Consider the following 576716-nt stretch of genomic DNA (forward strand, 5'->3'; position numbering starts at 1 on the left):
AGGACAGTATAACGATGGCTAAAAGAACTTTTGACAAAGACCCGTTTACTGAGGTGGTATGGGTGAGGTTAGAAACAGGAGAGGAGAGGTCACACTGCTGGGAGTTTTTTATAGGCCTCCACAAAGTTCCAGAGATGTGGAGGAGAGCATTGGCAAAATGATTCTGGGTAGGAGTGAAAGGAACAGGGTGGTCATTATGGGGGACTATAACTTCCCCAACATTGACTGGAAATACTATAACTCTAGTACGTCGGATGGATCAGTTTTTATCCAGTGTGTACAGGAGGGTTTCCTGACACAGTATGTCGAAGGGCCGACAAGAGGGGAGGCCACACTGGGTCTGGTGCTTGGTAATGAACCAGGTCAGGTATTTGATTTAGTTGTAGGTGAGCACTTCGGAGAGAGTGACTATAATTAGATTACGTTTAGTTTAACGATGGAAAGGCACAGGTACATGCCACAGGGCAAGAGTTATAGTTGGGGAAAGGGCAATTATCATGCGATTAGGCAAGACTTAGGATGCATAGAATGGGGTAGCAAAATGTAGGGGATGGGGATAATCAAAATGTGGAGCTGGTTTAAGGAGCAGATATTGCATGTCCTTGATAGGTATGTCAATGTCAGGCAGGAAGGTGGTTTACTAAAGAAATTGTATCTCTTGTTAAGCAGAAGAGGGAGGCTTATGTGACATTGAGACGAGATGGTTTGGATGAGGAGATGGAGAGTTACAGATTAGCTAGGAAGGATTTAAAGACAGAGTTAAGAAGAGCAAGGAGAGGACATGAGCAGTCTTTAGCAGGTAGAATAAAGGAGAACCCTAAAGCTTTCTATAGGTATGTGAGAATGAAAGGGTGACTAGGGTAGGAGTAGGGCCAGTCAATGACAGAAGTGGGAAGTTGTGTGTGGATCCTGTGGAGATTGGAGAGGTGCTAAACGAATATTTCTCATCTGTTTTCACACAGGAGAAGACTGAGATACGGGCCAGGAGTCTACATTAGAGTGGTGGGAGGAAAAGCACAGCAGGTCAGGCAGCATCCGAGGAGCAGGAAAATCTCGGGCAAAAGCCCTTCATCAGGGATGCTGATGAAAGGCTTTTGCATGAAACATCAATTCTCCGCTCCTCGGATGCCGCCTGACCTGCTGTGTTTTTCCAGCACCACTCTAATGTAGACTCCTGGCCTGTATCTCAGTCTTCTCCTGTGTGAAAACAGATGAGAAATATTCGTTTAGCACCTCTCCAGCACCACACCCTCGAGTCTAATTTCCAGCATCTGTGGTCCTCACTTTCACCTCTCTACATGAGATATGGGCCATTAGACTTGAAAGGATTGAAGTTAGTAAGGAGGAGGTGTCGTCAATTCTTGAAGGTGTGAAAGCAAATAAGTCCCCTTGGCCGGATGTGATTTATCAGAGGATTCTCTGAGAAACTAGGGAGGAGATGGCGGAGCCTTTGGCCTTGATCTTTGAGTCATCATTGTCTACACATTTAGTATCAGACGACTGGAGGATTGCAATGTTGTGCCCTTGTTCAAGAAGGGCAGTAGAGATGACCCAGGTAGCTATCGACCAGTGAGACTTACGTCTGTTGTAGGAAAAGTTTTGGAAAGGATTATAAGAGATAGGATTTATAATCATCTAGCAAGCAACAATTTGACTGGAGATAGCCAGCATGGTTTCGTCAAGGGCAGGTTATGTCTCACAAGCCTCATTGAGTTTTTTGAGGAGGTGACCAAGCATGTGGATGAGGGTAGGGCAGTTGATGTTGTGTACATGGACTTTAGTAAAGCCTTTGATAAGAGTCCACATGGTAGACTTTTGGAGAAAATGCGGAGGCATGGGATTGAGGGTGATTTAGCAGTTTGGATTAGAAAGAAGGCAGTGAGTGGTGGTTGATGGAAAATATTCAGCCTGGAGTCCAGTTACTAGTGGTGTGCCACAAGGATGTGATTTGGGACCATTGCTGTTTGTCATTTTTATGAATGACTTAGACGCAGGCATAGGTGGATGGGGTTAGTAAGTTTACAGATGACACTAAAGTCGGTAGAGTGGCGGACAGTGTGGAAGAGGGACTTAGATAAACTGCAAAATTGAGCTGAGAGGTGGCAAATGGAGTTCAATGCAGATAAATGTGAGATGATTCACTTTGGAAGAATAACAGAAAGGCAGAATACTGGGTCAATGGAAAGATTCTTGGTAGTGTGGATGTACAGAGGGATCTTGGTGTCCATGTACATAGATCCCTGAAAGTTACCACCCAGGTTGATAGTGCTGTTAAGAAGGCAAACAGTGTGTTAGGTTTTATTGGTAGAGGGATTGCATTTCAGAGCTGTGATGTTATGCTGCAACTGTACAAAACACTAGTGCAGCCTCACTTGGAATATTGTGTACAGTTCTGGTCACCCCATTACAGGAAGGATGTGGAAGCATTGGAAAAGGTGCAGAGGAGATTTACCAGGATGTTGCCTGATCTGGAGGAAAGGCTGAGGGACTAGGGTCTGTTCTCATTGGAGAGAAGAAGGCGAAGAGGGCATTTAACAGAGACATACAAGATGGTCAGAGGATTAGATAGGGTGGACAGTGAGAGTCTTTTTCCTAGGATGATGACGTCAGCTTGTTTAGGGGGCATAGCTGCAAATTGAAGAGTGGTAGATTTAAGGCAGCTGTCCGAGGCAGGTTCTTTAGTCAGAGAGTGGTAAGGGCGTGGAATGCCCTGCCTGCCAATGTAGTTAAGTTAGCAACATTAGGGGAATTTAAACAATTCTTGGATAAGCATATGGATGATGATGGGATAGTGTAGGGGGATGGACTTAGATTAGTTCACAGGTCGGCACAACATCGAGGGTCAAAGGGCCTGTTCTGCACTGTGTTGTTCTATGTTCTATATTCTATGTTCTATGGACTGAAGATTTGTGCTCCAGGACTTGCCATAGCCCCAACTAAGCACCTTCAGTACTATATGGAGCTGCTGGAGTGGATTGACCAAATGATTCACTGAATACTCAGGTGTTCACTTCCAGCATCAAAGAGTTTATTGTAAGTACTCTGGTAGGAAGAAACCCTCTGAAAATCCAGACAGGTCTTCACTGAACAATGGAAAACATTCATTTTTATACATTTGTTTCATCCTGCCTTGAACATTGACAAACCAATTATATTATTATTTAATTACATGCATTTCCAATTAAGCTAATCATATGACTGAATGGCTAGAGATGGACAGGTTTGTGATCAAGCTTTGGTCCTCCATGGTCTCATGATGTTTCCCAGACCCTCCTATCTCCTTTCTTGGGGTTTTTCACAATGGACACTGTATTCAAGTACATTCCTGCCAGCTGCACTATGTTAACTACCAATTATTTGGATACTTGTCTATTACTCTAAGGACTTTTAAAATTCCTTATTAAACTCATTACAGGAAATACAAAGCTCTGGGTAGCTGTTGGCCATTTGCTGCTCAGTCATGGGCATCTCTAAAAGGGCTGAAATGATTTTTGACGGTAGATCACCAAACAGTCATAGAGTCATGAAGATGTACAGCACAAGAATAGACCCTTCAGTCCAACTCGTCCATGCTGATCAGATATCCTAAAGTAAACTAGTTCCATTTGCCAGCACTTGGACCTAAACCCTTCCTGTTCATCCAGATGCCTTTTAAATGTTGTAATTGTACCAGCCTCCACCACTTCCTCTGGCAGCTCATTCCATACACGCACCAGCCTCTGCATGAAAAAGTTGCCCCTTAAGTCTCTTTTATATCTTACCCCTCTCATCCTAAATCTATGCCCTCTAGTTCTAGACTCACCCACCCCAGGGAAGAGACCTTGTCTATTTATCCTATCCACACTCCTTATGATTTTATAAATCTTTATAAGGTTAGCCCTCAATCTCCGACATTCCAGGGAAAACAGCCCCAGTCTATTCAGCCTTTTCCTATAGCTCAAGCTCTCCAAGCCTGGCAACATCTTGTCATTCTTTTTGAACCCTTTCAAGTTTTACAACATCCTTCCAGAATTGCACAGAATATTCCAAAAGTGTCAAACCAATGTCCTGTACAGCCACAACATGACCTCCCAACTCCTATACTCAATGCTATGTCCAATAAAAGAAAGCATACCAAGTGCTTTCTTCACTATCCTATCTACCTGCGACTCCATTATGGTGTTTGTAGGGAGAAGGATGCTGTACCAACCTTCTTTCCATTATAACAATGTCATCAACTGTGGCTCCTATTGATTTGTATTCACTTGCTGAACTTGTGATTTACTATTTAAGTTTGAAGTATTTCCATACCTTAACAATGTTTTCTCCTAGATGTCCAATCCTGTGTTTTATTTGGTCCATCCCTGATATTAATTTTTGCATGTTGTACTCTTGTTCCTACGATGTCGTCCATGCTTATTTATTCTTCTTACTTTAAAGCTTTTAAGTTTTTCAGTTTCTCAGTGCTGCTGTAATTTTTTCCCTCAAAAACTTTTACTCCTGTGAATCGCAAGGCACTTTTACTTTCCTTTTGTCAAAGGATTTGAACCATACAGTGTAATAATGTATTCATAGAATCATAGAATCCCTGCAGTGTGGAAACAGGCCCTTTGACCCAACAAGTCCACACTTACCCACTGAAGAGTAACCCACCCAGACCCATTCCCCTACTACTCTACATTTTACCCCAGACTCATACACCTAACCTACACATCCCTGAACACTATAGGCATCTTTTCCTTCTTTTAAAGCTTTTGGTCCTCTCAAATAGTAATGTTATGTGTTTGCAATGCTTAACAAAGTATCCGCATTTGTGCAGTAAAAATAGTGGTTTTCCACATTCTCATGTGTAAACAGGATTCCTTCACAGCCCCATCTCTCATGGTTGAATATACAATTCCACAACTTCAAATTGCATGGCTGTAGGCTGAACAAATTCTTCCTGCCAGAACCACAGCTTAAATTATGAATCTCTTGCTCTTAAAATAGCCTCATTATGCTTTGAGATGTTCCTGGTGTTGCAACTTTATACAAAGTATTTCCATGACTCTTAATTTCTTGTCTGTAGCCTCATAGTGTCTGTTTTCTGTGAAAGTAAATGTAAGTATTGCTTTTCTTCACTTCTAGTGTCCTTAGCCTATCTTTGAGCCAATACCTTGATGTTTCTCTCCTTACCCAGCTTGGATTTTGAATCCTGATGCATTTACTTCCAAGTAGATCATCTAACCAGGAATGCTCCTTGCTTCTCAATGGAAAATGTAAATGTCAGGCACGGCTAGTCTTTAGGTAAAAACAAGGACTGCAGATGCTGGAAACCAGAGTCCAGATTAGAGTGGTGCTGGAAAAGCACAGCAGGTCAGGCAGCATCTGAGGAGCAGGAAAGTTGATGTTTCGGACAAAAGCCCGAATATTTTTGCCCGAAACGTCGATTTTCCTGCCCCTCAGATGCTGCCTGACCTGCATGGCTAGTCTTTAACCTCTTTATTGCCCTTGCTGCTTTGTTTGCAGTTCTTATCAGGTCTGAATTGAGAGTGTGGTGCTGGAAAAACACACAGAATAAGACTCATTCCTGATGAAGAGCTTATGCCTGAAATGTCGACTCTTCTGCTTCTCGGATGCTGCTTGACCTGCTGTGCTTTTCCAGCAACACATTCTCGATTCTGATCTCCAGCATCTGCAGTCCCCACTTTCTCCTGATCAGGTCTGAAGTAAAGGCTATAATCTGGAATCCTGATTCTCTCGTGCTGAATGATTATTTGTGCAAGCTTTTACAGCTCCTGTGTGAGTTTTTTTCTCAATGTGTGAAGTCCATAAAGCTGCAATCTCACTTGGTCTTCTAAACATGACTTCTCCAGGGTCCCACTGAATGTATTTATCTGCTGATCACCATGTTGTATTTGTGGGTCGCAACATGCTGTTACTAATTCACTTTCTTTTGAATGCTAATAAGGTCCTGATTGGTTTTAGCATCAACCAATGGGTCTTAACAAATAGCTGCTCTTATCAAGATGTATTTTGTTGCTTGATAGTAATTAGTTACATGGACTAGTTAGACATGTTTACTAAGATCATGAGGAAACCTAAAAATAAGTCTGCACTTCTTAGGACCTCTGGCTCACAAGTAGTGTTCCCAAGTCTAGATCAGAAAGTCTGAGTTCCTGCCCCAAAGTTGGTTCAAAGTCTGAGCAGTTTGAAGAAAATAACTCCAGGTCTGCATTCCACCAGATTCTGAGATGATTTGCCTAATGCCCACCCAATTCAGTATAACATCATCAGATTGGGTAGTGCTTCATGCATTCTTCAACTTTAACCCATTCAGAACCATTATCTTACACAAGAAATATCATATTCCCAAGGATAATAGTGGGTGGACAATAACTGATGGCCTTACTCATATCCTGTGAGTGAACAGACAAATGGTTCCATGCCTAGGCTTCAACTCTGGCCTCTTCCTATTCTCATACTTCTGTGACCAGCTGCCAGTTGCCAACTTTCTCATTGGTGATAGCAGAGGTAGTGCTGCCACCTAGATTGGCAGAGTGGCGGTGCGATTCCCACACATCTAGACAAGTCACTTGCATCAGAGAATTTGATTTCTCGCAAAATAGTGGACACAATCAATTCCAGTTTGTGGTGTAACCAGAGTAGCGTCAGCAATATACTTTCCCAGCTTTATTTTCAGTGAGCTTCTTGACAAAAGCATAAAAAAATCTTAGAATCTTACAGCAAATAGAGATATCACACATCCCATTGTGCCCCTGCTGGCTGTTTGAAATGGCCACCTAATTAGTCTCATAGCTGGCTCATCTCTCAGAGCTCTTTAATTTTGGACCTTTAAATATGTATCTAATTTCTTTTGAAAGTAGTTACATACTAAGATCATAACAATATACGATGTAGGTTCAGAATTCTTTATTCAGCTCTCCCATTCAACTAGGTCATGGGTTAACTCCACTTTTCTGCCTTTTCTTTATAACCTTTGATTCCCTCAACCCTGAATACACTTTATGACCCTGCCCCTACAGCCCTCTGTGAAGAATTCTGCAGATTCAGTACTCTCTGAGGGAAGAAATTCCTCCTCATCTCTGTCTTGAATGTCTTATTCTGACATTATGCCCTTTAGTCCTAGACTCTCCCACAAAGTGAAACAACCTTTCCACATTTACCTTTTCAATTCCCCTAAGAATATTATATTTTTCAATAAGGTCACCTCTCATTGTTGTACACTCCAATGAGTACAGATCCAACCTACTCAAACTCTCCTTGTAAGTCCCTCCATACCTGGCATCGGGCTAGAGAACCTTCTCTGGATTGCCTCCAATGTCAGTATATCTTTGCTTGGATAAGGGGACCAAAATTGTTTACAGCACTCTGGAATATCGTTCCATCAACCCTTTCAACAGTGATTCATTATAACTCTGCATGAAAAAATATTCTCATCTCATTTCTGGATCTTTTGCCAATTACCTTGATTCTGTACCCTCTGGTTATCAAATCCAAGTGGATTGCCACTAAGTATCCCAACTAACCCTCACAACTTTTGAGTACGCCTGTTAATTTTCTCTGCTGTCATTGTGCATGCCGTCAAACCCGATCATTGACTGGGCAATTCCCTGAGTCAAGCTGTTCCAGTTAGCCAATTGTCCCAAGGTGCCCAATGAGGCAGCAATTGCAAATCCCCTGTGCCAACTCCACTGGGCCCTTATGGAACCTGTTGGCTGCTTGGAAGCTGATAAGCCGGGGAGGCCTTGGAGTGAAGGGTAAACCCATAAATGCCAAAGTAGCAATTTGGGTCTCCCTCCAATCAGAAGGATGTTGTGAAAATTGAAAGAGTTGAGGAAAGATTGCCAAGGATATTGCCAGGGTTGGAGGGTTTGAGCTATAGGGAGAGGCTGAATAGACTGGAGCTGCTTTCCCTGGAGCATCGGAGGCTGAGGGGTGACCTTATAGAGATTTATAAAATCATAGGGGGAATGGATGGGACAAATAGCCAAGGTCCTTTCCCTGGGCTGGGGAAATCTGGAACTAGAGGGCATAGGTTAAGGGTGAAGATTTTTTCACACAGAGGGTGACGCATGTATGGAATGAGCTGCCAGAGGAAGTAATGGAAGCTAGTACAATTGCAACACTTAAAAGACATCTGGATGGGTATATGAATAGAAAGGGTAGAGAGGGATATGGGTCAAGTGCTGACGAATGCGACGAGATTGGGTTGGTATATTTGGTTGGCATGGATGAGTTGGACCGAAGGGTCTGTTTCTGTGCTGTACATCTCTATGACTCTATGACTCTATCTACTGGGACTAGTGATGTGGGGCTGGGGACGTGACCTATGCTGAAAAGAGTATCAACCTATATTCGAGCACCCAGTCTGGGCAAGAACGGCACGGTGGGCGGCACGGTGGCACAGTGGGTGGGCGGCACGGTGGCACAGTTGTGGGCAGCACGGTGGCACAGTGGTTAGCACTGCTGCCTCACAGCGCCAGAGACCCGGGTTCAATTCCCGCCTCAGGCGACTGACTGTGTGGAGTTTGCACGTTCTCCCCGTGTCTGCGTGGATTTCCTCCGGGTGCTCCGGTTTCCTCCCACAGTCCAAAGATGTGCAGGTCAGGTGAATTGGCCATGCTAAATTGCCCGTAGTGTTAGGTAAGGGGTAAATGTAGGGGTATGGGTGGGTTGCGCTTCGGCGGGGCGGTGTGGACTTGTTGGGCCGAAGGGCCTGTTTCCACACTGTAAGTAATCTAATCTAGAACGGTAGAAACACTAAAGATGCTGGGCTTCCATTTTAAGTGCTTAAAGTTTGTGGGCAAGGTGAGGAATGTTCTGAGAGTGGAGAACTCATCAGTTCTAAGGCCTTGGGCATGATGAGTCAGCCATGATCATATTGGATGGCAGATTAGACTTGAAGGGCAAAAGGTAAAAACAATGACTGCAGATGCTGGAAACCAGATTCTGGATCAGTGGTGCTGGAAGAGCACAGCAGTTCAGGCAGCATCCGAGGACAGGCAAAATCGACGTTTCAGGCAAAAGCCCTTCATCAAGGGCGAAAGGCCTACTCCTGTTCCTACTTTATATGTTTCTGAGTCAGAGGAAGATGGTGAACATGTTGGACAGTGTATTAGGAACATAACAGAGGAAGAAGAGGAAGTAGAAAGGAGTGCACCCCATAGTCATTTGTAAACAAGATAAAACTGGAGCTTTATTTGATTCAACTCAGTGTCTGCTGTATTTCTTTGCCCTCAGGGCTCCCCGAGCAATATGGTCAACCTTTCCCTCTGGTGGGTTCTGGCAGCTCGTGAGTGAGCAGGTTCTAAGTCTGTCCAGAGCTACACCCAAGAGGCGAGGGTTGAGTTGTGTGCACTAATGGGGGTTGTCAGTTGGCTATTAAATAATGTAGGTTTGATCTGGCCTCAGCCAAAAGCCATGCAGGTTTCGAGCCAGGATCAGAGTCGACACTTGCTGGAGGATAAATTCTTGAAACTGGAGTCCCAGGTGGAGGAGATAGTGAAGGAGGCGTTTGGCATACTTGCTTTATTGGTCAGTGCATTAAGTATAGGAGTTGGGAGATCATGTTGCAGTTGTACAAGACATTAGTGAGGTCACTTTTGGAATACTGCACTCATTTCTGGTCTCCCTCCTATTGACTGCTGACCTCTTTCTACACTTCAAACTCTCCCAGCGCCCTTACATAAGAAGGATGTTGTGAAACTCAAAAGGGTTCAGAAAAAATTTACAAGATGTTGTCAGAGTTGGAGGATTTGAACTATAGGGAGAGGCTGAATTGGCTGGGGCTGTTTTCCCTGGAATGTCGGAGGCTGAGGGGTGACCTTATAAAGGTTTATAAAACTGTGAAGGTATGGATAGATTAACCTAGCGTCTTTTTCCTAGGGTAGGGGAGTCCAGAACAAGAGGGCATAGATGTAAGATGAGAGGAGAAAAGTTTAAAAGGGACCTAAGGGGCAACCATTTCATGCAGAGGTTGATGCATGTACAGAATGAGCTGCCAGAGGAAGTGGTGGAGGCTGGGACAAATGCAGCATTTAAAAGGCATCTGAATGGGTGTATGAATAGGAAGGGTTTGGAGGGATATGGGCCAAATCGTGCCAAATGGGACGAGATTAATTTAGGATATCTGGTCAGCATGGATGAGTTGGATTGAAGGGTCTGTTTCTGTGCTGCACATCTCTATGACTCTGTGACTGTCTTATCACAAGACATTCCAAGATCTTGGCTCTATGTCCCCTATTACCCACTGAGCAAACTCAACAATCCTAGAATGTGTCCAACCTGTGATCCTGTATTTTCTTGGTTCCTGTTCAGATTTTGGTGCAGTTTAATGTCACTTGTGTTAGCGCGAATCTGCCAATTCCTCTCCCAGTGATTGCAGAGGTAGCCCTGTCACTTCAGTGTCAGAGGAAGAAGGTTTTAGGAGCAGTTTCTGTTCTGTTTTTCCCCGTGTAGTAGCTGAGCAAATGAGAACCAGTTGAATCACTGCCCGGCACAGCCAGAATTGTGCTTGCTCTTTTGCAAATGAAGCTTCTCCTTTCCAGTTAAAGCTCACGTCTTAACCATTTCACTGCTGTCGAGCGTTAAGTTACACTGCAGGTGACTCTGTTCTCAAATTACTTACAGGCTTGAAAGATTGGCAGGATCATGGGAAATAGAGGCGAGGGATTAATTGAATTGCAATTTCTAAGAGACATGATGGGCTGAATGGCCTCCTACATTGACTGATTCAATATTTTTTTCTGGTCAAAGGGATGCAGCAATCCCCAAAATAAAATGCCTTCCACACTGTCATGAATGAGATTGATCATTTGGAGAGTAAGGTGTTGGAGAGTAAGGAGTAAGCAAAGTGGATTATTGAGTCTGCAGGAGAGACAAAGCAAGCCATCCGCACACACTCGCTTCATCCCATTTCTCTTATCTAATCCTCTCTCAACATCGCCACCTAGTCCTCTGTCCGTTTGCTGAGTTAGCCTCCTCTTAGATATATTATGCAAGGGCAAAATATGGTGGCAGAGGCTTGGAGGGTTGTAGGTCCTGCTCCCGTGCTGTATTGTTCTTTGTTTTTTTATCTATGCCAACCACTTCAACTATTCCCTGGGGCGGTGAGTTCCACATTCTCACCACTCCATTTCCCTTCAATTTAACGGTTGGATTTACAGAATTGCATTTGAAGGGGAAGGGAGTCTGCACCAAAGTAAATATATGTAGGGTGTTGGATGACTAGTGTTGTGTGGAGATCCAAATTTTCTCAGATCTCTCATCTCTTGTTGCAGCATGTTGTTGAATGAATTTTCTGGATAACGTTCCTTTACTGCCTCGGGGAGTCAAAACCAAGGCATAAAAAATTTTTTGTCGTGCTGGAATACCCCACTCAAGATAAAGGCGTTCAGGGAGTTTGTTAAACCTTAGTCATGTCTATTGATTGAGTTGATTTTTTTTCCAGCTTGCTATCTGGGTTGCTAAGTGAGTGTTTATTATCTGTATAACCACCCAGAACACACTATGTAAGGTTCCACATAAATGATAGATTCTTGTAGAGATGGCTGGGGTCCTAAGAGTTACTGGACAATCCGTGAGAGGCCTGTGTTGCTTTTCCCAGGGAAGGGCCTATTAATATAATGCCAGTCAGGGTATTGGCAAGGGTACAGGGAAGGAGGGGCTTCATGTGGAGTGAAACAGTCCCGCCCAGCAAGTGATGATGACCAGTCAAAGGCTGGCAGCACTTGCAATGGCAGCACCATGAGAAAGGCTGTGGCTGATTCTCGGAGGGCACTAGGATCACAGGGGAGCAATGTATGAGGTGGAAGACTGGAAAGTGTCTGGTGGTGGAGGGCATGTGTGGAGAAAAGAAGGTTTACTACACACTGCTCCTGCTCAATATCCAGTTCTTCAATCAAGAACTGCCTTAGATAATGGGATTCCTCCCCAACCCAGAGTTACGAGCTGCCCACAAAATGCTACACATAGTACTTGGCAAAGCCCACTTTCACTGGATTAATCCCATTAGCACAGGCCTTGAGTCCCTTAAGTGGTTCTTAATTGTTTCCTGCCATTTCAAAGACTTTAGTCCTTGCATTAGTGTGAAGACAGTGTGGTTAGGGTCAGGATTAGGGCTAGGTTTAGGGTTGCACTTAGGGTGAGGGTTGGGGTTAGAGTTAGAGTTAGGGTTAGAGTCAGGGTGAGGATTAGGGTTAGAATTAGAATTGGATTAGAGTTAGGGTTAGAGTTAGAGTTAGGTGAGATAGGGTTAAGGTTAGAGTTAAAAACGGTTTAGAGTTAGGGTTAGGGTTAGGGCTAGAGTTAGAGTTGCGTGAGTTAGGGTTGGAGTTAGAGTTAGGGTTAGGTTTAGGGTTAGCCTGTCTAATTAAATGACTTACCCATATGTAAACTTCCCATCTTCAAGAACAGAATATCCCTCTCAGAAGGTATTAGCAAAAATGTTTGAGTGTGGATCAAGCTGAAAACAGCTTGTTGATTGGGATTGACTATTCTTTGGAAACATAGAAAATAGGAGCAGCAGTAGGCAATTTGGCCTTTTGAGCCTGTTCCACCATACAATGTGACTGTGGCTGATCATCCAACTCAGTCTCCTGTTCCTGATTTCTCTTCAAACCCTCTAATCCCCTTAGCCCGAAGAATTATATTTAATTCCTTCATAAAAATATTCTCTATTTTGGCCTCAATTGCTTTCTGTGGCAGGGAATTCCATAGGTTGTATGGGTGAAGAATCTTCTCCCCATCTCAGTCGATTAGATTCCCTACAGAATGTAAACAGGCCATTTGGCCCAAAAAGTCCACATCGACCCTCCAAAGAGTAACCCACCTAGACCATTCCCCTACCCTATATTTAGCCTTGGCTAACACACCTAACACTACGGGGAATGCTAGCACGGCCAATTCATCTGACCAGCACATCTTTGGATTGTGGGAGGAAACGCACGCAGACACAGGGAGAACGTGCAAACTCCACACAGTCGCCCGAGGTTGGAATCAAACCCAGGTTCCTGGTGCGGTGAGGCAGCAGTGCTAACCACTGAGCCACCGCCCCTCCCAGATAAATCTGATCATTTTCTCTATGGGGAGAAATGTCGAGGAACAATAAAAGTTCAAGTACGGGAACCATTTAAAGCTGCTGGACATGTGCAAACAAAATCAACAAGTGAAATGTTGACCTCTGTGTCAATGGGACAGATATATAAAGAGGAGGGAATGATCTCAGTTATACAGGGATTTGGCCAGATTCCACCTGAAGTGTTGATGTTAATTTTTGGTCCTGAACGTTAGAAAGGATACATTGAGTTCTGAAGCAAAGTGACACTGATTCATCAGATTGATATTGGTACTAAAAGGGTTCCTCTGTGATGAGAAGTTTCAGTTGTGTGGCCTGAATTCTCTTGAGATTAGACAAGTGAGGGCTTAACTGATCGAGGTGCTCAGAGGATTTGATGTCATAGACAGAAATGAAGTTGTGGAAAAGTCAGGAGGAATAGGGCTAATCTTCAAATGAGAGCTAGCCCATTGGGCAAGTGAAATCAGGAAGCACTGCACCACAGAAAAGCTGTGAGTGCTGAGCGATTTAGATTCAGAGACTGAGAGATTGTTCTGGGGGGTAATTGTGTCATGGGAAATGGCTTAATAAATTGAATTGAGAGTAGGTCTTATCGAATGACCCATGGACAGCAGGAGAAAATGAATTGGTTGTGTTATACCTTAAGTTGAGTGAAGATCAAAACACAAATTTTGACAACTGAGTGGTATTATTGAAAGAAAGAGTTGTGACTGAGATCTTAGACGTCTACATAAACCTTGGGAGTGAAATGCGTGACGTTTTTGATTTTTAACACTAGTAATCGGGTAAATGAGGCAGCTGGTCAGGATTTTCCTTGGGTCCTCATTGGTTTATGAATGTGCCAATTCGTAGGCCATTCTGACCATCAAGCCTACCCCACCATTAAATGAGATCGTCTGAATTTCATATCCCCATCTATCCCAGATTGCCTTTGATTTCTTTCCGAAACAAAAATCCATGTTTTTCAAAGTTACACTCGTTTTTCACAAACCCTCCATTAAAAAATGTATTTCTTTGGCGCTGTTCTTCACCATCCCTCTTTGTCTTGCCGTGTGAGTACTTACCTGTGAAGAACTGTTTGAACATTTTCATGCAGGAATGTTACTATGAGGACTGGAGGCATAGACTCAGGATAAAGGGATTGAGCAGGTATATGGAGGAATTGCATCCCACAGAAGGTTGTAAATGTTTGGTCTTGTCTGAATGCAAATTGTTCTCATTCCAAGAGAGAAGGTGGAGGAGGGACCAGACTATCCAGTCTGGAAGTGATATTGTTTTCACTTGTCTAGAAATCTGTTGAACATGCATTCCATGGATATTATCATTGTGTAGAACTTAGGGAACACGAGCATGGAACACAACATTGAGATAATTAAACAATTGTTATTATTGCTTTATAATGGTTTCTCACTGTTTTATGTGATTGGCAAATATTTAATACTGCAGTGCTTTCCAGTTCAGTTGCAGTTAGACATTCTGACATCATTCCATCATCCAGGAGATTACAAAATCCCCAACTGACCTGGACACAAGGCTTGTGCACTGCAGAGAACAGAGTGTAAAAGGTAAAATGAATAGGGATGGGGAAGAGACTTCTACTAAACACGATGCAGAAAGGAATAGGAGAATGTGTAAGAGTTAGATTAAACAAAGTGGCAGGAGAGTGGTGTTGCACATAATTACCAGCACAGAGCTGTCATTGTATGTAGGCAAGACAAAATTAAAATTCAGCTCTGTGAGTAAATGAGAACCTTATCCTGCTAAATCCAACACTGTGGAACTGGACAAGGGACCTGACCTGTTGCACAATGTGAATCAAAACCAATACCTCCAAACAACTGGGAGACATGGAGAAATTTAATGCAGAGAGAAAGCTCAGCGTGAAGAACATCATTGTATGTCACCAAGGCAGACTTCAGCCCCTGTTCAAGTTCAGATTCCAGTACAGTTTATTTCCACAGGGAAGTAAATAAATTACAGTTTCACAAGATACACTGATAATAAAACACACGCACACTCACGCATACACACACATACATACATACGCGCACACACACACAAGTCAGTATGAAAATGATCTGTGAAAGTATTCCCGACACACAGAGTTCTGGATTTTAATGGAAGAGAAATCTGTACACTACAGCAGGGTAAGTTTGGGACATATCCACCATGGTGAACCTGACTAATCGAAACTATTCATCAGCACAACAAAGATGTCAGACTTTTGATCATCTCCATTGAATGTAACAGTATAGATACAGCATATACATAAAGTTCTTCTTCATTGAAAGAAATAAGACTAACATATAAGTCATGAATTATACATTGCTCAGGGTTTGCTGTCCAGCTTGTGCCATCAAAGGTCCATCAAGCCAGGCACCGATTGAGCAACACTCTTGGGCTGGTCTCCCTCAGTGTTGGGTTGCTCCTTCCAGCTCTTAGCATACTGTGCCATTTTCCGGTCTCGATTTCGGGTAGCTCGTCCTGGGGACGGTTTGGACGGACGGTGCCAACGTGCAGAAGAAACCAGCGATGAGTGTCAACCCGAGACCTCCCCAGGCGCAGAACATGGACCAGCCGTAGCCGTGACTGATGTCGTCGGGGAGACCGTACAGGTATCTCGGGTAGCGGGAGAGTTCAAAGTTAATTCCAGCAACGCAGGTACACAGTGAGATGATGCAAAAGGTCCCTGCAGCAAAACAAACACACACACAAACAGAGCATTCAATTAGAACCAGAAAATAAGACGTGGGGTTTGGAAACACAATACACAGTGACTGGTGCTGGTCCATCCACGTCGACGTTACAGACAAGAAAGCACACCAGTGCCTCGACTTCCTCAGGAGGCTAAGAACATTGGGCCTGCCCACAATGACAGTCAAAAAGTGCGTTGCTGGATAAACACAGCCAATCACACAGCCTCCGAGAAGCAGGAGAGTCGACGTTTTGAGCATAAGCTCTTCTTATTCCTGATGAAGAGCTTATGCTCGAAACATTGCCGCTCCTCGGATGCTGACTGACTGGCTGGGCTTTTCCAGCGCCACACTTTGTGATTCTGATCTCTAGCATCTGCAGTCCTCACTTCCTCCATGTCCACAGTGATTCCTACCAATTTTTACAGATAAAAAGCATCCTATCCGGATGCACAACAGTTTGGTTTGGCAACTGTTCTTCTGAAGACTGCAAGAAACTACTGAGAGTCATAATCACATAAACCAGCCCTCTATCCACTGACTCCATCTATACTGCCCGCTGCCTCGGGATAGCAACCAATATAATCAAAGAATCTCCCACCCCAGTTATACTCTCTTCCATCCCTTCCAGAAAATACAAATGTTTGAAAACACGTACCAACAGATTGCAAACCAGCTTCTTCCCCACTGTTATCAGACATATGAATAGATCCCTCATATATTAGAGTTGATCTTTCAATGCACCTTCTCTGTATCTGTAACAATATATTCTGCTTTCTGTTCGATTGCCCTGATGTACTTACGCAAGGTATGATTTGTCTGGATATCATGCAAAACAAAACTTTTCACTGTCTCTCGTTACATATGACAATAATAAATTGAATCAAATCAAATCAATGCAGCAACAAGACATTCCAGAAGTGGGATACTTTAAGATTCAGCACTGACCTGGCGCAGAATTATTTAATTCAGATTGCAATCCCAACCAGAGTGTCATCACTACCCTTTTTAGCCTTTGTGCTTTACCAGATTTCCATTTGACTTCACTCTGCACACTCCCTCCCTCCTCCTGAAATCTCTCCTCTTGGGAAACAGCTATCAGACTGGTTTGGAGTCTAATACAGCTCACTCGAGACAGCCTTAACTCATGAAATGAGTTCAATCATGAGAAGACATCACTGGAGAATAAGTAAAAACACCTAAGAGTAGAAGTAGAAATGCTTCCTACTATTCCCTTGGGTACTTTACACATTTAAGCTTGTTCAACAACCAGATACTGACTTTCATTCACTCCTGGAAGAACTTGTAACATCTTCATGTTCATTAACTTCTGCCTCAGCAAGGTAGCACAGGCTTAACATTGACTGGCTTCATTCACTGTCTCCCAGTCAACCAAATCTGTTTCCTTCCTGAGATTTTGAAACTTCCATCTGCGAGGAACTTTGTGTCAACATGTTAGAGGAGGTACCACACACAAAAAACTGCAGGCTCCCATTCCTGACAATGTGAGTTTTCCCTTTAAATGACATAAAAGTGTGAAGAACACAAAAACTCTACAGACTTCCTGTTGGCTAGCAATGCTGACATATCTTCAGCAATTATAAATTCAGTAGTTTTGTGGAACATAGTATCACTACCAGACCAGTACCCCAGAGCTATACAGTGGCAGATCTGTCCCCACCAGTACTGTATCCCAGTGTTATACATAGACAGACCTGTCCGCACCGGTACTGTACCCCAGTGTTATACAGAGACAGACCTGTCCCCACCAGTACTGTACCCAGTGTTATACAGAGACAGACTTGTCCCCACCAGTACTGTACCCCAGTGTTATATAGAGACAGATCTGTCCCCACCAGTACTGTACCCAGTGTTATACATAGACAGACCTGTCCGCACCGGTACTGTACCCCAGTGTTATACAGAGACAGACCTGTCCCCACCAGTACTGTACCCAGTGTTATACAGAGACAGACCTGTCCCCACCAGTACTGTACCCAGTGTTATACAGAGACAGACTTGTCCCCACCAGTACTGTACCCCAGTGTTATATAGAGACAGATCTGTCCCCACCAGTACTGTACCCCAGTGTTATATAGAGACAGACCTGTCCCCACCAGTACTGTCCGCCAGGGTTACACAGAGACAGACCTATCTCCACCAGTACTGTACCCCAGTGTTATATAGAGACAGACCTGTCCCCACCAGTACTGTACCCCAGTGTCATACAGAGACAGACCTGTCCCCACCGGTACTGTACCCCAGTGTCATACAGAGACAGACCTGTCCCCACCAGTACTGTACCCCAGTGTCATACAGAGACAGACCTGTCCCCACCGGTACTGTCCCCCAGTGTTATACAGACACAGACCTGTCCCCACCAGTACTGTACCCCAGTGTTATACAGTGACAGACCTGTCCCCACCGGTACTGTACCCCAGTGTTATATAGAGACAGAGCTGTCTCCACTAGTACTGTATAGGAGAAAGTGAGGTCTGCAGATGCTGGAGATCAGAGATGGAAATGTGTTGCTGGAAAAGCGCAGCAGGTCAGGCAGCATCTAGGGAACAGGAGAATCGACGTTTCGGGCATTAGCCCTTCTTCAACATTCCTGAAGAAGGGCTAATGCCCGAAACGTCGATTCTCCTGTTCCCTACATGCTGCCTGACCTGCTGCGCTTTTCCAGCAACACATTTCCATCATCCACCAGTACTGTACCCCAGTGTTATACAGTGACACACCTGTCCCCACCAGTACTGTACCCCAGTGTTATACAGTGACACACCTGTCCCCACCAGTTCTGTGCCCCAGTGTTCTACAGAGACAGACTTGTCCCCACCAGTACTGTACCCCAATGTTATACAGAGACAGACCTGTCCCCACCAGTACTGTACCCCAGTGTTAGACAGAGACAGACCTGTCCTCACCAATACTGTATCCCAGTGTTATATAGAGACAGACCTGTCCCCACCAGTATTGTGCCACAGTGCTATATAGTGACAGACCTGTCCCCACCGGTACTGTACCCCAGTGTTATACAGTGACAGACCTGTCCCCACCAGTACTGTACCCCAGTGTTATACAGTGACAGACCTGGCCCCACCGGTACTGTACCCTAATGATATACTCAGACAGACCTGTCCCCACCAGTACTGTACCCAGTGTTTTACATAGACAGACCTGTCCCCACTAGTACTGTACCCCAGTGTTATACATAGACAGACCTGTCCCCACTAGTACTGTACCCCAGTGTTCTGCAGCCTTCACTATGTTGGTGAACACTGCTCGTGCCCACAAGCCATGGCTGATGTATAACTGAGTGAGTTTTTCAGTTTTGCAGAAAACTAGATGTAAATTTTGCATTTACATGTGAATTTCACTGAATTCCCGACATCAGCTTACGTTGCCCTCTCTCGACAAGAGGTTGTCTCGAGTTACCTGAATATGTTAGAGATTATTCAGCACTCACCATGAGTGGATACTTGAACAGAACAGAACATGAGAATAAGCTGTGGTGGAAACACAAACGCATGCTGAGTCGTAATGTTGATGATATTGGCTTTTACCTCAGTTTGAAGTGGATTATTTGATGCAGGCTGTTTGGATAGTCTGCCCTATAGTTCAAACGCACTGATTCGCAAGGGAGGTGAGGGATTGTTAAATTATACACTCGAAATAAATTTCTCTCATTACTTGCTGACAGAATAGGTTGGTAAATGGATGGCATTTGAAAGTAATAAAATGTTTAATTGGCGCACACTTAAATAGCTTTCGTTTTAAAATGCCACCAAAGACTTCAAAGTGGCATAGTCAGATTTACAACGTATAAATTGGCCAGAGGAAGCTCAGCTATTACCAAACAGTTTCTTCTTCTGAGTGAATGAGATTCAGAAAGACATTTGTTCAACAAGTAATTGTCCTGCCGTGTGGATTGATGCAGAGTCATGAATTCTTGCTTTCTTGGCCTTTAGGCTTAATAGCTTAAAAATGTGTTGCTGGAAAAGCGCAGCAGGTCAGGCAGCATCAAAGGAGAAGGAGAATCGACGTTTCGGGCATAAGCCCTTCTTCAGGAATGAGGAGGGTGTGCCAAGCAGGCTAAGATAGAAGGGAGGGAGGAGGGACTTGGAGGGAGGGGCGTTGGGAATGCGATAGGTGGAAGGAGGTTAAGGTGAGGGTGATAGGCTGGAGAGGGGGTGGAGGCGGAGAGGTCGGGAAGAAGATTGCTTATCAAGAAGGCGGTGCTGAGTCTGAGGGTTGGGACTGAGAAAAGGTGGGGGGAGGGGAAATGAGGAAGCTGGAGAAAATCTGCATTCATCCCTTGTGGTTGGAGGGTTCCTCGGCAGAAGATGAGTCGCTCTTCCTCCAGGCGTCATGTTGCCATGGTCTGGCGATGGAGGAGGCCAAGGACCTGCATGTCCTTGGAGGGGGAATTAAATGGTTCAGCCACGGGGCGGTTGGGTTGGTTGGTCCGGGTGTCCCAGAGGTGTTCTCTGAAATGATCCGCAAGTAGGCGACCTGTCTCCCCAATGTATAGGAGGCCACATTGAGTGCAGCGGATGCAGTAAATGATGTGTGTGGAGGTATTCCCAACGCCCCTCCCCCAAGTCCCTCCTCCCTATCTTTTATCTTAGCCTGCTTGGCACACCCTCCTCATTCCTGAAACGTCGATTCGCCTTCTCCTTTGATGCTGCCTGACCTGCTGCGCTTTTCCAGCAACACATTTTTAAACTCTGATCGCCAGCATCTGCAATCCTCACTTTCTCTTTCAGCTTAATAGGTGCTTTTCAACTTGTGAAAGAAATAGAGTGTTAAACTAGGGAAGTGTTGCTGCAACTGTACACGGCATTAGTGAGATCACGCTTGGAGTATTGCATTCATCTTTGGTTCCCTTACTTGACGAGGGATATAGTTTTACTGGAGGCACTTCAATAGATTGATTTCAGAAATGAGGGGCTTGTCTTATGAAGAGGGATTAAGCAGTTTAGGCCAATAGTCTCTGGAGTTTAGAGGAATAAAGATCAGATCTCTTTGTTGACACATTCAACCTTTCATATGTTGAACTGCACTTGCCACCTATTTGCCCAGTTCCCTACTCCATCACTCTCCTGTACTTTTTTTTTCCAATTTTCTGAAGTAGTTATGAGAAAACGGCTATGTTGTTGCTCTTATGCCTATTACCTAGAGGTAGCACATCCAGTGGGAAGGAATTTCCTGAAAAAGAACCAAGGGATCGGTTAAAGTGTGTTTGCTTTAATGCAAGGAGTATCAGGAATAAAAGTGATGAGCTTAGAGCATGGATCAGTACCTGGTGCTATGATGTTGTGGCCATAACAGAGACTTGGGTTTAGAACATAGAACATAGAACATAGAACAGTTCAGCACAGAACAGGCCCTTCAGCCCATGATGTTGTGCCGACCACTGATCCTCATGTATGCACCCTCAAATTTCTGTGACCATATGTATGTCGAGGAGTCTCTTAAATGTCCCCAATGATCCTGCCTCCACAACTGCTGCTGGCAACGTATTCCATGCTCTCACAACTCTCTGTGTAAAGAACCCACCTCTGACATCCCATCTATACTTTCCTCCAACCAGCTTAAAACTATGACCCCTCGTGTTAGTCATTTCTGCCCTGGGAAATAGTCTCTGGCTATTGACTCTATCTATGCCTCTCATTACCTTGTATACCTCAATTAGGTCCCCTCTTCTCCTCCTTTTCTCCAATGAAAAAAGTCCGAGCTCAGTCAACCTCTCCTTATAAGATAAGTCCTCCAGTCCAGGCAGCAGCCTGGTAAACCTCCTCTGAACCTGCTCCAAAGCATCCACATCTTTCTTATAATAGGGCGACCAAAACTGGACGCAGTATTCCAAGTGCGGTCTAACCAAAGTTTTATAGAGCTGCAACAAGATCTCACGACTCTTAAACTCAATACCCCTGTTAATGAAAGCCAAAACACCAAATGCTTTCTTAACAACCCTGTCCACCTGGGTGGCCATTTTAAGGGATCTATGTATCTGCACTACAAGATCCCTCTGTTCCTCCACACTACCAAGAATCCTATCCTTAATCCTGTACTCAGCTTTCAAATTCGACCTTCCAAAATGCATCACCTTGCATTTATCCAGGTTGAACTCCATCTGCCACCTCTCAGCCCATCTCTGCATCCTGTCAATGTGCCGCTCCAGCCTACAACAGCCCTCTATACTGTCAACGACACCTCCAACCTTTGTGTCATCTGCAAACTTGCTGACCCATCCTTCAATCCCCTCATCCAAGTCATTAATAAAAATTACAAACAATAGAGGCCCAAGGACAGAGCCCTGTGGAACACCACTCACCACTGATCTCCAGGCAGAATATTTTCCTTCTACTACCACTCGCTGTTTTCTGTTGGCCAGCCAATTCTGTATCCAGACAGCTAAGTTCCCCTGAATCCCATTCCTCCTGACCTTCTGAATGAGCCTACCATGGGGAACCTTATCAAATGCCTTGCTAAAGTCCATATACACCATATCCACAGCTCGACCCTCATCAACTTTTCTAATCACATCCTCAAAGAACTTGATAAGGTTTGTGAGTCATGACCTGCCCCTCACAAAGCTGTGTTGACTGTATTTAATCAAGCCATGCTCTTCCAGATGGTCATAAATCCTATCCCTCAGAATCCTTTCTAACACCTTGCAGACGACAGACGTGAGACTTACTGGTCTGTAATTGCCGGGGATTTCCCTATTCCCTTTCTTGAAGAGAGGAATTACATTTGCCTCTCTCCAGTCCTCAGGTACAACTCCAGTGGAGAGCGAGGATGAAAAGATCTTCGCAAGTGGCGAAGCAATTGCATTTCTCGTTTCCCAAAGCAGCCGAGGACAAATCTGGTCCGGGCCTGGCGACTTGTCAATCTTAATGTTTGACAAAATTTTCAGCACATCAGCTTCCTCTATCTCTATCCATTTCAGTATGCACACCTGCTCTTCAAAGGTTTCATTCACTACAAAGTTCATGTCATTCGTAAAGACAGAAGCAAAAAACTCATTTAGGGCTTCCCCTACCTCCTCAGAATCCACATACAAATTCCCTATGCTATCCCTGATCAGCCCTACTCTTTCTTTGACCATTCTCTTATTCCTCACATAAGTGTAAAATGCCTTTGTGTTGTCCCTAATCCGTTCTGCCAAGCCTTTCTCGTGCCCCCTCCTGGCTCTCCTCAGACCATTTTTAAGCTCCTTCCTTGCCTGCCTGTAATCCTGTAGAGCTGAGCTTGACCCTAGCTTCCTCCACCTTATGTAAGCTACCTTTTTCCTTTTGATGAGAAGCTCCACCGCTCTCATCATCCAAGGTTCCTTTATCTTACCCCTTCTTGCCTGTCTCAGAGGGACATATTTATTCACCACTTGCAACAACTGTTCCTTAAACAGTCTCCACATGTCTATAGTGCCTTTACCATGGAACAATTGCTCCCAATCCATGCTTCCTAACTCATGTCATAGTTTCCTCGTCCCCAATTAAATATCCTCCCATTTTGCCTAATCCTCTCCTTCTCCATAGCTATGTAGAATGTGAGGCAGTTGTGGTCACTATCACCAAAATGCTCTCCCACCACAAGATCTGATACCTGCCCCGGCTCATTGCCCTGGTTTCTCAGGGGCAGGAATGGTTGCTGGATGTTCCAGGGTTTAGGACATTTAAAAAGAATAGGGAGGAGGGGAAAAGACGAGGGGGTGTAGCACTGCTAATCAGAGAGGGTATCACAGCTACAGAAGCTTCCATTGTCAAGGAGGGTCTGCCTACTGAGTCAGTATGGGTGGAAATTAGGAACAGTAAGGGAGCAGTCACCTTATTAGGGGTTTACTACAGGCCACCCAATAGCAGCAGGGAGATTGAAGAAAGCATAGGTCTGCAGATTTTGGAAAAGTATGAATGTAGTAGGGTTGTTGTAATGGGTGACTTTAACTTTCCCAATATTGACTGGAACCTCCTTCGAGCAGATAGTTTGGAAGGCAGATGGAGTTCAACCTGGATAAATGCGAGGTGATGCATTTTGGAAAGTCGAGCTTGAAAGTTGAGTACAGGATTAAAGACAGGATTCTTGGCAGTGTGGAGGAACAGAGGGATCTTGGTGTGCAGGTAAAACTGCCTTAAAATTGCCACCCAGGTGGACAGGGCTTTTAAGAAAGCATATGGTGTTTTGGCTTTCATTAACAGGGGGATTGAGTTTAAGAGCCATGAGATCTTGTTGCAGCTCTATAAAACTTTGATTGGACCGCACTTGGAATATTGTGTCCAGTTCTGGTCGCCCTATTATAGGAAAGATGTGGATGCTTTGGAGAGGGTTCAGAGGAGGTTTACCAGGATGCTGCTTGGACTGGAGGGCTTATCTTACGAAGAGAGGTTGACTGAGCTCGGACTTTTTTCATTGGAAAAAAGAAGGAAGAGAGGGGACCTAATTGAGGTGTACAAAGTAATGAGAGGTATAGATAGAGTTGATAGCCAGAGACTATTTCCCAGGGCAGAAATTGTTAACACAAGGGGTCATAGTTTTAAGCTGTTTGGCGGAAAGTATAGATGGGATGTCAGAGGCGGGTTCTTTACACAGAGAGTTGTGAGAGCATGGAATGCGTTGCCAGCAGCAGTTGTGGAAGCAGGGTCATTGGGGACATTTAAGAGACTCCTGGACATGCATATGGTCACAGAAATTTGAGAGTTTGTACATTAGGTTTACCTCACATGAGGATCAATTGTCGGCACAACATCGTGTGCTGAAGGGCCTGTTCTGTGCTGTACAGTTCTATGTTCTATGTTCTATTTCAAATTAACGAAAGAGCCAGATCAAACCAAATTAAGGTTTGACAGCCTTTAAGGGATATTATAATAGGGTAATTACATTTCAAAACAAACTTCTTAACTTTAAATTATAATGTAATTTTTGAGTGGTGATGATGCGTACCAGCCCCTGCGGTGCCCATCAATCGTGAAAGGTCTGAAACTTTCAAATGACACTGCAGGCTCCTTCTCCAAAAACACTCAGACCTGGACATAACCACACAGGAGGGACAGGTATGTGGGTCCAATGTCCCTCTCCACTGCTTCAGCCTTATATTTTCCACTTATTTGTTGGACTCTCCCATCATTGAGGATGGGGATATTTGTGGAACCACTTCCTCCAGTGAGTTGTTTAGCTGTCCACCACCATTTATGACTGGATGTGTTATGACTATAGAACTTCGATCTGATCCATTTATTATGGGATCGCTTAGCTCTGTCTATCACTTGCTGTTTATGCTGTTTGGTATGCAAGTAATCCTGATTGGTAGCTTCACCAGGTTGACACCTCATCTTCAGGTATGCCTTGCACTGTTCCTGGCATGCCCTCCTGCACTCTCTATTGAACCTGGGTTGATCCCCAGCTCAATGGTAACGGTTGAATGGGATATACGCTGGGCCATGAGATGCTGAAATACAAGCCTGCTGCTGTTGTTGGTCGCAGCACCTCCATGGTTGCCCAGTTTTGAGTTGCTAGATCTGTTCAAAGTCTTTCCCATTTAGCACGGCGATAGTGCCACACAACATGATGGATGTTATTTTCAATGTGAAGGTAGGACTTCACCGCCACAAGGACTGTGCAGTGGTTGATCTTTCTGATGCTGTCATGGACAGATGTATCTGCAGCCAGCATACTAGAAGGATAAGGTCAAGTATGTTTTTCCTTCTTGTTAGTTCCCTCACCACCTGCCACAGACCCAGTCTAGCAGCTAGACTAACTCAAACACTAGTGCTGCTGCCTAGCCACTCTTGCTGGTGGACATTAAAATCCGCACCCCCTCCCCCTCCACCAGAGTACACTTTGAGCCCTAGACACCTTCAGCGCTTCCTCAAAGCATTGATCACCCTGGAGAAATACTGTTTCATCAGATGGGACATTGTCTGTAAGGTATGATTATGTGATTATGACTATGTCAGATTGTTGCTTGACTAGTCTGTGAGACAGCTCTCCTAATGTTGGCACTAGGCCCCTCGATGTTAGTAAGGAGGATTTCGCAGGGTTGACAGTGTTGTTTCTGCCAATGTCTTTTCAGGTGCCTGGGTCGATGCCAAGAGATGCATTTGGTTTAATTTCTTTGTTGAGCTTTTGTAGCGATTGATACAATTGAGTGGCTTGCTAAGCTTTTCAGAGGGTAGTTGAGGGTCAACCACATTTCTGTGGATCTGGAGTCACATTTCGGTGAGGATGGCAGCCTTCCTTCCCTGAAGAACATTTACAACCAGATGGTTTTTCCTGACAATCAAAATTGGTTTATGCTCATCATTAGGCTCTTAATTAGATGTTTTATTGGATTCAAATACCACCATCTGCTGTGGTGGGATTTGAACCCGGGTCCCTGAGTTTCTAGACTAAATAGTCTAGCAAAAATACTACTGGTCCATCACCTCTCTCTTATATCTATGCTTAGCTTTTAGGTAAAACGTTAGAGGGGTCCTAAGCACAAACTACCATGTGCACTCACTACCTATTCCCAAAACTTGTCTAGACATTGTAGACCTGAATTCTCAAATCACGTCTCACATGTGGCACATTCATAGCATCCTCTGGATATATTCAGAGACTTGCTGTGTAGCTACATCCTTGCAAGGTGCCATTTTGTAGGAACACAAATCTTCAGTCAAAGGGACATTCTGGAAGTATTGTCAGTGGAAAGAGATCCAGTTATTTCACTGTCCATGTTAAATCTGTACACCAGGAAAACGTTGGAGTCACCCTTCTCCTCGTGATGGTGCTTCCTGTTGTGGGGTACAGCCCCAAACATTGTGCCAGCCTTTCAGTATCACTCTTCAAATTTCCACTCATCATGGAGTGGCCTCATTGTTGATTTTTGCAGACACAGTGGCTTTGGAAAGGATCCACACAGGATGCTGAAACCTATCCCCACACATCTCCATGATCTTCAGGAGAGGTTGTTGTTGTCTCTCAAGGGATATGGACAGTGGGCAGGAAATTTGCATTGAGGTAGAAGGGAGATGGGAAGTGGGCAGGAAATTTGCATTGAGGTAGAAGGGAAATGGGGAGTGGGCAGGAAATTTGCATTGAGGTAGAAGGGAGATGGGGAGTGGGCAGGAAATTTGCATTGAGGTAGAAGGGAAATGGGGAGTGGGCAGGAAATTTGCATTGAGGTAGAAGGGAGATGGGGAGTGGGCAGGAAATTTGCATTGAGGTAGAAGGGAAATGGGGAGTGGGCAGGAAATTTGCATTGAGGTAGAAGGGAGATGGGAAGTGGGCAGGAAATTTGCATTGAGGTAGAAGGGAAATGGGGAGTGGGCAGGAAATTTGCATTGAGGTAGAAGGGAGATGGGGAGAGGGCAGGAAATTTGCATTGAGGCAGAAGGGAGATGGGCAGTGGGCAGGAAATTTGCATTGAGATAGAAGGGAAATGGGGAGAGGGCAGGAAATTTGCATTGAGGTAGAAGGTCAGCCACAGTCTTATGAATGGTGCAGTAGACTTGATGTGCTGAATGGTCTCATTCCGGTCCGATCTCTTTTCATCTGGTGTTTACTCAGTGCAGAATTCAGGTTGCCGATTCCAGAAGGTTCCATTGTATGGCTTCAATTCACCTGTCCCACACATCCTTGCCATCAGTGACCTGGTACATAGATCTAATATTCCCAGTAATGGTGGCAATAACACCCATAATCCTCTGCACTCCAGAAATTGCTTTATCCACTGCATGATTTAAGAAATGCATATTGTCCAGGCTGCTTTGCACCTTAGATTCTGTCCAGAACAAAAAAGTGCTTGCAGGAATGTAAGGGAAGTTACTGTTTAATTGCAGGAGACATTTTTCAGAGCAGATAGTGTAGGTGAAGCAATGAAACTATGCGTCAACTCTAATTGCACAGGTTGTCTAACTCTACCTCAGATTCATTCAACATCATCCTGAACAAAGCAGTCTGCTTTATTGTCACCCTGTCCACCACATTCAATGTTCACTCCCTCCATCACCTCACACAGTGGCAGCAGCGTGTACTACGTAGCAATGTAAACAGCATTTTCTCAACCCATGGTTACTACCATCTAGAAGGACAAGGGCAGCAGATACAAGGTATCACAAGTTCCCCTACAAGCTCCTCACCATCCAGACTTGAAAATATATTGCTGTTCCTTCACTGTTGCTGGGTCAAAATCCTGGAATTCCCTCTCTAATGGCATTATGGATCAACTTACACATGGGCTGCAGCGATTCAAGAATGCAGCTCACCATCATGTTAACTTTTTCAATGAACCAACACTAAATACTGCATTCTAGCAATATGCACAGCTTAAGAATGAACAAATTGAGAAAAAAAATATGAATATTCACTTCTGTAATTCAACTGGCACACATGTATTTGCCAAAGTCTATGCTTTAGCTTTTATGAAGCAGAAGGTGACTGATATCCCAGGGGCATGTAGGTTGGACAGTAGATCTTCAGTCCCCTGCTGCCAGTTACATTTCTAAAAGTTGGACATATGCTGAATTCAGCAGTGAACAGTGGTTTGGTGGCTCAGTGGTTAGCATTGCTGCCTCATAGCACCAGGGACCTAGGTTCGATTCCAGCCTTGGGCAATTGTCTGCATGGAGTTTGCACATTCTCTGTGCGGGTTTCCTCCCATAATCCAAAGATGTGCAGGTTAGGGTGGATTGGCCGTGCTAAATTGCCCATAGTGTTCAGGGATGTGTAGCTTAGGTACATTAGTCAGGGGAAATGTAGGGGAATGGGTCTTGGTGGGTTACTCTTCGGAGGGTTAGTGTGGACTTGTTGGGCCGAAGGGCCTGTTTTCATGCTGTCGGGACTCTATCTCTGCTGAGTGATATTTAGCAATCCTCACACTGCTTTCTCCTCACATAAACCCATGTCAGATGCAAAATGAAAGTCAACTCATCCCCCTGCTCCCCATTTAATTGGTTAATGGGTTTTGCTGTAAACTTCCACTCCCAACAATGTGCCATCTAACACAGAAATGTCACTATGGCAACTCTATTATAACCCCATGGACCAACTTTAGGAGAAAATATTTCAGCTAAGTGTTGTGTCTGTTAATTGAACAACATCTCCCAACGTTCAGCCACCAAGGAAGGAAAGGACTCCCACAGCTCAATAAACAGTTTCACTCTGCTGTTTGCATGGTAGACCAAAACTCATAGTAAAACAAGTTGACTTGCACATGCATACACCTTGCAAACATGAGGCTTGAGATAACACAGGCCCCATAAGTGTCTTTCTCATAATTGCAGACTGCTCACGGGTTCAATAACCCCATCCTTTCCCCAGCTATGGTCTTATACATTCAGCTGTCCTGGGATCCTCATCTTCACTGCCCTCACATGTTGGGTGGCTGCAACTACAAGGGGCATTCCAGAGTTTTCGCATCACATCTCAGGGTGCACCTATACCCTAGCACGTACTTTACTTTGCTATTACACTGCTTGGGCTTACTGACAATCCAAAGCTTCTTCATATTCCTCCCCTTCATCCACTCAGGCAGCTTGTATCCCACAGACTGTGAGGACATTTACCATCTCTTATTGTTAGAAAACAGTTTGAGTTGTTCTCGATAAGTCTGGGTATTTCTGATATTAATGAGAGTTGAAACTTTATTGCTGGAACAGCACAGCAGGTCAGGCAGCATCCAGGGAACAGGAGATTCGACGTTTCGGGCACAGGCCCTTCTTCAGGAAATTAATGATATTAATGATATTAATGAGACGCATGCAAAAGAAAACGAGCATCTTTAAAATACAAGCCTGCTTTTATACTTTAGGCATTGTGTTTTAAAATTGGACAGTACAGAATACAGGTATCACATACTCCCAGGACCCACACGGGACTGGGTTAGACACAGAGTAAAGTCCCCCTACCTTTTTGAAGCAAAAGTAAAGCTCCCTGTACTCTTTTAAACCAAATGTAAAGCTATCTCTCCACTGTCCCCAACTGATACTCCCAGAACAGGGATAGCATGGAGTTAGATACTGAGCAAAGCTTCCTCTACGCAGTCCCCATCAAACAGTTCCAAGGCAAGGACCACAAGAGTTTGGTGCAGAATATGGTTCCGTCTACACTTTTAAACCGGAAGTAAAGTTCCCTCTACACCATCCCATCAAGCATTTCCAGGATAGGTACAGCATCGTGTTAGATACAAATGTTCCACTTCTCTTTTAAAATGAAAGTACTGCTTCGTCTACTCTTTCAGAAAGTAAATGTCTCTTGACTCTTTTAAACTGAAAGTAAAGTTCCCTCGACACTGGCAGGTGGAGGTCATGGCCCAGTAGGACTGCTAATCTAGAGGTGGCCATGTTAGTCTGAAAATGTCTGATCTCAAGAAGTTAAGCAGGCTTAGGCATGGTTAGTAATTGGATGGGAGACTGCCTGGGAATACCAGGTGCAGTCAGCCTTTTGGGTGGCACGGTGGCTCAGTAGTTAGCATTGCTACCTCACAACGCCAGGGACGTGGGTTCGACTCCCCCCTTGGGCAGGTGTCTGTGTGGAGTTTGCACATTCTCCCTGTGTCTGTATGGATTTTCTCTGGGTGCTCCGGTTTTCTCCCACAGTCCAAACATGTGCAGTTTAGGTGAATTGGCCCACGCTAAATTGCCCATCATGTTCAGGGGTGTGTAGGTTAGGTGCATTAGTCAGGGGAATGGGTCTGGGTGTGTTACTCTTTGGAGGGTCGGTGTGGACTTGTTGGGCCGAAGGGCCTGTTTCCACACTGTAGGGATTCTATGAGACTTACTTTATGTTCTGGGCACCCATGTTCAAATCCTGCCACAGTAGATGGTAAAATATGTATTCAATAAAAATCTGGAATTAAGAGTCTGATGATGCCTGAAGCCATTGTCAATTGTTGGAAAAAGCCACTTGGTTCACTAATGTCCTTTAGAGAAGGAAACCACCATCCTTACTTGGTCTGGTCTACATGTAACTCCAGACCCACAGCAATGTGGTTGACTCTTAACTGTCCTCTGGGCAATTAGGAATGGGCAATAAATGCTGCTCTAGCTAGTGATGCCCAGATCCCATGAATGAATAAAATAAAGCACAGGATGAGATACAGAATAAATCTCTTCTAAAGTGAAAGCTCTTTTAACACTGTCCCCATCAAATAGTCAGAGCATGCAGGCAGATACAAAGGAAAGCTTCCCCTCCACTACACTTTTCAAATGCCCAGGCCATGTTCAGTATGGGGTTAGAAATTTAATTAAATAACTACCCACAATGTCCCCATCAGACATTCCCAGGACAGATACAGCACAGGATTAGGCATAGATTAAAATTTTCTCTATTCTTTTAATCTGGAAGTGAAGTTCTCTCATCATTCCTAAACTGACAGTAATACTACCTCTACCCTATCCTCATCAAACAGTGACGTTTAGGACAGGGACAGAGTGGGCGGCACGGTGGCACAGTGGTTAGCACTGCTGCCTCACAGCGCCAGAGATCCGGGTTCAATTCCCGCCTCAGGCGACTGACTGTGTGGAGTTTGCACGTTCTCCCTGTGTCTGCGTGGGTTTCCTCCGGGTGCTCCGGTTTCCTCCCACAGTCACAAAGATGTGCAGGGTCAGGTGAATTGGCCATACTAAATTGCCCATAGTGTTAGGTAAGGGGTAAATGTAGGGGTATGGGTGGGTTTCGCTTCGGCGGGTCGGTGTGGACTTGTTGGGCCGAAGGGCCTGTTTCCACACTGTAAAGTAATCTAATCTAATCTAAACCTCTCTCTACACTGTCCCCACCAAACAATCTCGGGGCTCTTTCATAGAAAGGATGTTGTTAAACTTGAAAAGGTTCAGAGAAGATTTACAAGGATGTTGCTGGAGTTGGAGGATTTGACCTAGAGGGAGAGGCTGAATAGATTGGGGCTAGTTTCCCTGGAGCATCGGAGACTGAGGGGTGACTTTATAGAGGTTTATAAAACGATGAAGGTCATGTATAGGGTAAACAGCCACTGTCTTATTCCCAAGATAGGGGAGTCCAAAACTAGACTGCACAGGTTTAAAGTGAGAAGGGAAAGATTTAAAAAGGACCTGAGGGCTAACTTTTTCACACAGTGGGTGGTGTGTGTATGGAATGAGCTGCCAGAGGACGTGATGAAAGCTGGTAGAATTACAACATCTAAAAAACATTTGGATGGGTATATGAATAGGATGGGTGTCGAAGAATATGGATCAAATGCTGGCAAATGGGCTGAGGTCAGATTGGGATGTCTGGTCAGTGCAAATTGTATGACTCTAAGACAGAATAAAGCTACTTCTACTCTTTTCAACTAAAAACAAACAGAAAGCTCTTTCAACACTGTCCCCTTCAAACATTTCCAGGATAGGGACAGCACGGGCTAGATACAGAATAAAGCCCCATCTATGATGTCCACATCAAACACTTCCAGACAGGGACAGCATGGGATTAGATAGAGAATAATGCTCCCTCTACACTGTCCCCATCAAACACTCCCAGGACAGGGACAGCACAGAGTTACATGTAGAATGTAACTGTTTCTATGCTGTGCTATTAAATAATCCAAGGGAACATACAGCAGGTCAGTATTTGACAAGTGCAGGTTAAATGAAAGGTTATACGTTTAGAAATATACAATGAGGGGGAGGAATATTGGATTCATGTGAAAGTACTGATGAAGTTGGATAAAGAAAGCAATCTGTCTCCCAGTATATTAAACCATCCAGGCACTGAGCCAAGTCTGAACGTGTCAAGAAAATGCAAAGGATGTGAAGTTACAGAGAATGAGAAATGGAAGGAGAGGTAAATTGTTATTGCGTGGAGCACTGGTCAGGCCCAAATGGAAGGATTGAGCGGAACAGATGAGATTGAATTGAAGAGCTTTCAGAATAACCAGAATAACAGGAATACAGAGACCAGGCATACAGCTACCAGGGACTGGGGACACAGAGAGAAACCAGGTTAGACACAAGCAACATTCCCTTCGTAATGCTCAAAGACTTTTTTATTCACTCGTGGGATATTCACATCGCTGACTGGGCCAGCATTTACTGCCCCTCCCTAGCTGGCCTTGAGAAGGTGATGGTGAGCTGCCTTCTTGAACTGCTACAGTCCACCTGCTGTGGGTTGACCCATGATGCCCTTAGGGAGGGAATTCCAGGAGTTTGACCTGGCAACAGCGAAGGAATGGTGATCTAATTCCAAGTTAGGATGGTGAGTGGCTTGGAGGGGAACTTGCAGCAGATGGTGTTCCCACATATCTACTGCCTTTGTTCTTCCAGCTGGAATTAGTTGTGAATTTGGAAAGTGCTCTCTAAGGATCTTTGGTGAATTTCTGCGGTCTTGTAGGCAGTACACGCTGCTGCTATTGAGTGTCTGTGATGGAGGGAGTTGATGCTTGTGAATGCTATGTCAATAAAATGGGCTGCTTTGACTTGGATGGGATTGAGCTTCTTGAGCGTTGTTGGAACTGCACCCACCTAGAAAGGCAAGGAGATTTCCATCGCAATCCTGAGCTGTGCTGTCTAGATGACGGACAGGCTTTGGGGAATCTGTGGGTGAGTTACTTGCCACAGTATTCCTAGCCTCTGACCTGCTCTTGTAGCTGCTGTATTTCAATAATGACTTCAGTTGTGTATCTAGTAAACAATAACCCCCAGGATGTTGATAGTGGGGGGATTCAGTGATGGTAACACCATTGAATCTCAAGGGGCAATGGTTTGATTGTCTCTTATTGGAGATGCCTGGCATTTATGTGGTGTTGGTGTTACTTGCTACTTATTAGGAGAAAGTGAATATTGTTCAGATCTTGCTGTGTTTGAACATGGACTGCGCACCAATTTTGAAGGGGCCACGCAGTGAAAGGAGACAGCTGTAACCAACAAATGCAGAGGATTTGCTTCACTTGGATGGATCCATCTGGACTACTAATTTACCAAATTGGACATTGTTATAATCTTCAATGATTTATTTTTAATCTTTGCAGTTCCAGAGAGTTCTGATTTTCTCTCTCTCTCTTTGCTCTTCACCATTCTATGCGTAAAGCCAGACATTTTGTCGACTGCTCCAGCTGAAGGTGAAGGCAGGAGGAGGTGGGTAGGAGTGATTCTGATCTACGTTACATGTCACCACTTCATGCCTTAGAAAGAAACGTCTGTATTGAAACAGCATCTGAATCACTCAGAAAGTGCAGTGGGCATACCCAGGTAATTCATGTTTAGCAGCATCCCATTAACAGCAGTGGGATGAAAATCCAGGAAAGCTGATTTGACCTTACCTTTGGTCAAGATAGTGAATACCTGTCACTTCAAACACTGTCACCTGTGGGCTCCCCCCTCAGCCTCTCACTATCCTGACTTGGAAATATATCGACGTTCTTTTAATGTCACTGGGTCAAAGTGCTAGAATACTTTCCTTAATTTTGGGTCAGCCTACAGCAGGTGGATTGCAGTGGTTCAAGGAGGCAGCTCACCACCACCTCTTCAAGGGCAACTAGTGGCAGGCAATAAATACTGGCCCAGCCAATGACACCCTCATCCCATGAGTGAATAAATCGAAAGTGTGATGGGATTTTGTTTGACTATCTGTAGGTAAGCGGATTTGCTTTAACATAATGAATGAAGGAAATCCAGTTAGAATTAAAGAATTACACAGCAATGAAGAGGCTATTCTTGCCATTATGATTATGTTGTGCTGCATAACGATATAAGAGTTAATGCAAAGGAGGACACTAACCTTCCCATAAGACAATGTTGTAAGGAATCATACTTTGGACCTTGAGGAGGACCTAACATCAAAGTGTTCCTAGCAGCTTCTATAATGGTGTCTGTCATGACAATGTAACTTGGACATGGTGCTATCATGCACCAGAGACCCGGGTTCAATTCCCACCTCAGGCAACTGACTGTGTGGAGTTTGTACATTTTCCCCGTGTCTGCGTGGGTTTCCTCCGGGTGCTCCGGTTTCCTCCCACAGTCCAAAAAATGTGCAAGTTAGGTGAATTGGCCATGCTAAATTGCCCGTAGTGTTAGGCGAAGGGGTGAATGGATCTGGGTGGGTTGCTCTTCGGAGGGTCGGTGTGGACCTGTTGGGCCAAAGGGCCTGTTTCCACACTGCAAGTAATCGAATCTAATCTAAAATGCACCTTGTTAAAGGCTTCTCATTACACCACTAGGTGGTGCTCTCTTCCACAACTGGCCATACTAGGAAAGAGGACAGTGGCAGCAAATCTACCAGATAGCTCAATACAACATGGTGAGCTCAATACAACATGGTGAGCTCAATACAACATGATCAGCTCAATACAACATGGTGAGCTCAATACAACATGATCAGCTCAATACAACATGGTGAGCTCAATACAACATGATCAGCTCAATACAACATGATCAGCTCAATACAACATGGTGAGCTCAATACAACATGATCAGCTCAATACAACATGATCAGCTCAATACAACATGGTGAGCTCAATACAACATGATCAGCTCAATACAACATGGTGAGCTGACGACTGCTGATGCAGATCTTATGACATGGTAGCAACAGTATTGACTCCATTTAGCCACAACAGCAAACACTTGCAGATGTGGAGATCCCAAGATTCTTTAATCACAGTTTGAGTAAGATTGCACAGGCAAACAGTCAGCAACTGAAAAAGCTGAACATTTCAGAACACAAGAGCATCTCATGGCAAGAATCAACAAGGCTGTGTCGGCTGGGGAGCAGCATTCCAGGTCTATAGTAGTCAGTGTGACCTCCATGAAGCATAAGAGACTCTGAGGGAGTTACAGGTTGATTCGAGTGCAGATGATCTGCAGGAGCAGTTCTGAGTGGGGGATAAGCTGGAGAGTGGAGTCAAAGTAATGTTGGAATCATTGGTGGCTGAAGGGGAAAGGGAAACAGAGAGACCCAGGTACATAATTCTTCGAAGTTTGTGTCACATATAGACAGAGTGGCCAAGAAGATGTTTAGCACGCTGCGAGTGAGTGAGTGACATGGGGCCTGAGTGAGTGAGTGAGTGACATGGGGCCTGAGTGAGTGAGTGAGTGTCATGGGGCTGAGTGAGCAAGTGAGTGACATGGAGGCTGAGTGAGTGAGTGACATGGGGTCTGAGTGAGTGAGTGAGTGACTTGGGGTCTGAGTGAGTGAGTGACATGGGGTCTGTGTGAGTGAGTGAGTGACATGGGGTCTGTGTGAGTGAGTGAGTGACTTGGGGGCTGTGTGAGTGAGTGAGTGACATGGGGTCTGAGTGAGTGAGTGAGTGACATGGGGGCTGAGTGAGTGAGTGAGTGAGTGAGTGACATGGAGGCTGAGTGTGTGAGTGAGTGAGTGACATGGGAGCTGAGTGAGTGAGTGACATGAGGGCTGACGGAGTGACATGGGGGCTGAGTGAGTGAGTGAGTGAGTGACATGGGGCTGTCAGAGTGACATGGAGGCTGAGTGAGTGAGTGAGTGACATGGAGACTGAGTGAGTGAGTGAGTGTCATGGAGACTGAGTGAGTGAGTGAGTGAGTGACATGGGGCTGAGTGAGTGAGTGACATGGGGTCTGAGTGAGTGAGTGAGTGACTTGGGGGCTGTGTGAGTGAGTGAGTGACATGGGGTCTGTGTGAGTGAGTGAGTGACATGGGGTCTGAGTGAGTGAGTGAGTGACTTGGGGGCTGTGTGAGTGAGTGACATGGGGTCTGTGTGAGTGAGTGAGTGACATGGGGCTGTCAGAGTGACATGGAGGCTGAGTGAGTGAGTGGGTGACATGGAGACTGAGTGAGTGACATGGGGCTGAGTGAGTGAGTGACATGGGGCTGAGTGAGTGACTGACTGACATGGATGCTGAGTGAGTGAGTGACATGGAGACTGAGTGAGTGAGTGAGTGAGTGTCATGGAGGCTGAGTGAGTGACATGGAGACTGAGTGAGTGAGTGAGTGACATGGGGCTGAGTGAGTGAGTGAGTGACATGGGGCTGAGTGAGTGACTGACTGACATGGATGCTGAGTGAGTGAGTGACATGGAGACTGAGTGAGTGAGTGATTGAGTGTCATGGAGACTGAGTGAGCGAGTGAGTGACATGGGGCTGAGTGAGTGAGTGAGTGAAATGGAGGCTGAGTGAGTGAGTGAGTGAGTGAGTGACATGGAGACTGAGTGAGTGAGTGAGTGACATGGAGACTGAGTGAGTGAGTGAGTGAGTGACAAGGGGCTGAGTGAGTGAGTGACATGGGGGCTGACGGAGTGACTTTGGGGATGAGTGAGTGACATGGAAGCAGATATGTACTCATCTTTCTCCTCTTTTTGTGTGTCTAGCTCTCCTTACCTGTAAAGCCGAAATAGATTTTTATTCATCCATTTTCTGCCTGGCACCCTTTAAGATTAATTCTTGTTAATCTTTCAATTTATTGCCTTGGAATTGTTTCTCTTCCTGAACTTCACATTTACCTTTGTGGGATTCTTCATCTTTCTGAAATTTCCATACCAGGAATACACAGGGTCAATAAGAGAAACTATTCCCACTGGTTAAGGCTTCTAGAACTAGGGGGCAATAGAACATAGAACATAGGAAAGTCCAGCACTGTACAGGCCCTTTGGCCCATGATGTTGTGCCAAGGGTTAATCCTAATGTAAAATAAAATAACTTAACCTACGCACCACTCAACACACTGCTAGTGTTAATTTTAAGTCTGAGATAGATTTTCATTTTTAAGAAATCAGTATTTAGGGATATGGACCAAAGGCCCAGATGGAGTAGCCATGATCAACCATGATGTCACTGAATTATGGGCTAGATTTGTGGGGTTGAATGGCCTACTCCTGTTCCTCTGTTTAGGGAGTGAGGGATGAACAGAAATATGCTCCACCCCCATCCTGACGGCCCCTTTATAATGCTTCCTATACAAGTTTTATTCAGTCACTGCACCGAGATCTCAGTGCGGGCTTTAATCCTGGAGTAGGAGTGTTGGCTGGCTCAGTGCATTTCCTTGCATATTACAGAGGCCCACAGTGCACACTCATGAATTATGTTCCAAAGCATTATCTACTTGCTGTCTTAAATAGTCGCCATAATCCCATTTGAGAGAATATTGGTGCTGCTTTAACCTGAGGATCACCAAGCCTAAGGCAGAGACGGAGAAGGTGCAAGTATCATGGTAACCTCAGCTGATGTTGGAGTTGAACCCATGCTGTTGGTGTCGCTGCATTACAAACCAGTCATCCAGCTGACTGAGCTAACTGAACCCCTATTTTGCTTTGCTATTATTTCCCATCTCAATCAATCGTTCTCTGAGAGCACTGGTGACACTCTAATCAACCTTACAAAGAATCCCAACAGTGAGGGAACAGCCCATTTGACCCAACAAATCCAGACTGACCCACCGAAGAACATCCCACCCAGACTCACCCCATTACCCTATCCCTGCAACCCTGCATTTCCCCTGACTAATCCACCTAACCTACACATCTCTGGACATTATAGGCAATTTAGCATGGCCAATCCACCTAACCTGCACATCTTTTGGACTGTAGGAGGAAACCGGAGCACCTGGAGGAAATCCACGCAGACATGGGGAGAATGTGCAAACTCCACACAGGTAATCATCTAAGGCTGGAATTGAGCAGGGGTCTCTGGTGTTGTGAGGCAGCAGAGCTAACCACTGAGCCACTGTGCCGCTCTGATTAATGTAGAATAGCATAGACCAGCTCAGCTTGAGGATGAGGATGAGGAGGTGACTTGATTGAAACATACAAGATCACTGAGGGATCTTGATAGGGTAGATAAAGAGATTAATATAGCCATATCAGACAAACAGTTCTTTCTAGCCATATCAGAATAGACTGAACAAACAGTTCTTTCTAGCCATATCAGAAATTAAAGGCAGTAAGTACCAAAAAACCTCTGGGCCACCCGGACGAACCAACCCAATCACCCTGTAGCACAGCATTTCAACTCCCCCTCCCACTCCACCGAGGATATGCAGGTCATTGGACTCATCCACCGCCAAACCACAACAACGCGACGGTCGGAGGAGGAGCGTCTTATCTTCCGACTGGGAACCCTCCAACCACAGGGGATGAACTTGGACTTCACCAGTTTCTTCATCCCCCCCTCCCCCCACCTTGTCTCAGCCGAATCCCTCCAGCCCGGCACCGCCTTCCTGACCTGCAGTCTTCTTCTTGACCTCTCCGCCTCCACCCTACTCCGACCTATCACCCTCACCTTGACCTCTTTCCACCTATCACATTTCCAACGCCCCTCCTCCAAGTCCCTCCTCCCTACCTTTTATCTTCTCCTGCTGAACACTCTCTGCTCATTCCTGAAGAAGGGCATGTGCGTGAAACGTCGAATCTTCTGTTCCCTAGATGCTGCCTGACCTGCTGTGCTGTTCCAGCAATAAAGTTTCAGCTTTGATCTCCAGCGTCTGCAGACCTCACTTTCTCCTAGATAAAGAGATTTCCTCTAATGGGGAAATAGCGGTGTTTCACGGCCTGAGGGAGCCTTTCAGCATACCGTGGTCTCAGAGCAGTAAAGTCCAGCATGGACTGGAGGCTGGCAGCCAGTGAGGGCTGGATTGGAAGGACTGATGTTCTGCATTTGTTATTTCTCCATTTTCTAATTTATTCCCATGAACCTGTACTGACGATCTGTACTGAGATACCTTTGTACCTAAGATGGGGATTGTCAGTGGCGATTTGTCAACGTTTCACTGTACTCATTTGAATACACGTGACAACGAAGCTAATTCAATTCCATTCAACTGAGCGGGGAGGGGGGGGGCGGTCCATTTCAAAATAAGATCTTGTCCATTTAAGACAGAGACAAGGGGAATTTCTTTTTCTCTCTGATGATGCTAAGTCTTCCTCAAGAAGCAAAGTCCTTGGATAATTTTAGGGCAGATAGCAAGGGGGATAAAAACGATCAGGGTAGGAATGTGGAGTAATCAGACCTGCATTGTCTGGCAGACAAGGCGTGTAGCCTAGTCCTGTTCCTGATTTGTGTGTGTTTACAAAGGACTGTGTTAGACTTAGTCCTATAAAGGTGTCACTGTAATAGACTGTGGTGTTATAGAAAACAGGGACATATACTCATGTGATGTGAGAGTCTGGGAGGAAGCAACATGGGAAAGAGCTAGTGTCAAGATGAATTCTCATAACTGTAAATATGTTAGAATAAAGTTAGAGTCTTTTATAGCTCACCATTTTTGAGAGTTATTGCAGTTACTCCAACCCAACAGCACAATAATTTAATCAATACCCAGTAACTCGGGCTTGTTGGTTGCAAAGGGACAGTGAGAGCAGCAACAAGAACGATTGATAGGGAACTCAAACCAGGATGGCAGCTTCTGCTGTGAGACGCTGCAATTGCTAGGTTTTCTCCACCATTGGCCAGTGATCCAGCCACTTTCTCCGGCCGTTGAATGTGGGAAAACCTGGAGTAAGACTATCAGGAACTTAAAGTCCTTTACTGCAAGGCCAGGCTCGACAGGCAAAGTCAGAAGCCACATGACACTAGGTTATAGTACAACGGATTTATTTGAAATCATAAGCTTTTGGAGCCCTGCTCCAGCGTGATGGGGTAGCCACACCTCCATAGCCACCCAACCACACTCTTGGAAATTCCACATATAGGTAAATGTGAAGAGGCATGCTTTTGGTTCTGCGATTTGTTGGTGGTCCAGACCTCTGAGCTGCAACTCATTCCAGGGTCTGGCTGGTTTTGACAAGTTACAGTCAGCTACATATCTGGGATGTTGCTGTAGAAAGAGCTCACCAAGAAAACCAGGCAGTAGTTCAATAAGCTTCATACACTTTGCCGACATGCTATTTCTCAATGGGACAGTGATGACGATTTCTGGATTTGTGCACAGAGGAAACTGAGCTCAGTCTTGGCCTAATATTGAATGAGGGAATGAGGAGAAAATCAGCACGAGTTCCCTCTCCCAAGCATCAACCACAAGTCATCAGCCAGAGGTAAACGTCTCCCTTCTCCCCTTTCAATTCTCCCCCTCCTTCTCTCCCCTCTCCAAATCCCTTACCTTCTTCTAACCCTCTCCCTGAGCTTCCCATTGACCCTTCCTCCTCCTGCACTCCCCATACTTTTGTTCCATTCCCTCCCTCATTTACCCACTCCTCTTTTTCCAACTCACCCACGGTGCTGCTTGCCTTTCGCTCCCTCTCTCTCTCTTTCTCTCTCCTCTCTCTCTTTCTCACTCCTCCTCTCTCTTTTTCTCTCTCATTTTCTCTTTCTCTCTCTCCCTTCCTCTCTCTATTTCGCCGTCCCCTTCCCTCTTTTGCTGCCCTTTCTCCCTCTTGCTTTTTCTCTCTCTCCCACCCTTCTGTAACAGTGAACGTTTGGAAAGGGAAGCTCTTCTAGTTGTTGATTAAATGGGTATGATCAGTAGCAAATGAGGATCTGAAAATGTCAAGCACTTATGGCACTCAAGATTCTGAATAAAGATATTATTAGCAAAACACCTGATGAAAAAACAGAACATACTTGGCTCACAGACTAACATTCTCACACTGACACTCACACAGACTGACACTCACACAGACTGACAGACACTCACACAGACTGACACTCAGACTGACAGACACTCACACAGACTGACACTCACACAGACTGACACTCACACAGACTGACACTCTCACACAGACTGACAAACTGACACACACAGACTGACAGACACTCACACAGACTGACAAACTGACACTCACAGACTGACACTCTCACACATACTGATAGACTGACACTCACACTGACTGAAAAACTGACACTCACACAGACTGACACTCTCACATAGACTGACACTCACACAGACTGACACTCTCACATAGACTGACAACCTGACACTCACACAGACTGACACTCTCACACAAACCTACAGACTGGAACTCACATAGACTGACACTCACACAGACTAACACTCTCACACAGACTGACAAACTGATACTCTCACACAGACTGACAGACTGGCACTCACATAGACTGACACTCACAAGGACTGACACTCTCACACAGACTGACAAACTGACACTCACATAGACTGACACTCGCACACAGACTGAAAACCTGACATACACAGACTGACACTCTACACAGACTGACAGACTGACACTGACACAGATTGACAGACTGACACTCACATAGACTGACACTCGCACACAGACTGACAGACTGACACTCACACAGACTGACACTCTCACACTCACACAGACTGACACTCTCACACAGACTGACAGACTGACACTCACACAGACTGACACTCACACTCACACAGACTGACACTCTCACACTCACACAGATTGACACTCTCACACAGACTGACAGACTGACACTCACACAGACTGACACTCACATAGACTGGCACACTCACACAGACTTACAAACTGACACACACAGACTGACACTCTCACACAGACTCACAGACTGACACTCTCACACAGACTGACAAACTGACACTCATATAGACTGACACACTCACACAGGCTGACAAACTGACACTCACAGACTGAAACTCTCACACAGGCTGACAGATTGACACTCACACTGATTGACAGACTGACACATAGGAGAAAGTGAGGGCTGCAGATGCTGGAGATCAGAGCTGAAAATGTGTTGCTGGAAAAGCGCAGCAGGTTAGGCAGCATCCAAGGAACAGGAGAATCGACTGAAGAAGGGCTTATGCCCAAAATGTCGATTCTCCTGTTCCTTGGATGCTGCCTGACCTGCTGCGCTTTTCCAGCAACAGATTTTCAGACTGACACACAGACTGACTGATTGACACTCTCACGTAGATTGACAGACTGCCACTCACATAGACACTTTAACACAGACTGACAAACTGACACACACAGATGACGCACTCACACAGACTGACAGACTGACATACAGACTGACACGCTCACATAGTCTGACACTTGCCCACAGACTGAGACTCTCACATTGAGTGACACTCTCACACAGACTGACACTCTCATACAGACTGACAAACTGGCACTCACGCAGACTGATAGACTGACACACAGAGACGATACTCTCTCACAGACTGACACTCACACAGACTGACACTCTCACACAGACTGACACTCTCACATGGACTGACAACTTGACACTCACACAGACTGACATTCACACAGTCTGACACTCTCACACAGGCTGATACTCTCTCACAGACTGACATTCTTACACAGACTAAAAACCTGACACACACAGACTGACACTCTCACACACATGACAGATTGATACTCACATAGACTGACACTCACACAGACTGACAGACTGACACTCACATAGACTGACATTCTCACACAGACTGACAGACTGACACTCAGATTGACAGACTGGTACTCACATAGACTGACAGACTGACACTCACATAGACTAACACTCTCACACAGACTGACACTCACATAGACTGACAAACTGACACTCACACAGACTGACACTCTCAGAATGACAGACTGACACTCACACAGACTAACACTCTCACACAGACTGACAAACTGACACTCACACTGACTGATACTTTCAGACTGACAGACTGACACTTACACAGACTAACACTCTCACACAGACTGACAAACTGACACTCACACAGACTGACACTCTCAGACTGACAGACTAACACTCTCACACAGACTGACAGACTGACACTCTCACACAGATTGACAGACTGACACTCACACAGACTGACACTCTCAGACTGACAGACTGACACTCACACAGACTAACACTCTCACACAGACTGACAAACTGACACTCACACAGACTGACACTCTCAGACTGACAGACAGACACTCACACAGACTGACGCACTCACACAGACTGACACTCACACAGACTGACACACTCACACAGACTGACAGACTGACACACAGACTGACACTCTCACATAGTCTGACACTTGCACACAGACTGAGACTCTCACATTGAGTGACACTCTCACACAGACTGACACTCTCATACAGACTGACAAACTGGCACTCTCACAGACTGACACTCACACAGACTTACACTCACAGATTGACAGACTGACACTCTCACACAGACTGATACTTACACAGACTGACAAACTGACACTATTACAGATTGACACTCACACAGACTGACAACCTGACACTCACACAGACTGACACTCACACAGATTGAAACTCACACAGACTGATGGACTGACACTCACACAAACATATAGACTGACAATCACACACAGACTGACACAAAGACTGATAGACTGACACTCACACAGACTGACACACACAGACTTATAGACTGACACTCACACAGACTGACTCACACAGACTGACACTCACACACTGACACACACACACTGACTCTCTCACAGACTAACACTTGCACACAGACTGAAACTCTCACACAGACTGACACTCTCACACAGACTGAAATGCTTACAATGACTGACAAACACACACGTAGTTGACACATCCTGACGAAGTTTAACACTCTGCCACAGAAACTGACACACCTCCACACAGAACGACTCTCTCAAATTGACTGACATACTCTTGCACAAACTGACAGTCTCACACAAACTAACACACTCTTACATGGACAGACGCTCTTACAGAGACTGACACACACAAATTTGACACGCATATACAGACTGACACACGCACAGACTGACACACTCTTCCATAGACTGACACACACAGACTGTCAATCAAACACACTGAAAATCAAACACAGACTAATCCAATCCCAAATAAGTTTGATACACTCTTGTATACTGTTGCATGTACACTCAAACCAAAACTCACACACAAATGGACACAGTCTTACACAAATGAGCATGCTCTCACACAAGATCTTACATGAATCTACAGAGACTGATACACTCTTACACAGGTATATGTACACACAGAGACTGACACACTCATATACATTTAAATACTATACACATAGACACTGACGCATATACACACAAATTCACAGAATCAATGCCCACAAACTCCTAGCTATAATTGGATGATTGCAAAGTCCCATGTGCTTGGAGGCACCTCAAGTGCAAGGTTTCCACTTGGCTGGTTTGTCGTTGCTGGAAATGATTGTGATCCTGACAGTGGAAGACACAGGAGATGAATCTGTGCTACTTGGGACTGAGTCATAGATGTAGAAGTTGCTTAATGATCTTTAATTGCCTTCAAAATACATCACTTGAAATTGCTTGAATTTGTTTAGATAAATGCAGAATGTCTTGACCTGGATATTTTCATTCACGGAAAGAGGAAGAAATTTCACATTTTCGTGAAATGCAATCAAATAGATTTTTAATGTGAATCCATCGAAGTGGGAGCAGGTCAGTTCCTTAGAGGGCAATTCAGAAATGCAAATGGCTGGGCAGCGTTTGGTTTGAGAGCTGGGTCTCTCTATGATAAGGAGTAAATGCGGTCCACCATACAGACCGGACGATCACAGCCTGATTGCCAATCTGTGTCACTAAGGGAGGGTCAAACTGACCTCAGCACCATCGGGGCAGGATAAGGAACAGTCAGTCAGTGGAGTACACCAGAGGCAGCAAACTCCCTTTGAGCCACACCCCGTCTTGCTGTGGAAATATGTCGCTGTACCTTCACTGTTGCTGGGTCGAGATCCTAGAAGTTTCTCCCTCAGGGAACTGTGAGTCTACCGACAGCACATGGACTGCATTGGTCCGAGCAGGCAACTCACCACCACAGTTAGGAATGGGAAATGGCTCACTCAGTGACAATAGACAATAGACAGTAGGTGCAGGAGTAGGCCATTCAGCCCTTCGAGCCTGCACCGCCATTCAATATGATCATGGCTGATCATTCCTAATCAGTATCCTCTTCCTGAATAACCCTTGATTCAACTATCTTTGAGAGCTCTATCCAACTCTTTCTTAAATGAATCCAGAGACTGGGCCTCCACTGCCCTCTGGGGCAGAGCATTCCACACAGCCACCACTCTCTGGGTGAAGAAGTTTCTCCTCATCTCTGTCCTAAATGGTCTACCCCATATTTTTAAGCTGTGTCCTCTGGTTCGGCACTCACCCATCAGCGGAAACATGTTTCCTGCTGCCAGAGTGTCCAATCCTTTCATAATCTTATATGTCTCAATCAGATCCCCTCTCAGTCTACTAAACTCAAGGGTATACAAGCCCAGTCGCTTCAGTCTTTCAGTGTAAGGTAATCCCGCCATTCCAGGAATTGACCTCGTGAACCTATGCTGCACTCCCTCAATAGCCAGAATGTCTTTCCTCAAATTTGGAGACCAGAACTGCACACAGTACTCCAGGTATGGTCTCACCAGGGCCCTGTACAGCTGCAGAAGCACCTCTTTGCTTCTATCCTCAATCCCTCTTGTTATGAAGGCCAGCATGCTATTAGCCTTCTTCACTACCTGCTGTACCTGCATCCTTGCCTTCATTGACTGATGTACAAGAACACCCAGATCTCTCTGTACTGCCCCTTTACCTAAATTTATTCCATTGAGGTAGTAATCTGCCTTCCTGTTCTTGCCACCAAAGTGGATAACCATACATTTATCCACATTAAACTGCATCTGCCATGCATCTGCCCACTCACCTAACTTGTCCAGGTCACTCTGTAATCTCCTAACATCCTCATCACATTTCACCCTGCCACCCAGCTTTGTATCATCAGCAAATTTGCTAATGTTATTGCTGATACCATCTTCTATATCATTGATATATATTGTAAAAAGCTGCGGTCCCAGCACGGATCCCTGCGGTACCCCACTGGTCACTGCCTGCCATTCCGAAATGGAGCCGTTTATCACTACCCTTTGTTTCCTATCAGCCAACCAACTTTCAATCCATTCTAGTACTTTGCCCCCAATACCATGCACCCTAATTTTACTCACTAACCTCCTGTGTGGGACAGTGATGTCCTCATGTCCGTGAAAGAATAGAAAGCACCTTAAATCAATGTCCTCTGCTTCTCCATCAGCACTATATGGCGTCAACTTGCTGTCGCAAAGGATCTCTACAGTGTGGAAGCAGGTCATTCAGCCCACTGAGACCACCCTGACCCTCCGAAGAACAGCCCATCCAGACCTAACCCTATCCCTGTAACCCAGCATTTCCCATCGCCAACCGGCTAACCTACACACCGCAGACTGTGAAAGGAAACCTATAGAGATACAGGGAGAATTTGCACACTCCTCACAGTCACCCAAGGGTGGAATTAAACCCGATTCCCTGGTGCTGTGAGACAGGAGTGCTCACTGCTAAGCCACCCCACATTCTGTTATCCTTGCTGGGACAGACTAACGAAACTAGCATTTCCAGTGCGAGCAGCAGCGAAGGTAAGACCGTTTGGTTTTAAAAGTGCTTACCGGTAGCGGGCAGCGGTGTTTTTTTTCTCTCTCTTCACAGAAAGAGCGGGAGCACCAGGGGGAAGTGACGACGACCAGAGGGGCAGCCGGGAAGGAAAGCGGTGAGTATTTATACTCACCCTTCGAAGCCGTCGGTCATTTCCAGTGCGAGCAGCAGCGAAGGTAAGACCGTTTGGTTTTAAAAGTGCTTACCGGTAGCGGGCAGCGGTGTTTTTTTTCTCTCTCTTCACAGAAAGAGCGGGAGCACCAGGGGGAAGTGACGACGACCAGAGGGGCAGCCGAGACCCGGAAGCAGTTAGTGTAAGCTTACCTGGGTAGGTTTTTTCCCCCTTTAAAAGCGCGAAGGAGAGGAACCCGAGGCACTACACGGGTAGTGCCTCCCACCCACCCTCCTCCTCTAACCTAATAATAACACCTGTTGTGGTAAGTAGGTAAGTGCTGAATTTTGCTTGTTGTATTCTTTAGACCCAGTTTTTTTTTAAATAAAAGTTAGCTTTAGAGGGATGGCAGTGAAGGCAGTGCAATGTTCCTCCTGCAACATGTATGAGGTGAGGGATGCCATCGACGTCCCTGCCGATTACACTTGCAGGAAGTGCACCCATCTCCAGCTCCTCCAAGACCGTGTTAGGGAACTGGAGCTGGAGTTGGATGAACTTCGGATCATTCGGGAGGCAGAGGGGGTCATAGATCAGAGTTATAGGGAAGTAGTAACTCCAAAGATGGCAGATAGATGGGTGACAGTGAGGGGGACTGGGAGGAAGCAGCCAGTGCAGGGACCCCCTGCGGCCATTCCCCTCAAGAACAAGTATACCGTTTTGGATACTTGTGGGGGGGATGACTTACCAGGGGTAAGTAACGGGGCTCAGGTCTCTGGCACGGAGCCTGTCCCCGTTACTCAGAAGGGAAGGGTGAAGAAGAGCAGAGCAGTAGTAATTGGGGACTCGATAGTTAGGGGCACAGATAGGCGGTTTTGTGGGAACGAGAGAGACTCACGATTGGTATGTTGCCTCCCAGGTGCAAGGGTACGTGATGTCTCTGATCGTGTTTTCCGGGTCCTGGAGGGGGAGGGGGAGCAGCCCGAAGTCGTGGTCCATATTGGCACCAACGACATAGGTAGGAGGAGTGTCGAGGATGTTAGACAGGCTTTCAGGGAGCTAGGTTGGAAGCTCAGAGTTAGAACGAACAGAGTTGTTGTCTCTGGTTTGTTACCCGTGCCACGTGATAGAGATTCGAGGAATAGGGAAAGAGAACACTTAAATGCGTGGCTACAGGGATGGTGCAGGAGGGAGGGATTCCGGTTTTTGGATAACTGGGGTTCTTTCTGGGGACGGTGGGACCTCTATAAACAGGATGGTCTACACCTGAACCTGAGGGGCACCAGTATCCTTGGGGGGAGGTTTGCTAGTGCTCTTGGGGGGGGTTTAAACTAACTCTGCAGGGGCATGGGAACCCAGATTGTAGCTTCAGGGTGCAGGGCCTGGAGTGTAGGGAGGTTAGGAACATGGCATCAATTTCCAAGGAGGGTGCCTGTAAACAGGAAAGTGGCTTGAAGTGTGTATACTTCAATGCAAGAAGTATACGAAATAAGGTAGGTGAACTTGCAGCGTGGGTTGGTACCTGGGACTTCGATGTTGTGGCTATTACGGAGACATGGCTAGAACAGGGACAGGATTGGCTGTTGCAGGTTCCAGGATTTAAATGTTTTAGTAGGGTCAGAGGTGGGGGTAAAAGAGGGGGAGGTGTGGCATTGCTTGTCAAAGATAGTATTACAGTGGTGGAAAGGACGATGGATGAGGACTTGCCATCTGAGGTAGTTTGGGCTGAGGTTCGGAATAGGAAAGGTGAGGTCACCCTGTTAGGAGTCTTTTACAGGCCTCCCAATAGTCCTAGAAACGTAGAAGAAAGGATAGGGAAGGTGATTCAGGAGATGAGTGACAGTAATAGGGTGGTGGTTATGGGGGACTTTAACTTTCCTGATATTGATTGGGAAAGCTATAGCTCAAGTTCGTTAGATGGGTCAGTGTTTGTTCAATGTGTGCAGGAGAGTTTCCTGACACAATATGTAGACAGGCCAACAAGAGGTGAGGCCATACTGGATTTGGTTCTGGGTAACGAACCAGGCCAGGTGTTAGAATTAGAGGTAGGTGAGCACTTTGGGGATAGTGACCATAATTCGGTGATTTTTACTCTCGTGATGGAGAGGGATAAGTGTGTACTACAGGGCAAGAGTTATAGCTGGGGTCAGGGAAATTATGATGCGGTGAGGCATGATTTAGGATGTGTGGCTTGGAAAAGTAGACTCCAAGGCAAGAGTGTAAATGATATGTGGAGCTTGTTCAAGGAGCAACTATTGAGTGTCCTTGATAATTATGTACCTGTCAGGCAGGGAGGAAAGGGTCGTGCAAGGGAGCCGTGGTTTAATAAGGAATTGGAATCCCTTGTTAAATGGAAGAGGGCGGCCTATCTCAGGATGAGACGTGAAGGTTCAATTGGGGCGATTGAGAGTTATAGGGTAGCCAGGAAGGACCTGAAGAGAGAGTTAAGAGCAGCAAGGAGGGGACATGAAAGGTCCTTAGTCGGTAGGATTAGGGAAAACCCTAAGGCTTTCTATAGGTATGTTAGGAATAAAAGAATGACTAGGGTAGGAATAGGTCCAGTCAAGGATAGTAGTGGGAAGTTGCGTGTGGAGGCGGAAGAGATTGGGGAGACACTGAATGAATACTTTTCTTCAGTATTTACTCAGGAACAGGGCATTGTCGTCGATGTGAATACTGAGTCACAAATAAGTAGAATGGATGGCTTTGAGGTATGTAGAGAAGAGGTGTTGGAAATCCTGGAAAAGGTGAAAATAGATAAGTCCCCTGGGCCTGATGGCATTTATCCTAGGATTCTCTGGGAAGCAAGGGAGGAGATTGCAGAGCCATTGGCCTTGATTTTTATGTCCTCTTTGTCTACAGGAGTAGTGCCAGAAGACTGGAGGATAGCAAATGTGGTTCCCTTGTTCAAAAAGGGGAGTAGGGATAACCCTAGTAACTATAGGCCGGTGAGTCTCACTTCTGTTGTGGGCAAAGTCTTAGAGAGAATTGTAAGGGATAGGATTTATGCACATCTGGATAGGAATAATGTGATCAAGGATAGTCAGCATGGTTTTGTGAAGGGCAGGTCGTGCCTCACAAACCTTATTGAATTCTTTGAAAAGGTGACGAAGGAGGTTGATGAGGGGAAAGCGATAGATGTGGTATATATGGATTTTAGTAAGGCGTTTGATAAGATTCCCCATGGTAGGCTACTGCAGAAAATACGGAGATATGGTATTGAGGGTGAGTTGGAGGTTTGGATTAGGAATTGGCTGGATGGAAGAAGACAGAGGGTAGTAGTTGATGGCAAAGTTTCTTCATGGAGTGCCGTCACTAGCGGTGTTCCGCAAGGATCTGTTTTGGGACCATTGCTGTTTGTCATTTTTATAAATGACCTGGAAGAGGGGTTAGAAGGTTGGGTGAGCAAGTTTGCGGATGATACGAAAGTCGGAGGAGTTGTTGACAGTGAGGAAGGATGTGGCAGGTTACAGCAGGATATAGAGAAGCTGCAGAGCTGGGCAGAAAGGTGGCAAATGGAGTTCAATGTAGCTAAATGTGAGGTGATTCACTTTGGGAAGAATAACAAAAAGATGGGGTACTGGGCCAATGGTCGGATACTTGGTAGTGTGGATGAGCAGAGGGATCTTGGTGTCCATGTACACAGATCTCTGAAAGTTGCCACCCAGGTAAATAGTGCGGTGAGGAAGGCATATGGCGTACTGGCTTTTATTGGTAGAGGAATTGAGTTCCGGAGTCCTGAGGTCATGATGCAGTTGTATAAAACTCTGGTGCGGCCGCATCTGGAATATTGTGTGCAGTTTTGGTCGCCATACTATAGGAAGGATGTGGAGGCACTGGAACGGGTGCAGAGGAGGTTTACCAGGATGTTGCCTGGTATGGAAGGAAGATCGTATGAGGATAGACTGAGACACTTGGGACTGTTTTCATTAGAGAAAAGAAGGTTTAGGGGTGACTTGATTGAGGTGTACAAGATGATTAGGGGGTTAGATAGGGTTGACAGTGTGAACCTTTTCCCGCGTATGGAGTCGGGTATTACAAGGGGGCATAGCTTTAAATTAAGGGGGGGTAGATATAGGACTGAAGTTAGGGGTAGGTTCTTCACTCAGCGAGTCGTAAGTTCATGGAATGCCCTGCCAGCAGCAGTGGTGGACTCTCCCTCTTTATGGGCATTTAAGCGGGCATTGGATAGGTATATGGAGGATAGTGGGTTAGTATAGGTTAGGTGGGCTTGGATCGGCGCAACATCGAGGGCCAAAGGGCCTGTACTGCGCTGTATTCTTCTATGTTCTATGAAACTCTGCCGTTTTTCAGGTCAAGAGCAGCGTAGGCTCTCTGCAAGTGAGCTGTACAGCAACATCCGACAATTATTCTGGAATCTAAAATCCATGATGGGCCAACAGCAAAGTATCGCTGTGATTATATTTGAAGCAGATGACGGGAGAGTATGGCAGATTAGAAGTTGTATCTGAGAGAATGAGATAATCCATTCAGTATGCAGCAGCTCTCGCTCTCTCTCAAATCGTCAATCAGACAGGCTGAGATTCAAATAAAGCAATGAGGAATATGATGTAGGATTGATGGCTGCAGCACAAATGGAAATGTCCATACAATAGCTGGCCCCTTCAGGATGTGTTAGTGATGTCTCTGAGAGTGTGTGTGTGTGTGTGAAAATCCTTTTTTTCTGGATTTTCTGACATATTTATCAATCAGCTTAATTAGATGGGAATAATCTGTTGGAAGAGAGAAAAAAAAGGACAGACATACCAAGGGATTCATTTAATTAGGATTCTAGAGCGTTAATGAGATAAGGGGATTATTCTGAAATGGACAAGGGGATTGAAAGATTTGACACGTTTATGCAGAAATGTCACAGTCATCAAAGCAGGAGAAATTATTCTTTCAAATCCTGAATGACAATAAAACCCAAGCGAGCCGTGGCCTTATTTTTAGAACGCTGGGTGTGCAGCAATCTTAGAGCTTTAGGTGAAGTCACAGATCAGAGCAGAAACCAATAGGCGAGCACGGTTTTTCGGTGAGACACAGCCATGGATAAATGGGGAGGGGAGAGGAGACCTCCCATTCTCCTTTTCTAAGAAGGTGGAATCACTTCCATCTGTGTGAGTGGGAAAACAGGTCCTTGGATTAACATCTTGTCAGGAGTAGTGACACCACTAAACATGCCATACTCCCTCAACAATGCAAAGATATGTTGGCCAAGACCCGCACCCTCCCCCAACACCCCCAAAACCCCCAGTAAGATGGTGGACCAGATCCATTCACCTCCAACTGACACGTTTGAGTCAGTTGAAGTGCCCATGGGCACTTTCAGAAGTGTGAGGAACAGCAGCCAGGGCAAAGTAACCAGAGGGTTCCTTCCTGGCATGTGGAGAGGACGGGCAATAAGACTGAACAAAGAAATTGGTCTTCGGTGTAACATCCTTGCGGGCTTGAGGATCAACAATTTCCGAATGTAACCCCATGTCTAAATATTCTCAGTGTTTGTGTAGGGAGCAACAGCCACCAAGAGGAGAAAACCGTTCCTTCACCATCACACTCCATTATTTTGAACCCTTCCTGCCTGTAATACAGGAGCAGCTCCTCGGACTGTACTGTCCATGATTCCTGTAATACAGGAGCAACACCTCTGACTGTACTGTCCATGATTCCTGTAATACAGGAGCAGCTCCTCAGACTGTACTGTCCATGATTCCTGTAATACAGGAGCAACACCTCTGACTGTACTGTCCATGATTCCTGTAATACTGGAGCAACACCTCAGACTGTGCTGTCCATGATTCCTGTAATGCAGGAGCAGCACCTCCGACTGTACTGTCATGATTCCTGTAATACAAGAGCAACACCACTGACTGTACTATCCATGATTCCTGTAATACTGGAGGAACACCTCCGACTGTGCTGTCCATGAATCCTGTAATACAGGAGCAACATCTCTGACTGTACTGTCCATGATTCCTGTAATACAGGAGCAACACCTCCGACTATACTGTCCATGATTCCTGTAATACACGAGCAACACCTCCAACTATACTGTCCATGATTCCTGTTCTGCAGGAGCAGCACCTCCGACTGTACTGTCCATGATTCCTGTAATAGAGGAGCAACATCTCTGACTGTACTGTCCATGATTCCTGTTCTGCAGGAGCAGCACCTCCGACTGTACTGTCCATGATTCCTGTAATACAGGAGCAACACCTCCGACTGTACTGTCCATGATTCCTGTAATAGAGGAGCAACATCTCTGACTGTACTGTCCATGATTCCTGTTCTGCAGGAGCAGCACCTCCGACTGTACTGTCCATGATTCCTGTAATACAGGAGCAACACCTCTGACTATACTGTCCATGATTCCTGTAATACTGGAGCAACACCTCCGACTGTACTGTCCATGATTCCTGTTCTGCAGGAGCAGCACCTCCGACTGTACTGTCTATGATTCCTGTAATACAGGAGCAACACCTCCGACTATACTGTCCATGATTCCTGTAATACAGGAGCAGCACCTCCGACTGTACTGTCTATGATTCCTGTAATACAGGAGCAACACCTCTGACTGTACTGTCCATGATTCCTGTAATACTGGAGCAACACCTCAGACTGTGCTGTCCATGATTCCTGTAATGCAGGAGCAGCACCTCCGACTGTACTGTCATGATTCCTGTAATACAGGAGCAACACCACTGACTGTACTATCCATGATTCCTGTAATACTGGAGCAACACCTCAGACTGTGCTGTCCATGATTCCTGTAATACAGGAGCAGCACCTCCGACTGTGCTGTCCATGATTCCTGTAATACAGGAGCAACATCTCTGACTGTACTGTCCATGATTCCTGTAATACAGGAGCAACACCTCCAACTATACTGTCCATGATTCCTGTTCTGCAGGAGCAGCACCTCCGACTGTACTGTCCATGATTCCTGTAATAGAGGAGCAACATCTCTGACTGTACTGTCCATGATTCCTGTAATACAGGAGCAACACCTACGACTATACTGTCCATGATTCCTGTAATACACGAGCAACACCTCCGACTGTACTGTCCATCATTCCTGTGATACAGGAGCAAGACCTCCAACTATATGTCTATGATTCCTTTAATACAGGAGCAACAACTCTGACTGTACTCTCCATGATTCCTGTAATACTGGAGCAACAACTCTGTCTGTACTGTCCATGATTCCTGTAATACTAGAGCAACACCTCCGACTATACTGTCCATGATTCCTGTAATACGGGAGCAACACCTCCGACTGTACTGTCTATGATTCCTGTAATACAGGAGCAACAACTCTGACTGTACTGTCTATGATTCCTGTAATGCAGGAGCAGCACCTCTGACTGTATTGTCCATGATTCCAGTAATACAGGAGCAACACCTCCGACTGTACTGTCCATGATTCCTGTAATACTGGAGCAACACCTCCGACTATACTGTCCATGATTCCTGTAATACAGGAGCAACACCTCCGACTGTACTGTCTATGATTCCTGTAATACTGGAGCAACACCTCTGACTATACTGTCCATGATTCCTGTAATGCGGGAACAGCACCTCCGACTGTACTGTCCATGATTCCTGTAATACTGGAGCAACACCTCCGACTGTACTGTCCATGATTCCTGTAATACTGGAGCAACACCACTGACTGTACTGTCCATGATTCCTGTAATACAGGAGCAACACCTTCAACTATACTGTCCATGATTCCTGTAATACAGGAGCAACACCTCCAAGTATACTGTCCATGATTCCTGTAATACAGGAGCAACTCTGACTGTACTCTCCATGATTCCTGTAATACTGAAACAACACCTCCGACTGTACTGTGCATGATTCCTGTGGAACAGGAGCAAGACCTCCAACTGTATGTCCATGATTCCTTTAATACAGGAGCAACAACTCTGACAGTACTGTCCATGATTCCTGTAATACTGGAGCAACACCTCCGACTATACTGTCCATGATTCCTGTAATACAGGAGCAAAACCTCCGACTGTACTGTCCATGATTCCTGTAATACTGGAGCAACACCTCCGACTATACTGTCCATGATTCCTGTAATACAGGAGGAACACCTCCGACTGTACTGCCCATGATTCCTGTAATACAGGAGCAACAGCTCTGACTATACTGTCCATGATTCCTGTAATGCAGGAGCTGCACCTCCAACTGTACTGTCCATGATTCCTGTAATGCAGGAGCAGCACCTCTGACTGTGCTGTCCATGATTCCGGTAATACTGGAGCAACACCTCCGACTGTACTGTCCATGATTCCTGTAATGCGGGAGCAGCACCTCCGACTGTACTGTCCATGATTCCTGTAATACTGGAGCAACACCTCCGACTGTACTGTCCATGATTCCTGTAATACTGGAGCAACACCACTGACTGTACTGTCCATGATTCCTGTAATACAGGAGCAACACCTTCAACTATACTGTCCATGATTCCTGTATTACAGGAGCAACACCTCCAACTATACTGTCCATGATTCCTGTAATACAGGAGCAACAACTCTGACTGTAATCTCCATGATTCCTGTAATACTGGAGCAACACCTCCGACTGTACTGTCCATGATTCCTGTAATGCGGGAGCAGCACCTCCGACTGTACTGTCCATGATTCCTGTAATACTGGAGCAACACCTCCGACTGTACTGTCCATGATTCCTGTAATACAGGAGCAACAACTCTGACTGTACTCTCCATGATTCCTGTAATACTGGAGCAACACCTCCAACTATATGTCCATGATTCCTTTAATACAGGAGCAACACCTCCGACTGTACTGTCCATGATTCCTGTAATACTGGAGCAACAACTCTGACTGTACTGTCCATGATTCCTGTAATACTGGAGCAACACCTCCGACTATACTGTCCATGATTCCTGTAATACAGGAGCAACACCTCCGACTGTACTGTCCATGATTCCTGTAATACTGGAGCAACACCTCCGACTATACTGTCCATGATTCCTGTAATACAGGAGCAACACCTCCGACTGTACTGCCCATGATTCCTGTAATACAGGAGCAAGACCTCTGACTGTACTGTCCATGATTCCTGTAATACAGGAGCAACACCTCAGACTGTGCTGTCCATGATTCCTGTAATGCAGGAGCAGCACCTTGGACTGTACTGTCCATGATTCCTGTAATACTGGAGCAACACCACTGACTGTACTGTCCATGATTCCTGTAATACTGGAGCAACACCTCCGACTGTGCTGTCCATGATTCCTGTAATACAGGAGCAACATCTCTGACTGTACTGTCCATGATTCCTGTAATACAGGAGCAACACCTCCGACTATACTGTCCATGATTCCTGTAATACAGGAGCAACACCTCTGACTATACTGTCCATGATTCCTGTAATGCAGGAGCAGCACCTCCAACTGTACTGTCCATGATTCCTGTAATGCAGGAGCAGCACCTCTGACTGTGCTGTCCATGATTCCAGTAATACTGGAGCAACACCACTGACTGTACTGTCCATGATTCCTGTAATGCAGGAGCAACAACTCCGACTGTACTATCCATGATTCCTGTAATACAGGAGCAACACCTCTGACTGTGCTGTCCATGATTCCTGTAATACAGGAGCAACACCTCCGACTATACTCTCCATGATTCCTGTAATGCAGGAGCAGCACCTTGGACTGTACTGTCCATGATTTCTGTAATACTGGAGCAACACCACTGACTGTACTGTCCATGATTCCTGTAATACTGGAGCAACACCTCCGACTGTACTGTCCATGATTCCTGTAATACTGGAGCAACACCACTGACTATACTGTCCATGATTTCTGTAATACTGGAGCAACACCACTGACTGTACTGTCCATGATTCCTGTAATACTGGAGCAACACCTCCGACTGTACTATCCATGATTCCTGTAATACAGGAGCAACACCTCTGACTATACTGTCCATGATTCCTGTAATGCGGGTGTAGCACCTCCGACTGTACTGTCCATGATTCCTGTAATACTGGAGCAACACCACTGACTGTACTGTCCATGATACCTGTAATACTGGAGCAACACCTCCGACTGTATTGTCCATGATTCCTGTAATACAGGAGCAACACCTCCAACTATACTGTCCATGATTCCTGTAATACAGGAGCAACACCTCCAACTATACTGTCCATGATTCCTGTAATACAGGAGCAACAACTCTGACTATACTCTCCATGATTCCTGTAATACAGGAGCAACACCTCCAACTATACTGTCCATGATTCCTGTAATACTGGAGCAAGACCTCCGACTATACTGTCCATGATTCCTGTAATACTGGAGCAACACCACTGACTGTACTGTCTATGATTCCTGTAATACAGGAGCAACACCTCCGACTGTACTGTCCATGATTCCTGTAATGCAGGAGCAACAACTCCGACCGTACTGTCCATGATTCCAGTAATACTGAAGCAACACCACTGACTGTACTGTCCATGATACCTGTAATACTGGAGCAACACCTCCGACTGTATTGTCCATGATTCCTGTAATACAGGAGCAACACCTCCAACTATACTGTCCATGATTCCTGTAATACAGGAGCAACACCTCCAACTATACTGTCCATGATTCCTGTAATACAGGAGCAACAACTCTGACTATACTCTCCATGATTCCTGTAATACAGGAGCAACACCTCCAACTATACTGTCCATGATTCCTGTAATACTGGAGCAAGACCTCCGACTATACTGTCCATGATTCCTGTAATACTGGAGCAACACCACTGACTGTACTGTCTATGATTCCTGTAATACAGGAGCAACACCTCCGACTATACTGTCCATGATTCCTGTAATACAGGAGCAACACCTCCGACTATACTGTCCATGATTCCTGTAATACAGGAGCACCACCTCCGACTGTACTGTCTATGATTCCCGTAATACTCGAGCACCACCTCTGACTATACTGTCCATGATTCCTGTAATGCGGGAGCAACACCACCGACTGTACTGTCTATGATTCCTGTAATACTGGAGCAACACCTCTGACTATACTGTCCATGATTCCTGTAATACAGGAGCAACACCTCCGACTGTACTGTCTATGATTCCTGTAATACTGGAACAACACCGCCGACTGTACTGTCTATGATTCCTGTAATACTGGAGCAACACCTCTGACTATACTGTCCATGATTCCTGTAATGCGGGAGCAGCACCTCCGACTGTACTGTCCATGATTCCTGTAATACTGGAGCAACACCTCCGACTGTACTGTCCATGATTCCTGTAATACTGGAGCAACACCACTGACTGTACTGTCCATGATTCCTGTAATGCAGAAGCAACACCTCCGACTGTACTGTCCATGATTCCTGTAATACAGGAGCAACACCTCCAACTATACTGTCCATGATTCCTGTAATACTGGAGCAACACCACTGACTGTACTGTCCATGATACCTGTAATACTGGAGCAACACCTCCGACTGTATTGTCCATGATTCCTGTAATACAGGAGCAACACCTCCAACTATACTGTCCATGATTCCTGTAATACAGGAGCAACACCTCCAACTATACTGTCCATGATTCCTGTAATACAGGAGCAACAACTCTGACTATACTCTCCATGATTCCTGTAATACAGGAGCAACACCTCCAACTATACTGTCCATGATTCCTGTAATACTGGAGCAAGACCTCCGACTATACTGTCCATGATTCCTGTAATACTGGAGCAACACCACTGACTGTACTGTCTATGATTCCTGTAATACAGGAGCAACACCTCCGACTGTACTGTCCATGATTCCTGTAATGCAGGAGCAACAACTCCGACCGTACTGTCCATGATTCCAGTAATACTGAAGCAACACCACTGACTGTACTGTCCATGATACCTGTAATACTGGAGCAACACCTCCGACTGTATTGTCCATGATTCCTGTAATACAGGAGCAACACCTCCAACTATACTGTCCATGATTCCTGTAATACAGGAGCAACACCTCCAACTATACTGTCCATGATTCCTGTAATACAGGAGCAACAACTCTGACTATACTCTCCATGATTCCTGTAATACAGGAGCAACACCTCCAACTATACTGTCCATGATTCCTGTAATACTGGAGCAAGACCTCCGACTATACTGTCCATGATTCCTGTAATACTGGAGCAACACCACTGACTGTACTGTCTATGATTCCTGTAATACAGGAGCAACACCTCCGACTATACTGTCCATGATTCCTGTAATACAGGAGCAACACCTCCGACTATACTGTCCATGATTCCTGTAATACAGGAGCACCACCTCCGACTGTACTGTCTATGATTCCCGTAATACTCGAGCACCACCTCTGACTATACTGTCCATGATTCCTGTAATGCGGGAGCAACACCACCGACTGTACTGTCTATGATTCCTGTAATACTGGAGCAACACCTCTGACTATACTGTCCATGATTCCTGTAATACAGGAGCAACACCTCCGACTGTACTGTCTATGATTCCTGTAATACTGGAACAACACCGCCGACTGTACTGTCTATGATTCCTGTAATACTGGAGCAACACCTCTGACTATACTGTCCATGATTCCTGTAATGCGGGAGCAGCACCTCCGACTGTACTGTCCATGATTCCTGTAATACTGGAGCAACACCTCCGACTGTACTGTCCATGATTCCTGTAATACTGGAGCAACACCACTGACTGTACTGTCCATGATTCCTGTAATGCAGAAGCAACACCTCCGACTGTACTGTCCATGATTCCTGTAATACTGGAGCAGCACCTCCGACTGTACTGTCCATGATTCCTGTAATACTGGAGCAACACCTCCGACTGTACTGTCCATGATTCCTGTAATACTGGAGCAACACCACTGACTCTATTGTCCATGATTCCAGTAATACAGGAGCAACACCTCCGACTGTACTGTCTATGATTCCTGTAATACTGTAGCAACACCACTGACTGTACTGTACATGATTCCTGTAATACTGGAGCAACACCTCCGACTATACTGTCCATGATTCCTGTAATACAGGAGCAACACCTCCGACTGTACTGTCTATGATTCCCGTAATACTGGAGCAACACCACTGACTGTACTGTCCATGATTCCTGTAATGCAGAAGCAACACCTCCGACTGTACTGTCTATGATTCCTGTAATACTGGAGCAACACCTCTGACTATACTGTCCATGATTCCTGTAATACAGGAGCAACACCTCCGACTGTACTGTCTATGATTCCTGTAATACTGGAGCAACACCTCCGACTATACTGTCCATGATTCCTGTAATACAGGAGCAACACCTCCGACTGTACTGTCTATGATTCCTGTAATACTGGAGCAACACCTCTGACTATACTGTCCATGATTCCTGTAATGCGGGAACAGCACCTCCGACTGTACTGTCCATGATTCCTGTAATACTGGAGCAACACCTCCGACTGTACTGTCCATGTTTCCTGTAATACTGGAGCAACACCACTGACTGTACTGTCCATGATTCCTGTAATACAGGAGCAAAACCTTCAACTATACTGTCCATGATTCCTGTAATACAGGAGCCACACCTCCAACTATACTGTCCATGATTCCTGTAATACAGGAGCAACAACTCTGACTGTACTCTCCATGATTCCTGTAATACTGAAACAACACCTCCGACTGTACTGTGCATGATTCCTGTGGAAAAGGAGCAAGACCTCCAACTGTATGTCCATGATCCCTTTAATACAGGAGCAACATCTCCGACTGTATTGTCCATGATTCCTGTAATACTGGAGCAACAACTCTGACTGTACTGTCCATGATTCCTGTAATACTGGAGCAACACCTCCGACTATACTGTCCATGATTCCTGTAATACAGGAGCAACACCTCCGACTGTACTGTCCATTATTCCTGTAATACTGGAGCAACACCTCCGACTATACTGTCCATGATTCCTGTAATACAGGAGCAACACCTCCGACTGTACAGTCCATGATTCCTGTAATACTGGAGCAACACCTCCGACTATACTGTCCATGATTCCTGTAATACAGGAGGAACACCTCCGACTGTACTGCCCATGATTCCTGTAATACTGGAGCAACACCTCCGACTGTACTGTCCATGATTCCTGTAATGCGGGAGCAGCACCTCCGACTGTACTGTCCATGATTCCTGGAAAACTGGAGCAACACCTCCGACTGTACTGTCCATGATTCCTGTAATACTGGAGCAACACCACTGACTGTACTGTCCATGATTCCTGTAATACACGAGCAACACCTTCAACTATACTGTCCATGATTCCTGTAATACAGGAGCAACACCTCCAACTATACTGTCCATGATTCCTGTAATACAGGAGCAACAACTCTGACTGTACTCTCCATGATTCCTGTAATACTGGAGCAACACCTCCGACTGTACTGTCCATGATTCCTGTGGAACAGGAGCAAGACCTCCAACTATATGTCCATGATTCCTTTAATACAGGAGCAACACCTCCGACTGTACTGTCCATGATTCCTGTAATACTGGAGCAACAACTCTGATTGTACTGTCCATGATTCCTGTAATACTGGAGCAACACCTCTGACTATACTGTCCATGATTCCTGTAATACAGGAGCAACACCTCAGACTGTGTTGTCCATGATTCCTGTAATGCAGGAGAGCACCTCCAACTGTACTGTCATGATTCCTGTAATACTGGAGCAACAACACTGACTGTACTGTCCATGATTCCTGTAATACTGTAGGAACACCTCCGACTGTGCTGTCCATGATTCCTGTAATACAGGAGCAACATTTCTGACTGTACTGTCCATGATTCCTGTAATGCAGGAGCAGCACCTCCAACTGTACTGTCCATGATTCCTGTAATGCAGGAGCAGCACCTCTGACTGTGCTGTCCATGATTCCGGTAATACTGTAGGAACACCTCCGACTGTGCTGTCCATGATTCCTGTAATACAGGAGCAACACCTCCGACTATACTGTCCATGATTCCTGTAATACACGAGCAACACCTCTGACTATACTGTCCATGATTCCTGTAATGCAGGAGCAGCACCTCCAACTGTACTGTCCATGATTCCTGTAATGCAGGAGCAGCACCTCTGACTGTGCTGTCCATGATTCCGGTAATACTGGAGCAACATCTCCGACTGTACTGTCCATGATTCCTGTAATGCAGGAGCAACACCTCTGACTATACTGTCCATGATTCCTGTAATACAGGAGCAACACCTCCGACTGTACTGTCTATGATTCCTGTAATACTGGAGCAACACCTCCGACTATACTGTCCATGATTCCTGTAATACAGGAGCAACACCTCCGACTGTACTGTCTATGATTCCTGTAATACTGGAGCAACACCTCTGACTATACTGTCCATGATTCCTGTAATGCGGGAACAGCACCTCCGACTGTACTGTCCATGATTCCTGTAATACTGGAGCAACACCTCCGACTGTACTGTCCATGTTTCCTGTAATACTGGAGCAACACCACTGACTGTACTGTCCATGATTCCTGTAATACAGGAGCAAAACCTTCAACTATACTGTCCATGATTCCTGTAATACAGGAGCAACACCTCCAACTATACTGTCCATGATTCCTGTAATACAGGAGCAACAACTCTGACTGTACTCTCCATGATTCCTGTAATACTGAAACAACACCTCTGACTGTACTGTGCATGATTCCTGTGGAACAGGAGCAAGACCTCCAACTGTATGTCCATGATCCCTTTAATACAGGAGCAACATCTCCGACTGTATTGTCCATGATTCCTGTAATACTGGAGCAACAACTCTGACTGTACTGTCCATGATTCCTGTAATACTGGAGCAACACCTCCGACTATACTGTCCATGATTCCTGTAATACAGGAGCAACACCTCCGACTGTACAGTCCATGATTCCTGTAATACTGGAGCAACACCTCCGACTATACTGTCCATGATTCCTGTAATACAGGAGGAACACCTCCGACTGTACTGCCCATGATTCCTGTAATACTGGAGCCACACCTCCGACTGTACTGTCCATGATTCCTGTAATGCGGGAGCAGCACCTCCGACTGTACTGTCCATGATTCCTGGAAAACTGGAGCAACACCTCCGACTGTACTGTCCATGATTCCTGTAATACTGGAGCAACACCACTGACTGTACTGTCCATGATTCCTGTAATACAGGAGCAACACCTTCAACTATACTGTCCATGATTCCTGTAATACAGGAGCAACACCTCCAACTATACTGTCCATGATTCCTGTAATACAGGAGCAACAACTCTGACTGTACTCTCCATGATTCCTGTAATACTGGAGCAACACCTCCGACTGTACTGTCCGTGATTCCTGTGGAACAGGAGCAAGACCTCCAACTATATGTCCATGATTCCTTTAATACAGGAGCAACACCTCCGACTGTACTGTCCATGATTCCTGTAATACTGGAGCAACAACTCTGACTGTACTGTCCATGATTCCTGTAATACTGGAGCAACACCTCTGACTATACTGTCCATGATTCCTGTAATACAGGAGCAACACCTCAGACTGTGTTGTCCATGATTCCTGTAATGCAGGAGAGCACCTCCAACTGTACTGTCATGATTCCTGTAATACTGGAGCAACAACACTGACTGTACTGTCCATGATTCCTGTAATACTGTAGGAACACCTCCGACTGTGCTGTCCATGATTCCTGTAATACAGGAGCAACATCTCTGACTGTACTGTCCATGATTCCTGTAATGCAGGAGCAGCACCTCCAACTGTACTGTCCATGATTCCTGTAATGCAGGAGCAGCACCTCTGACTGTGCTGTCCATGATTCCGGTCATACTGTAGGAACACCTCCGACTGTGCTGTCCATGATTCCTGTAATACAGGAGCAACATCTCTGACTGTACTGTCCATGATTCCTGTAATACAGGAGCAACACCTCCGACTATACTGTCCATGATTCCTGTAATACACGAGCAACACCTCTGACTATACTGTCCATGATTCCTGTAATGCAGGAGCAGCACCTCCAACTGTACTGTCCATGATTCCTGTAATGCAGGAGCAGCACCTCTGACTGTGCTGTCCATGATTCCGGTAATACTGGAGCAACATCTCCGACTGTACTGTCCATGATTCCTGTAATGCAGGAGCAACAACTCCGACTGTACTATCCATGATTCCTGTAATACTGGAGCAACACCACTGACTGTACTGTCCATGATTCCTGTAATACTGGAGCAACACCTCCGACTGTACTGTCCATCATTCCTGTGATACAGGAACAAGACCTCCAACTATATGTCCATGATTCCTTTAATACAGGAGCAACAACTCTGACTGTACTCTCCATGATTCCTGTAATACTGGAGCAGCAACTCTGTCTGTACTGTCTATGATTCCCGTAATACTGGAGCAACACCTCTGACTATACTGTCCATGATTCCTGTAATGCGGGAGCAACACCTCCGACTGTACTGTCTATGATTCCTGTAATACAGGAGCAACACCACTGACTGTACTGTCCATGATTCCTGTAATACTGTAGGAACACCTCCGACTGTGCTGTTCATGATTCCTGTAATACAGGAGCAACATCTCTGACTGTACTGTCCATGATTCCTGTAATACAGGAGCAACACCTCCGACTATACTGTCCATGATTCCTGTAATACACGAGCAACACCTCTGACTATACTGTCCATGATTCCTGTAATGCAGGAGCAGCACCTCCAACTGTACTGTCCATGATTCCTGTAATGCAGGAGCAGCACCTCTGACTGTGCTGTCCATGATTCCGGTAATACTGGAGCAACATCTCCGACTGTACTGTCCATGATTCCTGTAATGCAGGAGCAACAACTCCGACTGTACTATCCATGATTCCTGTAATACTGGAGCAACACCACTGACTGTACTGTCCATGATTCCTGTAATACTGGAGCAACACCTCCGACTGTATTGTCCATGATTCCTGTAATACAGGAGCAACACCTCCAACTATACTGTCCATGATTCCTGTAATACAGGAGCAACACCTCCAACTATACTGTCCATCATTCCTGTAATACAGGAGCAACAACTCTGACTGTACTCTCCATGATTCCTGTAATACTGGAGCAACACCTCCGACTGTACTGTCCATCATTCCTGTAATACAGGAGCAACACCTCCGACTGTACTGCCCATGATTCCTGTAATACTGGAGCAACACCTCCGACTGTACTGTCCATGATTCCTGTAATGCGGAAGCAGCACCTCCGACTGTACTGTCCATGATTCCTGGAAAACTGGAGCAACACCTCCGACTGTACTGTCCATGATTCCTGTAATACTGGAGCAACACCACTGACTGTACTGTCCATGATTCCTGTAATACAGGAGCAACACCTTCAACTATACTGTCCATGATTCCTGTAATACAGGAGCAACACCTCCAACTATACTGTCCATGATTCCTGTAATACAGGAGCAACAACTCTGACTGTACTCTCCATGATTCCTGTAATACTGGAGCAACACCTCCGACTGTACTGTCCATGATTCCTGTGGAACAGGAGCAAGACCTCCAACTATATGTCCATGATTCCTTTAATACAGGAGCAACACCTCCGACTGTACTGTCCATGATTCCTGTAATACTGGAGCAACAACTCTGACTGTACTGTCCATGATTCCTGTAACACTGGAGCAACACCTCTAACTATACTGTCCATGATTCCTGTAATACAGGAGCAACACCTCAGACTGTGTTGTCCATGATTCCTGTAATGCAGGAGAGCACCTCCAACTGTACTGTCATGATTCCTGTAATACTGGAGCAACAACACTGACTGTACTGTCCATGATTCCTGTAATACTGTAGGAACACCTCCGACTGTGCTGTCCATGATTCCTGTAATACAGGAGCAACATCTCTGACTGTACTGTCCATGATTCCTGTAATGCAGGAGCAGCACCTCCAACTGTACTGTCCATGATTCCTGTAATGCAGGAGCAGCACCTCTGACTGTGCTGTCCATGATTCCGGTAATACTGTAGGAACACCTCCGACTGTGCTGTCCATGATTCCTGTAATACAGGAGCAACACCTCCGACTATACTGTCCATGATTCCTGTAATACACGAGCAACACCTCTGACTATACTGTCCATGATTCCTGTAATGCAGGAGCAGCACCTCCAACTGTACTGTCCATGATTCCTGTAATGCAGGAGCAGCACCTCTGACTGTGCTGTCCATGATTCCGGTAATACTGGAGCAACATCTCCGACTGTACTGTCCATGATTCCTGTAATGCAGGAGCAACACCTCTGACTATACTGTCCATGATTCCTGTAATACAGGAGCAACACCTCCGACTGTACTGTCTATGATTCCTGTAATACTGGAGCAACACCTCCGACTATACTGTCCATGATTCCTGTAATACAGGAGCAACACCTCCGACTGTACTGTCTATGATTCCTGTAATACTGGAGCAACACCTCTGACTATACTGTCCATGATTCCTGTAATGCGGGAACAGCACCTCCGACTGTACTGTCCATGATTCCTGTAATACTGGAGCAACACCTCCGACTGTACTGTCCATGTTTCCTGTAATACTGGAGCAACACCACTGACTGTACTGTCCATGATTCCTGTAATACAGGAGCAAAACCTTCAACTATACTGTCCATGATTCCTGTAATACAGGAGCAACACCTCCAACTATACTGTCCATGATTCCTGTAATACAGGAGCAACAACTCTGACTGTACTCTCCATGATTCCTGTAATACTGAAACAACACCTCTGACTGTACTGTGCATGATTCCTGTGGAACAGGAGCAAGACCTCCAACTGTATGTCCATGATCCCTTTAATACAGGAGCAACATCTCCGACTGTATTGTCCATGATTCCTGTAATACTGGAGCAACAACTCTGACTGTACTGTCCATGATTCCTGTAATACTGGAGCAACACCTCCGACTATACTGTCCATGATTCCTGTAATACAGGAGCAACACCTCCGACTGTACAGTCCATGATTCCTGTAATACTGGAGCAACACCTCCGACTATACTGTCCATGATTCCTGTAATACAGGAGGAACACCTCCGACTGTACTGCCCATGATTCCTGTAATACTGGAGCAACACCTCCGACTGTACTGTCCATGATTCCTGTAATGCGGGAGCAGCACCTCCGACTGTACTGTCCATGATTCCTGGAAAACTGGAGCAACACCTCCGACTGTACTGTCCATGATTCCTGTAATACTGGAGCAACACCACTGACTGTACTGTCCATGATTCCTGTAATACAGGAGCAACACCTTCAACTATACTGTCCATGATTCCTGTAATACAGGAGCAACACCTCCAACTATACTGTCCATGATTCCTGTAATACAGGAGCAACAACTCTGACTGTACTCTCCATGATTCCTGTAATACTGGAGCAACACCTCCGACTGTACTGTCCGTGATTCCTGTGGAACAGGAGCAAGACCTCCAACTATATGTCCATGATTCCTTTAATACAGGAGCAACACCTCCGACTGTACTGTCCATGATTCCTGTAATACTGGAGCAACAACTCTGACTGTACTGTCCATGATTCCTGTAATACTGGAGCAACACCTCTGACTATACTGTCCATGATTCCTGTAATACAGGAGCAACACCTCAGACTGTGTTGTCCATGATTCCTGTAATGCAGGAGAGCACCTCCAACTGTACTGTCATGATTCCTGTAATACTGGAGCAACAACACTGACTGTACTGTCCATGATTCCTGTAATACTGTAGGAACACCTCCGACTGTGCTGTCCATGATTCCTGTAATACAGGAGCAACATCTCTGACTGTACTGTCCATGATTCCTGTAATGCAGGAGCAGCACCTCCAACTGTACTGTCCATGATTCCTGTAATGCAGGAGCAGCACCTCTGACTGTGCTGTCCATGATTCCGGTCATACTGTAGGAACACCTCCGACTGTGCTGTCCATGATTCCTGTAATACAGGAGCAACATCTCTGACTGTACTGTCCATGATTCCTGTAATACAGGAGCAACACCTCCGACTATACTGTCCATGATTCCTGTAATACACGAGCAACACCTCTGACTATACTGTCCATGATTCCTGTAATGCAGGAGCAGCACCTCCAACTGTACTGTCCATGATTCCTGTAATGCAGGAGCAGCACCTCTGACTGTGCTGTCCATGATTCCGGTAATACTGGAGCAACATCTCCGACTGTACTGTCCATGATTCCTGTAATGCAGGAGCAACAACTCCGACTGTACTATCCATGATTCCTGTAATACTGGAGCAACACCACTGACTGTACTGTCCATGATTCCTGTAATACTGGAGCAACACCTCCGACTGTACTGTCCATCATTCCTGTGATACAGGAACAAGACCTCCAACTATATGTCCATGATTCCTTTAATACAGGAGCAACAACTCTGACTGTACTCTCCATGATTCCTGTAATACTGGAGCAGCAACTCTGTCTGTACTGTCTATGATTCCCGTAATACTGGAGCAACACCTCTGACTATACTGTCCATGATTCCTGTAATGCGGGAGCAACACCTCCGACTGTACTGTCTATGATTCCTGTAATACTGGAGCAACACCACTGACTGTACTGTCCATGATTCCTGTAATACTGTAGGAACACCTCCGACTGTGCTGTTCATGATTCCTGTAATACAGGAGCAACATCTCTGACTGTACTGTCCATGATTCCTGTAATACAGGAGCAACACCTCCGACTATACTGTCCATGATTCCTGTAATACACGAGCAACACCTCTGACTATACTGTCCATGATTCCTGTAATGCAGGAGCAGCACCTCCAACTGTACTGTCCATGATTCCTGTAATGCAGGAGCAGCACCTCTGACTGTGCTGTCCATGATTCCGGTAATACTGGAGCAACATCTCCGACTGTACTGTCCATGATTCCTGTAATGCAGGAGCAACAACTCCGACTGTACTATCCATGATTCCTGTAATACTGGAGCAACACCACTGACTGTACTGTCCATGATTCCTGTAATACTGGAGCAACACCTCCGACTGTATTGTCCATGATTCCTGTAATACAGGAGCAACACCTCCAACTATACTGTCCATGATTCCTGTAATACAGGAGCAACACCTCCAACTATACTGTCCATCATTCCTGTAATACAGGAGCAACAACTCTGACTGTACTCTCCATGATTCCTGTAATACTGGAGCAACACCTCCGACTGTACTGTCCATCATTCCTGTGATACAGGAGCAAGACCTCCAACTATATGTCCATGATTCCTTTAATACAGGAGCAACAACTCTGACTGTACTCTCCATGATTCCTGTAATACTGGAGCAACAACTCTGTCTGTACTGTCCATGATTCCTGTAATACTGGAGCAACACCTCCGACTATACTGTCCATGATTCCTGTAATGCAGGAGCAGCACCTTGGACTGTACTGTCCATGATTTCTGTAATACTGGAGCAACACCACTGACTGTACTGTCCATGATTCCTGTAATACAGGAGCAACACCTCCGACTGTACTGTCTATTATTTCCGTAATACTGGAGCAACACCTCTGACTATACTGTCCATGATTCCTGTAATGCGGGAGCAACACCTCCGACTGTACTGTCTATGATTCCTGTAATACTGGAGCAACACCTCTGACTATACTGTCCATGATTCCTGTAATACAGGAGCAACACCTCCGACTGTACTGTCTATGATTCCTGTAATACTGGAGCAACACCTCCGACTGTACTGTCTATGATTCCTGTAATACTGGAGCAACACCTCTGACTATACTGTCCATGATTCCTGTAATGCGGGAGCAGCACCTCCGACTGTACTGTCCATGATTCCTGTAATACTGGAGCAACACCTCCGACTGTACTGTCCATGATTCCTGTAATACTGGAGCAACACCACTGACTGTACTGTCCATGATTCCTGTAATACAGGAGCAACACCTTCAACTATACTGTCCATGATTCCTGTAATACAGGAGCAACACCTCCAACTATACTGTCCATGATTCCTGTAATACAGGAGCAACAACTCTGACTGTACTCTCCATGATTCCTGTAATACTGGAGCAACACCTCCGACTGTACTGTCCATGATTCCTGTGGAACAGGAGCAAGACCTCCAACTATATGTCCATGATTCCTTTAATACAGGAGCAACACCTCCGACTGTACAGTCCATGATTCCTGTAATACTGGAGCAACACCTCCGACTATACTGTCCATGATTCCTGTAATACAGGAGGAACACCTCCGACTGTACTGCCCATGATTCCTGTAATACTGGAGCAACACCTCCGACTGTACTGTCCATGATTCCTTTAATACAGGAGCAACAACTCTGACTGTACTCTCCATGATTCCTGTAATACTGGAGCAACACCTCCGACTGTACTGTCCATGATTCCTGTGGAACAGGAGCAAGACCTCCAACTATATGTCCATGATTCCTTTAATACAGGAGCAACACCTCCGACTGTACTGTCCATGATTCCTGTAATACTGGAGCAACAACTCTGACTGTACTGTCCATGATTCCTGTAATACTGGAGCAACACCTCTGACTATACTGTCCATGATTCCTGTAATACAGGAGCAACACCTCAGACTGTGTTGTCCATGATTCCTGTAATGCAGGAGAGCACCTCCAACTGTACTGTCATGATTCCTGTAATACTGGAGCAACAACACTGACTGTACTGTCCATGATTCCTGTAATACTGTAGGAACACCTCCGACTGTGCTGTCCATGATTCCTGTAATACAGGAGCAACATCTCTGACTGTACTGTCCATGATTCCTGTAATACAGGAGCAACACCTCCGACTATACTGTCCATGATTCCTGTAATACACGAGCAACACCTCTGACTATACTGTCCATGATTCCTGTAATGCAGGAGCAGCACCTCCAACTGTACTGTCCATGATTCCTGTAATGCAGGAGCAGCAACTCTAACTGTGCTGTCCATGATTCCGGTAATACTGGAGCAACATCTCCGACTGTACTGTCCATGATTCCTGTAATGCAGGAGCAACAACTCCGACTGTACTATCCATGATTCCTGTAATACTGGAGCAACACCACTGACTGTACTGTCCATGATTCCTGTAATACTGGAGCAACACCTCCGACTGTATTGTCCATGATTCCTGTAATACAGGAGCAACACCTCCAACTATACTGTCCATGATTCCTGTAATACAGGAGCAACACCTCCAACTATACTGTCCATCATTCCTGTAATACAGGAGCAACAACTCTGACTGTACTCTCCATGATTCCTGTAATACTGGAGCAACACCTCCGACTGTACTGTCCATCATTCCTGTGGAACAGGAGCAAGACCTCCAACTATATGTCCATGATTCCTTTAATACAGGAGCAACACCTCCGACTGTACTGTCCATGATTCCTGTAATACTGGAGCAACAACTCTGACTGTACTGTCCATGATTCCTGTAATACTGGAGCAACACCTCTGACTATACTGTCCATGATTCCTGTAATACAGGAGCAACACCTCAGACTGTGTTGTCCATGATTCCTGTAATGCAGGAGAGCACCTCCAACTGTACTGTCATGATTCCTGTAATACTGGAGCAACAACACTGACTGTACTGTCCATGATTCCTGTAATACTGTAGGAACACCTCCGACTGTGCTGTCCATGATTCCTGTAATACAGGAGCAACATCTCTGACTGTACTGTCCATGATTCCTGTAATACAGGAGCAACACCTCCGACTATACTGTCCATGATTCCTGTAATACACGAGCAACACCTCTGACTATACTGTCCATGATTCCTGTAATGCAGGAGCAGCACCTCCAACTGTACTGTCCATGATTCCTGTAATGCAGGAGCAGCAACTCTGACTGTGCTGTCCATGATTCCGGTAATACTGGAGCAACATCTCCGACTGTACTGTCCATGATTCCTGTAATGCAGGAGCAACAACTCCGACTGTACTATCCATGATTCCTGTAATACTGGAGCAACACCACTGACTGTACTGTCCATGATTCCTGTAATACTGGAGCAACACCTCCGACTGTATTGTCCATGATTCCTGTAATACAGGAGCAACACCTCCAACTATACTGTCCATGATTCCTGTAATACAGGAGCAAAACCTCCAACTATACTGTCCATCATTCCTGTAATACAGGAGCAACAACTCTGACTGTACTCTCCATGATTCCTGTAATACTGGAGCAACACCTCCGACTGTACTGTCCATCATTCCTGTGATACAGGAACAAGACCTCCAACTATATGTCCATGATTCCTTTAATACAGGAGCAACAACTCTGACTGTACTCTCCATGATTCCTGTAATACTGGAGCAACACCTCTGACTATACTGTCCATGATTCCTGTAATGCGGGAGCAACACCTCCGACTGTACTGTCTATGATTTCTGTAATACTGGAGCAACACCACTGACTGTACTGTCCATGATTCCTGTAATACAGGAGCAACACCTCCGACTGTACTGTCTATGATTCCCGTAATACTGGAGCAACACCTCTGACTATACTGTCCATGATTCCTGTAATGCGGGAGCAACACCTCTGACTGTACTGTCTATGATTCCTGTAATACTGGAGCAACACCACTGACTGTACTGTCCATGATTCCTGTAATACTGTAGGAACACCTCCGACTGTGCTGTTCATGATTCCAGTAATACAGGAGCAACATCTCTGACTGTACTGTCCATGATTCCTGTAATACACGAGCAACACCTCTGACTATACTGTCCATGATTCCTGTAATGCAGGAGCAGCACCTCCAACTGTACTGTCCATGATTCCTGTAATGCAGGAGCAGCACCTCTGACTGTGCTGTCCATGATTCCGGTAATACTGGAGCAACAACTCCGACTGTACTATCCATGATTCCTGTAATACTGGAGCAACACCACTGACTGTACTGTCCATGATTCCTGTAATACTGGAGCAACACCTCCGACTGTATTGTCCATGATTCCTGTAATACAGGAGCAACACCTCCAACTATACTGTCCATGATTCCTGTAATACAGGAGCAACACCTCCAACTATACTGTCCATCATTCCTGTAATACAGGAGCAACAACTCTGACTGTACTCTCCATGATTCCTGTAATACTGGAGCAACACCTCCGACTGTACTGTCCATCATTCCTGTGATACAGGAGCAAGACCTCCAACTATATGTCCATGATTCCTTTAATACAGGAGCAACAACTCTGACTGTACTCTCCATGATTCCTGTAATACTGGAGCAACAACTCTGTCTGTACTGTCCATGATTCCTGTAATACTGGAGCAACACCTCCGACTATACTGTCCATGATTCCTGTAATACAGGAGCAACACCTCCGACTGTACTGTCTATGATTTCCGTAATACTGGAGCAACACCACTGACTGTACTGTCCATGATTCCTGTAATACAGGAGCAACACCTCCGACTGTACTGTCTATGATTTCCGTAATACTGGAGCAACACCTCTGACTATACTGTCCATGATTCCTGTAATGCGGGAGCAACACCTCCGACTGTACTGTCTATGATTCCTGTAATACTGGAGCAACACCTCTGACTATACTGTCCATGATTCCTGTAATACAGGAGCAACACCTCCGACTGTACTGTCTATGATTCCTGTAATACTGGAGCAACACCTCCGACTGTACTGTCTATGATTCCTGTAATACTGGAGCAACACCTCTGACTATACTGTCCATGATTCCTGTAATGCGGGAGCAGCACCTCCGACTGTACTGTCCATGATTCCTGTAATACTGGAGCAACACCTCCGACTGTACTGTCCATGATTCCTGTAATACTGGAGCAACTCCACTGACTGTACTGTCCATGATTCCTGTAATACAGGAGTAACACCTTCAACTATACTGTCCATGATTCCTGTAATACAGGAGCAACACCTCCAACTATACTGTCCATCATTCCTGTAATACAGGAGCAACAACTCTGACTGTACTCTCCATGATTCCTGTAATACTGGAGCAACACCTCCGACTGTACTGTCCATGATTCCTGTGGAACAGGAGCAAGACCTCCAACTATATGTCCATGATTCCTTTAATACAGGAGCAACACCTCCGACTGTACTGTCCATGATTCCTGTAATACTGGAGCAACAACTCTGACTGTACTGTCCATGATTCCTGTAATACAGGAGCAACACCTCCGACTGTACTGTCCATGATTCCTGTAATACTGGAGCAACACCTCCGACTATACTGTCCATGATTCCTGTAATACAGGAGCAACACCTCCGACTGTACTGCCCATGATTCCTGTAATACTGGAGCAACACCTCCAACTATACTGTCCATGATTCCTGTAATACAGGAGCAACACCTCCAACTATACTGTCCATGATTCCTGTAATACAGGAGCAACAACTCTGACTGTACTCTCCATGATTCCTGTAATACTGGAGCAACACCTCCGACTGTACTGTCCATGATTCCTGTGGAACAGGAGCAAGACCTCCAACTATATGTCCATGATTCCTTTAATACAGGAGCAACACCTCCGACTGTACTGTCCATGATTCCTGTAATACTGGAGCAACAACTCTGACTGTACTGTCCATGATTCCTGTAATACAGGAGCAACACCTCCGACTGTACTGTCCATGATTCCTGTAATACTGGAGCAACACCTCCGACTATACTGTCCATGATTCCTGTAATACAGGAGCAACACCTCCGACTGTACTGTCTATGATTCCTGTAATACAGGAGCAACACCTCCGACTATACTGTCTATGATTCCTGTAATATAGGAGCAACAACTCTAACTGTACTGTCTATGATTCCTGTAATACTGGAGCAACACCTCCGACTGTACTGTCCATGATTCCTGTAATACTGGAGCAACACCACTGACTGTACTGTACATGATTCCTGTAATACTGGAGCAACACCTCCGACTGTACTGTCCATGATTCGTGTAATACAGGAGCAACACCTCCGACTGTACTGCCTATGATTCCTGTAATACTGGAGCAACACCTCTGACTATACTGTCCATGATTCCTGTAATGCGAGAGCAACACCTCCGATTGTACTGTCTATGATTCCTGTAATACTGGAGCAACACCTCTGACTATACTCTCCATGATTCCTGTAATACTGGAGCAACACCTCCAACTATACTGTCCATGATTCCTGTAATACAGGAGCAACACCTCCAACTATACTGTCCACGATTCCTGTAATACAGGAGCAACACCTCCAACTATACTGTCCACGATTCCTGTAATACAGGAGCAACAACTCTGACTATACTCTCCATGATTCCTGTAATACTGGAGCAACATCTCCGACTGTACTGTCCATGATTCCTGTAATACAGGAGCAACACCTCTGACTATACTGTCCATGATTCCTGTAATACAGGAGCAACACCTCTGACTGTACTGTCCATGATTCCTGTAATGCAGGAGCAGCACCTCTGACTGTATTGTCCATGATTCCTGTAATACAGGAGCAACAGCTCCGACTGTGCTGTCCATGATTCCTGTAATGTAGGAGCAACACCTCTGACTATACTGTCCATGATTCCTGTAATACTGGAGCAACACCTCCGACTGTACTGTCCATGATTCCTGTAATGCAGGAGCTGCACCTCTGACTGTATTGTCCATGATTCCTGTAGTACTGGAGCAACACCTCCGATTGTACTGTCCATGATTCCTGTACTACAGGAGCAACATCTCCGACTGTACTGTCCATGATTCCTGTAATACAGGAGCAGCATCACTGAATGTACTGTCCATGATTCGTGTAATACTGGAGCAACATCTCCGACTGTACTGTCCATGATTCCTGTAATGCAGGAGCATCACCTCTGACTGTACTATCCATGATTCCTGTAATACTGGAGCAACACCTCCGACTGTACCGTTCATGATTCATGTAATACAGGAGCAACACCTCCGACTGTACTGTCCATGATTCTTGTAATGCAGGAGCAGCACCATTGACTGTACTGTCCATGATTCCTGTAATGCAGGAGCTGCACCTCTGACTGTATTGTCCATGATTCCTGTAGTACTGGAGCAACACCTCCGATTGTACTGTCCATGATTCCTGTACTACAGGAGCAACATCTCCGACTGTACTGTCCATGATTCCTGTAATACAGGAGCAGCATCACTGAATGTACTGTCCATGATTCGTGTAATACTGGAGCAACATCTCCGACTGTACTGTCCATGATTCCTGTAATGCAGGAGTATCACCTCTGACTGTACTATCCATGATTCCTGTAATACTGGAGCAACACCTCCGACTGTACCGTTCATGATTCATGTAATACAGGAGCAACACCTCCGACTGTACTGTCCATGATTCTTGTAATGCAGGAGCAGCACCATTGACTGTACTGTCCATGATTCCTGTAATGCAGGAGCAGCATCACCAACTGTCCTGACTATTATTTCTTCCTTTACAATCAGTTTTTGATGTTGCCAGGCTGATAAAGGTTGAATCACTACAGCCCTGCCAGACCAAAGAGCTGCTCTCTCATTAGAGAGAGATGACTAGTGGGAATTTAACTTAATGGTCATTACGTCTCATGTGGGGGAGAGACTGAGAAGCGGAGTTCTTCATGGTAACCTCACCCAGTGCAGGAACTGAACTCACACTATTGGCACCACTCAGCAGCTATTCAGCCAACTGAGCTGACAATGAGTACGTTTCCAAAAGAGGAAACCCCCTCCACACCACCTCCAATCACCATGATGAAAACAACATTCATTACAGCAATGTATTTGTTTCCCGTTCTGAGCACTCCAACCACGATATCATCAACTGTTTGAGCTACACACCTAGGAGACAGATAATAGGCTTATCCATAATCACACAGTGGAAAAGAAAATGTGGTTTCAGTAGATTGTGATAACAAAACTCAGTGGCTTCAGTCAGTGTCACTATCGTAATGATTTTCTCACCTCTAACAGATTGCAAAAAAAAAAGCATTGGAAAGCAATCATGTCCATATCACTGGCATTGCGCGTGGGAGGGAATGTGCTAAAGAGGGAGCTAAAAGAGACTTAGGGGTGTTAGTTGAGTCATTGCTCACCAAGTTCACATGCCCTGGTCTATCTGAAGGTAATGTTCAGTCAGGCCAACCCTGAGGTGAATTGCCCTCGCATGCTGAAACTTCACATAGGTCATCCTGCTGACACAGAAAGTCAGAGACAAACAAATTGCAGATGCTGGAATCCAAAGGAGACAAGCAGGAGGCTGGAAGAACACAGCAAGCCAGGCAGCATCAAGAGGTGGAGAAGTCAACGCTTCGGGTGTAACCCTTCTTCAGGATAGTGTTTCACATCTCTCCACTTCCACGACATTCTTGAAAGGACTGTGTAGGCAACTGCAGTGACGTTATCAAAATAGTACATGCACAACGGTTTGGTAGTTAAAACTGGAAGGTTGAAATCTGGAAGATTGGATCCAGAAGATGTGAGACCAAGCATCAGAACAATATTTTGCATTCCATTCTGAATTACAATGGGACCCTTTTTAAAATATTTGTTCACAGAATGAATAACGAGAGAGAGAATAGGGCCTCTCAAGGATGAAAGTGGACATGTATGTGTAGGATTGCAGGAGATGGATGAGGTCCTCAATGAATATTTCTCCTCTGTCTGCAGAAAGACATGAAGACTTGGGAACTTGGGGAAGTTTGTGGCTATATCTTGGGGGCGGACCAAAGGAGGTGTTGGATGTATTAGAATGTATGAAAGTGGATAAATCTCCTGACCAGGGTTGACCTGACTGAACAATACCTTCACTGAACTCATCTCTGCATGCTTCAACACGGTCCTGTCCCCCTTAGTCCAAGAACTCCCCACCTATGTTCGGGACACCACCCACGCCCTCCACCCCCTCCATGATTTTCGCTTCCCCAATCCCCAATTCCTTATCTTCACCATGGACATCCAGTCCCTGTACACCTCCATCCCCCATCACGAAGGACTCAAAGCCCTCCGCTTCTTCCTTTCCCACTGAACCAACCAGTACCTTTCCACTGACACCCTCCTTCGACTGACTGAACTGGTCCTCACTCTGAACAACTTCTCTTTCCAATCCTCCCACTTCCTCCAAACCAAAGGATGAGCCATGGGCACCCGCATGGGCCCCAGCTATACCTGCCTCTTCGTAGGATATGTGGAACAGTCCATCTTCTGCAGCTATACTGGCACCAACCCCACCTTTTCCTCCGCTACATCGATGACTGTATCGGCACTGCCTGGTGCTCCCACGAGGAGGTTGAACAGTTCATCCACTTTACCAACACCTTCAACCCCGACCTCAAATTTACCTGGACCGTCTCAGACTCCTCCCTCCCCTTCCTAGGTCTCTGCATTTCTATCTTGGGCGACTGAATCAACACGGACATTTACTATAAACCGACCGACTCCCACAGCTACCTAGACTACACCTCCTCCCACCCTGCCCCCTGTAAAAACGCCATCCCATATTCCCAATTCCTTCGTCTCCGCCGCATCTGCTCCCAGGAGGACCAGTTCCAATACCGAACAACCCAAATGGCCTCCTTCTACAAAGACCGCAATCTTCCCCCCAGACGTGATCGACGATGCTCTCCACCGCATCTCCTCCACTACCCGCTCCTCAGCCCTTGAGCCCCGCCCCTCCGCCCTTGAGCCCCGCCCCGCCAATCGCCACCAGGACAGAACCCCACTGGTCCTCACCTACCACCCCACCAACCTCCATATGCATCGTATCATCCGTCGTTATTTCCGCCACCTCCAAACGGACCCCACCACCAGGGATATATTTCCCTCCCCTCCCCTATCAGCGTTCCGAAAAGACCACTCCCTCCGTGACTCCCTCGCCAGGTCCACACCCCCCACCAACCCAACCTCCATTCCCGGCACCTTCCCTTGCAACTGCAAGAAATGCAAAACTTGCGCCCACACCTCCCCCCTTACTTCCCTCCAAGGCCGCAAGGGATCCCTCCATATCCGCCACAAATTCACCTGCACCTCCACACACATTATATACTGCATCTGCTGCACCCGATGTGGCCTCCTCTATATTGGGGAGACAGGCCGCCTACTTGCGGAACGTTTCAGAGAATACCTCTGGGACACCCGCACCAACCAACCCAACCACCCCGTGGCTCAACACTTCAACTCCCCCTCCCACTCCACCCAGGATTCCGGCAGACCATAGCAACACAACGGCTGGAGGAAGAGCGCCTCATCTTCCGCCTAGGAACCCTCCAACCACAAGGGATGAACTCAGATTTCTCCAGTTTCCTCATTTCCCCTCCCCTCACCTTGTCTCAGTCAAATCCCTCGAACTCAGCACCGCCTTCCTAACCTGCAATCTTCTTCCCGACCTCTCCGTCCCCACCCCCACTCCGGCCTATCACCCTCACCTTAACCTCCTTCCACCTATCGCATTTCCAACTCCCCTGCCCCAAGACCCTCCTCCCTACCTTTTATCTTAGCCTGCTTGGCACACTCTCCTCATTCCTAAAGAAGGGCTCATGCCCGAAACGTCGATTCTCCTGCTCCTTGGATGCTGCCTGACCTGCTGTGCTTTTCCGGCAATACATTTTCAGCTCTGATCTCCAGTATCTGCAGTCCTCACTTTCTCCCTGACCAGATATATACAAGGACACTGCAAGAGGCTAGAGAGGAAATTGCAGGGGGCCCTGGATGACATTTTTGCATCATCATTAGTCGCGGATGAGGTCCTGGAAACCTGGAGGGGAGCGAATGTTGTGCCGTTATTCAAGAAAGGCTGCAAAGAAAAGCCTGGGAACTATAGACCAGTAAGCTTAACATCTGTGGTAGGTAAGTTACTTGATAAGATCCTGAGGGATAAGGCATTTGGAAAGACAGGGTTTGATTAGGAGTAGTCAGCATGGCTTTGTGTGTGGGAGATCATGCCTCACAAATTTGTCAGGGTTCCTTGATGAAGTAACCAGGAAGGTTGATGAGGGCAGGGCAGTAGGTGTAGTCTACATGGATTTCAGTAAGGCCTTTGATAAGGTTCCATAAGGTAGGCTGCTCTGGAAGGTTAGATCGCATGGAATCCTGGGCAAACTGGCAAATTGGATACACAACTGGTGTGGTAGAAAGCAGAGGGTAATAGTGGAAGGATGCTTGTCAGACTGGGGGCCTGTGACTAGTGGAGAGCTTCAGGGGTCAGTGTTGGACCCATTACAGTTTGTCATCAAAAAATGTGGTGCTGGAAAAGCACAACCAGTCAGGCAGCATCCGAATAGCAGGACAGTTGACATTTTGAGCATGATCTCTTCATCAGGAAATGGAAGCCTGCTCCTCGGACACTGCCTGACCGGCTGTGCTTTTCCAGCACCACACTTTTTGACTCTAATCGCCAGCATCCGCAATCCTCAATTTTTGCCATTACTGTTTGCTATCTGTATCAATGATTTGGATGAGAATGTACAAGGCATGGTTAGTAAGTTTGCAGATGACACTAAAGTAGACTGTATCGGGGGGGCAGTGAGGAAGGTTATCAGCAATTGCAGCAGGACCTTGATCAGCTGGGGAAGTGGGCTGAGAAATGGCAAATGGAGTTTAACATAGATAAGTATGAGGTCTTGCATTTTGGAAAGTCAAATCAAGGTAGGAGTTTTCTGGTGAATGGTAGGGCCTTAAGAAGTGCAGTGGAACAGAGGGAACTTAGAGTTCAGGTCCATGGTTCTCTGAAAGTTGAGTCACAGGTAGATAGGGCAATGAAGAAGGCTTTTGGCACTTTGGTATTGAGTATTGGAGTTGGGAAGTTATGTTGCAGTTATACAGGACTTTGGTGAGGCTGCACTTGGAGTATTGTGTTCAGTTGTGGTCACTCTGGTATAAGAAGGATGTTATTAAACTAGAAAGAGTGCAGAAGAAATTTACAAGGATGTTACCTGGTTTGAGTAATAGGGAGAGGTTGGACAAGTTAGGACTTTTTTCTTTAGAGTGTAGGAGGCTGAGGGAGGTCCTTTATAGAGGTGTATAAGATCATGAGAGGCATGGATAGGGTGAATGCACTCAGTCTTTTCCCCAGGGTTGGGGAATCAAGGACTAGAGGGTATCAGTTTAAGGTGGGAGGGGAAAGAATAAAAGGGAACCTGAGGGGCAACAGAGGGTGGTACGCATATGGAGTGGGCTACCAGCGGAAGTGGTTGAAGCGCGTACATTAACAACATTTAAAAGGCATTTGGACAAATACATGGATAGGAAAGGATTAGAAGGATATGGGCCAAGTGCAGGGAATTGCAGTTAGTGTTAAATAAGGACATGGTTCCATTCAAACAGGCTGCTTTGTCCTGGATGGTTTCAAGCTTCTTGTGTGTGTTAGAGCTGCACCCATCCAGGCATGCGGGGAGTATTCCACCACACCCCTGACTTGTAAATGATTGATATTGAGGAGACAGGAAGTGAGTGACTTGCTACAGCTTTCATAGTTTCTGACCTGCTCCTGTAGCCACTGCTGTTATATGGCTGATCCAGTTCAGTTTCTGACCTCCACGATGTTGGTAAGGGGGGAGGTGAAGTAGTGATTGTAATGCCTCTGAATGTCAAAGAGTAATGGTTGGGTTCTCTCTTGTTTAATTGCCAGGTCAGTTAGGAGGTGTGAATGCATGTTGCCATTCAACAGTCCAGCCTGAATGCTGTCCAGGTGTTACTGCATATGGCCATAAAGTACATCAGAGTTTGAGACCACAAGGACATAAAACCATAAAATCTAGCAGCAGAATTAAGCCATTTGGACTGTCGAGCCTGCTCTGCCATTTGATCATGGCTGATATGTTTCCCATTCTCCAGCCTTCTCCCCATAATCCTTGATCCCCTTACCAAGAACCGATGTAGCTTGAAGTTAGAAATTGTGCAATCATTGGCGAACAACTCCATTTCTAAATTACAATGGAGTGAAAGTCATTGAGGAAGCAGCTGAAGATGGCTGGCTGTCAGACATGACAATGAGGAACTCCGGCAAAAATATCCTGGAACAGAAATGACTGACCTCCAACAACTTGGGTTTGTGTGTGGCCCAGATTCTCTAGAATGGCTTTGATAGACTTCCTGCTGAATGTCAAGCCTCCCCAGTTCACACAGCAGCGGAACACTCTGCAGGCTGGGAATCAGGGATGTATTTACAACATAGAGGATTAAGGAATTCTTTCTCATCCTGCAATGTTCTCCAACAAGGTTATTCAGTAAAGCTGGAGACAGCTCCTATTTACTATTGCTCATAGAATCCCTACAATGCAGAAAGAGGATATTCAGCCCCTCAAGTCTGTACCAGCCCTCTGAAGAGCATCCCACCCGGACTCATCCTATTACCATAACCCTGCATTTTCCATGACTTAATCATCTAGCCTCCACATCCCTAGACACTATAGGCAGTTTAGCATGGCCAGTCCACCTAACCAGCACATCTTTGTTGTGTGGGAGGAAACCAGAGCATCCAAAGGAAACCACCCAGACATGGGGAGAATGTGCAAACTCCACACCGACAGTCACCTGAGAATGGAATCAAACCCGGGTCCCTGGTGCAGTACTAGCCACTGAGCTACCATGCCAACCAGCAAGGCTGCAGAGAGCTGATGAATGGAAGGAGATTGTCAGCCACTCCTTGAGAACTATTAACCTTCACTAACATCACCACAGATTGCCTACATGAACTGCTAAGAGGGGTCACAGGCCATTTCTCCCTCCAGATTGGCCTTATTAAGTGGATCACAGCAATGCTGTGCTGTCTCTCACCACTTCATTTTCCCCTCTGTCTCTTTCAAGACTTTGGCCGAGTTGCACTGTCCAGTTCTTTAACCTTCTCTCATGATTGTCTCCTGTACATCCATTGATCCTACATTCTGGCTACATTCACCATTGCTCTCTGATTTTTAAATGACAATTGAGTGCTTCCTTTCTGATACCCATTGGTATGAATTGGCCATCCTTTGAGTAAAGGATCAACTTCACTGAAGCCTCATTTGAACTAGATCAGGTCAGGGAGACTGATTCGCTCTCTAGAAGGACCAGAGTAAAACCACTGTAGTTTTACCAGAATTCAATCACTTTGCTTGTGCTTAGCTACATCAACTTCAAATGAGCAGATAGTGCTACATTTAATGTGCACAGTTGCTCCGTTAGGATGTGACCCCTAGGTTACTAGTCCTGTACCAGAAGCACTAAGCGATTGTGAAAAATCTGTCTAGGTCAAATTTGCTTCATAATTCTGAAAACCTCAACATCTTGTTCCAACCAAGATAACTGCAATTTGTTCCAACACAAACTAGATCAAAGGGATAAATGGGTAAACTCATTTCTACAATGTGTGATTGAGATTGGGTTCTGGACGATCATCAGAAAATTGGTTGGTGTTGGGGACACTCAACAATAGCTCTGTCCTCCTACACGTACTCTCAAAGATCTCAGTCCCCTCTGCTACTGCAACTTTAATTAAACCATAAACTTTATTGCAAAATTAGATTTTGTTTTGGTCCATGCTATAGGAAAGACATAATTAAGCTGAAGAGGGTTCAGAAAATATTTACCTGGATGTTACCGAGACTGGAGGGTTTAAATCTTAAGGATAGACTGGAACTTTTTGTCACTGGAGAGTTGAGGGATGACCTTACTGAGGTTAATAAACTTATGAGGGGTATGGATAGGATAAATAGACAAGGTCTTTTCCCTGGGGTGCGGGAGTCCAGAACTAGAGGGCATAGGTTTAGGCGGAGAGGGGAAAGATTTAAAAGGGACCTAAGGGGCAAATTTATCATGCAGAGGGTGGTGTGTTTATGGAATGAGCTGCCAGAGGAAGTGGTGGAGGCTGGTATAATTATAACATTTAAAAGGCATCCGAATGGGTATATGAATAGGAAGGGTTTGGAGGGTTATGGGCCAAGTGCTGGCCAATGGGACTAGATTAGGTTAGGATATCTGGTCAGCATGGACGAGTTGGACTGAAGAGTCTGTTTCCATGCTGTACATCTTTCTGACTCCATGACTCTAAGTCTGCTTTGCCATTTGATCATGGCGGGTTATTTGATGTTGGGATGAAAATCTAGTTTTTTTTTCAACATAATTGTGTCGAAGAATTTAACTGGAATAGTACAGTGGATGAGGGGGTCATTTTCCTGAAAGATTGGACTAGTTGAGAATATCTTGTGTTGAGTATAGAAGGTTAAGCAGAGATTTATAGAGGTGTTCCAAATCACAGACAGATTTCACATGGATGAGAAGCAGACTATTTCAATGGAGCTGGGGAATTGGTAAACAGAGAAGTCAGGTAAAAAAAAAAATGCTGTCAGAATGAGATGAAAAATGGGAGGTCTTTTATCCATGATTTGAAAGGGTGGTGAAAGCAGACTCAACAGTAACTTTCCAATGATAATTGGACAGACAGTTGAGAAGTAAAGAGTTGGCAGGATTCACGGGCAACAGAATGGGAAGGAGAGTTATTTGAACAGCTCTTTGGGAGAGCTGCCTTGGATGTAATGGACAGAATAAAAAACTGCAACGGCTGGAACAACTCAGCACGTCTGGTAGCATCTTCTGGAGAGAAAGCAGAGTTAACGTTTCAGATCCAGTGACCCTTCTTCAGAACTGATTGTAGGTAGGTACAGGTTGGTATAAATGCTGAAGATAGGATGTAGGGAGAAGGGAAGAGTAAGGACAGTAGGAGATAGTGTCCAGAGAGAGAGAGAACAACAGTTGGGCAGACAAAGGAGAGGGTAAAGGTCAGCCTGATAGAATGAATAGCTGTTAGTGGGACAATTAGTGGTTGACAATGGGTTGTGTGTAATAACAGACCATGTAAGGACAAAGCCTGTGTGGGGGCTGGGTAAGGACATGGTAGAAGATGCCTCAAGCCCTTCAATTGTTGAACTCGATATTGAGTCCTGAAAGCTGTAGGGTCTCCAAGCAGAAAGTGAGGTGCTGTTCTTCCAGCTTTATCTGAGCTTCACTGGAGCACCGCAGCAAGCCTGAGACAGACACATTGGCCAGGGAACAGGGTGGTGGGGTTGAAGTGGCAGGCAACTGGAAGCTCGGGTCTCTTTTGCTGACAGAACATAAATGTTCTGCAAAGTGGTCACCCAGTCTATGCTTCATTTCCCTAGTGAAAAGGAGACCCACATCGTGAGCAGCGAATGTAGTAGACACTAGATTGCGTGAAGTGCAGGTAAAGTATTGCTTCTCCTGGAGGGCGTTTTTGGGCTCTTGGATTGAGGAGGGAGGAAGTAAACAGACAGGTATTACACCTTCTGTGGTTGCAGGGGAAGGTGCTGTGGGGCTGTGGGAGGTTTTGGGAGTGAGGAAGGGGTAGACCAAGATAGCCTGGAGGGAATGATCCCCATGGAAGGCGGACAAAGGGAAGGGAGGGGAATACGGGTCTAGTGGTAGCATCCTACTGGAGGGGGGTGGAAATGGTTAATGATCCTAAGGATGTGGATGCTGCTGGGATGGTAGGTGAGAACAAGGGGGACCCTATCGCTTTTTTTTAAGACTAGATTACTTACAGTGTGGAAACAGGCCCTTCGGCCCAACAAGTCCACACCGACTCTCCAAAGAGCAACTCACCCAGACCCATTCCCCTATATTTACCCCTTTACCTAACACTACGGGCAATTTAGCATGGCTAATTCACCTAACCTGCACATTTTTGGACTGTGGGAGGAAACCCACGCAGACACGGAGAGAATGTGCAAACTCCACACAAACAATTGCCTGAGGCGGGAATTGAACCCAGGTCTCTGGCGCTGTGAGGCAGCAGTGCTAACCACTGTGCCACCATGGGAGGGAAGAAAGGAGGTGAGGGCCAAAGTGCAGGAGATGGGGCAGACCTGGCCAAGGGTTATGTCACCCATGATGCTGTGGAATCCTCGGTTGAGGAAGGAGGTGGACATTTCAGAGCCCCCCACCCCCGGCAAAGGTGGCCTCAATGGAACAGAGGCAACAGAGATGGGGGAATTGGCAGAATGGATTAGTCCTTAGAGTAAGCAGGGTATGAGGATGTATGGTCATGGTAACTATGACAGTCAGAATGGTTTGTAGTGGATATTAATATCCAGCCTATCCACAGAAATGGACACAGAGATGTCGAGGAAGGGAAGGGAGGACCAGGTGAAGGTCAGAGTGGAGTGGAAGTTGGAAGTGCAATTGATAAACTTTTCCAATTCCGGATGAGGAAGGAATGTCGTCAATATACTGGAGAAAGAGTTGTGGATGGGGGCCAGAATAGGATTGGAACAAGGAATGTCCCACATACCCCATAAAGAGACAGGCATAGCTGGGGACATACAGGTACCCATGACCACCCCTTTGATTTGAAGAAAGTGAGAGGAGTTAAAAGAGAAGTTGTTCGGGGTGAGGACAAGCTCAGCGAGGTGGAGGAGGGTGGAGGTGGATGGGGGCAGTTCAGGCCTTGGGTCCAGGAAGAAGCAGAGAACCCTGAGATGGTTTCTGATGAGGGATGGACATGCAAAGGGATCACAGGCTCATGGTAAAGAGGAGATGGCTGTTCATCACAAACTGGAAATTCTGAAGCATCAGAAGAATCACGGGAAGTGGGAAGTGTCTGGGCAAGAGACAACATGTTCTTCACTCAATCTGGTCATAGAATCATAGAGATGTACAGCACGGAAACAGACCCTTCAGTCCAACTCGTCCATACTGACCAGATATCTCAACCCATTCTAGTTCCACCTGCCAGCACCCGGCCCATATCCCTCCAAACCCTTCCTATTCATATACCCATCCAGATGCCTTTTAAATGTTGCAATTGTACCAGCCTCCACCACTTCCTCTGGCAGCTCATTCCATACACGTACCACCCTCTGAGTGAAAAATTTGCCCCTTAGGTCTCTTTTATATCTTTCCCCTCTCACCCTAAACCTATGCCCTCTAGTTCTGGTCACGTCCAATCCAGGGAAAAGACTTTGTCTATTTATCCTATCCATACCCCTCATGATTTTATAAACCTCAATAAGGTCACCCCCAACCTCAGACACTCCAGGGAAAACAGCCACAGCCTGTTTAGCTGCTCTCTGTAGCTCAAATCATCCTGGCAATATCCTTGTAAATCTTTACTGAACCCTTTCCAGTTTAATGGCATCTTTCCGAAAGGAAGGAGATCAGAATTGCATGCAATTTTCCAAAAGTGTCCTAACCAATGTCCTGTACAGCCGCAACATGACCTCCCAACTCCTGTACTCAATACTTTGAACAATAAAGGAAAGCAAGCCAAACACCTTCACTACCCTATCTACCTGTGACTCCACTTTCAAGGAGCTATGAACCTGCACTCCAAGGTCTCTTTGTTCAGCAACACTCCCTAGGACCTTACCATTAAATGTATAAGTCCTGCTAAGATTTGCTTTCCCAAAATGCAGCACCTCACATTTATCTGAATTAAACTCCATCTGCCACTTCTCAGGCCATTGGACCATCTGATCAAAATCCTGTTATAATCTGAGGTAACCCTCTTCGCTGTCCACTACACCTCCAATTTTGGTGTCAAACTTACTAACTAAATCTCTTATGCTCACATCCAAATTATTTATATAAATGATGAAAAATAGTGGACCCAGCACCGATCCTTATGGCACTCCACTGGTCACAAGCCTCTAGTCTAAAAAACAATCCTCCACCACCACACTCTGTCTCCTACCTTTGAGACAGTTCTGTATCCATATAGCGAGTTCTCCCTGCATTCCATAAGATCTAACCTTGCTCACCAGTCTCCTATGGGGAGCCTTGTCAAACACCTTACTAAAATCCATATAGATCACATCTACCGCTCTGCCTTCATCAATCCTCTTTGTTACTTCTTCAAAAAACTCAATCAAGTTTGTGAAACGTGATTTTCCACTCAAAGCCATGTTGACTATCCCTAATCAGTCCTTGCCTTTCCAAATACATGTACATCCTGACCCTCAGGATTCCCTCCTTGGTCTGCTGTATTCGTTGTTCACAATGAGGTCTCCTCTACACTGGGAAGACAGAATATAGACTGGGTGAACGCTTTGTGGAACACCTATATTCTGGTCACAAGAAAGACCCTGAGCTTCCAGTTGCCTGCCACTTCAACACCCCACCCTGTTCCCTGGCCAACATCTCTGTCTCAGGCTTGCTGCAATGCTCCAGCAAAGCTCAGTGCAAGCTGGAAGAACAGCACCTCATTTTCCGCTTCGGAACCCTGCAGCCCTCCAAACCCAATATCGAGTTCAACAATTGTAAGGCCTGAGTCCTTTCCCCCATGTCCTACACCTGAAAAGCACTTCACTCTCCACAATCCAGGAGCATCACTCAAACTCCACTCATCACCACCCCTGAAGATGTCAGAGATCAAAAGCAGTGCCACATGTCAGCCATACCTTGCCTCGGGCCCTTCAACTCATCCTGACGGTTGTCCAAGATACGATTCTTACCTTCTTACTGAAGGAAGCAGTCGACAGACAAGTACACATTTCATATAGAGCACATATGCTCCCTATTATTGTGACTGTGACTGTAATCCGAGTGGTCTGGGCTGATAGGTCAGGGTGGCATGGTGGCTCAGTGGTTAGCACTGCTGCCTCACAGCACCAAGGACTAAGGTTCGATTCCAGTCTAGGGCGACTGTATGTGTGGAGTTTGCACATTCTCCCCATGTCTGTGCGAGTTTCCTCCGGGTGCTCCGGTTTCCTCCCACAATGTGCAGGTTAGCGTGGATTGGTCACGCTAAATTGTGTGTCGAGAAGTGTGGAGCTGGAAACGTGCAGCCACTCAGGCAGCATCCGAGGAGCAGGAGAGTCGACGTTTCAGGCATAAGCCCTTCATTAGGAATGTGGAAAGGGAAGGGGGTTGAAACATAAATATGGGGGGGGGGGGCTGTGGGGAAGGTGGCAGGTAGATGCAGTTGGGGGGGTAATTGTGACAGGTTGGTGGGGACGGTGAAGCGGATAGGTGGGAAGGAAGTTGGGTAAGTCAAAGGGGTGGTGTCGAGTTGCTAAATTGCCCATAGTGTCCAGGGATATGTGGCTTAGCTGTGGGAAATGCAGGATTGTAGGATAGGATAGGAGGATGCAGGTCTGTGTGGGGTGGTGTGCACTCAATGGGCTGAATGGCCTGCTTCCACACTGTAGGCATTCAATGATAAAGAGCATTCATGACATGCTGCTGAATGCCAAACAGGTTTGTGAAAAACTCTAAAAACGTGAGATCAAAACTTCAACCTATTGGTGGAAAATGCAATTTTAGCCTCCAGCCAATTTAAATTCCCTTGGTTTCCTTTGTAGAAGCTTCTGTAAGGCTCCCTAATCGCTCTCTATTAAAGCTTGCATAATTTTACAGATCCCTGTTAGGTCCCCTCTCGAGCCCCTGACTTGATCAGCATTTCCAGAGACCTCTGCTGTTATTTCGGAGTTTCTATGTTCACTCTGTAACCTTGGCTGTTTGGGGCAGAGATTATCGAACACACAACAACGGAGCCAAAATCCTTACCTCCCATCAGGAACAGCAAGCCAGCCACATACTGCATCAGGCCCCGATCCCAACAGCAACCCAAGATCCCGATTATCCAGCCAAACAGGATGATGGCCACTGCCATTCCCATGAATCCAGCTGTCATCCGACGCAGATCTGCAATACAGAAAGGAGAAAACAAAATAAAGTCACAGCTCATTAAACATTACCAGGGAGATGTCCTTCCACGTGATGGTCTGCTGTCATAGAAATAACTATTTGACTAGGTTTTTCAGCCTGTTCTCCAAAGTAGCAATGGTCTTAATATCTTGGTATCTATGCGATCAAAGCTTTTCATCAAGCATTCATCAGGACCAGATGCAAGAGTGCCAAATTACAAAGGGTCATAGCAATTTAAATGAATGAAGGAAAGGATGCTGATTGGTCAAGACATTGCCATGGAGAAACCAATGGAGGCTTTAGGCTCCTGGGTAATTCCAAGAGATGAGAGGCAAGAGCCAGTTTCTTGTGTTTGCAGAGAATGGGTCCCTGTGTGTGAATATTGTGAATTTCGTGAGGTTTAAGCCACCTTACAAACTCAGCTGATTATCTTAAATTCAGCTCAAGAGCTCATAGGTCTCCATTGTTTTTGCCATTGTAATACTGTGGCCAATCAGAATCAACTTGCCAGCCTATCAGCACACTTTTTTTCTGTAGTATAATTTGTTGTGATCGTTTGAAATCTGGCATTCTTACATTGGTCTGGTGCTATCAAACACGTGCTGGAACTCAATATCATTCAGTTGAAAAAATGGCAGTCCTGACAGATCAGCCTTCACACATGGACAGGCAAATAAACCCCAGCGTCACTCACTGTAAAGCCAGGAAAATGATCTGCTTGCGTACGAATCATGCACGGAAACTAGGAGCAGGCCATTCAGCCTTTCGAGCCTGCTCGGTCATTCAATATGATCTTGGCTCTATTTCAAAGCCATTTTCCTACTTTCTTCCATATCCCTTATTGCCTTTAAAATCTAAAAACAATTATCTATCTCTTTGTTGATTACGTTCAGTAACCTGACCTCCATGGCTTCAGTGAGGGAATTCCTCAGCTTCACCATCCTCGAAGTGAAGACATTTTTCCTCACCTCAGTCCTAAATGGTCTGCCCGTATCCTCAGACTGTGCCTCCTGGTTCTAGATTCCCTAGCCCTCCCTAAATCTAGTCTGTGAAGATCTCGAGTCTTTTCCTTTTCAGACTGGGTGGGAAGATGGCGCACTCAATGGATCAACCTTGGCTGACAGGACAGTTTTTATGCTTATTCATTAATGAGATGTGGCATTGCTGGTTATACCGGTACTTATGGGTCATCCCTAATTGCCCAGAGGGCAGTTAAGAGCCAACCACATTGCTGCATCTCAGGTCAGACTGGGTAAGGATGACCAATTTCCTTCCCTAAAAAGACATTATTGATGGTATTTTTAAGAACAGCAAAAACAGGGGTTGCATTGTTGCCATTTATCCCAGAAACCCTATTCAATTCAAAGTTCCTCATCTGTTAAGGTGAGCTTGGAACTCACCACATCCCCAGATATTATCTGGATTCCGAGACCGGGTGATATTACCCACTTCGTTGCTGCTGCCCCAGGTAAATGTCAATTAAACTGCTTTGAGTTCAACAAGATCCTTGCACTCACCAGACATTTCTTTAGCGATCTTCCCCAGAATTCTTGCTCAAACATACTCTCCCAAAGGCGGATTTACACCACCCAGTCAATTACAATCAGTCTTCTGAGTCAGAATCAAGAGAAATAGTTGAGCCTAAGTCAATGAGCAACAGAACACTGCTCTAGAAATTGTGTTCCCTTGGCTTCTGGTCAGAAAACTAATCCTTTGATAGCCACCAAGAGGTTTGAGTAGAGGGGCTTGTAGCAGCTAGCTGATAGGATGGAGGATAAGAATGCTCCTTGGTCAGCTGACACAGGGAGGAAGGGTTGAAGAGAGAGATGGGCAGAATTCACACCTGGGTTTAAGAAACTTTATGAGGTGACTTGGGACCATGAACAGCAACAACCTTTTTCGTTTACCAAGGCATTTCTTAGGAGCATTCAAAGCAGCACACTGAGACCTAATAATGGTCCATATTAGTTCAGATGACCAAATGATTTGGTTAGATTTAAGGAGAGGGTCTTAAAGAACAATGTTGTGAGGTAGGGAGGCAGAGAGGTGTAGAGAGGGAATTTCAGGGCTTCACATGAAGATGAAAGCAGTTAAAATAAGATGCAAATGAAGCCCCTCCTAACGCCTAATGGGGAAAAGAAAAGTAAATCTATAAAATGATGCAGACTGCAGATCAATGGCTGGGCTTCAGGAAGCTGAGGTCCAGAGGACTGACAATGCTGGGAGCTGGAATCCAGGGGCAAATCTGGGATGATCAAGTGGTGTCTCAGCATTCATGGCCTAGAGTCAAGTGAGCTATTACAGGGGGAGGGAGGAAAGGCTGATGTGAGAGGGGGCACTAATCATCCTCAACATCCATTATGATTTTAATCGTTCCTTTCTTTAATGTAGCTTATATGATCTGCCTCTGCACAGCAACCAAGTACACTTGAACAGATTAAAGCGGCCTTCTCTCCTATAGTAAAGGTATCGTGTTCTTGCTGTGCTACTGGTCATATGGTAAACTTCCTCTTTCCTTTCCCCCCCGCCCCATTTTGCGGGTGTCAGTAAACTATTCAACTATTAGCCGAGCCATTTCTACCCTCCCCAAATCTCTATGCTGCTTTTTCCACCCCTCATTGTTGTGGGCTACCTTATGTCAGACTGCGAATGTGCAGGGGAGGGATTGGGCCAGCTCAGATCTCCCTGGGGATCCAATCCAGCACATCTCACCTGATGTTAACTAAATGCTGAATACAAAATGAGGAACAAAATGAAATATCTTGCTGATATTGCTATGTATTACTCTGAATGAGTTCAAACTCAGAGACCGCCATTAAGATGTTTTCATGGGTAATCAACTGCAAGCCATTAGTACTGAGCTACAGGACATTTTCTGTTATGATACTCGGATGAAAAGACTTGCATTTATGTCACGCTTTTCATAATCACCAAATGCCACAAAACCTTCACAGCCAATAACATGCTTTTGAAATGTTGGAGCTGTTATAACGTCAGCATTGTAGCAGTCAATCATACTCCAACCAACAACTTTCCTGATGAAGGGCTTATGCCCGAAACATCAACTCTCCTGCTCCTCGGATGCTGCCTGACTGGCTGTGATTTTCCAGCACCACAATCTCGAATTTAATCTCCAGCATCTGTAATCCCCACTTGCTCCCATCAACAACAGCATGATAATCATGACCTGATCATCTGGTATTGATAAAGATCACCCAGAACTTCATCACATCGGTGTAATGGGATTTATTCACATTCACCTGAACAGAGATACCATCACTTGGTGCAATATCTCATCTCAGCAACACAGTATCTTTGACAATACAGCATGTAGTCAGTACGGGAGCTGATTTTTGTATTCAGGCCCCAGAGTGGGATTTGAAACCAGAAGGTTTGTGATTCACAGGTGGGAGGGCCCTGTGCCACAGCTGACTCTCCACAAGGTGCTCCAATTCCAGAGAATGCAAAGTTCAAATCCCATTGTGGCAGTTTATATGAGTGCAGCAGTAGGCAATGATTGACTGTTAACTACCTAGCATAATTTAAATTTGACACCGATTCATCATGTATTACCCTTTTTTGTTGTGTTAAAATAGGTGCCTTGCATGCGCAAGGTATTTTCTGTCGAAAAAGTATAGGTACCTGTGTATCGGTACCTGTCGCTTCCTACATACAGAAGAACCTCGATTATCTGGCATTCGATTGTCTGAATATCAGATTATCCGGCAAGATTACGTTTGGGCAGCACGGTGGCACGGTGGTTAGCACTGCTGCCTCACAGTGCCAGAGACCTGGGTCAATTCCCGCCTCGGGCAACTGTCTGTGTGAAGTTTGCACATTCTCCCCGTGTCTGCGTGGGTTTCCTCTGGGTGCTCCAGTTTCCTCCCACAGTCCAAAGATGTGCAGATGAGGTGAATTGGCCATGCTAAATTGCCCGTGGTGTTAGGTGAAGGGGTAAATGTAGGGGAATGGGTCTGGGTGGGTTGCTCTTCGGAGGGTCGGTGTGGACTTGTTGGGCCGAAGGGCCTGTTTCCACACTGTAAGTAATCTAATCTAATCGCAAGGTCCTGATGCTCGCATTTGGTTATCGGGAATTCGATTAACTGAACAAAATACTCCCCGCTCTGTGTCCTTCGGATAATCAATGTTCCTCTGTATGCAGGTATGCTACACTGCCAGCCCAAGTGACAATCTTACATTGGTTGTCAGGGTAATGCTTTGCACACTTGGAATTGTTCAGCAAATGGTGTCCAATCACAGAATCACATCTAATGTTTTACAAGCGCATGCTGGTTGAATTTGAATTCATTTTAAAACAAAATTACCAGGTAATGATGAAAGAGCTTATATCAGTAAAAGTAACCAGGAAGCTGCTGGATTGCTAGAACTTAACTTATTCACTTCTGTTCTTCAGGGGAAGAAATCTGTCATCCTTGCTTGGTCTCACACACATTTGAGTGCAGGCTGAGTCATGAGTAGGATACGGTTAAGTGATTGGCAATGAAATTGGCCTCTGGAGTATAATGAGGGAAAATGGGAAAAAGACATTGTATGCAAAAACATTGGAGTACTCACAAATTTATGCTAAACATTGGTTAGAATCCCTAACCATAGAATCCCTACAGTATGCAACAGGCCATTCAGCCCATTAAGTCCGTACTGACCCTCCAAAGAGGATTTCACCCAGACCCACCCAATCCCTGCAACCTTGCATTCCCCATGGCTAACCCACCTGGCCTGCACATCCCCAGAACACTATGGGCAATTTAGCATGGTCAATCCACCAAACTTGCACATCCTTAGTCTGTGGTAAGAATCTGGAACACCCAGAGGAAACCCACACAGACACGCGGAGAATATGCAAAATCCACACAGACAGTCACAGAGTCAGAGAGATATAGAGCATGGAAACAGACCCTTCGGTCCAACTCGTCCATGCTGACTAGATATCCCAAGCTAATCTAGTCCCATTTGCCAGCACTTGGCCCATATCTCTCCAAACCCTTCCTATTCATATACCCATCCAGAGGCCTTTTAAATGCTGCAATTGTCCCAGCCTCCACCACTTCCTCTGGCAGCTCATTCCACACAAGTATTACCCTCTGCGTGAAAAAGTTGTCCCTTAGATCCCTTTTATATCTTTCCCCTCTCACCCTAACCCTATGCCCTCTAGTTCTGGACTCCCCCAATCCAGGGAATAGACTTTGTCTATTTACCCTATCCATGTCCCTCATGATTTTAAAACCTCTATAATGTCACCCCTCAGCCTCTGACGCTCCATGGAAAACAGTCCCAGTCTATTCAGCCTCTCCCTATAGCTCAAATCCTCCAACCCTGGCAGCATCCTTGTCAATCTTTTCTGAACCCTTTCAAGTTTTTCAACATCCTTCTGATAGGACGGAGACCAGAATTGCATGCAATATTCCGAAAGTGGCCTAACCAACATTCTGTACAGCCACAGCATGACGTCCCAACTCCTATACTAATCACCTGAACCCGGGCACCATGAGGTAACAGTGTTAACTACTGAGCCACCATGCTGTTCCGAGTAATGTCTTGGATTCTTCTGATAGAAAGGAAACTTAAACCATAAAAAATGTGCAGTGCGATTATAGTCAAGATGTAAGTGGATTGAGTGTCTAGTCTACAAAGTGGCTGGAATTTTTCAACACCAAGTTTGATAAGATTTGAATTAGCTATCAGAATCGTGGAGAGAATAGAGTTAGGGTTCAGATCAGGCAGAATGCCGAACTTGAGGGGCAAAATGACCTCCTATTGTTCTTAGCTTCCCATACCCCAGCATCTTCCTTTTCTCAATAGATGGTCATCAGCTGGTGCAAGGCTACTGCTTCACCTCCTTGACTCGCAAACCCTCTCTCCTCGGTGGAAAGGATTTATTGAGACAGAAAGATAGGGACGATCGTGAGGAGAATTATCGAATCTCACATGGCTGCAGACTGCTGGCAATATCAGACAGTGCAATTGCACTGATTGCCCCATTGATCAAGTCTCGTCTGATTTCTTCATTAAGCAATTACTCCTCTGCTTGACATGCAATATTCAGTTGACAAACGGCATGAAGGAGTAGGCAAAAAAAAAGGCTGGAGATTGAATTTGAGGAATCGGCTTGTGTCAGGTACACAGTGGAATTAAATTTTTGATGTCGTAAATCAATGGAGAAAGGTGAATATTGTGAAGGAGCTCGTTTTCACAGTGTCATTTATTTTGATGTCTGATAATGCCTGTCTTCCATCTTTCATCAGGCTTTTCTTAAAATAGTCACTCAGACGCAGACCGGGAGGCGTCTGGGGTAGGGGGTGGGGGGCATTGCGGTGGGGGGTGTAAGACGGTAGGGATAATGGTAGGTAATAACTCAATCTGACAAAGGCAGTCACAACATTCGTCTGCTCTTGCAGAATCACAGGAGCATACAGATAAGAGAAGGCCATTCAGCCCCTTAAACTTATTCTGTCATTCTTTTTGATTAAAGGTGAGTAAATGGAGCTAAATAATCTGCCATGATCTATGTCACTTGATATCGTGCCACATAAAAAAAGGTCTTAATCTTGATAGTTTTAACTGACCCCCATTTCCACAGCCTTTGTGGGACAGAGTTCCAGTTTAAGTGCTTCCTGATTTCATTTCCCAAAGTCCTGGCTCTGTATCAGAAATGTTACCTCATCTCAGAAGTTTGGCAGAATACTTAGAACTTGATCCTGACCTGTGTTAGGCAGACAAACCCAATGCCAATGCGAGTACACAGTCAATGGTAAATGGAACAGCAGTTTGCACTTGACATTGTCATTGTCTTCTCAGAGTGAAAGCAGGGGGAAGGAGAGGAGAGACAAGAATACAGTTGTGGGGGGCAAGAGCTCATTCTGCGGTGGCAGATTTTAGTGGGGGAGAGAGCTGGGACTCAGTCTACAGGCAAAAGGTGGAACAAGTTTAGTCTGTGATTCGAGAGAAAGTCACAAGTGATGCTGCGTGCAGTTGATTGATTGGTGAGTACTTTTCTTTTTTTCAAAACTTGGGTATTTTCTATAATTGTAATGTTGTGGCAATATTTATTAATAGTAGTAAAGGTTTGTTAGGTTGGTGGATCATTTACCTCAGCGAGACATTTTCAATCAGAGTATGCAGAATGTTTATCAAAATAATAAGAATATAAGTATATGCAAGGTGAGACATTCATTCAAATTTAATCAGTAAATGATTTAATTAACTAATTAGTTAAAGACAGTAAGGAGGGCAGGTGATGTGTGGAGGCTCCGTGTAAAGGTTTGCGTCTCAATGAACTTTGACCCAGAATCATGGAGTTGAAGTCAAAGTTACAGAGACTGAGACACGTCAGTGAGGGAGGAATTACCTGGACACTCTATTCCAGAGGGAGCTGGGGGGGTCACCTCATTTGATCTGTGGTGGAGGGTGTTACAGGGATTGGGGGGACAGAGGTGCTGCTGATAGGAATGCAATTGTGGCAAGGTTAGTATGGTCAGGGGGATAGTTCTCTGCAGGAGAGAATCCAGGAATTTGTTGTTGTTTGTTTGGTTCCCAAAATTCTGCTGTAATGGGGAGGTACTTCCAATGGGAGAGCAAGGCCTCCATTATCTTAGTCAACATGAGTACCAATGACTTTGGAAGGACCCGGGAAAGAGGTGTACTTAGAATATGAGCAGCTGGGGCCAAATTAAACAGCCTGGAATGGGGCAGCATGGTGTCTCAGTGGTTAGCACTGCTGCCTCACAGTGCCAGGGACCCAAGTTCAATTTCACCCTCAGGCGACTGTCTGTGTGGGTTTGCACATTCTCCCTGGTTTCCTCCTACAGTCCAAAGATGTGCAGCTTAGGTGGATTGGCTATGCTAAATTGTGAAAGTGAGGACTGCAGATGCTGGAGATGAGAGTTGAGAGTGTGGTGCTGGAAAAGCACAGCAGGTCAGGCAGCATCTGAGGAGCAGGAGAATTGACGTTTCAGGTAAAAGCCCTTCATCGTGAATCATCAGGAATGCTAAATTGCCTAGAGTGTCCAGGGGATGTGCAGGCTAAGTGGATTAGCCATAGTGGATACAGGGTTAGAGTCGGGGTATGGGTCTAGGTAGGATGCTATTCAGAAGGACAGTGTGGACTCAATGGGATTCTATTATTCTTCTAAATCCTCAAAGGTTTGCTTGATTATCTGAGCCACAAGCAAACTGGCATAGGGAAAATAAGATTTGGGAGTTCAATGTGTTGTTCAAAGATTGACATAGGACAAATGGGTTTATCTTACTCGTGCACTGGCACCAGTACTGGGGCAAATGGGAATCATACCAATGGAACAGTCTTCACCCAAACCATGCTGGTAACTAATATTCTGTAAGCTGTGCATCCAGGACTTAACATATAGAGTGAGTGAGGGGATTGAGTGAGGGAAAATGTGATAAATTAAAGAGAGAGGACAAGGTGACAGAGTGAGACAGCGTTGAAGGAAGTGGTAATCAGTGTATCAGGAAAGGAACACAGTATGCCAGGTAAAGAACTAGAAGCGAGAGCAGGCCATTCAGCTCTGCCATTTGATATGATCGTGGCTATATCATCTGGGCTTCAACTCCACTCTCCTGCCCATTCTCCAACCCATTCCTAATTAATAACCTGTTTATCTCAATAGATAATGCCAGTGATTTTGAAAGTAATAAAAAGACAGAACAAAAGGCACTCTAACTGATGGCACTCAGCATTTGCAACACGATCGATGCATTGGCAGCACAAATAGAAGTAAATAGCTATGATCTAGTCATTATGGAGACATAACTGCAGGATGATCAAAGCTGGGAACTGAATGTGGAAAGGTATTTGACACTTAGGCAGCAGAGGCAAAAAGGAAAGCAGGCCATTCAGCCCATTGAATCCACACTGACCTCCAAAGAGCATCCCCACCCAGACCCAGCGCATCCCTGTACCCCGACACTTCCCATGGCTAATCCACCTGGCCTGCACATTCCTGGATAATTTAGCACAGTCAATCCAACTAACCTGCACAGCTTTGGACGATGGGAGGATACCCACACAGACACAGGGAGCACGTGTAAACTCCACACAGACAGTCACCTGAAGTGGAATTGAATCCAGGTCCCTGGTGCTGTGAGGTAGCAGTGCTAACCACCAAACTACCACACCACCCATTGAGCCACTGACATGAAGTTAGTGTTTCTGTGGTGGCTTTGTGATACAGCTATCTGATTATCGGTATTCCTTTATTTTCTTGTTTATTTGCTGTAATTTCTTTTCCTCTTAAATATTTCTTCAATTGCCTTTTGGCTCTTACTATTCAATAGAATCTGCTTCCATCTACCTTTCAGTGCATTCTAGGTCCATGTATTCTCGTATATAAAAACCAAATGTTGCATCACATCACCTCTGGTTTTGTTTCACAATCAGGAAGAGAGCTAAGAGTTGTCATTCCAGAGTCAAACAAATGGAGCGATCAAAAGATACAGTTTTTGAAGAGGGTCTTGAGCGAGGAGAGAGAAAAAGAGATGTTTAGTGAGGGCAACTCAGAGATTAGCCACTATGGAGGAATGTGAGGATGTGTCAGAGACCAGAATTGGAGAAAGGCAATGAATTTCAAGTATCATTGAGCCGATGTCTGTAATACAGAAGAGGTGAAGACGCTGAGGGGTTTGGAATTAAGGGTGTGAAGTTTAAGTTGCTGGAATGGGTGGCAGATTAGGTCAGCACGCACAGTGGGTGATGAATAAATGGGGCTTAGGATAGGAGTAGCAAACTAAAAGATGTCTGGACAGATACATGAGGGGAATATGAAGCAAACGCAGGCAAATGGGACTAGTTTAGTTTGGGGAACTTGATCAGTTTGGATGAGTTGGGCTGAAGAGTCTGTTTCCATGCTGTATGATAAGATCATTCCAATCACAGACTTGAGGTAAAGGAATCAAACGCTACTCTCCACATCCCACCAGTTATCATAGAACCCCTACAGTGTGGAAGCAGGCCGTTCAGTCCATGCCAACCCTCTGAAGGGCATCCTACCCAGACCCAATCCCCTACCATTTCCCATGGCCAATCCACCTATCCTTTGGATTGTAGGGGGAAATTGGAGCACCCAGAAGAAACCCATGCAGATATGGGGAGAACATGCAAACCCCGCGCAGTCACCGAGGATCCCTGGCATGGTGAGGCAGCAATGCTAACCAATGAACCACCATGCCATAATTCACAGGATGCCTTAATCACACGTCTAAAGATCGTGAAGTGGCCTATCCAGTCCCATGAAAACCCATCACCCTGAGTAGACACCATCCTTAAATTGAAGGATAGCTGACGATGATACAGAGTTTAATTAGACTGAACACTTTCTTAACAACATGGTAACATCATTGTTACAGAAACATACAATGTAGCCACAAACAGGAATAGTTTGACTCACATTTTCTTGCCCTCAGGCTGGCAGTGAATTCAGACCTGAAACTCAATCTGAACTTAATAGGCAGTCAATGTTGGGACTGAGGACTTAACTTTCGGAAGGAATTCAAACAAACAACTGGCAGCTGTAAGCTAAAGGCTTTTAAACAAATGGAGCAATAACATCTCCAGCACACGCTCATAATAAAATGGTGGAGACACATGTCCATCTTTCAAGCTCAGATTCTCCAGCCGTACTACAGATCTTTATTGCCTCATGTCACAGTTTCGCTAGATCTACTCCAAGACTCTGTCAGTTGTGGGGTCCAAGGTGTAACAGTGTTCGGTGTCTACTTTAAGCTGCCTGTCTATCACTGAATCACAGCAGGGTCACTGTGTGGAAGGATGCCATTTGGCTCATCATGCCTGTACAAGTACAGTATTAACTAGCATTTTAACTTAGTATCAATCTCCTACCTTTTCCCCGTGACCCTGCACACTGTTTCTAGTTAAATAACCATCCAATGGTCTTGAGAAAGCCTCAATTGAGTCTGCCTCCACCAGACGTTCAGACAGTGCATTCCACTCCCTGAGTGAGAGTTTGGGGTCTCTCAGCTTGCATTTGTTTATTTTGCAAAACACATTAAATCTGTGGCTCTCAATCCATTTCCAACAGTAACTGTTTCTCAATCCATTTCCAACAGTAACAGTTTCTCCCCATCCACTCTGTCCAGATGCCTTGTGATTTTTGCAAACACCTCATAATCTTCCTTTAACCTTCTCCTCTTCAAGGGACGGTGTTCCAACTTCCTTTGGCTGAGGTTTCTCATTCCTGGAATCATTTGTATGTCTGGCTATTCACCACCAGTCTCCAACCACCTCCAGAACATTTACTAACTTCTGAGTAACCTCCCTCCAATTAGGATCGTCCTGTGGATCACTGCATTTGCTTCATGATTTGGAATTGAAACCTATCTCATGACTGCTGATATTATTCAAACATCCACATAATGGAAAGACTCACCAGCAGCTCCCCACTTAAGGGCTCTTATCAGCAAATTATACCTCGGGTATATCTCCACTACCCTGGCATCGTCCTTCTCTGTACAGTTCCTCTGGCCCTTAAGTTTCATTGAACAATCATCATTCACCCAAGTTCCACTTTTCTTATTGCAATATTTTCATTGCTTTCCTCTCTCAGCTTCTTCACACTCTCAGTGAGTTTGATTTCTGTACATTCATAGAAACCTTATAGTGTGGAAGCAAGCCATTCAGCCCATTGAGTTCGCACTGATCCTCTGAAGAGCATGCCACCCAGACCCTACTCTCTCACCCTAACCCTGTATTTCCCATGGCTAATCCATCTAGCCTGCACACTATGGGACAATTTAGCATGGCCAATCCACCTAAACTGTGCACCTTTGGACTGTGGGAGGAAACCGCAGCATAGAGGAAAGCGCACAGACACGGGGAGAATGTACAAACTCCACAGTCATCCAAGTGTGGAATTAAACCCAGGTCCCTGGCACTGTGAGGCAGTAGTACCAACACCTTCCACCCCGACCTCAAATTCACCTGGACCGTCTCAGACCCCTCCCTCCCCTTCCTAGACCTTTCCATTTCTATCTCGGGTGATCGAATCAACACGGACATTTACAATAAACCGACTGACTCCCACAGCCACCTAGACTACACCTCCTCCCACCCTGCCCCCTGTAAAAATGCCATCCCATATTCCCAATTCCTTCGTCTCAGCCGTATCTGCTCCCAGGAGGACCAGTTCCAATACCGTACAACCCAGATAGCCTCCTTCTTCAAAGACTGCAATTTCCCCCCAGATGTGGTCGACGATGCCCTCCACCGCATCTCCTCCACTTCCCGCTCCTCCGCCCTTGAGCCCCGCCCCTCCAACCGCCACCAGAACAGAACCCCACTAGTCCTCACCTACCACCCCACCAACCTCCATATACAGCGTATCATCCGCCGTCATTTCTGCCACCTCCAAACGGACCCCACCACCAGGGATAAATTTCCCTCCCCTCCCCTATCAGCGTTCCGAAAAGACTACTCCCTCCGTGACTCCCTCATCAGGTCCACACCCCCCACCAACCCAACCTCCACTCCCAGCACCTTCCCCTGCAACCGCAAGAAATGCAAAACTTGCGCCCACACCTCCCCCTTTACTTCCCTCCAAGGCCCCAAGGGATACTTCCATATCCGCCACAAATTCACCTGCATCTCCACACACATCATTTATTGCATCCGCTGCACCCGATGTGGCCTCCTCTATATTGGGGAGACAGGCCGCCTACTTGCGGAACGTTTCAGAGAACACCTCTGGGACACCCGCACCAACCAACCCAACCACCCCGTGGCTCAACACTTAAACTCCCCCTCCCACCCCACCAAGGACATGCAGGTCCTTGGACTCCTCCAACCCCAGACCATGGCAACACGACGGTTGGAGGAAGAGCGCCTCATCTTCCGCCTAGGAACCCTCCAACCACAAGGGATGAACTCAGATTTCTCCAGTTTCCTCATTTCCCCTCCCCCCACCTTGTCTCAGTCAAATCGCCTTCCTCACCTGCAATCTTCTTCCTGACCTCTCCGCCCCCACCCCCACTCTGGCCTATCACCCTCACCTTGACCTCCTTCCACCTATCGCATTTCCAACGCCCATCCCTACCTTTTATCTTAGCCTGCTGGACACACTTTCCTCATTCCTGAAGAAGGGCTCATGCCCGAAACGTCGATTCTCCTGCTGCTTGGATGCTGCCTGACCCGCTGCGCTTTTCCAGCAACACATTTTCAGTGCTAACCACTGAACCATTGTATGATCTCTCCTCTTAGATGAGTGCCTTCTTTGAATTCCTTAGTATCTTTCTCCACATAAATGCTCCAAATCGATGTTCACGGTCACTCACTTGGAGTTATCATCTCAGGTACACTCTCTTTTGGCACAAACAAAGCCGGCTGAAAACTACTTCATATTTCTCACCACACACATTCCACTGCGGAGTGGACTCGATGAGCCGAATGGCCTTACTTCCGCTCCTATGTCTTATGTTCTCTTCGAACCTTACTTATTTATGTGTATTCCAAGGAAACATGCTCTCCGGTCACTCGTGTGGATACTTCCAACTTTCACTTCCCATTTCAATGATCCAGCCTCTACAACTCCCTGCGGTCGAGAATTCCACACATTCCCTACCCTTTGAGAGAAGAATTCCCTTCTTTTCTAAGTTTTAAGTAACAGTTCACTTATTGTATAACTGGTCCCCCAATTTGAGACTCCCCCACTCGCATTTGTCCTCTCAAGTCCCCTCAGAATCTTATATATTTTCAATAAGATCACCCCTTATTCTTCCAAACTCTAATCAGTAACTCATTTAGCTGTTCTTAATGTGCCAACCCCTTCCTCCCAGGAATCAGCCTCATGAATCACTGTTACTGCCTCCAAAGACAGTAAATCCTTTATTAAATTTGGGGCAAAAGCCGTCCACAGTACTCTAGGTGCAGCCTTAACAACAGCTGTAAAAAACATGCCCATGTTTTAACTCCAAGATCTGAAGAGAAGTGACTGTCCCAATCAAATAGAGGAAAGAAGAGCAATACTTCACTAAAAGAAAATCGTAATTGTCAAATATAAAATTCAGAGTAATAACAAAAAACAAATTATTGGAAAACTGGAAAATACGAATTAAACACAAATGTATAGATTGAAAGATTTAAATTATTACAGCAATTGATTATGCTTTCATATGTAGCAATGATTTAACTTACTGACATTACATACCACAGAAAATCTTAGTTTATTCATTTCTCATCTTATTGTGCATCGCCTGTACTACAATCGCTACAATTACAAAATTACTACAATTATCATCTTATATCATATCATTCGGACGAAGGGCTTGTGCCCGAAACGTTGATTCTCCTGTTCCTCGGATGCTGTCTGACTTGCTGTGCTTTTCCAGCACCACACTCTCGATTCAATACTCCCCACTTGCCTGGATGAGTGCAGCCCCAACAACACTCAAGGAGCTTGACACCATCCAGAACGAAGCAGCCTGCTTGTTTGGCACATCCACCATTTTCAACATTCACTCTCTTCATCTTCCTGCACAGTAGTAGCAGTGTGTACCATTTACAAGATGCACTGCAGAAATTCATCAAGGCTCTTTAGACAGTACTTGCCAAACACACAACCATTTCCATCTAGAAGGACAACAGCAGTAGATAGAAACACCACCATTGTCTAGTTCCCCTCCAAAACGCCATCCTGATATCAGAAATACATCGCCATTCCTTCACTGTCACTGTGTAAAATCCTGGAATTCCCTCCCCGAGGGCATTGTTGGTCTACTTATGGATTGCAGTAGTTCAAGAAGATAGCTCACCACCACCTTCTCAAGGGTAACTAGGGAGGGGCAATAAATGCTGGCCCAACCTGTGATACCTACATTTCACAAACAAATTTTTAAAAAACTCTATCCAAAATGATTCCATATTTGCTTCATATGCTCTCTCACCTGTGCCTCAACATTGTACACTGTATATATTGGTGCATGGCCAAATATGTTTCTTCTAATACTCCTGGCTAAACAATTTATATCAATCCAGATATGTATCCTACTGCTTAGAATCATTCTACCATGTGACTCTGACATTAATGATGTTCAATCTATCAATTGCTGCAAAACTTTCCAGGTCACATATCTTATTTGTCAGCCTTTCTTGCATTAATGCAAGCACAGCTCCAATAGATTTTACCTTCCCCTTTGTTTTCTGTTTATACGTGGGATGTGGGCGATGCTGGAAAAACCAACATTTAGTGCCCATCACTCATTGTCCTCGATGCAGTCTGTGTGTTGGAGCTATTCCCAATGGTGTTGTGAGGAAGGGGAGGCAGATCTAGCCAAGATAGATTTTTGATTGTAGCCATGATGTGGAGGAGCCAGTGTTGGACTGGGGTGGGCAAAGTTAAAAATCACACAACACCAGGTTCTAGTCCAACAGGTTTATCTAAAAACACTAGCTTTTGAAGCGCTGCTCCTTCATCAGGTAACTGTGGGATAGGATCATAAGACACAGAATTTATAGAAAAAGACTATAGTGATACAATAATACATTGAACAAACCATGATTGTCAATCTTTTAGAATGGACTTGCTGGTTTCGGTTCGTTACTGTGTAAATCCCAGAACTTCTTTTAAGTCACTTTCTCAAGATGACTTAAGGTTTTATAACAAAAGGTAACATCTCAGCTGACTCACATCTTTAAGGCATTGTCTAAACTGAGATGTCACCTTTTGTTATAAAACCTTAAATTATCTTGAGAATGTGACGTAAAAGAAGTTCTGGGGTTTACATATTAATGAACCAGCAAATCCATTCTAAAAGATGGAAGACTTAACAATCTAGGTTGTTCAATGTATCATTGTATCTCTGTAACCTTCAACTATAATTTCTGTGCCTTATGGTCCTGCTTCACAACCACCTGATGAAGGAGCAGCGCTCCGAAAGCTAGTGCTTCCAAATAAACCTGTTGGACTATAACCTAGTGTTGTGTGATTTTTTAGATTTTTGATTGACAAGGGAGTCAAAAAAAGGGGGCGCTGTCAGGTTGGAATTTTGGAGTTCAGGCCACAATCAGGTAACCCATGGTCTTACCAAGTGGGGAGTAGGGTGCAGGGGAGGGAAAGGCCCATTCCTGCCCCTAATTTGAAATCTCGTCAGTTTGTACATGTGTCAAAACAAGTTACAATCCAGGGCAGATCTTTGTTCTAATCATAGAATCCCTACAGTATGGAAACAGGCCATTTGGCCAACAAGTCCATACCAACCCTCCAAAGAGTAACCCTCCCAGACTCATTCCCCTAAACTATTACTTTACACTAATGCACCTGACCTACATATCTCAAAACACTATGGGCAATTTAGCAACCTCTCACCCTCGGAAGGTGCAGCCTTCCACTCCCTCCGCTCCAACCTCACCCTCACCATCAAACCGGCAGACAAGGGAGGCGCAGTGGTAGTTTGGCGCACCGATCTTTATATTGCTGAGGCTAAACGTCAGTTCACGGACACCTCCTCCTACTCCACATTGACCATGACCCCACCTCCCACCACCAAACCATCATCTCCCAGACCATCCATAACCTCATCACCTCAGGGGATCTCCCATCCACCGCCTCCAACCTCATAGTCCCACAACCCCGCACCGCCCGTTTCTACTTCCTGCCAAAAATCCACAAATCTGACTGCCCCGGTCGACCCACTGTCTCAGCCTGCTCCTGCCCCATCGAACTCATTTCTGCATACCTCGACACTGTCGTGTCCCCCTTAGTCCAAGAACTCCCCACCTATGTTCAGGACAAAACCCACGCCCTCCACCTCCTCCATGATTTTCGCTTCCCCGGCCCCCAATGCCTTATCTTCACCATGGACATCCAGTTCCTGTACACCTCCATTCCCCCATCACGAAGGCCTCAAAGCCCTCTGCTTCTTCCTTTCCTGCCGTACCAACCAGTACCCTTCCACTGACACTCTCCTTCGACTGACTGAACTGGTCCTCACTCTTAACAACTTCTCCTTCCAATCCTCCCACTTCCTCCAAACCAAAGGAGTAGCCATGGGCACCTGCATGGGCCCCAGCTATGCCTGCCTCTTCGTAGGATATGTGGAACAGTCCATCTTCCGCACCTACACTGGCACCACCCCCCACCTTTTCCTCCGCTACATTGATGACTGTATCGGCGGTATCTCGTGCTCCCATGAGGTGGTTGAACAGTTCATCCACTTTACTAACACCTTCCACCCCGACCTCAAATTTACCTGGACCGTCTCAGACTCCTCCCTCCCCTTCCGTGACCTCTCCATCTCTATCTCGGACGACCAACTCAACACGGACATTTACTATAAACCGACTGACTCCCACAGCTACCTAGATTACACCTCCTCCCACCCTGCCCCCTGTAAAAATGCCATCCCATATTCCCAATTCCTTCGCCTTCACCGCATCTGCTCCCAGGAGGACCAATTCCAATACCGAACAAACCAGATGGCCTCCTTCAAAGACCGCAGTTTCCCCTCAGACGTGGTTGACGATGCTCTCCACCGCATCTCCTCCACTACCCGCTCCTCTGCCCTTGAACCCCACCCCTCCAATCGCCACCAGGACAGAACCCCACTAGTCCTCACCTACCACCCCACCAACCTCCAGATACATTGGATCATACTTTGTCATTTCCGCCACCTCCAAACGGACCCCATCACCAAGGATATATTTCCCTCCCCTCCCCTATCAGCGTTCCAGAAAGACCACTCCCTCCGCGACTCCCTCGTCAGATCCGCACCCCCCACCAACCCAACCTCCACTCCCGGCACCTTAACCTGCAACCGCAAAAAATGCAATACTTGCACCCACACCTCCCCCCTCACTTCCCTCCAAGGCCCCAAGGGATCCTTCAATATCCATCAGAAATTCACCTGCATCTCCACCCACATCATTTACTGCATCTGCTGCACCCGATGTGGCCTCCTATACATTGGGGAGACAGGCCGCCTACTTGCGGAACGTTTCAGAGAACACCTCTGGGACACCCGCACCAACCAACCCAACCGCCCCGTGGCTGAATACTTTAACTCCCCCTCCCACTTCACCAAGGACATGCAGGTCCTTGGACTCCTCCATCGCCAGACCATGGCAACACGACGCCTGGAACCCTCCAGCCACATGGGATGAATGCGGATTTCTCCAGCTTCCTCATTTCCCCTCCCCCCACCTTATCTCAGTCCCAACCCTCAGACTCAGCACCGCCTTCTTGACCTGCAATCTTCTTCCCGCCCCCTCCGCCCCCACCCCCTCTCCGGCCTATCACCCTCACCTTAACCTCCTTCCACCTACCGCATTCCCAATGCCCCTCCCCCAAGTCCCTCCTCCCTACCTTTTATCTTAGCCTGCATGGCACACCCTCCTCATTCCTGAAGAAGGGCTTATGCCCGAAATGTCGATTCTCCTTCGCCTTTGATGCTGCCTGACCTGCTGCACTCTTCCAGCAACACATTTTTAAGCAATTTAGCATAGCCAACTCACCTAACCTGCACATTTTTGGACTGTGGGAGGACACCCACGCAGACACAGGGAGAATGTGCAAACTCCACATAGACAGTCGCCTGAGGCTGGAATCGAACCCAAGCCCCTGGCACTGTGAGGCAGCAGTGCTAACCACTGGGCCATTATGCCACCCAGCACCAGTCTCTGTGGCGCAATGGGTCAGCAAGTTTAGCTGTTAACTGGAACCATAGAATCCCCATAGTGTGGAAATAGGCCATTTGGCCCATCAAGTCCAGACCGACTCTCCAAAGAGCACCCTTCCCACATTCACCCTATCCTTATACCCCTGCATTTGCCCATGGTTAAACACTGTGGGCAATTTAGCATGGCCAATTCACCTAACCTGCACATATTTAGACTGTGGGAGGAAACTGGAGCACCCGGAGGAAACCCACGCAGCCAAGGGGGAGAATGTGCAGTTGCCCAAGGCTGGAATTGAATGCAGGTCCTGGTACTGTGAGGAAGCAGTGCTGACCATTGCGAAAGATCAGTGGTTCGAGACCACCCAAGGATAAAGCCCTCCATACTTTGGGGTGGGGCTGGTAAGCACTGTTGCCTCACAGTGCCAGGGAACTGCATTCGATCCAATCTCGGGCGATTGTCTGTGTGGAATTTGCACATTCGCCCTGTATCTGCATGGGTTTCCTCTGGATGCTCTGGCTGCTGCCGCATGACTGAATGTCATTGGATGCAATAAAGCATTGAAATTATTAATTCCGTGCTCTAGATTATAGCATTGTGACCAACTCTACTGTGACTGCAAAAGAATTTTTGTAGTCCCTCCGGGGTGGCACGGTGGCACAGTGGTTAGCACTACTGCCTCACAGCACCAGCGACCCGGTTTCAATTACTGCCTCGGGTGACTGCCTGTGTGGAGTTTGCACATTCTCCCTGTGCCTGCGTGGGTTTCCTCCAGGTGCTCCGGTTTCCTCCCACAGTCCAAAGATGTGCACGTTAGGTGAATTGGCCATGCTAAATTGCCGTAGTGTTAGGTGCAAGGGTAAATGTAGGGGGATGGGTCTGGGTGGGTTGCTTTTCGGAGGGTCGGTGTGGACTTGGTGGCCGAAGGGCTTGTTTCCACACTGTAGGGAATCTAATCTAATCTAATATGCAGGTCAGATGGAATAGTCATGCTAAATTGCCCAGTGTCCAGGGTTTGCCAGGCTAGGTGGATTAGTCATGCGGAATGCAGGGTGACAGGTTTGGGGATTGGGTAGGATGGTCTTCAGAGGTTTAGCATGGACTGTTTCTAAATTCCCCTTGGATGAAGTTCACTGGAGGCGTGCTGCTCCAGGATATGTGTCCATTTGGTTCAAAGCAGCGTTGATGCAGCTGCCTTGTCAACCTGCCAAGACCCGATTAAGCCCAGCACTCTCGATAAAATGAAATGATCATTTTTATTTCTCCGGAGCTCTGGCTGCTTTCGACAGAGTTGTAAACAAGTTGTTACACTGCAGGGGAGATAAAACAGTGGAGAACTTGCAAGAAGTGAATGGAAGAAATGAATAAGCCGCAGAAACTGAGACTGCAATGTTACCCTCGCCAATCATTGTGCAATCAATTTCACTTATAAAGTGGCTCCTCAGGGAACATGGGGTGGTCTTTTAGGAGTGCAGGAGGGTGGGCACAAGACTAGAAACTGGAATGCCAGGCACGTCGAGAGCAGGAATATAATGGTACCACGAAAATTCTTTTGCAGTCACAGGAGAGTTGGTCACAACGCTATAATCGAGAGCACGGAATAAATAATTTCAATGCTTTATTGCATCCAGTGACATTCAGTCATGCGGCAGCAGCTAGAGGAATGTGCGTACAAGGTTACAGACTCTATCAATTCACAATTACCTGTTCTTGCTGAAGTCCTAGATGAGTTGTGTTGATAGCAGCTTTGCATCGACTCTATGACACTGACTGTTTCACAATTTTGAAAGGCAAATGAAGGGCTAGTGCTGGGAGCAGCAACCAAGTCTGGGAGAGAGAGATACCAGGAAGCCACATTGAAATCCAGGTGACTTAACCTTGTGGGTATCAGTAGTGATTGTAATGAAGTAAACCAGGTGGACCTCATAGAATGTGAGATCCCTCGCATCAAGGATTCATACACAAAGCTGGCTGGGGGGGGCGCTGTCCTTCATGAAGCTGGACGTAAGCCATGCGTATTTGCTCTTGAGGTTAGATTCTCAGAAGTATGCAACAATTAATATCCATAGCGGTTTGTACCAATATCTGAGACTGGCGTTTCAGGTATCGTCAGCCTGTGTAATCTTTCAACGGACAATGAAGAATTTTTTACAAGGTCTACCTCAGGTTGCCATTTATCTAGAAGATATGCTAATAACAGGGAAGACCAATAGGGAGCACTTAGAGAACCTGGACTTGGTACTTAGACGTTTCTCCAAGGCGGGTGCATGCCTTAGAAGGGAAAAATGTGTGTTCCAGGCATCTCAAATGACCTACCTGGGCTACAGAATCAAGAAGATCAGGTTACAGGGTGAAAGTGCAGATGCTGGAGATTAGAGTGGTGCTGGAAAAGCACAGCAGGTCAGGCAGCATCCAAGGAGCAGGAAAATCAATATTTCGGGCAGGAGCCCGATTTTCCTGTTCCTCCGATGCTGCCTGACCGGCAAGATCAGGTTACACCCATTGGAATATAAAGAGAGGACAATCAAAGGTGCCCCAGCTCCCATGTTTTTACCAGAACTTAGGTCGTTCCTTGGGCTGGTGAATTATTACAGAAAGGTCATACATAACCTGGCCTCCATTCTGGTAACTTATCATCTCATTAAAAATAGGGTCAGCCTTGGAAATGGTCATGCAGCCAAGACATAACCTTCAGGCAGCTGAAGAAACAGCTATCATCTTCTAAGATGTTGACACACTATGATCACAACTGAGTCCTGGTATTGACATGTGATGCCTTCCCATATGGCATTGGGTTGGTATTAACTCGTAGTTGGCCTAATGGAGAGGAACGCCTGATAGCGTATGTACTTAGGACTTTTTGGCTAATGCAGAGCGTAAATACACCCAGATAGTGAAGGAAGATTTGGCGGTGATATTTGGAGTCAGGAAGTTCCACCAAAGCTTTACTTACTTAAATTTGTATTAATAATGGACCATAAACCCCTGATGGGTCTACTTAAAGAGAACAAGGCAGTGCTGCTTATAGCTTCAGCCTGAATCCAGCTGTGGGCTCTAGTACTAAGTGTGGCCAATTACAAATTGGAACATCATCTGGGAGCGCAAGTAGTGAATGCAATGCATTGACCTACCTCCCGTTGGCAGATACGCCACTGGTGGTACCATCACTGTAGGAATCCGTAATGGTTTAAAATTTTCACAGGGGAAGGGATGTAGTGATTGTAACGGGGTTATCCAGGTGGACCTCACAGAATATGAGTTCCCTAAATGGGGCTGTTAATCTGGTCCAGGTGCTGTGTCTTACCACGGCCAACGTGAGGAAAACTCTATGTAGAGTCAACCCATGGAAGGCTGCTGGACAAGGTAACATCCCTGGCAGAGGGCTCAGAGGATGCTCTGACGTACTGGTAGATGTTCTCAGGGACATCTTCAACATCTCCCTGAGCTGCGCCATAGTTTCAACGTGCTTCAAGGCTGCTACCATCATCCCTAAGTCTTCAGCATCCTGTCACAGTGACTACCGCCCCAGTGCAATGACACCCATCATCATGAAGTGTTTTGAGAGGCTCATGATGAGGCTTATTAAGACCTTACTATGCCCTCACTGGACATCCTGTAGTTTGTTTATCGAATAAACCACTCAACAGATGATGCTATTTCCATCTGGCCCTCGCCCACCCCTGGACCAGTAGGACACCTACGTCAGATTATTGTTCATAGACTTCAGTTCTGCATTCAACACTATCATTCCTCTGCACTTGATTGGAAAGCTGAGTCTGCTGGTCTAAATAACTCCCTGTGTAATTGGATCCTGGACTTCCTGACTGGGAGACCTCAGTCAGTCCGGATTGGGAACAGCATCTCCAGCACAGGGGCCCCCAAGCCTGTGTGCTCAGTCCACTGCTGTTCACCCTGCTGACACCCGACTGTGCAGCGATGAACAGCTCAAGTCGTATCATCAAGTTCGCTGATGTGACTGTAGTGAGTCTCATCAGCAGGAATGATGAGTCAGCATACAGAGAGGAGATGCAGCAGCTATGGGACTGGTGCAGAGCCAACAACCTGTCTCTGAATGTGGACAAAATGAAAGAGATGGTTGTTGATTTCAGGAGGGCATGGAGTGACCAGTCTCCACTGGACATCAGCTGCTCTCCCGTGAAGATCGTGAAGAGCATCCAATTTCTTGGCGTACACCTGGCAGAGAATCTCACCTGGACCCTCAACACCAGCTCCGCAGCCAAGAAAGCTCAACAGCGTCTCTACTTTCTGTGCAGGCTGAGGAAAGCCCACCTCCCAGCCCCCATCCTCACCACATTCTACAGAGGGTTCATTAACAGTACCCTGAGCTGCTGCATCACTGTCTGGTTTGGGAATTGCACTATCTCAGATCATAAGACACTACAAAGGATAGTGAGGACAGCTGAGAAGATCATCGGGGTCTCTCTCCCCTCCATTACAGACATTTACACCACACGCTGCATCCGAAAGGCTCAGAGCATTGTGGAAGACCCCACACACCCCTCACTCAAACTCTTCCCCCTCCTGCCATCTGCATTCTGTCTTTTATGGCCAGACTGTGCAACAGTTTCTTCCCCCAAGCCATCAGGCTCCTTATCACAGCATGATCAAACTCTTTCCCATCTGCAATTTATTAGATTCCCTACAGAGTGGAAATAGGCCCTCCAGCCCAACAAGTCCACACCGGTCCTCTGAAGGGTAACCCACCCAGGTCCATTTCCCTCTGATTAATGCACTTAACACACTATGGGCAATTTAGCATGGTCAATTCACCACCTGCACATCATTTTTGGACTGTGGGAGGAAACCAGAGCACCCAGAGGAAAACCATGCAGACACAGGGAGAATGTGCAAACTCCACACAGACAGTCGCCCGAGGCTGGAATTGAACCTGGGTCCCTGGTGCTGTGAGGCAGCAGTGCTAACCACTGTGTCACTGTGCCGCCCTCTTTGCACGACTTCGAACTGCTGCTAGAAAAATGTCTATTATTTATCATTCTTCTAACTTATGGGTTTTGTACTTCTCATGCACTTTATGCCATGTACTAGTGTGCAGTTTGTGCTGTCCATGTAGCACCCTTGATCTGGAGGACCGCTGTCTGGTTTTTACTGTATCGGTTGCATATCGTAGAAAAAAACAAATAAAAAGCTACTCTACTTATTAGGGAGTCATTGCTGACAGGTATAAACAAGAGTGTCAGAGATTCTGTTCACTCTGAGAGCTGGCTCTGAGGGAGCTGGATCAGTGTCAAGGACTCTCCATGTGTAAATAAAAGGTGACTCGGTGATGGGATACTGGCCGCTGTGGAGATCAGTATCCCGTCACCATTTCAAATGGCAAGGCAGGACCCCTTTTTTGGCCTTTGCCCAATTGTCCTTGGGTAGGGTCTCCAATCAAAAATATTAACTCTGTTTCTCTCTCCAACAGATACTGACAGCATTACAGATTTACAGCATCTACAATACTTTGCTCTTGGGAAGGTTGTACACAGTCTTCATTTTGAATTACTGCAGTTCATCAGGTGAATATCAAACTATAGAACACAGAACATGAACATTACAGCGCAGTACAGGCCCTTTGGCCCTTGATGTTGCCCCAATCTGTGGAACCAATCTGAAGCCCAAGAAACCTACACTATTCCATTTTCATCCATATGTTTATCCAATGACCATTTATATGCCTTTAGCGTCGGCGAGTTTACTACAGTTGCAGGCAGTACATTCCATGTCCCTACTACTCTCTGAGTAAAGAAACTACCTCTAACATCTGTCCTATGACTATCACCCCTCAATTTAAAGCTATGTCCCCTTATGCTAGCCATCATTATCCGATGAAAAAGTCTCTCCCTGTCCACCCTATCTAACCCTCTGATTATCTTTTATGTCTCAATTAAGTCACCTCTCAACCTTCTTCTCTCCAACGAAAACAGTCTCAAGTCCCTCAGCCTTTCCTCGTAAGACCTTCCTTCCATACCAGGCAACATCCTTGTAAATCTCGTCTGAACTCTTTCCAAAGCTTCCACATCCTTCCTATAATGCGGTGACCAGAACTGCACGCAATGCTCCACGTGCGGCCGCACCAGAGTTGTGTACAGCTGCACCATGACCTTGACACCATCCATAGAGTGATACAACAGAGAAAGAGACCATTTGACTCACCATGACTTTGGTGACACTATCCACATACTTCCGTTCCCTGCTCATTCCCCAGCTTCATTTTATTTGTTCATGGGATGAGGCCATCATTGGCCAGCATTAATTGCCCAGAAGCCTGTTAAGAATCCCACACATTGCTGTGGGTCTGGAGTCACAAGTAGACCAGAATGGGAGAGGATGGCAGATTTCCTTCCTGAAAATGAACCAAATGGGTTCTCTGGACAATTGAAAGCATTGCCATTGTACCAGCTTTTTAAATCTAGAATTTTCTATTGTTGGATTCCAATGGTTTTCCCTCTGTGATAGTGGGATTGGAAGCCATATCCCCAGATTATTGTTCTGAGGTTCTGAATTATTAGTCCAGTGATATTGCCACTACACTGCACGTCTATAATTCAATTAGATGCCATTGCATCTGATACCATATCCTTACAGTCAGTATATTTCACATTATAACTAATTCTTCTCGATCTGTCTTATAAACACAGTGGCCGCAAGAGTAGGTCAGAGGCTAGGAATCTTGCAGCTTAGCTTCTGACTCCCCAAAGCCTGACAATTACCTACAAGGCAGGAGTGTGATGGAATACTCCCCACTCGCTTCGATGGGTGCAGTTCCAAAAACATGCAACAAGCTTAACACCATCCATGTCAAAGCATCCTGTTTGATTGGCACCACATCACTAAACGTCCACTCCCTCCATTACCAGCACTAAGTAGCTGCTGCTACTGTATACTATCTACAAGGTGCCCTGCCAAAATTCACCAAGGCTCCTCAGACCTTCCGAACCCACAATCACAACCCACAGATGGGCAATGACAGCAGATACATGGGAACACCATCACCTTCAAGATCCCTTCCAAGCCACTCACCACCCTGACTCAGAAATCTATTGCCATTCCTTCACTGCTGCTGGGTCAACATCTTGGAATTCCCTCCTTAAGGGCATTGTCAGTCAACTCAAGCAGATGAACTGCAACGTTCAAGAAGGCAACTCACCATCTCCTTCTCAAGGGCAACTAGAGACAAACAATAAATGCTGGCCCAGCAAGCAACACCCACATCCCATAAATGAATTTTCAAAAATCACATTATACCATATTAAGATTTCACCCCCACATTTCCTTGCATATTGTATTCAGTCTAGTGGGTTACCACTTCCATAGCAAAATCATTATTTACTGCATGCTGTGTAAACCACACATGTTAAGTCTAAGAGTCAACACTGTTTTATGTGCCATGTTTTAATGGCTGCTGCTGAGCACATACTTTAATGGCCAAGATTGAAATCACATGACTATAGCAAGCTTGCCCACTACACTAAATGCAACTGTATTCCCCCAAACACACCCCCAAGTGGGGGGAGTCGATGGCCGAGTGGTATTATCGTTGGGCTGTTAATCCAAAAACCCAGATAACGTTCTGGGGACCCAGGTTTGAATCCCGCTGTGGCAGATGGTGGAATTTGAATTCAATAAGTATCTGGAGTTAAGAATCTAATGATTACTGAATCCATTGCCATTTGTCGAAAAAACCCATCAGGTTCACTAAAGTCCTTTAGGGAAGGAAACTGTCATCCTTAACTGGTCTGGATTACATGTGACTTCAGACCCACAGCAATGTGTTTGACTCTCAACTGCCCTCTGGGCAATTAGGGATGGGTAATAAATGCTGTCTAACCAGCAAGGCCCTCAACACGTGAATGAATAATGAAAAAAAAAACCTTTAATCTGCAAAATCTTAGTTTTTTTTATCCATCATGAATACATCGATTCACAACCCTTCACACAAAAGTCCTTCACTTTTCTACAGACTTGCCAGCTGTTAAGCCCGGACAGCTGCTCCCTGCTGAATTCAGAAACACGGGTCAGTGTTGGTCTCATTACCAGCTGTTTGGACAGATGAAAAGAAGTACTTGTGCATAGTCCCCTCTCCCCCTTTACACTTTGCCCATGAATCTGGTCTTTAAAATGTAACAGGTACACAAATATAATTGAGCTCAATGTTAGAGTCATAGAGATGTACAGCACGGAAACAGACCCTTTGGTCCAACTCGTCCGTGCCAACCAGATATCCTAAATTAATATAGTCCCATTTGCCAGCATTTGGCCCATATCCCTCTAAACCCTTCCTATTTATATACCCATCCAGATGCTTCATAAATGTTGTGATTGTACCAGCCTCTACCACTTCCTCTGGCAGCTCATTCCATACACGCACCACCCTCTGCGTGAAAAAGTTGCCCCTTAGGTCTCTTTTACATCTTTCTCCCCTCACCCTAAACCTATGCCCTCTAGTTTTGGACTCCCCCACCCCAGGGAAAAAGATATTGGTTATTCACCATGTCCATGTCCCTCATGATTTTATAAACTTCCACAAGTTCACCCTTCAGCTTCCGATGCTCCAGGGAAAACATCCCCAGCCTATTCAGCCTCTCCCTATAGCTCTAACTGTCTGACCCTGTCAACATCCTTGTCAATTTTTTCTGAATCTTTCAAGTGTAACAACATCTTTCCTATAGCAGAGAGACCAGAAATGAAGGCAGTATTCCTAAAGTGGCCTCATCAATACCCTGTACAATCTCAACATGACATCCCAACTCCTATACTCAATGCACTGACCAATAAAGTGTATCAAAAGCCTTCCTTGTCTACCTGTGACTCCACCTTCAAGGAACTATGCACCCGAAACTTAAGTGCAGTTCACCATATTCTTTCTGACAGCTACAGAGGACCCATGATCATCCCTTGTGGAACTCTATGGATTCATTGCCGCAGAGGGCTGTGGAGGCCAAGACATTGCGTGTACTTAAGACAGTGATAGACAGGTTCTTAAATACAGATTGGATCAAAGCTTACTGGGAGAAGGTAGGAGAATGGGGTTGAGAAACATATCAGCTATGAGTGAATGATGAATCATACTGGATAGGACAAATGGCATAATTTCTATATCTCATGGTCTTATGCCTAATTGCTCGTATCAATCTTAGTTTTCTAGTGCAAAGGGAGTAACTGAGCGTGAGTTCTGTTCAGGAGATGATAGAGGCTGGAAGTATGGGTCAGACAGCTGAAGGAATGCCCACATCAGAAAGTTTCCCAGCCTCTGCTGAGGGCAAGACAGCTACAGAGAGGATATCAATAGAGGAAAGTAAGAAGAAACGACAAGCTTAAAACAAAAATAGCCACAGAAGTCATGATAGGAGATTCATAGCTGTGATTTGTTAGCAATTCTTCCTGAGATAAAGCTCACAGGATGGTAAAATAATGACAGAAAGTGCAGGTCGGGCAATAATTGCAGAGACTGCGAGTTGGGGGTTAATGATACTGGTCGATGTCCATACATCAGAAGCAAGCAGCTACTGATCTGACTAGCAGCTGAGACATTGAGGAACAGCTTCAGAAGGCACCACAGGGATCAGATCCTGAGCTCATGATGCCGGATATGTAGGAAGTAAGAACATACGAAAGGAAAAGTGTGCATTTATCTAACGCCTTTTGAATGAGTCACTGTCATTAAGCTGGCAGTCTGTGTGAGAACAGTCAGCAGTATGGGTTGGTGGGATTGGTATTCCCTGGGCAAAATTCACTGACTTATCTTCAAAAGAGTGCCATTACCACAGTTGGTATCTACCTGAAGGAGTCTTAGCTTAGCTGGGCACAAGTCCAACCATGCAGCACTCCCTCACCACAGCAGTGATGTATAAGCCTGGATCATGTGACTCAAGGCAATGTCTGAGTCCCACTTAGGGTTACCAACAGAATGACGAACAAAGAGACAACCTGAAGGGATTGGACTAAGTGTGGGCATCTTGAATGGAGACTCAGTTAGTATCAGTCCAGGGAAAGGGGTTTTGTTCCCCACAGATACTGTCCCAAAAGGCTGAGGGGATGCTCCAAAAGTAGAAAGGAGCTAAAATATTGTGGTCAGAAAGGGACCCAATCTCCCAACTGTGGCTCAACCAGTATCTCATAAAGGTTCAGTATAATATCTTTCCTCTTGCACTCCACACCTCTATTTATAAATCATAGAGCTCCTACAGTGGATTCGGTCCATTGAGCCCACATCTACCCTCTGAAGAGTATCCCACCCAGAACTCCACCCACTCCCACCCAGACTCCCCCTGCTTCCCATCCCCCCAACATCCCTGTAATCCTGTATTTTCCCATGGCTAATTGACCTAGCTTGTACATCCCAGGACACTAATGTTAATTTAGCATAGCCAATCCACTCAACCTGCACATCTCTGGACTGTGGGAGGAAACCGGAACACTTGGACGAAATCCATGCAGCAACGGGGAGACTCCACACAGACAGTCACCCGAGGCTGGAATTGACCCCAGGTCCCTGGTGCTGTGAGGATCCCAGTGTGCAATTTTAACAGTTTAGTCAAGCCTTCTTTAAAGTTTTATATAAAAATCTAGTTATAGTGGCTGTGGCCTGTATGCTAAGACTGAAGATAGAGATGGGAAATCAGACTGGAACAGCACAAAACTCTTGTTGGTTTGGGTTGAGGCTTCTAGCTGATGTGGAACTGGTCAGTGCTTGGTGCTATGTTGGTCTTGAGAGACTCAGTGTATTCACCAGGTACATTTCCATGACATCTCTTAGCTAAGTTGTTGACTTTTTTCATCCATAGGAGGTAAGGTATTACCCAGCCATAATTGCCCTGGTGCAAGGTGGTGGTGTGCTGCAGTCCACATGGTGCGGGTACACGTCCAGTGCCAGGAGGAGTGGAGGCTCGATGGAATTTGAAGCACAAGAGCACGGTGTTTTAATTGAAAGAAACAGAAGTGAATTTTTTTTAAAAATTTCATTAACACGATGTCTACACACTTGGACCAGAAGGAGAATCTTACTTTGGTTACAGAGATAGCTGGAGGGGCAGGTAGCATTGAGGAAGAAGCTGCAGGAGAACATGGGCTATCCAGGACTATGGGCGAAGAAGTGGCAGATGGAATACAATGTGGGAAAGTGTGAGGTTATACACTTCTGCGGGAAGAATAGAGGGGTATCCTATTTTCTAAATGGGGAAAACCTCCCAAAATCTGAAGGACAAATGGACTTGTGAGTTCTAGTTCAGGACTGTCTTAAATTTAACATGCATGTTCAATTGGTGGTTAGGAAGGCCAATGCAATGTTAGCACTTGTTTCAGGGGGGGGCGAGAGTACAAAAGTAGAGATGTACTGTTAAGGTTGTATAAGGCTCTGGTCAGATCGAATTTGGAATATTGTGAGCACTTTTGGGCTCTTTATCTAAGGAAGGATATGCTGGTTTTGGAGGGATTCAAGAGGAGGTTTACAGGAATGATCCTGGGTTTGTTAAAAGAGAAGCAGTTGAGGACTCTGGGTCTGTACTTGATAGAGATGAGAAGGATGAGAGTGGGGATCTGATTAAAACTTATAGAATACTGAGGGGCCTGGTTAGAGTGGACATGGAGAAGGATGCTTCCACAAGTAGGAGACATTAGGACCTAAGGGCACAGGCTCAGAATGAAGGATGGCTCTTCAGAACTGAGATAAGGAGGAATTTCTTCGGCCAAGAGTAGTTAATCTGTGAAACTCAAAGGAGGCCAAGTCATTGAGTGACAGAGATAGACAGGTTCTTGATTGAGAAGGGAATCAAGGGTTACAGTGAGAAGGCAGGAGAATGGGATCGAGAAACATATCAGCCATGATCAAATGGTGGAGCAGAGAGAATGGTATGAATGGCCTAACTCTGGTCCTGTTTTTATGGACTTACGGTCATTCTCTCTCGACTTTTCCAATGTGCTTTCCCAATTCTCATCGCAAGCCCTGGAGCAGATCTTGAATGCACAGTCTCCAGGAGGATTACCCGACAGTGGTTGTCGGCACCCTAATTGGGGATTGCAAGCTGAAATCTTAGTTTCCTACATTTTCCCAAGTGTCTGGTCTTGCCTCTCCCTCCCAATCTCTGCTCTCATTGCTCTTACTGAGGTTTGGTGACAATTTTGAGCGTCAAAGTGGAAAAGGTTTAAGCACTGCTCACATAGAGCCAAGGCTGCTATCAATTGAGGTAAGCTAACACGTGCAACTTAATCTCTCATAGAATCATACAGCAAGACACAAACTCTCAGGCCAACTCGTCCATGCTGACCACATATCCTAATTTAATCTAGTCCCATTGGCCAGCATTTGGACTTGTTTAATTGTTGTAATTATACCAGCCTTCACCGCTTTTTCTGGCAGCTCATTCCATACACACTCCATCCTCTGCGTGAAAAAGTTGCCCCTTAGATCCCTTTTGTATCTTTCCCCTCTCATCTTAAACCTATACTCTCTAGTTCTGGACTCCCTTTCCCTCGGGAAAAAAGACCGTGGCTATCCACCCTATCCATATCCCTTATGATTTTATAAACTTCTTTGGGCGGCACGGTGGCACAGTGGTTAGCACTGCTGCCTCACAGCGCCAGAGACCTGTGTTCAATTCCCGCCTCAGGTGACTGACTGTGTGGAGTTTGCACATTCTCCCCGTGTCTGCGCGGGTTTCCTCCGGGTGCTCCGGTTTCCTCCCACAGTCCAAAGATGTGCAGGTTAGGTGAATTGGCCATGCTAGATTGCCCGTAGTGTTAGGTAAGGGGTAAATGTAGGGGTATGGGTGGGTTGCGCTTCGGTGGGTCGGTCTGGACTTGTTGGGCCGAAGGGCCTGTTTCCACACTGTAAGTAATCTAATCTAATCTATAATGTCAACCCTCAGCCTCTGATGCTCTAGGGAAAATAGCCCCAACATATTCATCCTCTCCTTATAGCTCAAATCCTCCAACCCTTGTAAATCTTTTCTGCATCCATTCAAGTTTAACATTTTTACCATTGCTGGGAGACCAGAGGGAGGAATTGCAGGCAACATGGGAAGGAGCATTGCTCGGAGAGGAACCCAAGTTCCGAATGAAATGCTCACAGCAGAAGTGAGAGGGGTAGGAATTGTTTTTGAAGGTATTTTCTGACTCTAGCCTCCCGGCTGTGTGGACTTCCAGTTGCAGTCTGGCACATAGCATGGAGACAGTGAGGCCATGACGAACCATCGTCACCTTATGCAAAAAAGTGCTCTTACATAGATCATTGAGTGCTTTCAGTTGGAACAGGCAGAATATGAGATAGCAGCTGCACAGTGAATTCATTTGCAGAACCAGTCTGCTGCAACTCAAAACGAGATAAGAAATGAATAGAGGACTTGAGATACGGCATACTCTTTGCCTTGATCGAGCACTGGCTGTATAATCAGAACCTGCTTCCCCTCAAAGTCACGCAGAAGGACTTCACTGTGACTCAGATGCAAAATCCCCACTGAAAGATCGAGGCTTATGGTGCAGGATGCGAGATAGCAAGTTTATTCCAGTCAAACAGCAGACATGTGACACAAAATGGTAGGGGAGGCAACAGGAGGCAGAAGAGTGCAATTAAAGTGATCACTCTTTCAATATTGAAGCCCGCTCGCCACCCTGACTGGAAAATATATCACCATTAGAAACTTACAAACATTGAAAACAACTGCAGGAGTAGGCCATTCAATCCTGTACCACTATTCAATATGATCATGGCTGATCATGTAATCTCAGTATCCCACTCCCACTTTCTCTCTGTGACCCTTTAGCCACAAGAGCCATGTCCAGCTCCCTCTTGAATATATTAGATTAGTTACAGTGTGGAAACAGGCCCTTCGGCCCAACAAGTCCACACCGACCCGCCGAAGCACAACCCACCCAGACCCATTCTCCTACATTTACCCCTTCACCTAACACCACGGGCAATTTAGCATGGCCAATTCACCTAACCTGCACATTTTTGGACTGTGGGAGGAAACCAGAGCACCCGGAGGAAACCCACACAGACACGGGGAGAATGTGCAAACTCCACACAGTCAGTCACCTGAGGCGGGAATTGAACCCAGGTCTCTGGGGCTGTGAGGCAGCAGTGCTAACCACCGTGCCGCCCACAAATATATATATATTGAACGAACTGGCCCCAACAGCTTCCTGTGGGAGAGAATTTCTCGGGTTCACCACTCTGAGCGAAGAAATGTTTCCTCATGTCAGTCCTGAGCAGCTTATCCCTTATTCTTAAAATGTGACCCCAAGTTCTGGACTTCCCCAGCATCGGGAACATTCTTCCTGCATCGAGTCTGTCCAGTTCCATCAGGATTTTATATCTTTGTATGAGATTCCCTCCTAATTCTTCTAAATTCCAGTGAGTACAAGCCCAGTCAATCCAGTCTTTCTTCATTTGTCAGTCCTGCCATCCTGTGAATCAGTCTGGTGAATCTTCACTGGACTCCCTCAAGACCAAGAGATACAACAGCTCCCCAAATTCAGTCAGCACAAAGCCACAACAATTGCAATCAGGTTTAAGGGTGCTGTAATTAAGTTAAATTGGGAATCCACAACCTCACTGAAGATGTAACTTTAATTCTGGGCATTAGTATTCAACTAAGTGTAGGTTTTAGTGTCGAAATCTGTATCTCATTTCTCACAGTGCGGCAGATTAATGAACCCTCTTCTCCCTGCTGAAAATGTTTATCTTCGAGTGTTTATCTGTCCTGCCAGACTCACATTTCATTACTGGACTGTGGTAGGGTCTGACCAAAGCTCACTGTACTACATCACTGCTGCTTTCAGCTTCTTTTGACAGTGGGAAACTACTGGGAGTCAGAAGGTGAAAGGCAGAGGCAAAACAAGGGAGGGAGGAGATAGGGGAATGTGGAGGCAAGTGGAGAGAAAGGTAGAGGGGCGGGCAGGAATTGAGGATACAAGAGATATTGGCAAGAAGGATCGAGTGCAGGAGGAGAGCGGGAGCATGAAGAAGCAGGGTGAGGGGGAAAGAGAGAGGAACAGAAGGTGGAAGAGAAAGAGAGAGAGAGAGACAAAGCAAAGGGAGAAGGTTAGGGGTGAGGGAGCAAAGGATGGAGAGAATGGGGACTGGGGTAAATGGAGAAAGAAACAAAAAGGGTGAGGAAAGAAAAGGGCTAATATGTAGAGGAGTGAAGGAGGAAAGCTCAGTCTGGAGGAAATGCTCCAAGATGATGAAATATAAATGGGGCTATGTGGTGGCTCAGTGGTTAGTCTCTGCAAACTCCACAGACAGTCACCCAAGGCAGGGATTGAACCTGGGTCCCTGGCGCAGTGCTAACCACTCAGCCATCATGCCACCCACTTGAATTGTTTTCTGAGTTGGTTTCCTGCATGGTCCAAAGATGAGTTGGACCAAAGGGTCTGTTTCCGTGTTGTACACCTCTATGATTCTATGTGCAGGTTAGGTGAATTGGCCATGCTAAATTGCCCGTCGAGTCCAGAGATGTGCAGGCTAGGTGGGCTAGCAGGGAAACACAGGGCTAGGGTAGGGGGCATAAATCTGGTTGGGATGCTCTTCAGACGGTTGGTATGGACTCGATGGACCGAATGGCTTGCTTCCACACTATAGGGATTCTATGTATTTTAAGAGTTACACTACAAGGCCTGAGCAATATTTGCCATACAAATTTGTAAAAGCTGTACTTCTGAATCTAAACTTTGAATCAGAAAGTGAAAGGGTCCACCTTTACATTTGTGAATAGGTTTCTAACACCGGTTTTTATCCTGTAACCTGGAGGTGAAAAGCTGGCACATTCTGACATATTTGTTCAGAAATCAGATTCCATTTTCTCTCTGTTGGATGTTGTGCCTTTCCATAATTTTCTGCTCAGTGTCCTGGCCAATCTTTTTGTCCAACATCACTAAGATAGATCCTGCGCATTGATTCACTGGTGGTGTTGGGGAAGGGGCGTGGGACTGTGGAGACTTACTGCCTCATTTCCCACTTCACTACAGCGACTAGATTCAGAAATGCTTTGTCAGCTGGGATCTGTTTTGGAACGCTTTAAGGGCTGTGAAAAGCTCGATAATGGTGCAAATCTTCCTGTTTTTTTTCTTTCCCTGCCAATAATTCCACTCAACACCTTCCTTCAGATTACTCTCACAACACCTGGTTCTCCCACTGTGCGATGACTACTCGCAATCACTCAACCAGACGTTTTGTAAAACAAAACAGGTTTCTGAGTTTAACTCTGAGTGAGATCTGGATGACTGTGCCTGAGTTGGTAGTCAACCCTTGGATTTTTTTATATAACTGGCTCGAGAAAATTAGTCCCACATCTCCTTGACCTCTGACTTTTAAGATTTCTGTCAACTCCCCTTTTCCCTTCAAACGGCCAGGCTAATTTAGAGGCTGAGGCGAGTTCACTCAAACACTAAACACCTGCTAAATGACTTAAAACAATGCTTTTCAGAAATTATTCTTCACATTGACAAGTTGGCAGCTAGACTCCAGACCATTTATGAGGTGGATTCAAGGTTTCTTTACGCCTTCACGATTAAAGCCTTGTTTGAAATGAAAGGGGTTTCCCTTCCAAGATGGAGATGGGGAGAAATGATTTCTCTCAGTGGGTCTTGACACTTTGTAACACACTTGTCCAGAGAGCAGTGGCGGTGGAATCATTCAGTATTTTTTGAGGCAGAGGTGGCTGGATTCTTGACCAGCAAGGCCACAATTCTGTGTCAATTCTGGTCTCCCTCCTATCGGCAGGAAGTTGTGAAACTTGAAAGGGTTCAGAAAAGATTCTCAAAGATATTGCCAGGGTTGGAGGGTTTGAGCTAAAAGGTGAGGCTGAATAGGTTGGGGTTGTTTTCCCTGTCGAATCGGAGGCTGATGGTTAACATTATAGAGGTTTATAAAATCATGAGGGGCACAGGTAGTGCAAATAAACAAGGTCTTTTCCCTGGGTTGGGGGAGGACAGAACCAGAGGGTATAGGTTTACCGTGAGAGGGGAAAGATACAAAAGGGACCGAAAGGACAACTTTTTCACACAAAGGGTGGTGCGTGTTTGGGATGAGCTGCCCCAGGAAGTGGTGGAGACTGGTACAATTACAACATTTAAAAGGCATCTGGATGGGTATATGAGTAGGAACGGTTTAGAGGGATATGGGCCAAGTGCTGGCAAATGGGTCTAGATTAATTTAGGATATCTGGTCGGTATGGATGAGTTGGACCGAAGGATCTGTTTCCATGCTGTACATCTCTATGATTCTATGACTCTATAATCAGATCAGCAATGACCTGACTGAATAAATATTCAGACAACATTTCAACTGTTCTTACAAAAAAATAAGCAGCTTTACAAACTGACCCATAGATTTGGTTAAATCTTTCCTTCTCTGCTGCTTTGAAAGGTGATTGTTTCATTTGAGAAAAGCGCATCTAGTTCTCTCGCCTTTTTTGCAAGACTTCATAGGGAGGGCGAGGAAGAATGCAGGACTCTGCAAAAAATGGAAGCTTATTTGGGAAAAGGCACACTATTCTCTTGCCGAATAGAGATATTCTGGCAGGGTGAAGAAATTGAAAATTATGTTATAATAAAGGTGGGAAAGATAACTCCTGTGGGGACTGCCACAATACATTTATGGAAATGGACTGCTGGCTGAATGGGATTAGAATAGTGAGAGGGTTCTTTTGACCAGTGCGGACTTGATGTGCCAAAGGGCCTTTTTCTGTGCTACAGCCTTCTGCGCTCAAGGGGCTGAATGGTCTATTTCCGCTCCTAATTCATCAGTCCATACGCTCCTCTTGTGTTGGGAAGGGCGCATCTTTCACGGGAGAAGATGAAGCATTTATACTTAGATTTATTGTCACACATGTATAAAAATACAGTGAAATGTGTTTTTTACGTGTTGTACACAAAGTATCACCTGCACCTTCACCATTTCGAAACACGGAATATAATGTAGGATTACACTGCAATAGAGTTAGTTTTTCTCTCTTCTTATTCCTCCTCTTCCAGTCGCTACATGACATTGGCTGGGGTTTCTGTAATGGACCCCGGGATCTCTGTAATGGGCTCCGGGGATTATGTAACGCGCTATGGGGTCTCCATAACGGGCTTCAGAGTCTCTGTAACACACCCTGGGGTCTCTGTAACTGGGCCGGGGTCTCTGTAACAGGCTTTGGGGTCTCTGTAACACACCCCGGGGTCTCTGTAACTGGGCCGGGGTCTCTGTAACACGCTTCGGGGTCTCTGTAACACGGTCTGGGGTCTCTGTAACACACTATGGGGTCTCTGTAACAGGCTCTGGGGTCTCTATAACATGCTCCGGAATCTTTGTAACTAGCCCCAGGGTCTCTGTAATACGCTCCGGATTCTCCGTAACACGCTCCGGGGTCTCTGTAAGAGGCTTCGGGGTCTCTGTAACACACCCCAGGGTCTCTGTAACAGGCCCCGGGATCTCTGTAACACACTATAGGGTCTCTGTAACACACTCCGGGGTCTCTGTAACTGGCCCCAGGGTCTCTGTAATACGCTTCGGGTTCTCTGTAACACGCTATGGGGTCTCTATAACAGGCTTCGGGGTCTCTGTAACAAACCCTGGGGTCTCTGTAACAGGTCCCGGGGTCTCTGTAACAGGCCTTAGGATCTCTGTAACACGGTCCGGGATCTCTGAAACAGGCCCGGAGTCTCTGTAACACACTCCGGGGTCTCTGTAACAGGCCCAGGGGTCTCTGTAAGAGGCTCCGGGATCTCTGTAACAGGCCCCGGGGTCTCTGTAATATGCTCCAGGGTCTCAATAACATGCTCCAGGGTCTCTGTAACAGGCCCCACGGTCTCTGTAACATGCTCCAGGGTCTCTGTAACAGACTCCGGGGTCTCTGTAAGAGGCTCAGGGACCTCTGTAACAGACTCCCGGGTCTCTGTAACAGGCTCCGGGGCGTCTGTAACACGCTATGGGGTCACTGTAACACACTCCGGGGTCTCTGTAACACGCCCCAGAGTCTGTGTAACATGCCCCGGGGTCTCTGTAACACGCTATGGGGTCACTGTAACACACTCCGGGGTCTCTGTAACATGCTACGGGGTCTCTGTAACATGCCCCGGAGTCTCTGTAATACGCCCCGGGGTCTCTGTAACATGCCCCGGAGTCTCTGTAATACGCCCCAGGGTCTCTGTAATACGCCCCGGGGTCTCTGTAACATGCCCCGGAGTCTCTGTAATACGCCCCAGGGTCTCTGTAACAGGCCCCAGGGTCTCTGTAATATGCCCTGGTGTCTCTGTAATACGCCCCGGGGTCTCTGTAACATGCCCTGGAGTCTCTGTAATACGCCCCAGGGTCTCTGTAACAGGCCTCGGGATCTCTGTAACATGCCCCGGAGTCTCTGTAATACGCCCCAGGGTCTCTGTAACAGGCCTCGGAGTCTCTGTAACCTGCCCTGGTGTCTCTGTAATACGCCCTGGGGTCTCTGTAACATGCCCCGGAGTCTCTGTAATACGCCCCAGGGTCTCTGTAATACGCCCCGGGGTCTCTGTAACATGCCCCGGAGTCTCTGTAATACGCCCCAGGGTCTCTGTAACAGGCCTCGGAGTCTCTGTAACCTGCCCTGGTGTCTCTGTAATACGCCCTGGGGTCTCTGTAACATGCCCCGGTGTCTCTGTAACACGCCCCAGGGTCTCAGTAACAGGCCCCAGGGTCTCTGTAACAGGCCCCGGAGTCTCTGTAACAAGCCCCGGGGTCTCTGTAACAGGCCCCAGGGTCTCTGTCTCACACTCCAGGGTCTCTGTAACAGGCCCCGGGGTCTCTGTAACAGGCTCCGGGGTCTCTGTAACACACTCCAGGGTCTCTGTAACACACTCCAGGGTCTCTGTAATACGCCCCAGGGTCTCTGTAACAGGCCCCGGGGTCTCTGTAACAGGCCCCAGGGTCTCTGTAACACACTCCAGGGTCTCTGTAACAGGCTCCAGGGTCTCTGTAACACACTCCAGGGTCTCTGTAATACGCCCCAGGGTCTCTGTAATAGGCCCCGGGGTCTCTGTAACACACTCCAGGGTCTCTGTAATACGCCCCAGGGTCTCTGTAACAGGCCCCGGGGTCTCTGTAACAGGCCCCAGGGTCTCTGTAACACACTGCAGGGTCTCTGTAACACGCTCCGGGGTCTCTGTAACACGCTCCGGGGTCTCTGTAACAGGCCCCAGGGTCTCTGTAACAGGCTCCGGGGTCTCTGTAACAGGCCCCAGGGTCTCTGTCACACACTCCAGGGTCTCTGTAACAGGCCCCGGGGTCTCTGTAACAGGCTCCGGGGTCTCTGTAACACACTCCAGGGTCTCTGTAACAGGCTCCAGGGTCTCTGTAACACACTCCAGGGTCTCTGTAATACGCCCCAGGGTCTCTGTAATAGGCCCCGGGGTCTCTGTAACACACTCCAGGGTCTCTGTAATACGCCCCAGGGTCTCTGTAACAGGCCCCGGGGTCTCTGTAACAGGCCCCAGGGTCTCTGTAACACACTGCAGGGTCTCTGTAACACGCTCCGGCGTCTCTGTAACACGCTCCGGGGTCTCTGTAACAGGCCCCAGGGTCTCTGTAACAGGCTCCGGGGTCTCTGTAACAGGCCCCAGGGTCTCTGTCACACACTCCAGGGTCTCTGTAACAGGCCCCGGGGTCTCTGTAACAGGCTCCGGGGTCTCTGTAACACACTCCAGGGTCTCTGTAACAGGCCCCGGGGTCTCTGTAACAGGCTCCGGGGTCTCTGTAACACACTCCAGGGTCTCTGTAATACGCCCCGGGTCTCTGTAATAGGCCCCGGGGTCTCTGTAACACACTCCAGGGTCTCTGTAATACGCCCCAGGGTCTCTGTAACAGGCCCCGGGGTCTCTGTAACACGCCCCGGGGTCTCTGTAACAGGCCCCAGGGTCTCTGTTACACGCCCCAGGGTCTCTGTAACATGCCCCGGAGTCTCTGTAACACACTCCGGGGTCTCTGTAACAGGCTCAGGGGTCTCTGTAACAGGCTCCGGGGTCTCTGTAACACACTCCGGGGTCTCTGTAACACGCTCCGGGGTCTCTGTAACACACTCCAGGGTCTCTGTAATTCGCCCCAGGGTCTCTGTAACAGGCCCCGGGGTCTCTGTAACACACTCCAGGGTCTCTGTAACACGCCCCGGGGTCTCTGTAACAGGCCCCGGGGTCTCTGTAACACACTCCAGGGTCTCTGTAACACGCCCCGGGGTCTCTGTAACAGGCCCCAGGGTCTCTGTAACACACTCCGGGGTCTCTGTAACACGCTCCGGGGTCTCTGTAACACACTCCAGGGTCTCTGTAACACGCCCCAGGGTCTCTGTAACAGGCCAAGGGGTCTCTGTAACACGCTCTGGGATCTCTGTAACAGGTCCTATGGTCTCTGTAAGATGCTCTGGGGTGTCTGTAACACGCTCCGGGGTCTCTGTAACGCCTCGGGGTCTCTGTCACACACTCCAGGGTCTCTGTAACAGGCTCCGGGGTCTCTGTAACAGGCCCCGGGGTCTCTGTAACATGCTCCGGGGTCTGTGTAACATGCCCTGGGGTCTCTGTAACAGGCCCCGGGGTCTCTGTAACGCCTCGGGGTCTCTGTCACACACTCCAGGGTCTCTGTAACAGGCTCCGGGGTCTCTGTAACACACTCCAGGGTCTCTGTAACAGGCTCTGGTGTCTCTGTAACATACTCCAGGATTTCTGTAACAGGCCTCGGGGTCTTGGTTATGGGCTTCCGCTGCTGCCACCTCCGCAACCGCCATGTGCCTGAGGAGGTGTGGGTTTCATACCTCCTGTTCTCCATTGTATGCTCCTCCAGAAGCAGCCACCAGTCCACCATCCATCCTTTTTGCCAATGCTTCCAATCCTTCAGGCCTCCGGGCCCAGCTACAGACCTGGACCTTGGCTGGGGCAGTTAGCCCGGAACCTTGGTGGGAGCTTTCCATTGTGTGGAGAAAACCATAGATGCTCCAACAATGAAAGGGTTAACCTCTGGGCATGACCAAACATCCTTGCACTTGAACTGATGTCATGAAGTGAAGTGGAACAGTTAATCTCCCGTCTCATTTGACAATATGAATATCAGAGTAATCCATGCAATGAGATCGTGTACCTTGCTAGATGTTACACGAGTGCTGAAAAGTGGAACCTGTATAGGTGAATCAGTCAACAACAGATGGTGCACAGTTAAAAATGACGCCTAAGTATTCACTGCTAATCCTGGATAGGCAAGATTAGATTAAGATGAAAATGTCAAGGACCTGAAATACTTACTCCGCTTTCTTGCTGCTAGGTTTCTGAGTTTCTCCAGCCTTTTCTGACTTGATTTCAGATTTTCAGCATCTGCGGTACTTACTTTGGCTTATTCTGCATTTAGTGTCATAGAGTTGTACAGCACAGAAAAAGACTCTTCAGTCCAACTTGTCCACAACTATCTGATACCCTAAACTGATCTTATTGCATTTGTCAGCATTTAGCCCATGTCCCTCTGAACCTATCCTATTCATGTACCCATCCAAATGCCTTTTAAACGTTCCAAATGTACCCACCTCCACCACTTCCTCTGGCAATTCATTCGAGACATGCACTACCCTCTGTGTGAAAAATGTGCTCCTCAGGTCCCTTTTATATCTTTCCCCTCTCATTTTAAACCTATGCCGTCTAGTTCCCACCCTGGGGAAAAGACATAGAACATAGAACATTACGGCACAGTACAGGCTCTTCGGCCCTCGATGTTGTGCTGACCTGTGAAAATAATCTGATGCCCATCTAACCTACACCATTCTATTATTATCCATATGTATGTCCAATGCCATTTAAATGCCCTTAATGTCGGCAAGTCTACTACTGTTGCAGGCAGGCTGTTCCATGCCCCAAATATACTCTGAGTGAAGAAACTACCCCTAATATCTGTCCTAAATCTATCACCCCTCAATTTAAAGTGATGTTCCCTCATGTTAGCCTTCACCATCCGAGGAAAAGGGCTCTCCCTGTCCACCCTATCTAACCCTCTGATTATCTTATACGTCTCGATTAAGTCACCTCTCAACCTTCTTCTCTCTAACAAAAACAACCTCAGTTCCCTCAGCCTTCCCTCCATACCAGGCAACATCCTAATAAATCTCCTCTGAACCCTTTCCAAAGCTTCCACATCCTTCCTATAATGTAGTGACCAGAACTGCAAATAATGTTCTATGTGCGGACTTACCAGTGTCTTGTACAGCTGAAACATGACCTTGTGGCTCTGAAACTCAATCCCCCTATCAATAGACAATAGACAATAGGTGCAGGAGTAGGCCATTCTGCCCTTTGAGCCTGCACCACCATTCAATATGATCATGGCTGATCATCCTTAATCAGTATCCTGTTCCTGCCTTATCTCCATAACCCTTGATTCCACAATCCTTGAGAGCTCTATCCAACTCTTTCTTAAATGAATCCAGAGACTGGGCCTCCACTGCCCTCTGGGGCAGAGCACTCCACACAGCCACCACTCTCTGGGTGAGAAAGTTTATCCTCATCTCTGTCCTAAATGGTCTATCCCGTATTTTTAAGCTGTGTCCTCTGGTTCGGCACTCACCCATCAGCGGAAACATGTTTCCTGCCTCCAGAGTGTCCAATCCTTGAATAATCTTATATGTCTCAATCAGTTCCTCTCCCAGTCTTCTAAACTCAAGGGTATACAAGCCCAGTCGCTCCAGTCTTTCAGCGTAAGGTAGTCCCGCCATTCCAGGAATTGACCTCGTGAACCTACACTGCACTCCCTCAATAGCCAGAATGTCTTTCCTCAAATTTGGAGTCCAGAACTGCACACAGTACTCCAGGCGTGGTCTCACCAGGGCCATGTACAGCTGCAGAAGAACCTCTTTGCTTCTATACTCAATCCCTCTTGTTATGAAGGCCAGCATGCTATTAGCCTTCTTCACTACCCGCTGTACCTGCATGCTTACCTTCATTGACTGGTGTACAAGAATACCCAGATCTCTCTGTGCTGCCCCTTTACCTAAATTTATTCCATTTAGGTAGTAATCTGCCTATCCTGTTCTTGCCACCAAAGTGGATAACCATACATTTATCCACATTAAACTGCATCTGCCATGCATCTGACCACTCACCTAACCTGTCCAGGTCACCCTGTAATCTCCTAACATCCTCCTCACATTTCACCCTGCCACCCAGCTTAGTATCATCACCAAATTTGCTAATGTTATTGCTAATACCATCTTCTATATCATTAACATATATTGTAAAAAGCTGCGGTCCCAGCACTGATCTCTGTGGTACCCCACTGATCACTGCCTGCCATTCCGAAATGGAGCCGTTTATCACTACTCTTTGTTTCCTATCATCCAATCAACTTTCAATCCAAGTTAGTACTTTGCCCCCAATACCATGCGCCCTAATTTTGCTCACTAACCTCCTATGTGGGACTTTATCAAAAGCTTTCTGAAAATCCAGGTACACTACATCTACTGGATCTCCCTCGTCCATCTTCAGAATCACATCCTCAAAAGATTCCAGAAGGTTAGTCAAGCATGATTTCCCCTTCATAAATCCATGCTGATTCTGACCTATCCTGTTACTACTATCCAGATGTGTCGTAATTTCATCCTTTATAATAGACTCCAGCATCTTTCCCACCACTGGTCTATAATTTCCTGCTTTCTCTCTCTCACCTTTCTTAAAAAGTGGTACAACATTAGCCACCCTCCAATCCGCAGGAACTCATCCCGAATCTATCGAACTCTGGAAAATAATCACCAACGCATCCACGATTTCTCGAGCCACCTCCTTCAGTACCCTGGGATGTAGACCATCAGACCCCGGGGACTTATCAACCTTCAGACCTAACAGTCTCTCCAACACCAATTCCTGGCAAATATAAATTCCCTTAAGTTCAGGTCCTTCAGCCACTGTTACCTCAGGGAGCTTGCTTGTGTCTTCCCCAGTGAACACAGATCTGAAGTACCAATTCAATTCTTCTGTCATTTCTTTGTTCCCCGTAATATATTCCCCTGTTTCTGTCTTCAAGGGCCCAATTTTAGTCTTAACCATTTTTTTTTCTTTCACATATCTAAAAAAGCTTTTACTATCCTCCTTAATATTATTGGCCAGTTTACCTTCGTATCTCATTTTTTTCTCTGCGTATTTCCTTCTTAGTAATCCTCTGTTGTTCTTTAAAAGCTTCCCAGTCCTCCGTTTTCCCACTTATCTTTGCAATGTTATACTTTTTCTCTTTTAACTTTATATGTTTCTTAACTTCTCTCGTCAGCCACGGCCACCCATGCCTCCTCCTAGGATCTTTCTTCCTTTTTGGAATGAACTGATCCTGCAACTTCTGCATTATACACAGAAATATCCACCATTGTTCCTCCACAGTCATCCCTGCTAAGGTATTGCACCATTGAACTTTGGCCAGCTCCTCCCTCATAGCTCCATAGTTCCCTTTATTCAACAGAAAAATTGTCACTTCCGATTGTACCCTCTCCCTCTCAAATTGCAGATTGAAGCTTATTGTATTATGGTCACTACTTCCCAATGGCTCCTTCACATAGAGGTCCCTGATCAATTCTGGTTCGTTGCACAATACCAGATCCAGAATTGTCTTCTCCCTGGTAGGCTCCAGCACCAGCTGTTCTAAGAATCCATCTCGGAGGCACTTCACAAAGTCTCTTTCTTGAGGTCCAAAACCATCCTGATTCTCCCAGTCTACCTGCATGTTGAAATCCCCCATAATAACTGTAGTAGCATCTTTGCGACAGGCCAATTTCAGCTCCTTATTCAACTTACATTCGACATCCAGACTATTGGGGGATCTGGGGGCCTGTAGATAACTCCCAAGAGGGTCTTTTTACCCTTAGAATTTCTCAGCTCTATCCATACTGACTCTTCATCTCCTGATTCTAGGTCCCCCCGTGCAAGGGACTGCATATCATCCCTTACCAATATGGCCAGCCCACCCCCTCTGCCCGTCAGTCTGTCCTTACGATAGCACATATATCCTTGAATATTCATTTCCCAGGCCCTGTCCACTTGAAGCTACGTCTCAGTTATCCCCACAATATCGTATCTGCCAATTTCCAAAACAGCCTCAAGCTCATCCATCTTATTTCTAATGCTTCGTGCATTCATGTATAGTATTTTTAGTTTGTTACTGCCCTCACCCTCCCCATCAACTCCTAATTCACTCAACCTTACAGCATGATCCCTTTTTGAGTTTTCTGCCTCATTGATTTTTTAGATTACTTTACAGTGTGGAAACAGGCCCTTCGGCCCAACAAGTTCACACCGACCCGCCAAAGCGCAACCAACCCATACCCCTACATTTACCCCTTACTTAACATTACGGGCAATTTATCATGACCAAATCACCTGACCTGCACATCTTTGGACTGTGGGAGGAAACCGGAGCACCCGGAGGAAACCCATGCAGACACAGGGAGAATGTGCAAACTCCACACAGACAGTCGCCTGAGGCGGGAATTGAACCCGGGTCTCTGGCGCTGTGAGGCAGCAGTGCCACCCACAACAGTTGTCTTTCTTGTCTTCCCTTGTTCTAACTTTTCCTTCAATTTCCTTCTTAAACATCCAGTTTGTCCCCCCACCTGGTATTTAGTTTAAATGTAGCTGTGTTGCAGTAGCAAACCTGCCTGCCAGAATGCTGGTCCCTAACCTATTAAGATGCAAACCGTCTCTCTTGTAGAATTTATGCTTACCACAAAACTTACCAATAAATGCCAATACATCATATGCATTCATAACAACCCTATCAACCTGGATGGCAACTTTCAGGGATTTATGCACCTGGACACTGAGATCTCTCTACTCATCTACACTGCCAAGAACTTTACTATTAGCCCAGCACTCTGCATTCCTGTTGCTTCTTCCGAAGTGAACTACCTCACACTTTTCCACATTAAACTCCATTTGCCACTTCTCAGTCTCAGACCTTGGCAACTCTCCCTCTCCATGCCCTTCTTGATTTTATAAACCCCTATAAGCTCACCCCTCAGCCTCCAATGCTCCAAGCTAAAAGGCCCCAGCCTATTCAGCCTCTCCATATAGCTCAAGCACTTCAACCTCAGCAACATCCTCGTAGACCTTTCCTACACTCTTTCAACATCTTTGCAATAGCAGGGATAAATTGCCCGTCCCTAGCTGGCCTTGAAAAGGCGATAATGAGCTGCCTTCTTGAATCTCTAAATGCACTCTAGATAGACCCACAATGCCCTAATGGAGGTAATTTCAAGACTTTGACAGGAACGGTGACATATTTCCCAATTAGGATGGTGAGTGGCTGGGAGGGGAAGTTGTGCGTGGCGGCATTCCCATGCATCTACTACTGTGAATATTCTAGGTCATCTCATGTGAGTCTCTCTCCTGGTGTGAAACACTATTCAGGCACTGTCACTCTCCCTGTGTCACTCTGCTCAGTTAGTGCTTCAACCAGGTATTTACAACAAAAGAACAGATCAGCACGTCAGACATCCCAAAGTAACTAATATTCAATCAGGGACAGTAACTCACCAAAATTAATGTTAAGAGAAAACAGGGGTGAATGAAAAAATAAAACACAGCAAATTCCTTGGATCAAATGGTTTCTGTTGCAGAACTGAAAGGGAAATCTCAATTGAAAGGTAAGTAATAAGGATGTTGAGATTTAGATAAAAACAGAAATTCAGCAGGTCTGGCAGCATCTGTGCACAGGGAGACAGGGTTAACATTTTGACTCAGGTATGACTCTTCTTCAGGAATGAAAGGAGCTGAAAAATGGAACTTTTTCTCCTGTTGAGAGAGAGGAAGTAGGAGGGAGTGGAACAGATTGTGAGGGTTACCATGGCAAAAGGTAAAGTGTCAAAGGACCATCTTCTTGCATTTATCCACCTCTGACAGGATGCCAACATGTCTCTCCCCCCTCCATTTCCTTATTCCTCCTGCGATACCCTGGTCCACTGCTCTGGCACTTCTAAACTCACTTCACCAACCCTCTGTTGTATCGCATCTTCTCTCTTATTCACAGACGATGTAACACTTATTCTTTTCCTTTCTCCCTAAGCTCTAACATGCCATCCAGGCGAAGCAGCAATACCCTTGGTATTTTCGTTCAATCTAGTCTCCTGTATTCACTGATCAGAATACAGTCTCCTTTTCACTGGTGGGACCAAACGTGCTCTGGGTGACTGTGTTGCGAAACATATCCAACTTGAGAAGAATGTTCCTGACCTTCCAGTCGCTGGTTGTTTCTAAGCACTCTTTTGTTCCAATCACTATCATTTCCGGTTCTCGACCGACTGTAATCTTCCATGGCTTCTCAGATCAAGGGGGAGGCATAGCACCTATAGTGAGTTCAATGATTTCAGAGCATAAACTCCAGTTTGATCACAACTCCATTCCCCCACCTCTAGTTAGCATGGATTTTCTCTCAGCAGAGCTGACCTGTTTTCTGCTATTGATACCTACCATTAACACCTATTCTGCCTCTATCTCACTCCACTTGTACATTAGCACTCTCTTTGCATTCACCATATCAAAATCTGTGCCCCTTGCTATTCCTACATCTTTGTCAATAGCATAAACTCCACAATTTACCCTTACCAATTTATATAGATGCACCAAAGAAAACATCCTACCTGGATGCATCACAGCATGGTATAGCAACTGCTCTGCCTGAGACACAAGAAACTGCAGAGAGTTGTGAACACAGCCCTGTCCATCACACAAGCGTGATTCCCTCCACTGACTCCATCTATATTTTCCGCTGCCTCAGGAAACTAACCAACCCCTCCAACCCTGGTTATACCCTCTTCCATCAGACAGAAGATATAAAAGTTTGTATACAATGTACCAACAGATTGAGGAACAGCGTCCTCCCTCCTTGCTGTTGTTAGACTTCTGAATGGACCTCTCGAATTTTAGATTGAAAGTTGATCTCACTCTTCGTGCAGCTTTTCTGCAGCCATAACACTGTAATCTTCTCTCAGTTCTATTACAATAATGCACTTTGTATGGTATGATCTGCGTTTACTGCACACAAAACAAAACTTTTCACTGTACCTAGGTATATGCGACAATAATAAATCAAATCAAAACCAAATTAAATTTCCAGCCTGAGGCAAGTCATTATTAAGAGTCATTAACATTACCAATGTTTTTCTAAGCACCAAGGCTAACAGTGTTGATTCAGCACTTTCTATGTTCATGAGAACATTATCAATGCCCCAGCATTCACAATTCTATCATTGTGGAACACTCCTTTAGAATATTTTTTCACTCAAATATTTAAGAAAGAGGCAGTCAGTGATTTATCGAGCGGTTAGCCCAGCATAAATTGTCAGGAAAGTGTCTTGAATGAAGAAGAAGGTGCCAAATGCCTTACAAACTTACAGGTGCTCATGACAGAAGTGGCGATATCAATGACTTCAAAAGGAAATGGTGGACATAGGGCAATGGAGAGAAATACACTTGGAGAGTAGAGACAGAGGAAGGGTGGAGGACTGGGTGAAGGGTGGATTATTCAACATAGACTTTCAAAAAATTCATGAGATTTGGCCAGTGTTGCTTTTCCGCCCCCAGTTGCCTCTTGAGAAGGTGGTTGTGAGTTGCCTTCTTGAAGGACCCCCTGCATTCCATGTGCTACAGGCAGACCCACAATGCCCTTAAGGAGGGAACTTCAGAATTTTGATCCAGCGACAGTGAAGTGATATATTTCTAAGTCAGGATGATGAGTGGCTTGGAGGGAAGCTTGCAGGGGATGGCATTCCTATGTTTATGCTGCCCTTTGCCCTTCTGGATGGAAGTTGTTATGGGTTTGGAATGTGCTTTGGTGAGTTATTTGAGTCTTATAGATGGACCACACTGTTGCTACCGAGCGTCAGTGGTGGAAGAAATGTATACATGTCGATGTGGTGCCAGTGAAGCAGACTGATTTGTCCTGCATTGTGTCAAGGTTCGTGAGTGTTTTTTTTAGATTAGATTCCCAACAGTGTGGAAACAGGCCCTTCAGCCCAAGAAGTCCACACCGATCCCTCCAAAGAGTAACCCACCCAGGCCCATTTCCCTCTGACTATTGCACCTAACACTATGGGAAATTTAGCATGGCCAATTTACCTAACCTGCACATCTTTGGACTGTGGGAGTAAACCAGAGCACCCGGAGGAAACCCACGCAGACACGGGGAGAATGTGCAAACTCCACACAGACAGTCACCCGAGGCTGGAATCGAACCTGGGACCGTGGTGCTGTGAGGCAGCAGTGATAACCACTGAGCCACCATGCAGGTATGTAGGAGGTATTCCATGAGACACCTGACTCGTGCCTTGTAGTTGGTGAAGTGGCTCTGTGGAATCAAGAGGTGAGCTATGTGCTGCAGTATTTATTCCTAGCCTCTGACCTGCTTTTGTATCCATGTTATTTATATGATTAGTCAATTCCTGGTCAATGATAGTGGGGGAATTCAGTGAAAGTGAAATCATTGAATGCCAAGATGTGATTTTCTCTTAGAGTCATAGAGATGTACAGCTTGGAAACAGACCCAGTTCCGTTTACTTTGTTCTCTAAAACCTCTTTATAATTTTAACCACCCTTCCACGATGCTGTCACATTTGTGTCATCAGGCAAATAGCTGTCTATTAGTCATTAATGAATATAATGAGCAGTTGAGGACCTAACCCAGGTCCTTGCAGGTCACTGTGTGTCCTCCTTTGGAGCATCTGCTCATTGCCATCACATATCTAGCTGTCTCCTACTGCTCAATCAATTTCCAAAAGAGATCAGTTGTGCTTTTTAATTCTGTGGAGTTAATTCTTTGTCCATGCCAACCAGTTATCGCAACCCAATCTCTGTAGCCTTTTCATTCAGTCTATCTCTCTCTGTACCCTGTCCAGTCAGTTTCTCTTTCTCTGTACCCTGTTCAGGCTGTCTCTCTCTCTCTCTCTCTCTCTCTCTCTGTCTCTCTCTGTACTCTGTTCAGTATCTCTCTCCCTGTAGCCTGCTCAGTCAGTCTCTCTCAGTGTTCTGTCTCACTACAGAAATTGTTGGAGAAACACACCAGTTTTGGCAGCATCAGACCTGCTGGGTTTCTCCAGTAATCTCTGCTTTTGTTTTAGATCTTCAGCATCTGCTGTTCTTTCTTTCATCTCTGTGTGCTCTAATGTTCCCGTTAATCTTTGAAAGTGGTTCCTTTGGATGTGACAATCCTGTGGCTGTGCTGATGGCATCAGCATCTATTTTACCTCCTCTCTGCTCTGTGTCTGCTTTGATTTACAATCTATTGGCGAGGGAAAAGCTTCTGATGAGTTGGGGATAAAGAGAACTCATTTACTTTGGGCGGCAAATGCAAATGTTCTCTCTGATTGTTGGTGGAGTCATACACCTGTCTCTGAGGTGAGGAATAAACTCAACTGCACCATAAACTAATAGTACATACCATACAGCACACAGCGAATGTGGGTCGCTGCTCCACTCAGAGCTGGGAAATGAATCAGAACACACTTGTTCTTCCAGCACTGTTGTAAACTCTTATGACTTAGATTATATAATCAAATACCAAAGAACAGCTTGCTGTAGAGGTGCCCACATTGCAGGAAATGATTGGCTAAATCGGTTTTGGCACGGTGGCTCAGTGGTTATTTCAACTGCACAGTTTGTGTGTCTGATGTGTGTATGTGTCTCTGTGTGCATCTCGGTGTGTGTATGTATCTGTCTCTGTGTGTGTATCTATCTGCGTGCATATACATGTCTGACTCTGCATGGGAATGTGTGTGCGCGTGAACCTGTGTCTGCCTCAGGGGGAGGGGGAGATGTGTGTGTGTGTATGAGTGTGTGTGTGTGTATGTGTGTGCATGTGTGTGTGTGAGTGTGTGTATGTATAAGTGTGCGTGTATGTGAGTGTGTGTGTGTATGAGTGTGTGTGTGTAATTGTGTGTGTGTGTGTGTAATTGTGTGTGTGTGTGTGTGTGAGAGTGTGTGTGTGAGTGTGTGTGTGTGTTTGCATGTGTGTGAGTGTATGTGTGCACGTGTGTGTGTGAGTGTGTGCGTGTGCAGGTGTGTTTGTGTGTGTGTTAGTGTGTGTGAGTGCATGTGTGCGTGCATGTGTGTGTGTGTGTGTAAACATGAGAGTTTAAGAATTAGAATGGGAGCTGTAGTGATTATACTGGAAAAGCACAGCAAGTCAGGCAGCATCCGAGAAGCAGGAAAATTTGATGTTTCAGGCAAAAGCCCTTCATCAGGAATGAGGCTGGGAGTCTTGGGAGTGGTGAGATAAAAGGGAGGGGGCTGGGGCTGGGGGAGAAGTTATCTTAGAGTGCAATAGATGGATGGAGGTGGGGTAAAGGTGATAGGTTAGAGAGGAGGGTGGAGCAGATAGGTGGGAAGGAAAATGGACAGGTGTGACAGGTCAGGAGGGCAGTGCTGAGCTGGTAGGTTGGAACTGGGGTAAGTTGGGGAGAAGGGGAAATGAGGAAACTGGTGAGGTCCACATTGTTGCTATGGGGCTGGAGAATCCTAAGGTGGAAGGTGAAGCGTTCTTCCTCCTGGCGTCGAGTGGTTACGTTTTGGCAATAGAGGAGGCCCAGGACCTGCATATCTTCAGCAGAGTGGGAGGGGGAGTTGAAGTGTTTGTCCATGGGGTGATGGGATTGGTTGGTGCGGGTGTCCCAGAGAAGTTCTCTGAAGCGCTCTGCGAGTAGGCGTCCTGTCTCCCCAATGTAGAGGAGACCACATTGGGAGCAACGGATACAGTAAATGACACATGTGGAAGTGCAGGTGGATGAATGTGGAAACTTTGATGGATGTAGAAGGCTCCTTTGGCGCTTTGGTTGGAGGTGAGGGGGAGGTGTGGCATTTTGCAATTCCTGCAGCGGCAGAGGAAGGTGCCAGGAGGGGAGGGTGGGTTGTTGGGGGATGTGGACCTGGTCAGGTAGTCATGGAGAGAATGGTCTTTGCGGAAAGTGGATAGGGGTGGGGAGGGAAATATATCCCTGGTGGTGAGGTCCATTTGTAGGTGGCGGAAATGGCGGAGGATGGATGCGATGTATATGGAGGTTGATGGGGTGGAAGGTGAGGACCAGGGAGGTTCTGTCCTTGTTGAGTTTGGAGGGCTAGGGTTCCAGGGCGGAGGTGCGAGAAGTGGATGAGATGCGCTGGAAGGCATCATCAATCACGTGGGAGTGAAATTGTGGGCTTTAAAGAAAGACGCCATCTGGTATGTTCTGTGGTAGAATTAGTCCTCCTGGGAGCAGATGTGATGGAGGCAGAGGAATTGGGAATACGGGATGGCATTTTTGCAGGAGGCAGTATGAGAGGAGGTGTAATCCAGGTAGCTGTGGGAGTCGGTGGGTTTTTAGAAAATGTCAGTGTTGAGTCAGTCACCGTTGATGGAGGTGGAGAGGTTCAGGAAGGAAAGGGAGGTGTAAGAGATGGTCAAGGAAGGGGAGGGAGGACACCCACAGTTACCTGGATTTCACCTCCTCCAGCGCATCTCATCCACCTCCTGTACCTCCGCGTACCCACCCCCCGCCACCCTGTCCTCATCTTCCACCCACCAATCTCAGCATCATCATTCGCCATTTCCACCACTTACAAATAGACCCCACCACCAGAAATATATTTCTCTCCCTACTCCATCCACTTTCCGTATAGACCGTTCCCTCCGAAACTACCTTGTCAGGTCCATGTTCCCCCCACCAACCCACCCTCCTCTCCCAGGACCTTCCCCTACCACCACAGGAATTGCAAAACCTGTGCTCCTCCCTCCCCTCTGTCCAAGGCCCCAAAGGAGCCTTCCACATCCATCAAAGTTTCACCTGCATTTCCACACATGGCATTTATTGTATTGGTTGCTCCCAATGTGATCTCCTCTACATTGGGGAGACAGGACGCCTACTTGCAGAGTGCTTCAGAGAACATCTCTGGGACACACACGCCAACCAACCCCATCATCATGTAGCCAAACATTTCAATTCCCCCTCCCCCCCTGCTGAGGACATGCAGGTCCTGGGTCTCCTCCATCGCCACTCCCTCACCACTTGACACCTGAAGGAAAAATGCCTCATCTGCCTCAGGACCCACCAACCCTGTGGCATCAATGTGGATTTCACCAGTTTCCTCATTTCCCCTCCCCCCACCTTATCCCAGTTCCAACCTTCCAGCTCAGCACTGGCTTCATGACCTTCCCCACCCTCCCCTCCCTCCCCTCCGACCAATCACCTTTAACCCCACCTCCATCCACTTATCGCACTCTCAGCTGCCTTCCCGCCAGCCCAACCCCCTCCCATTTATCTCTCCACCCTCTAGGCTTCCAGCCTCATTCCTCATGAAGGGCTTTTGCCTGAAATGTCGCTTTTCCTGCTCCTCGGATCTGCTTGACCTGCTGTGTTTTTCCAGCACCACACTCTCAACTCTAACCTCCAGCATCTGCAGTCCTCACTTTCCCCCTTCGCTGTAATGATTATACTGAGGTCAACCAGGTGGACTTCAGCATATGAGTTCCCTGATTGGGGCTGTTAACTTGGTCGAATCAGGGAGCCCTGGCTGACAGATATAAACAGGAGTGTCAGAGATTCTGTTCACTTTGAGAGCTGGCTCTGAGGGAGCTGGACCAGTGTCAAGGAGTTTCCACACATAAATAAATAGTGACTTGGTGACGGGATACCCGCCTCTATGGAGTTATTTCAGGAGTCAGCCATTTAGACTGGTGAAAATGTCCACTTTCTGGTTGTGATTTTAACTCCAATTCCCAGTCAGTCCCCATAGCCCTTGAATCTCATGTCAGTTGGATGTCTGTCTGACTCAGGCTTGAATATATTTAATGTGCCAGGCTCCATTGTTAATGAGGGAAGGAAATTCCACAGACTACTGACCCTCGAAGAGGATTTCCATCTTAAATATTTACTCATAAGATAACCACTTCAAGCCAGGAATCTACTTCTGAACTATTTCTAATTCAATTGTATTCTTTCTTAGTTAAAAAAAATCAAAATTGTACACAGTAGTCCCAATGTACTGTATAGCTGTAGCAAACCATCCCTCAGCTTATATTTAATTCTTCTTACAATAAACACCATTTGTTCTCCTAATCACTTCTTGTACCTACACATTTTTGTGAATCATTTACCAGGACACCCACATCCCTCTGTTCTGAAAGGTTCTGCAATTTCTCGCGATATAAATAATATTCTTTTCTTGTTACAAAAGTGTACTGTTCCCAATTACCTGCATAATCATCCATCTGCCATGTTTTTGACGACTCACTTAGCTTGTGTGAATCCTTTTGTAGATGCTTAACAACATACATTATACCAAATGTCTATCTGTGTGTGTGTATGAGAGAGAGAGTCCATTCTCCATTACACTGTGTGTGTGAGAGTCTATCCTCCATTACACTGTGTGTGTATGGGAGAGTCCATTCCCCATTACACTGTGTGTGTGAGTCTATTCTCCATTACACTGTGTGTGTGAGAGTCTATTCTCCATTACACTGTGTGTGTATGGGAGAGTCCATTCCCCATTACACTGTGTGTGTGAGAGTCTATTCTCCATTACACTGTGTGTGTATGGGAGAGTCCATTCCCCATTACACTGTGTGTGTATGGGAGAGTCCATTCCCCATTACACTGTGTGTGATGGAGTCTATTGCCCAAAGCCTGTGAGTGTGAGAGAGTCTATTCCCCATTATACTCTGTGTGTGTGTGTGTGTGTGTGAGAGACAATCTATTCCCCATTACACTTGATGAGAGAATCTATTCTCCATTACACTGTATGTGTGTGCATGTGTGTAAATGAGAGTCTATTCCCCATTACAGTACACTTTGTGTGTGAGAAAGTCTATTCCCCGTTACTCTGTGTGTGAGAATGTCTATTGCCCATTGCACTGTGTATGTGAGAGTCTATTCCCCATTTCACGTTTTGTGTGTGTGTGTGTATGTTACCTGAAACGTTTTTTGTTGAATGTTTATATCCTGACTGTCTCTCCAATACTTAACTCTGGCCATGTTTTGTCAGCCTTATCAAAAAGAGATTTGGCTTTCTGCTATTTCACCTTATTCGTGTTACTCATGCCTGATACTGATGGTGGTTCCAAGAGGAATTCTGCTATTGGCGTATTTTGTGTGCAGTGTGACATTAGTCTGTGCTGGATTACTATTCATGCCTTCAGTAAGTGTGCTTCTCCACTCTAGAATTGCCTCGTGTACAAATGTGCAGCAGATTACTACATTTCATTACAATTCCTTTGGTGCTGCGTCAGCTTTTCCTTTTAGAATTATAGAGATGTACAGCACGGAAACAAACCCTTCGGTCCAACTCGTCCATGCTGATCAGATGCCCTAAATTAATCTAGTCCCATTTGCCGGCACTTGGCTCATATCCCTCTAAACCCTTCCTATTCATATACTCATCCAAATGCCTTTTAAATGTTGCAATTGTACCAGCCTCCACCACTTCCTCTGGTAGCTCATTCCATACACTCACCACCCTCTATGTGAAAAAGCTCCCCCTTAGGTCCCTTTAAAATTTTTCCCCTCTCATCTTAAACCTATGCCCTCTAATTCTGGACTCCCCCAACTCGGAGAAAAGACCTTGTCGATTTACATATCCATGCCCCTCATGATTTTATAAGGTCACCCCCTCAGCATCCAATGCTCCAGGGAAGACAGCCCCAATCTATTCAGCCTCACCCTATAGATCAAACCCTCCAACCCTGGCAACATTCTTGGAAATCTTTTCTGAGCCCTTTCAAGTTTCACAACATCCTTCCGATAGGAGTGAGACCAGAATTGCGCACAATATTCCAAAAATGGTCAAACCAATATTCTGTACAGCTGCAACATGACCTCCCAACTCCAGTACTCAATACCCTGATTCCTGATGAAGGGCTTATGCCCGAAACGTCGAAAGGCAACTCTCCACCATCACCTTCTGTCTTTTACCTTCAATCCAATTCTGTATTCAAATGGCTATTTTCTCTGTATCCCATGTGATCTAAACTTGATAAACAATCTCCCACGAGGAAACTTATCGAATGCTTTACTGAAGTCCATATAGATCATGTGCACCAACTGAGGATAATGTGGAGATGATGTGTGATGTTGAATTTCTCCATCTTTTATGAAGCAATTTAACTATTCACTCGTGTACTGAGAATAATTGTCTCCTGTGACAATATCAGGAATGCAATAACAGTTGAAGTAAGACTTCAGATCTTCAACAACCTCAGTGGTGATTATTGAGGTCAGTTGGTCCCCCAACCACATGAATGATCATGCTTTATGTGAAGACAATCAGTTCCTGGGAGAGTGACAGGGTCTACTTCAGCTTCATCCATGGTTTGTCTGGGGCACCATGTGCCTTCAGGGGCTCCCTAGCTTGCTAATGACAAGCATGATATTGGCTGATATGGTCCTTGATTTCATTACTCATGTTTGGCCAGGAGAGCACTTCTCTTGTCTTCCTGGGACTTGATTCCATTCCTTGGTGGATTTCATGGATGCATTTTAACATCTCTCCTCTCAGCTCCTTCGAGATATCGACTCTATTTCCTTTGGACAACACATGGGCTTGGGATGTCAGTTCAGCTCTTTGTTCCCAACAGGGCATGTCCTTGATGCTCTTTGGAGAAAGTGAGGACTGCAGATGCTTGAGATCAGAGCTGAAAAATGTGTTGCTGGAAAAGCGCAGCAGGTCGGGCAGCATCCAAGGAGCAGGAGAACCGACGTTTCGGGCATAAGGAAGCCCTTCCCGAAACGTCGATTATCCTGCTCCTTGGATGCTGCCTGACCTTTTGATGCTCTTTGGTCAACCTTTCATTCAGTTGCTTTGTAACACTGGGAGATTTACAAGGTTAGTGTTGTGTAGTTTGCTTGATTTGACAAATATACTTGTCTATAACACTCAGTGTCTCTGCAACAGGTTGATGACAGGGTTCCAGAGCATGTTGAGCTGCTGCTGCTACTTCACATTAGATCCAGTAGATTACATACATCCTCCACTCTCTTCAATGGCAGTGCTGCTCTCGACATAATGTCTGTAATCTTCCCTTGCCTATAACCACAACTGGATAGTATCTCTGCAACCGGTGTAACAGTCTTTGCAGACGTTTTGGAGCAAGCAGCAGCAGCTTGAGGGAAATGCTTTGGCGTGGTTCTTCATCCATACCGGAGGGTGATAGTGATAGATCGGAGGGGAGAGCGGAGCGGAAGATGGGGAGGAAGATGGACAAGTAGAACAGATCAAGTGGGCAGTACCAAAGGATCTTCTCACATCCAGCAGAGATTTTCCTGCACATCCAAACACCTCATCTACTATGTCTGTTGCTCTCGATGCAGTCTCTACTACACTGGGGAGACAGGCCATCAACTTGTGGAACGTTTCGGGGAACATCTCTGGGACACATGCACTAAACAACCCAACCGCCCCCGTGACTGAACACTTCAAATCTCCCCAAGCAAGTCCTAGGCCTTCTCCATCGCCAAATCAAAGCCACCTGATGACTGGAGGAAGAATACCTCATCTTCCGCCTTAGGACCCTTCAACCACATGGCATCAACATTGACTTCACCAGTTTCCTTATCTCCCCTCCTCCCCTCATCCCAGGTCTAACCCTCTATCTTGGCACTGCCCTCTTGAACTGTTCTATCTGTCCATCTTGCTATCCGCTCAATCCTCCCCTCTGACCTATCACCCGCCCCCCCACCTGCATCTACTTATTCTGTTCCCAGCCCCACCCCCCCCACACATATTCCTGATGAAGGGCTTATGCCCGAAATGTCGATTCTCCTGCTCCTTGGATGCTGCCTGACCTGCTGTACTTTTCCAGCACCACATTTTTCGACACTCCCAAAGACAAACCGGGCAAAAGTTTTATCGAACTGTTGATGAACCCCACAAATTGTTGAGCTACTTGTAAATTGGTTGGTTCCCGAATTATTGCTCTCACTGTTTTGGAAGATGGGTGAAAATGTTTTGCTATCTACTTGGATTCATGATGTGGAGGTGCTGGTGTTGGACTGGGGTGGACAAAGTCAAAAACCACACGGTTTGCGGTTTCAAATAAACCTGAAGCCAGGTGTCTTGTGATACTTGAATTCAGACACCTTTACTTGCAATCTCTTCTTGTACCAATTCAGGTTTATCTGGTGGTCTCCATCGAGCAGTTGGTGCTCGATTTTGATCATGGTCACTAGAGACTTCTTTCATTGTGTCTCTACATCCAGAAATCATCCACTATCGCTTGTTCTCCTTGAACATCACTATCTCACATTGAGTCAATTCTCCCCTGGAACTGTGGGAATTCTAAACGACATGCATAAGCATCTGGTAGTCCCTGAAGGGGATTCAGATTGTAGTTAGAAAGTTACTGCTTTCATCCAGCTCCACTCGCCAGTAACCACTTTTCTTCGAAGAGTTTTGCTTTTGCAAGTCGTGGCAAAATTCCTTCAACGGTTGCCATGGGGTGGGAAGATTGCTTCAGGGATCTGTTTAGATTCTTTCAGTCAGTCCAAACTTTCCAGGTTGTTTTGCTGCTACTATACTGCTAACACATTTTGTAGAAGTTGTCACTTCCTTGATTATTCCCTTCTTTTCCAGCTCTTCTTCCCTTCTATCTGACACACTCCTGAGTATTTGTATCCCTTTTGTCTGCAATTCTTCAGCCCTGTGTACCTGGAGGACCTGTCAGAGTAATGCAAGACCCCATCTGCTCTGCCCTAAATATGCTTGATTTGCCAATTCGCGACCTCATGCACAGGTCCACCACTCTCCTGAGTGTAACTTCATCTTCTCTCAGTCCAAATACAATTCCTAATACAATCCTGTCTCAAATTAATTCATCCTTTAATCATGTAAATTCACAAGTTTCTGCAGATTGAGTTCATGATGCTGTGTAGTGATCAATAAACTCTTTCTCATTCTGTCTCCTTCTCCTGAATATCCAAGGAAGTTATTTGAGTTGAACTGAGAAATAAGAAAGGGATGATCACCTTACTGGGATTGTACTATACACCCCCTAATAGTCAGCGGTGAATTGAGAAACAAGTTTGTAAGGGGATCTCAGTTATCTGCAAGAATAGCAGAGTGGCTATGGCAGAGGATTTTAACTTTCCATACAGAGACTAGGACTGCCATAGTGCTAAGGGTTTAGATGGAGAGGAATTTGTTAATTGTGTACAAGAAAAATTTCTGATTCAGTATGTGGATGCACCTACTAGAGAAGGTGCAAAACTTGACCTCCTCTTGGGAAATAAGGCAGTGCAGGTGACTGAGGTGTCAGTGGGGGAGCACTTTGGGGCCTGCAACAATAATTCTATTAGTTTTAAAATAGTGATTGTCCAGATCTAAATGTTGAAGTTCTAAATTGGAGAAAGGCCAATTTGACGGCATTAGGCAAGAACTTTTAAAAGCTGATTGGGGGCAGATGTTCTCAGGTAAAGGGACGGCTGGAAAATGGGAAGCCTTCAGAAATGAGATAATGAGGATCCAGAGAAAGTATATTCCTGTTAGGGTGAAAGCACAGGCTAGTAAGTATAGGGAATGCCAGATGACTAAAGAAATTGAGGGTTTAGTTAAGAAAAAGAAGGAAGTATATGTAAGGTATATCGACGTTTCGGGCATAAGCCCTTCTTCAGGCTTATGCCCGAAATGTCAATTCTCCTGTTCCTTGAATGCTGCCTGACCTGCTGCGCTTTTCCAGCAACACATTTTCAGCTCTGATCTCCAGCATCTACAGTCCTCACTTTCTCCTATGTAAGGTATAGACAAGATAGATCGAGCGAATCCTTAAAGAGTATAAAGGCAAGAGGAGCATACGAAAGAGAGAAATCAGGAGGGTAAAAAGGGGACGTGAGATAGCTTTGGAAAATAGAATTAAGGAGAATCCAAAGGGTTTTTATAAATGCATTAAGGACAAAAGGGTAACTAGGGAGAGAATAGGACCCCTCAAAGATCAGCAAGGCGGCCTTTGTGTGGAGCCGCAGAAAATGGGGGAGATACTAAACGAATATGTTGCATCGGTGTTTACTGTGGAAAAGGACATGGAAGATAACGAATGTAGGGAAATAGATGGTGACATCTTGAAAAATGTCCAGATTACAGAGGAGGAAGTGCTGGATGTCTTGAAACACAAAAAAGTGGATAAATCCCCAGGACCTGATCAGATGTACCCTAGGACTCTGTGGGAAGCTAGGGAAGTGATTGCTGGGCCCCTTGCTGAGATATTTGTATCATCGATAGTCACAGGTGAGGTGCTGGAAGACTAGAGGTTGGCTAACGTGGTGCCACTGTTTAAGAAAGGTGGTAAGAACAAGCCAGAGAACTATAGACCGATGAACCTGACTTTGGTGGTGGACAAGTTGTTGGAGGGAACCCTGAGGGACAGGATGTACATGTATTTGGAAATATGTGATCTATGTGGACTTCAGTAAGGCTTTCAACAAGGCTCCCCATGGGATACTGGTGAGCAAGGTTAGATCTCATGGAATACAGGGAGAACTAGCCATTTGGATACAGAACTGGTTCAAAGAAGACAGAGGGTGGTGGTGGAGGGTTGTTTTTCAAACAGGAGGTCTATGACCAGGGAGTGCCACAAGGATCGGTGCTAGGTCCACTACTTTTCGTCATTTATATAAATGATTTGGATGTGAGCATAAGAGGTAAATTTGCAGATGACACCAACACTGGAGGTGTAGTGGACAGCGAAGAAGATTACCTCAGATTACAACAGGATCTTGATCAGATGGGCCAATGGGCTGAGGAGTGGCAGATAGAGTTTAATGTAGATAAATGCGAGGTGCTGCATTTTGGGAAAGCAAGTCAGAGCAGGACTTATACACTTAATGGTAAGGTCTGAGGGAGTGTTGCTGAACAAAGAGACCTTGGAGTGCAAGTTCATAGCTCCTTGAAAGTAGAATAGTATGTAGATAGGATAGTGAAGAAGGCATTTGATATGTGTTCCTTTATTGGTCAGAGTATTGAGTAAAGAAGTTGGAAGGTCATGTTGCAGCTGCACAGGACATTGTTCAGGCCAATATTAGAATATTACATGCAATTCTGGTCTCCTTCTTATCGGAAAGATGTTGTGAAACTTGAAAGAGTTCAGAAAAGATTTACAAGGATTGTTGCCAGGGTTGGAGGATTTAAGCTATAGGGAGAGGTTGAATAGGCTAGGGCTGTTTTCCCTAGAGCATCGGAGGCTGAGGGGTGACCTTATAGAGGTTTATAAAATCATGAGGGGCACAGAGAGGGTAAATAGACAAGGCCATTTCCCTGGGGTGGAGGAGTTCTGAACTAGAGGGCATAGGTTTAGGGTGAGAGGGAAAGATATAAAACAGACCTAAGGGGCAATTGTTTCATGCAGAGGGTGATACGTGTATGGAATGAGCTGTCAGAGGAAAGTGGTGGAGACAAGTACAATTGCAACATTTAAAAGGTATTTGGATGGGTATATGAATAGGAAGGGTTTACAGAGATATGGGGCAGGTGCTGGCAGGTGGGAGTAGATTGGGTTAGGATATCTGGTCAGCATGGATGACTTGGACCGTGCTGTACATCTTTATGACTCTATGACTCTATGTGCTGTTTCAATGTAATGTTCATTTGGGGCTCAAAGTTTACCTTCAAAACTTCTCGCCTTTCTGCTATGTGTTATTTTCTCTGCTCTCTAGAGAGCTTTTGTGTGGAATATATTTTCAAACAGCGTCTTCCTGACAGAGTAGCAACTTCTACGTGGTTCAGCTAGCTCAACAAATCAGGTACTGTTGCATAATTGCTCCATTGTTGATGAACAAATTCCAAGTTCTGGCTCACATTCCCAACCATTTGAATAGGATCTGGTCTGGAAAAAGCTGCAGGCCTTTTCTCTTAATGAATTTTATTTTTACTGTGATCTTTAATTTATTTTCTTGCTCAGTGGCAGCTTGTAGCTGTACAGCTGTGGTCTTTCAATTCAGTTCCTGGACACACCCAGCTCCTTAGATACTGAAGCAATCCATATACAAATGCCACAAGCTCTGGACAATATCCAGGCTTGGGCTGACAAATGACAAATAGAAAGTGAGGATGCAGATGCTGGAGATCAGAGTCTAGATTGTGTTGCTAGAAATCACAGCAGGTCAGGAAGCATCTGAGGAGCTGGAGAATCCTGTTCCTTGGATGCTGCCTAACCTGCTGTGCTTTGCCAGCACCACACTCTTGACAAGTGACAAGTAACAATCACGCCACACAAATGCCAGGCTATGACCATCACCAATAAGAGACAATCTAACCACTACCCCTTGACATTCAGTGGTGTTACCACCACTGAATCTTCCCATATCAACATCCTGGGGGTTACCATTGACCAGAAACTCAGTTGGACTCACCACATAAACGCAGTGGCTGCAAAAACAGGTCAGAGGCTTAGGAATAACTCACTTCCTGAAGCTTGTCCACCATCCACAAGGCACAAGTCAGGAGTGTGATGGAATATTCCTCACTTGCTGAGATGAGTACAGCCCCAACTACACTCCAGAAGCTTGACACCATCTAGGTCAAAGTAGCTTGCTTGATTGACACTACATCCACAAGCATCTGCTCCCTCCATCACTGACGCTCAGTAGAAGCAGTGTGTACAGTGGTTAGCACTGTTGCCTCACAGCGCCAGAGACCTGGGTTCAATTCCCGCCTCAGGTGACTGACTGTGTGGAGTTTACACGTTCTCCCCGTGTCTGCATGGGTTTCCTCCGGGTGCTCCTGTTTCCTCCCACAGTCCAAAGATGTGCAGGTCAGGTGAATTGGCCGTGCTAAATTGCCCGTAGTGTTAGGTAAGGGGTAAATGTAGGGGTATGGGTGGGTTGTGCTTCGGCGGGGCGGTGTGGACTTGTTGGGCCCAAGGGCCTGTTTCCACACTGTAATGTAATGTAATCTAAAAAAAAGATGCACTGCTGAAATTCACCAAAGATTCTCAGATCCCACAACCCACAACCACGTCCATCTAGAAGGACAAAGATGCAGATACATGAGAGCACCTTTAGGTTCCTCTACAAGCCACTCACCATCCTGACTTGGAAATATATCACCGTTCCTTCACTGTTGCCGGGTCAGAATCCTGGAATTCCCTCCCTAAGGGTATTGTGGGTCAACCCACAGTAGGTGGACTGCAGCGATTCAAGAAGGCAGCTCACCATCACCTTCTCAAGGGCAACTAGGGAAGGTCACTAAATGCTTGGCCCAGCCAGTGATACCCACATCTGAGGAATGAATAAATTTAAAAAAGGCTCAGTTAGTCTTCTGCCACCGTGTTTGATGAGGACTGAGCGATAGCATGTGAAGTCATTATTGAAGTTTAAGATCTCAGCTTACAGGGTGTACATAGAGGTCACATGATACATGGCAGATTAGCACAGGCATTTATAAACGATCGCTTTTCAATCCAAACAAATTTGATTTGTTGCTTCTGGCACCAGGAAAACAATCATTGTAAAAGTCCAACTGAAGCCTGTCACAGTCTGATTGCTGGAGGAGTACGTGGTCGAGTCTCAATCCCCTGTAAGGTGGCCTGGTAGGTCCCTCAGTTATTCAGGAAAACAGAAATAACCTTAACCCTGCAGCAGGAGGGTGGCCACTGTGTCACACGGCAGCAGGAGCTCAATGTGAAGATGAAGCACTGGCAGTCTTGGGGGTGACTGGGGTGGGAATTCATAAATCCTACACAACACAGCCCATAAAGTTAAGAAACATTCTAACAGCCTACTGTGAGGACTAATTGCACATGCTTGTAGTTCCTATGCTTATAGTCATGGAGTAGTACAGCACAGAAACAAGCCTTTTGGTTCAACTCGTCCATGCCCACCAGATATCCTATATTAAGAAAGTCCCATTTGCCAGCATTTGGCCCACATCTCTCTAAACCTTTCCTATTCATATGCCCATCTGGATGCCTTTTAAATGTTGTAATTGTACCTCCATCACTTCCTCATTCCACCCTCTGGTTGATAAAGTTGCCCCTTAGGTCCGTTTTAAATCTTTCCCCTATCACCTTAAATTTATGCTCTCCAATTTTAGACTCCTCTACTCTGAGAAAAAGACCCTGGCTATTCACCCTAACATGCCCCTCATGATTTCATAAACCTCTATAAGGTCAACCTCCGATGCTCCAGGGAAAATATCCCCAGCCTATTGAGCCTCTCTCTATAGGTCAAGACCTCCTGTCCCAGCAACGTCCTTGTAAGTCTTTTCTGCACCCTTTCAAGTTTAGTGACTATTGCTAAAATGGGACAAAGTCTGATAGGTGGTAGCTTGGTATGAAGGATAGAAACTGAAAGGAGATGAATACTGGATCAGGGAAGGGGTTACTAATCACTGGGGCCTGTGCCTTCAGAGAAACCCTGGACTGCTAATCTCACTGTGACCAATGACAGCAAGGTCATCAACCCCCTCCCCCCCCCATGCCCTGTAACCAAGAATTGGCCATGCTAAATTGCCCGTAGTGTTCGGTGAAGGGGTAAATGTAGGGGAATGGTTCTGGGTGGGTTGCTCTTCGGAGGATTGGTGTGGACTTGTTGGGCCGAAAGGCCTGTTTCCACACTGTAAGTAATCTATCTAAATCAAGACACAGAATCTCTGAGATGCTGCTTCTCCAATAAACTTCTCTCTCTTATATTCTCCTCCAACCATCAGGCTGCTCCCTTTCTGCATATTCTACGCAGAGGCTCACTAATGAACCAATCAGTAGTGAATGTGGGAGCAAACTGGGCTGCAATTGGAGGAGCAGCTTGGAAGGTAATGGCAGGAGGGAGCAAGTTGCTGGACGTTACTGTTGGCTAGGCCCAGGGCTTGGGGATTGGTACCAGGTTTTAGCAGAGCTTTGCTCTGGGATCTGGCTGTTATAAATTGCTGCTTGGCCAGGCTTTAGGATTTGCCAGGTCTGGATCTTAAGAGTTGCTGCGAACCAGATCCAGGTCTGCTGTCCCTCGTGTTCCTAGACTATCTCATGCTTCTGGGGATGTGAGTGGGGATAGGAAGGGAATTTCATAAAAGGTGTGTAAGGAAAGGGAAATGAGGATGCTGCTGATTGAGGGCAGGGCAGGAGATGGGGGGCGGGGGAGGCAGGGAGGAGATAGCTACAAAGGACTATGCACAGTTTAAACCTGTCAACAAAAAAATGACTCAACTAACTGGGAGCCAGGAAATCACTGATGAAAATTACTGTGGAATCAGTGGGCGGCACGGTGGCACAGTGGTTAGCACTGCTGCCTCGCAGCGCCAGAGACCCGGGTTCAATTCCCGCCTCAGGCGACTGACTGTGTGGAGTTTGCACGTTCTCCCCGTGTCTGCGTGGGTTTCCTCCGGGGGCTCCGGTTTCCTCCCACAGTCCAAAGATGTGCAAGTCAGGTCAATTGGCCATGCTAAATTGCCCGTAGTGTTAGGTAAAGGGGTAAATGTAGGGGTATGGGTGGGTTACGCTTCGGAGGGTCGGTGTGGACTTGTTGGGCTGAAGGGCCTGTTTCCACACTGTAAGTAATCTAATCTAATCTTTAGTTTAAGGCTGTATATTGTTCAAGCGCTATGATATGGCGAAGATGCACATAGAACATAGAACAGAACAGGCCCTTCGGCCCACTATGTCTGTGCTGACCATGATGCCCTTCTAAACTAATCCCACCTGCCTACATATGGTCTGCATCTCTCTATTCCCTGCCTGTTCATATGTCTGTTTAAATGAATCTTATACATTGCTATTTTATCTGCTTCTACCATCTACCGTAGCAGTATATTCCAGGCATCTATCAACTTCTGTGTAAAAAACTTACTTCACATCTTGTTTGGATTATAAAGATCTAAGGACAATCTTCCACTTAATAAATGACAGAGTAAGAGTTTACAACAGCATTCGTTTTGTTGCTGAAGCATCAGTTCATCAGGATCCAAGTGACTGGATCAAATATTTGTGTAATCTGAACCACACCTACAATAACTGGCATTAGAACAAACTGTCTTGATTTTATTGCATAATGGAAATTAAGAAAACTGTCAATTATGCAGTTATGTTAGTCATCCATTTTACAGATTGAATGCAGTCCAAGCTTTTAACATAATGAAACAGTTGATATAGGACACACTTTCACTAATTCATTAAAGAACCAATGAAATGGACCACAGATATGACCTCAAGACAGTTGAGGATAATCAGATCAGTCATGATATCATTGAATGGCAGAGCAGACTCAATGGGCTGAATGGCCTACTTCTGTTCCTGGGTCTTATGGTCTTACATTTCCTTTAAAATTCCCCCCTCTTACCTTAAACCTATGACCCCCCCAGTGATTGACATTCCCACTCTCAGAAAACGACTCCAACTGCCCATCCGCTCCATCCTCTCATAATTTTAGATATTTCTATCAGGTCACCCCTCAGCCTCTCATACTACAGTGAAAACAATCCAACCTCTCCTTATAGGAGAAAGTGAGGATTGGAGATCAGAGTTGAAAAGTGTGGTGTTGGGAAAACACAGCCGGTCAGGCAGCATCCGAGGAGCCGGAGAATTGACGTTTCGAGTAGCATCGATTCTCCTGCTTCACGGATGCTGCCTGACCAGCTGTGCTTTTCAAGCACCACACTTTTCGACTCCGATCTCTCCTTATAGCTATTATACACCAATCCAGGCAGCATGCTGGTAAACCTCTTTTGCTCACTCTCCAAAGGCTCTACATTCTTCCTATCGTGTGGTGACAGGAACTGCACATAATATTCCAAATGTGGCCTAAGTAAGGTCTTAGTAAGTAAGGCCTAAGTACGAGCTGCAACACAACTTGCCAACTTTTATACTCAGTGCCCCGACCAATGAAGGCAAACATGCCGTATGCCTTATTTACCTCCTTAGCCATTTGTGTTGCCATTTTCAGGGAGCTATGGACTTGCTCTCCAAGATCCCTCTGTATAATCAATGCTCCTAAGGGTCCTGCCATTTACTGTAGCAGATGCTTTATTGAGATCTTAGTATAGATTTACCAGAACAGTTTAAGGTATGAGGAATTTCAGAGAATTTGTTCTCCTAAAGACTAACAAGCCTGAAAAGATTTGACAGAGATGTATAAAATCATGTAGGGTTCAGATAAAATGAATAGAAACTGTTTCCAAAAATGAGGGGTCAAAACTGGGACGACCAAGATTTAAACTGATTGGTAAGAACTCGAGGTGACACAAGTTTAAAAAAACCTTTATACGAAGAGTAAATTGCACTGCCTCCCTGATATAGAGTTGGATAAAGATTCATATTAATATTCAAATAGAAAATGAATAAATAATTGAGAAAAATATAGGGTTAGATCTGGGGGGCGCGGGGGGGTGGGGTGCGGTGCAGTGTTACCTCTGACTGGATTTCTCTTTAACAGAACTAGTGCAAACTTGATGGGCTCAATGGCCTCTGTCTGTGCCACTGCAGCTAAAATGCACCATAGAGTCTCTCAACATTGTTGGCTGAAAAGATGTGGGTGGTGGAGATGAGAGACACAGAAATAAGAGGAGTTTCAGGGCCCATGATTTCTCTCCCTGGTCCCAGACCTTCTGCACTGTTTGCGCTGGGTGCTGTGTTCAAAATTTCATTGAACAGAGGGTTAAGGGGCTGGAGGAAATGGTCAAACTATTTACTGCACAGTCTCCCTCGATGCAGTCAGTGAAAAGGGTGAAATTATAGTGCACCTATTTTCCTGTGAAACAAACAGTAGTGAAAGGTTCACTGATGTTTCCTTGGTGAAGTTGTGAAGGACAAGTCAGAGCATTACCTTGTGCTGTTGAAACAGCACTCACCGCTGTCATCTGTCTTCATTTACACTGAACAATGGTTCAGGAGGCACTCTGCAGGCACATTTCAGGAAGATGAGTGGATGTTCTCTCATGCAATCAGGAACCAGCCGGCAGACAACACATGCCAGCTCCCAGATGGATGATATTGTGTCGATCTGGAACTTCAAATGAAGCGTGGAAGTTTTGGCTACCTTCTGCTGGATAGTATGAGCTTCAGCCTTGAATTCAGCTTTAGCAATTGCACGTTTCGGCCCAGATAAACAAACTACAGAGTTATGAACACAGCCCAGTCCATCATTCAAACCAGCCTTCCATCCATGCATTCACTCCATCTACATTTCCCACTGCCTTGGGAAAGCAACATAATCAATTACCCCTCCCATCCCAGTTATCCTCTCTTCTACCTGTTTCTATCAGGCAGGAGATATAAGAGTTTGAATACACATATGAACAGATTCAAGAACAGCTTCTTCCTGCCTTATCAGAATTTTGAAAAGAGCTCTCAAATGTTAATGTTAATCTCTTTCTCTGCACCTTCTCTGCGGCTGTAACACTGCATTCTGCACTTTGTTCTGCGACCCTGATGCACTTTGTATAGTACAATCTGCCTGTACAGCACACAAAACAACACTTTTCACTGAATCTTGGTACATGTGACAACAACAAATCAATCAATCAATCAATCAATCAATCAATCAATCAGACCAGGTATCAATTGCAGCTCAGTACAGCCCCCTTCGCTTCAGAGTCCCAGAGTTAGCGTGCTGTGGAGACTTGATCACAGACAGATTAACACTACATTGCAATGCTGGGGAAATGCTGCACTGTCAGAGGTACCACTTTCTTTGTTCTGAAGTGAAAACCCAGGCTGATTTCTCTTTGAGACAGATGGAAAAGATCCTATGCTGCTACTTCAAGTTGAGCAGTTCTCCCAGATATACCAGGCCCCTTAATGTTGATCATCACTATACTAGGAGGGGGCTTTCAGTGTGTGAATCGGTTGCCCTCTCTCCTACATTACAAGCTGCTACATATTCAATAAAACCTGTTAATATCATACTTCAGAACTGGAAGCCAAAGCTGCAGGACAGCCTGGTGGAACGTTGTGGTGCAGGCAAAGAGCTTTGAGGCCTGTCTAAGCACTAGACTGCACAGAGAGAAACTGCAAACCAACCTGGCAAAGAATGCATGTGGTAAAGCAGTTGTCTGCAGTCAATGAAACATTTGAAGAGGTTCTTACAGAGATGAGGAAGAAAAGAGCTCTCAGAAAATTCACCAGCAGAAAGGGTGTAGAGAAGTTGGGAGCTGTTAAGAGTCAACTAGGCACAGACGGTTTTCCAGGCTCAGAGACAGAGACCTGTTCAGAGCTGCATGAGCAGCATGGAAAATTAAAAACCAACCACTGTAGTTTGCAAGTTTCCAAGGACACTGAGGAGTGGGATGAACTCTTCTCAGTAGAATAACAGGCTCATTGCAGGTTTCCAGCTCCCCTGATTATACATACCAATGAAATGAATTTTGGCATGCAAACACCGAAGTGAGTGGTCAAACAGCTAACACTAAATTAGATTACAGAGTATCTATACCTTCAGATGTAATGCCATGACTGTGACCTTGAATTTTCCGATCATCACCCCCATTCAACTTTACAGCACAAGAAGGCATTAAAAATCAGACTGAGAAGAGAGATGTACACAATCTCTTGGAAGTGACTTCACCTGATGAGAGTGCAGCACTCCAAAAGCTTGTGTTTTTAAATAAATCTGTTGGACAGTGACCTGGTGTTGTGTAACTTCTGACTTTGTCCATCCCAGTTCTACACCAGCATCTCCACATCTTGGATGGTACTGTTCATGATGTTCCTTCTGTGATTCTTGAGGAGTGTCAGAGAGTCATACAGCACAGAAACAGATCCTTCGGTCCAACCCAACCATGCCGACCATAATCCTAAACTAAACTAGTCCCACCTGCCTGCACTTGGCCCATATCCCTCCAAACATTTCTTACTTATGTACTTATGTAAAGATTCACCTGCACCTCCACACACATCATCTATTGCATCCTCTGCATCTGATGTGGCCTCCTCTAAATTGGGGAGACAGGCCGCCTACTCGCGGAGAGTTTCAGAGAACACCTCTGGGACACCCGGACCAACCAACCCAACCACCCCGTGGCTCAACACTTCAACTCCCCCTCCCACTCCACCAAGGATATGCAGGTCTTTGGACTCCTCCATCGCCAGACCACAACAACACGACGGTTGGAGGAAGAGCGCCTCATCTTCCGTCTAGGAACCCTCCAACCAGAAGGGATGAACTCGGATTTCACCAGTTTCCTCATTTCCCCTCCCCCCACCTTGTCTCAGTCTAATCCATCGAATTCAGCACCGCCTTCCTAACCTGCAATCTTCTTCCTGACCTCTCCGCCCCCACCCCAGTCTGACCTATCACCCTCACCTTGACCTCTTTCCACCTATCACATTTCCGACGCCCCTCCCCCAAGTCCCTCCTCCCTACCTTTTATCTTAGCCAGACCACAACAACACGACGGTTGGAGGAAGAGCGCCTCATCTTCCGCCTAGGAACCCTCCAACCAGAAGGGATGAACTCGGATTTCACCAGTTTCCTCATTTCCCCTCCCCCCACCTTGTCTCAGTCTAATCCATCGAATTCAGCACCGCCTTCCTAACCTGCAATCTTCTTCCTGACCTCTCCGCCCCCACCCCAGTCTGACCTATCACCCTCACCTTGACCTCTTTCCACCTATCACATTTCCGATGCCCCTCCCCCAAGTCCCTCCTCCCTACCTTTTATCTTAGCCTGCTGGACAAACTTTCCTCATTCCTGAAGAAGGGCTTATGCCCGAAACGTCGATTCTCCTGTTCCCTGGATGCTGCCTGACCTGCTGCGCTTTTCCAGCAACACATTTTCAGCTCTGATCTCCAGCATCTGCAGACCTCACTTTCTCCTTACTTATGTACTTATCAAAATGTCTTAAACGTTGTTACTGTACTTGCATTCACCACTTCCTCTGGAAGTTCATTCCACACACAAATTACGCTGTGTGTAAAAAGGTTGTCCCTCATGTACTTTTTAAATCTTTCTCCCCTCACCTTAAAAATGTGCCCCCCAATCTTCAAATCCCTCACCCTAGAGAAAAGACACATGCCATTCACTGTGTCTATACCCCTCATGATTTTAAAAACCTGTATAAGGTCACCTCTCAGCCTCTTATGCTCCACTGGAAGAAGTCCCAGTTGTTCCAGTCCATTTTTATATCTTAAACCTTCCATTCCAGGCAACATCCTGGTAATTCTTTCTGAACCGTCTCCAGCTTAGCAATATCCTTCCTATAATAGGGTCATGGTTTGGAACGCTTTGTACATCAGAAGAGGTCTGTACAACCTTAATGTGACATCTCAATTGGTAAAATCAAAAGTCTGAACAATGAAGACAAGAGAGTAATCTCTTTGTTGAGGACAGTAGCAAAGAGCCAAAGTTGTTTGCTTATTCTATGAAATGGAAGGTGGATCAGGGTGAAATTATGCACTTTGGTTGGAGGAGGAAAGGATGGAGAGTATTTCTTCGATGGTGAGGGATTAGAAAGTGTTGATGTTCAAAGAGACTGTGTGTCTTGGTTAAGAAGTCACTAAGAAAGCTAGCATTGCATTGCAGCAAGCAATTCAGAAGGTGAACAACATCTTTATGTTAGGGATTTCAGCACAAGAGCAAAGAAATTCACCAAGGCTTCTCAAACAAAACCTTCCCAACCATGACCATTTCCATCTAAATAGACCAGGGCAGCGGACACATGAGAACAGCACCACCTTCAAGTTCCCCTCCAAGCCACTCACCACCCTAACCTGGAAATATATCGCCACTACTTCACTGTCAGTGGGACAAAATCCTGGAATTCCCTCCGTCAGGACATTGCGGTACACCACATAGACTGCAGGAGTGCAAGAAGACCATCATCTCAAGGGCAGTTATGGATAGGCAATAATCCTAGCCTAGCCTGTGATGCTCATGTCATGTGAAATAATTTTTTAAAAAAATCTTGCTTCTGTTATACAGAACACTGGTGAGATCTAGTCCCCTTGCCTAATGAAGGATATACAGTAATTGTCAAATTGCAGGCTCACCAGACTGATTCCTGTGGTCTCCAATGAGGAGAGATAGTGGAGATTGGGCCCTATTTTCTGTAGAGTTTTGAACCTATAGAAATGTAAAAAACCTGGATATTATGCCTAATTTAAGCTTTGTGTCCGGGCCTGGGCACCACATAAGATGTACATATTTACTACAATGGTATAAGGAGAGATTGGCAAACTGTTTTCTCCGGGGGAAAGGAGATTATGGAGAAGTTTAATTAGATGTTCAAAAGTATGAAGGCTTTTGACTGAGTCGATAGAGAATAATCATTTCCACTGGGTGCAGAATCAGCAACTTGAAGCTTCAGACTGAAACAATTATCAGAAAAGAAAAATAAGAGGCAGATGAGGAGAATCTTTTTTATACTCTATTGAGATGTTTTGGTCTAGGTTTCACTGATGGAAAGGATGTTGTAGTCAATTCAGTAATACAGTTTGAAATGAAAGGCAAGGAAGGAGAAAAGCAGGAAATTCATGAGCGAACAGCAGGGAAGTGAGAGTAATTTGTAGAAGTTCTAGGGAATAGATTGAAGCACAGGCATGGAACATCAAAACACCACTTTCTGCACTGCAGTGTTCCCTCACAAACTCCAATGAATTGTTGGGTTACGACAAGAGATACAAGGCTAGATTTTGACTATTGGGGAGAGTGCTGCACTGATAAGGTCAGCTCAGAATATGAGCTCAAATCTCAGCTGTTAGGTATGAATTCATTAGCTTCCAATTTAGAGAGACATGACTGAGCCGAGATTGACCCTTTCCTCAGGTTATTCCTGATACCTCCACACTAACAATTTAAGAGCACCCCCTAGCTAATTCAAATTCCTGCTAAGGATTTCCCAGCGGCTGTGCGTATAATTTTTTCAAATGCAACAGAAACAACTTTCAAAAATTCAAGGATGCCTCTTGAGACCAATCCCTGTGGAGAAGTTGCCCGGAAAATATGCTGCCGAAAATGCTGTTAGCACTCTCACACTGAAATAATCATCAGTCGGGAATTAGTATCATGTTTATGCAGAATGAAAGGCAGATAAAAGGCAGACACAGTCAGAGGGCTGGGGGTGAGGTGGGCTAACAGCAAAGGCTTAGTTGGGATGAAGGGGTGGGGGATAGAGAGAATGGTGGTAGGAGGAGAGGATCAGAGTGGAGCGGGAATAGGAATGAGGAGAGGTGACTGGGGATGGAGGAGAGACAGAAGGGATGGTGATTGATGTCGAGGGGGAGTGAGATTGGAGTGAGGGGGAGTGTGATGGGGTAGAGAAGGGGGAGTAGGGATAAGGGAGTAAGAGGAGCAGGAAAGAGTTGAGGTGGGTGGAGGGAGGAAGCACGATGGAGAGGAAGGAGCATGTGGAAGAGGGATTGAGGGTGTAGGAAAGAGGCTGGGGGAGGGAGAGAAGAGGTTTGAAGAGACAATTGAAGAAGTTGAGAAAGCAGGTTGGAAGCCAGGATGCTGGTGGTGGGAAGGGTAGAAAAGAGTGGGTGAAAGAGAGAAACAGCATCTGAGAGGGAGAAAGAGGGGATTGAGGTGGGCTTCATGCAGAGAAAGTGGGCTGGAAAATTGTGAAGTGAGGATGATGTACACAAAACTTCAGAGGAAACCATTCCCCCTTACAAATTTGCTCCACCATTCAATAAAATTGTGACTGACTTGGTTGTGGGTTCAACATCACACTCCTATCTGCAGAGGAATCTGTGCTAAGCAGAAATGTCAGGATGGTGACCCCAACCCCCACCTTGTTTTTACTGAGTAATTTATTTCGTCCTGGGGTATCTGACATGGTGGCATTGTGGAGGACTTTAACAGCAGCACGGTGGCACAGTGATTAGCACTGTTGTCTCACAGCGCTAGAGACCCGGGTTCAATTCCTGCCTCAGGCCACTGACTGTGTGGAGTTTGCACATTCTCCCTGTGTCTGCATGGGTTTCCTCCGGGTGCTCCAGATTCCTCCCACAGTCCAAAGATGTGCAGGTCAGGTGAATTGGCCATGCTAAATTGTCCATAGTGTTCGGTAAGGGGTAAATGTAGGGGTATGGGTGGGTTGCGCTTCGGCGGGTCGGTGTGGACTTGTTGGGCTGAAGGGCCTGTTTCCACGCTGTAAGTAATCTAATAACTTCTATGACACCTTCAATGCAAAACAAAGTCTCAACGTACTTTAGACTTTGTGAGAGCATTATGTGATAATGAGCTACACATGGAGATACAAGAGATGACCAAACACTAATGAAAGGGGAGTAGTGTCTTGAAGGTCAAAAGTGAGGTAGAGAGGAGGAGAGGTATAGAAAACGTAATGCTGAGTCCAGGCAACAAGGGATGCAGCGACCAATGGTTGAGCAATTGACAGCAGCCATATTAAGATGGCAGAATTAGAGTCGATCCAATATTGCAGAAGGCTGTGGAGCTGGAGGAGCTTACAGAGTTAAGGAGGGAGAAGAACAGGAAGTTTAAGGTAAGCCCGGCAGCAGAGCTGAGTTTGGGCTGGTGTGATTCCTGGCAGCATCAGTAGTGAGGTCCAACGAGGGACTTATAGTGGCAAGGACGCTGGTGGAGGCAAGGTGGAACCAAACCAAGGTGGGTGACACGGTGGCACAGTGGTTAGCACTGCTGCCTCACAGCGCCAGCGACCCTGGTTCAATTCCCGCCTCAGGCGACTGACTGTGTGGAGTTTGCACATTCTCCCCATGTCTGCGTGGGTTTCCTCTGGGTGCTCCGGTTTCCTCCCACAGTCCAAAGATGTGCAGGTCAGGTGAATTGGCCATGCTAAATTGTCCATAGTGTTCGGTAAGGGGTAAATGTAGGGGTATGGGTGGGTTGCGCTTCGGCGGGTCGGTGTGGACTTGTTGGGCCGAAGGGCTTGTTTCCACACTGTAAAAGTAATCTAATCTAATCTAATCAAACAGCGGTGACCTTCGTTCCGGCTGCAGCAGTGTGATGAAGTGGACTCATGCCCATGGCCCATGATGGAGCACTTAACAAGAAGGACTGTAAAGTTGGACACTTTTTCTTTGTTCCTTTCTGCTTCTGCTTTTATATTCTGTGTTTTGGTTTCCTGTTCTGTGTTTTTAAGATGGCGCCGAGAGTGGCAACACTGTGCAACACTGTTCACTGTATTTTGCAACAAAGTGCATCTGAAAATAGATAAACTAAATCAAGTCAGAAATGAAGACTAGACCAAATCTTGACTAAGCTTGACTTAGGGCCAAGGTAAGCCAGCAAGCTCAGGGGTGAGAGGGGAACAGGTCAATTTTACAGAGGGCGGAATGCGAGTGTGTATTGCAATTGCCGAGTCTAAAATATATGAAGGCGTGGGTGAGGGTTTCCACAGTGGATGAGCTGAGACAGGGCTGAAGATGAGCAATGTTAAGGATGAGCAAATATGTGACCTTAGTGGTGGGATCAGATCAGAAGTGCATCTTGGGTTCAAATGTGACACAGAGGTCATGAACAGACCTTGTCTCAGGCAGGTACCAAGGAGAGGGACTGAGATGATAGCTAACTTTAGAGTGAGTGCCAAAAATGATTTATAATCTGATCATTTAGAAACTGTGTAGGAGTCCAGATGGCTATGGGTGAGGTAGAGCTAGGGATTGTTAAGATACACATCAAAACCACAAAACAACACAATGCCCCCATGCGCACACTGTATTAATTCATGTCTGGTGTATTAATGTCATAGCCATTCTGCCAGTATCCATGATACATAGACCTCAAGAATCAAGTGGAGATGAACATAATATATGTCTAACAATATAACATAGTCTCACTCTTGTACACGAGATAGTAAACCAAAACTACCATTCATAACATAAATTATCAGCTTTTAAATATCTTCAAAGCATTCACCATTTCTGTTTACAAATGTCAAATACAGTTAATCCTTTAATAGCCCCTTTCAGTTATGAATTTTGAACTCAGAAGACGTTGTAGAGCTAAACATAGCTTTTGAAATTCAGACAAGCATTCACGCTCTATGACTGATTTTTGTAGCTCTGTAAATCAAGCAAAGTAATCTAGAAAATGATGTTTTTTTTAACTCTCACTAACAGTTGCAGCCTTTTTATTAAAGTTCAAAAAGTGGGCAATTGAAATATCTTCAGATTTTGACTGTTATATATTCTTTACCCATGCTTCAAGAGCTTTTGTATTTGCTTCATGTGTGGCCGTCACATTGTGGATTAAAGACCAAAATGGATCTGTTTCGACTCTCAACTAATTTTGAATGAACCACCAAATTCATGATTCATACGCTGTGCAGATCACCTGTTTCCCCTGCCACTGAAAATGGTTTCAGCCGGAATTGAGGACTGGACTTCCACATAAGGGTCCTATTTTTAAAAATGTCTGCAATCTTCCCAACTCTGTGGAACTATGTCCAATAGAAATGGTTTGTGGAGACAAAGAGTGATAGAAAGATACATATGTACAGAAAGAGAGAGAGAAGGAGAGACTGGTCACAAAAGAGATTTACATATTGAAGGCAAGTCAAGGGAGGTAAAACTGGGAAAGGGTAGCTGTTTCTACACAGCTTGCAGTGAGTTGGCAAGAGAAATTGAGCCTATGGGGGATCACAAGGGTTCACCAATAGGAGATCTACTCTCTCCATCACCAAAGACAGTTGCAGCAGTGTGCACTACCTACAAGATGCACCACAACTCACCAAGGCTTCTTTGACCAGCACCTTCTGAATCTCTGCCACCTGGAGGTATAAGGGGCACATAGGAACACATCTCACACACTGTGTCCCTTTTAACGATATGACCATTAAACTCCTGTAACACCCTCCCTAGCAATACCCATGGGTGTCCCTACACCCTGTGGACTGCAGCGGCTCAAGAAAGCAGTTCACCACCACCTTCTCCAGAGAACTGAGGCATGGGCAAGAAATACTGGGTCTTGCCAGCAACAACAACTTGTCGAGAATGATTATTAAAGAATTTCAGAGATAAGTGCTGAGGCTGTTGGGTCAAATTATCGAAGGTTTGTTGAGTTCGATGGTGGTGCCTATGCAGGGAAACAAGGCCATATGAAAACAAAGGGCAGTCATGCGACATTTGGAATCACATGACACCAGTGACCCACTCACTGATGTGACTCACCCAGACTGAGCTGTCAAATGAATTCATCTCCTGTAGATGTTGACTTGAGTGTGAAAATGATGCTGTTTTTAAAATTCTTTCACAGGATGTGGGCGTCACAATTTATCTCCTGTCTCTGAAAGCCGTTGAACTGTGAGGCCATTTTACATTGCCAGGGATCCGGAGAACCCTGTGATAAAGATGGCACCTTCCCGTTCTGAGAGGACATCAGCAATTCAGGTAGAGTTTTTACAATCACCAATGATAGTCCTCACAGTGTTTGTACTCCAGATCTATCAATAAGATTTTAAATTCCACCAGCCTCTGTTCCCAAGGCATTCCCAAAATTTAGTCTGAGCCCTTGGATTTTCCCGAGACTTAGCCTGAGCCCTTGGATTCCCAGATGAGTGACAACACCATTATACCATGCTGTGACTGGGCTAATAATGTAGACCATGGGAGTTCAAATTGCTTGCACAGCAGTTTTGGAACCTAAATCATGTCATAACACAGCCAAACAGTTAGACAGGAAAAACAAAACTTAAAGTCTTGTCACGTCGTGGTAACGTCCTGATTTCTGGGCAACAAGATCATACAATTCTGGTCATCCTTCTATAGGAGGAATTGTAGGAGAAATCTCTGTTGCTCAACTTGAGAGGGTGCAGAAAAGATTTACAAGGATTTGACCAGGACTGGAGGGTTTAAATTATAAGGAGAAGTTGAATTGGCTGGGGCTTTTTTCTCCTAACTAGAGGGCATACGTTTAAGATGAGAGGGGAAAGGTTTAAAAAGGAACTAAGAGGCAATTTCTTTATGCAGAGGGTGGTGCGTGTACGGAACGAGCTGCCAGAGGAACTGGTGGAGATTAGTACAATTGCAACATTTAAAAGGCATCTGGATGGGTACATGGATTGAAAGGGTTTAGAGGGATATGGGCCAAATGCTGGCAAATGTGACTAGATCAGATTGGGAGATGGAAATGTGTTGCTGGAAAAGCGCAGCAGGTCAGGCGGCATCTAGGGAACAGGAGAATCGACGTTTCGGGCATTAGCCCTTCTTCAGGAATGAGGAAAGTTGGTCCAGCAGGCTAAGATAAAAGATAGGGAGGAGGGACTTGGGGGAGGGGCGTCGGAAATGTGATAGGTGGAAAGAGGTCAAGGTGAGGGTGAAGGTGAGGTCAGACTGGGGTGGGGGCGGAGAGTTCGGGAAGAAGATTGCAGGTTAGGAAGGCGGTGCTGAATTTGATGGATTTGACTGAGACAGGCTGGGGGGAGGGGAAATGAGGAAACTGGTGAAATCCGAGTTCATCCCTAGATCAGATTGGGAACCTGGTCAGCGCAGATGAGTTGGACCAAACAGTCTGTTTCTGTGCTGTATGACTGTAAGTCCCAGATGTCCTGGAGGCAGGCTGATTATAAAATAATTTCTAAATTTCCTTTGAATAAATTGTGTTTTGCATAATGTTGAGTAGTTTGACCAGTTGCATCACATCTGGAACATAACACTTCACATGTGCCTTTAACATAAAAAAAAGAGTTAGGATCTAGGCTATCTTATTAAAATACTTTGAGGAGGTCGGGTCTGGATGTTAATATCAGGGAACAGGGATTTGGCATCAAATAGCAGCAGGAAGTGCTAGAGAAACTCAGAAGGCTTCACAACTGAAGGAAGAGCTAGTCAAACTGGTACAGGAGGCATACTAATCATGTACACTTCAAAATGAAAGAGCTGCATGTTCATTTCCAAATATTCAAGAGTTTGTTTTTCCTGTATAATGTAGGGTGACTAGGTTCAGATAGTATATAAAATGCTAAAGTGGATTGACAAGGTGGGTGTTGTCCACATGCTCCCCCTTGCAGAACAGTCTCGAATGAGGGGTCACAGATATAGAGTCAGAGGAGATAGGTTCAAAACTGAGATGGGGAGAAATCACTTCTCTCAGAGGGTTGTGAATTTGTGGAACCCACTGCCCCAGGGCGCCATGTAAGCAAAATTGATCAACAGTTCCAAGAAAGGAATATGTTTCTGATGAAAAGTGGGATAAAGGGCGATGGGGAGCAGGCAGGAGACTGGAGTTGAGACCAGGATAAGATCAGCCATGATCATGTTAAAATGGCAGAGTGGGTTGAAGGGTAAATTGTCTCATCCCCACTTCTAGTTCCTATAATCCTATACCTGTGTTATGGGGATTGTGATCTGAGGTATGTGGTACGGGGATTGTGATCTGAGTTATGTGGTACGGGGATTGTGATCTGAGTTATGTGGTACGGGGATTGTGAACTGAGTTATGAGGTACGGGGATTGTGATCTGAGTTATGTGGTACGGGGATTGTGATCTGAGTTATGTGGTACGGGGATTGTGATCTGAGTTATGTGGTCCGGGGATTGTGAACTGAGTTATGTGGTCCGGGGATTGTGAACTGAGTTATGAGGTACGGGGATTGTGAACTGAGTTATGTGGTCCGGGGATTGTGAACTGAATTATGAGCTATGGGGATTGTGAACTGAGTTATATGGTATGGGGATTGTGATCTGAGTTATGTGATACGGGGATTGTGATCTGAGGTATGTGGTATGGGGATTGTGATCTGAGTTATGTGGTACGGGGATTGTGATCTGAGTTATGTGGTATGGGGATTGTGAGAGAGGAGAGGAGCCTAAAGAGACTAACAGCAGAGAGGGCTGATTGGGCACAGTGTGATAGAGGTGAACAGAGTCTGTTTGGTTGAGCCTTTCCATGGGAGAGAATTAATTGACTGCTGGCTGACCTTGAAGTAATATGACCAATCTGAATGTACACAGAGCTCTCTCAGGTCTCACCACCTAGACCCACTCACAAACAATGGACTGTCCTTGCATACTGATGGCTGTAACATCTCTCTTCTTTGATTTGATTTATTATTGTCACATGTACCGAGATACAGTGAAAAGTATTGTATTGCGTGCTATCCAGGCAAATCGTAACTTATATGGGTGCATCCAGGTAATAGAACAGAATGCAGAATGTAGTATTACAGCTACAGTGAAGGTGCAGAGAAAGATAGAACATAGAACAATACAGCACAGAACAGGCCCTTCGGCCCACGATGTTGTGCAGAACATTTGTCCTAGCTAAGCACCCATCCATGTACCTATCCAATTGCCGCTTAAAGGTCACCAAAGATTCTGACTCTACCACTCCCACAGGCAGCGCATTCCCCACCACTCTCTGGGTAAAGAACCCACCCCTGACATCTCCCCTATACCTTCCACCCTTCACCTTAAATTTATGTCCCCTTGTAACACTCTGTTGCACCCGGGGAAAAAGTTTCTGACTGTCTACTCTATCTATTCCTCTGATCATCTTATAAACCTCTATCAAGTCACCCCTCATCCTTCGCCGTTCCAACGAGAAAAGGCCTAGCACTCTCAACCTATCCTCGTACGACCTATTCTCCATTCCAGGCAACATCCTGGTAAATCTTCTCTGCACCCTCTCCAAAGCTTCCACATCTTTCCTAAAGTGAGGCGACCAGAACTGCACACAGTACTCCAAATGTGGCCTAACCAAGGTCCTGTACAGCTGTAATATCACTTCACGACTCTTGAATTCAATCCCTCTGCTAATGAACGCTAATACACCATAGGCCTTCTTACAAGCTCTATCCACCTGAGTGGCAACTTTCAAAGATCTATGAACATAGACCCCAAGATCCCTCTGTTCCTCCACCTTACTAAGAACCCTACCGTTAACCCTGTATTCCGCATTCTTATTTGTCTTTCCAAAATGGACAACCTCATACTTGGCAGGGTTGAACTCATCTGCCACTCCTCAGCCCAGCTCTGCATCATATCTAAGTCCCTTTGCAGCCGACAACAGCCCTCCTCACTATCCACAACTCCACCAATCTTCGTATCATCTGCAAATTTACTGACCCACCCTTCGACTCCCTCATCCAAGTCATTAATAAAAATTATAAACAGCAGAGGACCCAGAACTGATCCCTGCAGAACTCCACTTGTAACTGGGCTCCAGGCTGAATATTTGCCATCTACCACCACTCTGACTTCGACCGGTTAGCCAGTTTTCTATCCAATTGGCCAAATTTTCCTCTATCCCATGCCTCCTGACTTTCCGCATAAGCCTACCATGGGGAACCTTATCAAATGCCTTACTAAAATCCATGTATACTACATCCACTGCTCTACCCTCATCCACATGCTTGGTCACCTCCTCAAAGAATTCAATAAGACTTGTATGGCAAGACCTACCCTTCACAAATCCGTGCTGGCTGTCCCTAATCAAGCAGTGTCTTTCCAGATACTCATAAATCCTATCCCTCAGTACCCTTTCCATTACTTTGCCTACCACCGAAGTAAGACTAACTGGCCTGTAATTCCCGGGGTTATCTCAATTCCCTTTTTTGAACAGGGGCACAGCATTCGCCACTCTCCAGTCCCCTGGTACCACCCCCATTGACAGTGAAGATGAAAAGATCATTGCCAACGGTACTGCAATTTCCTCTCTTGCTTCCCACATAATCCTAGGATATATCCCATCAGGCCCGGGGGACTTGTCTATCCTCAAGTTGTTCAAAATGTCCAACACATCTTCCTTCCTAACAAGTATCTCCTCTAGCTTACCAGTCCATTTCACACTCTCCTCTTCAACAATACGGTCCCTCTCGTTCGTAAATACTGAAGAAAAGTACTCATTCAAGACCTCTCCTATCTCTTCCGACTCAATACACAGTCTCCCACTACTGTCCTTGATCGGACCTACCCTCGTTCTCGTCATTCTCATGTTTCTCACATACGCATAAAATGCCTTTGGGTTATCCTTGATCCTATCCGCCAAAGATTTTTTATGCCCTCTCTTAGCTCTCCTAATCCCTTTCTTCAGGTCCCTTCTGGCTATCCTGTATCCCTCCACTGCTCTGTCTGAACCCTGTTTCCTCAACCTTATGTAAGCCTCCTCCTTCCTCTTTGCAAGACATTCAACCTCCCTCGTCAACCAAGGTTCCCTCACACGACCATTTCTTTCCTGCCTGACAGGTACATACATATCAAGGACACGTCGTATCTGTTCCTTGAAAAAGTTCCACATTTCCACGACATCCTTCCGTGACAGCCTATGCTCCCAACTTATGCTCCTCAGATCCTGTCTTACAGCATCGTAATTACCCTGCCCCCAATTGTAAAACCTACCCTGTTGCACGCACCTATCTCTCTCCATAACCAAGGTGAAAGTCACAGAATTGTGGTCACCATCACCAAAATGTTCACCCACTAACAAGCCCATCACTTGTCCCGGTTCATTACTGAGTACCAAATCCAATATGGCCTCCCCTCTGGTCGGACAATCTACATACTGAGTTAGAAAAGCTTCCTGGACACACTGCGCAAACACCGCCCCATCCAATCTATTTGATCTAAAGAGCTTCCAATCAATATTTGGGAAGTTGAAATCTCCCATGACTACTACCCTGTGGCTTCTGCACCTTTCTGTTTCCCAATCTGTTTCTCCACATCTCTGCTGCTATTGGGGGGCCTATAGTAAACACCCAACAAGGTGACTGCACCTTTCCTATTTCTGACTTCAGCCCATACTACCTCCAAAGGCAGATCCCCCTCGAACTGCCTTTCTGCAGCCGTTATACCATTTCTAATTAGCAACGCCACCCCCTCTCCTTTTTACCACCCTCCCTAATCTTACTGAAACATCTGTAACCAGGAACCTCCAACAACCATTCCTGTCCCTCTTCTATCCACTTTTCCGTGATGGCCACAACATCGTAGTCCCAGGTACCGATCCACGCCTTAAGTTCACCCACCTTATTTCTGATACTCCTTGCGTTGAAGTATACGCACTTGAACCTATCTCTGTGTCCGCAAGTATTCCCTGTCTGTGCTACCTTCTTCACAGCCTCCCTACATTCTTGGACATCCTGACAAACAGCTAGCCTACTTGCTGGACTACAAGTCCGGATCCCATCCCCCTGCCAAATTAGTTCAACTCTAATATATGAGAGTCTGTTCATGAGTCTGATAACAGCAGGGAAGAATCTGTTTTTAAATCTGTTGGTACGTGTTTTCAAACTTTTGTAACTTCTGGAAGGGGTGGAAAAGGGTATAAGATTATGGTGGCTGCTTTCCAAGGCAGCGGGAGGTGTAGATGGAGTCTAGCTCTAACCTTCCCTAAGAGACCTCTTGGATGTACGCAGAGCACCTATTGTGATATGATGATATTCCAGTCTTTCCAAGAGTTTTCGGATCTTTTATTTCTGAATGATAGGATGGAATTGGCCTCCTTTTAGTACTGTCCCACAGCGCAACACTGGAGCCTGCATACTGTGCTCAGTTCTCAGGAGTGAAATTCAAAGCCATGATCGTCTGAGTGAGTGAAACTGCTTTCACGTATGGTAAGCCTGAACTGGAAGCTGCCCCTCCGCCATTCCCCTAAACCCAGCATTTTTTCCCTTCTTGGTCGCATTACATCTTACTCTGTAAATTCGTTCCTGTTATTAATAGTCATGTCGCAGTGATGGAGCAGGATTCATTTAGCCATTAACATTGAGTGCTGGTGTGGAACTGTTTGAGTCTGGCCAGAGCTGTCAATGTTTAATAATCCATTCGAGTGGCGATCGATGGCTGTGTTCCAGTTCAGTAATTGCCCTTCAGCCACATTTGATTGAAGCGCCTTAAAAAGTCTGATCATTATTCTCTTTGATCTGGGCCTACAGCCTCAGGCTTGAACTCAGGAACTAAACAGCCAGAATCCCCCCAACCCCACTCCAGACAACATTCCTGAAAGGAAAGGGAGCTGCATTCAATTTCCCTTTGACTATCGGGTGCCCAACTGCAACAATGCATGGCAACTAGCGGCAGGGAAAGATGGAGGGAGGGAGAGAGATATATAGTAGTGTGATGACAACGTTCCTGGGCCATAATACAGAAGGCATGGCTTCAAATCCCAAAAAGGGATTTGAATTCTGTCCTGCTTCTGCTCATTTCCCCTTTCAAGCTATTCCTCTTTTTGGTCAACTACTCTCACATCACTGTAGTGTCGGTATTAAATAGACTGTTCAATAAGCTCCTGTCCAGCACCTTGTGCGTTTTATTTAGCTCAAGGAGCTAGATGAATGTAGGCAGTTGTTGTTATTCTTGCTCACCATCAGAAATCAGAGGCTGAGGATCCCCTGTTTCCTCTTGGTATAAGCCCCGGGCTTCCCTGCTGTCCATTGTCAGTCGCTTTCCACTTGCTGTGGTTGTAATGAGAACATCTAACAGCAGGAACAACGAGCTGGCCTCATCCACTGCACTCAGTGACACATCATGAGCCTTAAAGCGATCATTTACTAGCACACCAGTGGAAGGAAGCAGAATAGCCAACAGCGTCTATTTATAATGTATATAATATCTACATCTTACTGAGATTGTTCTGTCGATTGCCTCCTGCTGGCTTTGCATTGTCTGCCTGCTTGCAATGTGACCCTTGACCTCTTATTCTCGTTTTTCTCTCTCTCCACAGGCTTATCCTTCCCCACTGTTCATGTGGATGAAATGTTAAACTGAGGCCTCGCCTGACAATTCAGGCCTTGCTAACAAACCTGATGGCATTATTCAAGGGTCTCACCAATCCTACCTGACACTCAGAATGTCAAAGTGGAGAAGGTTAGACTGTCTCTCGTTGAAAATGGTCTGATATTCTGTGCTGTGCAAATGCTCCCTGTCATTTACCTGCCTTTGGAAAAGCATCCGGTTCTGGCCGTGTATGAGACACAGCCTGCTTCATTACCTGAGGAATTTCAAATTGAAGTTGAACACTGCAGTCATTAGTCCATTGATTGTCACTGAACTCGTCAATCCAGAGGCCTGGGCCATTCCTTCAGGGACAAGGGTTCAAATCCCACCACAGCAACTACTAATTAAATTCAAATGAATAAAACTCTGGAATTGAAAGCTATTCTCAGCAATGGAGACAACTGAGCTATTATCAATTGTTGGGAAAGGAACCCCATTGAATTCGCTTTTAGGAATTCTGCTGTCTGTACTTAGTCTGGCCCACTCACAGCAAATGTGGTTGACTCTTCACTGTTCATGGTAATGGCCCTCACAAGACAGTTTTAGGGCAATTAGGGCAAATAAGAACAGCCTTGCCAGCAATATTCACCCTCCCATGGAAGAACAGCAAGATCTAATGGCATAATGGGGTTCAGTATTTTAAGAATGTCCATGAAACTATCATCATTTTCTTTAAACAGAGTTTGAAGACATACAGTAAATAAATTAATTAATTGTTTTCTTCAAAACAGAGGTTGTCTGGTGTATTAATGCCTCTGGACCAGAAGGTTCTGGATTCAAATCCACCCAACCCACACACAAATTCTTGGCTGAAGTCAAGAGTGTTATCCTTGGGCTACAGAGCAAATACTGGCTCTTCCATCGATCATGATGCACTGTAAAAAAGTAGTTCATTGGCTGCAGGAAACCTTGAAATGCCCTGAGGATGTGAGAGGATGCTACATCAGTGTAAGTTTATTCCTTCCCAAAATTCCCCTCTGTCAGGAACAACTGTGAGAGAATTGGAAAGGATCTTGAGGCACTTTGGAAACCTCCGAGTTCTGAGGAAGGGTCACTCGACATGAAACGTTATCTCTAATTTCTCTCCACAGATGCTGTCAGATCTGCTAAGCTTTTCCAGCAATTCCTGTTCTTGTTTTTGATTTATAGCATCTTTGAGCTTTTATTCAGGCACCTTGGGCTGTGCTGAGGTCAGAGTATTGAGCACAGGAGTTGGGAGGTCATGTTGCAGCTGTACAGGACATCAGTTAGGCCGCTGTTGGAATATTGCGTGCAATTCTGGTCTCCTTCTAATCGGAAGTATGTTGTGAAACTTGAAAGGGTTCAGAAAAAGTTTCAAGGATGCTGCCAGGGTTGGAGGATTTGAGCTTTAGGGAGAGGTTGAATAGGCTAGGGCTGTTTTCCCTGGAGCATCGGAGGCTGAGGGGTGACCTTATAGAAGTTTATAAAGGGGCATGGATAGGATAAATAGACAAAGTCTTTTACCTGTGGTGGGAGAGTCCAGAACTAAAGGGCATAGGTTTAGGGTTAGAGGGGAAAGATATAAAAGAGACCTAAGGGGCAACGAATGAGCTATCAGAGGAAGTGGTGGAGACTAGTAAATTGCAACATTTAAGAGGCATTTGGATGGGTATATGAATAGGAAAGATTTGGAGGGATATGGGCCGGGTGCTGGCAGGTGGGACTAGATTGGGTTGGGATATCTGGTCGGCATGGACAGGTTGGACCGAAGGGTCTGTTTCCATGCTGTGCATCTCTATGACTCTATATGGAAGTTGATACATCAATGCAAATTGCTTTTTTTCTCCCCATTGATTGTTCTTTCTCCATTCCAGTTTTAGCCACCCTTCCAAGAACACTGCCCTCTTGCCTATCGTAACAGGGGTTTATGTATGTTTTCTTTTAACTTTAGTAGCAAACCTCTTTTGTATGGACTAAACCATGACAAAATGAAAAACGGTGTGGCAAAAATTGAGAATGGGGTTTGTCCAAACTGATGAATTCTCCATGACCAAGGGCCAAGTCGCTGAGTGAGGAAAGGAACAGAAAATGTCTGAGCACCAGAGATTTTGGGGTGATGACAGAGATGGTTGTGGGGGGGATGATCGTCAGGGGACCTGATGTTAATGAGTACAATGTTACATTGCAGGCGTTTGTTGGACCAGACGCAAGACTCGGTACGAGCTTCGGAAATCTGGTGGAGTGGAAGATTTATTCAAACATTGGACCATTTCCTATTCTGAGCACAGTTGGATGTTTCTGTGCCAGGCAGAGATGCAGCTTAAAGTAATTTTTCTGACAAAGGAAAAGAAAATCACTCTTCAAAATTCAGTGTTAATTTTCTGCAACATTAAGGAACCCTGGTATCTGTAGTTTAAGCTTCACCTTGCTTTTAATCACATTTTCGCCACAGAAGAGGTACTTTGAGATTAATTTGCAGTGGGAAAATATCTATGTGGTTGTTCTGGTTTGATGATTTTTTTTACATTTAATTTCTTTTTCTTGCTCCATCTGCTGTTTTCAGCTCATGAAGTACAAATGGAATGGGTTCTGCAGCTAGTTAACCCATCCATGGCCTGTCCTACATCCCAATGCAGCTGCTGACTACCTTTACATCTCTGGTCTCGACTCCACTTTGGACTTCAGAATCGAAATAGTTTCTAAACAGACTTGGACAGACTATCCGGTCCAACTCAGCCATGCTGACCAGATATCCTAAATTAATCCAGTCCCATTTACCAGCATTTGACCCATATCCCTCTAAACCCTTCCTATTCATGCACCCATCCAGATGCCTTTTAAATGCTATAATTGTACCCACCTCCACCACTTCCTCTGGCAGCTCATTCCATACACACACACCACCCTCTGTGTGAAAAAGTTATGCCTTAGGTCCCTTTTAAATCTTTCTCCTTTCACCTTAAATCAATGTCCTCTAGTTTTGGACTCCATGGACTACCCTGGGAAAAAGACCTTGACTATTTACCCTTTCCATGCCCCTAGAGATTTTATAAAGCTCTACAAGGTCACACATCAGCTTCCGATGCTCCAGGGAAAATAGTCCCAGGTTATTCAGCCTCTTCCTATAACTCCAACCCTGGCAACATCCTTGTAAATCTTTTCTGAATCCTTTCAAGTTTCACAACATCCTTCCTATAGCAGGGAGACCAGAAATGAATGCAGATTTCCAAAAGTGGCCTCATTAATATCCTGTACAGCCGCAACATGACCTCCCAACTCCTGTACCCAATGCACTAACCAATAAAGGAAAGCATACCAAACACCTTCTTCACTATCCTATCTACCTGCAACTCCACTTTCAAGGAATTATGAACCTGCACTCCAAGGTCTCTTTGTTCGGCAACACTGCCCAGGACCTTACCATTAAGTGTATAAGTTCTGCCCTGATTTGCTTTTCCAAAATGCAACAAATGCTGAGAAGCTAGCAACTGTGGATGAGTAGAGATTAGAGGTTAAAGTGAAGGAGGTCAGAAACAGCTAACAGTTAAGTACAGAATAACAATGATATAGTCTAATGGATCAAAGTTATCAAATGGGCAGAACTTATGTGACAGATACATACATCTATAGTTAGATATATCTGATTAGTCCTGGGCACCTTACATTGGGTGAATAAACTTATATGGAGTAGATCAAGGGTTCACCAGAAAGACAGAGGTCAAAATGGTTAAATTATGAGGATCAGCTTGCACAGATGAGGTTTGTAGAATCATAGAATCTCTACCATTTGGAAGCAGGCCATTGATCCCAAGGGACCTAAAGGGCAACGTTTTCATGCAGAGGGTGGTGTGTGTATGGAATGAGCTGCCAGAGGAAGTGGTGGAAGCTGGTAGAATTACAACATTAAAAAGGCATCTGGACGGGTATATGAATAGGAAGATTTTAGAGGAATATGGGCCAATTTGGACTCTATTAATTTAGGATATCTGGTCAGCATGAGTAAGTTTCCGTGCTATACAACTCCATGAATCCACTCTGACCCTCCGAACAGCATCCCACCAAGACAGACCCCCTACCTTAACCCAGTAACCCTGCATTTATCATGGCTAACCAAGCTAGTCTGAACATCAGGAGAAATATAGCATGGCCAACCCACCTGATCTGCACATCTTTGGACTGTGGGAGGAAACCAGAGCAAACCCATGCAGATACAGGGAGAATGTGCAAACTCCACACAGACAGTCACCTGAAGCTGCAATTGAACCCAGGTCTCTGGCACTGTGAGGCAGCAGTGTTAACCATTGAGCCACCATGTCACTCCCTCAACTGTACTTATTTCCTCTCAACTGTAAAAGATTAAGCACTGATCTTTAGGCTGTGCTTTAGGGTTGGGTGCGGGTAGTGTCTCTTTTGAATACAAAAAAAGGAATTGGATCCAAGCTCATATTGAATGGGAGACTAGCCTGGAGGCTACTCCTATTCCTATTTCTCATGTTCTCACCCTCCTGTCACATCTTAAAGAGAGTACCTTTGACAGTGCAGCACCTGTTGAGTTCTGTGCTGAAGTGTCAGCCTAGATTATGTGTTCCCAGTTGCTAGACTGGGGCCTGAGTCTGATTTTCAGATTCAGTAGCAGAATGAATGGGTGAGCCAGGAGTTTAATTGACAGCCTTAGTCTGCCATGCCTGTTGAGTTCAGACTGTTACTGCACCACTGCTTCTCAAAGCAAACCAAAGGAAAAGGCATCCAATCTGATGTCACGCAGAGCACACTGACCGGACTGGATTATAAAATATGCATTTATTTATTATATTGCATTTTGCTGTTTAAATGCTGGCTTTTACAACGTGCTTTACTCAGTTGCAGCCTCTAGCAAATTCTGGCAGTGGAAACAAATTGACCCAACAGGGTGCCCTTTTCAAACTTCCTCAATTACTTTAATGAGAAGCTAGACATAATTTAAGACAAGCAAAATGCCAACGGTTCTTACACAGAGATGTGCTGCGGATATTTTTTAGACAATGTCACACAATTCCAAATGACTTTCTGGGTTCTGTTTGGTTTCTAGGCTCACTAGTGAGTGGCTTGGAGGGGGACATGCAGGAGATGGTATGTATCTGCTCCCCCTAAACATTGTAAGTGGTCAAGGTAGGGTCCAGGAGAGTTGGTGGATGGGAAATCGGTGGCACATACTGTGCTAATCTCTCACGTTTCCCTGTTTTCCCTTGAAATGCTTTGCTATATTCTTAACACTCCCAACTGATGGCTTTGACAGTTCTGGTAATACTTTCAACCAATGCTGACAATACACAGGGGCAGCAGAAAGGTCCATCCCTGAAATTCCCAAATCCCCTAGGATTATTAACTCACGGGTTTTGGTGCAACCATTGAGCTGTTCCCCCAATCAAAGACTGGATTCTGTGCTCACTGCTGATAGGTAGATTTGCTTGGGCCTGGGTTAGACAGTGTAAGCTCTAGGACCGAGAGTGAAGGGCAAAGGGGGAGGAGGGTCCAACGGCTGAAATAGGGAAGGCCTGGGACTGAAAGCAGGGAGACAGGGGCTGAGGGCCAGAGACCAAATTGCAGGAGCTGAGAGAGGGTCCAGAGGCAAACCAGGAACAGCATAGATAGGGTAAATAGACAAAATCTCTTCCCTGGGATGGGGGAGTCCAGAACAAGAGGGTATAGGTTTAGGGTGAGAGGGGAAAGGTATAAAAGAGACCTCAGGGGCAACTTTTTCACTCAGAGGGTGGTACGTGTATGGAATGAGCTGCCAGAGGATGTGGTGGAGGCTGTACAATTGCAACATTTAAAAGGCACCTGGATGGGTATGTGAATAGGAAGGGTTTGGAGAGTGCTGGCAGGTGGGACTAGATTAGGTTGGGGTATCTGGTCGGAATGGACAAGTTGGATCGAAGGGTCTGTTTCCGTTCTAAAAAATATCCGCAGCACATCTCTGTGTAAGAACCGTTGGCATTTTGCTTGTCTTAAATTAAGTCTAGCTTCTCATTAAAGTAATTGAGGAAGTTTGAAAAGGGCACCCTGTTGCCCTATTCAGCTTCTCTCTACAGTTCAAACCTTCCATCCTCGGAAACACCCTTGTAAATCTTTTCTGCACCTTTTCAAGTTTCACAACATCTTTCCTTTTGCAAGGAGACCAGAATTGAATTCCAAAAGTTGCCTCACCAAAGTCCTGTACAGTCATGTGCGATATTTCCTGAACTGCCTACATCTGTGAAAGTTTGCAACAATCCAGAGATTATTACCCTCAAGCCCAATCTTTTTAATTTAGAGCCTAAATCCTAATATTGTTTCATTAAGACATTCTTCCTTTTTCCTCCCTATTCCAACATGGACCTCAACAACTGGATTTATCCCACTACCTTTGCATGTTCCTCTCCAGGTACCATGAGATCTTTCATTTGTTGTTAGGATTTGTTAATCCCATTGTGAAGATTAAGAGAAACAGTTACAGTCCTAGAATCCCTACAGTGTGGAAGGCCATTCGAGTCCACACCGCATCCCATCCAGTCCCTTATAATCCTGCATTTCCCATGGCTAATCCACCTAGCGTACACATCCCTGGACACTTTGGACAATTTAGTATGGCCATTGCACCTAGCCTATACATCTTTGGGCAGTGGTAGGAAACCATGCAGACCTGGAGAGAATGTGCAAAGTCCATACAGATTGTCATCTAAAGGTGGGACTGAACCCAGATCCCTGGCACTGTGAGGCAGCAGTGCTAACCACTGAGCCACCATGCTATGGTGGCTATCAGTTGCCTTTGAGCACATATAAAGAGAGAACATTTGAAGATGAGAGCTATAAGACTGAACAAGGCAATAAACTCTCCTTGAAAAAAGTAAGACTATGTGTCCTAGATTCAATTTCACCAGTGGCTTAGAATCCTTGAACAAGTTATCCCATGTCCCAGCATCAGATAGGCAACACATTGTGTAGAATTCTGATTCTTGGCTGTTATCTATCCCCATAATTAGGAGCACCCACATTTCTATTCTGCCTTCCTGTCCCTGGGCAACCTTCCAATCCATGGTAATCTTTCTGTGTTGAGAAAATATTGGTGCCTCCTCAGGTCAGAATTAAAATCCGGCTTTTACTGAATGCAAGGTAGCTGCATCATGTACTCAAATGGTCACATGCGGGCTCTCCATTAACTCCTTGATCTCACCAGCCAGCAGTCTCCCATTCTGCGATCATTCGCCCATCACAGGACGAGGGAAGCTGATGGACATTTGCTGGCCAAAGAGAGCAATACTCAATTTTACTGACTGACCAACACAACAAGCCACGAAAAGAACGTGGAAATCGATAAGTCACTTATACTTGTTTAGCCTCTGGCCTAAGCCAGTGCATCCTTCTTTCTGGTAAGACTCCAGAGCAGATGACCCTGGATCTGCAGACAGAGGCTAGTAGCTAAGGCTGAGTGTATTGTAGACCTGTGATACAAGTCAAACATCCTGACCACCCTACAGTCTTCCCCTCAAGGTCTAAAGCGTATGGAAAGGCAAGGATCAGCTAAGTTGTTAGAGTTTGGGAGAAGGAAAGAGGGAAGAACAATGGGACAGCTATTGATTCAAGCAGCAAGCTCTGAGTTCTTTTGCTCTGTTATCATTCATTACAGACACACACGCACACACACAGATAAATTAAACACCTAGCAGGTGCAGGGAACAAAATGTTTTGTTTGGAACCTGGGCCAGCAGTGATAAGGCTTTGCTGTGGCTGCCAGAGCGAGATCTCATTATTGTTTCATCTCAAAGAGGAATGATCCTGACGCACATGGCTCCTCAGAGCTGGAACAGGCTGCAGCAGCAGCACTTTGCTCTCTCGTTCCTTCCCTTACACCATCCCATCCCCATCTCATCCCTTGACCATGCTTTGCAGCTTGACATTCCTGCTATCAAAGTGCCTAGAATGACTTGACCTGGATTAGAGGCATAGAGCTATAAACAGGGCTGGACAAACTTGGGTCATTTTCTTTGGAGCGGCAGAAGCTGAAGCGAGACCTGATAGAAGTTTATAAAATTATGAGAGGCACGGTGAGAATCCCTCAAGTTGAAATATTCAATACTGAGAGGCATTTAAGGTGAGAGGGGGAAAGTCCGAAGGATGTGGGGCACAAGTCTTTTACACAGTGGGCGGTCGGTGCCTGGAACGTGCTGCCAGGGACGGTGCAGGAGGCAGATATGATCGGGGCATTTAAGGAACTTTTAGATAAACACATGAATATGCATGGAATGAAGGGATGTGGACCAAGGGCAGGCAGAAGGGATTAGTTTAGTTTGGCGTCATGTTCAGCACAACATCATGGGCTGAAGGGCCCGTTCCTGTGCTGCACTGTTCTAAGTTCTATGTATACAGATCAGAAACAGGCCATTCAGCCCACAGTTCTGTACCAGTGTTTTGTTTCTCTCTTTTTTAAAAATCTCTCATGGGCTGGTTCATTGTTGCATTCATTGCCCAGTGAGGGGACTTACAAGGCCATTTCAGAGGGCACTGAGGAGCCAAGCTCATTCCTGTGGGTCTGGAGTTACAATGGGCCTACCCAGGTAAGGACAGCAGAATTCCCCTCCTTGAAGGACAATAGTTAACCACACAGGTTTTGACAGCAGTCGATGGTCATTGTCATGATCATCCATCATTGTGACTATCTTCCAATTCTGAATCTTATGAAATGAATTTAAACTCCAGGGACTGTTAGAGTGAGATTTAAACCAACACCTCCAAGACATTAGCCTGGGCCTCTGGATTACTCGTCCCACCACACCGCCATCTTCGCCAGTCCTGCATGTGGAAACATCTCAATGCCTTACTCTATCAAATCTCTTCATGGCTTTAACAAAAGTTTCTGTTCGTTACTCTCCTCCCCTCCCCCTCAGTCTCCTCCTTTCCAGATATAAATATATACCTTTGTGATATATAATTATTGACCTAGACTTGGATATACAGAATCAAAGAATGTGGTGCTGGAAAAGCACAGCAGGTCAAGCAGCATCCGAGGAGCAGGAGAGTCAACATTTCAGGCATGAGCCCTTCATTAGGGCGTATGCCCGAAACATTGATTCTCCTGCTCCTCGGATGCTGCCTGACCTGCTGTGCTTTTCCAGCACAACACATTTTGACTCTGAACTCCAGCATCTTTTGTCCTCACTTTCTCCGAGTTGGATGTACAGGGGATCATTTCAAAGCCGGTAGTTAGTCTGAAACTTTGTTATGTGTTAACATTGAGGTAAAAAATATATAGAACACATCTTTTTATTTTCCTTTTTTATGGATTGTGGAACCGAATGGGACATGCACAGAACCAAGGACTCTGGAAGAATTTGCTGCACTTTGAACTCATCGTGAGTTCTGTTTCCACTGCTGCATGGCAACTCCTCTCTGATTAGCTCCTGGGCAGGGACTAATTGAATGCGTGTGTGTAAGTGAACAACACAGGGACAGAAGATTTAAGAGGAGAGGTCAACTGAGTCGAATGTGTAATCTGGCACATGTGGGGAGTTCTAGATGCTGCCAGTGTTCTAGATGACCATATGCTGCAAGTGTTTCCAGCTGCTGGAGCTGCAGGTAGCAGTTGGAAACACTGTAGAGTAATCGCAAGGCTGAGAGTTATATGGATAACATGTTTAGAGAGGTGGTCATACCACAGCTCAAGGGACTAGAGAAAAGAAGGAATGGGTGACCAGCAGCCAGTCAAGAAAGAACAGGTAGGTAGTGCAGGAGTCCCCTGGAGTCCGACTCACTAACCATTTTGAAAGCTGATGTGGGTGCTGGTGCCTCAGAGGAATACAGTCAGAGCCAAGCTTCTGGCACCACAAGGGGCTTGATTGTTCAGGGCTGAGGGTGGGGCATGGAGCAATGTAGATCAGGGATTCTTTAGTCAGGGAAGCAGACAGGTGTTTCCGTGGCTGAAGATGTGACTCCAGGATGTTGTGTTACCTCCCGGGTGCTCGGGTCAGGGCTGTCCATTGAACAGCTGCAGGACTCTTGAAAGGGAAAGGTGATGAGTCAGAGGCTGTGGTACATGTTTGTTCCAATGGGCAAAGTGAGGAATGAGGTAATGTATCAAGAACTATAGGGAGTTAGGCAGTGGATTAAAAAGTAGCACCTCAATCTCTGGATTACTCCTGGTGCTAGTGAGTTTAGATTAGATTAGATTAGATTACTTACAGTGTGGAAACAGGCCCTTCGGCCCAACAAGTCCACACCGACCCGCCGAAGCGCAACCCACCCATACCCCTACATTTACCCCTTTTAACCTAACACTACGGGCAATTGAGCATGGCCAATTCACCTAACCCGCACATCTTTGTGACTGTAGGAGGAAACCGGAGCACCTGGAGGAAACCCACGCAGACACGGGGAGAATGTGCAAACTCCACACAGTCAGTCGCCTGAGTCGGGAATTGAACCCGGGTCTCTGGCGCTGTGAGGCAGCAGTGCTAACCACTGCGCCACCGTGCCGCCCACGGTGGACAGATGAATGCATGGCCCAAGAGTTGGTGCAAGACGGAGGATTTTAGATTCTTGGGTCATTGGCAGCAGTTTTGGGGAAGGTGGGATACACACAAATGGAATGGTCTGCACTTAAACGACACTGCTACGAATAGCCTTCAGGTAGGTTTGCTCATGCTGTTGGGAGAAGTTCATACTTGTCTGGTGGAGGGAGGGGTCACAGAATACTGACGAAACAGACACATCATGCTACAGTGAAAGAAGCAAGTCTCAGTGACTTCAGCTATGTTGAATGTCAAGAGAGTAAGGCAAGGTTGGGTGGTCTTCACTTTAGGTAAGTGTGATGAGTTAATGGTGTAGATTGAAATATGGAAGTATGATATTGTCGCCATCACAGAAACATGGTTGAGGGAAGGGCTGGACTGGCAGCTCAATATTCTGGGGTATAGGATCTTTAGGCAAGACAGAGGAGGGTGTAAAAAGAGTGGTGGTGTAACACTATTAATTAAGGAGATAACTACTGCAATAAGGAGAGGTAATATCTTGGGTGGGTCCTCAAGCAAAGCTTTGTGGATAGAACTTAGGAATGGTTAGGGGTCAGCTATTTTAGTGGAAGTGCATTACAGGCCCCCAACGAGTGAGCAGGAAATAGAGGAACATCATGTAGACAGTTCACAGAAGCGTTTAAAAATAATAATCTGGTAATTATACTGAGGGATTTCAACTTCCCCAACACAAATTGGGATAGTCATAGTGTTAAGGGTTTAGAGGGGAGACACAATGTGAGAATGAGTGAAAGGATGGTAGAGGAAGAGTAGAGGATGGCAGGGCAATAGACAGCAAAAGGGAAGCAGTCCATGCCGACCTCAGTCGTAGATAAGATTTTGAAGTCCATTGTGAAGGATGAGATTTCTGAATACTTGGAAGTGCATGGTAAAATACGGCAAACTTGGCATGGTTTCATCAAGGGGAGGTCACGCCTGACAAATTTGTTAGCATTCTTTGAGGAGGTTACGAGCAGGTTTGACAAGGAGAGCCAATGCATGTTATCTACCTGGACTACCTTTGATCAGGAGCTGCATAGTAAGGCTGCTGAGTAAGATAAGGGCCCATGGTATTAGAGGCCAGGTACTAGCATGGATAGAGGATTGGCTGTTTGTCAGAAAGCAGACAGTGGGGATAAAAGAGTCCTTCTCAGGTGACTAATGGTGTTCTAAAAGGGTCAGTGTTGGGAACGCCATTTTTGACTTTATACGTCAATGATCTGGATGAAGGAACTGAGGGCATTCTGGCTAAGTTTGCAGATTATACAAAGATAAGTGGAGGGGAAGGTAGTATTGAATAGGTAGGGAGGCTGCAGAAAGATTTAGACAGGTTAGGAGACCGGGCAAAGAAGTGTCAGATGAAATACAATATGGGAAAGTGTGAGGTCTTGCACTTTGGTAGGAAGGATAGAGGCAGAGACTATTTTCTAAATGGGAGAAAATACAGAAATCGAAGGGCAAAGGGACTTGGGAGTTCAATCCAGAATTTTCTCAAGGTAAACTAATTCGGTAATTAGGGAATCAAATACAATGTTGTCATTCATCTCGAGAGGACTAGAATATAGAAGCACAGATGTACTTCTGAGGCTTTATCAGGCTCTGGTCAGACCACATCTTGAGTATTGTGAGCAATTTTGGGCCCCATACCTCACGAAAGACGTATTGGCCCTGGAGCAGGTCCAGAGGAGGTCCACAATAATGATCCCAGGAATGAAATGTTTAACATATGAGGAATGTTTGAGGAGTTTAGGACTATATGCTGAGTTTAGAAGGGTGAGGGGGGAATCCGATTGAAATTTGCAGAATACTGAATGGCTTGGACTGAGTGGACATTGGGAAGATGTTTCATTGGCAGGAGAGATGAGGAAACGAGGGCACAGCCTTCAAGGAAAAGGAAGACTTTTCAGTACAGAGATAAGGAGAAACATCTTTAGCGAGAGAGCAGTGAATCTGGGGAATTCATTAGATTAGATTAGATTCCCTACAGTGTGGAAACAGGCCCTTCGGCCCAACCAGTCCACACCGACCCTCCAAAGAGTAACCCACCCAGACCCATTTCCCCTCTGACAAGTGCACCTAACACTATGGGCAATTTAGCATAGCTAATTCACCTGACTTACACATCTTTGGACTACAGAAGGCTCTGGAAGTCAAGTCATTGAGCATACTTAAAATAAGATAGATAGGTTCTTGATTGCCAAGGAGATCAAAGGTTATGGGGAGAAAGTGGGAGAATGGAGTTGAGAAGCCTATTAGCCATGATTGAGTGGCGGAGCAGACTCGATGGGCTGAATGGCCTAATTTCTGCTCCTATGTCTAATGGGCTTATGGGGCTTATGTATCCAGGATAGTCTTTTGTATCAAAACATAGACAACCCAAAAAGGGCAGTGCAGTGGTTCTGGTTCTGGGGAAAGGAGTTAGACAAGTCTTTGATGTGACACTCGGGGAACATTTAGACAATAGTGACCACAGCACGGTATGGTTCCAATCTGGTCTGGGCAAGCAAAAAGATGGTCTGCAAAAGATGGCTTTGGACTGGGGGGCAAGGAGGGTTAAAGCAGGATCTGGCAAAATTTGAAACGCTTCAAAAAAAATTTACAAAGATGTTGCCGGTGTTGGGGGGTTTGAGCAAGAGGGAGAGGCTGAATAGGATGGGGCTATCTTCCTTGGAGCATCAGAGGCTGAGCGGTGACCTTATAGAGGTTTATAAAATAATGAGAGGCATGGATAGGGTAAATAGACAGGGTTTTATGCTCAGGATTGGGGGAGTCCAAAACTAGAGGGCAAAGGTTTAAGGTGAGAGAGAAAAGATTTAAAAGTGACCTAAGGGGCAAAATGTTCACACAGAGGGTGGTGCATGTTCGGAATGAGCTGCCAGAGGAAGTGGTGGAGGCTGGTACAATTACAACATTTAAAAGGCATCTGGATGGGTACATGAACAGTAAGGGTTTAGAGGATTATGGGCCAAATGCTGGTAAATGGGACTAAATTTATATAGGATATCTGGTCAACATGGATAAGCTGGACCTAAGGATCTGTTCCCGTGATGTACATCTCTATGACTGTATGAGTTGATTGGGAGGAGGTCTTTGCGGGTCAGTCTACGGTGGAGCAGTGGGAGGTATTCAAAAAAGGAGCTGGGGAGATTACAGGTCCAACATGAACCATTTAGAGGGAAATGTAGGAGCAATAAGTTCAGAGAACCTTGGATGTCTAGGACAATTCAGGATTGGGTAAGGAAGAAGTGCAGGGCTTTTAGCAAGTCCAAAGGGGGCAGTTCAGCTGCAGCTAGAGAAAGTGAGAAAGGAACATAAGAAAACAATTAAAAGAGCTAAAAAGGGTCATGAAAAAGACTTGCAAACAAGATTAGGTAAAATCCAATGATATTTTACAAATACTTTAAAGAGAAGAGGCTAACCAGCGAAAGAACAGACCCCATTAGGGATAAAAATGCAACCCATGTGTGTAGCCGCAGGATATTGGAAGGGTGTTGAATGAATAGTGCTCTTTGGTCTTTATTCTGGAAAGGAGAATGTAGGTATGGAATTCAGGAAAAGGGACTGTGAGGAGCTTGCACAGTTTGACATAGGACATGGCGAAGTATTAGAGGCTCTGTCAGGCTTAAAAATGGATAAATCCCCTGGCCCGGATGAATTGCGTCTCAGGCTGCATTGGGAGGTGAGGCAGGAAATTGCCAGGGCTCTGACACAAAATTTTTAATTTGTGACATTACGTCTCACAAATTTGTTAGAGTTCTTTGATGAAGTGACCAGGATGGTTGATGAGAGCAGGGCAGTAGATGTAGTCTATAGACTTCAGTAAGGCCTTTGATAAGGTTCCACATGGTAGGCTGCTTTGGAAGGTTAGATCACATGGAATCCAGGGTGAGCTGGCAAATTGGCTTGATGGTAGGAAGCAAAGGGTAATAGTGGAAGGATGCTTGTCGGACTGGAGGGCTGTGACTAGTGGAGTGCCTCAGGGATCGGTGCTAGGCCCATTGCTGTTTGTTATCTATATCAATGATTTGGATGAGGATGTACAAGGCATGATTAGTAAGTTTGCAGATGACACTAAAATAGGTGGTTTTGTGGTCAGTGAGGAAGGTTATCAGAAATTGCAGCAAGACCTTGATCAGCTGGGGAAGTGGGCTGAGAAATGGCAAATGGAGTTTAATATAGATAAGTGTGAGGTCTTGCATTTTGGAAAGTCAAATCAAGGTAGGGGTTTCATGGTGAATGGTAGGGCCTTAAGGAGTGTAGTGAATCAGAGAGACATAGAACATAGAACATAAAAATACAGCGCAGTACAGGCCCTTCGGCCCTCGATGTTGCGCCGATCCAAGCCCACCTAACCTACACTAGCCCACTTTCCTCCATATGCCTATCCAATGCACGTTTAAATGCCCATAAAGAGGGAGAGTCCACCACTGCTACTGGCAGGGCATTCCATGAACTCACGACTCGCTGAGTAAAGAACCTACCCCTAACATCTGTCCTATACCTACCACCCCTTAATTTAAAGCTATGCCCCCTCGTAATAGCTGACTCCATACGTAGAAAAAGGTTCTCATGGTCAACCCTATCTAAACCCCGAATCATCTTGTACACCTCTATCAAGTCACCCCTAAACCTTCTTTTCTCCAATGAAAACAACCCTAAGTGCCTCAGCCTTTCCTCATACGATCTTCCTACCATACCAGGCAACATCCTGGTAAACCTCCTCTGCACCCGTTCCAGTGCCTCCACATCCTTCCTATAGTATGGCGACCAAAACTGCACACAATACTCCAGATGTGGCCGCACCAGAGTCTTATACAACTGCAACATGACCTCAGGACTCCGGAACTCAATTCCTCTACCAATAAAAGCCAGTACGCCATATGCCTTCTTCACCGCACTATTTACCTGGGTGGCAACTTTCAAAGATCTGTGTACATGGACACCAAGATCCCTCTGCTCATCCACACTACCAAGTATCTGACCATTAGCCCAGTACCCCATCTTTTTGTTACTCTTACCAAAGTGAATCACCTCACACTTAGCTACATTGAACTCCATTTGCCACCTTTCTGCCCAGTTCTGCAGCTTATCTATATCCCGCTGTAACCTGCCACATCCTTCCTCACTGTCAACAACTCCTCCGACTTTCGTATCATCCGCAAACTTGCTCACCTAACCTTCTAGCCCCTCCTCCAGGTCATTTATAAAATTGACAAACAGCAATGGTCCCAAAACAGATCCTTGCGGAACACCGCTAGTAACTGCACTCCAAGATGAACCTTTACCATCAACTACTACCCTCTGTCTTCTTCCAGCCAGCCAATTCCTAATCCAAACCTCCAACTCACCCTCAATGCTCTCCCTCCATATTTTTTGAAGTAGCCTACCATGGGGAACCTTATCAGACCTTGGGGTTCAGGTGCACGGTTCTCTGAAAGTGGAGTCACAGGTAGACAGGGCAGTGAAGAAGGCTTTTGGCACACTGGCTTCATCAGTCAGGGCATTGAGCTGGGAAGTTATGTTGCAGTTGTACAGGACACTGGTGAGTCCGCACTTTGGAGTACTGTGTTCAGTTTTGGTCACCTTGCTATAGGAAGGATGTTATTAAACTGGAAAGAGTGCAGAAGAAATTTACAAGGATGTTGCCAGGACTCAATGGTCTGAGTTATAGGGAAAGGTTGGACAAGCTAGGATATTTTTCTTTAGAATATAGGAGACTGAGGGGGATCTGATAGAGGTATATAAGATCATGAGAGGCATGGATAGGGTGAATACATTCAGTCTTTTTCCCAGGGTTGGGGAATTGAGGACTAGAGGGCATCAGTTTAAGGTTAGAGGGAATGAATAAAAGGGAATCTGATGGGCAAACTTTTTTCACAAAGAGTGGTACGCATATGGAATGAGCTGCCAGCGCAAGTGGTTGAGACGGGTACATTAACAACATTTATAAGGCATATGGACAAATACATGGATAGGAAAGGTCTAAAAGGATATGGGCCAAGTGCAGGGAAATGGGTTTAGTGTGGATGGATATTTTGGTTGGCATGGACAAGTTTGGGCCGAAGGGTCTGTCTCTGTGCTGAAGGACTCGATGACTCTATGACTCTCTGGCCACAGGGGAAGTGCCAGAGCACTGGAGGACAGCAAATGTGGTTCTACTTTTCAAGAAGGGTGGCAGAGATGAACTAATGAGTCTCATGTCAGTGGTAGGGAAACTCTTGTAGAGAATTCAGAAGAAGCAAATTATTACCCACTTGGAAAAGCAGAGGTTAATTAAGGATTTTCAGCATGGCTTTGTCAGAGGGAGGCCATGCCTAATAAACTTGTTAGACATTTTTGAAAATGTGATCAGCTGTGTGGGTGTGGGAAGTTCAGTTGATGTTGTTTATATGGATTTTCACAAAGCTTTTGACACGGTCCCACTTGAGAGACTGATTGAGAAGTTTAAAGCACATGGAATTGAGGGAAACTTGTCAAGATAGATAGAAACTGGCTTCGAAATATGATGCAAAGGGTAGAGGTTGAAGGCTGTTTGACGAGTTGTGCGTCCAGCAAGGATCAGTACTGGGGCCCTTATTGTTTGTTATACACATAAATGATATAGTGAAAATGTGGGGGAATGTTAAGTAAATTTGCAGACACCACCAAGATTAATCTAGTGGTTAATAGCAATGGAAATGGTTGTAGGTTACAGGATGGGTTGGTCAGATGAGCAGACCAATGGCAGATTGTATTTAACTCTGATAAGTGCAAGATGATGCACTCTGGAAGAAGAAACAAGATGAGGGAGTATTTAATGAATGGCAGGACATTGGGTAGCTTGGAGGAACAGAGGGAACTTGGGTGATTATTCACAGATCCCTGATGTTGGCAGAGCATGTGAATAGGATAGTTAAGAAGGCAGATGGGACACCTAATTTCATCAGTCATGCATAGCGTATAAGAGCAAGGAGGTAATGTTGGAGTTGTACAGGGTGTTGGTTAGGCCACAGCTGGAGAACTGGGGCAGTTCTTGCCCCCTCACCACAGGAAGGATGTGATAACATTAGAGGGGGATTACAGAGGAGGCTCACCAGGATGTTGCTGGGATGGACAAATTGAGCTCTAAGGAAAGACTAGACAGGCTTGGATTGTTTTCTTTAGAGTACAGAAGACTGAGAGGGGATGTGATTGAGGTGTGTAAGATTATGAGGGGTATGGACAGGGTTAAGACAGACAACTGTTCCCCTTGGTTGAAAGGTCAATTATGGGGGGGGAGGGCATCCTTTTAGGGTAGGGGCAATAGATTCAGAGGGAATTTGTGAAAAAAAACCTTTTACTTAGTGGGTGGTGGGAATCTGGAATGCACTGCCTGGGGAGGTAGTGGAGGCTGGAAACCTTGCAACCTGCATAGAAAATGTGGATGAGTATCTGAAGTGTCATAACCTTCAAGTGCAGGAAATTGGGATTAGCACACTTTTAGTGGTCGTTATGTCGGTCAGACTAGCTACTTAACGGCCTTTCCAGTACCGTAGGAATCTAAAACTCTATAGATCTATGATTCTTAAAAAGAGTTCCCAGAACTACAAGAGAGAGCATCTCTCTTTATCTTGTCACAATGAAGCAACCGAGAACCCCCTAATCATCAGTCATGCATAGTGTATAAGAGCAAGGAGGTAATGTTGGAGTTGTACAGGGTGTTGGTTAGGCCACAGCTGGAGAACTGGGGCAGTTCTTGCCCCCTCACCACAGGAAGGATGTGATAACATTAGAGAGGGATTACAGAGGAGGCTCACCAGGATGTTTAGGGGGTTACAAGATGATTAGGGGGTTAGATAGGGTTGACAGTGTGAACCTTTTCCCGCGTATGGAGTCGGGTATTACAAGGGGGCATAGATTTAAATTAAGGGGGGGGTAGATATAGGACTGAAGTTAGGGGTAGGTTCTTCACTCAGTGAGTCGTAAGTTCATGGAATGCCCTGCCAGTAGCAGTGGTGGACTCTCCCTCTTTATGGGCATTTAAGCAGGCATTGGATAGGTATATGGAGGATAGTGGGTTAGTATAGGTTAGGTGGGCTTGGATCGGTGCAACATCGAGGGCCAAAGGGCCTGTACTGCGCTGTATTCTTCTATGTTCTATGTAACTGAAAGATAGCTAATTTCTCCCACCTTTTGCTATAAACTGTCGCCACTAATAAGTGACTGAAAGACTGAACAATTAATGTGCCCACTGTCCTGTGTCTTTAGCAATGAGCTGAACGGATCTGGAAACAAGGAGAACGAGATCAGAAGAGTAAGCAGGAATGTGGAATTTTAAATACAAATAGATCAGCCATGATCTTATTGAATGATGCAACAGGAACAGGCCTACTCCTGTTCCTAATCCATCGCAATTTTCACCTTGAATGTGAATATTGAATTAGAATTAGGCTTATTAGGGACACATGAGTATAGCAAAAAATGTGCAAAGTCGCTATTTCTGGTGCCATCCAAGACAAAAAAGATACCTAGGTACAATATCTTATTTATAAATTAGAAAATGAAAAAGTAAAGTTGAAAGAGCAGCCTTACAATCCTTATAAAGCTAGGGTAAAAGATACCTAGGTACAAAATCTTAGGTTTTGTTCCAGACTGTTTATTTGAACCGGGTCCTTTATATAAGGTTTAGTGATTTTCATTTCACAGACTGTGGGGTAGGAAGCGGGCCCCCTGTGTGTGACACCAACTGACCCTAGTGTGGCCTTGTAAGCCGATTGGAAAAATCCTTGCCAACTGGAGTCGTGTCTGTTACATTGGAACATTACGATACTTTGGAGACCAATCACCTCAACTCCAGGATATCTCTGCAGGAATTCCTCAGAATAGTGTCATAGGCCCAACCATCATCGCCCATCACAGAGTCACAAGTGGGGATGCTCACTGATGAATTGCATCATGTTCAGCACCATTCACAATTCCTCAGAGAGTGAAGCAGTCCGTGTCCATGTTTAGTGAGACCCAGACAACATTGAAGCTGGGCTGATAAATGCTGATTGGCATGCACGCCACACAAATGTCAGACGATGACTATCTTATGGGCAATACACTGCAGGAATCTGTCATTCTGCAGGTGGCTGGCCAGACAACTCTTACACTTATTGCCTGCCATGAGGTATATTGGAAAGATATTGGGAGGCATAGTGGCTCAGTGGTTAGCACTGCTGCCTCATGGTGCCAGGGATCCGGATTCAATTCCAACCTCGGGCGACTGTATGGAGCTTGCATGCTCTACTGTGTCTGCGGGGGTTTCATTCAGGTGCTGTGGTTTCCTCCTGCAGTCCAAAGATGTGCAGGTAGGTGGATTGGCCATGGAAAATTACCCATAGAGTTGCTAGGGGGTTTAGCCATATAGGGTTACAGAGATAGGGTAGGGTATGGGTGGGATGGTCTTCAAAGGGTCAGTATGGACTTGATGGGCCAAATGGCCTGCCTCCTCACTGTAAGGATTCTACAAATCAGAGGCTGACAATCAATCTATTCCATCACTGACAAGTCTTAGTGTAGGACTTGAACTCAAGGTTTCTGTCAGAGGTAGGGACATTACTCACTGCCCCACAGTGGGCATGGTGGGGGTTTCACACTTTAACATAAACTTGCAGATTGCTTTTCCATTCTTCCATCATCCCCCTGCACCCCCGCCACACCCCCTCCCCCACCCCTGGTGTTAACATGCCTGCTGATGTTCATGACGTCTCTTCCCCCTTTGAGACATTCGCCAGTTTGGGAGGTTTAGTTAAAAAAGAATCCAAATGATGTAGTTTATAAATACCAAGCTGGCCCAAAATTATTTCCCAAAACACTTTTGGCTACAAAATGTCTCAGCAGCAACAGAATTCGGCCCAGTTTGGGAGGGGCACAGCAATAGTTCAAGTCTTCAAAGAACTCCATGTGAATGCTCTGAACATGTGAGGGCTTTATTCCAGGAGTTCTGTTTTCCAAAACCATCCCAATGGCCTCCAGTGGTTGGAAGTTTCAACCTACCCTTAGACAATCAGGAGAGCACTTGGGAGCGATTTCAGACCGCTCACTCATCAATCAAAAAGGTTACCTCTCAGCCATGGGTCATTGTCTGTCTGTTGCTGAGTTAAAAGTTGTGTGCTCAACTCTTCCACTCTGAGATATCAACACAAAAAACCCCCAGGCTTATACCTCTGACAGAGTGCTGCAGAACCCTCTTTTGGATAAGACCTAAGGCCCTTATATTTGCAGATTGATGCTAAAGCTTGCCTGGTGGCAATAGAGCAATGCAGCACAGAACAGGCCCTTCGGCCCACGATGTTGTGCCGAACATTTGTCCTAGCTTAAATCTTGAATCCAAGGCAGGGAGTTATCCAAGTTGACTAGTTGCATTTAACGCTTGTTGTGCATAAATTTCCTCCCATTCCCTCCATTACAACAGTGACGACTCTGGGTTCCATTCATTGCACAGTGCTTAATGACATCCTAAGACCACAAAAGGCGCCAGGGAAATGCACGTCTTTTGGTATCTCTGAATCCAAAACCCTTGACACATGGCCATGGTAGCAATAGCTGGTTGGCTTTGGAAAAGAGCTGCAAAAGGATCAGTTAGTTCACTCTCCATGCTAGGTTCAGAGGTGTCAGCAATCTTACAGTAAAAACAGCCACAAAGGCATGAGGCTGAATTAAATTGGTCCATTACCAAAATCTGAGTACTTGCAAACATTCAGCTCTCAAAAATCTTTCTCTCGCTCTCAGCTTTGCATGCCTGCTATACATCACAGCAGTCTGCCTCACACATTCCTCACTCTCTGTAAAATGTCACCAATCAAAATTCCCTGTCCATTTGTTCCTGGCTTGGCCCCTCTGTGTCTAATGTTATCACCACCCTCTGCCCAAACAGAGTAAGGGAAAACATCAGGATTTCACTGAACATTCCTTATCGTTCTTAAAAATCTGCTTTGATAGGGAAGGGAGGATAACTTGTGCAATTCTCATTTGAGCAATGTTATAATAATCTGACATACTAAAGGCAATAGGTGTTTTGTTTGATAGCCTCTGCCAAAACACAGGACTTTTTGCAGACACAGGTGTGCACACTCATAACATTAAAATCACTACAACATTTCTATAATAGTTTAAAAGCTCACACAGAAAGAAAAGAAGTTAGCATTATGGTTATAAAGCTTAAAGGTTTGCAGAAACTTTAAGACTAGAGAATTAACCTACACTTGTGTGAGGGTAGGGCCAATCAAGGATAGTGGATGGGGACTTGTCCCTGGAGTCAGGAGAGGTAGGGGAGGTCCTTAATGAATAATTTGCTTCAGTATTCACTAGTGAGAGAAACCTTGCCATTTGTGAGGACAGGGTGAAACAGGCTGATTTGCTTGAACAAGTTGATGTTAAGAAGGAGGATGCTGGAAATTTTGATAAGTCCCCTGGCACAGTTGGGATATACCCAAGGTTTCTACGGGAACTGAGGGAAAAGATTGCTGCGCCTTAGGCAATGATCTTTGCATCCACATTGTCCACTGGAGTAGTACCACAGGATTGGAGCGTGGCAAGTGTTATTCCCTTGTTCAAGAGAAGAAATATGGATAAGCTTGGGAATTACAGACCAGTCAGTCTTACGTCAGTGGTGGGCAAATTATTGGAGAGGATTATGAGAAGTAGGATTGATGATAATTTGGGAAAGCATAGCTTGATTAATGATAATCAACATGGCTTTGTGAGGGGCAGGTCGTGCCTCACAAGCCTTATTGAATTCTTTGAGGATGTGACAAAACAAATTGTTGAAAGTAGAGCAGTGAATGTGGTGTATATGGATTTTAGCAAGGCATTTGATAGGTTCCCCATGGTAGACTCATTCAGAAAGTAAAGAGACAGGGGATACAGGGAAATTTGGCTGTCTGCATACAGAATTGGCTGGCCCATTGTAGACAGAAGATGGAAAGTATTCAGCTTGGAGCTCAGTGACTAGTGGTGTTCCACAGGGATCTGTTCTGGGACCTTTGCTTTTTGAGATGTTTATAAATGACTTAGATGAGGAAGTGGAAGTGTGGATTAGTAAATTTGCAAATGACATGAAGGTTGGTGGAGTTGTGGATAGTGTGGAGGGGTGTTGTAGGTTGCAATGGAACATTGACAGGATGCAGAACTGGGCTGAGAAGTGGCAGATGGGGTTCAGCCTGGAAAAGTGTGAAGTGATTCACTTTGGAAGGTTGAAGTTGAATGCAGATTATAGGGTTAAAGGCAGGATTCTTGACAGTGTGGAGAAACAGAGGGATCTTGGTCAGGGTATTGAGTACAGGAGTTGGGAGGTCATGTTGCGGCTGTACAGGACATTGGTTAGGCCACTGTTGGAATATTGCATGCAATTCTGGTCTCCTTCCTATCAGAAAGATGTTGTGAAACTTGAAAGGGTTCAGAAAATATTTACAAGGATGTTGCCAGGGTTGGAGGGTTTGAGCTATAGTGTGAGGCTGAACAGGCTGGGGCTGTTTTCCCTGGAGCGTCGGAGGCTGAGGGGTGACCTTATATAGGTTTACAAAATTATGAGGGGGATGGATAGCATAAATAGACAAAGTCTTTTCCCTGGGATTGGAGAATCCGGAACTAGAGGGCATAGGTTTAGGGTGAGAGGGGATAGATATAAAAGAGACCTAAGGGGCAACGTTTTCACACAGAGGGTGGTACATGTATGGAATGAGCTGCCAGAGGATGTGGTGGAGGCTGGTACAATTGTAACATTTAAGAGGCATTTGGATGGGTATATGAATAGGAAGGGTTTGGAGGGATATGGGCCGGGTGCTGGCAGGTTGGACTAGATTGGGTTGGGATATCTGGTCGGCGTGGACAGGTTGGACTGAAGGGTCTGTTTCCATGCTGTACATCTCTATAACTCTATGTCCATAGATCCCTCAAAGTTGCCACCCAAGTTGATAGGCGAAAGTGAGGACAGCAGATACTGGAGATCAGAGTCGAAAGCCGAAACGTCGATTTTCCTGCTCCTCGGATGCTGCCTGACCTGCTGTGCTTTTCCAGCAACACACTCTCCACCCAAGTTGATAGGATTGTTAAAGAGGCATATGGTGTGTTGGCTTTCATTAGCAGGGGGACTGAGTTTAAGAGCTGCAAGGGTATACTGCAGCTCTTTAAAGCCATGGTCAGACCACACTTGGAATATTGTGTTCAGTTCTGGTTACCTCATTGTATGAAGGATGTGGAAGCTTTAGAGAGGGTGCAGAGGAGATTTACCAGGATGCTGTGTGGACTGGAGGACAGGTCTTATGAAGAAAGATTGGGGGAGCTAGGGCTTTTCTCATTGGAGCAAAGAAGGATGAGAGGTGACTTGATAGAGGTGGACAAGATGAGGAGAGGCACAGATAGAGTGGATAGCCAGAGACTTTTGTCCACGGCGGAAATGGCTATCATGAGGGGGCATAATTTTAAGGTGATTGGAGGAAGATTTAGGGGAGATATCAGAGGTAAGTTCTTTACACAGAGAGTGGTGAGTGTGTGGAATGCGCTGCCAGCAGTGGTAGTAGCATCAGATACATTAGGGACATTTAAACGACTTGGATAGGCACATGGATGATAGTACAATGAAGGGTATGTACGTTAATTTGATCTTAGAGTAGGATAAAAGGTCGGCACAGCAGCGAGGGCCAAAGGGCCTGTACTGTGCTGTACTGTTCTATGTTCTATGCTGTAAAAGTAACATTGTTGTAATGTACAATGACAATTTTTAACACCAACAGCATCCATCTTTTGTGATTTGTAAAACCTTTGAGGAAAAATAGAACACAACAGCCTGGAGATACTACAGATTTAAAGCAGTTTCAAATTAAGGAATTGGTAGATGTTGTATGAGGTATTGTTTCTAAAAGGGTTAAGGCTGAAGCATCAAGCTCCACCCAATCTAATGATGTCACACAGTCTTTGAGTAGAGATGAGGTGATCCAGTGGAGTTAGGCGTGTCATCCTTAGCCACTGTTAATATTAGTTAATATGTCTAGCTAGCAACAAAACTTATATCCATTGTTATCACGCAATAAACCACATCCTACTGTAAAGGCAAGTGCCTCTTCTTGTTAATGACTGATCTATCCTTTACCATTGTTCATCATACAGCTGCTTTGAATCAGTACGGAAAAGAAGATTGGTGCTAGCAATTAACCGAAACATAAATTGCCAATGTTTGCCGCTGCAACATGCAACAGTGGTAGTGGTTTGGAGGAAGGTCTGGTTGTTAAGCTGTTGGGAGGTCTGTTCATCTGCTCCAGTGCTGCAACTGCATGTTCCCCATCAAGGTTTTCAATGCTTTCAGTGACTTGTCAAATGAAGGTGGATCAGGGTCACTCATGAGTCAGTGGAAGATGTTTGAACTCATCAGAGATGTTTCAAGGACATCCCTAAAGTGTTTCCACTGTCCTTCTGGGAGTCTCCTGCCACAAACAAGTTCAAAGTAGAGCAATTGTTTCGGGGGTCTGGAGTTAGGCATTTAAGTGACATGTCATTTATAAACACACGCACTTTCACAACACACACTTACCAGTGTACAAATACAGTGCACACAGTGTACACTCACACATTCACACACACAAATACTATAATTTATTTTATTCTCTCATTGGATGTGGGCATTACTGGCTGGGCCAGCATTTACCATCTATCCCTAGTTACCCCCGAGAAGGTGGTGGGGAGCTGGATTCTTGAATTGCTGTAATCCACATGCTGTAGGTTGACCTACAATGACCTTAGAGAGGAAATTCCAGGATTTTGACCCAGCGGTATTGAAGCAGCAGCGATATATTTTCAGTTCAGGATAGTGAGTGGCTTGGAGGGGAACTTGAAGGTGATGGTGTCCCCAGGCATCTGCAGCCCTTGTCCTTCTAGATGGAAATGGTTGTGGGGTTGGCGAAGGTGCTGTCTGAAGATCTTTGGTGAATTTCTGCAGTGCATCTTGTAGATGGTGCACACTGCTGCAATTGAGTGTTGGTGAAGGAGGGAGTGGCTGGTTGTGGATGCAGTGTCAATCAAACAGGCTGCTTTGTCCTGGATGGTGTCAAGCTTCTTGAGTGTTGTTGGAGCTGCACCCATCCAGGCAAAAGGGGAGTATTCCATCACAGTCCTTAACTTGTGCCTTAAAAGATGGTGGACTGGCTCTGGGGAGTCAGGAGGTACTCACTGTGGTATTTCTAGCTTCTGACCTGCTGTTGTAGCCACTGTGTTCATGTAGCAGGTCCAGTTGAGTCTCTGGTCAACTGTAACTACAGGCATGTTGATGGTGGGGATTCAATGATGGTAAGGCCTTTGAATGTCAAGGGACAGTGGTTAGATTGTCACTTATTGGAGGGTCATTGCCTGGCATTTGTGTGGTGCAAGCGTTACTTGTCACTGGTCAGCCCAATCCTAGGTAGTGTCCTCCGGAAAGTCATGCCACACACGAACCACTCTCTGTGTAAAAAAGGTTGTTCATGTCCATTTTAAATCTTTCTCTTCTTACCTTAGAAATATGCCCCTGAGTTTTGAACTCGCCCACCCCAGGGAAAAAAGACCCTTGCTATTCAGCTTACCTATCCACACATGATTTTATAAACCTCTGTAAGGTCACCCCTCAACCCCTCCTACCCTCCATTAAAAAAAATCCCAGCCTATCCAGCCTCTCCTTATAACTCAAATCATCCATTCCCAACATCTCTTCTGAACCTTCTCCAGTTTAACAATACCCTTCCTATAACTGGGCAACCAGAACTGCAGACAGTACTGCAGAAAATGTCTCACCAACTTCCTGTACAATTTCCACATGATGTCCCAACTCCTGTACTCAAAGGTCTGAGAAACGAAGGTGAACATGCTAAACACCTCTCTCACTAGTATTCTCTCATATGGAGGAGGAAGGACACCACTTCGACTGGGACAACACATCCATCCTAGGACAAGCCAAACAAAGACACACACGAGAATTCCTAGAAACATGGCATTCCAACTGGAACTCTATCAACAAACACATTGAGTTAGACCCCATCTACCACTCCCTGAGAAAAGGAACAGGAAGTGACTTCACCACAGGAAATAACATCACCACAGGAAATGACATCACAACCCAAAGAAAGCCAAACATATAAATAGAAAGCAGGAATTTTCAACATTGCTTCGCCTGAGGCCCACTGAAGATGTTACCTAGTAGGGTTACGAAACGTCTGGAAATGAACCTTGCAGCTCAGAGAGCAAACGTACATCCAAAACCTCAACCTGAGCTGCAAATCTTCTCAAACCTCACCTTCTTAGCCACCATGTCTACATGTGATGCCTCCACCACTATCTCTGGCAGCCCACTTCAGATACTGACCACCCTCTATACGAAAAGCTTGCCCCTCTGGACCCTTTTTTGTTATCTCTCTCCTCTCACCTTAAACCTATGCCCTCTAGTTTTAGACTCCCCTACCATGGGGAAAAGCTGTTGGCTATCTACCTTAGCTATGCCTTTCATGATTTTATAAACCTCTGTAAAGTCATTCCTCAGTCTCCTACATTCCAGGGAAAAAAAATCCCAGCCTATCTAACCTCTCCTTAAACTCAAATCTTCCAGTCCAGGTAGCATCTTAGTAAATCTTCTCTGCACTCTTTCTAGTTTAATAATATCTTTTCTATAGTAGGGCGACCGGAACTAAATGCAGTGCTCCAAATGTGGCCTCGCCAACATCTTGTATAGCTGCAACAGGACATCACAACTCCTTCAACATTTAAGGAACATTTAGACAGGTACATAGATGAGATAGGTGTGGAGGGATATGGACCAAATGTAGGCAGAAGGGATTAGTTTAAGTTATGAAAACTGGGCGGCGTGAGCAAGTTGGGCCAAAGGTCATGTTTCCATGCTGTAGACTTCTAGGACTGTATAAATTTGAACAAATTATGTACCTGAACCCTCAGGTCTCTCTGTCGACAACACTGCCATTAACTGTATAAGTTCTGCCCTTGTTTGTTTTACCAAAATGCAATACCTCTCATTAATCCAAATTAAACTCCATCTATGAATGGTGCTGAACGTGGGGCAATCATCAGCAAACATCCACATTTCCTACCTTATGATGGAGAGAAGGTCATTGATGAAGCAGCTGAAAATGGTTTGCCCCAGGACACTACGCTGAGGAACTCCTACAGAGGTGTCCTGGAGCTGAGATGACTGACCTCCAACAACCACAACCATCTTCCTATGTGCCAGGTATGACTCCAACCAACAGTGAGTTTGCCCACGATACACAGGGAGGGCTCCTTGATGCCACACTCGGTCAAATGTGGTCTTGATGTCAAGGGCTGTCACTCTCACCTCTGGAATTCAGGTCTTTTTAGATTAGATTAGATTCCCTACGGTGTGGAAACAGGCCATTTGGCCCAACAAGTCCACACCGACCCTCCGAAGACCCATTTCCCTCTGACAAATGCACCTAACACTACGGGCAATTTAGCATGGCCAATTCACCTAACCTCCACATCTTTGGATTGTGGGAGGAAGCCGGAGTATCCAGAGAAAACCCACGCAGACACAGGGAGAATTTAGGGTGGCACAGTGGTTAGCACTGCTGCTTCGCAGCGCCAGAGACCCGGGTTCAATTCCCGCCTCAGGCAACTGTCTGTGTGGAGTTTGCACGTTCCCCCCGTGCCTGCGTGGGTTTCCTCCGGGTGCTCCGGTTTCCTCCCACAGTCCAAAAATGTGCAGGTTAGGTGAATTGGCCATGCTAAATTACCCATAATATTAGGTGAAGGGGTAAATGAATGGGTCTGGGTGGGTTGCTCTTCGGAGGGTCGGTGTGGACTTGTTGGGCCGAAGGGCCTGTTTCCACATTGTAAGTAATCTAATCAAACGTCACCCGAAATGGGAATTAAACCCAGGTCCCTGGCGCTGTGAGGTAGCAGTGCTAACCACTAAGCCACCATGCCGACCTAAATCCATGTTTGGACCAAGGCTGGAGCTGAGAGGCCCTGGAGGTGGAACTCAAACTGGGCGTCACTGAGCAGGTTATTGCTGAACAGGTGCTGCTTGATAGCACAGTCCATCACTTTACTGATGACCGAGAGAAGACTGATGGGACAGTAATTGGCTGGGTTGGATTTGTCCTGCTTTTTGTGTACAGGGTATACTTGAGTAACTTTCCACATTGTCGGGTAGGTGCCAAGGTTATAACTGTGCTCGAACACCTTGGCTAGGGGAACGGCAAGTTCTGAAGCACAAGTCTTCAGTACTATTGCTGGAATCATTTCAGGGCTCATAGCCTTTGCAAAATCCAGTGTCTCCAACCATTTCTCAATAGCAATTCAAATTGGCTGAAGACTGGTATCTGCAATGCTGGCGACCACTGGAGGATGATGAGATGGATCACCCACTTGGCACTTCTGGCTGAAGACTGCTGTGAAAGCTTCAGCTTTATCTTTTGCACTGATGTGCTGGGCTCTTCCATCACTGAGGATGGGGATATTTGTGGATCCTCCTCCTCCAGTGAGTTGTTTAATTGTCCACCACCATTTATGGCTGGATATGGCAGAACATCAGAACTTAGATCTGATTTGTTGTGGGATCACTTGGCTCTGTGTATCACTTGCTGCTTATAGTCCTGTATGGTAGCTTCACCAGGTTGACACCTCATTTTCAGGTATACCTGGTGCTGCTCCTGGCATGCCCTTACACACTCTCTATTGAACCAGGGTTGATCCCCTGGCTTTTTGGGAATGGTTGAGTGGGGGATATGCTAGGCCATAAGGTTGCAGTTTGGATTACAATTCTGCGCATGTTGATGCACACAATAACATACACACAAGACGCAATTGGAGTGAGGAGTAGAGCGATCCTATTCCGGTTGCAAAGGAGAAAGACTGAGTCAGTGGCTCAGGAACAACATTCGTGGTGTGAAACAGAATTGGTCTTCTTGATATACAGCGAAACTGCTGCTCATCCAACAGCAGATGCTGGACAAGCTGAGGTTGTGAGAAGCTGTGGCGAGGGACAGCTGCTTGTTTGCAGCAATAAACAAACCCTGAGGCACTCTGACAGCACACATACTCAAGCTCACACAAAATAACACTCAAACACACACATACAATAGACAGTGTGTAATGCACAGATAAAAACACAAAGCAATACACACAGTGCATCACACATACACACACGTGTGCATGCACATACGCACACATGCACACACACTCACAGACACACAGATACACACACAATAGACAGTATGTAATACACAGATAAAGACACAAAGCATTACACACAGTGCATCACACGCACACACACATGTGCATACACACACACACACACAAACAGGGTTAGGCTCCTCCTGTACCTGTTCTTACACACACACACTTCCACTCTCAGTCATGGATTGCAGTGCTGCATTACACATTCCTGACATTTGCACAGTGCTGCAAATTGAGAAGCCGACACGCTCCAGCCAGCATTCAATCATTGTTGGTCTCAATCTGCTTCTCAGTCCTACTCCTGCCCACTACCAAGTCAGCGTTTGATAAGGGAGGTAATCAAAGTGGCATTAACTGCTCTCACTGGGAGTCCATGCTGTACATTCACTGCTGTGGAGATAAGAGAAAAACAAGTCTCCCAATTGCCAGTCTTGCTTCAGGCTTGTTAATGTTCTCCGCTTGTGCTCTCGGTCCAAGTTAATAAACTATCTTCATTTATGTTATCCCGTTCTGTCAGACAAAATTCAGGTCTCTGATTTCCTGCCTCCAAAGCATTCTTTCCAAAGGCAGGTTTACAGTTACTGGGGCAAATTGTCTGTATTGGTATTTTGGTGATACCGCAGTACTTCTGGCAAAATTAACAAAGAGTCCTCTCACAATGACATTGTGACCAAAACCAATACTTACAGGTAGTTCTTCTATAACGTGATGGTTGCGTTCTTGTGCAACTCTGTGTTATAGAAACACCGCTCAAAGTGTTGGCAATGTAATCATGTTACAGCCAGCACACACCTCAAAAGTTCGCACTATAGAAACAGTGTCCCCAATTCATAATTGCGTTATATGCATTTGTGTTAACGAAATGCACATTATAGCAGAACGGCCTGTAGATACAATCTCCTCTCGCTCTGTAGTGTCAATATAGCCAGCTCGATAAGAGTGACCATATTTATGTAAGGAGGAAGAAAAGAGACAGGGGATAGGAAGGAGATAGAATATTGGGGCACTAGAGGAGGCACAATAAAGATGAACAAGCATGGTACTCAGAATTAACAAGTAAGATGGAATGGCCTGAGTCACAGAAAGTACACATTGCCAGTTACAGACGAGACCAGAACTGGGGCCTATAACTAACCACAAGAGAGTCATTCATAAAGCCAATAGGGAATCCAGGATCAATGTCCTTGCCCAGATTATGGCTGGAATTTGACCTCAATTCCTCCTTCCCTTTCACTCCCCACATCCCTATAGATCTTGGGAGGTCAATGGTCTGGCTATCTTAGCCTTAAACACGTTGGAGTCATTATAATTGTCTAGGATAGAGAACTCCAAACGTCCACAAACCTCTAAGTGAAGAGATTTCTCCTCATTTCAGTTCTAAATAATTAAACCAATCTCCTGAAGCTGTGACCCCTAGTTCTAGATCTCCCCAGCTAGCAGAAACCATCTAACCTGACAAAAAACTTCAGAATTATAGAACATGTTTCTATTCTAGGCAGAAAGCAACCAAATGTTGGTGTCCAACACATTAAACTTCCACCCCTGAGTTGGAGCTATGAGGAGAGGTTGAGTAGATTAGGATTATTTTCATTGGAAAGAAAGAGGTTGAGGGGGGACCTGATTATGGCCTATAAAACCATGAGAGGTGTAGTCCAGGTGGATAGCAAGAAGCTTTTCTACAGAGTGAAGGACTCGTTACTAGGGGTCATGAGTTCAAAGTGAGAAGGGAAAAGTTTAAGGGACGTTTACGGGCACTGTTCTTCATGAAGAGGGTGGTGGGTGCCTGGAATGCATTGCTATTGGAGGTGGTAGGGGCAGGAACATGAATGGGCATGGAGCTGAGGGATACAGACCCTTAGAAAATAGGTGGCAGATTTAGATAGAGGATCTGGATCAGCACAGGCTTGGAGGGCCGAAGGGCCTGTTCCTTGTGCTGTAGCTTTCTTTGTTCTTTGTAGCTCAATTAGATGACATTATAGGATATGTGGTCAGGTCACATGAGACATAGGAGGACTGACTTATCTCCTCCTGCCTCATACAAAATGTCACTGAACAACTCTAGTTACCAAATCTGTCCTGTGTCCATCTCTATCGGATACATAGCATGCTGGCAGTGTGCAAATGATCAGCAAAACGTAACCCTGATAATGATGAGAAAGGAGTGAGATGTATAAAACAGCACTTACCAGAAGGACATCACAATACAACAGTGTCAGTTTAGATCCCTGTCAATGTTCAGAAATGATTTGGAGGTGCCGGTGTTGGACTGGGGTGTACAAAGTTAAAAATCACACAACACCAGGTTATAGTCCAACAGGTTTAATTGGAAGCACTAGCTTTCAGAGCGACGCTCCTACAATCACCTGATGAAGGAGTGTCGCTCCGAAAGCTAGTGTGCTTCCAATTAAACCTGTTGGACTATAACCTGGTGCTGTGTGACTTTTAACAATGTTCAGAAAGATCAACTGATGGTAGTCATCGCTGCTCTATACATAATGTACATTGGTCGATAAATTGGTTCAAGGCAGAGGTGGGTACTGAAGATGCTGGAAATTAGAGTCGAGATTAGAGTAGTGCCGGGCAAATTCCTGATGAAGGGCTTTTCCCCGAAACATTGATGTTCCTGCTCCTCAGATGCTGCCTGACCTGCTGTGCTTTTCCAATACCATTCTAATCTTGAATAAATAGGTTCTGCCCATCAAGACCTGTGCCACATCCACCTCTGAGCAAAGTTGAACATGAATCATATAGTGCCCATCATAAACTCAGAATGCCTAAGATATCTCGCTGTCAGAGAAGCACTTTTTGAAACAAAAACAGACTTTTGAAGTTCTGAAGTTCTTCTGGCTTTTATTAAGCACCTTTTGAAGTTGGGCTGTATTCTAGGAAGATTGTTAGCTTGTGCATGTCAAGATGAGAGCCGTGCTGGAAAAGCACAGCAGATCAGGCAGCATCTGAGGAGCAGGAAAATCGACGTTTCGGGCGGGAGCCCTTCATCATGAATGTTTTGGGCAGGTTGTTTCCTGATGAAGGGCTCCTGCCTGATAATGCAATTTTCCTGCTCCTCAGATGCTGTCTGACCTGCTGTGCTTTTCCAGCACCACTCTAATCTTGACTCTGATCTCCAGCATCTGCAGTGCTCACTTTGGCCTGTGCATGTCAAGATCCCAGGTGTTGTTGTGAGGGTAATTTGTCTTTCCAATGTTTGCTGAGGGACAAATACTAGCCACATCACCAGGGGAAACCTAACTGCTTTTCTCAGGAGAGTCTGATTTAGAACTTTAACCTCAGTCTGAAAGGGCGAACCCATGCTTTAGTTTAACATCTCATCCAAAAGGGAGCACCTCTGAGAGTGCAGCACCACCTCAGTACTGCACCGTATGATAACTGGCTTGAGATTCCTAGAGTGGGATAGAAGAACCCATGACCTCTATCTCACAGGTCAGAGTGCAACTAGCTGACCCTTTTGTAGCACAGCTTGTTAAGGTCAGTTGTTAAGCGACAAGGCAGTTGTGATTTGCTGATTGGCTCTCTCACTACCTTGCTCCTTGCTTGGTGGAGGCAACCAGAACCTACCAATGGTTATATTGAGAGGCAGTGAACTCTTGGGAAGGATGTGGTCTCCCACAAGGTGGGCTACACTCTCTCAGGTCCTCCATTTCAGGCAGCATTTGCTGAGTAGAAAAAGATTAACACCTAAGAGAATCGAAACGCAACGGAAGGAAGGTGTTCAACATTTTTACTGACTGATGTGTATCACTGTGCTTTCTGTCCTCTGTTCCAGAGATTGACACCATTTTATTAATATTTTCCCTACAAGCTGAGCCATTTCACACATACCTCTGATCAACTTCTCTCCTTCATCGAAAATAAAAGCAAACTGCTGGAGAAAGGACTGGCAGCGGCTGTGGGGAGATGAACAGAGTTAACAACTGGAGTCCTGTGGAGGTAGAAGTGATGTGGGCTCTGGTGAGACTTTAGATTCACAGCAAGGTCCTTCACGACGTTCAGAGCATCGTGCTCCATCTTTCAGGCTTTTGACAAGTGGCATGGTGAGATTACAGTGGTGAATTGCAAAGGAGGGAGATTATTGCTTCTGAAACACTTTGTTGCCTCATTAATAATCAGCTTTCTAGCTCACCGAACAGTCCCCACGTTGGGAAAACATGACATGGAAAACAGGATCAAAAGTAGGCCATTCGGCCCTTCGAACCTGCTACGCCATTCAATATGATCACAGCTGATCCTCTGTCTTGATGCCGTCTTCCCTTTCTTTCTCCCCTCGATGCCTTCAAAGTCTCAAACTTTATCAGTGTCCTTCTTGAATACATTTAGCAACCCCTGCCTTGTCTTGCTTTTTTTGTATTTTCCTTCCCCAGCCACAGATACCAGGCTCATCTTACTTCAATCTCGCTTTGTTGTTTAGCACAAACAAGTAAGCTTAGAGTCATAGAAATGTACAGCATGGAAACAGACCTTTAATCCTACTTGTCCATGCCGACCAGATATCCTAAAATAATCAGTCTCATTTGCCAGCACTTGGCCCACATGCCACTATGCCCTTTCTATTCATATACCCACCCAGATGCCTTTTAAATGTTATAAGTGTACCAGCCTCCACCACTTTCTCTGGCAGCTCATTCCATTTACCTATCACTCTCTGCATGAAAAAGTTGCCTCTCAGTTCCTTTTTAAATCTTTTCCCTCTCACCTTAAACTTATGATTCGGAGATGCCGGTGTTGGACTGGGGTGTACAAAGTTAAAAACATCACACAACACCAGGTTATAGTCCAACAGGTTTAATTGGAAGCACACTAGCTTTCGGAGCGACGCTCCTTCATCAGGTAATAATGGAGGGCCCTCCACTATCACCTGATGAAGGAGCGTCGCTCCGAAAGCTAGTATGCTTCCAATTAAACCTGTTGGACTATAACCTGGTGTTGTGTGATGTTTTAACCTTAAGCTTATGCCCTCCAGTTTTGGACTCCCTTACATTGGGAAAAAGATCTTGGCTATTCACCCTTTCAATGCCCCTCATGATTTTATAAACCTGTATAATATCACCCCTCAGCCTCCAACCTTCCAGGGAAAATAGCCCCAGCCTATTCAGCCACCTCCTATAGCTCAAACTCCCCAAGCTCAGCAACAACCTTGTATATCTTTTCTGCACTCTTTCAAGTTTAACAACATAGAACATAGAACATTACAGCTCAGTACAGGCCCTTCGGCACTTGATGTTGCACCGACCTGTGGAACCAATCTAAAGGCCATCTAACCTACACTATTCCATTTTCATCCACATGTTTATCCAATGACTATTTAGATGCCCTTATCGTTGGCGAGTCTACTACTGTTGCAGGCAGGGCATTCCATGCCCCTACTACCCTCTGAGTCAAGAAACTACCTCTGACATCTGTCCTATATCTATCACCCCTCAATTTAAAGCTATGTCCCCTCATGCTAGCCATCACCATCTGAGGAAAAAGGCTCTCACTATCTAACCTGCTGATTATCTTGTATGCCTCAATTAAGTCACCTCTCAATGTTCTTCTCTCTAATGAAAACAGCCTCAAGTCCCCCAGCCTTTCCTCGTAAGACCTTCCCTCCATACCAGGCAGCATCCTAGTAAATCTCCTCTGAACCCTTTCCAAAGCTTCCACATCCTTCCTATAATGCGGTGACCAGAACTGTACACAATACTCCAAGTGCAGCTGCACCAGAAGTTTGTACATCTTTCCTATAGCAGGAGACCAGAACTGAATGTAGTATTCCAAAAGTGGTCTCACCAATGTCTGTACAGCTGCAACATGACATACCAACTCTTATACTCAAGCACTGACCAATAAAAGCAAGTGTACCAAATAACTTCATTTCCCTGTCTACCCGTGACTCCACCTTCAACAAACTATGAACCTGTAACCCAAGGTCTTTTCGTTTGGCAACATACCCCAAGACCCTACCATTAAGTGTCTAAGTCCTTCTCTGATTTGCCTTGTTGTCAGCTAACCTCAGTCTAGTCAAGGGCCATCACCTTCTATCAACACAGAAGGGGTCCCAACATAATAGGTCAAGTGCAGCTTCTAATAACAGTCCAGAGCATTGGACACAGTCAGTCAGCCAGCTGCGGCAATGAGAGAAGGCCTGCCCTATTGTGGATTGTATTCTTCCTGGAATGTGGGAGAGATAAGGAGCATGGGAGATGAAAATGAGCAGCATAGCCATTAGGTATGTTGTATCTATACAGCTATATATATATACACAGGTGTCCTGAGTGAGTGAGGGATCAGTATGGAGGGCATGCAGGGTTAGTGCTCTTGAGGATTGGGGTGGGAGGGAAGATGTTGAAGGGTATAATGAGAGTACTCAGGCAAGAGGTGGAGTAATCACAGCCCCACAATCTCATTAGACAGCCAGTACGGGAATGGAACTGTGCTGTTGGGAGTCACTCCTGAACTATAAACCAGCCTACCATCCAACTAAGCTAATCAACAATAGAGTGGGTATGAGGTATCGGAAAGAAGATAGTGGCACTTATACTGGCAGAGTACAGAATGGCAGTGACCTTGATCTTACAGTGCTGGACGTTCCTGTAACCAGTTGAGAGTGCTCTAACCCCGGGTAGCAACCTCAGACCAGACTGGTATGGCCTCCACTGCTGGTCCTGGATGGACAAGGTATCCTGGCTATGCACCACCACATCCTCTAGATCCCTGCCCATAGAACAGGAATTCCTGATTGCCCCCCCATCTGCTATGTCTTGGGCAAATTTAAGGAACTGTTTAGGCGAGCTCAAGACTGGCAGTGCTCATCCGAGTGCCCAACAGATATCGAGGGCAGAAGGGATGTTATTAAATTCAGGGAAGCCCACTGAGCATCGAGTTGTTCTGAAAACAGCACATGGCAAGAGCCACTTTATTTAAGATTCTAGGAAGGAGTCTATCAGGAACTGTGCACTTGTCAGCTATATCTCCAACAATTCACTCAGTATCACTTAGAGTCATAGAGATGTACAGCACAGAAACAGACACTTTGGTCCAACTCATCCAAGCCGACCAGATATCCCAACCCAATCTCGTCACATCTGCCAGCACACACCTCATATCCCTCCAAACCCTTCCTATTCATATACCCATCCAAATGCCTTTTAAATGTTGTAATTGTACGAGTCTCCACCACTTCCTCTGGCAGTTCATTCCATACACACACCACCCTCTGCGTGAAAAACTTGACCCTTAGGTCTCTTTTATATCTTTCCCCTCTCACCCTGAACCTATGCCCTCTAGTTCTGGACTCCCCCACCCCAGGGAAAAGACTTTGTCTATTTATCCTATTCATGCCCCTCATGATCTTATAAATCTCTATAAGGTTACCCCTTAGCCTCCGACGCTCCAGGGAAAATAGCCCTAGCCTATTCAAATTTTCCTGCATTCCTCCCTCCTTTCCATTTCCTGAGATTCACAGGCTCTTTCTAGGATATTACTAGTACTCGCTATCTTTGAAGACTGATAGAAACTCTCAGTCCAATTGGCCCATCATCTCCTTATTTTTCATTAGTAATTCCACAAATGCACCTATGGGACCAACATGCTCTTTATCAGGTCTTTTCATGTTTAGGTATGTAGTAGAAATCTACTGTCTCGCTTTATTTTTCCACATTTCCAGACTTTATCTTCCCTTAGGCTCTAATTTCCCCTCGTTATTAATCTTGGGAGTCATCTTTTACTGCTTTTTATATTCTGTCCAATCTTCTGACCTGCACTCTCTTTGTGCATTTAGATGTGTTTTCTTTGATATTACCTTTAACATTTATAGTTAACCATGGATGGTGAATTCTTTCATATCCCTTAAATGTCTGCCACAACATCTCTATTGACCAATTCCTTGGCCTAATTTGGTGGCTCACATTAATCAGTTTTCAAGTCCTCATAATTGTGTTTATGTACATTTGACACACTTGCCTTGGACCCACTCATCTCTCCCTCAAACTGACAATGCAACAATTGTTATATTATGATTGTTATTACCTAGGGGCTCCCACACTGTGAGGTTATCAATTAATCCTATTTTATTGTTCTTCAGTTTGTTCTTAGCCTGTTCCAAATCATGCTCTTCTAAAACCATCCACCTTTGCCCTTTTTTTTGCAAATTTAAATGTAGGTTACCATCCCCTGTAATTGTTGCAACACCTTTGTGACAAACTCCAATTATTTCTTCCTTGCTATTCCATCCGACCACGAGGATGCTGTCAGGGGGTCTGTACACCATCCCCTTTGGCAGACCTCACACAAACAATGCACATATTGACTGGCTCTTTAGGCAGACAATCAGCTCAGGCTGGGCAGAGGGGAAGGCAGACAGCCCCTAATTGGCCCAGCTATACCTCCAAATGAAGGCACAGTGCAAGACCAGAACCAGCCAAGAGTCTCAGCTACCCAGCACTCACACCTACTGGAGGCGGTGTCGGCAGGATCAAGGGGATGAAAAATGTGTTGCTGGAAAAGCGCAGCAGGTCAGGCAGCATCCAAGGAGCAGGAGAATCGACGTTTCGGGCATAAGCCCTTCCTGCCCCTTGGATGCTGCCTGACCTGCTGCGCTTTTCCAGCAACATATTTTTCAGCTCTGATCTCCAGCATCTGCAGTCCTCACTTTCTCCTAGGATCAAGGGGATCTCAGGATGTCCGTGGGAGGTTGCAATGTGGTAATGGGAAGCACAGAGGCTGGTGATGCTTTAACCCCACATATTTCTGAGGAGAAGCCATCTAGTGTGAATTACTCTCTTGGGAAACCTGACAGCTTAGCCAGAGAGCATTCCCGAGAAGCAACTAACGACAGGCTTTTGTTGTGCAGTGGTAAAACCCTACCTCTGGGCCAGGTTCAAATCCCACCTGCTCCAGAGGTTTGCCATAACATAGAATCCCTTAAGTGTATATAGAGGCTGTTCAGCCCATCAAGTCTGCACCAACCCTCTGAGCAGCCCACCCAGACCCCTAATTGTGCATTTCCCATGGCTAAATGAAATTTTAGGCCAGTGTTTACTGCTAGCTACTCCTGAAGAGAAGGGGAAACGAAAGCCAGGGGTTCATTCTACTGTGAAGAGTACAGCTGTGCTCAGCTCCACTGTGTCATTGATATTCAGCACAGGATGGCAGGCTGCTAGCATTGCTATGGAAACAGAGGGGAGGCAGCTGTTAACCTGCAGACAGCTGGAGGAATGAAGAGCAGTGAAGAAAGAGAGGAATAATGAGTGCGGTTCTGGTTATAGCGGCAACAGTAAAACCACTGATGGTAGGTTTGAAAATTAATCTCTGCTTTCACCTAGAGCCTCCATTTCCATGAATGGTACCTTCTCACATAGCGTATGGAGTGAAAGGGCTTAGACAGATAATTAAAACACAACAGCAATCCTTTATTAGACTGGAGCTCATGAGTCAATGCTTCCATAAGCTCATTGATTGAAGCAGATACAGATTTGGGTAGACATTTCAATCAACCTCTTTCAGATATTTTACAGCACAGGAAAGGGTGAGCCTTGAGTCAGGGCCTCTTGGCCCCAGAGATAGGGACTGTGCCACTGCACCGAATAGTGTCTGAATGACAAGCTAGCACAGTCTGCAAATGTGGATACTCTGACTGCTTCAGGCCTTGTGATAAGGGCATCACTGGCAAGGGCTGGTCATTCATAACCAACACCAGCTCAGCCACAAGGAGGCAATGGTGGACGCCTCTGCATGAACTGGTGAGACTTGTGTTGGGGAAGGGATGTCCACTGCGAGAGTTTTCGGGATTCTGACCCAGCAATAACGAAGGAAGGCAGTATTGCTCTATTTACGATGGTTAAGCCACTTGCAGGGTGGGTCTCCTCATTGCCTGCGACCCACCAATTCTAATATTGCATGGGGGAGCAGATTGAGTCTGCAGAGTGGGTCTTGCAAAAGGACTTGTTCCTGCCCGTGTTTGTAGATTTGTAGAAAAACACAGCACAGAAAGAGGCCGTTAGGCCCACTGTGCTTGAGGCAGTCCTTTGAAAGAGCTAGCCAATTAGTCTCACTCCCCTTAGCTCTGCAATTTTTGCCCTTTCAATTACTTATCCAATTTGCTTTTGTAAGTTATTATTAAATCTGCTTCCACCATCCCTTCAGGCAGCGCGTTCCAGATCTCAACACCTAGCTGGATGATAGATTTTCCTCAACTACCCTCTGGTTCTTTTGCGAATTACCCTTAAATTTTTTTCCCTTGTTTTCTCAGTATATCAGCCACTGGGAACAATTTCTCTCTATATATATACTCTGCCTAGTCCTATCAGTATAAGGAGGCATGGAGACAGACTTGAAAGGGAGAAACTACAGCTTCCACTGGTAAAGGGTCGTGAACTGGGAGTGGGGGGTGGAGAGGATAGAGCACAGATTTGAAGTGATTGGTGAAGAAGCCCTGGTGACTGGAGGAAAGATATTTTCATACAATGACACATGAGGTATTAGACACAGTTCTCCCAGAGGGTGATGGCAACAACTTCAACAGGGGTCTTCAAGGTTGGAATGGACTGGAAAATGTACCTTTTGTACAGCCACAGCAAAAAGACAAAGGATTGGGAGGAGATTATTGAGAGCCAGCAGGAATACAGTGGGCCAAATGGCCTCCATTTGCATGATTCTATGACAATGGAAACAGTATTTCCACTTTCAGAATACATAATTTTGAACATCTCTGTTAATCCGTCAATAAATCAAAAGAGCATCCCTTCCTGAAACAACTTAGACAATCTTTCTAACACAGTCAAACATCCCAAGGGCTGATAGTAAACCAAATTCCATACAATGACAGATGACCAAGAGCTTAGAGAAAGAGATTGATTCCAAGATGCATCTTAAAGAAGGAAAGAGAGGTGAAGAACTTTCGGAAAGAATTTCAGAACTTCTCAGTTAAAGGCACGGTCATATATATAAAGAGTGAGAGCCTCAACAGTAAAGATGCTATCCTTATAAGATATTCACAATCATCAAGAAGAATCCAGCTAACTTGTGCAGACCCCCACCTCAGCAGGCTATTCCTCTCCTGGTACCTTGGCTCCCAACCTGAATACAATGGATATTCCCATGACCCAAGCACAGTTGAGTTCCTGTCTCCCCACACACAGTTATTGAACCCTGATGTCCTTCCCACCCATTCCCGTCCCAGGCCCTGTGCCTTATTCCCAACACCATGAACACTGAACAGCAGCAGTCTGGACCATTCAAAGATGTAAATACTCAACAGGGCTCCCAAGGCAGCCCTTCGCAACCCATGATCTCCAGATGGACAAGGGCAGCAAATACATGGGAAATGCAGCCCTTGCAAATTCCCCTCCAAGCTACTCACCATCCTGAATATCACATCTCTTCAGTGTCATTGGGTCAAAACCCTTGAATTGTCTCCCTAAGGGCATTGTGGATCTACCTACAGCAGGTAGACTACAGCAGTACAAGGATGCAGCTCGCCATCACTTTCTCAAGGGCAAATGGGGATGGTCAATTAAATGTTAGCCTAATTAGCAACGCCCAAGTCCCAGGAACAAATTTTTAAAAAGTGAAAAGTTGAATAGCTACTTTGCCTATCTTCTCAAGATCCCATCACACTGTCTCACACAGGCGTGTTTAATGAAGATCCCATCATACAGGCGTGTTTAACAAAGATCCCATCACACTGTCTCACACAGACGTGTTTAATGAAGATCCCATCACGCCGTCTCACACAGGCGTGTTTAATGAAGATCCCATCACGCTGTCTCACACAGGCGTGTTTAATGACGATCCCATCACGCCGTCTCACACAGGCGTGTTTAATGAAGATCCCATCACGCTGTCTCACACAGGCGTGTTTAATGAAGATCCCATCATACAGGCGTGTTTAACAAAGATCCCATCACACTGTCTCACACAGGCGTGTTTAATGAAGATCCCATCACGCTGTCTCACACAGGCGTGTTTAATGAAGATCCCATCACGCTGTCTCACACAGGCGTGTTTAATGAAGATCCCATCACGCTGTCTCACACAGGCGTGTTTAATGAAGATCCCATCACGCCGTCTCACACAGGCGTGTTTAATGAAGATCCCATCACGCTGTCTCACACAGGCGTGTTTAATGAAGATCCCATCATACAGGCGTGTTTAACAAAGATCCCATCACACTGTCTCACACAGGCGTGTTTAATGAAGATCCCATCATACAGGCGTGTTTAACAAAGATCCCATCACACTGTCTCACACAGACGTGTTTAATGAAGATCCCATCACGCCGTCTCACACAGGCGTGTTTAATGACGATCCCATCACGCCGTCTCACACAGGCGTGTTTAATGAAGATCCCATCACGCTGTCTCACACAGGCGTGTTTAATGAAGATCCCATCATACAGGCGTGTTTAACAAAGATCCCATCACACTGTCTCACACAGGCGTGTTTAATGAAGATCCCATCATACAGGCGTGTTTAACAAAGATCCCATCACACTGTCTCACACAGGCGTGTTTAATGAAGATCCCATCATACAGGCGTGTTTAACAAAGATCCCATCACACTGTCTCACAGAGACGTGTTTAATGAAGATCCCATCACGCCGTCTCACACAGGCGTGTTTAATGAAGATCCCATCATACAGGCGTGTTTAACAAAGATCCCATCACACTGTCTCACACAGGCGTGTTTAATGAAGATCCCATCATACAGGCGTGTTTAACAAAGATCCCATCACACTGTCTCACACAGGCGTGTTTAATGAAGATCCCATCACGCTGTCTCACACAGGCGTGTTTAATGAAGATCCCATCATACAGGCGTGTTTAACAAAGATCCCATCACACTGTCTCACACAGGCGTGTTTAATGAAGATCCCATCACGCCGTCTCACACAGGCGTGTTTAATGAAGATCCCATCATACAGGCGTGTTTAACAAAGATCCCATCACACTGTCTCACACAGGCGTGTTTAATGAAGATCCCATCATACAGGCGTGTTTAACAAAGATCCCATCACACTGTCTCACACAGACGTGTTTAATGAAGATCCCATCACGCCGTCTCACACAGGCGTGTTTAATGAAGATCCCATCATACAGGCGTGTTTAACAAAGATCCCATCACACTGTCTCACACAGGCGTGTTTAATGAAGATCCCATCATACAGGCGTGTTTAACAAAGATCCCATCACACTGTCTCACACAGACGTGTTTAATGAAGATCCCATCACGCCGTCTCACACAGGCGTGTTTAATGAAGATCCCATCACGCTGTCTCACACAGGCGTGTTTAATGAAGATCCCATCACGCTGTCTCACACAGGCGTGTTTAATGACGATCCCATCACGCCGTCTCACACAGGCGTGTTTAATGAAGATCCCATCACGCTGTCTCACACAGGCGTGTTTAATGAAGATCCCATCACGCTGTCTCACACAGGCGTGTTTAATGACGATCCCATCATACAGGCGTGTTTAACAAAGATCCCATCACACTGTCTCACACAGGCGTGTTTAATGAAGATCCCATCACGCCGTCTCACACAGGCGTGTTTAATGAAGATCCCATCATACAGGCGTGTTTAACAAAGATCCCATCACACTGTCTCACACAGGCGTGTTTAATGAAGATCCCATCATACAGGCGTGTTTAACAAAGATCCCATCACACTGTCTCACACAGACGTGTTTAATGAAGATCCCATCACGCCGTCTCACACAGGCGTGTTTAATGAAGATCCCATCATACAGGCGTGTTTAACAAAGATCCCATCACACTGTCTCACACAGGCGTGTTTAATGAAGATCCCATCACGCTGTCTCACACAGGCGTGTTTAATGAAGATCCCATCATACAGGCGTGTTTAACAAAGATCCCATCACACTGTCTCACACAGACGTGTTTAATGAAGATCCCATCACGCCGTCTCACGCAGGCGTGTTTAATGAAGATCCCATCATACAGACGTGTTTAACAAAGATCCCATCACACTGTCTCACACAGACGTGTTTAATGAAGATCCCATCACACTGTCTCACACAGGCGTGTTTAATGAAGATCCCATCACGCTGTCTCACACAGGCGTGTTTAATGAAGATCCCATCATACAGGCGTGTTTAACAAAGATCCCATCACACTGTCTCACACAGGCGTGTTTAATGAAGATCCCATCACGCTGTCTCACACAGACGTGTTTAATGAAGATCCCATCACGCTGTCTCACACAGACGTGTTTAATGAAGATCCCATCACGCCGTCTCACACAGGCGTGTTTAATGAAGATCCCATCATACAGGCGTGTTTAATGAAGATCCCATCACGCCGTCTCACACAGGCGTGTTTAATGAAGATCCCATCACGCTGTCTCACACAGACGTGTTTAATGAAGATCCCATCACGCCGTCTCACACAGGCGTGTTTAATGAAGATCCCATCATACAGGCGTGTTTAACAAAGATCCCATCACACTGTCTCACACAGGCGTGTTTAATGAAGATCCCATCATACAGGCGTGTTTAATGAAGATCCCATCACTCTGTCTCACACAGGCGTGTTTAATGAGGATCCCATCATACAGGCGTGTTTAACAATGATCCCATCACACTGTCTCACACAGGCGTGTTTAACAAAGATCCCATCACACTGTCTCACACAGACGTGTTTAATGAAGATCCCATCACGCTGTCTCACACAGGCGTGTTTAATGAAGATCCCATCATACAGGCGTGTTTAATGAAGAACCCATCACGCCGTCTCACACAGGCGTGTTTAATGAAGATCCCATCACGCTGTCTCACACAGGCGTGTTTAATGAAGATCCCATCACACTGTCTCACACAGGCGTGTTTAATGAAGATCCCATCATACAGGCGTGTTTAACAAAGATCCCATCACGCTGTCTCACGCAGGCATGTTTAATGAAGATCCCATCACACTGTCTCACACAGGCGTCTTTAATGGCCTTTTTATACATGTGACATAGGGTGTGCCTACTGCTGGGGCTTTGGGTGTGTAGATATGTTCTTTGGTACTGTAGGGATTCAGAGGCACAGTACTGTGACATGACTGTGATACACAAGAGAGATTACATTTACGTAGCACCTTCTGTGACTTCAGGATGTCCCAAAGGGACTTACAGCCAATGTATTCCTTTAGATATAAAGTATTTCATAAGTGTCGTCACTGTTAAAATTCCAGGAACATGACAGTCAAGCTTCACACAGAAAGATCCCACAAATAATAAAATAAGGCCATTAGGCTGAGGGATTGTTTTGAGTTGATGACGAGGGGATAAAAGCTGAACCCAGTCATCAGAGACAAGCTGTCATGGAATCTTTTATATTTAACTGGAGGCAATGTAGCCCTCACGTTAACGTCTCACCTCAAAAAGCTCTGTTGAGCTGAATAGCAGTTTTGATTTAACCTGCGTGCTATAACAGAGGTTTGTTCTAAAGTTGATAAGGCCTTCCTGAAGAAGGGCTTATGCCCGAAACGTCGATTCTCCTGTTCCTTGGATGTTGCCTGACCTGCTGCGCTTTTCCAGCAACGCATTTTCAGCCCTAAAGTTGATAAAACAATATTGAAAAGGAGAAGGACTAAAGGGGGAGGCTTTGTGCCTGAGGGGACCTAGTTATTGGCACAATGCCTTGTCTGTTTCAGCAGAGATACTGGGTATGGCATTATCAGACTCACACAGCAGCCGCTCCACACTCTGTTATTAAATGTCTGTCATCTTACGTTTCAGTAACTGGAGACTCCAGTGATGTTAACAGTGATGTGTGCTATGAGGAGACACAAACAACTAATGCTCTGTGATCCATGTTGACAGAAAGGCCATTTTGGAGAACACCTGATATTGTGTTGCCTCTCTATGGCCATGCCTAACTTGGTTAGGCCACACTGTGTATCAAAGCCCTCTTGTTCAATTGTTATATTTCGCTTAGCCCTCCGAATCCTCTCCGTCATGTTACTGTATTACAACACACACGCACAGACACATACACACACGGAGACAGACGCACAGATACACACAGGCACAGACACACATAGACAGACACACACAGATACACACAGGCACAGATACACAGACACACACACGCACAGACACACAGACACACACAAGCACAGACACACACAGACACACACACACAGACAGACACACAGAGACACACACAGATACATACAGGCACAGAGGGACAGACACACAGACACACATAGACAGACACACACAGATACACAGGCGCAGACAGACACAAAGACACACACAGACACACACACACAGACACACAAAGACACATACAGATACACACAGGCGCAGACACACAGACACACACACAGATACACACAGGCGCAGACAGACAAACAGACAGACAGACACACAGATGCAGACACACACATATATGTACAGACGCAGACACACACACACACACACTCCTTCCAAAATGACATTAATTGCCGCTTCAGTCAGAACGGGGTGGGGTGTGAGTGTTGGTGGTGGGAGTATGAATCCTGTGGCAAGAAAATCTTGCATTGATATAGCCTCATGTAATCCCAGAATGCTCCAAGCCATTCCACAGCTAGTGAAACACCTTCAAGGTGATCCAGGAAAGCCACAACCTATTTACTCAGAGGATGTTTACAGAGCACCAGTGTGATCAGTGTCCAGCTAATAGGGTGTCACCTGGCTGTGACAGTCTTACTTTCTGGGCTGATGTTAAAATTCAGGCCATCTTATACCTGAGCCAAAAGATTCCCACTGACATCAAAAGAACAGCACACTACAAGTGCTGCAAAATGGGGATCTGACTCACTACTGCCCGTTTGACATCACCATCCTGTGTCTGTTTTTAATTATGCTGTTTGAGGGTTGGTCAGTGCACCCGGTGAAGAGTTCAAACTTGTTTCATTAAAGCCTCATATAAAAGAAGTCTCAGTTTAGCATCTTATCCTCAGATGACACCTTAACGGTGCAGCATTCTGTCTGTACCGCACTGGAGTGAAGAGAATTTAGAGTCATAGAGTCCTACAGCACAGAGACAGGCCCTTCAGCCCAAACTGGTCCATGCCAACCAAAATGTCCATCCACGCTAACCCCAATTCCTTGCACTTGGAGGATATGGATCCTTCTAAACCTTTCCTATCCATATATTTGTCTAAATGCCTTTTAAATGTTGTTAATGAATCAGTCTCCTGAACTCCTGAAGAAGGGCTCATGCCTGAAACGTCGATAAACATTCCTGAAGAAGGGCTCATGCCTGAAACGTCGATTCTCCTGCTCCTTGGATGCTGCCTGACCTGCTGTGCTTTTCCAGCAACACATTTTCAGCAATGAATCAGTCTCAACCACTTCTGTTGGCACCTCATTCCATATGCATACCACCCTCTTATAAAACAAAGTTGCCCCTCAGGTTCCCTTTCATTCTTTCCCCTCTCACCTTAACTGATGCCCTCTGTTCATCACTTCCCCAACACTGTGAAATACAGAGTGTATTCACCTTATTCATGTCTCTCATGATCTTATGCACCTCTATCAGGTTTCCCTTGAGTCTCCTATACTCTAAAGAAAAAAGTCCTAGCTTGTCCAACCTCTCTCTATAACTCAGTCCCTTGAGTCCTGGCAACATCCTTGTAAGTTTTTTCTGTACTCTTTCCAGTTTAATAACATCCTTCGTATAACAATGTGACCAAAACTGAACACAATATGCCAAGTGCAGCCTCACCAATGTCCTGTACAACTGCAACGTAACTTCCCAACTTCTATACTCAGTGTCCTGACTGCTGAAGGCCAGTGTGCCAAAAGCCTTCTTCACTGCCCTGTCTACCTGTGACTATACTTTCAGAGAGCTGTGCACTTGAATTCCAAGGTCCCTCTGTTCCACTACATTCTTTAGGCCCAACAATCCACCATGAAACCCCTGCCTCGGTTTGACTTTCCAAAATGCAAGACCTCACACTCATCTACATTAAACTCCATTTGCCATTTCACAGCCCACTTTCCCAGCTGATCAAGGTCCTGCTGCAATTTCTGATAACCTTCCTCACTGTCCACGATGCTGCCTATTTTAGCGTCATCAGCAAACTTACTAATCATGCCTTGAACATTCTCATCAAAATCATTGATATAGATAACAAACAGCAATGGGCCCAACACCGAGCCCTGAGGCACTCCACCAGTCACAGGCCTCCAGTCCAACAAGAATCCTTTCACTATTATCCTCTGCTTCCTACCATAAAGTCAATTTTGTACCCAATTTGCCAGCTCCCCCTGGATTCCAGAGCAGCCTACCATGTGGAATCTTATCAAAGGCCTTACTGAAATCCATATAGACTACATCTACCGCCCTGCCCTTGTCAACCTTCCTGGTCACTTCATCAAAGAACTCTAATAAATTTGTGAGCCATGATCTCCCACACACAAAGCCATGCTGACTACTCCTAATCAAACGCTGTCTTTCCAAATGCATGTAGATCTTATCTCTCAGAATCTTCTCAAGTAACTTACCTACCACAGCTGTTATGCTAAGTGGTCTATAGTTCCCAGGCTTTTCTTTGCAGCCCTTCTTGAATAACAGCACAACATTCGCTAGCCTCCTGACTTCCAGGACCTCACCCATGGCTAACGATGATGCAAAAGTATCAGCCAGGGCCTCTAGCCTCTTGCAGTGTTCTTGGATATATCTGGTCAGGACCAGGAGATTTATCTGCCTCCATATATCACAATACATCCAACACCACCTCTACTTGATATGGACTGTCCCCAAGATATCACCACTAACTTCCCTTAGTTCTTAAGTGGTCATGTCTTTCTCCATAGAGGAGAAATATTCATTGAGGACCTCACCCATCTCCTGCAGTTCTACACATACATGTCCACTTTGGTCCTTGAGGAGCCCTATTCTCTCCCTAGTTATTCTTTTTCTGCTATTATACTTAAAGAACCTCTTTTGATTCACCTTAATCTTCTCAGCCAAAGATATCTCGTGCCCTCTTTTCACCCTCCTGATTTCCTTTATATCAGAGATATGGATCACTCCATCACACTGGACATGAAAACCTCCAGCCTTAGTTAGTATAATTTTCTCAGTACATCCTTTTACTCCTGTCTCCTGTATGTATTTATCTTGCTTCCTCTTAAATATAATGCACGTACTTTAATCATTAATCTATAGCATTTGTCTTAACACCTCTCAATGATAGTGAGCTCCCTGTTCTACTCCCCTGGTGAAGATGTTCCTTTTGCTTTCCCAATGGGATTTTTCAGGGAATCTCATGCAATTTACTGCAGTGAGATTAAATAACTCATAGCACAATTTGGGCTGGGAGAAAGGGCACCTTTAACAAGACTACAATTCTCCAGATACAACAGACACACTCAAATTGCAAGTGGGAGGCAAGGGAACTTGTAAGATGAGGTGCACACACATAGAGTCATGGAGATGTACAGCACGGAAACAGACCCTTCGGTCCAACCCGTCCATGCCGAACAGATATCCCAACCCAATTTAGTCCCACCTGCCAGCACCTGGCCCATATCCCTCCAAACCCTTCCTATTCATATACCCATCCAAATGCCTCTTAAATATTGCAACTGTACCAGCCTCCACCACTTCCTCTGGCAGCTCAGTCCATACCCGCACCACCCACTGTATGAAAACGTTGCCCCTTAGGTCTCTTTTATATCTTTCCCCTCTCACTCTAAACCTATACCCTCTCGTTCTGGACTCCCCAACCCCAGGGAAAAGACTTTGCCTATTTACCCTATCCATGCCCCTCATCATTTTGTAAACCTCTATAAGGGTCACACAGATGGGGGTGGGAGGCTGACCTGCCTGTAGCACATTAATCCCCGCTACCTCTCACAATCCAGCTTGACCTAGCTAACAGGTATGGAATGAGTTCAGGTCAGGAGCAGCAGAATTAACGTCCAGTCTCTGGTGACTTTTTCGTTTTGTTTCCTATTCAAAATGATAACTTCTTCCATCTCCATCCTTTTTGTTTCTGCGTCCTTCTCTGGGAACAACACTGTATCTGTCAAAGGCAGCAAATATATAGCAAGTTTGCCAATGCAAATGATAACAATCTGGAGGCAAACCCTGCGGTAAGATAAGACTTGACAGATTGAGGCTGAAAGACATTTCCACAACGCCTGGGGTGATACTCCAGAAAATTGGTGTCAATCAATAATCCGAGCAGGCAGATAGAACCAGTTTAATTTGGGAACATGAACTGGTTAGAAGGTTATCCAGACTAATTCACGGGATGCAGGAATGAAGGGAAAACCAGTGAAGGCGCGGTACACCAAGAGGACTTGTCTTGGAGGGTTGGGAATGGAATTGCGGAATGCTGATTTCCCAGTGTTTTCTGGTGTTTCACTGGCTGCTGGTAGGACCCCCAGCATCTTAATGAGATTCCACCCCGCGTTAGTGAAGCTTTTTATTTCAGAGCATGGATCAATTTACAATATGATCCCTTCACTATCGGCCACTTCTTGATTCTCCTTCTAGTTTTTGATTGAACTCCTAAGGGGGCATTTATTTTATCTCACTCAACTTCTTCGTTCATCTGTGCACCTGGCATCTGCCCAGCGCTGACTGTGTTCGGAACTTGCATGTATCCGTTGGAATGGGAATTTATTCTGTCACTCCACTTCATCAACCTAAGCCCCTGGGGAGGGCACTAGTGGTCATCTCCATTCACAGACCCAATGATTGATCTAAATAATTTAAATCAAGTGGAAGAAAGCTCTCCATTCTGGGAGGCCCCTGGCGACGCTGCAGCATTTCAGAGTCATTTCTGTCTGATTTGATGGGAGGGCCAGGAGTGAGATTAGTCACAGAATCACACCGCATGAAAACAGACCCCTCACTCCGACTGGAAGACTTTCATTTCTATAGCACCTTCCACAGTCCCAGGATGCCCTGGACCACTTCACAGACTGTAGGCTGCTTCTTTTGAGGACGGGTTCTTTTCTGCCAGCTCCACAAGACATTGAGGCAAGACTCTGACAACAGTGACCGCATTGAACTGAAAGTACATCCTCCTGTCACACCAACTCACAAGTGGCTAACATTCCTGGGAAGGGCAGAGAATATGCTGCAAAGGCACTCCGAGGCTCGCCTTAAAAAGCACAGACATTAAAGTGTTGGCCTGGATTAATTGCTCAGATTCCAGTCATGGGACGTGACCTTACATGACCTTTGACCTGGAGGTGGGGTGGGAGGGGGAAGAGAGCCACCTCTGAACCGTGGTTGGCCAATGCCGATAAAGCAAGCTGCACTACTCTTGTTAGTTAATCCTGGCCTGGTGATTTGTTGGAGAGGTTGTAGTGGCTTCAGTCTGCCCTGGGACAGACAAGATACAATTGCCCACAACATTGTACCACCACTGGGAGGTGGTGCAGTAGACTTGAAGTGGACAGAAGGGCAGTTAGCAGTCTCCACCTTTCATTGACACTCAGACTAATTTCGACCATAGCTCTCCCTCCCCCTTGTGAGTAACCATATCCTCCACTCTGATCTTAGCCTGTCTCTGGATCTGCCACTGAAAGGTTTACTTAACATTCTACACCATACAAGAGAGCTGCTTAATCACGAAGGTGATAAAAGGAGCAGTGTGATTGGTATTGAATCCTTCAGCCCCAAAGTGCCTTGTTTTCTATTCGAGCAAAGCCTTAAAGGCTTCTCTTCACATTCAGGTTGGCTTTCAACAAAGGCCAGGAACTAATATGAATTATTAACTGGGATTTTGCAGCAGAATGGGACTCATCCTAATTATCTGGTTTTCTGGACACTAAAGAGAGGTGGGTAATGTCAGTTTCACAGGCAACAGTCCAAATACACCAGGAACCCGTGCAACGTCAGGTACTCGAGTGAATCCAAACCGTCCATTTCCATATACAAGCAGAGTATGACTCAGCCATGTGTCTCTGTACACAGGCAGAGTGTGACTAAACCACTGTCTGTATATGTAGTCAGAGTGTGAGTGCACCACTGCCTGTATATACAAGCAAAGAGTGACTCAGCCGTGTGTCTCTGTACACAGACAGAGTGTGACGGAGCTGCCTGCCTCTCTATATACAGGCAGACTGTAATTGAACCACTGCCTGGATTTACAAGCAGACTGTGACTGAGCCACCTGTCCCTATACATGTAGGCTGAACCACTGCCTGTAAAGACAGACATAATGTGGCTAAATCACTGCCTCCATATACAGGAACAGTGTGACCAAATCACTGCCTGTATATACAGGAACAGTGTGACCAAACCACTGTCTGTTTATACAGGTAGAGTGTGACAAAAATCACTGCCTGTACATACAGGTAGAGTGTGACAGAATCACTGCCTGTACATACAGGTAGAGTGTGACAGAATCACGGCCTGCATGTACAGGCACAGTGTGAATTATCTGCTTGCGTTGTCTCTTTGAGAAGAAGAGGACATCTTTGAGCTTTTCCACATTGGAAATGTTCTAACATCTTCAATCTTCATGCATGAGGGCAGCGCTGTAAGATTCTCATTAACCAATTCTGCTTAAGTATTCATTTATTGCATCACAGGGAATAATAAAATAGAAGTCTGGTCTCAATCTAATTAAATATTACATTGCAACTGTAATGAAATCAAGATTCTTTGTGCCTTGTGTTCAGCTCCCTCAATCTTTTCTTCCTGCTTTAATAATACAGTTTAGAATATGAACAATGACAAGCACACACATATTTCACATCAAGTAAGCCCAGAAGCTCACAAATTGTTGGATGAAAAAGAACAAGCTGCATCTAGTTTGTCTGCAGGTGGCCACACGTTACACCGATGATGGAGCCGAACAATGAGGCTGGAACATGTTCAGACCTGAACTCTGCTTGAAATTCCCAACGGTCAAGAGGTTTAGCACCACAGGCACAACTGCAGTTCCTCCTGAGCCTGCAGCACTCCTTGTGTCCGGTCTTAATTACTTCTGTAACCCGTATTCCAAAATGCTCCTCTCAACGATTCACTTCACAGAAGGGAACTGACAGAGACATATCTAACCCTTAGAGAAACAATACCACCTCTATTTGTGCAGGGCCATTCACAAAGGATCCCAAAGAATGCTTTGTCACCAATGAAGTACTTCTTTTGAAGCTGTGTTGTTGAAAATGTAGCAGTCGATTTGGACACAGCAAGATCCCACAAACAGAAATGTGATAATCAGCAGATAATCTTATTTTATTTAGTAATTTTGATTGGAGGATCAGCACAGCGGGGACGATAACACCTTCTCTGAAAGCATGCTGCAGGATCTTTGAGGCTGGAGAAGGCCTCAGGTTAACCTCAACCTTGAGGAGATCTTGCTTTAGGCTCTTGACCTTTCATCTCAAATCCCCATTGTTACCAAGATCAAATAGCCAGGAAGACACTGAGTTTCCACCACAGGATCTAGCTATGAGTGATGAGGTGAGGGAATAAGTGAGGCGCTGAGATTGCGTATGAAATAATTCCACAGTGGCCGGTATCCCCTCACCAAGACACCCTTTATTTACTCATGAACAATCCTTGACTTTAGGTGGAATGGTGGCTCAGTGGTGCCTCACAGCACAAGGGACTTGGATTTGATTCCACCCTTGAGTGACTGTCTGTGTGGAGTTTGCACATTCTCCCTATGTCTGCATGGGTTTCCTCTACATGCTCCGGTTTCCACCTACAGTCCAAAGATGAGCAGATTAGGTGGCTAGGCCTTGCTTAATTGTCCTGAAGTGTCTAGGGATGTGCGGCGATGTATTTATGGCCCATCCCCAGTTGCCCTTGAGAAGGTGAGCTGGCTTCTGAAACCACTGCAGTCCATGTGCATAAGGTTGACCTACAATTCCCTTCGGGGGGCGGCGGAGGGGGTGGGGGGTGGGGTTTCTGCACAGCATCTTGTAAATAGTGCACATTGCTACTACTGCACGTCAGTGATGGAGAGCATGAATGCTTGCAGATGTGATGCCAATCTAGTGGGCTGCTTTATCCTGGATGGTGTCTTCAGTGTTGTTGGAGCTGCAATCATTCAGGCAAGTGGGGAGTATTCCATCACCCTCCTGACCTGTGCCTTGTAGATGATTGACAGGGCTTTGGGCAGTCAGGAAGCGAGTTACTCATTGCAGTGTTCCAAGCCTCTGATCTGCTCTTGTAGCTGTAGTATTTATGTGGGATGACTTGAATCCTGTTCTGTGGAAGCCTGGCAAGATTGGATCTTCACCAATAATGTGTCTGATTTCTATACCCTATCGTTCCTTACAGTTACCATACATTACTCACATGTTCAGCTATGCTATGCAGATGGATAGAGTCAGCCGCATCTCCATCCTACGCTGATTGAATTTGTGAGGTGAGTGTGGAGAGACAGCCCTTGCAGTGCCTGTATCCAGCAGGGCTTGCTGCTAATCAGTCACACAGCAACAGCTCTCTGCGATCACAGGGGGAAATTACAGCAGCACCACTGTAATTTAGATTAGCTGAACAGCCAAGCACCGCAGAGTGCACTCTCTCAGCAGGACAAACATCAAAATCTGATTACTTCATTCACTCTGCTTCCAGGACTGAGAAGAAATTCATTTTCTAGTTTAACAGCCCTCGTTCAGAGGAAAAATTAAATGGGCCTGAAATCGCTGGGAAAATAATGGCGTGCTGATGTGATCCACAGCTGTTGCACCAGAAGAAGAGCTACCCCGATAAACTGCAAATCAGCAGAAAGTTCTGAACCATTTACTTTGTCCCAACATTAACAAACAAACTGATCAGCTGGTCCTCCACTTCCTGTGAGTTTCAAGAAATTGAGCATTAACTGTTAATTTCACTCACGGCAGAAAGTGAGGGCTGGCATTTTATGGCGTAAGGATAGTTTGGTGTTGCTGAAAACTGGAAATCACAGCGGATCAGGCAGCATGCGTGGAGAGACAGCAAGCTAATGTTTTGAGTGTAGATGATAGTTTGATGTTCTTCCTCGTACACTCAAACCAGTCCAGAGAGGGAATCATCAACATTATGGAGTCTCATTCCAATAGCTGTCCAGATATTTTAAAATGTTTTTCTAATTTTTCAGTTCTGTCTTTGCCCACTCTGCTTGTTAACCACCTCTCTCTGTTTCTCGTGCTGAATTCCTGCATTTACAATACTCCAGTTTTATTTTGTTTCCCTTACTTTATTTTGCTTTCCATCACTGATTTGTCACTCATTCGTCCAACTTCGAACATGCCTGTTTCTTTCTCAATCCTTAAATCTCAGTGGTTAAGATGTGCACTGTCAGGCGTGTTGGTCACTGAGGTCTCAGGTTCCCTGTCGCCCTTGCTGAGCCATTCATAACCAGAAAACAGTTCTGAACAGAAGGCTGTGGGAAAATGGCTAACTAATGGGATAAGGTATGAGCCCAAGACAGAGTTCACTAGGATCATGTTTGTTCCTCCATCTCAATGCCATATTCCAACTTCTTCCCCAAACCCCTCCATGCCTAAAAAAAAGCACATCTCCTTTTTGAATATACTCAGAGACCTGGTCTCCACAGCCCTCTGTGATAGAGAATTCCAGATGTTCACTACCCTTTGAGTGAAGAACTGTTCCCTCATCTCAGACCCAAATGGTCTGCACCATATCTCAAGACTGTGAACCCAATCTCATTCCAACCATCTCTGGGTCAATGCCCCCCTCCTGTTGATTGTCAAGGTCAATCTTTGGACAGCTTTGCACGTGAGCACAGTCATTCTAGGTCCTAAACCTCGTAAGAATGAGGAGCAGGAGGAGAACATTCATATCCTTGAGACTGCTCCGCTATTCATTACCATCATGGCTGATCTCATCACGGCCTCAACTTCACTTTGCTGCCTGCCACCTATAATCTGTCAACCAATTACTAATTAAAAATCTGCTTAGATCCTCCTTAAATTCACTTTAGATGTGGTCTCGCCAATGCGTTGTACAGTTACAGTCTGGACGACCCACATCCATTTCAATGAATAGATAAAAGATCAGTGGTCTATCGATCAATAGTAGAGAGCCAACAAACTGTGCAGGGAACGTGTTTTTCCCAGTTTCGGCCATCATCTTTAGAGGACAGCGATCAATGAGGAGTAAACCTGTACCCGAGATGATGATGTCGATGGTGTAAGCTCAACAATGGTGCAGTCCGTAACTCCACCTCTCAAGGACAGTCGATGCTCCCTGTCTACATAGCTACATTGCCTATTGGAAGGTACTGACACTGACGTTCAATTGGACACTACTAAGGAAGAGTTCAATATTGATCTACAGTGAGAGAGAGCATAGCAATGTGGGGAGAATGGCATTAGATTAATTTCAATCCCAAAGAGGCTCAATAGCATTTTTCAAGATTGAAATTAATCTAACGCAATCTTTGAGGCGCAATGTTTTTTCAACAATTATATCATTGCTGATAGTTTCCGTTGTGGAGGGTGATATCAATGAGCCTCAGATACCCCCCTTTGCCAGGGAATCTGTCCTTGAGGGAGTAGGGTCAGAGATAGGAATATGACACTGGGACCAAGTCTCCAATCTGTACTCAAATGGAGTGGTTCATAAATACATTTTTCCCTTTGCATTGTTTCTGTCGACTGTACGCACGCGATCTGAAGAGAGAGCTGTGATCTGACTGATTCTGGACAGAGTGCATTGAAGGTTCTTGGGATGCCAGGTCTGTTTTATGAAGAGAGATTGAGTTGGCAGGTTCTGTATTTACTGAAGTTTCAGTAAACTTTCAAATGATGAGAAAAGATCTCTACATTTTGTCTTGGTCCCAGACTGAAGAACCTAAACCCCAATCTTTAGACCCCAGACGCCAGACTGTCGATCCCAGACTGTCGATCCCAGACTGTCGATCCCAGATTTCAGACTCCTGTCTGTAGATCCCAGACTGTCGATCCCAGACTGTCGATCCCAGACTGTCGATCCCAGACTGTAAATCCCAGATTTCAGACTCCTGTCTGTAGATCCCAGACTGTCGATCCCAGACTGTCGATCCCAGACTGTAAATCCCAGACTGTAAATCCCAGACTGGTAGGACTGCTCAAGAGGGCAGTGCCAAGTTGGAAGGTTGGATCTGAGATAAGGTGAGGGGAGGGGAAATGCGGAAACTGGTGAAATCCATATTGATCCCATGTGCTGCCTTGGGACCCTCCAACCACTTGGATCAATGTGGATTTCACCAGTTTCCTCATCACCCCTCCCCATACCTTACCCCAGATCCAACCCTCTAACTCAGCATTGCCCTCTTGACTGCCCTACCTGTCCATCTTCTTTCACACCTTCCACTCCACCCACCTCTCTGACCGATCACCATCACTCCCCACCTTCATCTACCTATCGCATTCCCACCTACCTACCCCCCCCAGCCCCACCCCCCCTCCCATTTATCTCTCAGTCCCCTTGGGCCACCCCTTATTCCTGATGAAGGGCTTATGCTTGAAATGTTGACTCTGTTGCTCCTCAGATCCTGCCTGACCGCCTATGTTTTACCAGCACCACACTCTTCAACTCTGATCTCCAGCATCTGCAGTCCTCACTTTCTCCCTGTAGGTCCCAGAATGCAGACCCTAGACTGTAGATCTCAGACTGTAGATTTCAGACTGTAGATATATCAGACTGTAGATCTCAGAATCCAACCCCCAGCTCGCAGAGCCCAGCCTCCCAAGTCAAACCTGCAGACTGCACACTCTCACCACTTTGCATTCTCTCAGCTGCTGGTTGGTGAGAGCAGGTTTGGAAGACAGAAGGAGACAGGAGGAGGACCAGACGGCAGCAAATGCTGGCATCCTGGATGAGCAGATGGCAGCGTTGATGAGCAAGAAGAGGCTGACCTTCGACCCCCGACCCCTGCAGGTTTTGATCGAGCTGTCGACCAGCAGGTGCTGTCACTTTACTGCAGCAGAGGGGAAGGAGACGTGACATGGAAGCTGTGAGTGTAACTAATGGTGCTATTACTGTAACACTTCATTTCAATGTACTGCATGAATGACCTACATTACTCCTCATGTACTGAGCAGCAACCCCAGCGCTCTTTTCGCAGAAACTCAGAGGCTGAACACTGACATTTAACACAGCAACCCTCAGCGACACACTCTCATCATAGTACTATGAGGTGTACTATGGACTTATTGGAGGGGCACAGGAACAGCTGGGTTGGGATTGAACCAGGAGTCGCACTATGACCGGGATCCAGGACTGAACCAGGTGTCCCATTATGATAGCATCCAGCAGCGAACCAGGAATCGCAATCTGACTGGGATCCAGGATTGAATCAGTATCACACAATAACACAATCCAGGAGTCACATTATGAAAGGATCCAAACTGAACCAGGTGTCACGCTATAACATGATCCAGGAGTCTCACTGTGACAGGATTCGGAATTGAACCAGGAATTCCTCGATGGTGGTGCCAAGGATTGTGACATGATATCTCTCACAACGTGACTGCATTGTAGGAGCTGCCAGGAAGCTAAGCAAACAGCTAGGCCACAGGCTAACTACACACTGACATAATGCAGTCCTTTCCTATTCTTAGCCATGCTTCCAATTCCCCACTCCACTTTACAACTTGAAAATTAATGCAACCCCAAAAACAAGACAGCAGCAAGTAGAATAGAAATATTCAGAAGATAATAATTAAAGTTTGTGCATTTTAGATTAAAGGAGAAAGTGAGGTCTGCAGGTGCTGGAGATCCTACTCCGACCTATCACCCTCACCTTGACCTCTTTCCACCTATCACATTTCCAACGCCCCTCCTCCAAGTCCCTCCTCCCTACCTTTTATCTTCTCCTGCTGAACACTCTCTGCTCATTCCTGAAGAAGGGCCTGTGCCCGAAACGTCGAATGTCCTGTTCCCTGGATGCTGCCTGACCTGCTGTGCTGTTCCAGCAATAAAGTTTCATTTTAGATTAAAATATAACAAGTACATTGTTATGACACAGGGATAGCAAGTCAGATCAAATCAGTCTTGCTATCACTAGGTTTGTAGCACAGTGTAATTAAAACAATCAAAGACCCTCAAAATTGCTCAATTATTCTTAACCAGATTTTACTCGTAACCCCAGTTTTGGACACCAAGTTTATAACTTAAACAAAAATTAACAATTTATCCTGAATCATGTAACTTCGTCAGAACATGAATGAACTATAAGGCAATCAGATTAATACCTAAAATCTAAGCCCAATCTTCTTTCATCACCAACCCTTATTCACTCAACGAAAGACAGTCAGAAAGGTAAGAACACAAGAAATAGGAACAGGAGTAGGTAATTCAATCCCTCAAGTCTTCTCCGTCACTCAACAGGATCATGGCTGGTCTGACATTCCTCACACACACTTTCCTACAATTTCTCAGGAACCATTGACTCCCCTACTGATCAAGAATCTATCTACCTTAGCCAAAAATATATACACGGACTGTCCCTCCACAGCCTTCTGTGGCAAAGAGTTCCAAAGACTCAAAACCTTCTGAGAAAAGAAATTCCTCCCCATCTCAGTCTTAAATAGGTGCATCTTTATTCTGAGACTACGCCCTCTGGTCCTAGACTCTCCCGTGAAGGGAAACATCATCTCAGCATTTACCCTGCCAAGCCGTTTAAGTATCCACCATTTTCAATGAGATCACATTTCAATCTTCTACATTCCAATAAGAGATAATTTTAAAAAATTGTAAGTTGCGAACTTGATAACCATGTCAATGATAAATACCAAGCCTTCATGAAATCTGATTGGTTGTATTATCAGCAGGTAGGATTGCTTGAACTCTGAAGTCACCGGTTAATGCAAACAGCTTCCTCAGAACTCCGAAGAATTTACCTGATTTCAGGGCGGCATGGTGGCACAGTGGTTAGCACTGCTGCCTCACAGCGCCAGAGACCCGGGTTCAATTCCCGACTCAGGCGACTGACTGTGTGGAGTTTGCACGTTCTCCCCGTGTCTGCGTGGGTTTCCTCCGGGTGCTCCGGTTTCCTCCCACAGTCCAAAGATGTGCAGGTTAGGTGAATTGGCCATGCTAAATTGCCCGTAGTGTTCGGTAAGGGGTAAATGTAGGGGTATGATGTGGGTTTCGCTTCGGCGGGTCGATGTGGACTTGTTGGGCCGAAGGGCCTGTTTCCACACTGTAATCTAATCTAATCTGATTTCTTACAGACTGGGAATCAATCTTTTCTCAGGATTTTCAACAATTTGATAACGAGACAATAACTGGAGATGACAAAAACAAAATAAACAGTCCTGCAGCTCCCAAATCAGCACTCTGCACCCTGCTCAAAAACCCAGTCTTTTGTTCTCCCCTCCATTTTAAAACAAGCTGCTGTTCAAAGTTCAATTCTCAACTGCAACTCACAGTTCCAAAGCAACAATGAGAAAGATAAAAGGAAAATAATGATGGTCTCAGCATATAATAATGAATATCCCTGATGATAAACCAGGTCCTCAGTGACTGACAATCACTGAATCCATATCTGCCTCCATCACCGATACTCTGAGAATTGCGGCAGGGAATGTCTTACTTTATGTAAACACGTAGCTATGTCACACTAGATACGATCAACACTGGGAATTTGCTTATGATTGGTTACTCCAATTGTCAGGACAAAACGAGGGATGGGAGATTAACAAGCATTTGTCCTTTGTGACCCTCATTCATTGTTTCTACAACCCCTATTTGGGGATGTGACCACAGTCAAAAAACTACCAATAAATTTAATCTTGGACCTGTCGTCCATTATTCTTCACTGCCCCAATCATGGGAAACAGTCTGTTTCTATTTCCCCCATCCCAACCTTTCTTTTAAATATATCTGTTCGTAAACTGCAAGAAAAGTTCAATGATTTTTTCTGCACTAGGGAGTGGATAATTCATTACATGGCTGTGGGTCTGGAGACACATGTAGGCCAGACCAGATAAAGATGGCGGATCTCCTTCCCAAAATGACATTAGTGAACCAGAAGGGACTTTTACAGCAGATGAACATATCAGTTGTCATTAGGGTATTTTCATCCAAAATGATGCTGCGACTAACCTTTCGACTGGACCAGAGAACCTAATAGTGGGAAAGGCCACTTGTAAGTCTTAACAGGAGGAGACTTTTATCTTAACTGGGTGTAGTTTATTGCGTGATAGCAATTAGGTACAAATGATATAACGTAGTTAGACATTTGTACTTAGCCTATGAGGAGAAAACTAATCAAGTGGAAAACATAGGTTATTTTAAAAAGATTGTTCTTTTTTTCTTTACTCCCACACTACGCCTAACTGCGGTAGTGCTTATATTTTCCCCAGCATCCGTGTTGTGTGTGTGCAGGTGTAAGACGCAGTGAAAGAGACAGGTATACAAATCTGTATTCAAGGAAGAAAGGAAACACTCAAATGGCCAGTGACAAGCAATGCCCTTCTCAAAGGGCAATGCTACATGATCAAACAGTGAGGGGGAGGGCAGGGATCAAATCAAAATATAGGGGGAAATAAAGCACTCCCACTCCCAGCGGTGCCCACCTTTCCCAGAACAGCTCGAGGATGGACACCACGTGCTCATTCTCCAAGGACACCCGGGCTCTGACATAACCGGGCGAAGAGGGGCAGGCAATCAGCCATAATGACCCCCTCCACGGCCCACTGCCTGGACCAGTTTATGCCCAGTTTGGCCAGGCCCACCTACCCTCCCCCTCTGCACCAGGTGCCCAACGATCAGGAGTGTGGCACTGAGGTACAACCAAAAGCAGAGGAGAAGGTCTTTAAGGAAATCAAAAAGGGAGTGTAAACGCCCACACCCAATATATGCATGGTCCACGGAACATAGGTGATTTTCTGGTGTTGCTTAATAGATAAAAAATTAATATGTGTGATTTGGTGATGGGGAAAGAAAAATATTAAGCTCTGTGTAAGAGCATTCTTGATATTAAAAAAAAATCCGCACTCTACAGTTTCCTCGGACACTCAGCCTTGTCCCCACCAAGTCTACATGACGTTATCAGGTCAGGTGGAGTTTTGTGCAATTTCTTTCAGAAACATTACCATATGTAACAGTCATGGCCACCATTAGTTTTCATTCAATTTTTAATTGAACATAGATTGCTGTGGTGAGATTTGAACCTATACTCACACAGATCAGTCAGGAGCTTTGGTTTACGAGTGTAATCTTATCAAGGGGCCACCATATTGCTTTAGGGTATTCGGAATTTTTCCATGAAATTCCTCATCACTGCTGTGAGATAGCTGGGAGAGAAATCAGAGAAGCACTGAACATTTGTAAGTGACAGAAATATGAAGAAATGGGGAATTTGGTTGAGCCGGATGGTTGAAAGCAGGAGAGAAGGAAGAAAGTGCTTTTATACCACATTGTTTACAACCTCAGAGCATCCCACAGCACTATGCTGCCAATGACAAATTTTACAATCACCACCATTAAATAGGCAACCAGTTTGTGCACAGCAACCTCCCACAACCATCAATGAGGTGACAAGCAGATAATCCTTGGAAATAATTTGCTCTTCGGCCTGTTTCTTCCCTCAGCTCTTAGTTTGCTTTCAGATGGTATCCATAGAGATATCACACCTCATTTGTACACAACCATTGTTTTTTCACTCTGTCCATTATTACCTGTTTATATCTTTGTTGTTTAGTCTCTTCTGGCTTCCAGGTTGAAACTTTATTGCTGGAACAGCACAGCAGGTCAGGCAGCATCCAGGGAACAGGAGATTCGACGTTTCGGGCACAGGCCCTTCTTCAGGAAGGAGCACTGGCTGACAGTTAGAAATAGGAGTGTCAGAGGTTCTGCTCACCCTAGGAGCCAGCTCTGAGCAAGCTGGGTCAGTGTCATCTACTATGTACATGTAAATAAAGGGTGACTTGATGATGGGATACCAGCCTTTGTAGAGTTATTTCAAGCCCAGTCATTTTTAAAACAATTATTATAATCTGCAGCCAGACTCTTGGGACCAGTTTGTGTTAATTTGATAATTTGCTGCATTCATCAGACCAGCTACCCCCTCACTTCAACAGTCTATGATCTGCTATTCTGCATTACTCAGCCATGTGCCCAGCAGCAACCTTTTGGGTTTTATCACCTGCCATTCTGACTTGACACTCAGTACTTACACATCCATCTGTTGCTTCCTCAAATAAGGACTTCCTCGCTTTTTCATTTTGATCCTCTCTCACTCTAGCTCTATCCTGACCTTATGATGAATATTCATACCAAACAGCCCGAGAACAAGTTCCTCATTATCTCCGCTCGTTAGCTTTGCACTGCTCCACGGAGCAGCTGTCAATCGCTCAGAACACCCTCCTTCCCTTACTTGCCTTACTAGAGAGAGAGAGAGAAACAGCCCAAATTACGTACATGCCGTGTCAATAAGGAGTTTGATCAATAGAGGAAAGGGGCTAATCTATTCCCAGCCTTTAACCTAATGCCATATTAATATCCATCCTAACATATTGTAGTGGTGATGGCCTAATGGTATTATCGCTAGACGATAAATTAGGTCACCCAGTCAAGAACAAATCCCATCATGTCCGAAATCAGGGATTAAGATCAGAAGTCACGTGACACCAGGTTATAGTCCAACAGGTTTATTGAAATCACAAACGTTTGGATCTATGGCCCTTCATCGGGTCAAGTGACAAACAAACCTGTTGGACCATAACCTGGTGTCACGTGACTTCTGATCTTAATCCCTGATTTTGGACATGATGGGATTTGTTCTTGACTGGGTGACCTAATTTATCGTCTAGCGATAATACCACTTTTGATCTTGCCCATTCCAGTTCAACACCGACGCCTCCACATCAGGAATTAAGAGTCTAATGATGACCATTGCCAATTTTTGGCGAATAATCCAACTGATTCATTTTAGGGGAAGAAATCTGCCCCCTCTTATCTGGCCTGGCCTACAGGTGACTCCAGACCTACAGCAATGTGGTTGATCCATAACTGCCCTCTGGGCAATAAATTCTGGCCCAGCCAGTGAATGAATCAAAACTCCCTGATCATGATGATCAGCAAAGTCTAAGCCAGTCATAGAATCCCTATAGTGTGGAAGCTGGCTATTCAGCCCATTGAGTCCACACCGACCCTCCAAAGAGCATTCTGCCCAGACCAGCCCCTTTTCCTATCCCTGTAACCCTGCATTTTCTATGGCTAATATACATAGCCTGCACACCTCTGAACACTATGGGCAACCTAGCATGGCCAATTCACCTAACCAGCACATCTTTAGGCTATGGGAGGAAACCAGAGCACCCGGAGGTAAACTGCGCAGACACGGGGAGAATGCGCAAACTCCACACTGACAGTTGCCCAAGGCTGGGATTGAACCTTGGTCCCTGGCACTGTGAGGCAGCAGTGCTAACCACTGAGCCACCATGCCACCCAGTCTATGAAGGGCCATACAGTTAGACAGACAACTGATGGGTGACTGCGTCACTGAGAATGTGAGCTGATGACAGAGACTATGCACTCAAACCTGTAGTGACTTGCTGTTACCTCTAGGCTCAACTCTATTGATTGAGCTTGGGTCAATAAGCATATTCAAGGGTGAGATAGATAGATTTTGAATTAATGAGGGAATCAGAGGTTCTGGGGAAAAAGCAGAAAAGTAGAGTTGAGGATTGTCAGATCAGCCACGATCTCATTGAATGGTGGAATAGACCCAATGGGCTGAACGGTCTGCCTCTGCTCCTGTTTCTTGTAGTCTTATTGTAATGTTCTCCTGGCCTGTCTCCCTCTGTAAGCCTCAAGCTCATGCTGAACTCTGTTTCTCCAAACGCAATGTGACAATCTCCTCCTGTCCTGCAGTCACCTCCTTAGCAATAGCTGAGACCATAAAAATATATCCCTGAGTTTTGAACTCTCCCCACCCTAAGGAAAAAGATCTTTGCTATTCACCTATCCCCTCATGATTTTATAAACCTCCACAAGGTCACCCCTCAACTGCCTTGCTCCAGTGAGAGAAGTCCCAACCTACCCCTATAACTCAAGCCCTCCATTCCTGGTAACATCCTGGTAAATCATTTCTGAACCCTCTCCAGTTTAATAATGTCCTTCCTATAGCAGCTTGACCAGAACGGTATGCAGTGCTCCAAAAGTGACCTCACCAACATCCTGCACAACCTCAACATGGCGTCACAACTCCTTTACTCAAAGTTCTGAGCAATGAAGGCAATCGTGCTAAATTCTTTCTTAACCATCTTGCCCACCAGCATTTTCTTTCCTTTATCTCTAATTTCCAGAGTCTACAGTGTTTTGGGGAGAAAGTGAGGTCTGCAGATGCTGGAGATCAGAGCTGAAAATGTGTTGCTGGAACAGCGCAGCAGGTCAGGCAGCATCCAGGGAACAGGAGAATCGACGTTTCGGGCATAAGCCCTTCTTCAGGAATGAAGAAGGGCTTATGCCCGAAACGTCGCTTCACCTGTTTTGGTCAAATCTGGCAAGTTAGCCAAGCTTTCCTACCAACTCAGTGAGCCCCAGTCTCTGTTTCCTGGTCACTCTTTGTAACAACGCTATGTACAAATGAAATCATTCCTGTAAACATGATAAGGGTGGGTAGAAGCCTCGCTTTTAATTGACTCTCTGTTGCTCCACAATGTACAGAATCTTTTGAGCATGTAGCTAATTGTGTGAGTTGGATCATGCTTACAGTACCATACCTATTGAATCTTATTTATTCCTCACAACGGCAAAGTCTTCAGGAAGGAACATATTCTGCTGAATGACTAGACGGGATGTGATTCAAAGGTTTCACTGATATTTATTGAGTGACTCAGAGCTCCGGCTGGTGCCAGGAGGTGGGAGATGTGTAGAGTGCATCACTGCCCCCGAGGTGCACACATCGCCATGTTCACACCATCTAGAAGGACTTGGGGACTTTCCTTGTATTTATAGCACTGGATTGTGACATTTGGTTTATGACCATCTCTCCCTCTCCCTCACTCGTTCTCTCTCTCTCTCACACACACCCATACACACATACACACACTCACAGACAGATAGACACATACACACTCAAACACGGATACACACTCACGTACACTCTCCTTCACACACATTCACAGGCAGATACAGTCTTCCACACACACAGACACACACTCTTCCACACACACACCCACACACTTACTGTCCCACCCACCCACACACACACAGACACTCACACACACACAAACACACACAGACATTCACACTCTCATACACACACTCACATACACAGACACTCACACTCAGAAAACACTTACATACACACTCGTACAAACACAGACATCATATGCACACTCACTCACAGATACTCACACATGCATACACACATACATACATCATCACTCTCACCCTGATGTGAATTTAATTTCCAATAACTGGAGTGTTACAAATCAACCAGCCTCTGTATCATTTGAGGTTCAGTGAATTGGTGGGTCCAACGTTTGGAGGGCAGAGTAAGAAAGCACCTCATAAACTGAGGACAGTGGAGACAGTGACGTGCAGTAGAGAGCTCACTGGACTTAATACTCCAGAGGCCAAGACTTGTGTACTGGAGGCACAGGTTGAAATCTCACTACAGGCAAGGAACAAATCTGGAATATTAAACTAATCTCAGCTTTGATGATGAAGGCACAACTATCATGGACTGTTTAAAGACCATCTGGTTCACTTCTTTAAGGAAATCTGTCATCCTTACATAGTCTGACCTGTATGTGACTGCTAACCACCCTCTGGAATGGATAAAGTGAGGACTGCAGATGCTGGAGATCAGAGCTTAAAATGTGTTGCTGGAAAAGCGCAGCAGGTCAGGCAGCATCCAGGGAACAGGAGAATCAACGTTTCGTGCATGAGCCCTTCTTCAGGAATGAGGAAAGTGTGTCCAGCAGGCTAAGATAAAAGGTAGGGAGGAGGGACTTGGGGGAGGGGCCTTGGAAATGCGATAGGTGGAAGGAGGTCAAGGTGAGGGTGATAGGCTGGAATGCGGATGGGGCGGAGAGGTCAGGAAGAAGATTGCAGGTTAGGAAAGTGATGCTGAGTTCGAGGGATTTGACTGAGACAAGGTGGGGGGAGGGGAAATGAGGAAACTGGAGAAATCTGAGTTCATCCCTTGTGGTTGGAGGGTTCCTAGGCAGAGGATGAGGCGCTCTTCCTCCAACCATCGTGTTGCTATGGTCTGGTGATGGAGGTGTCCAAGGACCTGCATGTCCTTGGTGGAGTGGGAGGGGGAGTTAAAGTGTTGGGCTACGGGGTGGTTGGGTTGGTTGGTCCGGGTGTCCCAGAGGTGTTCTCTGAAACGTTCCGCAAGTAGGCGGCCTGTCTCCCCAATATAGAGGAGGCCACATCGGGTGCAGCGGATGCAATAAATGATGTGTTTGGAGATGCAGGTGAATTTGTGGTGGATATGGAAGGATCCCTTGGGGCCTTGGAGGGAAGTCAGGGGGGAGGTGTGGGCGCAAGTTTTGCATTTCTTGCGGTTGCAGAGGAACGTGCTGGGAGGGGAGGTTGGGTTGGTGGGGGGTGTGGACCTGGCGAGGGAGTCACGGAGGGAGTGGTCTTTTCGGAACGCTGATAAGGTAGGGGAGGGAAATATATCCCTGGTGGTGGGGTCCGTTTGGAGGTGGCGGAAATGACGACGGATGATACGATATAAATGGAGGTTGGTGGGGTGATAGGTGAGGACTAGTGGAGTTCTGTCCTGGTGGTGATCGGACGGGCGGGGCTCAAGGGCGGAGGAGCGGGAAGTGGAGGAGATGCGGTGGAGGGCATCGTAGATCACGTCTGGGGAGAAATTGCGGTCTTTGAAGAAGGAGGCCATCTGGGTTGTACGGTATTGGAACTGGTCCTCCTGGGAGCAGATACGGCGGAGACGAAGGAATTGGGAATATGGGATGGCGTTTTTACAGGGGGCAGGGTGGGAGGAGGTGTAGTCTAGGTAGCTGTGGGAGTCGGTTTATAGTAAATGTCCGTGTTGATTCGGTCGCCCGAGATAGACTATCCCACCGAACTCATCTCTGCATACCTCCCGCTGTGGACTTTATAGGGTCGATGTGGACTTGTTGGGCTGAAGGGCCTGTTTCCACACTGTAAGTAATCTAATCTAAGGGATGAACTCAGATTTCTCCAGTTTCCTCATTTCCCCTTCCCCCACCTTGTCTCAGTCAAATCCCTCGAACTCAGCACCACCTTCCTAACCTGCAATCTTCTTCCTGACCTATCCACCCCCCCCACCCCACTCCAGCCTATCACCCTCACCTTGACCTCCTTCCACCTATCGCATTTCCAACGCCCCTCCCCCAAGTCCCTCCTCCCTACCTTTTATCTTAGCCTCATTCCTGAAGAAGGGTTCATGCCCGAAATGTCGATTCTCCTGCTCCTTGGATGATGCCTGACCTGCTGCGTTTTTCCAGCAACACATTTTCAACCCTCTGAAATGGCCTAGCGAGTCACTCAGATTAGGGCAGCCAGGAATAGACCACCAATACTGGCTTCACTAGTGATGCTCACATCACATGAAGGAATAAAAAGATCTAAAAGACAGAAATAATTGGTATAGCTATTTGTCACTGTTTGGCCATAATTCATTTAATGTGGTCAACTTGATGGAGGAACACAAACTAATGAACAGTAAACCTCTTCACGTTCATAGAAAGCATTATGATACTGAGGGTTAAAAATCACACAACGCCAGGTTATAGTCCAACAGGTTTATTTGGAAACACTAGCTTTCAGAGCACTGCTCCTTCATCAGGTGGTTGTGGAGTACACAATTCTAAGACACAGAATTTATAGCAAAAGTTTACAGTGTGATGTAACTGAAATTATACATTGAAAAATACCTTGATTGTTTGTGATGAGAGACTTAACAAACAATCAAGGTATTTTTTCAATGGAAAATTTCAGTTACATCACACTGTAAACTTTTGTTATAAGTTCTCTGTGTACAATTGTGTACTCCACAATCACCTGATGAAGGAGCGGCGCTCGGAAAGCTAGTGTTTCCAAATAAACCTGTTGGACTATAACCTGGGATTATGTGATTTTTAACTTTGTACACCCCAGTCCAACACCGGCACCTCCGAATCAATACTGAGGGCATTTGCATAATAAAAGGATGTTCCAATATTATGAGGTCTTAGCACACTAGAGAAGAGTTCAGGTACTAACAGGATTTTAATGTACTGGAGCGAGGATAAGTTACTGAAACAAAAACAGAAATTGCTGGAAAAACTCCAAAGGTCTCGCAGCATCTGTGGAGTGAATTAGAATTAATGTTTCTGATCTAGTTACCTTTCTTCAGAACCGATTATAGCGAGGAAAAGGATGGCTTTTGTACAGAAGATTGGGAGGGGAAGGAGTAAATGATAGGTGGAGGTAGAGCTCAAAGAGAGAGAAACACAGTTGGATGGATAAAGGATTGAGTAAAGGTCAGTCTGGGAGAATGAACAGTTGCTAATGGACACTAATAAGAGCTGACAATAGGTTGCGTGTAATAGCAGACCATATGATGACATTGGCTTGGTATATGGGGGTTGAGGTAAGGACAAGGGAGAATGTGCCTCCAGCTCTAAAATTGTTGAACTCGGTATTGATTCCGGAAGGCTGAAGAGTTCCCAAGTGGAAAATGAGGTACTGTTCTTCCAGCTGGAATGTTGCTAAGCTACATGAGAGGTGAGTAATAATAGGATCTTTGACTCATCATTAACTGATGAATTTATTCTTGTGGCTGACAGGGCCTGACCAAAATAACAAGGATTGCACTCAAATTGTGCACCACACTGAGCACAACAGTGGTCTGTCATTATCCGGCCTGAACAGTGTAAGGCTGTGACCCTGCAAGCCTATTATAACCCACTGGCTCGCATCATCTAGGTTACAGACTGATGCAGCTCAGACGTAACTATTGGGAATTGCAAATCTCACCCTATCCCACACCCCCACCCTTTCCACATCCTTCCTCCACCCTTTACCTCGGTCATAACCTCTGCCATAGATGTAACAGTGAATGGTGAAAATGACCTGAAACCATCTTCCCCCAGCACCTCTCCCCACATCTACCCTTCCGTTGACACTCTGTCACTTTGGGTATAACCTCCAGGTCGGGACGAGAGGACCAATTGGAAGTCGGAGTGCCTGGGGACAGTGGGAGACAATCTTGAGGTAAACAAAAAGTGAAATGTTTTTGCTTAATTCACCAACAATGGCTTGTTATAAGAAACAGGTTTACAGCGTGTAGCCACTTTCAATCATCTCCAGCTCCCTCCACACCTATAGGGTTAAACCTGACACACTCAGGCATTGGAAAGGATAAAGAAAGTCAACTTCACAGGAAAGGTGAAGATTCTGGAGAAATGGAATGGTAAACAGAAATAGACTTGCTAAGGACTTGGGAGTAGAAAAACCAAGCCATTTTCAGACCACTGAGGCCCTGGTACTACGATCACCAAACCCGTACACATTTTTGACTGGGACGTGTCCCTCCCACCAGGCTGAAATCGTTAGCGGTCTTCCTGTTTGTCCTATGTAGAGTTTTGTGCAGTCCTTGCATGGGATTTTGGGACACCATCACACAAACTGGGTAATGAACTACAGCAGAAACTGAAACACCTGATCAGCGGATCCAGACACTCTATACAGTCAACATAGGAATTCTTGGACATCATCAGAAATATACACATAGACAAGGAAGAAACCATGGTCTCATTCGATGTAACGGCACTGTTCACCTCTATCGACAAAACCCTAGCCAGAGAAACAATAGCCAACCTGCTGGACATACAGAACAGACAACAGGACGGTGAACCTATCAACAAAGACGTCATTCTCAAACTACTGGACCTGTGCCTCACAACACACTTCACATGGCTCACCCATCTCTGGACTCATAGCAGAAACGGTAATGCAAAGATTAGAACAAACAGTCTTACCATAAATTTAACCCAAACTCTGGATCAGATATGTAGATGACACCTTTATAATCATTAAAAACACGGAAATAGAGAAAACACACCGGATCATCAACGCCACACCCACAGGAATCCGATTCACGAGAGAGGAAGAAAAGGACAATCAACTCCCATTCCTAGACGTGATGGTACAGAGAACACCGAACGGAGAATTCACCACAAAGGTATACAGGAAAGCCACACACACAGACCAAGTCCTAAACTACGAAAGCAACCACCCCAACACACACAAAAGAAGTTGCATCAAGACACTGTTCAAAAGGGCCACAACACACTGCAGGACACCAGAACTGCAAAAAGAGGAAGAAGAACACCTATACAATGTATTCACCAAAAACGGATACCCCCGCAATTTCATCAACAGATGCCGAAGGGAAAGACAACGGAATGAGGACATACCACAACCCAAAGGACTAGCCACACTACCATACATCAAGAGCATTTCTGAACTGACAGCCAGACTACTGCGACCACTAGGACTTATAACAGCACACAAACCAACAGCCACTCTCAGACAACAACTCACCAGAACGAACGACCCGATACCCAGCATGAGCAAAACAAATGTAGTGTCAAAAATCCCATGCAAGGACTGCACAAAACACTACATAGGACAAACAGGAAGACAGCTAACGATCCGCATCCATGAACACCAACTAGCCACGAAACGACACGACCAGCTATCCTTAGTAGCCACACACACAGGTGACAAGCAACATGAATTCGACTGGGACAACACTACTATTATAGGACAAGCCAAACAGAGAACAGCCAGGGAATTCCTAGAGGCATGGCACTCATCCACAGATTCAATCAATAAGCACATCGACCTGGACCCAATATACCGACCACTGCAGTGGACAGCTGGAACTGACAACCGGAAGCGGCAGATTCAAACCACTATAAATGCCGGAGGAAAGATCACAGAAGCGCTTCACAGGAGTCTCCCAGGCACTGAGGATGTCACCTAGACAGGGGACGAAACGTCTGCAACACAAATTCCCAGCTCGGCGAACAGAACCACAACAACGAGCACCCGAGCTACAAATCTTCTCCCAAACTTTGAATCAATTAGAGTTGTCTCAGTTACTATTACTGAGATTAATTTTCAATTAAAGATTTATTAATTGATTTTCAATTCCATCATTTGTTGCGATGGGATTTGAGCCCAAATCCCCAGATTATTACACTCAGCCTCCAGATTTCTAGTCTAGCAATATTACCACCAAACCAACACAAGTCCTCCTAACCAACCAAGGGATCCCTGAAACCCTGAGCTTTAATCTAAACTTTAATATTCACAGGAGTCCTGACTCTGAACCTCCCATCGATGAGGCACAAGTTGTGTCTGGCAGAATGCCTCACTGCCAGAACTTCCCAACAAGCACTGAGATGTAGCTTGGCTGGCGATGAGAAGGGCACTGCCTACCAGATCCTTCTGGACTCTCTGCACCATCACAGACTGCCCTCGAAGTAGCTGTATTTAGGGGGCTTGGGGAGCAGGTGAGAGACTGTTACACATCTCATTCTGGAATGTGCCTTGACAAAGAAGTTCTGGAGGGAGGTACAGTGGTCCTTGTGAAGATTTGGCCCGATCAGCTCCATGACGCAAGACTTTGTGCTCTCTGGTCTGTTCCTCAGAATGCACACTGAGAGGCTCATTAACTCAGTAAAAGACACTTTTTGGTCTGCCCGAACCTTGTTGGTTTTCCAGAGCAAGGAGTTGACCCTGACTGAGTGTTGCAGAGTGGCACATTCTAAGATCAAGCACCACATGCTAAGGGACAGTGGGAAAAGATCACAGTCTAAGATCGTTATCAGACCCTCCCTTTTCCTCAAAATTCCTCAATAGTGTCCTTTGGTTTCTGCAATTACAGAGAATGTCAAATTCCAATTCATGTTTATTTTGTTTATGTGCAAAGACTATACTATAGTATCTGTGTATTTATATAAATAACTTTTATGAATAAAGTTTTATTCCAATAGAAAAAGTTGATAGATTCTGATGATTGGTTGAATTCTGTCTTTCCTGCGCTTGGAAACATAGGAAATAGGAGGAAGAGGCCATTTGGCCCTTCATACCTGCTTTCCCCATTCAACATGAGCTTGGCTGATTATCTAGCTCCACATCCTGTTCCCGCTTTCTCCCCATATCCTTTGATCCCTTTAGCCCTAAGAACTATAATTTCTTGAAAACATGCAATATTTTGACCTCAAATGCTGCACTCTGAGATCAATGCTTGAAGCCTGAACACAAGTGTTTAACAAAAGTACACTGTAGTGTTACAAGAGGCCTGTGTTGCTAAGAAACAGTAATCACTGCAAAAACATATGGTTTATGGCTCAAGCTACATTAAGGAGCAATGGAACGTGTCAGAAAAACAGATCGATAACTGGGCTCATTCAACCTTTCCAATCAGCTTTGGGGCCAACAACAACCTACATCTATATAGTGCTTTCCACCAGGGACTTTCTGAACCAATACAAGCGCTATGTCAATGCGAAATGTTGCTGCTATGATTACATTGTACGACCTCAGGGGTTGCTACTGAAAATAGTGCATAGAAGTGGTGAACAAAACAGTGCAAAATGATTAAGAGTTGGGTGTGAGGGTTCAATTTGTGGAGTGCAAATACCCCCCTACTGGAAGAGAAAGTTGAGATGAGAGCAGAGGGAGAATTGCACATAATTCAAGAGAGAGTGAAGTGATGAGGAAACAAACTCATTGAAAGTAAGAGACCATAATTTGGGTCCTAAAGATGGTGTGTGTGTCCCACTGTAGGATCCATGAGCTGGACCATGACTCAGAGATTCTGAAATTCTTGTGGAAAGGTGTAGCATGTCCCTCAAATAAGATTCTGTTTGGCTCCCAGGGTTGCGAGGGAGTGGTCAGCGTGGTGGCCAGCACAGTTGGCAGTTCAATAGGATTCAAGTCAAAGAGCTGCACCCCGCCTCCCAACCCAGCAGGTTTCAGAGGGATTTGATGCACTTCACTAGAACAATGTAAAAGTCACATGAGTCTCTGTGATTAAGACAATTAGAGAGATCCAGTGACCTCATTCTAACCTCTCCCTCAATGAATGACCTCTGTCTGACACCAACCTCAGTGAGGGCCCTCTATCTGGTCTCTCTCTCTCAGTGAGTAACCTCTGTCTGACACCTCCCTCGATGAGAGCCCTCTATCTGACCACTCCCTCAGTGTGTGAGCTCTATTGGACATCTCCCTCAATGTGTGAGCTCTATTGGACATCTCCCTCAATGTGTCAGCGCTATTGGACATCTTCCTCAGTGTGTGAGCTCTATTGGACATCTCCCTCAGTGTGTGAGCTCTTTTGGACATCTTCCTCAGTGTGTGAGCTCTTTTGGACATCTTCCTCAGTGTGTGAGCTCTATTGGACATCGCCCTCAGTGTGTGAGTGCTACTGGACATCTCCCTCAGTGTGTCAGCGCTATTGGACATCTCTCTCAGTGTGTGAGCGCTAATGGACATCTCCCTCAGTGTGTCAGCGCTATTGGACATCTCTCTCAGTGTGTGAGCTCTATTGGACATCTTCCTCAGTGTGTGAGCTCTATTGGACATCGCCCTCAGTGTGTGAGTGCTACTGGACATCTCCCTCAGTGTGTCAGCGCTATTGGACATCTCCCTCAGTGTGTCAGCGCTATTGGACATCTCCCTCAGTGTGTGAGCACTATTGGACATCTCTCTCAGTGTGTGAGCTCTATTGAACATCTCCCTCAGTGTGTGAGCGCTATTGGACATCTCCCTCAGTGTGTGAGCTCTATTGAACATCTCCCTCAGTATGTGAGCTCTGTTGGACATCTCCCTCAGTGTGTCAGCGCTATTGGACATCCTCCCTCAGTGTGTAAGCACTATTGGGCATCTACCTCAGTGTGTGAGCACTATTGGACATCTCCCTCAGTGTGTGAGCACTATTGGATATCTCCCTCAGTGTGTGAGCGCTATTCGACATCTCCCTCAGTGTGTGAGCACTATTGGACATCTCCCTCTGTGAGTCAACGCTATTAGACATCTCCCTCAGTGTGTGAGCTCTATTGGACATCTCCCTCAGTGTGTGAGCTCAATTGGACATCTCCCTCAGTGTGTGAGCACTATTGGACATCTCCCTCTGTGAGTCAACGCTATTAGACATCTCCCTCAGTGTGTGAGCTCTATTGGACATCTCCCTCAGTGTGTCAGCGCTATTGGACATCTCCCTCAGTGTGTGAGCACTATTGGACATCTCCCTCAGTGTGTGAGCTCTATTGGACATCTCCCTCAGTGTGTGAGCTCTGTTGGACATCTCCCTCAGTGTGTGAGCTCTATTGGACATCTTCCTCAGTGTGTCAGCGCTATTGGACATCTCCCTCTGTGAGTGAGCTCTATTGGACATCCCCCTCAGTGTGTGAGCGCTATTGGACATCTCCCTCAGTGTGTGAGCGCTATTGGACATCTCCCTCAGTGTGTGAGCTCTGTTGGACATCTCCCTCAGTGTGTGAGCTCTGTTGGACATCTCCCTCAGTGTGTCAGCGCTATTGGACATCCTCCCTCAGTGTGTAAGCACTATTGGGCATCTACCTCAGTGTGTGAGCACTATTGGACATCCCCCTCAGTGTGTGAGCGCTATTGGACATCTCCCTCAGTGTGTGAGCGCTATTGGACATCTCCCTCAGTGTGTGAGTGCTACTGGACATCTCCCTCAGTGTGTGAGCACTATTCGACATCTCCCTCAGTGTGTGAGCACTATTGGACATCTCCCTCAGTGTGTGAGCACTATTGGACATCTCCCTCAGTGTGTGAGCACTAATCGACATCTCCATCAGTGTGTGAGCACTACTGGACATCTCCCTCAGTGTGTGAGCTCTATTGGACATCTCCCTCAGTGTGTGAGCACTACTGGACATCTCCCTCAGTGTGTGAGCACTACTGGACATCTCCCTCAGTGTGTGACCTCTATGTGATCTCCTTTTGTTTGCTGAGGCTAGTGCTGCCTCCTCCATGACCTGCAGCGTTTCTCACACGATGAAGGGGTTTGCTGGCCAGGTCTCCTTTTGGGAGTAAGCACACACGAAGTTTGGAGGTCATCTCATGCTGAGCCTAGACATTTGAGAATCCAGGACAACAAAAACCCATCGGTTCCATAACTGTTCACTCCAAACCTTCAGTCTCTCACGCCAACCATCCATGTCTCCCAGTTCCTTGCTCCTCCATTTCAATGATGCCTGTCTCCCAATACCCCACTCCCTCACACCACACATCCCTGTCTCCCAAGCCTTCTCTCGCTCACACCAACCATCCCTGTCGCCCAATCCACTACTCTCTCACACCAACCATCCCTGTCTCATAATTCCTCACTCCTTCACACCAACTATCCCTGTCTCCCAAACCCTCACTCCCTCACATCAACCATCCCTCTCTCCCAATCCCTCACTCCCTCACACCAACCGTCTCTGTCTCCCAATCCCTGACTCCATCACACCAACCATGTCATTATGACAACCAGTTTTATGAAATACCTACACAACAAGAGGCTTTATTTCACTGAGCAGACATTTAGTTTTGGTCATCTTTTTACATCAGCTCAAGGAGACCATCCTTCAGCAGAGAGCAGGTGGAGCAATCAACTCTGCCACCCTTACCGAGAGAGAGTCAGCTGCTGCTCCAGGATCAAAACAACTTGTACTACTCATATACTTGTAATACACTGAGAGAGCTCTGTAACACACCGATGGAACTCAGTAACACGCTGATAGAGCTCAGTGATGAACTGATATAGCTCACTAACACACTGATACAGTTCAGTAAAACATAAATATAAATCAGTAATGCACTGACAGCTCTGTGACGCCCTGATATAATTCAGTAACACACTGATATAGCTCAATAATACACTGACAGACATCAGTAACACACTGACAGAGCTCAGTGACACACTGATATAGCTCAGTAACACACTGATAGAGCTCGGTAACGCACTGATATTCCTCAGTGACACAGAAATATAATTCATCAACACACTGATATAACTCAGGAACACACTGATATAGTTCAGGAACACACTGATATAGTTCAGGAACACATTAATACAGCTCAGTAACACACTGATATAACTCAGTAACACATTGATAGTTCTCAGTTGCACACAGATATAGTTCATTAAGACAATGATGCAACTTAGGAACATACTGACAGAGCTCAGTAATACACTGACAAGAACTCAGTAACATACTGATAGAGCTCAGTAACACATTAATACAACTCAGTGACATACTGCTACAGCTAAGTCACACACTGATGTAACTCAGTAACACACTGATAGGCCTCAGTGACACACTGATGTAGCACAGTGACACACTGATGTAGCTCAGTAACACACTCAGTAAGACACTGATATCGATCAGTAACGCGCTGATATACCTAGTAACACACTGATATCAATCAGTAACACACCAATATAACTCAGTAACACACTGATATAGTTCAGTGACAAACAGATATAGTTAATTAACAAACTGATATAACTCAGTAAAAGACAGATATAGCTCGGTAACACACTGGTGGAGATCAGTAACACACTGATATAGCTCAGTGATAAACAGATATGTTTAATTAACAAACTGATATAACTTAGTAAAACACTGACAGAGCTCATTAACACACTGATATAGCCCAGTAGTATACTGATAGAGCTCAGTAACACACTGATATAGCTCAGCAACACACTGATATAGTTCGGTAATACACTGATATAGCTCAGGGACACACTGATGTAGATCAGTAACACACTGATGTAGATCAGTAACACACTGATGTAGCTCAGTAACACACTGATAGAGCTCAGTGACACACTGATATAGCTCAGTAATACACTGATATAGCTCCGTAACACACTGGTAGAGCTCAATTACACACTGATATCGGTCAGTAACACACTGATATAGATCAGTAACACACTGATGTAGCTCAGTAACACACTGATGTAGCTCAGTAACACACTGATAGAGCTCAGTAACACACTGATATAGCTCAGTAACACACTGATGTAGCTCAGTAACACACTGATGTAGCTCAGTAACACACTGATAGAGCTCAGTGACACACTGATATAGCTCAGTAATACACTGATATAGCTCCGTAACACACTGGTAGAGCTCAATTACACACTGATATCGGTCAGTAACACACTGATATAGATCAGTAACACACTGATGTAGCTCAGTAACACACTGATGTAGCTCAGTAACACACTGATAGAGCTCAGTAACACACTGATATAGCTCAGTAACACACTGATGTAGCTCAGTAACACACTGATGTAGCTCAGTAACACACTGATATAGCTCAGTAACACACTGATACAGTTCAGTAACACGCTGATGTAGCTCAGTAACAGACTGATGTAGCTCAATAACACACTGATATAGCTCAGTAACACAATGATATAGCTGAGTGACACGCTGACAGAGCTCAATTACACACTGATATAACTCAGCAGCACACTGATAGAGCTTAGTGACACGCTGATATAACTCAGTAACACACTGATAGAGCTCAGTAACACACTGATATAGCTCAGTAACACAATGATATAGCTCAGTGACACACTGATATAACTCAGTAACACACTGATAGAGCTCAGTAACACACTGATAGGCCTCAGTGGCACATTGATATAGCACAGTGATATACTGATATAGCTCGGTAACACACTGACATAGCTCAGTAACACACTGATATAGCTGAGAAACACACTGATAGGCCTCAGTGACACACTGATATAGCTCGGTAACACTCTGACATAGCTCAGTAATATTCTGATATTGGTCAGTGAAGCATTGATATCGCTCAGTAACGTACCGACATAGATCAGTAACACACTGAGAGAGCTCAGTAACACATTGATACAGCTCAGTAACACAATGAGATAGCTCAGTAACACACTGATGTAGCTCAGTAACACACTGATGTAGCTCAGTAACACACTGATATAGCTCAGTAACACACTGATACAGTTCAGTAACACGCTGATGTAGCTCAGTAACAGACTGATGTAGCTCAGTAACACACTGATATAGCTCAGTAACACAATGATATAGCTGAGTGACACGCTGACAGAGCTCAATTACACACTGATATACCTCAGTAGCACACTGATAGAGCTTAGTGACACGCTGATATAACTCAGTAACACACTGATAGAGCTCAGTAACACACTGATATAGCTCAGTAACACAATGATATAGCTCAGTAACACACTGATATAACTCAGTAACACACTGATAGAGCTCAGTAACACACTGATATAGCTCAGTAACACAATGATATAGCACAGTGACACACTGATGTAGCTCAGTAACACACTGATAGGCCTCAGTGACATACTGATATAGCTCGGTAACAAACTGATAGAGTTCTGTAATGCACTGATGTAATTCATTAACACACTGATATAGCTCAGTAACACACTGAGAGAGCTCAGTAACACACTGAGAGAGCTCAGTAACACACTGATAGTGTTCTGTAATGCACTGAAATAGCTGAGAAACACATTGATACACTTCAGTAAAGCACTGATATAACTCAGTAACACACTGATAGAGCTCAGTAACACACTGATAGGCCTCAGTGACATACTGATATAGCTCGGTAACAAACTGATAGAGTTCTGTAATGCACTGATGTAATTCATTAACACACTGATATAGCTCAGTAACACACTGAGAGAGCTCAGTAACACACTGAGAGAGCTCAGTAACACACTGATAGTGTTCTGTAATGCACTGAAATAGCTGAGAAACACATTGATACACTTCAGTAAAGCACTGATATAACTCAGTAACACACTGATAGAGCTCAGTAACACACTGATAGGCCTCAGTGGCACATTGATATAGCACAGTGATATACTGATATAGCTCGGTAACACACTGACATAGCTCAGTAACACACTGATATAGCTGAGAAACACACTGATAGGCCTCAGTGACACACTGATATAGCTCGGTAACACTCTGACATAGCTCAGTAATATTCTGATATTGGTCAGTGAAGCATTGATATCGCTCAGTAACGTACCGACATAGATCAGTAACACACTGATAGAGCTCAGTAACATACTGATATACTTCAGTAACACAGTGATAGAGCTTAGTGACACACTGATAGAGCTCAGTAACACACTGATAGAGCTCAGTAACACACTGATAGAGCTCAGTGACACACTGATAGAGCTCAGTAACACACTGATATAGCTCAGTGACAAACAGATATAGTTAAATAACAAACTGATAGAACTTAGTAAAACACTGACAGAACTCATTAACACCCTGATATAGCCCAGTAGTGCTCTGATACAGCTCAGTAACACACAGAGAGCTCAGCAACACATGGATATAGTTCAGTAATGCACTGATATAGCTCAGGGACACACTGATATAACTCAGTAACACATTGATAGAGCTCAGTAGCACACAGATTTAGTTCATTAACACAATGATACAACTCAGTGACACACTGTTACAGCCATGTCACACACTGATGTAACTCAGTAACGCACTGATTTGGCTCAGTAACACATTGATAGGCCTCAGTGACACACTGACAGAGCTCAGTGACACACTGATATAGTTCAGTAACACACTGATAGAGCTCAGTAATACACTGATATAGCTCAGTAACACACTGGTAGAGCTCAATTACACACTGATATCGGTCAGTAACACATTGATACAGCTCAGTAACACAATGAGATAGCTCAGTAACACACTGATATAGCTCAGTAACACACTGATATAGATCAGTAACACACTGATGTAGCTCAGTAACACACTGATGTAGCTCAGTAACACACTGATAGAGCTCAGTAACACACTGATATAGCTCAGTAACACACTGATATAGCTCAGTAACACACTGATGTAGCTCAGTAACACACTGATATAGCTCAGTAACACACTGATGTACTCAGTAACACGCTGATGTAGCTCAGTAAAACACTGATGTAGCTCAGTAACACACTGATATAGCTGAGTAACACAATGATATAGCTGAGTGACACGCTGACAGAGCTCAATTACACACTGATATACCTCAGTAGCACACTGATAGAGCTCAGTGACAAGCTGATATAACTCAGTAACACACTGATATAGCTCAGTAACACAATGATATAGCTCAGTAACACAATGATATAGCTCAGTGACACACTGATATAACCCAATAACATACTGATGTAGCTCAGTAACACACTGATATAGCTCAGTAAAACACTGATGTAGCTCAGTAACAGACTGATGTAGCTCAGTAACACATTGATATAGCTCAGTAACACAATGATATAGCTGAGTGACACGCTGACAGAGCTCAGTAACACACTGATATAGCTCAGTAGTACACTGATGTAGCTCAGTAACACACTGATGTAGCTCAGTAACACACTGATATAGCTCAATAACACAGTGATAGAGCTCAGTAACACACTGATAGAGCTCAGTGACACACTGATATAGCTCAGTGACACACTGATATAGCTCAGTAACACACTGATATAGCTCAGTAACACAATGATATAGCTCAGTGACACACTGATATAACCCAATAACATACTGATGTAGCTCAGTAACACACTGATATAGCTCAGTAAAACACTGATGTAGCTCAGTAACAGACTGATGTAGCTCAGTAACACAATGATATAGCTGAGTGACACGCTGACAGAGCTCAGTAACACACTGATATAGCTCAGTGACACACTGATATAGCTCAGTAGTACACTGATGTAGCTCAGTAACACACTGATGTAGCTCAGTGACACACTGATATAGCTCAATAACACAGTGATAGAGCTCAGTAACACACTGATATAGCTCAGTAACACACAGATATAGCTCAGTAACACAATGATATAGCTCAGTAACACACTGATGTAGCTCAGTAACACACAGATATAGCTCAGTAACACAATGATATAGCTCAGTAACACACTGATGTAGCTCAGTAACACACTGATATAGCTCAGTAACACACAGATATAGCTCAGTAACACAATGATATAGCTCAGTAACACACTGATGTAGCTCAGTAACACACTGATGTAGCTCAGTAACACTCTGATAGAGCTCGGTGACCCACTGATATAGCTCAGTAACACACTGATATAGCTCAGTAATACACTGATGTAGCTCAGTAACACACTGATATAGCTCAGTGACACACTGATAGAGCTCAGTAACACACTGATAGAGCTCAGTGACACACTGATGTAGCTCAGTAACACACTGATGTAGCTCAGTAACACACTGATATAGCTCAGTAATACACTGATGTAGCTCAGTAACACACTGATTTAGCTCAGTGACACACTGATAGAGCTCAGTAACACACTGATAGAGCTCAGTGACACACTGATATAGCTCAGTAACACACTGATAGAGCTCAGTGACACACTGATATAGCTCAGTAACACACTGATATAGCTCAGTGACGCACTGATAGAGCTCAGTAACACACTGATAGAGCTCAGTGACACACTGATGTAGCTCAGTAACACACTGATGTAGCTCAGTAACACACTGATAGAGCTCAGTAACACACTGATAGAGCTCAGTGACACACTGACAGAGCTCAGTAACACCCTGACATAGCCCAGTAACACACTGATATAGCTCAGTAACACACTGATATAGCTCAGTAACATACTGATATAGTTCAGGAACACATTGTTCGAGCTCAGTAACACACTGGTATAACTCAATGACGTACTGATATAGCTCAGTGACACACTGATATAACTCAGTGACACACTGATATCGCTCAGTAAGGCAATGATAGAGCTCATTAACACACTAATTCAGCTCAGTAATGCTCTGATGTAGCGCAGTAACACAGTGATATAGCTCAGCAATGCACTAATATAGCTCAGTAACACAAAGATAGAGCTCAATAACACACTGATAGAGCTCAGTAGCACACTGATAGGCCTCAGTGACACACTGATATAGCTCAGTAACACACTGACATAGCTCAGTGACACACTGACAAAGCTCAGTAACGCACTGTTATAGCTCAGCAACACACTGATAGAGATCAATAACACACTGATAGAGCTCAGTAACACACTGATAGAGCTCTGTAACACACTGATAAAGCTCAGTAACACACTGATATAGCTCAGTAACACACTGATGTACTCAGCAACACATTGATATCGCTCAGTAATGCACTGATATAGCTCAGAAATGCCCTGATATTGCTCAGAAATGCACTGAAGAGCTAGGTAACACATTGATATAACTCAGCATCACACTGATAGAGCTCAGTGACACACTGATATAGCTCAGTAACACAATGATAGGTCTCAGTGACACACTGATACAGCTCAGTGACACAGTGGCATTGCTCAGTAAAATACTAATATTGCTCAGTGAAGCATTGATATAGCTCAGTAACGCACTGACAGAGCTGAGTAACACACTGACATAGCTCAGTAACACACTGTTACAACTCAGTAACACACTGATACAACTCAGTAACACACTAATATAGCTCAGTAACACACTGATAGAGCTCAGCAACACACTGAAATAGCTCAGTAACATACTGATATAATTCAGTAACATACTGATAGACCTCAGTAACACACTGATATAACTCAATGACATACTGCTACAGCTAAGTCACATACTGGTGTAACTCAGTAACACACTGATATAGCTCAGTTACACACTGACATAGCTTAGTAACACACTGATAGGCCTCAGTGACACACTGATATAGCACAGTGACACACTGATATCACTGAGTAACACACTGATAGGCCTCAGTGACATACTGATGTAGCACAGTGACACACTGATATAGCTCAGTAACACACTGATAGGCCTCAGTGACATACTGATATAGCTCGGTAACAAACTGATAGAGTTCTGTAATGCACTGATATAATTCATTAACACACTGATATAGCTCAGTAACACACTGATATAGCTCAGTAACACACTGAGAGAGCTCAGCAACACACTGAAGAGCTCAGTAACACACTGATAGAGTTCTGTAATGCACTGATATAGCTGAGAAACACATTGATACACTTCAGTAAAGCACTGATAGGCCTCAGTGACACACTGATGTAGCACAGTGACACACTGATATAGCTCAGTAACACACTAATAGGCCTCAGTGACATACTGATATAGCTCGGTAACAAACTGATAGAGTTCTGTAATGCACTGATATAATTCATTAACACACTGATATAGCTCAGTAACACACTGAGAGAGCTCAGTAACACACTGAGAGAGCTCAGTAACACACTGATAGAGTTCTGTAATGCACTGATATAGCTGAGAAACACATTGATACACTTCAGTAAAGCACTGATATAACTCAGTAACACACTGATAGAGCTCAGTAACATACTGATATACTTCAGTAACACAGTGATAGAGCTTAGTGACACACTGATAGAGCTCAGTAACACACTGATAGAGCTCAGTAACACACTGATAGAGCTCAGTGACACACTGATAGAGCTCAGTAACACACTGATATAGCTCAGTGACAAACAGATATAGTTAAATAACAAACTGATATAACTTAGTAAAACACTGACAGAACTCATTAACACCCTGATATAGCCCAGTAGTGCTCTGATACAGCGCAGTAACACACAGAGAGCTCAGCAACACATGGATATAGTTCAGTAATGCACTGATATAGCTCAGGGACACACTGATATAACTCAGTAACACATTGATAGTGCTCAGTAGCACACAGATTTGGTTCATTAACACAATGATACAACTCAGTGACATACTGTTACAGCCATGTCACACACTGATGTAACTCAGTAACACACTGATTTGGCTCAATAACACATTGATAGGCCTCAGTGACACACTGACAGAGCTCAGTGACACACTGATATAGTTCAGTAATGCACTGATGTAGCTCAGCAACACACCGATAGAGCTCAGTAACACACTGATATAGCTCAGTAACACACTGATATAGCTTAGTAACGACCTGATATTGCTCAGAAACACACTGAAGAGCTCGGTAACGCACTGACAGAGCTCAGCAACACACTGACAGAGCTCAGCATCACACTGATAGAGTTCAGTGAAACACTGATATAGCTCAGTAACACAATGATAGGACTCAGTGACACAGTGACATAGCTCAGTAAAATACTGATATTGCTCAGTGAAGCATTGATATAGCTCAGTAACATACTGACAGAGCTCAGTAACACACTGACATAGCTCAGTAACACACTGATATAATTCATTAACACACTGATATAGCTCTGTGACGCTTTGATACAGTTCAGTAACACACTGATATAACTCAGTAACACACTGATATAGCTCAGTAACACATTGATATAGCTCAGTAACATACTGATAAAACTCAGTAACATACTGATAGAGCTCAGTAATACACTGATAGAGCTCAGTGACACACTGATAGAGCTCAGTGACACACTAATAGAGCTCAGCAACACACTGATATAGCTCAGTAACACACAATAAGCCTCAGTGACACACTGACAGAGCTCAGTAACATACTGATACAACTCAGTAAGGCAATGATAGAGCTCATTAACACACTAATCCAGCTGAGTAACGCTCTGATGTAGCTAAGTACCACAGTGATATAGCCCAGCAATGCAAAGATATAGCTCAGTGACACACTGACAGAGCTCAGTAATGATTCGGAGATGCCGGTGTTGGACTGGGGTGTACAAAGTATTACTGAGTTAGGTCAGTGTGTTACTGAGCTATATCAGTGTGTTAATGAACTATATCAATGTGTCACTGAGCTATATCAGTGTGTTACTGAGCTCTGTCAGTGTGTCACTGAGTTCTATCAGTGTGCGACTGAGCTATATCAGTGCATTATTGAACTATATTAGTGTGTTCCTGAGCTATATCAGTTTGTTTCTGAGCTCAATCAGTGTGTTACTGAGCTATATCAGTGTGTTATTGAGCTCTGACAGTGTGTTACTGAGCTATATGAATGTTTCACTGAGCTATATCAGTGTGTTACTGAACTATATCAGTGTGTTACTGAGGCCTATCAGTGTGTTACTGAGCTCTGTTAAAAATCACACAACGCCAGGTTATTGTCCAACAGGTTTAATTGGAAGCAAACTAGCTTTTGGAGCGACGCTCCTTCATCAGGTGATAGTGCAGGGCTCAATCGTAACATAGAATTTATAGCAAAAATTTACAGTGTGATGTAACTGAAATTATACATTGAAAAATTGATTGTCTGTTAAGCCTTTCATCTGTTAGAATACAGTGACAGTTTCACTTCTTTCATGTGTAAATCACAAAACCTTGTTTTTAAAGTTGCATTCTCAGGTTAGCTGTTAACAATGGTGATAGCTAGACAATATGTTGAAGGTGTTAGCCCCCTGTGTTCTCTGTCTGTGCCATGATGTTTAGATTGATTCTAATCTAAAAAGTGAGATAACAGAGTTCTACAGGAATGCATGCAGTTTTTGAGCTCAGAGTTCTACATGAATGCATGCAGTTTTTGAGCAAAGTACAATGTAACTCTGCAAGTACAAATTCAAAATATATGTGTGCATGTGGGTCTTTGTCTGTCTGTGTGTTTCTGTCTGTCTGGGGTGGGGGTTGTGAGTGTGAGAAAATGTGTGTGTGTGAGTGTGTAGTGAGTGCAGAGTGTCTTAAGTCTGTGAGGGGGTGTGTGTGTGAGTGTGGGAGTGTGTGTGTCCAAAAGGATGTGTATGGGTGTCCGTGTGCGCGCCTGTGTGTACCTGTGTCCATGTGTATGTGAGAGTGTGTGTGTGTGTAGGAATATCTGTGTGTGTGTGTGTAGTGCAATGGTGATCACCTGTAATGTGACATGAACCCAGGGTCCCGGTTGAGGCCCTCCCTATGGGTACCAAACCTAGCTATCAGCCTCTGCTCGGCCACTTTCCTCTGCTGCCTGTCCCGAAGTCCACCTTGGAGGATGGTCACCCGAAGGTCTGAGGCTGAATGTCCTGGACCACTGTAGTGTTCCCCAACTGGGAGGGAACCCTCCTGTCTGTTGATTGTTGTGCGGTGCCCATTCATCCGTTGTCGTAGCCTTTGCTCGGTTTCCCCAACGTACCATGCCTCAGGGCATCCTTGCCTGCAACGTATAAGATAGACAACGTTGGCTGAGTCACATGAGTACCTGCCATGTACAAGGTGGGAGGTGTTCCCACGTGTAATAGTGGTATCTATGTCCACAATCTGACACGTCTTGCAGCGTCCATCGTGACAGGGTTGTATGGAGTTGTCCTGAGAGCCGGGCAGTTTGCTACGAACAATGATCTGTTTGAGGTTTGGCGGTTGTTTAAAGGCAAGTAGTGGAGGTATGGGGAAGATCTTGGTGAGGTGCTCATCCTCATTGATAATGTGTTGCAGGTCATGAAGAACATGGCATAATTTTTCAGCTCCTGGGAAGTACTGAACAATGAAGGGTACCCTGTCAGTTGCAGCACGTGTCTGTCTCCTGAGGAAGTCATTACGGTTCCTTGCTGTGGCACATCGGAACTGGCGGTCGATGAGTTGAGCATCGTACCCCATTCTTGTGAGGGCATCCTTGAGTACTTCCAGGTGTCCGTTACGTTCCTCCTCATCTGAGCAGATCCGGTGTATACATAGGGCTTGTCCATAGGGAATGGCTGTTTTAATATGTTTAGGGTGGAAGCTGGAGAAGTGTAGCATTGTGAGGTTGTCTGTGGGTTTGCGGTAGAGTGTGGTGCTGAGGTGTCCAACCTTGATGGAGACGCATGTGTCCAAGAATGAGACAGACAGTCGAGAGTAGTCCATGGTAAGTTTGATGGTGAGATGAAACTTGTTGATATCACTGTGTAGTTTTATCAGTGACTCCTCGCCATGGGTCCAAAGGAAGAAAATGTCGTCAATGTACCTGGTGTACAATGTTGGTTGGAGATCCTGCATAGAGAAGAAATCTTGTTCGAACCTGTGCATAAAAATGTTGGCATATTGGGGTGCAAATTTGGTCCCCATGGCTGTTCCATGAGTCTGTATGAAGATCTGGTTGTCAAAGGTGTAGACGTTGTGATCGAGGATAAAGCGGATGAGTTGTAGGATGGTGTTTGGAGACTGGCAGTTGTTGGTGTTGAGTACTGAGGCTGTTGCCGCGATGCCATCATTGTGGGGGATGCTGGTGTAGAGTGCGGAAACAACCATTGTGACAAGGAATGTTCCCGGTTTGACTGGTCCGTGGGTGCTGAGTTTCTGTAAGAAATCCGTAGTGTCGCGACAGAAGCTAGAGATCCCCTGTACAATAGGTTTGAAGATGCCTTCCACATAGCCGGAGAGATTCTCACATAGAGTCCCATTACCTGACACGATGATAAGTCCCAGTGGCTGAGCAGAGGCTGATAGCTAAGTTCAGTACCCATAGGGAGGGTCTCAACCGGGACCTTGGGTTCATGTCACATTACAGGTGATCACCATTGCACTACACACACAGACAGATATTCCTACATACACACACACTCTCACATACACACACACACAGACGCCCACACACATCCTTTTGGACACAAACACTCCCACACTCACACATGCATCCCCTCACAACTTAAGACACTCTGCACTCACTACACACACACACACACACACACACACACACACACACTTTCTCACACTCACAACCCCCACCTCAGACAGACAAAGACCCACATGCGCACATATATTTTGTGGGGGGAATTTGTACTTGCAGAGTTACATTGTACTTTGCTCAAAAACTGCATGCATTCATGTAGAACTCTGAGCTCAAAAACTGCATGCATTCCTGTAGAACTCTGTTATCTGACTTTTTAGATTAGAATCAATCTAAACACCATGGCATAGACAGAGAACACAGGGGTCCAACACCTTCAACATATTAGGAGGAAGTGAGGACTGCAGATGCTGGAGATCAGAGCTGAAAATGTGTTGCTGGAAAAGCACAGCAGGTTAGGCAGCATCCAAGGAGCAGGACAATCAACGTTTCGGGCATGAACCCTTCTTCAGGAATCCTTCTTCAGGAATTTGATTCCTGAGGAAGGGCTTATGCCCGAAACATCGATTCTCCTGCTCCTTGGATGCTGCCTGACCTGCTGCGCTTTTCCAGCAACACATTTTCAGCACCTTCAACATATTGTCTAGTTATCACCATTGTTAACAGCTAACCCGAGAATGCAACTTTAAAAACAAGGTTTTGTGATTTACACATGAAAGAAGTGAAACTGTCACTGTATTCTAACAGATGAAAGGCTTAACAGACAATCAATTTTTCAATGTATAATTTCAGTTACATCACACTGTAAATTTTTGCTATAAATTCTGTGTTACGATCGAGCCCTCCACTATCACCTGATGAAGGAGCGTCGCTCCGAAAGCTAGTGTGCTTCCAATTAAACCTGTTGGACTATAACCTGGTGTTGTGTGATTTTTAACAGAGCTCAGTAACACACTGATAGGCCTCAGTAACACACTGATAGGCCTCAATGACAAACTGATAGACCTCAGTGGCACACTGATATAGTTCAGTAACACACCGATATAGCTCAGTGAAGCATTCATATAGCTCAGTAACACACTGTCAGAGCTCAATAACACACTGATATAGCTCAGTAACACACTGATTGAGCTCAGAAACAAACTGATATAGCTCAGGAACACACTGATATAGTTCAATAATGCACTGATATAGCTCAGTCGCACACTGATAGAACTCAGTGACACACTGACAGAGCTCAGTAACACACTGATATAGCTCAGTGACACACTGATATAGTTCATTAACACACTGATATAGCTCAGTAACACACTGACCTAACTCAGTAATACTTCGATAGTGCTCAGTAGCACACAGATATAGTTCATTAACACATTGAAACAACTCAGTAACACACTGATATAGCTCAGTAACACACTGACCTGGCTCTGTAACACACTGATTATCGATCAGTAACGCATTGACATAGCTCAGTAACTCATTGATATAGCTCAGTAACACTCTGATATAGCTCAGTAACACAATTTCATTAACACACTGATGTAGCTCAGTAACACACTGGTAGAGGTCAGTCACACACTGATATAACTTTAACATAATGATAGACCTCACTAACACACTGATACAGCTCAGTAATGGACTAATAGAACTCTGTAACACACTGATATAGCGCGGTAACACACTGATGTAACTCGGTAACACGCTGATATAGCTCAGTAACACACTGATAGAGCTCAGTAACACTGATATAGCTCAATAACACATGTTAGAACTCAGTAGCACACTGATATAGTTCATTAACACACTGATAGAGCTCAATAATATACTGATATAGCTCAGTAACACACTGGTGGAGGTCAGAAACACACTGATATAACTCTAACATAATGATAGTCCTCAGTAACACACTGATGTAGCTCAGTAACACACTGATGTAGCTCAGTAACATACTGATGTAGCTCAGTAACACACTGGTAGAGGTCAGTAACACACTGAATAGCTCAATAACACACTGATGTAGCTCAGTACCACACTGATATAGCTCAGTAACACACTGATATAGCTCAGTAACACACTGATGTAGCTCAGTAACAGACTGATGTAGCTCAGTAACACACTGATGTAGCTCAGTAACACACTGATGTAGCTCAGAAACACACTGATGTAGCTCAGTAACATACTGATGTAGCTCAGTAACACACTGGTAGAGGTCAGTAACACACTGAATAGCTCAATAACACACTGATGTAGCTCAGTACCACACTGATACAGCTCAGTAACACACTGATGTAGCTCAGTAACACACTGATAGAGCTCAGTAACACACTGATGTAGCTCAGTAACATACTGATGTAGCTCAGTAACACACTGGTAGAGGTCAGTAACACACTGAATAGCTCAATAACACACTGATGTAGCTCAGTACCACACTGATATAACTCAAGAACACACTGATATAGCTCAGTAACAAACTGATATAGCTCAGTAACACACTGATAGAGCTCAGTAACACAATGTTAGAACTCAGTAACACACTGATATAGTTCATAAATGCACTGATGTAACTCAGTAACACATTGATAGAGCTCAATGATACACTGATATAGCTCAGTAACACACTGATGTAGCTCAGTAACACACTGATAGAGCTCAGTAACACACTGATAGAGCTCAGTAACACACTGATAGAGCTCAGTAACACACTGATATAGCTCATTAACACACTGATAGAGCTCAGTAACACACTGATAGAGCTCAGTAACACACTGATATAGCCCGGTAACACACTGATATAGCCCGGTAACACACTGATAGAACTCAGTAACACACTGATGTAACTCAGTAACATACTGATATAGCCCGGTAACACACTGATAGAACTCAGTAACACACTGATATAGCCCGGTAACATACTGATAGAGCTCAGTAACACACTGATGTAACTCAGTAACATAATGATATAGCTCGGTAACACACTGATAGAACTCAGTAACACACTGATCGAGCTCAGTAACACACTGATAGAGCTCAGTGACACATTAATAGTTCTCACTGACACACTGATAGTTCTCACTGACACACTGATAGTTCTCACTGACACACTAATGTACCTCAGTCACACACTGATACAGCTCAGTAACACACTCATAGAGGTCAGTAACACACTGATATAACACAGTAACATGATATAGCTCAGTGACACTCTGATATAGCACAGTAACACAATGTTAGACCTCAATAACACACTGATATAGTTCATTAACACACTGATGTAACTCAGTAACACACTGATAGAGCTCAAAATACACTGACAGAGCTCAGTAACACACTGGTAGAGGTCAGTAACACACTGATATAACTCTAACATAATGATAGACCTCAGCAACACACTGATATAGCTTAGTAATGGACGAATAGAACTCAGTAAGACACTGATATAGCCCAGTAACACACTAATGCACCTCAGTCACACACTGATACTGCTCAGTAATACACTGATACTGCTCAGCAACACAATGATAGAGGCCAGCATTACACTGATAGAGCTCAATAATACACAGATATAGCTCAGTGACACCCTGATATAGTTAATTAACAACTGATTTAACTCAGGAACACACTGATATAGCTCAGTAACACTCTGATGTAGCTCAGTAACACGTTAGAACTCAGTAACACACTGATATAGTTCAGTAACACACTGATGTAGCTCTGTAACACACTGATACAGCTCAGTAACAAACTGGTGTAGCCCAGTAACGCACTGATATAGCTAGTAACACACTGATGTAGCTCAGTAACACACCTGATGGAGCTCAGTAACACACTGATGGAGCTCAGTAACACACTGATATAGCTCAATGACACACTGATATAGCTAGTAACACACTGATGTAGCTCAGTAACACACTGATGGAGCTCAGTAACATACTGATGGAGCTCAGTAACACACTGATATAGCTCAATGACACACTGATATAGCTCAGTAACACACTGATATAGCTCAGTTACACACTGATGTAGCTCAGTGACACACTGATGTAGCTCAGTAACACACTGATGTAGCTCAGTAACACACTGAGAAAGCTCAATGACACACTGATGTAGCTCAGTAACACACTGATATCGCTCAGTAACACACTGATATAGTTCAGTAACACACTGATGTAGCTCAGTAACACACTGATGTAACTCAGTAAAACATAGATATAGCTCAATGACACACTGATTTAGCCCAGTAACATACTGATATAGCTCAGTAACACACTGATGTAGCTCAGTAACACACTGGTATAGCCCAATAACACACTGATGTAGCCCAGTAACACACTGATGTAGCTCAGTAACACACTGATATAGCTCAATGACACACTGATATAGCTCAGTAACACATTGATATAGCTCAGTGACACACTGATATAGCTCAGTAACACACTGATGTAGCTCAGTAACACGCTGATATAGCCCAGTAACACACTGATGTAGCCCAGTAACATACTGATATAGCTCAGTAAAACACTGATGCAGCTCTGTAACACACTGATATAGCTCAGTAACAAACTGGTGTAGCCCAGTAACGCACTGATATAGCTCAGTAACACACTGATATAGCTCAGTAACACACTGATGGAGCTCAGTAACTCACTGATGCAGCTCAGTAAAACACTGATATAGCTCAATGACACACTGATGTAGCCCAGTTACATACTGATATAGCTCAGTAACACACTAATGTAGCTCAGTAACACACTGATATAGCACAGTAACACAATGATGTAGCCCAGTAACGCACTGATATAGCTCAGTAACACACTGATGTAGCTCAGTAACACACTGCTGGAGCTCAGTAAACACTGATGGAGCTCAGTAACACACTGATGAAGCTCAGTAACACACTGATATAGCTCAATGACACACTGATATAGCTCAGTAACACACTGATATAGCTCAGTTACACACTGATGTAGCTCAGTAACTCATAGATGTAGCTCAATAACACACTGATATAGCTCAGTGACACACTGATGTAGCTCAGAAACACACTGATATAGCTCAGTAACACCCTGATATAGCTCAGTAACACATTGATATAGCTCAGTAACACATTGATATAGCTCAGTAACACACTGATATAGCTCAGTTACACACTGATGTAGCTCAGTAACTCATAGATGTAGCTCAATAACACACTGATATAGCTCAGTGACACACTGATGTAGCTCAGTAACACACTGATGTAGCTCAGTAACACACTGATATAGCTCAATGACACACTGATGTAGCTCAGTAACACACTGAAATAGCTCAGTAACTCACTGATGTAGCTCAGTAACACACTGATATAGCCCAGTAACACACTGATGTAGCCCAGTAACACACTGATGTAGCCCAGTAACACACTGATGTAGCCCAGTAAGACACTGATGTAGCTCAATGACACACTGATTTAGCCCAGTAACATACTGATATAGCTCAGTAACACCCTGATATAGCTCAGTAACAAATTGATATAGCTCAGTAACACATTGATATAGCTCAGTAACACATTGATATAGCTCAGTGACTCACTGATGTAGCTCAGTAACACACTGATGGAGCTCAGTAACACCCAGATATAGCTCAGTAACACGCTGATGGAGCTCAGTAACACACTGCTGTTGCTCAGTAACACACTGATGTAGCTCAATGACACACTGATATAGCTCAGTAACACACTGATATAGCTCTGTTACACACTGATGTAGCTCAGTAACACACTGATAGAGCTCAGTAACACACTGATGGAGCTCAGTAACACACTGATATAGCTCAATGACACACTGATATAGCTCAGTAACACACTGATATAGCTCAGTTACACACTGATGTAGCTCAGTAACACACTGATAGAGCTCAGTAACACACTGATAGAGCTCAGCAACACACTGCTGTTGCTCAGTAACACACTGATATAGCTCAGTTACACACTGATGTAGCTCAGTAACACACTGATAGAGCTCAGTAACACACTGATGGAGCTCAGTAACACACTGATATAGCTCAATGACACACTGATATAGCTCAGTAACACACTGATATAGCTCAGTTACACACTGATGTAGCTCAGTAACACACTGATAGAGCTCCGTAACACACTGATATAGCTCAGTAACACACTGATAGAGCTCAGTAACACACTGATATAGCTCAGTGACACACTGATACAGCTAAGTAACACACTGATATAGCTCTGTTACACACTGATATAGCTCAGTGACACACTGATATAGCTCAGTAACACACTGATATAGCTCAATGACACAATGATATAGCTCAGTAACACACTGATATAGCTCAGTTACACACTGATGTAGCTCAGTTACACACTGATGTAGCTCAGTAACACACTGATAGAGCTCAGTAACACACTGCTGTTGCTCAGTAACACACTGATGTAGCTCAATGACTCACTGATATAGCTCAGTAACACACTGATATAGCTCAGTTACACACTGATGTAGCTCAGTAACACACTGATATAGCTCAGTTACTCAATGATGTAGCTCAGTAACACACTGATATAGCTCAGTTAGACACTGATGTAGCTCAGTGACACACTGATGTAGCTCAGTAACACACTGATATAGCTCAGTGACACATTGATATAGCTCAGTAACACACTGATATAGCTCTGTAACACACTGATATAGCACAGTAACACACTGATGTAGCTCAGTGACACACTGATGTAGCTCAGAAACACACTGATATAGCTCAGTAACACATTGATATAGCTCAGTAACACATTGATATAGCACAGTAACACATTGATATAGCTCAGTGACACACTGATGTAGCTCAGTAACACACCGATGTAGCTCAGTAACACCCTGATATAGCTCAGTAACACACTGATGTAGCTCAGTAACACACTGATGTAGCTTAGTAACACGCTGATACAGCTCAGTAACAAACTGGTGTAGCCCAGTAACACACTGATGTAGCCCAGTAACACACTGATGTAGCTCTGTAACACACTGATACAGCTCAGTAACAAACTGGTGTAGCCCAGTAACGCACTGATATAGCTCAGTAACACACTGATGTAGCTCAGTAACACACTGATGGAGCTCAGTAACACACTGATGGAGTTCAGTAACACACTGATTTAGCTCAATGACACACTGATATAGCTCAGTAACACACTGATATAGCTCAGTTACACACTGATGTAGCTCAGTGACACACTGCTGTAGCTCAGTAACACACTGATGTAGCTCAGTAACACACTGATATAGCTCAATGACACACTGATGTAGCTCAGTAACACACTGATATCGCTCAGTAACACACTGATATAGTTCAGTAACACACTGATGTAGCTCAGTAACTCACTGATGTAACTCAGTAAAACATAGATATAGCTCAATGACACACTGATGTAGCTCAGTAACACACTGATATAGCTCAGTTACACACTCATGTAGCTGAGTAACTCACTGATATAGCTCAGTAACACACTGATATAGCTCAATGACACACTGATGTAGCTCAGTTACACACTGATATAGCTCAATGACACACTGATATAGCTCAGTAACACACTGATGTAGCTCAGTAACACACTGATGTAGCTCAGTAACACACTGATATAGCCCAGTAACACACTGATGTAGCTCAGTAACACACTGATGGAGCTCAGTAACACACTGATGGAGCTCAGTAACACACTGATATAGCTCAGTAACACACTGATATAGCTCAATGACACACTGATGTAGCTCAGTAACACACTGATATAGCTCAGTTACACACTGATATAGCTCAATGACACACTGATGTAGCTCAGTAACACACTGATATAGCTCAGTTACACACTCATGTAGCTGAGTAACTCACTGATATAGCTCAATAACACACAGATATAGCTCAGTAACTCATAGATGTAGCTCAATAACACACTGATATAGCTCAGTTACACACTGATATAGCTCAATGACACACTGATGTAGCTCAGTAACACACTGATGTAGCTCAGTAACACACTGATATAGCTCAGTTACACACTGATGTAGCTCAGTAACTCATAGATGTAGCTCAGAAACACACAGATATAGCTCAATGACACACTGATGTAGCTCAGTAACACATTGATATAGCCCAGTAACACACTGATGTAGCCCAGTAACACACTGATGTAGCTCAGTAACACACTGATATAGCTCAATGACACACTGATATAGCTCAGTAACACACTGATGTCGCTCAGTCACACACTGATGTAGCTCAGTAACACACTGATATAGCCCAGTAACACACTGATGTAGCTCAGTAACACACTGATGGAGCTCAGTAACACACTGATGGAGCTCAATAACACACTGATTTAGCTCAGTAACACACTGATATAGCTCAATAACACACTGATGTAGCTCAGTAACACATTGATATAGCTCAATGACACACTGATAGAGCTCAGTAACACACTGATATAGCTCAGTAACACACTGATATAGCTCATTAACACACTGATAGAGCTCAGTAACACACTGATAGAGCTCAGTAACACACTGATAGAGCTCAGTAACACACTGATATAGCTCAGTAACACACTGATATAGCTCATTAACACACTGATAGAGCTCAGTAACACACTGATAGAGCTCAGTAACACACTGATATAGCCCGGTAACACACTGATATAGCCCGGTAACACACTGATATAGCCCGGTAACACACTGATAGAACTCAGTAACACACTGATGTAACTCAGTAACATACTGATATAGCCCGGTAACACACTGATAGAACTCAGTAACACACTGATATAGCCCGGTAACATACTGATAGCGCTCAGTAACACACTGATGTAACTCAGTAACATAATGATATAGCTCGGTAACACACTGATAGAACTCAGTAACACACTGATCGAGCTCAGTAACACACTGATAGAGCTCAGTGACACATTAATAGTTCTCACTGACACACTGATAGTTCTCACTGACACACTGATAGTTCTCACTGACACACTAATGTACCTCAGTCACACACTGATACAGCTCAGTAACACACTCATAGAGGTCAGTAACACACTGATATAACACAGTAACATGATATAGCTCAGTGACACACTGATATAGCTCAGTGACACTCTGATATAGCACAGTAACACAATGTTAGACCTCAATAACACACTGATATAGTTCATTAACACACTGATGTAACTCAGTAACACACTGATAGAGCTCAAAATACACTGACAGAGCTCAGTAACACACTGGTAGAGGTCAGTAACACACTGATATAACTCTAACATAATGATAGACCTCAGCAACACACTGATATAGCTTAGTAATGGACGAATAGAACTCAGTAAGACACTGATATAGCCCAGTAACACACTAATGCACCTCAGTCACACACTGATACTGCTCAGTAATACACTGATACTGCTCAGCAACACAATGATAGAGGCCAGCATTACACTGATAGAGCTCAATAATACACAGATATAGCTCAGTGACACCCTGATATAGTTAATTAACAACTGATTTAACTCAGGAACACACTGATATAGCTCAGTAACACTCTGATGTAGCTCAGTAACACGTTAGAACTCAGTAACACACTGATATAGTTCAGTAACACACTGATGTAGCTCTGTAACACACTGATACAGCTCAGTAACAAACTGGTGTAGCCCAGTAACGCACTGATATAGCTAGTAACACACTGATGTAGCTCAGTAACACACCTGATGGAGCTCAGTAACACACTGATGGAGCTCAGTAACACACTGATATAGCTCAATGACACACTGATATAGCTCAGTAACACACTGATATAGCTCAGTTACACACTGATGTAGCTCAGTGACACACTGATGTAGCTCAGTAACACACTGATGTAGCTCAGTAACACACTGAGAAAGCTCAATGACACACTGATGTAGCTCAGTAACACACTGATATCGCTCAGTAACACACTGATATAGTTCAGTAACACACTGATGTAGCTCAGTAACACACTGATGTAACTCAGTAAAACATAGATATAGCTCAATGACACACTGATTTAGCCCAGTAACATACTGATATAGCTCAGTAACACACTGATGTAGCTCAGTAACACACTGGTATAGCCCAGTAACACACTGATGTAGCCCAGTAACACACTGATGTAGCTCAGTAACACACTGATATAGCTCAATGACACACTGATATAGCTCAGTAACACATTGATATAGCTCAGTGACACACTGATATAGCTCAGTAACACACTGATGTAGCTCAGTAACACACTGATGTAGCTCAGTAACACGCTGATATAGCCCAGTAACACACTGATGTAGCCCAGTAACATACTGATATAGCTCAGTAAAACACTGATGCAGCTCTGTAACACACTGATATAGCTCAGTAACAAACTGGTGTAGCCCAGTAACGCACTGATATAGCTCAGTAACACACTGATATAGCTCAGTAACACACTGATGGAGCTCAGTAACACACTGATGCAGCTCAGTAAAACACTGATATAGCTCAATGACACACTGATGTAGCCCAGTTACATACTGATATAGCTCAGTAACACACTAATGTAGCTCAGTAACACACTGATATAGCACAGTAACACAATGATGTAGCCCAGTAACGCACTGATATAGCTCAGTAACACACTGATGTAGCTCAGTAACACACTGCTGGAGCTCAGTAAACACTGATGGAGCTCAGTAACACACTGATGAAGCTCAGTAACACACTGATATAGCTCAATGACACACTGATATAGCTCAGTAACACACTGATATAGCTCAGTTACACACTGATGTAGCTCAGTAACTCATAGATGTAGCTCAATAACACACTGATATAGCTCAGTGACACACTGATGTAGCTCAGAAACACACTGATATAGCTCAGTAACACCCTGATATAGCTCAGTAACACATTGATATAGCTCAGTAACACATTGATATAGCTCAGTAACACATTGATATAGCTCAATGACTCACTGATGTAGCTCAGTAACACACCAATGTAGCTCAGTAACACCCTGATATAGCTCAGTAACACACTGATGTAGCTCAGTAACACACTGATGTAGCTCAGTAACACGCTGATATAGCCCAGTAACATACTGATGTAGCCCAGTAACACACTGATGTAGCTCTGTAACACACTGATACAGCTCAGTAACAAACTGGTGTAGCCCAGTAACGCACTGATATAGCTCAGTAACACACTGATGTAGCTCAGTAACACACTGCTGGAGCTCAGTAAACACTGATGGAGCTCAGTAACACACTGATGAAGCTCAGTAACACACTGATATAGCTCAATGACACACTGATATAGCTCAGTAACACACTGATATAGCTCAGTTACACACTGATGTAGCTCAGTAACTCATAGATGTAGCTCAATAACACACTGATATAGCTCAGTGACACACTGATGTAGCTCAGTAACACACTGATGTAGCTCAGTAACACACTGATATAGCTCAATGACACACTGATGTAGCTCAGTAACACACTGAAATAGCTCAGTAACTCACTGATTTAGCTCAGTAACACACTGATATAGCCCAGTAACACACTGATGTAGCCCAGTAACACACTGATGTAGCCCAGTAACACACTGATGTAGCCCAGTAAGACACTGATGTAGCTCAATGACACACTGATTTAGCCCAGTAACATACTGATATAGCTCAGTAACACCCTGATATAGCTCAGTAACAAATTGATATAGCTCAGTAACACATTGATATAGCTCAATAACACATTGATATAGCTCAGTGATTCACTGATGTAGCTCAGTAACACACTGATGTAGCTCAGTAACACCCTGATATAGCTCAGTAACACACTGATGGAGCTCAGTAACACCCAGATATAGCTCAGTAACACGCTGATGGAGCTCAGTAACACACTGCTGTTGCTCAGTAACACACTGATGTAGCTCAATGACACACTGATATAGCTCAGTAACACACTGATATAGCTCTGTTACACACTGATGTAGCTCAGTAACACACTGATAGAGCTCAGTAACACACTGATATAGCTCAGTGACACACTGATATAGCTCAGTAACACACTGATATAGCTCTGTAACACACTGATATAGCACAGTAACACACTGATGTAGCTCTGTTACACACTGATGTAGCTCAGAAACACACTGATATAGTTCAGTAACACATTGATATAGCTCAGTAACACATTGATATAGCACAGTAACACATTGATATAGCTCAGTGACACACTGATGTAGCTCAGTAACACACCGATGTAGCTCAGTAACACCCTGATATAGCTCAGTAACACACTGATGTAGCTCAGTAACACACTGATGTAGCTTAGTAACACGCTGATACAGCTCAGTAACAAACTGGTGTAGCCCAGTAACACACTGATGTAGCCCAGTAACACACTGATGTAGCTCTGTAACACACTGATACAGCTCAGTAACAAACTGGTGTAGCTCAGTAACACACTGATGGAGCTCAGTAACACACTGATGGAGTTCAGTAACGCACTGACATAGCTCAGTAACACACTGATGTAGCTCAGTAACACACTGATATAGCTCAGTAACACACTGATATAGCTCAGTAACTCATAGATGTAGCTCAGTAACACACTGATGTAGCTCAGTAACACACTGATATAGCTCAGTTACACACTCATGTAGCTGAGTAACTCACTGATATAGCTCAGTAACACACTGATATAGCTCAGTAACTCATAGATGTAGCTCAATAACACACTGATATAGCTCAGTTAGACACTGATGTAGCTCAGTGACACACTGATGTAGCTCAGTAACACACTGATATAGCTCAGTTACACACTGATGTAGCTCAGTGACACACTGCTGTAGCTCAGTAACACACTGATGTAGCTCAGTAACACACTGATATAGCTCAGTTACACACTGATGTAGCTCAGTAACACACTGATATAGCTCAGTTACACACTGCTGTAGCTCAGTGACACACTGCTGTAGCTCAGTAACACACTGATGTAGCTCAGTAACACACTGATATAGCTCAGTGACACACTGATGTAGCTCAGTAACACACTGATGTAGCTCAGTAACACACTGATATAGCTCAATGACACACTGATGTAGCTCAGTAACACACTGATATCGCTCAGTAACACACTGATATAGTTCAGTAACACACTGATGTAGCTCAGTAACTCACTGATGTAACTCAGTAAAACAGATATAGCTGAATGACACACTGATGTAGCTCAGTAACACACTGATATAGCTCAGTCACACACTCATGTAGCTGAGTAACTCACTGATATAGCTCAGTAACACACTGATATAGCTCAATGACACACTGATGTAGCTCAGTTACACACTGATATAGCTCAATGACAAACTGATATAGCTCAGTAACACACTGATGTAGCTCAGTAACACATTGATGTAGCTCAGTAACACACTGATATAGCCCAGTAACACACTGATGTAGCTCAGTAACACACTGATGGAGCTCAGTAACACACTGATGGAGCTCAGTAACACACTGATTTAGCTCAGTAACACACTGATATAGCTCAATGACACACTGATGTAGCTCAGTAACACACTGATATAGCTCAGTTACACACTGATATAGCTCAATGACACACTGATGTAGCTCAGTTACACACTCATGTAGCTGAGTAACTCACTGATATAGCTCAGTAACACACTGATATAGCTCAGTAACTCATAGATGTAGCTCAATAACACACTGATATAGCTCAGTTAGACACTGATGTAGCTCAGTGACACACTGATGTAGCTCAGTAACACACTGATATAGCTCAGTTACACACTGATGTAGCTCAGTGACACACTGCTGTAGCTCAGTAACACACTGATGTAGCTCAGTAACACACTGATATAGCTCAGTTACACACTGATGTAGCTCAGTAACACACTGATATAGCTCAGTTACACACTGCTGTAGCTCAGTGACACACTGCTGTAGCTCAGTAACACACTGATGTAGCTCAGTAACACACTGATATAGCTCAGTGACACACTGATGTAGCTCAGTAACACACTGATGTAGCTCAGTAACACACTGATATAGCTCAATGACACACTGATGTAGCTCAGTAACACACTGATATCGCTCAGTAACACACTGATATAGTTCAGTAACACACTGATGTAGCTCAGTAACTCACTGATGTAACTCAGTAAAACAGATATAGCTGAATGACACACTGATGTAGCTCAGTAACACACTGATATAGCTCAGTCACACACTCATGTAGCTGAGTAACTCACTGATATAGCTCAGTAACACACTGATATAGCTCAATGACACACTGATGTAGCTCAGTTACACACTGATATAGCTCAATGACAAACTGATATAGCTCAGTAACACACTGATGTAGCTCAGTAACACATTGATGTAGCTCAGTAACACACTGATATAGCCCAGTAACACACTGATGTAGCTCAGTAACACACTGATGGAGCTCAGTAACACACTGATGGAGCTCAGTAACACACTGATTTAGCTCAGTAACACACTGATATAGCTCAATGACACACTGATGTAGCTCAGTAACACACTGATATAGCTCAGTTACACACTGATATAGCTCAATGACACACTGATGTAGCTCAGTAACACACTGATATAGCTCAGTTACACACTCATGTAGCTGAGTAACTCACTGATATAGCTCAGTAACACACAGATATAGCTCAGTAACTCATAGATGTAGCTCAATAACACACTGATATAGCTCAGTTACACACTGATATAGCTCAATGACACACTGATGTAGCTCAGTAACACACTGATGTAGCTCAGTAACACACTGATATAGCTCAGTTACACACTGATGTAGCTCAGTAACTCATAGATGTAGCTCAGAAACACACAGATATAGCTCAATGACACACTGATGTAGCTCAGTAACACATTGATATAGCCCAGTAACACACTGATGTAGCCCAGTAACACACTGATGTAGCTCAGTAACACACTGATATAGCTCAATGACACACTGATATAGCTCAGTAACACACTGATGTCGCTCAGTCACACACTGATGTAGCTCAGTAACACACTAATATAGCCCAGTAACACACTGATGTAGCTCAGTAACACACTGATGGAGCTCAGTAACACACTGATGGAGCTCAATAACACACTGATTTAGCTCAGTAACACACTGATATAGCTCAATAACACACTGATGTAGCTCAGTAACACATTGATATAGCTCAATGACACACTGATGTAGCTCAGTTACACACTGATATAGTTCAATGACACACTGATGTAGCTCAGTAACACACTGATATAGCTCAGTTACACACTCATGTAGCTGAGTAACCCACTGATATAGCTCAGTAACACACTGATGTAGCTCAGTAACACACTGATGTAGCTCAGTAACACACTGATATAGCTCAGTTACACACTCATGTAGCTCAGTAATACACTGATGGAGCTCAGGAACACACTGATGTAGCTCAGTGACACACTGATATAGCTCAGTAACACACTGATGTAGCTCAGTAACACACTGATATAGCTCAGTTACACACTCATGTAGCTGAGTAACTCACTGATATAGCTCAGTAACACACTGATATAGCTCAGTAACACACTGATGGAGCTCAGTAACACAATGATGTAGCTCAGTAACACGCTGATGGAGCTCAGTAACACACTGATATAGCTCAGTAACACACTAATGTAGCTCAGTAACACACTGATGGAGCTCAGTAACACACTGATGTAGCTCAGTTACACACTGATGTAGCTCAATGACACACTGATGTAGCTCAGTAACACACTGATATAGCTCAGTTACACACTCATGTAGCTGAGTAACTCACTGATATAGCTCAGTAACACACTGATGTAGCTCAGTAACACACTGATATAGCTCAGTTACACACTCATGTAGCTGAGTAACTCACTGATATAGCTCAGTAACACACTGATATAGCTCAGTAACTCATAGATGTAGCTCAATAACACACTGATATAGCTCAGTTAGACACTGATGTAGCTCAGTGACACACTGATGTAGCTCAGTAACACACTGATGTAGCTCAGTAACACTGATAGAGCTCAGTAACACACTGATATAGCTCAGTTACACACTGATGTAGCTCAGTAACTCAGATGTAGCTCAGTAACACACAGATATAGCTCAATGACACACTGATGTAGCTCAGTAACACACTGATATAGCTCAGTGACACACTGACTTAGCTCAGTTACACACTAATGTAGCTCAGTGACACACTAATGTTGCTCAGTTACACACTGATTTAGCTCAGTTACACAATGATACAGCTCAGTGACACAACTGACATAGCTCAGAAACACACTGATATAGCTCAGTAACACACTGATGTAGCTCAGTCATGCACTGATATAAGTCAGTGATTAGATTAGATTAGATGAGATTCACATACTGATGTTGAACAGTGGCACATTGCTGCTGCTCAGTAACAAACTGTTATAGTTCTGCAAAGCACTGATATAGTTCAGTAACATGCTGATATAACTCAGTAACGCACTGAGATACCTCAGTGACGTTCTGATATAGCTCCTTATCACACTGACATAGCTCAGTAACACACTGATATAGCTTAGTAACACACTGATATAGCACAGTGACACACTGATTTAGATCACTAACACACTAATATAGCTCAGTGACACACTGATATAGCTCAGTAATGCACTGATAGACTTCAGTAACACACAGATACAGTTCATTAACACACTGATACAGCTCAGTAAGGCAATGATATGGCTCAGTAATACTCTAATATAGTGCAGTAATGCACTAATATAGCTCAGTAACACAGTGGTGAAGCTCAGTGACACACTGATAGAACTCAGTCACAGACTGAGTTCTATCACAGACCTCAGTAACATACTGATGGATCTCAGTAACACACTGAAATGGCTGAGTCACACACTGATAACGCTGCGTAATGCCCTGATATAACTGAGTGACAGAATGAACTAGCTCAGTCACACACTGATGCTGCTCAGTAACACACTGATGTAGCTCAGTAACACACAAATATAGACAATAAAGAATAGGTGCAGGAGTAGGCCATTCTACCATTCGAGCCAGCACCACCATTCATTATGATCATGGCTGATCATCCTCAATCAGTATCCTGTTCCTGCCTTATCCCCATAACCCTTGATTCCACTATCCTTAAGAGCTCTATCCAACTATTTCTTGAAAGTATCCAGAGACTTGGCCTCCACAGCCTTCTGGGGCAGAACATTCCACACACCCACCACTCTCTGGGTGAAGAAGTTTCTCCTCAACTCTGTTCTAAATGGCCTACCCCTTATTTTTAAACTGTGTCCTCTGGTTCGGCACTCACCCATCAACGGAAACATGCTTCCTGCCTCCAGAGTGTCCAATCCTTTAATAATCTTATACGTCACAATCAGGTCCCCTCTCAGTCTTCTAAACTCAAGGGTATACAAGCCCAGTCGCACCAATCCTTCAATGTCAGATAGTCCCGCCATTCTGGGAATTGACCTTGTGAACCTACGCTGCACTCCCTCAATTGTCAGAATATCTTTCCTCAAATTTAGAGACCAAAACTGCACACAATATTCCAGGTGCGGCCTCACCAAGGTCCTGTACAGCTGCAGAAGAACCTCTTTGCATCTATACTCAATTCCTCTTGTTATGAAGGCCAGCATGCTACTGGCTTTCTTCACTGCTTGTTGCACCTGCATGCTTGCTTTCATTGACCGATGTACAAGAACACCTACACCTCGTTGTACTGCCCCTTTACCCAACTTGACTCCATTTAGGTAGTAATCTGCCTTCCTGTTCTTGCCACCAAAGTGGATAACCACACATTTATCCACATTAAACTGCATCTGCCATGCATCTGTCCACTCACCTAGCCTGTCCAGGTCACTCTGTAATCTCATAAAATCTTCCTCACATTTTACCCTGCCACCCAGCGTTGTCTCATCAGCAAATTTGTTAATATTACTTTTAATACCATTATCTATATCATTAATGTATATTGTGAAAAGCTGCGGTCACAGCACTGATCCCTGCGGTACCCCACTGGTCACTGCCTGCCATTCCGAAATGGAGCCGTTTATCACTACTCTTTGTTTCCTGTAGCCAACCAATTTTCAATCCAAGTCAGTATTTTGCCCCCAATACCATGCGCCCTAATTTTGCTCTCTAACCTCACTAACTGGGACATTATCAAAGGCTTTCTGAAAGTCCAGGTATACTACATCCACTGGATCTCCCTTGTCCATCTTCAGAGTTACATCCTCAAAAAATTCCAGAAGATTAGTCAAGCATGATTTCCCCTTCATAAATCCATGCTGACTCTGACCTATCCTGTTACACTATCCAGATGTGTCATAATTTCATCCTCTATAATTGACTCCAGCATCTTTCCCACCACTGAGGTCAGACTAACTGGTCAACAATTCCTTGCTTTCCCTCTCCCTCCTTTCTTAAAAAGTGGGACAACATTAGCCACCCTCCAATCCGCAGGAACTGATCCTGAATCTATAGAACATTGGAAAATAATCACCAACGCATCCACGATTTCTTGAGCCACCTCCTTCAGTACCCTGGGATGTAGACCATCAGGTCCCGGGGACTTATCAACCTTCAGACCTAACAGTCTCTCTAACACCAATTCCTGGCAAATATAAATTCCCTTCAGTTCAGGTCCTTCAGCCACTGTTACCTCAGGGAGATTGCCTGTGTCTTCCCCAGTGAACACAGATCTGAAGTACCAATTCAACTCTTCTGCCATTTCTTTGTTGCCCGTAATATATTCCCCTGTTTCTGTCTTCAAGGGCCCAATTTTAGTCTTAACCATTTTTTTTTCTTTCACATATCTAAAAAAGCTTTTACTATCCTCCTTTATATTTTTGGCCAGTTTACCATCGTACCTCATTTTTTCTCTGCATATTTCTTTCTTAGTTGTCCTCTGTTGTTCTTTAAAAGCTTCCCAGTCCTCCATTTTCCCACTCATCTTTGCTATGTTATACTTTTTCTCTTTTGACTTTATATGTTTCTTAACTTCCCTCATCAGTCACTGCCACCCATGCCTCCTCTTCGGATCTTTCTTCTTTTTTGGAATGAACTGATTCTGCTTCTCCTGCATCATACCCAGAAATATCTGCCATTGTTGCACCACTGCCATCCCTGCCAGGGTGTTACACCATTGAACTTTGGCCAGCTCCTCTCTCATAGCTCCATAGTTCCCTTTATTCAACTGAAATATTGTCACTTCCAATTGTACCCTCTCCCTTTCACATTGAAGATTAAAGCTTATTGTATTATGGTCACTACCACCTTCACTTTGAGCTCAGGAATGCGCTGATATCACTCAGCGACATACTGCTGTTGATCAGTGGCACACTGATGCTGCTCAGTAACACGCTGATATAGCTCAGTAACACACTGATACAGCTCAGCAACAGACTTACATAGCTCAGTAACACACTGATATAGTTCAGTAATGCACTGATATAGCTCAGTAACAGAGTGATATAGATCAGTAACACACTGATATAACTCAGTAACGCATTTATGTAGCTCTGTGACCCTCTGATAAAGATCAGTAACACACTAATATAGTTCTCAGACACACTGATATAGATCCGTAACACCCTAATAGAATTCAGTATCATACTGATATAGTTCATTAACACATTGATAGAGCTCAATAACACACTGATATAACTCAGTGACATACTGATATTGCTCAGTCACACACTGATGTAGCTCAGTAAGGCAATGATATAGCTCAGTAATACACTAATATAGCTCAGTATCACACTGATAGAGCTCAGTGCCACACTGATCGAGCTCAGTGACATACTGCTAGAGCTCTGTGACACATTGATATAGCTCAGTGAAACACCGATATAGATCAGTCACACACTGATAGAGCTCCGTAACATACTGATATAGTTCACTGACGCACTGATAGAGCGCAGTAACACACAGATATAACTCAGTGACATACAGATATAGCCCAGTGACACTCTCATGTAGTTCAGTGAGGCAATGATATAGTTTAGTAATGCACTGATAGACCTCAGTAATACACTGATATAGCTCAGTAAGGCAACTATATAGTTCAATGATGCACTGAGATAGCTCAGAAACACACTGATATAGCTCAGTGACACACTGATATAGCTCAGTAACACACTGATATAGCTCAGTAACACACTGATGTAGCTCAGTAACACACTGATAGAGCTCAGTGACACACTGATAAAGCTCAGTGACACACTGATATAGCTCAGTAACGCACTGATACAGATCAGTAACACACTGATAGAGCTCAGTAACAATCGGATATAACTCAGTGACAAACTGATGTAGCTCAGTAAAACACTGATATAGCTCAATAAGGCAATGATACAGTTCAGTAATGCACAGATAGACCACAGTAACGCACTGATATAGCTCAGTGGCACAATGATATAGATCAGTAGCACACTGATAGAGCTCAGTAACATACTGATATAGTTCACTAACACACTGATAGAGCTCAGTAACACATAGATGTAACTCAGTGACATATTGATGTAGCTCAGTAACACACTGATATAGCTCAGTGACACAATGATATAGCTCAGTAACACACTGATATAGATCAGTAACACACTGATAGAGCTCAGTAACATACTGATATGGTTCACTAACACACTGATAGAGCTCAGTAACATACTGATATGGTTCACTAACACACTGATAGAGCTCAGTAACACACTGATAGAACTCTGACATACTGATATAGATCAGCAACACACTGATAGAGCTCAGTAACATACTGATATCATTCACTAACACAGTGATAGAGCTCAGTAACACACTGATATAGCTCAGTAACACACTGATATAACTCAGTGACACACTAATGTAGCTAAGTGATGATTTGGAGATGCCGGATGAAGGAGCGTCGGTCCGAAAGTTAGTGTGCTTCAAATTAAACCTGTTTGACTATAACCTGGTGTTGTGTGATTTTTAGCTCAGTGACACACTGATATAGCTCAACAATACACTGATATAGCTCAGTGACACACTGATATAGCTCAGTAACACACTGATATAGCTCAGTGACACACTGATATAGCTCAACAATACACTGATATAGCTCAGTATGGCAATAATATAGCTAAGTAACACACTGATAGAGCTAAGTGATGCACTGATTAGCTCAGTAACATACTGATATAGTACACTAACACACTGATAGAGCTCAGTAACACACTGATGTAACTCAGTGACATATTAATATATCCCAGGGACACACTCCTGTAGCTCAGTGACACACTGTTGTAGCTCAGTAACACACTGATATAGCTCAGTGACACAATGATATAGCTCAGTAACACACTGATATAGCCCAGTGACACACTCATGTAGCTCAGTGACACACTGATATTGCTCAGTAACGCACTGACATAGATCAATAACACATTGATAGAGTTAAGTAACATACTGGTATAGTTCACTAACACATTGATAAGATCGCAGTAACACACAGATATAACTCATGACATGCTGATATAGCCCAGGGACACACTCATGTAGATCAGTAACACAATGATATAGCTCAGTAAGACAATGATATAGTTCAATAATGCACTGATATAGCTCAGAAACACATTGATATAGCTCAGTGACACACTGATATACACTGATATAGCTCAGTAACACACTGATATAGATCAGTAACACAATGATAAAGCTCAGTAACATACTGGTATAGTTCACGAACACACTGATAAGAGCTCAGTAACACACAGGTATAACTCACTGACATATTGGTATAGCCCTGAGACACACTCATGTAGCTCAGTGACACACTGATATAGATCAGTAACACACTCATAGAGCTCAGTAACACACTGATATCACTCAGCGACATACTAACATAGATCAGTAACACACTGATAAGAGCTCAATATACTTCACTAACACACTGATAGAGCTCAGTAACACATTGAAATAACACAGTGACATACTGATATAGCCCAGTGACACACTCATGTAGCTCAGCGACACACTCACATATAGCTCAGTAACACACTGATATACTTCACTAACACACTGATATAGCTCAGTAACACACTGATATAGCTTAGTGACACACTGATATAGCCCAGTGACACACTGATATAGCTCAGTAACACACTGATATAGATCAGTAACACACTGATAAAGTTCAGTAACATACTGGTACAGTTCACGAACACACTGATAAGAGCTCAGTAACACACAGGTATATCTCAGTGACATATTGGTATAGCCCTGAGACACACTCATGTAGCTCAGTGACACACTGATATAAATCAGTAACACATTCATAGAGCTCAGTAACACACTGATATCACTCAGCGACATACTAATATAGATCAGTAACACACTGATAAGAGCTCAATATACTTCACTAACACACTGATAGAGCTCAGTAACACATTGATATAACACAGTGACATACTGATATAGCCCAGTGACACACTCATGTAGCTCAGCGACACACTCACATATAGCTCAGTAACACACTGATATAGCTCAGTAACACACTGATATACTTCACTAACACACTGATATAGCTCAGTAACACACTGATATAGCTCAGTAACACACTGATATAGCTCAGTGACACACTGATATAGCTCAGTAACACACTGATATACTTCACTAACACACTGATATAGCTCTGTAACACACTGATATAGCTCAGTGACACACTGATATAGCTCAGTGACACACTGATATAGCTCAGTAACACACTGATATACTTCACTAACACACTGATATAGCTCAGTAACACACTGATATAGCTCAGTAACACACTGATATAGCTCAGTAACACACTGATATACTTCACTAACACACTGATATAGCTCAGTAACACACTGATATAGCTCAGTGACACACTGATATAGCTCAGTAACACACTGATATAGATCAGTAACACACTGATAAAGCTCAGTAACACACTGGTATAGTTCACGAACACACTGATACGAGCTCAGTAACACACAGATATAACTCAGTGACATATTGGTATAGCCCTGAGACACACTCATGTAGCTCAGTGACACACTGATATAGATCAGTAACACACTCATAGAGCTCAGTAACACACTGATATCACTCAGCGACATACTAATATAGATCAGTAACACACTGATAAGAGTTCAATATACTTCACTAACACAATGATAGAGCTCAGTAACACATTGAAATAACACATGACATACTGATATAGCCCAGTGACACACTCATGTAGCTCAGCGACACACTCATATATAGCTCAGTAACACACTGATATACTTCACTAACACACTGATATAACTCAGTAACACACTGATATAGCTCAGTAACACACTGATATAACTCAGTAACACACTGATATAGCTCAGTAACACACTGATGTAACTCAGTAACACACTGATATAATTCAGTGACACACTGATATAGCTCAGTAACACACTGATATAGTTCAGTAACACACTGACATAGCTCAGTGACACTCTGATATAACTCAGTGACACACTGATATAGCTCAGTAACACACTGATATACTTCACTAACACACTGATATAGCTCTGTAACACACTGATATAGCTCAGTGACACACTGATATAGCTCAGTGACACACTGATATAGCTCAGTAACACACTGATATACTTCACTAACACACTGATATAGCTCAGTAACACACTGATATAGCTCAGTAACACACTGATATAGCTCAGTAACACACTGATATACTTCACTAACACACTGATATAGCTCAGTAACACACTGATATAGCTCAGTGACACACTGATATAGCTCAGTAACACACTGATATAGATCAGTAACACACTGATAAAGCTCAGTAACACACTGGTATAGTTCACGAACACACTGATAAGAGCTCAGTAACACACAGATATAACTCAGTGACATATTGGTATAGCCCTGAGACACACTCATGTAGCTCAGTGACACACTGATATAGATCAGTAACACACTCATAGAGCTCAGTAACACACTGATATCACTCAGCGACATACTAATATAGATCAGTAACACACTGATAAGAGTTCAATATACTTCACTAACACAATGATAGAGCTCAGTAACACATTGAAATAACACATGACATACTGATATAGCCCAGTGACACACTCATGTAGCTCAGCGACACACTCATATATAGCTCAGTAACACACTGATATACTTCACTAACACACTGATATAACTCAGTAACACACTGATATAGCTCAGTAACACACTGATATAACTCAGTAACACACTGATATAGCTCAGTAACACACTGATGTAACTCAGTAACACACTGATATAACTCAGTGACACACTGATATAGCTCAGTAACACACTGATATAGTTCAGTAACACACTGACATAGCTCAGTGACACTCTGATATAACTCAGTAACACACTGATATAACTCAGTAACACACTGATATATCTCAGTAACACACTGATATAACTCAGTTACACACTGATATAGCTCAGTAACACACTGATATAACTCAGTAACACACTGATATAGCTCAGTAACACACTGATATAACTCAGTTACACACTGATATAGCTCAGTAACACACTGATATAACTCAGTAACACTGATATAGCTCAGTAACACACTGATATAACTCAGTAACACACTGATATAGCTCAGTAACACACCGATATAGTTCAGTAACACACTGACATAGCTCAGTGACACACTGATATAGCTCAGTAACACACTGATATAGTTCAGTAACACACTGATATAGTTCAGTAACACACTGACATAGCTCAGTGACACTCTGATAGAGCTCAATGACACTCTGATATAGCTCAGTGACACACTGATATAGCTCAGTGACACACTGATATAGCTCAATAACACACTGATATAGTTCAGTAACACACTGATACAGTTCAGTAACACACTGACTTAGCTCAGTGACACTGATATAGCTCAGTGACACACTGATATAGCTCAGTGACACACTGATATAGCTCAGTAACACACTGATATAACTGAGTGACACACTGATATAGTTCAGTAACACACTGATATAGCTCAGTAACACACTGATATAGTTCAGTAACACACTGACATAGCTCAGTGACACTCTGATAGAGCTCAATGACAATCTGATATAGGTCAGTGACACACTGATATAGCTCAGTAACACACTGACATAGCTCAGTGACACTCTGATATAGCTCAGTGACACACTGATATAGCTCAATAACACACTGATATAGCTCAGTGACACACTGATATAGCTCAATAACACACTGATATAGTTCAGTAACACACTGATACAGTTCAGTAACACACTGACATAGCTCAGTGACACTGATATAGTTCAGTGACACTCTGATATAGATCAGTGACACACTGATATAGCTCAGTGACACACTGATATAGCTCAGTAACTCACTGATATAACTCAGTGACACACTGATATAGCTCAATAACACACTGATATAGTTCAGTAACACACTGATACAGTTCAGTAACACACTGACATAGCTCAGTGACACTGATATAGTTCAGTGACACTCTGATATAGATCAGTGACACACTGATATAGCTCAGTGACACACTGATATAGCTCAGTAACTCACTGATATAACTCAGTGACACACTGATATAGTTCAGTAACACATTGATATAGCTCAGTAACACACTGATATAGTTCAGTAACACACTGACATAGCTCAGTGACACTCTGATAGAGCTCAATGACACTGATATAGGTCAGTGACACACTGATATAGCTCAGTAACACACTGACATAGCTCAGTGACACTCTGATATAGCTCAGTGACACACTGATATAGCTCAGTAACACACTGATATAGTTCAGTAACACACTGACATAACTCAGTGACACTCTGATAGAGATCAATGACACTCTGATATAGCTCAGTGACACACTGATATAGCTCAATAACACACTGATATAGTTCAGTAACACACTGATACAGCTCAGTAACACACTGACATAGCTCAGTGACACTGATATAGCTCAGTGACAGACTGATATAGCTCAGTAACACACAGATATAACTCAGTAACACACTGATATAGCTCAGTAACACACTGATATAACTCAGTAACACACTGATATAACTCAGTAACACACTAATATAACTCAGTAACACACTGATATAGCTCAGTAACGCACTGATATAACTCAGTGACACACTGATATAGCTCAGTGACACACTGATATAGTTCAGTAACACACTGACATAGCTCAGTGACACTCTGATATAGCTCAGTAACACACTGATGTGGCTCAATAACACACTGAAAATGCTCAGCACCACACAAACAGAGCTCAGTAACACATTGATATGACTCAGTGACATACTGATATAGTTCATTAACACACTGACATAACTCAGTAACACACTGACATAACTCAGTAACACACTGACACACTGAGATCAGTAATGCACTGATAGACCTCAGTAAAACTCTGATACTTTTGAGTCTAACTAACCCTTTGTCAAAGGGACAGTTAGACTCGTAACATCAGCTCTTTTCTCTCCTTACAGATGCTGTCAGACCTGCTGAGATTTTCCAGCATTTTCTCTTTTGGAATCACATAGCTCAGTGACGCACTGATATAGCTCAGTAACACACTGATATAGCTCAGTAACACACTGATAGAGCTCAGTGACACACTGATATAGCTCAGTAACACACTGATATAGCTCAGTAACACACTGATATAGCTCAGTGACACACTGATAGAGCTCAGTAACACACGGATATAGCTCAGTAACACACTGATATAGCTCATTAACACACTGATACAGTTCAGTCACAGACTGATATACCTCAATAACACACTGATATAGTTAAGTGACACACTGATAGAGCTCAGGAACACACTGACAGAGCGCAGTAACACACAGATAGAACTCAGTAACACACTGATAGAGCTCAGTAACACACTGATAGAACTCAGTAACACACTGATAGAGCTCAGTGACATACTGATATAGCTCAGTAACACACTGACAGAGCTCACTGACGCACTGAAATACCTCAGTAACACACTGACAGAGCTCAGGAACACACTGATAGAGCTCAGTAACACATTGAAGAAGCTCAGTAATGCGCGATAGAGGTCAGTGACACACTGATATAACTCAGTGACATAATGAGATAGCCCAGTGACATACTGATATAGTTCAGCGACACACTGATGTAGCACAGTGACACATAGATATAACACAGTAATGCACTCATATTGCGCAGTAACACACTGATATAGCTCAGTAACACACTGATATAGCTCAGTAACACACTGACAGCGGCCAAATACACAGTGATATAACTTGGTAACGCACTGATATAGCTCAGTAACGCACTGATATAGCTCAGTAATGTCGCGAAAATGAGGACTGCGGATGCTGGAAATCAGAGTCAAGATTACAGTGGTGCTGGAAACGCCCAGCAGGTCAGGCAGCATCCAAGGATCATGAGTAATGCATGGCTCTGGCTCAGTAACACACTGATATTGCTCAGGAACACACTGATAGAGCTCAGCAACACACTGATATAGCTCATTGACACAGTATATAGCTCAGTAATACACTGATAGAGCTCCATAACACATTGACCGAGCTCATGAACACACTGATATAGCTCAGCAGCATGCTGACAGAGCTCCGTAACACACTGATAGAGCACAGTGATGCACTAATATAGCTCAGTAACACACCAACAGAGCACAGTAACGCACTAATGTTGCTCATTGACACATTGGTATAGCTCTGTAACACATTGATATTGCTCAATAATGCATTGAATACAGCTAAGTAACACACTGATATAGCTCAGCAACACACTGATATAGTTCGGTAACACACTGGTGTAGCTCAGTAACACTCTGATATAGCAGAATGATGCACTGATATAGCTCAGTTACACACTGATTTAGTTCAGTGACACATCAATAGAGCTCTGTGATGCATTAATACAGCTCAGTAACACACGGATAGAGCTTAGTAACACATCAATAGAGTTCAGGAACACACCGATACAGCTCAGTGACACTGATATAGCTCAATAATACACTGATAGAGCTCAGTAATGCACTGATATAGCTTCGTGACACACTGATAGAGTCCAGTGACGCACTGACAGCGCTCAATGATGCACTGATAGAGCTCAGTACCATAATGACAGAGCTCAGGAACACACTGATATAACTCAGTGATATAAAGATATAGCTCAATGACACACTGATATAGCTCAGTGACACACTGATGTAGCACAGTGACACACTGATATAGCTTAGTAACGCAATCATATAGTGCAGTAACACACTGTTATAGTTCAGTAATGCGGCGAAAGTGAGGACTGCAGATGCTTGAAATCAGAGTTAAGATTAGAGTGGTGCTGGAAAAGCACAGCAGGTCAGGCAGCATCTGAGGAGCAGGAAAATCAATGTTTTGGGCAAAAGCACTTCAGGAGGAACCTGATGAAGGCTATTACCCGAAAAGTTGATTTTCCTGCTTGATGGATGCTGCCTGACCTGCTGTGCTTTTCCAGCACCACTCTAATCTTAACTCTGATTTCAAGCAGCTGCAGTCCTCACTTTCGCCGCATTACTGAGCTATAACAGTGTGTTACTGCACTATATGAGTGCGTTACTAAACTATATCAATGCATTACTGAGCTCTATCAGTGTGTCACCGAGCTCTATCGGTGTGTTCCTGAGCTCTATTGATGTGTTACTGAGCTCTATCCGTGTGTTACTGAGCTCTGTCTAGCTCAGTTATGCACTGGTATTGCTCAGGAACACACTTGTGGAGCTCAGCAACACACCGACAGAGCTCAGCAACAAACTGACACAGCTCAGTAACACACTGATATTGCTCAGTAACACACCTGTGTAGCTCAGTAACACACTGATGTAGCTCAGTGACACACTGATATTGCTCAGTAACACACTGATGTAGCTCAGTAACACACTGATATAGCTCAGTGACACATTGATATAGCTCAGTAACACACTGATATAGCTCAGTGACACACTGATATAGCTCAGTAACACACTGATATAACTCATTAACGCACTGATATAGCACAGTAACACACTGATATAGCTCAGTAATGCGGCAAAAATGAGGACTGCAGGAAATGAGGAATGAGGAATGAGGAAATCAGAGTCAAGATTAGAGAGGTGCTGGAAAAGCTCAGCAGGTCAGGCAGCATCCGAGGAGCAGGAAAATCGACGTTTCGAGCAAAATCACTTCAGCAGAAACCTGATGAAGGGCTTTTGCCCAAAACATTGATTTTCCTGCTCTTCGGATGCTGCCTGACCTGCTGTGCTATTCTAGCACCACTCTAATATACCTCAGGAATGTACTGCTTTAGCTCAGTAACGCACTGATATAGCTCAGCAATGCACTGATAGACCTTAGTAACACACTTGTAGAGATCAGTAACACACTGATGTAGCTCAGTGACACACTGATATAGCTCAGTAACACACTGACAGAGCACAGTAACACACTGATAGAGCTCAATGACACTGATATAGCTCAGTAACACACTGATGTAGCTCAGTAACACACTGATAGAGCTCAATCATTCTCTGATATAGCTCAGTTACACACTGATATAGCTCAATAACACACTGATATAGTTCAGTAACACACTGATACAGTTCAGTAACACACTGATATAACTCAGTAACACACTGATATAACTCAGTAACACACTGATATAGCTCAGTGACACACTGATATAACTCAGTAACACACTGATATAGCTCAGTAACACACTGATATAACTCAGTAACACACTGATATAGCTCAGTAACACACTGATATGACTCAGTAACACACTGATATAGCTCAGTAACACACTGATATAACTCAGTAACACACTGATATAACTCAGTAACACACTGATATAGCTCAGTAACACACCGATATAGTTCAGTAACACACTGACATAGCTCAGTGACACTCTGATATAGCTCAGTGAAACACTGATATAGCTCAGTAACACACTGATATAGCTCAGTGACACTCTGATATAGTTCAGTGACACACTGATATTGCTCAGTAACACACTGATATAGTTCAGTAACACACTGATATAGCTCAGTGACATTCTGATATAGCTCAGTGACACACTGATATAGCTCGGTAACACACTGATATAGCTCAGTAACACACTGATATAACTCAGTAACACACTGATAGAGTTCAGTAACACACTGACATAGCTCAGTGACACTCTGATAGAGCTCAATGACACACTGATATAGCTCAATAACACACTGATATAGTTCAGTAACACACTGATACAGTTCAGTAACACACTGATATAACTCAGTAACACACTGATATAGCTCAGTAACACAATAATATAACTCAGTAACACACTGATATAGCTCAGTGACACACTGATATAGCTCAGTAACACACTGATATAACTCAGTAACACACTGATATAACTCAGTAACACACTGATATAGCTCAGTAACACACCGATATAGTTCAGTAACACACTGACATAGCTCAGTGACACTCTGATATAGCTCAGTGAAACACTGATATAGCTCAGTAACACACTGATATAGCTCAGTGACACTCTGATATAGTTCAGTGACACACTGATATTGCTCAGTAACACACTGATATAGTTCAGTAACACACTGATATAGCTCAGTGACATTCTGATATAGCTCAGTGACACACTGATATAGCTCGGTAACACACTGATATAGCTCAGTAACACACTGATATAACTCAGTAACACACTGATAGAGTTCAGTAACACACTGACATAGCTCAGTGACACTCTGATAGAGCTCAATGACACACTGATATAGCTCAATAACACACTGATATAGTTCAGTAACACACTGATACAGTTCAGTAACACACTGATATAACTCAGTAACACACTGATATAGCTCAGTAACACAATAATATAACTCAGTAACACACTGATATAGCTCAGTGACACACTGATATAGCTCAGTAACACACTGATATAACTCAGTAACACACTGATATAGCTCAGTAATACACTGATATAACTCAGTAACACACTGATATAGCTCAGTAACACACTGATATGACTCAGTAACACACTGATATAGATCAGTAACACACTGATATAACTCAGTAACACACTGATATAGCTCAGTAACTCACTGATATGACTCAGTAACACACTGATATAGCTCAGTAACACACTGATATAACTCAGTAACACACTGATATAGCCCAGTAACACACCGATATAGTTCAGTAACACACTGACATAGCTCAGTGACAGACTGATATAGTTCAGTAACACACTGATATAACTCAGTAACACACTGATATAGCTCAGTAACACACTGATATAACTCAGTGACACACTGATATAACTCAGTAACACACTGATATAGTTCAGTAACACACTGACATAGCTCAGTGACACTCTGATAGAGCTCAATGACACTCTGATATAGCTCAATAACACACTGATATAGCTCAATAACACACTGATATAGTTCAGTTACACACTGATACAGTTCAGTAACACACTAACATAGCTCAGTGACACTGATATAGCTCAGTGACACTCTCATATAGAGCTCAGTAACACACTGATATAGCTCAGTAACACACTGATATAGCTCAGTGACACACTGATAGAGCTCAGTAACACACGGATTTAGCTCAGTGACACACTGATATAGCTCAGTAACACACTGATATAGCTCAGTAACACACTGATATAACTCAGTAACACACTGATATAGCTCAGTAACACACTGATATAACTCAGTAACACACTGATATAGCTCAGTAACACACTGATATAACTCAGTGACACACTGATATAGCTCAGTAACACATTGATATAACTTAGTATCACACTGATATAACTCAGTGACACACTGATATAGCTCAGTAACACATTGATATAACTTAGTATCACACTGATATAGCTCAGTGACACACTGATAGAGCTCAGTAACACATGGATATAGCTCAGCGACGCACCGACATAACTCAGTAACACACTGACATAGCACAGTGACACACTGATTTAGATCAGTAACGCACTAACATAGCTCAGTGACACACTGAGATCAGTAATGCACTGATAGACCTCAGTAAAACTCTGATACAGTTCATTAATACACTGAAATAACTCAGAAATATACTGATATCACTCAGTAAGGCAATAATATAGCTCATAAAAGCAAATTACTGCGGATGCTGGAACCTGAAACCAAAAGAGAAAATGCTGGAAAATCTCAGTAGGTCTGGCTGCATCTGTAAGGAGAGAAAAGAGCTGACGTTTTGAGTCTAACTAACCCTTTGTCAAAGGAACAGTTAGACTCGTAACATCAGCTCTTTTCTCTCCTTACAGATGCTGTCAGACCTGCTGAGATTTTCCAGCATTTTCTCTTTTGGAATGACATAGCTCAGTAAGGCAATGATATAGCTCAGTAATACACTAATATAGCTCAGTGACGCACTGATATAGCTCAGTAACACACTGATATAGCTCAGTAACACACTGATATAGCTCAGTAACACATTGATATAGCTCAGTAACACACTGATAGAGCTCAGTGACACACTGATAGAGCTCAGTAACACACTGATATAGCTCAGTAACACACTGATATAGCTCAGTGACACACTGATAGAGCTCAGTAACACATTGATATAGCTCAGTAACACACTGATAGAGCTCAGTGACACACTGATAGAGCTCAGTAACACACGGATATAGCTCAGTAACACACTGATATAGCTCAGTGACACACTGATAGAGCTCAGTAACACACGGATATAGCTCAGTAACACATTAATATAGCTCAGTAATACACTAATATAGCTCAGTGACGCATTAATATAGCTCAGTGACGCATTAATATAGCTCAGTAACACACTGATAGCGCTCAGTGACACACTGATATAGCTCAGTAACACACTGATAGAGCTCAGTGACACACTGATAGCGCTCAGTAACACACTGATATAGCTCAGTAACACACTGATATAGCTCAGTAACACACTGATATAGCTCAGTAACACACGGATATAGCTCAGTAACACACTGATATAACTCAGTAACACACTGATATAGCTCAGTAACACACTGATAGAGCTCAGTAACACACTGATATAGCTCATTAACACACTGATAGAGCTCAGTAACACACTGATATAGCTCATTAACACACTGATACAGTTCAGTCACAGACTGATATACCTCAATAACACACTGATATGGTTAAGTGACACACTGATAGTGCTCAGTAACACACTGATACCGCTTAGTGGCACACTAATAGAACTCCATAACACACTGATAGAGCTCATGATACCACAAATATAGCTCAGTAACACACTGACAGAGCTCAGTAACACAATGGTAGAGCTCAGTGACACACTTATAGAGCTCTGTAACACACTGATATAGCTCAGTGACACACTGTTACAGCTCAGTAACACACTGATATAACTCAGTAACACACTGATATAACTCGGTAACACACTGATATAGCTCAGTAACACATTGATATAACTTAGTATCACACTGATATAGCTCAGTGACACACTGATAGAGCTCAGTAACACACGGATATAGCTCAGCGACGCACTGACATAGCTCAGTAACACACTGACATAGCACAGTGACACACTGATTTAGATCAGTAACGCACTAACATAGCTCAGTGACACACTGAGATCAGTAATGCACTGATAGACCTCAGTAAAACTCTGATACAGTTCATTAATACACTGATATAACTCAGAAATATACTGATATTACTCAGTAAGGCAATAATATAGCTCATAAAAGCAAATTACTGCGGATGCTGGAACCTGAAACCAAAAGAGAAAATGCTGGAAAATCTCAGTAGGTCTGGCTGCATCTGTAAGGAGAGAAAAGAGCTGACGTTTTGAGTCTAACTAACCCTTTGTCAAAGGGACAGTTAGACTCGTAACATCAGCTCTTTTCTCTCCTTACAGATGCTGTCAGACCTGCTGAGATTTTCCAGCATTTTCTCTTTTGGAATGACATAGCTCAGTAAGGCAATGATATAGCTCAGTAATACACTAATATAGCTCAGTGACGCACTGATATAGCTCAGTAACACACTGATATAGCTCAGTAACACACTGATATAGCTCAGTAACACATTGATATAGCTCAGTAACACACTGATAGAGCTCAGTGATACACTGATAGAGCTCAGTAACACACGGATATAGCTCAGTAACACACTAATATAGCTCAGTGACACACTGATAGAGCTCAGTAACACACGGATATAGCTCAGTAACACACTAATATAGCTCAGTAATACACTAATATAGCTCAGTGACGCACTAATATAGCTCAGTAACACACTGATAGAGCTCAGTAACACACTGATAGAGCTCAGTGACACACTGATATAGCTCAGTAACACACTGATAGAGCTCAGTAACACACTGATATAGCTCAGTAACACACTGATATAGCTCAGTGACACACTGATAGAGCTCAGTAACACACTGATAGTGCTCAGTAACACACTGATATAGCTCAGTAACACACTGATATAGCTCAGTAACACACGGATATAGCTCAGTAACACACTGATATAACTCAGTAACACACTGATATAGCTCAGTAACACACTGATAGAGCTCATTAACACACTGATATAGCTCATTAACACACTGATACAGTTCAGTCACAGACTGATATACCTCAATAACACACTGATATGGTTAAGTGACACACTGATAGAGCTCAGTAACACACTGATACCGCTTAGTGGCACACTAATAGAACTCCATAACACACTGATAGAGCTCATGATACCACAAATATAGCTCAGTAACACACTGACAGAGCTCAGTAACACAATGGTAGAGCTCAGTGACACACTTATAGAGCTCTGTAACACACTGATATAGCTCAGTGACACACTGTTACAGCCCAGTAACACACCAATGTAGCTCAGTGACACACTGATAGACCTCAGGAACACCTCGAGAGAGCTCAGTAACACACTGACAGAGCTCAGTAATGCACTAATATAGCTCAGCAACACATCGATAGAGCTCAGTAACGCACCAATAGAGCTCAATTACACACCAACAGAGCTCAGTAACACACTGATATTGCTCGGTAACACAGGGATAGAACTCAGTACCACACCGATATAGCTCAGTATTGCACCGACGGAGCTCGGTGACAAACTGATGGAGCTTAGTGACACACTGATGTAGCACCGTGACACACTGATATAACTCAGGAACATACTAACAGAGCCCAAATACACACTGATATTAGTCAGTAATGCACGTACATAGCACAGTAACACACTGATATAGCTCAGTAACACACAGATATAGCTCAGTAATGCACCAATAGAGCTCGGTGACACACTGATAGAACTCAGTGACATACAGATATAGCTCAGTGACATACTGATGTAGCACAGTGACACACTGATATAACTCATTAACGCACTGATACAGTGCAGTAACACACTGATATAGCTCAGTAATGCAGCGAAAATGAGGACTGCAGATGCTTAAAATCAGAGACAAGATTAGAGTGGTGCTGGAAAAGCACAGCAGGTCAGGCAGCATCCGAGGAGCAGGAACCTGATAAATGGCTTTTGCCCAAAACATTGATTTTCCTGCTCTTCAGATGCTGCCTGACCTGCTGTGCTTTTCAAGCACAACTCTAAGATAGCTCAGTAATGCACTGCTACAGCTCAGTATCGCACTGATATAGCTCAGTAACACACTAATTTGCTCAATAACACACTGATAGAGCTCAGTAACACACTGATATAGCTCGGTAACGGACTGATAGAGCTCAATAACACACTGATAGACCTCAGTAACACACTTATAGAGCTTAGTAACACACTGACAGAGCTCAGTAACACGCTGACAGAGCTCAGTAACACACAGATATAGCTCAGTAACACACTTATCGAACTCAGTAACACACTAATAGAGCTCAATTACACACTGATAAAGCTCGGTAACGGAATGATGTAGCTATGTATCACACTGATAAGCTCAGCAATGCACCGAGAGAGGTCACTGACAAACTGACAGAGCTCAGTAACACTGATGTAGCTCAGTAACACACTGACAGAGCTCAGTAGCACACAGACAGAGCTCAGCAGAATACTGACAGAGCTCAGTGACACACTGATAGAGCTCAGTGACACACTGATAGAGCTCAGTGACACACTGATAGAGCTCACTAACATACTAATGTAGCTCAGCAACATACTCATGTAGCTCAGTAACACACGCATATAGCTCAGTAACACACCGATATAGCACTGTGACAGACTGATAGAGCTCAGTGACATACTAATTCTGCTCATTAACGTACCATTATAGCTCACTAACATACTGATATATCCAGTTACACACTAATATAGCTCAGTGGCACAATGATAGATCTTAGTAATACACTGATAGAGCTCAGTAACACACTTATAGGGCTCTGTAACACACTGATATAGCTCTTTAACACACTGACAGAGCTCAGTAACACACTGACAGAGCTCAGTAACACACTGATGTAGCTCAGTAACACACTGACAGAGCTCAGTAACACACTGACAGAGCTCAGTAACACACTGATAGAGCTCAGTAACACACTGATATAGCTCAGTGACACACCGATAGAGCTCACGAACACACTGATATAGCTCAGTAACACATTGATATTGCTCAGTAACGTACTGATATAGCTCAGCAACACACCGATAGAGCTCAGTAACACACTGATGAAGCTCAGTAACACACTGATATTGCTCGGTAACACACTGATAGAACTCAGTAACACACCGATATAGCTCAGTATCGCACAGACAGTGCTTGGTGACACACTGATGTAGCACAGTGACATGCTGATATAGCTCTATGACACACTGATGTAGCTCAGGAACACACCAATATAGCTCAGTAAAGCACCGACAGAGCTGAGTAACACACTGACAGAGCTGAGTAACACACTGATATTGCTCAGTAACACAATCATATTGCTCAGTAACACACTGACACAGCTCAGTGACACAACGGTAGAGCTCAGGAACACACTGATAGAGCTCAGTAACACGTTATACAGCTCTGCAACACACTGATATAGCTCTTTAACACACTGATAGACCTCAGTAACACACTGATAGACCTCAGTAACACACTGATAGACCACAGCAACACACTGATAGACCTCAGCAACACACTGATGTTATTCATTTACACACTGATATTACTCAATAGCACACTGATATAGCTCATTAATGCACTGATATACCTCATTAACACAATGATATACCTCAATAACACACTGATATGGCTCATTATTGCATCGATGGAGCGCGGTGACAAACTGATGGAGCTCTGTAACATGCTGATATAGCTCAGTGACACACTGATATAACTCAGGAACATACTGATAAAGCCCAAATACACACTGATATAACTCAGCAACACACCGATATAGCTCAGTAAAGCACCAACAGAGCTCGGTGACACACTGATAGAGCTCGGTGACATACAGATATAGCACAGTGACACACTGATATAACTCATTAACGCACTGATATAGCGCAGTAACACACTGATATAGCGCAGTAACACACTGATATAGCGCAGTAACACACTGATATAGCGCATTAACACACTGATAAAGCTCAGTAATGCGGCAAAAGTGAGGACTGCAGATGCTTAAAAGCAGAGTCAAGATTAGAGAGGTGCTGGAAAAGCACAGCAGGTCAGGCAGCATCCGAGAAGCAGGAAAATCGATGTTTTGGGCAAAAGCACTTCAGCAGGAACCTGATAAATGGCTTTTGCCCAAAACATTGATTTTCCTGCGCTTCGGATGCTGCCTGACCTGCTGTGATTTTCGAGCGCCACTCTAATATAGCTCAGTAATGCACTGCTACAGCGCAGTATCGCACTGATATAGCTCAGTAACACACCGATATAACTCAGTAACACACTGATATAGTTTGGTAAGGACTGATAGAGCTCAGTAACACATTGATATAGCTCAGCAATGCACCGACACAGCTTAGTGACGCATTGACAGATTCAGTGACACCCTGATAGAGCTCAGTAACACACTGATAGAGCTCAGTGACACACTGATAGAGCTCAGTAACACACTAATAGAGCTCAGTGACACTGATAGAGTTCTTTAACATACTGATAGAGCTCACTGACACACTAATGTAGCTCAGTAACACCGATATTGCTCAGTGACGCACACGTAGAGCTCAGTGACATACTAATTCTGCTCATTAACTCACCATTATAGTTCACTAACACACTGATAGATCCAGTTATGCACTAATATAGCTCAGTAACACACTGATAGAGCTCCGTTACACACTGATCGGGCTCATGAACACACTGATACAGCTGAGAAATACAATGGACGAGCTCAGTAACACATTGATATTAGTCAGTGACACACTGACATAGCTCAGTAACACATCGATAGAGCTCAGTAACACAATGAAAGAGCTCAGTAACACACTGATATAGCTCAGTAACACACAGATATAGCTCAGTAAAACACACTGATATAGCTCAGTAACACACTGATATAGCTCAGTAACGCACAGATATAGCTCAGCAATGCACCGATACAGCTCAGTGACACATTGACAGAGCTCAGTGACACACTGATAGAGCTCAGTAACACACTGATAGAGCTCAGTAATGCACTGACAGAGCTTGGTGACACACTGATATAGCTCAGTAAAACACTGATATAGCTCAGTAACGCACTGATATAGCTCAGCAATGCACCGATACAGCTCAGTGACACATTGACAGAGCTCAGTGACACACTGATAGAGCTCAGTAACACACTGATAGAGCTCAGTGACACACTGATGGAGCTCGGTGACACACTGATAGAGCTCAGTGACACACCGATATAGCTCAGTAACACAATGACAGAGCTCAGTTGACACTGATATAGCTCAGTGACACACTGATACAGCTCAGTAACACACTGATAGAGCTCAGTAAACATACTGATAGCGCTCAGTGATACACTGATACAGCTCAGTAACACACTGATAGAGCTCAGTGACACACTGATAGAGCTCAGTGACACACTGACAGAGCTCAGTAACACACTGATATAGCTCAGCAATGCACCGACACAGCTTAGTGCCGCATTGACAGAGTTCAGTGACACCCTGATAGAGCTCAGTGACACACTGATAGAGCTCAGTAACACACTGATAGAGCTCAGTAACACACTAATAGAGCACAGTGACACACTGATAGAGCTCAGTGACACACTGATAGAGCTCTGTAACATACTGATAGAGTTCACTGACACACTAATGTAGCTCAGTAACACCGATATTGCTCAGTGACGCACAGGTAGTGCTCAGTGACATACTAATTCTGCTCATTAACGTACCATTATAGCGCACTAACACACTGATAGATCCAGTTACGCACTAACATAGCTCAGTAACACACTGATAGAGCTCAGTAACACACTGATAGAGCTCAGTAACACACTGAAAGAGCTCAGTAACACAATGATATAGCTCAGCAACACACAGAAATAGCTCAGTAAAACACACTGATATAGCTCAGTAACACACTGATAGAGCTCAGTGACGCACTGATATAGCTCAGTGATACACTGATATAGCTACATTAGTGTGTCAGTGAGCTCTATCAGTATGTTACAGAGCTCTATCAGTGACATACTAATTCTGCTCATTAACATACCATTATAGCTCATAACACACTGATAGATCAAGTTACACATTGATATAGCTCTGTAACACACTGACAGAGCTCAGTAACACACTGATGTAGCTCAGTAACTCACTAACAGAGCTCAGTAACACACTGACAGAGCTCAGTAACACACTGATAGAGCTCAGTAATGCACTGACAGAGCTTGGTGACACACTGATATAGCTCAGTAACGCACTGATGTAGCTAAGTAACACATTGAGATAGCTCAGCAATGCACCGATACAGCTCAGTGACACACAGACAGAGCTCAGTGACACATTGATAGAGCTCAGTGACACACTGATAGAGCTCGATAACACACTGATAGAGCTCAGTAACACACTGATACAGCTCACTGACACACTGATAGAGCTCAGTAACATACTGATAGAGCTCACTGACACACTAATGTAGCTCAGTAACACACTCAGGAATAAAAGAATGACTAGGGTAGGAATAGGTCCAGTCAAGGATTGTAGTGGGAAGTTGCGTGTGGAGGCTGAAGAGATTGGAGAGACACTGAATGAATACTTTTCGTCAGTATTCACTCAGGAACAGGACATTATTGTCAATGTGAATACTGAGTCACAATTAAGTAGAATGGATGGCTTTGAGGTATGTAGAGAAGAGGTGTTGGAAATTCTGGAAAGGGTGAAAATAGATAAGTCCCCTGGGCCTGATGGCATTTATCCTAGGATTCTCTGGGAAGCAAGGGAGGAGATTGCAGAGCCATTGGCCTTGATTTTTATGTCCTCGTTGTCTACAGGAGTAGTGCCAGAAGATTGGAGGCTAGCAAATGTGGTTCCCTTGTTCAAGAAGGGGAGTAGGGATAACCCTAGTAACTATAGGCTGGTGAGTCTCACTTCTGTTGTGGGCAAAGTCTTAGAGAGAATTGTAAGGGATAGGATTTATGAACATCTGGATAGGAATAATGTGATCAAGGATAGTCAGCATGGTTTTGTGAAGGGCAGGTCGTGCCTCACAAACCTTATTGAATTCTTTGAGAAGGTGACTAAGGAGGTGGACGAGGGTAAAGCGGTAGATGTGGTGTATATGGATTTTAGTAAGGCGTTTGATAAGGTTCCCCATGGTAGGCTACTTCAAAACATACGGAGGTATGGCATTGAGGGTGAGTTGGAGGTTTGGATTAGGAGTTGGCTGTCCAGAAGAAGACAGAGGGTAGTAGTTGATGGAAAAGGTTCATCTTGGAGTGCCGTCACTAGCGGTGTTCCGCAAGGATCTGTTTTGGGACCATTGCTGTTTGTCATTTTTATAAATTACCTGGAGGAGGGGTTAGAAGGTTGGGTGAGCAAGTTTGCAGATGATACAAAAATCGGAGGAGTTGTAGACAGTGAGGAAGGACGTGGCAGGTTACAGCGGGATATAGATAAGCTGCAGAACTGGGCAGAAAGGTGGCAAATGGAGTTCAATGTAGCTAAGTGTGAGGTGATTCACTTTGGTAAGAGTAACAAAAAGATGGGGTACTGGGCTAATGGTCGGATACTTGGTAGTGTGGATGAGCAGAGGGATCTTGGTGCCCATGTACACAGATCTTTGAAAGTTGCCACCCAGATAAATAGTGCGGTTAAGAAGGCATATGGCGTACTGGCTTTTATTGGTAGAGGAATTGAGTTCCGGAGTCCTGAGGTCATGTTGCAGTTGTATAAGACTCTGGTGCGGCCGCATCTGGAGTATTGTGTGCAGTTTTGGTCGCCATACTATAGGAAGGATGTGGAGGCACTGGAACGGGTGCAGAGGCGGTTTACCAGGATGTTGCCTGGTATGGTAGAAAGATCGTATGAGGAAAGGCTGAGGCACTTGGGGTTGTTTTCATTGGAGAAAAGAAGGTTTAGGGGTGACTTGATAGAGGTGTATAAGATGATTAGGGGTTTAGATAGGGTCGACAGTGAGAATCTTTTTCCACGTATGGAGTCAGCTATTACAAGGGGGCATAGCTTTAAATTAAGGGGGGTAGGTATAGGACAGATGTTAGGGGTAGGTTCTTTACTCAGCGAGTCGTGAGTTCATGGAATGCCCTGCCAGTAGCAGTGGTGGACTCTCCCTCATTATGGGCATTTAAGCGGGCATTGGATAGGCATATGGAGGATAGTGGGCTAGTGTAGGTTAGGTAGGCTTGGATCGGCGCAACATCGAGGGCCGAAGGGCCTGTACTGCGCTGTATTCTTCTATGTTCTATGTTCTATGATATAGCTCAGTAACACCGATATAGCTCAGTGACGTACTAATTCTGCTCATTAACTTACTGTTACAGCTCAGTAACACACTGATAGATCCAGTTACGCACTAACTTAGCTCAGTAACACACTGATAGAGCTCCGTAACACACTGAAGGGGCTCATGAACACACTGATACAGCTCATGAACACACTGATACAGCTCATGAACACACTGATACAGCTCAGTAACACACTGATATAGCTCAGTAACACACTGATATAGCTCTGTAACACACCGATATAGCTCAGAAGCACACTGATCCAGCTCAGTAACGCACTGATATAGCTCAGTAACACACAGATAGAGCTCAGTGACACACTGATATATCTCAGTAACACACTGATAGAGCTCAGTGACGCACTGATATAGCTCAGTGACATACTAATTCTGCTCATTAACATACCATTATAGCTCACTAACACACTGATAGATCTAGTTACACACTGATACAGCTCAGTAACACACTGATGTAGCGCAGTAACTCACTAACAGAGCTCAGTAACACACTGACAGAGCTTAGTAACACACTGATAGAGCTCAGTAACGCACTGACAGAGCTCGGTGACACACTGATATAGCTCAGTAATGCACTGATGTAGCTAAGTAACACATTGATATAGCTCAGCAATGCACTGATATAGGTCAGTGACACATTGACTGAGCTCAGTAACACCCTGATACAACGCAGTAACAGACTGTTAGAGCTCAGTGACACACTGATACAGCTCAATAACAAACAGATAGAGCTCAGCGACACACTGATACAGCTCAGTAACACACTGATAGAGCTCAGTAACACACCGATATAGCTCAGTAACACTCTGAGATAGCTCTGTAACACACTGATGTGGCTCAGTAACACATCAATAGAGCTCGTCAAAACACTGGTAGAACTCAGTAACACACTGATATAGCTCAGTGACGCACTGATAGAGCTCAGTAACACACTTATGGAGCTCAGTAACAACTGATATAGCTCAGTGACACACTGATATAGCTCAGTAACACACTGATAGAGCTTAGTAACACACTTATGGAGCTCAGTAACACACTGATAGAGCTCCGTAACACACTAATAGAGCTCAGTGACACACTGATAGAGCTCAGTAACACACTGATAGAGCTCAGTAACACACTGATAGAACTTGGTAAAACACTAATAGAGCTCCGTAAGAACTGAAATAGGTCAGTTATACACTGATGTAGCTCAGTAACCCATTGATAAATCTCTAACACACTGTTAGTGCTCAGTGACGCACTGATAGACCTCTGTAACACACTGATATAGCTCAGTGACACACTGACAGAGCCCAGTAACACACTGATATAGCTCATGGATATACTGTGATACATCGAGAGGTTGTGGGGAGGAATGGGCGTGCAGTGGGAGTCCTATAGAATCATCCACAATTGCAATGCACTCAGTATTTTGAAAGATATCAATTTGAATGATATATCCAACCCTTTCATTTATACAAAACTGCAAACAATCTGGTAAAGGAATGTGTTTTACTGAGATTAGGATTCTGTAAGCAAGTTGTGAATCTATTGAAAGCCTTGTCAGAGTAGAAAGTGCTTAAAACACTTGGGTGCATTATTTGACCAACTTCCATTCTTTTGTCTGCTAACACTTTGTATAATAATGTCACTTGTGCAGAGACGCGGTCTACCCACGCATCAGTTTGACATTGTCAAAACAACAAACAGGCACACTCATCGCTCCCCTCTACAGACACAACAGCCTGTTTTCTTATCACCACATTATCTATATTCCCGCTCTGAGCCTACAACACTAGGTTCCTCTGCCGATGACCCATGCAAGAAGAAGGTGGGCTGCATGGAGCCCACCAACAATAGCACAATCTAAATTGCACTGTCCTTCTGCAGGAGATGACCTGTGGTTATCATAAAGGGTTGTGTATAATCTGCTTGGCTCACCTCTGCCCAAGGAGAAAGTGAGGACTGCAGATGCTGGAGATCAGAGCTGAAAAATGTGTTGCTGGAAAAGCGCAGCAGGTCAGGCAGCATCCAAGGAGCAGGAGAATCAACGTTTCGGGCATAAGCCCTTCTTCAGGAATGAGGAGAGTGTGCCAAGCAGGCTAAGATAAAAGGTAGGGAGGAGGGATTGGGACCTTGTAGAGGGAGGAAGAGAGCTTCTTCAAGGAAGGCATCCTTGCAAGAGGATTCGCAGTAGGTTAAAATCAACTAGGTGAAAGTGAGGACAGTATGCCCCTCCCCCAAGTCCCTCCTCCCTACCTTTTATCTTAGCCTGCATGGCACACCCTCCTCATTCCTGAAGAAGGGCTTATGCCCGAAATGTCGATTCTCCTGCTCCTTGGATGCTACCTGACCTGCTGCGCTTTTCCAGCAACACATTTTTCTGCTCACCTCTGCCCAAGCTAAGATCACACCATCATGGCTAGAACTTCTGACAATGTCAGTAATTAAGCCTCAGCGATTTGTATGATTTGATTATTTTGGTTACTTCCCCACAGGGAATAGCTATGAAATAAAGGCAACGATTGGGCAGTCGTTTAGCCTGACAGTCACTGCACCTCTGGTGAGGGGAGAGGTTGAGAAGGAGAGTCCTTTATGGTAACCACAGCCAGTGTAGGAATTGAACCTATGCTGTAGGTGTCACGCTGCATCACAAACCATCCACTCAGCTGACTGAGCTACCTAACCAAGAGCTATGTGTGGTGAACATAAGCAGAGTAACTATGCAAAATGGACACGCAGGAGATCAACTGGCTTTGACCATTATCTTTAATGACTGAGTTCTGGATGTGACCTGTAAAACAGTTTGAGTAGACTATTGTTATTCAATCTACAAGGTAAATGGACCAATGGGTGATGTAGGGAGTGCAGACAAGCATTAAGCACCCACTCAGACCAGAACAGATGGAAGGGTTAATTCTTCAGGATAGTAAGACAGACATCTGGAGTCTTAGACTTTCCCAAAAACTCCAAACTGTATTCTTGACAAACTGTCAGAAGAATTTGGCAGGCATTAAAATCTCCTGTCAAGCTGTGGTTCCTCTCAGTGACGGAAGACAGCATTCTCACCACTGCTACCTCTGCACTGTGCTCACTATCAATCATCCAACCGAACCTGTCAATTTCACTCATTCATAAATCGTAGCAGCTCACATCCTTTTGGTCAATGCAACACCTTCTCGGCAGTCTCCCAGTGCCTTCCAACAATGCTGACGGAGATAAGCATTTAACTCTAACGTTAATATATGTCCTTTTGGTTACCCGGGAGAGGAGGATTCCCTGCCGCTGAAAGTGAGGGGAGCAAGACACAGTATCTATATGTGCAACGGTCTGCCCCGGCTTTGCTATAGCACTCTTGCCTATGATTCAGAAGGTTGGAGGAGATCGATACACCAGGTAGACATTTCAACACATTTAACCACACATCAAGAGGAAAATTAATAGCCACTTGCATACGCATGAGCTAATAAAGGAGAGCTGCATAGATATGTTCAGAGCAAATCATGTTTGACTAATTTTATTGAATTCTTTTGATGAGGGCAGTGCAATTGATACCGTGCAATTAAACTTTCAAAAAGGCAGGTTGATAAAGCACCACATATTAGATTTGTTAACTAAATTAAAGCCCATGGGATAAAAGGGCAGTCACGATGTTGTTAGCATTACTTAAGGGATGGATGAACAGAGAGTGGTGGAGACTGGTCGCTGAACAGACTGGGGGAAATGTACAGTGTGTTTTCTTCAGGGTTTGTGCACTGGAATTGCTTGCTGGTTTTACATAAAATTAGTGGCTTGGATTTTGGGGTATGGGACACAGTTTTGAGATTTGAGTACAGCAGCAAACTTGGAAGTGAAAAGACACATACATCATCTAAACAGACACTTTGATCCAACGTGTTCATGCTGACTATGTTCCCAAACTAAACTAGTCTCACCTATCTCCATTTGGCCCATATCCCTCCAAACTTTTCCTATTCATGAAATTCTCCAAATGTCTTTTAAACATCGGAACTGTATCTGCATCCACCACTTCCTCTGGCATGTCATTCCACAGATGAACCACTCTCCGTAAAAAAAAAAAGCCGCCCCTCATGTTCTTCCTCCTCTCACTTTAAAAATATTCCCCCTAGTTTTGAACGCCCGTACCCCAGGGAAAAGACCTTTGCTGTTCACCTTATCCATGCCCCTCATGATTTTATAAACCTCTATAAGGTCACGCCTCAGCCTCTTACGCTCCAGTGAAAAAAGTCCCAGTCTATTTTTATAACTCAAACCCGACATTTCCAGCAACATTGTGGTAAATCTTTGCTGACCCCTCTTTAATTTAATAATCTCCTTCAGATACCAGAACTGCACCAAGATAGTCATGGTGATATATTTGTCCACGTGGTGATGTTTGTAACAGTGATGCAAGTGTGTGGTGATATATCTTGATAGGAAGTCTAACAGGATGATGAATATGGAAAGCACATGCTAAACAGCTACAAGTAAAGGAACACCAAGGAACAAGAGCTCTGGGGTGGTCTGAATGTGAGAGTTACAAGGCAGCTCATGACCAAAAAGCAAAATACAGCGGATGCTGGAAATCTGGAATAAAAGCAGAATGTGGTGGAAAGCCTTCTCAAGAGAAAACTCCTCAGTGAGTGTGGTTAGATCAGATTAGATTTGCTACAGTATGGAAACAGGCCCTTCGGCCCAACGAGTCCACACCGACCCTCCGAAGAGTAACCCACCCAGACCCATTCCCCGACCTTACATTTATCCCTGACAAATGCACCTAACACTCCGGGCAGTTTAGCACGGCCAGCTCACCTGACCTGCACATCTTTGGATTGTGGGAGGAAACCGGAGCACCCGGAGGAAACCCACGCAGACACGGGGAGAATGTGCAAAATCCACACAGACGATCACCCGAGGCCAGTATCGAATCCAAGTCCCTGTTGCTGTGAGGCAGTAGTGCTAACCACCGAGCCACCGTGCTGCCCATCAATGATGTGCCTGTCCAGCACAGGATTCTTGAAATTCCATCTCTTTGTGTACCCTTCACTCGCAGGGGGAGGTGGTGACCTTGTGGTATTATCACTGGCCTGTCAATCCAGAGACCTGGATGATGATCTGGGGATGTAGCTTCAAATCCACAATTGGTAGGTGATGGAGTTTGAATTCAATGATTTTTTTTTAAAAATTGGAATGATGTCGATTGTCAGAAAAGAAAAGACCATCTGGTTCACTGAAACTGCCATCATTACCCATATGTGACTCCTGATCCACAGCAATGTAGTTGTCTCTTAACTGCCCTCTGGGCAATTAGGGATGGGAAATAAATGTAACATCCTCATCCTGTGAATGAATAAGAAGAAAGAAGTTTCACCTGGTGATGTAGAATATCTGGGCGTCATTTTAGTTTCAAAGAAGAAATGTATCGGAAATGCTTCTGATTGGGGGTTTGTCACTTTACTGTTTAAGCAGATGTAAAAGATTGCGTGGTACTATTTTAGGGTCTGGGAGTGTTCTGGCCAATATTTCTGCTTCACTGTCATCATTGCCGAAGTTTATGGGGTAATTACCACCATCCAGATTGCAGAAGCTGGCTGTGTGTTACTTGGCTGCTGCACTCTACACATCACAACAGGGATAAAACAGGTCAGAAATTAGCTGTCAGAGTGCTTCAAGACTTCCAGGGATCTTGAAAGGTATTACGCAAATGCAAATCTGTCTATTTTTTAACCACTCTCCCTCTTCCGATGACAGAAAATGAGACTGTGGGAGAAAGAGATGTGAATTAACTACAATACCTTAAACATTAGTCGATAAAATTGAGCCTGCTGCCATCAGTTCAGTCAATGCTGCAGGATGCGAGGTGAGAATTAGCTACACTGCATTCATTGGTCGTTTTCTAAAGCTGAAAATGTGTTGCTGGAAAAGTGCAGCAGGTCAGGCAGCATCCGAGGAGCAGGAGAATCGACGTTTCGGATTCTCAGGATTCCTGAAGAAGGGCTCATGCCCGAAACGTCGATTCTCCTGCTCCTTGGATGCTGCCTGACCTGCTGCACTTTTCCAGCAACACATTTTCAGCTCTGATCTCCAGCATCTGCAGTCCTCACTTTCTCCTAGAAGTTTTCTAAAGCTGACCAACTCTTGCCATATTCCTGAGGTGAGGATGTTGATGTGTGGGGAGGAGGTGCTGATGTCTCTATGTGATGCATTAAAAGCATGCATTCTGGTTCATTTTAATCCATTCCCTCAATAGCCCCTTCACCTGGCCTCAGAATTACTGGAGAGAAAATGAGGTCTGCAGATGCTGGAGATCAGAGATGGAAATGTGTTGCTGGAGAAGCGCAGCAGGTCAGGCAGCATCTAGGGAACAGGAGAATCGACGTTTCGGGTATTAGCCTGAAGAAGGGCTAATGCCCGAAACGTCGATTCTCCTGTTCCCTAGATGCTGCCTGACCTGCTGCGCTTCTCCAGCAACACATTTCCATCTCAGAATTACTGGGCCAAAGTTAATTGTCCACGTCTCATCATTTCTTCCCACAGCAGGCCAGAAAAACAATCCAGGTCTGAACTCCAGGGAAGGATCACCCTGGGCCTCACTCCGAGTTGGGGAGCAAACCCATGACCCACCAAAGCAGCTGATCACAGAAGTGTTGTAGTGGAGAAGGAGGCTATTTGGCCCATTGTGCCATTAAATGAGCACCAATATCTAGTGCTAATCTCCTGCTTTCTCCCCATGCCCTTCCATCCAAATTATCATCCAATGCCATATTCAATGCTACAACTGGGGTGGCATGATGGCTCAGTGGTTAGCACACCTGCCTCACAATGCCGGGGACCTGGGCTCCATTCTGGCCTTGGGCAATTGACTGTTTGCATATTTTCCTTGTATCAATGTGTGTTTGCTCCAGGTACTCCGGTTTCCTCCCACAGTCCAAAGATGTGCAGATTAGGTGGATTAGCCATGGGAAATGTAGGGTTACAGAGATAGAGTGAATCTGGGTAGTATGCACTTCAGAAGGTCAATGTGGACATGATGGGCTGAATGGCCTGTTTCCATGCTGTAGGAATTCTACGATAGCGACCTCGGTCACATTTCCAGGCAGGATGAATGAGAACATGACCACTTGCAAGTTCCTCTTCAAGCTACAAACCCTCCTGACTTGAAGCTCATATCTATGCGTGTCCAACCTTGGGAAAAAAAAACTGACTGCAGCAGTTCAAGAAGGGCAGTTCACCACCATCTTCTCTGGGGTGATTAGGGATGGGCAATGAATGATGGGTGAACAAATAATAAGAAAGTGGCTGGCAATCATTTTCTGAGTTAACGTTTGAGGAATGCATGTTGGGTCCCAGCAACAGGTAATATTTTCACAGTCAGGATAGTGTAAAATATGGTAGCTCCCTTATCTGTTATCCAGCAGACTTTGTCAGGTAGCTTTTGGCCAGTGTTTTGGAATTGAGCCACTCTGTATGAAAGAATGAAGACTTTGACTCCAGTCTCTGGAGCACAGTACACGCAGTTACAATGCTGGGCTGACCGGACAAGCAAATGCGTCAGTACTCCAGCTCTGCCAGCTCCAGCTCCCATTGCCCCTGTCTCACAGATACACTGAGCAACAAATAAGACCATAAGACATAGGAGCGGAAGTAAGGCCATTCGGCCCATCGAGTCCACTCCGCCATTCAAGCATGGCTGATGGGCATTTCAACTCCACTTACCCGCATTCTCCCCGTAGCCCTTAATTCCTTGTGACATCAAGAATTTATCAATTTCTGCCTTGAAGACATTTAGCGTCCCAGCCTCCACTGCACTCTGTGGCAATGAATTCCACAGGCCCACCACTCTCTGGCTGAAGACATGTCTCTGCATTTCTGTTCTGAATTTACCCCCTCTAATTCTAAGGCTGTGTCCACGGGTCCTAGTCTCCTCGTCTAACGGAAACAATTTCCTAGCGTCCACCTTTTCCAAGCCATGTATTATCTTGTAAGTTTCTATTAGATCTCCCCTTAATCTTCTAAACTCCAATGAATACAATCCCAGGATCCTCAGCCGTTTCTCGTATGTTAGACCTACCATTCCAGGGATCATCCGTGTGAATCTCCGCTGGACATGCTCCAGTGCCAGTATGTCCTTCCTGAGGTGTGGGGCCCAAAACTGGACACAGTACTCCAAATGGGGCCTAACCAGAGCTTTATAAAGTCTCAGTAGCACAACGGTGCTTTTATATTCCAACCCCCTTGAGATAATTGACAACATTGCATTCGCTTTCTTAATCACGGACTCAACCTGCATGTTTACCTTTAGAGAATCCTCAACTAGCACTCCCAGATCCCTCTGTACTTTGGCTTACGAATTTTCTCACTGTTTAGAAAGTAATCCATGCTTCTATTCTTTTTCCCAAAGTGCAAGACCTCGCACAAATACATGCACCAAGCCTCCCCTGCTACAGCTTGGCCCGAATGTTTTACAGATACACCACAGAAAGCATCCCATCTGAATGCATTACAGTATAGTATGGCAACCACTCTTCCCAAGATTGCAAGAAACTACAGAGTCGTCAACACAGCCCAGTCTGTCACGCAAACCAGGATGTTGCTGACTCCGTCGATTCTTCCTGCTGCCTTGGGAAAGGCAACAACATAATCAAAGACTCCTCCCACCCTGGTTATACTCTCTCCCACCCTCTTCCATCGGGCAGAAGGTATAAACATTTGAATACATGTACAAATAGATTTGAGAACAGTTTCTTCCCTGCTTTTATCAAACTTTTGAATGGATCTCTCAAAAGTTAATTCTGATCCCCGTCTTTGCACCTTCTCTGAGTCTGTAACACTGTATTTTGTACACTGTTCTGTCACCCTGAAGCACTTTGTAAGGCACGATCTGCCTGTATGGCACACAAAACAACACTATCCACTGTATCTTAGTACATGTGACAATCAATCAATCGTCGGATTTGTGTCCAGTAACATCACCTCCTCCTCATGAAGTAGCTTCCGCAGAAGCATGACCCAGACTGTTCCGGAAAATGTTAGTCCTAAATTCATAAGATGTAGGAGCAGAATTAGGCCATTGGGCCCATCGAGCCTCCTCTGCTATTTGATCATGGCTGATATACCTGTCTTAAAAATGTGTTGCTGGAAAAGCGCAGCAGGTCAGGCAGCATCAAAGGAGAAGGAGAATCGATGTTTCGGGCATAAGCCCTTCTTCAGGCTCCTCATAACCCTTCAACCCATTACCAATTAAAAATCTGTCTAACTCCTCCTTAAATTTACCCACTGTCCTAGCATCCAACCCACTTTGGGATAGCGCATTCCACAGATACACAATCCTTCGGGAGTAGTTTCCCCTCAACTCTATTTTAAATTTGCTACCCCTTATCCTAAGACTATAACCTCTTGTCCTAGAATGCCCCACAAGAGGGAGCATCCGCTCCATGTCTATTTTATCCCTACCTTTTATCATCTAGAATACTTCAATTTGATCTCCCCTCATTCTTCTAAATTCCAGAGAGTATAGATCTAAACTGAGGTCTGTCTTCAGACCTTCATCTGTGGGACCAATTTAGTGAATTGCCTCTGAACTACCTTCAACGTCACTCCACCTTTCTCAAATAAAGGCTCCAAAACTGCACACAATGCTCCAGGTGCGGTCTCACCAATCCCTTGTATAGCTGCAACAATGTTCCTTACCTTTATATTCTATTCCTTTAGCTAGAAAAACCAACACTCCATTCACTTTCTTAATTACCTGCTGTACCTGCGTGCTGGCTTTCTGTGATTCATGAACAAGGACACCCAGATCCCTTTGGACTGGAGCACCCCGAAGTCTCTCCCCATTTAGATAAAAGGTCAGGGGAAGAGATGAAGGAATTCAAGAGGTAGGGGAGTTTAAACGAGCAAACCTGGCTCATTTAGTGTCTAATGTTTCTGAGTCCACAGTGCCCTCCAAGGAACATCAGTAGCGAGCAGGGCCCGCTGGAGATTAGGATGCCCTGTTCCAATGAGCCAAGCCAGAGCCATTGCAAACTTGAAAACTTATCCAAATCTGTTCTTTCTTAAACCAGTGGACCTTTCTATTAGAGATAAATTGAGATTCCCCAATCTGTCAGCAGAGGCAAGGAGATGTGGAATCTGGTGGGACTGCACTTTGATCCAAAGGAGCTCCATCATTTCTCTTTCCCGTGACAGCATCAAGGTGTGTATGTTCAGACATAGGTTAAGGTCATAGAGTCATACGGCATGGAAACAGACCCTTCAGTCCAACGCATCCATACCGACCAGGTTTACCAACCTAAACCAGTCCCATTTGCCTGTGTTTGATCCATATCCCTCTACACCTTTCCTATCCATGTACTGTCCAAATGTCTTTTAAATGTTGTAACTATACCTGCATCTGCCACTTCTTCTGGCAGCTCGTTCGATACACACACCACCCTCTGCATGAAGGAGTTGTCCCTGAGGTCCCATTTAAATCTTTCCCTTCTCACCTTACAGCTTTGCTCTCTAGTTTTGGACTCCCCCACCCAGGGAAAAGATCTTGACTATTGAACTTACCTATGCCCCCATGATTTTATGAACCTCTATAAGGTCGCCCCTCAACTTCCTGAACTCCAGTTTAAAAAGTCCCAGTCCATCCAGCCTCTCTTTATAACTCAAACCCTCCAGTCTCAGTAACATCCTGGTAAAGCTTTTCTGCACCCTTTCCAATTTAGTAACATTCTCCCTATAGCGAGTCTTGAGTAGTGAAAGGGTTGAGGGCACAGATACCCACTACCACACTCCGCATTAGAGTGCCATGATCGTACTAAGCTCATGCTAATACACAACAGGCAAGAGACACACAGAGCACAACATCTTGCATCAAATTAAAGACTCATACAGAACAGAAAATGGGTCAAATCCATCTTGGCAAATGGCATTTAACAGGAGCACAACATGAAGAGAAAGGTCTGCTGCTCTTTTTCAAACATCACCTTGGGATCATAAATGTCCACTTGATTTAACTTCTCATTTGAATGACAGTACCTCCGACAGTGCAGCACTCCCTGAATACTGCACTGGAGAGTCAGTTTAGATTAGGTCTCACAAGCAACTGGAACCAAGCTTGAATCTACAACTTTCTGATTTACAATGCTCCAAACCTAACTACCATCAATTAATTTTGCAGTGCTAGAATATTAAAGTTAATGAGTCTGCCTTGAGTAGATGAAACCAATGGTGAACTAATTTGTTAATACTTTGATAGTCCCAGGAATTGAAGATCAAAGACTAGGACACAGCTGTGAGTAAAGCCAGTAAAGTAATTACTGTCGTGTTCAATACATTTTTGAGATTCTTTTGATTTTCTTTACTTTCTGGTTACTAATTATGGACATGCATGTTGATTGGCTGGGAAATCAGGCAGTGTCACCCGTCATAGAGTCATAGAGATGTATAACTTGGAAACAGACCCTTCGGTCCAACCCATTCATGCCGACCAGATATCCCAACCCAATTTAGTCCCACCTGCCAGCAAAAGAGAGAGTTCAGGGGGTTTGGAGCCCATTGAATGGCTGCCAGGAATCATGAACTTGAACTGCATTGCTCACTGTGCTGCCCAGTGGTTTAGCAATGGCCATTTAGGGTAATGAGGAGGTACTGGTGTAGGGGAAAGGGAGGACTGCTGATGCTGGAGATCAGAGTCAAAAAGGAATCATGAAGGAATGATGAAGAGCTTATGCTCAAAACGTCAACTCTACTGTTCCTTGGATGCTCCCTGACCAGCTGTGTTTTTCCAGTGCCACATGTTTGGTACCAGTTTAGGAGTTAGGAAGGATTCTTCAGGTAATTATACTAAATGAACAAATCAATCAGCTAATATTCACCATTCAATCTGTGGGGGATGGTAAAGACTGGAAAACATCTCCTACTGGAATGTGCCTTTTTAAAGGAAGTCTGGAGAGAGATGCAATGGTTATTGTTGAAGTTCATCCCATGCAGCTCCATGATGCAGGACTCTGTGTTTTGTGGTCTGTTCCCCGGGATGCACAAAAAGATGAACATTGATTGTATATGGTGCACCATCAAGTCATTGAAAGATGCTCTTTGGTATGTCCCAAACATACTGGTTTCTCAGAGCAAGGAGTTGACCTTGACTGAGTATTGCTGACTGGCACATTCCAAGGTCCAGGACTACGTGCTGAGGGATGCACTAAATCTTGGGCATTTGCCACCAAGGTGCAGTGGGGAAAGTCTGAGGTCCTTCTGCTGAAGTTAAAAGGGGGTTAAAAGGTTATTGGAATCCTGGTGCCTCAAATATAATCTTGTACAAGTAAGAAATGCCTTTGGTTTGTTTGTTGGATAGAGTCAAACTCCAATGTTTGCTCCTTCATACAGAGTCGTAGAGATGTACAGCACAGAAACAAACCTTTGGTCCAACCCATCCATGCCGGCCAGATATCCCAATCTAATTGAGTCCCACCTGCCAGCACCTAGCCCATATCCTTCTAAACCCTTCCTATTCATATACCCATCCAAATGCCTTTTAAATGTTGCAATTGTACCAGCCTCCACCACTTCCTCTGGCAGCTCATTCCATACACATATCACCCTCTGAGTGAAAAAGTTGCCCCATAGGTCTCTTTTATATCTTTCCCCTCTCATCCTAAACCTATGCCCTCCAGTTCTGGACTTTCCCACCCCAGGGAAAAGACTTTGTCTATTTATCCTATCCATGCCCCTCATGATTTTGTAAACCTCTATGAGGTCACCCCTCAGCCTTCGACATTCCAGGGAAAACAGCCCCAGCCTGTTCAGCCTCTCCCTATAGCTCAAATCCTCTAATCCTAGCAACATCCTTGTAAATCTTTTCTGAACCCTTTCAAGTTTCACAACATGCTTCTGACAGGATTCCAAAAGTGGCATGGCCAATGTCCTGTACAGCCGCAACATGACCTCCCAACTCCTGCCAATACTCTGACCAATAGAGGAAAGTATGCCAAATGCCTTCTTCACTATCCTATCTACCTGCGACTCCACTTTCAAGGAGCTATGAACCTGCACTCCAAGGTCTCTTTGTTCAGCAATACTCCCTAGGACCTTACCATTTCGTGTATAAGTCCTGCTAAGATTTCCTTTCCCAAAATGCAGCACCTCGCATTTATCTAAAGTAAATTCCATCTGTCACTCTTCAGCCCATTGGCCAATCTGATCAAGATCCTTTTGTAATCTGAGGTAACCCTCTTCACTGTCCACTACACCTCCAATTTTGGTGTCATCTGCAAACTTACTAACTGTACCTCTTATGCTCACATCCAAAATCATGATACACAAATGATGAAATATAGTGGACTCAGCACTGATCCTTGTGGCACTCAACTGGTCACAGGCCTCCAGTTTGAAAAACAACCCTCCACCACCACCCTCTGTCTTCTACCTTTGTGCAAGTTCTGTATCCAAATGGCTAGTTCTCCCTGTATTCCGTGAGATCTAACCTTGCTAACCCATCCCCCATGGGGAACCTTGTCAAATGCCTTACGGAAGTCCAAATAGATCACATCCACCACTCTGCCCTCATCAATCCTCTTTATTACTTTGTCAAAAAACTCCATCAAGTTCGTGAGACATAGATAAATATGAGGTGCTGCATTTTGGGTCCAGTGACCTTTCCTCAAGAATTGGTTATTATCTTGGTGCTGCACTGTGGGAGTCAGCTGGTTGTAACGTGGCTGCTGCATTTTCTATTTTACAACAGTGACCTCAGTTCAATGTTATAAAGTCCTGTGGGACTCATTAAGTTTGGTAGAAATCATGGTGGTTTTATTTCCAGCAACACCTGCAGCACCTGTGGTTTTGAACTGGAAGTGTTCCATCTTCTCTGTTCCTGTTTTCTGTCTGTTTGTTTATCAGGATTGGTGATCGTCAGTATCTCTTGACCAGCTTGAGTTAAGGGTGCACCTGGTTCTGAAACCAATGCCAGCCCATCCCACTGCATGGTCAGTGTAAACTCTGAATTGCAGATGTCAACAGGTTGTACTGAGCAAGGAGAAAGTGCGGACTGCAGATGCTGGAGTACCAGAGTTGAAAAATGTGGTGCTGGAAAAATACAGCAGGCCAGGCAGCATCCGAGGAGCAGGAGAATCGATGTTTCAGGCATAAACCCTTCTTCAGGAATGACTCAGGTTGTCCTGAGCTGTCAGCTTTGTCTTGACTGTGTGATAACCTGCCTAGTGTTGACATCTGTCAGTCACAACAACACCTCATCTTCCGCCTGGGCAGCCTACAGAACTCAACATTGAGTTCTTCCATTTCAAAAAACCTCCCTTCCCATCCCCTGGCTCCCTTCCCAGCCCCTCCCTCTCCCTTCCATTGCTCCCTGCCACCAACTGGATTCATTCCTCCCACTGACCAACCAGATGATACCCTCTACCTGTCTTCACCTATCCTACTTCACCACCCTGCCCCCCACCCCATTTCTCTGCAGGTCCCCCTGAAGAAAGGTTACACCCAAAACATCGACTTCTGGACGGCACGGTAGCACAGTGGTTAGCACTGCTGCCCCTCAGCGTCAGAGACCCGGGTTCAATTTCCACCTCAGGCGACTGACTGTGGAGTTTGCACATTCTCACCGTGTCTGCGTGGGTTTCCTCCGGGTGCTCCGGTTTCCTCCCACAGTCCAAAAATGTGCAGGTTAGGTGAATTGGCCATGGGAAATTGCCAGCAGTGTTAGGTGAAGGTGTAAATGTACGGGAATGGGTCTGGATGAGTGGCGGGTCGGTGTGGATTTGTTGGGCCGAAGGGCCTGTTTGCACACCGTAAGTAATCTAATCTAGATTCTCCACCTCTTGATGCTATCTGGCTTGCTGTTTTGTTTGCCTCTAGCCCCTTAACAATAAACTGACCCTAGTTACCATAGTATTGGATCTGGCAGGGAGCACTGTGTTGATCTGTGCAAACAGCTTATTGCTACTGATCCTCTGTAATCCTCACACTAGCCAAACATCAAGGTGTCCAGGGCTAAAGGATCAGGGCAACAGTCTGTGACAAATTCCGAACTGTCTACACTGAGAGGAACTAATAACTGGGGCTTTCTGTGACAGTTCTCCTAACGGAAGTTGGGGGCATCTCATCGCAGCACAGAACCATCATAAATGTCAACTAATATATTTGGGTGGTGGCTAAACCCGAGACATGTGTTGTGTCTCCCACCCATCCTCCTTCTCTCACCAAATAAAAAGAGTCTGTGTGGAGGGTTGATCGGTAAAGATTTTAAAAATCTCTTTTGGCAATTTTGAGCAGAGGGCATGGAAGCTAGGGCAGTTGCATGCTCCTCTTGCAGAATGTGGGAGGTCAGGGTCACCAAAGGTGTCCCTACTGACTTCATCTGTGTGAAGTGCACCCAACCCCAGCTGCTCACAGACCATGTTAGGGAACTTCGGATCATTCGAGAGGCTGAAGGGGTGATAGAGAGGAGTTATAGGGAGGTAGTTACAGCTTGGTTGGGTGACCGTCAGGAGAGAGAAAGGGAATAGACAGTCAGTGCAGGGATCCCCTGTGGCCGTTCTCCTCAATAATAAGTATACCACTTTGGATATTGTTAGAGGGAAAGCCACAGCGGCCAGGACTCTGGCACTAAGTCTGGCCCTATGGCTCAGAAGGGAAGAGGGAAGAATAGGAGAGCAATAGTGACAGGAGATTCAATGGTTAGAGGAACAGACAGGACATTCTGTGGTCGTGAAGGAGACTACCAGAAGGTTGCCTCTTGAGTGCCAGGGTCGGCGATGTCTCGGATCGAGTCTACAGGATTCTTAAAGGGGAGGGCGAGCAGCCAGAAGTCATGGTACACATTAGTACTAATGATATCACTAGGAAAAGGGATGAGGACCTAAAAAGTGATTATAGGTTGGAAGCTAAAAGGCAGGACAAGCAGAGTAGCAATCTCAGGATTGCTACTGGTGCACAGGCTCGTGAGGCTAAGAACAGAGAGCGAGTGCAGCTGAACACATGGCTGCAGAGCTGGTGTAGGAGGGAACACTTCGGATATGTTGATCATTGGGATACGTACAGGGGAAGGTGGGACTAGAGAACAGGTTGCACTTGAACTGAAGGGTCACCAATATCCTGGGAGGGAGCAAAGGGAGAGAGACAAAATGCAGACTGGGTGATCGCTTTGCTGAGTACCTTCGGTCTGTACGCAATCAGGTCCCGGACCTTCCTGTGGCTTGCCACTTCAACACATAATCCTGCTCCCATGCCCACATGTCTGTCCTTGGCCTACTGCAATGTTCCAGTGAAGCTCAACGCAAACTGGAGGAACAGCATCTCATCTTCCGACTGGGCCCGTTACAGCCTGCCGGTCTCAACATTCAATTCAACAACTTCAGATGATTATCCCACCTCGACCCCTCTGTTTCCATTCTGCTCCGTAATTTTATTTCATTTATTTTATTTATTTTTAAATATTTTTTTCACTGTACTGTACCTCTTATTTCTTGATTGTCTCTCTTTCTCTCACTCCCACTCTCTCATCACCTTTTTCCTCTCCTCTTCCCCCTTTGCTACCCTTCTCCCTTGTTTTCCATTTTGCCTCTGTTTCACCCATTCCCCCATTCCCCACATATTTTGTCACATAGCACTGGCTTCAGCCTTGGTCATTCACAGCCCCTAATCTCCCTATAATCTCTCTATGCACTGTCATTATCACCTCTTTATTGCATGGATCAGTACTTGGAGCTACAATGTTGTGGCCATTACGGAGGCTTGGATGATACAGGGGCAGGAATAGTTGTTGGATATTCCGGAGTTTAGATGTTTCAAAAGGAATAGGGAGAGAGGTAAAAAAGGAGGGGGAGTGGCATTGCTAATCAGCGATAGTTTCACAGCTACAGAAAGGGGAGGCTGTCAGGGAGGGTTTGTCTACTGAGTCAGTATGGATGGAAGACAGAAACAGGAAAGGAGCAGACACTTTATTGGGAGTTTTCTGCAGGACCCCCCAACAGCAGCAGAGACACGGAGGAGCAGATTGGGAGGCAGATTTTGGAAAGGTGCAGAGATAGCAGGGTTGTTGTAATGGGTGACTTTAACTCCCTTGATATTGATTGGAACCTCCTTAGAGCAAGTAGTTTGGATGGAGCGGATTTTGTCAGATGTGTCTAGGATTCCTAGCACAATATGTAGATAGGCTGACTAGAGGGGAGGCCATATTGGATTTGGTGCTTGGCAACGAACCAGGGCCAGGTATCAGATCTCTCGGTGGGAGAGCATTTCGATGACAGGGATCACAACTCCCTAACCTTTACTATAGTCATGGAAAAGGATAGCACCAGATGGTATGGGCAAGTATTTAATTGAGGGAAGAGGAATTACAATGCTATTAAACAGGAAGTGTGGAGCATAAATTGGGAACAGATGTTCTCAGTGAAATGCATGACAGAAATGTGGAGGTTTAGATTAGATTAGATTAGATTAGATTAGATTAGATTAGATTAGATTACTTACAGTGTGGAAACAGGCCCTTCGGCCCAACAAGTCCACACCGACCCGCCGAAGCGTAACCCACCCAGACCCATTCTCCTACATTTACCCCTTCACCTAACACTATGGGCAATTTAGCATGGGCAATTCACCTAACCTGCACATTTTTGGATTGTGGGAGGAAACCGGAGCACCCGGAGGAAACCCACGCAGACACGGGGAGAATGTGCAAACTCCTAGGTTGTTTAGGGAGCACTTGCTGCGATTGCTGGATAGGTTTGTCCCACTGAGGCAAGGAAGGGATGGTAGGGGGAAGGAACCTTGGATTACAAGAGATGTGGGACATCGAGTCAAGAGGAAGAAGGAAGCTTATTTAAGGTTGAGGAGGCAAGGATGAGACAGGGCTCTACAGGATTAAAACGTAGCCAGCAATGAACTGAAGAATGGACTTAGGGAGCTGAAAGGAGCCATGAAAAGCCTTGGTGGGTAGGATTAAGGAAAACCCCAAAGCATTCTACACTTACGTGAGGAACAAGAGGATGGCCAGAGTGAGGGTAGGGCCGATCAGGGATAGTGGAGTCAGGGAGGTAAGGGAGGTCCTTAATGAATGCTTTGCTTCAGTATTCACTAGTGAGAGGGACCTTGTCGTTTGTGAGGATAGCGTAAAACAGACTGATATGCTCGAACAAGTTGATGTTAAGAAAGAGAATGTCCTGGAAATTTTGAAAAGCATGAGGTTAGATGAGTCTCCTGGGCCAGATAGGATATACACAAGGTTTCTACAGGAAGTGAGGGAAGAGATTGCTGCACCTTTGACAATGATCTTTGCATCCTCACTGTCCACTGGAGTAGTATCAGATGATTGGAGGGTGACAAATGTTATTCCCTTGTTCAAGAAAGGAAATAGGGATAACCCTGGGAATTACAGACCAGTCAGTCTTACATCGGTAGCGGGAAAATTATTGGAGAGGATTCAGAGACAGAGACAGGATTTATCATTAGGTGGGAAGGCATAGCTTGATTAAAGTTAGTCAGCATGGCTTTGTGATGGGCTGGTCTTGCCTCACGAGTCTTACTGAATTCTTGGAGAATGTGACAAAACACATTGATGAAGGTAGAGCAGTTGATGTAGTGTATATGGATTTTAGCAAGGTGTTTGATAAGATTCCGCATGGTAGGCTCATTCAGAAAGTAAGGAGGCAAGGGATACAGGGAAATTTGGCTGTGTTCATACAGAATTGGCCAGCCCATAGAAGGCAGAGGGTGGTAGTAGATGGAAAGTATTCAGCCTGGAGCTCTGTGACCAGTGGTGTTCCACAGGGATCTGTTCTGGGATCTCTGCTCTTTGTGATTTTTATAAATGACTTGGATGAAGAAGTGGAAGGGTGGGTTAGTAAGTTTGCCAATGACCCGAAGGTTGGTGGAGTTGTGGATAGTGTGGAGGGCTGTTGTAGGTTGCAATGGGACATTGACAGGATGCAAAGCTGGGCTGAGAAGTGGCAGATGGAGTTCAACCTGGAAAAGTGTGAAGTGATTCATTTTGAAAGGTCGACTTTGAATGCAGATTCCAGGGTTAAAGGCAGGATTCTTGACAATGTGGAAGAACACTGGGATCTTGGGGTCCGCATCCATAGATCCCTCAAAGTTGCCATGGAAGTTGATAGGATTGTTAAGAAGGCATATGGTATGTTGGCTTTCATTAGCAGGGGGATTGAGATTAAGAGCCACGAGGGTTATGCTGCAGCTCTAGAGAGCCCTGATTCGACCACACTTGGAATATTGTGTTCAGTTCTGGTCACCTCATTATAGGAAGGATGTAGAAGCTTTAGAGAGGGTGCAGAGGAGCTTTACCAGGATTGGAGGGCACGTCTTATGAAGAAAGGTTGAGGGAGCTGTGGTTTTCTCAATGGAGCAAAGAAGGATGAGAGGTGACTTGATAGAGGTGTACAAGATGATGAGAGGCCCAGATAGAGTGGATAGTCAGAGATTTTTTTTCCCAGGGCAGAAATGACTAACATGAAGTGGCATAACTTTAAGATGATTGGAGGAAGGTTTAGGGGAGATGTCAGAGGTCGGTTCTTTATGCAGAGAGTGTTGGTTGTGTGGAATGATACAGTCAGATACATTAGGGACATTTAGATTAGATTAAATTACTTACAGTGTGCAAACAGTCCCTTCAGCCCAACAAGTCCACATCGACGCGCAACCCACCCAGACCCATTCCCCTACATTTACCCCTTCACCTAACACTGTGGGCAATTTAGCGTGGCCAATTCACCTAACCTGCACATTTTTGGACTGTGGGAGGAAACCAGAGCATCCGGAGGAAACCCACGCAGACACGGGGAGAATGTGCAAACTCTACACAGTCAGTCGCCTGAGGTGGGAATTGAACCCAGGTCTTTGGCGCTGTGAGGCAACAGTGCTAACCAAGTGCCACCATGCCGCCATTTAAGTGAGTCTTGAATGGGTGACAGTAAGATGAAGGGTATGTAAGTTAGTTTGATCTTAGAGTAGGATAAAAGGTCAGCACAACATCGAGGGCCGAAGGGCCTGTACCATGCTGTACTGTTCTATATTTTATGTTAATTGCCCAATTCTTGCCATTGGTACGAGACTCAATAGTGGCAATGTCATTGGATGAATCTTCCAGAAGCTCAGGCTAGCAGGGTTAAATCCCTGTGTGGCAGCTGGGGTAATTTATAAAGCTGAAATATAAATACCCAATACTGCAGATGCTGGAAATCTGAAACTGAAAACGCTGGAGAAATTCAGTAGGTCTGGCAGAATGCTTTTAGAGAAAGACAGGATTGGCGTTTTGGAACTTTAGGGAAGGAGATCTGCCATCCTTACCCGGTCTGGCCTAGATGCGACTCCAGATCCACAGCAATGACTCTTAACTTGTCCTCTGAAATAGCCAAATGAGCCGTTCAGTTCAAGGGCAATTAGGGATGGGGTTACAAATGCTGCAGCGATATCCACATCCCAGAAAACAATAAAGTACCAATTAATTTTTCGAATTTTATTTTGCTAAACATTTGTACTTAAGAATCTGTACCTCGGTACATTTTTTTTACTTAAGATGGCGCTGTAAGTGGTGATTTGTAAACTTTTCATTGTAGTCATGTGAGTACATGTGACAATAAATCTAATTCTAATTCTACTTCTGAGAAGAACAGTGTGATAACTCTCACTTCAGCCAGGAAGATAAAGGCACACTGCGACTGTGTGTTTCTGAATCTTGATATTGGCCACCATTGAAAGCAGGGCCACATTTTAATTTAACACCTGGCCCCTGCGTGTTTTAACTTTGAAGAGGGCAGAAGATGAAAACCAAGGAAAGAATCCCACTTGACTCTCACAAAACTCGACAGTTCTTACAGAGTTAATGAATGAAATGGCATGGAAATCTATCAGAAATATCCAGGATCATCATTAAAACATAGCCAACTAAGATAGCCCTGTTATCACTAGCTATACAGCAAAGTAAAGGACAAGGCCAATACACCACGTGGACTGCAACAGCTCACAACCTCCAGGACAAGTTTGGATGGGAAATCAATTCTAGTCGAGCCAGCGATGCCCATTCCTCATGAAGGAATTGTTGCTGAAAGGGATTCCGTTGGGGAGATAGAGGAATCTCTCTGCCTCTTTGATAAGGTTCCACATGGCGGGCTGTTCTGGAATGTTTGATCGCATGGAATCCAGGGCGAGCTGGCAAACTGAATACGCAGTTGGCTTGATGGTAGGAAGCAGAGGGTAACAGTGGAAGGATGGTTGTCGGACTGGAGGCCTGTGACTGGTGGAGTGCCTCAGGGGTCAGTGCTGGGCCCATTACTGTTTGTTATCTGTATCAATGATTTGGATGAGAATGTACAAGGCATGATTAGTAAGTTTGCAGATGACACTAAAATAGGTGGTTTTGTGGTCAGTGAGGAAGGTTGTCAGCAATTGCAGCAGGACCTTGATCAGCTGGGGAAGTGGGTCAGGAAATGGCAAATGGAATTTAATGCAGATAAGTGTGAGGTCCTGCATTTTGGAAAGTCAAATCAAGGCAGGGGTTTTATGGTGAATGGTAGGCCTTAAAGAGTGTAGTGGAACAGAGGGATCTTGGAGTTCAGGTGCACAGTTCTCTGAAAGTGCAGTCACTTTCTCAGTCAGGGCATTGAGTATAGAAATTGGGAAGTTATGTTGCAGTTATACAGGACATTGGTAAGACCGCTCTTGGAAGTACTGTGTTCAGTTTTGTTCACCTTGCTATAGGTAGGATGTTATTAAACTGGAAAAAGTGCAGAAGAAATTTACAAGAATGTTGCCAGCACTCAATGGTCTGAGTTTTAGGGAGAGGTTGGTCAAGCTAGGACTTCCTTCTTTGGAGCATAGTAGTCTAAGGGGGGAATCTTACAGAAGTGTATACGATCATGAGAAGCATGGATAGGGTGAATGCACTCAGTCTTTTTCCCAGGGTTGGTGAATCGAGGACTAGAGGGCATCAGTTTAAGGTCCAAGGGGAATGAATAAATGGGGACTTAAGGGGCAACGTTTTTTACACAGAGGGTGGTGCAGATATGGAATGAGCTGCCAACGGAAGTGGTTGAGGTGGGTACATTAACAACATTTGTAAGGCATTTGGACAAATAGGAAAGGATTAGAAGGATATGGTTGAAACTTTATTGCTGGAACAGCACAGCAGGTCAGGCAGCATCCAGGGAACAGGAGATTCGACGTTTCGGGCACAGGCCCTTCTTCAGGAATGAGCAGAGAGTGTTCAGCAGGAGAAGATAAAAGGTAGGGAGGAGGGACTTGGAGGAGGGGCATTGGAAATGTGATAGGTGGAAAGAGGTCAAGGTGAGGGTGATAGGTCGGAGTAGGATGGAGGCGGAGAGGTCAAGAAGAAGACTGCAGGTCAGGAAGGCGGTGCCGGGCTGGAGGGATCCGGCTGAGACAAGGTGGGGATGAAGAAACTGGTGAAGTCCAAGTTCATCCCCTGCGGTTGGAGGGTTCCCAGTCTTATCTTCCGACTGGGAACCCTCCAACCGCAGGGGATGAACTTGGACTTCACCAGTTTCTTCATCCCCCCTCCCCCCACCTTGTCTCAGCCGGATCCCTCCAGCCCGGCACCGCCTTCCTGACCTGCAGTCTTCTTCTTGACCTCTCCGCCTCCATCCTACTCCGACCTATCACCCTCACCTTGACCTCTTTCCACCTATCACATTTCCAACGCCCCTCCTCCAAGTCCCTCCTCCCTACCTTTCATCTTCTCCTGCTGAACACTCTCTGCTCATTCCTGAAGAAGGGCCTGTGCCCGAAACGTCGAATCTCCTGTTCCCTGGATGCTGCCTGACCTGCTGTGCTGTTCCAGCAATAAAGTTTCAACTTTGATCTCCAGCATCTGCAGACCTCACCTTCTCCCCTTAGAAGGATATGGGCCAAGTGCAGGGAAATGGGGTTAGTGTGGATGGACATTTTGGCTGGCATGGACCAGTTTGGGCTGAAGGGCCTGTCTCCGGGCTGTAGGACTTTCTGACTCTCTTTTGTTGTTCTTCACTGCAGGCTCTTGTCTGAAACTGTAAGGTTTCGTTGAGTCCATATCCTTGCGGCTGTTGGCCGCTGTCCAGCTGTTGGAAACAGCTGGCCCATGTTATACCTGATGTGTGTGAGGAAGTCACAGATCTCAACAGCAGCTGTCATTTCCTGTAGTGTAGGCCAGCCTCATTACACTTTAACAGAGAAACATCTGATCTTAACTGAGAGAATTGTAGAGATTAATTCCTTCCTTGTTCCAGATTTTTGTTAGCTAAGGACATTGACAGAGTAGCCTGAAAGGCTGATAAATGGGGTGGAGATACAGGTCAGCTGTCTTGTCCAGCAGGGCTGAGGGGCAGAATGATCTCCTATTCAATCCTCACCCAATGATCTCCCCCATAGCCCAATGCACCCTTCAACCGATGCCCCTATATCTATACTGTCCCTGTCCTGGGAACGTTTGATGGGCACAGCGTAGAGGGACCTTGACTCTATATCTAACCCCATGCTATCCCTGGCCTGGGAATGTTTGATGGGCACAGTGTAGAGGGACCTTGACTCTATATCTAACCCCATGCTGTCCCTGTCCTGGGAATGTTTGATGGGCACAGTGTAGAGGGACCTTGACTCTATATCTAGCCCCAAGCTGTCCCTGTCCTGGGAATGTTTGATGGGGAGAGCTTAGAGATAGCTTTGCTCTCTATCGAACTCTGTGCTGTCCCTGTCCTGGGAATGTTTGATGGGCACAGTGTAGAGAGAGCATTATTCTGTATCTAACCCTGTTCTGTCCCTGTCCTGGGAATGTCTGATGGGAGCAGTGTAGAAAGAGCTTTACTCTCTATCTAACCCCATGCTGTCCTTGTCCTGGGAGTGTTTGATGGGGACAGCTTAGAGAGAGCTTTATTCTGTATCTAACCCCCGTCTGTCCCTGTCCTGGGAATGTTTGCTGGGCGCACTGTAGAGAGAGCCTTATTCTGTATCTAACCCTGTGCTGTTCCTGCCCTGGGTGTGTTTGATGGGGACAGTGTAGAGGGAGCTTTACCCTGCACCTAAACCCTTACTGTCCCTGTCCTGTGAATGCAGTATTCACATAATGTCTCCTATTTATGAGGACCTAATTGACAGAAAAATGGCCTTTGAAAAGTAACTGTTGATCCTTCAGTACAAATACAGGGCCTCCCACACTGTGGAGTTGTTACCTGTGAGCTGAATTCACCTTAACAAACAAAGAAGACTTGATTCTTAGCTGCAGGGAGTCATATCCTGAAAGGAGCTTAAAGTGTCATGAGCTCAGCAATAGACAATGATTCTGATTAAAAGTATTCCGTGTTCCTCAGGCAGCTCCTCCTCTGCTGCATTTGAGTTAAAGATGAAATATGTTCTCTGGACCTCTGACTTCTTCCCATCACTCACTACGATAAAGGAAAATGAGGGAAACAAACCACAGAGTTTACAGCTCCTCTTGGACCAGCGCAGGTGTCAAAGTTTTAAAGTTGTTCTAAATATGTTATTATTCTATCCAATAAGGTTTCCGAGTTCAATTCGGGGTCCTCCTGATTGGTCAATATTCATACATTTCTGACTACTGTTGACTCACAACATTTCAGTCACATTGGGTTACCACAGCTGTCCTTGCTGCACTTGCAAAAGCCATATCCTATTCCTGGTTTTAATTTCAGTTTAGTTTAATTTAATTTAATTTCAGCCGTAATCCGATCTGTTGCCAACTGGATACAAAATTGGCCAAATGACAGGAGACAGAGAGTGATGGTGGAGGGTTGATTTTTGAACTGGAGGCCTGGAAGGATTGGTGCTGGGTCCACTTTTGTTTGTCATTTATAAAAATGCTTTCGATAAGAATATAGAAAGCATGATTAGTAAATTTGCAGATGACTCCAAAATTGGTGGTGTAGTGGACAGTGAAGAAGGTTATTTAAGATTACAAAGAGATTTTGATTTATTGGGCCCATGGACTGAGGAGTGACAGATACAGTTTAATTTGGATTAATGAGAGGTATAGCATTTTGGTAAAATCAAACAAGAGGAGGTCTTATACAATTAAAAGTCAGGCCTTAGGTAGCATGGTAGAACCGAGAAACCCAGGGTTCAGGTACATAATTCTTTGAGGTTTGTGTCACATGTAGACAGGGTGATTAAGAAGGCATTTATGACACTTGTGTTCATTGCTCAGATCTTTGAGTATAGGAATTGGGATGTTATGTTGAGATTATACAGGATGCTGGAGAGTCCTCTCCTGGAGCACAATGTCCAGTTCTGGTCAGAATCATTGAGTGTACAGGAGAATGTGAGGACTGCAGATGCTGGAGGTCAGAGTCGAGAGTGTGTTGCTGGAAAATCGACATTTCGGCCTTAGGTTCTTCATCGGGGTGATTCGGGGCTGAGACATAAATGGGAAGGGGGTGGGGTTTGGGGAAAGGTAGCTGAGAAAGCGCTAGGTGGATAAAGGTGAGGGAGAAGGTGATAGGTCAGAGGGGGGAGTGATGGACAGGTCTGGATGATGGTGCTGAGTTGGAGGCTTGGGACTGGGAAAATGTGGGGGGGAGGGGAAATAAGGAAGCTGTCGAAATCCACATTTATCCCATGTGGTTGCAGGGTCCCAAAGCGGAATTTGAGGCATTCTTACTCCAGGCATCTGGTGGTAACAGTTTGGCGGTGGAGGAGGCCCAGGACCTGCATGTCCTTGACAGAGTGGGAGGGGGAGTTGAAGTGTTCAGCCATGGGGCGGTGGGGTTGGTGGGTGCGGGTGTCCCAGAGATGTTCTCTGAAATGATCTGCAAGAAGGATAGAGAACCTAATGTAGAGGAGACCACACCGGGTGCAACGGATACAGTAGATGACATTGGTCGAGATGCAGGTAAATTTCTGACGGATGTGGAAGGATCCCTTGGGGCCTAGACAGAGGTGAAGGGAGTGGTGTGGGTACAGGTTTTGCAGTGGCTGGGAAAGGTGCCAGGAGTGGGGTGTGGGCTGTTGGGGGGGGTGTGGACCTGACAAGGGAGTCACGGAGGGAATGGTCTCTCTGGAACACTGATAGGGATGGGAAGGGAAATATATCTCTAGTGGTGGGGTCCGTTTGGAGGTGGTGAAAGTGGCAGAGGATGATGCGTTGGTATGCGGAGGTTGGTGTGGTGGAAGGTGAGGACTGGGGGGCTCTGTCCATGTTGCATTGGGAGGGTGCCGTTCAAGGGGGTGGTGCGTGAAGTGGAGAGATGCGCTGTAGGGCATCATCAATCACATGGGAAGGGAAGTTGCGAACATGGAATAAGGAGGCCATCTGGGACTTTGAGGTGGAATTGGTCATCCTGGGAACAGATGCGCTGGATGGGGAGGAATTGGGAATAAGATAGATTACATCTCCACCCTGCCTCCTGATAAAAACTGAAAATAGATAGGCCGATAAAAAAAGAAAGGAGGATAGAGTGTTAGAATTGGATTCATACAGAATACAGTAACAACAGAGAGATTAGGAACAGACAGAAAGAACAGGGAGAGGGGAGTGACAGAGAGAGAGAAGACAGAGAGAGAACAGAGAGGAGACAGAGAGGGGGAGAAGAGACAGCGAAGACAAGAGAGTGAGATAGAAGATAGAGAGGGAGAGAGGATGCAGAGTGGAAGGATGGGGAAAAGGAGAGAGAGCGCAGAGTAGGGGAGACAGAGTGAGAGTGAGAGGACACAGAGAAGGAGAGACAGACAGAGAGGATGCAGAGAAGGGGAGACAGGGAGAGAAAGGAAGGAAAGAGAGAGAGAGAGACAGAGGACATAGGGAGGAAAAGACGCAGAGAGAGAGAGACCAAGAGAGTACAGAGAGAGAGCGAGAGAGAGAGAGAGAGGATAGAGGAAGAAGACGCAGGCAGACACTGATACAGAGATGCTGGAGAGACTGAGAGGACAGCATGACAAGAGAGAGATGATAAAGAGAAAATGGAGAAGGTCACTACTGATTGTGTGAGAATAGGTTCTTCACTTTTCCCTATTCCATTAAATTCAAAATGTCTGTTCTCCACTGGGAGAGTCCTGTTAGCAGCGGAAACAATGATCAACATCTCCCTGTACTCCCTTCGATATCTTAGTTACTTTCAAAGAAAATAAATCCTTTATATTTCTTTTCTCACAATGTTTAGCCAATATTTCACAGTCTTCCTGCATCGCCCCCCTCTTTGGTGAACACATGAAGAACAAGGTCCATGTATTCCATCTCGAGAGTGTGGTGCTAGAAAAGCACAGCAGGTCAGGCAGCATCCGAGGAGCAGGAGAGTCAACATTTCAGGCACAAGCCCTTCATCAGGAGCAGAGAAAGTGAGGACTGCAGATGCTGGAGATCAGAGTCAAGAGTCTGGTGCTGGAAAAGCATAGTGGGAGGAGGGGCTGATAAAGGGTTTATGCCAGAAACATCGATTCTCCTCCTCCTCAGATGCTGCCTGACCTGCTGTGCTTTTCCACCACACTCTCAACTCTGATCTCCAGCATCTGCAGTCCTCACTTTCTCCATGTCTTCCATCTCCCATACAAGTCATCTCCTCTTTCCTTAGTTACCCCTTGCTCTTTATGTGTTTCAAAATTAGCTTTGAGTTTTCCTGGATGACCTTTGACAATATTTTCTCATGCCTTGTCTACAGGAACAGTGCCAGAAGACTGGAGGATAGCAAATGTTGTTCCCTCGTTCAGGAAGGGGAGTAGAGACAACCCTGGTAATAATAGACCAGTCGTTAAAGTGTTGGAGAGGATTATAAGAGATAGGATTTATAATCATCTGGAAAGGAATAATTTGATTAGGGATTGTCAACATGGTTTTGTGACAGGTAGGTCATGCCTCACAAACCTTATTGAGTTCTTTGAGAAGGTGACAAAACAGGTGGATGAGCATAAACGGTGTGTAATGTATGTAAGGCATTTGATGAGGTTCCCCACGGTAGGCTATTGCACAAAATACGGAGGCATGGGATTGAGAACAAGACAAGACAAAGCTTTTCACTGTGTGCTTTGGTACATGTGACAATAAATTCGATTCAATTCAATTGAGGGTGGCTTAGCAGTTTGGATGAGAAATTGGCTTGCTATAAGAAGGCAAAGGGTGGTGGTTGATGGGAAATGTTCATTCTGGAATTCAGTTACTAGCAGTGTACCACAAGGATCTGTTTTGGTGCCACTGCTGTTTGTCATTTTTATAAATGACCTGGATGAGGGCAGAGAAAAATGGGTTAGTATTTTTGCAGATGACTCTAAGGTCGGTGGAATTGTGGATAGTGCTGAAGGATGTTGCAGGTTACACAGGGACTTGGATAAGCTGCAGAGCTGGGTTGAGGGGTGGCAAATGGAGTTTAATGTGGAAAGTGTGAGGTGATTCACTTTGCAAGGAGTAACAGGAATACACAACACTGGGCTAATGGTAAGATTCTTGGTAGTGTAGATGAGCAGAGAGATCTCAGTGTCCATGAGCATTGACCCCTGAAAGTTGCCACCCAGGTTGATAAGGTTGCAGAAGGCGTACAGTTTGTTAGCTTTTATCGGTAGAGGGATTGAGTTTCGGAGCCATGAGGTCATGCTGCAACTGTACAAAACTCTAGTTCAGCCGCACTTGGAGTATTGCGTACAGTTCTGGTCACTGCAGTATAGGAAGGATGCGGAAGCCTTGGAAAAGGTTCAGAGGAGATTTACTAGGATGTTGCCTGGTATGGAGGGAAGGTCTTATGAGGAAAGGCTGAGGGACTTGAGGCTGTTATCGTGAGAGTGAAGAAGGTTGAGAGGTGACTTAATAGAGACATACAAGATGATCAGAAGGTTAGATAGGGTGGAGAGTGAGAGTGATGGCTAACACGAGGGGACATAGCTTTAAATTAAGAGGTGATAGGTATAAGACAGATGTCAGAGGTAGGTTCTTTACTCAGAGAGTAGTTGGGGTGTGGAATGCCCTGCCTGCAACAATAGTAGACTCGCGAACCTTAAGGGCATTTAAATGGTCATTGGATAAATGTATGGATGATAATGGAATAGTGTAGATGGGCTTCAGATTGGTTTCATAGGTCAGCACAACATCAAGGGCTGAAGGGCCTATACTGCACTGTAATGTTCTATGTTCTATGCCCTCACTTCACGTTTCTTTCAGATTTTACGCCTGCACTTTTATAATCCTCTAGGTTTTCGAAGGCACCTGATACAAAGCTTTGTTCTCTTGCCTTGTCCTGTTGGGCTCCCAATTAAGATGGAGATGAGGGGAAATATGTGAGTCTGTGAAATTGTCTCCTGCAGGGACTGGAGGAGGAGGAGGAGGAGGAGGCAGAGGTAGACAGACTTACGACTAACAAAGAATTCAAAGGTCATCGAGGTACGCAGGAATGTGGAGTTGAGGCCATTATCTTGTTGAATGGTTCAAAGGGCTGAGTGGCCTATAGCTGGTCATAAATCCTGTGCTGGTACGTTCTAATGCCACATGCCCCAGGGTTGTGCACAACATACTGAGTTTAGGTGTCCTTCTGTTCCTGTTGTAATGTAGAAAACATGGCAGCCAGTTTGTACATTAGAAAGCCTCATAAACAGAGAACTGGGATGAGTGCGTCATTTCATGGTCATCTTTGGACTCTTAATTCCAGATATTTTTATTGAATTAAAATTCCACCATTCAAACCTAAATCCCCAAGCCATTATCTGGGGCTCTGAGTTAGCAGCCCAGTGATAATATCACGAGACCAACGACCCACCAGAGATTTTCACCTCTGGTTGATAACATTGGCTGAGGGATAAATATTGGCCAGCAATATTTGGAGAACTTCTCTTCAAATAGTGCCCTTGAAAAGATTGGTTTCATCTGTGACTTTTTTTTGTATTGATTCAGGGGAGATGGGGTTCACTGGCTGGACTGGTGGCATTTATTGCCCTATCCTTAATTGCCATGGAAAAGATAATGGTGAGTCATTCTCTTGAACCGTTGTAGTGCATGCAGAGGAGGTACACTCACCATGCTGAGAAGCAGTTTCCATTCCTTTTAGACTTCAAAGCTCTCTAATACAATGGAGTACCTTGCTCAGCAGGGAGTAATTAAGAGTCAACCAGGGAGTAGTTAAGGGTCTGGAGCTAGATATGGGCCAGACCAGGTAAGGGTTTCCTCCCCGCCTTTAGTGAACTGCATGTGCTTTAAAACAACATGGTCACCATTACTGAGATTGGCCATCAATTCTACATTTATTTAATGGATTCAGGTTCTACCAGCTACAGGGGTGGATTTGAATCTTTGTCCTCAGAGCATTAACCTGGATTATGAGCCCAGTGACATTGCCACCACAACACTATGTCCCTCTTGTGAGTGGTTACTCACTGCCTCAGGTATAGCTTCACATGAACAAGAAGATATGAGCAAGAAACAGGCGCATTGAAAATGTGAAGTTACACCATGATCCAGTTTATTTATGATCATTTATGTCTACTGGCTTTGTTTCTTAAGTGTAATTTTAGTTGTACCTTCCCAATCCATTGTTAGTTTCTCTGTTCGAGCCTTAGTTCAGTGCTTGCGCTTAGTCCATAACAGTGTGAGAGTTGGTTACACAACAACAGGATGGAGATGGAAATCCTTATGGAAATGTGTCCATAAGGAATCTTTCAAAGGGACACATCTCAGCACAATTATACTTGGAGAGGTCAAAGAGGGAACAGGGTGTTACAACAGGATAAAGATGGGAATTTGACTCCCTTCTTTCTAACCACTTCAGTCAGGCACAACAAATACTTCTATGTCCATTTTATCATGTAGCTCTATCATATGCCAATTAAACATGTAATTAACTAGATAAAAATTATGAAACCAATTATAAGGTTTCCTTATTGAAACACAGAATAATTTTATTACCTAATGATCTCGAGAAAAAGTAATAAAAACACAACATCAAATGCACACACAAATGTAGGCAATAAGTTTACAAAGAGGGTGCCTGATACAGACAGGACTACTAAAAACCATGCAGTTTAAAGCTTCTCGATTTTTTAAGTTGAGATCAAAGCTGTCTAATTGTTGGCTGATATCCTCAGCATTGATACTGTTTGTGGATATTCCTGGGATCTCAGTGAATGGTTGTTTGATAAATTTGTCTTTTCGTCAGGTGGTACCCTCCGAGATGATGAGCAAAACAGGGATGCAGTGAGACTTCCAGATTGTGTCGTCACAAATTGATTTTTCTTCTCTCTGCTCTGCTCTGCTAAACAGCGACTGAAATATAGCTCATTTATACATTTCTAAGTCTGGCTCTATTGTCCTTCCAAATCGGCTAACTGGCATATGAGTCTTTAATCTCATAGTATGTGAAGTGTGAATTATAACAAAAGGTAGAAATTCTTTGATGTTGGCTCAATTTTCTAATTTTAAAGTCTGCAAGGTGAATGGTAATTTCTGTGCAGACAGAGTTGTTTAATTAACGTGGATCTAAGTTTGTGCGAAGATTTGTAGCTCGGGTGCTTGTTGTTGTGGTTCTGTTCGCCGAGCTGGAAGTTTTTGTTGCAAACGTTTCGTCCCCTGGCTAGGCGACATCATCAGTGCTTGGGAGCCTCCTGCGAAGCGCTTCTTTGATGTTTCCTCCGGTGTTTATAGTGGTCTGTCCCTGCCGCTTCCGGTTGTAAGTTTCAGCTGTCCGCTGTAGTGGTTGGTATATTGGGTCCAGGTTGATGTGTTTGTTGATGGAATTTGTGGATGAATGCCATGCCTCTAGGAATTCCCTGGCTGTTCTCTGTCTGGCTTGCCCTATGATAGTAGTGTTGTCCCAGTCGAATTCATGTTGCTTGTTGTCTACAGCGGACAGCTGAAACTGACAACTGGAAGCGGCAGGGACAGGCCACTATAAACACCGGAGGAAACATCAAAGAAGCACTTCGCAGGAGGCTCCCAAGCACTGATGATGTCGCCTAGCCAGGGGACGAAATGTTTGCAACAAAAACTTCCAGCTCGGCAAACAGAACCACGATAACGTGGATCTCACAAATTTGTCTCCAACACCACAGATGATTGAAGAAGAAAGGCTGTTCAGTTGCATGTAAGAGCACTTACAGGCATGAAGAAAAACACTCGGCTCAATCTGGGATTAAGCTATGATCAATCAGCATTTTTCCTTTAGTTAAACGGCTGCCTTTGCTGACACCAGTTCACGTCAGTTATGCTTTGGTTTAAATTGCACAGAGATGGAGTGGAATGGACAATAGGGCTATTCTCATTCCTCCATCTCATGTCCCCTCTCTCCTTCACTGATGTCTTGCTAAACGTTGCATGGGTTTACCTGTACGTACACAGTTGCACGTGATGTCACGTGTGTCTTTGAGATGGCATAGTGTGTCTGGGAACGTGCACATGCATGCTCCTGAATGACAACACATGCATAGTTGCCCAAAAATGCTGGCGTCAGCAAACACAGCCTTCTTTAAGAACAATTTTGGCCCTTGTAAAGGTATTGGAGAAATCAATCAGAAGATGGACATTCATTAAATGGTCAGCCTTTACCACTCATGTAACAAGCTGTTGAGATATAGGCCGAATGGTGGTATTGACTTCCACCAAGCCTGGACACTTTGGGCAATTTAGCATGGCCAATCCACCTAACCTGCACATCTTTGGACTGTGGGAGGAAACCGGAGCACCTGGAGGAAACCCACGCAGACACGGGGAGAATGTGCAAACTCCACAGGAACAGTCATCCGAAGGTGGAGTAAATATCTCCCAGATACAATTGTCAGGAGATCACTTTACAATGTCAGCAAGAACTCAGCTTTGTGTTCACTCTAGTCACTCATAATCCAATTGAGAGCAATCGCTACTCTTGCCTAATCTCTGGCTTTCCAATATCTACCTGCACCCACCCATGAACCTAAAGCAAACAGCTGTGCTTTTCCAGCACCACATCCTTGACTCTAATCTCCAGCATCTGCAGTCCTCACTTTCGCCTAAAGCAAACAGTTCTCTACCTCAGAACCAGCAGCTCGTAATGTTAATGTCAGCCAAGACTCAGTGGGGCTTGTCTCCCTTGTGTTGCTGTGGAGTTAAAGCCCGAAAGTGCAAGGACCAGACGGTCACTCAGCGAGGAACTGAGGGAATGCAGTACCTGCTCTGAGGTTTCGTCTTATAGACATGGGTCTGAAGATAAGGCCATGTGACCTTCTGAGGTGGACTTAAAAGATTCGGTGGTACTGTTTCCTTCAGTGTGTCTCGCCAATAATTAACCAACAACCATCACCATGGAAGATTATCAGACCATCTTCTCCTTGATGTTTGTGGGATTTTGCTGTGTACAAATTGGCAGCTGTATTGCTCCACAGTGACAACACTTCAGAAGGACTTCTTCCTTGTCTCTAAAGTGCTCTGGAACATCCTGAGGATGTGAAAGACACGGAGCAAATGCAAATCAATTGGTCTTTCCTGGTCTTTCGTTCCCACACTAGATTTTCACTAGAGACCTATTGCTGTGATGTCAGTGATTGGTGACTGCTGAACGGGAGGCATCGGTTTGCCTGAAGACATGGATTCAGTCCCATGACCAGTCCATTTCCTGCCTCAATCTCTGCAGCCAGGAGACTTAGATTCCAACCATTCTGTATCAGAGACAGGAGGGGTCAGCTCGAAACGGAGATTAAAAGAAATGTCATCCAATCCACAACTGGGGCAGCATCACATTCCTGCCACCAAAGAATATTCAAAGAGCTAAGCAGAATACTTGTTGAAAAAAACATTTCATTGTGGCTTCATTTTGCCACGAGGCCATGAGGGAGAGCACAGTCATGTGACATTGCATCACTTCCTGTGATGGTAACCCCTCTTTGTCCCTCTGCTGCGTGAAAATGATGGATTGAAGAGCAAAGAGATTGCATTCTCATGCCAGCCTGAGATTAATGGTGGCACAAGCCTGCACCAAGTTACCGAGATCAGAGGGGGAATGGTGGATCAGACAGGACAGAGGATGTCAGTTTACTTGAACACCCAGCTGTGATGGGAACATAAGAATTAGGAGCAGAAGTAGGCCATTCAAATCTTCAAACCCATTCAATATGGTCATGGCCAATCCTCTACCTTCATCATCATCACATCTCTTGACAGCTTCAACATCTGGAACTTTATCATTTTCTCTCTAGAATATACTCAATTTATATGGGTGTGGAGGGTTGGGGGGGGGGGGGGGGGTACTATTTAAAATTTCAAGGATTCACCATACTCTGAGCAATAGACCCTTCCTCACCTAAATCCTGAATCTAGATCTCTCCAGTCAGAGGGGAACGCAGACTGGGTGACCACTTTGCAGAACACCTCCAATCCACATGCAAGCATGACCTCACCCTTCCCGTAATTTTAACACAGTGTCCTGCTTACATTCCCACATGGCTGTCCTCGGCATACTGCAGTGTTCCGGTGAATCGCAGAGCAAACTGGAGGAACAACATCTCATCTGCACACTGGGCACTTTAAAACCTTCTGGACTTAATATTGAGTTCAAAACCTTTAAATCGTAAATCCATACCTATTCCTTTCCTTTCTTTTCGCTATACTTGTTACGTTGTCTGTAACCATGAGCTCTCTTCCATCCCCCTACTTCACTGGGTCTGTTTAGTCTCTCTGGTCTGGCTGTTAGACACACCATCGTTCTGCCATTTTTACATTGCAATCACTTTATCTGAACTATCAACATCTTTTCTCCCAGAGCACTCCACAACCCCAGCACCATGACATAAATGCTGCCTCTTCCACACTTCACGTCCACTCTGATGAAGCGTCATCTAGACTCGAAACTTTAGTTTACTCTCTCTCCATCAGATGCTGTCTGACCCACTGTGATTTGCAGCATTTTTGTTTTCAGTACAGATTCCAGCCTCTGTAGTAACTTACTCCCACAGGGAAATACCTTACCTGCAGCTAACTCGTCGAGACCTGTGAGAATTTATATTTCTTCAATGAGGTCTCCCCTCATTCTTTAAAACATGAGAGAATACAGACCCAGTTTCTCTAGTCTCTGCTCGTAGGTCAGTCTGCCATCCCAGGATTCCAGGGAGCAGTATGGTTTTAGGACAGGAGTGTTTGATGATTCTTCAATGCCATATTCCATTCAATATCTAAAAACAAGTTGATGATCTTTCCGAAGTGTCCCCCTTCCCAACATAAAATTTTAAGAATTGCTAGCTGGATTACCTATACAGTCTCTCAATGCTAGGTAAATATGTACTGCTTGTTTAGCACACCTGCTGAGGTATACTGTTGAGTTAGACCTGCTGTTGTATGGTTTTTATCAAGCTCAGAGTGAAGCAGCTGTCCCCATAGACAAATGGACCTAATTAGGATGAAGCAACAATGCTGTGATGAATGAATCCACTGTGTCCCTTGGAAGAAAGTAGTCAAGGATTAATGGACGAGTCCTGCTCCAGTTCAGCAGTAACACAATCTCATCCCAAAATGACCCTCGCTTACTAAATATCTTACCCAGTCCTGTATTAACCAGGTAATGGGTGCAAATAACTTTTGTACCACCCAAATACCAGGCAATGACTATCTCTCAATAAAAGACAACCTAATGACACCCCTTGATGTTACTATCACTGAATCCCCCACCGTACAATTGCACCATTTAAAAGGCAACTGGATGGCTACATGAATAGGAAGGGGTTAAGAGAGATATGGGTCAAATGCTGGCAAATGGGATTAGATTAATTTAGGATATCTGGCCGACATGGAAGAGGGTCTGTTTGCATGCAGTTCAGTTCAATGACTCCATCAACATCCTGGCGGTTACCATTGACCAGAAACTGAATTGAACCAGCCATATAAATTAGAAAGGCTACAAGAACAGGTTAGAGGTGAGGAATACTGCAACAAGTAACTAATCGCCTGTCTCCCCAGAGTCTGTCCACCATCAATAAGGCACAAATCAGGAGTGTGATGGAATATTCTCCATCCATCTGGATGGGTGTGGTTCCAACAACATTCTAGAAACTCAACACCATCCAAGACAAAGTAGCCCCTTGGTCCAGTAGTCCACTGTCTACCTGAAATATTGACTGGTGCACAGTTACAGCAGTGTGCACTATTTACAGGACAGGCTGCAGTGGCTCACCAAGGCTCTTTTGACAGCAAATCCCAAATCCATGATCTCAATCAGCTGGAAGGACAGGGCCAACAGGAATAACATCAGCTTGAAATTCTTCTCTAAATCACACTGTATTCTGACCTACAACTGTAAAGCTGATCCCTCATCATCACTAAGTCCAAATCCTGGAGTTCCCCATCTAACAGGGGTTTGCCTGTACCTACATCACCTGGATGGTAGGAGCTCACTCTCACCCTGTCAAGGGCAATTCGGAATAGGTAATAAATCACAGTGCAGATCAAGGGTATGAATGGAGGAAGGGATATGGGGCACTGGGATGCTTGTGGGAGGGTCAGTTAGATCTGATGGGCCAAATGGCCTGCTTCCACACGATAGGGTTTCTAAGAGAAAGTGAGGACTGCACATGCTGGAGATCACAGTCAAAAAGTGTGGGGCTGCAAAAACACAGTAAGTCAGGCAGCATCCGAAGAGCAGGAGAGTCAACGTTTCGGGCATAAACCCTTCATCATTCATGAAGGGAAGGCCACAGTTTTTGACATAGGGCCTCCATGAGTTTGTTTTGTATTCCTTGAGACAAAGAATGATCTGCAGGGACTGGATCCTTCAATTTCATTTGCCCGTCATCAAACATGGCACCTCAAATTGGTTTTTGTTGACTACAAATTAAACTCTCTCTGTACTCCCTCCCCAAGGGCCAAGCCCAGAAACACTAGACTGTAAAGCATTTCCCACCTTTTGTTTGCTTTGCAGGTTTCGATTGTAGTCTAATTTTGGAAAGCAGCTGTTCACCATTCTGTCATGCACACCTCCTTGAAACATACTCTTCATTTGTCCTATTACCACTCCCTTTAGCCACTGAGCAATTACCCTTTTATTGTTTAATGGCTATTGCCGGCCTCCATGGACCTTCCCTTTTGTTCTGTTTCCACCCCCTCCCTTGCTGACAACCTGTCACATTTGAACCTTTTCTCCATCAGGGTCAGGCAGCATCCATGGACAGAAATCAAGTTCATGTTTCGAGCCCAGAGGACTCTGCATCAGAGTCTACTCTTATGTCGGTAAACCAGTGTCTCTGCCTTTTACACCAATCGTTTTCTGGAGTATCTTAGTGAGACTCATCACTTTAGCAGAACTATTGAAACATTATTTAATCCAGGTGCTATAACATTCATGAAAGGCCACAGGTTGGGGCAGCTTGTATAATGAAAGCATTGGACCACCAACCTTTGACAGCACCTTCTAAACTTGCAACCTCTACCATCTAGAAGGACAAGTCAACAGATACCTGGGAACACAACGTCCTCCTTCAAGCCACTCCTGACTTGGAAATATATCGCCGTTCCTTCACTGTCACTGGGTCAACATCCTGGAATTCCTTCCCTAAAGGCATAGTGGGTCACCTTACCTGATGGACTTCACCAGTTTAGCTTGGCAGCTCACCACCATCTTCTCAAGGGGGCAATTATGGATGGGCAATAAATGCTCACCCAGCCTGCGACACCCACATCTCATGAACAAAGAAATGGAGTTCTAATTTCAGTCGCTTTTACATTTACATTCCTGAGTTAATAGGTTAAACTCTCCAATGAAATAGTACCCAACAGACAGTCAATATGAATCCATATAATCTTCATCCAAGAAGGATATAAAGGCTGGGTCTGATTATCCAGTCAGTTTAATGCAGCAGTACGTACTGGGCTAGCTCTAGAATTCAAGAAGAGGTTGGGAGTGTGTTAATCCATAAGCATTTCTGGTCTGAACCTTTCCATGTCTCCTTATTCTAATCTGATTGGAAGATCGCTGCAGACCAGGCAGCTCCGCAAGCAGAATGTGGGTCTGGATTGTCATGCAGGCCAGATTGGGGAAGGCTCATAGAATCCCTATTGTGTGAAATCAGACAATTCAGTCCATCAGGTCCACACCAACCCTCTGAAAACATCCCACCCAATCCCTGTAACCCTGCATTTCCCATGGCCCAATCCATCTAGCCTGCGCAGCCCTGGACATGATGGGCAATTTAACATGGCCAATTCACCCACACCTTTGGACTGGGGGAGGAAATCAGAGCACCTGGAAAGAATCCATGCAGACACAGGGAGAATATGCAGACTCCACACAGACAGTCACCCCAGGCTGGAATCGAACCCGAGTCCCTGGCACTGTGAGGCAGCAGTGCTAATCACCGAGCCACTGTGCCGCCCAAAGGTTGGGTGATCCATTTCCTGAAAAGACATTAGTGAACCACATTCCTTTGCAACAATCAATGATAATTTAGTAAACCAGCCACCCATTTAAGAATTAATAATTAACAGCATTTAAGATTCCACCAGCTTCCATGATGAGATTGAAATTGAGTCCCGGAATATTAGATTAGATTAGATTAGATTCACGACAGTATGAAACATGCCATTTGCCCCAACATGTCCACACTGACACTATCCCACCCAGACCCATTCCCCTACATTTTACCTCTGACTAAACCACCTTACACTATGGGCAATTTAACATGGCCAATTTACCTGCTCTGCACATCTTTGGATTAGCCTGGATCTTTGTAACAAAGACAGAAATTGCTGGAGAAATTCAGCTGGAAATGTGTTGCTGGAAAAGCGCAGCAGGTCAGGCAGCATCCAGGGAACAGGAGAATCGACGTTTCGGGCATAAGAAGGGCTTATGCCCGAAACGTCGATTCTCCTGTTCCCTGGATGCTGCCTGACCTGCTGCGCTTTTCCAGCAACACATTTCCAGCTCTGATCTCCAGCATCTGCAGACCTCACTTTCTCCTTGGAGAAACTCAGCTGGCCTGGCAACAAAGCAGAGTTGGTGTTTCAAGTGCAGTCACCCTTCTTCAGACCAACATCTTCTCACGAAGACTCGAAATGCTAACTCAGCTTTCTCTCTCCACAGGTACTGCCAGACCCACAGGGTTTCTGCAGAAGTTTCTCTTTTTTTTTGTTTCAGGTCTCCAGCATCCACAGTTCTTTGTTGTATTTCACTTGCAGGTTTCCAGTCTGCTGTTTGCACCACTGCGCCACTGGAAGAGTATGAGATGCTGGACATAGAAGTGCGGGGAAGAAACTTCATTCTCTACACGGTTAACATTCAGAGAGCAATTAATTCCCGAGAGGTGATGATCCTTGGGTGTTTGAAGCCTTGCTTTGAATCCGATTGGTCTGGACTAGCAAGCTGAGCAGAGGTGAGCTGGGAACAGGCAAAAAACATAACCAAGGACCGTCCCCCTCCCAGGTGCTGTGAAGAGGTGTAGTTGGCTACTCTGCATCCCTTGACTGTAAATATCAATGAGCAAGATATGCCAAGGCTGGTGCCACCACAAATTGGAGGGCCAACTCCCCCCTCACCCTGGCAAACACAAATCACATACATGTCCCTGGCATCCCTGAATTTGCCCTTAAACTAAACCAGCTTGATTTAGTTGTTAGCTCTCAGTTACAGGGTGCAGTCTCAGCACATAATCCAAACTGACAGTCCAGTGTACAGCGTGTTACAGTAGGAGAGAGCCTCCCTGTTGGATGACACATGAAACTGAGAGGCTCCATCTGCTAGTTCCTGTGGACGATACAAATGCAGCTACTCAAAGCCGAGCAGGGGGATTTCCCTCTGGCATCCTGCCCAATATTCTCCCGTCCACCAACATCACATGAGCTGGTCATTTAGCCCTTTTGCTCTTTGTAGGAACCTGTTTTCACACAAAATGGTCACCGAACGCCTGCCTGACTAACACCAGTCATAGAAACATAGAATCATTCTGAATCTCTACAATGTGGAAAGAAGCCATTGAATCTGCACTAAGCCTCCCCATAACCCCATATTTCCCATGGCTAACCCAACTAATCTACATATCCCTGGACACCAGGAGCAATTTAACACAGCCAATCCACCTAACCTGCATATGGACTGTGAGAGGAAACTGGAGCATCCAGCAGAGTGCAGACACAGGGAGAACTCCACACAGACAGCACTCAAAGACCTTCATGAGCTGCCAGAGGATGTAAGGAAGTGCTAAAGAAATCAACTTTTTGGACGAATCCCAATTGGATAATCTGCACCATGGCTGACTATATCCACATCAGCTGACACCTTAACGAAGATGTAACTGCACTTATTGAGCACCTGCTACAACCTCAGGCTATCCCAGTTCTCAGCAGCTCATTCATGCACAGCAAGATCCCATGAACAGCAATGTGATAAAAGCCCTGTTTCAGTGATGTCAGAATGATACAGGCCATCAAATCAGAGAGCAGTTGGCATTGGAACTTTGCCCCCTCCCAATCTTGTCAAAAGGCCATCAAATGCCTGATAGAAGAGATGGATTGGAGGACATAAACCACATTCACACTTATTAGTAATATCTGAGCTGCTGAAGAAGTATTTATTCCTCCATTTTTTTCAATTTCTCTTTATTCCATTTGTCTGTGAGTGCTGAAGCTCATGCAACACATGCTGTGGTATCGCTGATGTAATTCCTTCCTTTTTATTTCGGTGTTTACAGAGGTACCCACAGTGATTTGTGTTAGCAGAATAAAAATGTATTCAAGTGTGTTGAGCATAGCCGAAGGTGATTCCATGAAAGAGCGTTTCGACCAACCCTGCTCTTTCGCTCTTTCCCCATAGCCTTACAAAATTCACTTAGTCACACACTTCTCGCCTTCTTCTCAAAACGTATTCTCAAATCTGCCCTTTCGGACAGCACGTTCCACATCGCAAAGGTTCACTCAAAGCAGATCCTTCTCATCTTTCCTCTGCATTGATTGTGAGGTTCCCTCATATGTTGACGCCTCTGTTACGTTTCTCCCGAATTGTCACTGCAAGGAAAATAATGTCAATTTTCTCTGGAGTCCCTAACTAAATATTGAGGATAATTCAATGGGATCGAACACAGCGTCACTCATAGAATCATAGTCATAATGTTGTACAGTCCAACTCATCCATGCTGACCAGATACCCTAAATTAAATTAGTCCCTTTTGCCAACAGTTTGTCAACATGTATCTATCCAGATGCCTTTTAAATGTTGTAATTGTACCAGCCTCCATCACTTCCTCTGGCAGCTTCCATACACACTACCCTCTGCATGAAAAAATTACCCCTCAGTTCCTTTCTAAATCTTTCGCTTCTCATCTTAAACCTAGCCCCTCGAGTTTTGAACTCCCCCACCCTAGGAAAAATACCTTGGCTATTCACCCTATCCATGCCCTCTATAAGGCCTCCCCTGAGCCACTGACGATCCTAGCCCTAGCCTATTCAGCCTCTCCCAATAACCTAAACCCTCCAACTCTTGTAACATCCTTGTAAATCTTTTCCGAACCCTTTCAAGTTTAACAACATCTTTCCGATAGCAGTGAGACCAGAATTGGATGCAGTATTCCAAATGTGGCCTAACCAATGTCCTGTACAGCTGCAACATGACCTTCCAACCCCTATACTCAATGCACTGACCAATAACTGCAAGTATACCAAATACTTTCTTCGCTACCCTATGTACCTGTAACTCCACTTTCAAGAAACTAAGGACATGCACCCAAAGGCCTCTTTGTTCAGCAACACTCCCCAAGACCTTACCGTTAAGTGTATAAATCCTGCCCTGATTTGCCTTTCCAAAATGCAACACCCCACTGTAGTAATATCTCAGAACACCAGGGCTCCAAAGGTAGAGCTTGATGTATAAATCTATCAATATAAGCTGATGGGAATGATCCAAAAAGGTATTTTATCTAAAATATATATAATCAATTCACAGCTGCAGGGGCCCAATCTCTGTAAATCTGGATTAAAGTTTGAGAATACTTTGATGGTGTTTGCAGACAAAAGCAGCTTTCAGGATAAGAGGCTAATTCAGCAGCTCAGTCCATCAGCTGGCTGAGCTGCTATCACAGTGGAGGTTCTTTACAGAAAGGGGGCTGCTGAGCATGGGTCTACCCCAATGGGGATGTGACTGAGTGACTGTTACACTGTTTCCTAAATGCCCCATGCTCTCTCTCCTATAATGTGATCCCAGAGACAGGGCAGGGATTATGAGATATGACTGGCAGCTAACATGAACGAAAATCCCAAAGTAAGTAATAGTAAAAAGGTGGTAACTGGAGGAATAGGGCTTATTAAGTAAAAGAAATACACAATCAAACCCATCAGACATCTTCTATCCTTAATTAATCTTCACCTCCCAAACATCTTGCGATGTGAGACTCACTGGTCTCTGGTCACCTGGTTTTTCCATTCCACCCTCCTTGGTCCACATTAGCTGTTTGTCAGTCCTCTGGCACTGCTCCTGTATTCAAAGAGGGTTGGAAAATGAATTTCAGGGACCCTAAAATCTCCCTTGTTTCCCAGACTCTCTGGTTGGCAGCTCCCTGAGCCCTCTGAGTCCTTGATTTGGGAGGCTGGTGGTATGTCCATGATGCTCTGGGCTCGACCAAAGAGACGGACTACCCCCGGATCTCTCCAGGTGGAGACCTGTCCTTGATTCCACATTCTGCTGTCCCCACCCTATCACAGCTTCCCTTCTTTTCCTCTTCCACCATCTGTGTCGTTGTCCTCTGACATCATCCAGCTCTGTATTGACCTGAAACACTGACCCTGTTTCTCTCTGCACGAATGATCCCTAACCTGCCCAGTATTTCCAATACTTTTAGTTTCTCTCTCACATTTCCAGTATTCAGTGTTCTGCTGTTACTCTGTAACCTTTTGCTGCTTCACCTGCTCTGCAAGGACACAGAGACAAAGCTTCTCGCTAGGGCTAGGAGCGTCAGTGGCTCAGGGGAGGCCTTATAGAGGGCATGGATAGGGTGAATAACCAAGGTATTTTTCCTAGGGTGGGGGAGTTCAAAACTCGAGGGGCTAGGCTTAAGTTGAGAAGCGAAAGATTTAGATGGGAACTGAGGGGTAATTCTTTCACGCAGAGGGTAGTGTGGTTTCCAAGTTTCATATCATTCAATACGTTTTAAACTGTGGCCCAGGTACCAAACTTCAAGTTAATAATATGTATTTGGAAAAGTCAGCATCCTGACACTGATTCAATTTGGTTTGATTTGATTTGATTTATTGTAGTTACACATAGTGAAAAACTTTGTTTTGTGAGCAGTATAGGCAGATCACAGCAAACAAATACATACAGATTAGAGGGTGCTTCGACAGAATGGGGTTACGGCTGCACAGGAGGTGCACAAAAGATTAACATCAGTAAGATCAACGTTATCTGAAGTTAGAGAGTTCATTCAGCAATCTAATAACAGCGGGGAAGAAGCTGGTGTTGAACTATTGCTGCACGCGTTCAAGCTCCTATATTTTCTGCTTGATGGAAAAGGGTGGAATACAGCATTATTGGGCTGGGATGCCTTTCAGTGGCAATAAATGTAAATGGAGTCCATGCATGGGAGGGTGGCTTCCATGGTGGTCTGGGCTACGCTCACAACTTATGGTCCTGGGCACAGCATTTGCCATACTGAGCTGTTATGTACCCATATAGAACATCTGTAGCAGTTGGTGAGGGTCCTTATGGACATACCAAATTTCCTCAGTCACCTGAGGAAGGAGAGGCGTTGTTGTGCCTTCTTGACCTTCACATCTACTTGTGAGGTCCAGGACAGACATTTGGTCCTCGGAACTTGATGCTCCTGATCCTCTCCACCCAGTGTAGATAGGGGCGTATCTCCTCCTTTCTTCTTGAAGTCAATGATTCCTTGGGAACTCCATTCCAAATCTTCAAAAATGTTCATTAACAATTCCCTTTGTCTCCTTTTGCTCAGCCAATTGAACAGCCATTGTATTTCTGTTGTTTTTTCCCCACAAGTTATGACATTTCCCATAGGTCTGTTTGTGTAGCTCTGTGTCAAATGCTTTTTGTAAATCCATGTACACCACATCAACTGCATTCCCCTCATCAACCTTTTATTATCTCCTCAAAAACTCCAGCAGGTCAGGGAGACACCATCTTCCCCTAACCAAAAACTCCATCAGGTCAGGGAGACATGATCTTCCCCTAACCAAAAACTCCATCAGGTCAGGGAGACATGATCTTCCCCTAACCAAAAACTCCAGCAGGTCAGGGAGACACTATCTTCCCCTAACCAAAAAACTCCAGCAGGTCAGGGAGACACTATCTTCCCCTAACCAAAAACTCCAGCAGGTCAGGGAGACACTATCTTCCCCTAAATAAAAACTCCAGCAGGCAAGGGAGACACCATCTTCCCCTAAATAAAAACTCCAGCAGGTCAGGGAGACACTATCTTCCCCTAACCAAAGACTCCAGCAGGTCAGGGAAACACTATCTTCCCCTAAATAAAACCTCCAGCAGGCCAGGGAGACACCATCTTCCCCTAACTAAAAACTCCAGCAGGTCAGGGAGACACTATCTTCCCCTAACCAAAGACTCCAGCAGGTCAGGGAGACACTATCTTCCCCTAAATAAAAACTCCAGCAGGTCAGGTAGACACCATCTTCCCCTAACCAAAAACTCCAGCAGGTCAGGGAGACACCATCTTCCCCTAAATAAAAACTCCAGCAGGTCAGGGAGACACTATCTTCCCCTAACCAAAAACTCCAGCAGGTCATGGAGACACCATCTTCGCCTAACTAAAAACTCCAGTAGGTCAGGGAGACACCATCTTCCCCTAACCAAAAACTCCAGCAGGTCAGGGAGACACTATCTTCCCCTAAATAAAAACTCCAGCAGGTCAGGGAGACACTATCTTCCCCTAACCAAAAACTCCAGCAGGTCAGGGAGACACTATCTTCCCCTAAATAAAAACTCCAGCAGGTCAGGGAGACACTATCTTCCCCTAACCAAAAACTCCAGCAGGTCAGGGAGACACTATCTTCCCCTAAATAAAAACTCCAGCAGGTCAGGGAGACACTATCTTCCCCTAACCAAAAACTCCAGCAGGTCATGGAGACACCATCTTCGCCTAACTAAAAACTCCAGTAGGTCAGGGAGACACCATCTTCCCCTAACCAAAAACTCCAGCAGGTCAGGGAGACACTGTCTTCCCCTAAATAAAAACTCAAGCAGGTCAGGGAGACATGAACTTCGATGTTTTGGGCAGGAGCCCTTCATCAGGATTCCTGCCCGAAACATCGATTTTCCTGCTATGCTTTTCCAGCACCACTCTAATCTTGACTCTGATCTCCGGCATCTGCAGTCCTCACTTTCGTCTAGACACGATCTTCCCCCAACCAAAAACTCCAGCAGGTTAGCTAGACACAATCTTACCCGAACCAAAAGACAACTTGCACTATTTATTGTGTTTAGCATAATGAAACATCCCCAGGCACTTCAAAGCACATTATTAAGCGAATCTCAAAATAAGCCAACAATTTAGCTGTGATGAATTCTTTCCTTCTCCAATCACTTATTCTTTTGTGCAGTGAGGAAGGAAGCATTATGATATTACAGATGTACAGCTGTCTATATTTATATGAAAAGAAATAAGTGGCTTTCTGCTGATGCCTTGCAATGTGGAAAACCTAGAAGAGTGTCCCTTTCCAAGACTTGACAGTCAAGGCTGCGATCAATGCCATTGGAGAGAGCCAGGTGGGACTTGTGTAAGGAGGCTGGGAACAGAGCAGTTAGACAGAACCAGGTCTGACCGAATTCACAAACAGTGCAGGGGAAAATTGTTATAGTTCAAGGAGTCATGTGGCGTTAAATTTACAGATTAACATTTAATTTAATCAACACACACATGAAGTAACTCCAGAGAGGCCGGTATCTGTCATCAAGACATCCTTTAATTTTGATTTGATTTGATTTGATTTATGAATTGTTACGTGTATTTTGTTACAAAAATTTGGTTTGAGTGTTCTGTCCAACGCTGGGCACTACATTTTAGGAAAGCTTTTGAATGGATATGAAAAACATTAACAGTAAAAAGTGCTGTGCAGTGTAACCGCTCTCCGGCACCATTTTAATAACACTGAATAATAAACCAAAACATAGGAATATAAAGGGAGTAAAATAAAGAAATAAAGTTCAACTTTACAGTCCTTCTTGATAAGTGGGCCATGGGCCTGGAGCAGCCAGCCAGTAAAAAGATAAACAAAAATGAGAAAAGAGATTAAAAATAAACAAAAGAAAAGGCAAATATGAAAAAAAAACGTGAAGAGTCCTTGACTTTAGTACTGCCTCATTCATAGTCAGATACTACAGAGTCAGTTATTTCTAACATTCACCCTTTTTATGTGTCAGCCAAGGCTCCCTGATTGGACCAGATTAACAGTCCCAATACGTGAACTCATACACTATGACGTCTGTCTGGCTGATCTGGTTATAATCACCATAATACATCACACCAGATAAGTAAAGAATTGAAAAGTACCTGTAAACCAATTTTATAAAATACAAAGCATCTCTGACATTCTATATATTGTCAATTGGAAAAACATTGCCATAGAATTAAGATCATCAAGGAGGTAGTGACGTAGTGGTATTACTAATCCAGAACCTTGGGTGGGGGTGCTGAGGTTCAGATCCTACCATGGTAGATGGTGAAATTTGATTTCAATAAAAATCTGGAATCAAAATCAAATCTAAAGGTGACCATGTTGGTTGTTGGATTCCACCAATACCCCGACCCACTTCCACCCCCCCACCATCAATCTGCTTCACTCATGGTCTTGAGTAACGAAATCTGTCTTCCTTACTCTGTCTGACCGACACGTGACTCCAGACCCACAACAACGTGGCAATGAATGCTGTCCTAGCCAACTAATGATGATCAGATCTCACAAATAAAGGGAGTCACAGCTAAATGCATGAGCCAGGTCTATGGGAATAATGTTCACATCTAATAAGGAGTGATAGTAATATTCAAGAAGTCCTGAATTTTCAGTAAACTAAAATCTGAGCTGTATCAGTAATGTGTGGAACAAAATATTTCCATTAACTGCCTTATTTGTTAAAGTTAACACTGCAGGCCTTCAATTCTAAGGCACTGTCTCTCTCTCTCTCTCTCCATGGAAGCTGCCAAATCTGTGGAGTATTTTAGGCATTTGTTGATTTAATTTCAGGTTTCTAGCATCTGTAGTATTTTTGATTTGGTTTGGCTCAAATTCAGTGTTCTGTCTAAGGCTGGGCACTACATTTTAGGAAGGCTTTTGAATGGATATGGTAAACCTTAACAGCAATGGTTCGATGGGCAAAGGATGCTGGGAGGAGGAGGGAGAAGGGAACAAGCTGAGAGACGATGGGCGAGTGGCCTCTTGCTGTGCAGCCAGCATGATTCCAATCACTCCTGGCTTGCTTTGAATATTTCCTGCCTGAGGAAACAGGGGCGGGGAATGGAAATAGACCGATCATGGAGTGGTATTTGATAAACGTGATATGCGTAACCACTGATAGATAGTGAAGTTCAGAAATGAATGGCTAACAATTTTACAGGCAGTAGTTACATATAGCAGCCAAGATTACAGTGAGTTGTTTGAAATAGTGAGTTTGGACGCTGTGCTGTGGGAGTATGGCTGTCAATATGGCTCCTTGAGAGCTTAAAAGAATAAAAACCTTGCATTTCAAAGTCCTTGCCAATGATGTACCCATTATTTCAGAGAATCCCTACAGTGTGGAAACAGGCCATTTGGCCCAACAAGTCCACACCGACCCTCCGAAGAGTATCCCACACAGACCCATTCCCCTACCCGATTACTCTATATTTATCCCTGACAAATACACCTAACCTACACATCCCTGAACACTATAGGCAATTTAGCATTGCCAATTCAGCTCACCTGCACATCTTTGGACTGTGGAAGGAAACCGGAGGAAATCCAAACAGACACGGAGAGAATGTAAAAACTCCACATTGACAGTCATCCGAGGCTGGAATCGAACCCAGGTCCCTGGTGTTGTGAGGCAGCAGTGTTAACCACTTAGCCACTGTGCTACCCATAGCTTATGCTATGCTCGATCGCATGAACAGCAACGAGAGCGTGGCTAGAGCCATTTTGGTGATGTTGGGTAGATGTTGGTCAGGACTAAATAGAGAAAGCAGCCGACTTTTCTTCAAGGTAGTCTGCTCTCCCCAGAGCTCGATTTAATGTCCTGTCTGAAAGTCAACGCCTGGAGTTGTCCAGCATTCCCTCCATCCTACACTATGTGCTTGAAGGTTCAGAGTTCATCTTTGGACCCATTTTCTTTCGGCTCGGAGGCAAGCGCACAAGTCATGACACATGACAGCTACGTAAGAGAAGCCTTGTGAAGTGTGCCAGGAGCAGGAGGAGGCCATTCAGCCCTTCGAGCCTGCCCCACCATTTGATATGATCTTATCTCGGCCTCAATTTCACTTTGCTACCTTTAACCTATTACTAATTAAAATCTATCTTCTCCTTAAATGTACTCATTGTTTGACCATCCATCACATTCTGGGTAGTAAATGCCACTGATTCACAACCCTTTGAGAGATGTAATTTCTCCTCATCTCCGTTTAAATCTGTCGAACTTAAAACTATGACCTCTCATTTGAGATTGCCTCACAAGGAAATGTCCTCTCTGCCTCTACTTTGTCAATCCTTTTAGCATCTTATAAGCCGCAATTTGATCTCCTCACAATCTTCTGGACTCTAGCAAGTACAGGTCTGAATCTCTCCTCACAAGACAATTCTTTCATCTCTGGAATTAGTTGAGTGAACTGTGTCTGGACTGCCTTTAATGCAATCACTGAAGGTGACTGATGCTGGTAAGCTCATGCATGAAGGACAGCAAAACCTATAGGGATTCTATATTTAATTGCAAAAATATACTTTTTTCATTAAAAATCTTTATGTACATGCAGGTACTAAAGTTGTTCGGTTTTGTATAGTCTTTACACATGGAGAACAAACATTAGGGTTTGACTTGCTCTACAATTGCAACAAACCCAAAGGCATTTCTTACTTTTGCAAGATCCTCTTGTTGTTGGAGGGTGTCCTGTGGTCTATGGGTTGCCTGGCATAGGGATATCACAAACTCTGAGGAAGATTTCTGTGGACAATTGAGGGCTGGATGAGCCAGGATGAGATGTCACGTCGAAGATCAGCAGCTGAAGACTCAGGCAGATGTGGTGGCAGCTGGCTAATATTGGCATCAGTGAACTAGTCAGCACACATCTGCCAACATGCCGTGCAGCATTCAATTTCACGCTGTGACCACGGCCTAGCAAATCATTCTCCATCTGACAACTAAATGTGACACATTTAGCACTGGCTGCTTGGCCTGAAACAATCTCTTTCACACTGAGAGATCAGGGTAGGCTGGACACTGGACATTATGAGCCTGTTGTGCAAGAAGAAAGGCCTAGCCTTCGATCACTTATACTCCATTAACCTCACCAATCCCGAGACACAGCCAGGGGTTAATAACAACAACAACAACAACATGCATTCAGATGACAACTTCATTGCCGTCAAATGTCTCAGGGATGTATACAGGGGAAAACCAGAAGAATGCTCTTAGAGGGCTGGTGGAGACTACAGAAATAGGGAGGGGGTCAGCTCATGGAGGGAATGAGGAGAAAGGTTTTAAAGTCGAGGTAATACTGGAGCTGCACTGTTCATTGCAACATGCTTCTGTCTGAGATCTTTCTGCCAAAGAACAATGGGGGCCTGCACAGTTATCAGACACCACCCTCCCCCTCCTCCCCCCAACCCTCCCCTAACTCTCAGATATATTAAAGGATCTTGCATAAGTAAAAAATGCCTTTGGGTTTGTTGCAATTGTAGAGTAAGTCAAACCCCAATGTTTGTTCTCCATGTGGAAATACTGTACAGAACTGAATGACTTTAGTACCTGCATGTACATAAAGACTTTTGTTAATGAAAAAAAGTATATCTTTGCAATTAAAAATAAACATGCTTCTTAATCATAGAACCCCTATAGTGTGGAAGCAGGCCATTCAGCCCATTGAGTCCATACTGATCCTCTGAAGAGCATCCCAAATAGATCCACCAGCCTACATTATCCCTGTAACCTTGCATTTCCATTGGCTAAACCACCCTAGCCTGCACATCCGTGGACACTATGGACAATCCACCGAACCTGCACATCTTTCGATTGTGGGAAGAGACCCACACTGACACGGGGAGAATGTGCAAACTCCACACAGACAGTCACCCAAGGCTGGAATTGAACCTGGGTACCTGATGCTGTGAGGTAGCAGCGCTAACTGTTGAACCACAATGCCACCTTTTACTGTTCTTCCAGGAGGAAGATTAGAAAGGGGGAAACACTACCCATGCTACAGAAAAGATCAAACGACCAGCGATCAATAACTCCCTCTCTCCCACTGAAAGCTAGCCAGTGTGGGCCATTAGACTGAGCGCTCAACGCAGTCCTAACCTGCTAGTCCCCTGCAAGTGCAGCACTGACAAGATTCCTTAACCTCATGCTGGCAAGGAATCAAGAACTGTTTCACTCATTGAAAGATGAACAGTTCAGCTGGATGCCATCCTGCATTCCTGAGACAGTGAGTGAGACAAAGGGACACAGAAAGAGAAAGAGAGAGAGAGAATGAGCAAGACAGAGAGAGAACCCAGAGTGCCTAAGGAAACAAGGTAATCCTGGATGCGATACACTCTGAATTGCACAAATTCACTCTGCAATTAAATTCAGCTCGCACCTTCAGGCTGTGAGAGTCCACTCAATATTTAATGACAGCATGATTTTTAGTGAAAGAGAAAGGTCACACAGTTTAAAACTAGGCTGCTTGATATCGAAGTCTCCTACAGGGTTAATAATGAGGCAATTACAACTAATGTTCATACCTTTCTGCATCCCCCAGCCCCATAAACACTCAGACGTACACACTCACAATCAGGAGAACACACCCACACAGACACCTAAACACACACGTGCATCCAAACATACACACATACAGATATACACTAAACACACACCACCACAAACATCTATTTAAACACGCTCACTGCCAGTTCAAACACACTCAAAAAAAATTAGTCGCACATACTTGAACTCACAACACACACACATACAAACATACATATTCTGCCCTGCAAGAACACTTCAAACAGTGCCACACAGGAGTGTGCAATTTTTGAATGATTATGGTGACGTGAGTGCAGTAGGTTCAGCATAGTCCAAATCCTTTCTCTCCCCTTATTTCTCCATGTAAGAACTTACTGTTGTTAGTAAATAACATTCCCTGCTTCGGTACAGTTCAGGAATCCAGTGTTTCGAAGAAATGAATGCAGATTACAGAACTGAAACCATATTTGAACATTCTGGGGTAGCTCTGCTCTCACTGAGCAGCTGCGCAGCAAACCAAAAACTCTTCTAGATGTTTCTTTATGTCAAGTGGCCCTCAAATCCCGTCAGACCTTAACAAGCAAGTTTTAATTCCTTCACCTGAATCACAAAAGAAAGGAGTGTCTGAAACCAATTCTGTAACTTGCCAGTGCTGAGATGTTTCTGGAAAGAATTAGTTTAGTCAGCAATGTGATAACAGCCTAATCAACCGATGTAGCAATGTTGATGAAGAGACAAATACTGTTTGTGACAATTGAAGATCACATTCTTCAAATAGTGGCCATGATTGCTCGAGAGGGGCTTCAGTTTAAAATAGGATGAAGATGGGCTGCACCTCCAACCAGACAGCCCTCCCTTCATGCTACACTGGATAGTCAGCACGGATTTTGTCCTCCGGCCTGCTATTCAAACTTAGCCAACAGGATTGAGACTCTCTATCTGACTGGTTAACCCTCATTGACAGAAACCAGTCATTGTGGAAAGGGTGCAGAAAAGATTTACAAGGATGTTACCGAGACTGGAGTTATCAGGATAGGCTGGGACGTTTTACCCTGCAGCTTAGGAGGTTGCGGGGTGACCCGATAGAGGTTTATAAAATCGTAAGAGGCACAGATAAGGTGACTAGCAAAGGTCTTTTCCCCAGAGGAGGGGAGTCCAAGCCCAGACGGCATAGACTTAAGATGAGACGGGAAAGATTTAAAAAGGACCTGAGGGGCAAAGTTTTCACAGAGGTACATATATGGAATGAACTGCCAGAGGAACTGACAGATGTGTGTACAATTACAACATCTAAAACACATTTACACAGGATAGGGATGGTTTAGAGGGCTATGAGCAAAATGGTGGGAAATGGGACTAACTTAGTTTAAGAATTGACATTGACAATTTGGGCTGAAGGGTCTGTTTCTGTGCCTGGTGACTATCACTTTGTGACTCTTGTCAGTTAAACCCAGGTCATAGCTAGATCCTTATTGTTTGCATTAGCAATTCACTCACAATTCTGTGCATTCCGAGATTCCTGCTGGTTCAATTTGTTTGGGATTACACTGTCCTTGGCTTGTGTCACCATGCACAGGTCACTCGTTCATTTTCCTTCATAAAAACTTCAATCAAAAAAAAAATCAATGAACTGCAGAGAACTAATAAAGTAAGTAAATGAAAAGTGGCCTGTCTGGAGAGATAGTGAGTGTGTGTGTTCAGTGTTAACAGAACCATCAGTGCTGTGCACCCTTCACTGAACTCATCAGAATAATTGCTTCGAGCTCACAATAGCTTTGAAAATGCGGTGAGAAGGGCACAGTGCCCTGGGTTAGAAACGGGACCTTTGAGGCTTGAAATCAGATTGACAGCAAGAAAGCTTCTTCAGTCAGCTTTCTATCAGGTTTGACAACACAAAGCCCTAAGAAGAGTCTTTTTAAAAATTCATTCAAGGGATATGGGCATCGCTAGGTAAGTCAACATTTATTGTCATCATGTTAATTTTCCCAGAGAAAGTGGTGGTGAGCTGTCTTCATGATCCACTGCAGTGCATGTACTGTAAGTAGACACACAATGCCTCTTGGGAGTGAACTCCAGGATTTTAACACAGCGATAGTGAAGGAACAGTGATATATTTTCATGGTGAGTTGCTTGGAAGAGAATTTGCAAGTGGTAATGTTCCCATGTATCTGCTGCCCTTGTCCATCCAGATAGAAGTGGTCATGAGTTTAGAAGGTGCTGTCTGAGGATCTTTGGTGACTCACTGCATCTTGTAGATAGCACACACTCCTCCTCCTGAGCATCGGTGCTGGAAGAAATCAATGTTGAAGCTCATGGATGTGGTGCCAATCAAACAGGCTGCTTTGTCCTGGATGAAGTCAAGCTTCTTGAGTGTTGTTGGAGCTGCACCCATCCAGGCAAGTGGGGAGTATCCCATCACAGTCCTGACTTGTGCCTTGGAGATGATGGACAGGCTTTGGGGAGTCAAGAGGTGGGTTACTTACTGCAGCCTCTGACCTGCTCTCGTAGCCACTATATTTGTATAGTGAATCCTGTCCAGTTTCTGGTGATTGGTTACTTTCAAGATGGTTCATAGAATCCCTATAGTGTGGAAACAGGCCCTTCGGCCCAAGTCCACACTGACCCTCCGAAGAGTAACCCACCCAGACCCCTACATTTACCCCTGGCTAATGCACCTGACCTACACTATGGGCAATTTAGCATGGCCAATTCACCTGACCTGCACATCTTTGGACTGTGGGAGGAAGCCGGAGCACCCGGAGGAAACCCCTGCAGACACGGGGAGAATGTGCAAACTCCACTCAGACAGTTGTCTGAGGCTGGAATCGAACCCAGTTCCCTGGCGCTCTGAGGCAGCAGTGCTAACCACTGTGCTGCATTGGTAGTGGGGGTTTCAGTGATGGTAATGCCATTGAATGTCAAAGGGGTCTGGTTAGATTCTCTTGTTGAAAATGGCCATTGCCTGGCATTTGTGTGGTGTGAATGTTACTTGCCACCTGTCAGTCCAAATCTGGATATTATCCAGACTGTGCAGTGGTCACTCTTACCAATACTCTCATGGGCAGATGAATCTCCAGCTGGCAGATTGGTAAGGATGGGGTCAAGTATGTTTTTCCCTCTTGGTTCCCTCACCACCTGCTGCAGACCCAGTCTGGCAGCTATGTCCTATGTCGGCAGCTAGGACCCGACCAGCTCAATCTGTGGTACTGCTGCCGAGCCACTCTTGGTGGTAGACATTGAAATCCCCCAGCCAGAGGACATTCTGTAATCCTGCCATCCTCAGTGCTTCCTCCGAATGTTGTTCAACATGGAAGACTGATTCATCAGCCGAGGGAGGATGGTATGTGGTAATCAGCAGGAGGTTTCCTTGCCCATGTTTAACCTGAAGCCACGAGACTTCATGGGGTCCAGAGTCAATGCTGAACATTGCCACAGCAACTCCCTCTTGACCATACAGTTGCAGATGCATCTGTCCATTACAATATTGATAAGAGTGACCACTATGCAGTCCTTGTGGAGGCAAAGTCCTGCCTTCATACAGAAAATACTTTACATTGTGTTGTGTGGCACTATCACCATGCTAAATGGTTCAGACTTCAATCAGATCTCGCAACTCAAGATTGGCCATACATGGGCAATGTGGGCCATTACTTGAGCACAATCTGCCAGTGGGACAGGACATATCCAGAGATGGTGATGGTGGTGCCTGGGGCATTGTCTGGAAGCTATAATTCTGTGAGTATGACTATGTCAGCTGTTTGCTTGACTAGCCTGTCAGATAGCTCTCCCAACTTTGGCATTGGTCCCCAGATGTTAGTAAAGAGGACATTGCAGGTCAACATAGTTGTTTCTGCTGAAGGAACCCAAGGATAAGAGAGAATGTAAGTAAGTCAGCATAGGGCTCATGAGTGACCAGAAGAGATAATGGCATAGCTGTAGTGTTACTGGAATAGCAATGAAGAGGCAGAGAGTGAGGTGGAGGTCAATGATCTTGGTGATGCAGATGATACAGGGTTGGAAGCATAGTTCAGGTTCAAAGGGAGACCAGGAGCTCCAACTTCATATGACATTTGGCAGAGCAGGGGATCAGATTGGAGGCCTTGTGGCTAGGCTACAGTAATGGCATCAGTCTCACTCACATCGAACTGGAGCGAAATGTTTGATATTTTAACTTGTAACCAAAATCCATTTGGGGTTAAAATCAAGTCTGAAAACAGGGAGATGGCAAAGAGTGTTGCTGAGGGGGCTTTGGTCAAGATGGAGCTGGATGTCCTCAGTGTACACGGGAAGACTGAGTACGCAGGCTATTTTTGGTCACCATCCCTGGGGACAGCCAAGGTAAAGGGTGGGAATGGGAAGTGAAGTCTTTGCTTTTACAGGAGATAGTTACATTCTTTCCCCCATCCCACAGCCTAGTGCACATGGGAAACCCATTTGGTCAGGGTCTTACTTGGTCCCTGGTTCCGGAAAGTGCACACCTGCCCCAGTTTAAACTACCATCGACATTGCTATCCCCCGGCTGCTGCTTGGAGGGGGATCTAACTCCACTGTGATGATGTGAGATCTGTTTGAAGCAATTCCCACTGTCTCTTAGAACTGAGGTAGGAGGGGGGTTCCTTACCTGATGCCACTCCTTCACTGTGCAGTCCAGTTTTATCCAGGCTGGTATAATGGCCAATTCCTAGGATCTCATACTGTTTCAGGTCTAGTATTAAGAACAATCTGTTCCTTTCCTACCCAAAAGGGCATTTGAGAACCCAATTTTTTGTTTTTTTACTGAGGATTGTACGTTGCTAATGCAGTGACATTAACATTATGCCATGTATGGATACATCTTTTAAAAAGAACATGCAATATATGCACACACAAACATGTGCTTACACGGACACATACACATAGAGACACTGACACACACAGGCGCACACACATTCATTCACATATACACACATGCATTACTTACATACATACACACACATACATTCACTCACAGAAACACACACATACATACACGAACATACATTCACTCACAGAGACATACACAGACACACACACATACATTCACTCACAGAGACACACACAGTTCTGAAGAGAAACAAAAGACTCTGCAGACTGTTAACTTTAAAATGTATTAAATATATTTCAGGTAGAGTTTTGGTTGACATGTTAAGGGTAATTGGGTACAGACAGGAATTTCGAGTTCACACCATAATTAGACCTGCCACCACCTTATTGACTGGTGGAGCATGTTTGAGGAGCTGTATGGTCAAGTCCAGCTCAGATTTCTTATGTTCTGCAGTCACATTGTAAAGATGAGAATTTCTCAGAAGATTTGGTGAAAGTGCATCTCTCTTTGGCTCTCTCACATGGATATGGTGGCAGGGTAGATTTCAAACATGGAAGACAGCCAGTCTAGTAACCAGCCGACTAACCAATCAGTTATTAGCAACCGAATCAAACACTGACAAGCTTCCCAGCTCCTCCCAGTCAGTAGCGAAACTTCACATTGCCTAGGATACTGCAGCTTTCTTCAGTTGATAAAAATGGGTTTTGCAGTACTGCTAGGTTTGGTTACCGCACATAGATTTATGCTTTACTCTGCTGGATATTTATGAATACATACCAACTCCATTTAGAAACCAGACAGTTACCGTGGTGGGTTATTTACTTAGGATGGTCGGTTCAAATTAGCTGGGAACAGACAGCCAGCAGCATGCACTTTCATTGAACTTGTTCCCTTTTATCTTTCACTGGCTCAGCTTTTTGTCCAAAACATCTCCCCCTACCCTTCTGTCTCTCTCTGACCTTCCCCTCCCCACATATGCTGTCTGTTCAGCCTAGCCTCCTCTGCCTTAAACAGCCTCCGACCCACAACTGGAAAGAAAGACAAAAACAGGCATTGCTGGAAAAGCTCAGCAGGCCTGGCAGCATCTGTGAGAGAAATCAAACTTAACATTTCGGGTCTATTGATTCTTTTTCAGAAGTCGGAAGGGTCACTGGACCTGAAATATTAATTTGAATTTCTCTCCACCAATGCTGCCTGACCTGTTGAGCTTGTCCAGAAATTTCTGTTTTGTTTCTGATTTACAGCATCCTCAGTTCTTTCGGTTTTTAGTTAGCATCTTTCTATTGTCTGGCTGCCAGGATTGTGAAGTCATCATGTGCGATCCCACCAATTTGTAGCTATCCTCATGTGTCTGTGGTATATATTTGAAGAGAAGCATCACCCACAGGAAGTACAGCAGGGTACTGAGCAGGACAGTGCTGGCTTCCAAACTGTGTGAACACCACTAAATATCAGACCCCACGCCCACGCATCCAACAACATCACAGCCCAGTGGGATCAATCACACACACACCCTCATTCTCCTTCCTTCCAAACCAGCCTCCAAGCAGGTCAATGACCCAACAACAGCCCAACCAAGCCTCAGAGGCCGCCAGTAACACCACAACCAGAAGGCACCGGCCAGTATGACCATCAAATCACATGACCCCTTGAAGAGAAAGGTTGGCAGAGAGAGAGAGAGACAAAGAGAGAGAGAGAGAGAGAGAGACTTACGCAGGGAGTGCCACTCATCTTGCCGGATGGTTTTCGTGATGTTGTATGAAAGATTTTTCGGAAGGATTGCTGAGGAGTAGTGATATTTGATTGGTGTACACCTGTTTATCACACCTGAGGGCAGATAAATATAAAGAGTGTTAGGTACATTTGACAAACACTTTGCGCATCACATCTTCCCCTGTTGCCCACCCACTCCCTTACTGTGAAGCTGAGTTCTCTGCACCTGTCTTTGACTCTCTCTCTCTCTCTTTATCATTCTCTTGTCCTCCCCATCTCTCAATGTCTCTGATTACATCCCTCTTCACAAATTCTTCCTCTCAAACTCTGTCGCCCAAACTCACCCTTTCCCTCCAATTCTACCACCACCTCTCTCTGTCTGTCACTCATTCTCCCCGACTGCCTCATTCTCCCATTTCTGCAGATGACGTTTGGCAAACTCTGTCACTGGGGCAAAGCCGTGAGTGCGGTGGATTCCTTGGCATACAGTGGCCAGGCAACTTCATATCAGCGGGAATTCTGCACGCAGATAAACAAACTCTACACCTGACTTCCATCAAAGTTACCAGGATAAATAAATCATTCCCAACACAATTGTTTACCTTGCCAACCCTTGCCCTTCTGTGAGAAGACCCAAACGGTGCAAAAACAACTATATTCCAGTGGTCACTTTGTGCATGTTATCCTTGACAGTGCATGCCAGTTGGCTGCTGCACTGTGGGAGGCCTCGCAATCAGGCCAGCCTTGCGTAACGTCCTCATGTACTGTAGGGGACTGGATAGCAAGCAGGGAATTGGGAGCGAAGGGGACTGGAGGGGATTGGGGAGCTGGGCAGTGGATGGGGTTTGAGGATGGATGGGGGTAACCACAGAGACGATCTCTGTCACCCAAAGGCAGTGATGGTCGTTGCTGCTCCAGGTGAAGCCAGTCAAGTCAGGAGGTGATAGCACAGTCTCCGGCTCACACCCATTGATCGCTAACAGCTGGAATTGTCCTTGAGTTAAGTGGGGCCCAAGAGGCCTGAGGAGATCATTTTCTGTCGAGGAGAGGGAAGGGAGGATCCCTCCAAAATAAGAGGAAGGGGAGACAAATCTAGGTCTGGTGGTCTACATCCTCTTGTGAAACCCACTGGATTTCCACTGGATTACTTCACATTGGTGGTATCTAGGTCACAGAAATATTGATAATAGCAGCAGGAGTAGGCTATTCTAATCCAATGAAGAGAAAGTGAGGACTGCAAATGCTGGAGATCAGTCAAAAAGAGTGGCGCTGGAAAAGCGCAGCAGGTCAGGCAGCTTCCGAGCAGCAGGAGAGTCGATGTTTCATGCATAAGCTCTTCATCAGCAATGTCCAACATTCCTGATGAAGAGCTTATGCTCGAAACATCGACTCTCCTGCTCCTCGGGTGCTGCCTGACCTGCTGCGCTTTTCCAGCGCCACACTTTTTGACTCATTCTAGTCCAATGAGCCCTGCTTCACCATTCAACCTGATTATGGCTGATCCTCTATCTCTTGTTCTCTCCCACTACCCATTGACGTCTTTAGCCTCCAGGAATCTATCCATTTCCTAAACCTATTAAGTGACTTGGCCTGCACAGCCTTATATGGTAGAGAATTGCACCATCCTCTGAGCAAAGAAATTTCTCCTCATCTCAGTCTGAAATGGCCTACCATTTATCTGGAGTCTGTAACCCCTTGTTCTACAACTCCCACCTCCAACCTCAGCAAGGGGAAACCTCATTTCTGCATCCAGTATGTCCAGCCCTATCAGAAATCTCTACTTTGTGGTAAGGTTTAATTGGAAGCACTAGCTTTCGGAACGCCACTCCTTCATCAGGTGGTTGAAGGAGCAATGCTCCGAAAGCTAGTGCTTCCAATTAAACCCGTTGGATTATAACCTGGTGTTGTGTGATTTTTAACTTTGTACACTCCAGTCCAACATCGCCATCTCCAAATCATGACTACTTTGTGATAATCTTCTTTTCTCATTCTCCCAAGGTTAGGTGGTTTGGCCAAGCTAAGTTGGTGGGTTCGCCATTGGAAATACAGGCTTACAAGGATAGGGTAGGAATGGGTCTGGGTGGGAAGCTCTTCAGAGGGTCGGTGTGGACTTATTGGGCCAAATGGCTTGTTTCTATAATGTAGGGATTCTATTCTATACATAAATTTCAGTCAATATTGGAATCCCTATAGTGTGAAAGCAGGCCATTCAGTACACACTAACTTTCCAAAGAGCATCCCACCCAGACACCCCCCACCCTATTCTGTAAACCTGCTTTCCCAAGGCTAACCCATCACACCTACACATCCCTGGACACTACAGGCAATTTACCATGGCCAATCCATCTCACCTACACATTCCTGGACACGATCAGCCGAATCTATCATACAGTAAACCTGCCATCCCAGGGATCAGTCTAGTGAACCTTTGCTGCGTTTACTCTCAGGCAAATATATCCATTCTTAAGTAAGGAGAGCAAAAGTGCACCCACCGTTCCAGAGAACTCCATACAGCTGCAGCTAGACATCCTTGCTCCTGTACTTTATTCCTTTTGCACTGAAGGTCAACATCCCTAATTACTTACTGCATGTGTGTGACTGCATTCAGTGACTGGTGTACAAAGGCACTCGGATCTCTTTGTACACTTCCTAATCTGTCACCATTTAAATAATACTTTGCTATTCTGTTTTTCCTTTCGAAGTGGATAATTTCACGCTTATTCCATGATATACTGCATCTGCCATCCAACTGCTCACTCACTCACTTTGTCTCAAATCATTCTGAAGCCTCTTTATATCCTCCTCATCACTCCCACTCCCACTGCCATCTTGTTTTCCATTGTCAGCAAACTTGGAAATATTACACCCAATTCCTTCATCCAAATCGTTGATGTGTATTGTGTGCAGCCAAGGCCCAAGTACTGATCACTGATCATCACCTTCCATCTGAAAATGACCCATTTCATTCTATTCTCTTGTTGCTTATCTACTGCCCAGTTCTCAGTCCATGTCAGTGAATGCCAACCCCATGTGCTCTCAATATTGCACACTGACCTCTTATATGGAATTTTATCAAAAGCTTTCTGAAAATCCAATGACATCACAATTATTGCTTCTCCCCCATTCTTTCTACAAGTTACATTCTGAAAAAGACAACTTCAGTAAGTTTGTCAAACATGATTTCACTTTCATACATCCATGCTGACTTTGTGTTGGTGTTTCACGCGATCAAGTCCTTTACAATGAGTTCCAGATTTTTGATGTTAAACAACCCGAGCTATAATTCCTGGCTTTCTTCCTCCCTCCATTTTGAAACATTTACCACCCCTCAATCTACTCGAGATTCAACACGTTTCTGGAAGATTATAGCAAAACCAGTCACTATTTCCATCAGGAACGGAGATGATCATGACCTGGGGATTTGGCAGCTTTCAGTCCCATTAATTTCGACAGCATAATTTTTTTTTACCTAATACAAATCTCCTTCAGTTCTTCCTCATAGTCATACAATCCCAGGGAAGCAGGAGTTTAAATCCCAGGGAATCCAGGGTTTATGTCCCAGGGAATCAGGAGTTTATATCCAGGGAATTGGGAGTTTGTATCCCAGGGAATCAGGAGTTTACATCCCAAGAAATCAGGAGTTTATATTCCAAGAAATCAGGAGTTTATATCCCAGGCAATTGGGAATTTATATCCCAGGAAATTGGGAGTTTAATCCCAGTGAATCAGGGGTTTAAATCCCAGGGAATCAGGAGTTTATATCCCAGGAAATCAGGAGTTTATATCCCAGGCAATTGGGAATTTATATCCCAGGAAATTGGGAGTTTAATCCCAGTGAATCAGGGGTTTAAATCCCGGGGAATCAGGAGTTTATATCCCAGGAAATCAGGAGTTTCTCTCCCAGGCAATTGGGAATTTATATCCCAGGAAATTGGGAGCTTAATCCCAGTGAATCAGGGGTTTAAATCCCAGGGAATCAGGAGTTTATATCCCAGGAAATCAGGACTTTAAATCCCAGGAAATCTGGAGTTTAAATCCCAGAGAAATTTTAATCCCAGGGAATCAGGGGTTTAAATTCCAGCGAATCAGGAGTTTAAATCCCAGTTGTTGTGGTTTGAGAAGTTGGAGTTAACTTTTGAAATATGGAAACAGGAATCTGGTCTCAGTTAAGATGACCTTGAGTTTGTCAGATTTCTAAAAGAATGCAGCTGGTTTGTTTTTCTTTGTTCACCCATGGGGCATTGGCATCACTGGCTGGGTCAGTATTTCTGGCCGGTCCCTGGTTGGGACCTTTCTTCTTGAACTGCTGCAATTCTTGTGTTGTACATTGACCCACAATGTCCTTAAGGAGGGAATTACAGGATTGTGACCCAGCGACCGTGAAGGAACTGCGATATATTTCCAAGTCTGGATGGTGAGTGGCTTGGAGGGGAATCTGCAGGTCGAGTTGTTACCCTGTATCTGCCAGATGAGAGTGGTCATGGGTTTGGAAGGGTCTTTGGTGAATTTCTGTAGTGTATCTTGTAGACAGTACACCGTGCTACTGAGCGTCAGTGGTGGAGGGAGTGGATGCTTGTGAATGCGATATCAAACATGAAGGCTGCTTTATCCTGGATGGTGTCAATCTTCTTGCCCCTGCAGGCAAGAGGGGGTATTCCATCACAATCGTCCCGCATCGCTACCCTCGAACCCAACTCCTCCAACCGCGACAAGGACAGAATCCTCTCCCCACCACCTCCACGGTCCTCACCTTCCCCCCCGCCCAAACATCCATATACATCGCATCATCCTCTGCCATTTCCGCCACCTACAAATGGACCCAACCACCAGGGATATATTTCCCTCCCCACCCCTTTCTGCTTTCCGTAAAGACCGTTCCCTCCGCGACTACCTGGTCAGGTCCACGCCCCCCAACAACCCACCCTCCCATCCTGGCACCTTCCCCTGCCACCACAGGAATTACAAAACCTGCGCCCACACCTCTGCCCTCACCTCCATCCAAGGCCTTAAAGGAGTCTTCCACATCCATCAAAGTTTCACCTGCACATCCACCAATATCATTTATTGTATCCGTTGCTCCCGATGCAGTCTCCTTTACATTGTGAAGACAGGATGCCTACTCATAGAGTGCTTTAGGGAACATCTCTGGGACACCTGCACCAAGCAACGCCACTGCCCCGTGGCTGAACACTTTAACTTCCTCTCCCACTCCGCCGAGGACATGCAGGTCCTGGGCCTCCTTCACCGCCACTCCCTTACCACCCGATGCCTGGAGGAAGAATGCCTCATCTTCCACCTTGGAACCCTCCAACCCCATGGCATCAATGTGGATTTCACCAGTTTCCTCATTTCCCCTCCCCCCACCATATCCCAGTTCCAACCTTCCAGCTCAGCACCGCCCTCATGACCTGTCCTACCTGCCAATCTTCCTTCCCACCTATCCGCTCCACCCTCCTCTCTGACCTGTCACCTTCAACCCCACCTCCATTCACCTATTGCACTCTCAGCTACCTTCGCCCCAACCCTACCCCCCTCCCATTTCTCTCTCCACCCCCAAGGCTCCCAGCCTCATTCCTGATGAAAGGCTTTTGTCCAAAACATTGAATTTCCTGCTCCTCAGATGCTGCCTGACCTACTGTGCTTTTCCAGCACCATTCTAATCTTGACACTCCTGACTTGTGCTGTGTACATGATGGACAGGCTTTGGGGAGTCAGGGGGCGAGTTACTCACCACAGTATTCCCAGTCGCTGTTCTTGTAGCCACTGTATTTATTTGGTGTGTCAAGTCCAGTTTCTGATCAATGGTCACACTCAGGATAGTTATAGTGGGGGATTTAGTGATGGTAATGATATTGAATGTCAAGGGCGGTGGTTAGGTAGTCTCTTTTGAAGATGGCTATTGCCTGGCATTTGTGTGATGTGAATGTGATTTGCCACTTGTCAGCCCAAGCCTGGATATTGTCCAGATCTTGTTGCATTTGAACACGGACTGCTTCAGTTGGAGCTGAGATGACTGGCCCCCACCTTCCTATGCGCCACCAACCATCAGAGTGTTTGCCCCTGATACCTAGTGATTCCAGTTTTGCCAAAGGTCCTTGATGCCACACTCAGTCAAACAAGGCCTTGCTGTTGAGGGCTGTCAGTCTCACCTTACCTCTGGAATTCAGCTGTTTTGCCTGTGTTTGAACTAAAGCTGATTTTGACTTTCATCTCCTTCCTTAGTCCCAACCCCCTGCACCTGACTGCATTCCACAGTCATCTGGTTGACTCATTTCTTCCCTCTGAAACGGTGTCAGTAGTAATCCAGCATCAACCCACCATTACTTTCTCAGAGATAACTAGCAGTAGTACAGGAATTCCAGGCCTGCCCTCTGCTCATACTCAACGAATCACTGAGCAACAAAGTAGATGAAGGACCTACTCTAATAGATGACTGCCCGTGCACTGATTAAGTACAGTCAGGTCAGGCTACTACGAGCCAATGATTACAGTACTTCATAAAGACACATACATCTGTTTATTTGCACACACACTCCACAAAGATGTATTCAAAGTACCATGCACAGGCTTGCATAGACATACAAAGACATATATTATCACAGACCCAGATACACACAGATAAAGACAAATTATTTCTGATGTATACACACTCACACACAGACATATGCACATTCAAAGAAATGCACACACACAAACACACACTTTTCAATGCAGACACAGAGATATAAAGACACACAAAGATATAGGCACATTCACGCACACAATCACACAGACATATACATATGCACACATTCACATAGACACATAACCACACATAACACTCACATTCACAAGCACCACTTATATTATGCCACAGACAAACATGCACAGGCACACACTCACATTTACATAAATGATCGTAAATAGGAGGATATAGAAAAGTAAAGTAGCCATAGTCCTACCAAGCCATGGGGCTGCTGCCTCATTGGAGAGAGACAACTGGTGGCGGCTTAATCTGAGAGTCACCAGTCGAGAATGTGTTACTAGAAAAGCACAGCAGGTCATGCAGCATCTGAGGAGCAGGAGAATCAACATTTCTGGCCAGAGCCCTTCATCAGGAATGAGCTCATTCCTGATAAAGGGCTCCGACCTGAAACATCGATTCTCCTTTTTTTTAAATTTCAAAATATACTTTAATCATAGAAATAAATCTTTGGTACTTGTACAATTTGTCATGTCGTTCATAGATATGTACATTGCATGTCTTAACATTACAAAGAACAGATTGAATTACTCGAATTTACAGTTATCCTATTTACAGTTCCCTTTATTAACCATCCAGACTCTTGTTATTTAGCTGTGGCTTCAGCAGAATCCACCTACTGAGTGGGTGCCCTGTTATACTATAGCAAATGAACCTTTTTTAATCCCAGTTTCCGGGATTACCGTTGTCCATTTGACTGTCCTGTCTCTGGGGAAGCTGTCTGCATCCCCATGGTGAGCACGAACTGCTGGACCCTCGCTGGGCTGAGGTAGCTATTCAGGCTTTCACTGTGGTCATTTACCTGCTCTGGAGTCATTGAGCCCAGGCAAGGGTCCGCACCGTCTAGTTCTGTGTCTGACAATGGGACTGTCAGAGGATCGCAGCTCTCAGTTACCTGTAGTTGTGGAGCAGTGGGTACCCCCTGGTTCTCACTGGGTGGAGGGTGGACTTCGGGGGGTCCGTTGTTTCCTGGTTGGGAGGAAATGCCCTCCTCTTTATCTACGGCGCTCTGTCTCTTCTTCTGGTGGTGATGACATTCTTTGCGCTCGTCTTCACCATCCGAAGAGCTGGCCGTCCCTCCCTCGTGCAGCTGTCTTTTCCCCCTTTGCTGGGAGGCTTTGGGGGCCTGGCCGGATTCTCCTGCTCCTCGGATGCTGCCTGACCTGCTGTGCTTTTCCAGCACCACACTCTTAACTCTGATCTCCAGCATCTGCAGTCCTCACTTTCTCCTGAGAGTTACCAGTCCTCAGGCTTCATACTAACCTCAGATGGTGCAGGAATTGAGCCCACACTGTTGGCGTTACCCTGCATTATAAACCGCATTTGCTCATTCTCACTCTCTCATCACACACACACATACATTCAGTCACTAACATTTTCTCAAAAAATCAAATTACACAGCCTTACTGATGCATTACTAAGAATTAAAACGTATTTAAAAGAAATGTTAGAAAAATGGGGGAATTTTCTTACAAACCAGCACAAACGTGATGTTTAATTATTTAGGAATCTTTAATTATTCATCGCTTCAGTTTTTGTTAAACTGCACAGCTTCTGAATTGACATGCAGCCTCCCATTGGCTGCCTTGCCTAGCCTCTCTGTGGTAGACTCAGCACCCCAGCAGAGATGAAACTCCCAATACATTCTAGAAGCTTCCAACAATTCTCCTCAGACTGAGCCCAGAAGCACAGAAATGTAACAAACCCTAGGCTGGAAGAAATCAAAAGGGAACTGTACAACAAAACGGGGCACGATGCTCCTGTCTGACAGACCAGTGTAGTGAATGCTGAACTGCATGTGGGCTTTCTTTGTGATTGTTCCACCCATCATTACCAGAAAGATCAAACTGGTGTTGGTGAACCCTGCTGTTTCCCTCAATCTCTCCATGCTAGTTAGTTAGTCTGCAAACTCACCATGCTGTAGTCCCTGAGCCGAGCTCCACACCTCAGATCCAGTCCAGCAAGTCAGTCCTCAGATTTTCAACTCTCAGAATCCAGACAGCGGGGAAACAGGCCATTTGGCCCATCAAGTCCAACTCAGCCCTCTAAAGAGCATCCCACCCAGACCAAACCCCTCACCTTGTAACTCTGCACTTCCCATGGCTAATCCATCCAGCTTGCACATTCCTGAACACTTTATGCAATTTAGCCTGGCCAATCCACCCTAACATGAGCATGTTTGGAGTGTGGGAGGAAACCGGAGCACCCGGAGGAAACCCATGCAGACACAGGGAGAATGTGCAAACTCCACACAGACAGTTGCCCGAGGTTGGAATTGAACCAGGGTCCCTGGCGCTGTGAGGCAGTTGTGCTAACCACTGAGCTATCATCACCCACTGTCACATTACCCACCATCAGCTCAGCTGCCATCAAAATCTATATTCATGTTTTTCATTATTTCCACACTCAACTATTCCAACACGCGCCTTGGCCCCATCCTCTTTCTGAACTTGAGCTCATCCAAAATCCTGCTGCCAAAATCCTAACCCACACCATGCCCCACTCACAAATTAGCACTTTTGAGGGTCTCATTCACTTGCTCAGTGGCCCTCCTGAGACTCCTTAATTTCATCCTGGTCAAAATTCTGCCTCTCTGAGGAACTTCACTCATGTTATTCCTAGACCATCGCAAGAACCAGAAGATAAAGATTCTTATAGCGAGCAGTATAAACCCAGACCACTTCCAACTAGAAGGACGAGGGCAGCAGATACATAGGAACTACCTGCAAGTTCTCCTCCAAGCCACTCACCACCCTGACTTGGAAACATATCACCATTTCTTCACTGTCGCTGGGTCAACATCCTGGAATTCCCTTCCTAAGGGCATTGTGAGTCAACCTACAGTATATGGACTGCAGTGGTTCAAGAAGGCAGCTCACCACTACCTTCTCAAGGGTAGCTACGCATGAGTAATGGCCAATCACATGAATTAAAGTTTTTTTTAAAAATGTGTTGTTTTATAATTTAGAACTTGAATATTGCTGAATTCTGTTGAACATTTCGACCTGATGAGTCGTACGATTGGTACAACTGTGCCTATGGGTTTCAAATTATTCCTGGAGGAACCGCCCATGGTTCGAGATCTAGATATGGAGTTAATGGTGTGGAGGGAGCCAGTGTTGGACTGGGGTGGACAAACTTAAAAATCACCCAACACCAGGTTATAGTTCACTTACCTACCCGAAGGAGCGGTGCTCCAAAAACTTGTACTTCCAAATAAGCCTGTTGGATTGTAACCTGGTGTTGTGTGATTTTTAACATTTTAAGATATGGAGTCATGTTTTTTTCTCATAATGGTTTCAGTATCGAGACTTTATCTTTATAGAGTTGGGCTGATCCTCCAACAGTGAAGATTCTCTTGTACACTACCAATCTGTACTGACCAAGCAGCCCAGGTTCTCATTGTGACTTCCTTGCACTCCTACAGAGCCTCAGGATGAACCGCATAACTGGTTCTTCAGGACTGAAAAACACAAGGCCTCTTATATGTGACTGAGAGACTGAATCCCTGTGGAGAACTGGTTACAAGCCAGGTCACCACTGAACTGCCTTGTAGGCCCAACAAACACCAACTTTTGACACCTATCAGCCACCATACACAGGCGTGACTATTATAGAGGTAAGACTGGAAGCCATCTTTTGCACACAGCAGGACCCGCAAGTTGGCCAATTGTTTCAGGGATGACACCTCCTTGTGTCTCTGTGCAGCCAGTGAAAGAATCACTCAGTCTCGCCAGAATAACTATCTATGATCTCCACAATAGTGAGACAGGCAGCGGAATCTAGAAAAATAGATACTAGGGCAATCACCATTTCCTTCCCTCTCTCGCTGTCTCACTCCTCAGATGAGCATTTGCTCTTTCTCATGGCAGGTTAGTTTTCCAATTAGCCCTCTTGCCTCAGCTGCTTTGCTTTCCTAACCTCCTGTAGACAGCCCCCTCATCTCTCATATTCTGCAGTGAATAGAAATCCCAGAACCTTTCTCTATTTCCCTGACTCCATCATGCCCTGAATGGTGCGTCTCTCATAAAGGCTGCTTCTTGAAAATTAATCCTCAGGAAATGGGGGCAGCACTGACCTGGTTGCTGGTGTTAACAACCCATCCTCAGTTCCCCTGAGAAGATGATGATGGATTGTGTGGCTTGCTTGATGACCCTCTGTAGTCAGCTGAGAGTCAATCACATGGTTATTTAGCTGGAGTTACACAGAGGTGACCGTGCCCTCAAGAACATGGACTGCGACGATTCAAGAAGGCAGCTCATCATCACCTTCTCAAGGGCAATTTCCGTTTAGGTCAGTGGTTGGCACTGCTGCCTCACAGTGCTAGGGGCCCAGGTTCAATTCCACCCTCGGGCAACTGGCTGTGTGGAATTTGCACGTTCTCCCCGTGTCTGCGTGGGTTTCCTCCGGGTGCTCCGGTTTCCTCCTACAATCCAGAGGTGTGCAGGTTAAGCGGATTAGCCACGCTAAATTGACCTTAGTGTCCAGGGATGTGTAGGTTCGGTGGATTAGCCTTGGGAAATAGGGGGATGAGGTGGGATGCTCTTTCGAGGGTTGGCATGGACTCGATGGGCCAAGTGACCTCTTTGTACACCATAGGGATTCTACTAGTCTCGACAATCCAAGAGCTTCAAGTCAATTTCACACAGAACAGTCTGTTCTGTATAACTGTGTTTAAAAAGTGATATTCTCTTGGTTATGAGCCCAGAAACATGACTATGGCAGTATCACTCCCTGATTTCGTCAGTCTGTAATGTAACCAATTAGTGTAACCATGAGTTACATTGATACTCCTGAACAATCAGCTTCAATGTGACTGCTTTCCAATTGTTAAGTCTTTCATTAATTCCCAGTCTATAACACAGACATTTTTCTTTCAAACATTGATTCTCTGATTCTGTTGCTTAGCAACCATCACATCGGCTCTGTGACAACAGCTTCAAATTGCCTGCTTCCTGATCTCCCATTCAGTAAATAAGAAGGAAAAGGGATGTGTACACTGCCCGACAACTCCAGCTAATGAATTCTTCCTAGGCTGCAGAGTTCTTTGACCAGTATTAAAGATAAGAAGAGGGCAGGAAGTAGTCTCGGGGAGATGTACAAAGACAATGCTCTTGTGACAAATGACATTAAAAACTTACATTTGAGCTTTTCCTGTCTGTCAAATCAAGCCTCCCACTCCTTGCAGTCTGGTGAAATACATAGTTTTCCCCAATCATCTCTATTTGCTCCCTTAATAGCTTGGAAATGTCCCTCAAATTCCCGTAAATTCGAAAGAACACAACCTAGTTTCTAAAAGATTCTGTCACAGGATATGGCATTACTTCTTGCCTCTTCCCAATTGCTTTTTGAACGGTAGTGATGAGCTGCTTTCTTGAACCATTGCTGTCCATGGGATGTAAGAATATTGACTATGTCCTTAGGGAGGATTTCCAGTGTGTGACCCAGCAACTCTGGAGGAACACCGATATATTTCCATGTTGTGATGGTGAGTGATTTAGATTTGATTCCCTATAGTATGGAAACAGGCCCTTAAGCTCAACAAGTCCATACCGACCCTCCAAAGATTAACCCATCCAGATCCATTCCCCATATTCACCCCTGACTATGGGCGATTTAGCATGACCAATTCACCTAACCTCCATACCTTTGGATTGTGGGAGGAAGCCGGAGCACCCGGAGGAAACTCACGCAGACATGAGGAGAATGTGCAAACTCCACACAGTCAGTCACCCAAGGCAGGACTCGAACCTGGGTCCCTGGCGCTGTGAGGCAGCAGTGCTAACCACTGAGCCACCATGCCACCCTGCATGAAGGGAACTTCTAGGTGGTGGTATTCCCATGTATCTGCTGCCCTTGTCCTTCTAGAAGGAAGTGGTCGTGGGTTTGGTAGGTGCTGTCTGAGGAGCTGTGGTGAGTCACTACAGTTCATTCTTGGAGATAGTACAAAAAGCCATCACAGTACTGGAGTGAATGTCACAGCACTCTAACCACAACCTTCGGAGATGATTTCAACTCCCTCATATTCTAATCCTTGAGAAATAAAGACCAATATTCCACTGACATTTTTGATCATTTTCCAAACATGTCCTTGTGAGTGACATACCTGGCACCAACCCTCCCTCTGAGTTGCAAAGTTAAGGGGAAGATTGGCGAGCAAGTCATCCACAAGCTAGTGCCTTTAACGTCCCATGGCTGCAGAGTTGTGCAAACCAATTCAAGGGAAGGATACACACAGATGGGTTACCATTAGCTTTACTTCAAGAGAAAACAGAAGCTCAATATCTATCCCTTCCTGATACGTACACCCCCACATCTGCTTTGCCCTTTCTCCCGTGCCTCTATATCCTTTTATTTTATGGTGATCAGACCTGTACTTAGCTCTTTGCAAACACAACTATGCTCCAACTAATGTTCATATAGGCTTGACATAATTTTCCTATTTCCCAATTCCATTCTTCTAGAAATAAGAAGCCTCATCATATGTTGATTTGGTTTGACTGCTGTTCAAACCTCCCAATTTACTGTCCTGTGCAAATTTGGAACGTGTATTTTTGATTCCAATGTCAAAATTGTTAATGTTAGCAGGTTTTGAGTAGATTTGTAGCTCAGGTTAAGGTTCTGGATGTAGGTTTGCTCGCTAAGCTGGAAGGTTCCTTTTCAGATGTTTCGTCACCATACTAGATAACATCTTCAGTGAGCCTCCGGATGAAGCACTGTTGATGATTCCTTCTTTCTATTTTTTTGTTTGGATTTCTTTGGGTTGGTGATGTCATTTCCTGTTCTTTTTCTCAGGGGGTGGTAAATGGGGTGCAAGTCAACGTGTTTGTTGATAGAGTTCCATGCTTCTAGGAATTCTCGTGCGCATCTCTGTTTGGCTTGTCCTAGGATGGATATGTTGTCCCAGTCGAAGTGGTGTCCTTCCTCATCTGTATGTAAGGATACTAGTGAGAGTGGGTCATGTCGTTTTGTGGCTAGTTGATGCTCATGTATCCTGGTGGCTAGTTTTCTGCCTGTTTGTCCAATGTAGTGTTTGTTACAGTTCTTGCACAGTATTTTGTAAATGACATTAGTTTTGCTTGTTGTCTCTATAGGGTCTTTCATGTTCATTAGCTGCTGGTTTAGTGTGTTGGTGGATTTGTGGGCTACCATGACGCCAAGAGGTCTGAGTAGTCTGGCAGTCATTTCCAAGATGTCTTTGATGTAGGGGAGAGTGGCTAGGGTTTCTGGACACATTTTGTCTGCTTGTTTGGGAACACAGTCCACCAATTTCTCAGCATCAAACCCAAACAACCAGACAAAACCCGTCCAGAAATCCTAGCCACTCTCCCCTAGATCAAAGATATCTCGGAAATGACTGCCAAACTACTCAGATCTCTTAGCATCATAACTGCCCTTTCCTCTCACACACTCTTTGCTACTCTGAATAACTGTCCTTTGCTCTCACACACTCTTTGCTACTGTGAGTAATTGTCCCTTTACTCTCACACACGGCTTTCTGTCTTGAAGCTAACTGGAAACCATTCTGCCTGATTCTCTGACCATATGCATTCATCTACTGTGATACCTTTTTAAAGGCCTTTTGCAAATCTAGATAAACTACTACAACATTATTCTATCTTACTCTGTGTGCAAACTTCTCAAAATAATGTACAGAAACATTGAACCAAAGAGTACAGTTAGGCCATTCAGCCCTTCAAGCATGCCCTGCTGTTCAGTTGGATTGTCGTTGACCCTCTATCTCAATGCCATATCCTCTCTCAATCCCTTGATGCTTTTAAAATCTAAAAATGTATCTCTCCCTTTCTTGAATATATTCAGTGACTTGGTCTCGCTGGCAGAGAATTCCGCAGGCTCATTGTCCTCTGGATGAAGAAATGTTCCTTTTATCACAGTTCTAAACGTTCCACCCCATAACCTGAGACTGCGTCCACTGGTCCCAGACTCCCCAAATGAGGAAATATCTTTCCTGAATCTAGTCTGTCCTGTTATGCATTTTATGTATTTCAATTGGATCTGCACTCATTTTCTAAATTCTAGTGAATCCAGGCTCAATTGAACCAATCTTCCCATTAAAAGTTTGAGGTATTCTGAATGACTTTCTGACCCTTTTTCAAAATAAGCATACCCCTGCTGCACCAACTCGCCTCCATATCTCCCTCTTGTTTAAGATAATCTATGGTCCAAAAATAATAGCAATATATTTTATGTAAACTTTATGACACCTTTACTGACCACCTCTGCTCAATTACTAACAGACAGTGTAACAAATTCTGAAATATGTGATCAAGATTGTGACAAAATAATACATTCTTTGACAAGTGATAAATATCACGCTTATATAATAAACTCTGCAACAATGCGATAAATACTGCAACAGTCATTAATACAGTGACAATATAACAAACACTGACAATTTGATAAATAATGTGACAGAATAACAAACTCCCTGACAGTACCACTCATTTATTTTGTATTACGAAGATAATTGCATTCACTCATGGGCATCACCAGCAAGATCAACCAAGCTGTCCATCCCTAGTTGCCCTTGAGAAAGTGGTGGTAAGCTGCCTTCTTGAACCGCTGCAACCCATGTGACATTGATAGACCCACAATACCCTTAGGGAGGGAACTCCAGGATATTGACCCAGCGACAGTCAAGTAATGGTGATATATTTCCAACTCAAGATGGTGATTGGCTTGGAGGGGAACTTGGAGGTGATGGTGTTGTCATATATCTACTGCCTTTGTCCTTCTCGACTTTAGAATTTGAAAATGATTTCTAAGGAGCCTTGGTTAATTACTGCAGTGCATCTTGTAGATGGTACACACTGCTGCTACTGTGAGTCAAAACAACGTTGGTATTGTCTTTCATGCAAAACACCGATAAAGGATTCATTCCTTTCACCTGATCACACAGTTACTGAGGCCACTTATTACCCTTTCCAAAATGCAAGCTATGCAAGGAAAGAATTATTTCTGACAGAACTTAATGGATTAAATGGAATCAGAAGAAAACAATGTGCAGATTGCAGCTCCTTGTTCGCCAATCTGGAGCCCATTCACTCTCATGGAAATAAAAATCAGGTCGAGAAAATATGACCTACTCAAGCACCCATACCTACAGTAGGTTTATACACCCTTCTTCTGTGAAATGTACTGAAATGATAGATGAGGGTTACCCAGGTCAGTGGAGTTAGCATTAGAGTCATAGAGATGTACAGCATAGAAACAGACCCTTCGGTCCAACCCGTCCATGCCGACCAGATATCCCAACCCAATCTTACTTGATTTCCAATGAAGATGAGGACCTTAGCGTTACTCATGGGGGTCAGCAGACAGCCTGCAGGTATTGTTAAAAATCACACAACACCAGGTTATAGTCCAACAGGTTTAATTGGAAGCACACTAGCTTTCGGAGCGACGCTGACTATCACCTGATGAAGGAGCGACGCTCCGAAAGCTAGTGTGCTTCCAATTAAACCTGTTGGACTATAACCTGGTGTTGTGTGATTTTTAACTTTGTACAGCCCAGTCCAACACCAGCATCTCCAAATCATACAGATATTGTGGCACAGGTTCTTAGTGATTCTGAGGAGATTCCCTGTCCACTGCTGTAGAATGATCAGCCCCTTTCTATACATTTTCTTTATAGGTCTGGCACAGAGATCTTGCATTTGGTGATATGTAATTGACATGAATTACATCCAGAAGTAGAATTATCGCAATGCTGAGAGAAAGTCTGTGGTGCTCCTCACAATAAGTGGAAGGACCTACCGTTCACTACCAGACAAAGAATGTATTCCGAGGAGGAAGGGGAGACATATACAAAAAGCGAATTCCATTTGCAAAATGTTCAATGTGTTACAAATAGTTTCAGAATACAGTTCTCCATCAGTTCTGCTGGAAGGTCAGTGACCTGAAACATTAACTCTGTTACTCTCCACAGATACTGCCTTCTCAGCACGTATTCCTCCTATTCCAAAATGGGATTTGTCTTGATCAAGGACTATGTCGTTGCAGAGGTGTTATTCTAAGTGGCATTAAGCAGGGCTAATGGACTCTGATGATATGGTTTTTGGGAAGGAGCCCTCCTATCCCTTCAGAGTGTGGTGTGCTGTAAAGGGCAGGAACATCAGGGGAGAGGGTGAAAGAGAAAGGGAGGAAGTGAGTGGTAGATGGAGTTTAATTTGAATGTATGTGAGGTGTTGCATTTGGTAAGCAACCAGGGCAGGAGTTAATGGTAGGGCCATGAGGAATGTTACCAGACAAAGAGACCTTGGAGTGCAGGTTCATAGTTTCTTGGAAGTGGAGTCAGAGGTAAACAGGTTGGTGAGGAAGGCGTTTAATGTGCTTGCCTTTATTGGTCAGTGCATTGAGTATAGGAGTTGGGACGTCATGTTGCAGCGGTACAGGACATTGGTGAGGCCACTTTTAAAATGCTGCATTCAATTCTGGTCTCCCTGCTAAAGGAATGATGCTCTTAAACTTGAAAAAGTGCAGAAAAGATTTACAAGGGTGTTGCTGGAGGGCTTGAGCTCTAAGAAGAGGCTGAATAGGCCGTGGCTTTTTACCCCGGAGCATCGGAGAATGAGGAGTGAACTTATAGGTGGTTTATAAAATCATGTGTTGCATGGATATGGTGAATAGCCAAGGTCTTTTTCCTAGGATGGGCAAGTCCAAAGCTAGACGGCATGGGTTTAAAGTGAGAGGGGAAAGACTAAACATGACCTGAGAGGCAATTCTTTTCACGGAGAGGTGGTGCTTATATGGAGTGAGTTGTGAGAGCAAGTAGTGGAGGGTGTGGTGGTGGTGTAACTATTTACAACTTTTAAAAAGAACCTGAATGGGTATATGAACAGGAAGTGTTCAGAGGATATGGGCCAAATGCTGACAAATGGGTCGAGGTCAGATTGAGATAGAATCCAGACAGTGTGGAAACAGGCCCTTCGGCCTAACAAGTCCACACTTTCCCACCCCTTAGATACAGACCCATTCCCCTTCCTTTTCCCCTGACTAATGCACCCAACCTACACATCCCTGAACACTACAGGCAATTTAGCATGGCCAGTTCACCTAACCTGCACATCTTTGGACTGTGGGAGGAAACCGACGCAGGGAGAAAGTGCAAACTCCACACAAACAGTCGCCCAAGGCTGGAATCGAACCCGGTTCCCTGGTGCTGTGAGGCAGCAGTGCTAACCAATGAGCCACTGTGCTGCCTGAATGTCTGGTCAGCGCGGACGAGTTGGATGGAAGGGTCTGTTTGTGACTCTATGGGATTTCTTGGAAGACTGCGGAAGCCAGGAGCAGTGCAGAGGGAGATTCCCATGTCCATGCAGACATGGGAAGTACTGGGTATGTGGTGTGAGGGTTTGTGAGCATGAGCTATGTTGAACGTTTATGGAACCGGGGAAATTTCCCAGAGAGGGCGATTGAGTGTCGTCGTGTGGGTGTGGTGTGGTTAAGATTATTTTAAGGGCAAGGAACGATACAATCAGTGTTTGCACATACCCAACAGCATGGAGATAATGTGAGTCCAGCAGCTGAGTGCAGTTTCTATTTTTAATATTTGCAGAGGTTACAAAGATAGCTCAAAAGAAAGAAAACATTTATCGAATTCACAGTCAGCTGCATTGTGACTGAAGGGGATAGTAACCTATTGGAGAAATGCAATTATTCAAATAAATCTTACTGTTGGGCGTAAATCATTTGGAAAATAAGCTCAGAGAAAGAAATGCATTCTTAGTAAACAATTTCTGTTTTGATTTTCAAACTGCCAACATAGAAAGCACTGATGCTGCTCATTGTGAATAGTATCTCGCGGGAGCTCTTTCTAACAGAGAAGGAGCAGCTGGTAAGATTGTTAAGCTGAAGGCTGCCTGAAAAGAACACTTTGTCAAGTCAACCATGAATTTCTTTTGAAGCATCTTTCGGAAAAAGAAAAACAGCTCACTAACACTCAAGAGATAAAGGACACACCCTCGATTTCAGAATCCAGAGCAGGGTGGAAAATCTCTTCAACTACCTGAACAAAACACAGTCAAGCCCCCTCCACATTGTCCTCATCAAATGGTCCCAGAGCATGGACAGCACGGAGTTAGATACAGAGTAACGTTCTCTCTACACTGTCCCCATCAAACACTCCCAAACAGGGACAGCACAGGGTTAGATACAGAGTAAAACTCTCTCTACACTATGCCCATCAAACACTCCCAAACAGGGACAGTACAGGGTTAGATACAGAGTAAAACTCTCTCTACACTATGCCCATCAAACACTCCCAAACAGGGACAGTACAGGTTAGATACAGAGTAAAACTCTCTTTACATTGCCTTCATCAAACACTCCCAGGACAGGGATAGCACAGGGTTAGGTACAGAGCAAAGCTTCCTCCACACTGTCCCCAACAACCATTTCAAGGACAGGGACAGTATGCCTTTAGATACAGAGTAAGAATCTCTCTGCACTGTGCCCATCAAACACACCAAGCATGGACAGTACAGGGTTAGATACAGAATAAAGCTTCCTCTACACTGACCCCATCAAACACTCCAGGACAGGGACAGCATGGGGTTAGATACAGAATAAAACTCCCTCTTGGAGCAGATGCCACAAGAAGTTAAACGCAGGGTTGCAGTAATAGTTTGTCCGTGATTCAATAAAATACAGCACGTTGTTCAGTACCACAAGAGAAATGTTCCTGAACTAAAGTCAAACTGCACCCACAGAACACAGTAACAGCTATCCAAAGTGCATAGGACACAATTGTTTCTTGCTTTACCTCCAACTCTGAAGAACTTTGTGGGCGGCACGGTGGCACAGTGGTTAGCACTGCTGCCTCACAGCGCCTGAGACCCAGGTTCAATTCCCGCCTCAGGCGACTGACTGTGTGGAGTTTGCACGTTCTCCCCGTGTCTGCGTGGGTTTCCTCCGGGTGCTCCGGTTTCCTCCCACAGTCCAAAAGATGTGCAGGGTCAGGTGAATTGGCCATGCTAAATTGCCCGTAGTGTTAGGTAAGGGGTAAATGTAGGGGTATGGGTGGGTTTCGCTTCGGCGGGTCGGTGTGGACTTGTTGGGCCGAAGGGCCTGTTTCTACACTGTAATGTAATCTAATCTAAATAATTGTAGCGATTGACTCAGGCACTTATTTTGGTTCATATAGTGTGGAATCTGAGTGAAATAACTTGTCAGATTTTCCAAGAGGCACCCTCATACCAAACCTTTCCAACCCCTTGTAGTTTGGAAGAGTTGAATCAGACTTGAAACACTAGCTCCCATTCTCTCTCCACAGATGCTACCAGACCTGCTGAGTTTCTCTGCCATTTTACTGAGTGTAAAGTGTCTCCCTCACTGGGTTCTGTTTCCTCAAATAGCCATTACTCCTGGGGAAGACAAAGCAAGCACCACTAAACACTCTGACTGTCTCGGTGTAGCACAGCAACCTTGCCAGGGAAGATTGAGAGGAGCCTGCTTCCAATTATCCTCAATGGAGATGACTTGCTCATTGAGTTCCATCTTGCTCTGCCTCACAAACATCTTTGTGACGAGGCAGAGCAGAGGCAAAAAAGGAAAGAAAACGAAACAAATCTCTTTTTAACTCACTCCCCTATTGGACGACTCAGACCTAAAGACCTGTCAGTCTCTTCACCAACATGAAAAGTCATCACAGAAACTCTCACTCTGAGCAGATAGTTAATCTCCAATTGAGTAACGGTGTTGGGGCTTACTGGGTATAGTCTGCTACTGCTATCTTGGACTCTAATCAAAGCCCAATGATCAGCTAAATCCAGAATCCACATCCCATTAACCAGTTAAACCCAGGGCCCACTACCCATTAACTACCTAAATGCAGGGTCCACTATTCACTGACCAACTAAACCCAGAATCTGAAACTCACTGACCAGACTTCACTGAGACAGTCTAACCAGCTAAACCATGATAAGGTTCCCCATGGTAGGCTCATTCAGAAAGTAAGGAGGCTTGGGATACAGGGAAACCTGATATCTGGATACAGAATTGGCCGGCCCATAGAAGACAGAGGGTGATAGTTGATGGAAAGTATGCAGCCTGGAGCTCGGTGACCAGTGTTCTACAGGTATCTGTTCTGGGACATAAAAATCTGTGATTTTTATAAATGACTTAGATGAGGAAGTGAAAGGTTGGGTTAATAGGTTTGTCAATGACATGAAGGATAGTGTGGAGGGCTGTTGTAGGTTGCAATGGGACATTGACAGGATGCAGAGCTGGGCTGATCAGTGGCAGATGGAGTTCAACCTGGAAAAGTGCGAAGTGAATCATTTTGGAAGGTCAGATTATAGGGTTAAAGGCAGGATTCTTGACAATGTGGAAGAACAGAGGGATCTTGGGTCCATGTCCATAGATCCCTCCAAGTTGCCACCCAAGTTGATAGGGTTGTTAAGAAAGCAATATGGTGTGTTGTCTTTCATTAGCAGGGGGATTGATTTAAGAGTGGCGAGGTTATGCTGCAGCTTTATAAAGCCTTGATTAGACCACATGAAGCTTTAGAGAGGATGCAGAGGAGATTTACCAGGATGCTGCCTGGATTGGAGGGTATGTCTTATGAAGAAAGGTTGAGGGAGCGAAGAAGGATGAGAGGTGACTTCATAGAGGTGTACAAGATGATGAGAGACATAGATAGAGTGGATAGCCAGAGACATTTTACCAGGACAGAACTGGCTATCATGAGGGGGCATAATTTTAAGGTGATTGGAGTAAGGTTTAGGGAAATGTCAAAGATAGGTTCTTTACTGCAGTGGCAGTAGAGTCAGATCCATTAGGGACATTTAAGTGACTCTTGGATAGACACATAGATGATAGCACAATGTAGGCAATGTGGTTAGTTTGATCTTAGAGTAGGATAAAGGCTGGCACAACATCAAGGACCAAAGGGCCTGTACTGTGCTGTACTATTCTATTTATTTTTCTAAACCTTGCTTTCAGCACCCACTGACCAGCTAAACGCAGGGTCCATTACCCAGCTAAACCGAGAGTCTACTACCCACTGACCAGCTAAACGCAGGGTCCATTACCCAGCTAAACCGAGAGTCTACTACCCACTGACCAGCTAAACCCAGACTCCACTCCCCACTGACCAGCTAAACCCAGAATCTACTAACCACTGACCAGCTAAACCCAGAGTCCACTCCCCACTGACCAGCTAAACCGAGAATCTACTACCCACTGACTAGCTAAACGCAAGGCCCATTACCCAGCTAAACCGAGAGTCTACTACCCACTGACCAGCTAAACCCAGAGTCCACTACACACTGACAACCAAAACCCAGGGTCCCCAAAACCTACTGATCAGCTAAACCTAAGGTCCATTACCTAGTCACCAGTGAAGCCAGTGAAGCCGAGGGTCCAAAACTCGCCACCAGTTAAACTCAGTGTGCATCGCCAAATACCAGCTAAGTCCTGTAACGATATCTGAATCTACTGAACAGGTAAACTCAAGAGTCCCAATGAATCTATGAACTGTGGACCAAGTACACCCAGGGTTGAATAACTTTAGACCTGCTAAATTCAGGATCCCACACATACTGACTAGGTAAAATGAGAGTCCTTCATTTAATGAGCAGGTAAACACAGACCCCTTTACCTACTGACCAGGTAAACTCAGGGTCTGAGATCTACAGACCAGGGAAACCTAGTACCTAGATCAAACTGACCAGATAAAGTCAGGCCATACACTAGCCAAATTCCAAGTCTGATACATAACTGAGCAGGTAAACTCAGCAGGATCCCTTAAATAAGAGACCAAAATGTCAGGTGCCATAAATAACTGAGCAGTTAAATATATAACTGATTAACAAGGTCAGTTTCTGTGCAGATAAACTTGAGAACCAGAAAATGGGGTTCTGAAAAACAACATGAACAAAATTTCATTAAAAATAAGCCTACACTGGTTATTGGCAAAGTTGCTCATTATTAACCACATAATTGATGGGATATAGATTATCCACAGGAATAGCCCCTTCTTAAGCGTTAAATCATCACCACCTTCATCACTAAACCTGGATGCTAAAAATAAACTTGGCCATTGATTGAACAAGGACAGCCTTCTCCGGATGCTAATGCTTCCAGAAGATAGTGTTCAATATCTGTAGGGAATGCCGTGTACAATTAATGGGGAAGGAAGCAACAGGGCAAGGTTGCAGAGGTGCCCAGTCGGATGTGTAGAAGAAGCAGGAAGTGTCAGATTAATCATGTATTCTGTAATCATTAATTATTTTGCACATGCAGACATATTAGCCTAGAAATTAGATCAATCTGAATGTCATGGGGCTCTGTGAAATTGGCACTACCTGTTCATCAAATAGGTGGTCAAACTGTGCTATTTACAGGTTTTAAACCTGCTTTAGGAGTGGGCTGACAAAATTGAGTTTCATAGATGCAAGATAGACAGACAGCCTCCTTTAAAAGCAGGGGATCTTTCCCAAAGGGCATTTAGGTTGTCAGATGTATTGTGGAGGCTCAGGTAGGGATTATCAGTAAGAGAAGGAAGTTCCTGTGTCCATTAGAGAGGCAGACTCCCCCAGGGAACAGTGATGATGGGCATTAAACTCAGAACTTCACTGCCAGTACTTGATCATAGAGACCAAATAATTCTTAGACCTCACCAGAGGTGTCAAATATGAGTTTTGCCCCTCAACCCAATTTATTCACCTTAAAGGTACACAATCTTCAGTCCGACTATTCATAAGACTCCCCTTGTAGCTCTCTGCACTCTCCTACAATTCCTGTACCCATACTTTACCCCATCATAGAATCCCTACAGTACGGAAAGAGGCCATTCAGCCCATTGAGTCTACACTGATCCTTGAAATAACATCATACCTAACCCTATTCCTGCAACCTTACATTTGCCATGACTAAGCCACCTACCCTGCACATCTTTGAACTGTGAGAGGAAACCGTAGCACTCGGAAGAAACCCATGCAGACACAGGGAGAACATGCAAACTTCACCCAGTCACCCAAGGCTGGAATCGACCCCAGGTTCCTGGCACTGTGAAACAACTGTGCTAACCACTAAGCCACCAAGCCACCACCTCATTTTCAGATACACGCTCTCCTTTCTACTCTCACCGCTATTTTAATCCTAACCCCGTTCCTGCATGTTTCACATCATCCATCCACCAATTTTAAGCATAACATGCCGCTCTTGCAGCACTTCACCAGCCTGTTAGTAGGTGATGGAGGGATGTGCCTTCCTTGTCTATGCTAGAGGAGGCATCGTTCATATAAGATCTTCATTTTTCAGTTACTGCCATGTTCAGTGACCTCCCAGCTGTCTATTCTTCCTCTTAACCTTACTAGCCTTAGTCTCTGACTCCTCCTCGGTCATTTTACTTACTGACCTACAGCTCTGGTTCCCACCCCCAACACTAGTTCAAACTTTCCCAAGTGACGTTAGTAAAACTCCCTGCCAGGATATCGGTGCCCCTGCACTTTAGGTGCAACCCGTCTTCTTGTACAGGTGCCACTTGCCCCAGAAGACATCCTAATGATCCGTATACCTGAAGCCCTCCCTCCTATACCAGCTCTCTAGCCCTATATTTAATTGTACTATCTTCCTATTCCTAGCCTCACTGGCACAGGAAGTAACTCCAAAAGTACAATCCTAGAGGTTCTGATTTGCAACTTCCCACCTAACTCTCTGAACTTCCTTTGCAGGACCTCATCTCTCTTTCCAACGACGTTGTTGGTACCAATATGGACCACAACCTCTGGTTGCTCACCCACCCCCTTCAGAATATCCTGTGCCCGCTCAGGGACATGCTTAACCCTGGCACCAGGGAGGCAACACACCATCCTGGAAGCTCGCTCACAGCCACAGAATTGCCTATCTGTGCCCCTGACTATAGAATAACCTATCACTACAGCTCGCCGACACTTTCATCCACTCTGCTGTGCCAGTTATTTTTTTTTTGATTTAGATTACAGTGTGGAAACAGGCCGATCGGCCCAACAAGTCCACACCGACCCGCCGAAGCGCAACCCACCCATACCCCTACATTTACCCCTTACCTAACACTACGGGCAATTTAGCATGGCAAATTCACCTGACCTGCACATCTTTGGACTGTGGGAGGAAACCGGAGCACCCGGAGAAAACCCACGCAGACACGGGGAGAACGTGCAAACTCCACACAGTCAGTCGCCTGAGTCGGGAATTGAACCCGGGTCTCAGGCGCTGTGAGGCAGCAGTGCTAACCACTGTGCCACCATGCCGCCCACAATGTCAGTGATCTGGTGGCTGCTGCTTGTTTTCCCCTGATAGGCCATTCCCCCAACAAATGGTACATTTGAGAGGGGAATGGCCAGAGGATTCCTGTACTTCTTGCTCACACTTCTCATCTTCCTGGTGGTCACCCAACTAGAACAACGAGCAATACAGAACAAGAACAGGACCTTTTGCCCTTCAAGCCTGCGCCAACATATTTTGACCTTCCTGCATTCCAGTGAAAACAAACCCAGCCTACCCAACCTTTCTTCATAGCTGAAATCCCCCATACCAGGCAACATCCTGAGAAACCTTTTATGTACAGTCTCCAAAGCATCCACATCCTTCTGGTAGTGTGTGATCAGAACGGTACGTAATAGTCTAAGACCATAAGACATAGGAGTGGAAGTAAGGCCATTCGGCCCATTGAGTCCACTCTGCCATTCAATCATGGCTGATGAACATTTCAACTCCACTCACCCGCATTCTCCCCGTAGCCCTTAATTCCTTGTGACATCAAGAATTTATCAATCTCTGCCTTGAAGACATTTGGCATCCCGGCCTCCACTGCACTCTGCGGCAATGAATTCCACAGGCCCACCACTCTCTGGCTGAAAAAATGTCTCCGCATTTCTGTTCTGAATTTACCCCCTCTAATTCTAAGGCTGTGTCCACGGGTCCTAGTCTCCTCGCCTAACGGAAACAATTTCCTAGCGTCCACCCTTTCCAAGCCAAGTGTGGACTAACTAAAGTTCTATAAAGCTGCAGCATGACTTGTATATTCTTATACTTGATGCCCCTTCCTATGAAGGCAAGCATGCCCTAGGTCTTGTTTACTACCTTATCTACCTGCACTACCACCTTTGGTGATCTGTGGACCTGCACACCCAGATCCCTCTGTATATCAATACTCCTAAGGGTTCTGCCATTCATTATAATTTCCAATAACTCTTCTTTGTCTGTGTAGCCCTTACTGGTGGTGTGAGCAGCTTGCTAAACTGGCTATACACAACATTCTCAGCTTCATGGATGCTACATAATGAGTCCATTCACAGTTCCAAGTGTTCCATATGGCAAATCAGAAGCTGCAGCTGAAATCACTTCCTACACACTCCTCGCCTCAAGATTAGGAGCTTAGTGCTAACGTTTCAAACCAGAAGTGTTTGGCTAAAACTCTGAAAGTATTATTTGAAGCTGAGAAAGTCTACACCCAGTTGTATTCAAACTGGGGAACTGTAGTCACAGCTAAGTCAAATCTCTGTGTAATTCTCTGGTGGTTGAATACTATAAAATCATGCTGTTATGACTTTTGCGAGTTGCGACTATTACCACGTGTTTCAAAATCTGTAAACCCATGTTACAGCCAAATAGTTTATTTTATCTTAATTTTGTTTGTGTAATAAACTTCTGTTTTACTGCTGAAACCAAATCAACAACATTATGTGCTTATGTTTATGTAAAAGACCGTATTAAAACTAATTTTAAAAACTATCGAGATTTCAGTCTGGGCATTGACTTATCCAGTAATACTGTCAACTGGGATCATAACATTTAGGGGTCTTGGCAGATTTGGAATTCATTAGATTTTTCTTATCGATATTTTTATTGACAAAGAAGATTTTAAAGATTTTCTTACAAAATTATAAAACATAATGCAAACTAGTATATTCCACTTCACAATATAACAACACCAAAATGAAATTTTAAAAAAACTAACTACTAATCTATTCTACAAACAACCAGAACATAAAATAGGATATCATGCATTACTAACAATAAACAAATAGGCAAATAAATAACTAAATACATGCTCAAAATAGATTTCTTTTAAGTCATAACAAAACCCATATTTATCTGGGATTCCTCCTCCCAGGAGCCCCCCGAACCAACCAGAACCATTACCAGGGCTAAACAAAGGCGCTGGGCAATATGGCCAAGATATCTTTGTTAATATATTTCAAAAAGGGCTGCCATGTTCTATAAAATAATTTCATTTTTTGGTGCACCATATTCGTAAGGAAGTCAAGCGGGATATATTCCATGACTATCCTGTGCCAGTTTGAAAGTCCTGGAGGACCTTCGGATACCCAATTCACTAAAATATTTTTCCTCGCACAGAAGGAAAGGCTAGTGAATAATTTCCTCCGGTATACATCCAAAGAGTTGAAATTCAGGGAGCCCAAGAATAGGAACACTGGATCCAATCCAATTTCTGTACCCAAAATCTTTGGCAAGGCATATCCCACTACCTGCGGATCTTATGGCATGTCCACAGACAATACGTGAGAGTACCAACCTCGATTTTGCATTTAGGACAAAGTGGAAATGCTCCTGCCTTGAACTTTGAAGGAATTAGATTAGATTAGATTACTTACAGTGTGGAAACAGGCCCTTCAACCAACAAGTCCACTCCGACCCGCCGAAGCGCAACCCACCCAGACCCATTCCCCTACATTTACCCCTTCACCTAACACTACGGGCAACTTAGCATGGCCAATTCACCTAACCTGCACATTTTTGGATTGTGGGAGGAAACCGGAGCACCCGGAGGAAACCCACGCAGACACGGGGGAGAATGTGCAAACTCCACACAGAGAGTCACCTGAGGCGGGAATTGAACCCGGGTCTCTGGCGCTGTGAGGCAGCAGTGCTAGATTTAAAAGAGATCTGTATCTTTCTTTTTAAAATAATGACTATGTGATGGTTATGGGCAAAAATAAAAGCTTTATTGTGGGAAAGCTTATTATATGGAATTCTTAAATTGCTCAGGGGATTCTGGTGAAACATATAACTGGATTATTTAAAATCTTTGACTTAAGATAGACTTGGAGAGTTTAATTGAAGATTGAAGTAAAAGTGAGCTCTCATAAGGTTAAGATGTTTCAACTGTTTCAAGTGATTATCCAAGATAAAGAATTCAAAGAAAGGAAACCCAGAATTCAAATATTAATGCTGGAACTCTCTCAGACACAGTTAGAAATGAAAAAATGACTTAGGGAGAAAGTGAACTGAAAAGACTTGTATTAGTGGACAGACATAGAGAGAAAAATGAAAAATGAGGTAAAGGTTAAACGGGGAAAGATGAAATGCTTTCCAAAACACTTGAAATTCAAGTTGGGAAACTAGAGGCAAAGAGGGATGGAAGAGGTACTAATTTTAGAGAATAAATAGGAGGATGTCAAAGTAAAAACTGAGAAAGTCTGGAATCAAAAAGCATTATAAAGAAGTTAACATGCTTCTAGTGTAATAAGACTAGATATACCAAAGTCATTTAGATTCAGAGTCATACAGCATGGAATCAGATCCTTCAGTCCAACCAGTCCATGTTGTGCATAATCCTAAACTAAACTAGTGCCACCTGCCTGTGCTTCACCCATATCCCTTCAAACATTTCTTATTCATGAACTTATCTAAATGTCTTTTAAAAGTTGTAACTGTACCCACATCCACCACTTCCTCTAGAAGATCATTCCAGACATGAACCACTCTCTGTTGCCCCTCATTTCTTTTTCTAAACTTTCTCCTCTCACCTTAAGAATATGCCTCTAATCTTGAAATCCTCACCCTAGGGAAAAGACAACTGCCATTCACCTTATCTATACCCCACATGATTTTATAGACCTCTATAAAGTCACCCCTCAACATCTTAAGTTCCAGTGAAAGAAGTCCTAGCCTTTCCACCCTTTCCTCATAACTCAAGCCCTCCATTCCCAGCAACATGTTGGTAAATCTTTTCTGAACCCTCCCCAGTTCCATCATATCCTTCCTATAACAGGGTGACCAGAACAGGACACTATACTCCAGAAGAGGCCTCACCAATATCCTGCACAACCTCAACAATAACGTCCCAACTCCTAAACTCAAAATTCTGAACAATGAAGGCAAGCTAAACACCTTCATAACTATCCTATTTGTATGTGAATTTCTGGAAGTTAAATGGGAGATTGATTGCAGGCATCAGAATGTCTAAGAAATCCTTACAAGATTCAGGAAAGGTCATAAATATTAAAATTGTAGTGTGGAAGAAAGAGAATCTGTTTCCTTAGAATGTACTAGGAAGGCAGAGTTGACTCAAGATAGTCACGAGTATTTGTTTTTCAAGTAGTTAACAAGGAGAATCAGATTCCTGGACGATCTGAGTATTTTATCTCAAAAGGGGGGAATATTTCCTTATATATCAAATCAAGACTGTAGACCAATAATGATATTGAGAGTCACTGGAACAAGACAGTCACTGACGATGGTTTATGACACCATTTGTCTTCCAAGGGGATTAAAGAAGGAGAAAGTATTAATTGGAGGTATTCAAGGAGATGACAAACCAGAGTCATCATCAAGTGGGGGATCAAAGAGTGACTGGGTAAAAGGACAAGAAATATAGGAGAAAGTGATTGAGACTTGACCTGATGGACTTTCTCACTTGAGAAAGGTGCCAACCTGCCCAAATTCTGCCAAGCACATGGAACAATCTCAGCCAATATTTTAGACAGTGACCTTTTTGTCAGGACAGGGACATGTAAGGCTTTGTGTTTTAAAAAGAGAATTGGCAACAGCAGCCACTGCTTCAAATGGACCAAACTTAATGCTGTGCATATTCATGGAGGTTGCTACAATGTTCATAATCAATCATTTACAAAGCACTGCCCGTCAATGATTTCATGCAGGAAAGAATGATTGGACTATAAAAGGTAGCCTTTTGCCAGTCGCTGACACATTACCTTCAGTTCCTGTTCAAAATGAACAAATGGTATGTGTAAATTTCACAATAATAGCAGAAAGCAGCTTTCAGTCATTTTCGCTGAGCAGAATTTAATGTCAGTGATGGGGGTGCCAACCCTAGACTCAGAGGTGGCTGGCAGGGCCACACTGCGCAGAAGTGGGTCGGCGATTGTAATCGCAAGTCTTGTCCACATTCTGGGAGCAGCTCAAGAATTCACTTTCCAGCATCATAAACAATCACAAAACGCAGGACTGACAAGCATGGCCAAATCCCAACCATTTCAACTGGGGATGAGGAATTAGTATTGCTGTCTTTACATAGTGAATCATTAAGGGTTTGGCTCAGAAATCCATACAGGGCAACTGTGAAGTGAATTGTCTCATTGACACCCAGATACTCAGAAAAAGAATCGGCTGTTTCATATCAATATGTTGAGACATTTATCCCATGGTGAGAGACAGTACCGATGTGTAAGGTAGCAAGGATGACAAAGAATATAGGGAATAGCCCAGAGAAGGTAGAAATTCCTAGAAATTCCTAAATTGAACCACTTACTATTGGGTTTGCTAATGCTGCAATGCTAGGAATGTTATGCAACACACTTTCATGTTTAGAAGCAGAAGAACAAAAAGGTCTAACAAAGTTACTCACCCAATTTAAAAGAGTCCACAGGGACAAACCCAGATGTACAACTTTAGCTTTATATCGTGTGAATAGAGGAAAATCCTGTCCAATAAAACAGTACCCTTAATGTTTCATCCAGAGAAACAGGCCCAGAGAGAAAGCAGAAATCCAACACATGTTGGGAAACCACCAAATTGAATCCAGTAATAGCAGCTGGAGTTTTCCCAGTGGTGTTAGTGCCTGAGTGTGATGGTTGAACCAGATTCTGCATCGACTACAGAAAGATCAATGCACTAACAAAAACAGATTCCTACCTATTGGAAAAAAACAATATTTACAGGTTTGATAATGCTAGATTTCGTACCTTGTAAATTTGTAACAAGGATGCTCATAATTCATTTATCACCTATACATCAGCCTTTGTCACACCAGATGATCTTTTCTCATGCCAAGTGATGCCATCCAGACTGAAAAGTGTTCCAGCAACTTTCCAGAGACTGATGAATCAAGTGCAGCTAATTGTTCCCAACTGTGTAGTTTGCCTTGTATACTGTGACACTAAACCAAATAGAAGCTTCATTTAGGAATTTAGAATTAGCTGCTTTGGTGATAAATCTTGTCAAAAGTGAATATGCAAAGGTCCAATTATAATGGACTTATATAGTAAGGGAAGGACTAGTGCTGCCCAAGAACAGCAAACTTATAAGCATTAGTTAAATTCCCTACTCCTAAAACTAAACCTGAAGGAATGAGGTTTTTGCTGATGCGTGGTTATATCACAAATTTCAGCAGTAAATCTGTTCCACTGATAGATTGTACAAGAGTGACAAGATTGTGCAGTCAGGGGAATGCCAACCATCTTTGAGAAATACCTTTGATCACTGAACCAAATCAGGTTTTATCAAATTTCACAAACCTTTCAAGGTAGTGCAACTGATGCTAGTGGTTTGGAAGTGAATGCAGTCCTGTCACAAGAAAATTGAGATGGGAATAGAGAAGAAAATGTGTTGCTGGAAAAGCGCAGCAGGTCAGGCAGCATCCAAGGACCAGGAGAATCCACGTTTCGGGCACAAGCCCTTCTTCAGGAATGAGGAAAGTGTGCCCAGCAGGCTAAGATAAAAGGTAGGGAGGAGGGACTTGGGGGAGGGGCGTTGGAAATGCGATAGGTGGAGGGAGGTCATGTTGAGGGTGATAGGCCGGAGTGGGGTGGGGGCGGAGAGGTCAGGAAGAAGATTGCAGGTTAGGAAGGCGGTGCTGAGTTCGAGGGATTTGACTGAGACAAGGTGGGGGGAGGGGAAATGAGGAAACTGGAGAAATCTGAGTTCATCCCTTGTGGTTGGAGGGTTCCCAGACAGAAGATGAGGCGCTCTTCCTCCAACCGTCGTGTTGCCATGGTCTGGCGATGGAGGAGTCCAAGGACCTGCATGTCCTTGGTGGAGTGGGAGGGGGAATTAAAGTGTTGGGCTATGGGGTGGTTGAGTTGGTTGGTCCGGGTGTCCCAGAGGTGTTCTCCGAAACGTTCTGCAAGTAGGCTACTTGCAGAACTACTTGCAGAACGTTTCAGAGAACACCTCTGAGACACCCGGACCAACCAACTCAACCAACCCGTAGCCCAACACTTTAACTCCCCCTCCCACTCCACCAAGGACATGCAGGTCCTTGGACTCCTCCATCGCCAGACCATGGCAACACGACGGTTGGAGGAAGAGCGCCTCATCTTCTGCCTGGGAACCCTCCAACCACAAGGGATGAACTCAGATTTCTCCAGTTTCCTCATTTCCCCTCCCCCCACCTTGTCTCAGTCAAATCCCTCGAACTCAGCACCGCCTTCCTAACCTGCAATCTTCTTCCTGACCTCTCCGTCCCCACCCCACTCCGGCCTATCACCCTCAACATGACCTCCCTCCACCTATCGCATTTCCAACGCCCCTCCTCCCTACCTTTTATCTTAGCCTGCTGGACACACTTTCCTCATTCCTGAAGAAGGGCTTATGCCCGAAACGTGGATTCTCCTGGTCCTTGGATGCTGCCTGACCTGCTGCGCTTTTCCAGCAACACATTTTCAGCTCTGATCTCCAGCATCTGCAGCCCTCACTTTCTCCATGGGAATAGAGAAGCCAGTATACTTCCCTAAAAAGCTACACTGATACCTAAAGTGACAAGGTAAGGTAAAGTTTCCATAGTCTTACCACACTGTAGGGCTTCCCTCTCATTAGAGAGAGTTTAATCTGAGGATCAGTACACCTCAGCTAAGGGGAGAGGTTCAGAAGGAGAGTCTTTCATTGTGACCTCAGCTGGTGTAGAAGTTGAACCCACGCTGTAGGCAGTTCTCTGTATCCTAAACTAGCCCACTGAGCTACAGAGACTTGCTACAGTAGGAGAAGAACCTCTGGAATTGCTGCTGGCTCCTAAACATATGCCCATGACAGTTACAGAGAGAGACAATTGTATACACTGATTATACCGCTCTAACTTTTGTAAAAGAAATTTTAAAAAACTAAAAAGCTAAATTAGTTTGAAAAAGCATGTTCTTACAGTATTATCTTTTAAAGGTTGTACATATTACACGGAAACAATGCTTTGTGAAAAATGCAACCTCAGTTGAATTGTCTAACTGTAAGCAGTCATCAGAGTGGCTCATTAGGTATAATCCATTTTTTTCTTTCCCCCCCCCCCACTTATTCCTTAAGAGTGTGCTTGTGTAAGTCTGTGCATTTTGGGAATATTTAGAGGGATATCATTCTGAACAAAGCAGCTCACTTAATAGTCATCACATCCACAAGCATCCACTCCCTCCACCACTGATGCTCAGTAGCAGCACTATGTCCCTTCTACAAGACATACTGCAGAAAGATCCTGCGACAGCACCTTCCAAACACATGTCCACTTCCATTTAGAAGGACAAAGGCTGCAAATACATGGGAAAACCATCACCTTCAAGTTCCCCTCCTAGGCATTCACTATTCTTGGAAATATACTGCAGTTTCTTCATTGTCACTGAGACAATATCCGGGATTTCCATCCCTACAGCATATGGACTGCAGCTCACCACAATATTTTCAACTAAAGATGTACAATTATTGTTGCACCAGCCACTGATGCCCACATGCCCTCAAAAGCATACAAACATATCAAGCAGAGTGGAGGTATGTGTGTTCCCCAAATAGCAGAAAGACATGCTCCAGAAGGTCAAGTTGAGGTGTCAACATAAACACTGTAGTGCACAAGCACAAAGGAGAACAACAAGTCTGTAAGCAAGTGGCAAGAATTCTTCTTATTCTTTCATAGGGTGGCTGGGCTGGCATTTATTTCCCTTGAATGGAGTGGCTCACATGGTCACTTCAAAGGCGGTTAAGAGCCAACCACTTTGCTGCAGGTCTGGAGTCACGTGTAGACCAGACTAGATCAAAACAGCAATTTCCTACCCCAAAACAACATGAATGACCAGGCCCATGGTGAGCCCTAGGCTGATGACAGGCCTCTGCTATAGGCCTCAGGCCTCACTGATACTGCTGGAGTTAAAAATGAGTCAGATGGAGCTTTGATGGCTGCATTTGAACAGATGATTTGCACTGTGCACCATGGCTAAGCTGCAAATGGCCCTCAACCATCAGACCTCTTAGCCTGGCTACCAGGGAATGTTCGGAATCAGATAAGCTTTCAAACCCTCATAAGCTGCACCTTAGACATTTCCCTAAGGCAATGGGATGCAGCGGATCCCTGGAGACAGTCTCTGGCCTAGCAATTCTGAACAGCAAATGCCACAGGCATTGGTACCCAGTGCCATTGTGTGATAGGCACCACCCAGACAGATTCCCTCCAATGGTGCAGCCTTCTCTAGCACTAGCGTTCCAATCACAAGGGCTTACTTGTGTGCTAGAGGTGGTACTAGCCCTCTTCCATCTCTCTCTCTCCCTCTGCCCTTCCCTATTATGCCCAACTGCAGGCTTCAACACTTGCTGCTCTCCAGTTACTGTTGTTCCCAGGTCTGTTCAGTCCTTCCTGCCCTTCTCTGCCCTTATCTGCCTAACCTTTGTGTGACACCTGCTATATTAGCAACTCGCCTTTGGTGCAGTGTCCAGCTATTGCCACCAGAACTACTCACAGCTTTCCCCCCTCCTTCCAAGGTTTGTTGGTGTCCTCTCCTCCTTTGCTGCATCCCTGGAAGATAGCTTTACAATGACAGACTTTCCCTTATAATCTGACACCTTGCCTTGGTATTGGTCAAGGATCTGACATTTTGTGATTGGCTGCCCCTTTTGGGGAGGACTTCTGGTATTTGTATTCACTGTTTTTGGTCATTATGTCTTGTCATTTTTTTCATTCTTCTAAAGAAAGACAAGTTACCAGTTTTGCTATCTAACTTTGGGAATGGGGTTTAGACAATTAGAGGTGGCACTGTGGCTCAGTGTTTAACACTGCTGCTTCACAGCACCAGGGACCCAGTTTCAATTCCACCCTCAGGCAAGTATCTGTGTGGATATTCTCCCCGTGACTGCATGGTTTTCCTCCTGGTGCTCCCATTTCCTCCCACAGTCCAAAGATGTGCAGGTTAGGGGGATACAGAGATGGTATGGGTCTGGGTGGGATGCTCTTTGGAGGGTTGATGTGGACTCGATAGGCTGAATAGCCTGAATCCACACTATAGGGATTGTATAAATGAGTTGTGTGTGGGTTGGGGTTAGCGTGAAGTCAGTGAGCAGCACTTAATCACATTCTGAAATATGAGCAGTCAACTTGCCGATCTTTTTGACATGCTCAAACACCTTGCAGTGGGATTGCCACTTCACAGCTTCCTGTCACTGGTGAGATCAAGTTCCTGACATTGGAGCATCCCATGTGATTCCCATGTGATTGGATAAACATATGGATGGAAATGGAAAAATGTAGAATAGATAGGCATCACATTGGTTCGACAGGTCGGCGCAACATCGAGGGCCGAAGGTCTTCTACTACACTGTAATGTTCTATGTTCTATGAAGATCATCACCCATTGTTCCACCCAACACAGGTCCTGCTTCAGTTGGCTACATTAAATGCAACCCATCATCTCTGAGATGGAGCCATTATCAGCCAACAGTATGTAGCAGACTTCTCACCACATCGTCCCACATGTGTTCAGCACCAGTGACAGCTCAAGCACTGTAAAGCATCGACCAGGAGAGTAACATTTGTAGGGAAAAAAATTGAAGTGAATGATAATCTTCAAATAGTTATGCTGTATTTCCTCCATTTTGTAATAGTAGCTGACTGTATTAATTGCGACAGAGCAAGCAAATAAGAAGGTCAGACAAGAAGGTAGAGTTAACGTGGAATCTAATGATCCAAGGTTGAAGGTTGAAGCAAGATTGGTCTACATAAGGTTCAGAATTATAAATGTGTGCTGAAAACCCTTTTTTTTGAGAAGTTCTTTTGGTAACTGAAAATATTCTTCTGCCTTGATGCTCAAATATAATTTTTCATCACTTGAACCAAACAGACCCAAGAGTGGCCATTTTTCACCAAGACCACATTAACTAAGTGCAGGTGCTATAAAGAACATTGCACCACACACAGGTTCAATATATTAACTAAAGACATTGTTTACAAGATATTTTTCTAAATTTTCAAAGCAAAAGATACTTTTAATTGCAAACTCTGCCATCCTTTATAACATTAAAGTCCCAAACACTAGTGTGCAGTAACAATAAAAATACAATTAATAAAGTAAATTTCAAAACACATTGTTAAAACATTTAGTTACTGTTAGTCTAAGAAAAATAGAAGACATCCAGTGAAAAATAGATGTATCAACTGCAAATTAAATGTGTCTATTTCTGCAAAATTGAAATGTTGGGAGCTCATAGTGTCATAGAATCCCTACACTGTGGAAATAGTCCGCAGTGACCCTCTAAAAAGCAGCATAGCCAGACCCATCCCCTACCCTACCTCTGTAACCCTGTACTTCCCATGGCTAACCCATCTAGCCTGCACATCTGTGGACACTATGGGCAATTTATCATGGCCAATCCACTTAACCTGCATATTTTTGGACTGCGGGGGGGAAACCGGAGCACCCGGAGGAAACCCACGTAGACACGGGGAGAATATGCAAACTCCACACAGCTCAAGGCTGGAATTGAGCTTTGTTCCCTGGCATTGTGAGGCGGCAGCACTCAGCACTGAGACACAGTGCCAGAGGTTATGCTATTCAAGTGCTCCAGAAATGTTTACTCCACCTAAGTATCCATTGATATTACGTTCAATCTACACCACAGCGGGAGATCTAGTCCGGAGCTGGATCCACCATTCCCCTCAGAACCCTATTTATCTAACTTGACTCTTTTCTCCTGCATGTGCATAACTAACTTCTTTTCAATTTATTGCCTGTCTGCTACTTTATGGGTTCTAAATTCTTTGGAGTGAAGATGCTTCTCCCAGATTCCCTTTCCCCAATGACCATCAGTGATATTGATATCAGTCCATTGTTGACATCATTTGAAGGTATAGTTTTCATTTTCATGTGTTACACTCTGATACCCCACTGTCCCTCACCAACAAAGATATTAAGTTACACAATTGCTTTCATGCTTGCGTTACCTCTATTCTTGACTATTTCACACAGTTCTATCTGGTCACCCATAGCCAATCGTCCCGAGGATCACAATAAGACCAATAAGATAGAACAGAGGTCGTCCATTCAGCCCATTGAGTCTGCTCCATTATTTAGTGCGATCAAGACTGATCTGATAACTCTCAACTCCACTTTCTTAATTCGCCCCATAACTATCAATTCCCTTGCTGATCCACCCTCTTCCAACAAGCAGAAGATAGGAAAGCGTAAACACACACACTAACCGATTCAAGAACAGCTTCTTCCCTGCTGTTACTAGACTTCCGAATGGACCTCGCAAATTTTAAATTTAATGTTGATCTTGCTCTTTGTGCACCTTCTCTTCAGCCATAACTTTGTATTCCTCGCTCTGTTCTATTACCCTAATGTACTTTCTAAGGTGTGATCTGCCTGTACTTTCATTTTGTTGATGTTAAGGGAGAGGTTGTTATTTTTACACCACGCCACCAAGCACTCTATCTCTTTCCTGCATTCTGTTTCATCATTGTTTGAGATCTCTTGCCTCTGCATCACAAAGTCAGGGGTTCAAATCTCAACTGCAGAGCTTGAGTCCATCTAACAGTGTGAAAATTAACTACTCTGTAGCCATGAACCACAAACAAAGACCACACGGTTAAATTTGCACAAAACTCTCTGTCACTGCCTGAGGTCAGCCAAAGTGACATCAAAATGTAAGATATTCTTCACTGCTCAGAAGTAGTTGGGAGTATAAGCTTGGGCACTTTCTCAAGAGTGCTAATTTGGTTTACAAAGTGAGTAGCTGAGCTGCGTTCTGTAGAATGTATTTTCTCTAGTTTCAGACTGAAGTAATGAGTGGTTATGTAACACTGGAAACCTAACAAGTAAAATCCCACAAGAAAAAGAAAAAGATGCCAAAAATGATGAGCAGATAAGTTAGCTTCTCAATGAGGGAGCTGGGTTTCTTATCTAACATATAACCTCTCTCTGGAGGACTCTGATTAACCTATATTTCTATTGCAGATGCTAACTGAGATTCTCTGCATTCTGTTTTATTTCAAGCACTTTAATGTCTTACATATTACCTCATTTTTTTTCTTGTATGAGAAGTGGCTGTTGGTTTTGCCAGGAATTGTTGTCCATCTCTAATTGCCCTTGAACTGATTTGCACTTTAGGCTATTTCAGAGGACAGCTTTTGCTTGCCTTTATTGGTCAGTGCATTGAGTATCAGAGTTGGGAGGTCATGTTGTGGTTGCACAGGACTTTGGTTAGGCCACTTTTAGAATACTGCACTCAATTCTTGCCTCCCTGCTATCAGAAGGATGTTGTGAAACTTGAAAGGATTTAGAAGGATGTTGCCAGGGTTGGAAGGCTTGAGATATCAATAGAGGCTGAATAGCCTGGGGTTATTTTCCCCTGAACATCGGAGGCTGAGGGTGACCTTATAAATAATCATAAAATCATGAAGGACAATGATTGGGTGAATACCCAAGGGTCTTTTCCCCAGGGTAGGGGAGTCCAAAACTAGAGGCTATAGGTTTAAGGTGAGAGGGGAAAGATTTAAAAGGGACCTAAGGGGCAATGCTTCCATGCAGAGGATAGTGCGTGTATGGAATGACCTGCCAAAGAAAGAGGTGGAGGCTGGTAGAATTACAACATGGTGAAACTGAATCCAGAACATTAGCCTGAGGTTCAGGATAACTAGCCCAGTGAGATTATCACTATACTATCACAGCTCCACAGCTAACTAAATAAACAATATTAATTTCAAGTCCTTGAGCTCTCTACTGTATAATAAATGGATATGTTGTCTCAGGAATATACCACAAACCATTCCCCCATCCTCTGGCTTCGATACAATGCATGTACTGCCTGACATTTGCAGATTCTGTGTCTGTACTGTTTATTGGTGACATTGTACTAATACAGAATCTGTGGTGTAACAGCCGGTTATGCAATACCAATTTGGATTCCAATCACCTGTTAGAGGAATCTTAAAGAAGAAATATTTCCTACTGCTTTAGTTTCACACAAGTTGCGACATAAATTTAATCCCCTCACATTGCCCATCAGGAAATGAGTGTCACTCAATATCTATGCTCTTAAGCATAAATATAAACAACAAAAAGCCACTTTAGTTTAATGCAGTAATTTTAATTTTGAGTAATGGTGTCAAATTTGTGCTATCAAATTGATTATAGATGCCACCTAATTTTCTCTTCAAATGACATCATTATTTAGTATATAATGGGTGATTACTTTAACATCAGCAACTTCACACCATTGCTGAAAGCTAAAATTACCCAATATGTTTCTATTGCACAGCAGAGGAGCTGATTCTGAGGAAAGAATGTTCTCGACAATTCAAACAGTGCAAATTAAGACACTGTGGTTGTGTTATTTACTGATCTTTGAACTTGCAATTCTGCCTAAAGTGCATGCAGCATTTGTGTAAGGGCAGAGAAGAGTCAAAATTAATTAATCACAATTAATTACTTGCTGGAATTCCGCCACTAAGATTTTTTGGTGTCAGGGACAATGTAACTTCAGATTTTAAGCTTTACCAGGTTACATATGGATATTAATAAATACTGTTGACTGTGACTTACTTAATATTCTAGCTATTAGTAGTCAGGCGTCTACGCCATATTAAATGGAATTCATGCTTGGGTCAGCTTCACCTCAGTAATGAATGATGTAAGGGAAAATGCTCAATAGAACATGACAACATTTCAGCACCAGGGACAGCTCCACTACCACGTTGCTCTTTATGAGCAGCACATCCTTTCAGTCAGTGCTGCAATCTCATTTCAGCACAATAGAGAGCTCCAAAACGGACGTGTCTCCTTCACAATCGAGTGGGTGGACACTCACTGATTTTCAAAGAAGCATCCGATGACAAGCTACAACCCATTGTAACTCACTCCACCACCCGGCTTCTATATTGAATCTACACAATATTGATTCCACCACACCAACACAGTCACAACAATAGAATCAGGGGGCATTTTAAACAAACCGATACACACAGCATAAAATTAATGAATAGCAACACTGATGAATAACTTGTAATAATTCCAAAGCAGCAACTTAACTGACGCATCACCACAACATCAGCAGGAAGCCAATTTTGTCCCTCTCAGCACCTGAGCCTTAGCATTGTGCCTTTAACTCAATGTGGCTGAGGGATGGGGGTTTGCATGTTGTGTAGGGGAGGTGTAGGAGAGGTGTTAAGTTGCTAATTAGATTAAACTCCTCCCTCATTTACTCCTGACACAATATACAAAAAAGTATGTTACTCAGGAGCAGAACTATACTCTTGCTCAGAATGTAGCAGGTAGCAATGGACTGAGCTGACAGCATTTGATGGGAGAGTGGAGATGGAATTTTACATTGGATATAACCAATAGTTGTACTTGACTGAGAGTCTTTGACGGTACAGTCAAGAATGACTTTTGTTCTGTTCCTAATCTGCATTGCATCTGCCTCAAGAGTATTCCAATATTACTCTGTACTCTTTTTCCTGGTTCTTTGTCAAGAGTTTTTTGTAATTTGTTTTTGTGGAGTGAGGAGGTGCACAGTTGTTGTGATGGTCTTGGTGTGGCGGAATCAATAATGTGCAGATTCAGTAAAGAAGCCGGGTGGTGGAGTGAGTTACAATGGGTTGTAGCTTGTGATCAGATGCTTCTTTGAACATCAGTAGGTACCCGCCCACTGGATTGTGAAGGAGACAGGTCCGTTTTGGAGCTGTCTGTGGTGCTGAAATAAGATTGCAGCACTGACTTAAAACAAGCGGCTACGTCAGCGCTTTTTTTCATTCTCACTCATTCTCAGTCAATGTGTAACAATGCCCTCTGTATTTTATAATGAGCAGTGTATTACATAACGTTTTGGGATTTGTATTTTAAGACAGAAACAGATAAATGCGGGTCAGATGCTGCGGAACCTGCTGAAATTCTCCAGCAATGTCTGTTTTTGTTTACTCTGGACAGATTATTGACTGGTAAGATACACAAGGGTTATGGACAGCACTGAGAAAGGTGAAACTGAGGCTGAGATGAGATCAGACCTGACCTTCTTTGATGGTGTGTGGGGTGGAGGAGCTAATTAGCCTATTCTAGCTCCAATTAATTGTATTTTTACGTTTTTGTGAGAGGGAACAGGATTGCATGGAGAAAAATGGAATAGTGGAAGGTAACCACCATTGATTCACTAAATTACAGTAATATCAGTGACCAATGATGCACTGGGAGCAGTCATTTCTACAGCACTGTGATCATGTACTGCTGTAATTGTTGTATTCATGGTTGGTATAATGTACAAGGCCAAATCTCCTCAAAAATATCCAGAAGATAGTCTAGACCCTAACGTTTTCTTATTTCAATGATAAATGTAAGGTGTTGCATCCAAGATGCAATGCGATTGGTCAAACAACTCGTCATTATACAAAACATACTTTATTCGTACGCTATAGTTAAAATACAACAAACGAAAGGATCGTAATAACTTAACTCATCTGGAAAACTTAACAGAAGAGTAGATTCAATAATTGTTATTGAATCTACAGCTGTTCCAATATAGCAACATCCCATAAACACACCCTTGGTAAAAGGCAAATTCAAAAAACAGATTGTCTCACACGCAACTCTAGCAGTCCAGGAGGGGAAAAAAAAACATTGAGGAGAAAATTCTGAGAGAGTGCAGCAGCTTGAAGAGATTCCAACCCTGCTGAGATCCCTGCAACAATTACTGCTATCAGAAAACTAAAAACTAAACTGAAAGTCCTGGTTCTGTGAGAGCTTGACCACACCCATTCAGGCTGCTTCTATTGTTCCAACTTTTAAAAAATCCCAAGGTCTCATAAGTTGTTTACTCTAGTGACTCTGGTAGACTACTCAATGCCTCTGCCTTGAAATCTCTCTTTTTATAAAAGGCTGTCTGTGTTAAATGGGCTGGATCTCACCCCCTGGGTTCAAACCTCTTTTTACCCTTCACTTTTTCAGATGCTCTATTATTTGGCATTAAACAAGGAGCTTGGTCACAATATCATGAATAAACTCTGCAGCAGTGGCTAAATAAGCACAATGAGAGTGAGAAAGAGCGCAAGAGTGGGAGAATTAGCTCAGAGTGAGAAATATTGTACTCAGTGTGTCCTAACCATTAGTGTTCTCATTGTAATGGTTTAACTAGCCTATCAAAACATTTTTTAAAAGGAAATTCCTAAAATCACTTAGCAACTGGAAGAACAGCACCTAAAGGAGATCTCAATGCATTCTCAGGTGACTGCAACACACTTTACAATCAAGAGATTCCTTTTGATGCCAAATGGGTTTTTTTGGTTAGTTAAGTCAAATACTGATCTTCAGTAAGCTTGGCCAACTAGCTTCATTCAGCCAGCCTCTGGTTAAGTGGTAGAATGACCACTTTGAGTGAGAAGACACTCAAGCATTGAGGGACACGCTGCCAGCAAGAGGGGACTACAGCTTTGGCTACAGCTATAAAATATTCCCATGTATTAGAATAATCCCCATTCCCCAAGCTTCGACAACTAATATAAAGCTGATTATTGCTATGGGACAAGCATTCAGTGTCTGGGCCAGTCAGATAGATGGACTGGCTCATAAATCCTTCCATCGTTTCAGACCCCTTTTAAAGCTGAAACAACAATAGCACTTACTGAAATGGGGAACTCACAATGAACTTTTAGGCTCAGAATATTACCTATAGCTAGCAGTTAACCAATTAAATGAGAGAGAATCAAACATTGCCATTGTTTGAAATGTGTTAGTATAACTTCTCTATGCAAACTGATTGTGTTCCTAATGGCCAGTTCCCATACCATCCAAAGAATTATTATCCTATTTCCCACTAATAATCAGACCAGACAGAAAGGGTCACCATTAGCACTGGTGAATAAACATGAAATTCAGAGTTCTGATGCTAAAACACCCTAAAACATGAGCTGATTTTCTCAGTGGCTTTTCCTAGCTGGTAACTGTGACATACAGATTCAACTCGGCAATTGTTGTCATCTCAGCCAGCACGAAGTGCAGTACTGTAGCACCACACTCTTTCCCAGGTTACACTGAAAGGAAGAAGAATTTGGATACTGAATAAGGAATCAGGCCAGAAATAAAACTGGAAAATGCTGGAGAAAGTCAGCAAGTCTGCAGACAGAGAAAGAGAGTCAACACTGCAAGTCCAGTATGACTTTTCTCCAGAATGGGAGAAATGTGATGGGTTTTATGCTGTTGACATTAGAGGGGAGAGAGGCAAGTGGAACGAAAAAAGGGAATTTAGGGAAAAATTCAAGGGCAAGGAAGAACAGGCGAAAGAGACAAAGGGAAAACTGTCAGACAGGACTTCTTCAATTTCCTGCCAAAAAGGTGAGAGTGTACTCTGGAATTTCTTCTGTATTCAGACATGGAGTGCTTCAGTATCTGAGGAGTCACAAATAGTGCTGAACATTGCACAATCATTGGCGAACATCCCCACTTCTGACCTTACAATGAAGGGAAGGTTATTGATGAAGCAGCTGAAGATGATTAGGCCGAGGACACGACCCTGAGGAACTCCTGTCAAGATGTCCTGAAGCTGAGATGACCTGAAGCTGAGATGTCCTGAAGCTGAGATGTCCTGAAGCTGAGATGACCTGAAGCTGAGATGTCCTGAAGCTGAGATGACCTGAAGATGAGATGACCTGAAGATGAGATGACCTGAAGATGAGATGACAGACCTCCAACAACCACAACCATCTTCCTCCAAACCAAGTGTGACTCCAATCATTGGAAAGTTTGACATTTGATACCCATTGATTCCAGGTTTGCCAGGGCCCCTTGATGTTGAGAGCTGTCACTCTCACCTCACCTCTGGAATTCAGCTCCTTTGTCCATGTTTGACCAAAGACTGTAATGACGTCAGAAGCTGAGTGGCCCTGGCACAGCCCAAACTGGATGTCACTGCGCAGGTTGTTGCTGAAAAGGTTCTGCTTGACAGTTGGTGACACCTTCCATCACTTTACTGATGATCAAGAGGAGACTGATGGGATGGTTGAGTTGGATTCGTCCTGCTTTGTGTAAAGGACATATCTGGGCAATTGTCCACATTGTCAGGTAGATGCCAGAGCTACAGCTTCACTGGAACAGCTTAGCTAGGGCAGTTGTTAGTTCTGGAGGACAAGTCTTCAGTACTTTTGTCAGAATGTTGTCAGGGTCCACAGCTTTTGCAGCATTCAGTGACTGGGGAGTGAATGGGGCTAAAGACTGCAATGCGGGGAACATCAAGAGAAGGTTGAGATGGTGAAGCCCTGTTTGGTAGCTTCACCAGGTTGCCATCTCATCTTCAGGTGTGTGTGTGGTGCTGCTCCCGGCATGCCCTCCTGCACGCTCCATTGAACCAGTAGACTGGTTGACTGGGGAATATACTGGGCCATGAGGTTACAGATTGTGCTGGAGTACAGTTCTGCTGCTGTTGATGGCCCACAGCATGTTATGGATGTCCAGTATTGAATTGCTGGATCTGTCCCATTTAGCATGGTGATTGTACAACATGGTGGAGGCTATTCTCAATGTGAAGGTAGGACTTCATCTCCGCAAGGACTGTGTGGTGGTCACTCTTACTGATACTGTCATGGAGAGACGCATTTACAGTCGGCAGATTGCTAAGGATGAGGTTACGTATGTTCTTCCTTCTTGTTGGTTCCCTCACCACTTGCTGTAGATCCAGTCTAGGAGTGGACCCAACCAGCTCGATCGGTAGTACTGCTGCTGAGCCAGTCTTGGTGTTAGCTATTGAAATCCCCCAGCCAAAGGACATTCTGTGCCTTTGCCACCCTCAGTGCTTCCTTGAAGCATTGTTCAATATGAAGGAGTACTGATTCACTAGCCGAGGGATGGCTACATGTGGCAATCAGGACAAGGTTTACTTGCATATTTGATCTGTTTCATGGGTTCCAAGAAAATGTCGAGTGCTCCCAGGGCAACTCCATCCTAACTGTATCCCATTATGCTGCCAATTCTGCTGGGTCTATCCCACAGGTGCGACAGGACGTATCCAGGATGGTGATGGTGGTGTCTGGGACATTTTCTGTAAGGTATGATTCTGTAAATATGACTATGACAGGCTGCTGTTGAACTAGTCTGTGAGATAGCTCTCCCAATTTTGGGACTAGCCCCCAGACATTAGTGAGGAGGAATTTGCAGGTTCAACTGGGCTGTTTCTGCCATTGTCTTTTCCGGTGCCTGTGTCAATGCCAGATGGTCCATCCAGTTTCATTCCTTTGTTTTGACTTTGTTGATATTTTGATACAACTGAGTGTTCATAATGGGCATGAAACCAACTTTAAAACCCATTTGATTCATTCATGAGCTTTAGATAAGGACCTTTTACTGGTATGGCCCCACATGACTGCAGACAGAGATCAATGTGGTTGACTCTTAACTGCCCTCTGAAAGGCTGAGGAAATCACTTGACTCAAGGGAAATTCAGGATGGGCAATTCATGTCAGTGACACCCACTTCCCATCAAAGAATGTAGACAAAGTTTGTTTTTCCAATCCTGAATAAGAGAGTGATTTTGCTGAGAAGCCAAGTCTACAATTTTGACTGGACTGACAAAGAGGAAACAGCTTGCATTCAGGCTTGTTTGACGGTATCCTCTTGTTGTCTCGTCCTCTGCTGCTGGGCCAAGCAGTTACCAAATCCAGGCCTCTTTCCAGGTCATCCAACTCATGGGGTGTCTTCTCAGTGATGGTTCCATCTCAGCTCAGCTTATCCAGAGTCAGCAAACCCCCAGAGGTTTCACTGTCCCTCCTCCTGGAACTGCGGTACTGCAGATCTTCCGAAATGGCAGGAAGTATTCTGAGTGCTGTGTTGCCTATGGTCTGCATCAGGCCAAGTATCTTCTATGACCATACAACCACTTGAAATGCTGACAGTTCCAACTCCCTGTGAGTGCAGACACTAACCAATTTTGCAAACATGAACCTAAAACATCTTTTCACCAGGCGCCCATGGAAAATCAAAAGCATCCTCTCTGAACATGCCAAATACAGCCTTAATGAACACTGGAGTAAATGGGATATATTCCCCTGAGTTAAGAAGATAATTTCCCAATACAATGTGGATAACTTGGCAGCCTTTGATCACTGAAAGTATAAATTTTCCAGTCTTGACAGTCTAAAATCATCACCTCTACCAGCTGTTGAAGCTTACTAATCAATGCGAACAGTTTAACATCACTAACCAATACATGACTGACTAGTGCTACCATTTTAGCACCAATAGTATTTGCTAGCAGGCTTATGTCACTAACTAGTTGTTCCAGTCTTGTAGTGCCCACAGGCATCGTCTTGTTAGCAATATTTCTGGATGCTAATGCAGCAAACGAACATGTTCACTCTAATGCCCTTAACTAGTAATCTGAAGTTGACACTAACCAGTGTGTAAACATACACTCTCACATTGGTACTGCCTCAAGCTGTACTTATGCCAGTGCTAACTACCAAACACCACCATCTGGTGCTGGTGGTCCAACATCATTACAATCAACAGTCTAACAGTCTAACATGACCAACCAATACTACCAGTCTAAAAGCATTAACTATGGCTGATGCTGCTAGTCTAATATAACTAGCTGGTTCTAACAATCTATTGATACCAAACATTGTTGTTGACAGTCCAATGTCACTAATAAGGGCTATCAATCAAATGCCACAAACTAGTACAAATGGTCTGACATAACTAAATCAGTAACATTCATCTTATGTTACTGATAGTGATACCAGTCAAACGTTAGCTGTCATTGTCAACTAGTCTTACTAATCTAATAGCACAAAATGACATTGCCTCAAACATTTTGTCTGTTGAAGTTAAATAAACACTGCTAACAAAATATCACTACCTTTAACAACAAATCTCATGTCACTAATCGGGGACACGTTTAAACAGTCAGTAGTTTATTGCACAAGTCCAGCATCATCACTTCTTAACTAAATACTAGTTAGTGCTGCCAGAATAACTGACACTGCCAAGTCACTGTCAGTGCGAGGCACTGATAATCCATTGTCACTGTCTGACATGGATAATCCATGGGTTAGCAGTATCAGTTGATGACCGTGAATTAGCAGTATCTATCGGTGACAGTGGATCACCAGGGTCCGGCAGCGACAGTGGATCATTGGGGTCAGTCAGAGACAGTGGACCATCAGGGTCAGGCGGTGACAGTGTACATCCATGATAGTGGGCCATCAGAGTCAGGCGGTGTCAGTGTACATCGATGATAGTGGACCATCAGAGTCAGGCGGTGTCAGTGTACATCGATGATAGTGGACCATCAGTGTCAGGCGGTGTCAGTGTACATCAATGATAGTGGACCATCATGGTCAGGCGGTGACAGTGTACATTGATGATAGTGGACCATCAGGGTCAGGTGGTGACAGTGTACATCAATGATAGTGGACCATCAGAGTCAGGCGGTGTCACTGTACATCGATGATAGTGGACCATCAGGGTCAGGCGGTGACAGTGTACATCGATGGTAGTGGAGCATCAGGGTCAGGCGGTGACAGTGTACATCGATGATAGTGGACCATCAGGGTCAGGCGGTGACAGTGTACATCGATGGTAGTGGACCATCATGGTCAGGCGGTGAAAGTGTACATCAATGATAGTGGACCATCATGGTCAGGCGGTGACAGTGTACATTGATGATAGTGGACCATCAGGGTCAGGTGGTGACAGTGTACATCAATGATAGTGGACCATCATGGTCAGGTGGTGACAGTGTACATCGATGATAGTGGACCATCAGGGTCAGGCGGTGACAGTGTACATTGATGATAGTGGACCATCAGGGTCAGGCGGTGACAGTGTACATCGATGATAGTGGACCATCAGGGTCAGGCGGTGACAGTGTACATCGATGGTAGTGGACCATCAAGGTCAGATGGTGACAGTGTACATCGATGGTAGTGGATCATCAGGGTCAGGCGGTGACAGTGTACATCAATGATAGTGGACCATCAGTGTGTGACAGTGTACATCGATGGTAGTGGACCATCATGGTCAGGCGGTGACAGTGTACATCGATGGTAGTGGAGCATCAGGGTCAGGCGGTGACAGTGTACATCGATGGTAGTGGACCATCAAGGTCAGATGGTGACAGTGTACATCGATGATAGTGGACCATCAGAGTCAGGCGGTGACAGTGTACATCGATGGTAGTGGACCATCAGGGTCAGGCGGTGACAGTGTACATTGATGATAGTGGACCATCAGTGTGTGACAGTGTACATCGATGATAGTGGACCATCATGGTCAGGCAGTGACAGTGTACATCGATGGTAGTGGACCATCAGGGTCAGGCGGTGACAGTGTACATCAATGATAGTGGACCATCAGGGTCAGGCGGTGACAGTGTACATCGATGATAGTGGACCATCAGGGTCAGGCGGTGACAGTGTACATCGATGATAGTGGACCATCAGGGTCAGGCGGTGACAGTGTACATCGATGGTAGTGGACCATCAAGGTCAGATGGTGACAGTGTACATCGATGGTAGTGGACCATCAGGGTCAGGCGGTGACAGTGTACATCGATGATAGTGGACCATCAGTGTGTGACAGTGTACATCGATGGTAGTGGACCATCATGGTCAGGCGGTGACAGTGTACATCGATGGTAGTGGAGCATCAGGGTCGGGCGGTGACAGTGTACATCGATGGTAGTGGACCATCAAGGTCAGATGGTGACAGTGTACATTGATGATAGTGGACCATCAGTGTGTGACAGTGTACATCGATGATAGTGGACCATCATGGTCAGGCGGTGACAGTGTACATCGATGGTAGTGGACCATCAGGGTCAGGCGGTGTCAGTGTACATCGATGGTAGTGGACCATCAGGGTCAGATGGTGTCAGTGTACATCGATGGTAGTGGACCATCAGTGTGTGACAGTGTACATCGATGGTAGTGGACCATCATGGTCAGATGGTGACAGTGTACATCGATGATAGTGGAGCATCAGGGTCAGGCGGTGACAGTGTACATCGATGGTAGTGGACCATCAAGGTCAGATGGTGACAGTGTACATCGATGATAGTGGAGCATCAGGGTCAGGCGGTGACAGTGTACATCGATGGTAGTGGACCATCAGTGTCAGGCGGTGACAGTGTACATCGATGATAGTGGACCATCAGTGTCAGGCGGTGACAGTGTACATCGATGATAGTGGACCATTAGGGTCAGGCGGTGACAGTATGCATCGATGATAGTGGACCATTAGGGTCAGGCGGTGACAGTATGCATCGATGATAGTGGACCATTAGGGTCAGGCGGTGACAGTATGCATCGATGATAGTGGACCATCAGGGTCAGGCGGTGACAGTGTACATCGATGATAGTGGACCATCAGTGTCAGGTGGTGACAGTGTACATCGATGGTAGTGGACCATCAGGGTCAGGCGGTGACAGTGTACATTGATGATAGTGGACCATCAGTGTGTGACAGTGTACATCGATGGTAGTGGACCATCAGGGTCAGGTGGTGACAGTGTACATCGATGATAGTGGACCATCAGTGTGTGACAGTATGCATCGATGATAGTGGACCATCAGTGTCAGGCGGTGACAGTGTACATCGATGGTAGTGGACCATCAGGGTCAGGCAGTGACAGCCGATTATCGGTATCCATTGGAGACAGTGGATAGTCAGGGTCAGGCAGTGACAGTGGATTATCGGTGTCCATCAGGGTCAGGCAGTCACACTGTATCATTGGCGTGAGGCTGTGGCAGTGGATTTTCAGTGCCCGTCAGTGACAGTGGATTGGCTGACTCACACTACCAATCCACATCACTGACTGTCACTGTCTGGTAAAGCTAACCCACCATCATTAACTAGCATGGACAATCCAATGTCCCTAACAAGCACTGTTGCTTTTAATTTGTTGGTCCAGCGGTCCTGCTACTAACTACTTTCTGCTTCTCATGCTATCGCACTGTTACTAGGGAATGTCTCACTGCAGAGTCTAAGTCCTGAGTTAATTGTATCAGGCTGGAACCTCTTTTTAAAAAAACCCTGAGCTGTGACTTCCACCCACGTAAGTGTAAACCAGTCTCAGTTACAAATTGGTACAAACACAGACACCCACCAATAACCAGCTCATGATGGAACAGACTGAAGATCATACTCACCCCGGAATCCATCTCACTATTTCAAAACTGTGAATTATAACATATTTTGAATCTCGTTACACCATCAGCTCACACCCCCCCCCCCCTCCCCCCCACTCATTTCTTTCTGATGTGGCCCCCAACCATGAAGCCTTCCATATTTTCACCCTGTTCTTCCTCCTAACAGTAGAAACCTATAGTTGGCACACCTTATGCCCACTCACCTTCCCTCCTGCTCTTCCAATCCATGAGGGTGCCCCTCAGTGTGAGGCTTGCTTGACCAATTATAAGAAGTACCGGTCAACTGCTCCCCATCTCCCAATCCCATTCCTTTTTGGACTTAAATGCAATGACTTTAATCTTTCTGGTGCAAAACTGAATTTCCTTTCACAGTTGGTTCTGATCAAGTGGAGAATAAAATGGGTTAAAAAGTAATGTATGATTTGTAGAGTCCCTCTTATAACCTGTAACATTCACTGAACATGTCTGATTTATTATTTCGGGGAATTTGCAAACCATTACTGGTTCGTCGGCCATTAATCTCCATTTGCAGACGCTGGGATAGGGGGTCTCAACCAGGCCAGCAGAGAAAGAGAGAGGGAGGGGAGGGAGAATGAGGTCCGCTCCTGATCAACTACTGTCCGAAACATGGGCATCGGGTGGTAGAACTCACAGGCTGCCGTGGATCACTCCCACCCAATCATTCCTGAAGAAGGGCTTATGCCCGAAACGTCGATTCTCCTGCTCCTCGGATGCTGCCTGGCCTGCTGTGTTTTTCCAGCACCACATTTTTCAACTCTGGTCTCCAGCATCTGCAGTCCTCACTTTCTCCCTCCCAATTACCTACCAATGCACCCCAAATAAGGCTGGGCAGAACCTGTTGATCTGTATCCCAGTGGGAGCAAGTGGCTATGAGATAAGGAAGGGGAACGTTGGGTTGGTCAGGAGCGAAGGAGGAAGTGGAGCGGTTCTTACAGCGTCGGCTTTCTCTCAGGACAGCTCGAAACCGAACAGGAACTTGGCTGCAGGAACTCGGACTCTTGCAAAGGCTCGTTGGACGGAAGGGTCTGTTTCCGTGCTCTATGCCAAAGCTTTATGAGCTCAAATTCACAAAGGAGCGTCTCCAACTGTCCTCAAAATGTCCCTTTTTTCACCCTGTTAACCCCCTCCAGCCCCCGCAAAATCATCCAAGTTCCGCTTATCCAGCTCTCCTTGTCCAAAGCAAGGGAGGTGTGGAACTTCAGCTGTCTGCAAGATCTCGTCCCGTTTATATTCAGAACGCTGGGAACGGAGAGGGTTAAATTCTGGGAGAGGGTTAAATTCTGGGAGCAGGTTGCACACAGACTAGGGGCGATCTCATGAAGCATGGAGGTTAATTCAGAAACCTGCCAGGTTACCGTGAGACAAAGGATTTCCTGGGCAGCTTAGAGCAACGGGGGGGGGGGGGGTGGGGAGGCAGACAGAAGCATACAACTAAAGCCAGTCTGTTCTGGAGGGAGGGAGCTGTCACCAAATCAAACACGGAGAGTGTGGTGGCAATCTGAATCTGTTTTAGCTCCCCCACCCCTCAAAAAAATAAAAGAATTGGTCATTCCGAAACAGAGTTGGACAGGCTGAGGGCTGTAGAACTAAGACGTGCTTGGACAACAGATGATGTTACTGAATGCTAGTACGGGCTCAAAGGGCCGAATGATCTATACTTGTTCCTCAAACACACTCAGTTCCCTCCCACCACCCCTTGCCCAGCTAACTCCCCTACCCCCTTCAGGTTGAGCAACAGATGATGTTACTGAATGCTAGTACGGGCTCAAAGGGCCGAACGGTCTACACTTGTTCCTCAAACACACTCAGCTATCCCCCCTCCTTGCCACCCCCCCCTCCATCCAGCCCTGTCCCAGCTGACCCCCCACCTCCCCTTTCCCCACCCCCGCGTCCCCATTACCTTTGGCGATCAGTTCCGCGATATCCTCGTCAAATCCCAGCCGGTGACACTTCATCCAGAGGCCGGTGTTGGTGGAGTTGTACATGCGGCTGCACTCATCGGCGGCGCTCAGGGCGAACAGCTGGCGCCGGTTCCTGGCCCCCAGCAGCTTCTCCTCCCAGCGGTCGAGCTGGCGGCGGCTGGCGCGGAGGGGCAGGTTGTTGGAGGTGTAGATGAAGCCCGGGTGGTTGGTGCGGCTGGCGTAGTTCTTGCAGCGCTCCCGGTGCCTCCTGGCGTCGGTCTGGTACCAGTGGTCGGAGCAGATGGCCACCGCCAGCATGGCCAGGGCGCACAGGGCCAGGGAGAGGCCGGCGTACAGCAGGAGCCGGCCAGCTGCCATCTCCCCCGGTCACTCCTTCAGCATCCCAGCTGGAGAGACACAGCAGAGAGAGAGAGAGAGGGGGGGGGGGGGGGGGGGACACACCAAGCGGCGGGGAAAAGCAGAGCGAGAGAGTGAGAGAGAGAGCTGTCCGGGCTGTTAGCACCAACCTCTGCAGTGTGGCATCGCTCCACTCAGAATGCCCACCTCCCTCCCTTCCTTCCAATGGCGCTGATGGCACACGGGCTGTGGGCTCACATCAAAGGGCTGGGCACTCTACTCTCTCCAGGCATCCGTGTAGCCCCTCGCCTCAGCTCTGCAGCTCTCCCGGCTTCTGCCCAGCGACCAAGCTTGAAATCCTCGCCTTCCACCCCTTGATCTCTCCAACCTCCTTCTCCCCACACGAGCACAGAGAGGAAACAAGGCGCATCCACACACACACACACACACACACAGAGAGAGAGATGCAACAAAGCACTGGGCTAATGCCTCTTCTTTTGGGGTTGAAAAGCAGATAGCTCAAACACACCCTCCAAAAAAAATAAATGAACTGCAGCCACAGACAAGACTCTGGCAGAAAGGCAGCAATCGTGCAACGACAAACAAAAGCCAGACTTCAAAATCTCCCAGGAAATAAACACAAGAAAAATCAGGCAGAGAGAGAGAGAGGGAGAAAACCCTGATGTCATTGAGCTCAAGGCAGGATCATGTTTTATTTATCCAGCTCCTTAAAGCGAGGGCGTCTCATCTTGCAGCTTTGAACAGGAGCTCTCCCATCCATTGCCCCGTCCCCGAACCTGGGTTTGCAACTGCTGGATCTTACCCACCACTGTGACACTGAAGGGGAGGCACAGCTATAACCTCTCGAATGACCAAATGCTGTGAAAGCTACGCCTCGTTGGTACACTGAGAAGGGGTTTGAACAAGCCCTGTGTTTAATATTGCGGCTCTTAAAGCTCACGCCGGGCGGATCAATTTCGGTCAGTAGATATTAATTCAGAGCCTTAATCTTTGAATTAAAGCAGCACTGTACTGCAAGCGGAGGAGGGAGTGGGGTGCGAACGTTTCAAATCTGTTCAAGCAATGATTATTTAAATCCTGAACATCATTAGATTAATAACCTTGTCAGTTTAAACTGCCGAAGTAATCCACTTATTGGGATGATTTGGAATTAATTCTGCATTTTCAAATACCGTTGTCAATTTTTTTGCTGTCTGTTTATTACTTCCCTTTCAGCTATATTGTATGGGAGACAGAAAAGTGTCATCCCCTTTAAGGTTGGACGGTAGACTCCTGAAGGGTGCAGGGGCAGCAGGGGGTAATAACAGACTGGCATCTTTAAGGCAGAGAATTACATTCTTTTTGGTTCTGAAGCGGGACAAATCCTGACTCGGTTCTTGGACCTGGAGTTGTGAAGACGATCATTACAAGTGTAGTTTTCCTGTTTCCATACTTAGATTCAACAACCACCTGCGTTAGTAGAGCGCCTTTAACGTCATAAATCAGGGCAAGTGTATTATTAAACAAAACTTGCCGGCAAACCACAGTAGACAATCAAAGACTAGTCAAAGCCTTAACTGTGGTCGTGTCCAAGATTAAATCAACTTGTACTTTTTTCTCTTGAGATACTAACCTTCTGGTTATAAATACATTTTTTCTTCTTATAAAGTCATAGAGATGTACAGCACGGAAACAGACCCTTCGGTCCAACTCGTCCATTTCTTTCAAAAACCAGTACACTGCCGCCTAACTGCGGTAAACCTTATTTTCCCCAGCACCCATGTCATGTGTGTGCAGGTGCAGGACAGAGTGCAGAAATCTTTATTCAGTTTCCACCACCAGGAAGAAAGGAAACACCCGAATGACCAGTGACGAGCAATGCCCTTCTCAAAGTGTAATGCTGTGTGATCAAACAGTGAAGGGGAGGGCAGGGATTAAATCAAAATAGAGTTGGAGGGGGAAATAAAACACTCCACTCCCTGCTGTGCCCACTTCTCCCTGAACAGCTCAAGGACGATGGTAGACACTGTGTGCTCCTTCTCCAGGGACACCCGGGTTCGGACGTAGCCGCGGAAGAGGGGCAGGCAATCGGCCCGAACAACCCCCTCCAAGGCCCACTGCCTGGACCTGTTTATGGCCAGTTTGGCCAGGCTCAGGAGCAGGCCCGCGAGGAAGTCCTCTGACCTGTCCTCCCCCCTCCGCACTGGGTGCCCAAAAATCAGGAGCATGGGACTGAAGTGCAACCAAAAACATAGAAGGTTTTTTTAAGAAAATCAAAAAGGGAGTGCAAATGCTCACACCCCATATATACATGGTCCACGGACTCCACAGCACCACAGAACAAGCAGTTGGGCTGCGAGTCCGTGAACCATTGCAATCTGCGGTTGTCCACTTGTTTTTTCTTCCGCGGTAGTGCTTATTTTTTCCCCAGCACCCATGGTGTGTGTGTGTGTGTGCAGGTGTGAGAAACAGTGAAAGACACAAAGTGCACGAATCTTGATTCAATTTCCACCACCAGGAAGATAGGAAAACACCCGGGTGGCCAGTGACAAGCACTGCCCTTCACATCAAAGGGCAGTGCTGTGTGATCAAACAGTGAAGGGGAGGGTAGGGACTAAATCAAAATAGAGTTGGAGGGGAAAATAATGCACTCCACTCCCTGGGGCGCCCACCTCTCCCTGAACAACTCCAGGGTGTTGGTCGTCACCGCGTGCTCCTTCTCAGGACACCCGGGCCCTAACGTAACCGCGGAAAAGGGGCAGGCAGTCGGCCCTAACGACCCCCTCCACGGCCCGCTGCCTGGACCTGTTAATGGCCAGTTTGGCCAGGCCCAGGAGCAGACCCACGAGGAGGTCTTCAGACCTGCCCTCCCTCCTCTGTAACCGGGTGCCCGAAGATCAGGAGCGTGGGACTGAAGTGCAACCAAAAGCAGAGGAGGAGGTTTTTGAGAAAATCAAAAAGGGAGTGCAAATGCTCACACCCGATATACACATGGTCCACGGACTCCACAGTGCCACAGAACAAGCAGTTGGGCTGCGAGACCGTGAACCATTGCAATCTGCACCAATCACAAGATTAGCCACTGGGTGTCAACTCCGTACTTAGAGCTGGGCAGAGCTATCTGGGTTAGGGTTCATATAGTGAAATGTGTTGGGGGTTTTGGAGGGCTAGGCAGAAAACCATCATGTAAAGGTATAACCCTAACCAGCTAACACATTTTCTGGGAACAGCGCATTTACACCATGTATCATAGAGTTACGGAAACAGACCCTTCAGTCCAACCAGTCCAGGCCAAACATAATCCCAAACTAAACTAGTCCTATCTGCCTGCTCCTGGCCCATATCCCTCCAAACCTTTCCGATTCATGTACCTATCCAAATGTTGTTTAAACATCGTAATTGTACCCAATTCCATCACTTCCTCAGGGAAATTCATTCCACACACAAACCACCCTCTGTGTAAAAAAATCTGTCCGTTTCATTTCTTTTTTAAATCTCTCTCCTCTCACCTTAAAAATGTGCCGCCACGTCTTGAAACCCCCCTCCTAAGGAAAAGAAAACTGCCATTAACTCTATCCACACCCGTCATTATTTTATTAACTTCTATAAGGTCGCCCCTCGACCTCCTAGGCTCCAGTGACGTAAAACTCCAGGCCATCCAGCCTTTCTTTGTAACTCAAACCTTCCATTCCCGGCACATATTGGTAAATCTCTTCTGAGCCCTCTCCAGTTTAATAATATCTTTCCAAGAACTGGGACATGAACTCAGTCATGAGAGGGAAAATGCTTCTGAGTTAGAATGAGAAGGGTAAAAAGGAAGATTGTAAAGAGGGTAACAAATCAAACCTCTGAAATCCTTCAGACAGGCATCCTGAATCCATGAGAAACAACTGACAAAGGTTGAGAAAAGGTCAGAAAGTTAGAGACAAAAGGACAGGGAGAGGAGTCAGCTGAGAAGTGACCTCTCCCAACATGTCCTACCAGGAATTTCATGAAAGCACTCAAAATTCTAAATGGGGCTTATCAGGGTCTGAACTGGGTAGGGAATCTAGAACAAGGGGACACAGGCTCAGGATTAGGAACAAATCATTTAGGACTGAGATGAAAGGAAATATCTGAGCTGAAGGAGTTGTGAAACTTCGTTATTTTTAAGCCAGAGGGTTATAGATGCCCCATTAGTGAAGATAGACAGATGTTTGGTCTCTAATGGAAGCAGAGCTGGAAATGTGTTGCTGGAAAAGCGCAGCAGGTCAGGCAGCATCCAGGGAACAGGAGAATCGACGTTTCGGGCTTATGCCCGAAACGCCGATTCTCCTGTTCCCTGGATGCTGCCTGACCTGCTGCGCTTTTCCAGCAACACATTTCCAGCTCTGATCTCCAGCATCTGCAGACCTCACTTTCTCCTCTAATGGAAGCATAAAAACATAGAAAATAGGAACAGATGTAGGCCATTCAGCCCTTCAAGCCTCCTCCTGCGTTCAACATGAGCATGGTTGATCATCCAGCTCAGTCCCCTGTTCCCACTTTTTCCCCATCCCTTTGATCCCTTCAGCCTTAAGAACCATATTGGAAACCATGATGTTTCCATCCTTCTTGGAAACGTTCAGTGTTTTGGCCACAGCCATTTTCTGTGGGCAGAGAATTGCACAGGTTCACCGTGCTCTGGGCGAAGAATCAAGGGGCACAGGAGGGATGAAGGTTAGGGGAACAGGCAAGTGGAATAGAAGCAGAAGATAAGCCATGATCATACTGAATGGAGGTGCAGGCTCGACGGGCCGAATGGTCTTCTCTTGCCCTGATTTTATTGGTTTTGTGTATTCTTTTCTCCACAATCATCCCCACAGAAAGAAACAACTCACTTGTAGTGTCTCTCTTGTGCCTTTAAACTCTGGGCCACTACAAAGCAATTACTTATGGATGTGTGGTCACTATTCTTGTGTTGGAAAATGCAGTAGCCAACTTGCACACAGCAAGGTCCCCTGAGCAACACTTAGATAAATGAGCATGTAATCCGACTTTATTAACTTGATTCAATTTAAATATTAACTAGGAGAATATCCTAGCTCTTCCTCAGAGTAGTGCCCTGGCATCCTTTGCATGTCATGTATGAGTTACACACACTACCCAGCATGAACGGCTCAAGAAAGGGAAGTGTCAACTAACAAACCCTGGTAGCAGGTCAGCCATCTTGTAAGTGATGGTGTTCCTATGCATCTGCTGCCCTTGTCCTTCCACATGGTAGTGTTCATGGGTTTGGAAGGTGTTTGATGGATTATAGCAGGACATCTTGTGGGTGACACACACTGGTGTCAAGTGTATCCATGGGGAAGAGAGTGAATATTGAAGATGTTGGATGTGATTCAAGGAGATTGGCCTGGATGGTGTCAAGCTTCTTGAGTGTTCTTAGAGCTGCACCCATCCACGCAGGTAGGAGTATTCCATCACACTCCTGACGTCTGCCTTGTGCATGGTGGAAAGGCTTCAGGGAGTCAGGAGGTGTGTTACTTGCCATAGTATTCCTAGCCTCTGACCTTCTCTTGCAGCCATTCCGTTTATATGTTGATTATATTGAGTTTCTGGAACAATGGTAGCCCGCAGGATATTGATATTGGCAGATTCAGTGATGGGCTGAAAAATATGTTGCTGGAAAAGCGCAGCAGGTCAGGCAGCATCAAAGGGAAAGGAGAATTGACGTTTCAGGCATAAGCCCTTCTTCAGGAATGAGGAGGGTGTGCCAAGCAGGGTGAGATAAAAGGTAGGGAGGAGGGTCTTGGGGGAGGGGCATTGGGAATGCGATAGGTGGAAGGAGGTTAAGGTGAGGGTGATAGGCCGGAGAGTTCTGCATACCTTGACACGGTCCTATCCCCCTTAGTCCAAGAACTCCCCACTTACGTTCGGGACACCACCCAGGCCCTCCACCACCTCCATGATTTTCGCTTCCCCGGCCCCCAATGCCTTATCTTCACCATGGATATCCAGTCCCTGTACACCTCCATCCCCCATCACGAAGGCCTCAAAGCCCTCCGCTTCTTCCTTTCCCGCCGTACCAACCAGTACCCTTCCACTGACACTCTCCTTCGACTGACAGAACTGGTCCTCACTCTTAACAACTTCTCCTTTCAATCCTCCCACTTCCTCCAAACTAAAGGAGTAGCCATGGGCACCCGCATGGGCCCCAGCTATGCCTGCCTCTTCGTTGGATATGTGGAACAGTCCATCTTCCACAGCTACACAGGCACCACCCCCCACCTTTTCCTCCGCTACATTGATCACTGTATCGGCACTACCTCGTGCTCCCACGAGGAGGTTGAACAGTTCATCCACTTTACTAAGACCTTCCACCCGGACCTCAAATCTACCTGGACCATCTCAGATTCCTCCCTCCCCTTCCGTGACCTCTCCATCTCTATCTCGGACGACCGACTCAACACGGACGTATACTATAAACCGACTGACTCCCACAGCTACCGAGATTACACCTCTTCCCACCCTGCCCCCTGTAAAAACGCCATCCCATATTCCCAATTCCTTCGTCTCCGCCGCATCTGCTCCCAGAAGGACCAATTCCAAATACTGAACAACCCAGATGGCCTCCTTCTTCAAAGATCGCAATTTCCTCTCAGACGTGGTTGTAGATGCTCTCCACCGCATCTCCTCCACTTCCCGCTCCTCCGCCCTTGAACCCCGCCCCTCCAATCGCCACCAGGACAGAACCCCACTAGTCCTCACCTACTACCCCACCAACCTCCAGATACATCGGATCATCCGTTGTCATTTCCGCCACCTCCAAACGGACCCCACCACCGGGGATATATTTCCCTCCCCACCCCTATCAGCATTCCAGAAAGACCACTCCCTCCGCGACTCCCTCGTCAGATCCACACCCCCCACCAACCCAACCTCCACTCCCGGCACCTTCCCCTGTAACCGCAAAAAATGCAAAACTTGCGCCCACACCTCCCCCCTCACTTCCCTCCAAGGCCCCAAGGGATCCTTCAATATCCATCAGAAATTCGCGTGCACCTCCACACACATCATTTACTGCATCCGCTGCACCCGATGTGGCCTCCTATACATTGGGGAGACAGGCCGCCTACTTCAGAGAACACCTCTGGGACACCCGCACCAACCAACCCAACCGCCCTGTGGCTGAACACTTTAACTCCCCCTCCCACTTCACCAAGGACATGCAGGTCCTTGGCCTCCTCCATCGCCAGACCATGGCAACACGACGCCTGGAGGAAGAGCGATTCATCTTCCGTCTAGGAACCCTCCAGCCACAGGGGATGAATGCAGATTTCTCCAGCTTCCTCAATTCCCCTGCCCCCACCTTTTCTCAGTCCCAGCCCTCAGACTCAGCACTGCCTTCTTGACCTGCAATCTTCTTCCCAACCTCTCCGCCCACATCCCCTCTCCGGCCTATCACCCTCACCTTAACCTCCTTCCACCTATCGCATTCCCAACGCCCCTCCCCCAAGTCCCTCCTCCCCACCTTTTATCTCACCCTGCTTGGCACACCCTCCTCATTCATGAAGAAGGGCTTATGCCCGAAACGTTGATTCTCCTTCTCCTTGGATGCTGCCTGACCTGCTGCGCTTTTCCAGCAACATATTTTTCAGCTCTGATCTCCAGCATCTGCAGTCCTCACTTTCTCCTAGATTCAGTGATGGTAACACCGTTGATCTCAAGGGATGGTGGTTAAATTGTTTCTTACTGGTCATAGCCTGCCATTTGTATGGCACGCACGTTACTTGTCACTTGTCAGCCAAAGCCTGGATATTGTCCAGATCTTACTGCATTTGAACATGGACTGCTTCAGTATCTGAGGAGCTATGGATAGTGGTGAACATTGTGCACCATTCCCATCGTGAAAATCCTCACTTCAGACCTTATGATGGAAGGAAGGTCATTAATGAAGCAGCTGGAGATTGTTGGGCTGAGGACACTACATTTAGGAACTCCCACAGGGATGTCCTGGAGCTGAGATGACTGACCTCCAACAAACACAGCCATCTTCCTCGAGCTTTCCCCTGATTCCCATTGAATCCAGTTTGCTAGGGCTCCCAGATGCCATGTGTAGTCTCTAACCTCACCTCTGGAATGCAGTTTTCTTTGTCTGTGTTTGTAGTGAGTTCAGGTTGCAAAGAGGGAACGTTGTAAAAACGTCAGTTTGTAATGAGATGATATTGTCATGAGATCAGATTATAATGAGGTGATGTTGTAATGAAGTCGAGAGTGTATGGTGCTGGAAAAGCACAGCAAGTCATGCAGCATCCAAGGAGCAAGAGAATCAACGTTTTGGGCAGGAGCCCTTCATCAGCCCTTCCAGCACCACACACTTTCGACTCTGATCTCCAGCATCTGCAGTCCTCACTTTCCTCTCCCTGATGTTGTGATGAAGTCAGTTTTGAAATAACATAATGTTATAATGGATTCAGGTTGTAATGTGGTGATGTTGTAATGAAGTCAAAATGATTCTTTCCTGATTTTTTTGGCTGGGTGTCAATTAATCCTGATTACACTCCTGTGCAATTAATGGTAGAATTCACTTCTCTCACTGTCGGTCTGTCTCCATTGGTGTGTAAACTTGCACAACAGTAACATCTGTGCATTTTATGTGGAATCTGGTGGTGATGATTCAATGGTCTTCCGGCTTGTATTAAGTCATGCTGGGATTGAGCATCTGTTGAGTATGAGAAAAGCTCTCTGGATATGTTGTTTGTCTTGTTCATTGTATAGAATCATCACAGCTTCACTGATTTACCCTTGGTCTGTCTACTGTACCTCACACATACCTTTGGTATGGTTTTGTTAAGGGGAGGTCATGTCTGATCAACTTAATTGAATTTTTCTAAAGGTGTCCAAGTGTGTAGATGAGGTCAATGCATTTGTCATTATCAACTTGGACTTCAGCAAGGCGATCAATCTTCTGCATGGGAGACTGATAGCAAAGGAAGAGCACACGGGATCCAAGGCAATTTGGCAAATTGCATAGAAAATTGGATAAGTGGCAGGAAGCAGGAAGTGATTGTTTTTCTGATTGTCCAGTGAGATCTCACAGGGGTCATTGTTGGGACCCTTGCTGTTTGCTGATTTAGACTTGAATGCAGGAGGGTTGATCAATAAGTTTGTGTACGATACAAAAATAGGGAGGAGGATGGCAGTAAATTGCAAGATGATACAGATGGCTGGTCAGATGTCGGTGAGGTGATGCACCTGGTCAGGACAAACAAGGCAAGGGAATACATGACGAACAGTACCACTGGGAAGCACTGAGGATCAAAGGGACATGGTGTCCATGTCCAATTATCACTTAAGTTAAGAGGACAGGTGGATAAGTGTTTAAGAAGGTAAATGGGATACTTGCCTTTATTAGTCAAGAGATGGAGTTTAAGAGCAGGGAGGTGTTGCTGGAAATGTATAAAGCAGTGAGGGTTAGGCTGCATTTGGAGTGTAGTGGTCAATACTGGAATCTACATCATAAGAGGGATGTAATAGCACAAGAGAGGGTGCAGAGGAGATTTACTAGGATGTTGCCTGGGCTGGAGAGTTCCAGTTATGAGGAGAGATTGGACAGACTGGGGTTGCTTTCCTTGGAGCAGACTGGGGGGTGCATGATAGAGATGTATAAAATTATGAGCAGCATAGATAGAGTAAACAGGAAGAAATACTCCACCTTGGTGGAAGAATCATTGGCCAGAAGGATATAGATTCAAGGAAGGTTAGAGAGGAAGTGAGAAAGATCTTTTCTTCAGCAAGAAAGTGGTGGGAGTCTGGAAGTCACTGCCTGTATGGATGGTAGAGACAGAAACCCTCATAAGATTGAAGAAGTATTTAAATATGCACTTGCAATGCCAATTTGACCAAGTGCTGAAAAATTGGATTTGAATACAAAAGGGCCACTTTCTGTGCTGTGGACCTCTCTGATTCTGTAAGTCGATGTTAAGTCTATCGGGTTTCATCTTGCCCAGCACCCAAGGCATAGTGTTTTCACAATAGAACGGTGTTTTCACCTCCCAAGTGCTGGTTCTCATGCGATGTACCAGAGACAATACCAGTGGATGTGATCAAAAGCCAACCTGAAATCACTGATAACGTGTGATATTCAAGGTTCCAGTCTGTGATGTTTCTGAATATATAGGTCTGCTTGAAAGGCTGCCTGTTCTTCACTAAGGTTACCGTCTACTTTTGTTTTCAATCCATTGACAGGCACTGTGGGGAAGGCCAGAGGTTTGGTTTTGTAGATTGGGCTTGTCAAGGATCAGACTTTCTTTTGGCCAATCCCATTATACATACATCCTCAGATGTGCCACCCTTTCTCGGCTGACTTTATTGCTAAGGTGATTTCTTAACCAGTTGACGGTCAAACCCAGTGAGACATCCAGCTATGAAATCTAGCTGTTGATTTATGACATCAAACGCAATGGCAGCCGGTGAGGATGAACCCCATGCTCAATGGAAAAGCTATGCATCTGCTGGCCTTCTGTAACATTAGGAATAGCTTCTTCAAATACAAGGTCATGGAGGTCTCCAGGTAGTATCACCTAGAATAGATTTACTATATACTCATCAGCTACAGAGTAGGGGACATCCCAACAACACCTAAGAGTCATAGAGTTGTACAGCACGGAAACTGACCCTTTGGTCCAACTCACCCATGCTGACCAGACATCCTAAACCAATCTAGTCTCATTTCCAGCATTTGGCCCATGTCCCTCCAAACTCTTCCTATTCATCTCTATGCTGTACATCTCTATGACTGTATGTCTCTATATATGCATCCAGATGCCTTTTTAAATGCTGTAATTGTACCAGCCACCACCAATTCCTCTGGTAGCTCATTCCATACACGTACCGCCCTCTGCGTGAAAACATTGCTGGACTCTATAGATGACATGGTTTTACTGACCAAAGAGTCATAGATGTGCCAAGCTATGACCACATATCTCGAAAGCAGTGGCAGCAAATCAGTCTGTGCATCAATTGTGAGACAACCATGATAATGATGTTTGAATGGCTACAAGCGCCCACCTGCCCCCATCAAATCTTTCCCCTCTCACCTTAAATCTATGTCCTCTAGTTTTGGACTGCCCTATCCTGGGAAAAGACCTTAGCAATTCATGCCCCTCATGATTTTATAAACCTCTATATGGTCACCCCTCATCTACGATGCTCCAGGGAAAATAACCCCAGCCTATTCAGCCTCTCCCTGTACCTCAAACACTCCAACTATGGCAACATCCTTGTAAGTATTTTCTGAACCATTTCAAATTTAACAACATCTTTCCTGTAGCAGGGAGACCAGAATTGAACACAGTATTCTAAAAGTGGCCTCATCAATGTCTTGCATAGCTGCAACATGACATCACTTGTTGAGGTGTTTCAGTAAGATTGGACATCACCTTGTGTTCAGCAAGATCTATCTGAAGATGAAGAGGACATCAATCATAAAGTCACAATGCCATTTGCAATGAAGATGCTGAAGGACAAGAACATGGTGGACTTTAACAGCTGCCCTTTCAACAGATTCAAAGGAATAAAATGAGGTGGGTCATCATCGATAGACATTGGGACATCGTCAAAAGAGCAATTATGTAGGGTTCAAAAGGCACTATTGGACAGCACAGAGGACTATACAAAGATTGATTCATCACTGACATAGAAGTTGATTGATGAAAGAAAACATATGAAGAACAGGAGGGGCCACGAAAAGAACATTATATTCAGCAAAAGCATGAAGTCAATGAGAGGCACCGAAGACTGGATAGAGTGGTGAAGAAGAGCTGCAGGCGAGAAACAAGGATGAATAGGGTTAAAAGGCTCAAAAAGCAGCAAGTCTGTACAACATCACAACAGTGCTCCCAGATCTGTTCTCCAAGACCTGCACTGTGGAAGATGTCCTATATTCGGGCAGCACAGTGGCTCAGTGGTTAGCACTGCTGCCTCACAGCACCAGGGTCCCAGGTTCAACTCCAGCCTCGGGTGACTGTCTGTGTGGAGTTTGCACGTTCTCCCCGTGTCTGCGTAGGTTTCCTCCCACAGTCCAAAGATGTGCAGATCAGGTGAATTGGCCATGCTAAATTGCCCGTAGTGTGAGGTGCATTAGTCAGAAGGAAAATGGGTCTGGGTGGGTTACTTTTCAGACGGTCAGTGTGGACTTATTGGGGCGAAGGGCCTGTTTCCACACTGTAGGGAATCTAATAACTGGAGGTGAGGAATAGCTGTCAAGCAGCTAAAGTGAGGGAACTCGGTGACTGCAACAGCTGAAAGGAAAGAGCAATGCAGTTAGTACCTGGCCTGGTCTTCAACCTGGCCTTCACTACAGTGCTTCTCAAAGATTGAAAACAAAAGTAGATGGTAACCTTAGTGATGAACAGGCAGCCTTTCAAGTAGACCTTTATATTCAGGAACATCACAGATTGGAACCTTGAATATCACTGATTTCAAGTTGGCTTTCGATCACATCCATTAGTATTGTCTCTGGTACATCACATGACAATAGAGAATGATTGATGCAGGATATTTGTACCTTCAAAGCCTCCTAATGTGACTTGTACTGTGGTATTAAGATAACATGGATTCCTTCATCATCAGAGGTGGTGAGGTTGCATACTTTCTCCATTCCATTTCTTACTAACTCATTATGAGGAAGGTGATGGTGGGTGCAGACTTTGGATCCCATGACAATGCCATTGGTTGATGGAGCTGGATTCTATAGGTGACATGGTTTTACTGACCAAAGAGTCATAGATGTGTCAAGCTATGACCATATATCTCGAAAGCAGTGGCAGCAAGTCAGTCTGTGCATCAATTGTGAGACAACCATGATAATGATGTCTGAATGGCTACAAGTGCCCACCCGCCCCCATCAAATCCTACCTCAAAGGGCCCAATTCTAGATTCAGCCTTAGGAAATAAAGTCAAGCAGACGGAGCAGGTAGCTGAAATACCAGTGGTTGACCATTTTGGAAATAGTGATCATAAATAGACTTAGCATCACTGAAGAAGCAAAGGTAGAACAGGTTCTAAATTGGGGAAGGGAAATCTTTATGAAACTGGGAGATGATCTAGCAAAAGTGGATTGGATACAGCTAGTTCATTGAAACCCAAAACACATCAGTAGGAGGCCTTCAAAAGCAAGATTCCTTGGGAATAACGCAGACATATCCCCATAAAGAAAAGCAGTAGCCCTGTTAAACCCAGAGTCCCCTGGTCATCCAGAGGCTCGCAGAATGTGATTAAACAGGAAAATAGAACTGAAGACCGTGATAATAAAAGTAATCCATTAGGAAATTTAGAGGAGTACAGAAAAATGTAGTGGTGAGGTGAGAAAGGAAATTAGCAAACAAAGAGAGAATACAAAATGATGTTGACCAGTAAGGTTAAGGAAAATCCCAAGCTGTTTTAACAGTACATTAAGAACAAGAGGATGGCCAAGGGAAGGGTTGGGCTGTATATAATGGATGGTTGTAGGAGATGTGGGCAGTCTTTTAATACATATATGAGATTAATATAGGATATCTGGTCAGCATGGACGAGCTGGACCAAAGCGTCTGTTTCCGAGCTGTGTGATTCTCTGACCCTATGACTGTGAATACTCTGCTTGCAAGACAAAATACCAGGTCACAGGAGAGGTATCCAGGGATGAATGGACTATTTCAAACTTCTGAGTCACTCTGAAGGAGAAGAATAGCAGAGACTGATGGCATGGGAAGAATCGTGAACCTCAGGTTTAGTACCAGCCTTGCATTTCTGTCCATCAACAATTCATTCAGTCTGGCATGGCGTTGAAGAAAATAATACAATGATCTCTGAAATACAGAGTGCGCATCGGTGTACCAGGTCAAATAGTTTTTCCAATATGCATCCACATATTATCCAGCAAAAGTCTTGTCTTTTGGATACATTACCTCTTTAACCATCCATTGGAAGGAGCAAGAATTTTCACTGGTCTATGATACATCAGTCAATGTGGGATAAATGAGTGTTTTCTCAAATACATATAGAGAACAGATAGGTCTTCATTGTTACAAAGTACTAACACACATTTTATGTGGGATGTAGAGTATGTGAAACAATCCAAGGTATCAAAGACCTGCCCACCAAATAATACCAGATAACCTCACCACAACCCAAGTTTACATCAACAGCTTTTACTCAATACAATAGCACAGATTGTACCCACATTTGTCAAAGTAATTAAAGATGCAACACACTAACTTTCCTTAAGGTGGCACACTTGCCTTCATTGGTCAGAGCATTGTGTTTCCGAGTTGGGATGCCATGTTTCAGTGGTACAGGTCATTGGTGAAGCATGGTGGCTCAATGGTCAGCACTGCTATCTCACAATGTCAGGGTTCTGGGTTTGATTCCACCCTTGGGCAATAGTCTGTGTGGAGTTTGCACATTCTTTCCATGTCTGTGTGGGTTTCCTCTCTGTGCTTCAGCGTCCTCCCACAGTCCAAAGATGTGCCGGTTAGGTGGATTGGCCATGCTAAATTGCCCATAATGTGCAGGCTGGGTGGGTTAGCCATGCGAAATACAGGTCTGGGTGGGATGCTTTTCAGAGCATTAGTATGGGCTTGATGGGTGAAGTGGCGTCCTTCCACACTGTAAGGTTTTGATAAGTTAGTGAAGCGACCTTTGGAGTATTGTGTGCAGTTCTGGTCACCCTGCTGTTAGGAAGGGTATTATTGAATTGGGTAGGGTGCAGAAATGATTTACACGGATGTTACCGGGGCTGGAGGGTTTGATAGGTTAAAGAGAGGTTGGATAGGCTGGGACTTTGTGCCCTGGTGCGTCAGAGGTTGAGCAGTGACCTTATAAGGGGCATGGATAAAGTGATCAGCCAAGATATTTTCCCAGGGGTAGGGGAGTCAATATAAGAGTACAGCAGGTCAGGCAGCATCTGAGAAGCAGGAGAGTCAATGTTTCGGGTAAAAGCCCTTCATCAGAATGGGGGTTGGACTGAAGGGTCTGTTTCTGTGCTGGTATGACTCTACGACTTATAACTCAACTAAGTCCAGTTGCAGATTACTAAAGGAGTCCATGCTGCTCCCTCCTTAGTTTCACTTCAACATTTTTTCCTTTATCCTTTCATTGCCAGAAAGGCCAGCATTTGTTGTTCATCCTTAACTGACTTGAACTGAGTGACTTGCTAAGGTCAATCCAGAGAGCAACCACAGTGCTGAGGGTCAGGTGTCAGCTCTCGGCCAGACAGGATAAAGAGGGCAGATTTCCCTCCTAAAGGACAGAAGCGTCTATCAGAAACAGCCACAGAACCCTGTGAAGCAAGTGTTCTATTATTTATTACAACTAAGAACTGAAGTTTTATGTGTAAGTTTTTCAGTTGGTAACAGTTCACAGTTGCATTGGGAAAAACATCTACTCTATAACAGAACCATTCAGAACTGGTTCAGCGCAGACTGAAACTGGGGGGTCTGTGTCCAAGCAACCTGCAAGTATTAAATGGGTGGAATTCTCATTTAGTCATAGAGTCATACAAAGGAAACAAACACTTTGGTCCAATTTGTTCGTTCCAACCAGACATCTCATTGTGATGTGGTCCATCTCCCTCTAAAGACCTCCTATTCATATAACCATTCAGACACCTTTTAAATATTGTAACTCTACCAGCCTCCACCACATCCTGTAGCAGCTCATTCCATAAACTCACCTCCCTCTGCATGAAAAAGTTACCCCTCAGATCTTTTTAAAATCTTTCCTCTCTCACCTTAAATCTATGCCCTCTGGTTCTGGACTCCCCTCTCCTGGGAAAAAGACTTTGTCTGTTTATCCTATCCATGCCCTTCATGATTTTATAAACCTCTATAAGGTTACCCCTCAGCCTCCAACGCTCTAGGGAAAACAGCCCCAGCCTATTGAGCCTCTCCCTGTAGCTCAAACCCTCCAGTCCAAGGAAAATACTTGTAAATCCTTTCTGCACCCTCTCAAGTTTAACAGCATCTTTCCTATAGAAGAGCGACCAGAATTGTATACCGTATTCTAAAAGTGGCCTTGCCAGTGTCTGTATAGCCGTAGTGTGATATCCAAGCTCCTTTCTCAAGCTTGAAGTGTGATTCTCAAATACCATAAATTCAGGTCAACATACTTGTATCCATCACAAACTTCAGCTCCAAGGCATTCTGGGAATCTTAGACAGACACTTTCAGACAAAGTAGTGCGTTCTATTATAGAGGCTCGTATTTCTTTACCTTGTTGATCTTCAGGGAGCTGTATAGGTTAGACTCCTACATTTCTTTGGACCTTTACTCTTTCTAGATTTTGTTTAGATTAGACTCCCTAGAGTATGGAAACAGGCCCTTAGGCCCAACAAGTCCACACTGACCCTCCGAAGAGTAACCTACCCAGACCCATTCCCCTATGTATATTTTCCCCTGACTATTGCACCCAGCACTATGGGCAATTTGGCATGGCCAATTTGAATGATTTTAATAACACACCTATCAATTCCTTTTGAAAAATGTGTGGCTGGATAAACGCAGCAGGTCAGGCAGCATCCAAGGAGCAGGAGAATCGACGTTTCGGGCATAAGCCCTTCTTCAGGAATGAGGAAGGTGTGCCAAGCAGGCTAAGATAAAAGGTAGGGAGGAGGGACTTGGGGGAGGGGCGTTGGAAATGCGATAGGTGGAAGGAGGTTAAGGTGAGGGTGATAGGCCGGAGAGGGGCTGGGGGGGCGGAGAGGTCGGGAAGAAGATTGCAGATCAAGAAGGCGGTGCTGAGTCCGAGAGTTGGGACTGAGATAAGGTGGGGGGAGGGGAAATGAGGAAGCTGGAGAAATCTGCATTCACCCCTTGTGGTTGGACAAAGTCTTTTTCCCAGGAGAGGGGAGTCCAGAACCAGAGGGCATAGATTTAAGGTGAGAGAGGAAAGATTTTAAAAAGATCTGAGGGGTAACCTTTTCACGCAGAGGGAGGTGAGTTTATGGAATGAGCTGCTACAGGATGTGGTGGAGGCTGGTACAGTTACAATATTTAAAAGGTGTCTGAATGGTTATATGAATAGGAGGTCTTTAGAGGGAGATGGACCACATCACAATGAGATGTCTGGTTGGAACGAACAAATTGGACCAAAGTGTTTGTTTCCTTTGTATGACTCTATGACTAAATGAGAATTCCACCCATTTAATTCTTGCAGGTTGCTTGGACACAGACCCCCCAGTTTCAGTCTGCGCTGAACCAGTTCTGAATGGTTCTGTTATAGAGTAGATGTTTTTCCCAATGCAGCTGTGAACTGTTACCAACTGAAATACTTACACATAAAACTTCAGTTCTTAGTTGTAATAAATAATAGAACACTTGCTTCACAGGGTTCTGTGGCTGTTTCTGATAGATGCTTCTGTCCTTTATGAAGGAAATCTGCCCTCTTTATCCTGTCTGGCTGAGAGCTGACTCCTGACCCTCAGCACTGTGGTTGCTCTCTGGATTGACCTTAGCAAGTCACTCAGTTCAAGTCAGTTAAGGATGAACAACAAATGCTGGCCTTTCTGGCAATGAAAGGATAAAGGAAAAAATGTTGAAGTGAAACTAAGGAGGGAGCAGCATGGACTCCTTTAGTAATCTGCAACTGGACTTAGTTGAGTTATAAGTCGTAGGGTCATACCAGCACAGAAACAGACCCTTCAGTCCAACCCCCATTCTGATGAAGGGCTTTTACCCGAACCATTGACTCTCCTGCTTCTCAGATGCGGCCTGACCTGCTGTACTCTTATATTGACTCCCCTACCCCTGGGAAAATATCTTGGCTGATCACTTTATCCATGCCCCTTATGGATTTTATAAACCTCTATAAGGTCACTGCTCAACCTCTGACTCACCAGGGCACAAAGTCCCAGCCTATCCAACCTCTCTTTAACCTATCAAACCCTCCAGCCCCGGTAACATCCGTGTAAATCATTTCTGCACCCTACCCAATTTAATAATACCCTTCCTAACAGCAGGGTGACCAGAACTGCACGCAATACTCCAAAGGTCGCTTCACTAACTTATCAAAACCTTACAGTGTGGAAAGACGCCACTTCACCCATCAAGCCCCTACTAATGCTCTGAAAAGCATCCCACCCAGACCTGTATTTCGCATGGCTAACCCACCCAGCCTGCACATTATGGGCAATTTAGCATGGCCAATCCACCTAACCGGCACATCTTTGGACTGTGGGAGGACACTGGAGCACAGAGAGGAAACCCACGCAGACACGGAAAGAATGTGCAAACTCCACACAGACTATTGCCCAAGGGTGGAATCAAACCCAGAACCCTGACATTGTGAGATAGCAGTGCTGACCATTGAGCCACCATGCTTCACCAATGACCTGTACCACTGAAACATGGCATCCCAACTCTGAAACACAATGCTCTGACCAATGAAGGCAAGTGTGCCACCTTAAGGAAAGTTAGTGTGTTGCATCTTTAATTACTTTGACAAATGTGGGTACAATCTGTGCTATTGTATTGAGTAAAAGCTGTTGATGTAAACTTGGGTTGTGGTGAGGTTATCTGGTATTATTTGGTGGGCAGGTCTTTGATACCTTGGATTGTTTCACATACTCTACATCCCACATAAAATGTGTGTTAGTACTTTGTAACAATGAAGACCTATCTGTTCTCTATATGTATTTGAGAAAACACTCATTTATCCCACATTGACTGATGTATCATAGACCAGTGAAAATTCTTGCTCCTTCCAATGGATGGTTAAAGAGGTAATGTATCCAAAAGTCCAGACTTTTGCTGGATAATATGTGGATGCATATTGGAAAAACTATTTGACCTGGTACACCGATGCACACTCTGTATTTCAGAGATCATTGTATTATTTTCTTCAACGCCATGCCAGACTGAATGAATTGTTGGTGGACAGAAATGCAAGGCTGGTACTAAACCTGAGGTTCACGATTCTTCCCATGCAATCAGTCTCTGCTATTCTTCTCCTTCAGAGTGACTCAGAAGTTTGAAATAGTCCATTCATCCCTGGATACCTCTCCTGTGACCTGGTATTTTGTCTTGCAAGCAGAGTATTCACAATCATAGGGTCAGAGAATCACACAGCTCGGAAACAGACGCTTTGGTCCAGCTCGTCCATGCTGACCAGATATCCTATATTAATCTCATATACGTATTAAAAGACTGCCCACATCTCCTAAAACCATGCATTTTTTTCAGCCCAACCCTTCCCTTGGCCATCCTCTTGTTCTTAATGTACTGTTAAAACAGCTTGGGATTTTCCTTAACCTTACTGGTCACATTTTTCAGCGCTGATCTCCAGCACCTGCAGTCCTCACTTTCTCCTATCAATTCCTTTTGCAAACTGGCAGCAAGCATGTTGAATCTGTGGGGGCTGATTGAGGGGGGAGGGTAACAGTGATGGGTGTAAATGGGCTTCTTCTGGATGAGGTTTAGAGGGCAGAGCTTCGAGCCTGGAATGGGATCGGGTGTTACGTAGTTCGGGAACAAAGATTAGCCAACAGCCATGTCTGAAAGTACATCCTGAGAAAGCTGTAGGTACAGCAGAATGAAGTTGCAGAAGAGACTATAAACCGGAAAAAAAAATCTGAATTGAACAAAAAAGTACAGAAGGCATGAAGGATCTCACAGTGTCAAACAGAAGCCAGCTTTATATTTCTACACATGGAGAATGGCTTCTCCAACGCAGGAGTCTGTCAAAGAAAGGAGTATACACCCAAATCTCCAAACAGAGATGTTCCATTAAGATAATCTGTAAAATATTCAAGTATCTGGTATTCTTTGAGAGCCAGACCAGCTCCTAAAGGTATCATAAAATGTTGACAAATCAATCTATTTTAGGAATGTACAATTAGGAAGCCTTCAGTTCTCCAGCCTGTACTGCCATTCGATGATGGCTGATCTGTAACTTGATTCTAACCACCTACTTTGCCGTTAATCTTGCTTACAGTCTATTAATATTATTTATTTAATATTATTTCTTAAACTAGCAGCTCCAACTTCCTGCAAGAGAGACCTACACAATTGTACCTACTTTTGCACAAAGTGTTTACTAACCTTCCCCTGAGTAGCCTGGCCCTTTTGACAAGCCCACCCACCAACCACCCACACTCATCACCCCTCCACCCGCCGATAGGGAAAGTTTATCGTTACGACATCATTTCCTTTCGCAATTCTCAATTAAATCAGTTCTTAACCTTCTTCCAAGAATATAAGACATGTTTACCTAATCCCTTTTCATAATCAAAACCTTGGGGGCCCTGCTGACGTTCTGGTGAATCTATGCTGCAATCCTTCTAAGGGCGATATAACCTTTATAAAATCCACAGAACTGCACACAGTGCTTTAGAAAGCTGGAGATAAATCTCCTAGCCTTTCTGTCCCAGTACTCTAATTATAGAGGCTAACATTTTTTTACCTTGTTGATCTTCTTTTGTAGCGATCTGACATTTCAGGGAGCTGTATAGGTTGGACTGCTAGATTTCTTTGGACCTTTACTGTTCCTAGATTTAAATAACATCACCTATCAATTCCTTTTGGTCTGAAATAGAGCAGCTTACAATTACCCACACTGAGACACTGTATTGCCCATTTACTTTATCGATCAATATCTCTTTGAATTTAATGTTCCTGTTTACACTCTTACTTATGGTACCACCAATCTATGTGTCATTGGCAAACTGGGATTAATGCCTTGCCTTTGTGTTTTCTCAATCATTAATAAACACGGTGAATCATTGAGAACTCAGCATACATCCTTCTCTGTTACACCAATCACTTCTTTTCAATTCCTTCACAAACCTGGCCTCTGTTCTATGGCCTCACCAATCTTTACATCAGGTCAATAATCAGTTTTCAATTCCATAAGTTTTCATTTGAATGGACAACCTCACTGAATGACTTCTGATTGTTTAGCAATAAACTGTCTTCGATAAGAATGATTGGATTCAAATGATAGGTGATGATCCAAGATTTTAAATTCATTTCTCTTTACACTGACGTGTGTTTTTCCAGCACTTACTGATTTTATTTCAGATTTCCACAACCAAAATTTTACTTTGCATAAACTATATCTATAGGCACGCCTTTCTACAACTTTAGAGCAGCACAGAGACACAGGTTGGCATTACTGCCTCACAGCGCCAGAGAGAAAGGTTCAATTCCACCCTTGGGTGACTGTGTGGAGTTTGCATGTTCTCCCCATGTCTGCGTGGGTTTCCTCTTGGTGCTGTAGTTTTCTTCCACAGTATAAAGATGTGCAGGTTAGGGTGGATTGGCCATGTTAAATTGCCCATAGTGTCTAGGGATCTGCAGGCTAGATGGATTAGCCTGGGAAATGCAGGGTTACAGGGATGGGGTGGGTCTGGGTGGGAGCTGGTTGGAGGGTGTGTGTAGACTCAATGGGCCAAATGGCCTCCTTCCTCATTCTATGAGGACTCTGAGGAAATTGAGCTCAATTTGTAAGGGTAAAAGGTACAGGATAGGTTCTGATTGAACATTTTCTAAAAAGGCCAGGATGAATGGACAATGAGACTGGGAGATAGTGAGGACTGCAGATGCTGGAGATCAGAGTGGATTAAGAGTGAAGCTGGAAAAAGCACAGCAGGTCAAGCAGCATCAGAGGAGAAGGGGAATTGACATTTCAGATCAGAACCTTTCATCAGAACTGTGTTGACAGAGCATGGAATCAATGGAAAATGCAATCAGTTGCATTAAAATTTAAAATCAGGACAATCTATGAGTCAAAATGAAATGGATACATAAATTGGTCTGATAGACAGTGGCAGACAAAGAGATCATCTTTTGAAAAATTAGATGGTGGAGTTTGAGGATTGGAGAGTGTTGAAAGAGGTTGAAAGTGCATCCTGTAGATAATATACCCTGCTGCTCCTGAGCATCGGTGGTGGAGGGAGTGGATGTTTAATGCCAATCAAGCAGGCTGCTTTGTCCTGGATGATCTCAAGCTTCTTGAGCGTTGTTGGAGCTGCATTCATCCAGGCATGTGGGGAGTATTCCATTACACCCCTGACTATTGTCTTGCAGATGGTGGAGTGACTCTGGGAATCAGGAGGTGACTTCAATGTTCCTAATCTCTAACTTGCTTTTACAGCCACAGTATTTTTACGACCAGTTCAATTGAGTGCCTGGTCAATGATAACCTCCAGGATGATAGTGATGGGTCAAATGATGGTAATGTCACTGAATGTCAAGGGAGGGGTGGTTATATTCTGTCTCTGTGGAGATGGTCATTACCTGGCATTTGTATGGCATGTATGTTATAAAACATGTTTCAGTCCAAGTCTGGATATTTTTCAGGTTTTGCTGCAAATGAGCATGACTGTTTCAGGATCTGAGGAATCGTGAATGTTACATTGTACATTCAGCAGCAAACATCACAAAATCTGACCTTCTGATGGAGGGAAGGTCTTTGATGAAGCAGCTAAAGATGGTTGGGTCGAGGACACTACCCAGAGGAACCTTTGCAGTGCTGAGATGACTGACATCCAACTTCCTATGTGTCATGTATGATTTCAACTAGTGGACATTTTCTCTTGATTCATATTGACTTCAATTTTGCTCGGGCTCCTTGATTGCACACTCAGTCAAATGTAGTCTTGATGTCAAGGGCCGTTGCTCTCAGCTAAGCTCATGAATTAAGCTCTTTTGTGCCGGTAGGGACCAAAGCTATTGTCATAGCAGAATATGTGTCTTCCCTTTCCTGCCTGTGTTCAGTGTGATCGGTGTGTAAAAGGTGCACCTTTCTTAACCTCAGAATGTGTGGAATACACACAGATACACGATCTTGCACACAGACAGAAACAGACACACAGACACAGATGAACAAAGACAGACACAGGCTCATACACAGACACACACTCACAGATAGATACACAAGTACACAGACACACACACACACACAGGAACAGACACATGCGCACACACATGAACACACAGATACAAACATGCTCTTGTACAGAAAAACACATGTATATAACACACACACGTACAAAAGCACACTATCTGGTTAAGTCTCTGGTTTGCGAGGTTCACCTCTCTCATACCATTTCCTGCTTCCTTGACTGAAGTTGATGCTTTACAGTTGAAGCAAAGGTCTTGTAAGGCAAAGGATTGTCAGCGAGCTGTGAGGTTTCCTTTAGTTGAATATCTCGGAGGTTGGTTCTCACTGACTGGAACAAGTTGGGGTGACCTGCTCTCTCCTGTTTTCAAGGCAGCATTTTTAATTGCCTCGGCTGCTTGAATCACAGTTAATTTGATGGTTTGGGAGGAAATGTCCAAGAAGGACTTCTAGATGATTTCAAAATCAGACAACAACATGACCATTCTGAAGATGGCCATCTGCCAGACCAGCTGAGTTTTCCTAGAAATTTCTGGTTTTGTTTCAACAATATGGCTCCCTCATCGTGTGACTTTTTACATATTTATAGAAGATTTTACAATCTGTTTTTGTTGTTTTACCATTTTACCTTTATATTCTGTTCTCTCAGTCTTTATCAATTTCTTTGTCCTCCTTTGCTGAATTCTAAACTTGCCCCAATCTTCAGTTGAGATGGAAATAGCTTTAGGATTTTAGCCAGAGTTGGAGATAATATTTAGCGATGGGGTTAGGAATATGATTAGGATTGGGGAATATGGGTTAGAGTTAGAGATATGGAGATATGGATACATAGTTAATAAGGTTCAACTTATCAACATTTTTGGCACACAATCTCAGTGATGAAAAATCTTAAAGACAGCATCTCTTTAAATGTCAGACAGTGTGATTTAACTTTAAAATGAACTGGTGAAGTAAACCAGAGTAATTCCTGGGACACATTTGTATATTTGGGCTCCTTGATGTCCAAAGATGTGCAGGTTAGGTGGATTGACCATGCTAAATTACCCATCGTGTCCGGGGATATGCAGGCTAGGTGGGTTAGCCATGAGAAACTCAGACTTATAAGGATAGGGTACAGCGATGGGTCTGGATGGGATGCTCTTTAGAGGGTCAGTATGGACTTGATTGGCCGATTGGCCTGCTTGCACACTGTGGGCGGTGGGGGGGGCAGGGGGGGAGGGTTCTATGATTCTATGATTGAGTCCAGCTTAGAAGCAAACAGGTGTAAAGGCTGCAAAGCCAATTGGCTAGAAGAATGGTTTGGGGACTGAGCGTTCTGACGAGAAATACAAATTAAAGTTAGAATTTTATGGAAAACGTAAGAGCACTCTTTTCCATCAGTCAAGAGTCGTGTATATTTGGTTAGAAGTTGTGGTGTTGAGTAAGTTTCACCTACTTGGGCTAACTATTGCATAAGTGTGTATCACCCAGCCCTATGCAGCTGCTAAGGGTTAACATTTATCACTGGTTGCTATTAGAATCCAGGATTAGGGTCAGTTAGTGACTAAAATAATGGCCATAGGTTGAGGATTTCTGTAAGAAACCAGTGGATCTGACAGAGACAGGAATACCAAGACCAGAGGAATTACCTAAAGAGAGAGGCAAAAGTATAGAGCAAATACTAAACAGGCAGCTGTGGTGGGTGTGACTTCAGAAAATAAGATGGACTGGACATTCCAGTGGTTAAGGTAGACTGGAAAGGTGTGTGTTGAAAAAGGATCCACCAGAGTTGTAGTCTACATGCTGCAAAAGCATTAAATGTATATGTTAGAGTTTAGTTGGTTTAGAGGAGAAAGTGAGGACTGCAGATGCTGGAGATCAGAGCTGAAAATGTGTTGCTGGAAAAGCGCAGCCCTCATAATCCCAAACTAGGCTAGTCCCACCTGCCTGCGCTTGGCCCACATCCCTCCAATCCTTTCCTATTCATGTACTTAACTAAATGTCTTTTAAATGTTGTGACAATAGCCGCATCTATAACTTCCTCTGAAAGTTCATTCCACACTCAAATTACTGAATGTGTAAAAAGAAATTGCCTCTCAAGCTTTTTTTAAATCTTTCTCCTTTCACCTTAAAAATACCCCCCATAGCCTTCAAATCCCTTACCTTAAGGCAAAGACACTTGCCATTCACTTTATTTTACAAACCTCTATAAGATCACCTCTCAAACCCCTATGCTCCAGTGAAAGAAGTCCCCGTTTATCCAGCCTTTCCTTATAACTCAAACTCTCCACTCTCAGCAACATCCTGGTAAATCTCTTCTGAATCTTCTTCAGCTTAATAACATCCTTCCTCTAACAGGGTGACCAGAACTGGACTCAGATGTTCCATAGTCCTCAAGAAAGACAGTCTAACAAACTTGAGTAGTGTGCCCTAACCCTAATGTGATTAGTGTCAAATTAATAAACAATCTTTACTATTAATAAACCTAGTTAGTTAGCATTCTAAATTAGTGCTTGTCCCTTTTGCTTATTTTTGGACATGAAGTTTCTTATTCTGGCGTTTAGTAAAATGTCCAAATCCCAACAATGAGTACAGGACCTTCCAGTTTGAGTTAAGGTTATTTTCTTAATTAATACACACCACACTCTGTCACCAGGGGAAGTTATTGGGCTGCAGAACTTTATCTTATAATAAACTCGCTGAATTTCAAGGGAACATGAGGAGTTGGATTTTGATGTGATAAAGACTGGATCAATGAGAGTCAGAGCGAAAGACATTGTTGATATTGTGTGCCATTTCAATACACAATAACAGAAAAGTGGTCCAGCACTTAAATTAAGCTCCCAGTTGCATTTCTGAGGCTCTCTTGTATGATAATCAGCAATGGAATGGATTGTTTTATAGCACCTTTTTAATCACACGAATATTCTGACACAATCTGCCCTGATCACACAAGGCATGCAATCCCCTGTGTGAGCTGTCTGGATGAATAAAGAGAGAATTCAGCTCCAAGGGTTTCACACTCCCAAGTCTTGTGTTGAAGAGGTTTTACAAAGACACAAGTCAGCACAGCCTGGCACCACCCCCCTCCCCCCATCTTGAGGGCTCATGCTCCACCCAGTGGCTGGAGTTAGCAATTGCAAGATGGTTCACCTTCTGATGGCCACCTGGGATTCACGGCCCATGGAGATGGAGGTGTAATGACATCACTTCCTGACTCCAAGTAGCATGTCCCCATTCTGTAACAAGACAGGTAGAGTCTCGATGTTCCCATCTCAATGGGAAAGTGATTAGCATCTTCAATACCTGAATGAATGATTCCACATAGTGAGTCAAATAGTTTTATTCCCATCTCAAATACATTTATGGGATTAAACAGAAGTCCTGGATTTAAAAAAAATAACCAATGATTTATTTTCTGGATTACTCAAACAGTGGCCTGAAGATTATATTTGACCAAGTTCTTGTTATGCATGTTCTTGTTAGGCAAGGGAATTCGGTGTTATTGGGAAAATGGAATTTGGAATGTAAACAGGTATCCATGATCAAATTGCCTAATTCTCCTCCTCATTTGTGGAGTCATACACTTGTACAGCTCAGAAATAGACCCCTCCCTTCTACTTGTCCATGTCAATCAAGTTTCCCAGACTAAACGAGTCCCACTTGAATGTGTTTGGCCCATACCCCTCGAAACCTTTCCTATCCATGTACCTATCTACATGTCTTTTAAATGTTCAAAGTTAAAAATCACGCAACACCAGGTTATAGTCCAACAGGTTTAATTGGAAGCATTAGCTTTCGGAGCACTTCATCAGGCGGTTGTGGAGTATAAGATTATAAGACACAAAATTTATAGCAAAAGTTCACAGTGTGATGTAACTGAAATTATTTCATATGTAAATCACAAAACTTTTTAAAAAGTTATATTGTCAAGTGAACTTTAATAATTGGTTTCATGTTGGCCTAGATATGTATTGAAGGTGTGAGCTTCCTTGTGTGCCACAATGGTCAGACTGATTCTCATCTAAAAAATGAATTTATAGAATCTTACATGGATTCATGCAGTTTTTGAGCAAAGTAAAATGTAATTCTGCAAGTACAGATTCACCCCCAAACTTATGTGAATGTGTGCATGTGGGTGTGTGTGTGTATGGGGGGTGGGGTGCAGGTTATGCTTGTCTGCGAGAGTGTGTGTGTGTGTGTGAGTGTGACTGTAAAGGGGTGTAAGTGTGTGAGAGGGTGTGTGGGAGTGTACGTGTGAGTGTATGAAAGAGGGTCTGCATGAGTGTGTATGTGTGTGTGTGTAGGAGTGTCTGTGTGTGTGCATCTATCTGTGTGTGTGTATAGTGCAATGGGGACCTTTTAAATGTTGTAACTGTACTGCATCTATCACTTCCTCTGGCAGTTCATTCCATATGCAAACCACTCTCTGTGTGAAAAGATTGCCCCTCAGGTCCCTTTTAAATCTTTCTCCTCTCATTTTAAAAACATGCCCCCTCGTCTTGAAATCCCCAACTCTAGGGAAAAGACACCTGCCATTCACCTTATCTATACCCCTTATGATTTTATAAACTTCTATAAGGTTGACCCTCAACATTCTACACTCCAATGAAAGATGTCCCAGCCTGTCCTTATAACTCAAACCCTCCAGCCCAGGGCAACATTCCAGTAAATCTTTTCTGAACCTTTCTAATTTAATAACATTCTCCCTATAGCAGGGTGACCAAATATGTACACAGTACTGCAAATGAGGCCTCACCAACACCCTGCATAACCTCAATATGATGCGCCAACTCCTGTACTCTATGGTGTCAGCAATGAAGGCAAGTGTGTGCTAAACACCTTCTTAACTATCCAGCCTACCTGTGATGCAACTTCCAAAGAACTACTGTATATACTCGTGCAAAAGTCAAACCTTTTAGACTATTTTTAAAGGCTCAATTTATTAGGTCAACTACTACACAGGCACTAGTTTTCACGGGGCTAAAATTCATGCTGCAGTTTCAAATACTGTATTATTGGCAGAAATTGATTTGATCGCTCAAATAATCTTGGGTAAAGAAGAAAAACACCGGATAAAAGCAAGAGAAACAAGAATGAATTACTGGGAGTAAAGTTTATTTATACATACCAGTACAAAAATTTAATATGTGAAAGATTCATTCAAATCCTGCAAAATCACACTGCTCAAGCTCTTCATGGCCTGGTATAATGGCACACTTAAAATGAAACATTTATTAAATTCTGAATGTGTAAGTGTCTTGAACTTTCCCGCCAAATTCTTCTGTCTCCCTCCCACTTACTCTCATATGTAATGAACCTCGGCAACATTATCAAATTTGTCAAAGAATTAAAGAAATATGTAGCGAATATATCTCACTTTTAATCAGACATAATGGCACAATTAAAATGATTAACTTTTTAACCACATTAACTTTTGGACATGTGGTGAACAAAGTGCGATAGGTACCGATAAACTTAGTCCCGCTCTCATAGAGTCATAGAGATGTACAGCACGGAATCAGACCCTTCGGTCCAAGCTGTCCACACTGACCAGATATCCCAACCCAATCTAGTCCCACCTGCCAGCACCCGGCCCTTATCCCTCCAAACACTTCCTATTCATATATCCATCCAAATGCCTCTTAAATGTTGCAATTGTACCAGCCTCCACCACATCCTCTGGCAGCTCATTCCATACACGTACCACCCTCTATGTGAAAAAGTTGCCCCTTAGGTCTCTTTTATATCTTTCTCCTCTCACCCTCTAGTTCTGAACTCCCCAACCCCAGGGAAAAGACTTTATCTATTTATCCTATCCATGCCCCTCATAATTTTGTAAACTTCTATAAGGTCACCCCTCAGCCTCTGACGCTCCAAGGAAAACAGCCCCAGCCTGTTCAGCCTCTCCCTATAGCTCAAATCCTCCAATTTTGGCAACATCCTTGTACGACACAGTGGCTCAGTGGTTAGCACTGCAGCCTCACAACACCAGGGTCCTAGGTTCAATTCCAGCCTTGGGTGTCTGTCTGTGTGGAGTTTGCACATTCTCCCTGTGTCTGTGTGGGTTTTCTCTGGGGGCTTTGGTTTCCTCCCACAGGCCAAAGATGTGCAGGTTAGGTGAACTGGCCATGCTAAATTGCCCGTAGTGTTAGGTGCATTAGCCAGAGGGAAATGGGTCTAGGTGGGTTACACTTCAGAGGGCAGGTGTGGACTTATTGGGCTGAAGGGCATGTGTCCACACTGTAGGGAATTGAATCTAAAAAAAATCGTTTGTGAACCCTTTCAAGTTTCACAACATCTTTCCAGTAGGAAGGAGACCAGAATTGCACGCAATATTCCAACAGTGGCCTAAACAATGTCTTGTACAGCCACAAAATGACCTCCCAACTCCTGTACTCAATACTCTGACCAATAAAAGAAAGCATACCAAACGCCTTCTTCACTATCCTATCTACCTGCGACTCCACTTGCAAGGAGCTATGAACCTGCACTCCAAGGTCTCTTTGTTCAGCAACACTCTCTAGGACCTTACCATTAAGTGTATAAATCCTGCTAAGATTTGCTTTCCCAAAATGCAGCACCTCCCATTTATCTGAGTTAAACTCCATCTGCCACTTCTCAGCCCGTTGGCCCATCTGATCAAGATCCTGTTGTAATCTGAGCTAATCTTCTTCACTGTCAACTCCACCTTCAATTTTGGTGTCATCTGCAAACTTACTAAATGTACCTCTTCTGCTCGCATCCAAATCATTTATGTAAATTACAAAAAGTAGAAGACCCAGCACTGATCCTTGTGGCACTCCACTGGTCACAGGCCTCCAGTCTGAAAAACAACCTTCCACCACCACCCTCTGTCTTCTACCTTTGAGCCAGTTCTGTATCCAAATGGCTAGTTCTCCCTTTATTCCGTGAGACCTAACCTTGCTAACCAGTCTCCATTGGGGAACCTTGTTGAATGCCTTACTGAAGTCCATATAGATCACATCTACCACACTGCCCTCATCAATCCTCTTTGTTACTTCCTCAAAAAACTCAATCAAGTTTGTGAGACATGATTTCCCACGCACAAAGCCATATTGACTATCCCTAATCAGTCCTTGCCTTTCCAAATACACATACATCCTGTCCCTTAGGATTCCCTCCAACAACTTGCCCACAACTGACGTGAGGCTCACCGATCTATAGTTCCCTGGCTTGTCCTTACCACCTCCCTTAAACAGTAGCACCACGTTAGCCAACCTCCAGTTTTCCAGCACCTCACCTGTGACTATCGATGATACAAATATCTCAGCAAGAGGCCCAGCAATCACTTCTCTCGCTTCCCACAGAGTTCTCGGGTACACCTGAACAGGTCCTGGGGATTTATCCACCTTTATGCGTTTCAAGACATCCGGCACTTCCTCCTCTATAATATGGACGTTTTGCAATGTGACACCATCTACTTCGCTACTTTTTATATCTTCCACATCCTTTTCCACAGTAAATACTGATGCAAAATAAACGTTTAGTATTTCCCCCTTCTCCTGTGGCTCCACACAAAGGCCACCTTGCTGATCTTTGAGGGGCCCTATTCTCTCCCTAGTTATCCTTTTGTCCTTAATGTATTTGAAAAACCCTTTGGATTCTCCTTAAATCTCTTTGCCAAAGCTATCTCATGTCCCCTTATTGCCCTCCTGATTTCCCTCTTAAGTATACTCCTACTGCCTTTATACTCTTCTAAGGATTCCCTCGATCTATCCTGTCTATACCTGACATATACTTTCTTTTTCTTAACCAAACCCTCAATTTCTTTAGTCATCCAGCATTCCCTATACCTACCAGCCTTTCCTTTCACCCTGACAGGAATATACTTTCTCTGGATTCTTGTTATCTCATTTCTGAAGGCTTCCCATTTTCCAGCCGTCCCTTTACCTGCGAACATCTGCCTCCAATCAGCTTTCGAAGGTTCTTGCCTAATACCGTCAAAATTGGCCTTTCTCCAATTTAGAACTTCAACTTTCAGATCTGGTCTATCCTTTTCCATCATTATTTTAAATCTAATAGAATTATGGTTGCTGCCCCAAAGTGCTCTCCCACTGATACCTCAGTCTCCTGTCCTGCCTTATTTCCCAAGAGTAGGTCAGGTTTTGCACCTTTTCTCGTGGGTACATCCACATACTGAATCAGAAAATTTCCTTGTACACACTTAACAAATTCCTCTCCATCTAAACCCTTAACACAACAGCAGTCGCAGTTTATGTTTGGAAAGTTAAAGTCCCCTACCATAATCACCCTATTATTCTTACAGATAGCTGAGATCACCTTATAAGTTTGTTTCTCAATTTCCCTCTGACTATTAGGGGGTCTATAATACAATCCCAATAAGGTGATCATCTCTTTCTTATTTCTCAGTTCCACCCAAGTAACTTCCCTGGATGTATTTCCAGGAATATCCTCCCTCAGCACAGCTGTAATGCTATCCCATATCAAAAACACCACTTCCCCTCCTCTCTTGCCTCCCTTTCTATCCTTCCTGTAGCATTTGTATCCTGGAACATTAAGCTGCCAGTCCTGCCCATCCCTGAGCCATGTTTCTGTAATTGCTACAATATCCCAGTCCCATGTTCCTAACCATGCCCTGAGTTCATCTGCCTTCCCTGTTAGACCCCTGGCATTGAAATAAATGCAGTTTAATTTATTAGTCCTACCTTGTCCCTGCCTGCCCTGACTGTTTGACTTGCTTCTGTTCTCAACTGTACCAATCTCAGATTGATCTCTTTCCTCACTATCTCCCAGGGAGATTGACACATCTTTAGTTTGTGGTGAACACATAATGTTCGCAGAACACAGTGACAGGAGTATAAATTGTCATTTGAACTTCATCTACCTCTTTAGTTCAAATCCCTTAGCCTCCAGCACAACAAGACCATGACATACACGTGGGCTCTCCCTGAATCACTTGTTCGTGACCTGAACAGTAACCCTAATCAATGCTTGATCTGATGGCCAACATCCCCCTAATGGTTCTAAAAGAGATATCTGCCCTGGCTATGATCTTCCAACATTCCCTGAATTCTGGAGCACACTCAATAAGTTAACAAAAGTAGCACTTCTACTCAAGAAAGGAAGGAGAGAGTAACCAAGGTACTGGTTTAGTTTGGCATTATGGTCAGCATGGACTGGTTGGATCAAAGGATATGTTTCTATGCTGTGTGACTCTATTACTCTATGAACCAGTTTACCTGACAATAGTCATCAATGGTATGTTAGAATCTTGCATTAAGAAATTCCTGAGAATGCACTTAGAAAATCCCAGTGTGACCAGACAAAGACAACATAGTTTTATGAAAGAGAAATCATGTTTGATGTATGTATGAGTCTTTTGAGGATATAATTAATAGGGCTGATAGAGGAGACCCAGTAGATGTAGTACACCTAGATTTCAAAAGGGTGTTTGATAAGGTCCCACACAAAAGGCTAAGAATGCATGGAGCGTATTTCCGCAGCTGCTGGAATCTGGATGGACAACAACAAATACACGAGATCACAGCGGGTCAGGCGGGCATCCGTGGAGAGAGAGCAAGCTATGATGAAGAGTCACCTAGACTCGAAATGTTGTCACTTTCTCTCTCCATGGATGCTGCCTGACCCGCTGTGATCTCCAGCATTTGTTGTTTTCATTAAGAATGCATGGCATTGGTTGAGATGTATTGGCGTGGACAGAGGACTGTTTAATGAACAGGAAACAGAGAGCAAGTACAAATGGGGCAAAGTTGGTAGACTATGACTCAGGAAGTGTTAAATGGATCAATGCTAGGGCCTCAGCTAATAACAATGTACATTCATTATTTGAATTGAATTGAATTGAATGTATTGTCATGTGTACTGAGGCACAGTGAAAGGCTTTGTATTGAGACCAATACAGGCCGATCACAGAGTTAAGTAGCATAGACAGTAAATAATAGGTAAACAGCAGCAAAAACAAAAACACAGGTACAGGAGAATGTTAAGAGTTTATGAGTCCATTTAGTATTCTAACAACAGTAGGATAAAAACTGTTTCTAAATGGGCTGGTGGGTGTGTTCAGGCTTCTGTACCATCTCCCCAATGGTAGAGGTTGTAGAAAAACATGGATGGATCTTTGAGAATGTTGGTGGCCTTTCCTTGACAGTGGGCCTGGTAGATGGATTCTACAGATCAGAGGTTGGCCTTTGTCATTGTCCAGGCCCAGTTCACCACTCTCTGTAACTGTCTCCGATCTTAAATGCTACAGTAGTGATACATCCAGACAGAATGCTCTCGATGGCACAGCTATAAAAGTTGGCAAGGGTGTTCGCCGTCATGCCAAATTTTCTCAGCCGCCTGAGGAAGGAGAGACGTTGTTGGGCCTTTGTAACCAGTGTGTCCACATGAAGAGTCCAAGAAAGCTTGTTGTGGATGACCACCCTCAGGAGCTTGACACTCTCCACTCGTTCCACCTCTGTGCTGTTAATGTGTAGGGGGAGATGAGTAACATCCCGCCAAAGTCAATAATGAGTTCCTTAGTTTTGCCAGAATTGAGAGCGAGGTTGTTGTCAGTGCACCATTTTTCGAGGTCTTGCACCTCCTGTCTGTAGTCTATTTTGTTGCCATCTGAGATTCGACTGACTATGGGTGGTGTCATCGTAAATGGCATTAGTTTGGCATTTGGCAACGCAGTCATGGACAAAGTGACAGAGAGTAATCTATCTCCTTTTGCGAGTTATACAAAGCTTGTTGGGAATGTAAAACTGTGGGGATGACACAAAGAGGTAGCAAAGAGATATAAACAGGTTCAGTGAGTGGGCAGCAATGTTAAATGGTGAATAATGTGGGCAAGTGTGAGGTTATTCACTTTATTCAGAACAATAATAAAGCAAAACATTTCCCATTGGCTGTGAAACTTCTAAAAGGTTATGTTCAGAGAGTCTTGGCATATTTGTACAAGGAAAACAATAAGTATGGATACAATAAACAATGAGGAAGGTAAATGGCTTGTTGACCTTTATTTCAAGAGGATTGGAGTACAGGAGTAAGGAGCTCCTGTCCATTGTGTGGGACAGTGATGAGACCACATCTGGAATATTGTGTGAAGTTCTGGTCTCTGCATTTAAGGAAGAATATATTTGCTTTGGAGGAACTGCAGAGAAGATTCACTGGATTGGTCCCTGCGATGAGAACGATGAGAAGATTCACTGGATTGGTCCCTGCGATGAGAACGATGTCCTATCATGAAAGGCCGGATAACTTGGGCTTGAGTATATGAAAGATGATCAATTAAAACATTCTGATGGGCCATGTTTTGGGCTGACACTAACAGGTTATTTCCTTTGGGTATAGAAACTAGAAAAAGGAGACACAGGCTTAGGATCAAGGACAAATCATTTCGATCTGAGCTGAAGAGAAATGTCTTCACCAAGAGAGTTGTGAATCTTTGGAATTTTCTAGCCCAGAGGGTTGTGGATGCTCCAACATTGAATATATTGAAGACTGAGATAGACACGTTTATAGTTTCTCAGTGATAAGGAGAGGGAGTAGGAGAGTAACGTTGAAACTGAGGATCAGCCCTGACCTTATTAAATAATAAAGCAGGCTTGATGATTTAAATGGTCTACTCCAGTTTCTGTATTTTATATTCTTCCTTGATCCGACCTGCTACTTAATCAATATTTCTTGATTCTCATAATCAACTAATCGACTATTCAATTATTTCTGATCCACCCAGCCACAAATCGTCATTTTGTTGTTCATCTTTTCAACTAAGAAATATTTCCTGAAATAGCCAATTGTAAATCAGTATTTCCTGGTTCAGCCACTCAACCAATCAACATACCCTGAGACACCCTGGCTCCCAATCAATCCTTCCTGAATCAATCTGTAAGCTAATCAACACTTCCAAACTCCCCCTGACTGAGTCAGTCCTTCCTGTTCCACCCTGGTACAAACTTGATACTGCCAAAGTCGCCCAGAGTGAATACTTTAAATCATCACTTGACTTTAACATGAGAAGGGTCTTGTGGTGCAGTGTTCCTGCCTCAATCCTGGAGGATGGGGTTAACGTCCAACCTACTCCAGAGGTTTTTTTTGTAACACCGCTGAACAGATTGATTATGAAAATATTATAAAGCGAAACATATTAACACAGGAGCTGAGTTGTAAACCTCTTTTGACTGGGTGCAGAGAGATAAAATGGATTCTCTGTCTTCCTTTTCCTCATCTTACCGCAACAGGTTTTCATTTTGTTGAGAAAAAGTTATCTTTGTCGTTCCAGTGAATGCTTAGCTGTCTACACATTGCAATCAAGTAGAAAATCAATCAGACAAGATTTCTTGAGTTTAATAAAGAAGGAGGTTAATTGGTTTATTCATTTTAAAAGAATTGAAAGCATATTTGGTTCACTGCATCTTGACTCAGCTGGCTTCAGAGTAAATTCACTTGATGCTTCCAGTGTAACAACGTAGACACCAATATTCTCCTGGAGACACAGCTGTGAAGTTAAATTCTTTCCTTACAGTCTGTTGGCTCATGGAGAAAGTTAGACCAGAACAGACAAGGCCCACCTTGCAAATTGTGGAGAAAGAGAGCGACAGAGAGAGATCAGATTTTTAGATTTAGATTTTGGTTTTATTGTCATGTGTACTCAAGTAGAAGAGTACAGTGAAAAGTGTACAATGTTGCCATACACAGTGCCATCTTAGGTACAAATGTTTAGTTACAGAAATAGAGAGATAGAGAAATAAGTTAAAAATTTCAGCACTACAGTTTTCTTAGCATAAAAGTAGAAAAATAAATAATTAAGTTAAAAGTGTCAAAAATCACAGTCCTTTCTTGAACCATGGGCCTGCAGATGCTCCAAGCTGGACTTCCCCAAGAGGGCTCACTCTCTCCCTCTCTGGACTAAATCCTGCCCAGGCATGGCAGGCTTTGCCACCACGTACAAAGCTTCAGCCCCAATCACTGCTGACCGTCACTAACATCCAGGCTCAAGCTGGGCCCTAGCCACTGCCATGGTCTGTCAACGCTGCTGCCTGCACGGCTGTTGCTTTATGAATGATCAGAGGGACCACACTTAGCTTCTGAGCTTCTGGCACCATTTTGCTGGGGAAATGTATGCTCAAAAAAGCGCAGAAGTGTTCGGCTCATTACGTTTATTATTATTATTTCACTCCAGTTTGCAGTAATTCAAATTTAATTTTATATTCTGGTTGTAACTTGATCAGGTCAGGTTTGGGAATTCCCATCTCTTATCTAAGGTTCAACTGTTGAATATTTCAGACAATTTTCTGTCGATATCTTGTAAAAAGGGCAAGATGGAAGATCATTCACAATCCCCAGGGGGTCATTGTCTTTGTAGGGTTTTTTCAAACTGGCTGTGCACTCCATTGAAACTGGAATGGGTGATTTATACTAATGCAAATTAAGGTAATCCAACTTGAGCTGTGAGTTGAAGTCTCTGTTTCTGATTTCTAAAGTTTTTAAAAATGTAATTCCTGTTTACAGCTAATGTATTAAAAGTTAACATATGACAGATGCATGTCTTCATATCAAAGTATACATTTATAAAGTGAATAAATCTTGTTCAATTTGTTGCTTAATGGTACAGAACTTCAGTGTTGCTAAATAAAGAGGCATGCTCAAGATGTTTTTCGTGTAAGATTCATCAGGATAGAATTGCAAGAATGCCAAATTTCAAATTAACAGCAATGTACACTGCTACTAATTGTTTGTTACGATAGAGTCATACAGCATACTATATGGAAATGGGCTCTTCAGCCCATCTCATCCATGTGGCCAGCTTTCCTAATGTGAACTAGTCTCATTTGCCTGCATCTGGCCCTCTAAACCTTTTCTACTCATGTAACTCTCCAAATGTCACTTAAATGTTGCCTTTGTACCCATCTCTACCACTTCCTCTGGCAGTTCATTTCATATATGTACCATATGTTTACCTCACCCCCAAAAATATTCAGTGACTCAGCCCGCACCATTATCAGGGGAAGAGAGTTCCACAGGCCCTGACAACAGACTAGCCACAATCCTACGACATCTCTGTAAAAGTTGATCAGAAGATATCTAGATACTGGGAATACGTCAGACTAGTGTGTGGAAGGAGCTGTAAGATTGCATAGATAATAAACTATCCACAGGAAAAAAGGTGTCTTAGTTTCTTCAGCTTCAGATATGTTAAAGAATCATCGAGACTCAAAGCGTTAGAGTCCACTGATGCTGCCTGACTCACTGTGACCTCCAACACTTTTTGTTTTCAGTACAGATTCCAGTATCTGCTGTAATTTGTCCCCACATTGTGTCCTAGTTTCTGACTTACTTGGACCCATATTGACACTCTATGGCTTATTGCAAGCTTTCCATTAACTCATGACATTAACAAAGTTACTGCCCTGGATCTAAAGGTAGGGGACAAAGGCAGTAGTACACTCGTAGACATAGCAACCAAATTTAGACTTTCTATAATTTTGTGTGGCAAGGTTATCTGGAATATTTAATGCCTACCATGTAACAGTGTTTATGAAGGGGAGCATACTGAGAAAATATCAGTGGAGATGACCAAGGCAATGGATGGGAAAAGAATTGGATGGCAGGATGGACGGGCTATGGAAGCAGGTAAACCACCTGGTCCAGAGGGCTGGTATGCCAGGGAGCAGAGGTGGTTTACCAGACTGGTTCCGGGGATGAGACATTAAGCTACCTTGTTAGATCAGAGAAGATGGGGTGTTTTCCTTTACTTAAGGGAGATTGACACGGGAGCTTATTGAGGCGTACATGATTCTGACTGGTTTAGATAAGGTAGACAAAGAAATGTTGCTCCCATTAGTTGATGGTGCAAAGATGAGGAGACAACGATTTGGAATTTCAACAAGAGGTATGGGTTAGAATCATAGAATCCCTACAGTGTGGAAGTAGACCATTCAACCCATCAAGTCTGTACCGACCCTCCAAAGAGCATCCCACCCATACCCAACCCCTTACCCAATCCCTGTAACCTGCATTTTCCACATCTGCACCCAGCCTGCACATCCCTGGACACTATGGGAAATTTCGTAAGGCCAATCCACCTAACATGCACATTTTCAACTGCGTGAGGAAATCAGAGCACCCAGAAGAAACCCATGCAGATACGGGAGAATGTGCAACTCCACACAGACAGTTGCCCAAGGGTGGAATTGAACCTGAGTCCCTGGCACTGTGAGGCAGCAGTGCTAACTACTGAGACACCATGCCACCTATGGTTGGAAGTGATGAAGCAAGGTCTTGCAGAGTAAGTGGAAATGATTGGAACTCAATGCTTAGGAGGATGGTGAAAACAGAGACAGTAAATGATTTCATAAGATAACTTAATGGGCACTTGAAGGACATAGATGTTCAGGGAAACATGATTAGAGAATGGAAATTGGAATAACTGGATTGCTCTACAGAGAGCTAGCACTGATGTCGTGGGGCTGAATAGACTCCTTTTGTGCCATAAGAACTCGGTTTCACACGGTCATTATAATCAGCACATTCTGACTCAACCAGTCACTTCATCTATATTTCCGATCACGCTGGTCAATACTTCCTGATTCATCTTGTTCCATAATCAATATTTCCTGAATCATCCTGACAACAGATCAATATGTTCTGTTTTGTCCTGAGGTGAGGGTCACTGCCTTTGATGACAAGACCACATTTGACCAAGTCTGACCTTGAAGAACCCGAGTAAAACTTGACTCCATGGCAATCAGAGGGAAAACTGTCCATTGATTGGAGTCATACCTGGCACATAGGAAGATGGTCGTGGTTGTTGGAGGTTAGTCATCCCAGCTCTAGGACATCTCTGTAGGAGTTCCTCAGGGTACTGCCCGAGGCCCAACTATCTTTAGCTGCTTCATCAATGACCTTCCCTCCATCAGAAGGTCAGAAGTGGGATGTTTGCCTTTGATTGCACAATGTTCAGCACCAATCACAATCTCTCAGATACCAAATGCATGTCCAATTTACAGCAAGATTTGGAAAAAATGCAGGTCTTTGGATGAAAAGTAGGAAGTAACATTTGTGTGACACTAGTCCAGGCAATGGCCACCTCCAACCAGAGAGAATCTAACCATTGCTCAATGACATAATCATCACTGAGGTCCCCCATGATCAACATTTTAGCAATTACCATTGACCAGAAACTCAACTGGACTCACCACATAAACACAGTGGCTATAAGAGCAGGTCTGAGGCTAGGAATACTGCAGTACGTAAATCACTTCCTGACTCCTCAAAGCCCGTCCATTGTCCACAAGGGACAAGTCAGGAGTGTGATGGAATACTCCCCACTTTTCTAGATGAGTGCAGCCCCAACAACACTCAAGAAGCTTGACACCGTCCAGGACAAAGCAGCATGTTGATTGGCACTGCATCCATAAACATCCACTCCCTCCACCACCGACGCTCAGTAGCAGCAGTGTATTTCATCTATAAGACGCTCTGCAGAAATTCTACCACAGATCCTCAGATAGCACCTTCCATTTCCATCTAGAAGGGCAAGGGCAGCAGATACATGGGAACACCACAACTTGCAAGTTCACTCACCATCCTGATTTATAAAAATATCATCATTCCTTCACCGTTGCTGGGTCACAATCCTGGAGCTCCCTCCCTCAGGGCATTGTGGGTCTACCTACAGCACATAGACTGCAGCGGTTCAAGAACACAGCTCACCCTCACTTTCTCTGGTAAAATTAGGGATGAAGGCATGGAGATAGGGGACGGGGACCTAGTCCAGGTGCCCCTTCATCACAAGGAGACAGGGCAGTGCCAGGGGATACCCAACCAGAGAAGGGACCACACACCAGGACGTTCAGTCATCTTCACAGTGGACACTGCAGAGGGGGCAGGACCCTCCACTTCTACCCTGCCTGTCCCTGCCTCCCCTTTGGAAGTTCAAGCCAAGCATGCATCTGCAAGAAGACCCTCAGAATGGCTGGCCCATCCAAACAGAGATAATGCCAGGAAAGTAATTTGTGAGTGGGATGTAATTGGCAGACGAAATGGTAGATGCAGGTACAGTTACAACATAGTTGTCAAGAGTGTGTTGCTGGAAAAGCACAGCAGGTCAGGCTCCTCATCCGAGGAGCAGGACAATCAATGTTTCAGGCAAATGCCCTTCATCAAGAATGAGGCTTGTGGGTCAGGGCTGAGAGATAAATGGGAGGGGGGTGGGGTTGTGGGTAAGGTAGCTGAGAAAGCCTCCCCCTCCCACACCGTCAAGGACATGCAGGTCCTGGGCCTCCTCCTCCACCAAACCATTACCACCCGACGCCTGGTGGAAGAACGCCTCATATTCCGCCTTGGGACTCTACAACCACATGAGAAAAATGTGGATTTCAACAGCTTCCTCATTTCCCCATCCCCCATATTATCCCAGTCCCAAGTCTCCAACTCGGCACCGCCCTCCGAACCTGTCCATCACTGCCCCCCTGACCTATCACCTTCTCCCTCACCTTCATCCACCTATCGCTTTCTCAGCTACCTTTCCCCAAACCCCACCCTCCTCCCATTTATCTCTCAGCCCCAACCCACAAAGCCTCATTCCTGATGAAGGGCTTATGTCTGAAACATTGATTCTCCTGCTGCTCGGATACTGCCTGACCTGTTGTGCTTTTCCAGCAACACACTCGCGACTCTGATCTTCAGCATCTGCTGTCCTCACTTTTTCCCATGTAAGACATTTGTACATGTACAGGAATAAGAAAGGTTTAGAGGAATATGAGCCAAATGTAAACAAATGGGACTAGTTTAGTTTGGGACACATGGTCAACATGGATGAGTTGGACCGAAGGGTCTGTTTCTGCGGTCTATGACTGTAGCTTTGATTGAGAGATTGGACAGAGATTATCCACATCAGTCAATCAGCCTACAATTGGTTTTCCCCATGTTGTGAAGACCACATTTTAAGACAGAAACCGTGAAAGAAATGGAATTAAGTTGCTACTTTGATGGAATGTCAATGAAAATGGAGAAAGTAAAAGAAATGGTTTGCATCCCCTGCTTTTGCATAGAAAATTGCCAAAGGAAACAGGAGGAGTGTTGGGGTGACCCAGGAGCAGTTCCCTTCAGTATCAAGTGAAAGGAACAATGCCTTTGGAATGCTGAAAGGGAACTAGAAGGTATGGTTAGTGGTTGAATCATGATGGAAGCGGCAAAAATAACAATGGACATCCATTGTCTGGTGGGGCAAAGGTTAAGATGAACAAAACTGCTGAATAATTCCTGATTCAATTGTCACGTCTGAGGGTGATAAATAGTTGGTAGCTATCAGAATGCAAAAGGAGAGCATCAAGTGAATGTCAGATAGTCACCTGTGGAACCTATGACATCATGGGCTTTGTAAAATGACTCAAGATGGTGACCTGGAAGTGAAACCCTTGAATGTAAGGTCAAGGCTACCTGATGGAATGATACTGATCCCTCCAAGACAACAAACTAAGCTGCAAGCCCAATGCAATGGAAATGATCAGGATCTGGAGTACATATTGGTAAAAATCCACTTCTCTCAGCTGAAACAGGTCTAAAGCTGGTGACCCTGCATGTGTTAGAAGAGATTTGCAGAAACAAAAACAGAAATTGCTAGAAAAACTCAGCAACATCTGTGGAGATAAAGCAGAGTTAACATTTCAGGTCCAGTGACCCTTCTTCAGAACTGATGGTAGATAGGGAAAGGTGAGTATATATGATGAATGTGGGGTGTGGGAAGGGGTAAGAATTAATGATACGTGGAAGTGGAGCCCAGAGAGAGAGTGAGAGAGAGAGAGAGACAACACATTTTGGCAGACAATGGAATGGGTAATAGTCAACCTGGTAGAATGAATAGGGACCATTTGTGTCTGACATGGTAGCAGCCCAGGTGATGACAAGGCCTTGTGTGTGGGGGTTGGAGTAAGGACATGGGAGAAGGTGCTCAAGCCCTAAGATTATTGTACTGGATATTGAGCCCTGAAGTCTGTAGAATTCCCAAGCGGAAAATGAGGTGCTATCCTTCAGCTTGCACTGAGCTTCACTGGAGCACTGCAGCAAGCGTGAGAGAGAGATGTTGGTCGGAGTACAGGGTGGGGTTTTGAAGTGGCAGGCAACTGGAAGCTCAGGGTTAATTTTTGTGGACAGGACATAGGTGTTCTGCAAAGCAGTCACTCAGTCTGTGCTTCATTTCCCTAACATAGAGGAGACCACCAACGTTGCATTGTTTTAGACAATAGACAATAGACAATAGGTGCAGGAGTAGGCCATTCAGCCCTTCGAGCCTGCACCACCATTCAATATAATCATGGCTGATCATTCCTGTTCCTGCCTTATCTCCATAACCCTTGATTCCACTATCTTTGAGAGCTCTATCCAACTCCTTCTTAAATGAATCCAGAGAGTGGGCCTCCACTGCCCTCTGGGGCAGAGCATTCCACACAGCCACCACTCTCTGGGTGAAGAAGTTTCTCCTGAGCTCTGTCCTAAATGGTCTACCCCGTATTTTTAAGCTGTGTCCTCTGGTTCGGCACTCACCCATCAGCAGAAACATGTTTCCTGCCTCCAGAGTGTCCAATCCTTTAATAATCTTATATGTCTCAATCAGATCCCCTCTCAGTCTTCTAAACTCAAGGGTATACAAGCCCAGTCACTTCAGTCTTTCAGTGTAAGGTAATCCTGCCATTCCAGGAATTGACCTCGTGAACCTACGCTGCACTCCCTCAATAGCCAGAATGTCTTTCCTCAAATTTGGAGACCAGAACTGCACACAGTACTCCAGGTGTGGTCTCACCAGGGCCCTGTACAGCTGCAGAAGAACCTCTTTGCTTCTATACTCAATTCCTCTTGTTATGAAGGCCAGCATGCTATTAGCCTTCTTCACTACCTGCTGTACCTGCATGCTTGCCTTCATTGACTGGTGTACAAGAACACCCAGATCTCTCTGTACTGCCCCTTTACATAAATTGATTCCATTGAGGTAGTAGTCTGCCTTCCTGTTCTTGCTACCAAAGTGGATAACCATACATTTATCCAAATTAAACTGCATCTGCCATGCATCTGCCCACTCACCTAACTTGTCCAGGTCACCCTGTAATCTCCTAACATCCTCATCACTTTCACCCTGCCACCCAGCTTTGTATCATCAGCAAATTTGCTAATGTTAATGCTGATACCATCTTCTATATCATTAACATATATTGTAAAAAGCTGCGGTCCCAGCACAGATCCCTGCGGTACCCCACTGGTCACTGCCTGCCATTCCGAAATGGAGCCGTTTATCACTACCCTTTGTTTCCTATTAGCCAACCAATTTTCAATCCAAGTTAGTACTTTGCCCCCAATACCATGCACCCTAATTTTACTCACTAACCTCCTGTGTGGGACTTTATCAAAAGCTTTCTGAAAGTCCAGGTACACTACATCTACTGGATTTCCCTCGTCCAACTTCATAGTTACATCCTCAAAAAATTCAAGAAGATTAGTCAAGCATGATTTCCCCTTCATAAATCCATGCTGACTCTGTCCTATCCTGTTACTACTATCCAGATGTGCAGTAGTTTCATCCTTTATAATAGACTCCAGCATCTTTCCCACCACTGAGGTCAGACTAACTGGTCTATAATTACCTGCTTTCTCTCGCCCACCTTTCTTAAAAAGTGGTATAACATTAGCCACCCTGCAATCCTCAGGAACCGACCCCGAATCTATTAAACTCTGGAAAATAATCACCAACGCATCCACGATTTCCCGAGCCACCTCCTTCAGTACCCTGGGATGCAGACCATCAGGCCCTGGGGACTTATCAACCTTCAGACCTAACAGTCTCTCCAACACCAAATCCTGGCAAATATAAACTCCCTGAAGTTCAGGTCCTTCAGCCACTGTTACCTCAGGGAGATTGCTTGTGTCTTCCCCAGTGAACACAGATCTGAAGTACCCATTTAATTCCTCTGCCATTTCTTTGTTCCTAGTAATATATTCCCCTGTTTCTGTCTTCAAGGGCCCAATTTTTGTCCTAACCATTTTTTTGCCTTGCACATACCTAAAAAAGCTTTTACTATCCTCCTTAATATTCTTGGCCAGTTTACCTTCGTACCTCATTTTTCCTCTGCGTATTTCCTTCTTAGTAATCCTCTGTTGCTCTTTAAAAGCTTCCCAGTCCTCAGTTTTCCCACTTATTTTAGCTATGTTATACTTTTTCTCTTTTAACTTTATATGTTTCTTTACTTCCCTCGTCAGCCACGGCCGCCCATGCCTCCTCCTGGGATCTTTCTTCCTTTTAGGAATGAACTGATCCTGCAACTTCTGCATTATACACAGAAATATCCGCCATTGTTCCTCCACTGTCATCCCTGCTAAGGTATTGCACCATTGAACTTTGGCCAGCTCCTCCCTCATAGCTCCATAATTCCCTTTATTCAACAGAAGTACTGTCACTTCCGACTGTACCCTCTCCCTCTCAAATTGCAGATTGAAGCTTATTTTATTATGGTCACTACTTCCCAATGGCTCCTTCACTTCGAGGTCTCTGACCAATTCTTTACACAATACCAGATCCAGAATTGCCTTCTCCCTGGTCGGCTCCAGTACCAGCTGCTCTAAGAATCCATCTCTGAGGCACTCCACAAAGTCTCTTTCTTGAGGCCCAATACCATCCTGATTCTCCCAGTCTACCTGCATGTTAAAATCCCCCAAAACAACTGTAGTGACATCTTTGCGACAGGCCAATTTCAGCTCCTGATTTAACTTACATCCGACATCCAGACTACTGTTTGGGGGCCTGTAGATGACTCCCAAGAGGGTCTTTTTACCCTTAGTATTTTGAAGCTCTATCCATACTGACTCTACATCTCCTGACTCTAGGTCCCCCCGCGCAAGGGACTGAATATCGTCCCTTACCAACAAGGCCACCCCACCCCCTCTGCACGTCAGTCTGTCCTTACAATAACACGTGTATCCTTGAATATTCATTTCTCAGGCCCTGTCCACTTGAAGCCACGTCTCAGTTATCCCCACAATATCGTATCTGCCAATTTCCAAAAGAGCCTCAAGCTCATCCATCTTATGTCTAATGCTTCGTGCATTCATGTATAGTATTTTTAATTTGTTACTGCTCTCACCCTTCCCATCAACCCTTATTTCACTCAACCTTACAGCATGATGCCTTTCTGAGTTTTCTGCCTCATTAATACAGTTGTCTTTCTTGACTTCTCTTGTTCTAACTTTCCCTTCAATTTCCTTTTTAAACATCCAGCTTGTCCCCTCCCCCCCGCTACTTAGTTTAAATGTAGCGGTGTTGCAGTAGAAAACCTGCCTGCCAGAATACCGGTCCCTAACCTATTAAGGTGCAAGCCGTCTCTCTTGTAGAATTTATGTTTACCACAAAATATACCCCAGTGATCCAAGAACTTAAATCCTTGCTTCCTGCACCAGTTCCCCAACCACACGTTCAAGTCCATTATCTCCCAGTTTCTGGACACACTAGCCCGAGGAACTGGAAGCAAACCGGAGATAACCACCTTGGACGTCCTGCTTTTCAGCCTTCTTCCTAGTTCTCCGAAGTCTCGCTGTAGTATGTTCCTCCTCTTCTTCCCGACATCATTTGTGCCGACAATACCACCACCTCTGGCTCTTCACCCCCATCCTTGAGGATTTCCTGCACTCTGTCCGCGATGTCTTTCACTCGAGCACCAGGAAAGCAACACACCATCCTTAAATCCCGTCTGCTGCCACAAAAACCCCGGTCAGTTCCTCTCACGATGGAGTCCCCTATTACCACGGCTCTGTGCGATGTCCGACTCTTCCGCTCTGCCTCTGCGGCAACTTTTGATTGACAAACGTGGCCGCCTTGCGAACTGGCAGTGTCATCAGTCTCTGCTTCCAAAAGCTTCAACTTGTTCCTGACAGGTACTTCTCCCGGGGTCTCTTGCACCTGTCTCCTCTCCGCCTTCCTCATCGTCTGCTCTCTTCCGCTCTCTTCTGGCACGATTGGTGTAATAACATCGCTGAAGGTCTTGTCCAGAAAGATCTCGTTCTCTCGGATGAGCCTAAGGTCTTCGCGTTCTTTCGTCAGCGCTGCAATATGCTCAGTCAATTGCTGAAGGTGCACACATTTTCCACACATATACGAGCCAGACACACCAGAGTCGTTGACCTCCCACATCAAGCACGTAGCGCACTGAAACAGCTGGGCAGTCATGTCTTCACCCTCTTCAACTGTGGTGTAATCACTTCACTCAACCTCCTTGTCAAAGAGTCCTGAGCTGAAGCCTCACTCTTCGATCTAAACTTCCTTAGACCCTCTTTTTGTGGCACGTCTGTGTACTCTTAATTAAGGTTAGAGGAGGAGGGAGGGAGGGAGACCCTACTTTGGTTTTCTATGGTATAAAGCCATAGAACAGATCCAGTTGCCCTCAAGTCTGGCCTGAAAGGCGAGAGAGAGAGAGAAAGAGGGAGAGAGAGGGAGAGACAGCAGCTGGGAATAATTAAGAAAGTGACAGCTCCTCCAGATTGGATTAGCAGCATGGGAGCACTGAAAACCAAAACTCTCTGGAAAACGCAGGGTGAACATAATCCAAAAAGATCCCGGTAATGCTCTGTAGAGATGTCACTACTCCTATTAAAGAAATGACACAAGTTGCAAAAGCAAAGATCTTTATCCCACTGGATGTGAAGGGTGTTGACTGAATAGTGAAGCAGCAGTTTTCTAACAACATTCTGGACACTATTCAGGAGATACAGATGGTTATTATGTGCCATTTGTCTTTTCCACTACTCCAGAAGAAGAACATGCATGATGAGAAAGAAAGAACTGAATAAAAAAAATGCAATTGAAGATGCCATAAGTCAAGTACATCAATCTTATAAAAGTAATTCACACCCAGATCCCTACAAGGAGAAACTGGCAGATATGAAGACAATGCAACAATTTGTTGGATTTGTGAACTATTTAGCAAACTTCTTTAATGTGTCACTAGAGTGTGAACTTCTATGTGATGTCGCTGCTAAGAATGTGCAGTGGTATGAGAGCACAGCAGCTTGAATCAAAAACCCAACAATGTCAGCTCAACTCACGCTGGAAGTCTTGAACCCAGCAGGAAGATTGAATCTGAAAGACAAGCATCCTGCTCTGATCCAGCATTCACCACAGGAATGACAGAGACGGAACATCATCCTTGGAATGTACAGATACCTGAAAAACAGACAACTCCCGTGCATGTCATGAAAATAGCTGTACACTTTGGGGATGATGGGTCAAATATATGTGTCAGGACTGATAAAAGCGGGACTGACTAGAATTAACAGTTTTCGTTTATGAATCTCATTGATCATATATATTTGGTAACTTATATCTGCAAATAAGAGTGAATGCATTTTTTTGATAAATTGGGGATGTTTGGAATAATGCATTTGCGCAGTGTACAGCTGTAGTTTGCCAGATGTCTGTTATAACTTGTCTTATTTTTAAAGTAGTAGCTATTAAAACACAATACTTGAAACATTTGCTCCCCCTAGAGTCAACTATTCCAATGTACTCCTGAATACTGCCCCTGCTCCTAACCTCCATAAGTTTGAGGTTGACTCACGCTGGGTGATGATGGCATTGGGTATTGTCACTGGACTAGGAGTCCAGAGCATCAGGCTAACATTCTAGTGAAATTTGAATCAACAAAAATCTGGAATTAAAAGCTAGCCTAATGGTCACCGTTGTTGATTGTTGAGAATGCCCGTCTGGTTCACAAATGTCCTTTCGGGAAGGAAATCTCCAGCTGGTCTGGCCTACATATAACTCCATGTGATATATGAATTCTAATTGCCCTCTGAAACGGCACTGGCAAACCTCTCAGTTCGAAGGCAGTTAGATGTGGATAATACAAAACTGACCCAGCCAGTGATGGTCATATTCCATAAATGAACTTTTAAAAAAGCTCTATTGTCTGTGACTTAACTCACATTAGGTCTTGCTCCCCTCTCACCTCCACTTGACCTTGAACGACCTTCGCTGCCAGACTAGCAGTAGCTCCACATTTAAATTCTCGTCCTGGTTTTCAAATCCCTTCTTCCACTACCATTCTCTGCCTCCATTATCTCCAACTCCACAATCCTCAAAGATCTCTGAATTCTGCATCTTCCAGATCCCTCATTTTAATCTGATTTACATTAGCAGTGATGCTATCAGCTGCTAGGCTCCAAACACTGAAATTCTCCTCACTACACCTCATCATCTCTCTACCTCACTTTACTCTCGTAACACAATCGTTAAAACCTCCAAACTTTGACTATGTGACCTAACAATAGTCTCATCTCAGGTACAGGAAAAAGGTAGATGAGTTACTATCGGGGGACGGAAAGGGAACAGGCAGATAACGTAGGGATCCCTTGTGGCCGTTCCCCTCAATAATGAGTATACTGTTTTGGATACTCGGGGCAGGAGGACCTACCAGGGGAAAGCCATTGTGGCCAGGTCTCTGGCACTGAGCCTGGCTTTGTTGCTCAGAAGGGAAGGGGGGAGAATAGAAAAGCGCTAGTGGTAGGAGACTCAATAGTTGAGGAACGGACAGGAGATGCTGTTGTTGTGAACAGAACTCCCGGAAGGTATGTTGCCTCCCAGGTGCCAGGGTCCGGGATGTCTCTGATCAAGTCTACAAGATTCTGAAGGGGGAGGATGAGCAGCCAGAAGTCATGGTGCACACTGGCACCAATGACATAGCCAGGAAAAGGGGTGAGGATCTAAGAAGTGATTTCAGGGAGTTGGGTGGGAAGCGAAAAAGCAGGATGAGTAGAGCATTAATGTCAGGATTACTACTGGTGCCATGTGCTAGTGAGGTGAGGAACAGGAAGTGAGTGCAGCTAAACATGTGGCTACAGGGCAGGTGCTGGAGGGAGGGCTTCAGATACTTAGATCATTGGGGTATCTTCTGGGGAAGGTGGGACCTGTACATGAAGGACAGGTTGCACTTAAACTGGAGGGGCACCAATGTCCTAGGCAGTTGATTTGCTCGAGCATTTCAGAAGGGTTTAAACTAGTTTGGCAGGGGGATGGGAACAGAAGCTACAGATCAGAGAAGAGGGTAGTTGTTGAATGGACAGAAATAGAATGCAGAGAGTCTGTCTGGAAGGATACAAAGTTGGTAGGGCAAAGGGATGGGTTAAAGTGTGTCTATTTCAATGCAAGGAGTGTCAGGAATAAGAGTGATGAACTTAGGGCATGGATCAGTACTTGGATCTACAATGTTGTGGCCATAACGGAGACATGGATTTCTCAGGGACAGGAATGGTTGCTGGATGTTCCAGGGTTTAGAAGTTTTAAAAAGAACAGGAAGCAGGGTGAAAGAGGAGAGGGAGTAGGATTGTTAATTAGTGAGTGCATCACAGCTGCAGAAAAGGAAGTTGTTGAGGAGGGTCTGTCTACTGAGTCAGTATGGGTGGGAGTCAGTAACAGGAAAGGAGCAGGCAGTGTATTGGGTGTTTTCTATAGACCTCTCAATAGCAACAGAGAGATGGAAGAACAGATTGGACAGCAGATCTTGCAAATGTAACAGAGTTGTTGTTGTGGGTGACTTCAACTTCCCCAATATTGATTGGAACCTCCTTAGTGCAGATTGTCTGGATGGGCCGATTTTGTCAGGTATGTCCGGGAAGGATTCCTGACTCAATATATGGATAGGTTGACGAGGGAGGAGGCCATATTGGATTTGGTGCTAGGCAACAAGCCAGGCCAGCTGTCAGATCTCTCGATGGGAGAGCATTTCAGTGATGGTGACCACAACTGCCTCACCTTTATCATAGCCACAGAGAAGGATCGGAACAGACAGTATGGAAGGTGTTTAATTGGGGGAGAGAAAATAATGCTGGTATTAGATAGGAGCTGTGGAGTATAAATTTGGAACAATTGTTCTATGGGAAATGCACAACAGAAATGTGGAGGCTGTTTAAGGAACACTTATTGTAAGTGTTGGATAACTTTGACCCACTGAGACAGCCAAGGAATGGTAAGGTGAAGGAGTCTTGGATGACAAGAGAAGAGGAGCTTCTCGTTGAGAGGAAGAAGGAAGCTTACTTATGATTAAAGAAGCAAGGATTTGGCACAGCTTTAGAGGATTACAGGGTAGCTAGGAAAGAATTCAAAATGGACTGAGAGAGCTGGGACGGGGCATGAAAAAGCCTTGGTGGGAAGAATTAGGGAAAACGCAAAGGCGTTCTACATGTATATGAGGAATAAGAGAATGATCAGAGAGAGGGTAAGGCCAATCAGGGATAGTGGAGGGAACTTGTGCCTGGAGTCAGAGGAGGTAGGGAGGCCCTAAATGAGTTTTTTGCTTCAGTATTAATGAGAGAGAGGGACCTCATTGATAGTGACAACATCGTGGATTAGGTTAATAGGCTTGAACAGATTAATGTTAAGAAAGTGGATGTGCAGGAAATTCTGGGAAGCATCAAGATAGATAACTTCCCATGGCTGGACCAGATATCTCCAAGGTTACTACAGGAAGTGAGGAATGAGATTGCTGCGCGTCTGGTGATGATTTTTGCATCCTCACTCTCCACGGGAGAGGTACCGGATAATTGGGGAGAGGCGAATGTTGTTCCTCTGTTCAAGAAAGGGAATTACAGACCAGTCAGTCTTATATCTGTGGGAAGCAAGGTACTGGAAAGGATTCTGAGAGATAGGATTTACGACCATTTGGAGAAACATAGTTTGATTAAAGATAATCAGCATGGCTTTGTGAGGCACAGAGCATGCCTCACAAACCTTATTGAGTTCTTTGAGGATGTATCAAGACAAGTCGAGCAGTGGATGAGGTGTATATGGATTTCAGGTAGGCATTTGATAAGGTTCCGCACAGTAGGCTCATTCAGAAAGTTAGGAGGTATGGGATACAGGGAAATTTGGCTGTCTGGATGCAGAATTGACTGGCCGAAAGAAAACAGCGTGTGGTAGTGGATGGAAAGTATTTCTCCTGGAAGTTGCTGACCAGTGGTGTCCCACAGGGATTTGTTGTTGTGCCTCTGCTCTTTGTAGTTTTTATAAATGACTTGGATGAAGAAGTGGAAGGGTTGGTTAGTAAGTTTGCCGATGACACAAAGGTCAGATGTGTTGGGGATAGTGTCGAGGGCTGTTGGAGGCTACAACAAAACATTGACAAGATGCAGAACTGGGCTGAAAAGTGGCAGATAGAGTTCAACCTGGATAAATGAGAAGTGTTTCATTTGGAAGGTTGACTTTGAATGCAGATTACTAGGTTAAAGGCAGGACTCTTGACAGTGTGAAGGAACAGAGGGATCTTGGGGTCCACATTCATAATTCCCTCATAATTGATAGGGTTGTTAAGAAGGCTTATGGTGTTTTGGCTTTCATTAACAGCGGGATTGAGTTTAAGAGCCACAAGGTTTTGCTGCAGCTCTATTAAACCCAGGTTAGAACACACTTGGAATGTTGTGTCCAGTTCTGGTCACCTCAGTATAGGAAGGAGGTAGATACTTTAGATATGATGCAGAGGAGATTTACCAGGATGCTGCCTGGACTGGAGGGTATAGAACATAGAACATAGAACATAGAACAATACAGCACAGAACAGGCCCTTCGGCCCACGATGTTGTGCCGAACATTTGTCCTAGCTTAAGCACCCATCCATGTACCTATCCAATTGCCGCTTAAAGGTCACCAATGATTCTGACTCTGCCACTCCCACAGGCAGCGCATTCCATGCCCCCACCACTCTCTGGGTAAAGAACCCACCCCTGACATCTCTCCTATACCTTCCACCCTTCACCTTAAATTTATGTCCCCTTGTAACACTCTGTTGTACCCGGGGAAAAAGTTTCTGACTGTCTACTCTATTCCTCTGATCATCTTATAAATCTCTATCAAGTCACCCCTCATCCTTCGCCGTTCCAACGAGAAAAGGCCTAGCACTCTCAACCTATCCTCATACGACCTATTCTCCATTCCAGGCAACATCCTGGTAAATCTTCTCTGCACCCTCTCCAAAGCTTCCACATCTTTCCTAAAGAGAACTGCACACAGTACTCCAAATGTGGCCTAACCAAAGTCCTGTACAGCTGCAACATCACTTCACGACTCTTGAATTCAATCCCTCTGCTAATGAATGCTAATACACCATAGGCCTTCTTACAAGCACTATCCACCTGAGTGGCAACTTTCAAAGATCTATGAACATAGACCCCAAGATCCCTCTGTTCCTCCACCTTACGAAGAACCCTACCGTTAACCCTGTATTCTGCATTCTTATTTGTCTTTCCAAAATGGACAACCTCACACTGGCAGGGTTGAACTCCATCTGCCACTCCTCAGCCCAGCTCTGCATCATATCTAAGTCCCTTTGCAGCCGACAACAGCCCTCCTCACTATCCACAACTCCACCAATCTTCGTATCATCTGCAAATTTACTGACCCACCCTTCGACTCCCTCATCCAAGTCATTAATAAAAATTACAAACAGCAGAGGACCCAGAACTGATCCCTGCGGAACTCCACTTGTAACTGGGCTCCAGGCTGAATATTTACCATCTACCACCACTCTCTGACTTCGACCGGTTAGCCAGTTTTCTATCCAATTGGCCAAATTTCCCTCTATCCCATGCCTCCTGACTTTCCACATAAGCCTACCATGGGGAACCTTATCAAATGCCTTACTAAAATCCATGTATACTACATCCACTGCTCTACCCTCATCCACATGCTTGGTCACCTCCTCAAAGAATTCAATAAGACTTGTAAAGCAAGACCTACCCTTCACAAATCCGTGCTGGCTGTCCCTAATCAAGCAGTGTCTTTCCAGATATTCATAAATCCTATCCCTCAGTACCCTTTCCATTACTTTGCCTACCACCGAAGTAAGACTAACTGGCCTGTAATTCCTGGGGTTATCCCTATTCCCTTTTTTGAACAGAGGCACAACATTCGCCACTCCCCAGTCCCCTGGTACCACCCCCGTTGACAGTGAAGACGAAAAGATCATTGCCAACGGCTCTGCAATTTCCTCTCTTGCTTCCCACATAATCCTAGGATATATCCCATCAGGCCCGGGGGACTTGTCTATCCTCAAGTTGTTCAAAATGTCCAACACATCTTCCTTCCTAACAAGTATCTCCTCTAGCTTACCAGTCCGATTCACACTCTCCTCTTCAACAATACGGTCCCTCTCGTTCGTATGTCTTATGAAGAGAGGTTGTGTGAACGAGGACTTTTCACACTGGAGAAAAGGAGGAAGAGAGGTGACTGGATAGAGGTGTACAAGATGATGAGAGGCATAGATAGAGTTGATAGCCAGAGACTTTTCCCCAGGGCAGAACTGGCTGTCACAAGGGGTTGTAATTGTAAGGTGATTGGAGGAAGGTTTAGAGGAGATGTCAGAGGCAGGTTCTTTACACAGAGTGTGGAGGGTGCATGGAATGCACTGCCAGCGGTGGTAGAAGAGTCAGAGACATTAGGGACATTTAGGCAACTGTGGGATAAGCGCAATGATGGCAGTAAATTGAAGGGTGTGTAGGTTCAGTTGATCTTAGATTAAGATAAAGTTGGGAGGTCATGTGGTTTTACAGGATTTTGCTTAGGCCACTGTTGGAATATTGCGTGCAGTTCTGGTCTCCTTCCTATTGGAAAGATGTTGTGAAACTTGAAAGGGTTCAGAAAAGATTGACAAGGATGTTGCCAAGGTTGGAGGATTTGAGCAATAGGGAGAGGTTGAATTGGCTGGGGCTGTTTTCCCTGGAGCGTTGGAGGTTGAGGGGTGACCTTATAGAGGTTTATAAAATCATGAGGAGCATGGATAGGATAAATTGACAAAGTCTTTTCCCTGGGGTTGGGGAGACCAGAACGAGAGGGCATAGGTTTACGGTGAGGGGGGAAAGGTATATGGGGGAACTTTTTCACGCAGACGGTGGTACGTGTGTGGAATGGGCTGCCAGAGGAAGTGGTGGAGGATAGTACAATTACAGCATTTAAAAGGCATCTGGGTGGGTATATGAACAGGAAGGGTTTGAAGGGATATGGACTGGGTGCTGGCAGGTGGGACTAGATTGGGTTGGGATATCTGGTCGGCATGGACGAGTTGGACTGAAGGGTCTGTTTCCCTGCTGTATATCTCTTTGACTGACTCTAGCCCAGACATCCCAATCTAACTTAGTCCCACTTGCCAGCATTTGGCCCATAATTCTATTCATGTACCCAATGAGACGTTATTGGGATTAGCTGCTCAGTCCAATGGTAGGAATTGGGCACACACTGGATTCCATACAGACCGTTGAAAGGTGGATGAATCTGGAGGTGGTAGTGCTTGATCGTGATGAGTCATAGATTGGAGGTAGCTAATGAAAGGATCCAAGCCTAATCAACAACATTGCTCATCTCCACACGTTGTTAACTGACTGTATCGTTGTAACCCATCAGCAGTGAAAATATCAGCAAGATTGATGTTTGCCTTGAGGCGAGGGAGCTGGTGCACATCTGTAAAACAGCAGGACATCCCACTGTTAGCAGATAGAGCCTGCAGAGAGGCAACTTTCAGCTCTGTTAATCACTGCGGCTGAGAATGAATGGGCAGTGTCAAAAAAAGAATTAGCATTAGCTTTATTGTTACATGTACACACATGAGTACAGTGAAAAGTTTTCAAGTCGTCACTTACAATGCCATCTTAGGTATCTAGGTACAGATTTTTAAGAACAAATTCTTAGGGGGGAAAAGTTTGAAAAATAAAGAAATAAAATATCCAACAATAAATTAGAAAAATAGTGAAATAAGTGTTCAGAATAACAGTCCTTCCAACCACATGGGCTTCACCTCGAGGCCAGGAGTCCAGGATCACACTGAGGCTGGGAGTGCGGGTCCGCGCTGAGGCCAGGAGCTCGAGTCCACGCTAAGGCCGGGAGTGCGGGTCCACACTGAGGCCGGGAGTCCGGGCCCATGCTGAGGCCAGGAGTCTGGGCCTATGCTGAGGCCGGGAGTCTGGGCCCATGCTGAGGCCGGGAGTCAGAGTCCACACTGAGGCTGGGAGACCCCAGATGTCAGCAATACTGCTGAATGATGGGAGGGAGAAAGAAACAGAAAATAAAATCACAAAGAGAAAGAAAGAAAAGAAATGGAGGGAGTGGATGAGCTCCTGCTCAGGAGTCACATTCCGCTGCTATCTTGGAGAAAAAAATAATGTGGAGAGACCTGCAAATAAAATCATTGGTGGAAGTGGGGTTGAGGAATGGGTGGAGGAGTGTTGATGGGGGTGTGACAGTGTGGGTGGGGATAGGGGGTGGAAGTGTGGGTGTGTGGGTGGGAGAGTGGAGGGTGTGTGTTGGGGAGTGGGTGGATGAGTGTGGGTGGGGGTAGGGGAGTGGTTGAAGAGGGTGGGCGAGGGAGTGGGTGGAGAACGTGGTTGTGGAGGATAATGGGTGGAGGTGTGGGAGTGTGGGTGAGGAGACAGGCTGCGGAGTGGGTGGTGAGGGTGGGTAGTAGGGATGCAGGATACAACATTTAAAAAATCTTTGTGATTTTCTCTGGTCACTTTTGGACTGATTTTCTTCATTCTCACAAACTCATTTATGAGATGATGTAACCGTGTAGCGGTATTGTCTTTGTGTTGATGTGTGTGATATTCAGACTTTGACAGAGGTAAATTGGAAATAATCCATCAACATCCTCAATTATCAAACCACTGTTAATGTTAAAACCAGAACACAGAGGGGAAAAAATTCCATCTCCTACACACGGTGTTTAAATTGGCACAGGAAAACAGGCATAAATTAGCGTCAAACATTTATTTTCAAAACCACTGACATTTACTTTGACACACACACAAATCCTGTCGATACCTTCCACATTCTGGTGAGGTCACAGCGACTGAATTTCCATCATATTCACACAAAGCTGGAACACTTTCACAGGCACTGAGTCCCCTTTATGAAGGGGAAGGATACATAAATGAGCTTGACCATGATAACAGAGGGAAATGACCTGAAGCTGACAATTTAAAATAGTGTTGAAATTACGATGGAGAATGTGGAAAGATCTATAAGCATGTACACACAGGAATTAGCAGCAGGAGATTTATAGCTTTGAATCCTGCTCCACTATTCATGGCTGATCTATTAGCCCAATAACCTTTTATCGCCTTGATTTATCAAGAATTGATTCACCTCTGCCTGGAAAAATATTCAGAAACTTTGCTTTTGTGGAAGAGAGTTTCAAAGACTCAAGTCTCTCTGTGAGAAAATAAAATTCTCTTCACTGTGTCTGAATTGGGTAACCCCTGATTTTTAAACAGTGACCCCCCCCAGTTCTAGCTTCTCCCAGATCCCTCTCCATATCCACTTGGTCAAGACCTGTCGAGGATTTTATATGTTTCAATCTTATTCTTCTAAACCCCAGCAGATATAAACCAAGTCTGTCCAACCTTTCTTCATAAGACAACGCATCCATCCCAGGAAGACTCCAGCAAACGTTCCCATTCAGCTGCCAATTCATTGATGTTCTTCGTTCAATCAATCAAGTCGCCATAGTCTTACAAGACTCTCGTTAGAGAGAGAGACGACTAATGGTGAGTTAACCCGGGACACCAGACCTCAGGCGAATGCAGAGTTGAGAAGAAGAGTCCTTCATGGTAACCTCAGTTGGTGCTGGAATTAATCCATGCTGTTGTATCACACTACTTTGCAAATCGACTGTCCAGCCAACTGAGCTATTCTACAAAGAACTCTAGATGTGGTCTGACCAATGCATTGTACAACTGAAACATGCTAACCCTACTTGTGCGTTCAATTCCCTTCGTAATAAAACATAACATTCTATTAGCTTCCTAATTACTTGCTGTAGCTGCACAGTAACCATCTATGATCCATGCACCCAGGTCCTTCTGCATCTCAGAGGTCTGCAAACTTTCACTGTTTAGATCATGTGGTTTTTTTTATTCTCCCTTTCAAAATGGACAATTCCATATTTTCTCACGTTATCTTTTTCTGATCTCTTATTAGGGTACCTTGTGCCTTTTTTACAACTCGCTTTCCTACCTAGTTTTGTGCCATCAGCAAATTTAGCTATCATTCCTTTGATCTCTTCACCAAAATTATTTACGTAAATTGTAAAGATTTGATGCTTCAGCACTGACCCTTGAGCACTCATGCCTATCTGAAAAAAAAGGCACTTATTCCTACTGTCTGCTTCCTGCTAGCCAGCCAATCTTCTACACGTGTCAATATGTTTGCCCTAGCATATGATTTTCCACCAATCCTTTGAGATTGCACCCTATCAAATGCCTACTGGAAATCTGAAGTACATCCACATTTTCCTACTTCGCCATTCCATGTGTTATCAAAGAATTTCAATAAGTTCATGAAACACAACATTCATCAACTCAGTCTGATTACCTTCAACGTATCCAAGTGCCCTGCTATTACATCTTTAATAACATCTTCTAACATTGTCCCTATGACAAACATTAAGCTAACTGGCCTGTAGTTTCCTGCTTTCTATCTCCTCCCCTTCTCGAATAACGGAGTTACATTTGCTTTTTTTGAATCTCGTGGAACCTTACCCATGTCTACAAAATTTTGGAAAATTTAAACTATTTCATTAGTCAATTTTTCCTAATACCCTCAGAAGAGGTTCATCAGAACCTGGGCATGTGTCAGCCCACTGCTCCAACAAGTTACTCAATACCACTTCCCTGCTGGTTGTAATTTTCTTGAGTTCCTCCTTCCCTTCCATTTCCTGATTTACAGATCTTTCGAGGATCTTATTTGTATCTTCTATAATGAAGTAGAATGCGAAAAAACTTTGTCACTTCAACTGTCTCCTTACCTGCAATTATTAATTCCTCAGATTTATTTCTACAGGACCAACACCACCTTTTTTTTAAATACAAACTGTTACTACCTGTTTTTAGTTCCTGCTTAACTTTCTCGGTGGCACGGTGGCACAGTGGTTAGCACTGCTGCCTCACAGCGCCAGAGACCCGGGTTCAATTCCTGCCTCAGGCGACTGACTGTGTGGAGTTTGCACGTTCTCCCCGTGTCTGCGTGGGTTTCCTCCGGTTTCCTCCCACAGTCCAAAGATGTGCAGGTCAGGTGAATTGGCCATGCTACATTGCCCGTAGTGTTAGGTGTAGGGGTATGGGTGGGTTTCGCTTCGGCGGGTCGGTGTGGACTTGTTGGGCCGAAGAGCCTGTTTCCACACTGTAAGTAATCTAATCTTTCTCTTATACCGTAATTTGTCCTAATTTTTCTTTTAGTTACTGCTCTATATTTTTATACATTATTCAATCCTTTGACTTGCCATCAACCTTTGTTTGATTTCCTTTTGATGCTGGCTTTAATATTTATTTTAGTGATCTTCAGTTGGTGGATCCTTCCCTCGAGTTTTTCTTTGTCATTAGCACGTATCTACTCTGTGCATTCTGGACGATCACCTAAAATATCTGCTGCTGATTCTCTCGCGACCCATCCCTAACCCTATTTGCCAGTTCACTTCAGTTAGCTCTGCTTTCATGCCTTTCTAATTTCCCTTATTTAAGTTTAAAATACTAGTCTCAGACTCACTCTTCTATCCCTCAAACCGAATGTAAAATTGAATTATGTAATGATCATTAGGGTCAGATGGGGTCATATCACAATAGCATCAAGAATGTGTTGTTGGGAAAGCACAGCAGGTCAGGCAGCATCCAAGAAGCAGGAAAATCGACATTCTGGGCATAAGCCCTTGATCAGGATGAAGGGCTTATGCCCGAAACATCGATTCTCCTGCTCCCTGACCTGCTGTGCTTTCCCAGTAACACACTCTCGACTCTGATCTCCAGCATCTGCAGTCCTTATTCTCTCTGATATCACAATAGCATGACTAGAATAGGTTGTTCTGTGTTTGGCTTCAGAATGTGCTATTCTAAGGAATGATTCCTAAAATATTCGAGTTCTTCTCATTTATGCTATCTTCACCCAACTGATTTCTGATTATTTCTTTCTATTAAATCCATCCTCCAGACAGTTACTGTTAGGGAACCTGTACACCATTCTCACAGGTGACTTCTTTCCTTTATAATTTCACATCGCTACCCAAACTGTTTCCATATCTTGGTTCTCCAGTTTCCTCATTTCCCCTCCCCCCACCTTGTCTCAGTCCTAACCCTCGAACTCAGCACCGCCTTCCTAACCTGCAATCTTCTTCCTGACCTCTCCTCCCCCACCCCCACTCCGGTCTATCACCCTCACCTTATCACCCTCACCTTGACCTCCTTCCACCTATCGCATTTCCAACGCCCTCCCCCAAGTCCCTCCTCCCTACCTTTTATCTTAGCCTGCTGGACACACTTTCCTCATTCCTGAAGAAGGGCTCATGCCCGAAACGTCGATTCCCCGGCTCCTTGGATGCTGCCTGACCTGCTGCGCTTTTCCAGCAACACATTTTCAGCTCTGATCTCCAGCATCTGCAGTCCTCACTTTCTCCTTGCTGAACTTAGTTCACCCCTCACATTTACACTGATATGACCATTAATTAACAGAGCTAATCTTCACCTTTACCTAGTTTACTGTCCACCCTAAATGTTCTGTGCCTTTCAATATTTAAGCCCTAATAATAGAGTTATACAGCACGGAAACAGACGCTTTGGTCCAACCAGTCCATGCCGACCACAATCCCAAACTAGTGGGGTAGCACAGTGGCTCAGTGGCTAGCACTGCTGCCTCACAGTACCAACAACCTGGGTTCAATTCCACCCTCAGGCGACTAGAGTCATAGGGCTCTATAGCTCGGAGGCCCAAACTGGTCCATGCCGACAAAAATGGATACTAACTCCATTTCCCTGCACTTGACTCATATCCTTCTAATTCTTTCCTATCCATGTATTTGTCCAAATGTCGTTAATGTACCCACCTCAACCACTTCCGCTGGCAGCTTATTCTATATGCGTACCACCCTCTGTGTAAAAATGTTGCCCCTCAGGTTCCCTTTTATTCTTTCCCCCTCACCTTAAACTGATGCCTTCTAGTCCTTGATTCCCCAACCCTGGGAAGAAGACTGAGTGAATTCATCCCATCCATGCCTCTCATGATCTTATACACCGAAAAAAGGTCCCCCCTCAGTCTCCTAACTTGTCCAACCTCTCCCTACAACTCAGACCCTTGAGTCCTGGCAACATTCTTGTAAGTTTCTTCTGCACTTTTTCCAGTTTAATAACATCCTTCCTATAGCAGGGTGACCAAAACTGAACACCGTACTCCAAGTGCGGCCTCACCAATGTCCTGTACAACTGCAACACAATTTCCCAATTCGATACTCGATGCCCTGAGTGATGAAGGCCAGTGTACCAAAGGCCTTCTTCACTGCCCTGTCCACCTGTGACTCCACTGTCAGAGAATTATGCACCTGAACTCCAAGGTCTCTCTGACTATCCATGTGGAGTTTGTATATTCTCCCTGGGTCTGCATAGGTTTCCTCTGGTTGCTCTGGTTTCCTTTTAGAGTCAAAAGATATGCAGGTTAGGCAGATCAGCCATGGGAAATGCAGCGTTACAAGGATAGGTTAGGGGGGTTGGGTTTTCGGGGGAGGGGGGTAGAAACTTGATGGGTCGAGTGGCCTGCTTCCACATTGTAGGGATTCTATGACTCTTCTTGTCCCACTTGCCTGCGCTTGGCCCACATCCCTCTAGACATTTCTTATTCCTGTACATATCCAAATGTCTTTTAAACATTGTAATTGTACCTGCATCCACCACTTCCCCTGAAAGTTCATTCCACATTATGAACGTATAAAAAATAGTTGCCCCTCATGTCTTTTTTAAATCTTTCTCCTCTCACCTTAAAAATATGCCCCTAGTTTTGAAATCCCCCACCCAAGGGAAAAAACATCTGTCATTCACCTTATCTGCATCCATCATGATTTTATAAACCTCTGTAAGGTGACCTCTCAACCCCTTATGGTCCAGTGAAAAAAGTCCCAGCCTTTCGTTCTAACTCACATTTCAAATCGAAGTTATCTTGTAGCTATGTCTCTGGAATAGATGTCATTTTCCACATTCTTATTTCTGTTTATTCATCTGCTCTGCTTTGAATGTTATCTGTGTTCAGATGTGGAGCCTCCTGCTAAGTCCCTTTATTATTTTTGTAACCTCTATCTGTTAATCTTGTCGTAGATTTTCTGTGTATACTTTCATGTTACAGTCTGTTTATCATTTCCCATATTAATACTTTTCCGTCTTGCCTGTCTCGAGCCTGATTTACCACATCTACAGAAAGTTGATTCCTGAAACCAGACTGCTATTTTACAATATGTCTTCAGAGATGATTCAGGCTTTAGATAAAGCAAGCATCGCTGAATTCAGTCTGTTGTGCAGGTGTAACATCTAAAGGAAGAACAATTCTGCTGTCATGAGACTGTCAAAAAGATCAAGGCAAATAATAGCTGTGTGCTACATTTTGTCAGTGAGTCATAGATTTCAAATCCTACTGAGGGTAGGTAGGGAGTAATAAGTAGTCTTTTTAGAAATAAGAAAACAGTTGGAAAATAAATCAGGAAAACATACAACAGTTTTATATTTGGCAAAGGAACTACAGAAGAATTAGAATTAGGTTTATTGTCATGGAGTACAGTGAAACATTTACAATATCGCCCCTCACAACACCATCTTAAGTACAAGGTACCCAGATACAAATCTTAGATACAAAATAGAGAATTAAGAAAATAAATTACATTACCTTACAGTGATTCATAGAATAAGTTGGAAAATAATAAATAAAATTAAAGGATAAACATTACAATCAGATAAACAGATTACAGGTAAACTTTACATAAAGGACAACATAAAGAGGAGAACACAAGGTTATGTGCAACATTAGATGTTGAGGGTGATATGTTGGTCTGAATAGGAGATTGCTTAATAGAGTGAAAGCAGGGAGTACTCACGAATGGTGCATTTTCAAGTTAGCAGGCGGTGACTAGTGGAGTGTAGCAAGGATCAGAGCTGGAGCCTCAATTATTTGCAATGTATATTAATGACTTTGGCAAGGAGATTAAGTTTGTTGAAACCAAAGCTGTGTTGAAAAAGTAAGTCATGAAGAAGACTAGAAGAAGCTGCAAGAAGATATGGCCAGGTGAAATCCGCGGGCTACAGGGTGTCAGGTGGAGTGTACTGAGGGGAGGCGTGAGGTTATTCACCTCAGTGGTGAGAATGGAAAACAGGCTATTTTTGAAATGCATGAAAATTGCAGATGTTCAGAGGGAATTGGGTTTGCTTGTGCAAGTAACTGTAAAATGTTACATATGTTAACACATCCTTGCTTTCTCGCTGTATACAGAAGCTCTATTGGCTATCCATCTGCAAAGACTTCATAGTCTCTGGCTGAATTTTTTACCAACAATCAGCTAAATGTCAATTTTCGGGAGTTTCGCTGACCTGTGAGCTGCAGGGAATTATCTCTCACTAGTTGGGCACCTCATTATGTATGCACTGCTGTCATGAGCTCACTCACTGGCAGAAATACTCATGGTTGTCTGGACCTTCTGAGATTCACACTGTATTTAAAGCCCATCCACAAGTAGCCCTTCATAGTGCATATTAGGCGAGGGCACAAAGGTAATGCAGATAACTTCATCAGAAATAGAAACCCACATTTGTAAATGCATTACCTCTTCACATCACCCCCCGTCTGATCGATTATTAATGTAACTGCAGCTACAGGAATGAAGACACAGAGACTACTGTCCTCAGCATTGTACTATATTAGATCTCTGTCTAAGGGAGTGCTACTGTTTCCCTAAGACCCAGTGTAGCACAGCATCTTCTCATTGTTCAATGCTCACAATGTGGTCTCCTGTACATTAGAAAAAGGGCGGTAACCACTTTGTCAAACACCTACGTTTCCAGTTACTTGCCACTTCCACGCACCACTGTGTTGCCATGCCAACATCTTTGCCTCAGGCCTGCTGCCATGCTCCCAGTGAGGATCAATGCAATTTGGAGAAATGTAACCTTACTTCCACCTCGGTACCTTACAGCCCTCAGGACTCAACACTGAGTTTAACAAATTTTAGAACATGAACATCCTCCTCCATGTTTGCTACTCTCCCCCTACACCCCCCAGATCCTGCCCTGTATAGGGGCTACTCCCAGCACAGCCAACGCCATTTTGGGTGTATACCTCGCTTGCATCCCACGCAGCTGTTATCTCTCGCAGCTTATCATCACCAATCCTTTTGTTTGCCTATCGCTTTTCTCTCTCTCATTTTCTGACTGTCTTTTTGGTTGCTGTCTCCGTCCCTTTTGATCTGATTTGATTTATTATTGTTGCATGTACCTAGCTACAGTGAAAAGTTTTGTTCTGCATGCAGGACAGGCAGATCAGACCAAACAAAGTGCATTAGGGTAATAGAACAGACTAAGGAATACAAAGTTACGGCCGCAAGATCAACATTAGATTTGAAATTTGAGAGGTCCATTCAGAAGTCTAATAACAGCGGGGAAGAAGCTGTTCTTGAACCTGGTGGTATGTGTGTTTAAGATTTTGTATGTTCTGCTTGACAGAAGGGGTTGGAAGAGAATATAACTGGGTTTGGAAGGATCTTTGATGATGTTGACTGCCTTTCCAAGGCAGCGAGAAGTGTAGATAGAACCAATGGATGGAAGGTTGGCTTCCATTCTCTCCCCTTCCAAATACCACCATGTCCAGTTATAACGAAGGACTTGAATGGGGTGTGTGTGTTCAGGGGATTGGGCCATAGTCAACGCAACAGGATCGGGTGGTGGGGGAGGGGGGGGGGGCAAGGTTTAAGAGGTTGGGAATCCATGGTCAATCAGCTGGGAAGCTGCACAGAGGTCGGCCTGGGGTCTGATCACTCATCTGTTGGGGCTGTCTGGCCAGGTCCAGCCACTTCCACGGTCAGTCCTGGGGTTGGGGGGGGGAGGCGGTATCTATTGTGGGAGGGGGTTTGTGGAAGTCAGCAGAGGGGACTGAAGGCACCATGCACGAGTGCAGAGGGGACAATAATTATGAAGTGAGAAAATGTGTCAGGATGGGAGAAACAAGGGAATTGGAGCAAATGGGTAACTGTGGTGGGGGGAGGAGGGGATCATTGATGCCCTCTCTGGTTATACACTTCTGGTTTTGAGACAGTGTCAGTGCAGCACAATGATTTGGGCAAGATTTAAACTGGCTACCCCAAACGGTAGCTGAGCTTCTGGATTAATAGGCGGACCAACTGTTGTGGCACTATGCCATTACCTCTCCGTGTCATACAAGTGTCAGGAAATGACCATCTCCAAAAAGAGAGAACATATCTGTTGCACCTTGACGTTCAATGGCATTACCATAACTGAATCCCCCACTATCAACACCGGAGGGTTATCATTGAACAGAAATTCAATTGGACTCACCATATAAATAGTGGTTGAAAGAGCAAGTCAGAGGCGATGAATTCTGCAATGAGTCACTCACCTCCTGACTCTCAAAGCTTGCTCATCATCTACAAGGCACAAGTCAGAAATGTGATGGAATACTCCCCAGTTGTCTTGGTGGGTGCAATTTCAACAACACTCAAGAAGCTTGACACCATCCAGTCCAACAATTCAGGCAGCATCCGATGAGCAGCAAAATCGACGTTTCGGGCAAAAGCACTTCATCAGGAATCACTTTCCATTCCTGATGAAGGGCTTTTGCCCGAAACGTTGATTTTGCTGCTCGTCGGATGCTGCCTGAATTGCTGTGCTCTTCCAGCACCACTGATCCAGAATCTGATTTCCAGCATCTGCAGTCATTGTTTTTACCACCATCCAGTCCAAAGCAGCCATGTTGACTGGCACCACATCCAGAAACATTCATTCTCCCCACCACTGACACCCAGTAGCAGCAGTATTTATGCCCTACAGAAATTCACCAAAATTCCTTGGACAGTATCTTCCAAACCCACAATCTCTACTGCCGAGAAGGACAAGGACAGCAGATATATGGAAATACCATCTCCTGCAGGTTCCCATCCAAGGTATGCAACGTCAATTTGGAAGTATATCGCTGTTCATTCAGTGTCATTGGGTCAAAGTCATGGAATCTGGCATTTTGGACGGCAATGGTGAAGAAGGCAATGCAACGTCAATGTCTCAAGGCCAAACATGATGGGCAATAAACACTGGTCCAGTCACAGAAGTGCACATCTGCTGAGTGAAGAAAAAATAGGAGATATGTTTATGGGAAGTCATTGCTTTTTGGAAACATTATTGATTGGAGGTATTATCAGTCGGGGACAAGATACAGATTGATAGATATTGTTAATTGCTGGGTATGTTATTGATCAAAGCTACTATTTGATCAGAGATATAAGTGATTATTGGGTGGGTCATTGATGTAAGACATGACTGATTCTGAGGGTATATTATTGATCTGAGCTGTTATTGATTATTGGAGAGATGGTTGATGATTGTAGATATGAATGGTGATTGGGTGTATGAGTGGTGGGGGGTCGGGGTAGGGGTGGGGGTGGGGGGAAGGAGATGTTTGATGGTGGTCTCACTGGATGAATGTTGCTGAGCTGCAGGATGAGTGACCAGGCGGGAATCAGCTGGACGGCGCTCCCGGGAAATCCATCCCCCGGGTAACGGGGTCGGAACACAAACACAGACCGCGACAACACCCGGACACACAGGGACGGACCGGCTTCCGGCGGAAGTCACGTCCAAAGGGAAGGAGCGGCAGAAAACTGAAAGGTGCAAAGTGAGAAAGCTGTCTCTGTGTAACACTGTGGTACAGTACCGGTGGGGACAGGTCTGTCACTGTATAACACTGGGGTACAGTACCGGTGGGGACAGGTCTGTCACTGTATCACACTGGGGTACAGTACTGGTGGGGACAGGTCTGTCCCTGTATAACACTGGGGTGCATTACTGGTGGGGACAGGTCTGTCACTGTATAACACTGGGGTACAGTACTGGTCGGGACAGGTCTGTCACTGTATAACACTGGGGTACAGTACCGGTGGGGACAGGTCTGTCACTGTATAACACTGGGGTACAGTACTGGTGGGGGCAGGTCTGTCTCTGTATAACACTGGGGTACAGTACTGGTGGGGGCAGGTCTGTCTCTGTATAACACTGGGGTACAGTACTGGTGGGGACAGGTCTGTCTCTGTATAACACTGGGGTGCATTACTGGTGGGGACAGGTCTGTCACTGTATAACACTGGGGTACAGTACTGGTGGGGGCAGGTCTGTCCCTGTATAACACTGGGGTGCATTACTGGTGGGGACAGGTCTGTCACTGTATAACACTGGGGTACAGTACTGGTGGGGGCAGGTCTGTCCCTGTATAACACTGGGGTACAGTACTGGTGGGGACGGGTCTGTCACTGTATAACACTGGGGTACAGTACTGGTGGGGACAGGTCTGTCTCTGTATAACACTGGGGTACAGTACTGGTGGGGACAGGTCTGTCTCTGTATAACACTGGGATACAGTACTGGTGGGGACAGGTCTGTCTCTGTATAACACTGGGATACAGTACTGGTGGGGACAGGTCTGTCTCTGTATAACACTGGGATACAGTACTGGTGGGGACAGGTCTGTCACTGTATAACACTGGGGTACAGTACTGGTGGGGACAGGTCTGTCTCTGTATAACACTGGGGTACAGTACTGGTGGGGACAGGTCTGTCTCTGTATAACACTGGGATACAGTACTGGTGGGGACAGGTCTGTCACTGTATAACACTGGGGTACAGTACCGGTGGGGACAGGTCTGTCACTGTATAACACTGGGGTACAGTACTGGTGGGGACAGGTCTGTCACTGTATAACACTGGGGTACAGTACTGGTGGGGACAGGTCTGTCACTGTATAACACTGGGGTACAGTACTGGTCGGGACAGGTCTGTCACTGTATAACACTGGGGTACAGTACCGGTGGGGACAGGTCTGTCACTGTATAACAGTGGGGGACAGTGCTGGTGGGGACAGGTCTGTCTCCGTATAACACTGGGGTACAGTACTGGTGGGGACAGGTCTGTCACTGTATAACACTGGGGTACAGTACTGGTCGGGACAGGTCTGTCACTGTATAACACTGGGGTACAGTACTGGTGGGGATAGGTCTGTCACTGTATAACACTGGTGTACAGTACTGGTGGGGACAGGTCTGTCAGTGTATAACACGGGTACAGTACTGGTGGGGACAGGTCTGTCACTGTATAACACTGGGGTACAGTACTGGTGGGGACAGGTCTGTCACTGTATAACACTGGGGTACAGTACTGGTGGGGACAGGTCTGTCTCTGTATAACACTGGGATACAGTACTGGTGGGGACAGGTCTGTCTCTGTATAACACTGGGGTACAGTACTGGTGGGGACAGGTCTGTCACTGTATAACACTGGGGTACAGTACTGGTGGGGACAGGTCTGTCACTGTATAACATGGGGACAGTGCTGGTGGGGACAGGTCTGTCTCTGTATAACACTGGGGTACAGTACTGGTGGGGACAGGTCTGTCACTGTATAACACTGGGGACAGTGCTGGTGGGGACAGGTCTGTCTCCGTATAACACTGGGGTACAGTACTGGTGGGGACAGGTCTGTCACTGTATAACACTGGGGTACAGTACTGGTGGGGACAGGTCTGTCACTGTATAACACTGGGGTACAGTACTGGTGGGGACAGGTCTGTCTCTGTATAACACTGGGGTACAGTACCGGTGGGGACAGGTCTGTCTCTGTATAACACTGGGGTACAGTGCTGGTGGGGACAGGTCTGTCTCTGTATAACACTGGGGTACAGTACCGGTGGGGACAGGTCTGTCTCTGTATAACACTGGGGTACAGTGCTGGTGGGGACAGGTCTGTCACTGTATAACACTGGGGTACAGTACTGGTGGGGACAGGTCTGTCTCTGTATAACACTGGGGTACAGTACCGGTGGGGACAGGTCTGTCTCTGTATAACACTGGGGTACAGTACTGGTGGGGACAGGTCTGTCACTGTATAACACTGGGGTACAGTACTGGTGGGGACAGGTCTGTCACTGTATAACACTGGGGTACAGTACTGGTGGGGACAGGTCTGTCTCTGTATAACACTGGGATACAGTACTGGTGGGGACAGGTCTGTCTCTGTATAACACTGGGGTACAGTACTGGTGGGGACAGGTCTGTCACTGTATAACACTGGGGTACAGTACCGGTGGGGACAGGTCTGTCACTGTATAACACTGGGGTACAGTACCGGTGGGGACAGGTCTGTCACTGTATAACACTGGGGTACAGTACTGGTGGGGACAGGTCTGTCACTGTATAACACTGGGGTACAGTACCGGTGGGGACAGGTCTGTCTCTGTATAACACTGGGGTACAGTACTGGTGGAGACAGGTCTGTCACTGTATAACACGGGTACAGTACCGGTGGGGACAGGTCTGTCACTGTATAACACTGGGGTACAGTACCGGTGGGGACGGGTCTGTCACTGTATAACACTGGGGTACAGTACTGGTGGGGACAGGTCTGTCACTGTATAACACTGGGGACAGTGCTGGTGGGGACAGGTCTGTCTCCGTATAACACTGGGGTACAGTACTGGTGGGGACAGGTCTGTCACTGTATAACACTGGGGTACAGTACTGGTGGGGACAGGTCTGTCACTGTATAACACTGGGGTACAGTACTGGTGGGGACAGGTCTGTCTCTGTATAACACTGGGGTACAGTACCGGTGGGGACAGGTCTGTCTCTGTATAACACTGGGGTACAGTGCTGGTGGGGACAGGTCTGTCTCTGTATAACACTGGGGTACAGTACCGGTGGGGACAGGTCTGTCTCTGTATAACACTGGGGTACAGTGCTGGTGGGGACAGGTCTGTCACTGTATAACACTGGGGTACAGTACTGGTGGGGACAGGTCTGTCTCTGTATAACACTGGGGTACAGTACCGGTGGGGACAGGTCTGTCTCTGTATAACACTGGGGTACAGTACTGGTGGGGACAGGTCTGTCACTGTATAACACTGGGGTACAGTACTGGTGGGGACAGGTCTGTCACTGTATAACACTGGGGTACAGTACTGGTGGGGACAGGTCTGTCTCTGTATAACACTGGGATACAGTACTGGTGGGGACAGGTCTGTCTCTGTATAACACTGGGGTACAGTACTGGTGGGGACAGGTCTGTCACTGTATAACACTGGGGTACAGTACCGGTGGGGACAGGTCTGTCACTGTATAACACTGGGGTACAGTACCGGTGGGGACAGGTCTGTCACTGTATAACACTGGGGTACAGTACTGGTGGGGACAGGTCTGTCACTGTATAACACTGGGGTACAGTACCGGTGGGGACAGGTCTGTCTCTGTATAACACTGGGGTACAGTACTGGTGGAGACAGGTCTGTCACTGTATAACACGGGTACAGTACCGGTGGGGACAGGTCTGTCACTGTATAACACTGGGGTACAGTACCGGTGGGGACGGGTCTGTCACTGTATAACACTGGGGTACAGTACCGGTGGGGACAGGTCTGTCTCTGTATAACACTGGGGTACAGTACTGGTGGGGACAGGTCTGTCACTGTATAACACTGGGGTACAGTACTGGTGGGGACAGGTCTGTCACAGTATAACACTGGGATACAGTACTGGTGGGGACAGGTCTGTCTCTGTATAACACTGGGGTACAGTACTGGTGGGGACAGGTCTATCACTGTATCACACTGGGGTACACTACCAGTGGGGACAGGTCTGTCACTGTATAACACTGGGGTACCGTACTGGTGGGGACAGGTCTGTCACTGTATAACACTGGGGTACAGTACTGGTGGGGACAGGTCTGTCACTGTATAACACTGGGGTACAGTACTGGTGGGGACAGGTCTGTCTCTGTATAACACTGGGATACAGTACTGGTGGGGACAGGTCTGTCCCTGTATAACACTGGGGTACATTACTGTTGGGGACAGGTCTGTCACTGTATAACACTGGGGTACAGTACTGGTGGGGACAGGTCTGTCACTGTATAACACTGAGGTACACTACCGGTGGGGACAGGTCTGTCACTGTATAACACTGTGATATAGTACTGGTGGGGACAGGTCTGTCACTGTATAACACTGGGGTACAGTACCGGCGGGGACAGGTCTGTCACTGTATAACACTGGGGTACAGTACTGGTGGGGACAGGTCTGTCACTGTATAACACTGGGGTACAATACTGGTGGGAACAGGTCTGTCACTGTATAACACTGGGATACAGTACTGGTGGGGACAGGTCTGTCCCTGTATAACACTGGGGCACAGTACCGGCGTACACAGGTCTGTCACTGTATAACACGGGTACAGTACCGGTGGGGACAGGTCTGTCCCTGTATAACACTGGGGTACAGTACTGGTGGGGACAGGTCTGTCACTGTATAACACTGGGGTACAGTAACGGCGGGGACAGGTCTGTCCCTGTATAACACTGGGGTACAGTACTGGTGGGGACAGGTCTGTCCCTGTATTACACTGGGGTACAGAACCGGTGGGGACAGGTCTGTCACTGTATAACACTGGGGTACAGTAACGGCGGGGACAGGTCTGTCCCTGTATAACACTGGGGTACAGTACTGGTGGGGACAGGTCTGTCCCTGTATTACACTGGGGTACAGAACCGGTGGGGACAGGTCTGTCACTGTATAACACTGGGGTACAGCACCGGCGTAGACAGGTCTGTCACTGTATAACACTGGGGTACAGTACTGGTGGGGACAGGTCTGTCACTGTATAACACTGGGGTACAGTACCGGTGGGGACAGGTCTGTCACTGTATAACACTGGGGTACAGTACCGGTGGGGACAGGTCTGTCACTATATAACACTGGGGTACAGTACCGGCGTAGACAGGTCTGTCACTGTATAACACTGGGGTACAGTACTGGTGGGGACAGGTCTGTCCCTGTATAACACTGGGGTACAGTACTGGTGGGGACAGGTCTGTCACTGTATCACACTGGGGTACAGTACCGGCGTAGACAGGTCTGTCACTGTATAACACTGGGGTACAGTACTGGTGGGGACAGGTCTGTCCCTGTATAACACTGGGGTACAGTACTGGTGGGGACAGGTCTGTCACTGTATCACACTGGGGTACAGTACCGGCGTAGACAGGTCTGTCACTGTATAACACTGGGGTACAGTACCGGTGGGGACAGGTCTGTCACTGTATCACACTGGGGTACAGTACCGGTGTAGACAGGTCTGTCACTGTATAACACTGGGATACAGTACCGGTGGGGACAGGTCTGTCACTGTATAACACTGGGGTACAGTACTGGTGTGGACAGGTCTGTCCCTGTATAACACTGGGGTACAGTAACGGCGGGGACAGGTCTGTCCCTGTATAACACTGGGGTACAGTACCGGTGGGGACAGGTCTGTCACTGTATAACACTGGGGTACAGTACCGGTGGGGACTGGTCTGTCCCTGTATAACACTGGGATACAGTACCGGTGGGGACAGGTCTGACACTGTATAACACTGGGGTACAGTACTGGTGGGGACGGGTCTGTCACTGTATAACACTGGGATACAGTACTGGTGGGGACGGGTCTGTCACTGTATAACACTGGGATACAGTACCGGTGCGGACAGGTCTGTCACTGTATAACACTGGGGTACAGTCCTGGTGGGGACAGCTCTGTCACTGTATAATACTGGGGAACAGTACTGGTGGGGACAGGTCTGTCACTGTATAACACTGGGGTACAGTACCGGTGGGGACAGGTCTGTCACTGTATAACACTGGGGTACAGTACTGGTGTGGACAGGTCTGTCCCTGTATAACACTGGGGTACAGTACTGATGGGGACAGGTCTGTCCCTGTATAACACTGGGGTACAGTACTGGTGGGGACAGGTCTGTCCCTGTATAACACTGGGGTACAGTACTGGTGGGGACAGGTCTGTCACTGTATAGCACTGGGGTACAGTACTGGTGGGGACAGGTCTGTCACTGTATAACACTGGGGTACAGTACTGGTGGGGGACAGGTCTGTCACTGTATCACACTGGGGTACAGTACCGGTGGGGACAGGTCTGTCACAGTATAACACTGGGGTACAGTACCGGTGGGGACAGGTCTGTCCCTGTATAACACTGGGTACAGTACTGGTGGGGACAGGTCTGTCCCTGTATAACACTGGGGTACAGTACTGGTGGGGACAGGTCTGTCCCTGTATAACACTGGGGTACAGTACTGGTGGGGACAGGTCTGTCACTGTATAACACTGGGGTACAGTACCGGTGGGGATAGGTCTGTCACTGTATAACACTGGGGTACAGTACTGGTGGGGACAGGTCTGTCACTGTATAACACTGGGGAACAGTACCGGTGGGGACAGGTCTGTCACTGTATAACACTGGGGTACAGTACCGGTGGGGACAGGTCTGTCCCTGTATAACACTGGGGTACAGTACTGGTGGGGACAGGTCTGTCCCTGTATAACACTGGGGTACAGTACTGGTGGGGACAGGTCTGTCACTGTATAACACTGGGGTACAGTACTGGTGGGGACAGGTCTGTCACTGTATAACACTGGTGTACAGTACTGGTGGGGACAGGTCTGTCACTGTATAGCACTGGGGTACAGTACTGGTGGGGACAGGTCTGTCACTGTATAACACTGGGGTACAGTACTGGTGGGGGACAGGTCTGTCACTGTATCACACTGGGGTACAGTACCCGTGGGGACAGGTCTGTCACTGTATAACACTGGGGTACAGTACCGGTGGGGACAGGTCTGTCCCTGTATAACACTCTGTACAGTACTGGTGGGGACAGGTCTGTCCCTGTATAACACTGGGGTACTGTACTGGTGGGGACAGGTCTGTCCCTGTATAACACTGGGGTACAATACTGGTGGGGACAGGTCTGTCACTGTATAACACTGGGGTACAGTACTGGTGGGGATAGGTCTGTCACTGTATAACACTGGGGTACAGTACCGATGGGGATAGGTCTGTCACTGTATAACACTGGGGTACAGTACTGGTGGGGACAGGTCTGTCCCTGTATAACACTGGGGTACAGTACCGGTGCGGATAGGTCTGTCACTGTATAACACTGGGGTGCAGTACCGGTGGGGACGGGTCTGTAACTGTATAACACTGGGGTACAGTACCGGTGGGGACAGGTCTGTCCCTGTATAACACTGGGATACAGTACCGGTGGGGACAGGTCTGTAACTGTATAACACTGGGGTACAATACCGGTGGGGACAGGTCTGACACTGTATAACTCTGGGGTACAGTACCGGTGTGGACAGGTCTGTCACTGAATAACACTGGGATACAGTACCGGTGGGGACAGGTCTGTCACTGTATAACACTGGGGTACAGTACTGGTGGGGACAGGTCTGTCACTGTATAACACTGGGGTACAGTACTGGTGGGGACAGGTCTGTCCCTGTATAACACTGGGGTACAGTACCGGTGTGGACAGGTCTGTCACTGTATAACACTGGGATACAGTACCGGTGGGGACAGGTCTGACACTGTATAACACTGGGGTACAGTACTGGTGGGGACGGGTCTGTCACTGTATAACACTGGGATACAGTACTGGTGGGGACGGGTCTGTCACTGTATAACACTGGGATACAGTACCGGTGCGGACAGGTCTGTCACTGTATAACACTGGGGTACAGTCCTGGTGGGGACAGCTCTGTCACTGTATAACACTGGGGAACAGTACTGGTGGGGACAGGTCTGTCACTGTATAACACTGGGGTACAGTACCGGTGCGGACAGGTCTGTCACTGTATCACACTGGGGGACAGTCCTGGTGGGGACAGGTCTGTCACTGTGTAACACTGGGGTACAGTACTGGTGGGGACAGGTCTGTCTCTGTATAACACTGGGGTATAGTACCGGTGGGGACAGGTCTGTCACTGTGTAACACTGGGGGACAGTACTGGTGGGGACAGGTCTGTCACTCTATAACACTGGGGTACAGTACCGGCGGGGACAGGTCTGTCACTGTATAACACTGGGATGCAGTACTGGTGGGGACGGGTCTGTCACTGTATAACACTGGGATACAGTACCGGTGCGGACAGGTCTGTCACTGTATAACACTGGGGTACGGTCGTGGTGGGGACAGGTCTGTCACTGTATAACACTGGGGTACACTACTGGTGGGGACAGGTCTGTCTCTGTATAACACTGGGGTATAGTACCGGTGGGGACGGGTCTGTCACTGTATAACACTGGGGTACTCTACCGGTGGGGACGGGTCTGTCACTGTATAACACTGGGGTACAGTGCTGGTGGGGACAGGTCTGTCACTGTATAACACTGGGGTACAGTACCGGTGGGGACAGGTCTGTCAGTGTATAACACTGGGGTACACTACTGGTGGGGACTGGTCTGTCACTGTATAACACTGGGGTACAGTACTGGTGGGGACGGGTCTGTCACTGTATAACACTGGGGTACAGTATTGGTGGGGAAAGGTCTGTCACTGTATAACACTGGGGTACAGTAGCGGTGGGGACAGGTCTGTCAGTGTATAACACTGGGGTACAGTACTGGTGGGGACGGGTCTGTCACTGTATAACACTGGGGTACACTACTGGTGGGGACGGGTCTGTCACTGTATAACACTGGGGTACACTACTGGTGGGGACGGGTCTGTCACTGTATAACACTGGGGTACGTTCGTGGTGGGGACAGGTCTGTCACTGTATAACACTGGGGTACACTACTGGTGGGGACAGGTCTGTCTCTGTATAACACTGGGGTATAGTACCGGTGGGGACGGGTCTGTCACTGTATAACACTGGGGTACTCTACCGGTGGGGACGGGTCTGTCACTGTATAACACTGGGGTACAGTGCTGGTGGGGACAGGTCTGTCACTGTATAACACTGGGGTACAGTACCGGTGGGGACAGGTCTGTCAGTGTATAACACTGGGGTACACTACTGGTGGGGACTGGTCTGTCACTGTATAACACTGGGGTACAGTACTGGTGGGGACGGGTCTGTCACTGTATAACACTGGGGTACAGTATTGGTGGGGAAAGGTCTGTCACTGTATAACACTGGGGTACAGTAGCGGTGGGGACAGGTCTGTCAGTGTATAACACTGGGGTACAGTACTGGTGGGGACGGGTCTGTCACTGTATAACACTGGGGTACACTACTGGTGGGGACGGGTCTGTCACTGTATAACACTGGGGTACAGTACTGGTGGGGACGGGTCTGTCACTGTATAACACTGGGGTACACTACTGGTGGGGACGGGTCTGTCACTGTATAACACGGGTACAGTACTGGTGGGGACAGGTCTGTCACTGTATAACACTGGGATACAGTACCGGTGGGGACAGGTCTGTCAGTGTATAACACTGGGGTACAGTACTGGTGGGGACGGGTCTGTCACTGTATAACACTGGGGTACACTACTGGTGGGGACGTGTCTGTCACTGTATAACACTGGGGTACACTACTGGTGGGGACGGGTCTGTCACTGTATAACACTGGGGTACAGTACTGGTGGGGGACGGGTCTGTCACTGTATAACACGGGTACAGTACTGGTGGGGACAGGTCTGTCACTGTATAACACTGGGATACAGTACTGGTGGGGACAGGTCTGTCAGTGTATAACACTGGGGTACACTACTGGTGGGGACTGGTCTGTCACTGCATAACACTGGGGTACAGTACTGGTGGGGACAGGTCTGTCACTGTATAACACTGGGGTACAGTACTGGTGGGGACAGGTCTGTCACTGTATAACACTGGGGTACAGTACTGGTGGGGACAGGTCTGTCACTGTATAACACTGGGGTTCAGTACTGGTGGGGACGGGTCTGTCACTGTATAACACTGGGGTACAGTACCGGTGGGGACAGGTCTGTCACTGTATAACACTGGGGTACAGTACCGGTGGGGACAGGTCTGTCAGTGTATAACACTGGGGTACAGTACTGGTGGGGACGGGTCTGTCACAGTATAACACTGGGGTACACTACTGGTGGCGACGGGTCTGTCACTGTATAACACTGGGGTACACTACTGGTGGGGACGGGTCTGTCACTGTCTCACACTGGGGTACAGTACTGGTGGGGACGGGTCTGTCACTGTATAACACTGGGGTACACTACTGGTGGGGACGGGTCTGTCACTGTATAACACGGGTACAGTACTGGTGGGGACAGGTCTGTCACTGTATAACACTGGGATACAGTACCGGTGGGGACAGGTCTGTCAGTGTATAACACTGGGGTACAGTACTGGTGGGGACGAGTCTGTCACTGTATAACACTGGGGTACACTACTGGTGGGGACGGGTCTGTCACTGTATAACACTGGGGTACACTACTGGTGGGGACGGGTCTGGCACTGTATAACACTGGGGTACAGTACTGGTGGGGACGGGTCTGTCACTGTATAACACTGGGGTACAATACTGGTTGGGACAGATCTGTCTGTGTATAGCACTGGGGTACAGTACTGGTGGGGACAGGTCTGTCTCTGTGTAACAGTGGCATACAGTACCGGTGGGAACAGGTCTGTCAATGTATAACACTCGGGTACAGTACCAGTGGGGACTGGTCTGTCACTGTATAACACTGGGGAACAGTACTGGTGGGGACAGGTCTGTCACTGTATAACACTGGGGTACAGTACTGGTAGGGACAGGTCTGTCACTGTATAACACTGGGGTACAGTACTGGTGGGGACATGTCTGTCACTGTATAACACTGGGGTACAGTTCTGGTGGGGACAGGTCTGTCACTGTATAACACTGGGGTACAGTACTGGTGGGGACAGGTCTGTCACTGCATAACACTGGGGTACAGTACCGGTGGGGACAGGTCTCTCTCTGTATAACACTGGGGTACAGTACTGGTGGGGACAGGTCTGTCTGTATAACACTGGTGTACAGTACCGGTGGGGACAGGTGTGTCATTGTTTTACACTGGGGTACAGTACCGGTGGGGACAGGTTTGTCTCTGTATAACACTGGGGTACAATACTGGTGGGGATAGGTCTGTCACTGTATAACATTGTGGTACAGTACTGATGGGGAAAGGTCTGTCTCTGTATAACACTGGGGTACAGTACTGGTGGGGACAGGTCTGTCACTGTATAACACTGGGGTACAGTACTGGTGGGGACAGGTCTGTCACTGTATAACACTGGGGTACAGTCCCGGTGGGGACAGGTCTGTCACTGTATAACCCTGGGGTACAGTACTGATGGGGACAGGTCTATCTCTGTATAACACTGGGGTACAGTACTTTTGGGGACAGGTCTGTCACTGTATAACACTGAGGTACTGTACCGGTGGGGACAGGTCTGTCTCTGTATAACACTGGGGTAGACTACTGGTCGGGATATGTCTGTCACTGTATAACACTGGGGTACAGTACTGGTTGGGCAGGTCTGTCTCCGTATAACACTGGGGTACAGTACTGGTGGGGACAGGTGTGACACTGTATAGCACTGGGGTACAGTACTGGTGGGGAAAGGTCTGTCCCTTTATTACACTGGGGTACAGTACTGGTGGGGAAAGGTCTGTCTCTGTATAACGCTGGGGTGCAGTACCAGTGGGGACAGGTCTGTCACTGTATAACACTGGGGTACAGTACCGGTGGGGACAGGTCTGTCACTGTATAACACTGGGGTACAGTACTGGTGGGGACAGGTCTGTCTCTTTATAACACTGGGGTACAGTACTGGTGGGGACAGGTCTGTCTCTGTATAACACTGGGGTACAGTACTGGTGGGGACAGGTGTGTCATTGTATAACACTGGGGTACAGTACTGGTAGGGACAGGTCTGTCACTGTATAACACTGGGGTACAGTACTGGTGGGGACAGATCTGTCAATGTATAACATTGTGGTACAGTACTGGTGGGGAAAGATCTGTCACTGTATAACACTGGGGTACAATACTGTTTGGGACCGGTCTGTCTGTGTATAGCACTGGGGTACAGTACTGGTGGGGACAGGTCTGTCTCTGTGTAACAGTGGCATACAGTACCGGTGGGAACAGGTCTGTCAATGTATAACACTAGGGTACAGTACCGGTGGGGACTGCTCTGTCACTGTATAACACTGGGGTACAGTACTGGTGGGGACAGGTCTGTCACTGTATAACACTGGGGTACAGTACTGCTAGGGACAGGTCTGTAACTGTATAACACTGGGGTACAGTACTGGTCGGGACATGTCTGTCACTGTATAACACTGGGGTACAGTTCTGGTGGGGACAGGTCTGTCACTGTATAACACTGGGGTACAGTACTGGTGGGGACAGGTCTGTCACTGCATAACACTGGGGTACAGTACCGGTGGGGACAGGTCTGTCACTGTACAGCACTGGGGTACAGTACTGGTGGGGACAGGTCTCTCTCTGTATAACACTGGGGTACAGTACTGGTGGGGACAGGTCTGTCTCTGTATAACACTGGGGTACAGTACCGGTGGGGACAGGTGTGTCATTGTATAACACTGGGATACAGTACCGGTGGGGACAGGTTTGTCTCTGTATAACACTGGGGCACAGTACTGGTGGGGATAGGTCTGTCACTGTATATCATTGTGGTACAGTATTGGTGGGGAAAGGTCTGTCTCTGTATAACACTGGGGTACAGTACCGGTGGGGACAGATCTGTCAATGTATAACATTGTGGTACAGTACTGATGGGGAAAGGTCTGTCACTGTATAACACTGGGGTACAGTACTGGTGGGGACAGGTCTGTCACTGTATAACACTGGGGTACAGTCCCGGTGGGGACATGTCTGTCACTGTATAACCCTGGGGTACAGTACTGATGGGGACAGGTCTATCTCTGTATAACACTGGGGTACAGTACTTTTGGGGACAGGTCTGTCACTGTATAACAGTGAGGTACTGTACCGGTGGGGACAGGTCTGTCTCTGTATAACACTGGGGTAGACTACTGGTCGGGATATGTCTGTCACTGTATAACACTGGGGTACAGTACTGGTGGGGCAGGTCTGTCTCCGTATAACACTGGGGTACAGTACTGGTGGGGACAGGTGTGACACTGTATAGCACTGGGGTACAGTACTGGTGGGGAAAGGTCTGTCTCTTTATTACACTGGGGTACAGTACTGGTGGGGAAAGGTCTGTCTCTGTATAACACTGGGGTGCAGTACCAGTGGGGACAGGTCTGTCACTGTATAACACTGGGGTACAGTACCGGTGGGGACAGGTCTGTCTCTGTATAACACTGGGGTAGACTACTGGTGTGGACAGGTGTGTCACTGTATAACACTGGGGTACAGTACTGGTGGGGCAGGTCTGTCTCCGTATAACACTGGGGTACAGTACTGGTGGGGACAGGTCTGTCACTGTATAACACTGGGGTACAGTGCCGGTGGGGACAGGTCTGTCACTGTATAACACTGGGGTACAGTTCCGGTTGGGACAGGTCTGTCACTGTATAACCCTGGGGGACAGTACTGATGGGGACAGGTCTATCTCTGTATAACACTGGGGTACAGTACTTTTGGGGACAGGTCTGTCACTGTATAACACTGGGGTACAATACTGGTTGGGACAGGTCTGTCTGTGTATAGCACTGGGGTACAGTACTGGTGGGGACAGGTCTGTCTCTGTGTAACAGTGGCATACAGTACCGGTGGGGACAGGTCTGTCAATGTATAACACTAGGGTACAGTACCGGTGGGGACTGGTCTGTCACTGTATAACACTGGGGTACAGTACTGGTGGGGACAGGTCTGTCACTGTATAACACTGGGGTACAGTACTGGTGGGGACAGGTCTGTCACTGTATAACACTGGGGTACAGTTCTGGTGGGGACAGGTCTGTCACTGTATAACACTGGGGTATCGTACTGGTGGGTACAGGTCTGTCACTGCATAACACTGGGGTACAGTACCGGTGGGGACAGGTCTGTCACTGTATAACACTGGGGTACAGTACTGGTGGGGACAGGTCTCTCTCTGTATAACACAGGGGTACAGTACCGGTGGGGACAGGTGTGTCATTGTATAACACTGGGGTACAGTACCGGTGGGGACAGGTTTGTCTCTGTATAACACTGGGGTACAGTACTGGTGGGGACAGATCTGTCACTGTATAACACTGGGGTACAATACTGGTTGGTACAGGTCTGTCTCTGTGTAACACTGGGGTACAGTACCGGTGGGGGCAGGTCTGTCACTGTATAACACTGGGGTACAGTACTGGTGGGGCAGGTCTGTCTCCGTTTTACACTGGGGTACAGTACTGGTGGGGACAGGTGTGACACACTGTATAGCACTGGGGTACAGTACTGGTGGGGAAAGGTCTGTCTCTTTATTACACTGGGGTACAGTACTGGTGGGGAAAGGTCTGTCTCTGTATAACACTGGGGTGCAGTACCAGTGGGGACAGGTCTGTCACTGTATAACACTGGGGTACAGTACCGGTGGGGACAGGTCTGTCTCTGTATAACACTGGGGTAGACTACTGGTGTGGACAGGTGTGTCACTGTATAACACTGGGGTACAGTACTGGTGGGGCAGGTCTGTCTCCGTATAACACTGGGGTACAGTACTGGTGGGGACAGGTCTGTCACTGTATAACACTGGGGTACAGTGCCGGTGGGGACAGGTCTGTCACTGTATAACACTGGGGTACAGTTCCGGTTGGGACAGGTCTGTCACTGTATAACCCTGGGGTACAGTACTGATGGGGACAGGTCTATCTCTGTATAACACTGGGGTACAGTACTTTTGGGGACAGGTCTGTCACTGTATAACAGTGAGGTACTGTACCGGTGGGGACAGGTCTGTCTCTGTATAACACTGGGGTAGACTACTGGTCGGGATATGTCTGTCACTGTATAACACTGGGGTACAGTACTGGTGGGGCAGGTCTGTCTCCGTATAACACTGGGGTACAGTACTGGTGGGGACAGGTGTGACACTGTATAGCACTGGGGTACAGTACTGGTGGGGAAAGGTCTGTCTCTTTATTACACTGGGGTACAGTACTGGTGGGGAAAGGTCTGTCTCTGTATAACACTGGGGTGCAGTACCAGTGGGGACAGGTCTGTCACTGTATAACACTGGGGTACAGTACCGGTGGGGACAGGTCTGTCTCTGTATAACACTGGGGTAGACTACTGGTGTGGACAGGTGTGTCACTGTATAACACTGGGGTACAGTACTGGTGGGGCAGGTCTGTCTCCGTATAACACTGGGGTACAGTACTGGTGGGGACAGGTCTGTCACTGTATAACACTGGGGTACAGTGCCGGTGGGGACAGGTCTGTCACTGTATAACACTGGGGTACAGTTCCGGTTGGGACAGGTCTGTCACTGTATAACCCTGGGGGACAGTACTGATGGGGACAGGTCTATCTCTGTATAACACTGGGGTACAGTACTTTTGGGGACAGGTCTGTCACTGTATAACACTGGGGTACAATACTGGTTGGGACAGGTCTGTCTGTGTATAGCACTGGGGTACAGTACTGGTGGGGACAGGTCTGTCTCTGTGTAACAGTGGCATACAGTACCGGTGGGGACAGGTCTGTCAATGTATAACACTAGGGTACAGTACCGGTGGGGACTGGTCTGTCACTGTATAACACTGGGGTACAGTACTGGTGGGGACAGGTCTGTCACTGTATAACACTGGGGTACAGTACTGGTGGGGACAGGTCTGTCACTGTATAACACTGGGGTACAGTTCTGGTGGGGACAGGTCTGTCACTGTATAACACTGGGGTATCGTACTGGTGGGTACAGGTCTGTCACTGCATAACACTGGGGTACAGTACCGGTGGGGACAGGTCTGTCACTGTATAACACTGGGGTACAGTACTGGTGGGGACAGGTCTCTCTCTGTATAACACAGGGGTACAGTACCGGTGGGGACAGGTGTGTCATTGTATAACACTGGGGTACAGTACCGGTGGGGACAGGTTTGTCTCTGTATAACACTGGGGTACAGTACTGGTGGGGACAGATCTGTCACTGTATAACACTGGGGTACAATACTGGTTGGTACAGGTCTGTCTCTGTGTAACACTGGGGTACAGTACCGGTGGGGGCAGGTCTGTCACTGTATAACACTGGGGTACAGTACTGGTGGGGCAGGTCTGTCTCCGTTTTACACTGGGGTACAGTACTGGTGGGGACAGGTGTGACACACTGTATAGCACTGGGGTACAGTACTGGTGGGGAAAGGTCTGTCTCTTTATTACACTGGGGTACAGTACTGGTGGGGAAAGGTCTGTCTCTGTATAACACTGGGGTGCAGTACCAGTGGGGACAGGTCTGTCACTGTATAACACTGGGGTACAGTACCGGTGGGGACAGGTCTGTCTCTGTATAACACTGGGGTAGACTACTGGTGTGGACAGGTGTGTCACTGTATAACACTGGGGTACAGTACTGGTGGGGCAGGTCTGTCTCCGTATAACACTGGGGTACAGTACTGGTGGGGACAGGTCTGTCACTGTATAACACTGGGGTACAGTGCCGGTGGGGACAGGTCTGTCACTGTATAACACTGGGGTACAGTTCCGGTTGGGACAGGTCTGTCACTGTATAACCCTGGGGTACAGTACTGATGGGGACAGGTCTATCTCTGTATAACACTGGGGTACAGTACTTTTGGGGACAGGTCTGTCAATGTAAAACACTGGGGTACAATACTGGTTGGGACAGGTCTGTCTGTGTATAGCACTGGGGTACAGTACTGGTGGGGACAGGTCTGTCAATGTATAACACTAGGGTACAGTACCGGTGGGGACTGGTCTGTCACTGTATAACACTGGGGTACAGTACTGGTGGGGACAGGTCTGTCACTGTATAACACTAGGGTACAGTACCGGTGGGGACTGGTCTGTCACTGTATAACACTGGGGTACAGTACTGGTGGGGACAGGTCTGTCACTGTATAACACTGGGGTACAGTTCTGGTGGGGACAGGTCTGTCACTGTATAACACTGGGGTACAGTACTGGTAGGGACAGGTCTGTCACTGTATAACACTGGGGTACAGTACTGGTGGGGACAGGTCTGTCACTGTATAACACTGGGGTACAGTTCTGGTGGGGACAGGTCTGTCACTGTATAACACTGGGGTACAGTACTGGTGGGTACAGGTCTGTCACTGCATAACACTGGGGTACAGTACCGGTGGGGACAGGTCTGTCACTGTATAACACTGGGCTACAGTACTGGTGGGGACAGGCCTCTCTCTGTATAACACAGGGGTACAGTACCGGTGGGGACAGGTGTGTCATTGTATAACACTGGGGTACAGTACCGGTGGGGACAGGTTTGTCTCTGTATAACACTGGGGTACAGTACTGGTGGGGACAGATCTGTCAATGTATAACATTGTGGTACAGTACTGATGGGGAAAGGTCTGTCACTGTATAACACTGGGGTACAATACTGGTTGGTACAGGTCTGTCTCTGTGTAACACTGGGGTACAGTACCGGAGGGGGCAGGTCTGTCACTGTATAACACTGGGGTACAGTACTGGTGGGGACAGGTCTGTCACTGTATAACACCTGGGTTCAGTACTGGTGGGGACAGGTCTGTCACTGTATAACACTGGGGTACAGTCCCGGTGGGGACAGGTCTGTCACTGTATAACCCTGGGGTACAGTACTGATGGGGACAGGTCTATCTCCGTATAACACTGGGGGACAGTACTTTTGGGGACAGGTCTGTCACTGTATAACACTGTGGTACAGTATTGGTGGGGAAAGATCTGTCTCTGTATAACACTGGGGTACAGTACTGGTGGGGACAGGTCTGTCACTGTATAACACTGGGGTACAGTACTGGTGGGTACAGGTCTGTCACTGCATAACACTGGGGTACAGTACCGGTGGGGACAGGTCTGTCTCTGTATAACACTGGGGTACAGTACTGGTGGGGCAGGTCTGTCTCCGTATAACACTGGGGTACAGTACTGGTGGGGACAGGTGTGACACTGTATAGCACTGGGGTACAGTACTGGTGGGGAAAGGTCTGTCTCTTTATTACACTGGGGTACAGTACTGGTGGGGAAAGGTCTGTCTCTGTATAACACTGGGGTGCAGTACCAGTGGGGACAGGTCTGTCACTGTATAACACTGGGGTACAGTACCGGTGGGGACAGGTCTGTCTCTGTATAACACTGGGGTAGACTACTGGTGGGGACAGGTGTGTCACTGTATAACACTGGGGTACAGTACTGGTGGGGCAGGTCTGTCTCCGTATAACACTGGGGTACAGTACCGGTTGGGACAGGTCTGTCACTGTATAACACTGGGGTACAGTACCGGTGGGGACAGGTCTGTCACAGTATAACACTGGGGTACAGTACCGGTGGGGAGAGGTCTGTCACAGTATAACACTGGGGTACAGTACCGGTGGGGACAGGTCTGTCACTGTATAACACTGGGGTACAGTACCGGAGGGGACAGGTCTGTCACTGTATAACACTGGGGTACAGTACTGGTGGGGACAGATCTGTCAATGTATAACATTGTGGTACAGTACTGGTGGGGAAAGGTCTGTCACTGTATAACACTGGGGTACAATACTGGTTGGGACAGGTCTGTCTGTGTATAGCACTGGGGTACAGTACTGGTGGGGACATGTCTTTCTCTGTGTAACACTGGCATACAGTACCGGTGGGGACAGGTCTGTCAATGTATAACACTGGGGTACAGTACTGGTGGGGACATGTCTTTCTCTGTGTAACACTGGCATACAGTACCGGTGGGGACAGGTCTGTCAATGTATAACACTCGGGTACAGTACCGGTGGGAACTGGTCTGTCACTGTATAACACTGGGGTACAGTACTTTTGGGGACAGGTCTGTCACTGTATAACACTGGGGTACAGTTCTGGTGGGGACAGGTCTGTCACTGTATAACACTGGGGTACAGTACTGGTGGGGACAGGTCTGTCACTGTATAACACTGGGGTACAGTACCGGTGGGGACAGGTCTCTCTCCGTATAACACAGGGGTACAGTACTGGTGGGGACAGGTCTGTCTCTGCATTACACTGGGGTAGACTACTGGTGGGGATATGTGTTTTAAAAAATTCTCAAGGTCAGGTTCGTAGGAGAGTAGTCTGACACAGAACAAACGACCAAGAGGCGAGACTGCTAGAATATGGGCATTTTATTCCCCGCAGTGTCGCACAACGGGTCTGGTTTATGCTCACTCTACATGTTACAAAAAACTGGGAGCCGTCAGTTCTTGTAGAGCGGTTGCCAACAACCCACGCTCGGCGGTTAAACGTAACCCCGGAGCAGACTCACCGAACTGGAGACTTTTCCAGCTTTTTATTCTTTTCCAGATATAAACATTCATGTGAACAGCAGAGCAAGGCTAAAAAACACATTCCATTCTGGTTACATACAGATAAGAAGATTCACACGGGACTAAGCAACACCTCCATTCCGGTTAGATTCACACATGTATTGGGACATAATTTTTAACCGTTTCACCACATTCCACTGCTTGGAATTTTACACCACATTCCACTGCTTGGCCCAATACATGTGTTACATTATGCAATTCGTTTCAGTTAATTTCAGTTCAGTCAATTCAGTGTAGTTCAATTCAGCTCAGTTCAGGTCTGTTCAGTTCAATTCAATTGTGTTCAATTCAGTTCCGTCCATTTCAATTCAATTTAGCTCAGTTCCATTTTGTTCCGTTCAATTTGATTCACTTCAGTTCCACTCAGTTCAGTTCAGTTCAATCCCATTCAATTCTGTTAACTCCGCTTCAGCCTTTTGGACATGCCCACATCCTCCGCTGTACCCCAGGCAAGGGGTTCTTCGGCAGGACTGGGATCCTTTCTCAAACAAACTGCCACGTACATGCCCACATCCATGCCATCCCGGGACGGTCGGGACCTCCACAGTTTGTTCTTCTGGTTTCTTAGTCGTTTTCCAAAACATTGTTCTGTATCAAAATCTCTCCTCAATTGCGATTGACCCTGCTCGACTACGCCAAATGTTTTAAAAAATTCTCAAGGTCAGGTTCGTAGGAGAGTAGTCTGACACAGAACAAACGACCAAGAGGCGAGACTGCTAGAATATGGGCATTTTATTCCCCGCAGTGTCGCACAACGGGTCTGGTTTATGCTCACTCTACATGTTACAAAAAACTGGGAGCCGTCAGTTCTTGTAGAGCGGTTGCCAACAACCCACGCTCGGCGGTTAAACGTAACCCCGGAGCAGACTCACCGAACTGGAGACTTTTCCAGCTTTTTATTCTTTTCCAGATATAAACATTCATGTGAACAGCAGAGCAAGGCTAAAAAACACATTCCATTCTGGTTACATACAGATAAGAAGATTCACACGGGACTAAGCAACACCTCCATTCCGGTTAGATTCACACATGTATTGGGACATAATTTTTAACCGTTTCACCACATTCCACTGCTTGGAATTTTACACCACAATATGTCTGTCTCTGTATAACACTGGGGTACAGTACTGGTGGGGCAGGTCTGTCTCCGGAAAACACTGGGGTACAGTAGTGTTGGGGACAGGTGTGTCTGTGTATAACACTGGGGTACAGTACTGGTGGGGACAGGTCTGTCACTGTATAACACTGGGGTAGAGTACCGGTGGGGACAGGTCTGTCACTGTATAACACTGGGGTACAGTACTGGTGGGGACAGGTCTGTCACTGTATAACACTGGGGTACAGTACCGGTGGGGACAGGTCTGTCACTGTATAACACTGGGGTACAGTACCGGTGGGGACAGATCTGTCACTGTATAACACTGGGGTGCAGTACCGGTGGAGACAGGTCTGTCATTGTATAACACTGGGATACAGTACCGGTGGGGACAGGTCTGTCACTGTATAACACTGGGGTACAGTACCGGTGGGGACAGGTCTGTCAGTGTATAACACTGGGGTACAGTACTGGTGGGGACAGGTCTGTCACTGTATAACACTAGGGTACAGTACTGGTGGGGACAGGTCTGTCACTGTATAACACTGGGGCACAGTACTGGTGGGGATGGGTCTATCACTGTATAACACTGGGGTACAGTACTGGTGGGGACAGGTCTGTCACTGTATAACACTGGGGCGCAGTGCCGGTGGGACAGGTCTGTCACCGTATTACACTGGGGTACAGTACCGGTGGGGACAGGTCTGTCACTGTATAACACTGGGGTACAGTACCGGTGGGGACAGGTCTGTCACTGTATAACGTTATGGTACAGTATTGGTGGGAAATGGTCTGTCTCTGTTTTACACTGGGGTACAGTACTGGTGGGGATGGGTCTATCACTGTATAACACTGGGGTACAGTACTGGTGGGGACAGGTCTGTCACTGTATAACACTGGGGCGCAGTGCCGGTGGGACAGGTCTGTCACCGTATTACACTGGGGTACAGTACCGGTGGGGACAGGTCTGTCACTGTATAACACTGGAGTACAGTACCGGTGGGGACAGGTCTGTCACTGTATAACGTTATGGTACAGTATTGGTGGGAAATGGTCTGTCTCTGTTTTACACTGGGGTACAGTACTGGTGGGGATGGGTCTATCACTGTATAACACTGGGGTACAGTACTGGTGGGGACAGGTCTGTCACTGTATAACACTGGGGTGCAGTGCCGGTGGGACAGGTCTGTCACCGTATTACACTGGGGTACAGTACCGGTGGGGACAGGTCTGTCACCGTATTACACTGGGGTACAGTACCGGTGGAGACAGGTCTGTCATTGTATAACACTGGGATACAGTACCGGTGGGGACAGGTCTGTCACTGTATAACACTGGGGTACAGTACCGGTGGGGACAGGTCTGTCAGTGTATAACACTGGGGTACAGTACTGGTGGGGACAGGTTTGTCACTGTATAACACTAGGGTACAGTACTGGTGGGGACAGGTCTGTCACTGTATAACACTGGGGTACAGTACTGGTGGAGATGGGTCTATCACTGTATAACACTGGGGTACAGTACCGGTGGGGACAGGTCTGTCATTGTATAACACTGGGGTACAATACTGGTGGGGACAGGTCTGTCACTGTATAACAGTGGGGTACAGTACTGGTGGGGGCAGGTCTGTCTCTGTATAACACTGGGGTACAGTACTGGTGGGGACAGGTCTGACACTGTATAACACTGGGGTACAGTACCGGTGGGGACAGGTCTGTCACTGTATAACACTGGGGTACAGTACTGGTGGGGACAGGTCTGTCTCTGTATAACACTGGGGTACAGTACTGGTGGGGACAGGTCTGTCTCAGTATAACACTGGGGTACAGTACCGGTGGGGACAGGTCTGTCACTGTATAACACTGGTGTACAGTACCGGTGGGGACAGGTCTATCACTGTATAACACTGGGTTACAGTACTGGTGGGGACAGGTCTATCACTGTATAACACTGGGGTGCAGTGCCGGTGGGACAGGTCTGTCACCGTATAACACTGGGGTACAGTACCGGTGGGGACAGGTCTGTCACTGTATAACACTGGGGTACAGTACCGGTGGGGACAGGTCTGTCACTCTATAACTCTGGGGTACAGTACTGATGGGGACAGGTCTGTCTCTGTATAACACTGGGGTACAGTACTGGTGGGGATAGGTCTGTCACTGTATAACATTATGGTACAGTATTGGTGGGGAATGGTCTGTCTCTGTTTTACACTGGGGTAAAGTACTGGTGGGGACAGGTCTGTCAATGTATAACACTGGGGTACAGTACCAGTGGGGACAGGTCTGTCTCTGTATAACAAGGGTGCAATACTGGTAGGGACAAGTCTGTCTATGTATAGCACTGGGGTACAGTACCGGTGGGGCAGGTCTGTCTCCGGAAAACACTGGGGTACAGTACTGTTGGGGACAGGTCTGTCACTGTACAACACTGGGGTAGAGTACCGGTGGGGACAGGTCTGTCACTGTATAACACTGGGGTACACTACCGGTGGGGACAGGTCTGTCACTGTATAACACTGGGGTACAGTACCGGTGGGGACAGGTCTGTCACTGTATAACACTGGGGTACAGTACCGGTGGGGACAGGTCTGTCACTGTATAACACTGGGGTACAGTACCGGTGGGGACAGGTCTGTCTCTGTATAACACTGGGGTACAGTACTGGTGGGGACAGGTCTGTCACTGTATAACACTGGGGTACAGTACTGGTGGGGACAGGTCTGTCTCTGTATAACACTGGGGTATAGTACTGGTGGGGACAGGTCTGTCTCTGTATAACACTGGGGTACAGTACTGGTGGGGACAGGTTTGTCAATGTATAACACTGGGGTAGAGTACCGGTGGGGACAGGTCTGTCACTGTATAACACTGGGGTACACTACCGGTGGGGACAGGTCTGTCACTGTATAACACTGGGGTACAGTACCGGTGGGGACAGGTCTGTCACTGTATAACACTGGGGTACAGTACCGGTGGGGACAGGTCTGTCTCTGTATAACACTGGGGTACAGTACTGGTGGGGACAGGTCTGTCCATGTATAACACTGGGGTATGGTACTGGTGGGGACAGGTCTGTCCCTATATAACACTGGGGTATAGTACTGGTGGGGACAGGTCTGTCTCTGTATAACACTGGGGTACAGTACTGGTGGGGACAGGTTTGTCAATGTATAACACTGGGGTACAGTGCTGGTGGGGACAGGTCTGTCACTGTATAACACTGGGGTACAGTACCGGTGTGGGACAGGTTTGTCACTGCATTACACTGGTGTACATTACCGGTGGGGACAGGTCTATCAGTGTATAACATGGGGTACAGTACCGGTGGGGATAGGTCTGTCCCTGTGTCACATTGGGATACAGTAACGGTGGGGACAGGTCTGTCACTGTATAACACTGGGGTACAGTACCGGTGGGGACAGGTCTGTCAGTGTATAACACTGGGGTACAGTACTGGTGGGGACAGGTTTGTCACTGTATAACACTAGGGTACAGTACTGGTGGGGACAGGTCTGTCACTGTATAACACTGGGGCACAGTACTGGTGGGGATGGGTCTATCACTGTATAACACTGGGGTACAGTACTGGTGGGGATGGGTCTATCACTGTATAACACTGGGGTACAGTACTGGTGTGGACGGGTCTGTCACTGTATAACACTCGGGTACAGTACTGGTGGGGATGGGTCTATCACTGTATAACACTGGGGTACAGTACCGGTGGGGACAGGTCTGTCATTGTAAATCACTGGGGTACAATACTGGTGGGGACAGGTCTGTCACTGTATAACAGTGGGGTACAGTACTGGTGGGGGCAGGTCTGTCTCTGTATAACACTGGGGTACAGTACTGGTGGGGACAGGTCTGTCTCTGTATAACACTGGGGTACAGTACTGGTGGGGACAGGTCTGTCTCTGTATAACACTGGGGTACAGTACAGGTGGGGACAGGTCTGTCACTGTATAACACTGGTGTACAGTACCGGTGGGGACAGGTCTATCACTGTATAACACTGGGGTACAGTACTGGTGGGGACAGGTCTGTCTCTGTATAACACTGGGGTACAGTACCGGTGGGGACAGGTCTGTCACTGTATAACACTGGTGTACAGTACCGGTGGGGACAGGTCTATCACTGTATAACACTGGGGTACAGTACTGGTGGGGGCAGGTCTGTCTCTGTATAACACTGGGGTACAGTACTGGTGGGGACAGGTCTGTCTCTGTATAACACTGGGGTACAGTACTGGTGGGGACAGGTCTGTCTCTGTATAACACTGGGGTACAGTACTGGTGGGGATGGGTCTATCACTGTATAACACTGGGGTACAGTACTGATGGGGACCGGTCTGTCTCTGTATAACACTGGGGTACAGTACTGGTGGGGATAGGTCTGTCACTGTATAACATTATGGTACAGTATTGGTGGGGAATGGTCTGTCTCTGTATAACACTGGGGTACAGTACTGGTGGGGACAGGTCTGTCAATGTATAACACTGGGGTACAGTACCAGTGGGGACAGGTCTGTCTCTGTATAACAAGGGTACAATACTGGTTGGGACAAGTCAGTCTGTGTATAGCACTGGGGGACAGTACTGGTGGGGACAGGTCTGTCTCTGTGTAACACTGGGGTACAGTACCGGTGGGGACAGGTCTATCACTGTATAACACTGGGGTACAGTACCGGTGGGGACAGGTCTGTCACTGTATAACACTCTGGTACAGTACCGGTGGGGACAAGTCTGTCACTGTATAACACTGGGGTACAGTACTGGTGGGGACAGGTCTGTCACTGCATAACACTGGGGTACAGTACTGGTGGGGACAGGTCTGTCTCTGTATAACACTGGGATACAGTACTGGTGGGGACAGGTCTGTCCATGTATAACACTGGGGTATAATACTGGTGGGGACAGGTCTGTCTCTGTATAACACTGGGGTACAGTGCTGGTGGGGACAGGTTTGTCAATGTATAACACTGGGGTACAGTGCTGGTGGGGACAGGTCTGTCACTGTATAACACTGGGGTACAGTACCGGTGTGGGATAGGTTTGTCACTGCATTACACTGGTGTACATTACCGGTGGGGACAGGTCTATCAGTGTATAACATGGGGTACAGTACCGGTGGGGGCAGGTCTTTCACTGTGTAACACTGGGGTACAGTACCGGTGGGGACAGGTCTCTCACTGTGTAACACTGGGGTACAGTACCGGTGGGGACAGGTCTGTCACTTTATTACACTCGGGTACCGTACTGGTGGAGACAGTTCTGTCTCTGTATAACACTGGGGTACCGTACTGGTGGGGCAGGTCTGTCTCCGTATAACACTGGGGTACAGTAGTGGTGGGGACAGGTCTGTCTCTGTATAACACTGGGGTACAGTACTGGTGGGGCAGGTCTATCTCCGTATAACACTGGGGTACAGTAGCGGTGGGGACAGGTCTGTCAATGTATAACACTGGGGTACAGTCCCGGTGGGGACAGGTCTGTCCCTCTATAACACTGGGGTACAGTACTGGTGGCGCAGGTCTGTCTCTGTATAACACTGGGGTGCAGTACTGGTGGGGATAGGTCTCTCTCTGTATAACGCTGGGTTCCAGTACCGGTGGGGACAGGTCTGTCTCTGTATAACACTGGGGTACAGTACTGGTGGGGTTAGGTCTGTCCCTGTATAACACTGGGGCAGAGTACCTTTGGGGACAGGTCTGTCTCTGTATAACACTGGTGTACACTCCCGGTGGGGACAGGTCTGTCCCTGCATAACACTGGGCTACAGTTCTGGTGGGGACAGGTCTGTCACTGTGTAACACTGGGGTACAGTACTGGTGGGGACAGGACTGTCACTGTATAACACTGGGGTACAGTACCGGTGGGGACAGGTCTGTCACTGTGTGACACTGGGGTACAGTAGCGTGGGTCAGGTCCGTCAGTGTATAACACTGGGGTACAGTACCGGTGGGGTACAGGTCTGTCACTGCATAACGTGGGGTACAGTACCGGTGGGGATAGGTCTGTCTCTGTGTAACACTGGGGTAAAGTACTGGTGGGGGCAGGTCTCTCACTGTGTAACACTGGGGTACAGTACCGGTGGGGACAGATCTGTCACTGTGTGACACTGGGGTACAGTACCGGTGGGGACAGGTCTGTCACTGTATAACACTGGGGTTCAGTACCGGTTGGGACAGGTCTGTCACTGTGTAACACTGGGGTACAGTACCGGTGGGGACAAGTCTGTCACTGTACAACATGGGGTACAGTACCGGTGGGGATAAGTCTGTCACTGTATAACACTCGGGTGCAGTACTGGTGGGGACAGATCTGTCACTGTATAACACTGGGGTACAGTACTGGTGGGGACAGGTCTGTCCATGTATAACACTGGGGTATAGTACAGGTGGGGACAGTTCCGTCACTGAACAACACTGGGGTACAGTACTAGTGGGGACTGGTCTGTCACTGTATAATGCTGGGGTACAGTAATGGTGGAGACAGGTCTGTCACTGTATAACATGGGGTACAGTTCCGGTGGGGTCAGGTCTGTCACTGATTAACACTGGGGTACAGTACTGGTGGGGACAGGTCTGTCAATGTATAACACTGGGGTACAGTGCTGGTGGGGACAGGTTTGTCAATGTATAACACTAGGGTACAGTACTGGTGTGGACAGGTTTGTCAATGTATAACACTAGGGTACAGTACTGGTGGGGACAGGTCTGTCACTGTATAACACTGGGGTACAGTGCTGGTGGGGACAGGTTTGTCAATGTATAACACTGGGGTACAGTACTGGTGGGGACAGGTCTGTCACTGTATCACACTGGGGTACAGTACCGGTGGGGGACAGGTTTGTCGCTGCATTACACTGGGGTACAGTTCCGGTGGGGTCAGGTCTGTCACTGTATAACACTGGGGTACAGTACTAGTGGGGACTGGTCTGTCACTGTATAATGCTGGGGTACAGTCCTGGTGGGGTCAGGTCTGTCACTGTATAACACTGGGTTACAGTACTGGTGGGGACAGGTCTGTCTCTGTATAACACTGGGGTACAGTACTGGTGGGGACAGGTCTGTCTCTGTGTGACACTGGGGTACAGTAGCGTGGGTCAGGTCCGTCAGTGTATAACACTGGGGTACAGTACCGGTGGGGACAGGTCTGTCACTGTATAACACTGGGGTACAGTACCGGTGGGGGACAGGTTTGTCGCTGCATTACGCTGGGGTACAGTACCGGTGGGGACAGGTCTATCACTGTATAACATGGGGTACAGGACCGGTGGGGATAGGTCTGTCCCTGTGTAACACTGGGGTACAGTCCAGTGGGAACAGGTCTCTCACTGTGTAACACTGGGGTACAGTACCGGTGGGGACAGGTCTGTCACTGTATAACACTGGGGTACAGTACTGGTGGGGACAGGTCCGTCACTGTATAACACTGGAGTACACTAATGGTAGGGACAGGTCTGTCACTGTATAACACTGGGGTACAGTACCGGTGGGGATAGGTCTGTCCCTGTGTAACACTGGGGTACAGTCCGGTGGGAACAGGTCTCTCACTGTGTAACACTGGGGTACAGTACCGGTGGGGACAGGTCTGTCACTGTATCACATGTGGTACAGTACCGGTGGGGACAGGTCTGTCACTGTATAACACTGGGGTACAGTACTGGTGGGGACAGGTCCGTCACTGTATAACACTGGGGTACACTAATGGTAGGGACAGGTCTGTCACTGTATAACACTGGGGTACAGTACCGGTGGGGACAGGTCTGTCACTGTATAACACTGGGGTACAGTACCGGTGGGGACAGGTCTGTCACTGTATAACACTGGGGTACAGTACCGGTGGGGACAGGTCTGTCTCTGTATAACACTGGGGAACAGTACTGGTGGGGACAGGTCTGTCACTGTATAACACTGGGGTACAGTACTGGTGGGGACAGGTCTGTCTCTGTATAACACTGGGATACAGTACTGGTGGGGACAGGTCTGTCACTGTATAACACTGGGGTACAGTACTGGTGGGGACAGGTCTGTCCATGTATAACACTGGGGTATGGTACTGGTGGGGACAGGTCTGTCCCTATATAACACTGGGGTATAGTACTGGTGGGGACAGGTCTGTCTCTGTATAACACTGGGGTACAGTACTGGTGGGGACAGGTTTGTCAATGTATAACACTGGGGTACAGTGCTGGTGGGGACAGGTCTGTCACTGTATAACACTGGGGTACAGTACCGGTGTGGGACAGGTTTGTCACTGCATTACACTGGTGTACATTACCGGTGGGGACAGGTCTATCAGTGTATAACATGGGGTACAGTACCGGTGGGGATAGGTCTGTCCCTGTGTAACACTGGGGTACAGTACCGGTGGGGGCAGGTCTTTCACTGTGTAACACTGGGGTACAGTACCGGTGGGAACAGGTCTGTCATTGTATAACACTGGGATACAGTACCGGTGGGGACAGGTCTGTCACTGTATAACACTGGGGTACAGTACCGGTGGGGACAGGTCTGTCAGTGTATAACACTGGGGTACAGTACTGGTGGGGACAGGTTTGTCACTGTATAACACTAGGGTACAGTACTGGTGGGGACAGGTCTGTCACTGTATAACACTGGGGCACAGTACTGGTGGGGATGGGTCTATCACTGTATAACACTGGGGTACAGTAATGGTGGGGATGGGTCTATCACTGTATAACACTGGGGTACAGTACTGGTGTGGACGGGTCTGTCACTGTATAACACTCGGGTACAGTACTGGTGGGGATGGGTCTATCACTGTATAACACTGGGGTACAGTACCGGTGGGGACAGGTCTGTCATTGTAAATCACTGGGGTACAATACTGGTGGGGACAGGTCTGTCACTGTATAACAGTGGGGTACAGTACCGGTGGGGACAGGTCTATCACTGTATAACACTGGGGTACAGTACCGGTGGGGACAGGTCTGTCACTGTATAACACTCTGGTACAGTACCGGTGGGGACAAGTCTGTCACTGTATAACACTGGGGTACAGTACTGGTGGGGACAGGTCTGTCACTGCATAACACTGGGGTACAGTACTGGTGGGGACAGGTCTGTCTCTGTATAACACTGGGATACAGTACTGGTGGGGACAGGTCTGTCCATGTATAACACTGGGGTACAGTACTGGTGGGGACAGGTCTGTCTCTGTATAACACTGGGGTACAGTACCGGTGGGGACAGGTCTGTCACTGTATAACACTGGTGTACAGTACCGGTGGGGACAGGTCTATCACTGTATAACACTGGGGTACAGTACTGGTGGGGACAGGTCTGTCACTGTATAACACTGGGGTACAGTACCGGTGGGGACAGGTCTGTCACTCTATAACTCTGGGGTACAGTACTGATGGGGACAGGTCTGTCTCTGTATAACACTGGGGTACAGTACTGGTGGGGATAGGTCTGTCACTGTATAACATTATGGTACAGTATTGGTGGGGAATGGTCTGTCTCTGTATAACACTGGGGTACAGTACTGGTGGGGACAGGTCTGTCAATGTATAACACTGGGGTACAGTACCAGTGGGGACAGGTCTGTCTCTGTATAACAAGGGTACAATACTGGTTGGGACAAGTCTGTCTGTGTATAGCACTGGGGTACAGTACTGGTGGGGACAGGTCTGTCTCTGTGTAACACTGGGGTACAGTCCCAGTGGGGACAGGTCTGTCACTGTATAACACTCTGGTACAGTACCGGTGGGGACAAGTCTGTCACTGTATAACACTGGGGTACAGTACCGGTGGGGACAGGTCTATCACTGTATAACACTGGGGTACAGTACCGGTGGGGACAGGTCTCTCACTGTATAACACTCTGGTACAGTACCGGTGGGGACAAGTCTGTCACTGTATAACACTGGGGTACAGTACTGGTGGGGACAGGTCTGTCACTGCATAACACTGGGGTACAGTACTGGTGGGGACAGGTCTGTCTCTGTATAACACTGGGATACAGTACTGGTGGGGACAGGTCTGTCCATGTATAACACTGGGGTATAATACTGGTGGGGACAGGTCTGTCTCTGTATAACACTGGGGTACAGTGCTGGTGGGGACAGGTTTGTCAATGTATAACACTGGGGTACAGTGCTGGTGGGGACAGGTCTGTCACTGTATAACACTGGGGTACAGTACCGGTGTGGGATAGGTTTGTCACTGCATTACACTGGTGTACATTACCGGTGGGGACAGGTCTATCAGTGTATAACATGGGGTACAGTACCGGTGGGGGCAGGTCTTTCACTGTGTAACACTGGGGTACAGTACCAGTGGGGACAGATCTGTCACTGTGTGACACTGGGGTACAGTACTGGTGGGGACAGGTCTCTCACTGTGTAACACTGGGGTACAGTACCGGTGGGGACAGGTCTGTCACTTTATTACACTCGGGTACCGTACTGGTGGAGACAGTTCTGTCACTGTATAACACTGGGGTACCGTACTGGTGGGGCAGGTCTGTCTCCGTATAACACTGGGGTACAGTAGTGGTGGGGACAGGTCTGTCTCTGTATAACACTGGGGTACAGTACTGGTGGGGCAGGTCTATCTCCGTATAACACTGGGGTACAGTAGCGGTGGGGACAGGTCTGTCAATGTATAACACTGGGGTACAGTCCCGGTGGGGACAGGTCTGTCCCTCTATAACACTGGGGTACAGTACTGGTGGCGCAGGTCTGTCTCTGTATAACACTGGGGTGCAGTACTGGTGGGGATAGGTCTCTCTCTGTATAACGCTGGGTTCCAGTACCGGTGGGGACAGGTCTGTCTCTGTATAACACTGGGGTACAGTACTGGTGGGGTTAGGTCTGTCCCTGTATAACACTGGGGCAGAGTACCTTTGGGGACAGGTCTGTCTCTGTATAACACTGGTGTACACTCCCGGTGGGGACAGGTCTGTCCCTGCATAACACTGGGCTACAGTTCTGGTGGGGACAGGTCTGTCACTGTGTAACACTGGGGTACAGTACTGGTGGGGACAGGACTGTCACTGTATAACACTGGGGTACAGTACCGGTGGGGACAGGTCTGTCACTGTGTGACACTGGGGTACAGTAGCGTGGGTCAGGTCCGTCAGTGTATAACACTGGGGTACAGTACCGGTGGGGTACAGGTCTGTCACTGCATAACGTGGGGTACAGTACCGGTGGGGATAGGTCTGTCTCTGTGTAACACTGGGGTAAAGTACTGGTGGGGGCAGGTCTCTCACTGTGTAACACTGGGGTACAGTACCGGTGGGGACAGATCTGTCACTGTGTGACACTGGGGTACAGTACCGGTGGGGACAGGTCTGTCACTGTATAACACTGGGGTTCAGTACCGGTTGGGACAGGTCTGTCACTGTGTAACACTGGGGTACAGTACCGGTGGGGACAAGTCTGTCACTGTATAACATGGGGTACAGTACCGGTGGGGATAAGTCTGTCACTGTATAACACTCGGGTGCAGTACTGGTGGGGACAGATCTGTCACTGTATAACACTGGGGTATAGTACAGGTGGGGACAGTTCCGTCACTGAACAACACTGGGGTACAGTACTAGTGGGGACTGGTCTGTCACTGTATAATGCTGGGGTACAGTAATGGTGGAGACAGGTCTGTCACTGTATAACATGGGGTACAGTTCCGGTGGGGTCAGGTCTGTCACTGATTAACACTGGGGTACAGTACTGGTGGGGACAGGTCTGTCAATGTATAACACTGGGGTACAGTGCTGGTGGGGACAGGTTTGTCAATGTATAACACTAGGGTACAGTACTGGTGTGGACAGGTTTGTCAATGTATAACACTAGGGTACAGTACTGGTGGGGACAGGTCTGTCACTGTATAACACTGGGGTACAGTGCTGGTGGGGACAGGTTTGTCAATGTATAACACTGGGGTACAGTACTGGTGGGGACAGGTCTGTCACTGTATCACACTGGGGTACAGTACCGGTGGGGGACAGGTTTGTCGCTGCATTACACTGGGGTACAGTTCCGGTGGGGTCAGGTCTGTCACTGTATAACACTGGGGTACAGTACTAATGGGGACTGGTCTGTCACTGTATAATGCTGGGGTACAGTCCTGGTGGGGTCAGGTCTGTCACTGTATAACACTGGGTTACAGTACTGGTGGGGACAGGTCTGTCTCTGTATAACACTGGGGTACAGTACTGGTGGGGACAGGTCTGTCTCTGTGTGACACTGGGGTACAGTAGCGTGGGTCAGGTCCGTCAGTGTATAACACTGGGGTACAGTACCGGTGGGGACAGGTCTGTCACTGTATAACACTGGGGTACAGTACCGGTGGGGACAGGTCTGTCACTGTATAACACTGGGGTACAGTACCGGTGGGGGACAGGTTTGTCGCTGCATTACGCTGGGGTACAGTACCGGTGGGGACAGGTCTATCACTGTATAACATGGGGTACAGGACCGGTGGGGATAGGTCTGTCCCTGTGTAACACTGGGGTACAGTACTGGTGGGGACAGGTCTGTCACTGTATAACACTGGGGTACAGTACTGGTGGGGACAGGTCTGTCACTGTATAACACTGGGGTACAGTACTGGTGGGGACAGGTCTGTCACTGTATAACACTGGGGTACAGTCCGGTGGGAACAGGTCTCTCACTGTGTAACACTGGGGTACAGTACCGGTGGGGACAGGTCTGTCACTGTATCACATGTGGTACAGTACCGGTGGGGACAGGTCTGTCACTGTATAACACTGGGGTACAGTACTTGTGGGGACAGGCCTGTCCATGTATAACACTGGGGTATAGTACTGGTGGGGACCGGTCCGTCACTGTATAACACTGGGGTACACTAATGGTAGGGACAGGTCTGTCACTGTATAACACTGGGGTACAGTACCGGTGGGGACAGGTCTGTCACTGTATAACACTGGGGTACAGTACCGGTGGGGACAGGTCTGTCACTGTATAACACTGGGGTACAGTACCGGTGGGGACAGGTCTGTCTCTGTATAACACTGGGGTACAGTACTGGTGGGGACAGGTCTGTCACTGTATAACACTGGGGTACAGTACTGGTGGGGACAGGTCTGTCTCTGTATAACACTGGGATACAGTACTGGTGGGGACAGGTCTGTCCATGTATAACACTGGGGTATGGTACTGGTGGGGACAGGTCTGTCCCTATATAACACTGGGGTATAGTACTGGTGGGGACAGGTCTGTCTCTGTATAACACTGGGGTACAGTACTGGTGGGGACAGGTTTGTCAATGTATAACACTGGGGTACAGTGCTGGTGGGGACAGGTCTGTCACTGTATAACACTGGGGTACAGTACCGGTGTGGGACAGGTTTGTCACTGCATTACACTGGTGTACATTACCGGTGGGGACAGGTCTATCAGTGTATAACATGGGGTACAGTACCGGTGGGGATAGGTCTGTCCCTGTGTAACACTGGGGTACAGTACCGGTGGGGGCAGGTCTTTCACTGTGTAACACTGGGGTACAGTACCGGTGGGAACAGGTCTGTCATTGTATAACACTGGGATACAGTACCGGTGGGGACAGGTCTGTCACTGTATAACACTGGGGTACAGTACCGGTGGGGACAGGTCTGTCAGTGTATAACACTGGGGTACAGTACTGGTGGGGACAGGTTTGTCACTGTATAACACTAGGGTACAGTACTGGTGGGGACAGGTCTGTCACTGTATAACACTGGGGCACAGTACTGGTGGGGATGGGTCTATCACTGTATAACACTGGGGTACAGTACTGGTGGGGATGGGTCTATCACTGTATAACACTGGGGTACAGTACTGGTGTGGACGGGTCTGTCACTGTATAACACTCGGGTACAGTACTGGTGGGGATGGGTCTATCACTGTATAACACTGGGGTACAGTACCGGTGGGGACAGGTCTGTCATTGTAAATCACTGGGGTACAATACTGGTGGGGACAGGTCTGTCACTGTATAACAGTGGGGTACAGTACTGGTGGGGGCAGGTCTGTCTCTGTATAACACTGGGGTACAGTACTGGTGGGGACAGGTCTGTCTCTGTATAACACTGGGGTACAGTACTGGTGGGGACAGGTCTGTCTCTGTATAACACTGGGGTACAGTACCGGTGGGGACAGGTCTGTCACTGTATAACACTGGTGTACAGTACCGGTGGGGACAGGTCTATCACTGTATAACACTGGGGTACAGTACTGGTGGGGACAGGTCTGTCACTGTATAACACTGGGGTACAGTACCGGTGGGGACAGGTCTGTCACTCTATAACTCTGGGGTACAGTACTGATGGGGACAGGTCTGTCTCTGTATAACACTGGGGTACAGTACTGGTGGGGATAGGTCTGTCACTGTATAACATTATGGTACAGTATTGGTGGGGAATGGTCTGTCTCTGTATAACACTGGGGTACAGTACTGGTGGGGACAGGTCTGTCAATGTATAACACTGGGGTACAGTACCAGTGGGGACAGGTCTGTCTCTGTATAACAAGGGTACAAAACTGGTTGGGACAAGTCTGTCTGTGTATAGCACTGGGGTACAGTACTGGTGGGGACAGGTCTGTCTCTGTGTAACACTGGGGTACAGTCCCAGTGGGGACAGGTCTGTCACTGTATAACACTCTGGTACAGTACCGGTGGGGACAGGTCTGTCACTGTATAACACTGGGGTACAGTACCGGTGGGGACAGGTCTATCACTGTATAACACTGGGGTACAGTACCGGTGGGGACAGGTCTGTCACTGTATAACACTCTGGTACAGTACCGGTGGGGACAAGTCTGTCACTGTATAACACTGGGGTACAGTACTGGTGGGGACAGGTCTGTCACTGCATAACACTGGGGTACAGTACTGGTGGGGACAGGTCTGTCTCTGTATAACACTGGGATACAGTACTGGTGGGGACAGGTCTGTCCATGTATAACACTGGGGTATAATACTGGTGGGGACAGGTCTGTCTCTGTATAACACTGGGGTACAGTGCTGGTGGGGACAGGTTTGTCAATGTATAACACTGGGGTACAGTGCTGGTGGGGACAGGTCTGTCACTGTATAACACTGGGGTACAGTACCGGTGTGGGATAGGTTTGTCACTGCATTACACTGGTGTACATTACCGGTGGGGACAGGTCTATCAGTGTATAACATGGGGTACAGTACCGGTGGGGGCAGGTCTTTCACTGTGTAACACTGGGGTACAGTACCAGTGGGGACAGATCTGTCACTGTGTGACACTGGGGTACAGTACTGGTGGGGACAGGTCTCTCACTGTGTAACACTGGGGTACAGTACCGGTGGGGACAGGTCTGTCACTTTATTACACTCGGGTACCGTACTGGTGGAGACAGTTCTGTCTCTGTATAACACTGGGGTACCGTACTGGTGGGGCAGGTCTGTCTCCGTATAACACTGGGGTACAGTAGTGGTGGGGACAGGTCTGTCTCTGTATAACACTGGGGTACAGTACTGGTGGGGCAGGTCTATCTCCGTATAACACTGGGGTACAGTAGCGGTGGGGACAGGTCTGTCAATGTATAACACTGGGGTACAGTCCCGGTGGGGACAGGTCTGTCCCTCTATAACACTGGGGTACAGTACTGGTGGCGCAGGTCTGTCTCTGTATAACACTGGGGTGCAGTACTGGTGGGGATAGGTCTCTCTCTGTATAACGCTGGGTTCCAGTACCGGTGGGGACAGGTCTGTCTCTGTATAACACTGGGGTACAGTACTGGTGGGGTTAGGTCTGTCCCTGTATAACACTGGGGCAGAGTACCTTTGGGGACAGGTCTGTCTCTGTATAACACTGGTGTACACTCCCGGTGGGGACAGGTCTGTCCCTGCATAACACTGGGCTACAGTTCTGGTGGGGACAGGTCTGTCACTGTGTAACACTGGGGTACAGTACTGGTGGGGACAGGACTGTCACTGTATAACACTGGGGTACAGTACCGGTGGGGACAGGTCTGTCACTGTGTGACACTGGGGTACAGTAGCGTGGGTCAGGTCCGTCAGTGTATAACACTGGGGTACAGTACCGGTGGGGACAGGTCTGTCACTCTATAACTCTGGGGTACAGTACTGATGGGGACAGGTCTGTCTCTGTATAACACTGGGGTACAGTACTGGTGGGGATAGGTCTGTCACTGTATAACATTATGGTACAGTATTGGTGGGGAATGGTCTGTCTCTGTATAACACTGGGGTACAGTACTGGTGGGGACAGGTCTGTCAATGTATAACACTGGGGTACAGTACCAGTGGGGACAGGTCTGTCTCTGTATAACAAGGGTACAATACTGGTTGGGACAAGTCTGTCTGTGTATAGCACTGGGGTACAGTACTGGTGGGGACAGGTCTGTCTCTGTGTAACACTGGGGTACAGTCCCAGTGGGGACAGGTCTGTCACTGTATAACACTCTGGTACAGTACCGGTGGGGACAAGTCTGTCACTGTATAACACTGGGGTACAGTACCGGTGGGGACAGGTCTATCACTGTATAACACTGGGGTACAGTGCTGGTGGGGACAGGTTTGTCAATGTATAACACTGGGGTACAGTGCTGGTGGGGACAGGTCTGTCACTGTGTAACACTGGGGTACAGTACCGGTGTGGGATAGGTTTGTCACTGCATTACACTGGTGTACATTACCGGTGGGGACAGGTCTATCAGTGTATAACATGGGGTACAGTACCGGTGGGGGCAGGTCTTTCACTGTGTAACACTGGGGTACAGTACCAGTGGGGACAGATCTGTCACTGTGTGACACTGGGGTACAGTACTGGTGGGGACAGGTCTCTCACTGTGTAACACTGGGGTACAGTACCGGTGGGGACAGGTCTGTCACTTTATTACACTCGGGTACCGTACTGGTGGAGACAGTTCTGTCTCTGTATAACACTGGGGTACCGTACTGGTGGGGCAGGTCTGTCTCCGTATAACACTGGGGTACAGTAGTGGTGGGGACAGGTCTGTCTCTGTATAACACTGGGGTACAGTACTGGTGGGGCAGGTCTATCTCCGTATAACACTGGGGTACAGTAGCGGTGGGGACAGGTCTGTCAATGTATAACACTGGGGTACAGTCCCGGTGGGGACAGGTCTGTCCCTCTATAACACTGGGGTACAGTACTGGTGGCGCAGGTCTGTCTCTGTATAACACTGGGGTGCAGTACTGGTGGGGATAGGTCTCTCTCTGTATAACGCTGGGTTCCAGTACCGGTGGGGACAGGTCTGTCTCTGTATAACACTGGGGTACAGTACTGGTGGGGTTAGGTCTGTCCCTGTATAACACTGGGGCAGAGTACCTTTGGGGACAGGTCTGTCTCTGTATAACACTGGTGTACACTCCCGGTGGGGACAGGTCTGTCCCTGCATAACACTGGGCTACAGTTCTGGTGGGGACAGGTCTGTCACTGTGTAACACTGGGGTACAGTACTGGTGGGGACAGGACTGTCACTGTATAACACTGGGGTACAGTACCGGTGGGGACAGGTCTGTCACTGTGTGACACTGGGGTACAGTAGCGTGGGTCAGGTCCGTCAGTGTATAACACTGGGGTACAGTACCGGTGGGGTACAGGTCTGTCACTGCATAACATGGGGTACAGTACCGGTGGGGATAGGTCTGTCTCTGTGTAACACTGGGGTAAAGTACTGGTGGGGGCAGGTCTCTCACTGTGTAACACTGGGGTACAGTACCGGTGGGGACAGATCTGTCACTGTGTGACACTGGGGTACAGTACCGGTGGGGACAGGTCTGTCACTGTATAACACTGGGGTTCAGTACCGGTTGGGACAGGTCTGTCACTGTGTAACACTGGGGTACAGTACCGGTGGGGACAAGTCTGTCACTGTATAACATGGGGTACAGTACCGGTGGGGATAAGTCTGTCACTGTATAACACTCGGGTGCAGTACTGGTGGGGACAGATCTGTCACTGTATAACACTGGGGTACAGTACTGGTGGGGACAGGTCTGTCCATGTATAACACTGGGGTATAGTACAGGTGGGGACAGTTCCGTCACTGAACAACACTGGGGTACAGTACTAGTGGGGACTGGTCTGTCACTGTATAATGCTGGGGTACAGTAATGGTGGAGACAGGTCTGTCACTGTAGAACATGGGGTACAGTTCCGGTGGGTCAGGTCTGTCACTGATTAACACTGGGGTACAGTACTGGTGGGGACAGGTCTGTCAATGTATAACACTGGGGTACAGTACTGGTGGGGACAGGTCTGTCTCTGTATAACACTGGGGTACAGTACTGGTGGGGACAGGTCTGTCACTGATTAACACTGGGGTACAGTACTGGTGGGGGCAGGTCTGTCTCTGTATAACACTGGGGTACAGTACTGGTGGGGACAGGTCTGTCTCTGTATAACACTGGGGTACAGTCCTGGTGGGGACAGGTCTGTCTCTGTATAACACTGGGGTACAGTACCGGTGGGGACAGGTCTGTCACTGTATAACACTGGTGTACAGTACCGGTGGGGACAGGTCTATCACTGTATAACACTGGGGTACAGTACTGGTGGGGACAGGTCTGTCACTGTATAACACTGGGGTACAGTACCGGTGGGGACAGGTCTGTCACTCTATAACTCTGGGGTACAGTACTGATGGGGACAGGTCTGTCTCTGTATAACACTGGGGTACAGTACTGGTGGGGATAGGTCTGTCACTGTATAACATTATGGTACAGTATTGGTGGGGAATGGTCTGTCTCTGTATAACACTGGGGTACAGTACTGGTGGGGACAGGTCTGTCAATGTATAACACTGGGGTACAGTACCAGTGGGGACAGGTCTGTCTCTGTATAACAAGGGTACAATACTGGTTGGGACAAGTCTGTCTGTGTATAGCACTGGGGTACAGTACTGGTGGGGACAGGTCTGTCTCTGTGTAACACTGGGGTACAGTCCCAGTGGGGACAGGTCTGTCACTGTATAACACTCTGGTACAGTACCGGTGGGGACAAGTCTGTCACTGTATAACACTGGGGTACAGTACTAGTGGGGACTGGTCTGTCACTGTATAATGCTGGGGTACAGTAATGGTGGAGACAGGTCTGTCACTGTATAACATGGGGTACAGTTCCGGTGGGGTCAGGTCTGTCACTGATTAACACTGGGGTACAGTACCGGTGTGGGATAGGTTTGTCACTGCATTACACTGGTGAACATTACCGGTGGGGACAGGTCTATCAGTGTATAACATGGGGTACAGTACCGGTGGGGGCAGGTCTTTCACTGTGTAACACTGGGGTACAGTACCAGTGGGGACAGATCTGTCACTGTGTGACACTGGGGTACAGTACTGGTGGGGACAGGTCTCTCACTGTGTAACACTGGGGTACAGTACCGGTGGGGACAGGTCTGTCACTTTATTACACTCGGGTACCGTACTGGTGGAGACAGTTCTGTCTCTGTATAACACTGGGGTACCGTACTGGTGGGGCAGGTCTGTCTCCGTATAACACTGGGGTACAGTAGTGGTGGGGACAGGTCTGTCTCTGTATAACACTGGGGTACAGTACTGGTGGGGCAGGTCTATCTCCGTATAACACTGGGGTACAGTAGCGGTGGGGACAGGTCTGTCAATGTATAACACTGGGGTACAGTCCCGGTGGGGACAGGTCTGTCCCTCTATAACACTGGAGTACAGTACTGGTGGCGCAGGTCTGTCTCTGTATAACACTGGGGTGCAGTACTGGTGGGGATAGGTCTCTCTCTGTATAACGCTGGGTTCCAGTACCGGTGGGGACAGGTCTGTCTCTGTATAACACTGGGGTACAGTACTGGTGGGGTTAGGTCTGTCCCTGTATAACACTGGGGCAGAGTACCTTTGGGGACAGGTCTGTCTCTGTATAACACTGGTGTACACTCCCGGTGGGGACAGGTCTGTCCCTGCATAACACTGGGCTACAGTTCTGGTGGGGACAGGTCTGTCACTGTGTAACACTGGGGTACAGTACTGGTGGGGACAGGACTGTCACTGTATAACACTGGGGTACAGTACCGGTGGGGACAGGTCTGTCACTGTGTGACACTGGGGTACAGTAGCGTGGGTCAGGTCCGTCAGTGTATAACACTGGGGTACAGTACCGGTGGGGTACAGGTCTGTCACTGCATAACATGGGGTACAGTACCGGTGGGGATAGGTCTGTCTCTGTGTAACACTGGGGTAAAGTACTGGTGGGGGCAGGTCTCTCACTGTGTAACACTGGGGTACAGTACCGGTGGGGACAGATCTGTCACTGTGTGACACTGGGGTACAGTACCGGTGGGGACAGGTCTGTCACTGTATAACACTGGGGTTCAGTACCGGTTGGGACAGGTCTGTCACTGTGTAACACTGGGGTACAGTACCGGTGGGGACAAGTCTGTCACTGTATAACATGGGGTACAGTACCGGTGGGGATAAGTCTGTCACTGTATAACACTCGGGTGCAGTACTGGTGGGGACAGATCTGTCACTGTATAACACTGGGGTACAGTACTGGTGGGGACAGGTCTGTCCATGTATAACACTGGGGTATAGTACAGGTGGGGACAGTTCCGTCACTGAACAACACTGGGGTACAGTACTAGTGGGGACTGGTCTGTCACTGTATAATGCTGGGGTACAGTAATGGTGGAGACAGGTCTGTCACTGTATAACATGGGGTACAGTTCCGGTGGGGTCAGGTCTGTCACTGATTAACACTGGGGTACAGTACCGGTGTGGGACAGGTTTGTCACTGCATTACACTGGTGTACATTACCGGTGGGGACAGGTCTATCAGTGTATAACATGGGGTACAGTACCGGTGGGGATAGGTCTGTCCCTGTGTAACACTGGGGTACAGTACCGGTGGGGGCAGGTCTTTCACTGTGTAACACTGGGGTACAGTACCGGTGGGAACAGGTCTGTCATTGTATAACACTGAGATACAGTACCGGTGGGGACAGGTCTGTCACTGTATAACACTGGGGTACAGTACCGGTGGGGACAGGTCTGTCAGTGTATAACACTGGGGTACAGTACTGGTGGGGACAGGTTTGTCACTGTATAACACTAGGGTACAGTACTGGTGGGGACAGGTCTGTCACTGTATAACACTGGGGCACAGTACTGGTGGGGATGGGTCTATCACTGTATAACACTGGGGTACAGTACTGGTGGGGATGGGTCTATCACTGTATAACACTGGGGTACAGTACTGGTGTGGACGGGTCTGTCACTGTATAACACTCGGGTACAGTACTGGTGGGGATGGGTCTATCACTGTATAACACTGGGGTACAGTACCGGTGGGGACAGGTCTGTCATTGTAAATCACTGGGGTACAATACTGGTGGGGACAGGTCTGTCACTGTATAACAGTGGGGTACAGTACTGGTGGGGGCAGGTCTGTCTCTGTATAACACTGGGGTACAGTACTGGTGGGGACAGGTCTGTCTCTGTATAACACTGGGGTACAGTACTGGTGGGGACAGGTCTGTCTCTGTATAACACTGGGGTACAGTACCGGTGGGGACAGGTCTGTCACTGTATAACACTGGTGTACAGTACCGGTGGGGACAGGTCTATCACTGTATAACACTGGGGTACAGTACTGGTGGGGACAGGTCTGTCACTGTATAACACTGGGGTACAGTACCGGTGGGGACAGGTCTGTCACTCTATAACTCTGGGGTACAGTACTGATGGGGACAGGTCTGTCTCTGTATAACACTGGGGTACAGTACTGGTGGGGATAGGTCTGTCACTGTATAACATTATGGTACAGTATTGGTGGGGAATGGTCTGTCTCTGTATAACACTGGGGTACAGTACTGGTGGGGACAGGTCTGTCAATGTATAACACTGGGGTACAGTACCAGTGGGGACAGGTCTGTCTCTGTATAACAAGGGTACAATACTGGTTGGGACAAGTCTGTCTGTGTATAGCACTGGGGTACAGTACTGGTGGGGACAGGTCTGTCTCTGTGTAACACTGGGGTACAGTCCCAGTGGGGACAGGTCTGTCACTGTATAACACTCTGGTACAGTACCGGTGGGGACAAGTCTGTCACTGTATAACACTGGGGTACAGTACTAGTGGGGACTGGTCTGTCACTGTATAATGCTGGGGTACAGTAATGGTGGAGACAGGTCTGTCACTGTATAACATGGGGTACAGTTCCGGTGGGGTCAGGTCTGTCACTGATTAACACTGGGGTACAGTACTGGTGGGGACAGGTCTGTCAATGTATAACACTGGGGTACAGTGCTGGTGGGGACAGGTTTGTCAATGTATAACACTAGGGTACAGTACTGGTGTGGACAGGTTTGTCAATGTATAACACTAGGGTACAGTACTGGTGGGGACAGGTCTGTCACTGTATAACACTGGGGTACAGTGCTGATGGGGACAGGTTTGTCAATGTATAACACTGGGGTACAGTACTGGTGGGGACAGGTCTGTCACTGTATCACACTGGGGTACAGTACCGGTGGGGGACAGGTTTGTCGCTGCATTACACTGGGGTACAGTTCCGGTGGGGTCAGGTCTGTCACTGTATAACACTGGGGTACAGTACTAGTGGGGACTGGTCTGTCACTGTATAATGCTGGGGTACAGTCCTGGTGGGGTCAGGTCTGTCACTGTATAACACTGGGTTACAGTACTGGTGGGGACAGGTCTGTCTCTGTATAACACTGAGGTACAGTACTGGTGGGGACAGGTCTGTCTCTGTGTAACACTGGGATACAGTACCGGTGCGGACAGGTCTTTCACTGTATAACACTGGGGTACAGTCCCGGTGGGGACAGGTCTGTCACTGTATAACACTGGGGTACAGTACTGGTGGGGACAGGTCTGTCACTGCATAACAATGGGGTACAGTACCGGTGGGGACAGGTCTGTCACTGCATAACAATGGAGTACAGTACCTGTGGGGACAGGTCTATCACTGCATAACACTGGGGTACAGTACTGGTGGGGACAGGTCTGTTAATGTATAACACTCTGGTACAGTACCGGTGGGGACAGGTCTGTCTGTGTATAACACTGGGATACAGTACCGGTGGGGACAGGTCTGTCACTGTATAACACTGGGGTACAGTCCCGCTGGGGACAGGTCTGTCACTGTATAACCCTGGGTACAGTACCTGTGGGGACAGGTCTGTCACTGTATAACACTGGGGTGCAGTACTGGTGGGGACAGGTCTGTCACTGTATAACACTGGGGTACAGTACTGGTGGAGACAGGTCTTTCACTGTATAACACTGGGGTACAGTCCCGGTGGGGACATGTCTGTCACTGTATAACACTGGGGTACAGTACTGGTGGGGACAGGTCTGTCACTGTATAACACTGGGGTACAGTACTGGTGGGGACAGGTCTGTCAATGTATAACACTGTGGGACAGTGCTGGTGGGGACAGGTCTGTTTCTGTATAACACTGGGGTACAGTATTGGTGGGGCAGGTCTGTTTCTGTATAACACTGGGGTACAGTACTGGTGGGGACAGGTCTGTCACTGTTTCACACTGGGGCACAGTACTGGTGGGGATGGGTCTATCAGTGTATAACACTGGGGTACAGTACCGGTGGGGACAGGTCTGTCCCTGTATAACACTGGGTTACAGTACTGGTGGGGACAGGTCTGTCAATGTATAACACTGGGGGACATTGCTGGTGGGGACAGGTCTGTCTCTGTATAATACTGGGGTACAGTACTGGTGGGGCAGGTCTGTCTCTGTATAACACTTTGGTACAGTACTGGTGGGGATGGGTCTATCACTGTATAATACTGGGGTACAGTACTGGTGGGGACAGGTCTGTCACTGTATAACACTGGGGTACAGTACTGGTGGGGATGGGTCTATCTCTGTATAACACTGGGGTACAGTACTGGTGGGGACAGGTCTGTCACTGTATAACACTGGGGTGCAGTACTGGTGGGGACAGGTATGTCAGTGTGTAACACTGGGGTACAGTACTGGTGGGGACAGGTTTGTCAATGTATAACACTGGGGTACAGTACTGGTGGGGACAGGTCTGTCACTGTATAACACTGTGGTACAGTACCGTTGGGGACAGGTCTGTCCCTGTATAACACTGGGATACAGTACCGGTGCGGACAGGTCTGTCACTGTATAACACTGGGTTACAGTCCCGGTGGGGACAGGTCTGTCAATGTATAACACTGGGGTAGAGTACTTGAGTGGACACGTCTGTCTCTGTATAACACTGGGGTACAGTACTGGTGGGGACAGGTCAGTCTCTGTATAACAAGGGTACAGTACTGGTTGTGACCGGTCTGTCTGTGTATACCACTGGGGTACAGTACTGGTGGGGACAGGTCTGTCTCTGTGTAACACTGAGGTACAGTTCTGGTGGGGACAGGTCTGTCTCTGTATAACACTGGGATACAGTACCGGTGGGGACAGGTCTGTCAATGTATAACACTGGGGTACAGTACCGGTGGGGACAGGTCTGTCTCTGTATAACACTGGGGCACAGTACCGGTGGGGACAGGTCTGTCTCTGTATAACACAGGGGCACAGTACCGGTGGGGATGGGTCTATCACTGTATAACCCTGGGGTACAGTCCTGGTGGGGACAGGTCTGTCACTGTATAACACTGGGGTACAGTACTGGTGGGGATGGGTCTATCACTGTATAACACTGGGGTACAGTACTGGTGGGGACTGGTCTGTCACTTTTCACACTGGGGCACAGTACTGCTGGGGATGGGTCTGTCACTGTGTAACACTGGGTGACAGTACTGGTGGGGACAGGTCTGTCACTGTATAACACTGGGGTACAGTACTAATGGGGACAGGTCTGTCTCTGTATAACACTGGGGTACAGTACTGGTGAGGACAGGTCTGTCTCTGTATAACACTGGGGTACAGTACTGGTGGGGATAGGTCTGTTACTGTATAACACTGGGGCAGAGTACCTTTGGGGACAGGTCTGTCTCTGTATAACACTGGGGTACAGTACTGGTGGAGACAGGTCTGTCACTGTATAACACTGGGGTACAGTACTGGTGGAGACAGGTCTGTCACTGTATAACACTGGGGTGCAGTACTGGTGGGGACAGGTCTGTCACTGTATAACACTGGGGTACAGTACTGGTGGAGACAGGTCTGTCACTGTATAACACTGGGGTGCAGTACTGGTGGGGACAGGTCTGTCACTGTATAACACTGGGTTACAGTACTGGGGGAGACAGGTCTGTCACTGTATAACACTGGGGTACAGTACTGGTGGAGACAGGTCTGTCACTGTATAACACTGGGGTACAGTACTGGTGGAGACAGGTCTGTCACTGTATAACACTGGGGTACAGTACTTGTGGCGCAGGTCTGTCTCTGTATAACACTGGGGTGCAGTACTGGTGGGGACAGTTCTGTCCCTGTATAACACTGGGGTACAGTACTGGTGGGGACAGGTCTGTCTCTGTATAACACTGGGGTACAGTACTGGTGGGGACAGGTCTGTCTCTGTATAACACTGGGGTACAGTACTGGTGGGGACAGGTCTGTCACTGTATAACACTGGGGTACCGTTCCGGTGGGGACAGGTCTGTCTCTGTGTAACACTGGGGTGCAGTACTGGTGGGGACAGGTCTGTCACTGTATAACACTGGGGTACAGTACCGGTGGGGACAGGTCTGTCACTGTATAACACTGGGGTACCGTTCCGGTGGGGACAGGTCTGTCTCTGTGTATCACTGGGGTGCAGTACCGGTGGGGACAGGTCTGTCACTGTATAACACTGGGGTACAGCACCGGTGGGGACAGGTCTGTCTCTGTGTAACACTGGGGTACTGTTCCGGTGGGGACAGGTCTGTCTCTGTGTAACACTGGGGTGCAGTACCGGTGGGGACAGGTCTGTCACTGTATAACACTGGGGTACAGCACCGGTGGGGACAGGTCTGTCTCTGTGTAACACTGGGGTACTGTTCCGGTGGGGACAGGTCTGTCTCTGTGTAACACTGGGGTGCAGTACTGTTGGGGACAGGTCTGTCACTGTATAACACTGGGGTACAGCACCGGTGGGGACAGGTCTGTCTCTGTGTAACACTGGGGTGCAGTACTGGTGGGGACAGGTCCCTCACTGTCAGACACTGAGGTGTAGTATTGGTGTAGATATTTCCATTAACGTTGTCTTGTTATTTTTCCTGCAGTTGCTGCCTACTGTCATCTTGGTCAAGCTACGATGTCAACAGTATCCAAATATGCACGGCATATGATGCGCCTGAGCTCGCAGATCTTTCAGGAGGTTGTGCGACCTACTGATGAGCGTTCGACGAAGGTGGTGAAACTGTTCAGCGAGCAGCCCCTTGCACTGCAAAAACAAGTCTATGACTGGTACCCTCAGCACAACCAATACTATGCACTTATGAAGAAACTACGATTGTTCGGTTTGTACAGGTACTCACACTCCCACTGAGTCACTTTCTGAATTAAGCTTTACCCACCCATGGATTGTTACAATGCTCTGCTTGGTATCTTGCAGCACATGTCAGGGTAACACAGTGGCTCAGCGGTTACCACGGCTGCCTGATTGTGCCACAATTGAAATTGCTTCCACCACAGTCTGGGCAGGGTGTACCAGATCGAAGCTATGCACTGCCGTGCAAGTCTTACTTTGTGTCACCACCTATTTGTTTATTTTTGTCATTCACCTTCAATCAGTGCTGTCTTGTTCTCAACCCTTCTATTAATAGGAACAAGCTCTGTCAATCCACTCTGTCCTCGTGATCCTCAACACCTTTGTTAAATCTTCTCATAACCTTCTCTTCTAGGTGTAGATAGAGATCCAATCTCTTCATGTAACTGAATTCCTTCATCTCTAGTGTCATTCGTGACAATCTTTTCAGCATCCTGTTTTATTGTCGTCACACCCTTCCTAAAGTATGATGCTGAGAACCTGATGGAATACACCAGCTGAGGCCAAACTTTTATTTTAGAAATAATTTCTCACAACCTTCTTGCTTTTGTGCTTTCTGCCTATTTACGAAGCCTAGGATCATACATGTCTTATTCACAATCAACTAGACATACCACTAACAGCAGTGTGTGCACATACCCCCAGGTACCTCAGCTCCTACACTCCTTTTGGAAAGTATCATTCAGGTTATATTGTCACTCTTTATTATTCCAACTAAGCGGTTGCATGTTAAACTTCATCTACCACCTGACTGCTTATGTTTACTTGAAGTCTATTGAGATCCTCTTCAAGTTCATAATGGTTCCAAGTTATGTGCCATCTGTAAGTGCAGTCTGTATTGGGAGAGGTGTTGCCATGGAAAATACACAAGTTAGGTAATAACTGATGGTTAATTGCCATGCTTGTCTAGAAGCTAGAGATGGAAATGTGTTGCTGGAAAAGCGCAGCAGGTCAGGCAGCATCTAGGGAACAGGAGAATCGACGTTTCGGGCATTAGCCCTTCTTCAGATTCCTGAAGAAGGGCTAATGCCCGAAACGTCGATTCTCCTGTTCCCTAGATGCTGCCTGACCTGCTGCGCTTTTCCAGCAACACATTTCCATCTCTGATCTCCAGCATCTGCAGACCTCACTTTCTCCTTGTCTAGAAGCTAAACAAGACATTATTCCGAGAAATGAAAAGAGGGGCTGAGAATTGCTGAGTTGATTGGTTGGAATGTGTATAAGTTATTTTAGCATGCAAAGTGCAAGGCCCTATGTATTAATATAGGTAACCTCCAAGGCATGCAAGGACACAACACTGTGAGCCCAAGTGACAATCCTAAATTTCACCTTAATTCATGACACACTCAGGGCTATTTGGCAAATTGCAGAAACACATCGAATGTTAGACATTGGAGTTTGGAAAGCACAGGCTGGGTGGGTATAGTCAAGTGCTTTGTTTGTTGCGAGCTGTGAAACATTTCAGTAAAAGCTGTAGATCAGGATGTGAGGGTACAGTCATCAGGAAAGCGTTACTGATAAAACTGATGGAAATACTTGCTGATAGGTTCCTTAGTCCTGATGGACTTCCTCCTGGAGTTTTAAAAGAGATGAATGATTAGATTGAGGATGTATAGAGTTATGCAGGATGGCAGTAGTTCCTTAGGTTCAACTCATTCATGCTGATTGGATATCTTAAATCAGTCTAGTCCCATTTGCCTTAATTTCGCCCACATCTCTCTACACCCGTCCTTTTCATATACTCATCCAGATGCCTTTTAAATGCTGTCATTGTACCAGCCTCCACCACTTCCTCTGGCAGCTCATTCCATACTTGTACCACCCTCTGCGTGAAAAAGTTGCTCCTTAGGTCCCTTTAAATCTTTCCCCTCTAACCTTAAACCTATGCTATCTAGTTTTGGACTCCCCTAACCTAGAGAAAAGGATCTTGGCTATTCACCCAATCTATGCCTGCCATGATTTTATAAACCTCTGTAAGGTCATGCCTCAGCTTCTGTCACTTCAGGGAAAAAAGCCCCAGCCTATTTAGCCTCTCCCTGTAGTTCAAATCCTTATAAATCTTTGTGCTCCCTTTCAAGTTTAACAATGTCTTTCCTATAGCAGAGAGACTGTCCTGTACAGCCACAACATGACATCCCAACTCCTATACTCAGTGCACTGACCAGAAAAGGTAAGCATGCCAAACAATACCTTCACCACCCTGTGATCCCACCTTCATAACTATGGACCTGCACTCCAAGGTTTGCATAATTTTCCAAAATTCCTGAGATTCAGGAAAGGGTCCATCTGGACGTAGCATCCCTCTATTCAAGAAGTGAGGAATCAGATAATAGGAAATGGTAGGTCACTGAGCATGATGTCTGTCACGGGGATGGTGAATTCATCATTAAAGGTGTTATAGTTGTGCACTTAGAAAAACTCCGGGTAATCAGGAAGAGTCAGCCTGAGTTTGTGAAAAGGAAATGATGTTTCATTAACTTATTGACATTGTTTGAAGGAGTAATGTGCGGTGGATTAAGTGGAGCCAGTTGATGTTTAGGATAAGTACATGAAAAGGATAGGTTTGGAGGGATATGGGCCAGGAGCGGGCAAGTGGGACTAGTTTAGTTTGGGATTATGTTCGGCATGGACTAGTTGGAGTGAAGGATCTGTTTCTGTGCTGTATGACTCCATGACTGTATGCCCTCCATTTGGAATTCCAGAAGTTGTTTGACAAGGTGCCACATTAACTGTTGTTTAGTGAAGTGGGAGCTCACAGTATGGGGATTGACATTAGTAGTGTGGTCAGAAGAGCCAACCAATCTACACACCCCTCTCATATGTTTTCTCCTTCACGTTAGCATTTCTTGTGTTCTGAAGACAGTTCTGAGGAAGGGTCACTGGACCCGAAATGTTAACTCTGACTTCTCTCCACAGATGCTGCCAGATCTGCTAAGATTTTCCAGCAATTTCTGTTTTTGTTTTGAATTATCCTGATGAGTTCAAAAGGCAAAGCTTGGGCATTTTAAGTTTTGGTAGTACCACACTTTCTGCATTTACAAACAAGTACCGAGTACATAACTGAGGCATTACTGCATTTCCCTCTTTTCTGACCCTACCTGGTACCATTTACTCGCTGTACTTATCTTTTGAAATGTTTTGTACAACTTGCCTGTCCTTCTGGTTCCCATCTCCTACCAAGTTAGTTTAAACAGTTACAGAAAAGGGAATAGAGGTGAATGTAAAGAATGATTGCTTTCTCCTCACAAGTTCGAAACAGCAAAGTATTATTTGCTTTACTCCTGGTGCTTGCTGAGCTAGGCTGAAGGGTGTTCCCCAAATGCTGCTTTTCGGATTCCAAGTTTTAAAATAAAAACACTGGGGAACAGCCCCACTTCTTCCATCTAGAAGAGAAAATTTAACATAAAGTTCACATTGAAGGTGGTGACCAGTCTAGATACAGCAAAACCTTTTGAGAATTGATGAACAAATGTTCAAAATGCAGGAATTGCTTTGCTATTTCATTCATCTACAAAACCATACAAGGTAGGAAGAAAGAGGAATGGAGGAAAGGAAGTTCAGAGAATCAATACAGTGTAGGAGCATGACATTCGGCCCGTCGTGTCCGCACCAACTCTCCAAAGAGCATCTCACCCCGACCACCCACCCCCCACCATATCCCTGTAACCCTGTATTTCTCATGGCTAATCCACCCAGCCTGCACACCTCTGGACACTATGGGCAATTTAGCGTGACCATTCCACCAAAGTGCACTTCTTTGGATTGTGGGAGAAAATCAGAGCACCCGGAGGAAACCCACATAGACATGGAGAGGATGTACAAACTACACACAGTTGGTCGAGGGTGGAATTGAATCTGGGTCTGTGGTGCTGTTAACCACTGACCCACGATGCCAACCAAGTTGCAATTTGTGAATTTCTAAAAGGAAAATTTGTGTGACTTAGAATCCAGTGAATTTGTGTGACTTAGAATCCAGTGAATTTGAGGATGAACTTGCTGGAGAGGTACAGGCACACATCTTCCATCCAGTGCCCTGATCTGGGCCTTGGTCTTCAGAGCAGACTCCAGGGAAAGGTTTAGGATCTTCCCGAACATAAGGATTGAGATTCCTGATGAAGGGCTTTCGCCCGAAACGTCGATTCCCCTGCTCCGAGGATACTGCCTGACTTGCTGTGCTTTTCCAGCACCACACTCTCAACTCAAATCTCCAGCATCTGCAGTTCACACTTTCGCCTGAGGATTGTGTACTCCCATTGCCAATGGTTCAAGCAATAGACCTGATTACCTTCAGGGAGGGGTACGGGGACATTTCCTGTGAAGCCTAAACTTGAGCTTCCTGGGAATTTGCCTGGCTTGGCCACACACTGGGAAAGCTCTCCCGTGAAAGAGGGATCTGCAGCAGGATTCCCTGTTGAGTCTTCTCTCTGGAACGATCCACTGGATCATTATAGTCTTAATTCCACATTTTCACTGTATTCAAATTCCACCATCTGCCGTGGTGGGGCTGGAAGCTGGGTCTTCAAAACATTACTTGGGTTTCTGAGTTAATAAGCCAGCGATGATACCATGAGGGCATCGCCTCCCTGATGGGCCTTCTGAATGGCAAGCATGTGAACTGGAGGTGCTGGAGACCACAGTGTTGGCCGTGTTGTGCTCCATTTCAATGTTCACCATGTCGCCAGTGGAGTGCTTTGAATTGATCTTCAGCTGGGCGCAAAATGCAGCAACGAATTTGTTTGTTATTCTTTCACTCTGCTTCTTCCACCCAACGAGTGCTGAGCACTGCAATCATACAACTAACCCCGTAACAAAAAATATTATTCACAAGGGAACAATGAAACCAAGCTGACAGTGGCATTTTATGCTGAAAAGCCTTCTGCCAGAGGTTTGTGTCCTTATGAAAAGTCTGAGACTTCAATGGAGGCACTGAAAACAGATTATGATTTGCCAGCTATATCTATGCTTGCCTCTGTTTGGTATCCCCCCACCCCACTCTCTGCCCAGTTGACAAAATACCTGAGCGAAGCAGAATCTGCTGTTTGTCAGATGTGCCTCCTTTTATAGGAACAGCACTTCCTGCATTGTTGCTGCCCTCATAGAATGCCCTGAGCTGGAGACTTCCTGCTGGTCTGACTTGCCACTGGGACATGAGGCAAACCTGTCACCTCAATGGGAAGCAATTGGAATGACCACGCTTCATTTTATTTCTGCTAAATGGCAAGGAGACGAAATGTGGCGCACACTCAGTGCAGCTTTTGTCTTTCTGGATGAATTTACAGGCTGGTTGTGCCATGTGGACTGTGATTTAACACAGAAGGTGGATTCAGCGACATGACCAGGCTGTAATAAAACAAGCAAAAACCTGTGGATGCTGGAAATCTGGAGAGGCTTAGCAAGTCTGACAGAATCTGCCCAGGGAAACACATATTTCAAGTCCAGTGAATTGCTGCATGTAAAAAGATCAAGGTTCACTTCATTCACCCTCTGTCCTCTTGGTAATTGCATGGTGCACAGTCATGGAGTTAGTGAATTGATGGGGTATTTGGGAAGAAACTAATACCTCTGGTGGCAGCATCCCTGAGTAAGAGGGCAGACCCTCGAAGAGGGAATCTGGTAATCCTGGGGTGAAGGCTAGAAGTACAGCTTCACAGAAATGATCGCAGAAAATCCCCCAGAATGTCACTGAGGATGAGTTGAAAGCTGCAGCTGATGGAGGTTTGTGAGGTAATGGTGTTGAGTTAACATGCTGATTGGTCATGCAGCGATTGATGGAGTCGACTGAAGGGGCCAACCAGCTACTCCTGTTCCTATGAACCCAAGTGATTTCGCGCCCCCTCCCCCCACCCCCAGCAACTGTGACACAGTTAGGCAGCCAGTGTTTCTGCAAGGGAATTGTGGGCCTGGAAAGGTGTACAAAGGGAGTAAAACCAAACTCTAATCTGGTGAATGTCTGTCTGCCTGGGATTGTGCTAAACGATCAGAGTGAAATGGTGCTGCTCTGCTCAGATCGCCTGCCAACTCTCTCGTCTTTTTGTCTCTGCAGGGATGAGCATGAGGATTTCAAAGAGGAAATGAGGCGACTCAGGAAGTTGCGAGGCAAAGGGAAGCCGAAGAAAGGAGAGGGCAAGCGAGCCCTGAAGAAGAAATAGAGGTGGATTGGATCTGGCTGCAGACTCACCCTCTGACTGGTCAGCTACAGCTGGCGATCTCTCCCTCAACTGCCCCTTTCTTTCTGAGTACTTTTATTTTAAAATAAATGTGAGTGTGTCTTTGTGTTTCTGCCCTTCCACCTTTCCCTTTCCTCTCTCCTCACATCACTTGAGCTGTTCTAAAGTTCTGTATCAAACCTTGGCTTCAGGGGAGCAAGTCAAGCCAAGCTACTCAATCACTCCCTCTCCCCAGTCCCTGATGATTAGTTGGGTGCAGGTATTAACCCGAGTGTGAATCCAGCTAGCTAATATGCCAGGTTACCTGATATGCCCCCAGTTAACTTGGCTTCATTCGCGATACCATGACTGGGGCAGTCTCGCCTTGGGACTGGGATGTGCACAAATCGTTTAGAGGTCATTCCCTTGATTACTAACCAGTGACCAGTATTGGATAGAGACAGAATTGGCAGGAGCTCTAATGCCTGTCTGTGATCGAATTGTCTACCAGTGTTGACTGTCCCTACTCCCTTGGTGCTGAGTGATTATTAAGATGAGGCAATGGATGGATGGCAAAGCCTGTGAAAGCAAACCCACTGGGACTGTTTTGGGAGGTGAAAGGAAACTGAAACAGGCAGCTCGAAGCCTGTGCCGAAAGCAGCCGTTGATCACTGTGTCTGCCTGAGGTGTGGAGTGCGGTGGTAACAAAAATGAAAGCTGTGTTTTGTTTCCTGAGATCTAAGTGCACCATTTCAACTCTGATCTCGTTCACCCGCTGAGCAGAAAACAAAATTTGTGTTCCTCTTTCCCAGTTACCAGTCTCATTATCCGTGCTTTCCCCTCTCTCGCAAGCTCTTTCTCTCTCCAGTTTTTCCTATTAATTAAGCATATCTCATCAATTATGCCATGATATACTAATGGGAAAAGTGGAAGTGACCAACCCCAAGAGCTGGAACAAGGATTGAGTCCTCCCCTGTGGTGTAACTAAGGACTACACTCCAACCAATTGAGCTGACCTCAATGCAGGTCATTAGATAGCAGCCCATGTTCCCCTTCAGAGTCAAGTGCCTGAGAGAAAGGGGTATTCTGCAGTCATTTGTGAACTATAGTTTCATTCCTCCTGTTGAATTCATGGAGTACTAGGCAGTCTGTGAACCAATAATTGGGTTGAATTGGAAGGTTTAACTACCTCAAGTCATTGAATGTTAGGACTGCATGTGTGGCCTGCGCTTGGTGGTGGTTTGTAACCACCATCCAGAGATGTCAGTGGAGTTAATTGATGAACTCTGACCCATTGTGACTACAGCACAGTGACCTAACCTGAATTGATGGCTGCCCTCAGTACAAATGCATTGTAATAAATACTGCACTGTAATAAATGCTGAATTGTCTGATTTTCCTTGAGTTTGTAAACTGAGACCTTTATGATCTGTCGGGTGTAAGCTGAACAAAGTCTGGTAAAATCTGGGGAGCGATGGGTGAAGACCCAAGAGGCGTGATCTTTTGTGCAGTATGGTTCCATGGTCACCAGCAGCCCTTTGCTGGAGTCAGCATTGTCTTCCTTTGAGCCTAAACCAAGTGTTGGCAAATTCAACCATGGCCGACGTCTCAACCAAACCCAGCCCTACCTCAACATCACCTTCCAGCAGGCAACTTTGAGTTCAGGAACAACTTAGCTTATTTCTCCCTTGGCCAAGCTCTTCCAACCTCAGCTGCTCAGATAAGGGTCAATCATAGTGTCACGGCTGTTGCCTCAAGTTAAGTCAATTATCTGGGGCCTAATCAGGATTTGAAGGCGGACCCTCTACACTGAACAGCCTGGCTGGACTGGGGAACTGCAATGACTGTACTAACCCTCTGGGTGTTTGGCTGAGCACCAGAATGTCCATTTTATTGTCTTTAATTGAATAATAAATTAATACCTTCAAGAAGTGGTGCGTGTATGGAATGAGCTGCCAGAGGACATGGTGGGGGCTGGTACAATTACAACATTTGAAATGCATCGGGATGGGTATATGAATAGGAAGGGTTTAGAGGGATATGGGCCAAGTGCTGGCAAATGGGACTAAATTAGGTTAGGATATCTAGTCGGTATGGACAAGTTGGACTGAATGGTCTGTTTCCATGCTGTACATCTCTATGGCTCTAAGTTCTCTGAGACAGCTGCTTTGTTTCACCTATCACCTCATCCCTTTGAATATTGGACCCTGCACCTGACATCATCAAGGAATTGGGTTAGATAAATTATACACAAGAACATGAATTGGACCACTGTTGCCATTTAGAAATCGCAGCTAATGTGCGATTATCAGTGTATGGAAAAAGGCAAAAGAAATGACCATCAGCCAGTATATGTGCTGTCTCCTCAACTACTTTTTCCAATGAGCCATAATGGAAGCTGCAGCCAATTCAGTTAAAACTGGAAACTTTCTCTTCCCAACCACACATGGTGCTGGAGGGGCTTTGTTCATGATTCCTTCAAGCCATTGTTAGCACACCATAGAATTTATCTAGTTCCACTTAATTACTCTACTTTTTTAATCTTCTTATTTATAACTTCTATCACTAATTTAGGCACTGTGGTGACTTATAAAACTTTACGTTTTTTTGTAAAACTACATGTGACAATAAATTTCTATTGTATTCTATTCTACTTCATGCTCACTCGGCCAACTCCAGTGGATATGCTACTGTAATAATTGTTATTGGACAAAGAGGCTTAGAGTTTAAGATTAGAATGGTGCTGGAAAAGCACAGCAGTTCAGGCAGCATCTGAGGAGCAGTAAAATCGACGTTTCGGGCAAAAGCTCTTCATCAGGAATACTGGTAGAGAGCCTGAAGGGTGGAGAGATAAATGAGAGGAGGGTGGGGATAAAGTAGCATAGAGTACAATATGTGAGTGAGGGAGGGGATGAAGGCGATAGGTCAGGAGCGAGGGGAGAGTGGAGTGGATAGGTGGAAAAGAAGATAAGGAGGTAGGACAAGTCATGGGGACAGTGCTGAGCTGGAAGGTTGGAGCTGGGGTGAGGTGGGGGAAGGGGAAATGAGGAAACTGTTGAAGTCCACATTGATGCCCTGGGGTTGAAGTGTTCCGAGGCAGAAGATGAGGCGTTCTCCCTCCAGGCATCTGGTGGTGAGGGAACGGCGGTGAAGGAGGCCCAGCACCTCCATGTCCTCGGAAAAGAGTGGGAGGGGGAGTTGAAATGTTGGGCCACGAGGCGGTGTGGTTGATTGGTGCGGGTGTCCCGGAGATGTTCCCTAAAGTGTCCCCAATGTCGAGGAGACCGCATCAAGAGCAACAGATACAATAAGTGATATTGGTGGATGTGCAGGTAAAACTTTGATGGATGTGGAAGACTCCTTTAGGGCCTTGAAGGTGAGGGAGGAGGTGTGGGCGCAGGTTTTGCAATTCCTGTGGTGGCAGGAGAAGGTGCCAGGATGGGAGGGTGGGTTGTAGGGGGACGTGGACCTGACCAGGTCCCTGCGTTCCTCCGTGACTACCTGGTCAGGTCCACGCCCCCCTACAACTCACCCTCCCATCCTGGTACCTTCTGCCACTGCAGGAATTGCAAAACCTGCACCCACACCTCCATCCAAGGCCCCAAAGGAGCCTTCTACATCCATCAAAGTTTTACCTGCACATCCACCAATATCATTTATTGTATCCGTTGCTCCCGATGTGGTCTCCTCTACATTGGGGAAACTGGACGTCCCCTAGCAGAGTGCTTTAGGGAACATCTCTGGGACACTTGCACCAATCAACCACACCGCCCTGTGGCTTGGAGGAAGAACGCTTCATCTTCTGCCTCGGAACACTTCAACCCCAGGGCATCAATGTGGACTTCAACAGTTTCCTCATTTCCCTTTCCCCCACCTCACCCTAGTTCCAAACTTCCAGCTCAGCACCGTCCCCATGACCTGTCCTACCTGCCTATCTTCTTTTTCACCCATCCACTCTACCCTCTCTCCCCCCTGACCTATCACCTTCATCCCCTCCCCCACTCACCTATTGTATGCTATGCTATTTTCTCTCCACCCCCACCCCCACCCTCCTCTCATTTATCTCTCCACCCTCAGGCTCTCTGCCTGTATTCCTGAAACGTCGATTTTCCTGCTCCTCGGATGCTGCCTGAACTGCTGTGCTTTTCCAGCACCACTCTAATCTAGACTCTGGTTTCCAGCATCTGCAGTCAGTGATTTTACCGAGACTAAGAGTTTAAACCTCAACGTGTCAGTTCGGCAGTCAGATTCTGTTTTAAGAAAGGAAAAAGCAGGCAACAGTCAAAATGACCATGAAGCTATCAGATTTTGTTAACAAAGTCAAACAGTTCATTCGTTCCACTGGGGAAAGAGACTTGCTGCTTGAACCCAGTCTTGTCCATCTAGAACTCTAGCCCCACACCAACACCATGTTAGCTGCCCTCGAAATTCATCAAGCAAAAAGTTCAGTTGTACCAACGTGCTACTTCCTTAGGGCAATAAAAGATGAGTACTAACCCTGAGATATTTCACATTCCTTTCTGGCAGGTACACCAGATCCACTGTTGCCTGAGTAGCAGTATCATGCAAGATTAGAGTGGTGCTGGTAAAGCACAGCACATCATCCGAGGAGCAGGAAAATTGACATTTCGGGCAAAAGCCCTTCATCAGGAAAATGGGAAGCCTTCAGAAAGGAGATAATAAGAGTCCAGAGAAAGTATATTCCTGTCAGGGTGAAAGGAAAGGCTGGTGGGTACAGGGAATGCTGGATGACTAAAGAAATTGAGGGTTTGGTTAAGAAAAAGAAGGAAGCATATGTCAGGTATAGACAGGATAGATCAATTGAATTCTTAGAAGATTATAAAGGCAGTAGGAGTATACTTAAGAGGGAAATCAGGAGGGCAAAAAGGGGACATGAGATAGTTTTGGCAAAAAAGATTTAAGGAGAATCCAAAGGGTTTTTACAAATACATTAAGAACAAAAGGGTAACTAGGGAGAAAATATGGCCCCTCAAAGATCAGCAAGGCGGCCTTTGTGTGGTGCCGCAGAAGATGGGGGAGATACTAAACGAGTATTTTGCATCAGCGTTTATTGTGGAAAAGGACATGGAAGATATAGAATGTAGGGAAATAGATGGTGACATCTTGAAAAATGTCCATAGTACAGAGGAGGAAGTACTGGATGTCTTGAAATGCATAAAGGTGGATAAATCCCAAGGACCTGATCAGGTGTACCCGAGAACTCTGTGGGAAGCTAGGGAAGTGATTGCTGAGCCTCTTGCTGAGATATTTGTATCATCGATAGTCACAGGTGAGGTACCGGAAAACTGGAGGTTGGCTAACGTGGTGCTACTGTTTAAGGGAGGTGGTAAGGACAAGCCAGGGAACTATAGACCAGTGAGCCTGACGTCAGTGGTGGGCAGGTTGTTGGAGGAAATCATGAGGGACAGGATGTACATGTATTTGGAAAGGCAAGGACTGATTAGGGATAGTCAACATGGGTTTGTGCATGGGAAATTATGTCTCACAAATTTGATTGTGCTTTTTGAAGAAGTAACAAACAGGATTGATGAGGGCAGAGCGGTAAATGTGATCTGTATGGACTTCAGTAAGGTATTTGACAAGGTTCCCATGGTTAGCAAGGTTAGATCTCATGGAATACAGGGAGAACTAGCCATTTGGATACAGAAGTGGCTCAAAAATAGAAGACAAAGGGTAGTAGTGAGGGTTGTTTTTCAGACTGGAGGCCTGTGACCAGTGGAGTGGCACAAGGATCAGTGCTGGGCCCTCTACTTTTCATCATCTATATAAATGATTTGGATGTGAACATAAGAAGTACAGTTAGTAAGTTTGCAGATGACAACAAAATTGGAGGTGTAGTGGAAAACAAAGAGGATTACCTCAGATTACAACAGGATCTTGATCAGATGGGCCAATGGCTGAGAAGTGGCAGATGGAGTTTAATTCAGATAAATGTGAGGTGCTGCATTTTGGCAAAGCAAATCTTAGCAGGATTTACACACTTAATGATAAGATGATGGGGAGTGTTGCTAAACAAAGAAACCTTGGCATGCAGGTTCATAACTCCTTGAAAGTGGAGTCGCAGGTAGATAGGATAGTGAAGGCAACGTTTGGTATGCTTTCCTTTATCGGTCAGAGTATTGAGTACAGGAGTTGGGAGGTTATGTTGTGGCTGTACAAGACATTGCTTAGGCCATTGTTGGAATATTGTATGCAATTCTGGTCTCCTGCCTATCGGAAAGATGTTGTGAAACTTTAAAGAGTTCAGAAAAGATTTACAAGGATTTGAGCTATAGGGTGAGGCTGAACAGGCTGGGGCTGTTTTCCCTGGAGCATCGGAGGCTGAGGGGTGACCTTATAGAGATTTATAAAATTATGAGGGGCATGGGAAGGATAAATAGACAAAGTCTTTTCCCTGGGGTGGGGGAGTTCAGAACTAGAGGGCATAGGTTTCGGGTGAGAGGGGAAAGATATAAAAGAGACCTAAGGGGCAATGTTTTCATGAAGAGGGTGGTACATGTATGGAATGAGCTGCCAGAGGAAGTGGTGGAGGCTGGAACAATTGTAACATTTAAAAGGCATCTGGATGGATATATGAATAGGAAGGGTTTGGAGGGATATGGGCCGGGTGCTGGCAGGTGGGACTAGATTGGATTGGGATATCTAGTCGGCATGGACAATTTGAACTGTTGTTTCCGTGCTGTACATCTCTGTGAATGTATGATAGGTATAGGATCTTTTGTCCTGGTGAGTTGTTGCCTGGGCGTAGCTGTCGGTTTATGGGTTGTCATGGATCTGATGGTCGGGGTAATCTGGCTGTCAGTTCCGAGACATTTTTTATATAAGGAAGCGTGGTCAGTGTGTTGGGTCGTGGCATGTTCTTGTCGCATTGTTTGTCATTTAGGCATCTGCGGATGAAATTGTGGGATACCTGTTCTTGGTGAAGACTCTGTAGTGTTCTTCTCTTCAGAGGTCGGGAGTGCTGCAGTGTGTTGTAGTTCTTTTGATCAGGGTCCTAAGGCAGCTTCTCTTGTGTGCGTTCGGTTCGTTGCTGTTGTCGCTCAGGACCTGGTCGGTGTGTGTGTGGGTTTTCTGTACACTTTATGGTGCATTCACCATTCTGTGTTCTTTCTAACATCACACCCATTAAGAGAAGTTGATTTGTTGGTTTCCTCCGCTCTGGTAAATCTGATACCCGTGAGCATGTTGTTGATAATTCGGTGTGTGTTCTCGATTTCGGTTCTCCTAACAATTATAAAATTATAAATGCATCTGATCCAGAGTTTGGGTTGCAGTTGTGGGAGGGTTGTTTGTTCCAGTCTTTGCATCACTGCTTCTGCTGTGAGCCTGGAGATGGGTGAGCCCATCGGTGTTCTGTTGATCTGTTCATATATTTTGTTGATGAATGTGGTGTGTGTCGTCAAACACAGGTCTAGTAGTGTGAGAATGCAGTCCTTTTTGACAGGTTTGTCGTCGTGTTGTCTGTTCTGCCTGTCCAGGAGGTTGGCTATTGTCTGTCTGACTCAAGTTTTGTCAATTGAAGTGAACAGTGCAGTTACATCGACTGAGGCAATTGCTTTATCCTAGTCTTTGTTTACATTCTTGATGTTGCCTCGGAATTCCTGTGATGATTGTATGGAGTGTTTGGATCCACTGATAAGATATTTCAGTTTTTGTTGAATTTCTTTTACCAGTTTATGTGATGGAGTTCCTGGAAGTGCCGCAATGGGTCAAAGTGGTATGGCTGGTTTGTGTATCTTAAGTAATCTGTAAAATCTTGGGGTGTTGTTGCCTTTTGGTTTCATCCCATGTAGGTCAATCCCAGTTGTCAGTCGATCTTTTTGTAGGTTCTGTCATGTGTTATTTATTCTGTTGATGTGAATTTCTATTTCTATTTTGCTCAAAAAATACACAACCTGCAGGCAGTCAATGCAGACAGTCTATCCATAGAATATTTTGTAAATTCCATTTTGGAAAGAGAACCAGTCTGAGTCAAGATTGGCATTGAGACAGACTCTGACCTCACACCTTTAAGGCATTCTCTGAGCTGAGATGTCACCCTTCTTTTTTAATAAAACCTTAACTTATTTCGAGAATGTGACTTAAAAGAAGTTCTGGGATTTACATATTAATGAACCGAAATCTGTAACCCATTCTAAAAGATGAAAGACTTAACAGCAATCAAGGTTTGTTAAATATATCATTTCAGCCGCATGACACTGTAATCTTTTGCTATAAATTCTGTGCCTAATGGTCCTACTCCACAACCACCTGATGAAGGAGCAGCGCTCCGAAAGCTAGTGCTTCTAAATAAATCTGTTGGACTATAACCCGGTGTTGTGTGATTTTTAACTTTGTTCTATTGGTTAGCTGTGGCATGGGGTCACACTCCCTCTGTAGGTAGGTGTGGGTATCTGCAAGTAGTTTCTCTGCTGTCTGAATATATTACTTTTATAATTATCAAGATAACAGAAATCAAGAACATACACTGGATTATCAATACCATCAACACTAACAATCAACTCCTATTCCTGGATGTAATAGTAGAAAGAACACAGAATGGTGAATGCACCACAAAGAGTACAGGAAAGCCACACACACCAACCAGATCCCGAACCACACCAGCAACCACCCAAACACACACAAGAAAAGCTGCATTAAGACCCTGTTCAAAAGGACTTCAACACTCCGCAGCACTCCTGACCTGTGAAGTTCTAGAAGATGACCTTGACAGAATCCTCACCAAGAATGGATATCCTTGCCACTTTATCCGTAGAAGCCTGACAGACAAACAACACGATGAGGACATGCCACAACCCAACACACTGAGACTGCTCTACCTTATATATAAAAACGTCTCGGAACTGACAGCCAGACATTCTCTGACCATTCGGATTCATGACAGCTCATAAACCAACAACCACGCTCACAGAATAACTCACCAGAAGACCCTATACCCATCATGTGCAAGACAAACATAATTTTCAAGATTCCATGCAAAGACAGCATGAAACACTATATACAGGACAAACAGGCAGACAATTAACAATCTGCATCCACGAACACCAACTAACAACTAAACGCCACGACCAGCTGTCCCTAGCAACTATACACACAGATGACAAGGACCACTTAGTCGACTGGGACAAGACAACGATCATAGGACAAGCTAAACAGAGGACAGCCAGAGAATTTCTAGAGGCATGGCAATCCTTCATGGACTCCATCAACAAACACATTGACCTTGACCCAATATACCGGCCTCTACAACGAACAACCAGAACCTGCAACCAGAAGCAGCAGGAACGGAACCAAATCAATTCCAAAAGACATAGTACAGCAGAGCTTCACAGGAGGCTCCAACGCACTGAAGATGTCACCTAGACGGGATGAAACATCTGCAAGTCAGTGTCCCAGCTCGGTGAACATAACCACGTCCTCGGCAACGTGATGATAATATCACTAAGCCTGAGGCCCACGTTCTGGGGAAATGCATTCAAATCCCACCACGGCAGTAGGTAAAATTTAAAATAGCTGTTCTTTTTATTGCCAGTCTCTGAGAGACAACAGTATATACATAGACCAAGGTATGGCAAAGACACTTAGAGCTTGATTTGATTTGATTTACTGTTGTCACATATACCTAAATACAGTGCAAAATTTTGTTTTGCATGTAATACAAACAGATCATAACATACGGGGACATACAGATGAAAGGGTGTTTAGTCACTGCGAGGCATACAAGGTTATGGCTGCACAGGAGGCACACAAAAGTAAGATCAACATTAGATTTGAAATTAGAGCGGTCCATTCAACAGGGGAGAAATTGTCCTTGAACGTATTGGTATGTGCGTTTAAGCTTCTGTGTCTTCTGCTTGATTGAAGAGGTAGGAAAAGAGTATTACCAGCGTGGGAGGGATATTTGAAGATGTTGGCTGCCTTTACATGGCAATGAGAAGTATAGCTGGAGTCCGTGGATGGGAGGTTGGCTTCTGTGATGGCCTAGTCTGTGTACACAACTTTCTGTAGTTTCTTACAGTCCTGGGCAGAGCAGTTGTCGCACCAAGCCATTATACACCAGATATTATGCTTTCTATGGTGCATCTGTAAAAGTTGGTGAGGATCTTTAATTTTTATACCAAATTTCCTAAGGAAGAAGAGGTGTTGTGCCTTCTTGACTCCATGAAGGATATCTATAAGACACAATTAATTTATTAAGTAGTTAAATGAATCACACTTGCTTTTAACTACCAGAGATATCTCAATTATTGTCTTTCATGAACCCCAAACGTTATTACCTGGAAGAGTTGGCAGTTGGCCAGGTTGGAACTCTTCTCAACATCTTCACCATGCCTCCTGACGTAGGGTACCACTTGTCGAAGTCCGACTGAAAATCCTTGAGCTGTCTTATAAATAGGTCTCTGTGCTAAATATATGCCTTATTTGGAAGTATCTGTGCCTTATCCAACATTTAGGAAAGGAAATCGGCCATCTTTAACTGGTCTGGCCTACATTTGATTTTATTCTTGGTGCAGACTCAATGGATTGAAGGACCTTTTCTGTGCTGTATGACTCTATGATATGAAATCTTGGTCAGGGATGATGAGCCACTGCTACAGTTCAGGAGCTTTGAGTGCTTGGTCCTGTAGTATGATCCTGATGGGTGGCAGCAGTTCATTGCCATGATCACCAATTCACCCAAGATCCTCAGACAGCGCCTTCTAAGCCCATAACCACTTCCATCTAGAAGGACAAGGGGAGCAGATCCATGGGAGCACCACTAACTTCCAAGTTCCCATCAAACCCATTTGCCATCCTGACTTGGAAGCATATCATGATTCCTTCACTGTCGCTGAGTCAAAATCCTGGAAGTCCTTCCCTCAGAGTATTGTGGGTCAGCCCACAGCAGGTGGACTGCGGAAATTCAAGAAGACAGCTCACCCCCGCCTTCTCAACGGCAACTAGGGACAGGCAGTAAATGCTGGCCAGCCAGTGACATCCACATCCCACAAATGAATACGTTTTTAAAAAATTGCTTCTTAATACTCCCTGGTTGACTGCAGTTCCATCGCCGAGGGAGGGGTTTTCATGTAGAATATTAACTTCCTTCTCAAAAAGGAATTAATCTTGGTAGTATTAATTGTTGTGGCCTTCCTATTGCAAAGCTGTCTTGCACTGCCCAACATCTCGACCAGTGTTACCTAGTGAATGAAACAACATGTGCTGGTTGCCATGTGAATCTGGATACATGTGTCCTTGCTTGTGTTTTGCCATTTGCAGACGATGGAGAGCACTAGTGAGAGGATAGATATGATTAATTCAGCAATTTCACTCACAGCAAGTGAGTGCACAGATTTACAATTATAATCAGATTTACTTAAGTTCAATAAAAGCAATCCGGCTTCTCCTAATACAAAATAATGAACACTCTTTATGCTTCCCCATAGGTGATGGTTCATCATTTTTGTGCCTGTGTTCCATCTGTCTGAGTATCATTTCTTAAATAGCAATCACCCTCTGGATTGACCTTTGTCTGTGATAATGTAATGTCTATTTTCAGCACAATGAAAACACCCAGCTCCCTGAAAACTATAATTAATCCCCATGTGTGCTGCTTCCAGTAATAGGGTTTATGCAAGTTTTTTTAAAATTCCACACCAACCAAACAGCTGATTTCTATCAAAGACAGGTCTCTGGTGTTACTGGAGAGGAGGAGGAGGAGAGAGAGAAAACTAGAAGACAAGCTACATATTTATTCCTTATCTAACTATTTTCAGAGTAAGCGAAAAGAACAGCAGCAATTTGTCTCTCTGTTGGAATGAAAATAGAGATGATCATTTATTAAAGGGAAAAGATTATCCATAGTGGTAAGATTCAAACTAAGCTTCAAATCAATTTGCACCCCATTTTCATCAGTTCCTCCTGTCATATGTAGGTCACTTGAAGAGGGATGCATGGAATTTCTGGCAGACAGATCCCTGTAATAATTAACCCTCTTAAACTACAGGGTGTGGATTAACAGCCTAATGGTTTATGGAAAGGTGCTCCACCAACAGGCCCCTCAAGTTTCGCCCACAATAGAATGAGATCATGTGGGTCTAGTTTAGTTTGGGATTATGTTTGGTATGGACACAGGTTGGATTGAAGGGTCTGTTTCTATGCTGTCTGACTCTTTGGCTGATCTGCTAACATAACTGCCATCCTCCAGTGGCTCTTATTATCTTTGATTAGCAAACTCTACCAATCCCAGTTTGGAAATCAAAAATTAATCTTGCATCAGCTGCCGTTAATGACAGGGAGTTCCAAACTCATATCATTAATGTTCAGTGTTAGAAGCATTTTCTGATTTCATTCCTAAAAGGTCCGACTGTCATTTTTAGACCATTTCGCCAACTCTATATTTCCCCAAGTGGAAATAGTTTTACTCTGTCTATTCCCCTTAATATTTCAAAATCTTTGATGAAATTAAACTATAAGACCGTAAGACATAGGAGAAGAAATTCGGCTATGCAGCCCATCTGGTTTGCTCTTTAGTTCAATCATGGCTGATAGGTTTCTCAACCCCATTCTCCCAATTTCTTCCTGGAACCTTTAATCCCCCAAACAATTGAGAACCTATCCATCTCAGTCCATTGGACTAACCTCCACAGCCTTCTGTGGCAGTGAATTTCACAGATTCACCACTGTCTGGCTGAAGAAGTTTCTCCTCATCTCTGTTTAAAAGGTCTTCCCTTTCCCCTTGGGTCCTAGTCTCTCCTACCAATGGAAACATCTTCCCAACCTCCACTCTGTCCAGGCCTTTCAGTATTCTGTAAGTTTCAATTAGATCCCCTCCTCATCCTTATAAACTCCATCAAGTATAGACCTAGTGTCCTCAAATGTTCTTCATAAGTTAAGCCTTTTATTCCTGGAATCATTCTCATGAAGCTCCTCTGGACACGCTTCAGGGTCAGTATGCCCTTCCTAAGTTATGGGGCCCAAAATTGCTCACAATATCCTAAATGTGGTCTGACCAGAGCCTATAAAGCCTCAGAATTACATCCCTGCTTTTATATTCTTGGAATAAATGCCAACACTGTATTTGCCTATCTAACTACTGATTCAACCTGCATGTTTACCTTAAGAGAATCCTGGACTAGGACTCCCAAGTCTCTTTGCATTTCAGAATTCTGAATTTTCTCCCTGTTCAGAAAATAGTCTATGCCTCTATTCTTCCTAACAAAGTGCACAACCTCACACTTTCCTACATTGTACTCCATGTGCTATTTCATTGCCCAGTCTCCTAACCTGTCTAAATCCTCCTGCATCTCCCTGCCTCCTCAATACTACCTGTCCCTCCACCTATCTTTGTATCATCTGCAAACTTAGCTGGAATGCCCTCAGTTCCTTCATCCAGATCATTAATGTATGAAGAAAAATGTCGTGGTCCCAACACTGACCCTTGTGGAACACCAGTTGTCACTAGCTGCCATCCTGAGAAGGTCTCCTTTTATTCCCAATCTCTGCTTTCTGCCAGCCAATCTTCTATCCGTGCTAGTAACTTGCCTGTAACACCATGGGCCCTTATCTTACTCAGTAGTCTCCTGTGTGGCACCTTATCAAAGGTCTTCTGGAAGTCCAACTAGATAACATCCATTGGCTCTCTTTGGTCTAATTGGCTTATTGCTTCCTCAAAGAATTCTTGATGAAACCATGCTGACATTGCCCAATGTTACTATGCACTTCCAAGTAATCAGAAATTTCATCCTTCAAAATGGTCTCCAAAATCTCATCAACAACCAAAGTCAGGATAATTGGCCTGTAATTTCCTGTCTTTTGCCTTCCTTCTTTCTTAAACAGGGAGGTTACATTAGCAATTTCTCAGTCCTCTGGGACCCTCTTTGACTCCAGTGATTCATGAAAGATCACCACGAATACCTTCACTATCTCTTCAGCTACCTCCTGGGGTGTAGTCCATCGGGTCCAGATCATTTATCCATCTTCAGACTTTAAGTTTTTCTAGCACCTTCTTGGTGATGGCCACCAGACTCACTTCTGTCCTCTGAATCTTTTGAATTTTTGGAATATTATTCATGCCTTCCACCATGAAGACTGATGCAAAATAATTGTTCAGTTCCTCCACCATTTCTTTGTTCCTCATTACTACCTCAAATATTGAAATTGACATTAACAGTTTAAACTCCAAGGAATACAACTTTAAAAAAACTTCCTTTGTAATTGAGCTCTGGGAGTTTAGATATCATTCTGGCAAGTAACGGTCTTCTCTTATCCAAGACCGATCCTTCCTGAGGTGTGGTATCACGAGCTGTTCAAAGTGACTCCAGGTGTAATCTAAAAAGAGCTTTATTTGACTACAACATGGCTGCTATTCCCTCGTATTCTAGTCCTCTAGATGTAAAGAACAACATACCTTTGACATTTTTGACTTTTATTTGTTATTTTTCAGAGATTTTAATAATCTGTGTACCTGGACCCCAAATCTTTTTGGACCTCCACTATATCAAACATGTTTCCATTTTCAAAAATATCCTGTTTTCGGTCATATTAGCCTCCACCGAACTTTTATGGATGCATTCATAGAAAGCATCCTATCTGGATAAATGTCAGCATGGTTTGGCAACTGCTGTGCCCAAGAGCACAAGAAACTGCAGAGAGTTGTGAACATAGGCTAGTCCATCACGCTAAACCAGCCTTCCACCCATTGACTCCATCTATACTTCCCACTGCCTTGGGAAAATTGCCAACCTAATCAAAGTACCTTCCCAAACTATTATACTCACTTCCGCCCTTTTCTGACAGGCAGAAGATATAAAATTTTGAATACACATACAAATAAATTAAAGAATAGCTTCTTTGCTGTTGTTATCAGACTTTAGAACAGACCTCTCAAATATTAGTTTTGATCTCTCTGTAACACTTACTTTGCACTCTGTTCTGTGATCCTGATGCATTTTATATGGGTACGATGTGCCTGTATAGCACATAAAACGATTTTCACTGTATCTTGGTACTTGTAACAACTATAAATCAATCAATCAATGTAATCCATTTTTACCTGTTCATTTAATCTGTTAATATCTGTCGATAATCATATGTTACTACACATTCTTCTTATTATCTACCATATCATTGGTCAACTTGCAGACATGATCTTTTGCTATGTCATCTAAGTTGTAAACAAATGTGGTGAATGGTCAAAGTCCAAATATGGCTCCTTGCATGTTCCCACAATTCACAATATCCTACCAATTGGAACAGACTCCCACTAGCCTTACTCTCTGCTTTCTGAACTCAGCCAATTTTCCAAACAGGTCAATAATTTGCCTTAAATACTATGAGCTTCAACAATGTCTTATTAGGCACTTCCTGCACTGGCTAAGGTTACCATTGAAGATCCCACCCTCTTAACTTCACCCATCATCTGAAGTGTAGTGATCCTCAGATTAAAGCACCATCAGTCATCTCTCTCTAATGACAGAAAAGGCCTATGGTCCTCATGGACAATGGTGACTTCACTGATGAGACACTTTATGGAAGTGCACATCAATAAAACCAATAGACATTCTCTTGTCTATTATTCCAATCACCAATTCCTTCATTGTGGGATAGCGGTGATATGGTAGTGGTAATTTCTACTGCATCAGTAATCTAGAAGCTCAGGCTAATGTTCTGTGCACATAGATTAAATCCCACCATCAGAGATGGTGAAATTTGAATTCAATTCAAATCTGAAAAGTAAAAAACTAGCCTAATTGTGGATTTTCGTAAAAACCCATCTGGTTCACTAATGTCCTTTAGGGAATGAAATCTGCCATCCTCACCTGGTCTGGCGTATAGGTGACTCCAGACCAACAGCAATATGTTTGACTCTTAATTGTCATCTGGGCAATAAATGCTGGCCTAGCCATTGATGCCCCACAAACCATGAATAATTTTTTTTAAAGGATAAGTCTCTTATGAAAGAACTTCATACAAACAACATCAATAGTCACACCCCCATCTGCTACTTGAGTCACCAAGCCATTCAGGCTATGTAAAACATGATTTACCTAACCATTGTAAATACAGGTAGTTCTCCTATAATGCTGTAGTTGCATTCTAGTGAAACCTCACTTAATAGAAAATCATTTCTTAGAAATGATGGGGCCTATCGGAAAAGTGGGGTTAGAGGCAGACCAGCAAAAATAACAGGGGAGAAAATGAGGACTGCAGATGCTGGAGATCAGAGCTGAAAATGTGTTGCTGGAAAAGCGCAGCAGGTCAGACAGCATCCAAGGAGCAGGAGAATCGATGTTTTGGGCATAAGCCCTTCTTCAGGAAAAGTAACACTCAAGACACTCAAAAATTACCCAGAAGGCTGACACAAAGTATAGCACAGCCTCAATGAAGGTTTAAATCATATTTATTAATGAAACAAAAGTAAATTAAACAATTACATTGAAAAAGTATTGTTAATGCAGGGAAAAAGGGTCATCATTATCATCACCACCTTCAGGTGCAGTTGTGGTTACAGAACTGGATGACTGTGGTCGATTGCCTTCTGACTGTTTCTTGGGGGTTGGTTTAGATTGTATGACATGCAGGTACAAGAACAAATTAGAAAGGCAAATGGTATGCATAAGAGTAAAGCAGTCTTTCAGGAATTAAACAGGGTTTTTACTGGAATTAGAGTCAAGATTAGAGGAAAGTAAATTAAACCCATTATAGCGTAATCATAACTGCACCTAAAGGTGGTGATGATGATCACCCTCTGTCCCTGCATTAACAACATGTTTAATTTACTTTCCTGATGAAGGGCTCCTGCCTGAAACGTCAAGTTTCCTGCTCCTTGGATGCTGCCTGACCTGCTGTGCTTTTCCAGCACTACTCTAATCTCCAGCATCTTCAATACCCACTTTCGACTTATAAAGGAATTATACAAGAATATTCTTGTCTCAGGTGGAGAGCAATGAATATTCATTAGTTTAATTTTTGAGATGAAGCTGCTAAATGTATAGTACTATATCTCTCACATGCTCTGACATCAGCTAACATTGGCATGTGCGCAGAAAAAAGTGTGCAAAACAATCGCCGCTGGAATTGCACTATTGCAAACAGAAGTAAGCTTTCTCGAAAATACCGTTCCTTAATTCTACAGCGATGTTATAGCCAAATCGCGCTGCCAACACTCACTTTATATGAGAAACATCTGCAGATCACAAGCTTTCATCAGGTGGAGTGACTATGGCAACAGATGAATGGACAGCACACAACAATCAACAGACAGGTGTGTTCCCTCCCAATCGGAGAGCACTTCAGCGGTCCGGGACATTCGACCTCAGACCTATGGGTGACCATCCTCCAAATCACACTACAGGTGACCCCACTGCACTACACACAGGCAGACACGCACACAGACCCTGTCTCATACACAAGCTCTCTCTCATACGCTCACATGTACACACCCAGACTCACATCCACACATGCACCCTGTCACAGACTTATACCTCTTTACATTCACATTCACACACTCTCTCACAGACACTCATACCCCACCCTCCCCCATACACTCCCACATGTGTACATACACACACACACACACACATAAGTTTGTGGGGTGAATTGTACTTGCAGAATTACATTTTAGTTTCCTTAAAAACTGCATGAATCCATGTAAGATTCTGTAAATCTCTTTTTTAGATGAGAATCAGTCTGAACACTGGGGCACAGACAGTCTCACACAGGCCACCTCATACCTTCAATGCATTATCTGGGCCAACATGGCAACTACTGTTAAAGTTCACTTGAGAACGTTACTTTAAAAAAGTTCTGGGATTTACATATGAAAGAACTGAAACCAACATGGTCATTCTAAAAGATGAGAGACTTAACCAACAATCCAGGTCTTTGTCAAGATATAATTTCAGTTACATCACACTTTTGCTTTAAATTCTGTGTCTTACAATCTTATTCTCCACAACCACCTGATGAAGGTGCAGTGCTCCAAAAGCTAGTGCTTCCAAATAAACCTGTTGACTATAACCTGGTGTTGTGTGATTTTTAACTTTGTACACCTGATGAAGGAGCAGCTCTCTAAAAACTTGTGTGATTTCTGACTTTGTTCACCGAGTCCAAAACTGGCACCTCCACATCATTGTAAATAGATGTTAGCTCTCTAATCAACTGAACATTTTCAAATCGTTGAGTCCCTCTCTCCTTAATTGTAGCCCTCCATATTTTCACGAGAGCAGCTGATTGGACAACTGGTCTCTAATTTCCTTCCAATCCTTCAGACATTTGTGCTTTTATCAATTTAACGGAACATTTTCCAAATCAGGAGAACTTCAGAAGATGATGGTGAGGATATCTGTAATAATGACATTGTGTTTGTATTTGGAACAGCTATCCAGGATACAGACTCTGGCCTGTCTATTTCCTCAAATGTTTTATTCTCATGTTTCTTATTTCTCTCTCCTGATCGATTACTTTCCTTGCAGAGTCTTAAGCTCAAAATTTTTATTTTTTTCATCTTTCATTTGTGGGATGTGGGTGTCACTACCTGGCCAGCATTTATTGCCCGTCCATAGTCGCCCTTGAGAAGGTGGTGGTGAACCGCTGCAGTCCACCTGCTAACGGTTGATCCACAATGCCATTAGGGAGGGAATTCCAGGATTTTGACCCAGCAACAGTGAAGAAATGGCGATATATTTCCAAGTCAGGATAGTGAATGGCTTCGAGGGGACCTTTAAGGTGATGTTGTTCCCATATGCCTGTGGCCCTTGTCCTTCTAGATGGAAGTGGTCATGGGTTTGGAAAGAGCTGTTGAGAATCTATTGTGAATTTCTGTAGTGCATCTTGTAGATTATAGGCTGCTGCTACTGAACATTGGTGGTAGAGGGATTGGATGGTTCTTAATGTAGTGCCAATCAAGTGGGCAGCTTTGTATTGGATGGTGTCAAGTTTCTTGAATATTATTGGGGCTTCACTCATCCAGGCAAACGGAGAGTATTCAATCACACTCCTGACTTGTGCCTTGTAAATGATGGATAGCCTTTGGGAGTCAGGAGGAGAGTTAATCGCCACAATATCCCTTCTCTCTGACTTGCTCTTGTAGCCACTGTGTTTATATGATGAGCACAGTTCAGTTTCCGGACTCAGTGATGTTAATATTATTGAAAGTCAAGGGGTGGTGGTTAGATTGTCTCTTATTGGTGATGGTCATAGTCTAGCATTATTTTGGCATGAATGTTAGTTACATTTGTCAGCTCAAGCCTGGATATTGTCCAGATTTTGTTATATCTCAATCAGGAGCTGTCTATCTTGAATTGATCACTATCTATCAGTCAGGACCTATCTACAATTGTATTTGTCTGTATATCTCAGTCAGGACCTGTCTACCTTGTATTTATCACTATCTATCAGTCAGGACCTTTCTACAATTGTATTTGTCTGTATATCTCAGTCAGGACCTGTCTACCTTGTATTTATCACTATCTATCAGTCAGGACCTACCTACACTTGTATTTATCTCCATATCTCAGTCAGGACCTGTCTATATTTAGTTAATCTATATCCCCCAATCATGACCTCGACCCTGTGAATATGTCTCTACCTCTCAGCCAGGACCAGCCTGTATTGATATTGTGGTCTCGGTCAGAGGCGGCCTCCCACAATCCACCGTCGACGTCATGGCTGCGCTGGCGTCAGTTCCGGCTGGGCCTGCCGCGAAGATGGCGGCCGCCAGCCCCGATCCGCCGCCGTTAAACGGCCCGGAGGAGCTGATGGAGCCGCCGGGGGAAGAGGCTGAGTGCCTCAGCGTCTCGGAGGAGGTGAGGAGGGGGGTCCGCGGGACAGACAGGCCGCGGTACCCAGCGGGATCGGGACCCACGAGAGGGAGCGGGTCAATCCCAGACCCCGCAGCCGCGGGACTTTCAAACCGGGGACTGAGAGACAGAGAGAGATCAGGGTTAAGGTGTAATAATATTATCAATAACTCAATAAATAACTAACAGGCGGGGAGAGAGGACAGGAGTAACTGAGACAGGTCTGTCACTGTGTAACACTGGGGTACAGTACTGGTGGGGACAGGTCTGTCAGTGTATAACACTGGGGTACAGTACTGGTGGGGACGGGTCTGTCACTGTATAACACTGGGGTACAGTACTGGTGGGGACAGGTCTGTCAGTGTATAACACTGGGGTACAGTACTGGTGGGGACGGGTCTGTCACTGTATAACACTGGGGTACAGTACTGGTGGGGACAGGTCTGTCTCTGTATAACACTGGGGTACAGTACTGGTGGGGACAGGTCTGTCAGTGTATCACACTGGGGTACAGTACTGGTGGGGACAGGTCTGTCACTGTATAACACTGGGGTACAGTACTGGTGGGGACAGGTCTGTCCCTGTATAACACTTGGGTACAGTACTGGTGGGGACAGGTCTGTCTCTGTATAACACTGGGGTACAGTACTGGTGGGGACAGGTCTGTCTCTGTATAACACTGGGGTACAGTACTGGTGGGGACAGGTCTGTCTCTGTATAACACTGGGGTACAGTACTGGTGGGGACAGGTCTGTCTCTGTATAACACTGGGGTACAGTACTGGTGGGGACAGGTCTGTCTCTGTATAACACTGGGGTACAGTACTGGTGGGGACAGGTCTGTCAGTGTATCACACTGGGGTACAGTACTGGTGGGGACAGGTCTGTCACTGTATAACACTGGGGTACAGTACTGGTGGGGACAGGTCTGTCAGTGTATAACACTGGGGTACAGTACTGGTGGGGACAGGTCTGTCTCTGTATAACACTGGGGTACAGTACTGGTGGGGACAGGTCTGTCTCTGTATAACACTGGGGTACAGTACTGGTGGGGACAGGTCTGTCTCTGTATAACACTGGGGTACAGTACTGGTGGGGACAGGTCTGTCTCTGTATAACACTGGGGTACAGTACTGGTGGGGACAGGTCTGTCTCTGTATAACACTGGGGTACAGTACTGGTGGGGACAGGTCTGTCACTGTATAACACTGGGGTATAGTACTGGTGGGGACAGGTCTGTCACTGTATAACACTGGGGTACAGTACTGGTGGGGACAGGTCTGTCTCTGTATAACACTGGGGTACAGTACTGGTGGGGACAGGTCTGTCACTGTATAACACTGGGGTATAGTACTGGTGGGGACAGGTCTGTCACTGTATAACACTGGGGTACAGTACTGGTGGGGACAGGTCTGTCACTGTATAACACTGGGGTACAGTACTGGTGGGGACAGATCTGTCTCTGTATAACACTGGGGTACAGTACTGGTGGGGACAGATCTGTCACTGTATAACACTGGGGTATAGTACTGGTGGGGACAGGTCTGTCACTGTATAACACTGGGGTATAGTACTGGTGGGGACAGGTCTGTCACTGTATAACACTGGGGTACAGTACTGGTGGGGACAGGTCTGTCTCTGTATAACACTGGGGTACAGTACTGGTGGGGACAGGTCTGTCTCTGTATAACACTGGGGTACAGTACTGGTGGGGACAGGTCTGTCTCTGTATAACACTGGGGTACAGTACTGGTGGGGACAGGTCTGTCACTGTATAACACTGGGGTATAGTACTGGTGGGGACAGGTCTGTCACTGTATAACACTGGGGTATAGTACTGGTGGGGACAGGTCTGTCACTGTATAACACTGTGGTACAGTACCGGTGGGGACAGGTCTGTCCCTGTATAACACTGGGGTACAGTACTGGTGGGGACAGGTCTGTCCCTGTATAACACTGGGGTACAGTACTGGTGGGGACAGGTCTGTCCCTGTATAACACTGGGGTACAGTACCGGTGGGGACAGGTCTGTCCCTGTATAACACTGGGGTACAGTACTGGTGGGGACAGGTCTGTCACTGTATAACACTGGGGTACAGTACTGGTGGGGACAGGTCTGTCCCTGTATAACACTGGGGTACAGTACTGGTGGGGACAGGTCTGTCCCTGTATAACACTGGGGTACAGTACCGGTGGGGACAGGTCTGTCACTGTATAACACTGGGGTACAGTACTGGTGGGGACAGGTCTGTCAGGGTATAACACTGGGGTACAGTACTGGTGGGGACAGGTCTGTCCCTGTATAACACTGGGGTACAGTACTGGTGGGGACAGGTCTGTCACTGTATAACACTGGGGTACAGTACTGGTGGGGACAGGTCTGTCACTGTATAACACTGGAGTACAGTACTGGTGGGGACAGGTCTGTCACTGTATAACACTGGGGTACAGTACTGGTGGGGACAGGTCTGTCAGTGTATCACACTGGGGTACAGTACTGGTGGGGACAGGTCTGTCTCTGTATAACACTGGGGTACAGTACTGGTGGGGACAGGTCTGTCACTGTATAACACTGGGGTACAGTACTGGTGGGGATAGGTGTGTCACTGTATAACACTGGGGTACAGTACTGGTGGGGACAGGTCTGTCTCTGTATAACACTGGGGTACAGTACTGGTGGGGACAGGTCTGTCTCTGTATAACACTGGGGTACAGTACTGGTGGGGACAGGTCTGTCTCTGTATAACACTGGGGTACAGTACTGGTGGGGACAGGTCTGTCTCTGTATAACACTGGGGTACAGTACTGGTGGGGACAGGTCTGTCTCTGTATAACACTGGGGTACAGTACTGGTGGGGACAGGTCTGTCTCTGTATAACACTGGGGTACAGTACTGGTGGGGACAGGTCTGTCTATGTATAACACTGGGGTACAGTACTGGTGGGGACGGGTCTGTCTCTGTATAACACTGGGGTACAGTACTGGTGGAGACAGGTCTGTCTGTGTATAACACTGGGGTACAGTACTGGTGGGGACAGGTCTGTCTCTGTATAACACTGGGGTACAGTACTGGTGGGGACAGGTCTGTCTCTGTATAACACTGGGGTACAGTACTGGTGGGGACGGGTCTGTCTCTGTATAACACTGGGGTACAGTACTGGTGGAGACAGGTCTGTCTGTGTATAACACTGGGGTACAGTACTGGTGGGGACAGGTCTGTCTCTGTATAACACTGGGGTACAGTACTGGTGGGGACAGGTCTGTCTCTGTATAACACTGGGGTACAGTACCGGTGGGGACAGGTCTGTCACTGTATCACACTGGGGTACAGTACTGGTGGGGTCAGGTCTGTCAGTGTATAACACTGGGGTACAGTACTGGTGGGAACAGGTCTGTCTCTGTATAACACTGGGGTACAGTACTGGTGGGAACAGGTCTGTCTCTGTATAACACTGGGGTACAGTACTGGTGAGGACAGGTCTGTCACTGTATAACACTGGGGTACAGTACTGGTGGGAGCAGGTCTGTCTCTGTATAACACTGGGGTACAGTACTGGTGGGAACAGGTCTGTCTCTGTATAACACTGGGGTACAGTACCGGTGGGGACAGGTCTGTCTCTGTATAACACTGGGGTACAGTACTGGTGGGGACAGGTCTGTCTCTGTATAACACTGGGATACAGTACTGGTGGGAACAGGTCTGTCACTGTATAACACTGGGGTACAGTACTGGTGGGAACAGGTCTGTCACTGTATAACACTGGGGTACAGTACCGGTGGGGACAGGTCTGTCACTGTATCACACTGGGGTACAGTACTGGTGGGGTCAGGTCTGTCAGTGTATAACACTGGGGTACAGTACTGGTGGGAACAGGTCTGTCTCTGTATAACACTGGGGTACAGTACTGGTGGGAACAGGTCTGTCACTGTATAACACTGGGGTACAGTACCGGTGGGAACAGGTCTGTCACTGTATAACACTGGGGTACAGTACTGGTGGGAACAGGTCTGTCACTGTATAACACTGGGGTACAGTACTGGTGGGGTCAGGTCTGTCAGTGTATAACACTGGGGTACAGTACTGGTGGGAACAGGTCTGTCACTGTATAACACTGGGGTACAGTACCGGTGGGAACAGGTCTGTCTCTGTATAACACTGGGGTACAGTACTGGTGGGAACAGGTCTGTCACTGTATAACACTGGGGTACAGTACCGGTGGGAACAGGTCTGTCTCTGTATAACACTGGGGTACAGTACTGGTGGGAACAGGTCTGTCACTGTATAACACTGGGGTACAGTACCGGTGGGAACAGGTCTGTCACTGTATAACACTGGGGTACAGTACTGGTGGGAACAGGTCTGTCACTGTATAACACTGGGGTACAGTACTGGTGGGGACAGGCCTGTCACTGTATAACACTGGGGTACAGTACTGGTGGGAACAGGTCTGTCACTGTATAACACTGGGGTACAGTACTGGTGGGGACAGATCTGTCTCTGTATAACACTGGGGTACAGTACTGGTGGGGTCAGGTCTGTCAGTGTATAACACTGGGGTACAGTACCGGTGGGGACAGGTCTGTCACTGTATAACACTGGGGTACAGTACTGGTGGGAACAGGTCTGTCACTGTATAACACTGGGGTACAGTACTGGTGGGGACAGGTCTGTCAGTGTATAACACTGGGGTACAGTACTGGTGGGGACAGGTCTGTCACTGTATAACACTGGGGTACAGTACTGGTGGGAACAGGTCTGTCTCTGTATAACACTGGGGTACAGTACCGGTGGGGACAGGTCTGTCACTGTATAACACTGGGGTACAGTACCGGTGGGGACAGGTCTGTCACTGTATAACACTGGGGTACAGTACCGGTGGGGACAGGTCTGTCACTGTATAACACTGGGGTACAGTACTGGTGGGGACAGGTCTGTCTCTGTATAACACTGGGGTACAGTACCGGGGGGGACAGGTCTGTCACTGTATCACACTGGGGTACAGTACTGGTGGGGACAGGTCTGTCACTGTATAACACTGGGGTACAGTACTGGTGGGAACAGGTCTGTCACTGTATAACACTGGGGTACAGTACTGGTGGGGACAGATCTGTCTCTGTATAACACTGGGGTACAGTACTGGTGGGGACAGGTCTGTCACTGAATAACACTGGGGTACAGTACTGGTGGGGACAGGTCTGTCCCTGTATAACACTGGGGTACAGTACTGGTGGGGACAGGTCTGTCACTGAATAACACTGGGGTACAGTACTGGTGGGGACAGGTCTGTCTCTGTATAACACTGGTGTACAGTACCGGTGGGGACAGATCTGTCACTGTATAACACTGGGGTACAATACCGGTGGGGACAGCTCTGTCTCTGTATAACACTGGGGTACAGTACTGGTGGGGACAGGTCTGTCACTGTATAACACTGGGGTACAGTACTGGTGGGGACAGGTCTGTCACTATAAAACACTGGGGTACAGTACTGGTGGTGACAGGTCTGTCAGTATATAACACTGGGGTACAGTACTGGTGGGAACAGGTCTGTCACTGTATAACACTGGGGTACAGTACTGGTGGGGACAGATCTGTCTCTGTATAACACTGGGGTACAGTACTGGTGGGGACAGATCTGTCTCTGTATAACACTGGGGTACAGTACCGGTGGGGACAGGTCTGTCACTGTATAACACTGGGGTACAGTACCGGTGGGGACAGGTCTGTCACTGTATAACACTGGGGTACAGTACTGGTGGGGACAGGTCTGTCACTGTATAACACTGGGGTACAGTACCGGTGGGGACAGGTCTGTCACTGTATAACACTGGGGTACAGTACTGGTGGGGACAGGTCTGTCACTGTATAACACTGGGGTACAGTACTGGTGGGGACAGGTCTGTCACTATAAAACACTGGGGTACAGTACTGGTGGTGACAGGTCTGTCAGTATATAACACTGGGGTACAATACTGGTGGGGACAGGTCTGTCCCTGTATAACACTGGGGTACAATACTGGTGGGGACAGGTCTGTCTCTGTATAACACTGGGGTACAGTACTGGTGGGGACAGCTCTGTCTCTGTATAACACTGGGGTACAGTATTGGTGGGGACAGGTCTGTCTCTGTATAACACTGGGGTACAGTACTGGTGGGGACAGGTCTGTCTCTGTATAACACTGGGGTACAGTATTGGTGGGGACAGGTCTGTCACTGTATAACACTGGGATACAGTACTGGTGGGGACAGGTCTGTCACTGTATAACACTGGGGTACAGTACTGGTGGGGACAGGTCTGTCACTGAATAACACTGGGGTACAGTACTGGTGAGGACAGGTCTGTCACTGTATAACACTGGGGTACAGTACTGGTGGGGACAGGTCTGTCACTGTATAACACTGGGGTACAGTACCGGTGGGGACAGGTCTGTCACTGAATAACACTGGGGTACAGTACCGGTGGGGACAGGTCTGTCACTGTATAACACTGGGGTACAGTACCGGTGGGGACAGGTCTGTCACTGTATAACACTGGGGTACAGTACTGGTGGGGGCAGGTCTGTCACTGTATAACACTGGGGTACAGTACTGGTGGGGACAGGTCTGTCACTGTATAACACTGGGGTACAGTACTGGTGGGGACAGGTCTGTCACTGTATAACACTGGGGTACAGTACTGGTGGGGACAGGTCTGTCACTGTATAACACTGGGGTACAGTACTGGTGGGGACAGGTCTGTCACTGAATAACACTGGGGTACAGTACCTGTGGGGACAGGTCTGTCACTGTATAACACTGGGGTACAGTACTGGTGGGGACAGGTCTGTCACTGTATAACACTGGGGTACAGTACTGTTGGGGACAGGTCTGTCACTGAATAACACTGGGGTACAATACCGGTGGGGACAGGTCTGTCACTGTATAACACTGGGGTACAGTACTGGTGGGGACAGCTCTGTCTCTGTACAACACTGGGGTACAGTACTGGTGGGGACAGGTCTGTCACTGTATAACACTGGGGTACAGTACTGGTGGGGACAGGTCTGTCACTGTACAACACTGGGGTACAGTACTGGTGGGGACAGGTCTGTCAGTATATAACACTGGGGTACAATACTGGTGGGGACAGGTCTGTCCCTGTATAACACTGGGGTACAATACTGGTGGGGACAGGTCTGTCCCTGTATAACACTGGGGTACAGTACCGGTGGGGACAGGTCTGTCACTGTATAACACTGGGGTACAGTACTGGTGGGGACAGGTCTGTCACTGAATAACACTGGGGTACAGTACCGGTGGGGACAGCTCTGTCTCTGTATAACACTGGGGTACAGTACTGGTGGGGACAGGTCTGTCACTGAATAACACTGGGGTACCGTACCGGTGGGGACAGGTCTGTCACTGAATAACACTGGGGTACAGTACCGGTGGGGACAGCTCTGTCTCTGTATAACACTGGGGTACAGTACTGGTGGGGACAGGTCTGTCACTGTATAACACTGGGGTACAGTACTGTTGGGGACAGGTCTGTCACTGAATAACACTGGGGTACAGTACCGGTGAGGACAGGTCTGTCACTGTATAACACTGGGGTACAGTACCGGTGGGGACAGCTCTGTCTCTGTACAACACTGGGGTACAGTACTGGTGGGGACAGGTCTGTCACTGTATAACACTGGGGTACAGTACTGGTGGGGACAGGTCTGTCACTGTACAACACTGGGGTACAGTACTGGTGGGGACAGGTCTGTCAGTATATAACACTGGGGTACAATACTGGTGGGGACAGGTCTGTCCCTGTATAACACTGGGGTACAATACTGGTGGGGACAGGTCTGTCTCTGTACAACACTGGGGTACAGTACTGGTGGGGACAGGTCTGTCTCTGTATAACACTGGGGTACAGTATTGGTGGGGACAGGTCTGTCACTGAATAACACTGGGGTACAGTACCGGAGGTGACAGGTCTGTCACTGTATAACACTGGGGTACAGTACCGGTGGGGACAGCTCTGTCTCTGTATAACACTGGGGTACAGTACTGGTGGGGTCGGGTCTGTCACTGTATAACACTGGGGTACAGTACTGGTGGGGACAGGTCTGTCACTGTATAACACTGGGGTACAGTACTGGTGGGGACAGGTCTGTCACTGTATAACACTGGGGTACAGTACTGGTGGGGACAGGTCTGTCACTGTATAACACTGGGGTACAGTACTGGTGGGGACAGGTCTGTCACTGAATAACACTGGGGTACAGTACTGGTGGGGACAGGTCTGTCACTGTATAACACTGGGGTACAGTACTGGTGGGGACAGGTCTGTCACTGTATAACACTGGGGTACAGTACTGGTGGGGACAGGTCTGTCTCTGTATAACACTGGGGTACAGTACTGGTGGGGACAGGTCTGTCAGTGTACAACACTGGGGTACAGTACTGGTGGGGACAGGTCTGTCTCTGTATAACACTGGGTTACAGTAGTGGTGGGGACAGGTCTGTCCCTGTATAACACTGGGGTACAGTACTGGTGGGGACAGGTCTGTCCCTGTATAACACTGGGGTACAGTACTGGTGGGGACACGTCTGTCCCTGTATAACACTGGGGTACAGTACTGGTGGGGACACGTCTGTCCCTGTATAACACTGGGGTACAGTACTGGTGGGGACGGGTCTGTCACTGTATAACACTGGGGTACAGTACTGGTGGGGACGGGTCTGTCCCTGTATAACACTGGGGTACAGTACCGGTGGGGACGGGTCTGTCACTGTATAACACTGGGGTACAGTACCGGTGGGGACGGGTCTGTCACTGTATAACACTGGGGTACAGTACCGGTGGGGACGGGTCTGTCACTGTATAACACTGGGGTACAGTACCGGTGAGGACGGGTCTGTCACTGTATAACACTGGGGTACAGTACTGGTGGGGACAGGTCTGTCACTGTATAACACTGGGGTACAGTACTGGTGGGGACAGGTCTGTCACTGAATAACACTGGGGTACAGTACTGGTGAGGACAGGTCTGTCACTGTATAACACTGGGGTACAGTACTGGTGGGGACAGGTCTGTCACTGTATAACACTGGGGTACAGTACTGTTGGGGACAGGTCTGTCCCTGTATAACACTGGGGTACAGTACTGGTGGGGACAGGTCTGTCCCTGTATAACACTGGGGTACAGTACTGGTGGGGACACGTCTGTCCCTGTATAACACTGGGGTACAGTACCGGTGGGGACGGGTCTGTCACTGTATAACACTGGGGTACAGTACCGGTGGGGACAGGTCTGTCTCTGTATAACACTGGGATACAGTGCTGGTGGGGACAGGTCTGTCACTGTATAACACTGGGGTACAGTACTGGTGGGGACAGGTCTGTGTCTGTATAACACTGGCGTACAGTACTGGTGGGGACAGGTCTGTCAGTGTATAACACTGGGGTACAGTACTGGTGGGGACAGGTCTGTCACTGTATAACACTGTGGTACAGTACTGGTGGGGACGGGTCTGTCAGTGTATAACACTGGGGTACAGTACCGGTGGGGACAGGTCTGTCACTGTATAACACTGGGGTACAGTACCGGTGGGGACAGGTCTGTCAGTGTATAACACTGGGGTACAGTACCGGTGGGGACAGGTCTATCAGTGTATAATTCTGGGATACAGTACTGGTGGGGACAGGTCTGTCTCTGTATAACACTGGGGTACAGTACCGGTGGGGACAGATCTGTCACTGTATAACACTGGGGTACAGTTCCGGTGGGGACAGGTCTGTCACTGTATAACACTGGGGTACAGTACCGGTGGGGACAGGTCTGTCACTGTATAACACTGGGGTACATTACTGGTGGGGATAGGTCTGTCACTGTATAACACTGGGGTACAGTCCCGGTGGGGACAGGTCAGTCACTGTATAACACTGGGGTACAGTACCAGTGGGGACAGGTCTGTCACTGTATAACACTGGGGTACAGTACTGGTGGGGACAGGTCTGTCACTGTATAACACTGGGGTACAGTACTGGTGGGGACAGGTCTGTCTCTGTATAACACTGGGGTACAGTACTGGTGGGGACAGGTCTGTCAGTGTACAACACTGGGGTACAGTACTGGTGGGGACAGGTCTGTCTCTGTATAACACTGGGTTACAGTAGTGGTGGGGACAGGTCTGTCCCTGTATAACACTGGGGTACAGTACTGGTGGGGACAGGTCTGTCCCTGTATAACACTGGGGTACAGTACTGGTGGGGACACGTCTGTCCCTGTATAACACTGGGGTACAGTACTGGTGGGGACACGTCTGTCCCTGTATAACACTGGGGTACAGTACTGGTGGGGACGGGTCTGTCACTGTATAACACTGGGGTACAGTACTGGTGGGGACGGGTCTGTCCCTGTATAACACTGGGGTACAGTACCGGTGGGGACGGGTCTGTCACTGTATAACACTGGGGTACAGTACTGGTGGGGACGGGTCTGTCCCTGTATAACACTGGGGTACAGTACCGGTGGGGACGGGTCTGTCACTGTATAACACTGGGGTACAGTACTGGTGGGGACAGGTCTGTCACTGAATAACACTGGGGTACAGTACCTGTGGGGACAGGTCTGTCACTGTATAACACTGGGGTACAGTACTGGTGGGGACAGGTCTGTCACTGTATAACACTGGGGTACAGTACTGTTGGGGACAGGTCTGTCACTGAATAACACTGGGGTACAATACCGGTGGGGACAGGTCTGTCACTGTATAACACTGGGGTACAGTACTGGTGGGGACAGCTCTGTCTCTGTACAACACTGGGGTACAGTACTGGTGGGGACAGGTCTGTCACTGTATAACACTGGGGTACAGTACTGGTGGGGACAGGTCTGTCACTGTACAACACTGGGGTACAGTACTGGTGGGGACAGGTCTGTCAGTATATAACACTGGGGTACAATACTGGTGGGGACAGGTCTGTCCCTGTATAACACTGGGGTACAATACTGGTGGGGACAGGTCTGTCCCTGTATAACACTGGGGTACAGTACCGGTGGGGACAGGTCTGTCACTGTATAACACTGGGGTACAGTACTGGTGGGGACAGGTCTGTCACTGAATAACACTGGGGTACAGTACCGGTGGGGACAGCTCTGTCTCTGTATAACACTGGGGTACAGTACTGGTGGGGACAGGTCTGTCACTGAATAACACTGGGGTACCGTACCGGTGGGGACAGGTCTGTCACTGAATAACACTGGGGTACAGTACCGGTGGGGACAGCTCTGTCTCTGTATAACACTGGGGTACAGTACTGGTGGGGACAGGTCTGTCACTGTATAACACTGGGGTACAGTACTGTTGGGGACAGGTCTGTCACTGAATAACACTGGGGTACAGTACCGGTGAGGACAGGTCTGTCACTGTATAACACTGGGGTACAGTACCGGTGGGGACAGCTCTGTCTCTGTACAACACTGGGGTACAGTACTGGTGGGGACAGGTCTGTCACTGTATAACACTGGGGTACAGTACTGGTGGGGACAGGTCTGTCACTGTACAACACTGGGGTACAGTACTGGTGGGGACAGGTCTGTCAGTATATAACACTGGGGTACAATACTGGTGGGGACAGGTCTGTCCCTGTATAACACTGGGGTACAATACTGGTGGGGACAGGTCTGTCTCTGTACAACACTGGGGTACAGTACTGGTGGGGACAGGTCTGTCTCTGTATAACACTGGGGTACAGTATTGGTGGGGACAGGTCTGTCACTGAATAACACTGGGGTACAGTACCGGAGGTGACAGGTCTGTCACTGTATAACACTGGGGTACAGTACCGGTGGGGACAGCTCTGTCTCTGTATAACACTGGGGTACAGTACTGGTGGGGTCGGGTCTGTCACTGTATAACACTGGGGTACAGTACTGGTGGGGACAGGTCTGTCACTGTATAACACTGGGGTACAGTACTGGTGGGGACAGGTCTGTCACTGTATAACACTGGGGTACAGTACTGGTGGGGACAGGTCTGTCACTGTATAACACTGGGGTACAGTACTGGTGGGGACAGGTCTGTCACTGAATAACACTGGGGTACAGTACTGGTGGGGACAGGTCTGTCACTGTATAACACTGGGGTACAGTACTGGTGGGGACAGGTCTGTCACTGTATAACACTGGGGTACAGTACTGGTGGGGACAGGTCTGTCTCTGTATAACACTGGGGTACAGTACTGGTGGGGACAGGTCTGTCAGTGTACAACACTGGGGTACAGTACTGGTGGGGACAGGTCTGTCTCTGTATAACACTGGGTTACAGTAGTGGTGGGGACAGGTCTGTCCCTGTATAACACTGGGGTACAGTACTGGTGGGGACAGGTCTGTCCCTGTATAACACTGGGGTACAGTACTGGTGGGGACACGTCTGTCCCTGTATAACACTGGGGTACAGTACTGGTGGGGACACGTCTGTCCCTGTATAACACTGGGGTACAGTACTGGTGGGGACGGGTCTGTCACTGTATAACACTGGGGTACAGTACTGGTGGGGACGGGTCTGTCCCTGTATAACACTGGGGTACAGTACCGGTGGGGACGGGTCTGTCACTGTATAACACTGGGGTACAGTACCGGTGGGGACGGGTCTGTCACTGTATAACACTGGGGTACAGTACCGGTGGGGACGGGTCTGTCACTGTATAACACTGGGGTACAGTACCGGTGAGGACGGGTCTGTCACTGTATAACACTGGGGTACAGTACTGGTGGGGACAGGTCTGTCACTGTATAACACTGGGGTACAGTACTGGTGGGGACAGGTCTGTCACTGAATAACACTGGGGTACAGTACTGGTGAGGACAGGTCTGTCACTGTATAACACTGGGGTACAGTACTGGTGGGGACAGGTCTGTCACTGTATAACACTGGGGTACAGTACTGTTGGGGACAGGTCTGTCCCTGTATAACACTGGGGTACAGTACTGGTGGGGACAGGTCTGTCCCTGTATAACACTGGGGTACAGTACTGGTGGGGACACGTCTGTCCCTGTATAACACTGGGGTACAGTACCGGTGGGGACGGGTCTGTCACTGTATAACACTGGGGTACAGTACCGGTGGGGACAGGTCTGTCTCTGTATAACACTGGGATACAGTGCTGGTGGGGACAGGTCTGTCACTGTATAACACTGGGGTACAGTACTGGTGGGGACAGGTCTGTGTCTGTATAACACTGGCGTACAGTACTGGTGGGGACAGGTCTGTCAGTGTATAACACTGGGGTACAGTACTGGTGGGGACAGGTCTGTCACTGTATAACACTGTGGTACAGTACTGGTGGGGACGGGTCTGTCAGTGTATAACACTGGGGTACAGTACCGGTGGGGACAGGTCTGTCACTGTATAACACTGGGGTACAGTACCGGTGGGGACAGGTCTGTCAGTGTATAACACTGGGGTACAGTACCGGTGGGGACAGGTCTATCAGTGTATAATTCTGGGATACAGTACTGGTGGGGACAGGTCTGTCTCTGTATAACACTGGGGTACAGTACCGGTGGGGACAGATCTGTCACTGTATAACACTGGGGTACAGTTCCGGTGGGGACAGGTCTGTCACTGTATAACACTGGGGTACAGTACCGGTGGGGACAGGTCTGTCACTGTATAACACTGGGGTACATTACTGGTGGGGATAGGTCTGTCACTGTATAACACTGGGGTACAGTCCCGGTGGGGACAGGTCAGTCACTGTATAACACTGGGGTACAGTACCAGTGGGGACAGGTCTGTCACTGTATAACACTGGGGTACAGTACTGGTGGGGACAGGTCTGTCACTGTATAACACTGGGGTACAGTACTGGTGGGGACAGGTCTGTCTCTGTATAACACTGGGGTACAGTACTGGTGGGGACAGGTCTGTCAGTGTACAACACTGGGGTACAGTACTGGTGGGGACAGGTCTGTCTCTGTATAACACTGGGTTACAGTAGTGGTGGGGACAGGTCTGTCCCTGTATAACACTGGGGTACAGTACTGGTGGGGACAGGTCTGTCCCTGTATAACACTGGGGTACAGTACTGGTGGGGACACGTCTGTCCCTGTATAACACTGGGGTACAGTACTGGTGGGGACACGTCTGTCCCTGTATAACACTGGGGTACAGTACTGGTGGGGACGGGTCTGTCACTGTATAACACTGGGGTACAGTACTGGTGGGGACGGGTCTGTCCCTGTATAACACTGGGGTACAGTACCGGTGGGGACGGGTCTGTCACTGTATAACACTGGGGTACAGTACCGGTGGGGACGGGTCTGTCACTGTATAACACTGGGGTACAGTACCGGTGGGGACGGGTCTGTCACTGTATAACACTGGGGTACAGTACCGGTGAGGACGGGTCTGTCACTGTATAACACTGGGGTACAGTACTGGTGGGGACAGGTCTGTCACTGTATAACACTGGGGTACAGTACTGGTGGGGACAGGTCTGTCACTGAATAACACTGGGGTACAGTACTGGTGAGGACAGGTCTGTCACTGTATAACACTGGGGTACAGTACTGGTGGGGACAGGTCTGTCACTGTATAACACTGGGGTACAGTACTGTTGGGGACAGGTCTGTCCCTGTATAACACTGGGGTACAGTACTGGTGGGGACAGGTCTGTCCCTGTATAACACTGGGGTACAGTACTGGTGGGGACACGTCTGTCCCTGTATAACACTGGGGTACAGTACCGGTGGGGACGGGTCTGTCTCTGTATAACACTGGGATACAGTGCTGGTGGGGACAGGTCTGTCACTGTATAACACTGGGGTACAGTACTGGTGGGGACAGGTCTGTGTCTGTATAACACTGGCGTACAGTACTGGTGGGGACAGGTCTGTCAGTGTATAACACTGGGGTACAGTACTGGTGGGGACAGGTCTGTCACTGTATAACACTGTGGTACAGTACTGGTGGGGACGGGTCTGTCAGTGTATAACACTGGGGTACAGTACCGGTGGGGACAGGTCTGTCACTGTATAACACTGGGGTACAGTACCGGTGGGGACAGGTCTGTCAGTGTATAACACTGGGGTACAGTACCGGTGGGGACAGGTCTATCAGTGTATAATTCTGGGATACAGTACTGGTGGGGACAGGTCTGTCTCTGTATAACACTGGGGTACAGTACCGGTGGGGACAGATCTGTCACTGTATAACACTGGGGTACAGTTCCGGTGGGGACAGGTCTGTCACTGTATAACACTGGGGTACAGTACCGGTGGGGACAGGTCTGTCACTGTATAACACTGGGGTACATTACTGGTGGGGATAGGTCTGTCACTGTATAACACTGGGGTACAGTCCCGGTGGGGACAGGTCAGTCACTGTATAACACTGGGGTACAGTACCAGTGGGGACAGGTCGGTCTCTGTATAACACTGGGGTACAGTACTGGTGGGGACAGGTCGGTCTCTGTATAACACTGGGGTACAGTATCGGTGGGGACAGGTCTGTCTCTGTATAACACTGGGATACAGTACCGGTGGGGACAGGTCTGTCAGTATATAACACTGGGTTACAGTACCGGTGGGGACAGGTCTGTCAGTGTATAACACTGGGGTACAGTACCGGTGGGGACAGGTCTGTCAGTGTATAATTCTGGGATACAGTACCGGTGTGGACAGGTCTGTCACTGTATAACACTGGGGTACAGTACCGGTGGGGACAGCTCGTTCTCTGTATAACACTGGGATACAGTACCGGTGGGGACAGGTCTGTCACTGTATAACACTGGGGTACAGTACCGGTGGGGACAGGTCGGTCTCTGTATAACAGTGGGATACAGTACCGGTGGGGACAGGTCTGTCACTGTATAACACTGGGGTACAGTACCGGTGGGGACAGGTCTGTCCCTGTATAACACTGGGGTACAGTACCGGTGGGGGCAGGTCTGTCACTGTATAACACTGGGGTACAGTAATGGTGGGGACAGGACTGACCCTGTATAACACTGCGGTACAGTACTGGTGGGGACAGGTCTGTCTCTGTATAACACTGGGGTACAGTACCGGTGGGGGCAGGTCTGTCTCTGTATAACACTGGGGTACAGTACCGGTGGGGACAGGTCTGTCACTGTATAACACTGGGGTACAGTACTGGTGGGGCAAGTCTGTCACTGTATAACACTGGGGTACAGTACTGGTGGGGATGGGTGTGTCACTGTATAACGCTGGGGTAAAGTATGGGGGGGCCAGGTCTGTCACTATATACCACTGGGGTACAGTACTGGTTGGGACAGGTCTGTCACTGTATAACACAGGGGTACAGTACTGGTGGGGCAGGTCTGTCTCTGTATAACGCTGGGGTACAGTACCGGTGGGGACAGGTCTGTCATCTGTATAACACTGGGTTACAGTACTGGTGGGGACAGGTCTGTCATCTGTATAACACTGGGGAACAGGACTGGTGGGGATGGGTGTGTCACCGTATAATGCTGGGGTACAGTATGGGGGGGCCAGGTCTGTCACTATATACGACTGGGGTACAGTACTGGTGGGGACAGGTCTGTCACTGTTTAGATTAGATTAGATTAGATTAGCTTACAGTGTGGAAACAGGCCCTTCGGCCCAACAAGTCCACACCGACCCGCCGAAGCGAAACCCACCCATACCCCTACATTTACCCCTTACCTAACACTACGGGCAATTTAGTATTGGCCAATTCACCTAACCTGCACATCTTTGGACTGTGGGAGGAAACCGGAGCACCCGGAGGAAACCCACGCAGACACGGGGAGAACGTGCAAACTTCACACAGTCAGTCGCCTGAGTCGGGAATTGAACCCGGGTGTCTGGCGCAGCGAGGCAGCAGTGCTAACCACTGTGCCACCGTGCCGGTGGGGACAGGTCTGTCACTGTATAACACTGGGGTACCATACTGGTGCGGACAGGTCTGTGTGTGTATAACACTGGGGTACAGTACTGGTGGGAACAGGTCTGTCTCTGTATAACACTGGGGTACAGTACCGGTGGGGGCAGGTCTGTCCCTGTATAATGGTGGGGTACAGTACTGGTGCGGACAGGTCTGTGTGTGTATAACACTGGGGTACAGTACTGGTGGGAACAGGTCTGTCTCTGTATAACACTGCGGTACAGTACTGGTGGGGACAGGTCTGTCCCTGTATAACACTGGGGTACAGTACTGGTGGGGACAGGTCTGTCTCTGTATAACCCTGGGGTACAGTACCGGTGGGGACAGGTCTCTCACTGTATAACACTGGGGTTCTGTACTGGTGTGGACAGGTCTGTCCCTGTATAACACTGGGGTACCGTACTGGTGCGGACAGGTCTGTGTGTGTATAACACTGGGGTACAGTACTGGTGGCGACAGGTCGGTCTCTGTATAACACTGGGGTACAGTACCGGTGGGGGCAGGTCTGTCCCTGTATAACGCTGGGGTACAGTACCGGTGGGGACAGGTCTGTCACTGTACAACACTGGGGTACAGTACTGGTGGGGATGGGTGTGTCACTGTATAACGCTCGGGTGCAGTAATGGTGGGGACAGGTCTGTCACTGTACAACACTGGGGTACAGTACTGGTGGGGATGGGTGTGTCACTGTATAACACTGGGGTACAGTATGGGGGGGCCAGGTCTGTCACTATATCACTGGGGTACAGTACTGGTGGGGACAGGTCTGTCACTGTATAACACGGGTACAGTACTGGTGGGGACAGGTCTGTCATCTGTATAACACTGGGTTACAGTACTGGTGGGGACAGGTCTGTCACTGTATAACACTGGGGTACAGTAATGGTGGGGACAGGACTGACCCTGTATAACACTGGGGTACAGTACTGGTGGGGACAGGTCTGTCTCTGTATAACACTGGGGTACAGTACCGGTGGGGGCAGGTGTGTCTCTGTATAACACTGGGGTACAGTACCGGTGGGGACAGGTCTGTCACTGTATAACACTGGGGTACAGTACTGGTGGGGATGGGTGTGTCACTGTATAACAAGGGGTAAAGTATGGGGGGGCCAGGTCTGTCACTATATACCACTGGGGTACAGTACTGGTGGGGACAGGTCTGTCACTGTATAACACAGGGGTACAGTACTGGTGGGGCAGGTCTGTCTCTGTATAACACTGGGGTACAGTACCGGTGGAGACAGGGCTGTCTCTGTATAACACTGGGGTACAGTACTAGTGGAGACAGGTTTGTCTCTGTATAACACTGGGGTACCGTACTGGTGCGGACAGGTCTGTGTGTGTACAACACTGGGATACAGTACTGGTGGGGACAGGTCTGTCTCTGTATAACACTGGGGTACAGTACTGGTGGGGACAGGTCTGTCACTGTATAACACTGGGGTACAGTACTGGTGGGGACAGGTCTGTCACTGTATAACACTAGGGTACGATACTGGAGGGGACAGGTCTGTCTTTGTGTAACACTGATGTGCAGTCCTGGTGGGGACATGTCCGTCAAACTAAAGCACTGTGGCTCAGTGGTTAGCACTGCTGCCTTACTGCGCCAGCCACCTGGGTTTGATTCCAGCCTCGGGTAACTGTCTGTGTGGAGTTTGCACATTTTTCCCTGTGTGTCTATGTGGGTTTCCTGAGTGCTCCGATTTCCTTCCAGAAACCCAAGATGTGCAGGTTAGGTGAATTAGCTACGCTAAATTGGCCAGTGTGTTAGGTGCATTAGGCAGGGGTAAATATAGAATAGTGGAATGGGCCTGGGTGGGTTACTCTTCCGCGGGTCGGTATGGACGTGTTGGGCCGTAGGGCCTGTTTCCATGCTGTAGGGAATCTAATCAAAACTGGGGACAGGTCTGTCACTGTGTAACACTGGGGTACAGTATTGGCAGGGCAAGGTCTGTCTCTGTATAACACTGGGGTACTGTACTGGTGGGGACAGGTCTGTCACTGTATAACACTGGGGTACAGTACTGGTGGGGACAGGTCTGTCTCTGTATAACACTGGGGTACAGTACGGGTGGGGACAGGTCTGTCTCTGTATAACACTGGGGTACAGTACGGGTGGGGACAGGTCTGTCTCTGTATAACATTGTGGTACAGTACTGGTGAGGACAGGTCCATGGGGACGTGCACCCATTCAGTGCGTACAGCACTGGTGGGTGCACGTCTGTCACTGTATAACACTGGGATACAGCACTGGTGGGGACAGGTCTGTCTCTGTATAACACTGGGGTACAGAACTGGTGGGGACAGGTCTGTCACTGTATAACACTGGGGTGTCCAGTTTTGGTCCCACACCTCAGGAAGGACATACTGGCACTGGAACGTGTCCAGCGGAGATTCACAAGGATGATCCCTGGAATGACAGGTCTAACATATGAGGAACGGCTGAGGATACTGGGATTGTATTCGTTGGAGTTTAGAAGATTAAGGGGAGACTTAATAGAGACGTACAAAATAATACATGGCTTGGAAAAGGTGGATGCTAGGAAATTGTTTCAGTTAGACGAGGAGACTAGGACCCATGGACACAGCCTTAGAATTAGAGGGGGTCATTTCAGAACAGAAATGCGGAGACATTTCTTCAGCCAGAGAGTGGTGGGCCTGTGGAATTCATTGCCACGGAGTGCAGTGGAAGCCGGGACGCTAAATGTCTTCAAGGCCGAGATTGATAGATTCTTGTTGTCTAGAGGAATTAAGGGCTACGGGGAGAACGCTGGTAAGTGGAGCTGAAATGCGCATCAGCCATGATTGAATGGCGGAGTGGACTCGATGGGCCGATTGGCCTTACTTCCACTCCTATGTCTTATGGTCTTATAATCAAAACTGGGGACAGGTCTGTCACTGTGTAACACTGGGATACAGTATTGGCAGGGCAAGGTCTGTCTCTGTATAACACTGGGGTACTGTACTGGTGGGGACAGGTCTGTCACTGTATAACACTGGGGTACAGCACTGGTGGGGACAGGTCTGTCACTGTATAACACTGGGATGCAGTATTGGCAGGGCCAGGTCTGTCTCTGTGTAACACTGGGGTACAGTACTGGTGGGGACAGATCTGTCTCTCTATAACACTGGGGTACAGTACTGGTGGGGACAGGTCCATTTCTGTATAACACTGGCGTACAGCACTCGTGGGTGCACGTCTGTCACTGTATAACACTAGGGTACAGTACCGGTGGGGTCAGGTCTGTCTCTGTAATACATGGATAAAGTACAGGTGGGGACAGGTCTGTCACTACATAACACTGGGGTACAGTACTGGTGGGGACAGGTCTGTCTCTCTATAACACTAGGGTACAGTACTGGTGGGGACAGGTCTGTCTCTGTACAACACTGGGGTACTGTACTGGTGGGGACAGGTCTGTCTTTGTGTAACACTGACGTGCAGTACTGATGGGGACATGTCCATCAATGTGAAACACTGGCTCAGTGGTTAGCACTGCTGCCTTACAGCGCCAGCGACCCGGGTTTGATTCCTGCCTCGGGTAACTGTCTGCGTGGGTTTCCTCTGGATGCTCCAATTTCCTCCCACAATCCAAAGATGTGCAGGTTAGGTGAATTGGCTATGCTAAATTGGCCAGTGTGTTAGGTGCATTAGTCAGGGGTAAATATAGAGTAGTGGAATGGGCCTGGGTGGGTTACTCTTCGGAGGGTCTGTGTGGACGTGTTGGGCCGAAGGGCCTGTTTCCATGCTGTAGGGAATCTAATCAAAACTGGGGTACAGTACTGTGGGGACAGGTCTGTCACTGTGTAACACTGTGGTACAGTATTGGTGGGGACCGGTCTGTCTCTGTATGACACTGGTGTTCAGTACTGGTGGGGTCTGGTCTGTCTCTGTATAATGCTGTGGTACAGTACTGGTGGGGACAGGTCTGTCAGTGTAATACATGGATAAAGTATTGGTGGGAACAGGTCTGTCACTGTATAACATTGGGGTGCAGTGCTGGTGGGGACAGATCTGTCTCTGTGTAACACTGGGATATAGTACTGGAGGGGACAGGTCTGTCTTTGTGTACCACTGGTGTGCAGTACTGGTGGGGACATGTCCATCAATGTGAAACACTGGCTCAGTGGTTAGCACTGCTGCCTTACAGCACCAGCGACCCGGGTTTGATTCCTGCCTCGGGTAACTGTCTGTGTGGAGTTTGCACATTTTCCCTGTGTGTCTGCGTGGTTTTCCTCTGGGTGCTCCGATTTCCTCCCACAAACCAAAGATGTGCAGGTTAGGTGAGTTGGCTATGCTTAATTGGCCAGTGTGTTAGGTGCATTAGTCAGGGGTAAATATAGAGTAGTGGAATGGGTCTGGGTGGGTTACTCTTTGGAAGCTCTTGCTTGATTAAAACTGATGGGTACTACTGGTGGTGACTGTTATATCTCTATACAATACTGGCACACTGTACTGCTGGTGTAGGTCTGTCACTATTTAATGCTAGAATGCAGTCCCAATTGGGGATGCCTGAACACAGTATAACACTTGTCCATGATTTGATGTTTCAGGTCTGTCATTGAATACTACTGGCCTCCTTTCCTCCAAGGATAGGTCTCTAATTATATAAGAGTTGGGTACAGTACTGGTCAGGGCAATTCTGTAACTAGAGAAAGTGAGGACAGCAGATGCTGGAGATCTGAGTCGAGAGTGTGGTGCTGGAAAAGCAGCACACTCTGGACACAGATCTGTAACTGTGTAATGCTGAGTAAAGTACTGGTAAGGACAGTCTGCTGCTATACAACACCCAGGATAAAGTAAGTGGTTGGTACAGGTCTGTCGTTGTCTTATGTATAAAATACTGAAGGGAGGATATTTTTCCTATATCACACTGGATTATATTCACATTCAGAAATGTCTGAAACTGTTTTACACTAAAGGTGGGAATAGATCTGTTACTGTACAGCATTGTGGTACAGTACGGGTTCGGATGTGTGTTGTCAATGTATAATCGTGTGTAAAGTAATGGTGGGGGCAGGTTTGTTTCTGTGTAACATTTGGGTACTGTGCTTATGGGCAATTCATTTTGTTCTCATCTGCCAAATCTTTTTCATCCCTTAGTCCTGCTATTTCATCCAGTCTTCATTTGAAGGTTCTCATTGTGTTTTCAAGCCCCTCGCAGATCTTGCCATTCCTATCTAGACACCTCCCCTGATCGCCCAAATCATGCAAAGCACCATGTCATTCAACCTCAGCATTAGTTGCCAGGCTTTTAGCTTTTGATGCTCTCAGTCCTGAAGTTCTCTCCTGCGACCTGTTTTTCCATTTATCTGGTCATTTCACTGCTTAAACCCTTCCAGTTTGATGAAGTCTTTCGTCCTGATTCTTTCACTGTACTGTGGCTCATTGACATATATTGCTGCTAATCGCTTTTGTGAAGCATGGAAGTTGCTAACGAAATGTAAGTTGTTTAACATGGAGCAAATTCCAAAGATGTGCAGGTCAGGTGAATTGGCCATGCTAAATTGCCCATAGTGTTGGGTGCATTAGTCAGGCGTAAATGTAGGGGAATGGGTTTAGGTGGGTTGCTCTTCGGAGGGTCGGTGTGGACTTGTTGATCTGAAGGGCCTGTTCCCACACTGTAGGGAATCTAATCTAGTCTAAAAAAAATTACAGCGCAGTACAGGCCCTTCGGCCCTTGATATTGTGTCAACTGTGGTACCAATCTGAAATTGATCTGTCCTACACGATTCCGTTTTCATCCATATATTTTCCAATGATCATTCAAATGCTCTTAAAGTTGGCCAGTCTACTACTATTGCAGGCAGTGCGTTCCGCACCTCTGCTATGCTTTGAGTAAAGAAACTACCTCTGACATCCATCCTATATCTATCACCCCTCAATTTAAAGCTATGTTCCCTCGTGCTAGCCATCACCATCCAAGGAAAAAGGCTCTCCCTGTCCATCCTATCTAACCCTCTGATTATCTAGTAAGTCCCCTCTCAACCTTCTTCTCTCCAATGAAAGCAGCCTTAAGCCCCTCAGCCTTTCTTCATAAGACCTTCCCTCCGTATCAGGCAACATCCCAGTAAATCTCCTCTGAACCTATCCCAAGCTTCCACATCCTTCCTATAATACGCTGACCAGAACTGTGCGCAATACTCCAAGTGCGGTCACACCAGAGTTTTGTACAGTTGCAGCATGATCTCATGGTTCCCTCTGCCAATAAAAGCTAAAGCTCACATACCTTGTGCCTCCTTAAAAACTCTATTAACCTGGATGGCAACTTTCAGAGATCTATGTACATTCTCATCTGCTCATCTACACTACCAAGAATCTTCCCATTAGCCCAGTATTTTTTATTCCTGTTGCTCCTTCCAAAGTGAATCACCTCACACTTTTCCTCATTAAACTCCATTTGCCACCTCTCAGCCCAGCCCTGCAGTTTATCTATGTCTCTGTGTAACCTGCAACATCCTTCAGCATTATCCACAACTCCACCGACCTTAGTGTCATCTGCAAATTTACTAACCCATCCTTCTACGCCCTCATCCAAGTCATTTATCAAAATGACAAACAGCAGTGGCCCAAAACAGATCCTTGTGGTGCACCACTAGTAATGGAACTCCCAGGATGAACATTTCCCATCAACCACCATCCTCTGCCTTCTTTCAGCTGGCCAATTTCTGAGCCAAACCACTAAATCACCCTCAATCCCATGCCTCTAAATTTTGTGCAATAGCCTACCGTGGGGAACCTTATCAAATGCCTTACTGAAATCCATGTATACCACATCAACGGCTTTACCCTCGTCCACCTGTTTGGTCACCATCTCAAAGAACTCAATAAGGTTTGTGAGGCACAACCTGCCCTTCACAAAACCATGGCAAAAGTGAGGACTGCACATGCTGGAGATCCGAGTCGAGATTAGAGTGGTGCTGGAAAAGCACAGCAGGTCAGGCAGCATCCGAGGAGCAGGACAATTGACGTTTCTGGCAAAAGCCCTTCATCAGGAATGAAGGCAGGGAGCCTCCGGTGCGGAGAGATAAATGGGAGGGGCATGGGGCTGGGGAGAAGGTAGCCAAGAGTACAATAGGTGGATGGAGGTGGGGAGGAAGGTGATAGGTCAGAGAGGAGGATGGAGCGGATA

At 45.6% G+C, this 576716-nt stretch overlaps 3 protein-coding genes across 4 annotated transcripts in view; 2 read left to right on the forward strand and 1 right to left on the reverse strand.

The window, feature by feature from the left end:
* Positions 1-14982: 14982 nt before the first annotated feature.
* tmem178bb (transmembrane protein 178Bb) lies at positions 14983-414846 on the reverse strand. Its single transcript, XM_087997524.1, has 4 exons — positions 413663-414846; positions 361643-361756; positions 89757-89894; positions 14983-15746 (listed from the first exon to the last, which is right to left on the reverse strand). Exons 1-4 carry the CDS (start codon positions 414039-414041, stop codon positions 15496-15498), a joined length of 882 nt encoding a protein of 293 aa, XP_087853650.1. The 5' UTR covers positions 414042-414846; the 3' UTR covers positions 14983-15495.
* A 64631-nt stretch (positions 414847-479477) lies between these two features.
* Positions 479478-534264, forward strand: mrps33 (mitochondrial ribosomal protein S33). Of its 2 annotated transcripts, none has more exons than XM_043708927.2 (3): positions 479478-479538; positions 526459-526705; positions 532768-534264. In XM_043708927.2, the coding sequence occupies exons 2-3, from the start codon at positions 526491-526493 to the stop codon at positions 532871-532873; spliced, it is 321 nt and encodes a 106-aa protein (XP_043564862.2). In that variant the 5' UTR covers positions 479478-479538; positions 526459-526490; the 3' UTR covers positions 532874-534264. The 2 variants fall into 2 exon arrangements, with proteins under 2 accessions (XP_043564862.2, XP_043564861.2); XM_043708926.2 differs by having other exon boundaries at positions 479484-479531.
* An 18315-nt stretch (positions 534265-552579) lies between these two features.
* braf (B-Raf proto-oncogene, serine/threonine kinase) overlaps positions 552580-576716 on the forward strand; it is a 122926-nt gene continuing 98789 nt past the window's right edge. The window contains exon 1 of the mRNA XM_087996937.1: positions 552580-552678. Coding sequence (XP_087853063.1) covers positions 552580-552678 — 99 coding nt within the window. The remainder of the gene's footprint in view (positions 552679-576716) is intronic.

This window comes from Chiloscyllium plagiosum, unplaced genomic scaffold (genome assembly GCF_037043375.1).
Source record: "Chiloscyllium plagiosum isolate Xiang-an unplaced genomic scaffold, Cpla_swu_hap1 HiC_scaffold_19, whole genome shotgun sequence".
NCBI classification, from domain to species: Eukaryota; Metazoa; Chordata; class Chondrichthyes; order Orectolobiformes; family Hemiscylliidae; genus Chiloscyllium; species Chiloscyllium plagiosum.

Bases quoted from the DNA above. Each gene is read 5' to 3' on its own strand.
- mrps33 (XM_043708927.2), top strand. From the start codon at position 526,491: ATGTCAACAGTATCCAAATATGCACGGCATATGATGCGCCTGAGCTCG. The intron at 526,706-532,767 runs GTACTCACACTC...TTGTCTCTGCAG, and splicing joins CGATTGTTCGGTTTGTACAG to GGATGAGCATGAGGATTTCA.
- tmem178bb (XM_087997524.1), bottom strand. From the start codon at position 414,041: ATGGCAGCTGGCCGGCTCCTGCTGTACGCCGGCCTCTCCCTGGCCCTG. The intron at 361,757-413,662 runs GTAATGGGGACG...ATCTGCCCTCAG, and splicing joins CGCGGAACTGATCGCCAAAG to GTGTGATAAACAGGTGTACA. The intron at 89,895-361,642 runs GTAAGTCTCTCT...TCTGTATTGCAG, and splicing joins AGATGAGTGGCACTCCCTGC to ATCTGCGTCGGATGACAGCT.